This window comes from Eubalaena glacialis, chromosome 1 (genome assembly GCF_028564815.1).
Source record: "Eubalaena glacialis isolate mEubGla1 chromosome 1, mEubGla1.1.hap2.+ XY, whole genome shotgun sequence".
In the NCBI taxonomy this organism is placed as follows: Eukaryota; Metazoa; Chordata; class Mammalia; order Artiodactyla; family Balaenidae; genus Eubalaena; species Eubalaena glacialis.
The window spans coordinates 177,414,841-177,856,801 of NC_083716.1; the positions used below are offsets into that span (position 1 = coordinate 177,414,841).

The 441,961-nt window shown below is 36.9% G+C and overlaps 7 protein-coding genes and 4 non-coding genes across 18 annotated transcripts; 4 read left to right on the top strand and 7 right to left on the bottom strand.

Annotated features, from left to right (window-relative positions):
• Window positions 1-2,508: 2,508 nt before the first annotated feature.
• CFAP210 (cilia and flagella associated protein 210) lies at window positions 2,509-37,578 on the bottom strand. Its single transcript, XM_061201575.1, has 9 exons — window positions 37,437-37,578; window positions 32,329-32,555; window positions 27,331-27,504; window positions 27,036-27,229; window positions 16,698-16,854; window positions 11,835-11,974; window positions 9,601-9,793; window positions 8,698-8,862; window positions 2,509-2,853 (listed from the first exon to the last, which is right to left on the bottom strand). The coding sequence occupies exons 1-9, from the start codon at window positions 37,483-37,485 to the stop codon at window positions 2,509-2,511; spliced, it is 1,644 nt and encodes a 547-aa protein (XP_061057558.1). The 5' UTR covers window positions 37,486-37,578.
• An 81-nt stretch (window positions 37,579-37,659) lies between these two features.
• On the top strand, window positions 37,660-49,276 carry PHOSPHO2 (phosphatase, orphan 2). 3 transcript variants are annotated; one of them, XR_009702235.1, is made up of 4 exons: window positions 37,660-37,987; window positions 38,440-38,473; window positions 40,332-40,506; window positions 49,180-49,276. XR_009702235.1 is itself a non-coding variant. In XM_061201590.1 (4 exons), the coding sequence occupies exon 4, from the start codon at window positions 42,940-42,942 to the stop codon at window positions 43,663-43,665; it is 726 nt and encodes a 241-aa protein (XP_061057573.1). In that variant the 5' UTR covers window positions 37,660-37,987; window positions 38,440-38,473; window positions 40,332-40,506; window positions 42,914-42,939. The 3 variants fall into 3 exon arrangements, 2 of the variants coding, with proteins under 2 accessions (XP_061057573.1, XP_061057583.1); XM_061201590.1 differs by lacking the exon at window positions 49,180-49,276 and adding an exon at window positions 42,914-43,665; XM_061201600.1 differs by lacking the exon at window positions 49,180-49,276 and adding an exon at window positions 42,914-43,665 and having other exon boundaries at window positions 37,660-37,802.
• Window positions 49,277-62,203: 12,927 nt separating this feature from the next.
• Window positions 62,204-79,167, top strand: KLHL23 (kelch like family member 23). The gene is given in 6 exon segments (XM_061201624.1): window positions 62,204-62,284; window positions 62,286-62,516; window positions 62,518-62,665; window positions 63,553-64,767; window positions 67,891-68,043; window positions 78,506-79,167. Coding segments are annotated over 6 exon segments (2,139 nt in total). The 3' UTR covers window positions 78,817-79,167.
• Window positions 79,168-107,795: 28,628 nt separating this feature from the next.
• Window positions 107,796-118,687, top strand: SSB (small RNA binding exonuclease protection factor La). Its single transcript, XM_061201685.1, has 12 exons — window positions 107,796-107,908; window positions 109,633-109,707; window positions 112,562-112,665; window positions 112,756-112,930; window positions 113,555-113,662; window positions 113,757-113,857; window positions 114,940-115,011; window positions 115,343-115,385; window positions 115,796-115,936; window positions 116,227-116,413; window positions 116,537-116,668; window positions 116,987-118,687. The coding sequence occupies exons 2-12, from the start codon at window positions 109,642-109,644 to the stop codon at window positions 117,073-117,075; spliced, it is 1,218 nt and encodes a 405-aa protein (XP_061057668.1). The 5' UTR covers window positions 107,796-107,908; window positions 109,633-109,641; the 3' UTR covers window positions 117,076-118,687.
• On the bottom strand, window positions 117,114-127,101 carry METTL5 (methyltransferase 5, N6-adenosine). Of its 4 annotated transcripts, none has more exons than XM_061201669.1 (7): window positions 126,851-127,101; window positions 124,624-124,738; window positions 124,058-124,239; window positions 123,184-123,266; window positions 119,218-119,269; window positions 117,600-117,649; window positions 117,114-117,176 (listed from the first exon to the last, which is right to left on the bottom strand). In XM_061201669.1, the coding sequence occupies exons 2-7, from the start codon at window positions 124,731-124,733 to the stop codon at window positions 117,138-117,140; spliced, it is 516 nt and encodes a 171-aa protein (XP_061057652.1). In that variant the 5' UTR covers window positions 124,734-124,738; window positions 126,851-127,101; the 3' UTR covers window positions 117,114-117,137. The 4 variants fall into 4 exon arrangements, with proteins under 4 accessions (XP_061057652.1, XP_061057621.1, XP_061057642.1 ...); XM_061201638.1 differs by having other exon boundaries at window positions 126,679-127,101; XM_061201659.1 differs by lacking the exon at window positions 126,851-127,101 and adding an exon at window positions 126,644-126,767.
• Window positions 127,102-134,500: 7,399 nt separating this feature from the next.
• Window positions 134,501-134,626, bottom strand: LOC133079397 (U6atac minor spliceosomal RNA). The gene has a single exon (XR_009698182.1). It is a non-coding gene; the product is annotated as a U6atac minor spliceosomal RNA (small nuclear RNA).
• A 5,675-nt stretch (window positions 134,627-140,301) lies between these two features.
• TRNAG-CCC (transfer RNA glycine (anticodon CCC)) lies at window positions 140,302-140,374 on the bottom strand. Its single transcript has one exon. It is a non-coding gene; the product is annotated as a tRNA-Gly (tRNA).
• Window positions 140,375-154,064: 13,690 nt separating this feature from the next.
• On the top strand, window positions 154,065-383,793 carry UBR3 (ubiquitin protein ligase E3 component n-recognin 3). 3 transcript variants are annotated; one of them, XM_061184691.1, is made up of 39 exons: window positions 154,065-154,654; window positions 205,418-205,557; window positions 208,259-208,417; window positions 212,848-212,991; window positions 213,556-213,605; window positions 225,911-225,977; window positions 230,642-230,772; window positions 231,911-232,139; window positions 238,285-238,464; window positions 239,064-239,197; window positions 245,871-245,957; window positions 254,342-254,407; window positions 254,500-254,589; window positions 255,738-255,866; window positions 256,630-256,682; window positions 256,783-256,916; window positions 257,242-257,327; window positions 258,681-258,822; window positions 261,742-261,838; window positions 275,468-275,609; window positions 279,140-279,244; window positions 280,318-280,491; window positions 282,320-282,780; window positions 286,617-286,705; window positions 306,297-306,446; window positions 312,527-312,660; window positions 315,402-315,512; window positions 322,362-322,574; window positions 323,762-323,898; window positions 329,943-330,028; window positions 341,010-341,115; window positions 349,041-349,144; window positions 355,021-355,145; window positions 361,026-361,133; window positions 361,258-361,383; window positions 375,569-375,748; window positions 380,595-380,804; window positions 381,746-381,885; window positions 382,181-383,793. In XM_061184691.1, exons 1-39 carry the CDS (start codon window positions 154,104-154,106, stop codon window positions 382,296-382,298), a joined length of 5,688 nt encoding a protein of 1,895 aa, XP_061040674.1. In that variant the 5' UTR covers window positions 154,065-154,103; the 3' UTR covers window positions 382,299-383,793. The 3 variants fall into 3 exon arrangements, with proteins under 3 accessions (XP_061040674.1, XP_061040692.1, XP_061040683.1); XM_061184709.1 differs by having other exon boundaries at window positions 322,362-322,562; XM_061184700.1 differs by having other exon boundaries at window positions 208,262-208,417.
• TRNAW-CCA (transfer RNA tryptophan (anticodon CCA)) lies at window positions 250,136-250,208 on the bottom strand. The gene has a single exon. It is a non-coding gene; the product is annotated as a tRNA-Trp (tRNA).
• On the bottom strand, window positions 272,738-273,007 carry LOC133076887 (KRAB domain-containing protein 5-like). Its single transcript, XM_061171861.1, has one exon. It carries the CDS (start codon window positions 273,005-273,007, stop codon window positions 272,738-272,740), a length of 270 nt encoding a protein of 89 aa, XP_061027844.1.
• Window positions 383,794-407,009: 23,216 nt separating the features above from the next.
• LOC133079086 (U6 spliceosomal RNA) lies at window positions 407,010-407,112 on the bottom strand. The gene has a single exon (XR_009698039.1). It is a non-coding gene; the product is annotated as a U6 spliceosomal RNA (small nuclear RNA).
• Window positions 407,113-441,961: the final 34,849 nt, after the last annotated feature.

The window sequence follows — 441,961 nt, forward strand, 5'->3', positions numbered from 1 at the left end:
TTCAGAATATAAATAACATTTAGAAAATGATCACACAGCATTAATTGTACCTCATCTGCCTTTGCATCTGAATAGTACACCAATCAAATGAACATTTTTAATAGTTGTGCAACCTTTAGTTTTTACTTTGAACAACTCTGTTTTCCTAAAAGTCAACTATTTAATTCTTTACTGCCAAATTGATAATAGTTACGTTTGAGCTTACAGTTTACCTCAAAGTATCTTTGATTTAATATCCTCTTAAAGATATTTAAATTTGTTTTTATTGCTTGATTGGCAATATATGAGAAATTTTTTCATGATTATTTCATGTGAATTCTTTTTCTGGGTAAACCATCTGCCACAGAAATTGACACTGCAGAGAGATTAATGTTAAAGAGCTTGTAGAGAAGCTACTAGGTTGCTTTAAAACATTTTTAAGTTACTCTATAGGTAGTGAGTTCATAGAGCATTGTAGTTTCTAAGTTTCTTAATCAGATCCCTCAGAGAAGTTTCAAAGAATTTGTCTTATAAATCCATCTTTGCACAAGTGTAATATTGATTCATATTGGCTTTGCCTAATGGCCTTTGATTCTGTATTCAGTGGAAGATATGAAGCTGAAAAGTAAAAATTTCTTAATATTGGGGACAGGAACACACTGGGCTTCTCATGTTTTCAGTAGTAGTAATTACAGTTCTAATTTGTTTTCAGGTTAGTGTGTGGAACAAATTAGTATGGTTTTAGTAGTTGATTTTGCTTTTACTCTGGGTGGCAGTTTCTTTCATCACACTTTGAACCTTTATGGAATTTGAAAAATTCCATCAGCAAGGTTGGAGAAGGGAGTTGTTGAGGGGTTTTGTTTGTTTTTATGTACTGGGGGGAGTGGTGGGATTGATTTGTGTGTCTGCCCTGCCCCCCTTTTTCAAGCAAATTCCTATGTTTACCAAAAGTACATGCTGTATATTTTGTTCCCCCTTTGTGTGTTTATAGTATTTTGAAGGATAAATGAATTGGGGATTTGTATGTGGGGTTAAAAGTTATGGCTGCTCTCTTTATGGAAGGGAAAAACAAATGAAGTTAATGCACTTCTTTTCCTAGCTCAGAAGTCACTGTGATGTATATTTTTTTAATGAAATTTAGGAATAAAGCTGTTGTTGCAATTGTATAATTAGTTTCAAAATGCTGCTTCTCTTATCATTAGTAACTGTTAAACTGTTTTCTGCAAACTGCATTTTATAGAATTTAAACTCTGAAACTATCAACTTTTATAGTTAAACATTCTATAAAATAAACTATACTATCATAAACAGTTTGTTTTTGTATTTTTTAAATCATTGTATTAGCTTATTCGGCCTTTATTTTTATTAAAAGCTAAATAATGAAGATAATTAAAATAATACTTTTATTTTACCCATGGGGATACAGAAATTGTATTAGGAAAAAACTGAGCAAAGAGTTTAACAATGCTGAACTTCTTTTAAGAATTTAGCCAGCAGTGACAATTTCCAGGTTTAGGAATAAGTTCTAGTGTAATTGTTTAATCATAGTGCTTCACATTGCAAGGTGTCTTTTGCCTCAGCAGACTTTTAAGGTTATACATGGAATTTGCATTACTGTCAACTGGAATGCTACTATTTGCTTTTTAATTCCTCCAAATTTCTCAGCAGCGGGAACACTGTATTATATTCTGTGCCTGCCAGCTTTAATATAACACTTACCATTGTAAAGCCATATAAATGTTGAGTTTGTAAAACAGATTGTCTAGTTTTGGGTTTCTTGTTTATTTTTGGTTTTATTTAAATTAGACATATTTAGGGAAAATGAACCTAGTTAACTTGAGAGTTAGTCACTGAAAATATATATGCTTAAGTAAAAATGTTCTGACCATTCAGTGGTTTATATGTGTTAGCAGGTGAATATTATTAAACTCTCAAATTCTGGAGTGTTTTTAAATGTTTTATTAAGCCAGGAGAATATGTAAAATGTGAGTGCTTCATATGGACTGTGCAAATTTGTTATTAAAATACTTTTAGTTTCAATGTGCTTTTTCTATTTTCATTGCTTTCTAGGTTTCTTTCCTAAACCTATTTCCTAACCTAGTACTGTGTTTCTTTTTTAAGTGCGGATTCATAATTTTTACACCTCCCCCACCCCACCAAGTCCTCTCAATACCCAAAATGTCCTAGTTCCAATTTACATCTTTGCCACAAATTTTAGCTATGGTTTCTTTTATCAAATTAGCAGATCAGAGCAGTTGTGTACTAATAGGTGCAGTTGTACAATATTATGAATATACTTAATGCCACTGAATGTTCTTAAATGGCTAAAATTTTACATTTGGTTGTGTATGTGTTTTATCAAAATAAAAAATGGAATCTGACTTAATCTTGAGTGGGGAAGAATCAATTAGATCAGACATAATTGTACTTAGATGAAAAGCAGCTTTATTAACATTATAAGCATATAATTCACTTGAATTTGTAGCTCATAATATTAGCTACGACTTAGTCTTCTTAAAAATAAACTTTCTACCATGTAAAACCTAGCCTTCCCTTAGACTTTTGAAAATTATTATATTTTGATCCCTGAGAGATATAAAAAGGGAGCTGGACTCCAGTGATATCATTTGCCTGATAGCTGGGTCTTAATACACCTCTGTCCACAAAAACTGGTCCACGACCACCTCCAGGTCCTTCCTGTACAGCTTTTACAAGAGGATAAATATATTTGTTTGTTGATTCAGACTCAGATTCAATTACTTCTCTGGCATAATCCTGAAATTCCTTCTCCTTTTCAGCCACAAGAGCTTCAGTAAGTCTGCAGGACTCTAGTTCTGCTTGTTTTGCTTGCAGTGCATTAAATTTATTTTTGGCCTATTTGGGAAGGAAAGAAAAAATATACTTTGTATTAGTAAAAAAAAAAAATCAATTTTCTAAATATATGTAGCATTTGAAGTTGTAGATAGAGCTTTCTAAACTCACTGATATTTGACAAGTCCTGACTTAACTATATACTATAATTTATTTCAGAAATTCTCCCATGCTTCTCACAATAGTATAATGTTCAAAGTAGTGGCTCAGTATTATGTGATGGTACATCTTCAAACAATGCAGCATGCAATTAAGATTAAAAATCAAATAACCAAGTTTAAAATCCTGTTTCTACCATTTAGAAGATGTGACTTTGACAAGTGTAGAAGACATACCAATCGCTGTCCCCATCCATCCACTGTTCTGAAGGAATGCACCCAAACCCACTGTCCCAAATCAGCCAGATATACCATGTGACTCAGCCACATAAGATTAAGTCGGCAATGAATATCTGAATTAAGTGGTTAAACCAGTTACATTCTCTTTTCTAAGAATTTGAAGTTGGAACAAGTGACATTTATCGATGTTGGAGCTAGGTAGAATAAGTAAGCAATCTACCTACCAAAAGCCAGTTTACTAACATTTCATAATTTTTTTCTTTTAACTTTATAATTTACACAACCATTGTTCTTTTAACTGCTCATATGAGGTGACTAATGGGTTTTTAAAGATTTCTATAAAGTTTTGGTTGACACCTTTTCATTGTGTCTTCTCAGAAGCATTTTAAGAAATGCTGAGTTTATCAAAAATTAAGATTTTTGTCTACTTATGAATATATTTAGTATTCATGAAAATATATTTCAAACTCAGTAACCAACACTTAAGTATAAAATAGTAGCTTAAACCTGATAGATCTACCAGGAATTGAAATTTGTGAGGAAATAAAACAACTATATGAATACAAAATACCAAATTTTTGTTAGTGCTACATTTCAAAACAGGCTTTCATGCTATTTGTTGAATAGGGGATAGGCTACTAGGAGTTTGAAAAAATAGAAAATGACATTCAATGACATTAGGAAAAAATCAGAAAAGACTATCTCATCAGTGGTAAAATGCTGTAATTTGGGATCTTAACAAGGAGCAGTTGGGATATACTGTATTGGTTTGGTAGCAGTTTTGTAGAAAGATACTGAGGGAACAGGGAGAAATATTTGAAGTACAGAAAAGAAATGAGAATGGAAGGAAAGGTAACCATAATGGAATATATGACTGGTACCTCAAACTTTATATACATTAAGCATAAATACAGATTTGTAAAGAAACTTTTAAAATACTGGTTTAAAATCCTAAAAATTATAACACATGGGGGTAAAGTAACAAATACCTTTGGAGGATGCTAGAGAGCTAATTATTTTGAAAACTTGAAAATACAGTTAAAGAATCAAATATTTATCCTGTCTTTTAAAATTGTACTTCAGAGAAACTGCTGATCATGAAAATTTCTTTGAAAACTTCAGCAAATCGATGAGAAGGAAGGAGAAAATACTAACATTTTTCCACCTGATGAATTAAATCTAGGTAACAATCATCAAAGGCTGTTTGTATCACACAAAGTGAGACAACAGTCATTACATGCCTTCTAATGGAAATACACAACACCAGTTATGAGGAATTTTCACCAAAAAATTGAACCTGAATCTGACCTAAACTAGATTTTACATGAAATGTGAGGAACAATACTACCCTGCAGGGATCCAATCAGCAAAATGCAGACTATAATAATTCTAAAAGATAAGAAACCCTGTTCCTTCAACAAATAAATTGCAAGATAAACATAATGGAGACAAGGAGGGAGAACCTAAGACAAAAACAGAGGATGGGGGTGGAGGAGGAGTTATAGGTTAAAAGAAACTTGAAAGACATATCAATCAACCAAATAGAATATATGGACCCTGTTTTATTCTCAAACAAAAAACTCTAAAAAATATTCATTGAGACAATCTGGGGGAAATTTAAATGCTGAATGTTAATTGTTTCATATTTTTGAATGTTAATTGTTTTAGATGTTGTAACAGAATTGTGATTATGTTAATTTCTAAAGAGTCCCTGAGTTTTAGAGATAGATACTGAAATATACATTGATAAAATGATATGATATCTGGAATTTGCTTCAGAATAATATGGCAGATCCTACTTCTGATAATGGCCACATGAGGAGGTTGGCCAATTATTCTCCACATAAAACAAGTTTATTATTAAAAATTATTAAAATCAACCATTTCAGAGCACTGGTAAGTGACCATGTACAGGCAACTACTTGAGAAGTGTTTTTTCATGAAAAACTGCTACTAAATCAGAAGGTAAGAACCGCAAGTTTCTGGCATTCTTTGGAGGGCATTGTTATCCCTCCAGCTCAGGAGGTGAAAACTTGCAATTTAACTGGACAATGATGTCAGATTCTATTTGGGTTGAGTGGCAAAGCAGCTAGAAATTGAAGGGGGAGATTCTGGAATGAGACAGAGAAGACTTGAAATGATAAACTCTACAGACATCCCTGGCTAATTGATAAAACACATTCACACAGGATACCTCAGGAGCCTGGCAAAAAAAGCCCAGGAGAAATTATGAATTTAGTGTTCTTTGGACTACCACCCTCAACCTGCCCACAGCTTGCATAGCAGGGGTAGGAGTAAAAACATTACTGGCTGAAGGTGTCTGAACATAAACTCTACCCATATTATTGGATGACTGTCAACACCAGTACAGTGAGGAACCCTAGGAGTCGAGGCTTTAAAAAATAAAAGTGAGCAAAGACACCAGAGGCTCCCTTCTGTGGTGAAAACAGATTTCATAGCTTGCGTCCAGGGAAAGCAGTTGCCTACTAAAACAACAACTCTCAGAACAAAACAGAATCTACAACATATTCTATAAAATGTCAAGTTTTCAACCAAAAATTACTAGACCTGCAAAGAAATAGAAACGTGTTACATTATTCTCAGGAAACAGAAACTAACTTTGAATGAAACTGCGTATTGACTTTAGCAATTAGATTTCAAAGCAGTTATTATGAATATATCCAGTGAATTAAAGGAAATATGCTCAGAATGAGTGAACTGGGAATCTAATCAGAGAAATAGAAACAATATAAAAAATATAAAAAAGAACCAAATGAAAACTGTAGAGTTGAAAGTTCAATAATTGAAATGAAAAATTCACTAGATGAGCTCAACATCAGAATCAGTGAATCTGAAGGTAGGTCAATAGAAACTATCCCATCTGAAGAACAAAGAGAAAAATATTGACTAAAAATTGTCAGAGGTTTCTGGTACAATATCAGATGTCTCTGTGTATGTGCAAATTGGGTCCCTGAAGAAAAAAGGATAAAGAAGCAGGAAAAATATTTGAATAACAGAAAACTCACCACATTTGGTGATATTAACTAGCACATCCAAGAGGCACCACAAATCCCAAATAGAAAAAACTCAAGGAAAATACATCATAGTCAATCTGCAGGAAGCCAAAAATGAAGAAAAAACTTCATTTTCAAGAGAAAAATGACACATCACATATAGGGGACAAACAATATGATTGACAGCAGATTTCTAGTCATAAACAGTGAAGGCCAGAAAACACTGGAACAAACATTCAAAAGGCTGAAAAAAATGATATCCAATAATTTCATATCCAATGAAAAGGCAAGGTAAGGACATCTCCAGAAAAACATTAACTGAAAGAATTTATTGCTAGCCCACCTGTGCTATAAAATGTGCTAAAGGAAGTCTTCAGACTGAATGGAAATGGCCAATAAGCATATGAAAAGATGCTCAACATCACTAATCATGAGGGAAATGCAAATGAAAACCACAATGAGATACCATTTCAAATCCATTATGATAATAAACAACAAACACAGAAAATGTTGAGAATTTGGAGAAACTGGAACCCTTGAACATTGCTGGTCAGAGTGTTAAATGGTACAGTTGCTGTAGAAAACAGTATGGTGGTTCTGAAAAAAATTAAACATATAATTACCATATGATCCAGCAATTCCACTTGTGGGTATATAAGCAAAAGAATTGAAAACAGGGACTCAAACAGATATCTTATACCAACGTGCAGAAGCATTTGCAATAGGCAAAAAATGGGAACAACCCAAATATCTATTGATGGATGTATGGATAAACAAAATGTGGTATATATGTACAATGGAATATTATTCAGCATTAATAAGGAATGAAACTCTGACACATCAGCAACATGAATGAACCTTAAAGACATAAGCTCAGTGAAATAAGACAGACAAAAAAGGACAAATATTGTATGATTCCACTAATATGTGGTACCTGGAATAAGCAAATTCACAGAGACAAAAAGTAGAACACTGGTTACCAGGAACTGGGAGGAAGGGGAACAGAGAGTTACTGTTTAATGGGTACAGAGTTTCAGAGTAGGATGATGAAAAAGTTATGAAGATGGACAGTGTTGACAGTTGCACCTCAGTGTAAATGTGCTTAATGCCCTTGGACTGTATGATTAAAAATAGAATCAGCAGTCCCCAACCTTTTGGGGACCAGGGACTGGTTTCGTGGAAGACAATTTTTTCACAGACGGGAGGGGGAGGTATGGTTCAGGCAGTAACGTGAGCCATGATTCAGGTGGTAATGCAAGCAATGGGGAGCGATGGAGAGTGGCAAATGAAGCTTCGCTCGCTCGCGCACTGCTCACCTCCTGCTATGTGGCCCGGTTCCTAACATGCCGCGGACCGCTACCAGTCTGCGGCCCAGGGGTTGGGGACCCCTGGTTAGAATGGTAAATTTTATGTTATGTATATTTCACCACATTAAAAAAATAAGTTAAAACTCAACAATTAGAAAGAAACCCAGGGCTTCCCTGGTGGTGCAGTGGTTAAGAATCTGCCTGCCAATGCAGGGGACACAGGTTTGAGCCTGGTCCGGGAAGATCCCACATGCCACGGAGCAACTAAGCCCATGCGCCACAACTACTGAGCCTGCGTGCCACAACTACTGAAGTCCACGTGCCTAGAGCCCGTGCTCTGCAACAACAGAAGCCACCGCAATGAGAAGCCCATGCACTGCAACAAAGAGTAGCCCCCGTTCGCCACAACTAGAGAAAGCCCGCGTGCAGCAACGAAGACCCAATGCAGCCAAAAATAAAATAAAATAAATTTAAAAAGAAAATGAAAGCAACCCAACTAAAAAATTGGCAAAAGATTTAAATAAACACTTCACAAGGCACACAAATGACTAAAAAGTACATGAAAAGATGTTCAATATCTTTAGTCATTAGGGAAATGCAAAATAACACCATGAGATAACACTATACTAGAATAGTTAAAAATTAAAGGATGGCAATAACAAGTGTTAGCAAGGATGTGGGGCAACTTGTCCTTGCACTCATTGCTGGTAGGAATGGAAAATGGTACAGCTATTCTGGAAAACAGTTTTTAGACACAAATGATTGGATGCCAGGTCCTCCATACATGTTCTAAAATCTCTGGGACCCCCACTCACCTCAAATATGAAACCTATGTGATCCCAATCAACATATTCTCTGGGTAGTGGTTTTAAAGAGGGGGAAAAAGTAAAGGAAGCATCATGGCCTGTCATTTGCATTTGTATTTTCTTTCATATTTATCAAAACACAATAGAAACTAAAGAAGGATAAATAGTTGTGCAAAAGACATAAACCTAGTGTGAGAACTTCAATACCCATAAAAACAAAAACTAACTCTTCACATTTTTAATACATTTTATTGTGTCATAACCATAATGACCATCTGATCTTACTTGATAAAGGAAACTGCTTTGGGAAACAGAAAACTATCATGAACTCTATATTACATATTTATTGCTAAAAGAAGTATAAACATTTAGGAATAATTACCATTTGCTGAATATGGGCATCTTGAACTTCTCGACGTTCTTTATCAGCTTTCCGTTTTTTCTCCTTTTCATGCTCCCAGAAGATCTGGTCTGCTTTCAGGATAGCTAACAATTGTTCTTTAGCCTCTATTTTTCTTTGTCTTTCTTCTTCCTCATTATTTTTCATCTAGATGATAAAAGGCAAAGGAAAAAATTAAAACCATTTTTAGCAACCAACAGCCTTCAATAAGGCACAAAGTTAGAAAGCTCTAAGCAGAAAGTCAGCCAGGAGCAATGCAAGGGCAGAAAATTGGACACACATGGACTGATTCCCACATGGCCAGTTTACTTTGATTTTGTTCTATTTCCTTAATATCAAGAAACACAATAAAAAACGTAAGTAGAATGATACTGGTTTTAAAAAAATACAGGAACAGAAAAGCAAGACCATCTCAGGGTAGGGAAATATTTGTAAGGTAAAAAATTAATTGCTACAATGTTTATAAAGTATCCAATTTACATCTTATGACAGTCAGTCATGTAGGAGATAAATTCTGAAGGATTAAGATATACAGAAACACAATGGGGTAATTTTTGCTTGATTTGTCTTAAAAACATTCAAACGAAAGGTATATTAAATGAATAACTTTTTGCACTTCAGATGGTTCTGAAACAGAAGAGATTATTCTTACTTTGCATCTATAAAAATCTTATTTGTAATTGTCTACCATGTCATCTTCTGTTAGAAAGTAAACATGGTCTGATTTCAAAACTATAGGAAGATAATTTATACATTGTTTTTCAAATCTGCTAGTTTTTGTCAGGGAGGCAGAGGGAGTATATTAGTAGGAAGTTAGGAGAAACTACAGTGTAAAGAGCTTAAATTTGTTTTTTGATTTTTATTTGTCATCATTGAATTGCTTACCACAAGAGCTCTATGTTCTGCAATTGCTTTTAATTCTGCTTTGTTTTTTTCATACTTTTCTCTTTCTCTTTTTTCCCATTCAGCCTCAGCTTCTGCAATATCTCTAGCAATAATCAAATCTTCATTGTCAAATTTCTCTTTCATTAGTTTACTCAGGAAGTTATTTATTCTTTCTCTCCGTTCCTCCATTAGCCTATAACAAAATAACCATCACTTGTCAAGTCTTCATGAATGGATTTTTTATGGAGCCAATATACTTTATTTAGAGAGTCAGATATTTTATAGTCTTTTACAAGACTGAAAGGGAGCCCCATCACTCCTTTCATATATTAAGTGGAAATTATTTTTAATACTTTATTTTATACTTTATTTTTAGAATAAAGTCTATTCTAAAAATCCAAAGGGAATAATGCATATAGTATGATCTTGTGTATGTGTGTGTATAGGAAATAAAGTGTAAAATTCTCCACATGAAAAATATTTTTAAATACTTTATTAGACTATCCTACTTGCTCTAATATTGAAGGCATAGATTATAAAAATAAGTCAAAGGCCTTTCTTTAAATGTAACCTCAAAAACAGAAAAAGCTATCAAAATCCTGAATAAATTCATCCTTACTATGCCCTGTCTGCAATTTATTCATAGCACTTTATTGACTTCATCTGTTTATATGAAGATAAATAACTCTCCTTTTACACTGTGAGATTTCCAAGGTCAGAGACAGGGTAAGTCCTCTCTCTAGTTCAGGGCCAAGCATGGTGCCTGGCACATCATCAACAATAACTACATATTTGTTAAAGGAATGGGGGCATTTTCGTTAAGGAAATTGGGCAAAATATACTTTTAAATTTAATTGTGACATATTCACTGATGATTGAGTGAATTTGCAAAGCAACATGGGAGAAACAATGAGAAAGGACACAGCACATGCCCCAGGGGAATGACAATCTAAAGTGGAGAAAAGACAATTATGTAAATAACTATGCAGGCAAAAGGTGATAAGTGCCATGAGAAAGCTAGAAAATGATGTGGGCAAATGAGAAAAAAGGAAGGCTTCATGGAAAAGGTGACATTTCATCTAGGCTTTCAAAAACAATATTTCAAACACTCTGATTACCTACTATGTGCCAGGGACTATTCCAGGTACTGGGACATAACAGTAAACAAAAACATTAAAAATCTCTACTTTCATGGAGCTTTCACAATAGTTGTGGGGTAGAGAGACAGCAAACAAAATAAATAATTAAAATAGTGCTGTATCATGCAACAAAGAAAAAGAAAGCAGTTAAAGTGATAAGCAATGTACGGTGTGGGCTTGTAATTTTAAATAACATTGTCAGGGATGGCCTGAATGAGAAGGCAATATTTGAGTAATGATCTGAAAGAGTTAAAGGAGGTGAGCATTCCCCAAAGAGGGTAAAGGAGAAGTCCAGTGTGAGTGACAAAGAGGGAAAGAAGGAGAGAACAGTAAGAGATGAGGTTTGAGAGAGGAGGCTGGGGTCGGCTGGGAATTAGGATGGATGTAGAGCCTTATGGGCCATAGTCAAGACTCTAAGTGTGATATAAAGCTATCAGAGGGTTTTGCACAAGTGAAAAGCATGGTCTAGACAGAAACACGATGTACTGTAAGTCTCCTCCCTCATCTCACCCCAAACTGCTCAATAAGGTAAGCAATGACCTCTAAATCTGATGGGTGCTTCATTTTTAAAATCTCATTTAATCCCTCTAGTGATCTAACACTGATGACTGCTCTCTTCTTACTGAGTTTCCACCCCCACTCCCTTGCTGTTTCTCTGCTTTTCCTCCATTCTCTGGAAACTATTCCTTGGTCTTCATATTATCTTCATTCTCCATTTGACCTTTAACTATGGATTTCCCTAGGGACTATGTCACCTTCATTTCTTACCTACTCCCCCTAGGTGAGCTCACCTGTATCCACAGTTCCAATTCCCACTTGTACATCAATGGCTCACAAAGCCATCTCCAGCTCATACCCCTCTCCTAAAGCAGAGATTTTCAGTATTTCCAACCATCTACCACACAGATGTCATCAATATTCCAAGGGAACCCCAACTCACATGCTCCAAGCTGAAATCACCATGTCACTAAACGCCCTGACATAAATAATGAGACCTTTTTCCTAAAGACTACTCTCACATCACAACTTCTGATTTAAAATAAAATAATTTCAGACAGTGCTTTATTAATCACAAAAATTATTTTAGAAGCTGACCTGTGTGTTTCAGCTTCCTTTTCTTTCCCCATTTGTGTAAGACGCTTTTTTGCTTTGATAAATTTTCTAATCTTTTCATCTTCTTCCTCTTGCTGCTGCCGTTCTACAGCTTTGATGGTATTTTTATCATTCAAATGTTCCTTGGAGGAAAAAATTGTGTATTATCCTATCACAAAGAAAAGTATCTTTCAACGTATAGGTATCTAATACGATATCAAATGTCAAATGGTCACAGCTTCTAATACAATTATTTCTCTCTTGGAAGTTTATCCCAAGGAGATAATCAGAGCTGGACATTACGTTTTATGTACCTACCATGCACTTCACCTCAAAGTTATTTATAATAGTGAAAATTGGAAACAACCTCTAAATAGTCAATAATGGAGAAACGGTTAAATAAATTACACTCTCAAAGACATGGGAAGATACAAATAACATAATCAGTAAGTAGGAGAAAAAAGCAGAATATAAAACACTACCATGGAGTATTTTAGTTTTGCAAATATATATAAATACAAGTTTATAATGAATGTATAACTGGAAGAAATGTATCAAATGTTAACAGTAGTTACCTCTAGGGTATGAGATTATAGGTGACTTTCACATCTTAATTTTCTGTATTTCTTTTCAAATATCTCATTTCTTTACAAATATGAATTTAAAATAATTCTATAATCAGATAAAATACAGTAAATATGTATACATTAATTTAATGTTTGAATAGTTAATATAGTCATATGCTACACAAATTTACAATATTTTAAAAACACACAGTGTAAAGCGTCCTTCCTACCACATCCACCATCTGCCTATTCCTAATTCCACCCACCAGACTCAATTACTGTGAAACTACTTTCTTGTCCAGGCTTTCTTTTTGTGCATAACAAAAAATTATACAGATGTATATTCTAATTAAAAAATGTTTAATAGGTCAGTTTTTTAACAAAGAATAAAAATCTGTTCATATCAGCATATTTTTAAAATTAGAGCATCACTTCAGAAAGTCCAATATAAATCAGAGGGGTTCTAGAATTCTACAACCTGACCTGCATTAGCCATCATAAAAATAGGTGTCTTTGAACACAACAGCCTGGATACATAGATGTATCAGTGCTTTCTGTTACTATAAGTAGAAATCAATTCAAGGTAAAAGTTATTAGGTATAATATTTAATATTCCACTGTATTTATAACTCAGGGTCTACTATGTACCTACTACTCTTAAGTACTCTTTTATTTTATGGGATATTACTTTTCAAAGCTGTAATCTGGTTAGGAGGTATATTAGTTGACATGAAAAGGTAATGAAAATACCAAACTCTTAAAAGTGATTGTTTTGAATTATTTCTTAAAAACTTTATTTTACTGTTTTTTTCTAAGTTTATTGTAAATGTTCATATAGATTTTTTATAATAAGAAAAGCCCAGAGTTAAAACAAAGTTAATCCTGATTTTTAAAAATTGAAAGCCTCAGCTCAAGGTCACATGGCTAGTAAGTAGCAGAGTTAGCATACAAAACAAGGTCTGTCCTATTCCAAAGTGACTTGGAAAGATAAAAATATTATATCCATGAACCAAGAATAAGATTTTATGCAAAAGGAATAATAATATTACAAGTAAAACTCTTAGAAATTAAAATTTTGATAGCTAAAATTAAAAATTCAATAGAAGATTTAGAAGACAAAGTTGAGAATAACTCTCAAAGTCAAACAAAAACCAAAAATGGCAGGAACAATTAATTGCCTACCCAAGAGTCTTTCTTCTCTTCTGCATTAGTAGCAGGACCCAGATTTTGTTCAGAGTGGCAATATGCTCAGCTAGAAGACTATATTTCCAAGCTTTCTTTTCAGCTAGGTGTCACTAAATTACAACCAAAGAGATTTAATGGAAATTGTTAAGTGGGAGTTCTGAAAAAGTTCCTTAAAAGGAGGACAGATAGTTAGGAAATCCTTTTTTGTCCTTCATCCTTTCTCCTTCTTGCTGCCTGGAATGTGGCCAGGAGCTCCAGCAGCTATTCAAGGCCATGAGGCAATCCTGAGGACAGAAGCCACCTATGTTCCAAGAATAGCAAAGCAAAAAAAGAGAAGCTGTCTCATTCCCCCTTGATTCTGGAGGTACCATATCAGCCTTGGCATGACCACCTCTGCACTTCAGATAAAGATACTGTTGCAATTTATTTTGTAATTTTTTACATTCTTTATTTTGGGTTTTCTCTTACACACTTTTGAGTCTTACCCTAACTAATAATATGAGAAAATATTTTTTTTAATTAGAGTATCACTTCAGAAAGTCCAATATAAATCAGAGGGGTTCTAGAATGGAAGAAACAAAATAGAAAGGGACAAAATTATACAAGAAATAAAATAAGAAAACTTGATGCATTTATGGGTTGAAGCATCAACTGAGTGCTCAGCAAAATGAAAAAGACCTAAACAAGGTATCTCCCTGTTAAATCTTAGAGCTGCAGAGATAAAGACCCTCAGAGCTTTCAGAGAAAGAGAGACAAGGGAAGTAAAAACAAAACACACCAGATCACATACATAGAATGAAGACCATAAATAGCATAATATTTCTCCATAGCAATACTGAAAGTTAGATGATTATGAAAACATAAATACAAAACTCTGAATTCTGAACCCAGAACTCTACATCCAAACTATAAAGCAAGCATTACTTTATTTTTTTTATATAAATTTATTTATTTAGTTAGTTATTTTTGGCTGCATTGGGTCTTTGTTGCTGCACGCAGGCTTTCTTCTAGTTGCAGCGAGCAGGGGCTACTCTTTGTTGTGGTGCACGGGCTTCTCATTGTGGTGGCTTCTCTTGTTGCAGAGCACAGGCTCTAGATGCGTGGGTTTCAGTAGTTGTGGCACAAAGGCTCAGTACTTGTGGCTCTTGGGTTCAGTAGTTGTGGCTTGCGGGCTCAGTAGTTGTGGCTCACGGGCTTAGTTGCTCCGCGGCATGTGGGATCTCCCCAGGGCTCAAACCCGTGTCCCCTGCATTGGCAGGCAGATTCTTAACCACTGTGCCACCAGGGAAGCCCAAAGCAAGCGTTACTTTAGATGATAACCTTTCCAGATAAGAATTCAAAATTTTTACCTCCTCTATACCCTTTCTTCGGAAGCTACTCAAAGATGTATTTCAGGGGACTTCCCTGGTTGTGCAGGGGATAAGACTCCATGCTCCCAATGCAGGGGGCCCAGGTTTGATCCCTGGTCAGGAAACTAGATCCCACATGCACATCACAACTAAGAGTTTGCCTGCCACAACTAAGGAGCCCGCCTGCCACAACAAAGGAGCCCAGTGCTGCAGCTAAGGAGCCCTGGAGCCACAACTAAGGAGCCCACCTGCCTCAACTAAGACTCAGTGCAACCAAATAAATAAATATTTTTTAAAAAAAGATGTATTTCAGCAAGATGAAGGAATAAACCAAGAAAGAGGAAGGCATAAGATTCAGGAAATAGGAGCTGAGACCCAGGAAAGTGGCACAGGGAAGCTCCAGAATGACAGCTGAGCAGCAGGCCTAGAGAGCAAACAAACAGTCCAGAAGGAAGAGAAGGACGGAGGACTCTGGATGGGGGAGCTCCAAGAAAACCATAGATAATTTAATATTACTTAGTTGAACATTTGAAAACTAATATCATTAACCATTTGGCAGAATGTACTGAACATATGGAAAAAATTGAGGTATACAGCTTTAAAGCAAATGCAAACAATGAGGATTATTTTAACCACAGAAAAACATTTATGGAAGCAAAAAATTATAATCATAGTATATTTCTTAGCTCTTCAGAGAACAATATTTATATAATCATAATACTGATTAAACTAAAATTATGCCATGATGATTTGGGGGGAAGAGGAGGATGGGAAGGGGACAATATTAGAAAAGAGCTAAATCCTCAACTACCAGGGCAGAGAGACAGAAAATGTTTAAAATTGATAAATCAAGATACATATCTTTAAAGCTGAATATATTTTTTAAAATATATAGATTATTTATTTATTTTTAAATTTATTTACTTATTTATTTATTTATTTTTGGCTGCGCTGGGTCTCCGTTGCTGCGCGCAAGCTTTCTCTAGTTGCGGTGAGCGGGGGCTACTCTTCATTGTGGTGCGTGGGCTTCTCATTGCAGTGGCTTCTCTTGTTAGGGAGCACGGGCTCTAAGCGCGCGGCTTCAGTAGTTGTGGCACACGGACTCAGTAGTTGTGGCTCGCGGGCTCTAGAGCACAGGCTCAGTAGTTGTGGCACACGGGCTTAGTTGCTCCGCGGCATGTGGGATCTTCCCAGACCAGGGCTCAAACCCATGTCCCCTGCATTGGCAGGCGGATTCTTAACCACTGCGCCACCAGGGAAGTCCCTAAAATATATAGATTATTTAGAATATAATTTTCCAAGAAGCAGAAGGAGTGAAGCAATGACTGTTACTCTTCTTTTAAGCATTTTGGTGATGTTTGATGTTTTAAATCTGTGTATATGTTACTTAAGAATAAAAAATAACTTTAAAGAAATGAATATAAAAAATTACAAAATAAATTGCATCTACCATAAAATAATTATTACCATTTATTCAGCACATATTAATAGTGCAGGAGATACCAAACACGTATCACCCCATTCATTGCTCATAACAACTCTCATTTTTAGGATAACAAAATTCATTTTTAAAAAGTCTCATTCTCTTAATTCTTGTTCATGAATGAGAGCACATCCAAATGAAATAACAGCAAATATAGCTCCCCGCAAAGTACACTTAAAAACCCAACTTAATAGCAAACTTGTTTTCTATACCACTATTATTTATAAAAAACATATTAAAAATTTGGCATTGGACTTTGTACATTTAAGTATTTTCAACTTACAAAAAATAGTCTCCTGCTTTCATTGATCTCTTCTTTTTTCTTTCCTCTTTTTTTTTTCATTTCTATTTCATATAATGAATTCTGCCGCTTTATTTCCTCAGCATCCTTTTCTTCCTCTTTTCTCCTTCTCTCTTCTTCCTCTTCATGTTCCTTTATTCTGAAGAAGAAAACATAATTATAACTGAGAGCGACGCAGAAAAATAGAATATATTTTAAAGAAATGAATTAGATTCTTACCTGGGATGATTTGAAGCTGTAAAGGAGAACTTGTGGATTTCTTTTGGGACAAGAACAGATAGGTAAAGAGCAGAGATTAAAACCAAAACCAGGGACTTCCCTGGTGGTCCAGTGGGTAAGATTCTGCGCTTCCAATGCAGGAGGCCTGGGTTCTGGGAACTAGAGCCCACATTCATGCTGCAACTCAGAAGCCTGCGTGCCGCAACTAAGAGGTCCGCATGCCACAACTAAAGATCCCGCGTGCCACAACTAAGACCTGGCACAGCCAAAATAAATTTAAAAATAACAAATAAATAAAATTAATTAATTATGTTTTTAAAAAAGGACATAGGAACCAATTGCAATGTATGAACCTTACTTGGAATCTGATTCTAACAAATAAATTGTAGAAAAAAATTTTAAAAAATACAAAAACAAATCCAATCTTGGTTAACCCAGGATTGCCAATATCTTCCTTTCTTCAAAATTTGTTTCATTCCTCACCAAAATTAAGTCCTAAAGTAGATTCAAATGTTCCTTTCCTTTAGAAAGAACCAGTTAACTGAATGACAGACAGTATGCTGAAATGGTGACATTATTTTACAGAAAAGTCCCTAATCCCTACTGCTTTTCAATTTCAGCACTAGAAGATGCTATCTAAGATATGGATCAGGCCTCTCAGGAGATGGGGTTTGATGGAAGAAGGGCAACAACTTCCTTACCCAGCTGGCCACTTTGGTTGTTATCCTTTCTCTAGCCAACATTGACTAACTACTGATGCCTTCTGAGTGGTTAGCCATTAAATGCTGGTTGTCTCACAGGGCTTATGCGTGAGTTCTTCAGAGATCCCTGAGCAGTGTCCTCACTGCAGAGCTCTGATCTGCATTTAGCTCCAGCTCTACCTCTACAACCCACACCCCCCCAACCCCACCACCATCACAACCAGGAGCATCCACCATCAGTAGTTTATTGCAGACTCTCCGCGCCCGCATCTGGCAGTCAATCCTCAGCATACTGGCAAAACAGCTCAAGCCCCCCGGTATCTTTGTCTATGTGCCCACGCATCCCGGTCAGCCAATCAACACGTGTGCAGGCTGCTCCACTGGTGCTATCAGTTGTCTCCAGTTCTTTTTCTTCCTGAACAGGTGGGTACAGAGTGGGTAAACAACCCACTTAAATAGACAAAAAGACTGAGGAGTAAACCTTTCTTTTATATGCACCCAATCAAAACATTTTTTTCTTGGCTTCAGGGAGGGGGGAAAATTCCCTTCCCTGTGCCACAGAGGACTCTACAGTTAAGTGAGCCAGTAAGTTCACTTTGGTATTATTAAGCCAATTCAGATCAGGTGAGTAAGCAGCCACTTAGAGTCACAGTCAGTCTCTTTAGGAGGAGCTAAGAAAAAGTCACTGTTGGCCACAGCTAAATCAATTTTATGATTGCCCTAAAAATACTAGGTTTTCAAATTTTTATTTATTTGTTTAGTTTGTTAGAACTATTTAATAGTATACCAATCTCTTAGAAGCAAATTCACGTCAATAATCAAGATTTAAAGGACATTATAAAAAGAGATGTATCTAATTTTGAGAAAGTTTTTGAAGTTTTAAAATTGCTACTTTAAGGGAAAACAAGATATAAAACATTTGCAATTTTAACATTCCTTAGCAAATCTGGAAATCACTAACATTATACCTATACATGTATTGGACAACTCATTGTTTTAGCCAAAAAAAAATTTACCTATTCTGAGAGTGAATAAGAAAAAAATGTCTCTAGTGTCAGTGAAGAGATAATATTGACAGGGATTTATGTAACTATTAAATAAAGACTGTCAATAAAGACTTTTACCTTAGTTTGGGTAGACTACTCAACTATCTGCCATAAGTTTAGCTTAATGCAAAGTCAACATTTTGAAGGAAATCCGAGATCCTCTAGTTCAGGGAAGAAATACATAACATTTATATCTTTACTTCTAACACCCATGACCGTAGCAGACATCAATAATCAATTCAAAACAAAAATCAATGCAAAAATCTTGGTCCTGCTCAGCCCAATGAACTGGCAGCCTCTGCCAAACCGTCAGAGCAGAATTTGTCATGAAACCTCTTTGCTACTCCTGATTCACATTCTGAAGCTCCCAAATCTGTATTGATCTAGCCCAGATCTGACTTGACTTTATATAGATGTTACATAGAACTCCTATAAAAGTGGAAGGGACCCCTACCCAAAATGTGGTTCAGATGACCCTCCACACACCAAGAGAATTTGAGAGAAAGTATTATCACATAAGGGACTCCCAAAAGAGCTGTGTAGGCATAAGTAGGTCTGGATTGACTTGGGCAAAGCAGAGGAAGTGAGTTTGGGTCTTTATTGTGACTAAGGGGTGAAACTGGGGAAAAGCTCCTGTGCACAGGAGATTTAAATTTCCTACTGGCAACAAAGGAAGAGGCAAGCCCAGGGGCCTTCTTATTAGCCTGTCCAGATGTGAGGCCAAAGGGGAAGGGAGGGTGGGGCTTAACAAGAAGTCAGCAGCCCAACATCAAAAATGAGGTCGCTATTACCATAGACATGCTTGATTCTTGAAGAGACAACCCAAGAGGCATCACCACCTGACTATTCTATTATATAGGTACATTCACTATGTCTAAAAGCAAATTCATCCTCCTCCTCTTCTAAACTGATCCTTTTGGTCTCTTGTCCTTATCTTGGTGAACAGTACCAACTTCTTTTCTGTTGCCTATTCTAGAGACTTAAGAATCACACTTAACACTTCTGTAATCTTGAGACCTCTCATTCATTTGTTTAACAACTATTTATTGAATTTCTTCTACAATCATGAAACAGACAAACGTGGTTCCTGACCTCAAGAAGTTTGCATTCCAGTGGGGAAGACAGGCAAAAACAAACAAACAAAAGCAAGTAAATAGAAAAATAATGTAATTACAAATCCAGGTAAGTCTTGTAAAGAAAATAACAGAACAAGGGACTTTCCTGGTAGTCCAGTGGTAAAGAATCATCCACCTTCCAATGCAGGGGATACGGGTTCGATCCCTGGTAGGGGAACTAAGATCCCACATGCCACGGGGCAACTAAGCCCGCACGCCACAACTACCGAGCTCACACGCCTCAACAAGAGAGCCCGCATGGCGCAAACTACAAAGCCCACCTGCTCTGGAACCCGTGCGCCACAACTAGAGAGAGAAAACCTGCATGCTTCAACTAGGGAGAAACCCGCGTGCTGCAACGAAGAGTCCATGTGCTGCAACAAAAGATCCCGTGAGCCACAACTAAGACCTGATGCAGCCAAAAAAATAAAGAAAATAAATAAATAAAAAAATTTAAAAATATACATATAAAAGAAAATAACAGGACAAGAAAAAGAATAACAATTGAGTTATTTATTTTACATAACAGAGAGAGCTGTTTGGACAGAGCTGTTCCCTAAGACAAAGAAGACTTCTTTGAGCTGGTGAGAAGCCCACAGATGAAGAACGGGAGGGTAAAATTCCAGACAGAAGATAAAGCATGTGAAAAGACCATGTGGCAAGCAATGATCTGACAGGAGCCTGAGGCCTGGAAGACCAGGGTAATGGAGGTATAATAACTAAGGAGAAAGAGTGGTGGGAAAGGAGTTTGAGAAGTAGATGAGGCCCTTTGACACAAGGCCTTGCCAGAGATAGTGGAGTTTCCGTTTTATCTTAAATGAATGGAAAGTCACTGAAATGTTTTAGGTAGGAGAATAATAAGATCAATTTTCATTTTAATAAAATCTCTCTGGATGATGAAAGGAGAAGGGATTAGGAAGAGAGAATAGGAGGCCAGTTAAGAGGTTGATGCAATAATCCATGGGAATATGAGGGTGGCTTGGACTAAGATGACAGCAATAAATTCAAGATTTGTTTTGGAGAAAAAAATCAACATGAATTGCTGATAGATTTGACTTGGGAAATAAAGGAAAATAAAGATGGATTCCTAGTTTTCTGGTTTGAACAACTGACTGGTAAGGATGCCACTAGAAAGTCCACTGTGGGTGCGGAGAATCAATAATTCTGTGTTAGACATTTTAAATCTGAGGTACCTAAGAGATATCCAAATGGAGATGTCTTAAAGGTGGTGAGATATGTGAAACTGGGACTTAACGGGATAGTCTGGACTAGAGTGACAAATTTGGAAGTTACAAGATTTAGGATGGCTTTTAATCAGTAGGAATAAATAAGATCACTTAAGCCCTCTTCTCTTATCCAGGAGAAAGTGATGCAAGCTGTCCTATGATGATTTTTCCTTTTCTTGGGAAGCTCATGAGATTAACAGTAACTGAGTTGTTCTTAAGCAAGGTCTATGGGCCTCTTCCTAGAGAAAGGCTTACCTATCAATAGAAGGAAATGGAATTATTCCTTGTCTATACTCTTAAGTGTCTTTTCAATAATTATGTTTAAGGCTGTTGGTCAAAATCCCTCTTTGGGGGGATTTTGGTGTCACTAGAGTCCTTTATTTGCCCTATCCTCATCATGCCCGCTGTGAGTCACAGGCAGACTCTTATACTGCTCAAAGACCACCCCAATCTCCAGGCCTGCAGCCTAGAGACTGTTTAAGAAGCATGTGAAAAATCTCACTTTCAGGTACAGGGCCTGCAGCTGTACAGGGTGTTTTAGTCATCTATTGCTGAGTAACTAATTACCCCTAAATTTAGTGGCCTAAAACAATAAACATTTATTATCTCATACCATTTCTGAGATTCAGGAAGCTGAGAGTGGCCTAGCTGGGTTGTCCTCAAGAGATTACAGTCAAGATGTTGGAGCTGTAATCATCTGAAGGCTTGACAGAGTCTGGAGAACCAATTTTCACATATCCATTGGCAGGAGGCCTCAGCTCCTTGCCACATGGACCTCTCCACAGAGCTTCTTGAGCATCTTACAACATGGCACTTAGCTTCCCCAGAATGAGCAATCCAAGAGAGATGCCAAGGAGAAAGCCACAATGCCTTTTATATCCTAATCTCAGGATGTCACACACCATTACTTCTACCTCATTCTATTCTTTGGAAATGAGTTACTATGTACGGCCCACACTCAAGAGGGAAAGGAATTAGGCTCTACCCTCGGAAGGGAGGAATATCAAATTATGTGTGGATATATTTTAAATCACCACCAGATGACACCTGGGTAGCACTTCGTAATATAATTAGTAGGGCATGCAAAAGAGTCTTGCCTCTTGGAACCTGCAATTCCCATTTCTTAGGAATTAAAAGAATTAAAATTTGGTCTCTGCTCAAAGAGGAGAGTCATCCCAAATTTTGGGAGAACTTAAGACACATGGCCTACAAGGCACATCATGATCTGGCCCTTGCCTGTCTCTCCGATCTCATCTTTAACATTGCCCTCTTAGTCCTCTATATTACATCCATCTTGTAGTTATTCAAATCCACCATATTCTGTCTCACCTGTGGGCCTTCACCCATGTTATTTCCGCTGCTTAAAATACTTTTACATCCCTTACTCTTTGCATGACTTATTCCTACTCATTCTTCAGAATTAAGTACAGGAGCTGATCTCTTCTGAAAAGCCTTCTCTAGACTGAATAAGTTGTCCATTTTATATGCTTCCATACACTCTGTGTATATATTTCCCAAAATATTTACTATCATAGTCTAATTATTTGTTCCATATCTATACCCTCCTCCCCAGATTGTAAACTTCTTAAGGAAAAAGGACTATTGTATTCATCTTTGTATTCTCAGTGACTAGAATAGTGGATGGCAAACATTGTTCAATAAATGTCTGTAACAATGAATGATGATTGAATGAATAAATAAATAGCCTCTCTTGAAATTTTGCTCCGGAATAAACTCTTATTATTCAAGAAAAGGGGAAAAAAATCCTCTTCTTCTCCTCTATTTTCTACCATATAGTCTTCTGTTTCCACTCAGGTTAATACCAGTGCTATGATTCCAATTTTACTTTTGTCTTAAAGAGGCTTTTTATGGGCTCATCACCATTCCTAACAATATTTTAAAGTAACATGCATTCTGAGTTGCATATAACTGACACATGCATCAACATTCAACAGAATACAACATGGTGATAATTTTGTAATTGAATTTTTTGTTTGTTTGTTTTGTTTTTTTACTTTTTGGCCACACCACGTGGCATGCAGGATCTTAGTTCCCCGACCAGGGGTCAAACCCGTGCTCCTACAGTGGAAGCTCAGAGTCTTAACCGTTGGACCATCAGGGAAGTCCCTGAATGTTTCTTTTTTCTTTTTTTTTTAGATTTTAATGTCAGCTTTATTGAGATATAATTTTCACACCATAAAATCCACCCCTTAAAGTGTACAATTCAGTTGTTTTTAGAACATTTATAGATATTTTCAACCATCACCACTATCTAAATTTGAGAATCTTTTCATCATCCCAAAAAGAGACCCTGTATTACTCACCATTGTGCCCTCTTCCAGCTGCTAACAACCACTACTCTACTTTCTATGAATGTTTCTTAATAAATTTAAGATGTAGGACTTCTGGAACCAAACTGGCAAACCAAGCTCACATGTCAAATATCCTTCGCCTCCTAATTCCCCACAGTGCAACCAATGGAATGGGGAAAATTCTATACCACTAATAGAAACTAAAGCAAGGTGTTACCCACATACCTGAATTTTCAAGAAATTTTAGGGAAAAATAGGGCAGTTGAGAATGCAGTGAGAATAAGTAACACTTGGCCACCATTCGCAAAGACAGAGCTCACTGTGAAGAGTAAGTAAAGGAATTTATGCTGACCTCAGAGCCTAACGGAATATCTCCTAGACTACACTGAAGATACTCCAAAGAAACAACTAAAACAAATCCTAAACTGCTTGAACCTCCACCCTATTGCCAAAGACCACATGAAAGGGGATCCTGTGGCCCAAACACAGCCCACATACAAAGGCTATAAGTGGGAGGATGTCCTGTAGGTTTTAGCACTGGCCAGGTAGCTTGCTATCAGGCTGCTACCTGTAATTACACCTGAGCTGCAACAGCCAATATAAGAGAGATTTCTCAAGGGTGAGTCACTGGTCAAATATTTGCCTCCCTCTGCCAACAGCTCTGTCCCTAACTTGCACAAACCCTTGGGTCTCTACACCACCAAAGAAAAAACTTACAATAAATCCAGCATTTCCCTTCTCTTTTTACTAAGGGTTAAAAGAAATGAAGAATACATAATTTGGCAACACATGTATCCTGAGAATTGATGTCTATGTCACTTAGACATTTGTGATTTTGACAAATAAACATATATATACAAAAACCAAAACCTTTTTTTCATAGTAATGACAAAAGACAGATTTGAGCATATAAAAATAAATATTTTCTAAATACTGAAAACCATTCAGAAAAGGTGACACAAATCTGCGATATGTCATATATAAAATGACTTATTAATCACTTTTTAATTAATCAATCATAAACATACATTTCAGTATGAAACAACTTACACAGAAGAACAAAGGAGTAACCAATTCATGATAACAAAACCCAAAACAAATGAACATTTACACATGAGAAAATGCACTGCCTTACTAGAAACTAAGAGAAATGTAAATTAAAAGATACCAGTTTTTGTACATTAAATCACAAAAAAAATACTATCCAGAATTGGTTATAATATAAAGAAAAGTGTATCAGATATCATTAATGAATGCATACTTAAAACCTTCTCAAAGGGCAATTTGGCAGTATCTCTCCAAATGTAAATCCAAGTCAATTTCAAGAAATCTACCCTACATAAATACATCTTCGCACAAAACACATATGCTCAAGGATGTTCGCTGCAGCATTGTTAGAAATGGGGCGGGGGAGTGGAATCCAAATTTCCCTCAGTAATAATGTAGTTAAATAAATCATGGTACATGTTTAGTATACAATATGATTATTTTAAAAGATGTGACAGATCCATATTTTCTGGCATAAAAAATGTTCAAGGTATACTGTTGAATGAAAAAATAAAGTCACAGAAAAATATATTATATAACATCCATGTTAAAAAATATATACACACTTAAATATGTCCTGATTATAAGTATCAGTAACTGCAATAAAACATCCTGAAGTGATAGCTCTAAAACTTTTAGGGACTTCCCTGGTGGTGCAGTGGTTAAGAATCCGCCTGCCAATGCAGGGGACACGGGTTCGAGCCCTGGTCCGGGAAGATACCACATGCCGCAGACCAACTAAGCCCGTGCACCACAACTACTGAGCCTGCACCCTAGAGCCCGCAAGCCACAACTACTGAAGTCCGCGCGCCTAGAGCCCGTGCTCTGCAACAAGAGAAGCCGTTGCAATGAGAAGCCCGTGCACCGCAATGAAGAGTAGCCCCCGCGTGCCGCAACTAGACAAAGCCCGTGTGCAGCTACAAAGACCCAACGCGGCCAATAAAACAGAAAAACTTTTAATAATAGCTATTTTTGAAGAGTTAACTGGGACTTAAAGAGACAAACATTGAATAGAGTGGAAATAATGAAGAGCTTCTAAATTTTACTCCAAATTTTGCTGTATTGCTTGAATTTTAAACAATAAGCATATATTCATTTATTATTTGTAACATTTTAAAAAAATTTTGAAGAGGAGATGAACGTACACTCAAATGTTAACAGTGCCTAATCTGGATCGCAGCATTTCTGGTGATTTTTCATTTATATTTTATTTTGTTTAATTATATTTTTAATTCTATAATGATCATGAATTGATGATGTAATGTTTAATTATAAAAATATTTTTTTCTTTAAAAATGGTAAAACTGTCCACCAGAGTATAATTTAATTTTTGGATACATTTATATAATGTATATACATTTAAACTACAGTATGAAGAAACTGGTTTCACAGTGGAGAAACATGGTAGCTGACGGACAAGGAAGAGACTTTTCACTAAATCCCCTCTGTGCCTTTTCCTATTTGCATGTGTCAGTTACTTAGAAAAGTAAAATAACACACAAATACACCCCCCCCCATATATACACTACTAGCTACTTTTAAAAAAAGATCAGGTTTGATTTCTATTTACCAACATGGCAAGAATTCATTACATACTGGTAAGTGAGAAAAATATTTGAAAAAATAATACTGTTGATCCAATTTTATTTTATAAAATGTGAGTATACATGCTCAGAAAAAAAAGTCTGTATCAGTGGATCAATGACCTCCACGGGCTGAGGGCAGGGGATAGAGTTTCATGCAAAGGGGCACGAGAGAACTTTCTGGGGCGATCAAGTGTTCTTTATCTTGATTTGGGGATGGTTATATAGCAATATGCTTTTTATTTTTTTTTTTAATATCTTTATTGGAGTATAATTGCTTTACAATGTTGTGTTAGTTTCTGTTGTACAACAAATTGAATCAGCTATAGCAATATGCTTTCTAAAAGGTGAATTTTATTAAATGTAAATTATACCTCAACGAATGCGACCCTCTCCACCACTAACATCAAAAAGAAGTCTGTATGGCTACATACCAAAACAGTAACAAATTACTGTGTTGGATTAGGTTATTGTTCAAAATGACTCTCTCACTCCCACTTCCATGGGAGTCCACTCCTCTGTCCCACTGATGTCAGCATGGTTACGTGACTTGCTTTAGACTCACGGTGGGCCAACTGTATTTCCTTGCCTTTTGACTTTGGGTTTAGCCATGTGCTTGCAAGCTTGGGCTCAATCTCTTGCATCTGTCAGTATCATGAGAGAAGTCTTCCCCAGGTGCTTGCTGTCCCTTCATCCTGGACCTCAGAATGAGGCCCACATGGAGCAGGATCAGAGCCTTTCTCACAGTAACAAGCAAACCCAGCCAGTCCTACAGTTTGAAGACAAGCTACCCAGCCAAGCCCAAACAACCCACAGATACATGAGAAATAAATGTTTACTGCTGAATGCCACTAGATTGTGTGGTTGTTTGTCACGCAACATTATTATAACAATGGTAAGCAATATATTATCTCTGGGTAAGGTGGTAATAGTGATTTTAACCTCTTTCTTTTTATTTTTTCCACTTACTAGGTATATTAGCATATATTACTTTTATAATCAGAAAAAAAAAGCTATATCCATTATGAGAAAAAGAGGAAAGTACAAAAAAGGTAATTTATGTATACATACTGTTTTAAATGATCTTTGCCAAGAGCCACTCTATCTCTGCGTTGTTTTTCTGCTTTTTCTTGTTCTTCTTTAAAAGCTTTTTCAACGTTGAGTTTCACTTGTTCCTCCCATTTTTTATCTGATTTTATTTTACTCTTTTGGAATTCAATCTGTGCATCACGTTCTTTCATAACTCTACTAAGAAGAAGTCCTGACTACAAAAAAAATTGCAATATTTTAAGAAAATAAAGTCTAATTATGTATAGATATGTTAAATATATATATATATAAAATTACAAGAAAACCCAAGTAGTACATGAAAGTTTTTCACTCTTTCTGTCTGGTAAAATTGATATTGCTTTGCATATTCAATGGCCTTTTTCCTTTCTCCTTGTTTGTGTATTGCTTCTTCCACATCAAGAATTTGTCTTTCTGCCTCTATTTCCTTATCACGTTTCTTTTTGGCTTCAAGTTTCTGTTCTTTCATCCCCTACAAAAAGACAAAAGCAGTAGTCTGTTTTCATTTTTCAACTTAACTTTACAAAATTAAACATATAATATGATAATTTGAGCTTTCCTTATGAGTCTTTATTGTATTTGCATATATCACTAACAAATATGAGGTTACACTTATGAGCTAATCTTTAATTGAATTTTTTAGGTAGTTAACACATTTACATGGTTCAAAATCCATAATATTAAAAAAGTATATGGGGACTTCCCTGGCGGTCCAGTGGTTAAGACTCCATGCTTCCAATGCAGGGGGCATGGGTTCGATCCCTGGTCAGGGAACTAGGATCCCACATACCGCATGGTGCAGCCAAAAAAACCAAAATATTATATAATATATAATATATATTATATATTATATTATATATATAATATATATATATTACAAAAGTATGTAGTGGAACTCTCCCTCCAATCCTAACTTCCATCTGTAGTCTCTAAGATAACCACTATTAGTTTCTTGCATTTACTTCCATAGTTCCTTTCTATATTTAAGTAACAAATATATATATATATTACTACTTGTGTTCCTTTAAAAAATCAACAATGGCATATTTTACATGTTCTTCTACACCCCTGAGGAGGTAGCCAATGTCCCATGTCAGAAGAAGTCTTTTTCTCCTTTATGGGTCACACTTCCTATGTCTTAAGAAAATCTTACTTACCCTGAATTCTTGAAGATATCCTATGATTTATTTTTAAAGTTTTACTGTTTCACTTTTCACATTTAGGTCTTAAATCCAGCTGAAATTCATTTTTGTTTATTCTGTACCATAGGGATAACATTTCATCTTGTCCATATGCCGATTATCTCAGCATCTGTTATTGAATTCCCATCTTTTCCCTTCTGATTTGCAATGACATTTCTAGCATATGTCAAGTTCCCATATATAACACAGGATTGTTTCTAGGCTCTCTCTGATGATGTATCATTTTGCCAATCTCTGTGCCTATAGTACAGTTTTTATTATTATATTTCCACTACATTTACTACATTTCTTTTTCTTCTTTAACACTCATGGAGGTGTAAAGTATTAGGTATACTATGGTACTTCTGGAAGAAAAAAAAACGGGGTATATTCCACTCCCCATCTATTTATAGACCACGGGCTTTTCTAAAATCAAGTTTTTTAGAGTATAAATTACATATGCTCTTTTAGTGTACAGTTTTACAGATGCATAAAGTCACTTATAGAACAGTTCCATCCTCCCAAAAAACTCCCTCATGCCCTGTTAGAATCAACTACCTGCACCCCCTGGCAACCACTGATCTGTTTTCTTTCCCTATAGGTTTTGCCTTTTTCAGAATGTCATATACTACATTGTATATATTACATATATGATATCAGTCATGATATAACTCTTCCCTCTTCTAGAAAAAAAAGAATTAATAAATTATGAACACTGTTCCTAAAGCAAGGTAACACAAGCTTTCTGTGTCCCCTCCCAAAGATAAATAATGTACATTGCAACAAAGTAAGGAAATATGCAATGTTGAAAAAAATAAAAGGTGAGAACTCTCTGAACAGATATTATGCTTCCACATAGTTTTAAAAATTCTACTAGAAAATAGGAGAAAATCCTGCCTCATAGTTCCTCAAAGGATATAGGAAAGTGTAGTGGGGGATGAGAACACCTTTTCTCAGCATTTTCCCCCAGGTGAGATAGTAAAAGGAATTAGAGGACACCTCCCCACTTTGAAGTAGTTTCCCACTCATGTACATGGAACTAAACTGCAGGTTACTGTACCTCTTAGGTAGAGAATCTTACAGAAGCACAAAGAAGGGCACAGCAAAGACATATGTAGTTCTAGAAAAAGATAGGAAGAGAGACAAATCAAAGGCAGATGAAAAGAAGCTGCCTTGATTCCTCAAGAAGCTCCTTGGTTCCTCAAGTTTCAAATCCTGTGTTTTTGTGCAATCCTCCATCATAACAATAACCAGCATTACCCTGATACCCAAACCAAAGACATTTCAAGAAAACTACAGACCAATATCCCCCATGAACACAGATGCAAAAATTAACATTTTAACAAATTGAATCCATCAAAAAGATAATATGTCATGACCAGAAGACGTTTATCCCAGGAATGCAAGCTTGGTTCAATATTTGAAAATAATGAATGAAATACACCATATAACAAAATGAAAAATTAAAACTTCATGATTACCTCAATAGATATAAGCAAAAGAAAAGCACTTTAAAAATCTAACATCCATTCCTGTACAATAAGGCAAAAAGAAAAAGAAAGAACTAAAAGGCACCCAGATTGGAAAGAAGGAAGTAAAATTTGTAAAACTGTCTTTACCTTTTTTTTGGCTGCGCTCTGCGGCATGAGAGATCTTAGTTCCCTGACCAGGGATGGAACCTGTGCACCCTGCAGTGGAAGCACGGAGTCTCAACCACTGAACTGCCAGAGAAGTCCCTGTCTTTACTTTCTGACATCATGATTGTCTATGTAGAAAATCTGATGGAATCTATAAAAAAGCTACTAGAACTAATAAGTGAGGTTAGCAGTGTTGCAAGATACAAGACCAACATAGAAAAAATTAACTGTATTTCTATAGCTAACAATGAATAACAAATTGAAATGTTAAAAAAATCATTTATAATACATAAAAATAGTAATTACTTAGGGATAAATATGAAAAAAAGATGAATAAGACCTATACCCTAAAAACTATAAAATATTGCTGACATAAATTAAATAAGACCTATACAAATGGAAGAAAAATACTGTGTTCATGGGTCAGAAGACTCAATACTGTCAAAATGTAAATTCTCTCCAAACTGATCGAGAAATTCAACACAATCCCAAACAAAATCCCAGCTGGCTTTTTCGTAGAAATTGACAAGCTGATTCTAAAATTCATGTAGAAGTGCAAAGGACCTAGAATAACCAGAACAACTTTGAAAAAGAACAAACTTGGAGGACTAATGCTATCTGATTTCAAGACTTAAGCTACAATTCTCAGATCAGTGTGTTATTGAAATAAAGATAGATGAATAGATCAATGGAACAGCAGAGTCCAGAAATTCCCCTTGCACATATATGGACAACCAGATTTTCACCAAATGTGTAAAGGCAATTCAGTGGGGGAAAGAACAGTCTTTTCAACAAACTGTGCTGAAACAATTGGATAGTCATATGCAAAAAAATAAACATCAATCCATACCTCACTTCTAAACATAGACTATATATATATATATAAAAGACCTAAAATTTTAAACTTAAACACAGAAGAAAATCTTTGTGATCTTGAGTTAGGCAAAAATTTCTTAGGTAAGTCACTAAAAGGATGATCCATACAAGAAAAATTGATAAACTGGACTTCATTAAAATTAAAAACTCTGCTCTTAGAAAGACACTGTAATGGAATATAAAGCAAGACCATGTGGCTCCCCTGGTGGCGCAGTGGTTGGGAGCCCGCCTGCTGATGCAGGGGACACGGGTTCGTGCCGCGGTCTGGGAAGATCCCACATGCCGCGGAGCGGCTAGGCCCGTGAGCCACAACTACTGAGCCTGCGCGTCTGGAGCCTGTGCTCCGCAACGGGAGAGGCCGCGATGGTGAGAGGCCCGCGCACCGTGATGAAGAGTGGCCCCGCTTGCCACAACTACAGAGAGCCCTCGCACAGAAACGAAGACCCAACGCAGCCATACATAAATAAATAAATAAATAAATTTATTAAAAAAAAAAAAAATCCACCTTCCCCATACGTACTGTGTTTCTTTAAAAATAAATAAATAAATAAAATAAAGCAAAGCCATGAACTGGGAGAAAATATTTTCAAATCAAATATCTAGTAAAGGACTTGTATTCAGAATATATTTTAAAAGTTCTCGAAACTCAATAAGAAGACAAACCCAGCAAAAGATTTGAACAGACATTTCACCAAAGAAGATACACAGATAGAAAATGAGTTCATAAAAGATGTTCAACATCATTGTAATTAGACAAATTAAAATTATAATGAGATACTACTTCACACCTATTAGAAAGTCTATAGTTAAAAAGACTGAACATAGCAACTTGGCAAATATGTGGAGGAAACACATATTAGAACTATGTGTTCTAATATGAATTAGAACTATCATACACTGCTGGAGGGAATGTAAAATTACGACTACTTTGGGAAACAGCTTGGAAGTTAAATGTTACAAAATTAAATGTACAGCTATCATACGATTCTACACCAAGATATTTACCCAAAAGAAATGAAAGCATATGTCCATACATAGACTTATACACAAATGTTCATAAGCAGCTTTATTTATAATAGCCAAAGATTGGAAACAGCTCAAATGTCAACATTTGCTTGAAGTCAAACTATCAACAACTGAGCAGAAAAACAAATTGTGATATATCCATACAATGGAATACCACTCAGCAATAAAAATGAATGAATAATTGATACAAAAACATGAAAGAATTTCAAAATAATTGTGCTGAGTGAAATTTATAATAGACAGCAGATCAGTGGTTGCCTGGAGACACCGGAGGGGGCGTGGGGAGGAGTGAGAGGGAGTAAAATGGGGTATGAGGAAACTTTTTTGTGGTGATGAATATATTCATTGTCTTAATTATAATAATGGTTTCAGGGCTATATAAATATGTCAAATCTTAAATGGTACACTTTAAATATGTCCAGTTTATTGTATGTGACTTATACCTAAATAAGCTGTTGAAAATGTGTTTCAATGCATTTTAATGATATTTTACATGTTAAAAATGTTTATAAAAGAGTACTAAGAAACAAGAGTAAGTCTTCAGTGCACATGTACTCCTGGGTGGTTAATACTTACTGCATATGTATTAGTCCAATGTTTTACCACTTCTTGGGATCGGAAATGCATTTCTTTCTTTGCCTTTCTTTCTGCACGAAGGTGTGCTGCTTCTCTTGTCAAACTGTCAAGGCTATCTCGAATCCTTTCCCACTCATTGTGTGGAATTATGGTGACCTGCCGGAGATCTACTTTGCTAGGCAGAAGAGGTGGATAGAGGACTTGATCTTCTTCACAGTTCTTTACTTCTAATAAAATTTTTAAAATGAGTATTAAAAACTTTCAAGAAGAGTTTAACTGGTATTTTTTCTCACACATTTCTATATTGGCATGATATCTGGAAGTCGTTTCAAAGAATAATTTTATTCTTGTTATCTTAAGAACAGCTGGGAATAAGTGGAAAGTATACAAGACCTTGAAATCAGAAGACATAGATTTGAGTCCTTGCTTAGTCAATTCCTTACTGTGTAAACTTGGGCAAGTCATTTAACTTCTTGGAGTCTCAGTATCAACATCTTTAAAGTTGAGATCAATAATACCTACCCCAACAGGTTGTTATAAAAGCATTTTCAAAGTTAATCAAGCAGCAGTTTATAAGTGGATAACTTTGGGGAATGTTCATCTTTTGGGGCTGTAGACATTGTGCTTGTCTACTCTATTCAACCCCTTCCTAACTGAGTAGCAGCAATGTAATTTGGAGAACTGACTACAGTCTCAGTCCCGGGGTGGGCCTCATTAATTTAAGAATACTTGCATCTCCCTTGACAATAATTATTCCTGTAATAAGAAAATAAACAGGAGAAGAGTTCTGAGACTTTTAGAAAAGTTCTTGCTTGTACTTCTGGGAGAGACATCTGAGAGTGACTGTCAGGCTAGATACGAACGAGGAAGCGTGAAGGCCAGACAAGCAACCATCCTATGACCACAAGAGGAAGCAGCCTTAGGATGAAGCTGTTAACTGTGAACCACAAAGAAGAAACAAAGGAAGACCCTGGGGCAATGAGGATTTCATTATGCTGCTAGATTGATCAGACCCGAAGGCTGGAGTTTCTGTTATATGAGCAAATAAATTTCCTTATTTTTAAACATGATTGAGCTGGGTATTCTGTGAAATGAATTCACAAGCATCCTAAATGACACAATGGAGCTCATAACAGCTCTTCTCTAAAAAATGTTCCTACCCTTTTAATCAACTGAAGTTCTTACTTATAAACAACAAAACTCACTCTAGCTAGTTTAAGCAGAAAAGGAATTCATTAAGGGATATTAGATAGCCTACTGAATCTCTCAGAGAGCCAGAGAGTTACCCTTAGAAGATATACATACAGATATCACACAGACCACATTGTGAGGTTCCAGTGAAGATTCACAGCAACTGGCATTGGGTAGGCACCTCAACTTGCCCCACTTATAACTTGCTCCACTGGACACTATATATGTGAACCTTCACGAGTACTCTGGAATTGGTACACTTTTGCTGCCACTCTCCACAGAAAATGCATTCAACATGCTGTTTCTTTCCTCATACACTCTCTTCAGAATGTAAATCTAGCACACATACAATTGACCAGCTGAGTCTTGGTCTTATGCCTGCACCCTAGCTGCAAGGGAGGCAGAAAAAAATGCCTTCTGCTTTAAGGAGATAGGACTTGTAAGGAGAAGAATTTACCAAAATAGGAAATACATTTGAACAATGGTGGGTGGTCGCAGGCCTAACAAAGGCAATAAAGCACAGTGGGTAAGAGTGTGGACTCTGGAGACAGACAACCTGGACCTTTACTGAACACACCACATATGAACTATGTGAATCTAGACAAAATTATTTAACCCTCTAACTCCTTAATTGCAAAATGGAAATACTAATAGTACCTACTTCATTTTACATAGCTGGTGTAAGAATTAGATGAAGTAATACATGTAAAGAATTTAGAAGAGTGCCTGGCACACAATATGTTCTCAATAAATATTATTATTATTTTTACTGCTTTTATTAGAAGAATGAAACAGAAGTAGAAAAGCAGAGGCAAGAAATCATGTGGCTCCAGAAAGATACTGAGAGAAAAGCTGCTAGGACAATTAGAGTCTTCTTGGGGTTTGAATTAAAGTTGATAGGAGTGAGAATTTGGTTGTTAACCTAAAATGTGAGTTTAGAACCACAGGTACCAACTTGCCTACCATATACCAAGTCTCCACATGCAGAATAAAGACAAGCAAAGCTGAGAAGTAGAATAGTGTCCTGGATCGAGTTATACCTAAATTCACAGGTATGTGAGCCAAAATATTCCCCTTTTAACTACACTGAATCAGATCAGTCACTTGTAACCAAAGAGTCCTGACCAATACATCCTTATAGCCTTGTAATAAATTTCCTTTGCTTCACCTAAACTGGCTCAACTTGGTTTGTGTTACTTACAATTAGAAGCTACATAAACAAAGGCGATTAAATTAAGCCACCTGCCTTTTGATTAGCATATTGTTAGGCATGTTAATATGCTTTTCTTGGACCTCCCTGGTGGCGCAGTGGTTAAGAACCTGCCTGCCGATGCAGGGGACACGGGTTCGAGCCCTGGTCTGGGAAGATCCCACATGCCACAGAGCAGCTGAGCCTGTGCGCCACAACTACTGAGCCTGCGCTCTAGAGCCCATGAGCCACAACTACTGAAGCCCCTGCGCCTAGAGCCTGTGCTCCACCACAAGAAAAGCCACCGCAACGAGAAGCCCACGCACCACAACGAAGAGTGGCCCCAGCTCACCACAACTAGACAAAGCCCACGTGCAGCAACAAAGACCCAACACAGCCAAAAATAAATAAATAAATTTATGAAAAAAAAAATGTTTTTCTTTCTCTGACCCGAGAGTCATTCTAATTCTTTAAGATGTGAAATAAAATGGAGACAATTTAATTTTCCAAAATACTAAAGGGGCTGGGTAGACCAAATAGCCCATACTGGCAGGAGCTGCTCCTTACAAAGTATACAGTAGTGAGCAAGCTTTGGCAGCAGTGGCAGGAAAACAAGATGTCAAAAAAGCTGTGTAGTGAACAATGTGATCCCTCATGACACCTCAGTCTTCTGTAGAGTAACTACATTCATGAGATATTTTATTCAAGAACTTTTCGTGAACTCTGATACAGGAGGAGAACCAAGAGAACAACCACAAAAGCAGCAGAAAAAATAGGACAATCCATGGAAAGTTTGGGAAAGGCTTTTTACTATCTCAGGTCACAAAAGTTGGGCCAAGTTCCCTCATATCTTTTTTTTTTTTCATAAATGTGTTTATTTTTTATTTTTATTTTTGGCTGCGTTGGGTCTTCGTTGCTGCACATGGGCTTTCTCTAGTTATGGCGAGCGGGGGCTACTCTTTGTTGCGGTGCGCAGGCTTCTCATTGTGGTGGCTTCTCTTGTTGCGGAGCACGGGCTCTAGGCACGTGGGCTTCAGTAGTTGTGGCCAGCGGGCTCAGTAGTTGTGGCACACGGGCTTAGTTGCTCCGCGGCATGTGGGGTCTTCCCGGACCAGGGCTCAAACCCATGTCCCCTGCATTGGTAGGCGGATTCTTAACCATTGCGCCACCAGGGAAGTCCCAGTTCCCTCATATCTTTGAGGATCAGGAGAGCCCTGATTGACCTCCGAGCTATGAATGATTTCACATATCCATGCTTTAATCCACTGGGTTGATGCAGAGTTCAGTTCTCAGAGGGCAGTCTTATTTCCAAGATTCCTACCTCACAGTGGCTTTCACACAATGCTAGTAATGGCTGTTGGAGAAGTGAAGCAATTAAAACTTTAAAAAATTGCCACTGACTGTTTTAACAAACATAACTGGTGAGCTCTGAATCAGGTCAAATAAAGATAAGCCTTGTGAGTGGGATTTTCCAAGGAACTGCCAGACAGGTCAAATAATAAGTTTCCAAGGAACTGCCAGACAGCTCAAATAGTAAGTTATCTGGGAAATGGGCTTTGGAAGGGGTTCAACACTATTTTGCTCCCTCCACAGGCTGCTAAGCCACTGGATTTCACTGTGATTGCAGTGGTTTTCTAGACTACCATAGGGCAGGGAGAAAGAAGGGGACTAGAACAAGTTAAAATGCAAAAAAAACTCACTGTTCTTACCAAGATTCAGTTATTTTTCTTGATAAACACTCCCCAATTGTTGCAAGTTTTTGGTTTCCTGAGTTCTCAAAAATTGATTTTGACAATTTTTGCCGTTGTTCTTTTTGATTTAATGCAGCACTTTATATATAGGAAAGTGAATATGTGAGCGTAATTTTGTTTTTTCAATACATGCCACATGGGTACTGTCTCTCTCCTACACGTCATGACCCTCTGCTGCTACTTCTTAAGCCCTCCACAGCATAAATACCCACTAGTGTCCACTGGTGGGAGACTGGCTGGCTCTCACTCAGCATTTGGCACAAGGGACTCTATTGCTACAGAAGCTCAGGCGATGACATGAAGATAGTCCAAGTTCCCAATGTTCTGTCACCATGAGAACATTAATTGGGAATTTACAGTCTTAAGAAACTAAAATCACTGGAATTAATAAAGAGATCTTTAAATGTCCCACTAGGCTACTTCTATTACAAAATCAAATTTTTATAAAAGGTCATGTGAATTACAATACCTTAAGTAGCATTATTTTCACACTCTATCAAAGTATACGCCTTAGGATGAGACCTTACCTTCATTTTACAGTTGAAGAAATTGAGACTTTCCTTCAGACACTTTCCTAAGAGTACTCAGTAGGTTCACAGCAGAGCCAAGACTCTAATGAGGTCACTGATATTTCCAAAATACATTCCGATTCACTCAGTGAATAACAAAGCTTAAGTGCGAGAAAATTCAGCAAACACCAGACTCTTGGAGCTGCAACGGCGCAGCTTGAGTATCGGGCCAGCTGGTCAACTGGGAGTCTCTGACTTCTTTTTCTCTACCCTTATTTCTGTATACTTTCCCCACCTACCCATTCATCCAAGGGCAAAACTGTCTAATTTACACAGAGCCCGACGATGCCCACGGTGCTGTTTTTGACTTGGCGGAGCCCGTTTCAGAAGGAAAGGCACGCTCGCCTCTCACTCCATGCCTGGAGACCAGAAACAATCCCTGTGCTGGGATGGACCAGTTTAGCTCACCCGTGCTTTCCTTTGCCCGTCCACAGCGCCTTCCGAGCCGCACCTGCATCTCTGAGGTACCCAAGGCGCTCTCAGACTTGGAAAGGCGATTCCGACGCGGAAGTTTCCGCGGACTCCAGGCAAGTTTTAGCCAAACCGCGCAGATGCTTAGCAACGCCGCCGGAAGTGACAACAGTCGTCGCCGAGGAACGAAGAACGCGCAGCTGTGGGCTGTGGTGCTGGAGAAGGGAGGCTGCGCCTGCGCGGGAAGTCAAGGCCAGGCGTGCGAGAGGGGCGGCCCTCGCCCGCAGGCGTCCGGAGTGGGCCGGAGGACAGAGCCCGCGGAAGCGGCGCCGAGGCCAGAACGGCTGCGGGTCTCTGGCCTGGGTCAGTGACGAGCCCTGGGATCCGGCTGGGCCCGGCCTGGTGTTCCCATCGGCATCCAACGTGCGCCTCCCGGGGAACGCCACCCGACTAGGTCCCTGCCCCTGGTTTCGGGATGTAGCCGGCAGGTGTTCGGGAGAGCGAGGCCTGGGCTTGGCGTGTGTGACCCACAGACCTCGCGGGGGAAGGTGAACGGCAAAGCCCTCCTCCCTCAACTATAGAAACTCGAGGATTAATTGACAGAAAATCTGTTTTTAAATACTTTGGTTTCTAACGCATGATCTGGGCTAGATGGGGCTTAGTTGTTTTTTTTTTAAATCGCAGTGTTAAAACTTGGATTATAACGTTCATGTTAGGACCTTTAAGATATCTTTAATTGCTTGGTAAATACAGTATAGTAAATTGAATGTATTTGGAGGACCAGTCAGACCTCTAAGGACACAAAAACCTGTTAAGAGTGAATACGGGCTACGTTTCAAAAGATCCTTTTCTAACACGTCGAGGTACAAATGATTACATTACAAGGTAGTTGGCTATGACACATACACATTAGGCATCACACTGGAGTTGCTCAATATGAAAGGCGGTAAGATTTTTAATCACTGAAGTTCTAACACATAGTTGCACTGTTTTTCTTCAGGTTTTCTATCAAATGATCCATCGTAATAATGCTGGTAAGTATGAATGGGTTAATAAAATGTTTGTTGGCAGAAATATAGTTTTTGCACATACAACATTGGTGGTTTTTTGGAATCATAGTTTTAAAAATGTCAAGAACCGGGAAGAGTCAGAGATTTTACCCTACTTGCATGCTAACAACTTAGGCTGCCGCCGTTTTGTAGAAGATGCAGACCCCTAGAACAGTGATGAATTACAGCAGTAGCAGTAGCCAGAATATCAGTAATTTTGCCCCAGTTGCCACAGGATGATGCAAAGAGCGCCAGAAGTCACCTGCACATGGAGTGTGTTGCATTACAGGACAGGAACCCTGAGCTTAGGGCATCCGGATCTTTATTATAAGCATGCCTTTCAAGACTGTTCACTATACATACATTTTAAAAAATAAATTTATTTTTTTACTTATTTATTTTTGGCTGCATTGGGTCTTCGTTGCTGCGCGCAGGCTTTCTCTAGTTGCAGTGAGCCGGGCTACTCTTCTTTGTGGTGCGTGGGCTTCTCATTGTGGTGGCTTCTCTTGTTATGGAGCACGGGCTCTAGGTGTGCGGGCTTCAGTAGTTGTGGCACGTGGGCTCAGTAGTTGTGGCTCACGGGCTCTAGAGTGCAGGCTCAGTAGCTGTGGCGCATGGGCTTAGCTGCTCCGCAGCATGTGGGGTCTTCTTAGGACCAGGGCTCGAACCCGTGTGCCCTGCATTGGCAGGCGGATTCTTAACCACTGCGCCACCAGGGAAGCCATTACATACATTTTAGAGACAATAGTCCAGAGCAAAGGCCAGTGAGTACCTTGTTTGTAAGATATGAAGAGCTACTAGAGACCCATGGAGATTACCTCCTAACAAAAATTCTGTGGAGTTTTAACTAAATTGGTTACAAAAATTATTGAATCTTATAATATTTGGTGTCAGTAATTTGCCAATTTGGCATAGTGTTCAGGTATCATTTGACTTAACAACACTTGGTTCTAACTCTAATCCGTGGATCTTTACAGCCAAGTGTATCTAGAATTAGTTATTTACCCTCTATGGCCACCACTCCTTATTTTGTTTTCTTTGTTGTGAAATTAAGAAGGTAGCATATGCACTTTGAACTGAAACAGAGCTTAAATTATTCCGGGGAAAATATTTTATTACAAAATCAGTGTAGAAAAAGAATGCACTGCAATTGATGCTACCACTGTATACAGACATTTCTTTTTTAAAAACAAAAGTGAGATTATACTGTAAACATTGTTTTGTGACTTGTTTGTTTAATTTGAACATCTTAACCTTTTACTCATTAAATAAATGGTCTGTTATATGGCTATCATGTACGTATCTTATTTAAGCAATCCCCTATTCTTGGATGTCTATGTAGTTTCTAGTTTTCATTATTGTAAAAAAGCACATAGGCTATTGTTAGACCCTGGAAACATTGCAGACATACAAAATATATACTTTTCATGCTTCTGGAGAGAACAGTTTATAACTGCTTCTGGTATTTTAACAAACTGATTTCAAAGTAGATTCATGTTCACTAAATCTTTCTACATATCCTTAATTTTTGGAGACATTTTTATTTCAAGTACAGCACTAAATCTTTGAAAGTTTATTGACAACAGAATGTGGTATTTGTCTATTATTTAATAAGTAAAAAGAAAAACTGGAATCTGGAAATCTTAACATAATCAGCCTAACACCTGTGATTTTATTCACTGGTAAGAGCTTATATTCACATAACATTCCCTGTTTTGTATTTAGGGTTTTGTTTAAACAAAGTTTTATTCCTCCCATTGCCATAGGTGCTTTTCTGATGTAAGAGAAAACATATTAGAAAATGTAAATTTTTAAATATCTTAAATACTTTTATTAATTTTAGGAGTTAAGAAGTCTCCATTCCTTTGCTTGGAACCAGAAGACTTTTTCCCCTGCATATAGAGTAGGAGTAATGTTGGTTAGAAACTGGCTGGTGTTTAAAACTGAAGATTGTCATGACTGTTTAACCTAAGCTCCATGCTGAAGTAAGATTAATTGTCTTGGAAATACTAAATTGGGTAAGTATTTTAAATAAAGGTTTATGTTGAGTGGTGGGAAAAAACTAATGGAAAAAGATCTGAAATTAAGAAAAGTACACTTGTAGATAGAAATTAATAGTCAACAGTGGAACTATGTTAACAGTTGGAACTTTGTTAACTTCAGGCTTATGATACATCTTATTTGGAGGTTAATAGTGCAGGAATTTTAGTAACTTGTGGCTGATTAAGTCTAGGCTTGAAACACTTTTCAACCAACAGTGAGTTACATTTGAAAAAAATGTTTTTAATTATGTATAAATTCAGAATGCCTAAAAAGCATTTTAATTTAAAATGTGCTTAGGTGCATTACCAATGTGATTGTCAACTGCGCTTTATTGCTATTTATTACATTGTTTCTATGGGAAAGTGATTTCTGCACTTAAATCTCTGGAAGCCAATCAGGGACACCTGGATTAGACATTTAGAGATTCATGGATCCAGAGTATCAGAATACTCTATACCATCTAAATTCATACAACAGGAGATACGTCCTCTAGGTTAGTTGTTCTCCAGATATTCTAAATTGAGAGGCAAAAAATATTTACTCTTATATGAGTCGTGAGCTCATCCTCAGTTTCACCTACTGGATATCTATCATTATAAACCAGAGAATATGTGTAGATAAATGCCATGATTTCTATTTTTTTTTTTTGGCTGCATCAATCGGGTCTTGGGTGCAAACTCGGGATCTTCATTGCGTCACGTGAGCTCCTCGTTGTGGCGCACAGGCTCTCTAGTTGTGGTGCACAGGCTCCAGAGCGCTTGGGCTCTATAGTTTGTGACACATGCGCTCTCTAGTTGTGGCCCCCGTGCTCAGCAGTTGCAGTGCGTGGGCTTAGTTGCCCCGCAGCATGTGTGATCTTAGTTCCCCGACCAGGGATCGAACCTGCATCCCCTGCATTGGAAGGTGGATTCTTAACCACTGGACCACCAGGGAAGTCCCCCATATTTTCTAATTTTAATTGATCTCTTCTTTTTCTTATTGGTGGGGTGCTTCACTTTTCATTTTAGGATTTCTTGCTAAAACCTCAGAATGGTTGTAAAGTAGATCACAGATTGTTAGTGTGCACTTTGAGATTAATGAATGTTTTCATGTTATTAAACATCTTTTCGTCAAAATGACCTACTTAATATTTTATTTTTAAACTGATTAATAGTCGTTATTCTATTTCTTAGGCACTAGAGTGTATTACTAAAGCATGAACTTTGGAGTCAGGCAGACCTGAGCCCAAATTCTAGCTCTGCCATTTAACTAATACTTAACCAACTTAATTAATACTTAAGCTCCAATTATATATCTTTAAGATGAGGTTAATAATAATTCCTACTAAGTGGGTTTATGACAGATGATGCGATTGTAAGGTTCTTAGTCCAGTATCTGGTATATAGTGATATCTATAAAAATATCAGTTACTCTTTAAAAAAAAAATTTTTTTTTTGTTTACAGACACTAATTGTAGCTTTTCCTGGGAATTCTGTATAATTATCTTTTTTACATGACAATTTTCATTTATACCATCTGTTGATTCATTCCTTTTCTCTTGAGATTTAAATTAATGATCTTCATTATCTATTAATGAAAACAGAGACTTGAGTAATTGTCATATCAAAAGCAGTGTGATTATTCACATATATCCAGATTATTTGGCACTCCAGAGCTAAACTATCTAGAGAAAATATAAATAAATGTGAAAATTGTTAACAGAAGTTACTTCTAGTGTGGAAGAATTTAACTGACCTCCAGTTCAAGTAATTTGTTTAGACTTTCAAGTACAACATCAAGCAACCATTTGGTTATAACATTGACAATGATGATGTCAAGCTAAAAACCTTTTTAAAATAATTATTTAAATTTTGCAAGATTTCACATTATGTTAAACTTGGTCAGAGTTTTGGTAAGTTCACAGAGAATATGTATTGTACGTGACCTATTATTTAAAATGAGGATCGTTGTAAACATTTTAAACTAATAAGTTTGTGATTGATAATTTAAAGACAATAAGAATGACTAGCCTACATTTTTTTCTGTCTTATTTTATAACTTTTGTAAATTAAAGTGTAAGGGAATAATTGTTTCATTACTTCTCTCATTGGATTGCTCTCTAGTTTAATTCTGAGTGCTCAAAGAATCACCCCCTCAGGAACACAATAATACCATGAGTATCCTTTTTATATATTCTGTTTTCCATTCATTTAACATACTCAAATATGAACTTTGCTTCTTAGGAAAAAGTGCTTAAATGGTAGTCTTAGAATGCTTAGTCATTTTAACTTGTTTATATTCACCCTTTGTTTCAGCAGATTAAGAGTAATTTTGTTAAATAGATACTATAGCTAGATATGTAAAACCGAGTATGTTTAGGGAATAATATTTCTTCTTTTCCAGGGTAACCCAAATCTGTTTCTGGAACCATGAAAATTTTGTTGGTTTTTGACTTTGACAATACAATCATAGATGATAATAGCGATACCTGGATTGTACAATGTGCTCCAGAGAAAAAGCTTCCTATTGAACTACAAGATTCTTATGAAAAAGGATTTTGGACAGAATTTATGGGCAGAGTCTTTAAGTATTTGGGAGATAAAGGTGTAAGAGAAGATGAAATGAAAAGAGCAATGATATCAATACCTTTCACTCCAGGGATGGTGGAACTTTTAAACTTTATAAGAAAGAACAAGGATAAATTTGACTGCATCATTATTTCAGATTCAAATTCAGTCTTCATAGATTGGGTTTTAGAAGCTACCAATTTTCATGACGTGTTTGATAAAGTCTTTACAAATCCAGCAGCTTTTGATAGCGATGGTCATCTCACTGTGGAAAATTATCATGCTCATTCTTGCACTAGGTGCCCCCCTAATCTTTGCAAAAATGTAGTTTTGGTAGAATTTGTAGGTAAACAGTTACAACGAGGAGTGAATTATACACGAATTGTTTATATAGGTGATGGCGGAAACGATGTCTGTCCAGTAACCTTTTTAAAGAAGAATGATGTTGCAATGCCACGGAAAGGATATACTTTACAGAAAACTCTTTCTAGGATGTCTCAAAATCTTGAGCCTATGGAGTCTTCTGTTGTCTCTTGGTCTTCAGGTGTTGAAATAATTTCTCATTTACAATTTCTAATAAAGGAGTAATATGCCAATAATTGCAATGTGTATCAGTTAAGATTAAATACAGCAGCATAAAACTAAAACCCCAAATAACAGTGGCTTTAAAAAAAGAAAAAAAGTTTTCCCTCTCACTTAAAAGAATTTCAGAGTTAAGTATCTCAAAGTTTCTGTGTTGATCTACCAACCTCAGCACTTGACTTCCAACTTATGATCCAAGATTGCTGTTCAAGCTCCTTCCCTCACATCAACTTTCTGGCCAGCAAGGAGGACAGTGAGAGAGAAGGTTGCACCCTCATTTAAATTTCACTGGCCAATACTTAGTCACAATGCTCCTTCCTAACTACAAGGAAGGATGAAAAATATAGCTTTTATTTCAGATGGTCATATGCCTGGGAAAAAAGTAGAGTACAAAACGGAGGTAAATGCAACTAGTGGTCTCTACCAAAGATGGTTAATAGGTAGATTATATTTTTAAATTTATTCCCAGAGAGAATAGTCTTATATGTTACTTTCTTTGGTATTTATTTCCAAAGTATGTCTAGCAGTTACAGATCTTCAAAATAAGCCTAATGCTTAGTTCACATAAGAATACACTACCTGGGACTTCCCTGGTGGCGCAGTGGTTAAAAATCCCCCTGCTAACGCAGGGGACACGGGTTCAAGCCCTGGTCCGGGAAGATCGCACATGCCACGGAGCAACTAAGCCCGTGTGCCACAACTACTGAGCCTGCACTCTAGAGCCCACAAGCCACAACTACTGAGCCCACGGGCCGCAACTACTGAAGCCCGCGCGCCTAGAGCTTGTGCTCTGCAACAAGAGAAGCCACTGCAATGAGAAGCCCGCGCACCGCAACGAAGAGTAGCCCCCACTCGCCGCAACTAGAGAAAGCCCGTGTGAAGCAACGAAGACCCAACACAGCCAAAAATAAATAATAAAAAAAAAAAAGAAAAAAGAGTCGCTGTCAATTCCAAAATTAAAAAAAAAAAAAAAAAAGAATACTTCCAAATCAGTTAATTTTAGAGATAGGGATGCAGTATCTATTGCCCAAGTGTTCATTAATTTCACACTTTCCTTTTGAAATGAAATACAAATTAATGTTCTTCAAGTATTTTTAATTTATATCATTATTACAGACTGTAACTCCAGAATGCTGATTTAATCAGTATGTTATTTCTGTTTGGCAATGAAATATTGAGTGATACAATATATAGTTTGTAGGAATACTCAACATTTAAGAAACTGTTCCGTATAGGGATGTTAGCAAAATATCAACTGACCTAGAAAGTTTTACAGTACTGTGTTAATTTCTAGGCTCACATGTTTTAGGCATAAATATCCCTTATGTAATAATGTTAGGATTTTCTTTTCCATATAGAAAGCTCCAGAAATAAAAATGTTCAATGTAATTTTATGGGAAAAAAATTGGTACTCCATTTTTTTCCAGGTTGAAAAAGTAAACTTTGTTTTGCTTTAAATTAATAGGTTAGATTATGTTGAAACACTTACTATTTTTTTTTTAATTTTTGAATTTTATTTTATTTATGAAACACTCATAGATTGTGATTTCTCTACAAGTTGAGGCCAGTAACAAATTATAAATTATGCAAGTAAAAAAAAATAAGACTTTCATTTTTAGTAGTTGTAGATCAAGTAATTTGGACCAGATCTTCTACAGAGTAAATCTTGAAAAGCTGATAGCTGAACAAAATTTTTAAAATATCTGCTTAAAAACATGAGAGAGCTGACAATAACTGTCAGCTAAGGAAGCACAGAAACTTAGGTAGGTGAGCTGCTTTTCCCTGAAAGGGTTGGCCAATTCTGTAAGTGGTGTCTGACATACTGAGTGGCTATCTTGACAGTCTTAATGGGACCCAGGGGAAGAGGTATTGGAGTATGAGGCCTGCAGTGATAAACCCTTCCCCTTACTTTGAATAAGGATCCCAAAAGGCTGCCCATCATGAGTAAGAGTGATTCAGAAGTAAACAGGCCTTCAAAGGGCTGGTAGCTCACCTTTGAATACTCTCAATCCCTGAAATTGGACTGAAGTTATCTAAGATTTTTAGAACTCCCAGGTGCTTGACTAAAGCAAATCTGAACTCTCTTAGAGGAAGTTAATATCCTTAGTATGGTGGGCAGACTCTAAGGTAACCCCCCCATGATCCCTATAAGCTCGTATTCTGTGTGTGTGTGGGGGGGGGGTGTATGTGTGGAGAAGGTGATCTAGGACTTGCTTCTAATTAATGCAATACCACAAAGATGATGGGATGTATTATTTATGTGTATATGATTATATTACCTCAGATCCTTATGCCCATCTTGTTAGGGAACTCTCTCCCTTGCTAATTTTAAAGAAGCAAGCTGCCATGTTGTGAACTGGCCTTCAGAGAGGGCCACATGGCAAGCAACTGAGGGTGGTCTCTAGCCAAAAGCAAGAAGTAGGTCCTTGGTCCAACAGTCTGCAGGGAACTGAATACTGCAACCATGTGAGTTTGGAAGTGGATCCTTTCATAGTGGAACCTCAGCTGAGATCACAGCTCAGGCTGACACCTTGATTTAGCCTTGTAAGACCCTGAAACAGAAGCCCTTTGTGCTGTGCTTGGACTCTTAACCCATAGAACCTATGAGATAATAAATGTGTGTTGTCTGAAGATGCTAAGTTTGTGGTAAAACTGTTAGCAGCAATAGAAAATTAATGCAATAGGCCTCAAAATCTAAACAGTTTTGTAAGTACATTGTAAAGCACATAGTAAAAAGTAGCTACACCAAGAGATATAAATGAACACCAGCAGAAGTTTTTATTTAAATAGATCTGCATGACCTCCAAGTATTGGAGTTTACAGACACAAACTAAACTTATGAGAATTTTGGCAAAGAACTGAAAATTACGTAAACAATATGGAAATACTAGAACTGAAAAATAACGTGACTGAAATTAGAATCTTAGTGGATGGATTTGACAATAAAACAGGCATAGCTGAAGAGAGAGTTAGTGAATAAACACAAGTTAGAAGAAAATATCCAGAATAATGCAGAGAGAGACAAAACAATGAAAATACAGAAGAGAAATTAATACATAGAAGATATAGCAAGATCTAACATAGGAAATTGGTATCCCAGAAAGAGAGGAGAAAGAAAATGAAACAAGCAATATTTTAAGAGATAATGAGAATGTTACAAAGTTGCCGAAATACATCAAACCACAGATTCAAGAGCCCTCATGAACCCCAAACAGGAAAATAAAATGAAAACCACATGAAATCACATTCTTGTAAAACTGCCAATAACCAATGATGGAAAAAGCATCAGATAGCTAGAGGGGGGAAAAAAAAAGATGACATTGAAAGGAGCAACAATTAAACTAACAGCTGATATTATTTTTTTCTTAAATGTTTGATGGAATTCAAGGAGGCCATCTAAGCCTGGAGTTTTCTTTGTTGGAAGGTTTTAACTACTAGTTTGATTTCTTTTGTAGATTATAGGTAAAGGTTGTATAGTTTTCTTGAGTAAGCTTTGGTAGTTTGTGACTGTATTTGTTATCTCTTGCTGCATAGTAAGTTACCTGAGAATTTAACAGCTTAAAACTAAGCATTCATTATCTCACAGTTTCTGTGACTCAGGAATTCAGGAGCCCTTAACTGGATTGTTCTGGCTCAGGATCTCTAATAGGGCAAGATGTCAGCTAGGGCTCTAGTCATAGGAAAGCTTGACTAGAGCTGAAAGCTCTGCTTGCAAGGTGGCTGGCTCACATGGCTTTTGGCAGGAGACCTCAGTTCCTCACTGATTGTTATCAGGAATCTCAATTTACTGCTGATTGCTGGCAGGAGACCTCAATTTCCAACCACATGGGCATCCCTAGAGAGTTGCTTGAATGTCCTAAAGACATGGTTTCCTGGCAAGTGACCAATCCAAGAGAGAAGGCAAAGAGGAAACCACGATGCCTTAGTGACCTAGTCTCAGAAATCAAACAAACACCATCCATTCCACTATATTCTATTTGTATTCTAAAACAGAATACAGGGACTTCCCTGGTGGTCCAGTGGTTAAGACTTCGCCTTCCAATGCAGGGGGTGTGGGTTCGATCCCCGGTTGGGGAGCTAAGATCCCACATGGCTCGCAGCCAAAAAACCAAAACATAAAACAGAAGCAATATTATAACAAATTCAATAAAGACTTTAAAAATAGTCCCCATCAAAAAAAAAAAAAAAATCTTAAAAAAAACCCACAACAGTACAAAGGCCCACACTCAAAGGGAGGGGAATTAGGCTCTACCTTTCAGTGGAGGTACTTTTAAACCACCATGGTGTTGGACATACTTTTAAACCACCATGGTGTCTCTCAAGGACTTTGTCCATTTCATGTAAGTTGTGAAATTTATGGGCATAAAGTTTTTCATAATACTCCCGTATTAATCCTTTAATTTGCAGTCAACACATGGATATCTACTGTCTAGAGTTTACCATTAGCATTTTACTCTGGGGACTTCCCTGGTGGTCCAGTGGTTAAGAATCTGCCTTCCAATGCAGGGGACGCGGGTTTGATCCCTGGTCAGGCAACTAAGATCCCACATGCTGCGGCGCAACTAAGCCTGCATGCTCTACAGCCGATGCTCTGCAACTACCGAGCCCGAGCACTCTGGAGCCCGCATGCCGCAACTAAGACCCAACGCAGCCAAATAGATAAATAAATAAATATTTTTTAAAAACCCAAAGAACATTTTACTCTGCTTGTTTTATCACATACCTGTCCATTCCTCTATCTATCCGTCTTTTTTTTTTTCTTTTGCCTTTTTAACATAAGCATTGTTTGTCCCCTTTCCTTCTTTGTTCCCCAATGTATAAAACCATGTGCTTCTCTGGCTCTGATTGGAACTCAGTTATCCTCAAGCTCTATGTGAACTCTGGGAATTATTTGATTTATAGTTCTTGGGATCATTCTTTGCCCAGACTTATAGTGTTTCACCCTATGCATGTGTGTCTTAGTATCCAACCATAGACTCATGGGGACAACCCCTCTTACAGATTTCTGAAACTCTTTCTCCATTTAGCTCTGTCCTCTCTGGTACTCTGTCCTACAAAAAGCCAATTGTGCCTCCCCAAACTTATCTCCATCTCCTCAACTCAGTGAGACTACCATGGTCCGCTTGGGATTCTCCCTCCCTGCACCTCAGGCTGGAAAATGTCTCCAGGCAGAAATGCAGGCAATTACAGCGCTCACCTCATCTGTTTCCCTTCTCTCAGGGATCACATTCCTGCACTGCCTGTTGTCCAGAACCTGAAAACTGCTATTTCATATACTTTGTCCAGTTTTCTTACTGTTTACAGTAGAATGGTTAGTCCAGTCCCAGTTCCTCCAGGAACAGAAATTGTAGTATCTCATTTTTCATTCCTAATGTAACATGGTGATTAAAAGCTCTGCTCTAGATTAAAAGACCTGAATTTGAATTTTAGCCCTGGATTGGGTAAATTACTAGCCTCTCAACACCTCGTTTCTTTTTTTTTTCAATTTTATTTATTTATTTATTTATTTGGCTGCACCAGGTCTTAGTTGTGGAACTTGGGATCTTCGCTGCAGCATGTGGGATCTTTAGTTGCGACATGCAACCACTGCAATACAGGCACCAACGAATCAGAACAGAAGCACCAAACAAGAATGAATTCTGGCCACAGACATAACTTCCTGTGTCTGAATGGCAGCCCTGTACTTGTCATGTATGCCAGCACCTCACACACATACGATGCACTCAATGTTAGTTCACTGAAGTCCAACTTTTAGTCTGTTCTGTTTCCTCTTTTTAAATGTCTGGACATGTCCTTTGCTCATTTATCTATAGGGTCTTGTGTTCTGCTTATCTGTTTTCCTGAGTACTTCATATATGGAAGATACAAACATGTTGGCATTAAATTGTGTTAATCTTTTCTAAATCTTATGTTTTATTATTTCTAGATAATCTGGTCTTAATCTTTATTTTAAAATATAAACATATCTAAATTTAATATGTGCCTTATTGTCTCATTAGATTATGTTAGAGTTCATGAAACAAATATATTGATACACACTAACTAGGCTTTTTGCAATAAAATGTAAGATTCTTGTTCTCTAAAATTTTTCCTTTGAAAACAAAAGAATCTCTGTGTTCCCCTCATAGCTAAGCAGATTCTTTGTGACCAGTTTTACTATGCTGAACTGTGAACTTATAAAATAGAGATGCTAAAATTAAAAATGGGAATTGAAGAAGACTATTGGATAGAGAGGTAGAGGAACCTCCTGTTCTTCACACGAGACTCTAGGATAGCAGTGGTAGGCAGAATTCTAAAATGGTCCCTTGAGACTTCCCACACCCTTGTGTACATGCCAAGCATAATCCCCAGTACTGTGAATTTGATGTATTTTACTACCATGATTAGGTTATATTTTATGGCACAATTGACTTTAAAATAGATTGTCCGGTGGACCTGACCTAAACACACGAGCCCTTTAAAAGCAGAGAGTTTTCCTGGCTGGTAGCGGAAAAGGAAGTCAGTGATTCAAAGCCCAAGAAAGATTCAACATGCCATGGTTGGTTTAAAGATGGAAGAAGGCATATAGTAAGGAATGCTGACAGCCTCTGGAGCTGAGAGCAGCCCCTGGCTGACAGCCAGCAAAGAAACAGGGACCACAATCCTACAATTAACTGCAAGGAAATGAATTCTACCACCAACCATTTGAGTTTGGAAGAGGACTGTGAGCCCCAGATGAGAAACACGGCCCAGGCTGGCACCTTGATTTCAGCCTGGTGAGACCCTAAGCAGAGAACCCACTCACACCATGCCCAGATTTCTGACCTACAGATATTTGTGACAATGTTTTTGTGTTGTTTTAAACTGCTAAATTTGTAGTAATTTGTTACATAGCAATAAAAAACTAACACAAAAGCTAATCTCAAGGAATTGCCTAATTTTCATACACATACCTATTTTGTAATTATGTTTGGCAATTCATACTATATAGTAATGAATCGCTTTTTATTCTTCTGACTAGACACTGAACATCGTGATGTATGAAGAGATGCTTGTGAAAACGTCTCTGCCTTTGAGAGTTTCGAGGATGACTTAATTTTTTCTGCTAATCTATTTTCTAATTTTTTATAATATAACTGTACTTTTTTAAAAAGAAAAACAAATTTAAAGAAATCAAGACCTCCTGAGAGATAGAGGGCACCCTACAACCATCTACCAGTGAATGGGCCAGAGCTGAGCTGCTCAGACCGGACTGACTACGCATAATTTGAGAGACCCAGAACACAGTGAAAATGAGGCACCTCTTGTTCAAAGATTATTGAGAATTTCAAGACAGCAAAGCATTAAACCAAGAGTGGGGCCTTCTGATTGCACAGGTCACACATGAAGCCAGATCTGTGCCCAGCCCTTCTCCAGCAACTTCCAGATAAAAGCTTTACCAAGAACTGCTTACAGTCCAAAGGCCCCAGTGCTTCTTCACTGCTTGGGTAACATTTGCAAACTGATTGCTCACAATGTCACCATACACTAGATCCTTTCAGAATTTTCTCCAAGGGTGTTTGTATATATGTGTGTGTGTGTGTCTGTGTATATATGCATATAGGTGTATATGTATATATATGTGCTCTTTGACATAGATGGATTATTCTTATCATTGTTATATTGCTTTTGCCACTTAAAACTATAAGTATTTACCTGTATTAATAAATATTGTTTAAGATTAAAATCTTAAATCTAAATTCACATTTTTTGCACTTTAAATGGAATGAAGAGGTAAAATATTGACAGAATTGTAAAGAGGAAGGAAGGAAGGGAAGGAGGGAGGGAGAGAGAGGAAAGATCCCTGTCCTTTAAGGAACTCATACAGTAAAATAAGAGGACGGTATTGACGGGTGACATGGTTACTATATTAGGAAGGGATAAGCATTACTACACACATAATTTAAGTATAAACTCATTTTATCTTCAAATATCTTTCAAAATAGGAATATTTCTCCAATGTTTTTATATAAGAAAACAAACTTGCTGAGGTCACAGAACTAAGTAATAAAAGAATTCTTCAAAACCAGGTGATGAAAAAAAAAAAAAAACCAGGTGATGTTGAGTCAAGAGACCTGAATTCTAGTCCCAGCTCTAACTGCTAAGTTGCTCTGTGACTTTGGTGAATTATTTTGCTTCTCTGGAATTCATTTTATTTTCTGTAAAATGACTAGACTGAGTGAGTTTTATCCCTAACTACCTTCCAGTTCTAAAATTCTGTAATTCTAAAATCATTATGAATTTAAGTGCTTTCTAGGTTTGGCTACAAAGAGCTTTTAAAATCTATCCTCTAAGTAAAGTTAAGTCATCCTATTTTTAAGGCCTTTAGAAGGAGGTTTTCATTTTACCACAAAACCATTTTGGGGTCAGCCTTTTAATTTTTAGCATATTAATAGATCACAGGTTTGAACTCTTCATGTTGCTTAGTTTTCTTGTCTTTGAGCTAAATAACTATGATTTCCTTATCTGAGCCTCAGAAAGCAGTTTTTATTTTCAGAACTCTCCTCTGACCTACTGACAGTCCTCTGTAAGATTGACCCTGAACTGGACACAGTACTATATTCAAGGATCAAGACACTGATTATCTATCTCATTTTGCTCATATAAGCATTGTCTTTCTTCTCTCTTCCTTTTTTCCCTCAATGTATATTAGAACAGTGCTTCTCTGTGGATCATGTTAAAATGCAAATTGTTTTCAATCGGTCTGGGGTGGGACTTGAGATTCTGCTTTTCTAACACACTCAAAGATGAAATACTTCAAATACTTAGATGCCTCTTGCCTAACCTGCTGAATCTAACACCATTTCCTGTAAGGACAATAAAAGCCAGAAAGCAATCTTGACTGGCTTATAGGTCAAGTCTGGGTGCCATAGAAATAATCTGAAAGTCATCAACCCCTAAAACTGAGTCCAACCTGGCCCTCTAAATGAGCAGCCAAAATGTGATGATGTGCGGATTTACCTGCCACAGAATAGCCTAACCCAGCTTCTATGCACTTGGTCACCAAAGAGGAATTACTGGACACAGAAATTAACTGCTAGAGTAGGACCTGGCATAGGCTTTCTTGACTTTGGCACTATAGACTTTTAGGCTGGATAATTTCTTGTTTGGGGCTGGGGGAGGAATGTGTGTTTCCTGTGCATTGTAGGATAGCAGCATTCCTGACCTCTACTCACTAGATGCCATTAGCAATCCTCCTGGCAAGTTGTGACAACGAAAAACATCTCTAGACTTTGCCAATAATCCCTGTTTGAGAACTACTTAATGCCTAAAAGTCCATATGTTTTATTTGTGGATCAAGTGAAGAGATATTGTACGCACAGAATACCACTACTCTTAAAGCCACAGATCCAAAATATTTTCCCCCAGGTAATAATTTCCTTATCACCAAGTCCACAGCCTTGTCACATCATAGCAGTCACCACCTGAGTGTTTAATAAATATTGTTGATGCCTAACTCAACCACTTCCTTCCTGTGTTAGATACATATTAGACTTCTTTCCCTACCCAGGTATTATATGTACTGTGGCACAAATCTATTAGTTTAAATCTGCTTTCGTAGTGCAAGTGTAGTCTTTTACACAAGTTATAATTACATCTTAATTCTACTTTTTAAAAAAATGTTATATCTGATATGCTTACATATTCATTTAGTTTTATAGCATTTGAATTTTTTAGCTCCTGGTTAATACTAGCCCTGAAGGAGAGTTAGAGAAGATTTTCATTTATGGTCTCATAAGCAGCTTCCAAGAGACAGCTGATATATCAATAGGGCAACTGAAGGCAGGCACCAGACTGAGAAGAGTAGTTCTGTTTTGTTTTTTTTAATAGACCTTTATTGGAGTATAATTGCTTCACAATACTGTGTTAGTTTCTGTTGTACAACAAAGTGAATCAGCTATATGCATACCTATATCCCCATATCCCCTCCCTCTTCGTCTCCCTCCCACCCTCCCTATCCCAGCCCTCTAGGTCATCGCAAAGCGCCGAGCTGATCTCCCTGTGCTATGCAGCTGCTTCCCACTAGCTATCTATTTTACATTCGGTAGTTTATATATGTTGATGCTACTCTCACTTCGCCCCAGCTTACCCCCCCACCCCGCCCATGTCCTCAAGTCCATTCTCTATTTCTACGTCTTTATTCCTGCCTTGCCACTAGGTTCATCAGTACCATTTTTTTTTTTTTTAGATCCCATATATATGTGTTAGCATACGGTATTTGTTTTTCTCTTTCTGACTTACTTCACTCTGTATGACAGACTCTAGGTCCATCCACCTCACTACAAATAACTCAATTTCGTTCCTTTTTATGGCTGAGTAATATTCCATTGTATATATGTGCCACATCTTCTTTATCCATTCATCTGTCGATGGACATTTAGGTTGCTTCCATGTCCTGGCTATTGTAAATAGTGCTGCAATGAACATTGTGGTACATGTCTCTTTTTGAATTATGGTTTTCTCAGGGTATATGCCCAGTAATGGGATTGCTGGGTCATATGGTAGTTCTATTTTTAGTTTTTTAAGGAAACTCCATACTGTTCTCCATAGTGGTTGTATCAATTTACATTCCCACAGTAGTTCTGTTAATAGTGTGATAGTGGGACTGGAATTTGTAGCCACTTTCTACCCCTATTATGAGATATGCTTTTTTTTTTCCAGAAGATTAGAGGGAGAGTCCTTTACTGACCTAATAACCTCACAGTACATCTTTAGATGAGACCAGTTGTAGGGAATATATAAATAATAATTAATTGCCTTAACTCTTTTACCTTATACCCTATCATTTTGTGCTCCCTGATGGGTTTCTTTTTTCAGGTGGACAATGTGATAGTTCTGTTGTAGAGAGATTTTTTTGATGTGCTCTATAAGGGCTTATGGAATAATATATTCTGGGCCAAAAACTAAATCTATCTTACTTATGTCATACAAACTGATGTCTGTGTGATGATAGTTCATATGGAAACAAAATATTAACGTAAATGTTTCCTAACAGAAATTCTTAGAAACTCCCATTGTTTATGGAAGATGTTACTTAGTAAAAAATTAGTTTGTCTTTTATATTCAAATAATAAATTTTCAGTTGTATGTCTAAACAACTAGTAAAAAATATTTACAATTAAACTACCATTTGCCACATAGGATTTTATAATCAGTGCAAACTTGCTCCTTCACATTTTTTTCTACCACTTTACAGTCATATTCGGGATTTTGTTACATATCAGAATCTCAGCTGTTCTCACAGCTTGGTCCATGCAATATTTTGTTATCCTCAGTTAAATATGAGAGTATGTTCTTTCAGGGATTTATTAACAATATAGCCCTTTTCAGGTTTAAATCCAGAAAAAATATCCTATTGCACAATTTGGGGGGATAAAAATACTAGAGTAAACAAATATTTTGAGGGGCTACTATGTGCAAGAAGACAAATCCAAACAAAACAAAAACTTGTAGAAGTATAAGTGTAGGACTATGTCTTATAAATAATGATGTCCTTCAAAGCATTTACAATTTGATTGAAGAGGTGGGACATATACATATGTAATTCATAATTCCCAAGTAAGATTCATAAAGCATGTTAGTAGTCAGCATAAACAAAAAGTACTTAAGTCAAGGAAGGACTAGATGACCATATAGGATTGTATTGTATACTCAGTCAATTGATTAATTGTCATATAAGAGAAGCTTTATGAAAGAGGTAGACTGCGATCTATACCTTAAGGGATGGAAAGGATTTGGAAAAATGGAAAGGACTTGATAGAGCTTCCCAGATGAAACGAATAATGTGAGCCAAGATGGGGGTGAGCACAGCGTATTCTTGAGATAGTGATGATGTGGCTGGCCTGATGAAGCTAAGGGTTTAAACTGGGGAGTAGTGGAATCAAGCTTTGTAAGTAGGATTTGGCCAATTTATGGACGGGTTTGAAAGCTAATCAATGGAATTTGAATTTCTTCCAGGTACCTCTTAGGAGCAAGTAAAGGGAAGTGATGTCAAGAAAATGCTGTTTGGGGAGGATGAAAGGTAGTGTACAGCTTGGGAGGAACGGGGAGAGACTGAACCAGAGAAATCTTGCAGTAAGCCAAGTGAGAAGTGATAAAGACCCAATAAGCGTGCTGTCTGAGAGAACGAAAAGGAAGGGAGAGATAAACTGGATGCTTTTAATTTGAAAATGAAAAAAAGCACAAAACTTTTAGATCATGTGGTACAGGAGGGCAGTGTCTGCAGATTAAGTCATTTATATAATTTCTTAGAGAACTATGAGCCCTGAGCAAGTTTTTAAAGGAAATTCTGAAAGTCTTACGTTTTTAAAAAAAATTTATTTATTTTATTTATTTATTTTTGTTTGCGTTGGGTCTTCGTTGCTGCACGCGGGCTTTCTCCAGTTGCAGTGAGTGGGGGCTACTCTTCGTTGCAGTGCGCGGGCTTCTCATTGCCGTGGCTTCTCTTGTTGTGGAGCACGGGCTCTAGGCGCGTGGGCTCAGTAGTTGTGGCTCACGGGCTCTAGAGCACAGGCTCAATAGTTGTGGTGCAGGGCTTAGTTGCTCCGCGGCATGTGGGATCTTCCCGGACCAGAGATCTAACCCGTGTCCCCTGCATTGGCAGGCGGATTCTTAACCACTGCACTACCAGGGAAGCTCCTGAAAGTCTTACTTTTAATCCACTCATAGTTTCACGGATATAAAAAAATATTTATTGAGTACCTGTTATGTGGCAGACACTGTTCTAGGAATACCAGAATGAACTGGGGATATACCATGAACAAAACACAAAATCACTGCTTTTGTGGAGTTTACATTCTAGTGGCGGAAATCCCACAATGAACTGGAAAAATATGCAAAATATATGATATTATAGATGGTAATAAGGATTATGAATTAAAGCAGGGAAGGGGAATTGGGAATAACAGGTAGGGGACGGAGATAAATTTAAATAGGTTGGTAAAAGAAGGCCTTGTTGGGAAGTTGATATTGAGCAAAAACCCAGTGGAGGTGAGCAATCGGGTCAAGTGGCAGTATGGGGAAAAGAGCAGTGCAGGCAAAAGGAATAGCTAGCAGTAAGGCACCTGAGGCGGTGCCATTCCTGGTGAGGGCAGAAGCAGGGCTGGGGGTGGGGTGTGGAGGCCACTGTGAGTACTTTGGCTTTTACTGAATGAGACAGGGAGTCGTTGGAGAATTTTAATCTCTGACTTAGGTAAGAGTATCAGTCTGTCTTGGTTGATTAGAGCCAATGCTCTTACTTTTGTTCTTTTTCTAGCCAGAAGAATTGGGTTTCTTCTTTTTTTTTGTAATTGATAAAGGTCCTAGTTTATTATCTTCTGCCTTGTATTACTTTTATCTGGAATTTAGCTTTAACTCTGGCACGCAAAAACATATTCCCAGTAAACGGCTATCTTTTAAATGACCCTCCCCCAAAGAGTAGTAAGCTAGTTCCTATTATGAGAATAAACCAATGGTCTTTCATATGTTTTTTGAACAAGTACCCCAAGAGTAACATACATACTCATTTCCACATTTTCAGATTGATACTGAAAACTTTTCATTATAAGTTTAAACATTTGCCAAGGTTGTAATTTCTAGAGTATTGTAAATAATGACTTTTTAGTAGGCTTTAAAATAACTCATTAAAATCTATTTAGCAAAAGCTAACTATAGTAATTTAAAAATTCATTTAAAAATGCATAAACAATTTGTTCTTTAACAGTGGGAAATTTTTATCTTATTCTTTTTTTTCTCGAACTCATATTTCCATTCCACTTCTCCCAGAGAGTGTTGTCCCACTGAAAATACAGGCAGTTCTTGCATAAAAATGTGCAAAATTACCATGCAAAATAATCTTAATAATCAGTAGGAACAATTGTGATTGTCCTGTGACCTTTAAATTTTTTGTCAGAACATTAAAAACTGTCTTACTGCCAGTTATAAATGTATAGGAAAATGAAAAACATTGAGACCAATATTTACTTAGTTCACTGCAATTAGAAACATTGGAAATGAAAGTATTTTATTTTTCTGTAAAAAACTTATTAAGAGTAAACAGTTTTCACCGTCTTCTTTTTGTCCTGTAACTTACAATACAGAGTGATCATCTTTCTATGACTTAGTGAATTGTCATACTTCTAAGTTTGGATCAGCTTCCAACATTTTATCCTTGCACTTTTTAAAAAAAATAAATTTATTTATTTATTTATTTATTTTTGGCTGCGTTGGGTCTTCGCTGCTGCGTGCGGGCTTTCTCTAGTTGCGGTGAACGGAGGCTACTCTTCATTTCAGTGCGAGGGCTTCATTGTGGTGGCTCCTCTCGTTGCGGAGCACGGGGTCTAGGCGCGCGGCCTTCAGTAGTTGTGGATCGCGGGCTCTGGAGTGCAGGCTCAGTAGTTGTGGCGCATGGGCTTAGTTGCTCCACGGCATGTGGGATCTTCCCAGACCAGGGCTCGAACCCATGTCCCCTGCATTGGCAGGAGGATTGTTAACCGCTGCGCCACCAGGGAAGTCCTCCAAGAGTTCTTTTAAAATGGAATTTTTTTGCCAGTATTACTTCTTCTAGGACACCATTATCCGTTTTGTCAATAACCACTGTCCTCTTTAAGTCACAAAGTTCACCTGCACCAAGGTCAGCTGGCTGCACATCTAGAGTCTCTTCACTGGTGGCACTGTCAACATTCCCATGCTCAGCTATTTCTTCTAGAACTTCATTCTGTTCAACTCAAATTCCACTTTTGGCATTATCACTTTTAATTCTTTGCTACATTTTCATTTTTGTTGGCTAATGCCCTCTCTCAGTCATCTATTTTTGTAAAATACTATGTAGATTTATCGCTGGCAGACAGGAGGTAAGACAACCGCAAGCTTCGTTGTCTCAATGTGAACTGAATAACAGATGCACAGTGACCAATCACCAAGGACTTTGAAAGAAGAGACATGATGGGTCACTGACCTTGATGCTCATCTGTTATTTATGTAGTGATTTGTGGACTGAAGAGCTAGAGGGCGAAATTTCTATTTTATGCAATTATTCACAGTTAATATACCATAGTAATTGAAATCTGAACCCTGTTTGAAGGATTAGTGTTATTTAACAAAATGGTGGTAACTGAAATTCATGCATATTGGAAACATTCAAAGGATTGTCCATGTATTTTTATACTTGAAAATCTTTTATTAGTCACCTCTTAAGCCTCTCTGCAACAAAAATGTACATAAATTAGAATTTTAACTGTTTTATGTCCTTGATTCTTAAGTAGTAAAAAAATTCTGAGCTGATTAACATTATAATTATTACTATAATTGAGCAAACAACATAAATATGTTTATATCAAAAGTAAAAATTTATTAAAAATTATTTCAATCTGATGAATTGGTCTATTTTCCTTTCATTGAGACCATATATCTTTGGCTGAGTATTGTTTTCTGCTGGCATGAGACAGAGTTTAGGATCAGTAATATTCCTGTTTTTCATTTCTATAGATATAATCCCTGAGAAAATGTGTTCATATAGACAACTAGATGGGAATGAGAGGAATTTTATTATGGCAGTGCCACTCATTTTGTGGATTCTTTCCAAGTTATTTGTCAAAAATGCTCTTTGACTTTTGTTGAAAACAAGGAATTGGAAACATTCTGACTTGTGAAAGCACTTGTTACCCAGTCATCAGAATGTTTTCTTTATTTTCCCGGAAGCATACCAAAAAGGCTTTGCCAAGACATAGCAACTCCAGGGCAGCCACATATACCTACCTGTGCTGGTTGTATACTGTACAGCTCCTGAGACAGTGTTCACATGGCACTCTACTTGAATGGAATGAGCTGGAATTATGCAGTGCACAACTTACACAGCTGTATGTGGTGGCCTTATAAATTATTCCTATTTTTTTTTTACTTAACACCAACTTGTTCTATCCAGTACGTTAAATGAAGTACACAAAATTTTCTGTATATACTGGCACATTTACATATATTGATAATGATTATCACAATTAGCATACCGAACATTTAATGACATAGCAATACTTAGTGGAAAGATGTATTAATAAGGTAAAAACAACAAATAAAATTGTTATTTTTAGAAACCAAGTCTTTTGAAAAGCTCAGTATGATGTCAAAAGGACTCCAACTCCATGCCAAGCTCAGTATCTGCCAAGAATCTTTTATGTCTCATCTCCACGGTGGCTCTTTATTTCCCTAAGACTTGGATTCACAGATGGCACACTTGTTTTCTTGAACAGTGTCATTAATTTATTTAACTTATGAATGCTAATTATATGTTTCTGAGTGCATCGAATCTATTAGCATTTGCAGTGGTCTTTTTGATAAAGCATGTGGTAAAGAGGAACTGCTCCTGCCCATACCCTTCAGGACCTGCTCTTCTCTTGGCAGGTTGAAGCAGTCTAATACATACTGATATGCACTTCTTTGGGTCATTTTTTTTTTGAGATATAATTGACATATAGCCGATATACACTTTTAAGCAATAATTCACAACCAGGGAACATCAGGCAATGGAAGCAAAAGTATGAATTGCGCTCTGCAGCGATCTGAAATAACAGAACAAATGACAATATAGTGAATTCTGTTATTCGAGAATCATTTATTACATGCTGTTATGATTCTAGAAGCCCCTCCTCTGAGTTAGGTAGGGCCTATATTTACTATACATCAAACTTAGCACCATAGCCACAAACAGCCATTGCCACACTTCAGTGACAACCATGGAAAGAATGCCCCATCTTCAATCAATCGCAATTGTGTCCTTGAATGACAACACCAACAATAACATCACTATCCATGAAGGACAAAGTGTCTGATATTACAGTTAACTACAAAGTTCATAATTTTTGAAGAAATGTTAATAAGATACTAATTTCCAAATTGAGGTTGTGATGGAGAATTAAGTGTAAATATCCTTTCATTATAATAGTTAACATTTACATACCACATCCTAAGTGCTTTCACTGTCATAATTTTATCTTTCCAATATCCTTATGTTAGTTGAGAAAGTACTGATATTTTCTGTTTTACAAGTCAGAAAACTCAGGATAAGAGAAGTTTAGTTAAGCTACGTGATAGATAAGTGGCAGAGAAGAATCTTAACCCTGAAACAAAATCTCATATACTTTTCTTCTCTACTAAACTGTTTACCAGATGTTGAGATAGTAAACCTTTCATTTTTCTTCCATTTTGGGTCCAACATAGGTTCTTCTTCTTTTTTAAAAATATATTTATTTATTTAGGCTGCACCGGGTCTTAGTTGTGGCACTCCAGGATCTTCGTTGTGGCATGCATGCAGGATCTAGTTCCCCAACCAGGGATCGAACCCTGCCCCCCTGCATTGGGAGCACGGCATCTTACCCACTGGACTACCAAGGAAGTCCCCAACGTATGTTCTTCTATTTGTGCAAAAGAATCACCTGATGCCCTTGATTAGAATGCAGATTCTAGTATCCCACATAATTCAGTTGAGGTGGTCTGACATGCGGAATTAAAATAAAATCACCCAAATGAGAACGGAAGCCATTTATTCAGATCTTGCTATAGCAAGAGAGTCAGGACCGTCATTTGCCTTTGATAGAAGCTCAAAGGCAGATAGGGGAGCGGGAAAGCTTTATAAAAGTGGAAAAAAGGGGAAGGTCTCAGGTATACTTTGGAGGTTGTTGGCCTGGGAAAGCTGGAGTCCAGCTACTAGAATCAGAGAGTATTTTATGTGATTGGTATGGGGAGCATATTTGGCTTTCTCTGACTGGTCCCAAGTTGAAAGTAGGGGTAAAAATAGGGAAGTTGGCAGTCATTGACCACCTCCTTACTGTTCTGGTCCAATTGCTGCAGAAGTTGTGGTTTGGCTTCCTGGACTTCTTGTGTGGTTCAGAGTTCTTTTGTCATATACAGCCTGGCCATTGTCTGTTTGTATATTGTCTCTCAGACCATATTCTGAGAAACACACTGGGCCTCTGGTGTTCCTTTCATCCTGGTCTCCTTCCTCCCTTAAGCTGACTAGACTATAAACTCCGTGCGAGCTATGGACCATCTTTCACCACGCTATTACCAGTGCCTAGGCACTCAATAAAATCTTGCAAATGAATGAATGATAAATGAAAATATTTGATATTGGCTTTTGTAGGAACAAGAACATGAACTTTGTGGTGCAGCATATGTACGTCTTTATGTGATTGGACTGTGCCACCAGGAAGAAAGACTGGAGGCTGCTCCTTCCAGCTACTCTGTTCTAAATACTGTAACCTGAATCCTTGGCCCTGGCTCCTCTCAGTTTTTCTCAAAGCTCCGAGTTAACCCACAGTGTACACTTCAGGCCCAGGGGCTTCCCCAGCACTCCTCCAGAGTGCTCTGCTGGGGGCGGGACGGAGTTCGTGGGAAAGCGGCAACTACTTCTAGAATTTTGAAGGCAACCTGAACCCCAGACCTTTAAGTTTGCTGCATTCTCGCCAACCCCGACTCCCAATTCCACTCCACCCTTAGGGTCTGGGCTGGGGAGAGCTACTGAAAGAGGGAAAAGGGGGCCCCCCAGCTCCTATATATGGTCCTAATTCAGGACTTAGAGCGTTTGTCTAGAGAGAAAACGCTCGGCAGTGTCTGTGCGTGGGGTGGGGATGCGGGCACACGTCCCGGGAGAAGGGAAAAAGCTAGCGGCGCAGGCGGTCTCCTCGGGGAAGCCGTCCCACCTGCTGCCGGGGAGCCCGCCGGGGAGGGGCCGCAGCCAGGCGCCCGCGCGCCCACTCCGCCCCTGCCCGCAGCGCGGCCCCGCCAGCCGGGAGTTCCCGCGAGTTGCCCCGCGCCCCAGCCGCGTGGGGGGCCGTTCGGTTGGAGGCGGGGAGCAGCCGGGGCACCAAAAATAGGAGCCGCTTGTGGGCTGGAGCTGCACTAGCAGGCAGCCTCCGCCGCGCCTCTTCCAAAGATGGTCAGAGGGTCCGGAGGCGCCCCCGCCCCCGCTCGCCACTAGCCCGCGGGCCCGCAGCGCGACCCGGAGCCGCCGCCGGAGGTGAGTGCGGGGCAAGGCCAGCCGGCGGGGAGCGAGCGGGGCCGGGCGCGGGGGAGCGAGGCCAGTCCGCGGCAGAGGCGCGGAGACAATGGCCGCGCGGGCGGCGGGCCGGGCCGAGCGCGGGGCCGTCCGCGGCGCCCTCCCCACACCTGTGCGGCGTCCCGGGGTGGAGGGACGCGGGCGCCCAGCCCGGCGGCGGCGCGCGGCGCCCTCGAGGCGAGTCCCCGTGCCAGGCCCCCGGGCGGGGCGGTCTCCGGGCGGAAACGCTGGCCGGGGGCCGGGCGCGCGGCGCGCGGAAAGCCCTGCGGCAGCCGGGGAGCGGGCACGCGGATGGAGGGGCCGCCGTCCGGCCGTTTTCCTTTCCGTCCTTCCTTGAGCAGAAAGGCACAGGATTTCCCTTTTCCGAGATTTCTTCTGTCCAGTTATATTTCGATCATCCCTTTCCTGGCATCTCGATTCGACTTGAAAGGGAGACGGAACTCGGGGAAAAGGTTGAATTGGGGCCGAGCCGAGCCGGCCAAGGTCCAGCCTCGAGTGGGGTGACCTCTTGGACACTTGGTTTGCCAAGTGGGGGCTCTCTCTAGGACCGGCAACTCGGGGCAGATTTCGGAGACTGGGTGAATGGGGTAGCAAATCAATATTTCTTCTCGAAAGGACCCCTGAGCAATCCGGGGGCCTCGTATCAGACTCCGAGCTACCCTGCATTGACCATCATATAAATTATGAAATAGTGTGTCCACATTTTGCATTTGTGACAGAGTGCTGAACTTAGTCTAGTTTTGTATATTCGATGCTAATCAATCATTATAATGACAGGAATATTTAGCATTGATTATGAGGTAATGCGCACAATTGAAAACACGTTTATTGTTTCATGTTTATTGCAGCCATGGCTCTAAAAGGACAAGAAGATTATATTTACCTTTTCAAGGATTCGACGCATCCAGTGGATTTTCTGGATGCATTCAAAACATTTTACTTGGATGGATTATTTACTGATATTACCCTTCAGTGTCCTTCAGGCATAATCTTCCATTGTCACCGAGCTGTTTTAGCTGCTTGCAGCAATTATTTTAAAGCAATGTTCACAGCTGACATGAAAGAAAAATTTAAAAATAAGATAAAAATCTCTGGCATCCACCATGATATCTTGGAAGGCCTTGTAAATTATGCGTACACGTCCCAAATTGAGATAACTAAAAGAAATGTTCAAAGCCTGCTTGAAGCAGCAGATCTGCTACAGTTCCTTTCGGTAAAGAAAGCATGTGAGCAGTTTTTGGTAAGGCACTTGGATATTGATAATTGTATTGGAATGCACTCCTTTGCAGAATTTCACGTGTGTCCAGAACTAGAGAAGGAATCTCGAAGAATTCTATGCTCAAGGTTTAAGGAAGTATGGCAACAAGAAGAATTTCTGGAAATCAGCCTTGAAAAGTTTCTCTTTATCTTGTCCAGAAAGAATCTCAGTGTTTGGAAAGAAGAAGCTGTCATAGAGCCAGTTATCAAGTGGACTGCTCATGATGTAGAAAATCGAATTGAATGCCTGTATAATCTACTAAGCTATATCAACATAGATATAGATCCAGTGTATTTAAAAACAGCATTGGGCCTTCAAAGAAGCTGCCTGTTAACTGAAAATAAGATCCGATCCCTCATATACAATGCTTTGAATCCCATGCATAAAGAGATTTCTCAGAGGTCCACAGCCACAATGTATATCATTGGAGGCTATTACTGGCATCCTTTATCAGAGGTGCACGTATGGGATCCTTTGACAAATGTTTGGATCCAGGGAGCAGAAATACCAGATTACACTAGGGAGAGCTATGGTGTTACATGTTTGGGACCCAATATTTATGTAACCGGGGGTTACAGAACGGATAACATAGAAGCTCTTGACACAGTGTGGATCTATAACAGTGAAAGTGATGAATGGACAGAAGGTTTGCCAATGCTCAATGCCAGGTATTATCACTGTGCAGTCACCTTGGGTGGCTGTGTCTATGCTTTAGGTGGTTACAGAAAAGGGGCTCCAGCAGAAGAGGCCGAGTTCTATGATCCATTAAAAGAGAAATGGATTCCTATTGCAAACATGATTAAAGGTAAGTGCAGATTGTGTTCATTCTGTATTTTTTAGGTGTTTGAGGTTAGGCCAAGGGTCTCTCACTTCTCTCACAGATAACGTTGAAAAGAATTTATCACTTTGGAATGCTACCTAGGAACTATAGTGGCTTATACAAATAATGTTACACAGAATGTTCCAAGTGAAAATATAGTATAGCAGTCCCCAACTTGACTGAGAGTTATGTGATCAGAGTATGCTGCCCAAGCTAGAAAAGAAATATTATTTATATACGAAAACAGTATAATTCATTCTTCTTATTCTACAGCCTGTTTTGAATCTACATCTTGCTTTGAGTCTTAAGAATTTATATTTAAATCAAAGGCTAAATGAAGAGAGAAAGCTGGGTAGTTTTATTCATGTTTAATTTTCTTTTTTTTTGCTTGCTCTTGGCATTGAACCTTTTTGATTCTGCTTTTAAATATTCAGCTTTTTTTCCTCTCATCATCTGATCATCTGTCTTTTAAAAGGTCTTTCATTAAAACCTTGAAAGGTTTGGTCCCTATAGGGTGTAACAAATTACATTCTCTCAAAAACTAGAGACAAACACCCTCTGCTCTTTGGGATTCCAGTCTTGTCTTAGAGGGTAAAGGAGAGGGGCAGGTCCCCTACCTCCCACACGTGGCCCACACAGTGGCTATTGGATCTCAGCATCTGTCTGATAAACACTGTATTTTCTGCTGTGTTTGGTACTAGATTAGCCTTGTCTTTCTCTCCCACTGTAAAAAAAGTTAAGCTAGAATCTCACTTATTTCATTACATTTATTCATTGGTGCTGGGGAGTTGCACACAAACTGGTACGTTGTTACCAAATTTGAGTCATTTTATTCCAGATGTTTCTTCCCAGGCCTTTCTGTTTCTTTTTTAATGCTAGTGAGGGTGTGGGAATCTGACCTGGTCTGGGAATCTGACCCGGTATGATTCTTGGATGAGAACAGGAAGCCTGAGAGGCAGAATGGCCTTGTGACCAAACATGCTGCTTCTGAAGCCAAACTGCCTGGATCCAAATCCTGACTTTCACCTTACTTGCTGGTGAGCTTGGGCAAATGGTTTAATCTCCCTGTGCCCCAGTTTTGCCATCTGTACAATGGGGGTCACAATATTACATAGCTTAGTTCTGAAAGGATTAATTGAGTTTATTCATGTGAAGTGCTTAGAACAGTGTCTGGCACAGAGTAAGCACTCAGTAAGTGTTAGGCATTATAGTCATGAACATCTTATAGAAGAACATGTCAGCTTTGACAGGGCAGAAATATCTTTCATATTCAATTACAACCGCTCTCCTGCACATCTGAAGGTTGCGAAGTAGTTGACAGGATGGGAGAAGGTGGCTTAACGCCTGCTGCGATAGCTGCTCTGGTTTTTGACTCTGCCTGAGCTTGACCCCCCAGTTTACTAATTCCCCCAGTCCTCTCCCCAGGGTGGCTCTTAATGTCCTGACTCCTTTCCTACAAAAGAAACAAGGAAAGTTCAAATATTTTAGCAGCTGTTGTAAACCTGGATATATTTCTGCCTCTGTTTCTTAAGGATAAGATCACAATTTCAGTGGTTCTGCAGTTTAGAGTATATTTCTTTGAGGATTGATATGTATTACTTTACCGAAATGTTGTTAAATCATGTGTGAAACAGTGCTTCCTGAAAAGAAAGTGCTGCAATGGTGTATCCACTGTGAAGAAGGCCACACGTGTTCTTGCCTTAGCCTTGAGTGGAATGGAAGACCCTCGTATGCTGAAGTCTTTCCCTACCCGCCAGCTGGGTCTGAAATTCCAGAGTTTTATACTTTTAACTTAAGTTTTGATTCCTGATTATATCTGACCATCCCAGGGAAGGGTAACACTTCTGTCAGTTCTGTGCACTTTTTGCTAGTACTGGTTCTGATGGGTGGACTCATGCTGAACTTTAAGTTTCCCATTTGTCTCTAGAAAGGATAACACTATGTTCCCCAGTTTGTTTTATTTTGTAGCCATGAAGTGAACTAGCAGCTTTCCCTGGTAATGAGCACCGAAGTTGGGCAGAGTCAAGTTTCAAATTCATTTCCTTTTTTAGTTTACGGGTGTACAGAGAAGAAATAAATACTTGGCTGTTTAGAAAGTCCTAACTTTTTTTCCCCTCATCATAACTTCCCTGCTTATAAACTCACTCTTGTCTTGGAGTAGAAATGCACAGGGAGATTGAACTGCACCGGCCCATCTAATAGGCTAAGTAAAAAGTTGGTTGAAAGACTTAAACTGACAATTTCAACTAAAACGAGCCTCCTCATCTTTCTTCCTCACGTCTTCTTCCCCTGCTGAATCCATTTCGTCCTTATTTTTCTGTGGCATCAGTGTTTCCCAGTTTTCTGAGCTCAGGACCTCAGAATGAGTCTTGTTTGTCTTGGACGCAGTCAGTCATCAAGGCCCATCTGTTCTGCCGGTGTCTCTTACCTTGGTATCCTTCCCTCCGACTCAAGGCCCAGTCTAAAGTCAGGCCCTCAGTACTTCGCACCTGGGCCAATACCTAGCTCTTTCTGACTCTTGCCCTTCTACTCCTGTAGTCCCTCCCTTCCTCTGTTTAAAAACCTTAAAAGTCCTGCTAAATTAAGTCCATGTTTCTTACTTGGGCATCAGGATCCTTTGCCGTGTGGCTTCAGTTTACCAAGTCAGCTTTAATTCCCACACGACAGCACCAGGTGTGCCACCTGCCCTGCCCAAGTGCTGGGAATCAAACTCGGCTACGTGACATTGTCCAATAAGCACTCACCTTTCCCTCTGCCTAGGATGGCTTCCTCTCACCTGTGCCTGCCAAAGGCTACCTACCGAGGCCCAGGTCAAATTCTGCCACTGCCTGCCGTGATTCCCCTAGTCAAAGCAGTGTCTCCTTGCTCTGAATGTTCATAGGAGTTCTCTACCCTGTGTTCTAATTATTTGTGTAAATGTCTCACCCCTTTTAGAAAAAGGTGCAGGGAGCCTTTTTTTTTTTTAATTCTTCTATCCTTCATAGCATCTAGCACAATGCCTTGTATCTACTGTCAATAATAACAAAAGCAATAATAATCTTAGTCCAATATTCATTGCAAAACCGAATGAAAGAGCAATCTGAAGATGTGATTTTAATTAACACACAGGCGTGGGAAATGCTACTGCCTGTGTCTTACATGAAGTTATCTACGTCATTGGCGGCCACTGCGGATACAGAGGAAGCTGCACCTATGACAAGGTCCAGAGCTACAATTCAGATATCAATGAATGGAGCCTCATCACCTCCAGTCCACATCCAGGTAACAAATTACTGTCTCAAATAGTACATGTTGTGATGCATCTTAGCATAAGGGATGGCTAAAAATGGGCTGGAAGTAGAAAGTGCTAAATTTGTCATAGGCTACACATGGGTATAATTAAAGGCTCAAAATATTCACATGTTCATCTAACAATAATCACAATTAGCTTATTCCAACTAGATGACATCTACAAATACTTTCCCTGATGTCTTTACATGACACATATTTTAAGCCTGTGTGGTTAAAAGAATTAGTTTGTTCTTAAATTTTTTTTACTGAGATTCTTTTTTTGTGTTTCCTATTCCTTAGTTATATGCTTTCTTTCATTTACTACATGCATTATATAAAACACAATTTTTATTAACAGTTAAAAACCACTAGTCTATGAAATAGTTGGGAAGGATACCTGTTGATTCAGTTCAGCAGGAAATGATTTTTTTTTTTTTTTTAGAAGCATGTTCTTTCTGGGTTTCAATAGCTATTAAGCACTTACTCCTGTGATGTGCAGGGCCCTGTGTTGGCCTTAACAGTTGTCTACCCACAAAGAATGGCCTACCTTCTGTGGTGTCCTTTGTTCTTTGACTTGTCTCTTTGGGTAGAGCTCAGGGGGAAGGATAAACCTGTTACAGTTACCTGGTTAAGGTTAAGCCATCTGATTAAGGTTTTTTTCATTAGGAAAGATTCATATCACCATATCACCATACTACTTTGAATCATTTTCCATATAGCATCCGGCTTTTGTGTGAGTCACTGGAGAGCATAGTTGGAATTCACGAGCTTGAACCATCTGAGAATAATGATAGCTAACCTTCTTGAGCACTTTCCATAGGTCAGGTACTGACTGAGCACTTTGCACGTAATATTACCTTAAATTCTAACTACAATCCTGTGAGTAAGTATTGTTTACCCCTGTTTTACATATTTGTAAAGGCTTAGAAAGGATAAGTAGCTTAGCTTTGCCAAGGTCACACAGTTTGGAAGTGGTGGATCAGGATTCAAAGTCAGGCAGTTTGATTGCATTGACCTGTGCTATAACCGATAAGCAATCTGCCTCTCCATAAGGGAACAGGCTCTCCTACTCTTGACCTATGCAGCTAGTTCCACCATACATCATATATGTCATCTCACAGTTCAGGGGGAGCACACCTGAATCTGGTGCTGTGTCTCCATATACCACAGGACTTACACAAGGAGGGACTTCAGCCATACGCTGTCCTGGCTCTGAAGACATCTTGGAGGTAGACTTTCGTCTCCTAGTAGTTCAGATGTATTATCCCAGACTCCCCACAACTTTCTGTGATAACTAATGAAATTATAATAGAAAATAATAATAACTGTCATACTGAGTACAGGCATACCTTGTTTTATTGTGCTTTGCTTTATTGTACTTTGCAGATATTGCATTTTTTACAAATTGAAGGTTTGTGGCAGCCCTGCCTTGAGAATTCTATCGGTGCCATTTTTCCAACAGCATTTGCTCACTTTGTGTCTTGTCACATTTTGGTTATTCTCACAGTCTTTCAAACTTTTTCATTATTATTACATTTGTTACCGTAATCTGTGATCAGTGATCTTTGATGTTCTATTGTAATTGAATTGGCATTTTTTAGCAATAAAATATTTTGAAATTACGGTATATTCATTGTTTTTCTAGACATAAAAATATGCTATTACACACTTAATAGACTACAGTATAGTATAAACATAACTTTTTTTTTGAATTTTTTTTTAAATTAATTAATTAATTTATTTATGGCTGTGTTGGGTCTTCGTTTCTGTGCGAGGGCTTTCTCTAGTTGTGGTGAGCGGGGGCCACTCCTCATCGCGGTGCGCGGGCCCCTCACTCTCACGGCCTCTCTTGTTGCGGAGCACAGGCTCCAGATGCGCAGGCTCAGTAGTTGTGGCTCACGGGCCCAGCCGCTCCGCAGCATGTGGGATCCTCGCAGACCAGGGCTCGAACCCGTGTCCTCTGCATTGGCAGGCAGATTCTCAACCACTGCGCCACCAGGGAAACCCCTAAACATAACTTTTATATGCCCTGGAAAAGAAAAAAATTTGTGTGACGCTTCATTGTGATATTCACTTTATTACTGTGCTCTGGAACCCAACCTGCGATATCGTCAAGGTATGCCTGTAATAGGTAACATTTATTCAATAAGTATGTACCAGGCACTAACTATTCCAATACTTTTATCTGTATTAATCCTTTGAAACCTCACAGCAATTCTGTGAGCTAGGTACTGCTACTATTTTGTAGTTCACTGAGGCACACAGAGAGTGAATATATTGCCCAAGGTCAGCTAGCTAGGGCTTGTTGTGAGATTCAAATCCAGGCAGTCTGGCTGGGAGCTCATGCTCTTAACAACTACACTGTTACTTCATTTGATCCTCATGTTAACCTTATGAGTTAGATACTTCCCTGACTTATCTTTACAGAGAAAATCCAACATATGAAAAGTCAGATTAACAAATCAGAGGGCAGTTGTTTACATTACAAACTTAATTTATATTTCATAAAGAGATTCCTTTAAAAATAAACGTCTTGAGGGACTTCTCTGGTGGCGCAGTGGTTAAGAATCCACCTGCCAATGCAGGGGACATGGGTTCGATCCCTGGTCCGGGAAGATCCCACATGCCGCGGAGCAACTAAGCCCGTGTGCCACAACTACTGAGCCTGTGCTCTAGAGCCCGCAAGCCACAACTACTGAAGCCCGCGCGCTTAGAGCCCATGCTCCGCAACAAGAGAAGCCCGCACTCACTGCAACTAGAGAAAGCCCGTGCACAGCAATGAAGACCCAACGCGGCCAAAAATAAAGTAAGTAAATTAATTAATTTTAAAATAAATATAGAAATAAAGGTCTCATAACATACTTAAATTGGGTATAGCTTGTTAACTGCTTGAAAGAGAGTTTAAAAGGTAGTGAGACTTAAGCCAAAGTATGTAAAGCCATGGCGAATCAAAAAATCAATCAGAAATGAATATTACAATTCCATATGGAGCATTTTGATTCACATTGGACATTTTCCTGACATAATGTGAGAAACGAAGTTATCAAATTAGCACCCTACGTGGTATCTTCTATTTGGCTCTCACAGTGTTCAAAATATTTTTTAACTGGCTTGTTACCAATATTTAAAATTCAGGAGATTTCAAATAAAAATCATGATTTCTGGCCTTTAGAAAAATTGCAAGATCTGGCAACCTTGGATCATATTCCTTCCTGGCAACAATTATTGGTGCCAAGTAGTGGCTGTTCCCTTTAGATGAGGCTTATGTGCTCCATTTCACCACAGTCTCTTCCATTCTCATCACATCATAGACTTGGGAGGCCCGTGCTGCTGTTTTTCTTACCCCTAGCCTGGTTCATTCAGCTAGTCTGTTACCTCCTTGGTAACAGGCATTTGGACCTACATCCTCTGAATTATAGCAAGTTAAGCCTCTTATGCATTTTAGGAGCACCTCCTGAAGAATGTAAAATGTCAGTCTTGAGTCTACCTTATAGATATGTAGCTTAGACCACAAAGAAATGACTACTGTTATTTTTAAAAGGTAATCTAAATGTTACCTTTTTTCTTAATGCTTTTAAGGGTGGTTGCTTTGTATAGTTGAAAAACAGGGGACTATAATCCTATTAAATTCAAGATAACATTTATTGAGACCTTACCTTGGGAAAGATACCATTCTATCGACAGTTATTACGTAAGACACAAAGATGATTAATTTTACTACCACAGGAACTCAGTATCTAGTAGTAAATACACATACATAACAGGAATACAAGACAGTCTTACAAAATAAGTGCTACTGAAATTGAGGGTAGAGAGAGCTTCAGTCTAATTAAGGGGACTCTGACAATCTTAGAAGGCTTCCAGGCCTAGGCTGTTATGATTTGGGCCGTAAGGAATAGCTACAATTAAGGAAGGTAGTTTTTGAGAAAGAGCGTTCTGGCAGAAAGTTAGCCAGTGAAGGAAGGCTGAAGGGAAATTTCCAGGTTCATTCCAGTTCCTGGGAGTAAAAGTATATTAATGAGATGCAAGAGGGTAGGATGAGAGACTGGATGGGAGAGTTCAGTTGAAGAGCATGTCATGGAGGGCTTTGAATGGCAGCCTGGAGAATTTTTAAAATAGAGAGCTTAAAGTTTTCAGAGCAAGAGAATGATGTGTGATCAGTTCTAGCTTCAAGAAAAGAACTCCTTTGAGAATAGACTGGGAAAAAGATGGCAGGGAGATCTGCTAAAGCTCTTGTAATAAACCAGGTGAGAAATACTGAAAGCCTGAAGTGGTAGGAGTAGAAAACAGGCAGGTGCGAGGAATGTTACAGATTCACCATTGATTGAATGGTAGTGATCGCTCCCTTGGGTGATTGGACATTGGCGATGAGGACGAGAAAGGAATTGACAGTCATTCCAGGCTCTCTGGCTGATTGACTAGGAGCACTGAAGTAGCAACCAGTGGGAAGGGAGAAGAGGAGAGATGATGAACTCAGTTTTGTAGTGAAATGTCAAGGACCAGTTAGATAACTCAGAAGAGCTGTCCAGCAAGCGATGGGAAGTGTGGTTCTGCAGGAGGAAGAATGCAGCTAAATGCAGAGATCTGTGAGTTGTTTGCTTAGAGATGATGACTATGTGTGGAGGTGAATGAGATGCCTTGGGAGGTTGGGACCAACAACACAGTAGTGAGCAGAATCTTGGGAAACAGCATTAGTTAAAGGATGAGCTGAGGAAGAAGAGTGCATGAAGAACCCGGGAGAAGCAGTAAGTGATAGAGAGGGAAAATCCGTGGAGAGCTGTGTCCAGTGGGAAAAACGTTCTCTCCTGGCTTTGCTATTTATTCACTTGTGTAATCTTGGGCAGCAGCTTAAGCTCTTGGATCTTACTTTCCAGCAAAATAAGGAAGTTAGATTAGATAAGCTTTACAGGTCTTTTCAGTGAGAAAAAAATCTTAGGTAAAAATCTTAAAGTATTTCAATGGATATTGAATACCTGAAAATATTGTGGTTGTCTCTGAATCCCTGCATGGCTTTGTTCCTATCACTCATGTAACACTGAATACAGACTGCCATGTATTTATAGTGCATATTTGTGTGTAAACTCTTTTGAGCCATGACAGATGGTGCTATCCCTCATGCTTGGTTTGAAATTTTTCATTCATTCATTTGTCCAACAGATATTTGCTGAGGGCTTCCTGCTTGCTATGTACAGTGCTAGGAGCTCAATAAACAAGACACAGTCCCTTAGCCTCAGTAGCTTCATAGAGTGACCAACAAGAAAAAAGGCAGTTATAGCTGAGGAAGTTTCCATCAACTATAACAGAACATTATGTTGCATTTGGGTAACAGGGGAAAAACTACCAGGAATTTATTTATTTATTTGTTTGTTTGTTTGTTTGTTTATGGCTGCGTTGGTTCTTCATTGCTGCACACAGACTTTCTCTAGTTGCGGTGAGCGGGGGCTGCTCTTCATTGCAGTGCGCGGGCTTGTCATTGCAGTGGCGTCTCTTTCTGTGGAACACGGGCTGTAGGCATGCGGGCTCAGTAGTTGTAGCACGCGGGCTCAGTAGTTGTGGCTTGCGGGCTTAGTTGCTCCACAGCATGTGGTATGTTCCTGGACCAGGGATGGAACCCGTGTCCCCTGCAATGGCAGGCGGATTCTTAACCACTGTGCCACCAGAGAAGCCCACTTTATTTATTTTTGTGCTTTTTAAAAATTGAGATATAGTTTATGTACAATATTATATAAGTTTTAGGTGTACAGCATAGTGATTTATAATTTTTAAATTTTTTTATAGTTAAAATATTTTATACTCTATAGTTATTACAAAGTATAGGCTATATTCCCTGTGCTGTACAATAAATTCTTGTAGCCTATTCATTTTATACATAATAGTTTGTACCTCTTAGTCCCCTACCCTTATCTTGCCCCTCTCCCACTCCCCTCTCCCCACTGGTAACCACTAGTTTTTTCTCTATATCTGTGAGTCTATTTCTTTTTTGTTATATGAACTAGCTTGTTTTATTTTTTAGATTCCACATATAAGTGATACCATGCAGTATTTGTCTTTCTCTGTCTGACTTATTTCACTTAGCATAATACCCTCCAAGTCCATCCATGTTGTTGCAAATGGCAAAATTTTCTTTCTTTTTTATGGCTGAGTAGTATTCCATTATGTGTGTGTGTATATTATATATATATCACATCTTTTTTATCTGTTCATCTGGGTTTTTTTGGCTTTATCATTTTAAAAAAATTTATTTGTTTATTGGAGTATAGTTGATTTACAATGTTGTGTTTCAGGTGTGTAGCAAAGTGAATCAGATACATATACATATATCCACTCTTTTTTAGATTCTTTTCCCATATAGGCCATTACAGAGTATTGAGTAGAGTTCCCTGTGCTATATAGTAGGTCTTATTAGTTATCTGTTTTACACATAGTAGTGTGTATATGTCAATCCCAATATCCCAACTTATCCCTCCCCCTCTTGCCCCCTGGTAACCATAAGTTTGTTTTCTACTCTGTAACTCTATTTCTGTTTTGTAGATAATTTCATTTGTACCCTTTTTTAAGATTCCATATATAAGCAATATCATATAATATTCATCATTCTCTGACTTACTTCACTCAGTATGACAATCTCTAGGTCCATCCATGTTGCTGCAAATGAATTATTTTGTTCTTTGTTATGGCTAATATTCCACTGTATATACGTACCATATATTCTTTATCTATTCCTCTGTTGATGGACATTTAGGTTGCTTCCATGTCCTGGCTATTGTAAATAATGCTGCAGTGTACATTGGGGTGCATGTATCTTTTTGAATTATGGTTTTCTCTGGGTATATGCCCAGTAGTGGGATTGCTGGGTCATACGGTAGTTATATTTTTAGTTTTCTAAGGAACCTCCATACTGTTCTCCATATTGGTTGTATCAATTTACATTCCCACCAATAGTGCATGAGGGTTCTCTTTTCTCCACACCCTCTCCAGCATTTATTGTTTCTAGATTTTTTGATGATGGCCATTCTGACCAGTGTGAGGTGATACCTCATTGTAGTTTTGATTTCCATTTCTCTAATAATTAGTGATTTTGAGCATCTTTTCATGTATTTGTTGGCGATTTATATGTCTTCTTTAGAGAAATGTCTGTTTAGGTCTTCTGCCCATTTTTTGATTGGATTGTTTGTTTTTTTTTGATATTGAGCTGCCTGAGCTGTTTGTATATTTTGGAGATTGATCCTTTGTCAGTTGCTTCATTTGCAAATATCTTCTCCGATTCTGAGGGTTGTCTTTTCATCTTGTTTATGGTTTCCTTTGCTGTGCAAACGCTTTTAAGTTTAATTAGGTCCCATTTGTTTATTTTTGTTTTTTATTCTCATTACTCTAAGTGGTAGATCGAAAAAGACCTTGCTGTGATTTATGTCAAAGAGTGTTCTGCCTGTCTTTTCCTCTAAGAGTTTTATAGTATCTGGCCTTACATTTAGGTCTTTAATCCATTTTGAGTTTATTTTTGTATATGGTGTGAGGCAATGTTCTAATTTCATTCTTCTCCATGTAGCTGTCTAGGTTTCCCAGCACCACTTGTTGAAGAGACTTTCTTTTCTCCATTGTATATTCTTGCCTCCTTTGTCATAGATTAATTGATCATGAGGATACAGCATTAATATACAGAAATCTGTTGGATTTCTATATGCTAACAATGAACTATCAGAAAGAGAAATTAAAGAAACAATCCCATTTACCATTGCATCAAAAAGAATAAAATACGTGGGACTAAACCTTCCTAAGGAGGTAAAGACCTGTGCTCGGCAAACTGTAAGACACTGATGAAAGAAATTGAAGATGCTACAAACAGATGGAAAGACATACTGTGTTCATGGATTGGAAGAATTAATATTGTTAAAATGACCACACTACCCTAAGGCAATCTACAGATTCAGTGCAATCCCTATCAAAATACCAAGGGTAGGGCTTCCCTGGTGGCGCAGTGGTTAAGAATCTGCCTGCCAATGCAGGAGACACGGGTTCGAGCCCTGGTCCGGGAAGATCCCACATGCCGCGGAGCAGCTAAGCCTGTGTGTCACAACTACTGAGCCTGCACTCGAGCCCGCAAGCCACAACTACTGAGCCCGTGTGCTGCAACTACTGAAATGCCCTATATAGCCTGTGCTCTGCAACAAGAGAAGCCACCACAAGAAGAAGCCTGCGCACCACAACGAAGAGTAGCCCCCGCTCACCACAACTAGAGAAAGCCCGCGCTCAGCAACGAAGACCCAACGCAGCCAAAAATAAATAAAATTAATTAATTAAAAAAATACCAAGGGTATTTTTCACAGAACTAGAAAAAATAATTTTAAAATTTGTGTGGAAGCACAAAAGACCCCGAATAGCCAAAACAGTCTTGAAAAAGAAGAACAGAGCTGGAGGAATCGCTGACTTTAGACTATACTACACAACTACTGTAATCAAAACAGTATGGTACTGGCACAAAAACAGACACGTAGATCAATGGAACAGAATAGAGAGCCCAGGAGTCACTTTATTTTAAACATTTTTACTGCTATAGAAAGATTGAGATACTTCTGTTAACATAAGAGTTGCAAATTGAGGATTTTTTGTGAGATTTGAATAATTTAAGAAAAGCTTAATAAGCTCATTGTTGAATCATTTATACCAACTGATAAAAGTTTTGAATCATCATTAATTTTCACAATAACCATTTGACAGAATGACTCATAATTTATATAAACAAACAATGTGTCACAAGTACTCAAAAACAACTAAATCCTATAAAAATTCTGCATGTGTGTAACTGAAAGGTAATAAATGGGTTTTCAGAGGTAGGAGAATTCTTTTTTTCTTGGATGTCAGAAACCAGAGAACAACAGTATGTGGACTCAAAGCAGAAATACCAGTCTTCTCAGATTTTTCCTTAGGCTTTGAAACCTAAATAGTAAGAACTTTACTGATAAGAATTTGTCTTCCCTACTTAAAGGGGAAATCACATTTCTGATTGTACATTCTTTCTTTCTAAAGAAGGCCTTATAAGCTTTTCTTCCACGAAGTAATGGGAGCGCATATTTGGGCACAGAGGGTACAAGGTACAATTCATTCATTGATTCAACAAACTTTTATTGAGTCCTTACAAGATGCCAGACACTTGCCATCCTTCACTTGGGAGAGGAGTGGTGGGCAGGACACAGTTCCTGCACTGTCAGAAGGAAGAGAGAGACTGTAAACAGGAACCACATCGGATCATGAGAAGAGCTACAGAGAGAATTAAAATAGGGTGATGTGGTAGAGATGCCTGACCGGCTCCTTCAGGTTGGATGATCTGGGAAGGCCCTCTGAGGAGGTGAGAGTAAGATGAGACCCGAATGACATGGAGAAGGCAGCTGTGCAAGAACCTGGGAAAAGAAGGTGTTCCAGACAGATGGAACAGCTCAGCAATGGCAAGCTAAATCTTCATTTATTCGCTGTAGTATTAGTGCCACTGACAACTCCTGCTCTTTCTTCAGGTCTGCAGCTAGAAGTATTTAAGTGTAATCTAATGGTTGATACTTCCAGAGAAAGAACTCACAGGCTGGGAGCGATATTAGAACTGAGGGCGTGGAAGAAACAGGGCTGGGACTAGGGTCAGGCAAGTGAGACCCTTGAGGCACAGAACTGAAGGAGTTGCTCGGAAGTGGAAGAGTCTCCTCCTGTTTTGTGCTCTGGGCACCTCACTTGCCTTACCCTAGTCACAGCCCTGGGAAGAAGGGAGAGGAAGTGAAGTTGCCAAAGATCCTGGTGCCTTGAAGAGCCAGCAGGTTTGGATGTGGAGGGGGAGATAAAATGGAAAAAATTAAAACGGCCTGGAAAGCTGACCCCCAAGAGGTGGACTCCCAGCCCCAGGACGCAGACCTCACACGGCAACCCTCGGCCTTTGAGCACCTTCCACAGCTTCTTAAGGTCACAGACTGTAGTTCCCCACTAAACTGGCTTGTATTTCTCTAACTTCTTGTGTCTTTAACTTGACCAGCAGTGTGAGAGAGGCAAGCGCCTGTGGCAGCAGATACTGTACAGGGTTAGCTGCTAACACCCGAAGGACCCTACACCAGTTACCTGGGACGTCTTCATGGCAGAGGGACTCTGCTGCTACCACCTTTTACACATAGGCGTAGAGAAAAAGGTGCCTGTGCTGGCAAGTTCCCGGAAGGGTAGTGGTCGGAGGATGAGTTCCTCCCGGCATCCTGCAAAGCCAGTTTAGGGATAACCTGAAAGACAGTGGCAGGAATAGGTCATCTGAGTCTGGTGATTGGGAGTGGATTTTAAGGCTCCGTGTTGTGGTAGTATGTGCTGGAATCAAAATGTCACAGCTACTCTATTTTTGTATGCTAAATTGTAAAGCATTATTATATCACCACCCTAAGGTATCTCTTTTGTTTGTTATCCTAATAGAAATATGCTTTTTTCTTTTTAATAGAATATGGATTATGTTCAGTTCCATTTGAAAATAAGCTCTATCTAGTTGGTGGACAAACTACAATCACAGAATGCTATGACCCTGAACAGAATGAATGGAGAGAGATCGCTCCCATGATGGAAAGGAGAATGGAGTGTGGTGCCGTCATCATGAATGGATGTATTTATGTCACTGGGGGGTATTCCTACTCAAAGGGGACATATCTTCAGAGCATTGAGAAATATGATCCAGATCTTAATAAGTGGGAAATCGTGGGTAATCTTCCAAGTGCCATGCGGTCCCACGGGTGTGTTTGTGTGTATAATGTTTGATTAAGTCCCTAGAAATGACCAAGTAATCACTGTTTCAGGGTGTAATGAAAAAGAATGTAGGGTTTGGAGTGTCTTACTTGTTATTGTGGCCTGGCACACGTTAGGTAAATTCTCATGCCTAACCCCCACTCTGCACCCCAACCCTGTGATTAATGGTCAAGAAACATCTTATGTATATTTACAGTTGAATCAGTGGGGTTACTACCTTTAATCTCTGCTCATCAAAGGTGATCTGGAATGCTGGACACTTGGTAAAAGGCGAAACGTCTTTGCAGTGAATTTTTTTCTCCTGGTAGCATCAACACTGGGTGTAGGTCAAAATCATTCTGTGGAGTGAAATATTTCTTATGACAGTGTAATAGTGTACATTAATGTAATGTAATAGTGTACATTAAGGTTCCATTTAGCTAACAAGGAATTTGAAATATAAAGAGGGAAGATTCTCTACCTCTACAAAATCAATACTTAAAAATTTTTTTTTACCTTAGAATTATTTAGAATGGACTTAAGTCTAGTGTTTTTCCTTTGTAGTGTATATTATTTATAGTTATGATTCTTTTATTTACTGACTACCAGAGATATACAAGATGTTGTGCAAAAGATTATTACTATTCAGAGTTTACAAACTAAATTTAAAAGAATGGAAAATCTGAAAAATTGCAGAGGAAAGAGTTGAATATTTGTTGATCCTAAGAGCTATTTTTAATTTTCAGCTTTGATGTAAATTGCTAGTTTAGGTGTCTTTAAGCATATCAGAAAATCCTCTTTATTCATAAGTATAGGTACCTGTCTGCATGTGAAATTGAAATTTAGAGCCAGAAAGCATGTAGAACATTGTGACATAGTAGAAAATACATTGATGAGAAGAAATTTGAATTCATTTTCCACTAACTAGATTTTGTGACTTGGATTGAGTCACCTAACCTCAATTAGAACTTCCCTTCCCATGTACACTGGCTCTTTGGGTGATAGATGTGCCTAGATATGGATCCCCACAGCTCTTGGGGTAGCCAGAGGTGGCCTGGGTGGCTGAAGCTTCGGGGCCAGAAACATCTTTGTCCATTTTCTCCAGTGTGCCTACCATATCACTTTCCATGTGTGCCGTAACTTGAGAAAAGTTAAGAAGCGTAGCTTAAGTTAACTCATCTAAACTTTTAGTAATCTGTTAGATCACCTACCCACACTCTTCATTTTTTAAGAGACAAAAATTATTTTTAACTTTAAGTATGTAAGTGTAAAACTACCTAATTTTTCTGAGTTATTTTTAAATTTTAGAAAGAACCTGTTTAATACATTCGTTTAAGAAGGCATTTTAAACAGATACAACCCTTTGGGAACACAATATGGCACTACATAGAAAGCCATAAAAATGACCGTATCTTTTCCTCATAAATTCTACTCCTTGATTTGTAACCTAAAGAATAACGTACAAACAAAACAAACAAAGGTAAATGCATGAGGTTGTTTATGTCTGCATTATTTACAATAGCGAAAAATTGGAAATAATCTAAATGGCAAAGAAGAAAGTGGGCTAATAAAAAGAGTGAAGCCTTATACTGCCATTAAAAAAATTGGAAGACTGTAGAAACATGGGCATGTCTGTGATATGGTAAGTAAAATAAGCACAATATAAAATGGTAAGAACACTATCATTGTGTCTGTAAAATCTTTATGCATGTGGAAAGTAATATGCAGAAGTGAAATTCATTGTGTTAGTGTAGGGGGATATGGAATGATTTTTAAATTATTTAAATGTTTTCCTTTAATATTACTTTGTATTTTCAATAAAAATAAATAAATCACTGCATACGTGGTAAAGCTGCTTGAATTTGGGCCAGTTGAACTGAAGGACAATTGAGTTTCTGAATTAGTGAAACAACTGAATTACAGAGTATTTCAATCTGTACTTGAATTACAGGATATTTTATTGCTCTCAAGAACATTTGCATTTAATGCTGAACCAGTAATATGTTATCCAGTAGGGCTTTAGAGATCTCTTTTATGAATGGATGAGAACAATTGCAATCACTTTTGCCTCCTTTCAGCTTATCTAGGTCCTATAAAAGTCCAGCCTCTGCTTCCCTGGTGGCACAGTGGTTAAGAATCTGCCTGCCAATGCAGGGGACACGGGTTCGATCCCTGGTTCGGGAAGATCCCACATGCCGCGGAGCAACTAAACCCGTGCACCACAACGACTGAACCTGCACTCTAGAGCCCACGAGCCACAGCTACGGAAGCCCGCGCGTCAAGATCCCGTGCTCCGCAACAAGGGAAGCCACCGCAATGAGAAGCCCACACACCACAACAAAGAGTATCCCCCACTTGCCGCAACTAGAGAAAGCCCGTGGCAGCAACGAACACCCAACGCAGCCAAAAATAAATAAATTTAAAAAAATTTTTTAAAAATTAAAAAAAAAAAAAGTCCAGCCTCTGGAAATTCTTTCCTGTTTCAGCCACAGTAAAACTCCCATTGTCACATTTAAAGAATTTAACATTTATATGTGCATGTTATGTCTCTTGGCTAATTTTGAGATCATGGATCCCATCTTATTCTTAAGGATCTTGAAAATAGTTTGTGATCTCAGGCATTTAATTTCCAGCTCCTATTTTCTATAAAATTCTTTTTTTGTTCTTGATATATGCACACAAGAAAGAATTAAGAAAGGTAAACATTTCGGTCAGAATTATTCCAAGTTCCAAATCACTGTTGTATGAATGAAAAATATTTTACTATAATTAAATGCAGGCCATTGCTTTGGGAGGGCAAACACTATTTTACAAAATAATTAAAGTTGTGGAGATGATTTTAAGTATGACTTAATTAAGAGGACTCCAGGATTAACCAAGATGGCGGAGTAGAAGGACGTGCTCTCACTCCCTCTTGCGAGAGCACCAGAATCACAACTGGCTGCTGGACAATCATCGACAGGAAGACACTGGACTTCACCAAGGAGGATACCCCACGTCCAAGGACAGAGGAGAAGCCACAGCGAGACGGTAGGAGGGGCGCAATCAGAGTAAAATCAAATCCCATAACTGCTGGGTGGGTGACTCACAGACTGGCGAGCACTTATACCACAGAAGTCCACCCACTGGAGTGAAAGTTCTGAGCCCCACGTCAGGCTTCCCAACCTGGGGGTCCGGCAATGGGAGGAGGAATTCATAGAGAATCAGACTTTGAAGCCTAGTGGGAATTGATTGCAGGACTTCGACAGGACTGGGGAAACAGAGAACCCACTCTTGGAGGGCGTACACAAAATAGTGTGTGCATCGGGACCCAGGGGAAGGAGCAGTGACCCTGGGGGAGACTGAACCAGACATAACTGCTGGTGTTGGGGGGTCTCCTGCAGAGGCGGGGGCTGGCTCTGTTTCACCGTGGGGACAAGGACACTGGCAGCGGAGGTTCTGGGAAGTACTCCTTGGCGTGAGCCCTCCCAGAGTCTGCCATTAGCCCCACCAAAGAGCCCGGGTAGGCTCCAGTGTTGGGTTGCCTCAGGCAAAACAACCAACAGGGAGGGAACCCAGCCCCACCCAGCAACAGTCAAGTGGATTAAAGTTTTACAGAGCTCTGACCGCCACAGCAACAGTCAGCTCTACCCACCTCCAGAGCCTCCCATCAAGCCTCTTAGATAGCCTCAACCACCAGAGGGCAGACAGCAGAAGCAAGAAAAACTACAGTCCTGCAGCCTGTGGAACAGAAACCACATTTACAGAAAGATAGACAAGATGAAAAGGCAGAGGGCTATATACCAGATGAAGGAACAAGAAAAAACCCCAGAAAAACAACTAAATGAAGTGGAGATAGGCAACCTTCCAGAAAAAGAATTCAGAATAATGATAGTGAAGATGATCCAGGATCTTGGAATAAGAATGGAGGCAAAGATTGAGAAGATGCAAGAAATGATTAACAAAGACCTAGAAGAATTAAAGAACAAACAAACAGAGATGACCAATATAATAACTGAAATGAAAACTACACTAGAAGGAATCAATAGTAGAATAACTGAGGCAGAAGAACGGATAAGTGACCTGGAAGACAGAATGGTGGAATTCACTGCTGCGGAACAGACTAAAGAAAAAAGAATGAAAAGAAATGAAGACAGCCTAAGAGACCTCTGGGACAACATTAAACGCAACAACATTCGCATTATAGGGGTCCCAGAAGGAGAAGAGAGAGAGAAAGGACCAGAGAAAATATTTGAAGAGATTATAGTCGAAAACTTCCCTAACATGGGAAAGGAAATAGCCACCCAAGTCCAGGAAGCGCAGAGAGTCCCATACAGGATAAACCCAAGGAGAAGCACGCCGAGACACATAGTAATCAAAGTGGCAAAAATTAAAGACAAAGAAAAATTATTGAAAGCAGCAAGGAAAAAACGACAAATAACATACAAGGGAACTCCCATAAGGTTAACAGCTGATTTCTCAGCAGAAACTCTACAAGCCAGAAGGGAGTGGCATGATATACTTAAAGTGATGAAAGGGAAGAACCTACAACCAAGATTACTCTACCCGGCAAGGATCTCATTTAGATTTGATGGAGAAATCAAAAGCTTTACAGACAAGCAAAAGCTAAGAGAATTCAGCACCACCAAACCAGCTCTACAACAAATGTTAAAGGAACTTCTCTAAGTGGGAAACACAAGAGAAGAAAAGGACCTACAAAAACAAACCCAAAACAATTAAGAAAATGGTCATAGGAACATACATATCGATAATTACCTTAAACGTGAATGGATTAAATGCTCCAGCCAAAAGACACAGGCTTGCTGAATGGATACAAAAACAAGACCCATATATATGCTGTCTACAAGAGACCCACTTTAGACCTAGGGACACATACAGACTGAAAGTGAGGGGATGGAAAAAGATATTCCATGCAAATGGAAATCAAAAGAAAGCTGGAGTAGCTATACTCATATCAGATAAAATAGACTTTAAAATAAAGAATGTTACAAGGGACAAGGAAGGACACTACATAATGATCAAGGGATCAATCCAAGAAGAAGATATAACAATTATAAATATATATGCACCCAACATAGGAGCACCTCATTACATAAGGCAATTGCTAATAGCTATAAAAGAGGAAATTGATAGTAACACAATAATAGTGGGGGACTTTAACACCTCACTTACACCAATGGACAGATCATCCAAAGTGAAAATAAATAAGGAAACAGAAGCTTTAAATGACACAATAGACCAGATAGATTTAATTGATATTTATAGGACATTCCATCCAAAAACAGCAGATTACACGTTCTTCTCAAGTGCACACGGAACATTCTCCAGGATAGATCACATCTTGGGTCACAAATCAAGCCTCAGTAAATTTAAGAAAATTGAAATCATATCAAGCATCTTTTCTGACCACAACGCTATGAGATTAGAAATGAATTACAGGGGAAAAAGCATAAAATACACAAACACATGGAGGCTAAACAATACGTTACTAAATAACCAAGAGATTACTGAAGAAATCAAAGAGGAAATCAAAAAATACCTAGAGACAAATGACAATGAAAACACGACAACCCAAAACCTATGGGATGCTGCAAAAGCAGTTCTAAGAGGGAAGTTTATAGCTATACAAGCCTACCTAAAGAAACAAGAAAAATCTCAAGTAAACAATCTAACCTTACACCTAAAGAAACTAGAGAAAGAAGAACAAACAAAACCCAAAGTTAGCAGAAGGAAAGAAATCATAAAGATCAGAGCAGAAATAAATGAAATAGAAACAAAGAAAACAATAGCAAAGATCAATAAAACTAAAAGCTGGTTCTTTGAGAAGATAAACAAAATTGATAAGCCATTAGCCAGACTCATCAAGAAAAAGAGGGAGAGGACTCAAATCAATAAAATCAGAAATGAAAAAGGAGAAGTTACAACAGACACCGCAGAAATACAAAGCATCCTAAGAGACTACTACAAGCAACTTTATGCCAATAAAATGGACAACCTGGAAGAAATGGACAAATTCTTAGAAAGGTATAACCTTCCAAGACTGAACCAGGAAGAAATAGAAAATATGAACAGACCAATCACAAGTAATGAAATTGAAACTGTGATTAAAAATCTTCCAACAAACAAAAGTCCAGGACCAGATGGCTTCACAGGTGAATTCTATCAAACATTTAGAGAAGAGCTAACACCTATCCTTCTCAAACTCTTCCAAAAAATTGCAGAGGAAGGAACACTCCCAAACTCATTCTATGAGGCCACCATCACCCTGATACCAAAACCAGACAAAGATACTACAAAAAAAGAAAATTACAGACCAATATCACTGATGAATATAGATGCAAAAATCCTCAACAAAATACTAGCAAACAGAATCCAACAACACATTAAAAGGATCATACACCACGATCAAGTGGGATTTATCCCAGGGATGCAAGGATTCTTCAATATACGCAAATCAATCAATGTGATACACCATATTAACAAATTGAAGAATAAAAACCATATGATCATCTCAATAGATGCAGAAAAAGCTTTTGACAAAATTCAACACCCATTTATGATAAAAACTCTCCAGAAAGTAGGCATAGAGGGAACCTACCTCAACATAATAAAGGCCATATATGACAAACCCACAGCAAACATCATTCTCAACGGTGAAAAACTGAAAGCATTTCCTCTAAGATCAGGAACGAGACAAGGATGTCCACTCTCACCACTATTATTCAACATAGTTCTGGAAGTCCTAGCCACGGCAATCAGAGAAGAAAAAGAAATAAAAGGAATACAAATTGGAAAAGAAGAAGTAAAACTGTCACTGTTTGCAGATGACATGATACTATACATAGAGAATCCTAAAACTGCCACCAGAAAACTGCTAGAGCTAATTAATGAATATGGTAAAGTTGCAGGATACAAAATTAATGCACAGAAATCTCTTGCATTCCTATACACTAATGATGAAAAATCTGAAAGAGAAATTATGGAAACACTCCCATTTACCATTGCAACAAAAAGAATAAAATACCTAGGAATAAACCTACCTAGGGAGACAAAAGACCTGTATGCAGAAAACTATAAGACACTGATGAAAGAAATTAAAGATGATACCAACAGATGGAGAGATATACCATGTTCTTGGATTGGAAGAATCAACATTGTGAAAATGACTATACTACCCAAAGCAATCTACAGATTCAATGCAATCCCTATCAAATTACCAATGGCATTTTTTACAGAGCTAGAAAAAATCATCTTAAAATTTGTATGGAGACACAAAAGACCCCGAATAGCCAAAGCAGTCTTGAGGGAAAAAAACGGAGCTGGAGGAATCAGACTCCCTGACTTCAGACTATACTACAAAGCTACAGTAATCAAGACAATATGGTACTGGCACAAAAACAGAAACATAGATCAATGGAACAAGATAGAAAGCCCAGAGATAAACCCACGCACCTATGGTCAACTAATCTATGACAAAGGAGGCAAAGATATACGATGGAGAAAAGACAGTCTCTTCAATAAGTGGTGCTGGGAAAACTGGACAGCTACATGTAAAAGAATGAAATTAGAATACTCCCTAACACCATACACAAAAATAAACTCAAAATGGATTACAGACCTAAATGTAAGACTGGACACTATAAAACTCTTAGAGGAAAACATAGGAAGAACAGTCTTTGACATAAATCACAGCAAGATCTTTTTTGATCCACCTCCTAGAGTAATGGAAATAAAAACAAAAATAAACAAATGGGACCTAATGAAACTTCAAAGCTTTTGCACAGCAAAGGAAACCATAAACAAGACGAAAAGACAACCCTCAGAATGGGAGAAAATATTTGCAAACGAATCAACGGACAAAGGATTAATCTCCAAAATATATAAACAGCTCATTCAGCTCAATATTAAAGAAACAAACACCCCAATCCAAAAATGGGCAGAAGACCTAAATAGACATTTCTCCAAAGAAGACATACAGACGGCCAAGAAGCACATGAAAAGATGCTGAACATCACTAATTATTAGAGAAATGCAAATCAAAACTACAATGAGGTATCACCTCACACCAATTAGAATGGGCATCATCAGAAAATCTACAAACAACAAATGCTGGAGAGGGTGTGGAGAAAAGGGAACCCTCTTGCACTGTTGGTGGGAATGTAAATTGATACAGCCACTATGGAGAACAATATGGAGGTTCCTTAAAAAACTAAAAATAGAATTACCATATGACCCAGCAATCCCACTACTGGGCATATACCCAGAGAAAACCGTAATTCAAAAAGACATATGCACCCGAATGTTCATTGCAGCACTATTTACAATAGCCAGGTCATGGAAGCAACCTAAATGCCCATCAACAGACGAATGGATAAAGAAGTTGTGGTACATATATACAATGGAATATTACTCAGCCATAAGAAGGAACGAAATTGAGTCATTTGTTGAGACGTGGATGAATCTAGAGACTGTCATACAGAGTGAAGTAAGTCAGAAAGAGAAAAACAAATATTGTATATTAACGCATGTATGTGGAACCTAGAAAAATGGTACAGATGAGCCGGTTTGCAGGGCAGAAGTTGAGACACAGATGTAGAGAACAGACATGTGGACACCAAGGGGGGAAAACTGCGGTGGGGTGGGGATAGTGGTGTGCTGAACTGGGCGATTGGGATTGACATGTATACACTGATGTGTATAAAATTGATGACTAATAAGAACCTGCAGTATAAACAAACAAACAAAACAACTAATACTAAACTTTCATTGGGTTATTTGTATGGAAATATGTTAATATAAATGTTTCAGACATTACATGAAATTTCTAAAAATCTTATATGTTCTGGTATAATGTTATAAGTCATAATCCTAGTTATTACTTTAAAATGTATATCTCAGAAATAACTAATTTTCTTGTCAACTGCATTATTATGAACTTTCATCAAATCTTTAACCGTGGTCATTTTTAAGTCTTTTGTCATTTACAGACAGTTCTGGGTGTACTCTGATGCTTTTGTTAATATGTTCCTATAAAAGGGTTTCATCTTCAGGAAATTCATGGAAAAGACTCTGACAAGTACAGGTTTCTGGTACCTGATTGTACTGCTGAACTGAATGAATAAGCATTTTCAGAACTCTAATGAAAAACTGATGAGCTCATAAAAGTGCTAACAAAAGATCAAGATAAAAAAAAAAAATTAATTACATGGGACTGAGTGAACTGATGAGGATGAGTATAATTTTTGTGACTTTCTGGTTGAATTTAAAAAAAGAAAAAATCCCACAAGAACTCAGAGGCAAAGAATATACAAATCAATTTTCACTGCAAAGTAAAGGAGCTGTTGCAGTGGAGGATTACTGGACTGAATGTCAATATTATGACATAGTATGAGTGTGTTTCATGTTTGGTAATTGCAATCATTGTTGCTTTTGTTGTGGTCATCCATGTACAATGCTTGGTGTCAGTCTATTTATCTCTTGTAAAAATAAAATACAGTGTGTGTGAAAAAAAAAAAAAAAAAAAAAAAAGAGGACTCCAAGTATCCAAATTTTGAAAGTTGCTGTTTCTCACAAGTCTTATTTTTAGTTTTTAGCTACAACTGAAATAGGATCAATATCTAGGGTAGTTGCTTAAAGGCACATTAGCCTTTATTTTCATATGCATAGAAAAAATTTTTAGGTCTCTTAATCTATAAGTTCCCCATCCATCTCTTCTTTTTTTAACTCCTTGCTATTTAATTGTTGAAGAAGCTAGATCATTCATTCTGCTTTCCCAGAGTTGAGATTTTACTGATTGTGTTCCTATTGTGTAGTTTTAGCACGTTCCTCTGTCCCCTGTGTTTCCTATAAGTTGGTAGTTAGAGCCAGAAGCTTAATCAGATTCAGGTTTGATTTTTTTTTTTTTTTTTGGTCAAAATTACTTCACAGGTGGTGGTGTGTTCATTCATCAAAAGACATAATTGTCTCTTTCTGATGTTGGCAGCCATAGATGCTCAATACCCAGATCCTTAATTCGTTAGGGATTGCAAAATGGTGATTTCCAGTGCTCTCTCTTCTTGGTGTATTTGTTGAAATACTTCTATAAAGAAAAACCTTCCTTCACTTACTAGTTGTTTACCCAGAGGTATAGTTTGTATAGGAAAGATAGAAGAAGTGCTTGATTCCTAACTTTATGTACCAGTTTGCAAAATGAATAGTTGTTAGCATCCTTCAAAGGTGATTTATTAGATTTATTGTTTTTTTTTAAAAAAAACATTTATTTATTTATTTTTGGCTGCGTTGGGTCTTCGTTGCTGCGCATGGGCTTTCTCTAGTTGGGGTGAGCGGGGGCTACTCTTCATTGCGGTGCGCGGGGTTCTCACTGCAGTGGCTTCTTGTTGCGGAGCACGGGCTCTAGGTGCACGGGCTTCAATAGTTGTGGCTCATGGGCTCAGCAGTTGTGGCTCGCGGGCTCTAGAGCGCAGGCTCAGTAGTTGTGGCGCACGGGCTTAGTTGCTCCGAGACATGTGGGATCTTCCCGGACCAGGGCTCGAACCCGTGTCCCCTGCATTGGCAGGTGGATTCTTAACCACTGCGCCACCAGGGAAGTCCCTATTGTTTCTTTTAAATTGTTTTGAACTCATGGATTTAAATGTACTTGGCGTCTTTCAGTCCATTGCAGTTACTCTTACTGATGCTCCGTTTATCATCTTGAGCCAGTGAAAGGCTCTGCAGAGTGCTTCCCAGAGTTGTTCCCTTTTGGCACAGCTCCAGTAGTTTTTGAGCTTCTTTGTTGTCTGGTATGACCAGATACTCCTGGCTCATCTTGTGCATTTCCCACCTCAAACCTGGAATCAGCCATTTCTCCAAGCAGCCCTGATTTCTTTTAGGGAAAAATGGTATTTCAAGACCATAGTCTGGACGCTAGGGATGCTTACTGCTACTAGATTGTTTCTTGTTTCTAGGCATAAAATTAAAATACATAACAATAAAAATACTAAAGACAGGGATAATTAGAGTTAAATTTTTCTAAGGTCCTAGCATCGTCAGGAAATGGTAAAAGCACCACAGGGTATTCACCTAATCTCTTCTATCCCAATATCTGTAGCCCCTTTTCCCACAGAAAGTATTCTGGTTCTCAAAGTTACCTGGGAAAATAAAATTTAAAAATCACTATGTAACTCATTTGTTTTATTCCACATCTCTCTCTCCATTTTTCTGTCTTTTCCTCTCTCTCCCTCTCTGTCTTTCTGTTTGTCTATCTCCCCCTAACACACACACACACACACCGTTCTCAGAATAACAATACCAACAAGCAGTTTGGGTATGAATTTTCAATAATTTTGGACTTCTTCAAAATTCCAAATAGAAAGTAGATGGGAAGGTGAGGTTGAAACTGGCTAACTACAACCTGAGACTTTACATCAGACAGAAGGAAAGAATGGTAAGGAATCCCAGCCAGGAACTCTAAACATACATAAAAAGTAAAGTTATAGAGCATTTTGTTCTTCATAATTTTTGAAAGTCTTTGAAATACCATCCTTGTTAAGAGTTTCTTTCTGCTTTTCCATCCTCCAGTTTCTAGCAAAAGGCATTTATTTTTGGAGGCTCAACCAAGAGCTTATAAGACTTTTTCAGATAACATTTCCCCCTTGTTGGCCTAATAGCAGGTCCAATGAACACAAAAGACACAATTATTTTCCAGTGTTGTTAAGTAGGAATGGAAACCCAAAGTTATTGGTTTAACAATGTATTTATGGTCTTTTTTATCTTTGCTTTTAAAAGAAGTTAGGAAGGCAATGTGATGGAGTCCATAACCTTTGTCTCTTAATCAAGAAGAAAGTTCTCTAAAAAGGTTTGGGGCAGGAATTGCCCACAGTTCAGAAGCCCCATTGTGTCCATGCATTCCCTCAGCCCCACCAAAATCACAGCACACACTTGGTTCACGAAATTGTTAGAAAGTTTAAACCAAAATCGTGCCCAATATAAATTATCATTATCCTCTTGGCTGGACACAAGTTCAGTCTTCCAGTGCGTTTTGTGGCTTTGTATTTCCTATTTGTGTTTTTCATCTGCGCACCTGTAATATTTTGAAAAGTAGTTCTAACTGGGCTTCTTTCCATAATGACATCCGCCTTCTGTGAACCTGTGTTTTTACTCCGTAAGTTATAAATAAAGATGTTCTTGGCCACTGCAGTGAATGAGCTGAAGCTTTGAAATCTTTTTTCAATGAGGAAACTCAAAGTTTTATGAGAAAACAACTGCGAAAAGGTAACAAAACATCTGTGGAAGTAGCACAGCATCCCGTCTCATAAATCTAGGATCTGAAACTCTCATCAGTCTCCTTCCCTTTTCCTTCCCCTTTCCTTTCTTTAAAAACTAAACATTTAGAATAATTTAAGTTAAGGGAAAGGAGAGCCGCCCACTTAGTTCTCCAGTGTCCTGTTCTCCTCAACTTGTAGAGCAGCTTTAGTTCTGGTCTTGGAGGATAGTTTGCACTCATTTCTGTTTGAGAAATGCCTTTGCTGATGAGCAGATAAATCCCTGCTGACTACAGAAACAATATAGTCTACAAGACACTGTGATCATGTCACTCCTCTGTGCAGTTCCTTGTGATGTCTCTCCATCTTAAAGTCCAAGTCCTTCCAATAGTATGCATGTGTGCTGTTGTAGACGGACACAAAAATGGATAGCCACATGCTCAGGTAAAAGCTCAGAGTCTTGTTAGAAACAGGGAGAAGGGGTTAACAGATACTGGGACCATTAACAGTCTCTGTCAGATACTAAAATGCTATAAAGCCACTATAATTAAAAATCTGGTGTGTTATATTTCAAAATAAAGAAGCAAGGTTAAAAACCTGAGGTACTGAGACGTGACTAGAAAAACAGATCATCGGAACACCTTTATCTTATATTACATTTTCATTATGTGTCTGGGTCTATATTCATGCTCATATGGAAGGAGTTTTTTTTTTTATTGGAGTATAGTTGATTTACAATGTTGTGTTAGTTTCAGGTGTATGGAAGGAGTTTAAATTGGTACATTTCTCAGGGCAACCAGGAAAAATGTATCAAAATTACAAGTGCAAATACTTCTTTTACCTTTTTTTAATTGAAGTGTAATTAATTTACAATGTGTTAGTTTCAAGTGTACGGCAAAGTGATTCAGTTTTATGTTCTTTTTCAGATTCTTTTCCATTATAAGTTATTACAACATATTGCGTATAGTTCCCTGTGCTATACAGTAGGTCCTTATTGTTTACCTACTTTATATGTAGTAGTGTGTATCTGTTAATCCCAAACTCCTAATTTATCCCTCCCCACCGCTATCCCCTTTAGTAACCATAAGTTTGTTTTCCCTATGAGTCTACTTCTGTTTTATAAATAAGTTCATTTGCATCATTTTTTAAGATTCCACATATAAGTGATATCATGCTATTTGTTTCTCTGTCTGACTTCACTTAATATGATTGTCTCTAGGTCCATCCATGTTACTGCAAATGGCATTATTTCATTCTTTTTTATGGCTGAGTAATACTTCATTGTATATATACCACGTCTTCTTTGTCTAGTCATCTGCTGATGGACATTTAGGTTGCTTCCATGTCTTGGCTATTGTAAGTAGTGCTGCTATGAACATTGGGGTGCATGTATCTTTTCGAATTCGTGTTTCCTCTAGATATATGCCCGGGAGTCATGGGCATATATTAAAAATCTGGTGTGCTATATTTCAAAGTAAAGAAGCAAGGTTAAAAACCTGAGGATCAGGTTGTTGGATCATATGGTAACTCTCTTTTTAGTTTTTTAAGGAACCTCCATACTGTTCTCCATAGTGGCTGTACCAGTTTACATTCTCACCAACAGTTTAGGAGGATTCCTTTTTCTCCAGACCCTCGCCAGTATTTATTATTTGTAGACTTTTTAATGATGGCCATTCTAACTGGTGTGAGGTGATACCTGATTGTAGTTTTGATTTGCATTTCTCTAATAATTAGCAATATTGAGCATTTTTTCATATGCCTGTTGGCCATCTGTATGTCTTCTTTGGAGAACTGTCCATTTAGGTCTTCTGCCCATTTTTTGACTGGGTTGTTTGTTTGATATTAAGCTGTATGAGCTGTTTGTATATTTTGGAAATTAATCCCTTGTCAGTAGCATCGTTTGCAAGTATTTTCTCTCAATCCATAGGTTGTGTTTTCGTTTTGTTTATGGTTTCCTTTGCTGTGCAAAAGCTTTCAGGTTTAATAAGGTCCCGTTTGTTTATTTTTGCTTTTATTTCCATTACTTTAGGAGACAGATCCAAAAAAATATTGCCACAATTTATGTCAAAGAGTGTTCTGCCTGTGTTTTCCTCTAGAAGTTTTATAGCATCTGGTCTTACATTTAGTTCTTTAATCCATTTTGAGTTTATTTTTGTGTATGGTGTGAGAAAATGTTCTAATTTCATTCTTTTCCATGTAGCTGTCCAGGTTTCCCAGCACCACTTATTGAAGAGACTGTCTTTTCTCCTTTTGTATATTCTTGCCTGCTTAGTTGTAGATTAATTGCCCATAAGTGTGTGGGTTTATTTCTGGGCTTTCTATCCTGTTCCATTGATCTATTATTCATTTGTTTCTTAGATTCCACATATAAGTGAAATCATACAGTATTTGTCTTTCCCTGACTTATCTCACTTAGCATAATGCCCTTTAGGTCCATCCATGTTGCTGCAAATGGCAAGATTTCATTCTTTCTATGGCTGAGTAATATTCCATTATTTTAATATGCACCACATCTTCTTTATCCACTCATCTATTGATGGGCATTTAGGTTGCTTCCGTATCTTGGCTATTGTAAATAATGCTGCTATGAACGTAGGGGTGCTTATGTCTTTTCTAATTAGTGTTTTCATTTTCTTCGGATAAATACCCAGGAGTAGAATTGCTAAGTCATATGGTAGTTCTGTTTTTAATTTTTTGAGGAATCTCCATACTGTTTTCCATAGTGGCTGCACCGAAGATGACTTTTCTAATTATTACATTTGTAAAGAATAAACTGGGAAGGCTCCACTCAGCCCCTTCTCTTCCCAACACCTGCACTGAGAGGCCTATAGTTGACCAACATTGCCTATGATTAAATGGAGAGAGATTTAGAATTAGGAAGCCCTCTTATATGCAAATGTAAGTCACATTCTTCAGCATCAGCTTTTATCAGTGATACAGGTCATACTTTTGATCAACTATCTGCCTAATTCTTTTGTCTTATTTCCCAATTGGCTCAGAAGCTGGGTGAGGATGAGAAGTGTTATTTATTGCTCTAAGAGCTAAAGACGCATCTAGGAATTTATCCTACAGATGTATTTATGTATGTGTGAAATGACATGTGTACAAAGTTATTCATTGCAGGATTGTTTGGAACAGGAAAAGATTGAGAACAATCTAAATGTCCCTGTAGAATTATTTAAATAAATTAAGACACACTGCACAATGGAGTATTATACAGCCATAATACTTGAGCAAGCTCCAATATAAAGTAAAAAAAAAAAAAAAAGCTACAAAACAAAAACAAGGTACAGAACAATAGTATAATATGTTATTAATTGTGTAAGAAAAGGAAAAATACACAAATGTTTACTAGTGCATTCATAGAATACTTCAGGAAGGATATACAAGAAACTGGTGACTTTATTTACTTACTTTACCTCAGGGGAAAGGGACTCAGTAGTGAGGTGCATTTTATATTTGTTGCTTCTTAAAGTCACAGGAATAATGGGTGAGTGCAAATTCAAAGCAGAAGTCACACGTCACAAAGTAGTATTAAGTACCTATACATCTTTCAAATCTTATTTGTTTAGAAGATGGGTTTAAATCAATCACTCAATCATTCAGCCAATCAGAATGCAGTTGTACTTATTTAGTCATGTAAACTGAGGCAATTGTTACAATTTGACTTTTTTTAAAAACTTAATTTACCTTTGAATAAATCAACATGTAATTGAGAACCTAAATGAAATTTTCAAGTAAATAGAATAAAAACATAGGTACATGAAGAGTTGTCCTATCTGGCAAGTTTCATCATGAAAAGTTATTTATCCGTTTATTTTCATTTATTCAGGAACTACTTATTGAGAGCCTCCTCTGTGCCAAGCCTTGCTCTAAACTCTGGGAAGATAGAGGCGAGCAAGACACTGTCCCTGTTCTTAGTAGAGCTCCCCTAACAGGGCACGCAGACAATAAACAAGTAAACAAGCAGATAATTTTTAAAAAGCCATGTGCTAAAAGAAAATAAATCAGAGCTAAGAGGACAGAGTGACTAAAGTGGGAGAAGAAGAAGTATTATTTTTCCCAAGGTAATTTGTGGGTGGTGGATAAAATTTATTAAAAACATATATTATGCCCCTCTGTGCCAAGGACTGTGTTTAGACACTGGTCATAAAGCAGTAAACAGAAGACACTGTTGCTGCTCTCAGAAAGCTTACGACATTCTATTGAGGCAGACTGACAATAAGTAATCAAGTCAATATGTAAAATGCAGAGTCAGATTTACCACGATGCCCCAGGGAAGGCTGGGAATTGCTGAGGGTTGTAGAATGTTCTAGGTGTGCTCCTGGTCCAACCCTATTTGCCTTGTGCTCATTTTGTTGTTTTGTGACATGAGACTCCAAAGACCAATGAAGCAACATATATGAGAAGGAGAAGGGAATTCGCTAGCGGTCCAGTGGTTGGGACTCTGCGCTTCCACTGCAGGGGGCCTGGGTTCAATCCCTGCTCAGGGAACTAAGATCCCGCAGGCCGTGCGGCACAGCGAAAAATAAATAAATAAATTATAAAATTTAGAAGGACAAAAGGCTTGGGGTGCCCATGGTGTTGGAGCCTTTGCTAGGGGGGAAAAAAAAGGACGAGATAAATATTAGTGAGGATGTGGAGAAAAGGGAAACCTTGTGTACTGCTAAGATTGTAAATTGGTACAACCACCATAGAATACAGTAGTAATTTTTTGGAGATTTCTCAAAAAATTAAAAATGAGATCTAGCAATCCCACTTCTGGGAATATATCAGAAGGAAACAAAAACACTATGTCAAAGAGATATCTGCACCCCCATGTTCATAGCAGCATTATTTACAATAGCCAAGACATGGAAGGAATGTTAAGTGTCCATTGATGTATGAATGGATAAAGAAGTTATATATATAAAAGTTTATATATATAAGATGGAATATTATTCAGCCGTAAAAAAACAAACAAACCAGGAAATCCTGCCATTTTGCAACAACATGGATGGACCTTGAGGGCATTATGCTAAGTGAAACAAGTCAGACAGAGAAAGACAGATACTGTATGATCTCATTTATATGTAAAAAAAAAATTTTCATAGAAAAGGAGATCAGATTTGTGGTTACCATTTGCAGGGAGTGATAGGAGGAGGAATTGGATGAAGGTGGTTAAAAGGTACAAACTTCCAGTTACAAAATTAAGTACTAAGGATGTAATGTACAACATGATGACTATAGTTGACATTGATGTATGATATACAAGAAAGTTAAGAGAGTAAATCCAAAGAGTTCTCATCACAAGGAAAAAAACTTTTTTTTGTTTTTCTTTTATTCTGTATCTATATGAGATGATGGATATTAATTGAACATATTGTGGTAATCATTTCATGATATATGTAAGTCAAATCATTATGCTGTACACCTTAAACTTACAGTGCTGTATGTCAATTATATCTCAATAAAACTGGAAAAAAAAGATAGTGGTGATAAATGTTATGAAAAAATTAAATCAGGATGAAGAAGATGGAGTGGTATAATTGTGAGAGAGGTACTATTTATATAGGGTGGTCAGCAAAGGCCTCTCTGATAAGATGACATTTGTGCTCAGGCGTGAAAGAAGAAGGATTAGGACTTTGGAAACAGCAAGTGCAAAGGCCCTGAGGCATGTAAACTGTGAGATCTTCTGTATACTTATTATGTAAAAGGATTTTTCGTAGGCTTAGTTACTTCTTTTAGAATATTTTACATCTCCAAAAACCGGGAACAATTATATGAATAAGTACATGCACGCATTAAGCAGTAAGTAAATTCATAAGAAATACAAAGGGTGAATTTTCATGAAAACAAGTTCATTTTCTTCAGATGAATCTGAAAGTTAAGATTGTACAAAGCTTCGGGACTTCCCTGGTTGTCCAGTGGCTAAAACTCCGAGCTCCCAATGCAGGGGGCCCAGGTTTAATCCCTGGACAGGGAACTAGATCCCACATGCCACAACTAAAGATCCCGCACGTGGCAACGAAGATCCCTCGTGCTGCAACTAAGAGCCAGTGCAGCCAAATAAATAAATAAATATTTTTAAAAAATGTACAAAGCTGGGAATTCCCTGGTGGTCCAGTGGTTAGGACTCTGTGCTTCCACTGCAGGAGTCACAGTTTCGATCCCTGGTCAGGAAACTGAGATCCCGCAAGCTGTGTGTGGCGGCAAAAAAATTAATTAATTAATTAAAAAAAAAAAAAAAAAAAGATTGTACAAAGCCTATACTGGCCGACTCACATGTCTGCACTTGATCTCCCACAATGAACTCCTGAAATCCTAAAATGTTGAAGTTCTATTTTTATCTGTGGTCCTTTCTAGCTGTCTGACTCTCAGAACCAGAACAAACCTCTGAATCTTCCTGTGCGTCTCCCAAAGTTTGTTTTATCCAGAGTCAAAGGAGGAAGAATCCTTCAAGTTGGTAACTCTTAGCTCTGTTTTTAGAGTAAACATATCCATTTAATCAAAACAGACCGTGTACTTGCACTGAGTATTATTTTAAGGGAAACAGCACAGGACAGAGGGATAGGGGAAAACCAAAAGAGATCAAAGCGTTATTAAACAACCTGGAATTAATGATAATAAACTTTTTAAAAAGTTTCAAAGCAGTGTATCCTGTTTTTATCCTGTCCACCCTCAGTAAAGAAATGGTCATTAGAGAAAAGCTTGATGAATTTAACAAGACTCCGGGCTTTCCTGAGGCAGGAGGCAGAGCCTGTTTTATTTACTTTTGTATCTTCAGGCCCAAATACATGGTAGGCACACCATGTATATTTGTGGAATTAATTATTAATGTTAAACTAAGCAATAGCAACCATAATTCTTTTACACTGCCTGATGATACTTGGGTTCAATTTGATATAAGGGTTTCTCATTGTTTTTCAAAAGGCCTGCTCACAAAAAACTCAAGAGGATGAAATGGAGAACTCCCAGGCCCTGCCTCGTACTCAGAGAAAATGGGAGACTGCCTGACTGTGGGCATCACAAGAATTTCAAGGCCCAGAACCTGACGGGCCTGGTTGGCATGGCTCGCTGAGTCTCAGAATAATCACCTTCTATGGTAGCCTAAGTTGTTCCTGAGGCTTTGACTTGAGGGATAGCCCACCCTACAGAATTGCTAAGAAAGGCAAACTTTGGGTGCACTCTGAAAGATTCAAGGGAGGCTATGGGGAGCCACATTCACCCTCCGGCATGTGTATCCTGTTTATATCCTTCGCTCTGCTTGTTAGCTTATCCAGAACAAAACCAAGGTAATATCAACTTGAGTGGAGGCTAAGTATTTATTCTCTCCATTCCCTGAACCCAGACCAGATTCCATGGTCCAGTTTTCAGCTTACATTATACCATCCAGCTCTGTTTTTACAGTAAACGTATTTAATAAAAGATGACAATTTATGCACAGTGAGTATTATTTTAAGAGAAGCTAGAGGAATAGGCTCATGCCCTGAAAGAGCTCACTTTCCAGTGAGGGAGACAAAAAGTATAAAAACCTTTACCATTGAAAGCCATGTCGAAGCTATGAGGGCTGAGACCTATGATGAACCATGGGTCATTCACTCTATTGAATGTAATAGTGTGTAAACCTACCTTCTCAAATTACTTTTTTTTTTTTTAATAAATGGTAGCCATTACTTTTTAAAAAATAATTAATTATTTATTTTTATGGCTGTGTTGGGTCTTCGTTTCTGTGCGAGGGCTTTCTCTGGTTGTGGCAAGCGAGGGTCACTCCTCATCGTGGTGCGCGGGCCTCTCACGTTGCGGAGCACGGGCCTCTCACGTTGCGGAGCACAGGCTCCAGACGCGCAGGCTCAGTAATTGTGGCTCACAGGCCCAGCTGCTCCGCGGCATGTAGGATCTTCCCAGACCAGGGCTCGAACCCGTGTCCCCTGCATTGGCAGGCAGATTCTCAACCACTGTGCCACCAGGGAAGCCCCTTATTTTTAATAGAATTTTAAAACATAAGATTATCCAGTACGGAATTATTTAATCTATCTAAACTAGACTTGTATGAGTATACCACAATAGCACACACTTCTACCTCTGATTCCAATATTTCTTTGCGGTCGGGGCAGAAGGCCACTGTACTTAACCTTGCCCTGGGGCCTGCAGTGGCTCATTGGTCACCTTGTGCGGGTGGGTTCTCTCTTTCCCAGGCAGCAACCTAAGCTGTCCCCATGGCCTGGATATGGTATGAGAGGTCTCACAGAGATGAGGACCAGAGTCTCAGTTTCCAGGGTTAGGAGAGTGGGGAGATAGTGTGCACCCCTCCCATGGGAACAAGCATCATCAAGCTAGGAAAGCTCAGGGGTTTATACCGAGTGAACCCTAATGTGTTTGTCCTAGCATATGATATAGTGTCCTTTAATAGATGAGGAAGCACGTATGTGTTGGTTCTGATAAGGTATAAGGATCGAACTTGGACTTAGAATCTTAATTCATATACAGAAACAGGAAGAAGTGCCCCAATTGGGGAAGTGTGGGGCGTTGTGGCAGCATAGAAGAACTAACGTCTGGACTAAGACCTGAAAATGACTGACTTGACTTGTTCTCCCACCCAGCCAGCAATCCCCTTGTACCCCACCTCCCTCTTTTCTACAGTCACTGGAAGCCCAAGCCTCCCTGGTCACCTCCTCTGTATGGTCACGCTCATTCTGCTAGCACAGCTCCCAATCTGACCAAACCCCCCACCCTTCCAGGCCCTCCGAAACCTTTCTACGTGCCTTCTAGAACCCTGGAGTTCCAGATGTGTGGTAAACACTCTGCCCCCTAACCTTAACCTCCCTCATCAATGCTGCTTCTGACTCCTTGACCTTACTGCGCATGACCTGTTGATCTCCTGAGGACACTGGCTCCTCTTTAGCCTTTTCAAGTGAAGTAAGTATTTCTCTCATATCCTATATAATTCCAGGCTTGAATGAAGCATGCTTGTTTTTTCTCTTTGCTTCCCATTTCACTCGAACTATTCTTCCTCTTTCTTCAAAAGTTCCAGCTCCTTGTTTCTACAGTTGAATGATCTCCCATCTCCCAGTCACTCCCCCTCATTCACTGAAGACTTGACTTTTTTTTTCGGCTGTGCTGCGCAGCTTGTAGGATCTTAGTTCCCAGACCAGGAATCGAACCCTTGCCCTCGGCAGTAAAAGTTCCGAGGCATAACCACTGGACCGCCAGGGAATTCCCTACTCTTATCATTTTTATCCAAATAGTTTCCTATCCAACACCCTGGGTTCTCCAGTCCACTGACCCCACTACTTCTTTTTTTAAACTGTCCATTATGTTTGTCCTGTCTTCTTCCTCGCCTTGTCTATCTTTGATTCCTTGATCCATCATTATGAAAAGCAACTCTAGCTCTTATACACTTACCTGCCCTTCTGGGTATAACTCCAGATATTCTCTGGGCCTGCAGCAGAGTAGCTGAACACTGAACCAGTGCCTTAAATTTATGACCACAGAGTTGAAACGAGCACTCAGTATCTGTTCCATAATCTCAAAAGGTTTTCCTAGTAAAGTCAGTATTTCACTGTCTGAGTCAACTATATTACATTTTCTTTTTTTTTTTTTTAATCCTAAAAATTTCAACCCTCCCTTACTATCAGATAATGACCTACCATATGATTTACTGAAAAAACTTAGCAACTAAACAGGGACTCTATTCCTCTAACCACCAACTCTTCCAGTATCTTTATCAATATCTTCTGTCTTCCCACTTGGTACAAGACAAGCACCATTGCTCTATCGAAGGCCAGCCCCTTCATATTCTGGATCCTGTCTTTTCTTGCTTTCTCGAGGACATCACTCTTATAATTGTTCTCTCATGGATCACCAGTTTCTCCCTCTATTATTATGATAGACTCTAGATCTCCTCCTAGCAGCCCTTTGTTCCCCTTCATAGCAAATCTTCTTAAAATAATTGTCAGTACTTCTCTGTTTCCAAATCCTCACCTGCCATTCACTGTTACAACCCACTCCAGGACTTCCATACCTATCACATCACTGAAACTGTTATCAAGTCACCTATGACTTTAATGTTGCCAAATTCCATAAACACTTCTTTTTCCTCATTTTACTGGAGGTCTTGTGAAAACTGATCTAAGCTGGTTTGACCTTTCTCAATTATTAGGTTCTTTTGTAGGTATCAGTAGCCTCTAGTAGGTAAATGAGGGCTGCAGTTCTCTCCTCATTCTGAGCTAGGTACTTTACAGAGGGAATTCTACCAAACTGCTATTTAGCATCCCCTATAACCATAAAATCTTGAACTTTTATTTCTCCCAATTAAAAAAATTTGCCCCAAAACACTGATTCCAATTTTTCATTCTGAGGTTCTGGCCATTGCTGCCCCAAATTCCCTGATTTGCCCCCTATTTCCAGTGTTGCCTTACTTTTCACTGCAGGTTACTAAAACCTTGGATTTCTATCTTCTTGGCTGTTCTAAAAATTTTGGGTTTCCCAGAAGAGTTACCACTTGAAATCTATTGTCTATTAATGAGGATTATTTTTGGCAGTTTTTCAAAAAGTCAATTAATTGTTGGATAGTGTGTGAGAAATTGTCTGCTGCCCTCCCTACTCTGCTGGCTGAGTGGTTCATGTCTACCTAGTGGAATTTATCAGTTGGGTAGGGTCAGGGGCCAATTACCTTCTCAGATGATGCCATTTAGTGCCATCTTCAGCATTGTAGGACTTGCTTTGGGGAACCTAATCTCAAAACTTGCAGCCCTAATTGGTTACTCTTGAAGAATATTAAGAAACCAACTCATTATTCTGAAAATTGTTGAAGAGAAGAAAAAAATCAAGCATATATCCTGCCTTTCCTGTATGAGCTGTACCTCAAGGAAACTAAAACATGAACATGGTAATCTTTTTAAATAGAATAATTCCAGCTAATTATGTACAGTTCAGTGGTATTAAATACATTCACACTGTTGTGAAACCATCACCACCATCCATCCCCATAGCTCTTTTCATGTGGTGAAACTGAAATTCTACACCCATTAAACAATAACTCCCTATTCTCCCCTGCCTCCAGCCCCTGGCCACCACATTTACACTTTCTGTTTTTATAATATAGGTGGAATCACATAGTATTTGTATTTTTGTGACTGGTTTATTTCACTTAGCATAATGTCCTCAGGGTTTGTCCATGCTGTAGCATATTGCAGAATTTCCTTCCCTTTTTTTTTAATTAAAAAAAAATTTTGTTTATTTTTTTTTGGCTGCGTGGGGTCTTAGCTGCGGCATGTGGGATCTTCGTTGCAGCATGCGGGATCTTTCGTTGCAGCACTTGGGTTCGCTGCAGCACGTGGGCTTCTCTCTAGTTGTGGCGCATGGGTTTCCTCTTCTCTAGTTGTGGAGCGCAGGCTCCAGAGCACGTGTGCTCTGTAGTTTGCAGCATGCGGACTCTCTAGTTGAGGTGTGCGGGCTCAGCAGTTGTGGTGCACGGGCTTAGTTGCCCCATGGCATGTGGGATCTTAGTTCCCCGACCAGGGATCGAACCTGTGTCCCCTGCATTGCAGGACGGATTCTTTACCACTGGACCACCAGGGAAGTCCCTCCTTCCTTTTCAATGTGAATTCCATTGTATGTATTGAAATCCATCCCATTGCCTGTATATTATACATTTTGCTTATCCATTCATCGGTGAGGGGAAACTTGGGTTGCTTCCTTGTTTTAACTATTGTGAATAATGCTGCTATTAACATGAATGTACTATCAGGATTTTTTAAGTGGCTATTTTACGTCTTGACTTTTTAAAAAAGTTGGATAAATATGGATAGCCATTCTAGAACTAGTCATGGTAACAATCTTCTCAATAAATGATGCTAGAGCTATTAACTTTCTATCCATATAGAAAAAAGGAACTTGGTCATGTACCTTATACTATATTTCAAAATTAACTTGAGGTGAATGGCAGAACTAAACGTGAAAATAATACAATAAATTTCTAAAAGAAGTCAGGGGAGAATATTGTCATGACTTTGGAGTAGGCAATAATTTCTTAAATATAAAAAGCAATAATCATCCAAAGATAGGAGAGTGAAAAAGCAAGCCATGGCCTAGGGGAGGATATTCACAATACATATATCTGACATAGGATTTGTATCTAGATTATGTAAAGAACTCCTAAAAATCAATTTTAAAAATGGACAAAACACTTGATAGGCCCTTCACAAAGGAGGATGTCCAAATGTAAAGTAAGCATATAAAAAGTGCTCAATATCAGAAATCATCAAGGAAATGCAAATTAAAGGCACAATGAGATACCACCACACCATCATTAGAATGGTCAAAAGTAAAAAGAATGTAAGGGGAATTCCCTGGTGGTCCAGTGGTTAGGACTCTGAGCTTTCATTGCCAAGGGCCCGGGTTCAATCCCTGGTCGGGGAATTAAGATCCCGCGTGCTGTGCGGCACAGCCAAAAAAGTAAAGTAAAATAAAAAGAATGATAGGATGTTGTCTAGGATGTTTAGCAGTTACATTGCTGGTACAAGTGAAGAATGATCTGACCACTTTAGAAAGCTATTTGGCAGTACATAGTAAAGCTAAACACATGTCTGCCCTGTGACTCAGTAATTTCACTCTTAACTATACACCTCACAGAAATGAGTGTATTTCATTTCATTCACACAGAATGTATCTACCCAAAGACACGCACAAGAGTGTTCAGAGAAGCTTATTCATAACAGCCAAATGTCCATCAACAGAAGAATAGGTAAGTCAATTGTGGTACAAACATATACCACATATATATTTACTACATGATTCCAGTTACATGACCTTCTAGAACAGGCAAAGCTAATCTCTCCTGGTTACTTTTAAGGAGGCTATTAACTGGAAGAGGGAACTTTCTGGAGTCCTGAAAATGTTCTCTATCTCAGTCTGGGTGGTGGTTACAAAGTAGTGTTCATTTGTGAAACTTTATTAAGCCATACACTTAAAATTCATGCACTTCACTGTTTGTTATAATTCAATTTTTAAAGTTTTTTTTTTTTAAAGTTTACCCCCCCAAAGACTCCTTCTTTTCCCTTTATGTGTCACAAATATTTTATTTTAGACAAAGTCTTAGTACAGAACCTGTGCTGTTTTATGAATTTCCACGTGTTGTCGCCTATAAAAGGTCTGCTGATAATTTACGTATATACCAACCTGTTCGCTGGGTCAAATGTGGCATATTGACCCAAGAAAATTTGGTTACTCACAATTATTAGATAATTGGGGGGAATATTAGAGGCCTCCAGTTGTCAGACATAGGATTGGGCTCTAGGTTTCCCCCCAAGAACCTCATGCTCAGGTGATCTGTTACAGTGAAGGCAGGTCTCAGACAAGATTCTGTCATACATTTGAATATCTATTAGCAGGAAGACAAAAAACCGGTCCTACAACCCATTCCCAAAGCTCAGGGAGACACTGGATTTCTGGCTTTTAGGCACTCTGATATTCATCTTACACACACACAAAAATAGAAAAGTCTAGCACAAGCCAAGCAGCCTCAGAGTGGTGCTCTCGGCCTGGAGCTTTGATTTATTTGAGTATTCTGCCACTTAGTGACAGATCTGTTGCCTAACTGTGACCAAAAATCTAGCAATATTGCTTTTTTTTTTTTTTTTAAAATCTCGTTTAATGGTAAGTCCATTCTAGGAGGCCATCAGGGCTGGTATGACACTCTAGGCTGTCAGGGACTTGGCTCCCTTCTATTGCTGCTTTGCCATACCTATGGTGTTGCCTTCATTTTCTTGGTCCAATTTTGCTCATGACCACATCCACACCTAGCTAGTGGGAAAAGAACAAACTCATTCTCTTTAAGAATGACCTAGAAATTGCACATATCACTTTTCCATCTCATTGACCAGACATGGTCTTATTTAGCTGTAAGGGAGGCTGGAAAAAATGCAGTTTTAATCTCTGATTGGCCATGTGTTTGGTTAAAAATCAGGGGTGATCTTATTATTATAGAGGAAGGGGAGAGCCAATACTGGGGCATAAGTAACAGTCTCTGCCATAATGACAAAATTGGTCAGGCTGCAACCCTTCTCAGAAGAATTTACTCAGTTGATTATTTCTTCCTTGAAACATCCTCCCCTTTTAGCTTCTATGGCACCATATTTTCCTAGTACCTCTCAGGCTGTGCTTATTCTAGTTCCTGTACATGCTTTTCTTCCTTTATCCAGTATCCAAAAAGTTGGAATGCTAGAGGGTTCAGTCTTGGGCCCTCTTATCTTCACTGTCTGTACTCTCTCTAGGAGTGCTCATCTAATGCCATGGCTTTAAATGTCTTCCATATGCTAATAACTCCAAAATTTGTATCTCCAACCCTGACTTCTCCCCTAAGTTCCAAACTCATTTACCAACTGTCCACTTGACATCTCTACCTGTATGGCTAACATGTCAAACTAAATGTCTAAGCTAGAATAATGCCATTATCCTAGACTAATTGTTCTCAATATTGGAGGAAGGGCACGGAAAAAGCAATAACCATCTCTTAGTATTTAGAAATGTAAGGGGATTTTTCACTGCCACGATGTCTAGGGGTGCTACTTATATTTCTTCTAAAACTTTTTTTTTTTTTTTACTCAGCATCATGTTTGTGAATTTCATCAGTGTTAATGCATGCAGTTTTGGTTTATTTGTTTTCATCATTGTATAGTTTATTATTTCATTGTTTAATTATACCACAATTTAGTTACCCATTCTTTTTTGATGGACATTTAATGGATTTCCAATTCTTTGCATTTATATGCTATGCTACTATGAATATTCTTGAACATGTCTTCTTATGCACAGATGTAAAAATTTCCCTAGAATATACTTTTAGGAGTAGACTTTGGGGCCATCAGCTATGCATATCACAAACTTTAGCAGATATTACCAAGTTGCTCTCTAAAATAGTTGTACTAAATCTACACTCAAACAGAAGATCTTTTAGTATATTATCCTACAAAATTATGTTATTAAAGAGATGGACATCAGCATGAGAGAGAGTCTTCTCGATGCTTCATCTGAAAAAAGAACCTTCCTGGTATGCAGCCAGGAATCCATTTTCCCTAAAGGGTGGTGGCTGCATGGAGCTTGGCTCCTAGAAGAGAGACAGAGACAGAGATAGAGGCAGAGACAGAGAAAGAAAAAGAGAAGAAAAGAAGAAAGAGAAAGTAAAGGATCAGGGACCTGACAGGAACACTAAATGTTTTGCAGTAAGTGGTTTCTGGTAACAGATTGTATCTGCAGTTCTACCCAGACATTGTGCGGGCATAAAAGGAGCAGGGTCATTTGTTTAGGTGTCACTGTCTCTAGGCAGAGTCTGAGTCTTTTCATTCCCACTGCCAAGCTCCACACCAGGGCATTAGTAGGCATGTAGTAAATAATATGCTGAACAGCTGAGTGGGCATATGCTGACATGCATATGATTTGCCCTGTTAAATACCTATATTCTCACTGACTTGATCAAAAAGTGAATTAAGTTTTTATTTTGTCTGGTACAAAGTAGAGACTAGATAAATATTTGTTGAGTGGATAAAAGAGAACATGATTCATTTGAATTTAAACTACCTCAGCATAACTCTATTAATTTTTTCTCATTGGCTTGATGTAATGTCTGGATTGAACCTATAACTGAATTTTTTTCCAAATAAATTCATTTGATCTGTTTTGGGACTGCCAAAAAACTCTGAAATCACTTAACAGGCTATTTCACCAATGCCATAAAAATTTTAAATTTTCAAGAAAACTCAGGGGAAAATAAAAGATTGCCTCACCACAAGAAAAAACTCCTTTAAGTGACTAAAATTATTGTGCAAAAAGTATACTAATAGAAAAGGGCTCTTGGGAATTCCCTGGCGGTCCAGTGGTTAAGACTCTGCGCTTTCACTGCCGTTGGCCCGGGATTCAATCCCTGGTGGGGGAACTAAGATTAAAAAAAAAAGAAGAAGGCTCTAGCAGACCAACAGGCTTCTGCACTAGATGGCCTTTCAGTTTTTTAAAATGACGTTTTTTGTTTGTTTTAATTTAATATATGCTGCTCCTCTTCCTATATGCCAGGCACAGTTCCCAGCAAGGTACATATGTTGTATCACATTTAATGCTCACGACAACTGTACGAGGTATAAGATATTTAGCAATGGCCCCATTTTATATGTGAGGGATAGAGAAGTTAGTAACTTGCCCAAGATCACACAGCCTGTAAACTGGAGAGCCGTTATTTGAATGCAGGCAGTCTGGCTTCAGAATTCCAGCTCTTTTTTTTTTTTGGCGGGGCTGCGCATCATGAGGGATCTTACCTGGACCAGGGATCCAACCGCGTGCCCCCTGCAGTGGGAGCGCAGAGTCTTAACCACTGGACCGCCAGGGAAGTCCTCAGAGTTCCAGCTCTTAAACGCTCTACTGCACTGTTTTCTCAACTCTAAGATTCCATGAATTTTTCATTTTTAAAAAATTTTACTTGTCATTTTTTTAAGGGGGAACTATTACGGATAATTAAAACAATTTTTTAAAAAGTATAATCTGAAAAAAAAGTCAACCACTTCATGTGAATGGACAGCCTAAGGAAGGGCTGGAAATACAAGTTCTGTCCAGAAATACTTAAAAATAAATATTTAACCTAATACCCTCCAATGTCCCGCTTGACATTTTAACCCAAACTCCTCGAACTGAGGGCGGGACTTCTCCGGCCTTGGGAGCCCGCGGCCCCCGCGCATGCTCAGAGCGCGGAGCCGGCTCGGGGCCGCCCGAAGCCCCGCCCACCCTGGCCGCAAGGGCTGCCGGGACAACCCCCATCTTCTTTAGGCGCGTTGGGCAAGCTGGCGGCGCTCGGGAGTGGAGACGGTGCTGTCGCTGTTAGTGACCCTGTGGCGCGTCTCTGTGGGACCGAAAACTTAAAGGTGAGCAACTCCAGGTGGCTAAAAAGAAGAAGGTACCAAAGGGTCTGCTTTGCGTGGTGCGCGACGGCGCGTTCCCTTTCCTTGCTGCCTCACGCTGGTTGCGTGCGCTCCTCGCCTTCCTCGCGTTCGGGGCGAGCGCCTCGTGGGCCGCAGCCAGAGGCGGCGCGCTGGGCTGGGGAGAGAGGGGCGCGGGCAGCCGCGAGGTGGGGAGCTGGTCTCTACGTTCCTCGCAGGAGCTAGGGTTCCCCGCACGTGGTTGGGGCCCAGGCGACCGAGTGGTTGCTTTGGGACGGGCTGTGGCGGGTTCTTTGGACCCAGGCTGCCCGCATCCCCACTGCGTCTTTTAAGGTTTCGTACCTCCACCGCTTTCCAGTGTCGCCGAAAGCGGATGTTTCGGTCCGACTGTGTAAGTTTCTGGAGAGGTTGACGTGGGTTAAACGCCGAAGGTTCCTTGGATCGTGTGGGACAGATTGGAGGCCGGGGAATCGGGGCCGCAGGTGTTCCCCGGGCGTCACTCTCTTGGGTTTTAATGGTCCTCATTCACTCACATCAAGGCTTCTGAGCGAAATTGGAAAGTGAGGGTAATATTTCACTTCTGGTTGTATGTACATTCTGAGAAAGTATCTCATGAAACGAAGTTCCAATATTGGGTAGGCCAAAGAAGTCTTACAGGGACTAAATAGGTCTTTTATCTCACCCTTTGTTTTATAGGGGGCCCTAGATCACAACAATAACTTAGGAATTATGGTCGACAACCAATGCGTAAGATTGGGCAAATTTTGTAGTGAGATGTAGCACCACAGGAGAGCTTCCAGTGTGCATCCAGGTTGTATTGCATAGCAATTACAAATTGTAAAGCCATGCCTCCAAGAAGTGTACCAGTCATAGTTCATCGCTAGAGTTAATGAATGGCAGATATCCTTGATGAATTCTTTTAAATATACTTTTGTACACGGTGTTTGGATGGTTTTAATGGAGCACTAGAAGCAAGTAATTTGAAGTTAGGAGACTTTGTTATCCCTAGCAAACCAACTTCACAGCTTCATTTTTTCCTACAGTGCTATTGTCAGGGATGTGAAACAGGAAACTGGCTGTAAGGTTAACCAATGTATTAGTAAATTAGTAGGCATACACCCAGTTTAATGTTGTTTTAGTGTCCTCAGGTTCTCAAATGATCATTTTCATATGTTCCTTATCATTAGTATTTATTTAATCTAACCCTGACTGTATGTAGTGTTTGAATTTTTTTCACCTTAAAGTTTTGATACATAATCTTGTTGATAACAAGTTTTTGGTAAGTCAGCTATGACTAATTTTAAACGAAATTCGGCCCACACCAAACAAGACTGAGATCCACAGTAATATACTGATAGATGATGATCTACTTAAATCTGGTAATGATTGGTAAGTGGTTGAATGGAGTTTTTTCCCTCAAAGCTTTCTAGATCAGCTAAATGAAGATAACCACTCACTTTGTTATAGAAGATGGAACAGTGATTTACTGGAAGGGGTGTGGATTATCCATAGTTTTTCATCACTAATTTCAAAGTTTTCTTTTGTTGAAATTTGAGAATTGAGTAGAGAAATTGAACCCATGAAATTAAAAATTACTGATTTTTAGGAAAACAGTGGGATACTGATAATTTTAAAACATTCTTTTAATGGTCTTGAGTTTTACGTAAAAAGTAAATAACTTTTTTATGCCAATTTGGGAAATTTTACAGATAGCCAGAATGGCAGAAAATGGTGATAATGAAAAAATGGCTGCTCTGGAGGCCAAAATCTGTCATCAAATCGAGGTATGATTCCTGTGGTGTTACACTGCAAAACCAGGCTCTTTGAGAGGAAATTTAGGGCCTCAAAACAAATACATATAGACCATTTAATTTCAGTGTATTGACCTATTGAACTTTTGGTTTGTCTTTGATTCTTGGAGTTAGATAAATATACAGTAGTATACAGTTTTATATTAATGGAACCTGTTTCTGAAACTCAAGAACAAAGACATTTCAAAAGGTAACACTATAGTGTTAGTTAACTATTTTTGTGCTTTAGCTTCCTAGTCTGTAAAGCGAGGATAATAGTGTACCCTCCTCATAAGGTGGTTGTGAGGATTACGTTAGTTCACAAAATGTAAAACATTTGGAATAGTGCCTAGCACATAGTAAAATAATTTTTAAAATCCTTTGTAAAATACCTTCCCTGTTAAATAGCACTTTATTCTTGCAGGTCCTAGTAGTTTTTCCTGCCCAATTAGGTGTTCTCAGCCATTGTGACTTTTTAAAGGTGTTTGTTTGTTTGTTTTTTGTGGGTTTTTTTTTCTTGGTTTTTTTTTTTTTTTTGATGTGGACCATTTTTAAAGTCTTTATTGAATTTGTTACAATATTCTGTTTTATGTTTTGGTTTTTTGGCCGTGAGGCATGTGGGACCTTAGCTGGAACCTGCAGCCCCTACATTGAAATATGAACTCTTAACCACTGGACTACCAGGGAAGTCCCAGCCATTGTAACTTTTAAGAGTATCTGTTTTCTCTTAACATTTTTTTTTTTTTAAAACATCTTTATTGGAGTATAATTGCTTTACAATGGTGTGTTAGTTTCTGCTTTATAACAAAGTGAATCAGTTATACGTATACATATGTTCCCATCTCAACATTTTTTTTGAATTTAGGTATTGTATTTAAGTTGGTGCCATGGGAAATTATCTCTTAATTTATGTTTTATATTCTTAACTGAGGAACTTCAGATCATACTGTTTGGTGTTTTTTGCAACTCCCAGAACTTTTTTAAAGTTGCACTTCTCTGTTATTTTAAATTTCCTGTGTTACACAGCTTTTTTTAAATTAATTTCTTTATAATCGTGAAGAAAACTGTATGTAGAAAAAGTTAATAATGTCCCACAACCTGCCACCTCTCAAATCTCACCCTCTTGAGGTAATCAAGGTTAAAAGCCTGATGAATACCTTTTCACAAATTGGTCAGTGCTCACAGTAACAATTTTTTCCCATTTCCCCCCACCAAACATAGGATGCATTATGGGGGAGTAGTTTTGTATCATCAGTAATTTACACCATCCTCTATTTGATATGTAGGACATTTCCAATTTTTTAGCTGTAGTAGTTCTATGATAAATATCTTTATATATAAATGTTACTAAACATGTTCACTGATTTCTCTAAGATAAAATTACTAGAGGGAGATGTACTGCCTCAAGGGTTATACACGTTTTTTTAGAACTTTTGATTTTTGATACTTACTGCCAGTTAACATCTCTACCTGCATGACCATTTCTCTGTGTTCAGGCCAGTACTGGGTATTCTTGTCTTTAGAGTTTTGGCTAAATGCTTTTCATTGCTTTAAATTGAATTTATTTGGTTAATAGTAAGCTTGAACTTTTTAACGTTCATAGTACATTTTTATTTTTAGTAATTTTTTTAAAACGTGTCCTTTACTGGGACTTCCCTGGCGGACAAGTGGTTAAGACTCCATGCTTCCAATGCAGGGGGTGCGGGTTCCATCCCTGGTTGGGGAACTAAGATCCCCTGGTTCGGGAACTAAGTGTGGTGCAGCCAAAAAAAAAGTGTCCTTTACTCATTTTTCTATTAAGGTTTTCAGAGTTTTTTCTTCTTCTTCGTTGATTTATAAGAAGTATTAATAAACTTTTGTGTTTGTCTTTTACTTTTTATGCTACTTTTGGCATTCCAAGTAGTCACACCTGGGTCTTTTCATGTATACTACTTTTTTCTTTGTTTTTATACTAAGGAAGAGTGCCTCTGTGCTTAAATTAGGTAAACACTCACCTAATTTTTTTTTAACATCTTTATTGGAGTATAATTGCTTTACAGTGGTGTGTTAGTTGCTGCTGTATAACAAAGTGAATCAGCTATATGTATACATGTATCCCCATATCTCCTCCCTCTTGCGTCTCCCTCCCACCCTCCCTATCCCACCCCTCTAGGTGGTCACAAAGCACCAAGCTGATCTCCCTGTGCTATGCGGCTGCTTCCCACTAGCTATCTGTTTTACATTTGGTAGTGTATATATGTCCATGCCACTCTCTCACTTCATCCCAGCTTACCTAATTTTTTAACTTTTAAATTTTTCTAATTTTTAAAAAATTAGAGTGATTAATCAGATTATTCTAGTTTCTTAAATTTAACAATCTATTCTTTCCACACTGACTTGAAATAAGAGGCTTTTCATATACCAAATCCTTAAATATGTTTTTGTTTTAAGGCTTTCTAATCTATTGTCACATCTGCTAATTATATTGTTTCAATAATTATTTTTAGTTTTATCTTTCTGTTAATATGTATTATAAATATTATAGTGTATTTGAGAGAAAATGTTTATTGCCAGTTAAGTTTTTTTTTTTTTTTTTTTTTTTATTTATTTGTTTTGGCTGTGCCGGGTCTTAGTTGTGGCATGGGGACTTCTTAGTTGTGGAATGCCTGTGGGATCTAATTCCCCGACCAGGGATTGAACCTGGGCCCCCTGCATGGGGAGCACGGAGTCTTACCCACTGACCACCAGGGAAGTCCCACCAGTTAAGTTTTGACATGTATTTTTAAAGACTAGAACTTGGTGATGTAATGGTAATTTTTAAAACTCAATATTATACAGTGCTCTGCAATATACTGTAATTATCTTGCAGTATTATTTTGGTGACTTCAATTTGCCACGCGACAAATTTTTAAAGGAACAGATCAAACTGGATGAAGGCTGGGTACCTTTGGAGATAATGATAAAATTTAATAGGTAAAAACCTTTTTTAAATTATAAGATTTTCTGCTAACAGCAAGTGCCACTACTAAGTTTTACAATGCTTTTATATATATATTTTTGCAGGTTAAACCGTCTAACAACAGACTTTAATGTAATAGTAGAAGCATTGAGCAAATCAAAGGCGGAACTCATGGAAATAAGTGAAGATAAAACTAAAATTAGAAGATCTCCAAGCAAACCCCTCCCTGAAGTGACTGATGAGTATAAAAATGATGTAAAAAACAGATCTGTTTATATTGTAAGTGGGCCTTTAATGCATTTAATTATATCTTAAATTTATTTAGAAAGCACATAGAGTGGATAAGAATAAGGGCTCAGGAATCATAGCTTCACCACCTACTGTATATCCTTGGGCAATATTCTTAGCCTCTGTAAGCCTTATCTTCATAAATGGGGATAATATTTTTTACCTTATAGAACTGTTGTGAGAATTAAATGAAAAAACCCATATAACATTGGACAAAATCTTTGACATACATATTGTAAGTACTCAGTGCACATCAACTGTTCTTATTTATCAACAGCTAAACTTGTTAGCTGTTTTCTTTAGCATATTAATTTTAAGTAGATTTTTTTATTCTGCAAAAATTCAGACCTACAGAAGTAGATTGAATATATAATGTACCATTATCCAACTTCAACAGTTACTAACGTGATTAATCTTGTTTAATCTTTGGCCTATCTGGATTATTTTGAAGTGAATCCCAGATAAACGAGTCACTTCTATTGCACTGGTCAACAATGGCTCTTAACCAGAGCTATTAAACATTTAATAGCTTCATTTCAAGACACAGTAAATCAGAATTTCTCACAAATCGTTTACTTGAGTGGTCATTTGTACATTTCTTCCTACTCTTCACAGAAAGGCTTCCCAATTGATGCAACCCTTGATGACATAAAAGAATGGTTGGAAGATAAAGGTCAGGTACTAAATATTCAGATGAGAAGAACATTGCACAAAGCATTTAAGGTATGGTTGTATGATGTAACAGACTTTTTCTAGCAGAAAAATACTTGGGATGTAACTTTAAAAAAAACCCCGGTTTTTCTTCCACTTTTAATAGGGATCAATATTTGCTGTATTTGATACCATTGAATCTGCTAAGAAGTTTGTCGAGACCCCTGGCCAGAAGTACAAAGACACAGACCTGCTAATACTTTTCAAGTAAGTCAACTTGCTGATGTTTTTTTTTTTTTGGCCACTTAGTTGTCTGGAATTGACACACTGGGGTAAGGAGTATAGAATAACATTCTCTACAGTAAGACCAGTATTTTTAGTATCCTTAGGCATCCTTTGAGAAATGCTTGAAGTTTGCTCACTGGAACTACTAGTCCTTTGAGACTATAAGGAAGTGTTAGGACCTTTTCACGCAATTAATAAGGGAGGTTAAGTTTTAGGACTTATTTTGCATGTGAAACTTATAGTTAGGCTTGATGCTAAAATCTGAGCTTTTGGTGTGGTTAGAGAATAAATCACTGTACAATTTTTATCTGTTCTTCTCGTAATCTATATATGCCTGTATTTTTATACAGTACAAAGGATTATTTAATAGAGATTTGAAGCACATTCTTGGTGTGTGTGTGTGCGCACCTGTGCATGTGTCTAAAAATTAGGACAAACCAGGACATTTTCATGACATAATTGTAGGGCCATAATCCCCTACTTTTGCATTGCATAGTCTTCTAAATGCTGTCTACTAAACCTGATGGACTTAGAGATGCACAGTGATAAATCATGCTGTCAGTGTTAAACTCTCAGATTTTTTTAACTTGTGATTTTCATAATTGCTTATTCTTGGGTCTCAGGGATTTCAGAATTTTTGCTTTTGTGAAATTAACACAAACACTATGAAGCAAAGTAGTTGCATAACTTTTGGTATACTTTCTTTTTTCTATACATGAAAAATGAAAATCAGCATGAGATTCTTAGTGAATATAGGGTTTCTTTTTTGTGGTGATGAAAATGTTCTGAAATTCATTAGTAGTGATGATTGTTGTACAATTCTTAATATACTAGAAGTCATTGAATTATATGCTTTAAAAGAATGAATTCTATGGCATGTGAATTATTTCTTAGTAAAGCTGTTATTTAAAAAATAAGAGTTCCTTAATGTATTTTGAATTTATAGGTGATTTTGTTGATAGAGAATGTAACATTCATTCCTGTGCAGTGTCTTAAATCATTCAATATAATTTGCAGTCCTCTTTGTTCTCATGAACTTAGCCTTTATATTTTGTGTCCTTCAGGGAAGATTACTTTGCAAAAAAAAATGAAGAAAGAAAGCAAAATAAAATCGAAGCTAAATTACGAGCTAAACAGTAAGTATGTTGAGCTAATCATAACATTTTAGTTCCTTAAAGCTTTGACAGGTAGTAAAGTTATTGGTTCTGGGAAGTGAGGCTGATGATGAGCTCTGAAATGAGTAGCAGTAGGCCTTTCTTTTGCTAATGAAACATTGAGGTCTTAAGCTGCCTTGATAATCTTGGGGCCACATTGTGTTGCACTCTAGCATCAGACAGTCAGAAAGCCTAAGGACTGGCTTTGGTTATTAAGTAGTTTAGTCGTCATGCTTAAGGTTAACTTTATCAGGGTTTAATTTTCTCATACATGAAGTAAATGGAAATGTTCTAATGATATTTTTACTTGTAGAGAGCAAGAAGAAAAACAAAAGTTAGCAGAAAATGCTGAAATGGTACGTATATATTACTAAGAAATCTGTAATTCAAATTTAGGAGAATAAAAAGCCTGGGGACTTTCTAAAGAAAATATGTAAGCAAGTCTACAGTTGTCATATCACTGAAGTTCTAGCCAAATATTGCCTAAAATTATTACTTATCCAGTGCAGTAAGATTTATATAATAACTAATTATTACTTGCTGGAGAAGTTAAATAAGTTAAAATCAGAAGCCATTGTAGAACAGAGGATGATAAAGGAAAATGTACCAACTACTTAAACTATTTAAACTTATACTACTTCAAAATAGCATTTTAGTTTCTAGCTTATTCCTTGTATATATAGAGAGCGAGCGAGAGAGAGGTATATGCCATTTCTGGTTTGTGGTTGCTTTTAAGAAACTTTAATCACCTTATATATTTTTATAGAAATCTCTAGAAGAAAAGATTGGCTGCTTGCTGAAATTCTCGGGGGACTTAGATGATCAGACGTGTAGAGAAGATTTGCATATCCTTTTCTCAAATCATGGTGAAATAAAATGGATAGACTTTGTCAGAGGAGCCAAAGAGGTTTGGAAATATTCATATGCTTTTTACCACTCAGTTTAAAAATTCATAGAAACTTATCTTTTAGAAGATGACATTAGTAGAAGAAAGCAATTTTTTATTAGTATGTTTATGAAAATAGTTTCTACTTGGTCATTTACTTTCTGTTTTATTATTGCTGTAACTGGATGTGATGTCTGATATTTTCTGAATTGTGCTATAAATAACTGTTGGAATTAGTGACTTCAAGTTTTTTAATAACTTCCTGATGTTCAGTAGAATTCCCTGGCCTTTGTTTTCTGTCTTTGGTGTAGGGAATAATTCTGTTTAAAGAAAAAGCTAAGGAAGCACTGGATAAAGCAAAAGACGCAAATAATGGTAACCTACAATTAAGGAACAAAGAGGTCACCTGGGAAGTACTAGAAGGAGATGTGGAAAAAGAAGCATTGAAAAAAATAATAGAAGATCAACAAGAATCCCTAAACAAATGGAAGTCAAAAGGTCATTAATTCTGATTTTCTTTGACTATTTAACTCATTTGCTTGGGTAAAAATTTTAATTGGTGTTAAAAGACATTGACAAGAGGTTTAAAACATTACGGATTTCTCAATTTTGTCTCTACAGGTCGCAGATTTAAAGGAAAAGGAAAGGGAAATAAAGCCGCCCAGATTGGGTCTGCTAAAGGAAAAGTACAGTTTCAGGGCAAGAAAACTAAATTTGATAGTGATGATGAACATGATGAAAATGGTGCATCTAGTAAGTGTTTTTAAGTCCTTTGGTACTTTGATGAGAAATTATTTGTGGGAGAAAAACAAATATGGTTTTACAACTTCTGTGTAAGTGATGTTCTCAGATTGTGATTGACCTTGGTTATGCTATTTTACACGTGGAAAACAAAGATATTTGGAAGCTAAGTTTAGAGAGCAGGTCTGTACTAAAGGAAAAGCCTTTTCTCATTGGTGTAGGAAAGTTGTTGCTAATCTGTTTAAACAATTATTTTTTATAGTTATGCTAAATATTAACATAGAGTAATGCTTACAGTGAACTTAACGAAAATTAATTGTCATTGTATAGGACCAGTAAAAAGAGCAAGAGAAGAAACAGACAAAGAAGAACCTGCATCAAAACAACAGAAAACAGAAAATGGTGCCGGAGACCAGTAATTTAGTAAACATTTTTTATTCATTTTAATTAGATTTTAAGCTGCTTTTGTCTTTGGAGGCTTTTAAAAAGAAAACCGAATTAGGTCCACTTCAATGTCCACCTGTAAGAAAGGAAAATTTTTTTGTTGTTTAACTTGTCTTTTTTTGTTGTTATTGTTATCAAAATGAGTATTTTTTTATGTATAGTTCTGTTTGTGTTCTTTCAGATTATTCAAATATCAAAAGAAACATTCTTCCACTAAATTGCCTTTGTAATATGAGACTGTATTAGTACAAAGTAATAAAATGTATACTGCATAAAAATAAAATAAGTTTATTTTTTATTTTTGTGCCCAAAGTATTTGAGAATTTATCTTAAACCAGCATATTGGCTGTTGTGGTTATAGGCCCATCCCAGAGTTAAGTATTTATCTTCTAGGCTGGCTTTCTGTATTCACTCAAGCAACTTGATAACATTAGAAATAATTACTTACTGTGAAGTTTTTCAGTACTGAATGTAGATAAACCAGAATCAAGAGACTTACTGATTTTCTTTTATGAAACTTGTATGATGCCGGCAGGTCATATCGTAGCTCTACAAAACAAAAGCCACCTAAGGGTAAAAATTATACTTCCAAACATTTACTGCCCTTGACTTAAAAAAAAAAAAAATTAAGGAAGTACTAAATGCTGATAAGCCAAACATTTCAGACCTGTCACTTAATTTATCCAGGACTGATTGATTTGATATATCCCCACGATAAGCCGTGGCAAACTGAGCCTGGCATTTGTTTTGGTCATTTATATCAAAATTTGAGATTATGGGGAAGAGTATATAGAAGGTTAACAAGTGGACAAAAAAGTATATCCTATGAAAATATGATAGTATCTTCCTATTTTTAATTTCCTAAATAATCTATAGCTACCAGTTGCATAACAACCATGCTTATTTTTAAAATTTCCGGTTTGGATTTTAGTAATGGTAGTAAGTAGCTAATTATTTTCCTACTGAGCTCTCAAATGAAAAACCACTTTTCATATTCTTTTCTTCTAAAGGATAATGTAGGTTCTCAAAACTTAGCACTGATCAACTTTAGAGGGATGGCAGTAAGTCTACCTACCTATGCTTCATATTTTGCAACAAATTCTAACTCCCTAAATCACAGCTCTCAACTTTTAATGTGCAATCAAATCACCTTCAAATCAAATCAAATCCTGTTCAAATGCAGATTATAATTCAGTAGGTCTGGGCGCAGCCTGAAATTCTTCAAGTCTGACAAGCTCCCAAGGGATGTCAATGCTGATGGTCCACATTTGAGGACCACACTTGGAGTAGCAAGGCTCTGGCGTGGTGTGCTACTACTGGAACTGTTCTAAGGTCTGCATGTTGCATATTATAATACCTTAAACTAGGTAAGGAATGACAATACTGAATATACTAGGAAGACAGACTTTTACACATTACATTACTAATTATTATGAAGGCAATAGATCTAGTTATGTGGTTAACCCTGTTAGTACTAATCCAGTCAGTTTATTATTGTGTAAAAAGATTTCCCCCTTATTGTACTCTAATTTCAGGCTTTTCAGAATTACTTGGTTTATAGTTAGCTTCTAGTTACATGCTTTTCCCATTTTGATGTTTGTGAATATTATCCAGTTTACTAATAAAAATGTATCAAACATGATTTACATGGTGTGGATGATTATATTCTATCCCCCACTAAAAAAATTAAAAAGCTTCATGTTATTTGACTCCAGGGACAATTAGAAAGTTGAAATAGAAGGGTAATCCAGGCATAATCTGGTGGTATTTTCCAGGAATGAATTTCAAACTAAGGCCTGACAAACTCTAAGCCCAAGCTCTTAAGTCACTGTGATGATTATAAGGTTCTGTCTGAGCCTGGAAAGAACAAATACTTGGGTGCCATTACAAGTTTTCAGTAAAATGCATAAATTGGGACAGTCTTGGGCAAACACTGATACCCTGCCTTTACTCCATTTCCAACCCACTACCAACCACCCACATTTTGCCACACTAAAATACATGTTCTACAATATCTTTTTCTCAGCACATGTAAAAATTCTGGTTAGCCTAATGCCTGTTGGCCTTCTTAGATAATTAGGGTTGAGATTTGTTTATGAGAAACGTAATTGTCTTACCTGCAATAATATCTATCTTGATTTTCCATTCTGCAGCTTTCTTTTGAATATGCTGAACATAAAATAACAGGTTAATGTGAGCTGATCTTTAAACAATTTTTTAAAAATTGCTTTTTACTAATACTTGATTATAAGTTTTCAAGCTTTCAAAATTTCATTAGAATTTAGACCCTTAAAATTTTTTCAACTGGATGAATAATATTTTGAAAACATGAAACCAAGCCATTTAATAATCTGAGCCAAATTACATAATTAAATTCAAGTAATAAAGCTGCTATTTCAGAAGTGCATCAAAGTAAATAATGTACTCATGGTTTCTGCAGCATTATTTCATCAATATATACAGGTATCCTAGAAACCATTCAGCAGAGATCTATGTCCGTGAGCAATTCAGTGGCAGTATGGTACAGAGGTTAAGGACATGGTTTCTGGAACCAGACAGCCTGCATTTGAACTGAAGCTCTATTAGCTATGTAACCCTGAGCAAATTACGCATTTTTTTGTGTGCCTCAGTTCCCTCATCCGTTAAATGAGGATGATCATGATATCTCATCAGATTGTTGCAGAATGTGAAAAGTGCTTTGAACTGTGGTGGCATACAGAGCAAGTACTAAATGTTAGCTATTTATAGGTCTAAGAATTTTGAACCACTTCATAAAATTTTTGATTACTAATTTGTTATAAAAATTGCTTTATGAATTAAAATATATACACAACACTCCAACATTAATAAAAATGGAAAAAAAGTTGCCCATAATCCCCTAAGTAAATTTTATGCATAATTTTCTAGAACTACTATAGTGAAGATAGCAATATTTGGTATAAGCATTTTGTTCATGTTGGTAGTGTTCACAGTAAAACTGATAGATAAAATACTCAATTATTCCTATGTTTGAGGTTCAAATATTTCCATTATAAATAATACAATATGTTTGTGCTTGTAGTCTGTTCTTGAATTTAATAAATAATCCCAGTTCTGGGCATATTTTTTCCCCTACTTTTGAGACCTAAAATTTCTGTATAAGGATATAGACTTTAATACAAATAATATTATAATTTAATGGAATCCTAGGATCCTTGGTAAATTTTTGAGAAATAAAGTATGATGACATTTCTTTGCTATCTGAGCCCTAAGATTAGTGAAAGAGGTTTTAGATGTTAGATTATACAATGGAATGTGGTTGGTTCTGGCAGAGATGTCAAAGAATAAATGGGGTAAGCTTGGGATAAACACTGAAAGAACGGTGCCTGGCCTACCTACTTTGCTTTAACTATAAGCCAAGAACTAAATTCTCACAATGCCTAATGAAAGAAGATATGGCAACAGCCGTAAGAGTCATCCAGCTTATTAACATATCTGCCAAGATATGCTTATATTTTACCTAAGTATTTCTATCAAAAAATTCTATCAAATGCACCACTATTATGGATAGAGGGCCAAGCACTTTTAAAAGACAACGGTCTACAGTTAAGGGGTCTGAGTAGGCTTCAATAACAATGTTACTAGTTATATAGAATACTTAAAACAAGCAAAATTATCACAAAGCTTAGAGCAGATATATCTACAGCATAAACTAAGGACTGTCTTAGTATTAGAAGTTCATTCATTATCATACCTCCTTCACGGTATGCACAATACACACCAGATTAATTTCTCAAATTATTTAGTTGCTGTGCTAATGGAAATATTTCTACACTGCCAAAATAAAAATGGATTTAAGTAAATATTTGCTTAAAATTCTATTAAGCGGATCAAGACAATGCTGATACTGCTGCCTCCTGGTGGTGGAACATGGCAATACCAAACAGTGAAGATGGGAGTTCCTTGGTAATGTGACTACAGGAATTCATTCAATTAATTAGACTTTGCTGCTTAACTGCACTTTTTATTGGCATATTTTACTTGGTTTGCATGAACTGTATATCAGTAATATAAAATTTATGTTATGCCAAACTGCAGAAGAGTTCATAGCAGGCCTGACTGCTTATCCGTAGAAAGGTCTACATGTAAGTTTGGCCTTTGGCTAGAGTATGGGAACTTAGATTTTGGGAGAGTTTCCACTCCCCATCCCTTAATAATAGTGGCTCACTGTGCTTAAAATGTTTATGCTGAGTACCTGTTTTGTTACTGGGAGTCTGGAATTTGGGTATGTGCCAGGCAGGGGGGTGCCTATGTGATGAGTACCCAATAAAAACCCTTGGCACCAAGATTCCAGTGACCTTCCCTGGTTGACAACATTTCACATGCCTTGTCACAAAACTTCTTTGCTGGAAGAATTAAGTGCATCCTGTATGACTTCACTGGGAGAGAACTCCGGAAGCTTGCACCTGGTTTCTCCTGGACTGTGACCAATGCACCTTTCCCTTTGCTAATTTTGCTCTGTATCCTTTAGCTGTAATAAATCCCAGTCAAGAGTATGACGATATGCTCAGTCCTATGAGACTTCCTTGTGAATCATCAAACCTGAAGATGATCTTGGGGACCTCCTCAACACAGGCTTTTTAGATACCAATAATTCCTGGTGTTTGTTTTCACTTACTGAATGGGGATTTATTTACCAGTAAAGTCATGTTGTGTTCTGCTGCTTACCTACAGGGACCACTACTAATTGTTTAACAGTATACAGGCATACCTCGGAGATATTACAGGTTTGGTTCCAGACCACCGCAATAAAGTGAATATCACAAGAGTGAGTCACCTGAATTTTTTTGTTTCCCAGTGCATATAAACGTTCTGTTTACACTATACTGTAGTCTATTAAGTGTGCAATACTTTATTGCTAAACAATGCCGAAACAATTATAATAGTAATATCAAAGATCACATCACCATGACAAATATAATAAAAAAGTTGGGCATACTGCAAGAATTACCAAAACATGACACAGAGACACAAAGTGAGCAAATGCTATTGGAAAGATGGTGCTGACAGACTTGCTTGATGCAGGGTTGCCACAAACCTTAAATTTGTAAAAAATGCATTATCTACACAGTGCAATAAAGCAAATGGCAATAAAACAAGGTATGCCTGTATATATTTTTAGCTATGTAATTTTATATATTTTTAAAGGTTATTAGATTACCATATATTCATAATTTGTTTCCAACTGAATTCCAGTACACTGCATTTATACAAATAAAATATTTTTCCTACAAAACTACTTTAAAATCTCTTAATACATGTCTGATTTAAAATAATAACAGCTAACATGACAACTGCCAGATACTATTTAAGTGCTTTATAAATATTAACTCATTTAATCCTCACACCAACCCTGCAAAGTATAAGGTGCTCTTAGTTCCTCATGCTGTAAGAGTATAGGTGAGTACAGGGTAGGTGACGAAAATGAACTCAAGTACCTTGACCAAGATAAGACAGCTGGGAAGCAGCAGAGTTCAGATATGAATCTAGGTAGGCTGGCTCTATAGTCTGTGTTCTTGATCACTATGTTAAACTGACACTAAAAAAAGGTACCGCCCCACCCCCAATTTTCTGGAATACATCCTACACAGCCTTATGTGTTATGTGCTGACAGTGAAGAACAATGGAAGAAGTGGGTTCTGAACTCAGATCAGTTCAGCCTCCCAGGCTCAGTGTTCTGAAAAACCAGGCCGCCCTTGCCTCCCTTATGCACACCAGGCCACACCAGGACACTGGGACACACCAACCAGGGCTTACGCAGGCAAACCAGGACATACTGGAACCACCGTTACGCCTACTCCTCTATTCCTGAATTATATAATCACTCTCCTGTTAACAGCTCCTGCCTGAACAAATCTTTGACAAAATAAAGCTAATCACAAATGCTAGCTAGTTAAAGGGAAAACTTACTTTCTAAGTGCCAGATGTTTTAAAAGTTCAGGAGAATTAGATACCCTGGTATTTAGTATTCACAGTAAATCCTTAAAATACTGTCATGAATTTAAAAATAAATGACACAGAATATTATGATGATTCGAACTTACTTCTCTAGTTGAGGATTTGTGTAAAGAATATACTGCTGTTCTTGCCATTTCCAAAGCAGTCTTCAGAAAGGCCATATCTGTCCCTGTTAAGAGTAGAAAAAGCTCCTATTTACATTATATACCTGTTATCAAAATAGAAGACTAAAGGAATACTAGGTATTTAGAAACATTTTTTTCCAAACTCCAAAATAGCCATTTCAAATTCTCTCTGTAACAAGACAGGGTACAAATAACCAAGATATCTAAATATCTTTTAAGGTTGATGGACTAAAACCAGAATTATACTGTCTCGTTTAAATGAGGCTAAAGTAAAAATTTTAATATTATATTCCAAGTTAACAACTTTCAAAGAGGGCAGAAGCAAACAAGTAAAGTAGTAATCAGAATGGTCGGGGCAGGTGGAGGGAGGACTTTTTAAACTATGCGTGTCTTTTCCTCTTCTGACTTCTTACCCTCCTTGCCCCCAAAATACATAAAATAAATAGCCACAGTGAGTCACTGTTACTGATGGACACATGTTGAAACCTTCAAATGTTGAGACATTAAAAAGAGGTTCTAAAAATATAAAAGCCTTTCTAGGATTCATACTCATTCATAAGGGTTAGGTAAATCATTCTAGAAAGCAGATGAAGAATAGTAAGTGGATAAATTTGTTCACTTAGCACAAACTTATGAAAACAAAGATTGAAAAATTCAATTCCCTAGCCATGCATTAAACAAACTGAAATTCAAACTGTAATAACTATACAGGTAAGAGATTGGTTTATTTAATGAACAGTGATAAAATCACTTCACCCAAACAATCAATGAGAAAATGGTTTTTAAAACTTGCTTTTCTACAAAGACACCAGTACACATGATTCTTATTACTAACCTTTATTATTTTTGGTCCCAAAGGGAGGATTCATAATTACTGTATCAAATGACTTGGACATTCTGTTAGATAATGAGCACACATCACACTGAACCATGTCAACATTTGTTAACTCAAACTCTTCTACATTCCTATTAAATATTTCCAATGCATCTTCATCTATGTCAAATCCAACACACAACCTATAAATATAAAACACAAAGTGACAAATACTTAAAGCTCCCCAGTCAAAACAACAACAAAACCAAAACCATCTACCTTTGTAACCCAACTGACCAAGTGACAGTGAGTGTTGTCTTTTAACAGCATGATTTCCCAAACTGTCAGGGGTTGGAAACTCAGGTTCATATAAAAGAGGGGCATATGACTTCTGCTGTTACTGTTTTTTGTTGTTTTTTTTTTTTTAGTTTGTTTTGATGTTCTGCCCATTCTAAATGTACTCGGTATTAGATTCTTGCTCCTCTCATCTCACACTATAGAGTCCCATAAATATAAATCAGTTGATTTTATTTACTCTTCTTATTAAAACCATCCCATACCCAAACAGTATGTACTGGATCACATACCCTGCTCCCAGCATTGCAGTTCCGATGCTAAGCACTCCACAGCCGCATCCTAGATCTGCAACCACTTTATTTTCAATGTCATCATATGTGTTATGAATTGTATAGAGCATACATGCTGAATGATCAAAAAAAAACATATTAAGGAATAAGTAGGCAAGTTGATGACCAAAATCCAATTTGTGCAAATGACTCTTTGTAAAACAATTTCTTATCTTGCATTATTTACACCTCCCCTAAATCGTGTTCCAGATTATTAAAAAATAGTAAGGTATAATAACTTGGTATGTAGTTAAGGATAATAACACATACCAGTGGTTCCCCCAAACTAGTCTCTGCTGACAACGCCAAGAATGACAAAACTTTGAGGTAAAATGAGAAAAATAAGGTCAAAATGTTTTATTTTTCCTCAACCTGTTCAAAACATTGCCATACACACATACATATATCAGTTTTCTTTGATGTTGAAATATCACTTTTATGAAAGGATGGTAAGAGTAAATAGGTTTAAAAAATATCTTTCCTTGTCAAAATATAGACCTGGCAACCCTATATCAGTTTCCAAAATTGCTGAGAAATTTTACTGATCTTTGAAATCTGTAAGTCTGGGAACCACTAATACTGAACAAGCATTAACATTAAAACAGAACTTTTTTTGCAGCAAGTTTGTCACCATAACACAGGTACTGTAAGTTCAAGCTAGAATGGGAAAGGAAAAGACCTACATCCACAATATGGCCTTTAGACGCATATAGTCACACACATATATTCATGATCTACAGACACATGTATCTACTAATGAGACCTGATAAGAGAACTATTGAGGAGCAGAACAGAAGCTACTGAGATGAGAAAGGGATCTTTCAAATACATGAAGGTTGGGGCTATACTGAAGGTTAAGCATGAGTAACTTCACTGATATCTCCCTGTGGATATCTGAACCCACCAAGGGCTGCTGGCCATCACTGATGCCCCAGGATCTAGAGGTTTTATCAAAAACACAATTACAGGGATGTGTCAGGCTGACTGTGCTGTTCTGATTATTGCTGCAGGTGTTAGTGACTTTGAAGCCAGTATCTCAAAGAATTAGCACAACCGTGTGTATGTTACACACTGGCTTTGAAACAACTGATTGTTATTTGGGGAAAAAAAAAAAAAAAAAAGGATTCCACTAAGAAACCCTGCAGCCAGAAGACATTAAAGAAATCATTATCTAAATTGAGATAACTGGTCTTACCTCAGACACAATTTTGTGCAATATTTGGTTGGAATTACGACAATATGTTGGGAGTTAAGTGCAGGTATACACGTTTTTTCCTTGACTTTCTTTGGCAGCTTCGAAACAGAACTATGTTGAAGTTAGGGGGACTCCTCCTTGCAGATGTTCCCAACAAATTAATTTTCCTAAGACTCCCTCAATGACTTTGGTAATATGTTTATTAAATATAAATGGTTTTTCCTGTGTTCTTTTACTTCCAGTATCAATCTCTCACATCAAGCAACGCTGCTGATTCTCCGATCATTTGTTAAAACTGAAATGCATCCTCATCTTTATCATCCTCAATCCTATTATGGATTTGTTAAAACTCAGTCCTTCCACTACCAACTCTAGTATTCATTTCTAGGGCAGAGTATAGCGCGTAGGAATCCTCGTACTGGCAATTCGTTACACCGGGAAATGGATCCTTATTTAGCAAGTATTTACTGAGCTCCTAAGTGGTACCAGGAACTCTTCTAGGCTCTGGGAATTGTGTGAACAAGACCAGCACATTTTTGCCCTCAAGGAGTTAACAGTGTAATAAGATTAACAAACACATTAAAAAGTGTCTGACAGTGTTGAGGGGTATGCAGAAAAACAAACAGTAAAACGATAGAGTGTCTCGTGCGCGGGATGTTTTCGGGTGCAATGTCAAGCAAGTCCTCTCTAACGCAACATGAAATCTTAGGGCAGAATTCCTCTAGACGTTCTCTGTATCCAAATAACTGTTCTATTTTCACAATGGAGTGAGTAGACAGGACTAACCTGCGAGACAAGGGCATGGTCAGCAGCCGCCCTACCTGCAATGTGCGGCCTGGTTGGATACTGTTCTAGAAGGAGCTTGGGCTTTTCGAATCCATCCACTTGTTGCAGGTGACTCTCTAGTTCCTTAAGCCTTAATTTCTTCATGTTTCAAAAAGTGTGCGTTCGCAGGGTTGAACGGCGCTGCATCTGCAGAGAAACCTAATTCACCTGGATCTCCCCGCCAACTCCGATCCCCCGCCCCTTTTTCAGCGCCGCGGGCTGAGGGCCAGGCTGGGAACGCAGGGCGCGAGAGGTACACCCGGCTCAGGCGGTTCTCGCTCTCCTCCCCGCGCCAGCGGTGGGCAGAGTCCTCGGCCAGCCTTCGGTCCGCCTCCAGGGTACCCCGCGCCGAGACTGGACTGGAGTCGCCGAGGGCTCCTCACGCAGCGTCTCCGCACTTCCAGAGGCTGCTCTCGCCTCGGCCGGGACCGGAAACGCCGTCACCCACGCGCACACGCGTCCGCCATCCAGCGGTCCCACGCCGAGCTGCAACCGCGGCCCCGTGCACGGGTTCCGATGGCAGCCGAGCGCTTCCTTCGCCTGCACAGCGGTGCCGTCGGCGCCCACAGGAAAGTCTACCCTTCTCGCCCCCCAGGGGCCGGCCCCCGCCACATGTCGCGTGGCCATTACCGTCTAGTTTTTCCTTGAGTACCGTCAGGTCCTTGAAGGAAGTGGGGAGAAAGAGGGTGAGGGTGAAAGTCACGGTCGATTTGTTTTAATGCCCACTGTGGTCCTTTCTGCCTCCTGTCTCCCAAGCTCCCTCTCAAAGAGTAGCAACCTCCACTCACCTTTGCTTTCCTTGCCATTCGCATGCCCTACTTTGTTTCCCTCTTTTTAGGTGAACTGTGTCACTTACCTCAGCTCCTACAGCGTGGTGATGTCCGAGAAGCCCAAGCAAGAGAGAGTTTAGATTAAGGAATGGGAAGTGGTGTCAAATGCTGGAAAGAAGTTAGGCTTTCATAGAGTAGAAGCAGAAGCTGAGTTGTCGCGGTTGGAGAACTAAATGGAAGTTAAGGAATTAGAGTAAATGGGAACAATTCTTAACAAAAGTGGCTAAGAGGAGTGAGAATGGCTGATGCTTAGGTTGGGGGAAGTTTTTTATTTACCTTTTAACTGATAGAAGGATTTGTGAACATACCTAAATTCAGACAGAATAGAGGTAGTTGAAAGGCAGGGGTTCAAAACGCAAGAAAGAGGATATTGGATGGAGTTAGGATCCTGAGAAGGAATGATCCAGTGCTTAAGTGAAAGGATTGCCCTCAATTTGGGGGATGGACCCTTCTTTTCATTATCAAAGGAAGGGGGAAAAAAGGAGTGGATGGATGAGGATGAAGTAGAGTGTCTGAGGCTGCTATGTCCTATGAAAAACAGAATTCAAAGTTATTTGTTATGAGGATTAAATGAGTTAATACATGTAAAGTTCTTAGCACATAAAGTTAGTACATAAAGTTCTTTGTCACATAACAAATGCCCAGTAAATGTTTGGTGGTGGTATCTGTTGAGAGGGAGGAGCTAGAGTGAGCAGTTTGAGCTAAATGGATGATCCAGACTAGCCGAGTATATGGAAGGACAGTTGACCCATCTGAGGCAAAGGCATTTTTTTTAATTTTTAAAAATTAAATTAAAAATTATATTTTGAGGTAATTGTAGATTCATACATAATCGTAAAAAACAGCACAGAGATCCTGTGCATCTTTTACCCCGTTTCCCCTAGCAGTAACATTTTGCAAAACTGTAGTACAGTATCACAACCAGTATATTGACAAATACAGTCAAGACAACATTTCCATCACCTTGAAGATCATTCATGTGGCACTTTTGTAGCCACACCCACTTCACTCCAGCACCCCCACTCCCAGTTTAACTCCTAGCAACTACTAATCTGTTCTCCATTTTTAGGATCTTGTCATTTCAAGAATTTTATATAAATGGAAGTATATAGTATGTAAACTTTTGGGACTGGCTTTTTTTTACTCAACATAATTTTCTGGAGATCCAAGTTGTGTGTATCAATAGTTTGTTCCTTTTTACTGCTATGGTATGGATGTACCAGTTTGTTTAAATTTTCACCCATTGAAGAATATCTGGGTTGCCTCAGCTTTTTGTCTATTACAAATAAAGTTGCTATGGAAACTTCTGTAAAATTTTTGTGTGAACGTAAGTTTTCATTTCTCTGGGATAAATGCCTAGGAGTGCAATTGCTCAGTGCAACTGCCCTATGGTAATTGCATGTTTAGTTTTTTAAGAAACTGTCAAACTGTTTTCCAGAGTGGCTACAACATTTTACATTCCCACCAGTAATATATGAATGATCCAGTTTCTCTGCATCCTAGCCAGCATTTGGTGTTACTACTATTTTTAATTTTAGCTATTCAGATAGACATCTGGTGATATCTCATTGTGGTTTTAATTTCCACTTCCTTAATGGCTAATAATGTTGAACATTTTTTTCATGTACTTTGCCATCTGTATATCCATTTTGGTGAAATGTCTGTTCATTTCTTTTGCTCATTTTCTAGTTGAATTGTTGGGTGTGTTTTTGTTTTGTTTTGTTTTTGTTTTTTAATGTTTTGGGATTTCTTTATATATTCTAGATACTAGACCTTTGTCATATATGTGGTTTCCAAGTATTTCTCTCAGTTTGCAGCTTGTCTTTTATCCTCTTAGAATCTTTTGGAAAACAAAAGTTTTAAATTTTGATGAGGTCCAATTTATCAAGTTTTCTTTTCATATATAGTGATTTTTTAGAAAATTAATTAACTAATTAATTTTTGGCTGCGTTGGGTCTTCGTTGCTGCGTGCGGGCTTTCTCTAGTTGCGGTGAGCGAGGGCTACTCTTCATTGCGGTGCGCGGGCTTCTCATTGCAGTGGCTTCTCTTGTTGTGGAGCATGAGCTCTAGGCACTTGGGCTTCAGCAGTTGTGGCTCACAGGCTCTAGAGCGCAGGCTCAGTAGTTGTGGGCTTAGTTGCTCTGCAGCATGTGGGATCTTTTCCGGACCAGGGATCGAACCCATGGCCCCTGCATTGGCAGGCAGATTCTTAACCACTGCACCACCAGGGAAGTCCCTCACATATACTGCTTTTGATGTCAAGCCTAAGAACTCTTTGTCTAATCTTAGAACTAAAAAAGATTTACGCCTATGTTTTTTTTTACTTGGTAAAGGTTTTATAGTTTTCCATGTTTTATTTAATCCATTTTGAGGTATTTTTTTGTATAAAGTGTCATGTTTAGGTAGAGGATTTTGTTCCCTTCCCTATGAATGTCCATTTGCTTCAGCACCATTTGTTTAAAAGGCTATACTTTCTCCATTATTGTTTTTGCACCTTTGTGAAAATTCATTTGAGTGTATTTGTTTGGGTCAATTTTCGGGTTTTCTAGTCTGTTCCATTGTTCTGTGTATTCGTACATCCTCCAATACCACACAGTCTTGATTACCGAAGCTATATAATACATCTTGAAATTGGGTAGGCTGATTCTTCCCACTTTCTTCTTCTTTTTTAAAAAAATTTTTAACGATTTTTTTGATGTGGGCCATTTTTTAAAAGTCTTTATTGAATTTGTTACAATATTGCTTCTGTTTTATGTTTTGTTTTTTTGGCTGTGAGGCATGTGGGATCTTAGCTCGCCAACCAGGGATCGAACCCACACCCCCTGCATTGAAAGGCGAAGTATCAACCAGTGGACTGCCAGGGAAGTCCTTATTTTTCTTTTTATAAAGTATTTTAGCTATTCTAATTCCTTTGCCTTTCCATATAGATTTTATTTTATTTTTTAATAGTTAATTAATTAATTATTTGGTTGTGCCGGGTCTTAGTTGTGGCTCACGGGCTCCTTAGTTCCAGCTTGCTGGCTCCTTAGTTGCGGCTCTAGGGCTCCTTAGTTGCGCACGCAGTCTCCTTAGCTCTGGCATGTGAACTCTCGGTTGCAGCATGCATGTGGGATCTAGTTCCCTGTCCAGGGATTGAACCCAGACCCCCTGCACTGGGAGCGTGGAATCCCAACCACCGCGCCACCAGGAAAGTCCCTCCATATAGATTTTAGAGTAATATTGTCTATCTTACAGAAAATGTTCTTGGTATTTTAATAGGAATTAGGTTAAATCTGCATTTCAATTTGTGAAGAATTGATATGTTAACAACATTGAATCTTCCAGTCCATGAACACAGTCTCTTTTCATTTATTTAAGCCTTTGATTTATTTCATCAGTGTTTTGTAGTTTTCTGCGTATGTGTTCTACATATTTTGTTAGACTTACACCTAAGTATTTAATTTTTGTTTTGCACAAGTGTAAGTGGTATTGCATCTAAAATTTTGTTGTCCATGTGTTCATTGCTGATATATAGAAATATTGGGTTGGCCAAAGAGTTCGGATGGCTCTAGTATCTCTTAGTTGTCTTTAACTTCATTCGAAGTTTTGTTTTTGAATTTTGTTAGATTGTATTGTGACAGCTGTCATATCAGCATGCATTTTTAAAAAAACTTATAAAAATTGGTGAATTTTTGTGTAGCCATTTTAATATTGAAGATGGAAGAAAAAAAGCAACATTTTCAGCATATTATGCTTTATTAATTCAAGAGAGGTAAAAACGCAAAAAAAGATTTGTGCAGTGTATGGAGAAGGTGCTGTGACTGATTGAATGTGTCAAAAGTGGTTTGCCAAGTTTCATGCTGGAGATTTCTCACTGGATGATGCTACACGGTCAGGTAGACCAGTTGAAGTTGATAGCGATCAAATCGAGACATTAATTGAGAACAATCAACGTTACATCACACGGGAGATAGCCGACATACACAAAATATCCAAATCAAGAGTTGAAAATCATTTGCACTAGCTTGGTTATGTTAATCACTTTGATGTTTGGTTTCCACATAAGCTAAGCGAAAAAAACCTTCTTGACCGTATTTCCGTATATGAGTCTCTACTTAAACGTAACGAAAATGTTACGTTTTTAAAACAAATTGTGACGGGTGATGAAAAGTAGATACTGTACAATAATGTGGAACAGAAGAGATCATGGGGCAAGCAAAATGATCCACCACCAACCACACCAAAGGCCAGTCTTCATCCAAAGAAGGTGAAGTTGTATATATGGTGGGATTGGAAGGGAGTCCTCTATTATGAGCTCCTTCCGGAAAACCAAACGATTAATTCCAACAAGTACTGCTCCCAATTAGACCAACTGGAAGCAGCACTAGACGAAAAACATCCAGAATTAGTCAACAGAAAACGCATAATCTTCCATCAGGATAACGCAAGACTGCATGTTTGTTTGATGACCAGGCAAAAACTATTACAGCTTGGCTGGGAAGTTCTCGTTCATCCGCTGTTTTCTTTTTTTTTCTTTATTTTTTTTCTTTATTTTTTTTTCTTTCTTTTTCTTTTTTTCCTTTTTTTTTCCTTTATTTTTTAAATTTTTTCTTTATTTTTTTAAATTTTATTTTATTTTATTTTTTTATTTCTGAGATATACATTTTAAAGTAATAACTAGAATTATGACTTATAACATTATACCAGAACATATAAGATTTTTAGAAATTTCATGTAATGTCTGAAACATTTGTATTAATGTATTTCCATACAAATAACCCAAAGAAAGTTTAGTATTAGTTGTCTTTTGTTTGTTTGTTTGTTTTTTATACTGCAGGTTCTTATTAGTCATCAATTTTATACACATCAGTGTATACATGTCAATCCCAATCGCCCAATTCAGCACACCACCATCCCCACCCCACCACGGTTTTCCCCCCTTGGTGTCCATACGCTTGTTCTCTACATCTGTGTCTCAACTTCTGCCCTGCAAACCGGTTCATCTGTACCATTTTTCTAGGTTCCACATACGTGCGTTAATATACGATATTTGTTTTTCTCTTTCTGACTTACTTCACTCTGTATGACAGTCTCTAGATCCATCCACGTCTCAACAAATGACTCAGTTTCATTCCTTTTTATGGCTGAGTAATATTCCATTGTATATATGTACCACATCTTCTTTATCTGTTCGTCTGTCAATGGGCATTTAGGTTGCTTCCATGACCTGGCTATTGTAAATAGTGCTGCAATGGACATTGGGGTGCATGTGTCTTTTTGAATTATCGTTTTCTCTGGGTATATGCCCAGTAGTGGGATTGATGGATCATATGGTAATTCTATTTTTAGTTTTTTAAGAAACCTCCATGCTGTTCTCCATAGTGGCTGTATCAATTTACATTCCCACCAACAGTGCAAGAGGGTTCCCTTTTCTCCACACCCTCTCCAGCATTTGTTGTTTGTAGATTTTCTGATGATGCCCATTCTAACTGGTGTGAGGTGATACCTCATTGTAGTTTTGATTTGCATTTCTCTAATAATTAGTGATGTTGAGCAGCTTTTCATGTGCTTCTTGGCCATCTGTATGTCTTCTTTGGAGAAATGTCTATTTAGGTCTTGTGCCCATTTTTGGATTGGGTTGTTTGTTTCCTTAATATTGAGCTGCATGAGCTATTTATATATTTTGGAGATTAATCCTTTGTCCATTGATTCATTTGCAAATATTTTCTCCCATTCTGAGAGTTGTCTTTTCGTCTTGTTTGTGGTTTCCTTTGCTGTGCAAAAGCTTTTAAGTTTCATTAGGTCCCATTTGTTTATTTTTGTTTTTATTTCCATTACTCTAGGAGGTGGATCAAAAAAGATCTTGTTGTGATTTATGTCAAAGAGTGTTCTTCCTATGTTTTCCTCTAAGAGTTTTATAGTGTCCGGTCTTACATTTAGGTCTTTAATCCATTTTGAGTTTATTTTTGTGTATGGTGTTAGGGAGTGTTCTAATTACATTCTTTTACATGTAGCTGTCCAGTTTTCCCAGCACCACTTATTGAAGAGACTGTCTTTTCTCCATTGTATATCTTTGCGTCCTTTGTCATAGATTAGTTGACCATAGGTGCGTGGGTTTATCTCTGGGCTTTCTATCTTGTTCCATTGACCTATGTTTCTGTTTTTGTGCCAGTACCATATTGTCTTGATTACTGTAGCTTTGTAGTATAGTCTGAAGTCAGGGAGTCTGATTCCTCCAGCTCCGTTTTTTTCCCTCAAGACTGCTTTGGCTATTCGGGGTCTTTTGTGTCTCCATACAAATTTTAAGATGATTTGTTCTAGTTCCGTAAAAAATGCCATTGGTAATTTGATAGGGATTGCATTGAATCTGTAGATTGCTTTGGGTAGTAGAGTCATTTTCACAATATTGATTCTTCCAATCCAAGAACATGGTATATCTCTCTATCTGTTGGTATCATCTTTAATTTCTTTCATCAGTGTCTTATAGTTTTCTGCATACAGGTCTTTTGTCTCCCTAGGTAGGTTTATTCCTAGGTATTTTATTCTTTTTGTTGCAGTGGTAAATGGGAGTGTTTCCATAATTTCTCTTTCAGATTTTTCATCATTAGTGTATAGGAATGCAAGAGATTTCTGTGCATTAATTTTGTATCCTGCAACTTTACCAAATTCATTGATTAGCTCTAGTAGTTTTCTGGTGGCATTTTTAGGATTCTCTATGTATAGTATCATGTCATCTGCAAACAGTGACAGTTTTGCTTCTTCTTTTCCAATTTGTATTCCTTTTATTTCTTTTTCTTCTCTGATTGCCGTGGCTAGGACTTCCAAAACTATGTTGAATAATAGTGGTGAGAGTGGACATCCTTGTCTTGCTCCTGATCTTAGAGGAAATGGTTTCAGTTTTTCACCATTGAGAATGATGTTTGCTGTGGGTTTGTCATATATGGCCTTTATTATGTTGAGGTAGGTTCCCTCTATGCCCACTTTCTGGAGTGTTTTTATCATAAATGGGTAAAAACAGTGGTTAGATGCCACGAAGTAAATGGCAATGCCTTAACTGTATGCGTGTTTTTAGGCCCGAAGGCCTCTTCCATCCTTGTCAAGGGGAGTGCTAACCTTTTCTCCTTGCATACAACACCATCTGCCGTTTTCACCAGACATTGCACCTTCCGATTTGCATTTATTTCAGTCTTTACAAAGTTCTCTTAACAGAAAAAATTTCAGTTCCCTGGAAGATTGTAAAAGGCACCTGGAACAGTTCTTTGCTCAAAGAGATAAAAAGTTTGGGGAAGATGGAGTTATGAAGTTGCCTGAAAAATGGCAGAAGGTAGTGGAACAAAACGGTGAATACGTTGTTCTATAAAGTTCTTGGTGAAAATGAAAAATGTGGTTTTTATTTTTACTTAAAAACCAAAGGAAATTTTTGGCTGACCCAATATAATAGATTTTTGTGTTTATCTTGTATCCTGCAATCTTACTATACTCACTTGTTCTGGGAACTTTTGTTTTGTTTTGTTTTGCTTTTGATAGTTTCCTTGTAATTTTCTATGTAGAAAATCATGTCATCTCCAACTAGGGACAAATTCATTTCTTCCTTTCTCATCTACATGCCTTATATTTCCTTTGCTTGCCTTACGGCACTGACTAACACTTCTAGTGTTATGTTGAATGTGAGTGGTGAGAGTGGACATCTTTGCCTTGCTTCCAGTTTGGGGGGGAGAGCATTCATTCTTTCACCACTAACAATAGCGTTAGCTGTAGGATTTTTATAGATGTATATCATCAAGCTGAGGAAGTTCTCCTCTATTCCTTGTTTTCTGAGAGTTTTGATCATGAATAGGTATTGAATTTTGTGAAAGGCTTTTTCTACATCAATTGATAAGATCATGTGATTTTTTTTCATCTTTAGCCTTTAATATGGTGGATTACATTGATTGATTTTCAAGTATTGAACCAGCCTTGCATTCCTGGGCGAAATCCTACTTGGTCAGGATGTAAAATTCTTTTTATACATTGTTGAATTCTATTTGCTAATATTTTATTAAAGATATTTGCATCTATATTTATGATTACTATTTGTAATTTTCATTTTTTGTACTGGCTTTGTTTGGTTTCAGTAGCAGGGTAATACTAGCTTCATAAAGTGAATAGAATATGTTCCCTTCTATTACTTTTTCTGGAAGAGATTGCATAGAATTAGTGTTAATTCTTCTTTAACTGTTCGGTAAAATTCTCAAGTGAAACTATCTGGGCCTGGAAATGAGGGGGTGTTAACTTACGGATTTAATTTCCTTATTAGCTATAGCGTTATTCAAATTATCTATTTCATATTAGGTTGTAGTAATTTCTATTTTTCAAGGAATTGGTTCATTTTATCTAAATTGTGAAATCTATGTTTGTAAAGTTGTTTATTAATATTTCCTTATTATCCTTCATGAGCTATAGTGATATCCCATGTTATATTCCTTATTATTGTCAAATGGGGATGGAAGTGTAGGCTCCCTATGTGGTCTCCACTAAAAATGGGGTTGGAAGGAGCAGGGGATGGGGACCTTGGCACAATCTGAGTAAGGTGGAAGTCTAGGCTCCCCACTTGGCCTTTACTAGTGTGGATGTGGCTGGCACCACGGTATTTTCTGTGGTGTTTGGCTGGAATAGAGTGATTATTGTCTGAAAGTTTTCCTTCTTGATAGACTGCCCCTTTCCCTTCTTGTCTGCATCTATTGGTGTTTATGAATTGCTGGATTCTTCAGCTCCAAGTCTGGACTATATGAGACAAAAAGAAAACTCAGGGAACTTACCCACTGTGTTCTTCCTTTGATCTTAGGGCCCTAGCCAGTCTGCCTTTTTCTCTCCCCTTTCAGAGTTTTTTCATGTTTGTTTTATATATAATGTCCAGGGTTTTCAGTTGTACTCAGGGGTGAATAAAGAAAAGTACATCTACTCTCTCTTCCTGGAAGCAAAAATATTATAGGCCATATATGTGTATTTTTAATTGAGGTAAAATTTGTCACTTGAAAGTATAAAATTCAGTGATTTTTAAGTAGACTTACAAGGTTGTATTACCAACAGCACTAATTCTAGAACATTTTCATCATTCCAGAAAGAAGTACCACACCCATTAGCAATACTCCCTATTCCTCCTCTTCCCCTAGCACCTGGCAATCACTAATCTGCTTTCTGTTTCTATGAATTTGCCTATTCCAAACATTTCATGCAAATAAAGTCATATGCATACTTTTGTTTCTGGCTTCATCATTTAGCATGTCTTCAAGGTCCATCCATGTTGTAGCATGTATCAGAATTTTGCTCCATTTTATGTCTGCATAATATTTCATTGTATGGATATACCACTTTTGTGTATCCATTCATCAGTTGATAGACATTTAGGTTGTTTTGACTTTTTGGCTATTATCAATAACACTGCTATGAACATTAATGCACAAGTTTTGGCGTGAATATGTCTTCAGTTCTCTAGACTATATATCTGGGAGTGGAATTGCTGGGTCATATGTTAATTTTATGTTTAACTTTTTGAGGAACACCGAACTTTTCCACAGTGGCTGCACTGCATTACCTTCCTACAAACAATGTATGAGGATTCCAATTTTTTCTGTATTGTCAACAACACGTGTTTTCTATTTGTTAAATTATAGCCATCTTAGCAGGTGTGAAGTGGTATTTGCATTTTCCTGATGACTGGTGATATTGAGCTTTTTTTCATATCCTTCTTGGCAATTTGTGTATCTTTTTCAAATAAATGACTATCCAAATTCTTTGCCCCTTTAAAAATTGTATTATTAGTGTTTTTATTGTTGAGTTGTAAGAGTTCTTTGCATATTCTGGATACTAGATCCTTGTCTGATAGATGGTTTGCAAATATTTTCTCACAGTCTTTGGGTTGTGTTTTCCCTTTCCCTTAACATGCAAAAGTTTAAAATTTTGATGATATCGAATCTATTTTTAAGTGTTATTTCTAAGAAACTGTTGCCCAATTCAAAGTATGAAAATTTACACTTATGAGCTTTATAGTTCTAGCTCTTTCATTTAGGTCTTTGATCTTGAGTAGATTTTTTAATATAGTATGATGTAGAGATACACATTTATTCTTTTGTATGTGGATATCCAGTTAACTAAACACAGCTTATTGAAAAGACTATGTTGTCTCCCATTGAGTGGTCTTGGCATCCTTGTAGAAATCAATTGAACATAGATGTATGAGTTTATTTCTAGACTTCCACTTCTATTTCATGATCTATATGTGTCTCCTTATGTCAATACCACATTGTCTTTATTACTATAGCTTTGTAGTGAGTTTTGAAATGGGAAGTATAAGTCCTTCAACTTTGTTCTTCCTTTTCAAGATTGTCTCAACTCTCTGGGTCGCTTGCATTTCCATATGAATATTAAGACCAACTGGTAAATTTCTGCCAAAAAAAAACCCCAAAACAAAACAGTTGGGACTTTGATAGGAGTTGCAATGAATCTGTAGATCAATTTGGGAGTATTACCATCTTAATAATATTAAATCTTCCAATCTATAAACATGAGATGCCTTTCCATCTTTAAGACTTTCTTTAATTTCTTTTGACAATATTTTATAGTTTTAAGTGTATGCCTTGCACTTTTTTGTTAAATTCATTACTAAGTACTTTATTCTTTTTGATGCTATTGTAAATTGAATTGTTTTCTTAATTTTATTTTCAGATCATTTGTTGCTAGTGTATAGAAATACAATTGATTTTTGTTATTGGTCCTGCAACTTTTCTGAACTCATTAGCTCTGATTGTGTGTATGTGTATTTCTTAGTATTTTCTATATATAATGCCCTGTCATCTGCAAATAGAAATAGTTTTACTTCTTTATTTTCAATCTTGATTTCCCCCCCCCCCCTTGTCTAATTACTCTGGGTGGAACCTCTAATACAATATTAATAACAGTGGTGAAAGTAGGCTTTCTTGATCTTAGAGGGAAAACTTTCAGTCTTTCACTATTAAGCATGGTGTTAGCTGTGGGTTTTTCACAGATGCTCTTTTATCAGGTTGAAGAAATTTCTTCAAAGGCAATAATTCTAATGCACCATTCTGCAAAGTTATATATTTTTTCTCCTGAAATATTGAGGCAGGGGCAAGGGAGGCCTTAAAGTTGAACAGATTCAGGATAGTAGTTTTGACAATAGAAGCATGAGGGGTGAGAGTGTGGGTGGAACTGGCAGGACAATGTTTGTGGTGATGGACCAGGGAGTATGTGGCTAGATGGAGAAAAAAGGGACAAGGAAGGGGATGAAATTGAGGGAGACAGTAGTAGAGGGGTAAGGACTTAATCATGTTAATAATAGTTTTAATGGAAGAAAAGGAGTAAGAGATCTAGAATGATAGAGGTTGAGTTCAAATAAGGGAATATTGAGGTTTAATATTTGTATATAGCACATGGGGCTGGAGGCAGGAACAGTGATTGACTGGAAACAGCATGAGGGATCTTTTTTATTTTTATTTTTATTTTTATTTTATTTTATTTTTGGCTGCGTTGGGTCTTTGCTGCTACGCGCAGGCTTTCTTTAGTTGCGGCGAGCAGGGGCTACTCTTCGTTGCGGTGCGTGTGCTGCTCATTGCGGTGGCTTCTCTTGTTGCAGAGCACGGGCTCTAGGCACGTGGGCTCAGTAGTTGTGGCTTGTGGGCTCTAGAGCGCAGGCTCAGTAGTTGTGGCACACGGGCTTCGTTGCTCCACTGCATGTGGGATCTTCCTGGACCAGGGCTCTGACCCGTGTCTCCTGCATTGGCAGGCGAATTCTTAACCACTGAGCCATGAGGGAAGCCCGAGGGATCTTTTTTAAGACGATGAAAATGTTCTAAAACTGGATTTTGGTGATGTTTGCACATCTCTTTAAATTTATTTAAAATAATTTGAATGTTTAAAAAAAGTTAGTCACTAAAATGTGGGTACAAAGTACATTAGTATGTGAATCAGTTCTAAGAAATGACAAAGCTGAGGGTGAGTCCCTGAGAATGGGTGGCTGCAGGGGAGTAGAGGGAGAAGATCAATGTCCGGTATATTATCTGCACAGATGTTGAACTCTCCATAGTGGTGACAAGAACTTGAGATGTAGAAGAAAGCTGCTTTTCTATTGCTGACTCTTTAAAAAAGTATAGGAGCAAGAGGACATTGATAAGAGGATTAAAGAGTAATTTAAATGGATACCGCAAGACTTAACAAGCAAATACTTTCCCCACATCAACAGGAGACCCGTTTGCTTAAAATTTATTTGATGGAATAGTAAAATTTGCCATTGGTTCTATGTAATAGATACTTTTCTAATGGTAACTGGGAGCTACATAGATGTGTAACTCCTTCCACTAGACAGTTAATAATTTACTCGAGGAAACCAAAGATAAATCTTTGAAAAGTTTAGCAGCAACTATTACCATCTATTAGAGTGGCTAAAATAAAATAGGAGGAAAAAGAGAAAACTCACAATACCAAGTGCTGGAGAAAATACAGAACACCTGGAATTCTCACACATTGCTTATAGGAATGCAAAATGACTTCCTTGGAAAATAGTTTGGCAGTTTCTTGTAAAGTTAAACATACACTTATCATGACTCAGAATTTCACTTGTGGGTATTTACCTCAGAGAAATGAAGACACATGTTCACGTAGACACCTGTATATAGATGTTTATAACAGCTTAATTCAAAATTGGAAAAAAAATGAACCCAAATGTTCACCGACTGGTGAATGGATAAATTTTTTAAAATATTTATTTATTTATTTATTTGGCTGTGTTGGGTCTTAATTGTGGCACGTGGGATCTAGTTCCCTGACCAGGGATTGAACCTGGGCCCCCTGCATTGGGAGTGCAGAGTCTTAGCCACTGGACCACCAGGGAAGTCCCTGAATGGACAATTTGTGGTACATCCATACAAACCATAGAATACTACTCATCAGTTAAGAAAACTAATTACTGATAAATGCAACAACGTGGGTGAATTTAAAAGCATTACATTCAGTGAAAGAAGCCAAAATGATACAAATGAACATATTTACAAAACAGAAACAGACTCACAGACTTAGAGAATGAATTTATGGTTACGGGGGGCGCTGGGGGAGAGAGGTAGGGAGGGATAGATTGGGAGTTTGGGATTGACATGTACACACTGCTATATTTAAAACAGAAAACCAACAAGTACCTACCGTATAGCACAGGGAACTCTGCTCAATACTCTGTAATAACCTAAATGGGAAAAGAATTTGAAAAAGAATAGATAACATGTATACGTATAAATGAATCACTTTGCTGTACACCTGAAACTAAAACAACATTGTTAATCAACTATGCTCCAATATAAAATAAAAATTTTTTTAAAAAGTGAAAGAAGCCAAACTCAAAAAGCTACATATTGTATAATTTCATGTATATGACACTCTGAAAAGGCAAAACTATCAGAAGTGAATGCAGATCAGTGGATGCCAGGGACTGACTTTGGGAGGGCTTGACTATAAAAGGGATATGAAGAAACTTTTGGGGATGATGGACTTTGGTGATTATATGGGTATTCATTTGCCAAAATTCATAGAATGTAACTAAAAAGGGTAAATTTTACTACATGTAAATTATACGCTAATAAACTTAATTTTACAAAAAAGTTTATGACAATATCTAACCAGTTATTTATACATTATTCTTAGAGTTTTCAAACTTTTTGGTGTCAGGACAGTTTTATACTCTTTCAAATTATTAAGGATCTCAAAAAATATTTTGTTTATATGGGTTGTATATGCTGATATATCTATTTACTGATATATTTATATTACTGGAAATTAATACTGAGAAATTAAAAAAAAAAATTTTTGGCTGCACTGCACAGCATGTGGGCTCTTAGTTCTCTGACCAGGGATTGGACCCCAGGCCTTGGCAGTGAAAGTGCGAAGTCCTAACCACTGGACCACCAGGGAATCCCCAGTAACTCTGTTTTTCAAAACAAAAAATATTAGTGAGAAGAGAAGCCTTGTTTTATAATCTCTGTAATGTCTGGCTTAATAGAATGCAGTTGGATTCTCATATCTGTTTTTGCATTCAATTTGCTGTGATATGTTGTTTTGGTTGAAGTATTTGAAGAAAATTCAGCCTGACAAAGATATTTAGTTGGAGAAGCCAGGAGTATTTTCATTGCCTATTCAGATGATTGTAGATATTCCTCTTTGTTGTGACACAATTTGAAAGAGGTAACTTCTTGAGGTTTAGTTGTGGAAACTTTAGCCATATCGAGGAACTTATACTAGTAAGTTTCAATCCGTTAGTCTTTCTTGGACTTCGAATAGATTTTTTTACCCACACCCAATTTGGTAACATTATGTATCAATCATTTTGAAAATATTGATTCACTGAATTTTCCAAGTCTTCTGACATGTTTTTTTATACAATATCAAAAAATCACATTTATTAATATCACCACTGATCTCCCCAGAAAAATTTTTTAAGTGTTAGAAACACTGTCAAGCTCATGGTGGTATATACAAATTTTCCAAAATATTAAATTTTGCTTAAAATTTTTTTCATTGGCAAAAAAATACTTCCAGGTGTTTTCTATGAAAGTAGAGGCTTACTTCATCCATTTCAGAAAATGGCTGCCAAATACCGAGTCTGAATAACCATAGTTAGTCTGTCAATCATATTTGCAAGTAAAATTGTGTGATTACTATCCAGAACATGTAAAGAACTCCTACAACTCAATAACAAAAAGACAAACAAGCCAATTCAAAAATGGGCAAAGGATGTGAGTAGACATTTCTCCAAAGAAAGTATATAAAAGGCCAATAGGCACGTGAAAGGATGTTCAACATCATTTGTCATTAGGGAAATATAAATCAAAACCACAATAAGCTCACACACACATTAGGATGGCTATTATCAATAATAGAAAATAACAAGTGTTGGCAAGGATATGGAGAAATTGGATTTCTTACGCAATGCTGGTGGGACTGTAAAATAGTACAGCTGCTGTGGACACCAATTAACTTCTCATAAAGTTAAACATAGTGTCATTATAAGATCCAGCAATCACACTTCTAGATATATACCCCAAAGAATTGAAAGCAGGGACCCAAACAGATACTTATACACCAATGTTCATTTTAGCATTATGCTCAATAGCCAAAAGGTGGAAACAACCCAAGTGTGAATAATAGATGAATGGATAAACAAAATGTGGTGTACATATAATGGAATACTATTTAGCCATAAGAAAGAATGAAATTTGGATACTTGCTACAACTTGGATGAGCCTTGAAAACATGCCAAATGAAAAAAAGCCAGACACAAAATGTCAGCTATTGTATGATTTCGCTTCTGTGAAATATCTAGAATAGGCAAATTCATAGAGACAGAAAGTAGAATAGAGGTGCTGGGGGGCTAGGGAAAGAGGGAAATGGGGAGTTATTGTTTAACAGGTACAAAGCTTTTTTTGGGCTGATGAAAAAGTTCTGGAGATGGGTGGTGATAGTTGCCCAACATTGTAAATGTACTTAATACCACCTAATTATGCACTTAAAGTGATTAAAATAGTGTTATGTGTATTTTGCCACAATTTAAAAAAAAATTAAAATTTAAGTATAGTTGATTTATGATATTGTGTAAGTTTCAGGTGTACAGCAGAGAGATTCAGATATATATATATATATATAATTATTTAGTTAGTTATTCTTTTTCAGATCCTTTTCCCTTATAGGTTATTATATAATATTGAGTAGCGTTCCCTGTGCTATACAGTAGGTCCTTGTTGGTTATCTATTTTATACATAGTAGTGTGTATATGTTAATCCCAGCCTCCTAATTTATCCCTCCCCTACCCCCCTTTCCCTTCAGTAACCATTAGTTTGTTTTCTGTGTCTGTGAGTCTCTTTCTGTTTTGCAAATAAATTCATTTGCATGTTATGTTATGTATATTTTGCCACATTTTTTTTTTTAAAGCTGCTGGTTCAGCTTACAGCACATGTGCTTTTTCCTGGAGACTACGAGGATATTTCAGTATACAATAAAAGTGCTTTATGTGAAATCACTAAGTCATTGAGAATTTTAAGATGCATCCTCATGGATCAAAATGTAATCAAATTAATGTTTTTTGCTGCCTTATTGAGGCCATTTTAAAGGGAAGCTGGCTTGTTTTTCTGCAAGTATTTAACAGAGACAAATGTAATGTCAACTAGATAGTTTAGTGCCATTGCCTTGATTCATATTAAGTTACAAACAGTTTTGTCCATCGTTGGCTTTTGCAACATCAGTGCAAATGTCAATGCAGTTGTTCCAGGATACACCATGAGATTCAAGAAAGTTATTCAATACTCAGAGTGTTTCAACATGGAATGTGCTTACTGTCTAGCATTCACATTGAAGATCCTGTTTGATAATTATATGGCACTGAATCTGCTCAAATACGAGGAAAATAGCAGGTCTAGCCATGTTTGTAGATTTAATCTCCCCCTTTTAAGCCAAAGAGTCATTCTTAAATGTTGTCTTCTATTTTAGAAAAAAATATTATTAACTTCTTAAAAGCAACAGTTTTAGATAAAATTAAAAATTTAGAAATGTTTTCAAATTTAAAAAATTGTTGAAAAATGAGACAACAAATAGTATTGACTTTTTTTTGTTTGCATAGGTGCGATAACTTAATAATTTCAAAATAACAATTTAGTCCATGATAATGAGATTGCAGAGACTATAGCAGAAATAACTGAATAAAGCCAGCAAGAATATGATAGAAGTACTGAGAAAAAACTTAATATCTGAAAATAAAATTTAGAATTTAAATTCTAATCCTACTACCTCAGAGAATTCTAAAAAACATAAGAATACAAAGAACACATTTCATGGCCAGAATGATGACATCATCATATATCCTGTAGCATCTGGAAAATTCCACTGTACGCTCCTGAAATAATGAGAGTTTAAAAAGCAAATAATGTATTATTACTAATATGAAAATAATCTTGACTTCCTGCAAGGGTCTCGGTCCCCTCAAGAGTCTGCACTCCATACTTTGAGAATTGATTAGTAAATATTCAAATATTGAATGTTTGGAATTTGTAAGATACTGTGTTAAGTTCTGGAAAATATTTAATTAAGACATGCTTCCTGGGACTTCCCTGGTGGTCCAGTGGGTAAGACTCCGCGCTCCCAATGCAGGGGGCTGGGGTTCAATCTCTGGTCGGGGAGCTAGATCCTGCATGCATGCCACAGCGGAAGATCCAGAGTGCCGCAGCTAAGACATGGCGCAGCCTAAAAAAAAAGAAAAAAAAAAAAGACACGCTTCCTGGTTCTCAAGAAACTCAAGTTACATTATCAAATCATATTTGATGAACTGCCCAAGTCAGTGTGATTGGACAAGTAGTGTGAATTGTCCAAACACAGTTCAATTGTGCTAGGGGCCAGGGGCATAGCCTCAGGGACTCTTATAGTAGAAAGCCTCCTGATCATTCCCCAAACATCCTTCTATGAATATTTATCTCAGGCTTTGTTCTACATATCCTAGTTGTTTCCCTTTCTCTTTCTACACTACTTCAATAATTTAATATTCTTTCCTTTTTTTCTTTTTAGGGAATTCTACCTGCTTTCTGTAGCAGGCAAAAATATGTGTTCTAAGAATATTTATGCATGTGTTCTGCAGGGGCACATTGGAGATAGGAACTCTTTTTGAATTCTCACGCTGACTCTTGATCATATTGTGTTGTTGTTAGGAAATGACCTTTATAGTCTCTCCTTTATATGTGTGAAAGAGAGGCAAAGAGGCTCACTGAAATTTAAATATGAACTATTCTAATATTTCTAATATTAGAAAGTATGTTTCCTAATATTTCAATTTAAGTAAATTCATAATCACATTTAACTTTCAAATTTGGGATGTTTCTTTCTCTCTCTCTCTCTTTTTTTTTTTTGGCTGCACCATGCAGCATGCAGGATTTTAGTTCCCTGAGTAGGATCGAACCCATGTCCCCTTCAGTGCAAGCATGGAGTCTTAACCACTAGACCGCCAGGGAAGTCCCTGGAATGTTTCTTATTCAGTGCTGAACGTTCATTTACTTATTCATAAGTTATTAAGTGCAAAATATGCATCTTCCTCACCAGTAGTACTAATTAAAAAAACTTTGTTGACATATAACATATATAAACACAAATTATAAATGAATGGCTCACTGAACAAGTGAATACAGTGAACAAATCTGTATAACTACCATCAAGAGATAGAAGAGGGGCTTCCCTCATGGCACAGTGGTTAAGAATCCGCCTGCCAATGCAGGGGACACGGGTTCGAGCCCTAGTCCGGGAACATCCCACATGCCGCGGAGCAACTAAGCCTGTGCACCACAACTACTGAGCCTGCACTCTAAAGCCCATGAGCCACAACTACTGAGCCCACGTGCCACAACTACTGAAGCCCGTACACGTAGAGCCTGTGCTCTGCAGCAAGAGAAGCCCCAGTAATGAGGAGCCCGCGCACCGCAACGAAGAGAAGCCCCCGCTCGCCACAACTAGAGAAAGCCCGTGCGCAGCAACAAAGATGTAATGCAGCCATAAATAAATAAATAAATAAATAAATTTATTGAAAAAAAAAGCAGACATAGAAGAGAAGAGATTGAATACTATCAACACCTAGAGACATCCCCTTCAGGCTCCCCTCCAATCACTCCCCTGCCCCACTCTCTGAAAGTAATCACTCTCCTGACTTTTAACACCATAGATTAATTTTGCCTTTTAAAAAATTTTATACAAGTGAAATCATACCCACTATGTCAGATTTCTTTTGCTCAGCATTGTGTCTGTAAGATTCATCCATGTTTGCTCATTTTCATTGTTGTATAGTGGTTCATTATATGAATATACTATATTTATTCTACTGTTTATGGATATTTAGTTTCAGTTTTTAAAATTAAGATATAGTTTACATAAAATGCGCAAATCTTATGTACAGTTTGATGAAATGTGAATAACAAATGTACCATGTAAACAACACCCCAATTAAGATACAGTTCCATTCATCACAGTAATTTCCCTTCTGTTCCTACCAGTCAATTACTGCCATCCCACAGGCAACCACTGATCTGATTTTGATCATCATAGCTTACTTTTGCCTATTATAAAACTTCATATAAATGGAATCATGCAAACATACTTTTTTGTGTTTGCTTGATTTCACTTAGTGTAAGGTTTTTGAGCTTCACCCTTGATGTATGTCGTTCTTTCCCTTGCATCGCTGAGCACTATCCACTGTATGAATATACCACAATTTGTTTGTACATTCATCTGTTGATGGATATTTGGATTGTTTCTAGTTTTTGGCTAATATAAATAACATTACTATGAATATTCTTGCATAATGTTTTTTTTCTGGATAGATATGTTTTTGTTTCCCTTAAGTGTAATTTTAGGATCATAGAGTAGGTGTTTATAAGAAACTGCTGAACTTTTTTCCAAAGTGGCTGAACCATTTTGCACTCCTTCTGGCACTAATTGATAGTTTTAGGTACTCCACATTTTCACCAGTATTTGGTATTATTAGTCTTTTAAATTTTAGCCATCCTGTTGAATGTATAGTACACTCAATATGGTTTTAATTAGCAATTTTCTGATTACTAATTTCACATGTTTATTTGCCATCTGGATATCTTCTTTTATGAAATGTCCATTGAAGTTGCTTGTCCAATTTTCTATTGGGATGATTCATTTCCTTTTTGATTGGTAGGAATTCAATATATATTCTAGAGGAACATCCTTTTTGGGTCAGACATGTTGCAAATATTCTCTCCTACTCTTTAGCTTGCCTTTTTACTCTTAGTGGTCTCTTTTTATTAACAGCTTTCTTGAGACATAATTTACATGCCATACAATTCACCAATTTAAAGTGTACAATTCAATAGTTTTTGGTATATTATTAATTTTTAAAAATTATGGTAAAATATATATAACAAAATTTGCCATTTTTACTATTCTTAGGGTAAAATTCAGTGGCAATAATTATGTTCATAATATTCAACCATCACTACTATCTATTTCGAAACTTTTTCATCATCCCAAACAGAGACTCTGTAACTCTTAATGGTGTCGTTTAATGAACAGAAAGTTACAATATTGTGACCCATTTTGTTAGCAAGCCTTTTCTTTTGTGGTTAGTACTTTTTGTGTCCATTAAAAAAATGTTTTCTCACTCCAAGATCAGAAGTAATAATAATTGTAGCAACAGTAATAATGTATTTATAGATTAGGTTACAATTCATAATATGCTTCCATCAGTCTGTAAGTTCCATGTCAGGAGCATTGTATTCTGTGTGAATGGTGCCCCCTGGAGTTGTGCCATGCCAGGCCATGCCATGGACCATGTCTGTTTTGTTCACAGTGCTATCCTCAGCTCTTGCAGAGAGCAACTTGGTAGGGGCTCAATAAATATGAGTTGAATTAATTTGTTGCATGAATAAGGCAGTGGGTGAAAATCTTCTAGTCTTTTTTTTTTTCTAGTCTTTAGTAGAGATGCACAGAAGGAAATTTTCCTCTGTTTAAAAAAAAGGGAGGGGGGAGAAAATTAGGTTAGGACAACTTGTAACAGTACTAAATGATAATAAAAAAGATCCCAGAGCGTTGTTAAGCATTTATAACCTTGGAAAAGTTGCACAGACCAGTCTGTAGAGGAGCTAATATAGGTCAAGTTCTTTAGGTACTGTCATGCTTTTTTCCCCAAAATATTTGTAAAGCATGAGTTGAGAAACTTACTAAAAATGTCCTTGTTTTAATATTAAACAAATGAGAGAATCACAGTAAGTATAGTTTCAAGGTCTTAAAGGACTCAGTTTTGAAGGAAGGAAGGAAGGAGAGGGAGGGAGAGAGAGAGGAGGGAAAGGGAGAAAGAGTGGGAGGAATAGAGGAGAAAGAGAGACAGGCACACATAGGAACAATGAATGAATTCTCTTCCAGGGTTCTTTCTTATGTTTTGAAGGCTATGAATTGAAGGGTATCATTGCTACTTGTAAAATTGGGATAATAATAATTACCTCTCAGGGTTGTCGTGAATCTTAAATGTGATCATCTGGCAGAATTCCCTGTACATAGCAGGCACAAGGTTTCTTATGGTGTGAATTTCAACAGTTGCCATTAGAACTGGTGAGCTTGCTGTGTGCATAGGTTCAGTGTGTATTTGGAGGCCAGGCAGAAATTCAGAAGTTAATACAGTTGTAGGTATCTTGTATGTTTATGTTCCCAGCAGGTATTTCCTCCTCTTCCTTCTGGTGATAAGGGTGGCATGGGCCTTGAGCTGGGCCAGTCAGATTTCTTCCCCAGGGTTTTAAGTGGATCTGGCAGAGAATAGACCCTTTTTCTCTGTTGTGAGGTTGTGGAGATGTGACCTGGAGCTGGGAACAATGGAGCCAATGCTCACTGAAAGCAAAGGTGGAGACGCATCCAGGTTCACCTCTCCCTTCCCCCAATTGTTTATATGATCTAACATGATCCTCTTTTTGGCTTAAGCTGAGTCAGGTTTTTGTCTCTTGAAACCAAGAGAGTCCAGATAAATACAAAAACAACTTTGGAAGGAATTCCCTGGCATCCCAGTGGTTAGGGCTCTATGCTTCCACTGCAGGAGGCATGGGTTTGATCCCTGGTGGGGAACTAAGATCCCACATGCCATGCAGCCAAAAACAAAAAACAAAAACAAAAAACACCAACTTTGGAGAGTTTACATTCATTTATAAGTTCTCTGTTAAGGGTCTCTAATTTTGGAAGCAATTATGTTATTTATCATTTATAGCTTTTACCTTATCTGTGTGTGGTTTATTTAAATTTGAAAAGCCAATTTAGAAATATCACAAGATTCCCATTCACATAAATTAAGATGCAGTACATAAATGCACATAATTTTTTAGTTATTTTGTGGCTTTCTTTAACAGCGGTATGTTGTATTGTTATTTATTCAATGTCTTCCATAGAGTAACAGAGTGATTCAATGTAATTTTGTGAGGTTTAGCCTTTAAATATATTTAAATGGGTGCAGCTGAATTTCAATCTGGCTTTCCCTCATGGAAATATGATCGTTGTAGGAATTCCCCATGACACAGCACCGTGACTTGAGAGGTAATTTAGAAGAAGAGTTTTTATATTACACTAATGAGTTGAAAGAGAAAAATGTCAGACTTTCTGGATTCAAATGATACAAGCCCCAGACATCCTAGGAGAGGCTAAGATTTGAGAGCCTGTCATGTTGATTTTGAAAGCTAAAGCAGTAATATAGTTTCTACCTGGACAGAAATTTGATGATTTCACTCATCTCAAATAGCAAGTATATTAATTATTATTATTAACTGTTTTATTACAGTATAATTTCATACCATAAAATTCACCTGTTTTTAGAGTAGAAATAAATGATTTTTAGTAAATTTACATAGTTGTGCAACCATCACCACAATCCATCTTTAGAACATTCCTATAAACCTAAAGAGATCTCTGTGCTCATTTGCAGGCACTCCCTGTTCTTAACCCCCAGCTTCAAACAATTGCTAATTTATTTTGTGTCTCTGTAAACGTACCTTTTCTGGACAGTTCGGATAAATGGAATAATACAATATACACTTTTTTGTGTGTCTGACTTCTTTCACTGACATAACATTTTTGAAATTCACCCATGTTGTAGCATGCATCAGTACTTCATTTCTTTTTATTGTTAAATAGTATAGCATTATATGAATATGCCACATTTTGTTTATCCATTTACAAATTGATAGACCCTTGGATCACTTCCAGTTTTTGTTTTTGACTATGAATAATACTGCTCTGAATATTCATCTACAAGTCTTTGTGTGGGTATATGTTTTAAATTCTCTTGGGTAGATTCCTAGGGGTGGAATTGTAGAGTTCTATGGTAAATTTATGTTTAACATTTTAAGTACATAACTGGCAAACTGTTTTCCCAAGAGGCTGTACCATTTTACATTCCCATCAATGTTGTATGAGGCGTCCTGTTTCTCCATATCCTTGCCAACATTTGTTACTGTCTCTCTTTCTGATTATTGCCATTTTAGTGTGTATAGTGGTGTCTCAGTTTTGACTAGCATTTTCTTCATTTTTAAAAAATTAATTTATGTATTTATTTTTGGCAGCGTTGGGTCCTCGTTGCTGTGCATGGGCTTTCTCTAGTTGCAGTGAGCAGAGGCTACTCTTTGTTGTGGTGCGTGGGCTTCTCATTACAGTGGCTTCTCGTTGCAGAGCATGGGCTCTAGGCATGCGGGCTTCAGTATTTGTGGTACGTGGGCTCAGTAGTTGTGGCACTCAAGCTTAGTTGCTCTGCAGCATGTGGGATCATCCCGGACCAGGGATGGAACCCGTGTCCTCTGCATTGGCAGGCAGATTCTTAACCACTGCACCACCAGGGAAGTCCCTTGACTTGTATTTTCTTAATGACTAATGATGCTGAGCATGTTTTCTATGTCTATTGGCCGCTTATGTATCTTCTTTGGTAAAGTGTCTATTCACATTTTTGGCCCATTTTTCACTTGGGTTATTTCTATTCTTGTTATTACCAGTTATTTTTAATGGTTCTCTGATTTTGAACATATCTAATATCCTCATGAACAAAGTTGGTGGGAAATCTGGCAAATGTCCAGATTTCTGTATGTGCACTGCAATGTCTATGTAACTGAAATAGGGGGTGGCATTTGAAGTTTTTTGTTTGTTTTTGTTACAGAAAAAAAGAGGCACTGGTGACAAGTGGTGGAATTTTGTAGAAATTTGTAGGAATTTCACAGAGCTCGTAGAGACCACTAAGGAATGCTGAAAAGGCTGCATGTGCAGCATGCATCATCGTGGTCAAGCAGAGCAGGCGCCCTTGTTATTCTCCACAGGAAAGCAATCCTGGAGAGATACCAGCACACTTCCCCAACTGCCTGAACCCACAGACACTGATTAGTGAATACACACTAGTTTTACCTTAGTTTGAAATGCTCCTGGATTTTATTTGGTTTATAATTTGGTGATTCATAAAGAGAATTATTGAGCAATTTTTGAATTATTTATCACTGTTAAATGATGATTGTGAAATGCTTTACTAATGCAGAGAGTCTAGACATGTGATATAGTATGTTTTTGTTATGTTAGGTTCATTTACATCACTGGTTATGGATTGGAAATACTCATTCTACTTCCTTGGATCGCTTCTCCTACAGTTTTTTTCATTCTTGGTTGTCCTCTGCCATGTGTTACTAAGTTACTTTTAATAATACACCCAGCTCTCTGGAGGTGAGCTATAGAAACTTAAAAAGCTGTAGATTTTTAGTTCTGGAAAGATCATTAATGATAATCTTTTTCAAGATTCAGATTCTGTTAGATAGGGCAGTGTAACCTCTGGAGATTTTGATACCTTGGGTCTGGGGTGGGTCCCTGGAATTTGTTTTTGTAAGAACTTAAGGTGAGTCTTAGGATCAGGTAGGTTTGGGAAGCATTGATGTGGTAGGAAGAGCAGGACTTTGGATTCAGATGGACCTGGGTTCTAGTCACATCTCATTTGATTGCCAGTTGTGTGTTTTTGGGACACATAAACCACCTCTGTAAGTTTTAGTTTCCTTACTTCATAGGATTATTGAGAGAGTTAAAATAAATAACATATATAAAGAATGGGGCACATAATAAATATGCAACAAAAATTATCTATTGTAATTACATTCCATTTAACAACAGTAATCAGGCAAATATTTGAACACTTATGGGCAATGATGAAGAAGATTCATTTTTTGCCCTCAAGAAATTTACCAATTAGTAGTGCGGTGGGGATGAGGTTTTTATAGCGAAAGCAAAAAGTTGTATCATCAAATAAGTTCAGAGCCATTTTTTTGGTGTGTGTGTGTGCAGCAATGCCATATTATTAGTGAAAGATTAAAAATAATTTCAATTCAATATTAGAGAAATGGTTTCATAAATTCAGGCACATCTATACAAGGTAAAAATACATAGTCACTGTAAATTATGTATTTGTAGTCTTTGTTTATCCCACTTCATGCAGATATTCACAAGTTTTGCTGAAGAAATGTTCACGTGTTTCCTGCCCTGTATCTGCTAGAGATGGTACATACAGTACAGTACACATGCACTGTCTCACCTTTCTAAAGTTTAATAAGCTCTGAGTTCTAAAATGCACGTGGACCCAAGGGTTTCCTACTGAGGAATTAACGGTTTCAGACTGAGGAATTATGGACCTATCATTTTCTTGAAGCTTCATAAAGTTTTCTGTAAACACTGCAGCCTGAGTCAGTAGTACTTAGCAGCACTGGAGGGAGGGATCGGCGCCCATGCCAGGTGTAAAGTGAGCCGGAAAGCAGCAGCCAGCTCTCCTCGAACCACCCCTTTATGTAGGCAGCTGTGGGGCCTGGGATCTGGCTCAGGAGGGCTGCTCTCTTCCTGAGAATGCTCCAGCATCTCCAGGGCCAGCCTCAAGTCCTCGACGAGATGGAGCACCGGGAAGGGGTTCATGTAGGAAGCCGCGGATGCCAGTGCAGGCTCACAGGTACCATAGCTAATATCCACCCCTGTGTTAGTGCCTGCAATGATCCCGTCCATCTGCTCCAGGGCAGCTTCCAGCACGTGACTCGCATCAGAAGCTATGAGTCCTTTTCCCTGCTTAGTCTCCTCCTTCTCCTACTGGGTGCGGGGATCCTCTCCGGGCAGCTCAGGTGTGCGGGCCTGTCCCGTGTCCCTCCCACCTCCGAACATGAGAGCCGAGAACCGAGCTATAGGCCACCGACCCACGGAGCAACTCAGAGCCATTTTTGAAGAAGGGAAATGAAATGCGCAGACATTGCTAGAACAGGAGTGTGAGGCGACTGTATGGGGTGGAGTAGGGGTGGGACTAGGAACAATAAAGACTACAGGCATAAAGCATCTTTCAGAAAGCACTGAAGAGTCCCATTGGTCTCTTTCAAATGGCAAACTTAGAGTAGCACAGGAGATAATGATAGAAAGATAGGTTGGTGGTGGGCATTAAGATAAGATTCAAGGAGTTTTTGACTTTTGTTTCCACTAAAGATTTTGAACAGGAGAGTGATAGTAAGAATATATTTTAATCCTCTAAAAAATGTACTTTAGAAGATTAAACTGGTAATAGTGTGCGAGTAAGAATTGATACACGGCGAAAAATTAGGAGGGTTTTTCAATAATAATAGTAATTCAATCGTAATTAAGGGTTTGATAACAGTGGGGATCTACATCTCAGAACGAAATGCAGATGCCTAAAAAACAGCTGAAAGATGCTGTCTGTATTCCAGTAGCCCAGGTAAATAGAGGAAAAATGGTCCATATTAAAGATTTTCCATATTAAATAATTTTAAAGTCGGGTCCCTTATTTTAGTGGCTCTCAATTGTAGTTGAGAGCCAAGAGGTCGGAGGAAGAAACTGGAGGTCCGCCCCAGGCGAGAGGGTCGGGAAGCAGGCACCCCAGCGCGAGGGGGCGTGTGCAGGGGCGGGGACACAGGCAGAGGTGCGCGCAGCCCCGGGGTATCGCGAGAGTTGGGAGGGCCGAGCAATCGCAGCAGCCAATTCCCCCACCCTCCCAGGAGGAGCCGCCGGCCCTGGACTCTCCAAATTCTGAGCTCTCATCATGGCGGCGGCGGCGGCGGCAGCGGCGGCCGTCGGGGGTCCGCAGCCACCCCAAGCCGAGATGCCCGCGCCCGGGCTGGCCCTCGACAAGGCGGCCACCGCCGCGCACCTGAAGGCGGCCCTCAGCCGGCCGGACAACCGCGCAGGTGCCGAGGAGCTGCAGGCGCTGCTGGAGCGGGTGCTGAGCGCCGAGCGGCCGCTGGCTGCGGCTGCGGACGGCGAGGAGGCGGCGGCGGCCGGCGGCGGGGGCGGTCCGGGGGCGGCCGAGGAGGAGGCCCTGGAATGGTGTAAGTGCCTTCTGGCGGGCGGCGGAGGCTACGACGAGTTCTGCGCGGCGGTGCGGGCCTACGACCCCGCGGCGCTCTGCGGCCTGGTCTGGACAGCCAACTTCGTGGCCTACCGCTGCCGGACGTGCGGCATCTCTCCCTGCATGTCGCTGTGCGCCGAGTGCTTCCACCAGGGTGACCACACCGGACACGACTTCAACATGTTCCGCAGCCAGGCCGGCGGTGCCTGCGACTGCGGGGACAGCAACGTGATGCGGGAGAGTGGGTGAGTGGAGCTGTCCTCCGGGGCGGGGGGCACCGCGGGAGGCCCAGGCCGAGGTCTGGGGAGGCCTTGGGGAGGGGGAGCTTGGAGCCGACCCAGAGCTGTCAAGGGAAAGGAGTGGGGCAGGAGGTTGCAGCCACATGGGGATGGAAGTGACTGAGCTGTCAGCGGTGAAGGGGATGGGGAGGAGGGGAGAGCGGAGAGCATATTTAGGGAACAAGGCTGTGAATTTTCAGGGAAGCCAGGGCGAACGAGTGATTGAGAGAAAAGAGCCAGTGCGTGGGGTAGGAGCGGAGAGAAGAGCATAGGATACTTGGGGAATCTGGTGTCGAGCTGTCAGTTGCGTACTTGTTGGGAAAGGCTTTAAAGCTGCCTGTTTCTTGGGAAGAGACTGATGATGTGATTCGGATTGGCTGGGAGAGGGATGATATTGGGGACCGAATTGGGTCGCTGGATGATGCGACTCGGGGAGGTGGTCTTGCAGCTGCAGGGGAGGACAGCTTGTGGAAAGGGACTTCTGAACTGTCAGTGTGTCAGTATGAGGGAAGGAGCTCTTGAGCTGATGGGGGTTGAGGGAGGAGGGAAGGGGAGGGGCCTGTATGAAAAGTGACTGTTGAGCTGTCAGTGGAGTATTTGGTGTTCTGGAATGACATCTAGAATTGAGCTTACTGAGCGAGCAGTCAATTATAGAATACCTTCCATACCAGCACACACAAAACACTGAGTGAATTAGGAATCAAGTGTTAGGTCTTCTCCAGTTAAAAGGGCACTTTATACACTGACTAATGTGTGAACCTCTATCTAAAAGGAAACACTCAAATCTTTTTCGATAGGAATGATGTACCAGGGTGTTGGGGTTTAGGACAAAAGACATTTCAGAGATTGCAGTGAGTTAAAGAGTTGGTACATGTTGTGTCTTGGCTTGGGACATGATGTCAGTGTCTGGGGAAGTCCCGGGAAAAGAAAAAACTTAGTCAAAGAGAGGAGATTTTGGTTGGGCAGTAGCCGAAAGAATGTTAGCAAATCCAGTTATTCAAGTTTTTCAATTTTCAGGTCTTATAATTAATGATAGAGTATAATCCCGTTAGAAATAGTCACTGTTTTCTTTGGAGTACTTGTAGGTTACTGTTATTCCAGAATATTTGTATCGACTAGGTACAAGCAAGGCTCCTAGGATATTAAAAATGAACAAGACATTGACCTACCCCTTAAGCCGCTTACACTAGAGTAGAAAATGATAAATTCCTTAAATAGTCTGGGAGTTAGAGGAGGCTCTGTGCAGAGGGAGTAAGAAAAAAGCTTCAGAAAGGGGCTATTTGTTAATGATAATAATACTTATAATACTGCTATTGCTAATAACAATATTAATAATTGCAGCTAACATTTGCCAGCTTAAAACGTATGCCTGACACTTAAAAATACTGTAAAAATTGACAATTGAATAGGTAAAATATTTATGTAGCTAAAAAAGCAAAAAAATAAAAAGATACACAGTTTGAAGTTTCCCTCCCATCCTGTCTCCCATCTGCCCAGTTTCTTCACACCATTACTAGTTTCTCTTCGTGCAAAAAGAAACAAGGATGAATATGTATTTTGATTTTTCAGTCTCTTTTTATGCAAAAGATAACCTATCATATGCACTGTTGTATACATCTTGAATTTTTCACTTATTTGAGATCTTTCCATGTCAGTAAATCAGTGTATTCACTCTATTTAAAAAAAAAAAAAATCTGCATAGTGTTTCATGTCATAAATTTGCCATTCTTTATTTAGTCATCACTTTTGATGGACATTTCGGTTTCAGTATGAAATAAAAAAATGGTATACCTCTCTTTGCCTACCTGTGCAAGAATATCAGTGGGATAAATTTCTCAAAGTGGGATTTCCAGATTGCCCCCCATAAGGCTTAGGAGTAAGCAGAGCATGTGACTCTCTGTTTCACACCAGCCTCAACAACAGAGTGCTATTAAAATTTTGGATTTTTATTCATCTATTTGGAAAATAGTGGTCAAATATTAAAATCTGCTTTACATTAACTCATTTAATCAATAACTCTGAGATTGTTACTGTTATTATCCCCCTTGTACAGAAGAGGAAAGTGGGGCACAGAGTTTTAGGAAACTTGCTCAGGATTACACAGGTAGCTGGCTAGGCATGCTGGCTCCAGAGCCTGACAGTTCAGCACTTCTCTCTATTGCCTCTACAAGTAGCATTCCCTTTTTTTTTTTTTTTAATTAATTGATTTATTTTTGGCTGTGTTGGGTCTTTGTTGCTGCACACGGGCTTTCTCTAGTTGCAGCGAGTGGGGGCTACTCTTGGTTGCAGTGTGCGGGCTTCTCATTGCGGTGGCTTCTCGTTGCGGAGCACGGGCTCTAGGCATGCGGGCTTCAATAGTTGTGGCACATGGGCTCAGTAGTTGTGGCTCGTGGGCTCTAGAGCACAGGCTCAGTAGTTGTGGCGCACGGGCTCTAGAGCGCAGGCTCAGTAGTTGTGGCACACGGGCTTAGTTGCTCCGCGGCATGTGGGATCTTCCCGGACCAGGGCTCGAACCTGCAGTGTCCCCTGCATTGGCAGGCAGATTCTTAACCACTGTGCCACCAGGGAATTCAGTTATTTTTGATTAGTAGTACTGATATAATAAATGTGACCTATTAACAGGTATACGAATCAAAGGAAGAAAACAACTGAGAATTCATTTGTGGGAAGAGATCACAAAGCCTATAGAAACTATGTATTAATAATTGTATTTTGCCACTAATGTAAGTACAGTCATTGTCACAAATGATTAATGGATGGATGAGTTCAAAAAACGTAATAAAAAAAAAAAAGTAATGGAAAATCTAAACTAATGTCAGACTGGTTTGGGGCTCTGATGTTACGAACCAGAAATTGGGATTTTAAACATTTAGTTTTCAAATTTTGATGCAGAGGATGACCATTTTCATGTTCTATCGTGTATTATTGATTTCTTTTGCCTCCTTATTCTTCCTCACAGATTCTAAACTCCTTAAAAAGTAGGAACCTCATCTTGCTATTATTATTCAAAGGCTCTTGTACTTAGTAGTAAATGTTGAATTAAATTGGATAAAATAGTAGCTGTTATACCTGAAAATTTGCCCTGAGATTACATTGCTTTAGTTATTCAGGGAGTGGCATGGATTATTAAATTTATAGCATCTTTTTTCAGCGTACTTCAGGAATGATTTCTTTTTTAATTTCAAAAGTAATACTTATTGGTTATAACATAAAAATAGGTGGAAAAGTAAAAAGTAAAGGTTCCTCTTTCCTCCATCCCACACCTCAGTGAGAGATTTCCCTTACTTTTGAGCTTAGTTATACATTTAAAAGATTTTAGTTATAATTTACTCAGCATTTCTAGATGTTTTGTTGTAGGAAGTTTTTAGGTTATTTGGTGTGTGGCAATGCCAGAAATCAAAGCAGTGAATGTCTGGTTGAACAGTGTTATACTCTTCTGAATCTTCTTGCTTTTTTCCTGTGAACGTACTTATTGGATTCTGTCTCTTATTAGTACACATAGAACCATTTTATTTTCTTTTTTAAAGTTAAATTGTATTCTATTGCATTTTCATATTTTTGTATTTTACTGTAGTTTATTCAGTCAGTTCCCTAGTGATAGACATGTAAATTGTTTCCAGTCTTGGGCTTAATATAGGCTTTGTTGTAGTCAGTATTCTTGTATACACTTCTTTGTGTATGTGTGTGAGTATATGTGTGAGGATAAATTATCAGAAGTTATATTATATCTTGGTTAATGGAAATGTGCATTTTAAACTTTGATAGAGCCCTCCAAAGAGATTAATTTACACTCCCACCAACAGTGTTTGAAAGAGCATGTTTCCACACATCTTGGCCAATGTATATGGTGTTACCAGTTTTTCTGATCTTTGTTAACCTGATAAGTGAAAAGTGATATCTTTTTTATCTATTTTGAAGCAAATCTCAGGTATCTTATAATTCAGTTTATAAATGTTTAAGTATGTATCTCAGTAAAGAGATATGAACCCTGAAAAATAAAACTGAACCCAAATGTCCACTGACAGATGAATGGATAAATAAAATGTGGCATATTCATAAGATGGAATATTATTCAGCCTTTACAAGAAATGAAATTCAGACACATACTACAAAATGGATGAACCTTAAAAACCTTATGCTATGTGAAATAAGCCTGACACAATAAGACAAATGTCGTATGATTCTGTTTATATGAAGTACCTGCAATAGTCTCATTCACAGAGACAGAAAGTAGAATGGTGGTTGTCAGGGGCTGGGGGGAAGGGGGAATGGAAAGTTATTGTTTAATGGGTAGAGTTTCAGTTTGGGAAGATAAAACTGTTCTTGAGTTGGATGGTGGTGATGGTTGCACAACAATGTGAATGTTCTTAATACCACTTAAAAATGGTTAAATAATAAATTTTATGTTATGTGTATTTTATCACAATTAAAAGAATTACAGTACTGTTACCACAATTATAGTACCTAAAATATTCACAGTGATTTTTTAATGTCTTCAAATAGCAAGTGAGTGTTCAGATTTTCCCACTTGTCTCATAAATGATTTCTTAGGGTTAATTTAGGAGTAGGATGCAAACAATGTCCTAATGTTGTATTTGGTTTTTATTTCTCTTAAGAATCTTAATTTATAGTCTCCCCCTCCCCCTTCTTTTTTCCTTCTTTGCAATTTATTAGTTAAAGAAACCGACATTCTGGGTTTTACTGATTGCATCTCTGTGATATTTAACTTGTTCTTCTGCCCATTATTTCTTGTAAACTAGTAGTTGGATCTAGAGTCTTGATCAAATTTTAGGTTCTCTTTTTTTGGGGAGGGGGCAAGAAAACTTTATCATGGTGTTTTATACTTCCTGTTGAATCATAGCTGGAGCCACAGAATGTCTCCTTGTCTATTCTTTAGTAAATGTTAGGTTGATCAGTGGGTTCAGGTTTGTCAGCCCAATCCATTTGTCATGAAGTTCCCGGTCATGTTAAAGATTTTTGCAGCTATCGATTATCATTGTCTAGATCTATTATTTTATTAGGGGCTGCAAAATGGTGATATTCTAATTGTATTATCTTTTCATGTATTAGTGAGTTCTTTGTAGAATACTCTATTCTTTTTAATTAATTAATTAATTTGGCTGAGTCTGGTCTCAGCTGCGGCACGTGGGATCCTTCATTGTGGCCTGGGCTCTTTGTTGACGTGCGGGCTTCTCTCTAGTTGTGGCATGTGGATTTGCTCTCTCTAGTTGTGGCGCACGGGCTCCAGGGCCCATGGGCTCTGTAGTTTTCAGCATGTGGGCTCTCCTGTTGCAGTGCGCGAGCTCAGTAGTTGTGATGTGCGGGCCTAGTTCCCGGACCAGGGATCGAACCCACGTCCCCCACATTGGAAGGCAGATTCTTTACCACTGGACCACCAGGGAAGTCCCTAGAATACTCTATTCTTAAAGTTTCAAGGATCAGCTATACTTTATCTATTTCTCTAGACATGTTTTACAGAGATTTTCTACTACAGAGGGGTGTACTGTGACCAAGCAAATTTGGGAAACACTTCACGTTGTATCTTTTTGACTATCTGCAATGTGTAACATCTTAAAGAAATCCTATAGTAAAGAAATCTGTAACTTTGAATAATCTAAGTTTCATTGGTTAAATCTAGGAAGCTATTATTTTGAGTCATACCAGTTTGGGAACTTTTGTCCACTTGAATACCCTCCCATTACCTTAATGTCAGCATGTCTAAAATTGAATCAGTTATATCGCTCTCCAAAATACTTCCATGTAGATTTTCCTTTTCTTTTCCTATTTATTTATTTATTTATGTATTATTTTATTTTAGTTTTTTTGGCTGTGCTGTGAGGCTTGCGGGATCTTAGTTCCCTGACAAGGGATTGAACTTGGGCCTCTGGCCATGAAAGCACAGTCCTAACCATTGGACCGCTGGGGAATTCCCTTTGTTTCTTTTTAAATTTGTATTATTTCTCCCCCAGTCAGAAATCCCAGCTACTAGTGGCTTAAACCTTGAAGAGATTTACTGTTTTGCATCTCAGGACTAGTTCAGCAGCTTATTAGTGTTATTGGGGACCAAGGCTTTTTATAAACTTTTGTTCCATCACTTAGTTTGTTTACATTTGGTCTTTGTTGTCTCATATCTGGGGAAAAACAGAGGAATGGATTTTGGGTAGATATCTAATAGTGTCTTCTTGTGTCATTATTGATTCTTCCCTTTCCCTCTCCTTGCATGCTTGGTACCAAGACCTGTTCTTTTGTTTTCTCTTAGATTTGTTCTTTTCATTCTCTCCTGTTACCTTAGGTCAAGCCTTCATCACATCATAACCTATTCCATGATAATTTACTGTTTTCCTGCCTGTAATAATTTCACAGTTGAGTCTAACCTTCACTCATATAAAATTCTGCTTTACATATGTCACTACTTTGCTTAGAATAGCTTCCTGGTGGTCCAGTGGGTAAGACTCCGTGCTCCCAATACAGGGGGCCCGGGTTAGATCCCTGGTCAGGGAACTGGATCCCGCAAGCATGCCACAACTAAGAAGCCCCCATGCTGCAACTAAAAAGACCCCTCATGCTGCAACTAACAGTCCGCGGGCTGCAACTGAGACCTGGCGCAGCCCAAAAAAAAAAAATGGCTTCCCATTTTTTATAAGCTAAAGTCTGGCGCCCTTAGCCTGGCGTCAGTGTTTTCCACAACGTGGCCTCTACCTACATTGCCAACCTTATCATCCCTTTGCAGTGGGATCCTCTCTGTTATTTTTTTTAGCTCACTGTATGTATTCCTGTCCTTGAAGTCTCATGTTGCAAAGTCCAGTGGTGAGTTTTATCTTCACTGTGAGGCTTATGTGTAGAGGCAGCACTGCTATAGCATAAGTACAGTGTGAAACCATACTGCAGGATTTGATACTCTGAATTAACAATTTTTTTCATTTCTAGTTTATATCACTACAAGTAACAAACTTTCAATAAAGATTTGATGATGAAGACCTGTGCCATATTTATCTCTTTCATTTATATTCTCTTTGCACATATTCAGAGTTTTAGTATGTTATCTATGTGTTTACATGGATTACTTGTGAAATTTTCTTTCCTATGAATCTGAAATTTTCTCTACAGCAGTATCCATCTAACTCAAGTCACAAATTCAAACAAAGGAGCACAACACTCCTGTTCTGAGAGCTTGGAGGAAGAAGAGTTAAAGAAATCTTTGTTCTCTTTTCTGTGTTCATTGTACTTTTTGTCATTGCTAATTTACTAGAAATAATGTAGACAGATTCTACTTAGTGGAGAAGATTCTCCTTGAGCTGGAAGTGTAATTTCTAGTCATCTTCATAGTTACGAGGTTTAACTACAACAGAGCAATTTAGAAGTGTTGTTAAATAGTAATTTTTTTCTAATCATTTTTATTTCATATTAAATTCTTTAAAACTATTTTCAACTATGAAACATTTTCAATATACATAAAAGTATAAAAATAATATAACAAATACCTTTGTACTCACCACTGAGATTAATAGAGGTCAACCTTTCGTCATATTTTCCTTAGAGCTTTTTTCAATCAGAAAAATAAAGGTCATCCTCTTCTCCCTCCCTTTCTCTTTCCCTCCCTCGGGGTTACCATTATCCTGAAATTCCTGTGTCATATCCATGCATGTTTTACTTTTATATTTACTTTTTACATTTACTTAAATGTACTACATTTAAACAATATTTATGTGAAAATTTTACATAAATTATTTTACATTATATGAATCCTTTTGCAGCTTGCCTTTTTTATTTACCGTGTTGCTAAAATAGACTAGTTCATTCATTTCTAACTACTATTACACATTCTTTAGTATGATTAAACCATAGTTTGCTTACCTATTTCTTTGCTGAAGGACAGTTAGATGCTTTACATTTTTCATTGTTTCCAAAAGGGCTATAGTGAATATCTTTGCATGTGTCTCCTTGTATAGATACACCAGAATGTTTTTAGGAGAGGAATCACTGGATCATAGAGTGTGCATTCTATTCTTCGGCATTACTAGATAGTTAAGAGGTGCCTTCTGTCGGTTTATCCAGTTTACTCCCAATTACACTTCCACCAGGAATTTGAGTTCCTGTTTTTCTACTTACCAAAATTGGTGATATATATATATATATGTATATCTATATCTATCTATCTATCTATATATATATATAATATTTTGCCAGTCTGTTGGTTATAAGCATATTTAAAATTTTTGCATTTCCTGACTGCTAGGTAAAGTTGAACATCTTTTCATTTGTTTTTAGGCCATTTAGTTTCTTCTTTTGTGAACTGCTGGTTCATATTCTTTGCCTGTTTTTTTTTTTTTTTTTATTTCAGATAGTCCTTTAGCTTTATTCTTTTTATTAAAGATTTTTCAACCATTCTTGACCTTTGCATACACTCATAAATTTTTTTTTTTTTTTAATCAGTCATCATCTTTGCCTGTTTTCTACTGGGTTTTTAAATTTTATTTTACTGAGTCTTAATGTATGCTAGATACTGATCTTTGGATTCCTAATTTCATTGTTTTAGCCTGTGACTTGTCTTTTTACCTTGTAATATATAATAGTGTTGTAAAAAGCTTGAAATTAAAAAAAAAAACTTGAAATTAAAAATCTAGTTTTACTACTGTAGTTTGTATTATTTGTGTTTTTTTTAATATTTATATATTTTTTGGCTGCGTTGGGTCTTCGTTGCTGCATGTGGGCTTTCTCTGGTTGTGGCGAGCGGGGGCTACTCTTTGTAGTGGTGTGCAGGCTTCTCTTGTTGCAGAGCACGGGCTCTAGGCGCGCGGGCTTCAGTAGTTGCAGCACGCGGGCTCAGTAGTTGCAGTGTGTGGGCTCAGTAGTTGTGGCTCACGGACTCTAGAGCGCAGGCTCAGTAGTTGTGGCGCACGGGCTTCGTTGCTCCGTGGCATGTGGGATCTTCCCGGACCAGGGATTGAACCTGTGTCCCCTGCATTGGCAGGTGGATTCTTAACCACTCTGCCACCAGGGAAGTCCTATTTGTCTTTTTAAAGCAATCCTCTCTACCTTGGTTTAAAAAAATGCTTATAAGTTTTCTTCTGAAAGATTTAACATTTTGTATTTCATATTTAGGTCTTTAGTCCATTTGGAATTTATTTTTACATATAATGTGAGATTGAGATCTAATTTTATCTTTTTCAATATGAGGATCCAGTTATTCTAGCACCGTTTATTTATTTAAAAAAAATTTTTTTTAATTAAAAAAAATTTTTTTTACAGTAGGTCCTTCTTGGTTATCTATTTTAAATATAGCAGTGTGTACATTTTAATCCCAAACTCTCAGTCTGTCCCTCCCCCCCATCCTTTCCCCCCAGTAACCGTAAGTTCATTCTCTAAGTCTGTGAGTCTGTTTCTTTTTTGTTAATAAGTTCATCTGTACCATTTTTTTTTTTTTTTAGATTCTGTATATAAGTGATATCATATGATATTTGTCTTTCTGTGTCTGACTTACTTCACTTAGTATGATAATCTCCAGGTCCATCCATGTTGCTGCTAATGGAATTATTTCATTATTTCATTCTTTTTAATGGCTGAGTAATATTCCATTGTGTATATGTACCACATCTTCTTTATCCATTCATCTGTCAATGGATGTTTAGGTTGCTTCCATGTCTTGGGTACTGTAAACATCTAGCACCATTTATTAAACAGCCATTTTTTTCTTCATTGATTTTTGTGCCACCTCTGTCATGTATCAGTTTCCTGTATATGTCCTAAGCTCTCTGTTGTATTGATATGTCTCTTGCAACAATATCATACTATTTTAATTATTATAACATTAGAATATATCTCAATATGGCAGGATTTCCCTTATAATTCTTCAAAAGAATCTTGGCTATACTTGGTCCCTAGCTTTTTCACTTGAATTTCAGGGTCAGCTTGTCAAGTTCTGTGGAAAATTCTGTTAGTTATTTTTTGGAATCATGCTAAATTTGAGGACATTGCAGAAGGAGTCTCTACAAGGATATTCATTATAATACTATTTGAAATAGGAAAAATATAGAAATAATGAGAAAATATAGAAAATATAGAAACAATTAAACTGTTGTTTAATCATGCAGTGGAATTCTTTTCAGTAGAAAACACACGTTGTCATCTTTGTAGTATTAAATCTTCCTAACCGTGAGAGTAGTGTAAATTGTTTTTTCTATCAATAAAGTAATTTCCTCCATAAATTGTGTATCTTTTGTTAAATTTGTTCCCCGATACCTTCTTTTTGTTTCTACTATAAATGATATCATTTAAAAAATTACTTTTTCTAATTCCTTGTTTATTGCTTTTTCTCAATATTTTATATTATAAAAATTTTCAAATGCTATTTTTTTAATGTTGATCAAGCAATATTCTGAAGTCTCTTCTAATAGCTAATCTGTACATTTTCTTATTAATGAGTTTTATTGTAGGTCAGGAATTTACATATATCTAATTTAACATTCTTAACAAGCCTTAGGGGTTGATATTATCATCTACATAAGTAAAATATAGTCTCAGGGAGGCAACATGACCAAAGTCACACAGCTGTTATTCACACCCATTTCTGTGCATATCCAAATCTTGTGTTCTTAGCCTCTGTGGTCTCTGTTGATACTGCATACTAGTGAAAGCTGAAGAAAACTTTACACAGAACTTGCATTTGATTTGGAAGGAGATTGGGAGTTAAAGGAGGACATTATGGATAGAAGGAACAGAAAACATAAAGCTTCACAGGCTTGAAAGAACATGATGTAATCAAGTACTAGAGTAGTTTTCAGCCTCACTCTCAAATAATATTTTAACTGGGTTAAGAATTTTAGTTGACATTTGTTTTCCCTTACACTTTGAAGGTACTTTTCTGTTGTCTTCTGGTCTCTGTTGTTGAGAAGTTATATTCCATCTAATTGTCCTTTTGTAAGTAATCTGACTTTATTAATTACTTTTAAGGTTTACTTTTTGGTGATCTGTACTTTCAGTTTGATGTGTCTAGGTGTGGCTTCATTTGTTGAGCTGATTCTAGATGAGGATTTGTGTCTCTCATCAGTTCTGAAAATTCTCAGCCATTGTCTCTTTGAATTTCAACTCTCTCCCATTCTTTATCTTCTGTTTTGGATACTATGCTACTATAACATATTTGTTGGATCTTCTCATTCTGTTTTCTAAATAGAGCTCACTCATTTTCTATCCATTTATCTTTTTTTTTTTTTCCCTGAATTGGGGGTGATTTCCTCAGATCTGTCTTCTAGGTAATTCCTTCTTCAGTTCTGTCTAATCCACTGTCCAGTTTGTCTATTAAGTTTTTAATTTGCATTTCTAGAAAAATTCTTTAAGGAAAATTTTACAAGAAATTTGAGTTTTACCTGGAAGGAGATTGGGAGCTGTTTTCTAAGCCATCACAGACATCATTGGCCCAGTGCCAGTTTTAAAAATTAATTTTTAGTTTGGGGAGTTCCAGTGCCACATGAGTAATGTAAATTTGAACCCCAAACTTGCATGAAGCCTAGATTTGGGGTTTTGATTTCTTAAGGGAATTTTAAGCCTTGCCCATTGCTCAGGTAGAGATAATCCTGCTTGTAGGTGATTTTATTGGGAGAGATGGGGACAATTAATGGAATATATTCTTTTTTTTTTTTAAACTTAAAAACCCCCCACATTTATTTATTTATTTATTTTTGGCTGCATTAGGTCTTCGTTGCTGCACATGGGCTTTCTCTAGTTGCGGTAAGCGGGGGCTACTGTTCATTGCAGTGCACGGGCTTCTCATTGCGGTGGCTTCTCTTGTTGCGGAGCACAGGCTCTAGGCGCACGGGCTTCAGTAGTTGCAGCATGTGGGCTCAGTAGTTGTGGCTCCTGGGCTGTAGAGTGCAGGCTCAGTAGTTGTGGCGCACGGGCTTAGTTGCTCCGTGGCATGAGGAGTCTTCCTGGACCAGGGCTCGAACCCATGTCCCCTGCATTGGCAGGCGGATTCTTAACCACTGCACCACCAGGGAAGTCCTGGAATATATTCTTTAAAGAATCTCAGGAAATCTAACCTGTAATAGTGGAAAGAATTTCCTAGAATGCTGGTTGGCAAGAATATTATAGTTCTGATTTATTCACAGTGATATTTTCATTATCACAAAACTCCAGGTAGCTTATCAGTCATCTCTAGAGAACACTCATTTTTTGACCAGGGACCTTTGAAGTTGGTCTTGCTAATTTTCAGTTTAGAATTTGTGAGAACATAACTGTCTATGAGGCCATGTTTTGGTCTCACTTCCCAGCATTTGTTATCTTTTAGTCCTTGGGTAAATCACTTAATTTTCCTAGGCTGTAGTTTTTCTCACATGTAAAATGGGGACAGTATTTGACCTGCCTACTTCAATTTTTCTTTTAACTAAATGAGACTCGAAACATAAATAGAATGGTATTATTCCAATTTTATGTGATTGATTGCCAAGGACTATGAAACATTGACACGCTATATTAATATTCCATTATACTGGTGATAGAACTGTTAAAAAGCAAAGCCTTTTATCAAAGCATTGGATTGGAATGCCTGACCAAGGCAATTGCATATGATTTTGAAGGCATTTTTTGGAATAGCTTGATTGAGGCATAATTGATTTATAATAAGTTGCACACATTTAAAGTACATTAAGTTTCTATATATATCTATATATACATATATATATATACACACACACACACACATACACACACACACACACACACACCTGTAAAACTATCACCACAATCAAGATAGTAAACATAGCAACCACCTGCAAGGTAGTCCCTACCTTCTGCCTTTTTTCTGTGCCTCTTCCCCCAGCAACCACTGATCTACATTCTGTTGCTGTAGATTAATTTGCATTTCTAGAGCTTTATGTAAGTGGAATATGTGTGTGTGTGTGTGTGTGTGTGTGTGTGTGTATGTGCGTATGATCTACATTCTGTTGCTGTAGATTAATTTGCATTTCTAGAGCTTTAAGTGGAATATATGTGTGTGTGTGTGTGTATGTGCGTATATTTATATTTTGTGATGCTAACACCACATTTATAAATGTAAAATAATAGTTCACCAACTAACACTCTCATATGGTGGCTTTTTTTTTTTTTTTTAAATGTTTCCGAAAACCTAAATCGGCACCATTTTTAGATAGTCATCAGGAAAATAACAGTGCATAAGAATTCTAGCCTTTCTCAGTGAGAACTTCAGCATCTTGTTTTTACCTTTTAACCCTGAATTATTCAAAAGTTAATGCATTATTGCTTCAATGATAGGAAAACACCTTTTCCCATTTCCATTTTTCTTACTTTGTTCTCATGTTTATCAGAGCACCCAAAACATTCTATTATCGATAATTCAACTTCTTACAAATCATCCTCAAAGGCAGGACAAATTAAGTCAGTCTGGTGTGGATATATATACACACACATATATTTGATCTGGTGTCCTTCACTCAGTGTAACTATTTTAGATTCATTCATGTTGTTGTGTGTCAGTAGTTCATTCCTTTATTGCTAAGTAATATTCCACTGTAAGGATATAACACAATTTGTATATCTGTTCATCTGGTGATGAACATTTGAGTAGCTTCCAGTTTTTGGCTATTACAAATTTAGCTGTTACGAACATTCATATTCAGGTTGAGGTTTGTGTATTGATCTTACATCTTGCAACCTCACTAAACTTATTTGTTCTAGTAGCTTTTGATGGATTCCATTAGGTTTTCTATGTAGTTGAGCATGTTGACTGTGAATAAAGATTGTTTTACTTCTTCCTTTCAAATCTTAGTGCCTTTCCTTTCTCACTCCCTCCCTTTCTTTCTCTCTCTCTGTATTTCTTCCTCCCTCCCTCTCTCCTTTCTTTCTTTCTTTCTTTTCTTTTCTTTTCTTTTTTCTTTTTCTTTTTCTCTCTCTCTCCTTCCCTCCCTCCCTTCCTGATTGCATGGGGCACAACCTCCAGTACAGTGTTGAGCAGAAGTGGTGAATGTAGATATCCTTGTCTTGTTCCTGATGCTAGGGGAAAATAAGTCTTTTATCATTAAGTATGATATTAGCTGTAGGTTTTTTGTAGATGCTCTTTATCCAATTGAGTAATTTCTATTCCTAGTTTGCTGAGAGGTTTTGGTTTTTTTTCCCCCAATTATCAGCAATGGGTTACTGGATTTTGTCAAATGTTTTTTCTGCATCTACTGAGGTAATTGTGTGATTTTTCTTTTTAATCTGTAGGTATGGTGAATTACATTAAGTAATTTTTTGAGTATTGAACCAGTCTTGCATCCTGGGATAAACTCTACTTGGTCATGATGTATTACCCTTTTTATATATTGCTGGATTCGAGTTGTTAGTATTTTGATATGAGGATTTTTGTATCTGTGTTCAAGAGGGATATTGAACTATAGTTTTCTTTTGCAATATCTTTGTCTAATTTTGGTATTAGGGTAACGCTACTTTCCTAAAATGAGTTTGGAAGGGTTCCCACCTCTTCTGAATTTTTTTAAGATTTTGTGTAGAATATAATATATTTCTCCCTTAAATGTTGGGCAGAGATTGGCAGTGAAGCAATCTAAGTTTGGAGTATTTATTGTTGGAAGGTTTTTAAGTACAAATTCAATTTCTTTAATGATGTACTACTTATTCAGGTTATGTTTTTGTGTGAGCTTTGGCAGTTTCACTCTTTCAAGGAATTTGACCATTTCATTTAAGTTGTTGAATTTATGGGCAAAAGGTTGCTTGTAATATTTTATTGTTCTATCAGTGTCTGTAGAATATATAATGATATTGTCTTTTTCATTCCTGTGTCACTTTTGTTGCTCTTTTTAAGCAACCAGCTTTTGATTTTATTGATTTTTCTGTTTCTTTTTTTTTTTCCCATGTGGTTCTTAATTTCAGTGATATGTCCTCTGTATCACCGGTCCCCAACCTTTTTGGCACTAGGGACAGTTTTGTGGAAGACAATTTCTCCACGGATGGTATCTATTTTTAAAAATATTTTTTCTTGGGAATTCCCTGGTGCTCCAGTGGTTAGGACTCTGAGCTTCCACTGCAGGGGCATGGGTTCGATCCTGGTCAGGAAACCAAGATCCCGCAAGCTGTGTGGCATGGCCAAAAAACCTCAGAAACCAAAACCCAAAAAACAAAGAATGTTTTTCTTTTAAACTATTTGTGTCTTTTTATTTAAAGTCCATTTCTTGTAGGCAGTTGATTTGTTGGGCCTATCTTTTTTTATCCAATTTGATAATCTCTGACAGTGGTATTTTGACCACATTTGATATGCTTATTGATATGGTTAGATTTAAGTCTATCATCTTGCTGTTTATTTCCTATTTATCCCATCTACCCTTTGTTTGCTTTTTTCCTCCTTTCAAATTATTTTTTATGTTTCCATTTATCTCCTTTGTTGGTTGATTAGCTTGTCATTGTTATTTTATTGATTGCCTTATGGCTTATAGTGTACAGTATATCTTTAACTTATCACAGTCTACCTTCAGTTATATTATACTACTTTATGTATAGTATAAGAATCTTCTAATAGTTTGTTCCTGTTTTTCCTCTCCCAGCTTTTATCTTACTGTTGTCATACATTTTATTTTCACATATATCATAAACTCATGAATACATTGTTGTTATTTTTATTTAAACAATCAATAATTTCTAATAGTGATTTAAATGATAATTAAAAAATCATACTCATCTAGTTACAATTTCCAGTGTTTTGTTCCTTTGTGTAGGCCCATGTTTCCACCTTATGCCTGAATGACTTCCTTTAATATATCTTATAGTGCAGGTTTGCTAGTGATGGATTCTTTCTTTCTTTTTTTTTTTTTGGTATGTCTGAAAATGTCTTTATTTTGCTTTTTTTTGCCTTTGTTTTTGAAAGATTCTAAGGATTCTAGTACTTTATGATATACTAGTGTCTTCTTGCTTGCATTGTTTCCAAGGAGAACTCTGCTGTCATCCTTTTTTTTTTTTTTTTTTTTTTTTTTTGGCTCCTCTGACCTGTCTTTTTCTGTGGCTGCTTTTCACATTTTCTCTTTATCCCTGCTTTTGAGCAGTTTGATTATGATGTCTCAGTGTAGGGGGTTTTTTTTTGTTTTTTGTTTTCATGTTTTTTGTGCTTGGGCTTGTTGAGCTTCTTGGACTTTGGGTTTATTATTTTAATCAAATTTAGAAAAAAATTTGAACATTATTTCTTTTATTTATTTGGCCGTGCTGCGCAGCATGCAGGACCTTAGTTCCCCAACCAGGGATCGAACCTGTGCCCCCTGCAGTGGAAGTGTGGAGTCTTAACCACTGGACTGCCAGGGAAGTCCCTGAACATTATTTCTTTATATGTTTTTCTACCTTCCTCTACTTTTGGGGACTCTAGTTATATGCATATTAAGCTGCTTGAAGCATAGCTCACTACTGTTCTTTTCATTTTTGGTGGTCTGTTTTTTTCTTGTCTTGTTTTTGCTAGTTTCTCTTTCTATGTCTTTAGGTTCACTAATCTTTTCTTTTGCCCTGTCTAATCTGTTAATCCAATCCATTGTATTTTTTATCTCAGACGTTGTAGTTTAATCCCTAGAAGTTCAACTTTTTAATATCTTCCATATCTCTACTTAACTTTTGAACATATGGAATGCCATTATAATAACTTTTAATGTTTATTTCTGCTAATCTAACATCTGTGTTAATTTTGGATCACTTTTGATTGATTGTTGTCCTCATCATAGATTGTTTTTTTCTGCTTCTTTATACTCCAGACATTGGATGCCTGCCACTGTGAATTTTACCTTTTTAGGTGCTTGATATTTTTTCTATTTACGAATATTTTTGAACTTTGTTTTGGCATGTAGTTAATTTTTTGGGAACAGTTTGATTCTTTCAAGTTTTGCTTTATGGTTTGTTAGGTGGGTCAGGAGAATTGCTCAGTCTAGGGCTAATTATTTCCCATTACCAAGGAAACACCCTCCCCATTACCAAGGCAAGTACCTAATATCTCATGAATTATGAGTTTTTGCAGGCTGGCTGATGGAAATGACTGTTCTAGGTTCTATATGTGAACATGTGCTGTGTTCTAATTTTTTCAATTAAAAAAAAATTTTTTTTTTTTTTTTTCCCTGGCCTTGGGTAGTTTTCTCATACTTATGTGCTGATCTGTACTCTGGTGAATACTAAGGGATTCCCTTTATAGATTTCTGGAATTATTTCTCTGTGGAATTCTTTTCTGTTTGGAACTCCGTCCTGTTCACTTTAGTGGCATTGATCTTCCTAGACTCTCAGTTCTGCCTCCTCCCTTAACTTAGGAAGCTTGCCTGGGTCCATTTGGTTCTCCTTCCTTGGGTTGTGGCCTTGAAACCCTCAAGGCAGTAAGATGTGACACTTGAAGGGGCTCATTTCATTTGCTTCCCATGTGTTAGAGATCATTGTCTTTCACTGCCTGATGTCCAGTGTCTGGAAAACCACTGATTCATGTATTTTGTCTGTTTTTTTGGTTGTTTTTGGATGAGGGGATAAATCCAGTATTTGTTACTCTATCTTGGGCTGAGGTACAAAGACACTGACATACAAAATTTTAAAAAGCCTTTATTCTGATAACAGGTTTTATTAACTCTTATTAATAAAGTATACTTTTGGAGTAAAGAATAGTATCATTATAATGTTGTTTTACTTTTGAGTTAAATAGTACTTTGCTTGTAAAAAATTGAGGAAAAAGTGATATTACCCATCTTTTTTAGAGAATATGTTTTTAAATGGGTTGCTTATCTCTAATTATGCACATATTTGTAGTACAGTATTATATGCTGTATTCTTATAGCTATATTTACCAGTCACCTAAGTGGACTTTTTTCTGTATATGTGCTCTCAGAAAATCTATTGGATTTTGCTCTAACTTTGGAAGAGTACCTTTTGCTTTTAGAGAAGAGGGCCCACAACCTGTTAGATGTTTACCCTCATCTGTGTTCATTGGTGGATTTTCCTGAAAACATGTAATGTCAGGTTTCTTAATATTTAAGTTAGGCACTTTGAGCTTGTCATTTATAAGGTTGGTCTGACGTTCATAAGTTAGATAGAATTTGCATGTATATATCTTTCCTTCCCTTTACTTTTAACTTAAATATATCATTATATGTTTATATTTAAAGTGCATTTCGTTAAGTAGCTTATTGGTGATCATTTCACAATATACACAAATACCTAATCGTTATATTGAACACCTGAAACTAATATAATGTTGTATGTCAATAATATCGCAAAGAAAGTGCATTTCTTGTATAGAGGATATATTTGGATTTTGCTTTTTGCAAATCACTATGATAATCTCTGTCTTTTAATTGGCATGCTTAGACTATTCACATTTATTTTAATTCTTGATGTGGTTTTATTAACATACACCAACTTTGTTGTTCTCTATTTTTATTACATTTTTTTTATGCTTCTCCTCATCATAATAATTTCTGAGGTAGATATTATTGTCCTCATTTCACGGAGGGGTAATTTAATTGGGGTAAGAGTGAGTCTTACTCAATGAATAGTAATTGGCATAGCTGGGATCCAGGTCTTTTGAGTTGGAGTCTGTTGAATAAATCTTGGTTTGAAATGTGAACCACTCTTTTGCTTACTGATTAACCATCTGCGTTAAAACATCTTTTCAGGGACTTCCCTGGTGGCGCAGTGGTTAAGAATCCGCCTGCCAATGCAGGGAACGTGGGTTCGAGCCCTGGTCCGGGAAGATCCCACATGCCGCAGAGCATTTAAGCCTGTGCGCCACAACTACTGAGCCTGTGCTCTAGAGACCGCGTGCCAGAACTACTGAAGCCCGCGCGCCTAGAGCCTGTGCTCCGCAACAAGAGAAGCCACCGCAATGAGAGGCCCATGCACCACAATGAAGAGTAGACCCTGCTCACTGCAACTAGAGAAATCTGAGTGCAGCAATGAAGACCCAATGCAGTCAAAAACAAACAAACAAATAAATAAATAAACCACCTTTTCAGAGGTGCTCATGTTCCCTATAATTTGCCTTCCATAGTTATTTTCTTCCTGGTAATTATTTATCGTTAGAGGGCAATGTGTTTTAATCTCTTTAGGCCTTAGACTGCCTATTTTATTAATTTTTAAATTTTTTTATTATTATTTTTTAATACCTTTATTGGAGTATAATTGCTTTTACAATGCTGTGTTAGTTTCTGCTGTATAACAAAGTGAATCAGCTATGCGTATATATATAGCCCTATATCCCCTCCCTCTTGCGTCTCCCTCCCACCCTCCCTATCCCACTCCTCTAGGTGGACACAAAGCACGGAGCTGATCTCCCTGTGCTATGCGGCTGCTTCCCACTATCTGTTTTACATTTGGTAGTGTATATATGTCCATGCCACGCTCTCACTTCGTCCCAGCTTACCCTTCCCCCTCCCCGTGTCCTCAAGTCCATTCTCTATGTCTGCGTCTTTATTCGTGTCCCTACCCTTAGGTTCTTTAGAACCTTTTTTTTTTTTTTTTAGATTCCATACATATGTGTTAGCATACGGTATTTGTTTTTCTCTTTCTGACTTCACTCTGTATGACAGACTCTAGGTCCATCCACCTCACTACAAATAACTCAATTTCGTTTCTTTTTATGGCTGAGTAATATGCCATTGTATATATGTGCAACATCTTCTTTATCCATTCATCTGTCGATGGACACTTAGGTTGCTTCCATGTCCTGGCTATTGTAAATAGAGCTGCAGTGAACATTGTGGTACATGACTCTTTTTGAATTATGGTTTTCTCAGGGTATATGCCCAGTAGTGGGATTTCTGGGTCTTATGGTAGTTCTATTTTTAGTTTTTAAAGGAACCTCCATACTGTTCTCCATAGTGGCTGTATCAATTTACATTCCCACCAACAGTGCAAGAGGGTTCCCTTTTCTCCACACCTTCTCCAGCATTTATTGTTTGTAGATTTTTTGTTGATGGCCATTCTGACTGGTGTGAGGTGATACCTCATTGTAGTTTTGAGTTGCATTTCTCTAATGATTAATGATGTTGAGCATTCTTTCATGTGTTTGTTGGCAATCTGTATATCTTCTTTGGAGAAATGTCTATTTAGGTCTTCTGCCCATTTTTGGATTGGGTGTTTGTTTTTTTGATATTGAGCTGCATGAGCTGCTTGTATATTTTGGAGGTTAATCCTTTGTCAGTTGCTTGGTTTGCAAATATTTTCTCCCATTCTGAGGGTTGTCTTTTCGTCTTGTTTATGGTTTCCTTTGCTGTGCAAAAGCTTTTAAGTTTCATTAGGTCCCATTTGTTTAATTTTGTTTTTATTTCCATTTCTCTAGGAGGTGGGTCAAAAAGGATCTCACTGTGATTTATGTCATGGAGTGTTCTGCCTATGTTTTCCTCTAAGAGTTTTATAGTGTCTGGTCTTACATTTAGGTCTTTAATCCATTTTGAGTTTATTTTTGTGTATGATGTTAGGGAGTGTTGTGATTTCATCCTTTTACATGTAGTTGTCCAGTTTTCCCAGCACCACTTATTGAAGAGGCTAGACTGCCTATTTTTTTATATTATTATTATTTAAAAAATATTTATTTATGTATTTATTTGTTTGTTTATTTTGGCTGCACCGGGTCTTAGTTGGGACACTCGGGATCTTTGTTGTGGCATGTAGGAATTTAGTTGTGGCATGCAGACTCTTATTTGCGGCATGCACGCAGAATCTAGTTCCCCGACCAGGGATCGAACCCAGTTCCCCTGCGTTGGGAGTGCAGAGTCTCACCCACTGGACCACCAGGGAAGTCCCCAGGCTGCCTATTTTTAAATGCACATGTAGAATTTTAATGCTAGAATGTACCCTAGAGATCATTTACTATCAGCTCTTCATTTTGTAGTTGAGATGTATCTTAGACTTTTTAAGCAGTGATTGAGATCACTGTATTTTAAGTACTTTCATAATCTAAGAGCACTGGCCTCATTGACGGACAGATCAGTGGATTATGGATTAATTTGATTAATGAATAGGTAGACTTGCATTTTTCTATTCCATGGCTATATATCCTTTGGATTCTTCTAGAACATGGAGTTGGTGAACTACTTCCCAGGAATTGGCTGCTTGTTTTTGTAAAAAAGTTTTTTGGAACACACTGCATTCACTTAGTTATATTGTTTATGGCTGCTTTCACTTCACAAAGGCAGAGTTGAGTACTGACAGAAACTGTATGACTCTCGAAGCCTAAAATATTACTATCTGGCCCTTTAAGAAAAAATTGTTGGCTTCTATAATAGAGTTGTGGATTTTTGTGGATCTAAAAATGCCTATTTTAAACCAAGTAATTAAAATTGTAAGCAAACCTGTGAATAACTATTAACTTAAATAAATAACTTGAGATCTCATCCAAACCAAAATACCATGAAAGAATGTAAATTTTCAACAGATGTGTGTTTGGCTTTAATATTTTCTTTTTTCTTATCATACACTAGTGTAAGCATAACTAAAAATCACTTAGTCACTTGAATTCTGGTTTGAAAGGTGAGAGGGAGGAACTACTTACGGATGCCTGAGAAAATGTTGCTGCCATAAGCTGAGATAAGGAACCCAGGAGAGGGGAACAGTTTTGGTGAACAGAGATCATAGAGGACTGGAGCTGGGCAAGAGGCAGACAATTTTTGACGACGTTCCATTTTGTCTAGCAAATGACTCACTATCATTGATCAGGGTTTATTGTAAGCTACGAGCAGAGTATTTTTGTCAGGTAGGTTACAAAGATGTACTGGTTCTTAAAATGTAAGTACACTTTTTTCTTTTTTCTCTATAACGGAACTTAGTTTCTTTGAACTCCGCATGAATTTATGTGTGTTGTTTGTGTGTATATATATATGTGCAGAGGACGAAGTAAGGAAGAAAGAAAAAGAGAAACCTATTGAATAATTCTGATCAAAAGATCCCCTGAGATATAGTTTATTTTTTAAACAGTAATAGAAAAAATCCTTTAAGGTAGGTGTTCTTCTTTATCTCTGAGATTATTAACTTAATGTTTTACCATAGTTTTGGTAATTATATTTCTTATCATCTGCTCAATTATCCATCTTGCAGTTAGGTACTCTAAAAGAAAAGAAGTTTAGGTTTTTATAACACTGAAATTTAACACTGGCAATTAAGGTTAACCCTTCTAATTGAGAAAGAGGGAAGTGATGCCTTGTCAGGTTTATTTGGAGTAATACTGAATAGGGGTTTTAACTCAGATTCTGAGTATCTGTATAAGTAAGTCAGTGTTTTTTATGTTATCAAATTTACATACACAGGAAAGTATGTATAAAATGTCTGTATACAGTATAAAGAATTTTAGTAGAAGAAACACTCATGTACCACTATCTACATTAAGAAATAGATTATTGATAAATATTTTATATTACCTTAATTCTAACAGAAAATGAATTCAAGTTAATATGAAACTTCAAGGTGATGAAAGTTTTTTTTGTTTTGTTTTGTTTTTAAGACTAAAAAAAGCTCTAGAGAGTATTAGGGATTAAGCATTGAGATTAGGAAGAGGTTAGAAAGGGTTAGCCTTAATGCTGGTATTAAAATACTATATATAAAAGATTCTTAAAGCAAGATAATTTCTCATTGTCATTTAATTAGAAGGGCCATGCAGCCTAGATTTTCCTCTCTAGCTTTATTGAGGTATAATTGACAAAGTTATACACATTTAAGGTATATAACATGATTGTTATATACATGTAACATGATGTATACGTTACAAAATGATTACCACAGTAAGGTTTAGTTAACACATTGATCACCTCATATAGTTACCTTTTTTTCATGGTAAGAACTAAGATCTAATTTCTTAGCAAATTTCAAGTATATAATACAGTATTGTTAACTGTAGTCACCATGCTGTACATTAGATCGCCAGAGCTTATTTATCTTAAAACTGGAAGTTTGTACACCGTGACCAACAATCCATTTCCCCCATCCCAAGCCCCTGACAACCACCATTCTACTCTCTGTTTCTCTGAGTTCAACTTTTTTTAGATTCCACTTACAAGTGAGATCATACAATATTTGTCTTTCTCTGACTTATTTCACTTAGCATAATGCCCCTTAAATTCATCCATATTGTCACAAATGGCAGGATTTCCCTCTTTTATGGCAGAATAATTTTTTCCATTGTATATGTATCACATTTTCTTTATCCATCATCTTTTAGCTGACACTTAGTTGTTTCCATATCTTTGCTGTTGTGACAGTGCTACAGTGGACATGGGGATGCAGATATCTTTTTGAGATAGTGATTTAATTTCCTTCAGATAGATCGAGAAGTGAGGATTGCTGGATCATATGCTAGTTCTATTTTTAATTTTTTGAGAAACCTCATACTGTTTTCCATAATGCTGTACCAATTTACATTCCCACTAACAGTGAACAAGAGTCCTCCCTTCTCCACATCTTTTTCAATACTAGTTCTTTCTTGTCTTTTTGGTAAAAGCCATTCTACCAGATGTGAGGTGATACCTCACTGTCGTTTTTTTTTTACCTTTTTTTCTTTTTTTAACATCTTTATTGGAGTATAATTGCTTTACAATGGTGTGTTAGTTTCTGCTGTATAACAAAGTGAATCAGCTGTACATATACATATATCCCCATATCTCCTCCCTCTTGTGTCTCCCTCCCACCCTCCCTATCCCACCCCTCTAGGTGGTCACAAAGCACGAGCTGATCTCCCTGTGCTATGTGGTTGCTTCCCACTAGCTATCTATTTTACATTTGGTAGTGTATATATGTCCATGCTATTCTCTCACTTCATCCCAGCTTCCCCTTCCCCTTCCCTGTGTCCTCAAGTCCATTCTCTATGCCTGCGTCTTTATTCGTGTCCTGCCCCTAGGTTCTTCAGAACCATTTTTTTTTTTTTTTAAGATTCCATGTATATATGTTAGCATACGGTATTTGTTTTTCTCTTTCTGACTTACTTCACTCTGTATGACAGACTCTAGGTCCATCCACCTCACTACAAATAACTCAATTTCGTTTCTTTTTATGGCTGAGTAATATGCCATTGTATATATGTGCCACATCTTCTTTATCCATTCAATTGTCAATGGACACTTAGATTGCTTCCATGTCCTGGCTATTGTAAATAGAGCTGCAGTGAACATTGCGGTACATGACTCTTTTTGAATTATGGTTTTCTCAGGGTATATGCCCAGTAGTGGGATTGCTGGGTCATATGGTAGTTCTATTTTTAGTTTTTTAAGGAACCTCCATACTGTTCTCCATAGTGGCTGTATCAATTTACATTCCCACCAACAGTGCAAGAGGGTTCCCTTTTCTCCACACCCTCTCCAGCATTTATTGTTTGTAGATTTATTGATGATGGCCATTCTGACTGGTGTGAGGTGATACCTCATTGTAGTTTTGATTTGCATTTCTCCAATGATTAGTGATGTTGAGCATCCTTTCATGTGTTTGTTGGCAATCTGTATATCTTCTTTGGAGAAATGTCTATTTAGGTCTTCTGCCTATTTTTGGATTGGGTTATTTGTTTTATTGATAGTGAGATACATGAGCTGCTTGTAAATTTTGGAGATTAATCCTTTGTCTGTTGCTTCATTTGCAAATACTTTCTCCCATTCTGAGGGTTGTCTTTTTGTCTTGTTTATGGTTTCCTTTGCTGTGCAAAAGCTTTGAAGTTTCATTAGGTCCCATTTGTTTAATTTTGTTTTTATTTCCATTTCTATAGGAGGTGGGTGAAAAATGATATTGCTGAGATTTATGTCATGGAGTGTTCTGCCTGTGTTTTCCTCTAAGAGTTTTATAGTGTCCAGTCTTACATTTAGGTCTTTAATCCATTTTGAGTTTATTTTTGTGTATGGTGTTAGGGAGTGTTCTAATTTCATTCTTATACCTGTAGATGTCCAGTTTTCCCAGCACCACTTATTGAAGAGGCTGTCTTTTCTCCATTATATACTCTTGCCTCGTTTATCAACAATAAGGTGACCATACGTGCGTGGGTTTATCTCTGGGCTTTCTATCCTGTTCCATTGATCTATATTTCTGTTTTTGTGCCAGTACCATATTGTCTTGATTACTGTAGCTTTTAGTATCACCTGAAGTCCGGGAGCCTGATTCGTCCAGCTCCGTTTTTCCTTCTCAAGATTGCTTTGGCTATTCGGGGTCTTTTGTGTTTCCATACAGATTGTGAAATTTTTTGTTCTAGTTCTGTGAAAAATGCCCTTGGCAGTTTGATGGGGATTGCATTGAATCTGCAGATTGCTTTGGGTAGTATAGTCATTTTCACAATGTTGATTCTTGCAATCCAAGAACATGGTATATCTCTTCCTCTGTTTGTATCATCTTTAATTTCTTTCATCAGTGTCTTATAGTTTTCTGCATACAGGTCTTTTGTCTCCTTAGGTAGGTTTATTCCTAGGTATTTTATTCTTTTTGTTGCAGTGGTAAATGGGAGTGTTTCCTTAATTTCTCTTTCAGATTTGTCTTCATTAGTGTATAGGAATGCAAGAGATTTCTGTGCATGAATTTTGTATCCTGCTGCTTTACCAAATTCATTGATTAGCTCTAGTAGTTTTCTGGTAGCCTCTTTAGGCTTCTCTATGTATAGTATCATGTCATCTGCAAACAGTGACAGCTTTACTTCTTCTTTTCCGATTTGGATTCCTTTTATTTCTTTTACTTCTCTGATTGCTGTGGCTAAAACTTCCAAAACTATGTTGAATAATAGTGGTGAGAGTGGACAACCTTGTCTTTTCCTGATCTTAGAGGAAATGGTTTCAGTTTTTCACCGTTGAGAACAATGTTGGCTGTGGGTTTGTCATATATGGCCCTTATTACGTTGAGGTAAGTTCCCTCTATGCCTACTTTCTAGAGGGTTTTTATCATAAATGGGTATTCAATTTTGTTGAAAGCTTTCTCTGCATCTATTGAGATGATCATATGGTTTTTATTCTTCAGTTTGTTAATATGGTGTATCACATTGATTGATTTGCATATATTGAAGAATCCTTGCATTCCTGGGATAAACCCCACTTGATCATGGTGTATGATCCTTTTAGTGTGCTGTTGGATTCTGTTTGCTAGTATTTTGTTGAGGATTTTTACATCTGTGTTCATCAGTGATAGTGGCCTGTAGTTTTCTTTCTTTGTGACATTTTTGTCTGGTTTTGGTATCAGGGTGATGGTGGCTTCGTAGAATGAGTTTGGGAGTGTTCCTCCCTCTGCTATATTTTGGAAGAGTTTGAGAAGGATAGGTGTTAGCTCTTCTCTAAACGTTTGATAGAATTCGCCTGTGAAGACATCTGGTCCTGGACTTTTGTTTGTTGGAAGATTTTTAATCACAGTCTCAATTTCAGTGCTTGTGATTGGTCTGTTTATATTTTCTATTTCTTCCTGGTTCAGTCTCGGAAGGTTGTGCTTTTCTAAGAATTTGTCCATTTCTTCCAGGTTGTCCATTTTATTAGCATAGAGTTGCTTGTAGTAATCTCTCATGACCCTTTGTATTTCTGCAGTGTCAGTTGTTACTTCTCCTGTTTCATTTCTAATTCTATTGATTTGAGTCTTCTCCCTTTTTTTCTTGATGAGTCTGGCTAATGGTTTATCAATTTTGTTTATCTTCTCAAAGAACCAGCATTTAGTTTTATTGGTCTTTGCTATTGTTTCCTTCATTTGTTTTTCATTGATTTCTGATCTGATCTTTAAGATTTCTTTCCTTCTGCTAACTTTGGGTTTTTTTTGTTCTTCTTTCTCTAATTGCTTTAGGTGTAAGGTTAGGTTGTTTATTTGAGATGTTTCTTGTTTCTTGAGGTAGGATTGTATTGTTATAAACTTCCCTCTTAGAACTGCTTTTGCTCCATCCCATAAGTTTTGGGTTATTGTGTTTTCATTGTCATTTGTTTTTAGGTATTTTTTGATTTCCTCTTTGATTTCTTCAGTGATCTCTTGGTTATTTAGTACTGTATTGTTTAGCGTCCATGTGTTTGTATTTTTTACAGGTTTTTTCCTGTGATTGTTATCTAGTCTCATAGCGTTTTGGTCAGAAAAGATACTTGATACGATTTCAATTTTCTTAAATTTACCAAGGGTTGATTTGTGACGCAAGATATTATCTATCCTGGAGAATGTTCCATGAGCACTTGAGAAGAAAGTGTATTTTGTTGTTTTTGGATGGAATGTCCTATAAATATCAATGAAGTCCATCTTGTTTAATGTATCAGTTAAAGCTTCTGTTTCCTTATTTATTTTCATTTTAGATGATCTGTCCATTGGTAAAAGTGGGGTGTTAAAGTCCCCTACTATGATTGTGTTACTGTCGATTTCCCCTTTTATGGCTGTTAGCATTTGCCTTATGTATTGAGGTGCTCCTATGTTGGGTGCATAAATATTTACAGTTGTTATATCTTCTTCTTGGATTGAGCCCTTGATCATTATTTAGTGTCCTTGTTTGTCTCTTGTAACAGTCTTTGTTTTAAAGTCTATTTTATATGTTATGAGAATTGCTACTCTAGCTTTCTTTTGATTTCCATTTGCATGGAATATCTTCTTTTATCCCCTCACTTTCAGTCTGTATGTGTCCCTAGGTCTGAAGTGGGTCTCTTGTAGACAGCATATATATGGGTCTTGTTTTTGTATCCATTCAGCCAGTCTATGTCTTTTGGTTGGAGCTTTTAATCTGTTTACATTTAAGGTAGTTATTGATATGTATGTTCCTATTACCATTTTCTTAATTGTTTTGGGTTCGTTATTGTAGGTCTTTCCCTTCTCTTGTGTTTCCTGCCTAGAGAAGTTCCTTTAGCATTTGTTGTAAAACTGGGTGGGTGGTGCTGAATTCTCTTAGCTTTTGCTTGTCTGCAAAGGTTTTAATTTCTCCATCGAATCTGAATGAGATCCTTGCTGGGTAGAGTAATCTTGGTTATAGGTTTTTCCCTTTCACAACTTTAAATATGTCCTTCCACTGCCTTCTGGCTTGCAGAATTTCTATGGAAAGATCAGCTGTTAACCTTATGGGGATTCCCTTGTATGTTATTTGTTGTTTTTCCCTTGCTGCTTTTAGTATTTTTTCTTTGTATTTAATTTTTGATAGTTTGATTAATATGTGTCTTGGTGTGTTTCTCCTTGGATTTATCCTGTATGGGACTCTCTGTGCTTCCTGTACTTGACTGCCTATTTCCTTTCCCATATTAGGGAAGTTTTCAACTATAATCTCTTCAAATATTTTCTCAGTCCCTTTTTTTTCTCTTCTTCTGGGACCCCTATGATTCGAATGTTGGTGTGTTTATTGTTGTCCCAGAGGTCTCTGAGACTGTCCTCAATTCTTTTCATTCTTTTTTCTTTATTCTGCTCTGCAGTAGTTTTTTCCACTATTTTATCTTCCAGGTCACTTATCCGTTCTTCTGCCTCAGTTATTCTGCTATTGATTCCTTCTAGAGAATTTTTAATATCATTTATTATGTTGTTCATCATTGTTTGTTTGCTCTTTCGTTCTTCTAGGTCCTTGTTAAAAGTTTCTTGTATTTTCTCCATTCTATTTCCAAGATTTTGGATCATCTTTACTATTATTACTCTGAATTCTTTTTCAGGTAGACTGCCTGTATCTTCATTCGTTTGGTCTGGTAGATTTTTCCCTTGCTCCTTCATCTGCTGTGTGTTTCTCTGTCTTCTCATTTTGCTTAACTTACTGTGTTTGTGGTCTCCTTTTTGCAGGCTGCAGGTTCGTAGTTCCCATTGTTTTTAGTGGCTGCCCCCAGTGGCTAAGGTTGGTTCAGTGGGTTGTGTAGGCTTCCTGGTGGAGGGGACTAGTGCCTGTGTTCTGGTGGATGAGGCTGGATATTGTCTTTCTGGTAGGCAGGACCACGTCCAGTGGTGTGTTTTGGGGTGTCTGTTACCTTATTATGATTTTAGTCAGTCTCTCTGCTAATGGGTGGTGGTGTGTTCCTGTCTCGCTAGTTGTTTGACATAGGGTGTCCAGCACTGTAGCTTGCTCGTCGTTGAGTGGAGCTGGGTCTTAGCATTGAGATGGAGATCTCTGGGAGAGCTTTTGCCATTTGATATTACGTGGAGCCGGGAGGTGTCTGATGGACCAGTGTCCTGATGTTGGCTCTCTCACCTCAGAGGCACAGCCCTGACACCTGGCCGGAGCACCAAGACCCTGTCAGCCACACGGCTCAGAAGACAAGGGAGAAAGAAAGAAAGAGAGAAAGAAAAAAAAATAAAGTTATTAAAATAAAAAAAAATAAAAAATAATTAAAAATAAGGAAAAAATTAAAAAGTAATAAAAAAAAAAGAAGAGAGCAACCAAACCAAATACAAATCCACCAATGATAACAAGCGCTAAAAAACTATGCGTAAAAAAAAAAACTAACCAAAAAAAACGGACAGTCAGAACCCAGGACAAATGGTAAAAGCCAAGCTATACAGACAAAATCACACAAAGTCCACCACCTCAATTTTGGGATGATTCGTTGTTTATTCAGGTATTCCACAGATGCAGGGTACATCAAGTTGTTTTTGGAGATTTAATCTGCTGCTCCTGAGGCTGCTGGGAGAAATTTCCCTTTCTCTTCTTTGTTCGCACAGCTCGCAGAGTTCAGCTTTGGATTTGGACCCCCCTCTGCGTGTAGGTCGCCTGAGGGCGTCTGTTCTTCGCTCAGACAGGATGGGGTTAAAGGAGCAGCTGATTCAGGAGCTCTGGCTCACTCAGGCCGGGGGGAGGGAGGGGTACGGAATGCGGGGTGAGCCTGCCGTGGCAGAGGCCAGCGTGATGTTGCAACAGCCTTAGGCGCACCGTGAGGTCTCCCGGGGAAGCTGTCCATCGATCACAGGACCCTGGCAGTGGCGGCCTGCACAGGCTCCCGGGAATGGAGGTGTGGATAGTGACCTTTGCTTGCACACAGGCTTTTTGGTGGCTACAGCAGCAGCCTTAGCGTTTCATGCCTGCCTCTGGTGTCCGCGCTGATGGCCGCGGCTCGTGCCTGTCTCTGGAGCTCGTTTAGGCGGTGCTCTGAATCAGCTTTCCTCGTGCACCCTGAAACAGTGGTCTCTTGCCTCTTAGGCAGGTCCAGACTTTTTCCCAGAGTCCCTCCCGGCTAGCTGTGGTGCACTAGCCCCCTTCAGGCTGTGTTCACTCAGCCAACCCCTGTCCTCTCCCTGGGACCTGACCTCTGAAGCCCGAGCCTCAGCTCCCAGCCCCCGCCCGCCCCGGCGGGTGAGCAGACAAGCCTCTCAGGCTGGTGAGTGCTGGTCGGCACTGATCCTCTGTGCGGGAATCTCTCCGCTTTGCCCTTTGCACCCCTGTTGCTGTGCTCTCCTCTGTGACTCCGAAGCTTCCCCGCCGCCACCCCCTGTCTCCACCAGTGAAAGGGTTCCCTAGTGTGTGGAAACTTTCCCTCTTCACAGCTCCCTCCCGGAGGTGCAGGCCCATCCCTATTCTTTTGTCTCTGTTTTTTCTTTTTTCTTTTGCCCTACCCAGGTACGTGGGGAGTTTCTTGCCTTTTGGGAAGTCTGAGGTCTTCTGCCAGTGTTCAGTAGGTGTTCTGTAGGAGTTGTTCCACATGTAGTTGTATTTCTGATGTATTTGTGGGGAGGAAGGTGATCTCCACGTCTCACTCCTCCTCCATCTTGAAGGCCTCCCAGTTTTAAGACTTCACTTTCTTCCTCCTCATCCCATGGCCTAAACTTTCTTCTCCAATCTAATTTCCCACAGCTTCCTGAATTATATCGAAGAACTGAGGCCCACATGAGGAGGGTTCTCCAGACTGTCTTTCTCTAACAATAACCATACTGCTACAGGCTGAGTGAATTAAGGCTCTTTCCCAGACACAGCATTTCTCAGCAGCAACACACTTCAGGCTTACCTGTACTCTACTCATAAGTGGCAATCCACAACTAGAGAAAGCCTGTGCACAGCAACAAGGACCCAACGCAACCAAAAATTCCTCATTGTGGTTCTGATTTACATTTCCCTAATGATTAGTGATGTTGAGCACCTTTTTGTGTACCTGTTGGTTTGTATGTCATCTTTGGAAAAACATGTATTCAAGTCCTCTGCCCATTTTAAAGTCAGGTTTTTGTGTTTCTTTTGCTTTTGAGTTGTATGAGTTCTGTATCTATATATATTGGATATTAACCTCTTAGTATAGTTTGCAAATCTTTTCTCCCATTTCTTAGGTTGCCTTTTCATTTTGTTGATTACTTCCTTTGCTGTGCAGAAACTTTTTACTTTGAGATAGTTCCACTGGTTTATTTTTGCTTTTGTTGCTTATATTTTTGGTTTCATATCCAAAAAATCATTTCCAAGGCCAATGTCAAGGAATTTTTTCCTTTTTTATTTCTAGAAGTTTTATGGTGTCAGGCCTTACATTTAAGTCTGTAATCGATTTTGAGTTAATTTTTCTGAGTGGCTGAGATAGGGATCCAGTTTTATTCCTTTGCACATGAATATCCAATTTTCCCAACACCATTTATTGAAGAGATTATCCTTTACCCATTGTGTATTCTTGGCTCCTTTGTCAAATTTTAGTTGACCATATATGCATGAGTTTATTTGTGGGGTTTCTATTCTGTTTCATTGATCCATGTTTTTTTTTTTTTTTTTTTTAAACATCTTTATTGAAGTATAATTGTTTTACAATGGTGTGTTAGTCTCTGCCCTATAACAAAGTGAATCAGTTATACATATACCATGTTTTTTTTTTATGCCAGTACCATTCTATTTTGATTACAGTAGGTGTGTAACATAGTTTGAAGTCAGGAAGTGTGATGCCTTCACCTTCTTTCTTTTATTCTCAAGGTTGCTTTGGCTATTTGGGGTCTTTTGTTGTTCCATATGAATTTTAGTATTTTATTTCTCTGAAAAACGCCTTTGGAATTTTGATGGGGATTACATTGAATCTATAGATTGCTTTGGGTAGAATGGACTTTTTACTGTTAATTCTTCCCATCCATGAACTTGGAATATCTTTCCATTTTTTGGTGTCTTCTTCAATTTCTTTCATCAGTATTTTATAGTTTTTAGTGCACAGATCTTTTACCTCCTTGGTTAAATTTATTCCTACGTGTTTTTATTGTTTTTGATGCAGTTGTAAATGGGATTTCTTTTTTTTTTTAAATTTATTAATTAATTAATTTATTTTTGGATGTGTTGGGTCTTCGTTTCTGTGTGAGGGCTTCCTCTAGTTGCAGCAAGTGGGGGCCACTCTTCATCGCGGTACGCGGGCCTTTCACTGTCGCAGCCTCTCTCGTTGCGGGGCACAGTCTCCAGACACGCAGGCTCAGTAGTTGTGGCTCACGGGCCGAGTTGCTCCGCGGCATGTGGGATCTTCCCAGACCAGGGCTCGAACCCGTGTCCCCTGCATTGGCAGGCAGACTCTCAACCACTGCGCCACCAGGGAAGCCCAATGGGATTTCTTTTATAATTTTTCTTTCAGATAATTCATTGTTAGTATATAAAATACAGTTGATTTTTATATGTTGATTTGTATCCTGTAACCAGTAATATTAGTTCTAACAGTTTTTTGGTGCAGTCTTTAGAGTTTTCTATATATAATGGTTCGTCATCTGTAAACAGAGATAATTTTACATATTCCTTTCTGATTTGGATACCTTTTATTTCTTTTTATTGCCTTGTTGCTCTGGCTAGGACTTCCTGTGCTATGTTGAATACAAGTGGTGAGAGTGGGCACTTGTATCTTGTTCCTGGTCTCAGAGGAAAAGCTTTCAGCTTTTCACTATTCAGTATTATGTTTCTGGGCTTGTCATGTATGGCCTTTATTATGTTGAGGTACATTCCCACTATACCCAGTTTGTTGAGAATTTTTATCACGAATGGATATTGAATTTTGTCAGATGGCTGTTTTCGCATCTGTTGATATTATCATGTTTTTTATTCTTCATTTTGTTAATGTGGTATGTCACATTGACTGTTTTGTGTGTGTTGAAACATCCTTACATCCCAGCGATAAATCTCACTTGATACTGGTGTATGATCTTTTGATGTGCTGTTGAATTTGGTTTGCTAGCATTACTATTCATCAGGGATATTGGCCTGTAATTTTCTTTTCTTCTAGTGTCTTATCTGGCTTCAGTATCAGGGTAATGCTGCCTCATAAAATAAATTTGGGAGTGTTCTATCCTCTTCAGTATTTGGAAAAATTTGAGAAGGATTGGCATTAATTCTTCTTTTACTGTTTGGTAGAATTGACCAGTGAAGCCATCTAGCCATCTGGTCCTGGGCTTTTCTTGGTTGTGAGGTTTTTTTTTTAAATTGAAATGTAGTTGATTTACAATATTGTGTTAATTTCAGGTGTACAGCAAAGTGATTCAGAAATACATATATATACATTTTTTATATCCTTTTCCATTACAGTTTATCACAGAATATTGAATATAGTTCCCTGTGCTATACAGTAGGACCTTGTTGTTTATCCAGTCTGTATATATTACTTTGCATCTGAAAAAGCCAGTTATTTTATAAGTAGATGCCTCCTAAGTAACTAGATCTTCAACTGAATTTAAACATTTTTCAAAACAAGTTGAGTGTAAAATACTCTCTACCAGCATTAAAGTGATGAAAAGGAGATAAATGAAGAATGTCTTACATCTGAATTACTTTGCTGTACACCTGAAATTAACACAGTATTGTAAATCAACTATATTTCAGTTAAAAATATATATATATAAATATACATCTGAATTCAGATATACATATATTTATCTTATTCAGATGTATATATATGTTTCAGATTATTTTCCATTTTAGGTTATTACAAGATATTGAATATAGTTCCCTGTGCTATACAGTAAATCCTTGTTGTTTATCTAGGTTGCGAGATATTTGATTATTGATTCAATATCTTGTTATTGGTCTGTTCAGATTTTCTATTTCTTCATTGATTCATTCTTCATAGATTGTATGTTTCTAGGAATTTATCCATTTCTTAAAGGTTGTCCAATGTGTTGACCTACAGTTGTTCTTAGTAGTCTCTTATGATCCTTTGTATTTGTGTGGTAGAAGTTGTAATTTTTCTTCTTTCACTTATAATTTTATTAATTTGAGTTATCTTTTTCTTGTAGTCTAGCTACAGATTTGTCATTTTTATCTTTTCAAAAAACTAATTCTTAGTTTTGTTGATCTTTTCTATTTTTCCATTCTCTATTTTATTTACTTCTCTATTTTTTATTTTCTCCCTTTTGCTAACTTTGGGCTTAGTTCTTTTTCTGGTTCTGTGAGGTGTCAACTTAGATTGTTTATTTGAAATCTTTCTTTTTTCCTAAGGTAGGCATTTATAGCTATAAATTTTTCTTTTAGAGCATCTTTTTCTGCATCCTGTAAGTTTTGATTTGTTTTGTTTCTTTTTTGCATTTGTTTCAAGATATTTCTTGATTTTCCTTTTGATATCTTCTTTGACCCGTTGGTTGTTCAGGAGTGTGTTGTTTAATTTTCACATATATGTGGGTATCCTAGTTTTTCTCCTGTTATTGATTTTTAGTTTCATACCATTGTGTTCAGAAAAAGATACTTCATATAATTGCAGTCTTCTTGAATTTGTTAAGACTTGTTTTTTGGCCTAACGTATGATCTTTTCTGGAGAATGTTCCATTTCATTCTTGAGAAGAATATGTATGCTGCTAGTGGGTGGGATATTCTGTATATGTCAGTTAGATCTATTTGATCTATATTGTTGTTCACATCTGCTGTTTCCTTATTAATTTCCTGTCTGGATGATCTATCTGTTGTTGAGAGTAGAGTATTGCAGTCCCCTACTATTATTGTATTTCTGTTTATTTCTCCTTTCACTTCTGTTAGTATTTGTTTTATATATTTAGGTGCTCTGATGGGGGGGTGCATTATTTTTTTTTTTTTATGGGTTATGTTTTTGTTTTTTGTTTTAATTTATTTATGTTTATTTTTGGCTGTGTTGGGTCTTCGTTTCTGTGCGAGGGCTTTCTCTAGTTGCAGCGAGCGGGGGCCACTCTTAATCGCGGTGCACGGGCCTCTCACTATCGCGGCCTCTCTTGTTGTGGAGCACAGGCTCCAGACACGCAGGCTCCGTAGTTGTGGCTCACGGGCTTAGGTTACTCCGTGGCATGTGGGATCTTCCCAGACCAGGGCTCGAACCCGTGTCCCCTGCATTGGCAGGCAGATTCTCAACCACTGCGCCACCAGGGAAGCCCCATAATTTTTTATAATTGTTATATCTTCTTGATGAATTGATCCTTTGTTATTATGGAATGATCTTCTTTGTCTCTTTGATTATTTTTGACTTAAAGATTGTTTTGTCTGATATAAGTACATCCACTCCTGATCTCTTTAGGTTACTATTTGCTTGGAATATCTTTTTCCATCTCTTCACTTTCAACCTATTTGTGTCCATAAAGCTAAAGTGAACCTGTTGTAGGCAGCATATTGTTGGATCTTCTTTGTCTTCATCTTTCTCTTCTTTTTCATCTTCTTCGTATTTTTCCTCTTCCTCTTCCTCCTCCCCTTCTTCTTTCCCTTTCCCCCTCTCTTCCTCTTCTTACTCCTCCACCTTCTCCTCTTCCCCCTCCCCCCTTCAGCCTGTGTCTTTTGATTGGAGAATTTAATTCAATTACATTTAGAGTATTTTTTGATAGGTAAGGACTTACTATTGCCAATTTGTTAATTGCTTTCTGGCTGCTTTGTAATTTCTTTGTCACATTCTTCCTCACTTTCTTCCTCTCTTGCCGTCCTCCTGTGTGATTTGATGACTTTTTGTGGTGGCATGCCTTGATTTGTTTCTCTTAATTTTTGTGTATCTACTACAGGTTTTTCCATTGTGATTTTTACCATGAGGCTTTCATAAGGTATCTTATAGTTACAACTACCTTTTTAAAGGTGATAATTACCTAAAACTCTGTAGTTTTTTTTTTAATATATCTTTATTGGAATATAATTGTTTCACAATACTGTGTTAGTTTCTGTTGTACAATAAAGTGAATCAGCCATATGCATACATTAATCCCCATATCCCCTCCCTCTTGAGCCTCCCTCCTACCCTCCCTATCCCACCCCTCTAGGTCATCACAAAGCACCAAGCTAATCTCCCTGTGCTATGCAGCAGCTTCCCACTAGCTAGCTATTTTACATTTGGGAGTGTATATATATATATATGTTGATGCTACTTTCACTTGGCCCCAGCTTCCCCCTGCCCCTCATGTCCTCAAGTCCATTTTCTATGTCTGTGTCTTTATTCCTGCCCTGCCTCTAGGTTCATCAGTACCTTTTTTTTTTTTTTTTTTTTCTAGATTCCATATATATGGTATCAGCATACGGTATTTTTTTTTCTCTTTCTGACTTACTTCACTCTGTATGACAGATTCTAGGTCCCTTCACCTCACTACAAATAACTCAGTTTCGTTTCTTTTTATGGCTGAGTAATATTCCATTGTATATATATGTGCCACATCTTCTTTATCCATTCATCTGTCGATGGACATTTAGGTTGCTTCCATGTACTGACTATTGTAAATAGTGCTTCGGTGAACATTGTGGTACATGTCTCTTTTTGAATTATGGTTTTCTCAGGGTATATGTGCAGTAGTGGGAAAGCTGGGTCATATGATAGTTCTATTTTTAGTTTTTTAAGGAACCTCCATACTGTTCTCCATAGTGGCTATGTCAATTTACATTCCCACCAAGAGTGCAGGAGGGTTCCCTTTTCACCACACCCTTTCTAGCATTTATTGTTTCTAAATTTTTTGATAATGGCCATTCTGACTGGTGTGAGGTGATTCCTCACTGTAGTTTTGATTTGCATTTCTCTAATGATTAGTGATGTTGAGCGTCTTTTCATGTGCCTTTTGGCCATATGTATGTCTTCTTTGGTGAAATGTCTATTTAGGTCTTCCGCCCATTTTTTAATTGGGTTGTTTGTTTTTTTGATACTGAGCTGCATGAGCTGTTTGTATATTTTGGAGATTAATCCTTTGTCCGTTGTTTCATTTGCAAATATTTTTTTCCATTCTGAGGGTTGTCTTTTCATCTTGTTTATGGTTTCCTTTGCTGTGCAAAAGCTTTTAAGTTTCATTAGGTCCCATTTGTTTATTTTTGTTTTTATTTTCATTACTCTAGGAGGTGGGTCAAAAAAGATCTTGCTGTGGTTTATGTCAAAGAGTGTTTTTTCTGTGTTTTCCTCTAAGAGTTTTATAGTGTGTGGTCTTACATTTAGGTCTTTAACCCATTTTGAGTTTACTTTTGTAAACTTTTGTTTACTTTTGTATGGTGTTACGTAGTGTTATCACAAGTAGTGAACCTGGAACTGTAATTAAAAATCTTCCAACAAACAAAAGTCAAGGACCAGATGGCTTCACAGGCGAATTCTATCAAACATTTAGAGAAGAGCTAACACCAGACCTTCTCAAACTCTTCCAAAAAATTGCAGAAGGAGGAACACTCCCAAATTCATTCTACGAAACCACCATCACCCTGATACCAAAACCAGAAAAAGATATCACAAAAAAAGAAAATTATAGACTAATATCATTGATGAACATAGATGTAAAAATCCTGAGCAAAATATTAGCAGACAGAATCCAACAACATATTAAAAAGGTCATACACCATGATCAAGTGGGATTTATCCCAGGGATGCAAGGATTCTTCAGTATACACAAATCAATCAATGTGATACACCATGTTAACAAATTAAGGAATAAGAACTATATGATCATCTCAATTGATGTAGGAAAAGCTTTTGACAAAATTCAACACCCATTTATGATAAAAACTCTCCAGAAAATGGACATAGAGGGAACCTACCTCAACATAATAAAAGCCATATATGACCAACCCACAGCAAACATCATACTCAATGGTGAAAAACTGAAAGCATTTCCACTAAGATCAGGAACAAGACAAGGATGTCCACTCTCGCCACTCTTATTCAACATAGTTTTGGAAGTCCTAGGCACGGCAATCAGAGAAGAAAAAGAAATAAAAGGAATACAAATTGGAAAAGAAGAAGTAAAACTGTTATTGTTTGCAGATGACATGATACTGTACATAGAAAATCCTAAAGGTGCTACCAGAAAACTACTAGAGCTAATCAATGAATTTGGAAGGTTGCAGGATACAAAACTAATGCACAGAAATCTCTTGCATTTCTATACACTAACAACGAAAGATCAGAAAGAGAAATTAAGGAAACAATCCCATTTACCATTGCAACAAAAAGAATAAAATACCTAAGAATAAACCTACCTAAGGAGGTGAAAAACTTGTACTCAGAAAACTGTAAAACACTGATGAAAGAAATCAAAGATGACAAACAGATAGAGAAATATACCATGTTCTTGGATTGGAAGAATCAATATTGTGAAAATGAGTATACTATCTAAAGCAATCTACAGACTCAGTGCAATCCCTATCAAAGTACCAATGGCATTTTTCACAGAATTAGAACAAAAAATTTTGCAATTCGTATGGAAACACAAAAGACCCCAAATAGCCAAAGCAATCCTGAGAAAGAAAAAAGGATCTGGAGGAATATTTCACCCCACTTTTTCCTGGCTTGTGAGATTTCTGTTGAGAAATCCACTTGTAGACTTATGGGGGCTCCCTTGTGTGATGATTCACTTTCCTCTTGCAGCTTTCAAATTTCTCTCTCTGTCTTTGACTTTCGATAACTTAGTTATAATGTGTCTCAATGAGCCCTTTTTGGACTAAACCTGTTTAGGGACTTCAGGGCCTCAGGAATCTTGATGTCCATTTATTTCCCCAATTGGGGAAGTTTTCAGCCATTTATCTTTGTGGAAACTTTTGATCCCCTTCTCTCTCTTCTCTTTTTGTGATTCCCATAATCCATATATTGATTCTTTAAAAAAATTATTTATTTATTTTTTAATTTATGGCTGCGCCAGGTCTTAGTTGCGGTATACAGGATGTTCGTTGTGGCATGTGGGATTTTTAGTTTCAGCATGTGGGTTCTTAGTTGTGGCATGTGGACTTCTTAGTTGTGGCACGTGAAATCTTAATTGTTACATGCATGCAGGATCTAGTTCCCCAACCAAGGATTGAACCCGGGCCTCCTGCACTGGGAGTGCAGAGTCCTACCCCCTCGACACCAGGGAAGTCCGCATATACTGATTCTTTGAATGTTTTCCCATAAGTCCTTTTGGCTTTCCTCATTCGTTCTCATTTCTTTTTCTTTTTGCTCATCTGACTGGATAATTTCAAATTACTTGTCTTTGAGTTCACTGATTCTTTCTTCTGCTTGGTTGAAGTCTGCTGTTGAAGTTTTGTGTTAAATTTTTTAGTTCAGTCATATTCGTCAGCTCTCGGATTTCTGTTTATTTTTTAAAGTGGTTTCCATATCTTTTACACTCGTTTTATTCATGTATTTTCACCCTATTTTCAGCTATCTGTTTGTGTTTTCTTATAGTTCACAAAACTTCTTTAAGAGTATTATTTTGAATTCCTTGTTGTTCAGTTCATAGATCTCCATTTCTTCAGGGTCAGTTATTGGAGCTTTATTAATTTTTTTTGGTGGTTTCAGGTTTAGTTGATTTCGTTGTGATCCTTCTATCCTTGTGTTGGCATCTGTGCATTTGAGGAAGTGGTCTTCTTAGGTTCACTTTGTCAGGGAGAGACCTCCAGTCAGCCCAGTTTGGGATTCTGGATGGGCCAACTGGTAGTGTACACTAGCAGGCAGCATTTGCTTTCAACATGTCTAGTGAGGTGGGGTCACTGCCCATGCTTTGAGGTTGGAGGGGCCTGCTGGCTCAGTTCCATAGTTGGATGAATCTACTGGTTAGGCTCCCTGGATGGGTGGGGCTGCTGGCTTGGATCCATGGTCAAGTGGGACCACTGTCTGGGCTCCATAATCACCTCTGGTTGGACAGGGTCACACAATGGGTTCCCTGGCTGGGTGGTGTATCTGTTTGGACTCTGTGATTGGGTGGGGTTGCAGTCTGGGTTCTTAATCACCGCTGGTTGGGTGGGTCCCAAGGCTGTGCTCCCTGGCCAGATGCCGGTCTGTACTTCCTGTTGAGTCACATTTTTTGAATTAGCCCTGATTTTGATATTCTCTTTGATTGTTTCTTCAAACCATTGGAAACTAAGGGAATAACAATATTTCATTATTTTGGCTAGCCTACGTCTTCCAGCTTATCTCTTTTATCTGGACACCATATGAGAATTCTTTCTTTGACTGTGGTTTGAGAAAATGTCTTCATAGGTATGGTGGAAAAGAGTTCCAGATTAGAAATTAGGCAGTCCTGACTCTAATCTCCCATGGATTATTGGGTCAAATGGATGTGCATTTATACTTTTGGTAGTCCTCATATTTGGTATGTTAATTTACACTCTCTCCAACAGTACAATCAGAATATCCGTCACTTTATTACCTGGTCAGGACAGTATATCATCAAACTTTTGGTCTTTGCAAATATGATAGGTTCAAAAAAGTTGTCCCAATGTAGTTTTTTTTCTTTTTTGGTCCATGTGTTATTCACAGGTGTGTTATTTAATTTCCAAATTTGGGGAACTTTTTTAGGTATGTCTGTTACTGATTTCCAGTTTAATGTGTGGTCTGAGAGCATACTTTATGTAATGTCAGTTTAAAATGCTTCAGTTCCACAAAGTTGATAAGATCCATATATCCTTTTTTGATATTTTCTGCTTGTCAGTATTGCTGTAAATCTCTGGTCTGGTCTAATTTCAGTTCCAGCGATAAGACTGGCTCCATTGTGTGTTTAGGCAGTCATGTCTTATTGAGGGAGTGTAGTAGTCTACTCACTGCCATAACATATTACCACAGCCTTGGGGGCTTAAACAACAGAAATTTATTTCTGGAGGCTGGATCAAGGTGCTGGTGGGTTTGGTTTCTCCCGAGGCCTCTCTCCTTGGCCTGCAGATGACCACTTTCTCTCTGTATCCATGGTGTCTCTTTCTCTTATTATAAGGACACCAGTCCTATTGGACTAGGGCCCCACCCTGTGATTTCATTTAACTTTAATTACCTTCTCAAAGGTCCTGTTTCCAAATACAGTCACACTGGGAATTAGGACTTCAATGTATGAATGTTAGGAGGCCTCAATTTAGTTCTTAATAACAGGAGGGGCATGGAGAGTGGGTATATGCATTGGAAATATATGTCTTGTGTTAATCCTATGCAATGTAGTCAATGTATATGTTGATAAATGTATACAATGATTATTTGGAAATACTATCTGTATGTTTAAGTTAATTATATAATTCTGAGTCAGTAATATCCGCTTGCTTCTTAAAAATCTAAAATGAAATGAGACATTTTATGAGCAGTGGAATGAGCATCCAGCTGGTGTAGGGTGTAGTGTTCTGTTAGGTCTAATTGGTTGATAGTACTTTTAGTAGTTATCTATTGCTGTGTAACGAATCACTCCCAAACTGAGCAGCTTAAAATGACAAACATTTATTATTTTATACTTTTTGTATGCCAAGGATTCTGAAGTGGCTTAGGTGTGTGGTTATGGCATAGTGTCTCTCAAGAGGTTGTAGTCAAGATCTTGGCTGGGGTTACAGTCTTCTGAAGGCTTCTTGGAATGGGAGGATCCACTTCTAAGATGGGTCACCCACATGGGTGTTAATAGGAGGGTCAGTTTCTCAAAATGTGGGCTTATCATAGGGCTGCTTATTAGACTTACTTTCATTTTTTGTGCAGGTGTGATGACAATGAATTTTCCTAAATTTTTTCTGAAAAGTTTTTATTTCTCCTCAGTTTTGAAAGTTATTTTGTGTTAAGAATTCTGGATTTGCAGGTTTGTTTTCTTTTAGCACTTTAAATATGTCTCTCCATTGTGTTCTGGATTGTGTGATTTCCGATGAAAAGTCTGCTATCTTTTGTATCTTGGTTGCTCTGTACATAATGTATCGTTTTCTGGTTGCTTTGAAGATTTTCTTGTTGTCACTGGTTTTCAGCAATTTGATTATGATGTGACTTGGTATGGCTTAAAAAAAGTGTCTTATGCTTGGGGTTTGATGAGTTCTTACATGTATGATTTTACGGTTTTCAACAAATTTGGAAAAATTTTGGCCATTCTTCACATGTTTGTTCTGTCTCACCTTCTCCCCTTTTTGGGATTCCAATATAATGCAATATTGCTTGTTATTATCCCACACCTCACAAAGACTCTGTTCTTTTTCTCAGTCTCCATGCTTTATTTTGTATACTTTCTTATTGCTTTGTCAGTAAATTACTGATCTTTTCTTTCTTGTGTCTAATCTACTGTTATCCCATCAGGTATATTTCTTTTGTTTCTAATGTATTTTTTATCTGTAGAAGTTTGATATGGGTCTTATTTATTTATTATCGTGGTGTAAGGTGTGAGGAGATTCTCCCCTGCCACCCACAAACTGGCTGGTTATTCATCTCAGTACCATTTCTCTGAATGAGTCATGTTTCCTCATAGATTTGAAATCTGCCTTTGTCATAAATTCCACATATATTTGATTCTGTTTCTGGACTCACAGCAATTAATCTGTCCATTGATAATGTCTTTTCATGTACCATTACCACATTGTTTTATTTCTGCCTTCAAGCATTCAATTTATAATTTATTTATTATCTTAAAAGTTAAGTACATTGACATCTTTAATTTTGCTTTCAAATCTTCTGATCTTATATGCCTTCTCTAATTGAATTTAGAACTTTTAGTTTTCATAAATATTTTACTTTTGCTTTTCTAGTAATTTAGGCCCCAATAAATAATATTAAACTTACATAGATGGAATTTAAAATGTTTCCTTTTGTTTCTTAACTATTCATGTAATCTAACAATTTTAGACATGAGATGAATCTGTACCTTAATCAAGCCATGCATATTAAAGATGTAGAAATGTATATCTAGAGAAATGGTGTAAGAACACATATAGGTGAATTTCTGTCCTAACTTCCACTTGGTTTACTTTATAGTTTATTTAATTGCATTTATCATTAATGTCTACTCTCTAGAATGTAAGCTCCCTAAAAGCTGGATAACAAGACTTTTTTTTTAAAACACTTTTTTCTTTTTTAAAAAAAAATATTTATTTATTTATTCATTCATTCATTCGTTCATTCTGTGCCATGTCTTAGTTGTGGCATGTGGGATCTTAGTTGTGGCATGTGGGCTTCTTAGTTGCAGCATGTGGACTCTTAGCTGCAGCATGCATGTGGGATCTAGTTCCCTGACCAGGGATCGAACCCGGGGCCTCCTGCATTGGGAGCATGGAGTCTTACCCACCAGACCACCAGGGAAGTTCCAACAACACTGTTTTGATGATTTTAACTTCAAAATAAGTTAATACCTGATAAAACTACTCTACTTTTATTACACTTATTTTACAGAATTTTCTTAGCTATTCTTAATTTTCCATTGGAACTTCAGAATCATCTTGTTTGTTCCTTACTGATATTTTTTCTGAGGTCATATTAAATACATAGATTAGTTAGATACAATATATCTTTACGATATGCCTTCTGTGATCTTCAGGAGTCTTTTAACAATTTTATTGGTTAGGTGTGTCATTTAGTGTTTCTGACACTTCCGTATCTGTAAAATGAAGAGAAGGGAATATTTCAGGTGCTTTTTTTTTTTTTAATGTAAATTTATTTATTTATTTATTTGTTTTTGTTTTTGGCTGTATTGGGTCTTCGTTGCTGCGCATGGGCTTTCTCTAGTTGAGGCAAGCAGGGGTACTCTTCGTTGCGGTGCGCGGGCTTCTCGTTGTGGCTTCTCTTGTTGCAGAGCATGGGTTCTAGAGTGCAGGCTCAGTAGTTGTGGTGCATGGGCTTAGTTGCTCCGCGGCATGTGGGATCTTCCCGGGCCAGGGATCGAACCTGCATCCCCTGCATTGGCAGGTGGATTCTTAACAACTGCGCCACCAGGGAAGCCCCTATTTCAGGGGCTTTTAATTTGAGATGCATGACTCTCCAGAGATCTCTATGAATTACCTTAAATTATATGCAAAATCATATATTTGTATGTAATTTGTGCTAAGTTGGGAATGTAATGTACATGCCACAGTCTAATTTTTAGGGGAGCTTATTTCAGATGCTTCTCTAATTTTTGAAATGTGTGGTTGAGTTATTTGAGTTGGCTTCTCCTTGCCTTTCTGCCCCCAACCAAGTCTCAGCAATTTGGAAATGGATGACCAGAATGCTCTGGTCGTTTTTCTTTCCTCCCTTCTCTGTTCTTCTCATCCTATCCCTTTCCCTCCTGTCCTATTCTGCCCCCTCTCTTTTTCTCAGCATACAAGAACTCTGCTTTTAGTCATTTAAATTTGGTATCAGTGGAATCACAAGGAGGGTTTCTGGAATGCTGGTAATATTATGTGGCTTGGTCTGATTGGTGTCTACATGGGTGTGTTCAGTTTGTGACACTTCATTGAGCTGCACACTTAGCTTTTGAGCAATCTTCTGTCAGTTATACGTCAATGAAAAATTTTTTAAAAGTTGAGGTAAAATTAAATTTGGAGAGATTATTTTATCAACTGTTTCTATACTTCTATTTGACCATTCTATTTATTTCCATAACATCCTGTTTCTTTAAGAAATATTTAGCCTTCTTACTTATTCAAAACCATTGGATTCCTTGAAGAAAATATCTGTGACCTGTGAACTGCAAATGCAAACACATTACTTCCCACCATTTTTCCTTTGGAACCATACCAGTTGTCTAAAAAGCCCTTTTCTGTTCGCTTGGGGAGAGATCTTTAGTACCTGATTATATGCAGTTGCATTTGTCATACCTCTTGACAATATGTTCTACCCACAGAGCTCTGCATGCCCAGCGTAGCTCCTTCATTTCATTTGGTCTGTAGCCCAAATATCACCTCTTCAGAAAGGCCTTCCCTGGCAAACCGAATTTAAAGGCACCTAATGGCTGCGTTCTATAAATCATGCTGTGATATTATTTTTGTAGAGCGTATTTTTCATATTAATATTTTTGTTTCTCTCTCCTCTGCCCTACCCTCTTTCCCTCCCCCCTCCTCCAGTAGAAAGTTACCTCCATGAGAGCAAGGCCTTTGTATTCCTAAGGCCTAAGTGCCAGGCATATAGTGGTTCTTAAAAACATATTTGAAAATCTGGGATTATTATTATTATTATTATTATTTTTTAAAATTAATTTATTTTTGGCTGCGTTGGGTCTTCGTTGCTGTGCGTGGGCTTTCTTTTTAGTTGCGGTGAGCGGGGGCTACTCTTCATTGCCGTGCACGGGCCTCTCATTGCGGTGGCCTCTCTCGTCTTGGAGCACCGGCTCTAGGTGCGCGGGCTCTAGAGCGCAGGCTCAGTAGTTGCTCCGCGGCATGTGGGATCTTCCTGAACCAGGGCTCGAACCCGTGTGCCCTGCATTGGCAGGCGGATTCCTAACCACGGCGCCACCAGGGAAGCCCGAAAATCTGGGATTATTAAATGGGTTTCTGTTTTTTCTTTAATTGAACGCCCTTGAAATCATTTTTGGAGTTCTACTATTAGATTAAATCTTTGTTTCACCAAGCCTTTATTGAGCACTTGCTATGTAATATGTAAGATGCTTTAGTTCCCCACACTATTTTCTCAGCGTAAAATACAAAAACCAGTTTTGTTTGTCGATCTTATAGTATCTTATAGTTACTCTTGTAAACTCAGTCCCTAGGTTGCTTAGACCATTCTTGCTGCTCCTTCAGCTTAGTTCCAGGTTGAATTGTCACTCCTTGAAGCCACTGCACACTGTTCAAATGTTCTTCACTCTCTGTCCAGTAGCTTTTTTTGAATTAATTTCTTTCCTACACAGAAAGTGTCTAAGAGAGCTTTCTGTGCCCTCCTTTATCTAATCTTTTCTCTCTTCCTGCTTTTTCATTGTATCCTTTAGTGTTTGTGCCCCAGTATGTTTTCCCTTTCTTCTCTTCTGGCTTTCCTTTCATCTGTTTTCTTTCCTTCACATTCATGCTTGTAAGCACTTCAGTTAAATTATCTTAGATCACCACAGGTTTCACAGGGCCAATTCTTTTTTTTTTAATCTTTAAAGGTTTTAAAAATAGAGTAGGATTTTAAAAATTTCTTTGATTTTACTTAAGATTTTGTGTACCCCATCTGAAAGAAGTTCTTAAGATTCTGTTTCCCTTTAAATAAAGATTTGGACTTTAAGGTGTAATACTTTCTAAATTTTTTCATTATATGATAAATATGAAAATGATATTTGGATGGGACACACAGACAACTGAGGAGGCTGCCCGGACCCTCCTGGTTTGTCAGCCTGATGACTGATGAAATCCATGTCTCTACACTGTAATCTATTGACCTGATGTTTGGAAGCTCTGTCTTAAGAGTAGATAGACTTCAGTAGTATGTGAACACTTGGTTTTATTTTTTTTGTGTTGTGTATATTTTTCTTTTTTAAAAAAATTATTTATTCATTCATTCATTCATTCATTCATTCTGCACCAGGTCTTGGTTGTGGCACTCGGGATCTTCATTGCAGCATGCAGCCTTCTTAGTTGCAGCATGCAGACTCTTAGTTGCAGCATGCCAACTCTTAGTTGTGGCATGCAGACTCTTAGTTGAGGCATGCGGACTTCTTACTTGGGGCATGCGGGCTTCTTAGTTGCGGCATGCATGCAGGATCTAGTTCCCTGACCAGGTATCGAACCTGGGCCCCCTGCGTTGGAAGTGCAGAGTCTTACCCACTGGACCACCTGTGTATATTTTTCTTAAGAAAGAGTTATAACTTTCATTAGATTCTCAAAGGTGTCCATGAGTCAAAAAAGGGTAAGAGTTAATGTTCAAATTGTGGAACTAAAGCCAAATGAATGGCATAACTTATTATTGTTTTTGGAGTAAATTTTTTTTGTTTTGATTACACAGTTTTACATATATTTGCCATGCAAAATTCGAACATTGTAAGTAGAATTAATGTAGAAAGTAAAAGTATGCTATAACCCACTTTCAGTTAATTTCCACAAAATTTGGTGTACATTTCTCTAAATATTTTTCTCCTTACATATATTAATATTTTTTTCTATTCTTTCTCCAAAATTTTATTTATAAAAGAGATTATTATATATGTGTGTGTATATATATGTGTGTATATATATATATATAAATATATACTATGTAATTTTTTTCTCACTTATTTTGGATATAATTCTATTTCAGTACTTGTTGAGCTCCCTCATTCTTTTTAATAAATGCAAAGTATTTTATTGATCTATTCTAATTTGGTTAATCTTTATTCTGTTACTGAACACGTGAGTTGTTTCTAACTTTTTTGCATTGCAAACTGTGGTACAGTGAATATATCTGTAGATATATCTTGCAAATTTAGGATTATTTGTGTATAATAAATTACTAGAAATAGAAATGCTAAGCTAGGGTTATGAACACATTAAGTTTTAGTAGATATTGTCAAAATGACACCCAAAACTGGATCTATTTACACTTCCATGTGTATGATAACAAATTTCTGAACATGCTTTCCAACAATGAATTAGTAAAGTGAATTTTCCCTAATCTGCAAGATGAAAAAACATATTTGTGTTACCAAAAATTTCAACCATACACAAAGGTAGAGACAGCAGAACATTCAACCTCCATATACCCATCATTAGACTCAATGTTTATCAAGATTTTTGCCACATTTGCCTCATTTGCCCTTTTTTCTCTTTTGCTAAAGTATTTTCAAACAAATCCCAAACATTGTGTGACACGCTTCACTATTCATCTTTAAAAAATATGAATATTTCCTTTCTTTTAAAAAATTTTTAATTTTTTAGTACAGAAAATTTCAGACAGATATAAAAGCAATGAGTATAACCCAACTGATATGACATTTTATTAGGAAAAAACTCCTCTGGTGCTATTTATTTATTTATTTTCTTGGCTGCGTTGGGTCTTCATTGCTGCACGCGGGTTTTCTCTAGTTGCGGTGAGCAGGGGCTACTCTTTGTTGCGGGGCGTGGGCTTCTCATTGTAGTGGTTTCTGTTGTTGCAGAGCACGGGCTCTAGGCGCGTGGGCTTCAGTAGTTGTGGCACATGGGCTCAGTAGTTGTGGCTCGCGGGCTCTAGAGTGCAGGCTCAGTAGTTGTGGCGCACGGGCTTAGTTGCTCCGTGGCACGTAGGATCTTCCCGGACCAGGCCTCGAACCCATGTCCCCTGCATTGGCAGGCGGATTCTTAACCACTGCGCCACCAGGAAGTCCCGTTTGGTGATGTTTAATCAAAAACTACATTCTTTTGATTTGGTGCCTTAAAAATCTAAAGGGAGTGGTACTTTTCTGGCTTTGATATTGCCCCACATTCTGCTTAATGAGTGTAATATAAGAAAACCCCTTATCAGTCTCCCAGTTTCTACAATTAACAACTCAAGCTGGGCTTGGTATACTCCCACTTACTTTTCTTCACCCAGCCAGATTATTCTGAAGCAAGTTCCATACATTGTAGCATTTTATTCATAAATATTTATATAGATACATGTAAAAGACAAGACTTTCCTATTCAATGATAACCACAATGTTGTTGTTATACCTACACAAGATAATTCCTTAATATTATCAAATATCCATGAACATTTTCTTACATAATCACAGTGCCATTATCTTACCTAATAAAATCATCTAAGGAACTAGTACCCAGTTCTTAACTGGACTTCCCCTATTGTCTAAAAAATGCCTGTTTCAAGTTGGTTTGTTAGAATCAGTAAACACATGGTTATTGGGTTTCTCAGGCCTCTTTTGTAAGTGATCCTTCTACCTCCTTTTTCTCCCTGCCACTGACAGGTTGCAGAAATGGAGTCAGTTGTCCTGTATAATGGTCTACATTCATGATTTGTCTATTTTTTTTTTTTTTTGTGGTGTCGTTTAACTTGTTCCTTTATCTCTTATGTTTCCTATAAATGGAAGTTAGCTCTAGAGACTTGGTGTCATTCAAGATCAACTTGTTTGGTAAAAACTCTTTGTAAATGGTGCTCTGTACTTCACAAGCATCATAGCATCTGATTTTTTCTCACTTCTAGTGATACTGAGATTGATAAGGATGTAATAGTCTGATCGCTAAGTGGAAAATTTCCCCTCAAGCCTTCCTTTAATGGCTCCATTGCATGGGTCAGTTATTTTAGTAGGTATCACAAAATGGTGATTCTCTAATTATTCATTTTTTATTTTAATAAACTTCATTTCTTTGATTATTAGAGAACTGGAGCATCTTTTCATATGTTTCTTGGCTATTCACTCTTTTGGTGAATTGTTTATGACTTTGGCTGATTTTTCTATTGAATTATTTTCTTTTTTAATCCATTTTTCAAGAGTCAGAAATCATAGATATTAATCTTTCATCTGTTTTATCTATTGTAAATATTTTTTCCAGTTTGTAATTGTTTTCTGCATAGAAACTTTTGATTTATGTAACCAATTTTTATCTTTCTTTTATGACTTTTGGTTTCAAATCTTACTTATTAGACTTCTGTTCTTTGAGATAATGTAGGGGAATAGTTTATTTTCTTCCTAGTAACTTTTTTCACATTTGATTTTTGATCTGTATGGAATATATAATAGTTTGTATATGGTATAAGATAAGGATCAAATTTATCTCCTGCATGGAATCAATTGTCCTATAGCAATTTACTGAAAGTCTTCTACTCCCCCCCCCCCCGCCCCCCACATTGATTAACATAGTCATTACATAGTCTATTTCTAGACTCCATTGTGGTCCATTGATGTTATCACATTACCACAGATTTTACTTTAAGTTTTAAAAATCTTCATTGGAGTATAGTTGATTTACAATGTTGTGTTAGTTTCTGCTGTACAGCAAAGTGAATCAGTTATACATATACATATATCTACTCTTTTTTAGATTATCTTCCCATATAGGTCATTATAGAGAGATTACTACAGATCTTAAATTATGTTAGCTTTATACTATGTTTTAAAGTCTAGGTCACTATCATTAATTTTGTTTTTTATAAGTTTTACTGTTTTTTTTTTAACATATATATTCTTCCATTTGAACTTTAGAATTAGTTTGTGATTAGTCCCATTGGGATTTAAATCTAATGTCATTAAGTTTGGTGGAAGTGACTTTTTTTAGAAAAATAAAAGTTTTTTCCATTTGGGAATGTAGTTTTTCTCTATTCATATCTCTTACGTTTTTCAGCTAAAATAGTTTCTCCACCCATCATAATAAGTTTCTTTCTAGGTATGTTGTGTGTTTAGTGTGGTTATTTTGTGTTTGGTCACAAAATACCTTATTTGTGACTATTTGGATTGTGAACATAGAATAGTTTATTTCATTTTTGCTCAGATATACCAACCATACTTTAAAATAAGTATAAATAAGATTAGAAGGAATGTGCATACTTAAGTGTATAAACTTTTCAAATAAACTTTGAGTATTGATATCACTTATCTATTCATTAATGCAATAAGTTCGAAATAGTTAAGGAATAGAAAATGCGAATTCTTGGGAATGATCAATTTGTACTTAATGGTTTATAAAGGGTAAAAGTAATAAAGTAATACTTGCAAGTAATAAATTGCAGTTAAAAAATATAAACTCTTTAATGAGATTTTGTTTTTGTATTCTAATTGGAATCTAACTAGAATGGTCTTTTATTAGGAAGAAATCTTCCTAAGTGCCAATTTTTATTTAAAGACCAATTAAAACTATATTCTTTTAACTTGGTGCCTTAAAAATCATAAAAGAGTAATGCATTGGCTTTGATATTGGCCCACATTCTGTTTATGGATATTGTAAATAGAAGTAATAGATTCTTAGCAGATTCAACATCGCCATTAATTCTTTTCTTTTTCATATTACAGGTTTTGCAAAAGGCATCAAATTAAATCAAGTTCAAATATTCCCTGTGTCCCCAAAGACTTACTGATGATGTCTGAATTTGTTCTTCCAAGATTTATTTTTTGTCTTATTCAGTACTTAAGAGAAGGCTATAATGAACCAGGTATGTTTAATCCACTTTTCGTTAGTACTCTTTTTAAGTTCTCAGCAAAGTTTAGCACTAATAATGAGGTGAATTTTTTCAGATACCATTTTTTTGCTTAACATTTTTTATGTAATGACTATGAAATACAGAGACTAAATAAAAACACAATAAATATCAATTACATAACCTCATTGATACTTCTAGTAGGCACAGTTTGGCAATCTCTGCCGCTGGGATCGTAAATGTTTCTGATCAAACTTATTTGGCCTTTTGCAGATGAGGAAATAATTGTTTTATGGGGTTAAAGTGACTTTATTTGTGATTATGTTATAATAGAGCATAATTAAGAAGTCCTGGAAATGTTTGACTTTAACTTAAATTTTTAGAAGATAAAAATTTCACCAATATCTTTCTCTCCCCCCCTCCCCCTCTTTTTTGTAGAGGTCTATACATTTTTATTCCCCTCCATATATAATAACTTATGAGAGGGTCAAATTGCTCACTCCCATATTACCGGTAGAATGCATGGGCGTAAGCATCCTAATAGTATTGAAAAGAGAAAAAAACCATGCAAGTTACAGATATTCTTCTTACCTTTTAAGATTTAGTCACAATCTTGATTAACATGCGTTAGTTAAATATTTGTATTTAGATAACATTTATTAAAGTTCTCAGTCTGACACTGTGAATTACAGATATCAATTAGTGGTATGAAACAAATTTATTAACTTTTTATGATGTCTTTTACCTTTTTAGTGATACTTGCATTTTTATCATTTAAGGGACTGCATTTGCATTACTTTTAGAGCTTTTAAATTATTTAATTCTATAAATCTTAAATCCAATTTGAAACTGTGGCACACATGTTTATCTTCTATTTTCCATCCTAAAAGTGTGAAGAAATATAGTATCTTCATCATTTCTAGAACTATCATGTTATTTGCATTGTGAGCAAATACTTATAGTTCTTCACTTTTACATTTTAAGCAAAATATACAATCTTTTGTCAAGTACTTCTGTTCCTCTCAGAGTATGTCTTAAAATATAGAAAGAAATATTATTTTGATTTAGTCCCAAACTGCTCTCTCTTTGGAATGAAGGAAGTGGAGACCAGCTGGATTATTGAAATTGCCTTCCATTTTATTTCTCATATGCTAGTTAACAGATTTTTTGGATGTTTACATTTTGTACTACAAGTGTCCTATTTTAGAAAAGTAGTAGGTAGAAATCATTTATTATGAGAACCATAAAGCATACCATTAGTTTAATCAAAGAGTAATTCATATGAGTGTATTATATTTATTTTTTCCTTGGTGACATTTAGCAGTTATAAGTGGTAGATGACATACGTACATAGCTTTGATAATTATGTTACCATTATCTGAAAACATAAAGGAATGAATGGAAGTACTTTTCTTGTCTTAAGATGAGTTTCATGAACTTAGGTTCATGAAGTTTTCCTCTCTATATTACCACTTGTGCTCAGCATTAATTTCTTCTGTCTATGCAAAATCTCTGCATTACTTTCTGCAGAGATCACTGTTTAAAATTAAAGAAAGGACTTGAAATCATCTAATCTGAGATATGTAAGCTCAGATAATCTTGTGGTTTGACAGTTGCCTTGAATTCCATTTCCCATTTCACCTTACCATCCTTAGACCAGTGTTAGAGCCCTTGGAAATCAAGAACAAATGCTAATTAAATATCTACTATGTTACTACATAAGTCATTGGGGAGAATATAAAGAAGAATAATATATGGTATTGGTTTTCCACTGAGAAAGTAAGGCTTTTTGGCTTGGGTCCCATGACTCAGTTATCTAGAATTTCATTCACAGGTTATCTTTGAACTAGGTTGTGAGTTCCTTGGGGGTAGGAACTATGTCTTATTTAGTTCTGCTTCTCAGTGCCTGTCGTGTAGTAGATACTGAATAAATATTGAATGAACTTGATGACCCCTCTCCTGGGCACACAGGCCCCCTGTTAGCTCCGTTATATGTATTCTTCTTTTAACCAGTTATGGCTAAGTTCTAAATCTCTCTATTCACTTCTTCCTTTTAGACCTCAGTTTCTCTAAAACATCTTTTTTTCTTTTCCTCTTAAATATTCTTTTTTAGTTGCTGTCCAGGTTTCTTCTCTCCTCCTCTACCAGCATATCTTGCCTGGTATTTTAAAATTGTTTTAGTAAAAAACATCCATATTTTTCATTTTAGTTGCTTTGACCTCTAGCTAATATGAATCTGTATTTTTGGAATATGATAGCGGATGGGTTATTTGCTACACAGGTTTAAATTTAGAGCTGACATAATTTTGTCCTAATATTCTTATACTATCTCAATATATTTCATTTCTCCTGTTTTATTTTAGAGAGTGATCTTAACTTTTTTCTTAAACACTGTTTATCTAATTTTGAGATGATCTTATGATTACATATATATATCTGGAAGTTTAGGACCCTAAATTGAATGCTTCTTACACAAATTAAGTGCTTAATACCTTATGAAGTCATCTCTTTTCCCCATCAATCTTTTCTCAGAGGACTGACTTCCTAAACAAGTCTATCCTAGGCTGGGTGCTTGGTGGGTGCCTGCTTTCTAAAGAGAATTCTTATATTAACTTTTTGGTTATAAAATACTGTCATCTAAGTCATCATAATTTTAAAGAATAAAATATTGTTCTTAGCAAAATATTTTAAAGAAAGTTGATTATATTTTTTTTAGCAGCTGATGTACCATCAGAAAAAGACCTTAACAAAGTCCTTCAGCTTTTGGAACCTCAAATTTCCTTTTTAGAAGATCTGACTAAAATGGGAGGAGCAATGCGGTCTGTTCTTACTCAGGTTTTGACAAACCAACAAAGCTACAAAGATCTGACTTCTGGTGAGTAAAATTTAGAAGAGAAGAAAGTTAAAATTTACTTATATTACTAAAATAATTAAAAAGTTGTGTATTTTAGAACTTAAAAGTAAAATGTAGATTTTTTTTAATAGAATGCTAAAGCTGGAAGTTATTAAGAATACTTCTTAGTTTATGGATGAAGAAATTGAACCCCAGAAAAATTAAATGACCGGTTCAAGACCTCACAACTAACTGATTTTAGAATTGGGACTAGAACCCAGGTTTCCTAAATTTGGTGTGACATATTCGTAATTATATTGCACTTCCCCTTCTCCAGACAATAACAGCAACCACTTTTGTGTCTTCATTTTTGTTATTCTAAACGTTTGTGTTGTGTGGCCTAGGATTTTATAGTGATGTAGAGTTTAAGTTATAAAACTTGGAATTATTAAGTATATTTGTACTGTTATATAAAATAATTTAGTTTTTAAACCTTTAGTTCAAATTTATAGTATGGTAAATATATCAATTATTTAAAAATCTTATAAATAGTTTAAATAGTGTTCTTTATGCTGGCTCTGAACAGCATGTTTTGAAAATTGAAGTGTATCTTCTTTAGAGTGGTGAGGTTTTTATGTGTACTGTTAACCATGTATTATTTAGAGATAGTCTTATCTGATGTATTTATTTCTTTAGTGAGTACTCATTAAGCACCCACTGTGTGCTTGGCTTTGGGCTAGGTATTAGAGCTTGGAGTAGGGAAGGTATGTAGTAAGCCAGGTACTCCTATCTCTGTCCTTATAAAGCTTATGGTCTAATGAGTGAGATGACATTAACAAAGTCTCCAAACCAAAAAATTTTGTAAGTATAAACTGTAGTAAATAACTGTGAAGGGATAGGACAAGTGTTTATAAAAGGGAGACCTGATTTCACCAATGGAGGAGGTGGGAAAGCTTCACTGAGGAAGTGACATTTGAAGTAAAACATTGAGAGAAAGTCATTTAGCTAGAGGATGTGGCGAGTTGGGTGGTAATGGGGTGTAGTTAGATTCCGGGTAGATAACATTTTCTGCTTCTGACTACTGGACTAGCCCTTATGTCATAAATAACACAAAACTGGAAAAAATGTGAGGCAGTTGTTTTCAGACATTAGACAGGCAATACAAGACTGTAAATCTTTGAGAGAAAGGAAAAACATGAGATGAGCCTCACAATTCTCTGAATCTCTGTCTGGGGATAACTTCCTGAGTGTAGTATAGAGGGCTGGTATTGAAGCAGAGCGTGGTGGTCCAGCCGAGTTAAGGAGGCAGAGGTCACAGTTCAGGGCAGCTGGAGCAGTTGGAAACTGGAATCTTTGGGGCAGAATAGCAAGAATTTGTGGGGTAGATGTATGAGGGACCCCTAAAAGTGCTTGGCTGAGAACTGAGATACACATGTACAGGATGAGACTACCTAAGGCTTATTAGAGAGTGCTGTGGGGTTACTGCTATGGGGTTAAAAGCAGCTTTTAAAGATAAAGGTTAGGCAGTGTTGGGAGACATTGGAGTATCAGCTCAACCAGACTAGAGAGACCTTACCAATACCCTAGGCATCAAGTTGACACACCAGAAGACCACACCTGAGAGTAAGTTCTACTCTAGGTCAGCCTTAATGAAGCCTAGAACCCTGACAGAGTTTGGAGATTACTCCTGTCAATTTACAGGGCTTTTTTAAGAATCTCAGGCTTTCTATAAATCTGCCTCTTACAAAGTATAAAACCAAGTCTTTATGAGTTCTAGGTGATCAGGCTGTTTATTGAATGTCTTGTAGAATTAAAATTAATACTCTTCAAAGGAAGGTAACAGAATCCAGAATCTTTGATAACATGTCATTAGAATGTCCAAGAAAAAGGACAGTAATAGAAATTGACCTTGAAATGGCCTAGATGTTAGATTTAGCAGTTAAAGACTTTAAAGCAACTATTATAAATATGTTGAAGAAATTAAAGGAAAATATGTTCAAATAAGTAAAGGAAAATATGGTGTTAATGAGTGAAGAGATCAGGAATCTTAGTGAAGAAATGTAAACAAAAAAAAAATTCTAGAACTGACAGTTACTGTAGAATGCAATTGACAAGTTCACTGGATGGACTTAGCAGCAGTTTGGAGAGGATAGAAGAAAGACTTAGTGAATTTGAAGACAGATTAATACATAATTCAATCTAGAGAACAGAGAAAACACAACAGAGCCTCAGGGACCTGTTAGATAGAATCAGATGACCTAATGTACATGTAATTGGACTCCCAGGAGGACAGGAGAGTGGGAATGGGGCAGAAAAAAACATTTGAAAAAATCATGACTAAAATTCCCCAAATTGGATGAAAAACATCAGTTTATAGATTCAAGATGCTTATTGAACCCCAAACATGATAAATATTTATAAAGAAAATAACACTTAGGCACCTCCTAGATTCCATGCAGAGGGACCAGCATGTGGAAATATTTATGGGTGAGAGTGAGCTTACTTTTTTAAAAGGTACTAAAAAAGGCTATCGTGGTTGAAATGAAATGAATGTAGGGGAATAGTGGCCCAAATAAGGCTACCACGTTAGGCTAGATCTAGATTAGGTAGGCCCTTGTTAGCTATTTAAGGTTTTATATCTTATCCTGAATGTAGTGGGAAGTCATGGATATATTTTAATCTGAAGAGTGACATGATCAGATATGTGCTTTAAAAAGATGGCTTGTTACTTTGCCAAGAATAGATGGGAAGGGGCAAGAACAGAAGCTCAAGTGCAGCAGCCTAGGATAAAATGATGGTCACTTGTGTTTGAGTTTTGGTGATGATGCTAGAGAGAGATCAGAATTATACCTGAAAGTCTGTTATTTCTTCAACCTAGAAAATGGTTCTTTATTCAGAAACTATCGACTGTTGGGAAAAAGAACAGCAAGTTGTTCTTAATCATTGTAAAAATGTATTCCTTGAGAATGATTTATGGTAATTGTCTTCTTTTAGTTCTACAGTTCTTTTAAATTCTTATTTCTTGAAATTGAAAAACAAAACAACAAAAATCTTTAGCTAACTTGTAGTGATGGAAGTTACATTAGGTTTGATTCAGAAGTTTAAAATTTGTAGTCTAGGTTCATTTCTAATCACTGCTTGCTTACTCACTGGTTATTATATCTTTGTAAGCCTCAGTTTCCTCACTTATAAAAATGGTGATAATATGTTCATTTTTCTCAGGCGTGTTGTAAGGGGTTGATGAAGTGTATTTTGTTGATTAAAAGTATTACAAAAATTTCATCTATTATTATTGAGATAAATACATGGCTTTTATTATTCAGGAGACATTTAGTCATTTCTTACATAGGACCCCTAGAAGTCCTTTATTCTTTATAGACTAACTGTGGTTGTTTTTAGTTTTGGACTTGAATTGAAGGATAGATGTATTCCTATCTGTTTAATCTGTGCTGAAGGTTTTTTTGTTTTTTGTTTTTTTTTAAACTATCCCAGACAGACATTGGGCAGAGATTTAAAAAACAAAACTAATCTATTGCAATTATTGAGGCTAGCAAAGAGAGGAAATTGAGAAAAGCTCAACAAATACTAAAGAAACTCATTTACTATATATCTTTATAATCAGAGAGATTGAAACCTTAATTAAAGATATATAATCTGCTTAAGAGGTGGCAAATGACATGGTAACTTGGCTTTCAGACAGAGAATAATTTTTCCCTTTAAAGAACTTTCAAATGTCAGTATTTTTATTGTTATTCTATTTTCCATAATATATTAAAAAACAAAAGACAAATTGGCATTAATATGCTCAAATGCTAAAGTGAAAAACCTAGGATTGTTTAATTCTAGAACCTAAACTTCTCAAAATTTTGGAATAAATTTGTTTTAACTGATACTTCCGTAGAAATTATACTTTTATCCTTAAATGTGATTATAAAAACATTTTATGCTTGGTAAACCAGAAATTAGTAATCTCAGTTACTGTTTGAAAATTCCACTCAGGCATTATCTTCTCTAGGAAGCCTTTCCAAAAACTGCTTTGGGTAAGTCTGGCTGTACGGTATTATGAGAGCACAGGTTGTTAAACCAGATGGTGAAGTCTGCTACATAATTGTCATTTACCATATTATCTGCCTTTCTTTACAGTAATTTTAAGTTCCTTGAAGGCAGGAATCATGTCTTATTAATCTTTGCACCCCCTGTATTTTGTATGTAATCTCTGGCATATTCTAGATGCCCAGTTACTTAGTGGATTTCATTATTTGTTATAAACATGCTGTGCATTCTTAGATTGTTAATGCCAAACATGAGCACAAAAATGTTGTCTGAAGCTATCTTATATTATTCATTCTAGGGTTTCCCCTCCATTAGAATATTCATCTATTTTATATGTGTATACATTAGTTATTGAGATGGCTGTACTTATGTTTTGAATGGAATATTTTTTCTGATTTTAAATTTATTTTAAATATTAGGTCTTGGAGAAAATGCTTATGCAAGGAAAAGTCATGAAAAATACCTTATAGCTTTGAAGAGCTCTGGACTTACATATCCTGAGGATAAACTTGTATATGGTATACAAGAACCATCTGCTGGCACTAGCACTCTGGCAGTTCAAGGTTTGTTTAAATATTTAATTTGAACAACGATAACTTTTCTGTACTAAAACAAAAAACCCTTCAAACATTACTCATTATTGAAGAAATTTAAGTGCTGTGTCATTCTTTGTAAGAAAGTAGTAAAAGTAGTAAAAATTTGGAAGCAAGAAAGGATAGAGTCGGTCAAAGACGATATTTCATTTTTCTTAAGCGGAATTCGGTTAGTTTATCAGAGGTTCTGGTTCTAACTCATGAAAAATATAGCAGTTGCTATTTAAGAGTAGCCCTAAAGTTTAGTAGTTCAATATTTTAGTAAACCATGGTTTAAAAGTAAAAGAAAGCAATCCTTCTGAAACACCATGTGTGATTATTAAATCTGGGTTTTCACTGGAGATTTCCTATTGAAGTATAAGCCTATTAGGCTCAAATTTATTAAAGATAAATGTTGAATTCTGCCAAAATAACTGTTAGAATGAGTTGTCTTAACAAAACTTAGTTTTTTGTTATTGTTATATCTCAAAATAATTTTAAAGTAAAGCAGTATATAACAATTATGAAGGGCAACCTTTTTTCTCCTTTCCAAAGGTTTTGCAGGTGCAACAGGAACATTGGGACAACTAGATTCTTCAGATGAGGTGAGATTTAACATTTGAAACTTTTTAAAAGTAGAATTTTAAAAGTTTTAGAACTACCATACAGATTTGTGGATATTATCTAGTTGGAATTCCTCATTTTATAGACATGGACACTGAACCCCAGAGTGGAATAACTTAGTCAAGGTCACACAGTTACTTAGTGACAGGACGAGAACTACAACTAGATTTTTACTTCTTGTTTGTAAATTCATTTCTCTTTTCACAGTTTAGAAATGGGAGATAGAAAGACATAGAGATATTTCTCCTATGAAAATATCCCCAAATTTATCCAAGTTGTCATATGCACAATGAAATTATTTTTAAAAAATTTAGCTAAGTCTAGAATAATTTACTAGAAGAATGTGAAATGTAGCTTCTTTTCTAATCTCATAATAAAGTTATATCTTATATGTCAAAGGTTATTAAAAAAAGCAATGTACTGGGAAATAGAATGTCAATTTGAAATTTCAACTTTTATAGTGTTTATTAATAATAAATATTTCTAATAAATTCCTTATAACATTCCTGTATTTTGTTAGTATACAGTTTATAAGCAAATATTGGTTTTTGACTTATATCTGTTTATAATCTTGGTTTCTATAAAACCTAAATTTCATATTTTTATTGATTTATATATTTAACGATTGAAATTTTAAAAACTAAATTGTTTTTAAACATTTAAACATTTACATGTTTTTCCTTTGAAAACTCATTTTGATTAGATAATTTCATATGAACTAAGCCAAATATCCTTCTTTTGAAAACATGATTTCTTTTATGGAGGTCTTATAATTGATCTAATGCCTTATAATTTAAACTTTGTAATAGTATATTTCCCCTCTAAGAAGGCTCCCACAAAATGCAACATTTTGTGGAATCTCATTTTGGACTAACAATTTTATTTCATTTATTATTTTAAAAATTTATTTACTTATTTTTAAAGTCTTTATTGAATTTGTTACAATATTGCTTCTGTTTTATGTTTTGGTTTTTGGCCGCAAGGCGTGTAGGATCTTAGTTCCCCAACCAGGGATCGAACCCACACCCCCTGCATCAGAAGGTGAAGTCTTAACCACTGGACCGCCAGGGAAGTCCCTGGACTAACAATTTTAAAGAGTTTTCAACAAATTGGATAGGCAGTTTATTTATTTATTTTTCTGAAATATTTATTTATTTATTTGGTTGCATTGGGTCTTAGTTGTGGCACGTGGGATCTTTGTTGCGGCACGTGGGATCTTTCATTGTGGCCCGGGCTTCTCTCTAGTTTTGGCGTGTGGGCTCTAGAGAGCGCGGGCTCTGTAGTTGCGGTGCGTGGGCTTAGTAGTTGTGGCATGCAGGCTTAATTGCCCCGCGGCACGTGAGATCTTAGTTCCCCGACCAGGGATCGAACCCGCATCCCCTGCATTGGAAGGAGGATTCTTAACCACTGGGCCACCAGGGAAGTCCCTACGTAGTTTAGTATACTGCTTCCGAGTTTGACTCTGGAAATAGAGTGTCTGGGTTTGAATCTGGCTTCTGTACCAATTAGTAGTGTGACTTTGGACAGGTACCAACTTCTCCATGCCTCAATTTCCTCACCTGTAAAATGGAGGTAATAATAGTACTTAATGCCTGGGGTTATGATGATGATTGAATGAGTTAATATATGTAAGCACTTAGAGCAGTAGTGCCTGGCATATTGTAACACTATATGTATGTTTGTTAAATAAATAAATTAAAATAAAATTATTTTAAAAAATTTGTGTAAATGGTTAGCTATAATTTTTGCTTTTTTTTTTTTTTAGCTTTAAAGAGTTACTTCTAAGAACACTGCTGCCGTAATGACAAATGGGGAAAACTTGCTGATATTTAAAATAGACTTTCAAAAATATATACACTATTGACTAAAACAGTAATAATTTTGTTTTGAAGCTAGGGGAAGCGAGTAATGGGGGTAAGAATGCTAATTCTTCACATGTCGAAGAAGGAAGTGATTAGATAATAGATAGACATATGATTTGAAATTGGTTATTCTGCTTTCTTTAAGGGCATTTTGTGGGGAGGTGGAATGATCTCTCAAAGGCGAGATTTGGGAATACTAGGAGTTGAATATGAATGGGTGCAGGGGGACCCTTCCTTGGCTAAAGCCAGCGAGACAGGAAGGAAACCTTGAATCTATTGTCAGTAGTAACTTTATTTTATTTATTTATTTATTTTTGGCCGCACTGCGTGGCATGCTGGATCTTAGTTCCCTGACCAGGGATCAAACCTGTGCCCCTTGCAGTGGAAGCATTGAGTCTTAACTTCTGGACCACCAGGGAAGTCCCATCAGTAGAAACTTTAGAAGACTATTTATTACATGATGAAATGGTTTAGTGATATTACAAAATACTTTATTAAAATAATCTAAACATCCTCATGTGATCTAGAACAATAAAAAATCTAGTTTTATGTTTGTGTTTATATGGTAGGTTAAAACCTTCATACTATTTTAGTATACCTATTTTATGCATCCAATGGTCTGCTAATAATTCTACTTTATTTTTATGAATTGAATTTGATTTTGGAGAAAGCAGAAAGCTGATCTTCAATATAGATACATTTTCCTCTATGTAGGAAAAACGTTACAGTCATTTGTTGGCCTAAACTCTCCAGATTAGCTTTTAAATCTCCAGTGGCTACTTTAATTGTACATAACTGCATTGCAGCAACACTGTATTTTACGGTAGGGTGCTAGAAGGAGATCCCTGTGTGTAGTGGGGGGAGGGGCTGGGGGGATGGCTTTTGAATTTCTTCTAGAAATAATTTCTCGAGGGATATCAGAGGATTTGAAATAGGCCTTTCTTTGCTCATTACCATTGCTTTTACTCTGTTCTTTTTAGGTCCTCTCTTCTGTTCCTTCTGTTCACTTCTCTTAGATTCTTTGTTTCAGCAACTTCTGTGTGTAATATAATTTATATAATCATTTGTTTCTTAATTATGATTATGTCTCAGTGTAAATATTGTAGTAAATGCTTTTTGATGGTGACAACTTCAAAATACTTCATTTAAAAAAATACTTCATTTCAGTATGTTTTCTCATAAAACACTATTTTTATAATAGTAGCTGAGAACACTTACTTTTTTTTTTTTTTTAAAACATCTTTATTGAAGTATAATTGCTTTAGAGAACACTTACTTTTAGAGTATGTGAATTATATTTAATTTATATATTTCAAAACAGTAAGACTTTTTGATCTTTAAATCATATTTTATAATTAAACTTTTAGTCTATTTAAAATTACTTTTTATAGTTTATATATTTATCGTATTTTCCAATTGGGATGAAAATGGGGTCATTTGGACATCTGAAAGCTTAAGAATTTGAAGTAGAGTTGTTTAGCTGGAAGTGGATTGAAGGGATATCTATTTTGGTTTTTCTTTAAGAGAAATTTGAGTTTCAGAGTTAGGCAGATCTGAGTTTGAATATTGCCTCATAATATTGCTGTACTTTCTGCCAGGTTTTAAACTTCTGAACATCAATTTCCTCCTGAAAAAATAGTGATAATTCTAATGTTAGGATTAAATGGGATAACATATGGATTACCTATTATGAACCAGATACCTATTAGGCTCCTGATAAATGTTTTCTGTCCTAGTGCTTTATATGTAGAAGGGATTCAAATACTGAAGTTTTGAGCTATCATAGGTCATATGATAGACATTTTTGCTCATCTTTCCAGAGGAAATAGTTTATTAAAGCATGGTTTAAGAGTAATGAAGTTTATCTTTAAAAATTTAAATTAAAAATTTACCCAAATATCACACAAATACATTATAGTTGTTTTGCCAGTATTCTGAAATATGAATAAACAACAGTTTATCCAATCATTTTTATAATTTCCAATTTTTAATTAAAGATACAATGCTTATATTTCTTTTTGTGCAGATGTGCAAATAGTTCTCTAAGATATGGAATTGCTAGATTACAGGGTAGGCATATCTTAAATTTTATTAGATTTATTTTTCTGATTATAAAAGTCACACACACATATTTAAAATGAGAAGTATGGAAAAGTACAAAGATAAGACCATTACCCAGGGCCAATCATAGAAGGGTTTTAGTGATAGGAAATTTTCTATTTTAAGATTGTGATCATAATTTTTTATACAAAAAATTCATTTATGTTTTATTGACTTACGTACTACAAAGTCAAATCTTGAGTTAGAAATAGAAAAGTTGTATAACAAAACAAAAATGAGAATCAGGAGGAGGCAATTTGCAGGTTTAAAAATTTAATGAATGCTAGAGCTAAAAGAGACCTTAAAGTTCATCTTGCCTAACTCTCTTATAGATGAGGAAGCTGAATTCCAAAGAATTAACTGATTCACTCAGGCAAGTGAATTTCGTCTAGTTAGTAGTGGAGTTGCAAATGGTCGCTAGGTCTCCTCCCTGCTGGTCTTGAGTTTTTTATGTAAAGTAGATAGGCCACTGTTATTATTATTTCTATACAGCAAATTTGTCCTAAACTTTGTGGCTTAAAATTACCATTTTTTGTTTTGCTCACAATTCTTTGACTCAGGAATTTGGGAGTGGCAGCCAGGCAGTTCTCACTTGGTTATCTCATGCGATTCCTGTTAGTTGTTGGCTGCAACTGCAGTCATCTGAAGGCTCAGCTGAGATGGAGATTTAAGACGGCTGATGGACAGAGCTGGCAGTTGATGCTGACTGTGCACAGGGAGCTCAGCCTGCATGTGGCTTTTCCAGTATGGTGGTCTCAAGTTGTTGGGACTTCTCATATAGTTACGGCTTCTCCCAGGATGAGTAGCTCAAGAGCAGAAGCTGTGGAGCCTTTTCTGAGCTAGCCTTGGAAGTTACGTAGTATCACTTCCACTGCATCCTGTTCCTTGTGAGTTGCTAAGATGGGCTCAGATTCAATGGCAAAGGAGGTAAATCCTGTCTCTCAAAGGGAGGAGTGTCAAAGAATTTGTAAACACATTTCAAAACTTCCACAACCAGTATGTGACATTTGCCATTCTTTTCCCTGGATTCCCTTGATATCCTAGAAATGACTCGTGATTATAGCTAAATAACATACCAATAATTGAGTATGTATTTTCCCATCTATTTCAGTGGTACTTGTCTGTTGGGAAAAACTATAACATGGTAATGAAATACCACTGTAGCTAGAAATGGCTACTGTAGGGTTTTAACTAAGATCACAAAGTTTTCCTTAAGTATAGTAGTTATTATTGTACCTCAAGAGAGTGAAAGCTTATATTTGAAGTTGTAAGAGTTTTAAAGAAGTTGATCTTTACCTTTGTAAAACAAAAGGGGATATAATAAAATTTTACAAGCATTCATTGCAGTTTAAGGAACAAAATATAGTTTTGAATTTAATTAATACTGAAATTATTGAATTTAATTTATACTGAAATTATAAATTTGCATTTAATTTATACTGAAATTATAAAATTAGTGTAACTCTTCTGCTAATCTCTTCTTGGGGTCTCCTATTCTGCTTTTATTTATTTATTTATTTAAAAATTTTTTTTAGGGTGGGAATGACATAGGGTCAAGAGGAGGCTTTTTTTTTTTTTAACCTTTTATTTATTTATTTTTGGCTGTGTTGGGTCTTTGTTTCTGTGCGAGGGCTTTCTCTAGTTGCGGCAAGTGGGGGCCACTCTTCATCGCGGTGCGCGGGCCTCTCATTATCGCGGCCTCTCTTGTTGCGGAGCACAGGCTCCAGACGCGCAGGCTCAGTAATTGTGGCTCACGGGCCTAGTTGCTCCGCGGCATGTGGGATCTTCCCAGACCAGGGCTCGAACCCGTGACCCCTGCATTGGCAGGCAGACTCCTAACCACTGCGCCACCAGGGAAGCCCCCTGCTTTTATTTTTTAAATGAGAAACATTATTTTAATAGGACCAGTGACCTACATGGAAAAAGCTTCCTTTTGTGCCTAGATATCATAAATAAGAATTAAGTTAATTGAGTTTTAGTGTGATATATTTAGAGGGAAAATACAAGAATTTCCACCTACTCACTTAAAAACTAATGATATTTTAAAAAAACTAATGACTAATATTTTAAATTTGTATTGTACTTCTTTTCAAAGCACTTTTTACATATATAAATGATGAAAATGGAAGCAAATTAAATTTAATAAAGGATGAAATAGATAAAGGAGAAAGTAGATGAAAGGATAAGGTAGATGGAAAGAGTATGATAGAAGAAGAGTACCCAGATACAGATGTTCTTGAACAAATACCTATTTTATGCCATTTAAAAATTTCGTTAAAGCTTTTAAAGCCATATTGCATTTTATTTTGCAACTGCAGGCACAAATGATTGTTTGCTTTTAGTATTTATATTTGAAATTTAATGAAGAGCTGAATATGTCTTAAGGATTGGAATTTCTACACCCTTACCTTACAGGCCCATGGGATTATTGAACAAACCCTTTTTGTGATTTCATTCTTATAATTTAACAAATTATATAAAAAGGAAGACAGGATGAGAAGAGGGCAGTGACATCTCAAAAACTACTATAGAGAGGGAATTGTAACAATTTTAAAAATGTTGTAAGTTAGAATTGGAAGAGATCCTAGGGGTAATCTAGTCCTACCACTTTGTTTTAAAAATGAAGAAACAGGTTTGAAACTCTAACAGCAGCAAGATTTTTCCTATTTGTAAAGTTTCACTTGAATGGGTATACTATTACTGTCTACTTAATTTTATTCACACAAGTTGTGTCAGGTATTTGTCCCTGCTGTCCCTAGAGTAAGAGAACATTATGTACTCAGCAGGGCTATTTATACACATGACATTCTTCATACTACTATTTCTTACTCTTTTTTTGTGTAGCTAATATGTAATAAGAGTAGAAAATGTTCTTTGTGTTGTATGGAACCAAAAAGAAAAGAAAATAGCACATTTTAACTTCATTAAGTATTTTAAAATGTAAATTTGTGTTTATTCATTTTTTTGTTTAGATTTATTTATAACCATCACATAATTCAGTTCAGAAGAAAATTATCTCTAGAATTATATGTACATGGGTGTAATAGAGAGTTTCTTAGAGAAAATAGGACCTCTTAGATCAAGATAGCTTTTCAAGGAAAGATTATATTCACTGTGGCCATTACCATAGCAATGTCCATTTTTCTGTGTGCAATGACCAGATCATTAATCTCTGTGTGAAATCATTTAAAACACTTTCCCCCCTGTGTAACTATAAAAATATGAATGTTCGTTGTGGAAAAATTGAAAAAAACAATAAAAAAAGAAAACATTTACCTTCAGCTGTGCTATCCAGAGATAACCATTGTTTATTAATTTTGCTTGTTTACCTCTAGTCTTCTGTTTTGCATACTCTTACATAACCGAGAAATAAACACTTAACAAAATAAAATAAGTTACTATGTAGATGTGCTGTCGATATTCTTGCCTTTATTCAAGATAGAATGCAATGAAAAGTTAAAACTAATTTGGTCAAAACTTGCAGCAAAAGCAGGATTATTGAAATTGAAAGCCAGAGTAGCTTTTCATAAATGAATAGGTAAAAGAAAAATACTGTTTTATTTTGAGGTATAAGATTTGATTTTAATTAGTTAGTTATCATAAATTACATTAAAGGTAAAGGGTGGGGTGGGGAATCACAGAAACTTTTGGTGAGAAGACCTTAGAAATATCTAATATATTTCTTTTCCAGTTTAGGAATTGATTTTACAACATTCCTGACAATTGGTAACCCTCTCCATAAACACTTCCAGTGGTTGGGAGCTTACCCGGTTTATGAAGCAACTTGTTCCTTTGTTTGATAGCTCTAATTATTAGGGATTTCTTCTCAATACTGTGTTAAATATTACAATTTTCACACATTTCTTCTTGTTTTCCCCTGTAGAAATATTTTAATTTTTACTCCCATAAGACACCCCTTTAAGACACCCCTGCTGTTCATAGCTCTTTCATCTGTTTATTCCCTTTTAAAATCTATGATCTGATTTGGTATACAGTCATAAGGACATCTTGTCATGAAGCATGTTGTGGCTTCCTTAAGGCCCAAGGTTTTTTGTTAGCCTTTTAGCAGCTATGCTAGACTGTCGCGGGAGCCCCAGTGGTCAAATGAAATGCCCAGGTCCCCCACCCCACCCACCCCTTCAGCTCTCAGACAAGTTTGAGAGCTCCCTCTCTGCTTTGTATTTGTAGAATTGATTTAAAGCAAACAGTCTCATATTACAGTGGCTTACATAAATGTTGTTTTCATTTCATTCTAGTCTCTCAAGATCTCCTTTGGATTTTATTTTTATAACCTTATATGTTAAATGTTCCTTTTAGCTTTGTGTATTCTGTATTAACATTCTCTGAGTATTGTTTTAACCAGCTGTGAATTTACTTGACTTCTTTTTATGGAGCTCACATTTTTTTTCATCTGTCCAGTAAATTCATCAAAGAAAGAAAGAAAGGTTAATTTGGGTTGAAAAACCATCTGTAAATTTTGCAGGGTAGGAGTTTGAATCTGATTTTTTTTTTTGGGGGGGGGTCTTTCATTTTGGACTTGTATATGTATTTTATGCCTGAAACGCACATAGCAATATTGTCTACTTCTGTGCCCAGGAACTAGTTAAGGTTTGGAAAGTGTTTCTGAGGGCTGTACAAATGCTGTCTGGGTTGAGGGTATTTATTTCCTCTTTTGTCCGCTGGACCATCATTTTCTCCCAGGGTTCTGTACTATTTTCTCATGGATAAATGGGAAAGAACTATAACTCCCTATCATGAATTTGGGGTGGGTAGGGTCTTGTCATGATAACGGAATTGTTTTCATCTTCCTTAATGCCTGAATATCCCACCACTGGAAGTTATTCCTGTTTGTTAAAAGTTTTGTTCTTTCTCAAAATAAAAAAAATGGGACTTGTAATAGATAGCACAGTAATCCATTATCTTGAGCAGATTGTTGTAGTTAGGATTGGCAATCAGAATTAGTATTAAAAACATATTTATTAGCTTAAAGCTATAAATCATTGTCATCGTTGAATAAATAGAAAATTAATATTAGCAAAAAGATGATGAAATCACCTATTACTTTATCACTTAGAGGTGACTTACTGTAAACAAATATATTCTAACAGATTTTATATATAGTATATTTTAATGGCTCCATGCTATATATACTGTTCAGTAACCTGCTCTTCTTACTAATGGTGGTTTTGAACATCTGTAGCAAGGGGTATATTTTAAGAGATTTTATTTGTGTGTATTATCAGTACTTAAATGGTTTCATACTCCATATGCTATTCTTCATAGCATGCTTTTTTTTTTCTCATTTATAGTAATAATTTTTGAACATTTATCTGGTCACAGTGAATATAGAGCTCTGGTATTGTGTTTTTTTTTTTTAATTTATTTTTGGCTGTGTTGGGTCTTCGTTTCTGTGCGAGGGCTTTCTCTAGTTGCGGCAAGCGGGGGCCACTCATCATCGCGGTGCGCGGGCCTCTCACTATCGCGGCCTCTCTTGTTGCGGAGCACAGGCTCCAGGCGCGCAGGCTCAATAGTTGTGGCACACGGGCCTAGTTGCTCCGCGGCATGTGGGATCTTCCCACACCAGGGCTTGAACCTGTGTCCCCTGCATTGGCAGGCAGATTCTCAACCACTGCACCACCAGGGAAGCCCTCTAGTATTGTTTTTCTTCATAGGATATATGTGTGCTATAATTTATTTACCTAATCCCCTGCTCTGCTGTTGGAAACCAAAGATTTTTTTTTTCTATTATAAATAACATTGTGATGAGTATCTAAGCATATAGTCCCTATTCACTTGTCTGATTATTTTTTCAGGATAAATTCCTAGAACTGGAATTTCTGTTCCAGTGATAGATATACTTTAATGACTTTTGACATGTGTATTGACAAATTGCCATTCAGGATAATAGTTTTATTATATACTCTCTCAAGCGATGTACAAGAGTACACATTTTCCCACCAGTTTAGATGGAGATAAACTCCCTTCCTAGCTGAGTTTGATATCTATGATGATGTCAAGCTGATCTTCGTTTCTAGACTTTTGTCATTGTGCCTTTATTCATGGTGTCTTCTTGGAATGACTTTCCTTTCTTTTGCTTGGCTAATTTTACTTGTCCTTTAAAGTGTAAGGTTGGAAAATTTATAAAACTTGTATTGCCATGACTATTGCTTGATCAAGGATACTCTTTTCATAGGAAGTTTGTATTTGAAATTATGAAGTAATCCTAACCTGGAATATAACATTTAAAATTTTTCTTTTTTTTTTTTTTTTTTCTTTTCTCTCAGGGCTGGGAGAGCAGTTTCATAAATGGCTGTTAGCTAAAATCTCAAATTTTAGAACCTTCTGGGTCTTGTGGCATAGTTTTACATTCTTATGTCTGTCTTTTATGGCTCCAAATTTCATACTGGTTGAGTTTCTCTAAGGGCAACGTGAGGGTGGCAGAGGAAGAGGAGAGTGTAGTTTGACTGTCAGTATTGCTGCCAGGTAGACCATAGAGGCCTGGCTTTGGTAGGAATTAACAGGGAGAGCATATTGAAGTGCTTAGTAAATGCTGAATGACTGAGCTAAGTAGTGTCTTTGGGTTACCCCAGACTGGTCCTGAGGACTGATGCTGGACTTGGCAGAAACCTGGAGTTAAGTCTGTGGTGCGCAGGTCAAGGAGACTACACCAGTGGGCAGAGCAGCAGCTTAAAGCCGAGGCTTTTCTGCTTTGGAGATTTGATTTAATTGAGCAAGTGTCTGGGAATTTGTACCATGCTTCTAACCTGCCACCAACATAATTGGTTAGCACAACAGACTGTGTGCCAAAATGCTACCACATGTCTTTATAATACCAGTTGGCTCATATATGTTTGGGAATATAGGAAAAAGGTGTCAGTATAACGTGGAAGTTTTGGATTCCTATGCAATCTTTCCTAGCTCAGGAGAGCTGGGATAGTGGGGTAGAATCATATCCTTTAGCTGGAGGGGAAAAAACCCTGAACTGTGAAGGCAGCAGGAACCTTTTTAGAAACATTCAAAGGAAATCAGAAATGAACATCTGCACCCATGGCTCCCTCCCTAAGAGGCACATCGCAGCCTCACTGTTGGTTTCTCTAGTAGCAGGCTGCTTCCTCTGCTCCTCTTCCCTCTGTGTTGTCTCAGCCAGCTAGCTTCCCACTTTTTTGTTGTGGTAGGTTGTTAACATCCCCTGAGACAGCCTCAGATCACTCCAAGATGTTTGCCTGGGCATCCAAATGATCTCCCCAGGTACTGATTATTGCTTCTGTTACTTCTTTGGTTACAAACTTTCTAGGTTACAAAATAGGTTGTGAGTAGTCTGCCCCTCACCCTTTCATTTCCTATAAGCCTTTTTTTTTTAAATTAACAATTTTTTAAATTTTACTTATTTATTTTTGGCTGTTGTTGGGTCTTCGTTGCTGCACTCGGGCTTTCTCTAGTCGAGGCGAGCGGGGGCTACTCTTCATTGCGGTGCGCGGGCTTCTCATTGCGGTGGCTTCTCTTGTTGCGGAGCACGGGGTCTAGGCGCGCAGGCTTCAGTAGTGTGGCACGCGGGCTCAGTAGTTGTGGCTTGTGGGCTTAGTTGCTCCACAGCATGTGGGATCTTCCTGGACACGGCTCAAACCCGTGTCCCCTGCATTGGCAGGCAAATTTTTAACCACTGCACCACCAGGGAAGTCTGCCTTGTTGTTTTTAATGTGAAGTTTTTTTCAGGAATGGATATATCACACGTGAGCAGAAATGCATGTATTTTCTTCTTGGCTTTTTTTCCTAAGCACATTTTAATTTGTTTTTATTATTATTTTTTGACTGTCAACTCCAGCTTCTAATATGTTATGCTTATTTTTCAGAACTTGATCTCTTGAACTCATTTTGTTTGTGTTAGACTCTTCAAAGCCTTTCCTCTATTCATTGTTTTAACCCTCTTCTCCTTCTCCCCTTCCTTCCTATGCTAATCTGCTCCCTCCTCGCCTTTAGCTTCTTTGATATTATATTTATAAGGTTAGGAAAATTTTTATTTTGGCATTTTGGGGTATTTAAAAGTCTTTCATTAGAAGCACAGATTAAGTTTAAGAACTCTTATATTTTAATCCTAAGGATTTTCATGATATATTTTAATTATAATGCTAATTTTAATTTTCAATTTAAAGTTAGCAGCATTAAAATATATTTTATGACAGCAAATACATAAAATCGTTGGTTAATAATATGTAAGCATGCCTATATTTTATATTTAACATAATTTATAAGCATATTTATATTTACATAAAATGTATAAATTCATGAATAGGACTATAGATAATACTAATTTTGTTTTTCTCCAGGAGGATCAAGATGGGAGTCAAGGTCTGGGCAAGAGAAAGAGGGTCAAACTAAGCAGTAACACCAAAGGTATTTATATTTTGTTTTTTCCTTGTATAATAAAAATGCTTAATCATTAAGAGCACTTGAAGGGAGAGCAATGTTATTAGATTTGTCTAATATGGAGAAAGTGTTGTTAGAGCGTGATTGTGGGGGACCTCGAAAGCAAGTAAAACCCTTACTGTTGGGATTTTGTTCATTTGTTTTCTTTATAAAATGAACAACATCATATTTGAGCCAGAAAAATAGTCTCTTCATTGAATCTTTGATTTGGATCCAGCATATTTGGTGTAAAGCTTTAATTTGATTTAAAGGATGAGCAAGAGGGAGATTTTGGGTGTGTGTGTGAGAAAAAGTAACAAGAGTGAAAGAGAGTGAGAATGAGAATGAATGGCACTTACCACATATTAAGGGCTCAGAAAGGACTCAATACATATTGTTGCAAAGGAAGAAGCAGATATGCCTGTAGTGAGGGAATAGATTAGTAATAAGTAATATTTATTGAACTTTTTTTTTAAATGACACTTTTTATTTAATTATTTATTTATTTATTTATTTTTGGCTGTGTTGGGTCTTCGTTTCTGTGTGAGGGCCTTCTCTAGTTGCGGCAAGCAGGGGCCACTCTTCATCGCGGTGCGCGGGCCTCTCACTATCGTGGCCTCTCTTGTTGCGGAGCACAGGCTCCAGATGCACAGGCTCCAGACGCGCAGGCTCAGTAGTTGTGGCTCACGGGCCTAGTTGCTCTGCGGCATGTGGGATCTTCCCAGACCAGGGCTCGAACCCGTGTCCCCTGCATTAGCAGGCAGATTCTCAATCACTGCGCCACCAGGGAAGCCCTTGAACTTTTTATATATGCTAGACATAGTGCTAATCACATCACATGCATTGTGTCATTTAATTCTCCAAGTAACCATATGAAGCGGGTTTTATTATTATTACTATTTTATGAATGAGGAAATGGAGGCATGTTAGGCTTAACAGCTAATGAGAAGTAGGTCCTTAATTCAAATCCCAGAGTTTAAATGCTTTATCACTATATTTTCTTGACCCTCCCTAAAAGCTTTTCTAGAGTACTTGTTATTAGTTGGCAGCCTGTGCTCTGGATTTTTGCCATGGATTTCCAAATCTTAACATAGTCTATTTTCTGGGTTAGTATGGTCTGTTAGAAAGTCTCCAGAGGTTAAAATATTATTTTGATGAAAAGATTCTTCTGGTGCTAAGTGTGTCTTGTGGAAAGTTTAGGACTGCTTGGAAGGTGGAGCAAGCAGGCAGTTTCCGTTGAGGCTCATTTTGTAAGTCTGTACTTAGTTACTCATGTTGTTGCATTTAACTTACAGACTGTTAGCAAAGGGCATGAAATTTGATTTGCTGGCCAACATGCGCATTTTCCCTTTCTTCGTGGCCTAGCAGAGAACCTGTAATGCCTGAAAGAAATTAGAAATCCATATGGCTAACTGGCCCCTTGACTTACCAGAGTTGTCCATGTGTTTACCTGAGTCCTTGAGACACATCTGAGTTGGAGGAGATTGTTAGGCATATACTTGAGTTTAAGCTTCAGGGATGTTCAGAAAATACCTGTTATGGCGTAAGAGGCCATTGTTTTCCTTCAGCCTGGTCAAACTCTGGCTGAAGTTACTTTTTATGCAGACTTTATGTTGAAGTTGATTTTCTATTATATGAATTTTTTTGCATTTGAGATTGATTGTTTTCTCTTCCTTCCTCTACTGGTAAGAAGTGGTATAGAGATTTAAGACTTGATCAGTTATCATGTTTGGTTTAAGTATGTATGTGGAAGAAGTGGCTTTTGAAAAAGTAGAAAGTGAGGCTTTTTGAATTAGTAGAACCTCTGTTTTCAAAAAGTGATTGTTGCTTTTGAAAATGTCTGAAGTTCAGGGAGTGGTTTAGTTTTTGTAAGAATTTGATTCAACAGTTTGAAAGTGAGCTGAAAATAAAACATGTAATGATAGGCAAGAGGAGAGGCACTGTGCTAACAAACACATCACTGCCTATTCTCAAAACCGCAATTTTAAGGGTGAAAAGCCTAGGCCTAGAGGGCTTCAGCTAACATGGCCAAGATTATTGAGCTCGTGAGTTGCAGAGGCTGGACTCTACTGTCTAAATTAAATGCTGTCATGCATTTGTACCACATACTGATTCTTCAAAAATCTCTTTTTACAATTTGGCTTGAGTTGTTTAGGCGTTGTAAAGGTCATGACAATTTAATCAAGATTTTAAAGGTAAATAATCATACGTAACTAATGGAAGCATTTCTAACCACATTTCCATAACATAACACGTAAAACACATAACACATGCTTTAAGTATCTTGGGAAACTGATATCATTTATTTTAAGAATAACAGTGAAGACATTGTGGGTTTTTCTCCCTTTATTTTTATGTCTGAAGTTAGAAAAATTGGATTGTACATAACTGCAGCTATTTTCAGCATAACTGCAGCATTTTAGTAGAAGCCATAGCTTTTCTGGTACGTTCAGATTGTTTTATTTATTTAAAACAAAGTTAATGTATCTTTCTTTTTTTTTTTTTTTTTTTTTTTTGGTATCTTTCTTTTTTAATGCTTGACATATAATAATTATGGTAGCTTCAGGCTTTTCTTTGGCTAATACAAGCTTGCAGAGAGTTATAACTGAATTTTAGGATAAATACTGCTAGTTTTCTTCAACTTTGTAATTATTTTCAGAAGCACTTCTCTGTGAGGGTTTTATTTTTTTGGTAGTCTATGAAATTTTCAGTCATGTTAGTACCAAGTGAATTTTGAGAATTAAGTTGGCTTCAGCAATGTGTGCTGTGGATTATATTCTAATTTTTAATTGTAATCCTTATATTCCTGTCACCTGATTCATTTGGTCCCCAATTTTATTACTTTTTTGGCTTTGAGTCTGTCAGCTTGTGCCTTTGAATATATTTTACCTCATTTCTTGCAGGACTGGTTTATGTCTCTTTTTAAATCATTGCCATATCCTGGGAATGATCTATTTCAGGAGGAAGAGATTTCTGTTTTACAAGTAGAAAATTCTGAGATTTGGAAAATAAAGAATTATTGTTTCCAATAAAGGGATGTGTAGTGTAATTGTACTTATACTTTTACTCCTACTACATACGGCTTATACTAAAGGGACCACTGAAAGAGAGTTAGGTAGGGGATTAGCAGATACTTTGGTCTCTCTGTAATCTAAATCGTAGTGTCTCTAGATTAATGAAATTATTATTCTGAAAACAATGGCTTATTAATTATTAATCGAACATGGGGTTAAAGTTACATCTAACTTTAATATCTGATTCAAGTCTTATTAAACTCAGTGTTTTACAAAAGAATCAAGAGAGTGATTAAATACTGAGTTGTTACTCTTTTAGACCCGTTACCTGAGGAGATGTGGTATGAACACATTACTCAATAATAGAAGAACTGTGACACTGGGGTAGGATTGGGGTAAGGTTAATTGAAAAAACTGCAGGGTTACCCTGCAAGACTACTTCAACTGTGATATAGTTAGGGCTGTACCTGAGTATTTTGGTTCATGTGATACTGGTTTTTCAAATCTCTCATCTAACTCTAGTCTCTGCTTAAGCACTGTCACTGAAACAGTCCATTCATAGTTGACACTTGATGCCCTTATCTTCTTGATGCCCTTATATAGAGCTGATGATCCAGAGCAGTATCCCAAGATAATTTGCTCCAATAAAGATTAATAGAATTTTCTAGTTCATTTAGAGGGGAAAAAAATTAAAGAAAGTGAGAGAAAGAGATAGCCAAAGTATTAAAAATATTCAGTTCACACTTTGCTGTACACCTTGAAACTAACACAACATTGTTAATCAACTATACTCCAATGTAAAATAAAAATTTAAAAAATTTCAATTCATCATATACCAGTTGAGACCTTTCTGTTGATTAAGTATGGCAAGAAGGCAGAGATAAGCAAGAGACAGCCTAACCCTCAAGGAGTGGCACTTGGCTTTAGAAAATAGACTTTCCAGTAAATAATTTTATTCCCCCCTTTGAATACCTTTATTCAAAAGGGGCATGCATTTCCTGTTTCCTCTATGCATGAAGAGGGCATCTTGAGTCCAGTGCAAGTAAGCATATCTAATGTTCTGTGTTTCCTGGTATGTTCCTACCAGAAGAAAGGAAATGCTTCTGTATACTAGAGTAAGCAATGTACTAGTGATTATCTTCTCTAGTGAAGTTAATATTTCATTTATGAAGGATAATTTTAGAGAAAAAAATTATTCATCCATAAAGATTTTTTTCAAAAATAAAAAATTTAGGTAACTTTGGAGTTTATGTCCTTAATATTATGTTTTTAGGTTAAAATTACTATTACTATTTTAAATTAAGTGCCATGAATATTGCTCTTGTAAGATAATTGTTTTAAATCTTAGTAGAAGTTTTAGATAAATGGCTTATGTTTAAGGGCAAGTAATTACTTATTTTTCTAGTAACTGCTTTATATTAAATTATAAGGATTAAGTATTTTATTATTTATATACTGTGGACATTATAGAAATTTAGCTTGATATTGTTAGCATTATCATTTGAATTATTGAAAGGATAGCCTTAATTTTTAGGTACGTTCAGATGTTTGAGGTTGATGGGTTATTAATCATAGTAAGGTTTAGTGAGATGAGCAACTTAAATCATTAGGGTGATAAATTTTATTTTTCTTATGTAGATCAATCCATAATGGATGTTTTGAAACATAAAAGTTTCTTAGAAGAACTATTGTTTTGGACTGTAAAGTATGAATTTCCCCAGAAGATGGTGACTTTCTTACTCAACATGCTTCCAGATCAAGAGTATAAGGTATCTACATTTTTTCCTTCCTTTATGAACCTTGCTCCTCTTTGTTTGCCTTTTCAATACTAAATCTTTTTGATATATTTCTCAGCTCTGTTGCCAAAAGAGGGCCTGCACAAAAAGCACAGTATTGTAGATCTGAGTCAAAGCACCATTACAGAGCAGGATTCCTAAGGGTTGCCTTTGTGCATGAAACTTGGTCCAAAGGGATTGCTGGGGGACAAACAAAAACACAGTTGCACAAATAACTATGTAGTTACAAATTGTAGTAAGTTCTCTAAAGGAGAAAGGTACAAGGTGCTATGAGAATGTTTAATGGGGGCAACTGAATTTAGATTGTATGGTTAGGCATGGGAAAAGCATGGAGTTTGTAGCTGCTGGCCATGACTGTTAAAGACACAATGGTATTGACTCAAGTACACATGTACATAGGTGAAGTCTCTAGTTTCAGAGGGTGTGGACTCACCTGTTACTACTGTATGGTTATGGCAAAGTTACACAACCTAGTGTCTGAAAAGACAATAAATCATGCTATAGTTCTTATGGTTTAGGTAGTAAAGCCTCTTTAGGAGTGACACTTTAATAATGCTGTTGTTTTGTGTCTTTATACCTGCTTAAGAAAACAATAGAGGAAGTGTATATGGTATACAGAAGAGAATATTTAGTCAGAATGGTGGTTGGCTTTCAGATCAAATAGGGAAAGATATTATTTCTTTTGGAGAAGTCACGTTGACTCACTTATTGTTTAGTTATATAAACAACTCTGTGATGGTTTTCAAGTGAGGCTTTGGATTTTGTTGTTAAAGTTGGTAGCACAGGACAAAGACACATACTTTGACATTAGTGAATTGATATATTTGTGAGCAAAGTGAAGATTTGTATTTTTAGACTATCTTTGTAATTGCTTTAAAACTTTAATAATTTAAAATGCATATTGAACATTTTTTTAACCGTCAAAGTATTTTGCTAATTTTCCAAAAAAGGACAAATGTAAGACTACCATCATCACTGAAATTATTTTTCCAGTTATCTTGGATATCATCACAAGCTAATCATAGCTTAAAAATGCTAGTATAATATGTTGGAAAATGTGTTGTAAAACTTAAACTGTGTTTTTTTTCTTCCTATTTAAAACATTTTACAGGTTGCTTTTACAAAAACTTTTGTTCAGCATTATGCTTTCATTATGAAAACACTGAAGAAAAGTCATGAATCAGACACAATGTCTAACAGAATTGTGCATATTAGTGTTCAGTTGTTCAGCAATGAGGAGCTAGCCAGACAGGTAACAGAAGAATGTCAGCTGCTGGATATTATGGTCACTGTGCTGTTATACATGATGGAAAGTTGCCTTATTAAAAGTGAGCTACAAGGTAAACACAGAATTATTTTCACTAGTTTTATAAGTATACTTTGTATAACTAATCTTAAAAACTCCCTTTATGCTTAAAAATAGCTTTTAAAAATATTATAAAATAATACATGTTTGTTAAAGAAAAATTTATAAAAATTTCAGCAAAATTTAAAGAAAAACTTTAAAATCACCTATAGTTTTGTTATTCACAAATAACTTAATATTAACAAATATTTTGGGATATTTCTTTTCTGTCTTTTTGTGTGATGTGAGTATATTTACAGATGCGAATATGTACTGTAAAATATGCTGTCAAGTGTACACATCAAGAACATGTTCTTTCATGATTGCAGGTAGTAATATCATATGACTTTACCATTATTTAACCATTTTCTTATTAATTAGATATGTTTCTGTTTTTTTAATCATGAATTTGTTACTGTCAGCTTTAGACATTTTGTATGCATATACTTTTATAATTTAAAAGTTGGAATAAATCTTGCCTTTTTTATATGTTCCTTTAGTGTGATCTTTAATTTTCTTCCTTTATGCCTCCTCAAATTGCCATAACATTTCTAGGAATTCCTCCCATTCTTATTTCTTTGTGGTCTTTCATCTTGACTTCACCTCCTTGTAATAATTTATATTATTTGAGTATTTGCTATGTACTAGGCACTGTGTTAATACTATTTATATGTTGTCTCAATTAAGCTTCTGAACAACTCTCTAGATTGGCGTTATTATTATATTTCCACTTTAAAGATGAGTAAATTGAAGTTTAGAGAAATTAAGTCATTTGCTGTAGATTATATAGTTAGTAGATGACAGAGCCAAGAAGGACTTTATATCTCCTGATGTCAGAATCTTTGTTCTTAGCCACAGTACAGCCAGGCCAACATTAATAGGACTGTGTCTTACCTTGTTGGCACTTGGAGCTAAACTTAAAAAATAACAACAAATAATGCCTCAAATTAAATCTTAGGACCTTTCCATTCTCTGTGGATGGGAGATCTTATACTTGAGACTTGCCTTCTACTGTTGTCTCCTTTTGCATATCAGCTCCTATTTTCTCTTTATACTGATAGTCTGCCTATTCTCAGATGTAATACCATAGCCTGAAAATTTATATAGGGCTCAGTGCAGGGCATGATGCCTTATATATAATAATAGCTTGCTAATAATGATGATGGCTACCATCTTTCGAGCACTTACTGTATACCATGCTTTTTTTTTCAGTACTTTATATGTATTATCTAATTTATCAGTAATTCTGGGGAGTAGATATTGTTTTTTCCATTTTATAGATGAGGCATTTGTGATTTAGGAAGTTGAAAAGTCAGTGATCTATGGTTTTATAGCTGTAAGTGGTAAAGCTAGGTGTCTAACCCATACTCTGACCCACTGCGTTAACTGCCTTCCCATTGTAGGTATAGTGGGAGAATAATACATTATTTACATTGAACCGTATACCTCTTTACCTTTTTAAAAGAAAAATTAAAAGCTGCTTTGTATTGTACTTTTTCTGTCTTTGTGTAAGATGACCTTTTCTTTCTTAGAGATTTAGCTACGTATATTACTTTCTCGTTTCTTTTTTGAAATAGTGTCTATCATCATTCAGCTATATCAGTGATATTCTTATGTGTAGAATTATATAATTAGAAAAGGACTTTTCACAAGTATAGTATTTTTAATTTATAAACTGGAAAACTTTAAAAAATTAAAAGTATCTACTCTTTTGAAAAGAATCTTGAGTCTATTTTCTTGACTAAGTGGTTTAGCTATGCTTATTTTATATGGTTTGCATTTCAGAGGAGAATGTTTGGGAGGAAGATGTATATGAGTCTGCCTCCCACTTTTTGCTATAGGCATCTTTCCTGAGAGAGTTTTTATGTTCATTTCCTTATCTTCCAGTCACTCATTAACCCACCTCAATCTAGTGTCTGCTTCCGTCATTCTATTGCTGTCTCCAAAATTGTCCATGACTCCAGTAGCCACGTGTCCTACTTTCCCCAGAATAGCTCCAAGTTATGCCTGTTATTTTGACATCATTTTTCATACAGTCCTTTTTACTCTCAGAAGTGTCCCTGTTTATATGATAAATTATATGGTCACCCTTTCTATGACTACATGATAAGGAAGCCAGTGGCAACACTTTGGACCTTATCTTGCTTGATTTTCATTATCATTTTACACTGTTGATTCTCTGTTCTTTGTGTGGCATGAAACTATTTTCTACGTGTTCTATCAGTGTTGGTGTTTCTTGGCACTTGGTCTTGCTGTCTCTGTGTTTCTCACTTTTCCTATATTTTCTGAAATCGTATTATATGGTTTTAGTTGCTTTCTACACATACCTCCTTCTAATGCAGTTAGTCTGTCCTGGAAATTCTTACACAAATTGAATTTTCCAAAAGCTAAATAGCTATAAGTAACATTGCTAAGATCTTTAAATATAAATGTATTTTTTCTAGCAATAAATTACATTATTTCTAAGCCAAGTCTAAAACTATCTTTAGCTCCTATGCTGTTTTTTTTCCTCTTTCAAAGGTAACATAACATTTCATGTTACATATTTACTGGTTTTCTAAAAGCACCATATATTTTCCCTGTTTTTACATGAAGAGTATTGGAATGAGCTTTAAATATATTGAACTAGCTACAGATATTGCACAAGTTCTTTATACTTCTTATTTTGTAATAACCCCTATCTAGCCTTTGTATACATTGTCATTAGACAATATTTGAAAATTTTGTCCACACTGTTAGTAAATGTAGGAGCTGATACAATTAGAATTCACATGGCCACAGCAATAGCTGAAGATTAAAAGGAAAAAGCCTCTAGTAGTACGTGCTCCCTTCCTTATACTTTTACTTTGTTGTATTCATTTCTGCACCATACTACTTTGTGATTCCAAATATAACTCATAACTTTCCATATCCCTGAAAGTTTACAGTTTGTCTTATGAAACTGTCTGTTTAAAATGAAACTGAAAACCATGTGTTGTGGGACTTCCCTGGTGGCGAAGTGGTTAAGAGTCCGCCTGCCAATGCAGGGGACACGGGTTCGAGCCCTGGTCAGGGAAGATCCCACGTGCCGCGGAGCAACTAAGCCCGTGCGCCGCAACTACTGAGCCTACGCTCTAGAGCCCGTGAGCCACAACTACCGAGCCCTTGTGCCACAACTACTGAAGCCTGCGCACCTAGAGCCCATGCTCTGCAACAAGAGAAGCCACTGCAATGAGAAGCCTGTGCACCGCAACGAAGAGTAGCCCCCGCTCACTGCAACTAGAGAAAGCCCGTGCAACAACGAAGACCCAACACAGCAAAAATAAATAAATTAAAAAAAAAAATGGTTAACTTTAAAAAAAAAAAAGGAATAAAGTTTAAAAAAAACAAAACAAAACCATGTGTTGCATAACTATAACAATGTCTGTAGTTGCTAATAATGCCAGATTGATCTTCTGTCCTGCATATCAAATTGTTTATTAAACTATATCCTTTGGATGTCTACAAGCACCTCAGACACACAGTGTCAACACCAAAACCCATTCTGTCTCTGTCAAGCCTGCTTCTTTTCTATTGCATTTGTGCATGTGTGTGTATGTGTATATATGTATGTGTGTATTAGCACTGAAGTCGGTGTGTTGGTACCACTCTAACCATCTACAGAGTTGCCCAACCTAAAAACCTAGGAGTCATTTTTGACTTCTTACTCTTTGTAGAAATAGTGAACATCACCAGGTCTGTCATTTAAATCCTTCTGAATATCTTAGAATAGCCAATTCTTTTCATCTCTGCATCTTCATGCCAACACCATAGTTCAAGCCATTGCCATCTCTAGGCCTTCTACTACTAGTCATCAGCACCCTCCTATATAGTCAGTCTCCACACTAAACATCTAGTCATGTCCTCTCTCTTAAAACCCCCTCTGTGGCTTGCCATTCTCTTCACATGAACTGCAAACTCCTGAAGCTGATTTATGAGGCCATCTAGACTCATTTGTGCCACCTATTCTCTGCATTCTTTGTCCCAGTAATTCCATCCTTTTTTATACTGCTTCCTCTACTTAGAACACCATTTCCTCTCCATCTCTAGTTTATTTGGCTAATCTCAATTTCTGCTTCATTCTGTAAATCTCAGTTAAACATCACTTCCTCAGGAAACTCTTTTCCTGAATTGTAGACCAGCTTTATTTGTTCTTATGAGTTCTTGTACTTTTCCTATTACAGACCTTACCACACTCTGTCTTCTTAGATATTAACCTCAGTGGAGAGAGAGAATGTATAAATCTTGATTTATTTACCGCTTTATTTTCAGAGCTTACTAGAATACCTGACCCTCAGTAGGAGCTCAATAAATATTTGTTGATGAGTGAATATCATTTAACACTGAATCATTGCTCTCTCTGTATCTATATTTGGAAAAGTATCAGTTGGATAAAAATAGAAGTTCTAATCATTTTATTTCATAAAAGATTCCAAGGTAATTTTCGCAAGAACAGTAGTAGTTAAAGCAGTGTCAGGAAAATAGTGATTTTGATTAATTATATTCTGCTTATTCATCCTCTGATTTCAATTAAATAGAACAGTGATTCTCAATGTTTTAAAAAATTAAAAAATCCCAGCATCCCTAGGCACTGTCCCATCAGCATCAGCTGCTCACCAACTCACAGTGGCAGTAGTTGTCAGAGAGGGCGTTTCTGAAACTCAGGTGTGGGTAATTTATAAAAGCTCCCTTACCCCCACTTCCTCATTCAGTTATACCCTCTCTCATCCTGTTGTGGGTCCTGTTCTTATGTCTTGTTAAATTTGAGTTGGGTAAAGTAATTTCATGGACTGAAACCTAAATTTAATTTATGGAAATAAGAAGTGCAGTAGAAGCCCTCTTCACTGATGAGTTTGACAACGAGGTGGTTATTTGAAAAGTTGGTTAAAGTGAGGCATTGTTAAAAAGTGATACATACGTATCTTAAACGGTGGATTTTAACTTAAACCACAGGAATGTATGTTTGTTTTCCAACCTTTTAATTTTGGGCAAAGCAGTTGTAAGGTATGGTTTTCTTTACTGGAGTTCTCCGTCGTCCTTCTTGTATATACCACATCTGTAAAGCAGCATCTGTGATTTTCATTTTCAGTTTCTTTAAAGTAGAGTAAGAACATAAAGATTTTCATGAAGCAATCTGAGTGTAAAATCCTTCTAGACTTTTGTGATTTTCCTCCTCCAAGATTTTCTTAGGCACTTTTATTGTCTTTCAAAAGCTTATGATCCAGTTTTTGTTATACCTCTATTTATGCATTCATATTTTATCAGATTGTTTGTAACTTAAATTTTATAATTATAGTAAAAAGAACAATTAGTATGAACAGAAGCAAAAACAGACTCTGGACAAGCTTATACCTTGGGGCTTGTGTACTAGGGAATAGGCTACAAGCTTTGAGCATTCTGTGTATTATGGGTATTAGTGTGTTTTACAGTGGGAATGGGGGGCTTGTTTGTCCAGTGAATCAGTTAAGCTGGAATAGGTCAAGAGAGCTAATGCATACATGCTATAACTTCTAATAGTAAAGTTTTTGTACAAACCTAATCCTCCCCATCTCCTCCTTCCAGCAATGTATTTAAACTTTGAGGATTTTTTTTTAAAGCTTAAGAGATTTATGTGTGTTTTTTGTTGTTTCATTTTTGAAATACTGTGTTAAAAATTGTTTTTACATGTCCTTTGAATAGAAGAAAGCAATTAAATATATATCATTTAAGTCATACAGATTTGATTGAAAAGATAGAATGAGATTGATCTAGGGATAAAAACATTTTATTGATTAGAACTGAAAATATTGCATTATATCATTAAAATCAAGAAAATAATAAGGTTTTATAAACATGTAACTAAATATCATGTAATATGTTAGACATGTGGTAATAATTATTATAATGATGTGCTAAGTGTTATGTTAACATTTCATTTAATTCCCTTAAGATATGTGTCTTTTTCTGTTTTACAGATGAGGAAATTGATTCAGAGCTATGTAATATACCTAAAGCCATATAGTTATTAAATGGCAGGCTGGGGTTTCAATTTAGGTGACTCTGATTCTAAAATGTATAATCTGTATCATTGGTAAAACTATTTTTTTAAACTAATTTTTTTTTTGTGTGTGTGTCTATTTTAGATGAAGAAAATAGTTTACATGTGGTAGTGAATTGTGGAGAAGCATTACTGAAGAATAACACTTATTGGCCTCTTGTCAGTGATTTTATTAATATCCTTTCTCATCAAAGTGTGGCTAAGAGATTTTTGGAGGACCATGGTTTGTTAGTGACATGGATGAACTTTGTATCTTTCTTTCAAGGTATCAATTTCAGATTTTTTCTTAATTTTTTTTTTTTTTTTTAGTTTAAAAAATGCCTAATGTTAAACTGTCAAACACTAATTAAAAGATAATAACACATCATTCAGTTACATGTGAAATGTCTCATTTTAGTTAATTGATATTTGTAAGTATTTTGATAAAGTGTTCATGAAAACATATCAGAGTTATGAAGAAGGTCAAACTATTACATAGGAAATAGGAGTGTAGTTTTTAAAAGCATTTGAAAGCATTAATCTAGAAATTTCTAATCTGTTCTCTAAGAAAGACTCATAATACTTTCATAAAAATTTCAACCGGCATCAATTAAAATAGTTTTGACTTTATTTAATATATTCAATTATATTATATAAGAAAGAGACAGTTCACAAAATGTTTCTAAGAAAACATAGTTTATAAAGAATTCCAAAAGGACCAGATTATTTTATTTTTAATAATTTATTAATTTCTATACCTATTGTGTCATTATGCCATTTGTGTGCATTAAAATGTATTTGGTACTAGGAAATATTTTACTTGATTTTTAATATGGGTGTTTATTTCCATTTGGCAAGGTTTATATCTGTTTTAATTTTTGCAAGGTATGAACTTAAATAAGCGAGAACTAAATGAGCATGTGGAATTTGAATCTCAGACCTACTATGCTGCCTTTGCTGCTGAACTTGAGGCCTGTGCACAGCCAATGTGGGGACTCTTATCACATTGTAAAGTTAGGGTATGTTTTGTTAATTTCTGTGTTTACCTTTAAAATAATTATTTAAGAAAATTATTTGTGAAAACATTGATTTGTTTACTTGTGTGTAATAATATGCAGTGTTTAATTCTGAATTCACCTTTGTGAAAGTTGACCTGAGACAGTTAATTGTTATTCTTAGGCAGGTTAGAATTCATTTATATAAATGAATTATCATATCATTCCAGCCTTCCCTTATTGTGAATAGTCTTTGGAGCTTTATAAGTCTCCACATTTATCTTTATTGTTTCATTTTACCCATTATCAGTTAGTTGCCTAATGTTTCTTGTCTCTCAAGGGATGAGGATAGTCCTCAATAAAGTTTATACTTTTAAGATTCCAAGCACAAAATCAGTATACATTTCATACAACTTACAGTTGTTTGTAAAAAGAACCTAAGGGTACATAGCAACAACATAAATTCTTATAATTGGTTAAGAAATGCTCGCTTATAATTGCATGCATTTATGTCTTTCTGTACAAATGTATATTTTACCTTTGCATTTTAAAGTATTCGTTTGATGGATCTCCAGAATCCTTGGATAGTTTGTTATCTCCTGACTCTACTAAACTAAGGACTTGACTAAGATTTTGCTGTATGGATCCCATGAAGTCCAACCTGCTAGCCTGTACCAATAAGCATGCTGCACAAGATTTTATAGTGGTCTTGGCTCTGCCTCTTTTGACTTAGGTGACTTGGTCAACTCATTTAAAACTATTTGAACTTCTCAGTCTTTCTCCTTTTCTTTTAAAAAACTAAAGGAAACAAAATAGAAATGGGACAGCAAAGCCTGTTCTTCCTCACAGGGTTATTATGAGACTCTCTTACATATATTCTTTAAATGTATGTGTTCCTTTAAGTGGATTTCTATTTTCTTTTTTTTTTTTTGAATTTTATTTATTTTTTCATACAGCAGGTTCTTATTAGTTATCTATTTTATATATATCAGTGTATATATGTCAATCCCAATCTCCCAGTTCATCCCACCACCACCACCCCCCTCCACTTTCCCCCCTTGGTGTCCGAGGATTTCTATTTTCTCTCATGACTCCAGCTTTCTCTAAATGCAGATGACTCACAACTTTGTTACAGTCTAGCCAGGTTGAAATTTACAACAGCTCTGGTTATTCATGTAGATCTCCTTATAGGTACATGAATTTTCTCAGGTTCCTAAACTAACTTTTTAAAAACATTTGTCTGTGCTGTGTTCTTTATGTCATTTTATGTATGGTGTTTTAAATGATGCAGTTATGCAATATAGAAACCTCCCCTTGCTGTACCAGGTGTGTTCAAGCTATAATCAGATACCATGAATTTTCTCTCATACCAGAAATGTCTCTCTACCACTTCTTTCCTCTGTCTTAATTTATTTCTTTATATTTTTAAAATCTGGGTTGTTTCTTAACTGGTTTTCCTGCCTCTAGATTCTTCCTACTGTAATTTTTCCTAATACCGAAGTTACTGCTAAGCTTTGTGCTTATCTCTCCTTTGCTTAAAAATCATTCAAGTTCTTATGTCTACAGGATAATGTCCATATTTCCTATAAAGGCATTTAAGACCTCCCACAATTTGCCCTCAACTTGTTCATCATAATTCACCTTCCTATATACCCCCTCTACCTCCGTGCCTTCATTGGATTGATTACCATTCCTCAACATGCAATTCCTTTCTTGAGTCCAGTGGTTTTGTTCAAGTTAGTCCCTTTTTTGACAAATGAGCTCATTCTTTCTGCTTAGTCCAGTGCTTCTCTTGTATGAGAATCATCTGGGAAGCTTGCAAAATACATGTGCCTGAGTCTCACTGTCAGAGATTTTGGTTTGATGTGCAGTAGGACTTTGGCAGCGATTCTAACTGGAATGAAGAACAATTAGTGTGAGCTCTTCAAAAATTGAACTCATAAGACTCAGCTGATATGTAATCTGCTCATTTAAATTCTTTCATATTTATGATTCCAGTCTCTGTTTTTATAGTACCTCGTTTAATCTCCATTGTAGCATTTATCAAAAAACTGTCATCTAATATGAGATTCGTTTGTTCATTCATTCAAAAAAGTATCTATTGAATACTGTTCTATGCCAGATGCTATCTAGATGCTCGGGTTTTTGGTGTCAAACCAAATAGATGTGGTTTTTGCTCTCATGGAGCAGTCTAATAGGAGAGATAGACATTAAGTAAGTAAGCACACAGATTTATTTTGTAAGCTTTTGTAAGTGTTCTACAGGAAAATATCAGATTGCTATGAGAGTAATGAGTGTGGAGGCTGGTTACGTTTGAGGATCAGGGAAGGCCTTTCTGAAGAATGAAGAAGCCACCTATATGACGTATAAAAGTGGGGTTAGTGGTGGGAATAGGGGAGATAGTATGGAATAACCTACCTCCAGTAGGAAAGTGATTAGTCATTTTAAGGAGTTTGTGGCTGGAGCCACAGAACAAGATGGAGTTGGAGAGATAGGCAGGGATTGTATTATTAATGCAGGTTCTTATAGAACATGTTAATGAGCCTTAGATTTAATTTTAAGGACAAGCCAGTGAATATTTTAAAGTAGGGGTTTGATGTGATCAGATTTACATTTAAAAGATCCTTCTGTTTGCTGGAAAGACTGGATTGAGGGCAGCGTGGGGAGCATCATGACTAGTAGCAAATAGACCAGTTAAGATGCTGTGATAATAATCTAGGAAATTCAGGTTTGAAATTCAAGGTGCATTAAAGGTGCATTTTGGATATTGAAGATGTATTTTGAAGGTAGAACCAAAAGCCTTGGTGATGGATTGTATGTTATTGATGAGTGAAATAGACTTTTGGGTAACTATGTATGGAGGTAATTTTACAGAGGTGAAAAAGATCGATAGAAAAGGTTTAGAGAGATCACAGTTAGTTTTAGATATGTTAAGTTTGCGATGCCTCTGAAACATCCAAGTGAAAATAGTGAATAGTCAGTTGGATATATGAGTTTTGTGCTCAAAAGAGAAATCTGGACTAGGGTTATAAATTTTAGACCCTTGGGAATAAAAATGGCATTTATTGCCAGGGGATGGGATCACGTCAAACAGGGGGAGAAGAGAAATGGACCTTGAAGAAGAAAACTAACATTTAGACATCAGAGAGGGAGAGGAGAAGAACCAGGAGAATGCAACATCATATAAGCCAACAGAAAAGATGGTGATTTAGGAGGGAGGATTGATACGATGTTGATATGAAAAGGTCAGTATTTTAGGAGGATTATTCTGACAACTGTGTTTAGGATGATTTTGGATTATAAGGCTGGGGCTATGTTTATCTATGTGATAATGAGAAATCATTGTTTTCAGGCAGTAGTTTATTTTTCAGTTTTGAAGGCCAGGATAGCAATGTGTTACGGTTTTCTTAATCTAAGAAGTGAAGACAACAGAGAGAAAATGAGCTCATAGTGTTCTGGTAGTATCTGAGAGTAGTTTCTTAGCTAAAGGAGCATCTAGTTCCTAGATAAGACGTTCTCTTGATGAGAGCCTACACTATGACAGACATTGTTCTTTACATTATATTGCTTACATTATGTTTGTATCTAATCTTCATAGCATCTCTTATAAAGTAGATAATATCATCCCTTTCTTTCAGAGGTTAAATAATTTGCCCGCATTTACACAGCTGCAAGTGGAAGCTTGAGTTTGAAAACAAATCCATCTGATTTCAGAACCAGTGCTCTTTATCACTTTGCTGTAATTGTCTCTTAGGCAAGACTGTCTAGAGCTTTTTAGCAGCAGTGTTGTCAGGTTTTAGAAATGTAAACTAGAAGAAAGACTATTATTTTAAGTAAAACAAAGCTATTGCTTTATGTTTATGTTCTCTAATTATAAAATATAAAACTAAAGGATTAGCAATAGAAAAAAGGAACTTCACCTGATAGCTTACTTTCTTTGTCTGATTGCCCTGTATGCTGTTTGGTTCTTGAAAATGCTAAGGGATAGTTAAACAAGTTATACTAGAATAATAACAGATAGCTTGGATAAAGGGATGGCACATTTCTAGAATTGTACTAATTTTTGCTTTCTGAACAGAACAAATAAGCTGTAAAATCTCCATCTAGTGGCAACTTTACATTACTGCAGGCTTGACAGAAGTTAAGTCTGGCCATGAATCTTTGGAGCGCTTAAGTAGTACTTGTCAGATGTAGTGCTAGACTGTGACATAGAGCATTTTATGTACATTATTTCATTTGCTTCTTCATAACAGTACTAGGAGGTAGGTAGTATTATGCCCATTTTTACGTATGGAGAAACTGAAACTCATAAAATTCAAGTAATTTCCTCAAGGTCATAACACTAGTAAGTCATGCATACTGAATTTTTGGGGGAGGGTGTGATAGTGATGGGGAGGTGGGAGAGATGATCTGAACATGATTACTAAGTATGCTGTATTTAGGAATGGAATTAATTGGTCACCTTTTTGAAGACTCTTGATATACCTACTTTTCAAATTGTTCTCCGGAAGAGTCTATCAGTTTACACTTGTGTAAAGAGGATATAGTGGTGTCCCTTTACTCAAACCTTTGATTAAATAGGAAAACATTTGGTTTTAAATGTTTCTTTATGCATGAATTATCTGCAACTTTAGTTTGGTTATGACACATTATTTATGGTAACTTAAAGTGTCATTACATTTTTTTCAGTAAGAGATAGGGAACAGAATGTATAAAATAATATTTTGAGAAGGATAAATCTCATATAGGATAGATTAAAACAGGGTGAGACTGTTGGCAGGGAAACTAGTTAAGTGATATTTTGTCTGAATGGTATCAGAAATAGGAGAAAATGGAAGTGAACCTACATGACAATATTGAGGAAGAATTAGCAGGATATGGAGACTGAGCTGGGTGAAGGAGAAGTAAATCTCTGAAAGAAAGGGATGATAATATCTACTTTATAAGAGATGCTATATTAATTAACTAACTAATTAATTTTGGGCCACATCCCTTGGCTTGCAGGATCTTAGTTCCCCCACTAGGGATCAAACCCACACCCTTGGCAGTGAAAGCACAGAGTCTTAACCGCTGGACCGCCAGGGAAGTCCCCAGAGATGCTATTTTTAGATATGGATGTGAGGCTTGTAGTTTTTTTTTTTAAAGTCCAGAGTAATTTATACATGTAGCGGATGAGCCGTTTGACTGTGATGATACCTTTTATTCTGCATTGATGTCCCAAAATGTCTTTTTAAAAAACTTTTTATTGAGATAAAATTCACATAACATAAAATTCACCATTTTAATCATTTTAAACTATACAGTTCAGTAGTTTATAGTATATTCACAAAGTTGTGCAGCTATCACCACTAATTCCAGAACATTTCTAAGCCCCCACCCCCGGCAAAAAAGAAAACTCGTACCTCCCAATTCCAACCTCCTCTCATCTACTGGAAACCACTAATCTCCCTTTTGTCTTTATAAATTTACCTAATCTGGACATTCATATAAATGAAATCATATAATATGTGACTTTTTGTGTCTGACTTCTTTCATTTGGTATAATGTTTTCATGGTTTGACTATGTTGTGGCATGTATCTGTACTTTTTATGGCTGAATAGTATTCTATAGCATAGATATATCACACTTATTTGTCCATTCATCAGTTGATTTCATTTTTTGGCTACGGTGGATAACGCTGCTGTGAACATTTGTATATGGATTTTTGTGTGAATGTATGTTTTCAATTCTCTTGGGTATATAAGAGTAGAATTGCTTGGTCATATGGTAATGCTGTGTTTAACTTTAAAATGGCTGCACCATTTTATATTTCCACCAGCAATGTATGAGAGTTTCAGTTTCTCTGCATCCTTGCCAACACTTACTTTACATTTAAAAAATTATAGCCGTCCTGGTAGGTGTGAAGTGGTATCTCATTGTGACTTTGATTTGCACTTCCCTAGTGACTGATAGTGTTGGCATCTTTTCTTGTGCTTATTAGCCATTTGTAGGTCTTCTTTGGAGAAATGTCTGTTCAAATCTTTGCCTATTTTTTTAAAGAGAGGCTATCACGATTTATTTTTCCATTTAACTTAATACTTGCCTATTTCACTGGATCAATTTCTCCATAAAACATTACAGTTTTCTTTCACAATACCTTTATTTTAAGTGGCACATTCTTTTTCTTCCTTCTTTTAGATTCTTTTGCAAGCCAAGATATTCACAGGCTGCTTACAGTACTCATATGTTCTGCCCTCTTTTTTTTTTTACTGTGGCAAAATATATATAAATTTTTTAACACTTTAACCATTTTTAGGTATGCAATTCAATGACATTAAATACATTCTCAATGTTGTGCAGCCATCACCACTATCCATTTCTCGAACTTTTTTATCATCCCAAAAGAAACTCTACCCATTAATAACAGTAGGGAACGTATATTTTTAGGATCTTTTGAAATGGAACCCGATTTACATCACATAAATTTATTTCACCTTTGACTCATTTCAGGTTAGTTCATTTTCATAACTGTCACTAGTTGTTACTATTAGTTTGTGAAAGGATGATTCCTTGAAATGACAAATGTGGTTATTTTGAAAATATGTATATTTTACCATTATATATACAATGCACATAACTTTTTATATATTTCATATACTTTGAAGTTGAACATATACGTATTTATATACTGTAAATTTATATAACTTATTATTTTAGGAAACTCAAGAATATACCCGAAATGTTGTGAGATACTGCCTTGAAGCTCTTCAAGACTGGTTTGATGCTATTAACTTCGTAGATGAGGTATGTATATTTTTGATATATGTAAAAGCATTTAAGAAAAGTGTTGGATCTCATTTAACATTGAAAATAATGAATATCTTTTCATGAGATAAGGGAAAGGTGTTGGAATAAACATAAAATCACTAGACTTTAAAAAAGGAGAAGTAAGAGACCAGTTGTTTGACACTTAGGAGATTCTACAGTGCATTAACTGTATTTGCTTATTTCCTAGAGAAGGGCATAATTTTTTTAATGTTATTAAATGTATATTTCTCAGGAGTTCATTCAAAGAGATAAAAGTGACAGTGCAAATGTGAACAGAATAGGGGAGATTGATGGAAAGGGTATCACAACTTTATTAATTGGTCAGTGTTCTCCTCTGGGCATGAATAAAGATGATTTTTTTTTTTTTTAACGTCTTTATTGGAGTATAATTGCTTTACAATGGTGTGTTAGTTTCTGCTTTATAACAAAGTAAATCAGCTATACATTTACATATATCCCCATATCTCCTCCCTCTTGCGTCTCCCTCCCATCCTCCCTATCCCACCCCTCTAGGAGGTCACAAAGCACTGAGCTGATCTCCCTGTGCTATGCGGCTGCTTCCCACTAGCTATCTGTTTTACATTTGGTAGTGTATACATGTCCATGCCACTCTCTCACTTCGTCCCAGCTTACCCTTCCCACTCCCTGTGTCCTCTAGTCCACTGTCTATGTCTGCGTCTTTATTTCTGTCCTGCCCCTAGGTTCTTCAGAACCATTTTTTTTTTTTTTTTTAGAGTCCATGTATATGTGTTAGTATACGGTATTTGTTTTCCTCTTTCTGACTTACTTCACTCTGTATGACAGACTCTAGGTCCAGCCACAGTAACTCAGTTTCGTTTCTTTTTATGGCTGAGTAAGGATGATTGTTGTTGATAATGAACTGAGAAGAATTAAATAAGGGCTTGCTGTTAATTAGTCAGCCAAGTTTCCTATCAGAAGCCCCTTTTATTCCTCTTATGAAGTGAGGTCAAAATTTGCCAGATGTGGAAGGAAGAGCACTCCTCATCTGATTTCTGAACTCTGGGCACATGCAACTCCTGGTGTCTTAGGCCGGGGCGCGGAGAGGAGGGGCTTTTATTTATTTCTTTTCCTTAAAAAATTTTTCTTTTACACAATCATAAACTTACTGAAAAGTTGGAAGTGGAGTACAGAACTTTTTCTTGAACTATTTGAGAGTTAACATGTTAACTTGATGCCCATAACTCCCAAATACTTTAGTATCCATTTCCTATAAGCCAGGACATTCTCTCTCTTATATAAACAGAGACAACCATAAAAATTAGGAAATTAACTTTATTATATTATTACTATGTAAATCTTAGAACTCATTCGTGTTTTACAAATTGTCTGTTGATTGCCCTTTATAGCAAAAGGATCCTATTTAGAGTCACATGTTGCATTTAGTTATCATGTCTCTAGTCTCCTGGAATGATTTCTCATTCTTTGCCTTTCAGGACAATAACGTTGTGAAGAATACAGCTCAGTTATTTTTGTAGAACACCCCTCAATTTGGGTTTTCTTATGAGTAGGTTCAGATTATGCATCTTTTGCAGGCATATTACAGAAGTGATGTTGCAGTCTTTTCATTGCACTCTCTTTAGTGGCTTATGATCTTTGTTTGTCCTATTACTGATGATGTTCTCTTTGTTCATTTGATTAGGGTGGTACCGGCCAGGCTTCTTCACCATAAAGTTACCCTTTTTCTCATCGTAATTAATAAAGTATTTTGTGAGGACGTGCTTTAAAGCTATTTAAATACATCTGTTTTCTCATCTAATTTTTAGTTCATTCACTAATTCTTTTCTGTGGAGATTCATAGTTTCTTTTATTCACTGGGTTATAATCCAATACTACTATTACTTGATGCTCAAATTGTTTCAGATGTGGCCAGTGAGAGCCCCTTCAAGCAGGTTTCTGTGTCCTTTTGCCTTGTCCCGTTATTCTTTGAGCACTTCTATTCTTAGTGGCTCAACAAGATGTTTCAGGCTCACCTTATATTTTCCCTCTTCCACCCCTGGAATCAGTCATTTTTTTAAGGATCTTTTGTTACTTTTAGTAGAGAACAGTATTGAGAAAGCAAGATCTGGATGCTTGGTGTGCTCACTGCTATCGAGGTATTAACTGCTCCCAGGCCTTCTCAGTGAACAGAGGTTCAGAATATATGTATGCATTTATGTATATACATGTACATATCTGCATCTATATTTATTTCTCTATTATATGTATTGAAAGCTGTGAGTTCAAGCTGATACTTTAAATTCCAGTATAGCACAGGACTTAATTCTAGTTTTCTCTAACAGTGAGAAACCTGGCTTCCATTATCCTTAATATATTTATTTCTTTGACCAATCCTCTTATATAGAACCAATTTCTCATATCAGTTACCTCCCTTTTCCCTACATGGATGCCCTCTTCTCCCTGCATTCTGTCCCCCACCCTGCCCTACATATGGACACCCTCCTCATCCCACTTGGACTCCAACTCCGCACCTTGGACTACCCTTCCGTGAAGAATCCTTCTCGCCCTGTGTGTGCTTTGAATTCCCACACCAGGCATTTCTTCATTCTGGCTGCCCTCCTCATCCTGCTTTGCTTTGATGCCCCATACTGGGTCCTTTCCACCTGTGGATAATCTCCTCACCTTGCTTGAATTTTGATTCCTTATTCCAGGCTGGCGCCCTGTGTCATTGCCCTCTTTACCTCTGTCAGGTTCTGGTTTCTCATCTCTGGTCAGTCCCCACTCTCCTCACCCTGATTGGCTCTGACATAGTATACTGGGCTGCCCCGCTGTGTGGATGCCCTGACTCCGTATGCCAGGCCATACCCCACTTCTGTGTAGATACTCTTCACCCTGGAAAACCACTGACATTTCCCCCCACCCCGCCCCAGCGCACACACAGTTGTCCTCCTCACCCTGGGCTCTGATATCCCTTTTCAGGCTCCTCACCTATAGATGCCTATTTTGGTTTATTTCGCCTCTTAACACCTCCCCCACCAGTGGCTTTAGGACTGAATTATTTATGAAGGGAAGAGCCTCCTACTGTCTTTAACTCTCATCCTTCCTGCCTCAAACTAATTTATCTTCCATCCCTGATGACTCCTCCTCCAATATTTGTGCCTGCCTTTAGCCTTCAACCTGGCCATTTTGTCCATTTGGATTCTGATTCTGCCTTCACCGAATCACCGATTCTTATCTTGTCTAAATGTTGGTACTTAAGCTTAAGCTTTGTTTATATAAATGGTAATGAGTCAGTCTTTAAAGAAAACATTCTTTGTTCTCCACAGAGCTCCATCCTGCTTTTAACCTGATTCACTATTTCTTCACCCCGTCGAGGATTAGTCCGTCAGCTGGGGCTTCAGCTGGCGCTTCTCTCAATCCAATTCTCATTAGTATTTGAAACTTTAGGAATTATTGTTGAAATGGTGGCATCACTAAGACAACAGGAAGATTGAACTAGGGGGAAATTATTATTACACACAGAGGGTTAGGTAGTATTTGACATGAAATTAATCCACGGTTGAACTTGGGGTGGATTTACGGATAGTCAGAATCAAGTATGGTATACAGAGCAACTGAATTCAAGGAAATAGTGTGTGTGTGTGTATGTGTGTATATATATACACACACATGTATTTTTTAATTAATTAATTAATTTATTTATTTTTGGCTGTGTTGGGTCTTCGTTGCTGCGCGCAGGCTTTCTCTGGTTGTGGGGAGCGGGGGCTACTCTTCGTTGTGTTGCACGGGCTTCTCATTGCGGTGGCTTCTCTCATTGCGGAGCACGGGCTCTAGGTGCACGGGCTTCAATAGTTGTGGTGTGTGGGCTCAGTAGTTGTGGCTCGTGGGCTCTAGAACGCAGGCTCAGTAGTTGTGGCGCACGGGCTTAGTTGCTCCACGGCATGTGGGATCTTACCGGGCCAGGGCTTGAACCCGTGTCCTCTGCATTGGCAGGCAGATTCTTAACCACTGTGCCACCAGGGAAGCCCCAGTATATTTGTTTTTTACACAGAAATATTTTAGGAAGATATTGAATGTTGTAAAAAAATTTTTTAAAAATATTTATTTATTTATTTGGCTGCGCTGGGTCTTAGTTGCAGCATGTGGGATCTTCGTTGCGACATGTGGGATCTTTAGTTGCGGCATGTGGGATCTAGTTCCCTGGCCAGGGATCGAACCTGGGCCCCCTGCATTGGGAGCATGGAGTCTTAACCACTGGACCACCAGGGAAGTCCCGAATGTTGCAAAAATTTATATAGATTTTTAATAGAAAAGAAAATAAGTATAGAATTTAAGGAATCAACCAATATATCTTCTACGATGTTTAAAAGTTTCTTCTTTCTTAAAGTGCTTTGATATATTTGTTTCTCAAAACAACCCTGCGAAGTGGGGAAGATGATATTATCACTCCCTTTTTTTCAGATGTAAAATGGAGATGCAGAGATATTAAATGACTTGCCTCTAGTTGTATAGCAAACTCCTGGTATTTCTGGGTCCAGATCCCACGTCTCTCAACTTCTCGTCTGTTCGTATTTCAGCTGTACTGGCTTTGGCAGTGGAAGGAGCTTTAGAGTCAGGCATACCTGAGTGGACACTATGTGATCTTGGTCTTGGACAGTTTTTGTTTTTTTTTTTAAAGCATTGCCGAGTCCATCTCCTCATCTATTTATTCAAGATAATAATATTAGCCAATGAGGATTGACTAAGAGGCACATACTTCATGTGTGATAAATATTTGTTCTTCTTTCAGCCTTGAGAGTGGAGGTCAGAAGTTATTGCAGTAATCCAGCACAGAATAAGCAAATAATATTTTTTTGAACTGGATTAAGCCAAATCAAACAGTCACTTAGAAAGACAGGATGGAATAAATTTTCCCAAAGTACAGGCCATTTAAGAATCCTCAAATACTGAATATCATTTATAAGTATGTAGCAGAGCAACATTTATGAGTATATAGCAGAGTGGTTTGATTAGAGTCGTCTCTTATAAGATGGAAGTAGAACATGTGTTCATCCAGCAAATATTTATTGAATGTTTACTATGTTCTAAACACTGGGGATACAGTGATGAAACGGTGCCTAATTTAAGGAAATGGAAGACAAATAAATGGCTAATTTGATCAGAGGGCTTCTGTAAAGTTGTGACCAAGGTGCTATGGAGGAGAATAGAGTGGAGCATCTGATTTACCCTGAGGGACTCAGGAAAAGCTTCCTAGCAGAACTGTCACTTCAGCAAAGTCTTAAAGGTATGTTAATCCAGTGGGAGCAAGGATGTATAGTATTTGAGGCAGAGGGAAAGGCATATACGAAGGCACTACCTATGGTGCATGAGTTTATATGACAGGAGATGAGGCTGGAGAGGTAAGCCCTGTCTCTCAAGAGTCAGAAGGTTAAAGGAAGTTAAAACTATAGGGAGCCATTAAAAGATGATGAATGGAGAAGTACAAGGTTAAATTAATGTTTTGGTAAGACCACCTCCTGGCAGTATATCAAGGTTTAAATAGATGTACTAATTAAGGTTCTTTTGAATACAAGGAAAAAAACATTTTTGAGGCAGCCTAATTTAAAGGAGGAATAATTTATTATGAGTACAGAGAGGTCTTTCAGGGATCTTATGGCACCTGGACTTCAGGAACTGAGTGGAAAGCTGAACAGGAACTCCTGTCTCTTGCTTTTGCTTTGGCCTTTCTGCCTCATTTTTTCTTCCCTTTCTGTAGATTGGTTTTCTGTGCTTTTTTGCCTATGTGGTTAAATATTACCTTACTACAGTTGCCTAATATTGCAGTTTCAGCCATACTCCAAGACTCTCTGCAGATGTCTTTAAATCTAGTTCAATTTTCAAGTGAAGAGAGAACCTCATTGCCCACGATGGGTTAGGTATCTACTGCCCTGATCCAGTCAGATGTGGCTACTATAACTTGACTGTCAGGCTCCAGTCCCTGTGTGTGTGTATTTGGAAGGTGGTGTAGGAAGGGACATTCTGAGAAGATGGGGAAGGTTGTGAGCTAGGCAGATACCACAGAAAGTTTCTTACAGAGGGTAAGAATAAAAGCAAAGCCTAGCACTGAAATCTAGGCACTAAATGTTGAGGGCCTGAGCTAAGGTTAGTTAGGGGCAGTATGGAAAGAGAGGAGGAAGTGAAGTTAAGAGGTATTTAGAAAATCAGACACACTTTGGTGCCTTATGAAAGGTAGGAGGTTTGAGAGAAGGAAGGAGTGTACATTTCAGATTTGTATTACTGGGAATTTGGAGAAGAAACATTGAGGAGGATTGAGTTTTAGGGCAAAGATGCTGAGTTTGGTTTGGACACAGTGTATTTGTGGTCCCCACGGGATATTAAGTGTTGATATTCAGTAAACACTTGAATGTAGGGTTTGGAGTTCAGGAGTGAGATTTCTGCTGAGATTTGGGAGTCATCTTGGGTTGGCAATTGAAGCTATGAACTGGATAAAGTCACCTAGAATGAGAAGAGTAGAAAGCTAAGAATGGAATCTGAGGACCACCTCAGTATATATGGAAGGAGTGGAAGAAGAGTTTTTCAAGTGACTAATTTGTGACGTTGGACAGGAGGGGATTATGGAATATAACACTGTAGTAGAATGTGTGTTTAGCATATGCTCAAGCCTTAAAAGACAAGATAGAGTCTATGGCTCAGTAATTAATAGAAATGTGTGTTGGGTACTATGTTCTCTTACTTGATCCTCACAGCCATCCAACTGCTTATTATCTCCACTTTACAGGTCAGGCAACTTAGACACAGAGAAGTTAAGTAACTTGCTCACAGTTTTACAGCTGTAGGTGGCAGAATCAGGATTTGAACTCCTGCAAATCCAGCTTTTAAGAGTCTGCTCTTAACCACTGTTCTTGATGCCTGCCTTCGAAGGAAATGGCAGGAGATTCTGATTCAGCTAGTTAGTATAGTTTATGTTACTAAAATGATTATAGTAAGGGAGGGCAAACTTGTTTTATTTTTATTTTTGATTGTGGTAAAATGCACATAAAATAAAATTTACCATCTTACTAACCTTTTTTAAAGTATACAGTTCAGTCGTGTATTCACATTGTTGTGCACCCAACCTCCAGAACTTTTTGTTTTGCAAAACTGAAACTCTATACCCAATAAACTCCCCATTTTCCCTTCCTCCCAGCCTCTGACAACCATCATTATACTTCGTGTCTCTATAAGGTACTGTAAGTACCTCATATAAGTGGAATCATACAGTATATCTATTTTTGTGACTGGCTTATTTCACTTAGCATAATGTCTTGAAGGTTCATCCATATTGCAGCATGTGTCAGAAATTCCTTCCTTTTTATGGAAGCCAAATGTTTATTTATTAGAACAACTTTCTTTAGACATTTATTCACATGTTGAGGAAGATCTTTTCCTCATATAGGTTTTGGAAAAGACTGTTTCAGGGATGGGGACATATTGCACATCTTTATAACTCTATACTGGTATTTGAGTGTTTTGGGTAAAACTTTTTAACAGGAGAAAACTTTACTAAAAACTTACAGAAGCATTAAAAACAAATAATACCTTTTAATTTTTCTTGTCTGTTTGAGAAGGACAACTGTGTTGTACTTTTTCCCTGTAGTGATAGCGTGACCCATGGGAGTCACAGATTTAAAATACAATTTTTATAATATTCACAAGGATACCAAAGGTCTTTGATGTATACTGTACTAAGCTTTCCTATAGAAACTGTGTGTTCACCACTGATATGGGGAGCATCTCACCCAACTAGGTAAGCCTTTTAACTGCACCTCAGTTTAGGGCTGTAGTCAGAGCCTCTTACCGTTCTGAATATAACAGCGGAGTTCAGGCTAGCTTTTCAGTTCACTACTTGTTAACTTTAGGAAGTTACTTAAGTTTTTTAAACTTGAATTTCCCTATTTATAAAATGGAATATTCAGTTTCTACCCCATTGGGTTCTCCTAGGATTAAATTAAATCTGAATAAAGTGCTTATTAGCACAGTGACCGGCACATAGTAAGTGCTCAGTGAATGTTAGCTGTAATTATTGTTCTTGTTACTATCGTCATGTTTGGTATGCACGCATTTGAAGATTCCCAAATGGCCTACTATAAAGGGAAATCTATTCCATCCCTTGTTCTGTGCTAGATGCTTCAGAGGATTCAACGTTGAGGAGTATACAGTTTCTGCCTTTAAGGAACTTACATTTAAAATGGAATAATTTTATCTACAGTGGGTTTTTAAGCTATAACTTCTAAAATTGTACTTTTTGATTAGAAAGTATAGGGGAATAAATCAAGGTGAAAGTGTGGTTTTAGCATTTTAAAACCTTCTGTGAATTCGGTAAAGGATTCTTTGACTTGTGGATTTTGTTTGTTTATTTCCAGCCAGCACCTAACCAAGTCACTTTTCATCTGCCACTACATCGTTATTATGCTATGTTTTTGAGTAAGGTAAGAGTGTCATTAAACAACTCTGTTTGTTTGTTTTTTGAATATTGGGAAATACGTATTGAATTAGTAACATTTTTTATCATAATTTTTAGGCTGTGAAATGTCAAGAACTAGATTTGGATTCTGTTTTACCAGATCAGGAAATGTTAATGAAACTAATGATTCATCCACTCCAAATTCAGGTATGTTTTCAGGCTTTTAAAAGGTTTTGAATTCCTTGGTTAAGTGATTCTTCCTTTATTTTATTTGTATGCCTTTATCATTGTTATTATAGCCAAAATGTTTGAAATTTTAAAAAAAATTTAGTTTTTGTATTTTTGCCAGATTATATTTGGGTTTTTTTTGTTTTTTGTTTTTAAATGAGATTTACATTTAGTTATAATTTCCCCAGGAATTCTTTTCACTATATTTACTTATGGGGGCGTTTAACATACTACAACACTGTTTTGGGAGTCAGGAGACCCAACAAATTCTAGCCTTGGTGCCACCACTATTTTATTATCTACGTTGTTTGGAGTGATTCACCTACTTGATTCTTAGTTTCCCCATCTATAAAGTGAGAGGAGAGAAAAGAGAGAAGAATTAGCCTACATATGCACTGTGGTTTATTTCATTTCTAACACTGTGATTTTGTGGACCACCTTTTATATACATTAGAGGGATTTGCACTTCAGTTTATTTTTCCTGGAAATTTTAGATTTGTTAATCATTATTGAACTTTACCTCTGGGAGTTAGGAACAAATAAGAGATGAAGTTATGACTGTGCTTAGTTTTAGTTGATATAGGACATAAATACATGAAGAATTAAATATTAATATAGTAAGAAAATTTATTCTAATCTGATCTGCTCTTGCCAAATTTTAGAAAATGACTAGATTGAAGGTTGAGTTAGGGTGAATTAAAGACATAGATTATATTCATTGATGTTGAACAGTGAACAGTTAGCTTGTTTGATGCTTATTCCTGTGTTTCTTTAAGCATTATGTATGTTTTTTTTTTTTTTTTTTGAAGAGGAAAAAGTTAAATGCAATCGTCAGTGATTCCTCATTAAAGATTTCAGTGAATATTGTTATAAATATATCCAGGAGTCATCATGGAAAACTGACTCATGTATAAACTCCAGAAGAAGGGACTGTATAAAATATAATGCTCATCATAAAATTTAAAATTATATATTTGAATTGAATATCTTAAACATTGGACAGAATGTCAGGCTTATGCTGTGATTAAGTTATGAAATATTTTGAAATGATTGTTTATTGTAACATTTTATAAAGGTTGACTTTAGATGACTTCTTTGTCCAACTTACTTAATTTTTGTTTTACTAGGCAAGTCTTGCCGAAATCCATAGCAATATGTGGGTAAGAAATGGTCTGCAAATCAAAGGACAAGCCATGACCTATGTCCAGTCTCATTTCTGTAATTCCATGATTGATCCTGACATTTACCTATTACAGGTAAGCCAACTTGATGATGCAGATGTTGTACTTTAGAAGTATCTCATTTGTACCTGTGGGATTTTAATTTATAGAGGTGACTAAATGATGACATTGAGAGGTCAATGCTATTGAAAGAAGAATTTTATTACTTATAATTTCCAAAGGAAGGAGGCATGCCACACTACGCAGGACCAGAGGGGAAGCGTTAGATTTTGGTCAGGAGGCAGAAGGAGTGAGGGGAAATCCTAGACCAGAAGCTTTATTGGGGTTTCCATAGGAACGGCAAGGCAGGGCAGGGGAAGTAGTTTAGGATTGGCTAGTTTGAATAATCTTGGTGGGCTCTGGGGCATAAAGGCTATCTGGTACCTGCCCTGGGCAGGGGGCCAGGGGGAATATTGGCTTGGTATGTGAGTTAAATAAAGGACATGAGTGACTTGCATATGAGAGACTTGCTCCCAGGTAAGCTGTTTATTGTCTTTTGGAATTAGCTAGCCTTTAGAAGGGTAGTTTCTCTCCTGGTCTGTAGGGCCCCCCCTAGATGCCAGAACATCAGAAGATACAGAAAATAAAAAACATGATTAACCCAAGAAGTAAAACTGGGGAAATCCCTGGCAGTCCAGTGGTTAAGACTTGCTGCTTTCCCTGGTGTGGCCCGGGTTCAATCCCTGGTTGGGGGACTAAGATCCTGCAAGCCACGTGGCGTGGCTGGAAAAAGAAAAAAAGAAGTAAAACTGAATATTGAGAAATAAAGATTGTGGGTTTTACTTTTTGTCTTTTAAAGGTTTGTGCATCTAGACTTGATCCAGATTATTTTATTTCATCTGTCTTTGAAAGGTAAGCATAATTTTATTAAGACAGGTATTAGGAGGTATTTGGAATTTAAACTAATTTTGTTTTAACTTTAAAAAATCTGTCTCAAATATTTTTTTGATAGATTTAAGGTAGTGGATTTGTTGACAATGGCTTCACAACATCAAAACACAGTACTTGATGCAGAGCATGAGAGATCCATGTTAGAAGGCGCTCTTACATTTCTTGTGATTCTTTTGAGTCTTCGTTTACACTTAGGTAAAAAGCACTAATACAAATACTTGGGTATTAACTATTAACCTCCCTTTCCTCCCCTCTCCTTGTGGTAGTAACTGGATTATGGAAAAAAAGGAAAGGATGTATTACCGTTGACACTCCTTTTAGAATACCCTTTAAAAAACCCCTTAAGGGAACTGCAAATATCAGGGTAGTTAAACTGCAGTTATATTGGGGCATTGTATTCTTTGCTCTTTAATTTTGGAAGCATCTCATTTTTTGTATTTACGCTTAATAAATTGTGTGGTAAGTTGTTTCTTTATAATATATAGATATTCAGATTTATTAATTCTATTTTTAATTTTAGGAATGTCTGATGATGAGATTCTCAGAGCAGAGATGGTAGCCCAGCTGTGTATGAATGACAGAACACATAGTTCATTGCTGGACCTCATATCCTTTTAAAAGTTTAGTTTTCTGTTAGTTGCAGGATCTAAGTTGTAAGTAATATTTATGGATTAGAGATATATCACTTTTTGATTAAAATGGTTTTTTTTGAAGTTGAAAAATAATATGGAGAAAAACTCCAATTGTTTGTTCAATTCTGTGTTCAAGACCACTGGTAGATTTTTTTGTCTCTGTCGTCTCTCAGGGTACTCTTGTTAGACCTTGGTTAGGCATCAGGACTGGTGGCTCTGGGCACCCCAGGATCTGACCTTTAAGGACAGCAGTAGTGAAAGGGAGCTGGACACTTGGTGAAAGGCAGCTAGGTCTACTTTATCTCTATAGCCAGGCTGGAATTCATGGTTAAAATTTAGAGGTATACTTATAATTATTATTACCAGAGCTTTAAACATTCTGAGGATTTTTTTCTTAGAATTCAGTTTTAAACCAAGAGGTTTTAAAGGGCAAAGACTGTTGTCTACAAACTTTAAAAACTTATGGTTCTCTGTATAGGACTGAGCATACAATGGACACTTTATTATTTTTTAATTTATTGTTTATAAAATTTTAGACAAAGATCATCATGTTGTGATAAAATTTATTTTGTGAATTTTGGACTAAATTTAATTTGTACATTATGATTATGTTTGAAATAATTGGCTAAATTTTGTGAAATAGCTCCTATTAGAAATGCCTATTTGATAATAACCTTGAAGATTTTCTTAAGCAGCCAACAATTTGATACTGTTTGATGATGTCATTCAGCCATTATATACTGTGTATTAGTGCTGTAAAAGAGCAAAAGCATTCTCTGTAACTTTGAATTTAGAAGAATTATATAGCTTTAATGTGAAACCAAGAGGAAAGAATCTTTGTGGTTTTCTTCTTTTTAAAAAATTTGCTTAGTATCTTTTTCCTTAGTATTTTGAGGATGACATTTTGTGTTTTTGGAAAAATAATCTTCGCTTATAAAAATCTGGGCTGATTTTTAGTATACTGTGTTTGATTTTCTAAGGGAAAATACAACTTTATTTGCAAAAGGATGAAAATGGAGATTAATTTTAAAAGTTTTTTTTTTTATTTCCTGAAACTGTATTAATTTGTTTTGGGGGAAATATACTTCAGAACTACTTCAGCATGTAATTTATTAGTAGGCTTCTAGATTAAGCTATCTTAAAAATTCACAGTTAATAAAAAGTTATTATTGAACTGTTGTATTATATAGCCCTCTTGTGGCCGACTTTATGTATTACAGCCAATTACTCTGCGTATTTTAGCAAAGGAAGTTAGCAACTAGAATACCTTGGTAAGATTAAATATCTGGCTTTTAGTTATTAATTTTTTTCTTGACACTTACATCATATTCCAGAAAATCCAAATCCCAAAAGTGGCATTATTCCAGGAAGTTATAGCTTTGAATCAGTTTTATCAGCTGTAGCTGATTTTAAGGCTCCTGTTTTTGAACCTGGAGGTTCTATGCAACAAGGCATGTATACTCCTAAAGGTATGTTTATATACATAAATGTGTTTTTTCAAATATCAGATTTCTGAAGGTTCGTTGTGTATACTGAAACAAAACGTTTGCCTTTTATTTGTTCAGCTTTGGTTTTTCCCCTCAACTTTCTTATAGATGTATGTTTGTCTTTTATGATGTACAGTGATACTGGTTCCATTTATTTACAAACCTATGGTTTATATTACAATAAGACTTCTTAGATGACTCTGAATTATAAAAGGAACTTTATATATGAACTCCAGTTTATTTTTGTAAGTGAATGAACTGTAAATGAACCAGAAATTATGAAGCAAAATATATACTTACAGACATTCTGAATGTATTTGCCCTTTAAATTTGATTTTGAAATAGTTCTCACTACCCAAATTTTAACTTGAAACAGTTAAAATCTATGTGGAATACTGATAACATTCTCATACATTTTGAACCTGTGTAAATACATAGAAACCTTTTCCGTAAGTGGTTGGTTTTCTAAAGTTTTCCCCCTGGATTTGTAGATGGCATGCTTGACAAAAGCCAGAAATAGGTGAAAATCCTGATTCATGGTCTTTTCTTCTCTTTCACATTTTCATTAATCTAAGTTAAAATTTTGAAGGAAGTAGCAGTTACATGCTTCTTGCACCCCTCAGCACTCATTGTCTAAGTGAAAAACTGATGCCCACTTTGTAGTTGTAAATAGCATGTACCGTGTTTGGTAAAACACACCAAAATAAACCTTATCATGTGTGATTTTTCAGAGAGTTCACAAAGGTAGCAAGAACAATCCAGAGTCTCTGGTTGGAATGTATTCCATTAAAGGAAAAGCACAATATTTCTTTATTGTAGAGAACACTTTGTATCTAAAATTTAGATGAGCTTAGAAGTAGAGTGATGTTCTTGTATAATGCAGTGCTTATTAATAAAGTGTGATGTGAGCATAACCTGTGTCACTCAGTCGCGGTCCTTATTAAAATACAGGTTCCTATGCCTCAACCCCAATCTGCTCTCATCCAGATCTCTGGGGATTAATTCTGGAAATCTGCTTTTTTACCAAGCTCTAAAGGATGATTGTCATGCACAATAAAGTTTGAGACACTGAGACAGAGCACTGGACATTTGAAGATTAGAATCAAGAAATTGGGTGTCGGGCTTCCCTGGTGGCGCAGTGGTTGAGAATCTGCCTGCCAATGCAGGGGACACGGGTTCGAGCCCTGGTCTGGGAGGATCCCACATGCCGCAGAGCAACTGGGCCCGTGAGCCACAACTACTGAGCCTGCACGTCTGGAGCCTGTGCTCCGCAACAAGAGAGGCCGCGACAGTGAGAGGCCCGCGCACCGCGATGAAGAGTGGCCCCCCACTTGCCACAACTAGAGAAAGCCCTCCCACAGAAACGAAGACCCAACACAGCCAAAAATAAATAAATAAATAAAATTTTCAAAAAAGAGCTAGGAAGGGGAGGTGGTGGTGGAAATTAAAAAAAAAAAAAGAAAAAAAGAAATTGGGTGTCATATTCAGATGCAGTACTGAGTTGTATTAGCCAGTTGTGTGATATTGAGAAAGTCAGTGTTTTATCTTTGGATTTGACTTCTTATTTGTAAAATGAGTGAGTTGGAATAGATGAGTGATTTTTAAGCTTTAAGATAAGCCTTTAGTTTTGGGGAACTAAGCCTTAAGTGAATCTGTTATACAAAAGCAATAAAAGCAAACCTACTCTTGTTAAAGTGAGTGTGGTTAGTGGACATAGCTTCTCATCTGTTTTACCATTTCCTTGCTCCTAAAGTGGCCCCTGGTAAATCTCTGTTGAAATCCAACTTCTTGGAACACTGAAGCCTCCTGGACCAGTTAGTTAATCACTGAAGTTTTCTTCCATTTCAATGGTTTTATAATTCTGACAAAAACAGATAATAGAATTAATAACAAAGGTTCTATGTCTTTTTGAAGGCCTGTCTTAAGGATGTTAAATCATACTTATGATAATTTAAGATGGCCTGTTACATGAAATAGGGACAGTTGTTAACATTTTTTTTTTAATGCCAGAAAGTTGAAATTATAGTAGATGTGTAGAGAGATGCTTAAGGTTCAAATGTTAAGAATTCTGCTGGAGAGAATGAGAGGGGAGAAAATTTTATCTAGGGAAGAGACACTCTTAAGGCAGTGGTTTCTAAAATTACTCTCAGGCCCTGTTTTAGATTTTTTATCACATCCAGATACCATCTCTACTATTATATACTTAGTATGCTGTGTTTTCTTAAATGGATTCACATTTTTAAACTTCTCGTCATCCTAAGCATTAGTATTAGTGAGATCACAGGTTTTATTTGCAATGTGCAATTTTCTAGTACACGTTAATGTAATTATATAGCTATTAACATAAGCTTTGTGCACTTAATACTTAAAATCATCTTGTGTACCACCAATTGTACATATACCACACATGGGATAATGGTTCCTAATTGTGGAGAAGGTAAGGAGATCAATTATCAATTATAGCAAAAGAACAAAATCTTTTATAAACCAAAAAGTGTTTATAAACTAAGCTCTTGAAAATCAATGGCTCATTAATTTTTTAATCTAGCTTTCACATTTTTATCTTCGAATACTTTCAAAAATGTTAATGCATTGTCTTTCTTACTTTCTTGTTGGCACTTTACCAAAAAAAGTGAGCTAAACTTTTATGGTGAGGCATTATCACATTATAAAACTTTTTGCTCACTAGTTCTTGCTGAACTTAAGAGAACATTATAATGATGAAATAATGATTTTTGATTTAGAAAAGTCATTGCATCAAACTTATTAAGGCAAATATATAATCAAATTAAACTTTCCCATCTTTTAAATATAAGATATACTTAAATGTAATTAGTCATTAGAGATTGACTTTATTCCTAAGAAGTCAGTGTTTTGTTTCTACTCTCTTTTGAATAATAGCTGAAGTCTGGGATCACGAGTTTGACCCCGTCATGGTCATTCTTCGAACAGTTTACCGTAGAGACGTGCAGTCTGCAATGGACAGATACACAGCATTGTAAGTATGTTATATTAGTAAAATAATGGATATCTTGTGTTTATAGAGAAAAATTTCAGTTATAATACAAATGTGATATGCTCTCATTAAAATATACTCAATCTTTAGAGGAGAAAATATTTTAAGATTAAAAAATAATCTGGTTGAGATTTATGTTCTCAAGATCTTGATCCAAAAACCTGACATTAATCTGATAAAAATAAATTTTATAAAACATCACAAATAAACGTAAAAAAAATAACAAACTTATTTAGTTGCTCTTTGACCAGCACAATTCAAAGCTTGGTTTTGTGTTCTACTTTTAAAGCAGTAGAGGAGGCACAGGTTAAGAGAATAAAATTGTCTGATGTCAGAGATGATGATGGGTAGGTACAAAAAGTGTGGTAATATTGCTGTGTTCTTGACAACTGGGAAAACAGCCAAAGTAAAATGAATTTCATTTGTAAATATTTAGCAAAGTAGTTAAAATGTTGATAATTGCCAAAAAATTTTGAAGGATATCTTTTTAATGGAGAATTCAGTTTTATATATTATTGTCGTAGACTATTTTTTAATGTATTATTTCCTCCTATTTTTAAACATTAGTTAATCTATTGTTGAACATTATAGGATATCACCTTTTATTTGTGCTCAGTTTATTTGTGCTTAGTTAAACGTTTTGAAAACAAGTTTAAAATGATATAAATGTCTTTGATCTTGAGAAAATATTTGTTCATATAACCATCAAAGTGTAAATACAGATATTGGGTGTAATTGAAACTTCTTTTTGCCAAGACTTTGCAGTAATAGATATATGCTGAATTTAAGAACCATCATAGATACCTCTGAAGAAAGTTTATAGTGTAGAAGTTTAGCATATTCTCCCCTCCCCTCACCCCACCCCAAGAAAGACAAAAACGAAAAACAAAACTTAGTTCAGCATCTCTCTCTACCTTTCTCTAAAACCCGTGGGGAAATAGTCTGAGATTCTCCTTTCTCTGCTTTCTTAGCAACCTCTTTTTATGCTTTTTGTGTAGCTTTGTAACTGTTTGCTTTGTAGGGTTTTACTAGACTCTTAGTTACTTGAGGGAAGACATTTTTGTCTCTGTGTCTCTTTTATATCTTCAGAATCTATCTCAGTGCTGGCACATAATAGGCATTCAGAATATATTTGTTGAGTAAATAAATTTGAGTAGTTCATGCTGAAAAGTGAAAACCATATCTGTAGAGCTATTTTTTAAAAATTTTCCTCTTTCCTATTTTGCTGTCTATTTTTTCTCATAATCTCATTCTCCTCATTTGGCTTTTGAGTTCCTGTACAATGTCTCTATAGTTTCTTAGAAATAGGTCTGAATTGCTGTAATGTTTCTTGGCAGTTTAAAAATCTTTGTTTAAAGAAATGTGTATTTAAATAAAAGAATAGTAGCAGATAACAAATACACTTTAACTTCAGATTAAAATCATTTTCTTATAAATTAATCTCTGAAATTTTATGTGCAATATTATATTAATCCAACAATATTTTGTATATTTAAGATAAATATATCCATGAAGAATGTGTTTGTTTCTATTTAAAACTTAAATTTTTTTGAAATTTATTTTGTATATGAAATATAACATGTCTTTCCTCTATGTGATATCACTTATATGACTGTATAATTGACCGTTTCAGTTCCTATTATAACACAACTGGGAAATAACCCTAAAGTGTAGGGCTTATTGGCTGTTGGTCATTTTCATTTTCTTTTAGTTTTAAGGAACAAAAGTGGCAAAACTGATTTACTTAGTGTGATCCTTTTTTATTTCAAGAAGGTAATAGAAAGGCATTTTGAAAAATTATAGAGAAAAATAATTAGGTAGATTAAACCTATTGTATCTTTATTTTTAGCATTAAAAAAATCTTTATTTTTTAACATCTTTAACGGAGTATAATTGCTTTACAATGGTGTGTTTCTGCTTTATAACAAAGTGAATCAGCTATACATATACATATATCCCCATATCCCCTCCCTCTTGCGTCTCCCTCCCACCCTCCCTATCCCACCCCTCTAGGTGGACACAAAGCACTGAGCTGATCTCCCTGTGCTATGCGGCTGCTTCCCACTAGCTATCTGTTTTACATTTGGTAGTGTATATATGTCGATGCCACTCTCTCACTTTGTCCCAGCTTACCCTTCCCCCTCCCTGTGTCCTCAAGTCCATTCTCTACGTCTGCGTCTTTATTCCTGTCCTCCCCCTAGGTTCTTCAGAACCAGTTTGTTTTTTTGTTTTGTTTTTTAGATTCCATATATATGTGTTAGCAAACGGTATTTGTTTTTCTCTTTCTGACTTCACTCTGTATGATAGTGTCTAGGTCCATCCACTTCAGTACAAATAACTCAGTTTTGTTTCTTTTTATGGCTGAGTAATATTCCATTGTATATATGTGCCACATCTTCTTTACCCATTCATCTGTCGATGTACACTTAGGTTGCTTCCATGTCCTGGCTATTGTAAATAGAGCTGCAGTGAACATTGTGGTACATGACTCATTGAATTATGGTTTTCTCAGGGTATATGCCCAGTAGTGGGATTGCTGGATCATATGGTAGTTCTAGTTTTAGTTTTTTAAGGACCCTCCATACTGTTTTCCATAGTGGCTGTATCAATTTACATTCCCACCAACAGTGCAAGAGGGTTCCCTTTTCTCCACACCCTCTCCAGCATTTATTGTTTGTAGATTTATTGATGATGGCCATTCTGACTGGTGTGAGGTGATACCTCACTGTAGTTTTGATTTGCATTTCTCTAATGATTAGTGATGTTGAGCATCCTTTCATGTGTTTGTTGGCAATCTGTATTATCTTCTTTGGAGAAATGTCTATTTAGGTCTTCTGCCCATTTTTGGATTGGGTTGTTTGTTTTTTCGGTATTGAGCTGCATGAGCTGCTTGTAAATTTTAGAGATTAATCCTTTGTCAGTTGCTTGGTTTGCAAATATTTTCTCCCATTCTGAGGGTTGTCTTTTGATCTTGTTTATGGTTTCCTTTTGCTGTACAGAAGCTTAAAAGTTTCATTAGGTCCCATTTGTTTATTTTTGTTTTTATTTCCATTGCTCTAGGAGGAGGGTCAAGAAGGAGCTTGCTGTGATTTATGTCATAGAGTGTTCTATGTTTTTCTCTAAGAGTTTTATAGTCTCTGGCCTTACATTTAGGTCTCTAATCCATTTTGAGTTTATTTTTGTGTATGGTGTTAGGGAGTGTTCTAATTTCATTCTTTTACATGTAGCTGTCCAGTTTTCCCAGCACCACTTATTGAAGAGGCTGTCTTTTCTCCATTGTACATTCTTGCCTCCTTTATCAAAAATAAGGTGACCATATGTGCGTGGGTTTATCTCTGGTCTTTCTATCCTGTTCCATTGATCTATATTTCTTTTTTTGTGCCAGTACCATACTGTCTTGATTACTGCAGATTTGTAGTATAGTCTGAAGTCTGGCAGCCTGATTCCCCCAGCTCCGTTTTTCTTTCTCAAGATTGCTTTGGCTATTCGGGGTCTTTTGTGTTTCCATACAAATTGTGAAATTTTTTGTTCTAGTTCTGTGAAAAATGCCATTGGTAGTTTGATAGGGATTGCACTGAATCTGTAGATTGCTTTGGATAGTAGAGTCATTTTCACAGTGTTGATTCTTCCAATCCAAGAATATGGTATATCTCTCCATCTGTTGGTATCATCTTTAATTTCTTTCCTCAGTGTCTTATAGTTTTCTGCATACAGTTCTTTTTTCTCCTTAGGTAGGTTTATTCCTAGGTATTTTATTCTTTTTGTTGCTGTGGTAAATGGGAGTGTTTCCTTAATTTCTCTTTCAGATTTGTCATCATTAGTGTATAGGAATGCCAGAGATTTCTGTGCATTAACTTTGTGTCCTGCTACTTTACCAAATTCATTGATTAGCTCTAGTAGTTTTCTGGTAGCATCTTTAGGATTCTCTATGTATAGTATCATGTCATCTGCAAACAGTGACAGCTTTACTTCTTCTTTTCCGATTTAGATTCCTTTTATTTCTTTTTCTTCTCTGATTGCTGTGGCTAAAACTTCCAAAACTATGTTGAATAATAGTGGTGAGAGTGGGCAACCATGTCTTGTTCCTGGTCTTAGTGGAAATGGTTTCAGTTTTTCACCATTGAGAATGATGTTGGCTGTGGGTTTGTCATATATGGCCTTTATTACGTTGAGGTAAGTTACCTCTCTGCCTGCTTTCTGGAGGGCCTTTATCATAAATAGGTGTTGAATTTTGTCAAAAGCTTTTTCTGCATCTATTGAGATGATCATATGGTTTTTCTCCTTTAATTTGTTAATATGGTGTATCACATTGATTGATTTGCGTATATTGAAGAATCCTTGCATTCCTGGGATAAACCCCACTTGATCATGGTGTATGATCCTATTAACGTGCTGTTGGATTCTGTTTGCTAGTATTTTGTTGAGGATTTTTGCATCTATGTTCATCAGTGATATTGGCCTGTAGTTTTCTTTTTTTGTGACATCTTTGTCTGGTTTTGGTATCAGGGTGATGGTGGCCTCATAGAATGAGTTTGGGAGTGTTCCTCCCTCTGCTGTATTTTTGAAGAGTTCGAGAAGGATAGGTGTTAGTTCTTCCCTAAATGTGTGATAGAATTCGCCTGTGAAGCCATCTGGTCCTGGGCTTTTGTTTGTTGGAAGATTTTTAATCACAGTTTCAATTTCAGTGCTTGTGACTGGTCTGTTTATATATTCTATTTCTTCCTGGTTCAGTCTCGGAAGGTTGTGCTTTTCTAAGAATCTGTCCATTTCTTCCAGGTTGTCCATTTTATTGGCATATAGTTGCTTGTAGTAATGTCTCATGACCCTTTGTATTTCTGTAGTGTCAGTTGTTACTTCTCCTTTTTCATTTCTAATTCTATTGAATTGAGTCTTCTCCCTTTTTTTCTTGATGAGTCTGGCTAATGGGTTATCAATTTTGTTTCTCTTCTCAAAGAACTAGCTTTTAGTTTTATTGGTCTTCGCTATTGTTTCCTTTATTTCTTTTTCATTGATTTCTGATCTGATCTTTATGATTTCTTTCCTTCTGCTAACTTTGGGGTTTTTTTGTTCTTCTTTCTCTAATTGCTTTAGGTGTAAGTTTAGGTTGTTTATTTGAGATGTTTCTTGTTTCTTGAGGTAGGATTGTATTGCTATAAACTTCCCTCTTAGAACTGCTTTTGCTCCATCCCATCGGTTTTGGGTCGTCATGTTTTCAATGTCATTTGTTTCTAGGTATTTTTTGATTTCCTCTTTGATTTCTTCAGTGATCTCTTGGTTATATAGTAGCGTATTGTTTAGTGTCCATGTGTTTGTATTTTTTACATGTTTTTTCCTGTAATTGATATCTAGTCTCATAGTGTTGTGTTCGGATAAGATACTTGATACGATTTCAATTTTCTTAAATTTACCAAGGCTTGATTTATGACCCAAGATATGGTCTATCCTGGAGAATGTTCCATGAGCACTTGAGAAGAAAGTGTATTGTGTTGTTTTTGGATGGAATGTCCTATAAATATCAATTAAGTCCCTCTTGTTTAAAGTATCATTTAAAGCTTATGTTTCCTTATTTATTTTCATTTTGGATGATCTGTCCATTGGTAAAAGTGGGGTGTTAAAGTCCCCTATTTTTGTGTTACTGTCGATTTCCCCTTTTATGGCTGTTAGCATTTGCCTTATGTATTGAGGTGCTCCTATGTTGGGTGCATAAGTATTTACAATTGTTATATCTTCTTCTTGGATTGATCCCTTGATCGTTATGTAGTGTCCTTCTTTGTCTCTTGTAATAGTCTTTATTTTAAAGTCTATTTTGTCTGATATGAGAATTGCTACTCCAGCTTTCTTTTGATTTCCATTTGCATGGAATATCTTCTTTTATCCCCTCACTTTCAGTCTGTATGTGTCCCTAGGTCTGAAGTGGGTCTCTTGTAGACAGCATATATATGGGTCTTGTTTTTGTATCCCTTCAGCCAGTCTGTGTCTTTTGGTGGGAGCATTTAATCCACTTACATTTAAGGTAGTTATCGATATGTATGTTCCTATTACCATTTTCTTAATTGTTTTGGTTTTGTTATTGTAGGTCTTTCCCTTCTCTTGTGTTTCCTGCCTAGAGAAGTTCCTTTAGCATTTGTTGTAAAACTGGATTGGTGGTGCTGAATTCTCTTAGCTTTTGCTTGTCTGCAAAGGTTTTAATTTCTCCATCGAATCTGAATGAGATCCTTGCTGGGTAGAGTAATCTTGGTTGTAGGTTCTTCCCTTTCACCACTGTAATTATGTCCTTCCACTCCCTTCTGGCTTGCAGAATTTCTGTGGAAAGATCAGGTGTTAACCTTATGGGGATTCCCTTGTGTGTTATTTGTTGTTTTTCCCTTGCTGCTTTTAGTATTTTTTCTTTGTATTTAGTTTTTGATAGTTTGATTAATATGTGTCTTGGTGTGTTTCTCCTTGGATTTATCCTGTATGGGACTCTCTGTGCTTCCTGTACTTGATTGACTATTTCCTTTACCATATTAGGGAAGTTTTCAACTGTAAACTCTTCAAATATTTTCTCAGTCCCTTTCTTTTTCTCTTCTACTTCTGGGACCCCTATAATTCGAATGTTGGTGCATTTATTGTTGTCCCAGAGGTCTCTGAGACTGTCCTCAATACTTTTCATTCTTTTTTCTTTATTCTGCTCTGCCGTAGTTGTTTCCACTATTTTATCTTCCAGGTCACTTATCCATTCCTCTGCCTCAGTTATTCTGCTATTGATTCCTTCTAGAGAATTTTTAATTTAAATTATTGTGTTGTTCATCATTGTTTGTTTGCTCTTTAGTTCTTCTAGGTCCTTGTTAAATGTTTCTTGTATTTTCTCCATTGTATTTCCAAGATTTTGGATCATCTTTACTATCATTACTCTGAATTCTTTGTCAGGTAGACTGCCTATATCCTCTTCATTCGTTTGGTCTGGTAGGTTTTTACCTTGCTCCTTCATCTGATGTGTGTTTCTCTGTCTTCTCATTTTGCTTAACTTAACTGTGTTTGGGGTCTCCTTTTTGCAGGCCACAGGTTCGTAGTTCCCCTTGTTTTTGGTGTCTGTCCCCAGTGGCTAAGGTTGGTTCAGTGGGTTGTGTAGGCTTCCTGGTGGGGGGGACTGGTGCCTGTGTTCTGGTGGATGAGGCTGGATCTTGTCTTTCTGGTGGGCAGGACCGCATCTGTTGGTGTGTTTTGGGGTGTCTGTGGCCTTATTATGATTTTAGGCAACCTCTCTGCTGATGGGTGGGGTTGTGTTTCTGTCTTGCTAGTTGTTTGGCATAGGGTGTCCAGCACTGTAGCTTGCTGGTCATTAAGTGGAGCTGGGTCTTAGCGTTGAGATGGAGATCTCTGGGAGAGCTTTCTCCATTTGAATTTACGTGGAGCCGGGAGGTCTCTGGTGGTCCAGTGTCCTGAACTGGGCTATCTCACCTCAGAGGCTCAGGCCTGACACCCGGCCAGAGCACCAAGACCCTGTCAGCCACGTGGCTCAGAAGAAAAGGGAGAAAAAAAAGAAAGAAAAGAAAAAAGAGTAAAGTTATTAAAATAAAAAATAAAAAAATATGATTAAAAATAAAAAAAAGACAATAGTAATTTAAAAGAAAAAGAAAGAAAGAAGAGAGCAACCAAACCAAAAAACAAATCCACCAATGATAACAAGCGCTAAAAACTATACTAAAAAATAAAAGTAAAAACAGAAACAAAAAAAAACGGACAGACAGAACCCTAGGACAAATGGTAAAAGCAAAGCTGTACATACAAAATCACACAAAGAAGCATACACATACACACTCACAAAAAGAGAAAAAGCAAACAATATATATATATCTATATATATAAAATAAAGAGAGCAACCAAATCAATAAACAAATCTACCAGTGATAATAAGCCCTAAATACTAAATTAAGATAAACATAAAATCAGAAACAAATTAGCTGCAGAAAGCAAACCCCAAGTGTACAGTTGCTCCCAAATTCTACCGCCTCAATTTTGGGATGATTCGTTGTCTATTCAGGTATTCCACAGATACAGCGTACATGAAGTTGATTGTGGAGATTTAATCTGCTGCTCCCGAGGCTGCTGGGAGAAATTTCCCTTTCTGTTCTTTGTTTGCACTGCTCCTGGGGTTCAGCTTTGGATTTGGCCTTGTCTCTGCGTGTAGGTTGCCTGAGGGTGTCTGTTCCCCGCCCCGACAGGATGGGGTTGAAGTAGCAGCTGATTAGGGGGCTCTGGCTCACTCAGGCCAGGGGGAGGGAGGGGTACAGAATGTGGGATGAGCCTGCAGCGGCAGAGGCTGGCGTGATGTTACAACAGCCTGAGGCACACGGTGTGTTCTCCCGGAGAAGTTGTCCCTGGATCTCGGGACCCTGGCAGTGGCAGGCTGCACAGGCTCCCGGGAGGGGAGTTGTGGTTAGTGACCTGTGCTTGCCCTCAGGCTTCTTGGTGGCTACAGCAGCAGCCTTAGCGTTTCATGCCCGTCTCTGGTGTCCACGCCGATAGCCGCAGCTTGCGCCCGTCTCTGGAGGTCATTTAGGCGGTGCTCTGAATCCCCTCTCCTCGTGCACCCCAAAATAATGGTCTCTTGCCTCTTAGGCAGGTCCAGACTTTTTCCCGGACTCCCTCCCGGCCAGCTGTGGCGCACTAGCCCCTTTCAGGCTGTGTTCACGCAGCCAACCCCAGTCCTCTCCCTGGGATCTGACCTCCGAAGCAGGAGCCTCAACTCCCAGCCCCCAACCCGTCCCGGCTGGTGAGCAGACCAGCCTCTCAGGCTGGTGAGTGCTGGTTGGCACCGATCCCCTGTGCGGGAATCTCTCCGCTTTGCCCTCTTTACCTCTGTTATTGCACTCTCCTCCGTGGCTCTGAAGCTTCCCCCCTGTCCACCCCCCCGTCTCTGCCAGTGAAGGAGCTTCCTAGTGTGTGGAAGCTTTTCCTCCTTCACAGCTCCCTTCCCTAGATGCAGGTCCCATCCCTATTCTTTTGTCTCTGTTTTTTCTTTTCTCTTTTGCCCTACCCAGGTATGTGGGGAGTTTCTTGCCTTTGGGGAAGTCTGAGGTCTTCTGCCAGCATTCAGTAGGTGTTCTGTAGGAGTTGTTCCACGTGTAGATGTATTTCTGATGTGTTTGTGGGGAGGAAGGTGATCTCCATGTCTTACTCCTCCGCCATCTTGAAGGCCCCTCTCTATTTATTTATTTATTTATTTATTTAGGCTGTGCTGGGTCTTTGTTGCTGCGTGTGGGTTTTTTCTTGTTGTGGCGAGTGGGGGCTACTCTTCGTTGCAGTGCACAGGCTTCTTATTGCAGTGGCTTCTCTTTTTGCGGAGCGTGCACTCTAGGTGCCCGGGCTTCAGTAGTTGTGACACATGGCCTCAGTAGTTGTGGCTCATGGGCTCTAGAGCATAGGCTCAGTAGTTGTGGCGCATGGGCTTAGTTTCTCCATAGCATGTGGGATCTTCCCGGACTAGGGCTCAAACCCGTGTCCCCTGCTTTGGCAGGCGGATTCTTAATCACTTCGCCACCAGGGAAGTCCCGCTATCGTGTCTTTAGAATCTACCTTGATGCAGGGCACTTTGTAGATAATCAGTAATTGCTAAATGAATGAAAAGTAAGTTTCTTAAATTTTTTTTGTGCTGAGAGTTTAAGTGAAGATAAGCCATTTTCTTTGTGTGATGTTCAGACCTTCATAATTTTAGGATCTTATTGCTGGAAAAGCCCTTCAAGATCTTCTCTCCAGCTTCTGTAGAAATGTCTTGGGAGCCATCACTGGAAGAGGGGGTTGGGCAACAGCAACAGAAGGCCTAAGAGAGTGGAGGTGGCTCATCCCGTTTTCCTCACTCCCTTCCAAATACCCCTTAATGGGCAATTCAGCTTTTAAAATGAGAAAAACAAACACAAAAAACAACAAGAGCAAAAACAAACCAACAGTTGGAAAACCATCCATTCAATTCAGTGTTATATTTTACATATGAGGACATTGTGGTCCAGAGAAGTTCAGTGAAATACGTTTGTTAATGGCAGTGTTGGAACTATTGTCTAGACCATTTCCAAAAGACAAATGTGATTTTTATATAGTGGTTACTTTAAATTCAGCTGGAAAGCAAATTTTTTTGAACTGTAATTTCTGATATTTCTGTTGCTTCCCATCTCCCATCTTGAAGGTTAATGGCTGCTGGCCCATGTTTTAAAGTATGATGTATGAGTTTATATATGTCATTTTTGTCTCAAGCTAGTCAATAATTAAGTGTTGGTTTGAGTCACTTAAAATTTTTTTTTGTTGTCATGTAGCTTTTCATTTGCATTATTTCATTAATTATTTTGAAAAGAGCAGTCAGAATGATGTATTACCTGCTGCCTTGAACAAATATATAACCTTTATTTCAGAACACTTTATTAATCTAGGTGCTGCATATTTAGGGGCCTAGTACTTAAAGCAAACAAAGAAATAAAATAAAAACTAAAAATTGCTTTTCTATGCCAAATGAAATAGAATAATTGAAACATTTAATCATAGGCTATTGGGATTGCTTTGAAAATTATGCTTATATGTAGCCACTATAGTATTATATAGAAACCAGTTTTTTTTTTTAAGCAAACTTAATGGCATCCTCTTCTTGAATCATAGATGCAATTCATTTCTCTGGTATGTAGATGGTAATTTTTTTTTTTTTTTTTTAACAGAGAAAGGTTTATTGCAGGGCTAAGCAAGGAGAACAGGTGGCTTGTGCTGTAAAAAACCCCAAATTCCCCCATGGTTTTCAGGGAGAAGTTTTTATAGGCAAAATTTGGGGCGAGGGCTGTAGGGTGTGTGACTTTCTTCTGGTTGGTTGGTGGTGAGGTAACAGGGTGGTGCCCCAGGAATCTTATGCTCAGCCTGAAGTCACCATCCTCCACCTGGGTGGGGGGCCCCAGTTTCTGGGTGTATGGCTATTGTCTCCATTCCCTTCACATCCCAGGGACCCTTCTTTTGCTCCATAAAAGTGACCAGGTCTGGCTTAGAGACAAGACCCAAGGAGACCAGGTTTTTATAGTTCTCTAACATCACATCCCTGTACAATTCCCATTGAGTGCTGTCCAGAAATTCCCACTCATCCTGAGAAAATTCTATGACTACATCCTGGAATGTCAACAGTCCCTGAGAAGCTGCCATTTCCTCCTCTTCTTCCTCTTGTCTGGGTCATTTTCTCATCGATATTACGTTGAGGAATCACATCAGCATCTTGAGAATATGCGTTTGCTCCTAACATACCCACAGGCAGAAGGATCTTGAAATGCTGAAAAGGCCAACTTTTCCTGTCCTTGTCTCAGAAGATATTCAGGAAAAATCATCTCCTATATGGAGACCAAACTATGAATTCATTCTTTCCTGTTTCTAGGTGTTCTCACCTCATATAGATGTCAGGAAATTCTGCTAACACGGGGTATGTGGGCTGTACTGACTTTCCCCTTCCAGACCCATGTAACAGGAAACCATGTTGCCTCTCCTTGTAATTTATTATTTTTAAGATTTTTTTCCCCCTCCCTACATGATATTTGTTTCCTCTAAGTTGAGTTTTCTACTGTTCAGTCTCTAGCTTTTATGTTAGCTGCATTCTTTGGATGTCTGATAATTCTGGCTGCTTGTGATGAGGAGCTCTCAGTGCCTTGGTGGATCTTTGTAGATTCTGAGCTTTAACGTAGTGTGATTTGGGTAGGCAGGTTTGTTGAGAAGCCCTTATGTTAGTCTCTTTAGAACTTCCTTTTTGGTTTTGTCAGATTCCTCAGAGAAGTATTTTCAAATATTGCCCAGAAGGTAATGGTCTGGCTGCCATTATTTTGTGAACTGAATGGAGTCAGAGCCTAAGTGCTCTGAGTCAAAATGCATATGATGACTTTCTTTTTTTTCTCTGTCATTTTTCTCACTTTCTACTGGCTCACATCAAGCCTGGTAATGGGGTGGAAATATGTAATATACCAGCAGTGAGGCACCTCATGTCATATGGCAATGAGCAGGGATGTCCTCCTCTTTTAAAGAAGTGATCCAACAATTGGGAACAACAATACAGTCTGCCATAGAGAGTGTTCCAAATGCAAGAATAATGGGACTCAAGCAGTTTGGTCCTGGCCATACCTCCTCCTGTTGTTTTAGGTCAATACCATAGCTTAAGAAAACTTCAGAGACAAAGATTTCTAAGAAGGAATTTGCATAAAGAGGGTGAAATCTCAGTGTCTCTCAAAGGACACCTGGACTTTCTAGGCATACGATGATTTTAATCACCCATGCTCCTACCCTTAACTGTGCTTGCGTTTTACCTTCTCCAGAGATGAATTCTCTAGCCAGAATTCTGTTGGGGTGGGGGAGAAGCAGTTTTCATCCAATCCTCATTTTAGCCTCCTATCTCCCCAACTCCAGTTATTGAAGAACCAGGTGTTTCCAGTTTCTGAGCCTTTTGAGGATTCTGCAGTGTAATTGGGGTTGATTCTCAGGTGTCCCCATTGCCTTCCTGTGATTTGGCTTTCTTAGGTTTACTAGAGTCAACATGTATCCATTTGCTTTCCGACTGACAAAATTTTGCATTTTTTTTTTTTTCGGATTTTCTTCATCCTGGTGCTTTTCATCCTTTAAGAAATACCATTACTATATTTTTATTGGAGTTTTGAGTGAAAGTAAAATTAAATATTTATGTTCATTCTGTCATTTTAACTTCAAGTGCTGAATGTATAACTCACTTGCATTCTCTGGATTACTGGGTGAGGTTGAGCCTTTAAAAAAAACTTACTAATTTCCCTTCATGATTCTTGGTATGAGATTGGTGTATGGATTATCCTTCGATGATTTTTCTGTTAGATTGTCTAAAGTTTATCAGTTCTGAAGTTTTACTTTTATATTTGGATTTTTAATCCACCTGGAGTTGATTTTTATATAGAGAGTGAAGTAGTGATTTATGTATTTTTTTTCCCCTACAGAAAACCAGCTCCAGGACTATTTATTGAACAATCCATCCTTTTCTCACTGATTTGTAATGCTAATTCTGTCATATACAATTGATCCTCATTATTTGCAAATTCTATTTTGCAAATTTGGCTACTTGGTAAAATTTATGTTTATGCCCGAAGTCAGTACTCGGAGCAATTTCTTGGTTAGTCACAGATCTCGGTGGATATGCAGAGGGCACCTAGGTTAAAGTGGAACAAAGCAAAACTCTACCCTCTTGTTCCAGCTCATACTGTAAACATGTGTCCTTTTCATGGTCAATTTAGTGCTATGTTTTTGCATTTTTGTCCTTTGGTGATTTCGCTGTTTAAAATGGTCCCCAAGTGTAGTGCCAAAGTGCTGTTTAGTGTTCCGGAGGGCAAGAAGGCTTTGATGTGCCTTACAGAGAAAATTTGTTGTCAGATAAGCTTTGTTCAGGCTGTTATAATGCTGTTGGCTGTGAGTTCAATGGTAATGAATCAATAATATGATACATCCAGAAAAAGGTAGAGGAAGTTATGATCTGTACCTAAGGCTATTCCAAAAAGTGCTGAAGTAACATATATATAGTGTGTGATGAAGCTATGGAATCACCATTTAAATTACATTTTAATCTTGAGTCTATCATCTAATTTTAATTTTGTTTTATTTTTACAGTTTAAAACAGAGTGGAAAATTCCCTGGAAATCCCTGGCCTCCCTATAAGAAAAGGACGCCACTCCATCCCAGCTATAAAGGTCTCATGAGACTTTTGCACTGTAAAACTTTACACATTGTGCTATTCACTCTGCTTTACAAGGTACAGTAGTAATTTGAATAGAAAGACTCAGATTAGAATTTATTACAATAATTTTTAAATAAAAGTGCTAAAGGATAATATTTACATAAAAATACTATTTATAAAGCAAAGTGTATATGTTTAAGATGTGTGAGGATATTTCATAATCACATATATATAAATTGTATTCTTTATGTAATTTCAAATCTAAGTTGAAAATAATAGAGCTATACCATTTTTTGGGGGAAACTATTCATCTTATCAGTTTCAGATAGGAATATTTTTTTATGGTTTCTGTGCCACAAGAAGTGAAATATTATGTGAGTACAGGAAGAATGAAATGAACAGTAGGGACCAAACAACCACCAGAATCCACTAAAATGACAAAGCTAACATGGCAGCCATAGGAGCCAGTGACCCTGTGTTTAGGCTTGTTCTCTTGGCTTTCTTCCTCTGATCAGGAATGTGACATGGAGGGATTTGAATGGGCTCCTATGTGACAACGTTAAGGATTTTCTTTTGTTAAATACCTTAGAAACTCAAAAGGTGATGCTTTTACTTTTTTGTTACCTAGAATTTGTTTTATCCTTGGGTCTTCTCACACAGAACTGACTTACTTATTTGACTAACATTAGTTGTGTACTCAAAAATTGTATACATAATGTCATGGAGTATGTGTATATATATATAACAGGCATATTTATGTTCTAACCTGGATAAGAGATGAAAGACAAACTATACTCATGTTATATAGATAAAATAACTATAGACATTTATGAAGTAACTAGACACAATAAACATTATACAGTTAGATACAAAAAAAACTATTGTTTCTTCTTTCTAATTAGAATTTGAAAAATTAAAAATTAAATTAAATAAAAAAGTAAGCCTATTTGTTAGGCAAATTTACAATTACTACATATACATTACTTAAATTACTTAAGAAAATATACATTAAATTTAGTTAAGTAGACACTTTAGTTTTTTTCTTGTTTGCTGTGTAAACAAATATAGCTTTTAGATTTCTGTACCCCCTATTCTTTTTAACTCTACCCCATGACCAGTTTTTCGTTTTACTTGTAAAAATTACTCCTGTTAAAATTTTAGACATGCGCCTCAAAAAAACATCTTGAATGGTTTATTTTCATTAATTTCTAAGAGAATTATTCAGTAAAATGATTTAAAATGTTCTTTTTTTCATTAAAAAAAGTAGAATATTTTTTCTTACTAAAAAGATATTTGTGGTTTTGATTTTTTACAAATAGATATTTTTTGAATGTCTACTTAGTGCCAGATTTTGTTTCAAATACTTTATATACACTTACATACATTACTTTGTTTAATTCTAGGAAACTTCCTTATGAGTGAAAGTTCTGTTGTTATTCTCATTTTTCAGATATGATTTTTAAGTTTTAGCGATTAAATAACTTGTTCAGATAGTGAAGCTAAGTACATGTATTGGGTTGGGCAAAAAGTTTGTGTTTTTCCGTAACATCTTACGGATAATAAATGTCAGTAATTCTTGATTTAAAAATTAAAGAAGACTACTGCAAATGATTTGTGTCCTCTTTCAAGTTAAATTTTTTCAACCTTTTTATTTGCTTACTGTAAAAAGAATATTTCATGAAAAATAGAAAGGCAATATTTAATTGCAAGATTATTATGAACAAATTTTTAAAAATCTCAACTTTGTAATAGCTTTCATGACTTTTTATGATAATAGAAGAACCTTTAATTGACATTGCATTGGCAGGTCAACTTTCTAAAAATCAGTGTCAGTAAACCATTTCATCTCCTGCCATGTTTAATATTAAAAAACTTTAATATAGAACATGTTGATAAAAATCCCCAGAAACCATTTTTTTTTTGTAGTACCTAATAAAGTTTTTTCTTTTCTTAGCCTTTAAGTTACACATTTGAAGCTGTAAGATGTAATGCCATAGGATTTCAAGCCAAAATTTATTTGATTTTAGCTAGTAATGCTTTATTTATTAAGAGGAGGCAGAGTAGTAATGATAGGCAATCCTTGGGAGTTTGAAACTGTGTTCTAGTATTGCTTGTGCTAGCTGAGTGTGTGGCTGAGCCTTGGTTTCCTCCCTGTAAAGTACTGGATTAGAAAAAATGACCTTTGTTGCCTCCCAGCCTTCAGTCCCCTCTTACTGCTGTTCTTGCTCCTCCCACTATCCATACCACCTACCTACTATTTATTGAACACCAATTGCTAGATACTGTATGAAGCAAATTACAGATAATAATCATGTAATCCTTGCAATAATTCTGGACTACTATTCCAGTTTTAAAGATGAGAAAACTTAAGGCCAGATGTTGCTCAAGGTCAAACTAAGTATATACAGAATTTGTATAAAAAATGAGGTTTTTAAAAGGTTTTGAAAGTCTATTCTCCTCACCACTGTGCCACACAAAATATGAATGGAAAAGCCTTCTCAGTAGTCAGAATAAGCATTAAAAAGTCAGTGAACTGAAAGTCTTTATTTTTTAGTCACAATAGATTAGCTCCTAAGTGACTAAGTCCTTTCCAAGCTCCCTCTGCCGTTTGGGCAGTTTCTGCTAGGCTCAGCCTAGACTGGCCTCTTTTTTGTTCTCTTTAGTCTCATCTGCAGCTGACAATGCCACTCCCTGCAGAAGCTCTTCCTCTTACCCCTTCCATAGTTTGACCAGATGGCTTTTTTTTTTTTTAAATAATGAAGACAACATGATAGCTGCCAGGCTGTTTTTTTCTTATGGTATTTTATGTGTCTTCTGGTTAATAGTTTGTTGCATCATATTGAATGAGTGATTGGTGTAGGTTAGCCCCAAAGTCCTGCATAAAATGTGTAAGGCTTGCATTGTGTATTCCATGTATAAGGTCAGATGTATCAGTATTTCCTCAGAGAAGCCTCTCTCCTAACCACTTGCATTCCTTTTTCCTTTCTCACTCATATAAACCACACATTGCATACACATTTACACAACAGCACAAAACACTCAGGTTCAGAACTTTAATTTTAGAGACAGATTTTAAGAATATTAATGTTCCATAAACAATTATTTTGCTCCCAATTATATGCCAGGTACTATGCCAAACACATTTGCATGAATTATCCTATTTAACAAACTTATTTATCTGATATCTTTGTCATCAGGAGAAGAGTGTCAGCAACTTAGGATGTAAAATAGTCTTGTTAAATTACTTTATTAGATACTAGTATTTTTATAATAATGGTTTTAGTGGATTATTTAATGTCTTAACCTTTAGGAAATCAGTGAACTAATATTTCTGGATATTGCCTAAAATACTGTGTGATCTTGAGAGGGAACCTGTTTTACTGGTTTTAGTTTTGTCTTTTCACCAAGGTATAGCTTTACTTACGTATCTGATTATGAATTTTGTATATATATGTATATATATACATATGCATACATACACATATATATGTGTATATATATTTTATGTTACTTTCATCTATAGCATTAAAATATTTTTTGATATTTAAGTGAAATATGTTTTGTGGAAAAAAAGTAATTACAGGGCATTTTTTCCCTTTTTAAAGATTTTGATGGATCATCAAAATCTGTCAGAACATGTACTCTGCATGGTTTTATATCTGATTGAATTAGGACTTGAAAATTCAGCTGAAGAGGAATCAGATGAAGAGGTAAGTAGTTTCTTGTATTTTTAAATGTTAAAGTTATGACATGCTGTAATAAAAGGTTGTATGTCATCTTGAAAGGTATTTATGGATTCATCATACTCAGATGAAAATCTTCCTAAGAACTACTGGAAAAGGCCCTTTTTAATCGTCACATACGTATGTTCTTTTAGAGGTTTCACTAATACATTAAACTCCATTTGTAGAATTATTGAATTTGAAATTCGTAATTCATAATATGTAGATCTAAGAAACGTGGTTAGTGCACTTTTGGTGTTATGCTAATAGCATTGATTACTGGTAAATAATTGTTATGTTAGGAATTCAGTCTAGAAATTCTAATAATTTGATTAGGGATTAATTTTGAATAGCAAATTGTTTCTGTAAAGGTTTTAAGTTAATGGAGTAAGTATTGTTATAAGGGAGAATGTTTACTTAAGAATGCAAGTTGTTTGTTAATCTGTTTCAGGATTTTATAAGTATCACTTCCATAAAAGTAATTGTCACTACTAATTGATTTTTATAATTAATTGATATTTTCCTCATCCCCTCCCTCCAAAAAGACAGAATACAACACAACATAATAACAGCAAAAAAACAAACAAGAAAAAAACAGACAAGTAAAAAGACTAGGCTGTACTTTATATTCTAAGTTGAGTCAACATATATTCTTTCATAGATATTAAAAGGTCATTACGATTCCTCTAAGACTTAAGTCAGACTTTTGGTTGATTTTTCAGACTTTCTTCTACAGTTAGTCCAAATTAGCATTATTTGACTGTATTATGAGTTATTCCTAATGGTTGATGAATAATATTCTGTACTAAGTATTTCCAAATTGAAAAATGTTTTTTTTCTGGAGAAGTTTAGCTGACTTCCATTGGACTTACCTATATTAGTACTGAGAAATTTGTTCTAAAATTTTGTGTTTGTATTTGGTTTTATTAGCACTTTGTGATTTGTGAATGAGACTATAAGGGATTCAGGAATATGACAGGCAATAGACTATTATTTGGGCTTGTTACATTTCCATTGTACCTTATTGGCAAGGTTTGATATTCATTATGTTTATGTTTTAGGCATCAGTAGGTGGACCAGAACGTTGTCATGACAGTTGGTTTCCTGGTAGTAACTTAGTATCGAACATGCGACACTTTATAAATTATGTTAGAGTGAGAGTTCCAGAGACTGCTCCGGAAGTGAAGAGAGACTCACCTGCAAGTACCAGCTCTGATAGCTTGGGTTCTTTACAAGTAAGTGTAAAAGAGAGAACAAAAAAAAGGAAAGACTTTGTTATGTTGGGTTGTGTCATTTAGATCATCCTATCATATCCAAAAGAAAAATAAATGTGGTTGTAGATAACTTTAAATTTTCTTTTATTTCCTCTGATATATCTAAGCAACTTTTGCCTCACCCATCTTTTTCCTTTAATCTGCCAGAGTTCACGTCGGCCTAAAGTTCTTCAAAGAGAGGTAGATGTATATAATATTTGCATTAACTAGCAATATGGCTTTAACTGGAAATGGGGACAAATGCTGAAGTATTTGTGTGTACATGTGTGTGTTTAATTAATATGGTTAGATTAAAAAAAATGTTTAACGTGTGTGTGTGTTTTTTAAATGCAGTAATTTAGGCTTAATTTTAAAGAAAATTCATATTATTGAACTTAAAAAATAATACTGCGTATTTAATAGTGGGTTTTTCTTAGTAGTGTTAGTATTTTGGGCCAATTATAAGCGGCACATTTCAGTCTGTTTACATTTAGCATTGTTACTAACATCTTAAAAATGAATGTTTCCTAAATCAAAATAAATTTAATCTTTAGTTGCTGGTGGCATGCCCATTCATAACTTTTTTTTTTGCTCCTATGGCAGTTAATTAACTTTGATAAAATAAGCCCACAAAAATCTTAAACTCCATATATTGTGTATTTGGACTCATTTTGAAAATCAGCTCTCTCATTGCATGTAGCTTAATTTATAGAAAGCAGAAATGAAAAATCTTGATATGACAGGGCAAGTAACTAAACTTAAATACCTCTAATTCCTACAATATAGATTTTTGCAAGTGAAGAACATTGAATCAGACATTTCTTGTTGAAGAGTCCATTTGTAGGAACTTTCTTTGTCTTTGACAATATGTTTTTGCTGTGAACACCATAAAGAATTTTGATTAAAATATTGGAATCTATAAGTGGCAGCCTTTGCCTCTAATGCTGGTAGAGAGTACATTGAAAAACAGCTTGGATGTTAAAAAAAAATAATGTATGTTATAATTTAGCTCATAAAAAGCTCAACTGATTGAAGCATCCTTTCTATGCTTGCTTAAAAAAAATTAATGAAATCCATTAAACTAACTTGTATCTTAATTAAAAGATGATTTCTAAGAGCCCTAATGCAGTTTGACTGCTTTAGCAAAAAAGGCTAGTTTGAAGATAAATTATTGAGAAAAATGGTTTTAAAAAATCTGTTCAAATAACAAATTATAGTGATATTTAAATATGAAAGAGATTAGTTTGATTTTTCATCTTTATATTTCATTTCAGTAACTTAAAGCATTTGTGTTAGAATTAATTTTCAAAGTTTTGAAGTTCCTTAAAAATGAAATTAATTAGCAGTTCAGATTCATTAACTTGGAAAAAAATTAATTTATAATTTTCTTAAGTGGAAGATATCGTGGTTTTCTAGAAGTTGGTAAAGAGTATAGTATTCTTGATGAATGTTGGATAGAATAGCTTTTATTCCTTTAATCTGATGAAGGACTTTGTTTATGATTCCTCTTTAATATGGCTGTAGAAACTACTCAAGCTTTGTCTATTTTCCCTGGTAGGTAGGCCCAGGAGGTTGTAAAAGAGGTGTTACTGTGGATAATCGCCTTTCTCCTCGATGTTTCCAGGTTGAGTGGGACTAAGTATATTTGAGAGAAGTGAAGAGACAGATTTACTTAAAGAGCAAATCTATTAAATAAATCTTTGGATGAAACTTTGAACATTCCGTTTTGAAAATGTAGTACTAATATGGTTTTAAACTTGACACTGAATAACTTCTCTTGATTTTTCTTTCTTTCTCTTTTGAATGGTAGAATTCTGGTACAGCTCAAGTTTTCAGCTTAGTAGCAGAGCGTAGAAAGAAGTTTCAGGAGATCATCAATCGCAGTAGCAGTGAAGCAAATCAGGTGGTTCGTCCTAAAACTTCAAATAAATGGTCTGCACCTGGTTCAGCTCCACAGTTAACTACAGCCATTTTGGAAATTAAAGAAAGCATATTGTCTTTGTTAATTAAACTTCACCACAAACTCTCAGGAAAACAAAACTCCTACTATCCTCCCTGGCTTGATGACATAGAAATTTTAATCCAACCAGAAATACCTAAATATAGTCATGGAGATGGTATAACTGCAGTAGAAAGAATTTTACTAAAAGCTGCATTGCAAAGCAGAATGAACAAACGCATCATTGAAGAGATATGTAGAAAAGTGACCCCTCCTGTACCACCCAAAAAGATCACTGCTGCAGAGAAGAAAACACTGGACAAAGAAGAAAGGTAGTTTTTATTTTTAATGTTTAAACTAATGTATGGTACAGTTGAAGATTTTATATTACCACCCCCCATCCCCACTTTTGGCCATCTGAGGCTAATCACCTGGATGTTTATCAGCTGATTAGTTTGTAAGATAAATGGAATCAAAGATAGTCAGTGCTTGTGCATTTAGCATGCTTGAGTTAGTTGAGTTATCATTTACATTTAGAATACATATGGTGACAGCCATATGTATTCTAAATGTAAATGTACATGTATGTATTTAAAGGTGAGCTGTAGAGTGTGTAGCTCATTGTTTTAATTAAAGAAACATACTGAAACTTATAAGTTTATTATAAGTTTACGAAGGAGTAGTATAGGAGACCAAACACATATTCTATCAGTGCTATTATTATTTAAACATTTTTGGAGGTCTCATACGTCTTTGAGCATCTACGGCACATTTTTGTTTGTTTCCATTTCTTCCTTGATGACAAATTTTTGTCCTTTGAGGATGGGTTTAATTTTTAAAACCTTTTTATTTTGAAGAAATCTCAAACTTACAGAAATGTTTCAAGGATAATACAATGAACTTCCTGGATCATTTCAGAGTAAGTTGCTTTACCCTGGAATACTTTAGTGCGTGTTTTTTAGGAATAAGGTCGTTTTCTTACCTAATCAGAATACACCTTTCAAAATAAGGGACTCAACATTTTATTTAGTACGATAAAATCCTTAGATCCCAAGTTCTGACAGTTGTCCCAGTAACGTGTCTCAGAGCAAAAAGATCCAGTCCAGAATCACTCACTGCATTTTGTTGTCATGTCTCTTTGGTCTCCTTCAGCATGGAATAGTTTCCTCAGTTTTTCCTTTATTTTCTTGACCTTGGCACTTTTGAAGATTATAGAGCAATAGACACTGTAGAATGTCCCTCAATTTGGGCTTGTCTCGTTTCCCATTATGTTTGGATTCAGGTGATGCACCTTTGAGAGGAAAATCAAGGAAGTGTTGCTGGGGAGTTGCCTGGTGGCCTAGTGGTTAGTATTCCAGGCTTTCACTGCCATGGCCTGGGTTCAATCCCTGGCTGGGGAACTCAGATCCTGCAAGTTGCGTGGCCTGGCCGAAAAAAAAAAAAAAAAAAAAAAAGGAAGTGTTGCTGTTTTCTTTTGACTGCATCCCATCAGGTGTCACATGATTTTAATTTGTTTCGTTACTGGTGATTAACTTTGATCACTTGATTATGAGGGTGTCTGTTAGACTTCTTCACTGTCAAGTTACCCTTAGTAACTTTCCTCTCTTTTTTCCCCCCTTTGTAATTAATATGTAATTTGTGGGGAGATACTTTGAGATGCTGCAATATCCTGATCTCCATCAACTTTCAGTTAATTCATTTATTTACTTATATCAGTTTGGAGTTATGGATTCCTATTTTATTTTATGGGTTATAATTTCTTGCTCATTAATCATTTTGATGCTCAAATTGATATAGATTTGACCAGTGGGAGTCCCTTCAAGCTGGTTTCTGTGTTCTTTGGATTTCTCCCCACCATTCTTTGAGCATTTTCAATTATTTTCTGGGCCAAGAAGATGGCCCAGGTTCATCTTGTGTTTGGTATTAGCCATTTCTCCAAAGAGTCCTGGTTCCTTTTAGTAAAGAATCTTATTTAGAAACCACAGTCCACGTGCTCATTCTAATGAGCTCATTCACAGACCCTCTTAGTGGGCAAAATGTGTGTGTACGGGGGGGGGGGATAAAGGGAGGGGAGAGAGAGTTATTAAAAACTATGACTGTGAGTTCAACCTGATAATCCCAATTCTAATCCAACACGGTAGGATTTATTCTTCTTTTCCTTCTTTTCATAATTGTAAGTCTCTCCTCCCATAGTGAGAAACCTGGCCCCTATAATCCTTAATATGTATTAATTTTTGATTAATTCCCTTGTATGTAACCAATTTCTTGTAACTTTCCCCCACACGAATGCCCTCCTGTGCCAGGCTGTTGGGTCTTGACACCCTGTCCTAGGCCACTGTGCCACCTTCCATGTTCAGGAAGGAAAGAGAGCGCAGGAGGGGTTTTTAATTTTTTGAAATGGCTAATGTCGTTGGGAGTCCAGTTTGATGAGTAAGGTGAGTGATCAACCTGGATAATAATATATTGGCTTAAAATATAAAATATAATATAAAAAATAAGAGTTGTATTTATAAATTAGGTAATAAAGTGAGTTTTCTTAAGTGGGCCCTAAATTACATTTAAAGTAAATGTTAGAAAAGGAGTGTTAAAAATCTCTTGAACTTTATTGGCAAAATTATGTAACTTTTCATGGTAAGCTGGACCACAGTACTTGATTTTATAGACGTTTGTGATTATCTCCACTAAATGGGTCGGAGCGGATGTGTGAATAATCTAAAAATTACCATCAGCATTCCATTCTTCTAAATTCTATAGTCTATATCCTTTAATCATTTCAGATTAATAGCAGAATTCTTTCATGTTTCCCATAGAAATTACTTCATAGAATCTCAGTTTAATAAAATTCTTTTGTAGTATATAGATATAATAAATGGTCACTAAAAGAAACTGCTATAGTATACTCCATCCATTATGTTTTTAATGTCCTTTGTATCATGGGACATGATAAACCCCTTTTTGAGTTTAGTTCAGGTAAAAAGTTTGTCTCTCCCAATGAGTTAATATATAACTTATAACCTTTTTCTTCTTCCTCTCCCTCCTCTCTTGTTTTGAATTACTATATTAACCTTACCTTGCTGGGGGTAGAATTTTATGCTTATTAGTATTTCTAGCATCTTTAAATTTAGGGAAGCCTATCTCCTGTCTTTATTAGTTTACTTTTATTTTCTTATACTTATGTTATAGTCATTTTTTTTCTTTTTCAACTAGCCTCAAATTAAAATGCTCTTTGGAAGTAGATAAGGGATAATTAATGAATAGAATAAAGTGAACTAATCCAAAGGAATATTTATGCTTAGATTTGGAATATAGTTTTATCTTTATCTTGTATTTGAGACTCTTTCATATTCTTTTACTTCAAACAAAATAAACCAAACTTGGAATATTTCCTAGTAGAAACTGGAAAACTTCCTGGCTTTTTGCTGTTTCTCTTTTAGGAAGAGACCTGTTCTTAAGGTAACAGTAAATCTGACTATTCTTTTTTTAAAAAATTAATTAATTAATAAATTAATTTTTGCTACATCGGGTCTTAGTTTCGGCACATGGGATCTTTTGTTGCGGTGTGCAGGCTTCTCTCTAGTTGTGGCGTGTGGGTTCCAGAACGCGCGGGCTCAGTTGCCCCGCAGCATGTGGGATCTTAGTTCCCCAACCAGGGATCGAACCCGCGTCCCCTGCACTGGAAGGGGGATTCTTAACCACTGGACCACCAGGGAAGTCCCCTAAATCTGAGTATTCTTAACTTTTAGATTCTGTTCATAGCTTAACATAATAGTTTCTTCTAGCAATGAGTTTGCTATTATTTGTACCTGGGGTTAAATTGTGGATTCCTAGCTAAAACTCTTCTTGCTCTTGCTATGAACTGACATATATTTAGGAAATTGTGTTGTTGGACATCCAAATTTTCTATCTACTTTTATTATTATTTCACATTTTAAAGTAAATCGTGGCTTTTATTTTTACCTATTTAAGCCCAGTGATTTTCAAACTATTTTAAAGCAGCAGAATCCTTTTAAGGACAATAAAATTTTACCTGAAATTTAATACATAGTACAGAAAATTGGTTGTTCTTAACTGTGTGCCGGGGGCCTTTCATACATTATATACTCCTGAAAGATAGTAGGTATGTCTTAAGCACGTCTGGTACTTATCATTTTATTTCTGTTTAATCTAGGCGACAAAAGGCCAGAGAGAGGCAGCAGAAATTGCTTGCAGAATTTGCTTCACGACAGAAAAGCTTCATGGAAACTGCAATGGATGTTGGTAAGTCAAAATTTATTAGTTTAGAACTCTCATACTTACAGTTATTACCTTAGGGATTATCTAGTCCAATCATCCACCAGTTTTTAACATTACAGACAGATGATTTCTGGTCTTTATTTAAACAATAGAGTGATGGAAGATCAGACCTTTATTATAGACAGTCCATTCTGTTGTTGAGTAGCTACAGTTGTTAGAAAGTTCTTCCTGATGGTAGTAATACAGTATTCTCCTGCTGCTTTCTTCTGTTAAACTGTCCTTTAGATTTGTGAAGTTCATCAATATGAATTTAGTTATTCTGATTTTTTCCTGTGAAATTATTCTAAGATCCTTAAAATACTTTTCAGATACTTTCAGTGTCTCTTCCTGCTGCCCACCCCTTCACTATTTCTTAAAATCAGGTGCACTGCTCACTTCCATTAGGATTAGCATTAGCATTTGTACAATGAGAGAGGATGCCATTTTCTTGTGTGATGGTAGATTGCTATGAGTAATCTTTTACAAACATAGGAGAAGTAGATTAAATCTCAATTAATCGCAGTCTTCAGTTAACCAGGATACTCCCTTCCCTGACTATTACTTGCATTTCATTGATTTCTCTCTTTCTTTTAACTTTTAGACAAAAATGCTGAAAGAAAATACACTGAAGTGGTGCCTTTAGTTAAAATATATACACATATGTGCATTTAGACATGCAAATACAGTCTCATGCACATAAGCACATGTAACTAAAGTTATATATATATATTAACTAATGTTCAATATATAACTAATGTTCAGAAGAGGTGTGAAGAGGAGGGTCAGTCCAGATTTAGCATAATGTGTTCTAAACCATCAACAGTAGAGTTTATGTTCAGGACATAACTTTGATGTAAAGTATACTAAATTCTGCTTATTGGATTAACTTGCTATCAGTTGACTTTCTTATAAGAAGTATGAGGATTTAGTTCATTGACACTGCTTTTACTTTTTCCATTGTGTTTTCTTTTCCTTCTTTCCAAAAATTAATAATTATATATAATTTTTGGTTTTAACAGATTAAAGATAATTGTAATAAGTGTTACAATTAAGTGTTCTATTAAGTGTTCTATCTATAGCCAGTTTCTTCATATCTCTTCATATAAAATGAACTAATAAGCACCCCTATTTTTCATTTTTCTTTTCCTTATCTCTACCTTCTACATTTTATTAGTTACTTCTTTTATTTTAAATTAAGTTTGCCAACATTTTGTTTTGCAGTTGCAGTCAAGTCTTCCATCCAAAGGTTTATTCTAAACGTTGAAAAACAGTTAAGATAACTTTTTGAATGTTGTTGAATACAGGGCTAAAAGATAACCTAGTATTCATTTACTTTTTTTGAGTCCAGTGGCCTGACTCCTAGCGCACTTTAAGGAGATTGTATTTAGTATATAGCCTCTTTTCTCACAGTCTTGCAATTGCTAAAACCATACCATCTTTTATTCATTTCTGTTTGGGCCATTACTTTGTTATATTGTCTTCTGTTTCTCCTGAAGTTTCCAACTACCTTTTTTTCGAACTAATATGCCTTTATGATATCCCTCTTATTCTGCCCACTCAATCATACTGTCCTTTGCATGGAATTCTGTTCCAGTCTGGTCCATTTGCTCTGTAGGCATGCTCTGCAGCCATTACCTTAGGATTTTCCTCTTATTATGTTGATCTGGGGTTTCCTGCATCTTATGTCTTTTTGGGAGTCTTGTTTATTGGAGTGCAGCCTCAAGTGTATTCCCAATAATGCTCGTGCTGGAAGCTGAACTTTCTGATTCTTTATATTTCCAGATGGAACTCTGGTTTGCTCTCATGCTTGATTGTTAATTTGGATGAACATAAAATTCCCCGTTGATACACATTTTCTGTTACAACTGTTAAAGCAATACTCCCTTGTCTTTTGCCATTAATTTGATAAGAAGTATGGTGGTAGTTTGATTCTTATTCATTTGTGGGTGAGCATTTTTTTCCCTTTCCTGTGACACTTTTATAATTGTTTGATCTTTAGAGATCTGAAGTTTTATGATATGTATCTAGGTGGATCTTTTTTCATTCTCCTTAGTACTTAATGGACCTTTTTGGTCTGAAGATTCATGTATCAGAAGCTCTGAGAAAAATTTTTCCTATGATTTTCTTGATAACTAGTATAGCCATCTTCCGAGATGACCCTCAATGATCCATACCTCCTAGTATTTATGCCCTGTGTAGTCTTCTCTGACATTGTGCCAGAATTGGTATACATGATCACTGGGATATGGCAGAAGTGATGGTATGTCATTTCTGAGATTAGGTTATGAAAGATACTATGGCTTCTCTCTTGACGGCTTTTCTTGCTCTTGGATTACTCATTCTGGGGAAAGCCAACTGCCATGTTGTGAGCAGCCCTATGGAAAGGCCTGTGTGGTTAGGGACTGAGGCCTCTGGCCAACAGTCATGTGACTGAACTTGGATGTGAAAGTGCCAGCCCCATTCAAGTTTTCAGATGAATACTGCCCAGCTGTTACTTTGATAGCGATCTCATGAGAGATGCTGAGCCAGAACCATCAGCTAAGCTGCTCCCAGACTCCTGACCCTCAGAAACTGTGTGAGATAATAAATGTTGTTTTAAGCCACTGAATTTTGTGGTAATTTGTGAAACAGCAATAGGAAACTATTATAATACTTTTCTCCTTATATTTTCTTTATTCTCTTTTGGTGGGACTCTCACTACTTGGATATTGGGTCTCCTGGATTGATCTTTTAGTCTTTTATGTCTTTTTTAAAAATACATCTTTATTAGAGTATAATTGCTTTGCAATGTTGTGTTAGTTTCTGCTGTACAACAAAGTGAATCAGCTATATGCATACATATATCCCCATATCCCCTCCCTCTTGCGCCTCCCTCCCACCCTCCTATCCCACCCCTCTAGGTGGACACAAAGCCCTGAGCTGATCTCCCTGTGCTATGCAGTAGCTTCCCACTAGCTATCTATTTTACATTTGGTAGTGTAGGTATGTCAATGCTACTCTCTCACTACGTCCCAGCCTCCCCTTCCCCCCGTGTTCTCAAGTCCGTTCTCAACGTCTGCATCTTTATTCCTGCCCTACCACTAGGTTCATCAGTTATGTCTTTTTTATATCATGTATTCTTTTTGCTTTACATGCCTAGAGGTTTCTTCTCTTCAATATCTTGGTCTTACTTTGTCTATAGAATTTTTTCTCAAATCTTTCTGAATGTCTCTCTCTCTCTCTTTCTCAATTATCATTTATCCTTCTGAATTGCTTAGAAATTTAAGTTAGTCTTTCATGTTGTTAGTTTTCCTCATTTGCGTGATAATCCTTGACTCTCCTGGAAAGGTGGTCTGGGTAGTTAATTTGGGTTTACCCTGCTGAGATCTAAGTAGGTTTGATACTAATAATTCTCTTTAGCCTGAGTATGGATGAGGCGTGTCGACTGTCAGACTTAGATTTTGGTGGGAGGACTGCAGACTACTCTGTTTGGGCCCCCAGATGTTAACACTCAATTAGAAACCCCAGTGCTCTCCAAGTGACTTGTTCAGTTCCTCTGGAGAAAAATAGTCTTTTTTTCCTCCGTGAGGTAAATGTCAAATTATCTGAGTGCTCTGTCAGTCAAAGTTGGGGAGGGAATTGGAGTGCTGAGTAGTGAAGTTCTGTATATAGACTTTTGATTAATTACTCTGTTTTCAGAGTTGCTTAATACTTATGACTCCTATCCTCTGCCTCACTGACTGATTCTGAGCCCAGAGTTGATATTCTTCTAATGGACAGATCAATTCTTCCTTTCTGTAACTTTCTCATAATACATAAGTGGTTGCAGCTTTTATGACTTTCTTTCATTGTCAGCATGTCTCCATCTTCTCCAATCTTTTGGAAATTTTATTGACATTTCTTATTTGTTGGTTGGTGAAACTCTCTTCCACAACTCCATCCTTTTTCTATATTCTTGTGGAAATATTTCTTTATGTATTTCTCTACTTTTATTTCAGTGGTTTTTTAGAAGGAATGGAGACAAAAGCCTGTGCTGAGTCTGCAGTCTTGATTAGATACTTACTAATATTTATTATTATAATATATAAAGTTAAAATTTCTGTTATTATAAAAACATTAAATTTTTATTATAGAAACTTAGAAAACACATATAAAATCAAAAATAAGAAAATAATATTATATTTTTACTATCAGATTTCCTAACCTAGGCTGTATCCTTACAAATCTTTTTCTGAGTATATATGTATATAAATGCTTTTTTTTTTTTAACCAAAATGAGTTAATTTCACACATGCTGTTTATTCTTATGAAAAATTTCAAACATACAGAAAAGCTAAAGGAATAGTATTATAAATTCCCATGTACTATAACCCTCCCCTAGTTAACATTTTTCTTTATTTGTTCTTTCCCTCTCTTTCTGTCTGTCTCTACTAAATGAAGTAAGTTATAGACATCATGACATTTTACTCCTAAATACTTCAACATATGTGTCCTAGGATTGAGAATATTCTCCTACTCAAGCACAATACATCATATGTAAGAAAATTACTTTTTCTTTCAAAGTAAATAGCTTCAAATACCAACCTGGAATTATGTTAAACAATGAAATCATTGAATTAAGTTTAAAAAATTTAAAATTGTTTACAGATCATTTTGTCCTTCGGTAATTCTACTAAGGGTATGTAGTCAAAAGCTCTGTGTTCTGAAGTCACTTGAGAGCAGTCTTTTGGGGGGAGGTAGTGTAACCAGTTTGATGTACAGTTTGGTTTGTTTGTTTTTTGGCAACCTTAAGAACTAAGAAAAAAAGCTCAGTTAATACTGCTTTTAGAAATTGTTTTTATCTGTTGCCTCCCACTCCCAAGTGAGATAGAACAAAAACAGTTTTCTAAGGAATTGATTAAGCAAAGTATCCAGAGGAGGTTAGGTAGTATTGTCTTGAATAGGAGAATGGCCACCGCATTCCCTGAGGAGACTGGAGGGAAGAGGGAAAGAGTGGATGGAGATAGAGGTAAGTTCCATTAGGGGCAGGGGAAGTGGGAAGTTCAGGTGATCACTCAGTTGCTTCAGTTTTCAGGGCTAAGTAAAACATGAGTTCTGCTGAGTGAAAAGAATGCCACCTGAGGTTTGGAATAGTTGCTAATGAGAGTGGGAGATGTTACTCACCCAGGCTAAGTATAAAAATTGATAAGCAATGCTTAGGAACCAGTTATGTTCACAATCATATATTTGAATGTCATTAGTCTGCAAAGTTATTGACTCGCTGTCCTAAATCTTACTACTTTTTGGAAGGTTTGATCTTTTTTGGCAGTAGCCAGGGCACAGGAACAACAATTGAGGGATCAGGCAGACATGATTGCTAGCAAACAGAGGCAATTCACAGAAGCCATCAGGATAATGGGCTCCGCTCTCTCCTAGTCCCGGTTCTTGCATGCTGCAGTGGTGACAGGTGAGGTAATATAGATTCATGAGCATTTGGTTTATTTATGTTGGTTATGGCCATGCCAGTGGGATTCTGGACCATTCAGATTTGCATATTCCTTTTATTTATAACTCACTCCCTTCCCAAAGAGATCTGTTTGACCCCTAGAACCTGTTTGAGATCCCATTTTCATACATCGCCCAAGATAAAAATTACAGAGTTGTATGTCTCACTGCCTCTGATTACTCTGCTTATTTACATCTGATATTATGTATTATAATATTATTAACACATGAAGCAAGGCCCACACCTGAGGTACTATTTAGCAGTAATACAGACACAATTTAATCTCAGTCCAGTCCTCTGCTTTATTTGTCAGATACCTTTTGTCTTCTTGCCTTATTTCCCATCTGTGTTGTACATGTAAGCATTCTGTAGTTGCTTCTTTCTTATTTTGCCTTTATCTTTGTGTATGAGGGATGTTCTCCCAAGATTTCTAGTCTAGTAACATAACATGTAGAGTATTTCGAATTTATAACATACAGTACTTTACAAGTCCTCTAATCAAATATTGTACATCATTAGGTAAAAATTTAAGGACAAACTCTTTTCTCTCTGAATGCAACAGATTTCTACTCTGTGATTAGTACTCTTATATGTTGATAATGCCTTTTTGTAGTTATCAAATTTTCTATATGAAAAGACTCCCTCTGCAATTCCTTCTGTCTTTGTCTCCTGATTACTATACCCCATTATTTGTTTTTACTAGCCATCTAGGTATAGAAGTCAGGATGTTAGACCTTGATTCATTAAGGCTTATCAGATAGATATGACTGAAATCCAACATAATTGTTTCAAGTGAGAGTTTAGATGCTTAAAATAGAGTAAATTTATTTTGGAAATTATTTTCTTATCTTAAACATACTACATTTAATCGTAGAAGTTATATGGTACAGAAAAACATAAAGAAGGATGAATTTTATCCTTAATCCCACCATCCAGAAGACATGTACATTACAGATGATACTGCCTAGTACAATTTGGTTTCATGTCTTCTTGCTCAACATTTTAGCATAAACATATCCCTATATTATTATTAAAACTCCTGGTAACTATGATTTTTAAAGGCTTTACTTCGTTGGAGAGGTAGCAGGTAGTGGTTATCATCATGGACTCTGGAGTCTTACTGCCAAGTTCATATTGCAGCCACTCCATTGCCTGGAGTAATTTACTGAACTTCTCTCTACATTGGTTTCCACATAGTTAAAAAGGGATTATTATACTGCCTACCTCATAGGGTTGTTGTGAAGACTGAATGTATTAGTACATTTAAAACACTTAAAACAGAGTGCTTTGCACATAATAAGTGTTTATAAGCATTGGCTATTACTGTTATTACTTTTATTCTATAATTTACTTAATCATCCCATCATAATTGGACTTTAGTTTTAAAATTTTTTAAATTATTATAAACATTGTATATACAAAACCTTGTCTGTATTTTGGGTCTGGGTCTAAGTATGAATTTTGGGGGATGATGATGATGATGATATATATTTTTGTATGTTAACTGTGTAACCAGAACTATGCTAAACACATTCTGTATGTTGACTTATTTGTCCTGATAGACCCATGAGATAAATGGTAGTATTCCAGATAAAGATGCCTAAATTTAGGTTAAGAAATTTGTCTGAGGTTATACAGTAGTAAATGGTGGAGTCTGGGCTGTTAATCAACAAGCTTTGCCTGCTCTTTACTATTTCTTCATATTTGAAGCAAATTGAGCAGTTAAGTCCCTCCCCTCCCCTACTCCCCCAAGTTGGTAGCCCGGAGATAGAAAGGGACAGTTATGAGAATAGTTGCAAAATAAGAATTAATAGACTGATGATTGATTGATTGATTGATTGAGGCACAAGGTACAAGATAGAAGGGATATTCAATGTGTTTGGAAGGTTTTATTTATTTATTTTTAAACCAGAATGAAAAGAATACTTCTTTTCCAGTAGCTGAAACAAAAATCCTTGGTGTGACTCTATTAGTCTAGCCTAGTTATAAGGTCAGCCCCACTCCAGTCATATTAATCAAAAGTGGGTGGTGATGGTATGATTCTCTAAGCAAAAATTGAGTCCTGTTGTTAGCAGATGGAACAGTAGATACTAGGTAGATAGAAATAGTAACTGTCCACAGTACCCATCCTTTAAGATTTCATTTGGAAAGTGGGGTAGTCCAAGCAGGAGCTGGCATAGATCAGGATTTGGTTGACCTCTTATTGTTGTTAGTTGTGGAGGGAGCTGTTTATTTTGCTATTTAATAATACAGTTTAATTTGAGGTTTATCCTTTTATTTTTTAAATAATTTACATAAGAAAGGGGGTTGGGGATATATATATATTGAGACATAAAAATAATAACATCCCCAGTGTCCCCTTCTTAGGTAAATGATAACATACTATGTATAATTCTTCTACCTTGCTTTTTTCACTTAACATTATATTCTGGAGAACCCACATGCAGTGTATAGAGATGTTCTTTATTCTTTTTTCTACCTGTATGGTAGATTCCCCGCAATACCACCACCCCCCCATAGCTTATTCAAATGGTCTTCTATTATTGGACCTTTGGGTAATTTCCAGTCTTTTGTTATACAAGTTGTACTGCAGTGAATATCTTTGTGCATGTATCTTTTTGTATTTTGATAATGTATCTGTAAGATAGATTTCTAGATGTGGGATTGCTGGGTCAAAGGGTAAACACATGTGTAATTTTGCTAGATATTGCCAAATTACCCTTATGGGGTTGTACCATTTTGCATTCCCATCAACAGTGTGTCAGAGTATCAATTTCCCTACATACTTGTCATTAGAATATGTTGTCAAACTTTTGTATTTTTGCTAATCTGGTAGGTGAAAAGAAGTGGTATCTGGTCTAATTTTAATTAGCATTTCTCTTATTATGAAAAAGGATGCTGTTTATATCTTTAACTGCTTCTTATTCCCTGACACATCTTTTTGCTGCTTTAGGGTTTGATTCTATCATAAATTAGCCTCTTTTATATTCTTACGTTTCCTTGGAATCAGGCACAGCTGTAGACTTGCTCTGTTTTAGGTAGGACCGATCTACTTGTGACATTGGAATGCATATAGTGCATTAGTCCTATGTATCTATGGCTGTTGCATCTATGTTATTATTTTATAAATTATTGTAAATTTTGCTGTGTTAACTTGTGAAATTCTTATTCTCTCAACTAAATAGAAACTAATTGAATTTCTTTTCACTTAAATTAGAAAGCAGATCTCGTGGATAGAATACTTTTTATGTTGGTTGCTCTGATTGTAAATTTGTTCACTTCTGAGGGATGGTGCTGCATCTGTCATTTCAAGTCAGTCATCTGTGATGTGGTATATTTCAAAAAAAAAAAAAAATACAGCCCATATATGTAAGTTATGTTTTGGTTATTTGTTCCATAAATAAGACCCACTGATACCAATCCAAGACATTAAAAAAAAATATGCTTAACATATCATACAAAACTGTATGAAAGCAAAGCTTATCATCTCTTCCTACCTTCCCGTTTAAATCTCACCCCTCCGGGATAAACCATTATAAACAGGCTTTCTTGTTTCACATGAATACATTTTGTTTCTATTTGTTTTTCCTGAAATAAAATTTTACTGTATATAATGCTGTACAGTTTGCTTCCTTTTTTTTTTTCTTTTGGCCTGCGCAGTGCGGCATGTGGGATCTTAGTTCTCCGACCAGAGATCGAACCCATGCCCCCTGCATTGGAAGCACGGAGCCTTAACCACTGGACTGCCAGGGAAGTCCCATGCTTCCTTTTTTAAAAAAATTGAAATATAGTTAGTGTACAATATTATGTTAGTTTCAGGTGTACTACATAGTAATTTGATATTTGCATAAATTATGAAATGATCATTTTAAGTCTAGTAACCATCTGCCCCCATACAAAGTTACTACAGTATTATTGACCAGATTCCTTATGCTATATATAACATCCCACTGCCTTATTTATTTTATAACTGAAGGTTTGTGCCTCTTAATCCCCTTCAGCTATTTTACCTCCCACTCCCCACTCCCCTTCCCTCTGGAAACCACCCATTTGTTCTCTGTATCTATGATTCTGTTTTCATTTTGTTTTGCTTTTTTACATTCCACTTATGAGATCATACAGTTATTTGTCTTTCTCTGACTTACTTCACTTAACACAGTACCTTCTAGATCCATCCATATTGTTGCATATGTCAAGATTTCATTTTTTTATGGCTGAATATTATTCTGTGTGTGTGTGTGTTTGTATGTATATCACATCTTCTTTATCCATTTCATCTGTCAGTGGACACTTAGATTGCTTCTGTATCTTGGCTATTATAAATGCTGCTGTAAACATTGGGGTACAGCTTCCTTTTTAAAAAACTTAACAATGTATCATGAATATCCCTGCAAATTAGTATCTGTAGATCTCTTTTTATCCCAGATATCATTATACACACATGTGCTTGCATATGTATGCAATGTTATATACACAGGATTAATATAAATATTTTTAATCCATATTATTTTTTTCTTCTTCCATGACCCATGATTACAGCTTGGTTTGTGTATTCTTGTGCTTTTCTCTGTATTTATATAATCATATACAAACATACTACAATTATATGTTCATATCAGGTTTCCCCTCCTCCCCTCTTCCCCTTTCTTTCTTCCTTGATTTTGATCATTGTTTGCTTTACCAAATGGGATCACTTTTTGCTGCTCTCTACCTCAGTAATACCTCCAGGTGTTCTCTAGTAGTTCTGATTCAGTAGTACTCAACTTTGCACATTAGAATCATTGTATCCCCCGTAAAATAATATCTGTGCCTGGGATCCACTATAGACTAGTTAAAGAAGAGTCTCTGGGAGTGGGACTCAGTCATAGGAACCTTTTGAAAGTTCCCAGCTGATTCTTATGTGCAGCCAGAGTTGAGAACCACTGCTCTAATTTGTTTCTTTTCCTTCCATTTCTTTATTTGAGGGGACGGAGGGAAAGCTCATAATAGCCCATAATGAAGTACTTTACTCAGCCACCTCTCTATTATTGGATATTCACTTTGTTTTCAGTTTGTTTTTTATTTTGCTATAACTAACAGTGCTGTGGTAAACAGTCAACATAAGTTTCTGAAATTGGTATTTCACTTTATATATCTACTCTTTGGTAGCCACTAGATGGAGATAAGTGTTTATATAGTTTTAATACCTATTAACTAATAATTTTAAAGAACCAGTTACAGTGATCTAAATCTGACATTAACTCAGGTTTTTTTCCATATATTGTCAATTAAAGATACAAAAAGTTCTTTCTCCCGAAATCTTTTCGTTTAGGAATTAAACATTTTCCTATAAAGCTAAACTTAGTTTTACCGTATGAACCAGCCATCATGTTCTGAGGTATTTACCCAACTGGTATAAAAACTTATGTCTACACGGAAATCTGTGTATGAATGTTTATAGCAGCTTTATTCGTAATTGCTCAAAACTGGAAATAGTGAAGATGTCCTTCAATAGGTGAAGGGATAAACAAACTCTGGTACATCCATACTATAGAATACTGTTCAACAATAAAAGGGAATGCTGTATCAAGCTGTGCAAAGATGTAGGTGAATCGTAAATGCGTATGCTTACTGAAAGAAGCCTGTCTGAAAAGGCTACATACTGTATGTTTCCAGTTACATGACATTTTGGAAAAGGCAAGACTATAGAGCCAGTAAACAAACAGTGGTTGCCAGGGTTTGGGAGTGGTAATGGGCTAAATAGGTGAAGCTTAGGGGATTTTTTAGAGCAGTGAAATTATTCTGTATGATACTGTACAGTTAGGTACATAACACTATGCTTTTGTCAAAACCCATAGAACTTTGTAACAGAGTGAATCTTAAGTATGCAAATTAAAAAGTCATTTAGGAGGTTGGAGGTCTCAGGATGGAATACAGAATGTATCAAGAGAATCTAACTGTATATTACAAACATATGAAACAACTTCACTGAAGGGGATGGGAGAAAAGGTACTTATCTTGGAAATGAGTGGAATTGCTTAAGACTGAAGGCAAAAGGAACTGCACATAAGCATTGTACTGTAGTTGATAAAGTTTCTGCCATGGTGAATGGGATAACTGTTCTGAAACCACTGTACATGTATACTGAAATTGAGCACTTACGTACAGGCGTACCTCATTTTATTGTGCTTTGCTTTATTGCACTTTGTAGATACTGTGTTTTTTACAGATTGAAGGTTTGTGGCAACCCTGCGTTGAGCAAGTCTGTTGGTGCCATTTTTCCAACAGCATTTGCTCACTCCGTGTCTCTGTGTCACATTTTGGTAATTCTCACAATATTTCAAACTTTTTCACTATTATAATATTTGTTATGGTAATCTGTGATCAGTGATCTTTGATGTTACTATTGTAATTGTTTTGGGGTGCCACGAATTCACCCATTTAAGATGATGATCTGAATCAGTAAATGTTTTGTGTGTTCTGACTGCTCCACTGACTAGCTATTCCCCTGTCTCTCTTCCTTTCCTTGAGCCTTCCTGTTCCCTGAGGCACAACAATATTGAAATTAGGCCGATTAATAATCCTACAGTGGACTCTAAGTGTTCAAGTGAAAGGATGAACTGCACGTCTCTCATTTATAATCAAAAGCTAGAAATGATTAAGCTTAGTGAGGAAGGCATGTCGAAAGCCGAGATAAGCCTCTTGTGCCAAACAGTTAGCCAGGTTGTGAATGCAAAGGAAAAGTTCTTGAAGGAAATTAAAAGTGCTACTGCAGTGAACACAGGAATGATAAGAAAGCAAAACAGCCTCATTGCTGATATGGAGAAAGTTTCAGTGGTCTGGTTATAAGATCAAACCAGCCACAACATTCCCTTAAGCCAAAGCCTGAGCCAGAGCAAGGCCTTAAGTCTTTTTAATTCTGTGAAAGCTGAGAGAGGTGAGGAAGCTGCAGAAGAAAAGTTTGAAGCTAGCAGAGGTTGGTTCATGAGGTTTAAGAAAAGAAGCCATCTCTGTAACACAAAAGTGCAGGGCGAAGCAGCAAGTGCTGATGTAGAAGCTGCAACAAATTAATCAGAGGATCTAGCTAAAATGATTAATGAAGGTGGCTACACTAAACAACAGAGTTTCAATGTAGGTGAAATAGCCTCATATTGGAAGAAGATGCCATCCAGGATTTTCATAGCTAGAGAGAAGTCAGTGCCTAGCTTCATAGCTTCAAAGGGCAAGCTGACTCTTTTGTTAGAGGCTAATGCAGCTGGTGACTTTAAGTTGAAGCCGATGCTCATTTACCATTCCAAAAATCCTAGGGCCCTTAAGAGTCATTCTAAATCTGATCTATAGATGGAACAACAAAGTCTGAATGACAGCACATCTGTTGACAACATGGCTTACTGACTATTTTAAGTCCATTGTTGATACCTACTGCTCAGAAAAAAAAGATTCCTTTCAAAATATGACTGCTCACTGACAATGCACCTGGTCACCCAAGAGCTCTGATGAAGATGAATGAGATCATGTTGTTTTTCACGCCTGCACTATCCATTCTGCAGCCCATGGATCAAGGAGTAATTTCGACTTTCAAGTCTTATTATTTAAGAAATACGTTTCTTTTTTTCTTTTAAAAAAAATATGTATTTTATTTATTTATGTGGTTGTGCCGGGTCTTAGTTGCAGCAGGCAGGCTCCTTAGTTGCGGCTTGCCAGCTTCTTTAGTTGCGGCATGTGTGCTTCTTAATTGTGGCACGCATGTGGGATCTAGTTCCCTGATCAGGGATCGAACCCGGGCCCCCTGCATTGGGAGCACGGAGTCTTAACTGCTGTGCAACCAGGGAAGTCCCAAGAAATACATTTCACAAGGCCATAGGTGCCATAGATAGTGATTCCTCTGATGGAGCTGGGCAAAGTAAATTGAAAACTTCTGTAAAGGATTCAGATGCCATTTAGAACATTCATGATTCATGGGAAGAGGTCAAATATCAACATACATAGGAGTTTGGAATAGGTTCATTCCAGCCCTCATGGATGACTTTGAGGGGTTCAAGACTACAGTGGAGGAAGTAACTACAATGTGGTGGAAATAGCAAGAGAACTAGAATTAGAAGTGGAGTCTGAGTCTGAATTGCTGCAATCTCACGATAAAACTTTAACAGATGAGGAGTTGCTTCTTAAGAATGAGCAAAGAAGGTGCTTTCTTGATGTGGAATCTACTCCTGGTGAAGATGCTGTGAAGATTGTTGAAATGGCAACAAAGGATTTAGAATATTACATACACTTAGTTGATAAAGCAGTGGCAGGGTTTGAGAGGATTGACTCCAATTATGAAAGAAGTTCTACTCTGGGTAAAATACTATCAAACAGTATTGCGTGCTACAGAGAAATCATTCATGAAAGGACGAGTCAATCAATATGACGGACTTCACTGCTGTCTTATTTTAAGAAACTGCCACAGCCACCCCAGCCTGTAGCAGCCACCACCCTGCTCAGTCAGCAGCTGTCAGCCTTGAGACAAGGCCCTCCGCCAGCAAAAAGATTAGACTTGCTGAAGGCTCATATGGTGGTTAGCATTTTTTAGCAATAAAGTATTTTTTAATTAAGGTGTGTACATTGTTTTTTCTGGACATAATGCTATTGCACACTTCATAGACTACAATATAGTGTAAACATAACTTTTATATGCACCGGGAAACCAAAAAATTCATGTGACTCACTTTATTGCCATACTTGCTATATTGTCATGGTCTGGACCCAAACCCACAATATCTCTGAGGTATGCCTGTAAATAGATGGCAGATGATTGGAACTTGATTTCTCACTGTTGGAGTGGGAGGTTACAGCTAAGCAAGGGAAGAAGCTGGAATGTCCATGTTTTAATGGATTAGAGTTGGAGACATCAGTATGAACTCACATTTAGGTTAATATAGATACAGGTGAAATTACATATGTATAAATATTTATGGGTTCATGCATATACACAAGTTAGTATGCAGACATAGTTTTCCTTGCTGTGTCAGTGGAGAGGGCCTAGAAGTAAAGATACTCCAGTAGAAACAAGCACACCCAGTGTCCCAGATCTTGGTTTCTAATACAGTTCTCCAAAAATATATGAAAAATTAAAATAAAAAGGAAGCAGATCTTGGAGAAATGGTTACTTCTAGAACTGGGGCAGGGAATATGCAAGATGACCCTGGAGCATCTCATAGCTCTAGGAAGTTAGGAAGTACTAAACACGCACACACACACACACACACACACACACACACACGCATTGGTGGGTGGGAGGTGGGGCAGTATGTCAGAGGGACTCAGAAGCCGACTGAAAGTACTTCCAAAGGCCAAGTTGGACCAATTTGAACAAGAAAATAAAGTAGTATTGGATTATAACCCTAAGTATAAAACGAATACCTATGAGTTCATACTTACGTAAGTAAAGGATTGAATAAATAAACGAATGAGGGAGAATAGACAAATTTCCCATGCTGAAGAATTCCAAGTAATTTATGTAGATTTTCACCCTCAAGGAGGTGGAACATAACTCCCTACTCCTTTTTTAAAAAAAATATTTATTTATTTATTTAGGCTGCTCTGGGTCTTAGTTGTGGCACACGAGACCTTCACTGCAGCATGCCAGCTCTTAATTGCGGCATGCGGACTTCTTAGTTGTGGCATTGGACTCTTAGTTGCCGCACGCATGCGGGATCTAGTTCCCTGACCAGGGATCGAACCCAGGCCCCGTGCATTGGGAGCACGGAGTCTTACCCACTGGACCACCAGGGAAGTCCCTAACTCTGTACTATTTAAGTGTGGGCTGTGCTTAGCAACTTCCTTCTCAAAAGTACAGTGTGGAAAAGGGGAAAAAGTAACTTTACTGGAGAGAAAGTTGGCAAATACTGCCTAAATCAGATGATCAAGGTCAATATCAACAGTAATAAATCATGCTGATATTATGTACCCTTGATAGGATGTTGATGAGAATGGTACTTTACCTCAGCGGTCCTCCTCCCTCAAAACCATAACCTCAGACTAATCTTGAGAAAAACATCAGACAAATTACAATTGAGGAATGTTATACAAAATACCTGACCAGTATTCCTCAAAACTGTCAAGGTCATCAAAAACAAGGGAAGTCTGAGAAACTGTCACAGCTAAGAGTAGCCTAAGGAGACATGACAACTAAATGTAATACGGTATCCTGGATGGGATCCTGGAAAAGACATGACAACTAAATGTAATATGCTATCCTGGATGGGATCCTGGAAAAGACATGACAGCTAAATGTAATACGGTATCCTGGATGGGATCCTGGAAAAGAAGAATGACACTAGGTAGGAACTAACAAAATCTGAAGAAAATATGGACTTTAATCTATATTTAATCTATATATGGGCTTTAATCTATATCAATAAAAATTGCTCAATAATATATCAATATTAGTTCACTGTGACAGTCATCATGCTAATATAAGATTTAAGGGGAAACTGGGTGTGAGGCATATGAGAACTCTGTAGTAGCTTCAGAACTTTTCTGCAAATCTAGAATTATTTTAAAATGGTATTATTTTTAAAAAGGGAATGAGAAGTTCCTCTCTGTACCAAGTAAAAAAAAGAAGAGGAAAGCAAGAATGTTAGTAATAAAAATGACGATCAGTTCAGGACGGCACTGTACATCTTTACCAGAATTAATGATGTTGCACAGCAGGAGTTTTACAATAGTGGCAGTTGTCACAGGCTTCTTAGTAGAAAACAGTAAACTCTAGTAGTGTGCTTAGGTTATAAATAGTAACTCACCTGGTAGGTTACTAGCAAATACTCAGTTGTAGTTAAAAATTTAAGTGTATTGTGTGTTCTTAAAACCAAGCATCAATTTATGCAATAAAGAAAATTCTCCGTGCCTACCACTGGGCTGCAGACCACACTTTGCCCTGTGATACTTGTGTATGGCAGTTGACTATTCCTCAGGGAGGGATTTCAAACAAAAATATATTTCCCATGATTCTGAGGGCACTAAATATATCATCCCTACATCATTTTCCCATTCTTTTCTCCATGCATCCACAAAACTCCATAAACAAAAAAACAAAACATGTGCCAAGAATGATCTGATAGTTGGTTAGTTGGGATTGGCCTGAGCTGGTGGGACAACTTGGCTGTGTTCCAGGTGGGCTCTCTCCTTCTCCAGCAGGCTACCCCAGACTTACTCTCACGTAAGTGGTATGGTCGAGAGGGAGAGGAAGAGAGAGATATTGGGGGAGAGATTTTGAGGGAGAGCTATTGAGAGAGAATATACAAGACCACTTTAGGCCTAGTCTTGGAAAGGCATGTTATTTCTGCCACATTCTCTTTGTCTAAAGCAAATCAAGGCACCCCATGTACAAAGATTGGGGAATAAATTCTACCTCTTGGGAGAAGTTGCAGAGTTACCTTGCAAAGATCTTAGATACAGGGAGGAGTGGAGAATTGGGACCATTTTGCAGTCATTCTAACAGAATGATTTTAAGTAGAACTTGGCGAATTGAAATAACATTCAGAAGAACCACCTACTTAATTCAGATAGATTCTTGTCTGTTCATGTTAAACCAAACAGATGAGGTAACTATCGCTTTATTAATTTTTTTTTGCCTTATTGTAATAATATTAATTACAGTAATTTAAAACAGGCACTTTTGTTTTAAAAGGGAAAGTGTCAATTTTACACCGAAACGCATTTAAAATTTTAATTGTATTGGAAGTCAAAGTAGAATTTAAGAATTGAAAGGGTTATTAGTAGCAAGAATGTTTTCATTATTAGAATGGTCTCTGGTAGCACTTACATTTATCATCTTTGACTATTACTCTCTCAGTTTTGTATCTGCCTCCATTTAGTTTACCTAGAGAAAATCATTGTAATCTCTTCATTGTGTCAATTTGTAGGACACATCCTTTTAGATTTTATTTGGTGTGGAAAATATGTGCAGATGTTGCTGTGTACATGTAGTTGGCAGAATTAAGTATCTTTATTTTAATACTTATTACAGAATATACCCAGTTATGCTGTTCATTTAATTGGGCTTAAAAAAACCTTTTTATTGAAATATAGCATATACATAGAAATGCTCATTTATCATGAGTATAGAGCTATTACACATATAAGTGTGCATGTGTCACGAGTATAGAGCTCTTTGAGTTCTTAAAAACTGAATATCACTGTGTAACCAGCCTCCAGATTGAGAAACAGAACATTACCAGCATCCCACAATCCCTCTTCATGTTCTCTGTCACTGTCTCTTCCAAGAGTAGCCAGTGTCCTTACTCCTAATCCTGTACGTTAGTGTTGCCTGTTTTTGTTCTTTATGTAGCCATTTATATCTAATATGCATTCTTTTGAGCCTGACTTCTTCAGAATAGGGTGCTCTTAATTGATATTTTTTCACGTCTTTATCTATAGGTGAGAAACAGTAATTACATTTGGTCATAGGTCCTTTTAAAATCTTAACTAAAATTTTGAAATTGGGTACTGGAATGATAGAATCAATCATAAATTACCAATAATATATTTTAATTCATTGTAGGATTAATGAGTTCTATAAAGCAGTAATTTTCCTCTTTTAAGAAGTAAACTATAATCTTTTTAGTTTCTTGAAGGAAAAAAGGGACATTAGTGTCTGTAATTATTAAAGTTAGAATTAAAATAAAAATACTGTGCGTGTAGAAGATTGTAAAGCCTTACTTTAAAAAACTCTAGAGAAGGTAACTTAGCAGTCTCTTTGATAACGATTTTGGTATTAGGATTTCCTTGAAGTTTTCAAGTTAATTGTACCAAGATATAAAAGAAGGAAAAATATCTTTGTGTGTGAGATAGAGTTAATGAAATTCTAGTTCTTTGGCACTTAACGTGAGACTGAATTATTTCATGTCACTTTAATCAGGTATTTCTGTATTTGAACTTGAGAGCAATCAGATACATCCGCTCTTTGAAACTTGAGATCAGTCAGACACATCCCCTCTTTTCTGTACTAAAATTTTTCCCCTAAAAAACAAAGTAATCACATGTCAAATCTTAATGGCCCCTGGTACTTCGTTTGAAATCTTCTTTTCATTTTGACCCATTAATCTTGTTTTCATAGACGTTGAGCTTTCTGGTTTTGATTCTGTTCAAATATTGTTGATTGTTTTTTCTCTGATTTTTTCATTGGCTTCTTTTTTAATTTCCATTAATTTTGAGCATTATCCCAAGTTCTGTTTTAGGTTTCTGCCCCTTTTCCTCTCAGTCTTAATAAATATCAGATATATGTTTATCTGCATGAATTCTTACTAAAACATATCCTAACTTGACATCTTTCTTTTTCGATGTCTGTCATTTTTTAACATATTTATTTAGATATGCTTCCATCTTTTAAACATGTCATAAATCATTTCTGCTTCCCTGATCTCCCTAGTCCCCTCTACTCCTACTCCTTACTTTGCCACTATGGATGTCACTGATCTTCATGAATTTAAGAATTTTTATCTGGAAATGATTATTGACTCAATATTTTATTTCTTGCTGTTAATGACATATCACCAAAAGATTATTGTTATTTTCTATAGTAGTTCTCCTTTATTAAAATATATGGTCATATATAAATGTTTTCCCTACATAAATAAATATATATTGATAATTATTATCACTAAGATATAATCACTACAATTAAAAGAAAGGAGAAATAGTTTGTTCCTCTTTTATCTCCTAATAAATATTGCCATTTCTTTCCAAGAGCTGCCATGTTATTATAAATTTCCCCTCTGAGGTGCCTCAAAGAAAATTAAAACAAATGATCTCCCCCTTATTTCCTTAAATTATAGTATGAAAAAAATTTTTTTGGATACAAATATCTTTGCATCTGTGTTTTAAGATTTAATTTTATGTGTGAATGATACAACATCAGAAGTGTATTTGACCATATATTATTTAAAGTCTTTCATTATATCAATTCTTTGCATTTTTTGTCTTTTTCTGAGTATTTTAGCAAGATAACTTTCCCATAGTTTTATTACTATATACATTTGTTGATATTGAAGTTCAAAATTATTTTAGCTTGATTTTTTTTTGTTTTCCATAATTTCATCGAAGAGAGATTTTTCTTTTCAGGAATTAAGAGCTGCAACTTTTTCCCCTCAGATTCTCCAGAGAGTGATATTCCTATGGAGATCACCACAGCAGAACCACAAGTTTCTGAGGCAGTATATGATTGTGTTATTTGTGGACAGAGTGGCCCCTCCTCTGAAGACAGACCTACAGGATTGGTTGTACTGTTACAAGCATCCTCAGGTAAAATCAAAGTAATTTTTTAGTGGGACCATTTTAGAGATGAAGTATTTACAATAGATTAATAAATATCTCTGTTAACTAAAAGCTATATTTTTGTTTAGATAATAATTATAGATCTATAGCAAGGATCTATTTAGATCTGTTTAGCAGAGATTCTTAATCCGGTTTTATCTCACTTTCCTGGACATGAGTGTTGGAAGAAGCCTTTAAGAGAATATGCTACACAATCTTTTTCTTTAAAGTGTGATGGAATATAACCAATGCTAGGTGGCCAAAAACTGAGTTCAGCTTTCTTGGCATTTTAATTGATCTAAAATCTAGAAGCATTTTAAGCTCATAAATATTGTCAATTTAAATATTTTAATTATATAAGGCATATTCAGGTAGCTTTGCCCTTATTTCTTGAGCTTAGAAGCATTCGTTCTTGAAACAGCCTGCAGATTGATATGTTTGCCAATCTATAGTTAGAACAATTAAAAAAAAAATTTGAAGGATTTGTCTGAATGCTCTCTATCCTCTGCCATATTGAAGTATTTTGAGGTAGTGATAACTATGACACTCCAGTCCTAATGGATGTAATCCTTTTTCCACAGGAGTATGTGTGGAGCAAAGAGAAATAAAAGACTTACATATTTCTCCAGAGCATTTTTTTCTAGGGTGTTTACTCTCTGAATTAGTAAAGTAGAAAGTGTTAAGATATAAGACATTCCTCTGAATTCAAATACAAGTATTGCTTGACATAATCTGGCCAAATTTGTTGCTTTCTTTTAAATATAGAGATAACACTGACTTCAGAGGATTGTTGTGTTGGTTAAGTAATGTAATATAGGCAAAAGGATCTAATACGGTGCCTGGTAGATTAGTTTCTCATCTTACTACTCGCCTTGTTTAAACATGAAATTGATCTGGGAAACCCTCACTGAATAGGACACTGGAGTAGAGCTGTCAAGACCAGAAATGCCTACTAAAAAGGAAATGTGTGGGAGTACTGACTAATTTTGCAGCTACTTATCTTTTCTACTATTGTAATGAAATCAGTTTATTAGATTATTGCCACTTGACTTTCTATAACTTCTTCACCAAATACTGTATAATCATCAACTTAATGTTTTATTCATTCATTCATTCATTCATTTCACATACATTTATTGAGCACCACTGTTACAATAAACAAAACAAAACAATATCCCTGCCCTAATGAAGCTTGTTATTGTTTTAGGCTGTTACTTGTTCATTATTTTATATTTTTAAAGTTGCTTTGACTTGTTACTTCATTTAATCCCCTTTTAACAATTTTGTACACTATCTAAATTTATTGATATTAGATAATTCCACTATACCACAGCTCTTTTATCATTTCAAGATAGGAGAAAAAGAATAAGAAACTACCATTAAAAGCATTAAACCTCAAGGGTGATTTTAACTGGGAATTATAGTTGGGGAAATCTCTGGCTGTTTCTTTCCTTTCCTTCTGAGTCTCACCCACCCACTGACATCCTCTCACCTTTTACCCCTCTTTACTTTTTCCTTACTTTTGAATTGTTTATTTATTTTGATTTGTCTCTTCTCTTTTTCTTTCATCTTTTTACATTTGAATATGGAAACTTTTAACCATGTACTGATGTAAAGAGACTAGTAAAATGAACCTCCATGTCCCCATCAGTCTCTAACAGTGATCAACTTGTGGCTAATTTTAACTTATTTATTCCCTCCCCCTAGAATTATTTTGAAGCAGATTCCAGATATCACTTTATTTCATCTATAAATATTTCACTGTTTCTGTTAAATAGAAAGGATTTTTTTTTTAAAAAACATAACCATAGTCACTCCTAAGTAACTTAGTTCCTCAATATCATCAAATATATAGTCAGTGTTCAAAATTCCCTAATTGCTTCTTATTTATTTTGTTTAATTAATTAATTTATAGTTGTAGGGGCCCCTTGTAGTCTTTTAATTAATAGGTTCCCGTTTCATCTTTCCTGTGCCTGTCTCCCTGCCCCCAAATGTATTTTACCATTTGAAGAAATTGATTCATTGAACATTTTTTTAATCAATATTTTTTAATTGCAGTATAGTTGATTTACAGTGTTGTGTTAATTTCTGCTGTACAGCAAAATGATTCATTTACACACATATATACATTCTTTTTTAAAAGAATATTCTTCTCCATTATAGTTTATCATAGAATATTGAACATAGTTCCCTGTGCTCTACAGCAGGACCTTGTCATTTATCCATTCTGTATATAAAAACTTACAAAAAAAAAAAAAAAAAAAAACTTACATCTGCTCACCCCAACCTCCCACTCCATCCCTCTCCCAACCCCCTCCCCCTTGGCGACCACCAGTCTGATCTCTATGTCTGTGATTCTGTTTCTCTTTCATAGATAGATTCATTTGTGTCATATTTTAGATTCCACAGATAAGTGATGTCATATGGTATTTGCCTTTCTCTTTCTGACTGACTTCACTTAGTTTGATAATCTCTAGTTGCATCCATGTTGCTGCAAATGACATTTTGTTCTTTTTTATGGCTGAGTAGTATTCCATTGTACATATGTAGCACATCTTCTTTATCCATTCATCGGTCTATGGACATTTAGTTTATATCCATGTCTTGGCTGTTGTGTATAGTGCCGCTGTGAACATAGGGTTGCATGTATCTTTTTGAATTATAGTTTTGTCTGGATATATGCCTAGGAGTGGAATTGCTGGATTATACGGTAATTCTATTTTTAGTTTTTTGAGGACCTCCATACAGTTTTCCTTAGAGGTTGCACCAATTTACATTCCCACCAACAGTGTAGGAGGGTTCCCTTTTCTCCACACCCTCTCCAGCATTTGTTATTTGTAGACTTTTTAATGATGGCCATTCTAACTGGTTTGAGATGGTACTTTATTGTAGTTTTGATTTGCATTTCTCTAATAATTAACAATGTTGAACATCTTTTCATGTGCCTATTGGCCATCTGTATGTCTTCTTTGGAGAAATGTCTCCTTAGGTCTTCTGCCCATTTTTTGATTGAGTTGTTTGTGTTTTTGTTGTTGAGTTGTATAAGATGTTTGTATATTTTGGAAATTAAGCCCTTGTTGGTTGCATCGTTTGCAAATATTTTCTCCCATTCTGTAGGTTGTCTTTTGATTTTGTTTATGGTTTCTTTTGCTGTGCAAAAGCTTGTAAGTTTGATTAGGTCCCATTTGTTTATTTTTGTTTTATTTCTGTTGCCTTGGAAGACTGACCTAAGAAAACATTGGTACAATTTATGTCAGAGAATGTTTTGCCTATGATATCTTCTAGGAGTTTTATGGTGTCATTTCTTATGATTAAGTCTTTAAGCCATTTTGAGTTTATTTTTGCGTATGGTGAGAGGGTGTGTTCTAACCTAACTTCATTGATTTACATGCGGCTGTCCAACTTTCCCAACACCACTTGCTGAAGAGACTGTCCTTTTCCCATTGTATGTTTTTGCCTCCTTTGTTGAAGATTAATTGATTAGGTGTGTGGGCTTATTTCTGGGCTCTCTATTCTGTTCCATTGATGCATATGTGTGTTTTTGTGCCAATACCACACCTAGATAAATGAAATAGAGAATAGAAAAGCAATAGAAAGAATCAGCAAAACCAACATCTTGAAAATTTCATCAAAATTGATAATTTTTTTAGCTATACTGACCAAGAAAAAAAGAGAGAACACACAAATAACTAAAATCAGAAATGAAAGTGGAGACATTACTATAGACTTTACAGACATAAAAAAGACATATGAGTAATTTTATGTCAACAAATTTGATGTCCTAGATGAAATGGATAAGTTCCTAGAAATACACAAACCACCAAAACTGACTCAAGAAGAATAGGAAATTTGAACAGACATTAAACCAGTAAAGAGATTGAATCAGTAATCAGAAACTTCTCAACAAATAAGAGCCTGGGACCAGGTAGCTTCAGTGGTGAGTCTTCCAAACATTTAAAGAATTAATGCCATTCCTCCTTAGATTTGTCCAAAAAAAAAAAAAATTAAAAAAGAGGCAGAGGACGGACTTCCCTGGTGGCGCAGTGGTTAAGAAACTGCCTGCCAATGCAGGGGACATGGGTTCAATCCCTGGTCCGGGAAGATCCCGCATGCCGTGGAGCAACTAAGCCCGTGTGCCACAACTACTGAGCCTGCGCTCTAGAGCCCAAGAGCCACAACTGCTGAGCCTGCGTGCCACAACTACTGAAGCTCACGCACCTAGAGCCCATGCTCTGCAACAAGAGAAGGCACCACAATGAGAAGCCCACACACCGCAACGAAGAGTAGCCCCCGCTCGCTGCAACTAGAGAAAGCCCATGCGCAGCAACAAAGACCCAACGCAGCCAAAAATAAATGAATAAAATAAATAAATTAAAAAAAAACCCAACTAACTAGTCTATATTAAAAAAAAAAAGAGAGGCAGGGAACACTTCGTAACTCATTCTCTGAGGCCAGCATTACCTTGATACCAAAGCTAGATAAGGACATCACAAGAAAAGAAAATGGTAGACTGGTATCCCTTATGAATATAGATGTAAAAGTCCTTAACAAAATCCTAGCAAACCAAATTCAGCAGTGTATTAAGAGGATTATACATCATGGCTAATTATATTTTAGTTGCTAGCATCTACCTGCTTCTGTCTATTCTTTCTGTTGCTGCTGCCATAAATCTCCCCAAAACTTGGGGCCCATGGTGCTGTGCCTGATATTCCCTTCTCTAAGAATGGCTCTTCCCATGCTTATTGAATCTTAGAGTAATGTGTGGCACTGTATGCTTATATCCCCACTTCCTTTTTTTGCGTTATGATGTTTTATAATTATAAAAATACCTCTTTTCCCAACTTTTCATTTTGAAGAGTTTTATATCTACAGGAAAGTTGAATACCCTTCACCTATACTCACTGATTGTTAATATGTTGTCATATTTATGTTTTCTTTCCCATACTTATCTATACATACACATACACAGACACACACATGGCAGACATCATGACATTTTATCCCTAAATACTTTAGGATGTATCACCTAAGAACAAAGATATTCTTTTATATAACATTAGTACCATTATCATACCCAAGAAATTTAATATTAATAAAATCAAATAGTCTATGTTCAAATTCTCCCAATTGTCCCAATAATATTTTTTATAGCAGTTATATTTTTTTCTTGATCCAAGAGCCAAGCAGAGATCATGTGTTGCATTTAGTTGTCATTTCTTGTTAGTCTCTAATCCAGAACAGTTTCTCCAGGCCCTTTTAAAAATTTTGAAGAGTTCGGGTCAGTTCTGTAGACTGTGTCATTTTCTGGATTTATGATTGTTTCCCTATGATTAGATTCAAGTTAAACATTTTTGGCAAGGGCACTATTATGATGATGTTCCTTCCCGTTGCATCACATTAGGAGGCTCATAGTGACAGTTTGTTCCATTATTGGTGATGCTAACCAAGTTTAATCACTTGGTCGGTATTCTATAGGATGATACATTGAGAGTCTAACATCATACCCTTTTACTTGATGTTCCCTGCCCGAATCAATGAAATGTGTTATCTGTTACTGTCATCATTCTTTTTGATTCTCAAATTTTCTCAAATTTGGCTAGTCAGAACTCCTTTAGGTCCTCATGACCTGCCCCCTCAGTGTTTGAATACCTCCTTACTCTTTATTACACACAATTCCAGGCTCACCTTGCACTTCTCCCCAACCCTGGACTTAGCTTTTCCTCCAGTGATACCTGTTTCCTTTTGGTGAAAAATAGTATATTTAGAAATGAAGTTTATTTGTACTGGTGAGTCATAACTTCTAGGCTTTTTCTCTGGATAGATTTTGGAAACCATCCAGAGTTCATACTCATATTTTGGTGTTATTTTAGAAAATAAGTATTGCCATATGTAAAGCTTTATTTATTCTGTAGAAGAAAACTAGAATATCACTTTTTTTTTAGGTCTTTAAAAATATTGTAATGGTGAAAAACTGAGTGAAGCTTATGGTAAATAACTCCGCTTTTCTTGGTTTTATAAAGTCTACATGTAGGTTTTTTAATGAGCTCTTACCTCTGTTGTTAATGTAGTTTTGGGGCAGTGCCGTGACAACATTGAGCCAAAAAAGTTGCCTATCACTGAAGAGGAGCAGATTTACCCTTGGGATACATGTGCAGCAGTTCATGACGTGAGGCTCTCATTATTACAGCGTTATTTTAAGGATGTAAGTAACCTTTTTTATTAAATGGTATTTTTGTCTGCAAAACTGATGGTTATTTCTCTCCAGAGTTTTATATTTTTTCTTCAGCTTATTCAGTCAAAATGTAACCCAGACCTAAGAGCATAATAATTTTGAAGGGGAGATCTAATAAAGGAGAGAAGAAGTAGGGTATCTCTTTCTTGCAGTCAGAATAGCTATTCATTTCTAGAAAAAAAATCTTTTTTGTAAAAAAGCTCTGAACTGATATCTGAACTGGACTGAATCTCTGTTTTGCTTTTGTGAGTGATTGTGAGATTTTATTTCTACATTAATATTTTTGTGTACTTTCATAATGGTTATTTTATTTATAAATGGTGTGCTCCCTGGACTGTATACCTCTGGAGGCCTAGGGCCATTTCTTCTATTGGTTATCGTCTCCTCAGGGACTAGCACATGCTTGTGTCTTGTGGATGCTTACTGTATTTCAGTTTTGTAGCCAGACAGACCATACAGAGCAGAAGAGTTATCAGTGGACACTGATACTGATTATAGAATTAAACTACATGAATTCTGCTCTCTTCATACCAAATGCATGCATTTTATAGAGTTGATGTGTAGAATTTCAGTCATGTAACATGGTATGTTTACTAGTGAAATTGGAAGTGTTATTGAGAGATATGACACAGTAGGGAGGGAACCTGAGCTTTGGAGTCAGATAGACTTAGGGTTGAACTTGGGCTCTACCACTTTTAACTGAGTGATCTTGGTCAGCTTTTCACTCCCTTTTTATAAAAAGGGATAAGACCACTTACTGTATGAAGTTTTAACAAATATTGAGGTTGTGAAGATTCAGTGTGAAACACAGCACAGTGGTGAGCACATTGTTGAATATAGGTCTTCCTAAAATACAGGTCTCATATTAGTAAATGATTTCCTGCTTTTTTTGACTCTAGCAGATTAAAATAAGACATCTAACAGTTACATAGACAAATGACCTACTATTTTCAGTTTTAAAAGCTAACTGCTTTTATTAAAAAGAAAGATTAATTACATTTTTATAATACATTGCCAAAGAGAGCAGCTTGTTTATTAGCTGCCTACCAACCGTTCTAAAATGATCTAATACCCAAATCTGCTTCTACTTCAAATGGCTCCAAAACATAAAACAGAGATGAGCCGGTCTCTTGTTGTTTTTCTGATGTGTAACAGTAGAAGCTAGCTCACCTGCTGTGAGTGTTTGATTTGTGCTGTTGCACGTCTTTGAATTGTCTGGGAAGGCATTTTACACTGTGTAATATTTTTAACTTTCAGATACTCATGAAGAGTCTTGATTTAATATTAGATCTCTGTTTACTATTGTTTAAAGATGATTTGGTCATCTTACATTAGAATGTATAAATTTTTTTCCAACATAAAAATAAAATTTAATTGTTTACTCAGTTTTGATGGCTCTCAAATCTTTCATCATATGCTGTCACGTTAGACCTCGTGCGTAATATTGCGCTGGCTTGGCCATCTATTTGCTACAGACTCTAGAGGGTGAACTTAAGTTCAGGCTGAAATGCTGTTTGACAGAGGCCAAATGAAATTCAAAGAAAATTACTTTAGGAGGAAAAATCTAATAAGCCTGTTTATAGGTCGAAGGGAAGGAATTAGCAGAGAAGAATTTGAAAGAGAAAGAGAAGATGAAAGCAATTAACTTTTAAAACAAATTTCAAAAGGGTATGTAGTTTGCTTATATAATCTGGGTCCCTTTTTTATTGTTTATTATATTAAACCCTTGTAAATGTTTAGTCACTTTTTGGGGCTATTCTCATGACCACATTTGTACTTTAGAAAGATGTGTGCAGGATGCATCATGGAGACAAGAAACTTTATATAAGAACCCTGTCCCCGCAGCAAATGACACAGGCTTGCGAGGACAGGCCAAAATCATGAATTATTTAGGAGATGGATTTCATATGGTTTGGGAACCGATTCTGTGGTGTGAAGGAAAGGGGGTGATGTAGAATAACTTTTAGCTTTCTGATTTGGTGACTAAACAGATGTGGAGTTTTTAAACCAATAGGAAGCGAAAGATTCATAGAGAAAATGAAAGTTTTTGACACATTGGTTTTATATTATCTGAGGGACCTCAAATTGGAGATTTCTGGTTGGCAGCTGAACATTTTTATCTGGCACTCAGGCAAGAGACCCAGGCTTGGAGGGTAGTTGAATTTACTGATTAAGTCACTCAGGGAGAATAGTTTTAATAAGAGAATAGCACTAAGAATAGAACCTTGAGGAATTTAAACATTTGAAGGGGCAGACGAAGAAAGAAAAGTCTTAAAAGGAGGCCTAAACCAAATGGTTAAAGAGATTGGAGAAAAACCAAAAGAGAGTAGCATTATGGAAGCTAGAGGGAAGTAGGTGCTTTAAGAAGGCAGTTGTTAAGGTTAGATATCACAGAGAAATCAAGTACCATGTCGAACAGGTAAAATAATCAGTAGCAGTATAGTTTATTATATCTTATGGGGTAGAGAAAGGCTAGTTAATAATTATTCTCTTTCATTATGAGTATAGTTATTTGGAAGCTAAAACTCTGTTCCAAGTTTAAAGATACTGCCTCAGGGCTGTCAAGTCAGGTGTTTCTTTACATCACAAAAATACAAAGCTCACATTAGTATAACAATATGAAATCTTTGAGAGGTTTATGTGGATTTGTTTAGATATGTTTCTACTTCTTTAAAATTAATTGTATTTTGTCCTTTTCTTTTTTTTTTAAGAGTTCTTGTCTCTTGGCAGTATCAATTGGCTGGGAAGGAGGTGTTTATGTACAAACCTGTGGCCACACATTACATATAGACTGTCATAAATCTTATATGGAATCATTACGGGTAAGTCAGTTGAAACATTTTAAAGGTGTATGTGTCTTTCCAGGTATTAAATATTTTTACAGTATATACATCCTAATTCATCTTGGGTGATTATGGTTGCCATTTGGACTGTTCAGCCTCACATTTCCTTGACCTCTTCAATTTTAAGGATTTCATTTTTTTGCTTCACATTAGCAACTTACTTCCACGGCTATAATTTTAGACTTTGCTATTCCAGCTCAAAAATAGTAAGCTTTAATATCCTACCATATCATTATGTGATTATTCTTCAAAGTCTCTTATTTTTACTCTTATTAGTGTGTTTTACTTCTGACCTCAAGATCTCTAGTCCTTTAGCCCCTTGCATTTTCCTAGTACACTAGCTCTTTCCTTGCCTCACTTTCTTGTACTATGCCCATTCTGCTCTTAATACCAGTCATTTAATCCACCTCCTTTGATTTTATACCCAGTCAGCTAGCACTGTTAGGAAAATCATAAAACTAGGTGAACTGGTACCTCCACAAATCTGTGGTTTCTTAGAATAGTGGCTTAGATTGGGGTCATGGACTGTAGATATTACTTATCAATTCATTTACCTGTCTTTGATCAGTTTCCTCGCCTAGTCTCCTTAGCAGCTATTCCAGACCTTTGCCTCCTCCATCCCAGACTCTTTGCCTAAATCCCAAGATGCCTTTCCTCTCATCAGATCTGTCTCTTCCTATGGCACCAAGACAACAGTGGCTGTCTGTCACATACTACCTTAGCTTCCTACCTTGCTTTTCTGTTCCCCGATAAGTGACTGCATCCCAGCCAATCCTTTCTTTTTCACTTTTAAAAAAAATTAATTAATTAATTTATTTTTTGGCTGCGTTGGGTCTTCGTTGCTGTGTGCAGGCTTTCTCTAGTTGCGGCGAGCAGGGGCTACTCTTCATTGCAGTGCGTGGGCTTCTCGTTGCAGTGGCTTCTCTTGTTGCAGAGCACGGGCTCTAGGGTGCACAGGCTTCAGCAGTTGTGGCACGTGGGCTCTAGAGCGCAGGCTCAGTAGTTGTGGTGCACGGGCTTAGTTGCTCCACGGCCTGTGGGATCTTCCCGGACCGGGGCTCCAACCTGTGTCCCCTGCATTGGCAGGCGGATTCTTAACAACTGCGCCACCAGGGAAGTCCCTCTTTTTTTTTTTTTATTTTTTTTTTAATTTGTTTTTAAACATCTTTATTGAAGTATAATTGCTTTACAATGGTGTGCTAGCTTCTGCTTTACAACAAAGTGAATCAGTTACACATATACATATGTTGCCATATCTCTTCCCTCTTGCATCTCCCTCCCTCCCACCCTCCCTATCCCACCCCTCTAGGTGGTCACAAAGCACCGAGCTGATCTCCCTGTGCTATGCGGCTGCTTCCCACTAGTTATCTATTTTACATTTGGTAGTGTATATATGTCCATGACACTCTCTCACCCTGTCACATCTCACCCCTCCCCCTCCCCATATCCTCAAGTCCATTCTCTAGTAGGTCTGTGTCTTTATTCCCATCTTGCCACTAGGTTCTTCATGACCTCTTTTTTTTTTTTTTTTTTCCCTTAGATTCCATATATATGTGTTAGCATACTGTATTTGTTTTTCTCTTTCTGACTTACTTCACTCTGTATGACAGACTCTAACTCCATCCACCTCATTACAAACACCTCCATTTCATTTCTTTTTATGGCTGAGTAATATTCCATTGTATATATGTGAATCCCCTCTTTTTTACTTTTGAGGGTAGTATTCCTTTTTCTGTTCAAGAATAATTTTCTGTTTATGCTCTAGTTTTCCTTTCTCCCCATCACCTCAGGGGCCTTGGTCTATCAATAAGTAACCTCTTTTTCTTCTGTGTCTTCAGTTTTTCTGCCCATTCTGTCTCTTCATTTCAGTTCATAAAGATGCTCAAGCCTCTGGCATTCAAAATTCCTTCCCTTGATCTTGCATTCCCATGTAGCTGCAGTCTTTCTTTTTCCCTCAGCTCAACTTCTTAAAAGCATGGCCTACCCTATTCCCAGATTCCTAACTCAGAAGCAGAAAAGTTCTCTTTTTCCCTTCCTACTCCTTACCTCTCACATTAAGTCACATAACAAATTCTATTGATTCCATTTCCTAAATCTCACTTGACTACATTCTGCCTACATTATTCCCACTTCTTTTTTGCGTATGCCTTCATCTTTCATCTTGACTATTGCAATTGCTTTCTTACCAGTTTCCTTATTCCAAGTCTAATTTATTCATTACATTGATCTTTCTAAAATGTAAATCTGGTGACAAGTTGTTGGCTTAAAAATTCTTTACTGATTTCTTCCTGTTAGGATAAAGTTCACTCTTCTTTGAATGGCATTCAAGGCACTCCATGATCTGGGCTTGCATGTTACTTTAGCTTTGTCTTCCATCAATTCAGCATTAATAAACTAATTAATAGTTACTTAAGCACATTATGCATTTTTCATACTTCTGTATTCAGTCAATCTTTCAACAAATATTTATTCAGTGCCTACAGTGTTCCAGGCACTGTGATAGACATTGGGGATACATCAGTGAATAAGACAGTTTCTTCCCTCGAGGAATTTACTATGCATTGTGTGAGACAGAAATAAACAAATTGTTGTGGTATAGGTGCTAAGAGTTATGAGGTATGCACAGGGTCTTATTGGGACATCTGCAAGTTCCAGAATTTGATGAAGTAAGGTGCTTGAGTGATAAGAGAGAAGACTGGAGAAGTAATTAGGGGTTATATTGTAAAGGGTCTTGTGGTCCATGTAGGGAATTTGTACTTTAGACAGATTCCTTACAGAGAGCCATTAAAACCATTTAAGACTCTTAAGGAGAGAGATGACATTCAGAAAGGTTATTGTGGTGGTTGTGTAGATTTTAGGGTGTGAGATTGCAGGAGAATAAGAAAGAATATGGTGATAGCATATATTATTTAGGAGGTAAGAGATGATGGTGGCTTGGGCTTAGTCATGGCAGTGAAGACGGAGAAGAGGTTAGAGATTTGAAATTTTTTTTTTTTTAACATCTTTATTGGAGTATAATTGCTTTACAATTGTGTGTTCGTTTCTGCTTTATAACAAAGTGAATCAGCTATACATATACATATATCCCCATATCTCTTCCCTCTTGCATTTCCCTCCCTCGCACCCTCCCTATCCCACCCCTCTAGGTGGTCACAAAGCACCGAGCTGATCTCCCTGTGCTATGCGGCTGCTTCCCACTAGTTATCGATTTTACATTTGGTAGTGTATATATGTCCATGTCACTCTCTCACTTTGTCCCAGCTTACCCTTCCCCCTCCCCATGTCCTCAAGTCCATTCTCTAGTAGGTCTGCGTCTTTATTCCCGTCCTGCCCCTAGGTTCTTCATAACCATTTTTTTTTTTTTTTTAGATTCCATATATATGTGTTAGCATATGGTATTTGTTTTTCTCTTTCTGACTTACTTCATTCTGTATGACAGACTCTAGGTCCATCCACCTCACTACAAATAACTCAATTTTGTTTCTCTTTATGGCTGAGTAATATTCCATTGTGTATATGTGCCACATCTTCTTCATTCATCTGTCAATGGACACTTAGGTTGCTTGAAATATATTTAGAGAAGGATTTTCTAGACTTGGTGAGAGATTGCATGTGGAGCATAAGAGGGAGGAAAGAATTAAGGTAAGAGGTGATGGTGATCACTGAAAGATTGTGATTGGGAATAAGTATCTCACATTAGGTAGATCATACTGGCAGTGATATGGTTGGGAGACTAGTTAGGAGATATTAGCAAAGGGAGTAGAAGGAAGAAAGTGGGTGGAAGGACTGATGGGATTTATTAATCAGATATTTGGGGTGGGAGAAGGCAGGAAGCTGAAGGAGCTGCTGTTGCAGGTGAATGGGGCAGGCACGAGAGGATGGTCAATGTCCCAGGTCTCGGGCATGTCCCTGGGGCAGACCGCCAAGTGAGGGTCCTTGGCTTTGTTCAGGAAAGAATTCAAGAGCGAGCCATAATAAAGTGAAAGGGATTTATTCAGGGAAGTACACATTCCATAGGCAGAATGCAGTCCTTCTCAAGAGGGTGAGAGCACCCTGCGGTATAAGGGTGGTTAGTTTTTATGGACTGGGAATTTCATAGGCTAGCAAGTGGGAGGATTATTCCAACTATTTTGGGGCAGGGGTGGGGATTTCCAGGAATTGGGCCATCACCCACTTTTTTCCTTTTATGGTTAGCCTTGGAATTGTCATGGCACTGGTGGGTGTGTCATTTAGCATATGCTAATGTATTACAGTGAGCATATAATGAGGTTCAAGGTCTACTGGAAGTCGAATCTTACACCGTCTTGGACCTAGTTGGTTCTAACCAGTTTGTCGTATCCTCAGCAGCTGTGTTGTTCTTTTAAAGGTTGTGCCCTGCCCCCTTTCCTCCTGTCTCACTGCCATGACCCTCTTCTTTCTGAAGTAGGAGGTGTAGCTTTATGTTCCTAGAGTAGAGGGGGCAAAGCTGGGGTAGGTAAAGGGACTTGACAAGTGAGGAGATGGTTTAGAAAAACCACTTTGGAATTGGGTGAAAGAATGCTTCATAGGATGTTGGAGAAAGATTGCCAGGAAGTATTCAGGGCTAAGTTGAGGTGGGAAGCAGTTTGTAGCAAGAAGCTACTTCAGTTTTCTCTAACAGCACTCAGTTTGAATGCAGAATTGGAAGTCATACACTGGATTAATTTTGTATGAAGATTTTGTTTAGGTGTGTATCATAGAAGGACATATGGAGGGAGAACGAGAAGTGTTGAGAGTTTTTAAAATGATATATCATGGTGTATGGTAGGATAGGAAAGACCGTATAAACTGAGGAAAAAGGGAGGGACTAAAAGAGATAGGAGTTGACAGAATATAAGATGTTTGAATTTAATATTTTCAGATATGGACAATTTTTGGCCATTACAAGATAAGGGTGTGGTCATGGTAACAGGTGCTAGGGTAGAGTGGAGGTCAAAGCCATTGGAGTTGATGAGGTCAAGGAGCTAAGGGACTAAGATATAAGATTGGTTGTCTACATACATTGAAATTGTGTATGAGGATGGCAGGACTTGGAGTGATGAGGAAAACTGATCTAGGTACCAAAGTCTTCAGATATTAAGGGCAATGGATGACAGTAGAAAGGAAGGAAAAGGAGTGATCTCACTAAATGGCATGAGCCACACTGGGAATGCAAGAGTAATGATCTTGAGCCAGCACTGGAGATGAGAAAGATACTGAGGTTTGAGAGATGTGGAAAAATGAGCAGTGCCTAGTTGAGAGGGCTTCTGGTGATGCTTCAGGAAAGAACCTAGTTTCAGTCAAGGCTAGGATGAGGACCTAGCATTCTTTAAAATTATGGCTACAGGGAAGCTTATCATAGAATGTCCTTCAACGACCAGGACCCTTGCCCCAACCTTTTAGTACACTCCTCTTATATATCTTTAAAACTTACTTCACAAGTGTTCTTTGGGAAGCCTTCTCTGGGAAGCCTTCTCTGTTGCATTTATCACACTATTGTTATAATTTGTTTCTATTTGCTTTTAATTGTCAGTACCTTAAATGAAGATGTCTCTTAACTCTTTTTGCTGTCACATGGTGCAGTATTTGACACATGATAGGAGCTTAGCATTTGTTTATAGAATTGGATTTAAGAAGACATGGTGTTAGATTTTTAAGGAATTGAAAAAATAAGTGTCACAGAGTAAAAAAAAAAAAAGAATTCAGTTCTTTTGGCCAAAGTACTTGAAATCCAAGATACAGTGAAATGAACACTAAATTAAAGAGTTGGGAAACCTAAGTTCATTCTGACATTGTCATTAACTACCTTTGTAACCATGGGCAAATAAATTCATTTTTTCTTCTTTGTATCCTTTTTTCTCATTATTTTTGTCTTATTAGTAATAATGGTCATATTGTAGCATTCATACATATATTAGTACATTAAAAACATATTTTGAGATAAAGCATTAGGTTAGTGGCAGAATAAGAGAGACTGCTGGAAAAAAGAGTAAGATAGTGGTTAGGACTACACAATAGCAGTAGCCTGAAAGAGCAAAATAGATGTGGGTGGTGTCAGGCAAAAGAAAGGGACGAATATAGCAGCCTGGATTCCTGCCTTAAATCCTGGTTAGTTAGCATGAATTGCAATCTCTCATGAGCAAGAGTTTCCTCCTAAGCATATGTGCTTTATGTGTCTCTGTTTCAAAAATTCTCATTTTTCTTCCTTCTCCTATCAGGAACATGTGAAGGAGAGGATGTTAAATTAATTCCCTTCCTTATCACCCTTATGTTCTGAGTATTCTAACTGAATCTTCCCCCTATCCATTAAACCTAAACAAACCCACTGCATCAAGTCCAATCAGTTGTGTTCGGCCGTTAGACACCTTGGAAGACACACTACATTTTTTTAGGCTTAAATACTCTCAAAAGCTGTCTATCCTACATCAAATAACATGAGCACTGGGAGAATCTTTCCAGTAGTCACTTATAGGTGAAGAAAACAGGGGCATGGGGTAAGAGGAAGGTGATTCACTTTAATGTGGCCTGCTTTTTGAGTTATTCTCTATCTTAAATCCACATTTCAGATTGATTGCATCATTATTTGAATGTTTCATACTGAGAGAAGAATAGGATACTTAAGCAGTTCATTGGTGATGGCAAGTGTTGCATGACTGCCATGATGTAAGAAGTGATTTGATAATCTTCAGTTAAATGATTTTATGCTTTTATGACATGTATTAGAGGTCCTTTTTTGTATGGTTCATTTATTTACTATAAAATGTAGTGGTGTTAATTTTGTTTTCTGTAAATGTGTGCATCATATAGCTGTATGTTTGTTTCATCTTTTAGAATGACCAAGTTCTTCAGGGCTTCTCAGTGGACAAAGGAGAATTCACATGTCCTCTCTGTAGGCAGTTTGCTAACAGTGTTCTTCCTTGTTATCCTGGAAGCAATGTCGAAAACAACCTTTGGCAACGTCCTAGCAACAAAAGCATACAAGATCTCATAAAGGAAGTGGAGGAGCTGCAGGGACGTCCGGGAGCTTTCCCAGTAAGCATCAGTGTAAGGCAGAAATATCCTGGTTAACTCAGCTCTGCTTTTCAGCTTTAATTTTTGTTCTATTTCTAAATTACTCTGGACCTTATATATTTAGTAGAAATTGCTTTTAGAGGTTTTACTCTTCTGTTGGTGGTTATTAAAAACAAAAATGAGAGTAATAGAACAAATTATTACTAAAGGCTATGCTTTTCCTTAGTCTAAATTGTTATAGTTTTAATATACATCTTCCAGATCATGAAATATCCTATAAGCTTAGATATGTTTATGTTGAAATATTTAAAAACAAAGTCCAGCATTATATAGATGTATCTTGCAATGTAAAGCACAATCTAATCATTTAAAAATATGCCCATTAGGTATATTAAAATTTAGATGATGTATTTACACACACACATGCAAACTTTCTGTGTGTGTAATTATAGACTTACACATACATTTGTGTGTATGTGTGTGTGTATTAGAGAGATAAAATATTGTATATATGATCGAACCATAAGTCAGTCTATTTTACTGTGAGATTTGGTCTAAGTGAACCCATCTTTTATCCCATCCAGTAGGATTTATTTGATTTAAATTCTTAAATATTTCACCTTCATTATAGATTTATGTTATGGTCCCTGAGAGGAGTGACAGCTATGCCCAGTATATGCAGTAAATTTATGAAAACTATGAATATCTGACTTTTTTAACAGAAATTCATAGTTTAAAGCTAATCAGAAAGATTCATCTCCTTTTCTCAATTGAAGACTAATTTTTGAGTCTATGTGTTTTTTTTTTCTTTTCTAAATCCAGATTTTTATGTGATTAAAATATGCTTAAAGTAAGGGACATCAATATTAATCTTGAAAAAATGAGCTTAAATGAAATATTTTTTTAAAGCATGGAAACTGTTCTAAGATATTTTAATGACATACACTCATTTGTTTAGAATATAGTTTGTGTGGTTAATTCATGGTTGGATCACAATATAAAATGAGAATAAAAGGTCCCTAAAATAAGAGAAAATACCTCTTGATCTGTTTTATCTTTGTGCACTTAATATATTTATAGTGCATAGCTAATGTACATCTGTTTTGACTTTTAAACCTTAATTTCCTAGTGTGCTCATACAATAAACAATGTAGTGTTAGACTATTATTAGAGAAAATGAATATACATAAACTTTATATGTATGTTTGTGTTTTTTACAGTCAGAAACCAACTTAAGTAAAGAAATGGAATCTGTAATGAAAGATATCAAAAATACCACTCAGAAGAAATATAGAGACTATAGCAAGACTCCAGGCTCACCAGATAATGATTTTCTCTTTATGTATTCTGTTGCTAGGTAGGTATATATAGTATATACTTTTATATTTACTTAATGTTAATAGTTTATTTTATTTTATTTCTCATTCATATTTATTTGAAAAAAGGTTGCATATTTTTAATGTTGGTTGAAATTATGGCTAGTTTTAGAACCTCCTAGAAGGTCTATAAAAGTAGAGTTTTCCTTCATTTTTCTGAGGAGTTTTTATTTTAATGGAATAGTAGTTTAAGTATTATTAAGCTTTATAGGATATATGAGGAAAAGTATATTATTAACATTTGAGACAGATGTCTACCTCAAAGCATGTGAGTATTACATATGAAGGGTGTTGTTAAGAAATCACTGTTTAAGCCCTGTCAAAAAAGTGATAATACTAAGAACTAAAACATTGTAATATGTTAAATACTTCTAATTTATAAAAAAAATAAGAACAGTAAGAAGAACTAAACTTTGTTTGTTTTAAGCTCATGCAAGATCTAGTAATGTCCTAGAAGACTATAGGTGGTTTAGAAAATCAGATAAAGGAGAGGAAACAAGAGATCAGGCATGTTCTAAACTTCTGTGAGTAGCTACCAGCGTCTCAAGAAAACAGAGGTAAATGCTTCTCATCTTTCAGATTAGGTAGAAATAGTCTAATCTACTGAGTAGGTGTTCAATACCTAAGAAATAATTCCAAATAGGAATTTTAGAAAACTTAATTGAATGAAAATGGAGAACCGTAAAAAAAAAAAATATAGGAGAGAAGCAGGCACAATTGTAAACACATTCTGCCAGATCTGATATTGTAGACCCCTGGATATCTCTAGAAGCATACTTCGTATTTTGTTCAAGTAGTATTGTAATAGGTAAGATTTAGAGAAATAACGTGACTTGAAGTCATGCAACAAATTAGTGGTAGAGTAGGACTAGAACTCAGATTTCTTGAGCTGAGGTATAGTGTTCTTTCAATTACTGTTCTCCTTTTTCCTCTCCTTAGTTCAGCTTTTATAAGTCATATATACATGAAGTTCATCATGACCATTCTCTCTGCCCCATTCCTGGAACAGAGGGTAACAAAAGAGTGAATGAACTATGTACTCTTTTGAACCCAGGAAAAATGGAACCAGACTTAAGAAAATTGCAGCAAGCAAATTAGACCTCAGGATAAGGAAACATTAGTTTTTGGTCTAAGAATGCAAATGCTGGACATGGATTGATGTAAAAGGATCTAATGGATTGGGAAGTAACTAGTCTGTGTATTCCTAGTCTATTGTTATTTATCTAGAATGCTTTGGGGGAAGATATAACAGTTAATTTAACATTTTGTCTCTGAAGACTTACCAATTACATACTTGCAATAAAATATACTTTATGTGAAAACTAAATTGAATATAATTTAATTTTGCCAGGTTTCAAGGTTTTATAAAGTTCTGTACAATATTATGGTAATAATGTTGTAGAAAAGTTGACATGGATGTAGACCAACTCAATGCATGTATATACACACACATATTTATGTCACTTGTGCATTTATGCCTTTGATTTTATTAGGATTGACCTTATAAGAAAATCCTGGTTGAATGGGAATGATCTGTACATGGAATTTTGCTGTAGTATGATAAATCAAATAATTTGATTTAAATTTAGTTTGGTAGAAGTTTTGGATTCCTATTTCTTTGTTTAAATATATAAATAATTTATAGAATATATATATAATTTTTTAATAGAAATATTTATAGAAAGCTTGCTGTGATAATGGGAGACTTTTTGAATCAACATATTTTTGTTTTTCTCTTTTATATAGAAGCAGGGACAGATGTCAAATGTTATTTACTAAGGGTGTATATAGAGAAGTGGAGAAAATATGCTCTCCCATCCTCCCATCCTTCTCTGATCCTTAGTGGTAAACTCTAAAGCAACAATATAATGATTCCAAAAGTGAAAGTATATAACCTTTAAAAACGTTATCCTTCGTTAAAATTACCCAGGCCATTGCAATGTTCTCACAGTGAGATTGCATGCCTTCTCTAAGTTTTACTTAATCATTAAAAAGAAACACAAAAACCAAATTGACTCAAAAATTAACAAAAACATGAGTTAAAGGAAAAAAGCATGTGTATTCTATTTGAATAAGATATAACTTTTTCAAGGTAGGAAACCAGGTCTTTACAGTTATCTTCTGCCTGGCATATAACCTTGTTTCATTAAATACTTATGATTACAGATTATGATCATTTTTATGCCTAAAAGGTAGTCATTGAAATATTTAGCAGTATTTAAAATGGTTAAGTAAGTAAAATATTTAGAAGTAAAATTAATTTCAGTTATTTAACTTTTGAATTAAATGTTGTGATTCTTAAATGTATAGTTCCTTAGAACGTGCAAATGTGTTTGTATTTGACATTAGTAATTTGAATGGGCTACAACCCTAGTTTCCCAGGACTGAATTTCTCCCAGCTGAATAAGTAATTTTGTTTGCTCTTTGGGGAGCTTAAATTTTTTGATGTTTAGAAACAAAATATTTCTAGTGGGTAACTAGCGTGTAAAGCTGTGTCCTTTAATAATTGTTTTTGAGCTATTTTTTATTTTTTGGTAGGACAATATGTATCTCTTTGTTTTTAATTTTATTTGCAAGGTGAAGCCTTGGAGGATTTTCTGAGGGCAGCAAAGAAGAAATTGTTGGAATGATCTCTTTTTGTTGCATTAAAATTAATCAAAATTAGTACATTCAAGTTTTAATGTATTTCCAAAAAACATTCTATTGCAAATATCAGTCATTCAAACGGATTATGGAAAATTAATTTTGGAGAAGAAAGCTTTCTTCACTTCAGTGCCAATTCATTATTTCATTATTGAAACAGTGAATCACACTCATTTGAGTAATTGATTTTTCCAAAGACTTTGGACCCAAGTTATGTATAGCCTAGAGTTATTAGTAAGTAGCACTTAGCCTGTATGTGTGAGAAACATGGAAATGGAAAGAAGGTGAAATGTGAGTAACTGAAATGTAGATGGAGAGACATCTTTAAGTCATAAGTGGGTAAACTGTTCAGTAGAGTGAATGCAGCTTGCTTTATACATTAGTTGCATTATAAGTTTAAACTTTATAAACTAATTATGTTTGAAATAAGAAGAATGCTTGCTAAAACACCAAATTATGAATCCTTTTTAAAACTAAAGGAAGGGTCAACAAGATAAAGATAATAAACTGCAGGGATTAGAGAATCTTATCGCTGGCTACATATCAAAACAAAGAGGTGTTCAGGTCCTGGGAATTTTTTGAACACTTTGCTATGTACCATCAGGGATATAGAAGCTGCATCTGAAATGGTCCCTGGTCTCCAGGAATTTACAGTTTAGTTGGAGAGACAAAACTAATATACATCAATCTGTATAAAACAATATAATTTTTTTTAACATATAAAATATTTAAAAATATAAATATTAAAAAAATATATATATTTTAAATGGATATATTGAGAAAGTGCTATAGAACTTCAAAAGGGAAGATGAGCAAATTGAAATATAAAGTGTGTAGAAGCGCTTCTTTCCTGTTCCAAGAAAAGGGAGTTAGTTCTCCCTAACTGTTGGAGGAGTTAGAGCTTGAGCTGAGTATTCGATAATATAGGCCAGGCCATGGTATGGATGAAGATCTTTTCTTCTCTGAGAAATTGAATTAATTGGTCATCTAGTAGGGGTAGGCTCAGGCCTTGAACCCACACTATACCAGTATGTGTTTGAGTCTCTGTGTGTGTGTGTTTGTACACACGTTTGTTTTTCAAATTATAGCTCTAAAAATATAAGTTAGTGCCAAACGAGGGGTAGAAGGCATACTTAGTCAAGCAAAAAGAAACTGGAGCATAGTTGGAGGAGTTTTTATATGGGTGTATCTAGGTGGCCACCATGATAGGCTTTAAGCAATCTTTCTTTCAAATGTAGAGATTTTCTCTTCTTTTTTATTCCCTGTCCAAACTAATTTGAATGTGTTTGTGTTAGAAAATATAGAAAGTTGAGTCTACTTTTCTCCAAGAACAAAAAGGCTTGGAAAACTTCTGCTCCCAATACATCTTAATTTTTATATCATCCATTCAGGAGGGCAGAAACAGAATATTGCGTTACGATTTTCAACAGTGAGGGAAAAGCAGACATGGGGCATGTGACACATTTGTGTGTTCTTTTCTCTAGCAAGACTTAAAGGGCCAATTTTGTTATAAATTAAATAAGGAGAAGCTGATGGCTAGGGCTTCTGACATATTGATTTTTTAAATCCTAGATATTATACGAACCCTTTGGATAGGTAGTTTTGTTTTCTTAACTCAGAAGGAATGTTGTACAGGAGATCTTCCAACCATAATCTGAAGTAATTAATTACATTTGGTAGTTTTCTTTCAAGTATTCTTTAAAATCAAGTTTCTGGTAACATGTTTATCATCCTTTAAAGTATCTTATTTGATGACTAAATAAATAGACTTGTTATTGTATTTATATTTTAATGAATATTTTTGCATATTATGCTGAAATAAAAGTTGACATTCTGGTTCTGACGATCATTTGTAAGAATTAATCGCGTTTCTGGTTAGCTCTTTTAAAAGTACTATCTAGGAAATCTTAGTTTTTATAAGAGAATATAGCCATTAATTTTTTTCTACAGATTAGGCAACAGAAGATTTGTGAAAACAAAATGTATTGATCTCATTTATATTCCCTTGATGAAGGAACACATGCTGGTCTCCGCTCGCTTTCTGTCCACTAATATGAAATCCTTGTCCCTGCTTCCTTGCTGGTAGGTTTTTAGAAGTTCAGTGAGCAATGCAAATCACCTGAAGGGTGGAAAATTCCCTTGTCACACAGATGCCCTTATCAGCAGCAACCAGATGGAGCTCTGAACAGGAACATTATCAATGTTAAATTGCTTTTTCTCCCTCCTGAGTAGAGAGGATTAAAGCATTCCTTTAGAAATGGGTGGCAAATATACAGATTTAGAAATATTAATATTTTTAACAGTTTGCATTTATAAGTAAATATATGAAAATAACATTTCAGAACATTCTGTGTTCAAGATACAACCAAAACCAGCTCAAAATGTTTTGTTTTAAATAAAATAGGGTTCTATTCTTTCCTGAATTCACTTGCAAAGAGTAAGCTTGAAACGTTGCCTTTTTTTTTTTTTTTTTTTAAGATGGGGGATATCTCACTCTTAGTGTCATATATACATACCTTGGATATAAACTAGTTTATTCAGTTTTAGTTGTGGCAAATAAAGGTGTGTTTAAGTTTATTAATACTGTTGAAATAAAAATACACACTGTCACTCAGAATTTTCGTTTATTATTTTGTCAAAATTGATTGGCTATTTTACTGTTACTGCTTTTGAGTAAATCTTTAGATTCTGCATCAGTTTGATTTTTGAAATGTCAGTTTACTAATTATTGCTATTCTGTAAGCTAATAATTGCTAAATATAATTTCAAATCTATATGAACAATATTGTTTAGCAGTGTTAATAGTTATACAATGTATTTTAATAAAACTGTAATTTTAGAAGTCTATAAAGGAGACTGCTGTTTAATTATATGTGTTGTTTATAGCCACTTTGATGTTAGTGATTTTGTTTCTTAATAATGGTTTCTAGATCCATCTGAGCTCCAGTGAGTGATAACCATTTCTCTGATAGAAAAATTGGTATGCCCTTGTGTGTTATATGCCAGTAACCACCTAATCAGTGGCTGCCAGAGTACAGATTCTTCCATCAGATTCATATGCGGGTTTTTGAAATGTGTTGCAGTTTTTTTCCTTAAGGCCTAGTTTTTAGTATTTGCCAACATCTGGGATTTTGCAACAATTACACTGTGATGTGTGCAATTTTGCAGGTATAAATATGAATATATAAGTAAGGGTAGATAAACTGTTCCCCTTTTAAATTTCTAAATATCAGATAAAATATGATTATTACTGATATTGCATAGACTATAATTTTTCAAATAATAAAGTTGAAGAACCTTAGGTTTATTCAGACATATCAATAAAACAAAAAGTATTACTTCAATCTAATGACTGAGATATTTTTTAATGCTTTGCTTACAGAACCAATTTGGAACTTGAATTAATTCATCGAGGAGGGAATTTATGTTCAGGTGGTGCAAGCACAGCTGGTAAAAGGTCTTGTTTAAGTAAGTCTTAAGCAGTGCTAAATTTTAAAAAATTTCTGATTATTTCATTTTGAAAGCATATAAAGGCAAAGTGGTCTTTTGATGTATTTTCAAATTCTTTTTATGTTTTGTATAATCAATTTTAATAGTGATTATATGCTTTAAATGGTTAATCTTAGAAGAATCATGAACATTTAGCTCTTTCTATACTATGATTGGTCAGTAAATAAATGTCATAGTAATTAATCAGAATTACGTTGGTTCAAAATTAAAACAGTGTATTATTCTCAACGATAAAAAATTTTCCTCAAACTTAAATTCTTTTAAAGAATTTTTATGTTATCTGGACTTAAGAAAATTTTTATAAAGACAATTTGTGTCACCTACAGATTTCTATATAAATAGCTGCTGTTAATCAGTGAAGGCATTTGTACTGTATTTTGATTTGCAGAAATGTATTAAAATGTATTAAAATTGTAGATGTTTACTTTTATTTACGAATATGCTTTATATTGTAAACTGAGCATGATTCTTCAGTACTTTTTGTAAGGGTATATTTCTGAGAAGTATCATTTGGAACTTAAAGTAGATTTTTCATGAGCATGGTTTTGATGCTATCACTGTGTAGTCATTATTTAGAGAATTAATGTGAATACTAGGGGTAATATTATTTAATGTCATGTACAGTTAATTATTGGTCCCAAATCAATGGAGTTAAAATACTTCCTAATGTGATTGATATGGGAAATAAAAATTGTTTAAAACATAATGTATTTTTTTGAAAAATGAATATATTTTCTTAAATGCTAAAAATATTAGTAATTATTTAAAATTATCAATATATATTAGTTTTTCAAAAATACATGTATATTATTTTAAGAAGATATACATGTAATTTTGGAATGATTTCAGAGCAAAGGACTGATCAAAAACACCTTGAAATTTCTAACATAAAGATACAAACTTATGTGAAATTTAACCAAGTTACTTTTAAAATTCTTACTAGTTGTACTAGATTTTGATATTTTATTTTGTGGTATCACTTTGTTCCTGGAAATTTAAGGTTTTGGAATTTATTTTTTACTGAGTATTCAGTATTTACTGACCCCTTGATGTATATACTTAAACCCTACTTGTACCCAGTGATTTAGTATGTTTTATAGAAGTTGTTGATAAATAGGAGTTTTAGCTTCTAGTCTGTTTGAATTGGCAGAAACTATAATTTCACTTACATAAATTATTCTTTCTTGTTAGTTTGTTGTTTGGCATTGGCTGATAATATTCCAGAAACTGTTATGTTAGAAAGTGTTTAGTAAAGGAATTTTAGTTTTATGCTAGAAAGCTACTTTTTCCCCCCTCTGAGGTACTTAAATTTATACAGAGGCTTGTAAATGATGAACTTAACCAGAATGCTAAAAATAGTAGTAAAAGTCTAGCAGCAGCCACTTCAATTATCACCCTCAATTTTAATTTAAATTATTAAATTGATCGTTACTTCCAGACTTTTGTTTCTTTTTATTTTCCCCTTTAGTGAATAAGAGATTTCAAGGTGCCAGTATAGAAGAGGTTGTGATGAAGCTTATCCTAAATATAAGTTAATACTGTTTTTAGTTTTCTTTTTTTCCTTATCAGTTATGTTAGTTCTTTTTCCCCCCAGCTTTATTGAGGTATGATTGACAAATAAAAAATTTTATATATTTAGGTTGTACATGATTTTTTTGATTTTAGTTTTCATATGATGTATTGTTCAGTTACTTACCCATTATTTATCCTAATTATTTATAAAAGAGCTCTATAAATCATGTATGTAGAATGTTATATGTTCTATAAAATCCCACTATTTTGCAAGTGTATAAACTTAATGTATTTGTTATTTACTGAAGCCTAACTCAAACCTAATTTAAGTTTAATGCAAGAGCATATTGAAGGTGTTTCATAGGATCTTAGATCAAATATCTCATTTTTTTCATTTTCCAGTAGAACTCTAATGGTATTAGTAAACAAAAATTTCTCTTTTTCTCTAGAGCCTATTCATAAGTTAGTATTTTCCTTTTCCCATTCATTACTTTCTACGGCCTCTTAAATATATCATTTTTAAAATGTCTTTTCTCATTTTCATAATATTTTGGTGAAAGAGAATGAGAAAATGCTCCACTAATTAAGCAATGATAATGGAAGTTACACTTTTGGAGTAATGTTCCATCACAAATTCCTGATGAAATTGAAGTTTAGTTTAGTCGAGGAAAAATTTAATAAATTTTGTCTTGAATGGCTTGCGTAATGCCCGATAGATAATTATGGATGGACACACACACACACACACACACACACACACACACACACACACACACACACAGTGGGGGCGGGGCAGGGCACAAGATTGACCTATTTACAACAATAAAAGCAGAAAATATTACTGGCCAAATTTATACTGAGAAATCAAATTGTCGTGGAATAATGCCATTCAGCACTTCCATATTCAAACAAATTTTTGAAGTATTGAGATAAAATGACCAGTCCAATCAGAGTAAAAGTTCATTCCTAAATATATGTCTGGGAAATTTTCCACAGTAAAAAATGAGCAAAATTAATTCACATAGCAGCATACTATGGTATTTTAATTATACCTTACGTTTGCAGTTTTAAAGTTTAAAAAGTGCTTTCACATAAATTATTTAGTCTTTAGAATGACCATGTTAAATAGGTGTTATCTCTTTTTCATAGAAAAGGAAGCTGGAGTTCAGAGTGATTGCATTGCCAAGTCATATAGTTGGAAATGTCAAAGCTTGCAATTGAACCCAGTTCTCTGACATTAAATTCAGTTATGTAAGACATATCTCTTGCCCTTAAGTGTCCCAAAAGATGCAGAACCTTTAAAAACTTTCACCCCTGGGCTTAGTCAAGGATATCCTACTGCACACTGTTGCCTTGGAATATTTCCAGGATCTCCCATGCTATCCTTCCTGTTATCTTGCCTATTTTCTTTTGCCAGCCATTCACTGTGAATTCTATTTTTGTTTTGGGCCACTCCTTCAGACGTTTTCTCAAGTCCTCATTCCTTCTTCCTTGGATACCAGTTGGTTCTCCTTTATTTTTCACCAGTTTGCTGGCTGGTTCCCCCTTGCTCCTGGTGTGAGCCATCTCATCAGCTCCCACATGCAGCTCTGCTCCTGATTCCTAGGTCCGAGCTGTGGACCTCCTCTTTATTCACTGGAAGGTCAGGCATTAAGGACGTTGTATTCAGCAGATAAGACTGATTCTAGATAATTTATTGTAAGATAGAAAGTGTTAAGCTCTAAAGTGGGGTATGGATAAAGTTCTAGAAAATTTGGAGGTTTGAGATCATATCTAGCTTGTAAAATCAGTGAAGCTTTTGGCGGACATGGCATTTGAACATGGTTTTGAAAGATGAGTGAATTTGGAGTTTTTGTTACAAATTGGTATATATACTGATAAGTACCACCAACTTGGTTAGCAACAGATGTAGGACAAAGCAGATGCAAAAATTGAAGGCATAACTTTTTATTAAGACTATTTTATTAAAGTTACTCAGTTAATTTCTTCATTCAAGTGATTTGAAAATAGACATGGAACGCCATAGATTCCAGTGAAGTTCACAGGCTTTCAACACTTTTTGCCATGATATTCTTAGTGTATTTCTCAAACAGAAATTGTTGAAACCAGTGGCTGGGGTGGGGTTGGGAGGAAGAGGTGTCATTGATAAATTATTAATATTGGAGGATAATTTTTAAAAAATTATCTTTAGTTAGATCAACATCTTTCTATATCTTTGAGTCTGAGCTTTCTGCTTATTACTGTAGTTTAACTAAGGAGCCAAAGTTCATATCACAAATGGATTTCATGATTTTATAGAGATAAAAATTAAACTTTAGTCAAGAAAGGTTGAGGCAAACCCTTGCTTTGACATTTTCATTTGAGGTGCTTTAACTTAATTTTGACATAATATATGATCTTTTCAAGAAATGATGCACACAGTGGAAAACTGCCCCCTGTGTTTGTTATTCATAGAAAGCAATCCAGCTTAGATGTGTGCATGCAGCATGCAGCTCAAAGTAGTTTTAGTTGCTCAAAGAATGAATTTTTGGAGAATTCAGAGTTAGAGAAAATTATTTTGATGTTAATTTCACCCTGCAGTAAGGCTTCATAAAGATATTGTTTAATATCACAACATTGCTGTTAAGTAGTCTAATCTTATTCTTTAACAGTGGTAAAATTCTGATATCCATGGCTTAGTAAGGTCCTTTCAGATTTAAAAAACTATGAATTCTACAAATAGGTTGGATCACAACTTTTGTTCTGTTCTTTTTGTTACCCCATAACAAGAAGAAAATTTGGCCACCAAATTATTATAGTGGTCAAAGTACATAAATTAATACAAAAATGTAGAAATTGCCTTCAGACTCCGCTCCTCATGAGTGGGCAGATAGTTTAATGGCAAGCTTATTTAATCTCATGGCTTCTGTTCTTCATAGTATCCAACCAGAGGATTGTTGTAAGAACTCAGTTTTACAATGTATGTTCAAGTCTTCATAGACTGTAAATCTCAACATTACTGTTTCTACTACTTCAATACTACCATCATCAAATTGGGGATGGGGGTGGGTAAGGGGGCCAGAAGCAAGATAAAAGTTAATTTTCAGCCTAGTCTTTTTTTTCTTTAAAGAAAGCACTTAACAAACCTTAAGTTTGACCTGTTAAAAGATGGGGTTAGAAGGACAGAATGGGATTAAAGACTGATACAGCTTATTTATTGGGAACAAAATACATTGTTAATTTGGGGTGGCCTGGGTTAGAGGTGTGGTTTAAGATTTTGAGCTAAGAAGAGTGGCTTCAGCTATTCTTTAAAGTTTTTCTGCAGGTCCTGTGCTTTGTGGCCCATCCTGTGGGCCTGTGCTTTGTGGCCCATCCTGTAGGCCTTCCTGTGTTAATGGTGTGGTTATTCCAGGAACTAAGTTCCACAGATAATAATTTCCACTGTCAGGGCGTAGGGGTCCTGAGATCTTGGTTGGCTTAGGGCAGGGCAGCTCCTTTTTTCAGCAGGAGCTGAAAAAAGTTTTCAGGTTCTCACTTGGGAGTTCCCTCCATCTTTCCACAGGTCATTTCTCAGGACTGTGTAGAGGAACCGAGGAAGCTGACTCTGCTGTGAGAGGTGTATACCCACACCAATTATATTCACCCTAGGATAAATGGGTCAGAACCATTTCCTTACTTTGATTATTCAGTTATAGAGAAATTGAAATTTTTTTTTTCATGGTAATTTAGAGAGTCATTTGGCTAGTTGAAAGTTTTTTCATTGACAAGTTTTTAATCAGTGATAACTGCACTGATAGAACTAAAATTTTGAATGGTCTGGAAATGCAGACCCAGTTAAGTAAATTAGGTAAATTTTAACAGTGGTACAATTGTAGACAGAACCAATTTATAAAAGTCTTTAGGATAAGTCTTTCCTTTAATATGTATTTCTGTCTTAATGACCAGTATGAGTGTTATACTAAGAAATAATCTGCCTGTTTAGAACTCTTACATGTTTAGAAATGACTGACAGAGACACAGAATTTCCAAGCTGGTACTGAGCTCAGTAAACATCTGTTTCGAAAGCATTTTGAAATATATGTTATGAAAAACATATAACATACAACAAAAACGTATGTAACAACTTTGTGTTCAATTTCCTTAAGTGGGTACTCCCCAAGTCATAAAAATTGGCATAACGGTGTTTCGTGTGTGTGTATGGTATTCATAGCCATACGTGTAAAACTCTTAATTTTACAATAAAGTTGGAGTTATGTTTTTATTTTATAGATTTTTTTGGTGTAATAGTCTTACTTTAATACTGATACAGATAAAAGAGATTGCTAAATCTTACCTTTTTGTTCCAGCTGAGAGTTCTTATATTTAAATCTTTGGTTTTTTTCAATGACAAATCAGTCTTTCAATGGTGTTTTCTGTTTTAGTAATGAATGATATGTTTCTCTTGTGATTAAGTGCATTATAATACCTTAGACTTGTCCCGGTTGTAAAGAATTTGATTAGGTATTGCAGAAAATAGAGTTCATTGTCCCAGGTGAGTTGTCACGGCAACTAACATGGGGAAGAAGATAGTGGGAGCAAGTAAGTCAAGCACTACTTTAGTAGTTAGAGTTGAGAGGTCACTCTCTTTGGGGCAGTGAAATTAGGGCTAGTTCATTGGCCTCTTTCTTGGTTACTAAGCCAGTGTGTCATTACAGCAGAAAAGGAAGAGTATAAATCCATCATGAATTTTAGGCTTATATTGTATGATTTTAAAAAATAGGATTGTTGACATATTCATACAATATTCAGCATGCTTAAAAAATATCCTATTAAATTTCAAGCACTGTGCTAGCCTGGGAAGTACAAAGAGGAAAAGAAACAATTGTCTTTTTCAGGGAGATTTCACCGTCTCATAGGAGAGGAAAATGTGAAAAATAATTACAGAGCTGTATTAGAAGTGCTAAAATAAAGGTAACTCAAGTGTAGAGAATGCGTAAAGCAAGGGATGATCACATCTGTCTCAGGTGTGGTATTAGAGAAAAATTTACAGAGGATCGCTTGAACTGGCTCTTGAAAGATGAATCAGGTTTGCCTGGAGAACAAGAAGATGCTATTCTAGGCTGAGAGAACATCTTGCAAAGACAGAGTGAGACAATATGACACATTAGGGAATAGTTGCTAAAGTAAAGGGAGGAAAGAAGGTTAAGTAATAAACCAGAAAAAGAAGATAGGGGTTATCTCATGAAGCGCTTTCTATGCCTGTTCTTTCAGTGGTTCACCAACCATTTATGAGATAATATGAATAGATTTACTGTTTACAGGAATTGGAAGGGGGTGAAACAAAAGACATAAAACTGAATGAGGACATTGTTGAGTAATCTAATTGAGAAATGATGTAGGGGTGGAGTAGAGTAGAAGAGGGGTCATAGGAGGCAGAACCAATAAGATTGGTAATCAACTGGCTATGGAGGGCAAGAATGTGGGAGATGACTCCCAAGTTTTTCCTTGGCTGTTTGTATGGACAGTGATATCATTCACTCAGATGGAATTATAAGAGGAAATGAATACTGGAGCTAGGCTGGGCTATATAATCAATCTAGTTTTGGATATATTGATCTTTGTGGTGCCTGTCAAACATCTGAAGTGCTAGAAAAATTTGTGAATTGTGAACTTACAAGTAGAAGTGGAAGTTGAGCTTATGTGAAGTAGCGTGTGCAGAATGAGAGGGAAAGAGGGCTTAAAAGGGATCCCTTTTCCTTTCTTACGGAGAATGCCACCTTTTAGAGTTCAGTAGAGGAAGAAGAACACTTACAAGTAATTGAGAAGAAGCTGGGGGAGAACCAAGGAAGAGTGGTACCAAAAGTTCAGGGGAGGAGAGAGAAGAGGTTAAAAATATATGTTAATATTTTGTATAGAGTGGGAGTTTTATGTGGAGACCTAATGTGTCTAATGTAGTCATAATCTCTAATTTAGCTGTATTATCTCATTTATAAATACTAAATTTATTTTTTTGGAATTTATCCTTAGAAACCATATATGTATGTACATGTATATAAACACACTGTCTACATACTACAGATGTATGCTATTACCATAACTACTATCACTTAAAACAGCCCAGAAAGTTGGTATTATCCCCGTTTTGCAGATAATAAAACTAAGGTAATTTGCCCAAGGACACATGGCTAGTACAGAGCTTGGATTCAAAGCCAGGACTTCCTGGGTCCTACTAGGCAGTGGTGCCTGTTTATTGAAATCACAGCACACCTATAAGTTAATGATGTTTCTCATTTCTAAACCCTTTTATAAATGTAGGTCTAAACTTTAGAACTTTAAAATCTGTCATTCCAGAAAAAGTTATCTATTTCTTTTGCTGTTATTATTCAAAATTTTAACATGCTTTCTTGGTATAATTGCTTTTCAACTTTTTTTTTTTTTTTTTTTTTTATTTATTTATGGCTGTGTTGGGTCTTCGTTTCTGTGCGAGGGCTTTCTCTAGTTGCAGCAAGTGGGGGCCACTCTTCATCGCGGTGCGCGGGCCTCTCATTATCACGGCCTCTCTTGTTGTGGAGCACAGGCTCCAGACGCGCAGGCTCAGTAATTGTGGCTCACGGGCCTAGTTGCTCCGCGGCATGTGGGATCTTCCCAGACCAGGGCTCGAACCCGTGTCCCCTGCATTGGCAGGCAGATTCTCAACCACTGCGCCACCAGGGAAGCCCCTGCTTTTCAACTTTTAAAATGTCATGAACATAGTTGGTGTTTAATACATTTTTCTATTATTTTTTAGTCTTTAACTTTTTGATCAAAGGTTCTCTTCATCCTATGTCTGCTACTGTCAATATGTGTTTACTATAGAAGATTTTTTTTAAAGCCCTGATTCCTTTATTAGAGAATGGTATTTATTTTATTATTATCATTTTTTATTTTTTTGGCCGTCCCACGTGTCATGCAGGATCTTGTTTCCCCGACCAGGGATCAAACCCGGGCCCTTGGCAGTGAGAGCACAGTGTCCTAACTACTGGACCGCCAGGGAATTCCCTCAAAGATATTTTTGTTGCTGAATAAATATTAGAGTTCATTCTTACTGATAGGTCTCAGACTAAATTTTAAAAACACAGTGAATTATATAAACATAGTGAAAAGTATTGATTGTTATTTGGCTTATTCTCCTGTTGAAGTTATCTGCAGTTTCCAGGATTGTTTTTGAAAGGTAGATGTACCTCATTAGATATGTTATCATCCTTCAGTTCTAGTTAAAACCAATACCAAAGACTCTTGTTATTTATTGTATTATAGCTTTAGAAGATGCTGCAGGGTTACAGTCTCAGTTTTTCATAGGAATGGAAAGGGGTGTGTGTGTTACAAAAGGAATTTTATACTTTTCTTTTAATCATAAAAACCCCAAGGAGAACTGGAATGGTAGAAATAACTAACAAGTAGGAAATCTTGAATTCTGTTCTTAGTTTTTCCAATAAATATTAGGGTGACCTGGCAAGGTACTTCCTTTCTCTGGGCCTATTTCCTCATGTGTAGAATGAGGGAATATAAGAAGATAAAAAAGTTTTCTTCTAACATTTGTATTTCTTTAATTATGGTAAAGGCTAGGAAAGTAGGCAGATTACAACATTACTTTTATGCTGGCCATGGTTTCAGTGCAAAACAGGTTAGTAAAATTGCAATGTCTATGCTTTTGATTAAATCAAAACTCCAAGTTAATTGACTTTCGTCTTGAAAGGAGATATTAAAGAGAGCCCTTTGATTCACTTAAAACCTGTATAAGAAGAATGCAAAACTCCTCAACTTGCAACTTGAGTTAATCTTAATATTTTCTGCTAGAGGAATTTATTTTTTTTAAAACACTTTTAGGTTTTAGACACTTTTTTAAAAGTTATAAATTATATACTTCATAAAAAAGTCTCTTATGTGTAATTGAATTGAAATAAAATTAAAATGACCAATATATTTTTCATCATGTTATTTCTCTGCTAAAAATGTCTCTTGTTCTTAGTGTTATCAGTGGAACCAGATTACTAGAAAAACTGAAAATTTGGGAAACTTGTCTCATAACTAGGCATAACAATGTTACCTACCTGGTAGAATTTTTGTGAAAATAAATTGAGATAATCCATATAAAGTGATTATTACGTAGTGCTTGGCACTAATAAACACTCAGCTAGTGTTAACCATTAATAGGATGGAGAAATTTTAAGAGGATTTAGACTATACATTGACTTACAGACAGAAGGTGAAGCAGGATAAGGTATTTAGATTCTTCTGTTTGTCATAGAGACACCAGATTGAAACAGTTGTATGTACAGAGTGTTAGGTTCAGCTCCCCTGCCCACCTCCTATTTCCTCTACCCTGCCCCACAGAGTGGAACATTTATTTTGTTCATCTTATAGCTCTCATGTCTTACAAATAACTTGCCCAAACTACTGCCACCACTAATATTACTCCTCCTCCTCCTCCTCCTCTTCCTCCTCCTCCTCCTCCTCCTCATAGTGATGGATCTCAAGTTATTCTCAAGTATAGTTAATTTCCAAGTCAGTTGCTCAGAGAAACAAAATGTTGTTTAGTTTTGAATATTTTAATTTAGAGAGTGACAACAATATGTGTCATTTGGCTTTTTTCTTTCTGGTTTTAAGAATTAATTTTAATCACATGTCAAAAAAGTATTATCTAACTTTCTAGAAAGTGAATTTTGATTCATTTTAATTCAAATATTTTGAGTATTAGCGGCAGAATAATTTAGTCTAATCCTTGTCATTTATACCAGAAAATGGACATGTGATATGAAAGCAGAATTTAGGATTTTTTTCCCAAATAATTAAAAAATTTTAAACAAAATTTTCTTTCTAAATGCCATAGCAGAATTTTGTTGAAAGCTAAGACTGGTAGACTATTGTCATGGTTTAGGTAGAAGAAATGAAAATAGCCAGAATAATCCTCTTAAATAATCTTATTTCCATTATTTTTTCTTAATGTTGAATCAAAAGATGATGAAGTCACAATTAAATCTAATGAATATTTAGGAGAAAATATTAGGTAAAGAAAGATATTCACCTAACAGTGGTTTATATGGAAGTTATTGTCCATATTACTTAGAGTAGGGTATTGAAGATAATAGTGAATTTTGGTTAGGAGATCACAATAGTGAGAAGTACAAGTTACCAAGCCTGAAGCATAAAGCCAAGGAAAAGTAGGTCTCTGACAGGAGATGAAGAAAACAAACCATTCCTGTATTAAGATTGAGCATAAGGACAGTCCAAATTCTAGTACAATTTATTTGGATATATATTTCAGAGTTTACCTTGAAAGAGAGCATGAAGTAGTTGGTACTTAAACTTGGTGAATTATAATTATAAGGATAGGAAACATTTCCTTATAAATTAGCTAGAAATTTTGCCTGAATATTGTTCTGGACAAATTTTGTGAACCTTCTAATTACCTTTTCTTCAATTTTTTTAGATCAACTGTTCCATGTATTAGCCTTGCACATGCGGCTTTACAGCATTGATTCTGAGTATAATCCTTGGAGAAAGCTCACACAATTACTAGAAGAGATGAATTCACAGTAAGTATTATTGAAAGATTAAAATCAATTAAAACTGTTTTTGAAAAATAGTTAAGTGTAAAAATAGGATTGAAGTTCTTTATAAATATGTGAATTTTCCTTATGAAACACAGAAATATATAATAAAACTTGAAAACAGTTTACCATTATACTTTCTGTAAAAATTGCCTAAAAATTCCTACTAAGTGAGAAAGTCTTTTAAAGAATTTCATTGGTTTTTATGCAGACAAAACATTCAGATAGAGGCACATAATGGCTGGTAGTCTTTCTTTTTATGTCAGAATTGATCAGTGGGTTCAGCTAACCGTAGACTGATCCTGTCATTGTAAAGTTCCCCATAGCCTTTCACCTAATGATTTTTGAAACCTGTGATTATTCTTGCCTAAATCCAGTATTTCGTTAGGTACTGAGAAATAGTGATTTTTAAAAACCACAAAAAATTTTCCTTTTGATTTATTAGCTAGGTTGTTTTTATAAAGAAAAACTTTCCCAGTATCAGCTGTTTGGTTACCCTGAAACATAGTTTGGCAAGGTGAATGCTTAATTCTTCCCTATTTATAAATCTTCAAAGAAATGAGTTGATACCCTAGCAACTTCCAGTGGTGACTGATAAGTTGTGGTTATTATGATCTCATGGATTTTTATATACTTGATATGTTTCACTCCATTTCAGACATTCTTTTCTTTAAAATTTTTTTTCTTTTTCTTTTCCTGTCTTTATTTTTGGCTGCATTGGGTCTTCGTTGCTGTGAGCGGGCTTTCTCTAGTTGTGGTGAGCAGGGGCTACTCTTCGTTGTGGTGCGTGGGCTTCTCACCGTGGTGGCTCCTCTTGTTGCGGAGCATGGGCTCTAGGGCACACGGGCTTCAGTAACTGTGGCGTGTGGGCTCAGTAGTTGTGGCTCGTGGGCTCTAGAGTGCAGGCTCAGTAGTTGTGGCGCACGGGCTTAGTTGCTCCGCCGTGTGTGGGATCTTCCCGGACCAGGGCTCGAACCCGTGTCCCCTTGCATTGGCAGGCGGATTCTTAACCACTGCGCCACCAGGGAAGCCCCATTTCAGACATTCTTTTCAATGCAAATTGCTTCCTTTTAGGTTAGTGAGAATCCCTTTAGGTTGGCTATTGTACTTCAACGTGATCAAAGTAGTCTTTGATAATGCCTTTTCTTTCTGACACAGTAAGTTGACCTGGGTTTATTTTGTACATTTTCCACTCTGTACCTGGAATCAGCCATTTCTCCATGTAGTTCCTTTTAATGGGAAATGGTATTTAGACATCACAATCTGGGTGCTAAGGGGTATCCATAGCTACTGTGCTATTATTGCTTATAGGCCATTCCAGTGGACAGGATTAGGAAATATTTTTTTAAGGAGAAAGATCTTGAGTTCTTACTGGTGTTTGCAATTCACACATAAGATTGTAAGGTTATATTTTGTTTCTTAACTTTTTTGTTATTTACATCTTTTTTCTCTTGTTCTGGAAATCTTGGTTCCTAGTGATATTAATAACAGCATTACTATTTGCATAACCTACAGTGTAACTACAATTATTTTTTTTTAATACCAATATTAGTACTAATTATAATTTCTTTTTGTCCTTAGAATATATACCACTAGGGATGTACAGACAAAATACTAATTTCTCAGTCATTTGAAGTAACTTTTTCTTGTGTGGTTATGCTATCAGCTTGATTTATAGTCAGGCTAATTTGTTTTCTTTTTTCCCCCTCAATATTTAAAGCAATAGTGCCCAGCTGTAGAATAGAACGTAGGTTTGTATATGCTGGAAAGATTGATAAGATACATTTAAAAAGGGGGGGGAATAAATTAGAAGTTTGGGATTAACGTATACACATTACTATATATAAAATAGATAATCAACAAGGACCTACTGTATAGCACAGGGAACTCTACTCAGTATTCTGTAATAACCTATATGGGAAAAGAATCTGAAAAAGAATAGATATATGTATATGTATAACTGAATCACTCTGCTGTACACCTGAAACTAACACAACATTGTAAATCAACTATACTCCAATACAAAATAAATTTTTTAAAAGGCAAAAAAAAGATATATTAAAAAAGCAAAATTTTCAAAATCATTGTTATAATTCTATTTTTGTTTAATAATAATAAACTATGGAATGTTATTAACTCTGAAAAGATTGCCATTTTTCCCTTGATTTTTAAATTTTAATTATGTAAAACATATTTTTTCCAAAGTAAAAACTATATAATAAAGTAAATTCAGAGATATATGTCTTTCATTTCTGTCCATTTGCATTTCTTTTTGTGAACTCCCTAAATCTAGTTGTTGGTCTTTTTCTTCTTTATTTAAAAAATATGTTTATGGATTATGGATATTAGTCCTTTGTGTGATAAGTTGCAAATATATTTCACCAGATTGTCTAATGTCTTTTTTGTGTGTGTATGATTTTTTTTTTGCCATGCAAAATTTTATTTTTAATGTAGTCATATTTATTAATCTTTTTTTTTTAAAATTAATTCTGGAACTTGATCCATTTTGACTCAGGTCTTTTCCCACTACCTGGTTATAAAAGGATTGATTCATTCATTTTTTCTTGTGATGAGAACTTTTAAGATTTACTCTCTTAGCAACTTTCAGATATACAATACAGTGTTATTAACTATAGTCACCATGCTGCTCATCACATCCCTATATGTACATTACATAACTGGAAGTTTGTACCTTTTGACCATCTTCACCCATCCCCATCCTCCATCCCCCACCCCTGTCTGCAATCACCAGTCTGTTCTTTGTATCTATGAGGAGTTTCTTTGTTTTTTTTTTCCTAAGATTCCACATATAAGTGAGATCTTATGGTATTTGTTTTTCTCTGTCTGACTTACTTCACTTAACATAATGCCCTCAGGGTCCATCCATGTTGTCACCAATGGCAGGATTTCCTTTTTTATGGCTGAATAGTATTCCATGGTATATATGTGCCACAATTTCTTTATCCATTCACTCATTAATGGACATTTAAGTTGTTTCCATGTCTTGGCTATTGTAAATAAAGCTGCAGTGAACATGGGGGTGCGTATATCTTTCTGAGTTAGTGTTTTCCTTTCCTTCAGATAAACACCCAGAAGTAGAATTGATAGATCATACAGTAGTTCTGTTTTTTTAATTTTTTGAGGAACCTCTGTATTGTTTTTCATAGTGCCTTCACCAATTTACAGTCCCACCAACAGTGCACCAGGGTTTCTTTCCTTTTCTCCCCATCCTCACCAGCACTTGTTGTTTATTTTCATTTTGATGATAGCCATTCTGACAGGTGTGAGGTGGTATCTCACTGTTGTTTTGATTTGCATTTCCCTGGTGATTAGTGATGTTGAGCACCTTTTCATGCACTTGGTCATCATCTGTATGTCTTTACCAAAATATCTACTCAGATTCTCTGCCCATTTTTTAATTGGATTGTTTTTTGCTATTGAGTTGTATGAGTTCTTTATGTAGTTTGGATATTAACCTTTTATCAGATATATGATTCTTCTATTTCTGTGGCTTCAGTTTTTACAGTTAGATCTCTAATCTATTTGGAATTTTTCATAATGTATGGCATAAGGAATAGATTCAATCTTATTTTTTGCCATATAGCGATCAAATATCCTACTGCTTTGCCTTCCCTACATAAGTAAATTAAGACATGTACGCGAAGAGAGAGGAGAGAGAGAGACGGAAGAAAAGTTGCGAAAGTGCTTTGCTTACTGATATAGAAAGATCTCCATTCAGATACAATATTAAAAGAAAAACAAATTCAGGAGCACTAAATCTGTACTTTATGCTACCACTTGTGTAATCAAGGGGAGATGAGAAATAAATTTGTATTTGCTTGTTAAAATAAAACAAAACAAACCAGATCCATACATATGTGGATATTGGATTTATAGCATAGATGGAACTGTGGAGCAGTTGGGGAAGCACAGTCTTTATAGTGAATGGAGCTGGGTTAGTTGGATATTTATATGAGAAGTAATTAATATTGACTCCTACCTCATGCAGAACCTATTCGGATTTTGCCAGTTATTTCAGTAATATCCTGGGAAATGCAAATGCAGTGCAAAGAAAATTCAAGATTGTGTCTGTGTTTAGTTTCATGTCTCTTTACTTTCCTTCAGTGTGAAATCGTTCCTGACCTTTTCTTTGTATTCCATGACATTGACTTTTTTTTTAAGAGCTCAGGCCAATTATTTTGTAGAACCCCTCAGTTTATTTTTGTCCAGTATTTCCTTGTGGTTAGATTCAGGTGATAAACTTTTGGCAGAAGTACCGCAGAAGTAATATTGTGTTCTTTTTTGTGTGTCACATCAGGAGGCACATGCTATTGATTTGTCTTGTTATTGATGTTAATAACTCTGATCATTTGGCTAATGTGGTATCTGCCAAGTTTTTCCACCGTAAAGTCATTATTTCATCCTTTGTAATTACTAATTATCTGGTGGGGGTATACTTTGAGGCTATGAATAAATCCCGCTACTTCTCAGAAAAAAAAAATTGTATGTGTGTGTGTTTGTGTTTGTAGACAAAATTAGTAAGCTCTGAGTATTTTGTATGTTCTGGCTAAGGAAAATAAATCACTTTTCTTGATAGTAGCTAGTAATTTTCTTTCCTAGCTAGACTTGCATACTCAAGGACAGGGATGGTGTGCAGATGAAGTATTAGAATGCCTAACTCTCTGAGTCTAAAGATACTCAGCAAACAAGAGGTTTCTTAAGCGTAGTATTGGTGAATTAAAAGTTTTAAAGACCAGACAGAGGTACTCTGCTTTCCATATTACTGATTGCTGGGTTGTGTTCTTTTATAGCCCTAAGATGAGTAGGATAGTAGTAAATGCTGCGAACACTTATCCAGTATTTACATCATGCTACACATTTTTGTGCTTTGCATATATAATCTCATTTAATCATCACCATAACTGTATAAACTAGGTACCATTGTCTCAGTTTTTACATACGAGGAACATGAGGCTTAGAAAAGTTAATTAACATGTTCTTTAGGGGCACACAGCTGTGAAGGAATAGAGCTGATCTGAATCCAAATCTTTCTGATTCCAGAACCTAAGGAAGCATAGAGTAATAGCTAAAAACTTAGGCTCCGGAATCAGAAAGATTTGGAGAGATCTGAGGAATTTCTGGAAAATCTGGTTGATTTTTTTCCCCCTTCTTATTTGCTCTCATTTTTATGGTTCATTAGTTCACTAACTTGTAATATTACAGTTGATTATGTCATCTGTGTTTCATTTCTGTATAAGAGTTTTAAAAATGGAAGTATCTTTTTCTATATTCTCACTTTTAATCCTTTTACAACATAAAATTCTATGTCTAATGATATAGGTTTCTCATATACAGTTTTTTCTGTAATCCTCATGAAAATTATTTCCTTATTTTCTTTAAATTTCATTGTGTTGATAATCACTTTGGTTTAAAAAAAATGGGAAAATTAGGCCTATTAAGTCTAACCCACCCATTTCCCCTTATTATCCATGGAATTAATAGTACTGTACAGTTTTTATAATCTGGATTTTAAAGATTACCTAAAAACTTTGAGATAGAGATAATTATGTATTTTAAAATACTAAGCATTTAACAGATACTTATCACAATGATGATATTAAACCCCACATTAAAAAACTGTGGTTGGGACTTCCCTGGTGGCACAGTGGTTAAGAATGCAGGGGACGCGGGTTTGAGCCCTGGTCCAGGACAATCCCACATGCCGCGGAGCAACTAAGCCCGTGAGCCACAACTACTGAAGCCCACGTGCCTAGAGCCCGTGCTCTGCAACAAGAGAAGCCAACGCAATGAGAAGCCTGCGCACTTCATAGTAGCCCCTGCTCGCCGCAACTAGAGAAAGCCCGCGTGCAGCAATGAAGATCCCCAACACACAGCCAAAAATAAATAAATAAATAAATTTATTTAAAACAAAACAAAACAAAACTGTGGTGGTCTTCTCTACAGTGGGGTGTATCCATTCATTCATTCATTCATTCATTCATTCATTCAGAATATATGCTTACTGTGTGCCAGGAAAGATCCATTCCTGTGTCCTCAGATGATTGTTATTATCTTAGTAGCCAACAAGCTCCAGGTTATTGTTTTTGTAAATTTTTCCTGATTATAAAATTGTAGTTATTGTACAATGTTTAGAATGTACAAAAATGTTGAGAAAGAAAATAAAACAATCTAAAATCTCATAACCTACCTGCTATATATAGTTTATTACAATTTAATGAACTCATGAACCATAAAAATGAAACATAATGTCTCATAAAAATGAGAGACATTTCTTTGCAGTCTCTTTTTTTCTCTGTGTGTGTGTGTATATATATACACACACACACAGAAGTACCATGTGTAAAATAGATAGCTAGTGGAACATGCTATAAAGCACAGGAAGCTCGGCTCTGTGCTCTGTGACGACCTAGATGGGTGGGATGTGGGGGAGAAGTGGGAGGGAGGTCCAGGAGGGAGGGGATGTGGGTGTACACAGAGCTGATTCACTTCACTGTACAGCAGAAACTAACACAGCATTGTAAAGCAGTTACACTCCAGTAATAAATAAATACATACATACAGAAATAAAAATGGGAAAAAAAGCTGTTTGAATCATATTGTATCAGTTTTAGAATCTGCTTTTTAAAAATAACACCAACCAAATTCCCACATCATTAAAAATTCTTTAAACGATATACCTAATTTATTTATTTACTCCCAATTTAATTTACAAACGTACAAAACCTGTACTTTATGCTACCACTTGTGTAATCAACGGAAAACCATTCCTGTGGGAATTTGAGTAATAGGTGAGGAAATGGTGTCCCCTCGATTTTTTTCTTTATAAGAACTTTGGTCATGTAAAGAAGAGATGCCAGAGAGACTTAAGAGACAAGAAATACTAGGATTCATGGCATTAATGGAAGGTTACCTTTGGAGAGAAAGACAAGTATATTAAAGAGATATTTGTAGAGAATAGACATTCAAAGAGCTGTCGTCCTCTGGCAGTTATTTAAGCTTCACAGCAGCAGAGATTGGTTTACTCACGTATGTGTCCAGTGTCTGGCATACAGTTAAGTAATCACTATATATTTGTTGAGTGATGGAGCCTAATAAAAGATTTGAGCAATTCTTGTTTATCCCAAGTCTAGTCTGAAGTGTAGCTTCAGAATTTAACCAATTCTGGAAGCTTAAGATTAACTTTTTTCTGACATTAAAAATAAAACCTATGACCAAAAATTGAAACTTCTAAAGGAGTTTTAAAAATTCTTTTAGAGTGAAAAGAGCTGCTTTATAATATATTCTATGTGTTTTATAGTACTATACATTCCTTAGATTTACTATTTTATCTTTTATAGTGTATTTTAAGTTCTGCTTCGGTTATTATTTTTTTTTGAAACTTTGAAACTGTTAAAGATTTTATTTGAATTTTATATTAGTCATAAAGTTGAAACAACTTTTAACGAGATATTGACCATGCCTTTTCAATGTAACTTGTTTGTGAATTGTTTTTCTTATAACATGAATATTTCTTCTTTAGTATGAAGTTTGTCATAGCAAGTGTCCTAAGTGCCACCCCATTTGTAGTGAAACTAATTCTCTTAAGCTCCGTTTAATGCTTTGTTTGATTTCTGTAATCTTAAGAGATCAGAAAGTTAATCATAATCAAGTTAATATATCCTAAGACCTAATTTTCTATGTAATTTTTTCATATTAGGCAGAGTCAAGGAAATATGTGAGCCTAAAAGGTTTTATTTTTAGGCCCAAAATATGGCTCTAACTTTTTCTTCTGAGATTTCTCAGTTGCTTATGAAAGTTGATTTCTGTTGCATAGACATATATGTGAAATATAAAATGAATTAGAAGGAAGATACAATACTGTCTAAAGTGATTATGTATTTGTTTTTTAGGCTGGGAAATGAGGAGCAACAGTCTGAGGTTCCAATTCTTTATCATGACGTTACATCTCTTTTGCTTATCCAGATCTTAATGATGCCACAACCCTTACGCAAAGGTATGTCTTTATAATTTAGATTCTTAGATTATATTGTATATATAATGAATATTCTAAAAATTATAGGCATAAATATAGCATTCAGTCTGATGGAAATGTTCTGAGGTAAATAGCATTGTAATCATATATATCTAAAGAAGATGACAGTGAAATAGTTTTTTTCCCTTATGGGTCTATTTTTAGATTTTTAGTCAATAATAAGGTAAAGACATGGGGAAATCACTCTTTGTTTTTAAAAAATTAAAATGATACAAAATGTGAAAAATAGAGCAAACTGTCAGCCTTAATGCCTCTACCTTATCTACATGCATACATACATATTTTGATATAGTAGTATCATAGAGCTATTCAAAATGTGATGACCCATTATTTTTAATTAGTGTTAATATCATACTAGTATGATATTAACAGAATTAATATTATATTAGAAACACGTTAATTATTGTTCCACAGTTGTATGAGTTCTGTGAGTTCTTTGTATATTTTGGATATTAACCTCTTATTGGATACATTGTTTGCAAATATCTTCTTCCATTCAGTAGGCTACCTTTTTTGTTTTGTTTTGTTAATTTTTCATGGTAATTTTAGGAAAAGAAGAAAGAGTCTGATACTGCCTTCAGATTATGTCCTATTTACTTGTATGATTTTTCACATTTGGGTTTTATTATTTTATATGTACTCTATCTTGTCCTAAAAGAAACTTGGAGCATTTTATGTCACCTTAACTCTAAAACAGTTTATGGAAAAGAAACTTTTGCAGACATCTCAATCCTCTTTGTCTTCTTGTTTATCACCTGCACCAAGCCTGGTACTTGTAGGCAAGCCAGTAAATAAATGGATGTTGAATAACTGTATCTCTGCAGGAGATTATAGATTCCCTGGATTACTCTTGCAAAACACAGCACAAATACTGTTGCATAGAGTACGTACTCACTAAATATTTAATTGTCTGATTTTTGAAAATTTCTTGTGTTTTCATGCCTTACCCACTGAAGAAAATCTGGTTTACTTAGATTTTGTTTGTATCATTCCAGAGTCAAGCTGTTGTCTCAGCTTGACATCAGTATCCTTTGAACTATATTCCTGTTTTAGGATCTTTATTTTGATGAAAAAAAAAATCAGAAATATGGATAAAGATTTACATGTGATATCTATTTAAAAAGTTGTTTCATGAATTATAATGTTGCAAATTTTTAACAATGATGAATTGCATGCTAACAACAAAATGATGACTTCATCTTCTGAAATAGTGTGATGAGATAGATGTGGCATCTACCTAGTTCAGTCCTCACAGCAATTTAGAATACGAAGTAAAGAAATAATTTTCATTTGTGATTCTAAGGAAAAATTCACATTTTAAAGCGCCTCAGGCCAACATTTCTACCTTACCAGACTCTTTATCTTATGTGATCAGTAGGGGCAAGCTTTTAATTATTGAGCCCTTGAAAGTGCCTTGTCTCCCTACCCCCTTCCTTTTTCCTGTCACGCAGTAGCACTATAAAACTTAAAATCTGTACCATTGTTTAAAGTCTGTTTGCTTTTAAGGCATTTAAAATAAATATTGATCTTCCTTTGTTTACCCTCAGGTAGGTTGATAGTGGATTTTTGGTTTTTTTAAAAAACAGATTGAGAGTAGATATCCAATTCCTTTTTCTCCTTTTTAAATTTTGATAATTACATGTGAAGGGCTTTGCTCTCTGTTGTAACCTTGGAAGACAGCAACCTGTTGACTTAGTATACACCTCAAATGAGTGATTCCTTGTTTTTTCCCTAAGTCCCTAAAATGCATTGATTTCACACATGGCAAGTATTCAGTAAATAAATATTTCTTAAATGAATGAGTGAATGTGAGAACTTAAGCTTAATCTGTGACTTTAAACTTCCAGTTTAAATATTTTTAAAATGATGATAATCAAGGCAAAGTAACAAAAAAAAATTAGTAGTTTGCTACAACAAAAAGCTAAAATTATGCTTAAAAAGTCATTGTCATTTTTTTAAATGCATCATTTCTTTTTAATTAAGAATTAATTTATGTAGTTTATAATGAGAAGAAACTAAATGTGAGTGGTATTTCTAGGCCATGTAAATGACTTACTGGTTAAAATCATTTTGTTTTGTGCTTAGTAGACAAAATTCTCTAATTTTTATCATTCTATTAAAACATTTAATCGTCATGAAATACTCTTTTTTTAATTTTGATGATACCATCCTTTCTTGGTTTTCCTCGTATCTATTTTTCTGCTCATTTTCAAGGCTCCTTTTCATTCACCTCTTCCTCTTCCCATTCTTTGAGTTGTTCCTTGGTTCCTGACCCCTTCTCAGTTTTACCTTCTTTCTTATAGCATCATCTGTACCTATTCTTTGATGATTCCCAAATATTCTAGCTCCAGTCTACAGCTCCCTGGTGAGCTGCAGATTTCTACACATGCCTCAAACTCAACATATATAACATTAATTCATTTTCTTCCCGTCCAAACTTGCTCTCTTCCTCTGTCTTCCATTTTAGTCAATACTACTACTAGTTACTCTTTGTAGAATGAGAGTCTACCATTATTTTCTACCTCCAAAGCTCTACCAAATGCTGTAATTTCTGTCATCTAAATACTTCTCTAATTTGACCCATTCTTTCCATCAGGCCATCTAATTTGACATATGCTAGAGTACTTTTGCTATCTGCTAATAGGTGTTCTTGCCTCTAGTTTTGTTTTAGTCCCTTTCTCCTAAGAAGCAGCAGTGAATATTTTAAAATTCAAATCTAATATTATCCCTATCCTGCTTAAAATTACTTCTCATTGCCCAGTCTAGAGTCTATAAATCAAATGCTTATAGATATCAAATAAGTAACTTAAATAGTAATATTAATAACAACAGATATTTACTGATTGCCATTGCCAATCACTATTTTAAGCATTTAACTTAATCCCTTTAAAGCAGGTGATATTATCCTCATTTAACAGATGAAAAAATAGAAGCAGAGTGTTTAACTAACTTGCCTAAGATCAGAAGAGTCAATTTAAATCTAGACAATTTGGCTTCATAGCCTAAATTCATTCTTAACAATAATGTCTTTGGTTTGATATAAATGGGAGTTGGGGACTGTGACAAGTTAGAGAATGCATGCTTGGCCGAAGAGGACACTTACTATTCAGCTCCAGATAGCTGTCGTCATGTAAGAATGTGGACCCAGTATTGTCAGATCTTCCTGTTTTTCAAGAGTAAGTGGAAATCTGGACTTTTACAAGAAGTATCCGATTTTTAAATGTCAGTAACTAAAGACAAAACAGGGTAAAGACAAACCAAACATCTCTCCAGGCTGCATTCAGATAGGTAGCCTTCAGTTTGCAACCTTTGGTCTTCGGCATAAAGATTACTTTTCTAGCTTCATCTCTCGTAGATCGCTACTTATAGTCTAGATACACTGGACAATTTACATTTCTTGTAAGTCTTGGGCTCTTTTTGTGACCCTTGTACAAACAGCTTCCTCTGTCTGGAATCCCCCTTTCCTTGCCTCATTCCATCTTTGCCTTCCTTATTATGGCTTATTTCTCTTCATCATTCAAGACTAACTCTCCTCGTTGGGGCAGGAGGCTTAAATTTTTTTCTATTCCCTGCCCTTAGTCTGTATTAGTTCCTCCTCCTGTTTGCTCCCATCACACCCTGTACATACATTTAGTCATCTGTCTCTCTCACTATCCAGACTCCAAGTCCTTATTGTCTATAACCTGGCATGCGTTAGGTGTTAAGATATTTAGAAATCCATTTAGAACTAGCTTATAAGCACAAAGAAAGAGCACTGATGGACTCACATAACCAAACTGTAGGAATTGGTAGTCTTAGGGATGACCAGAACCATGGCTTCAGATGCTGGCAGGGTTCTTGCCATCTTGGGTCTATCCCTCTCTCTGTGGATCTGCTTCATTCAGCCTTGCCTTAGACAGTCTCTGCCATAGACTAGGAGCATGACCTCTGATATTTCCAGACTCACATCTTTATACCTTCCCTTTGCCTCCAGTTAGAGAAATCCCAGATAGGTACTCTGACTGGCTCAGCTTATATCAAGTTCCCACCCCAACCCATAAACATTGGTAAGAGAAAGCATGTGTGTGTGTATGCATGTGTGCACAGGCACACCACACACATACACACACACACAGAAACACACACAAATTTAAAATTAGGCAAGATTTTCCTTAGGGCATGATTTTTAAGGTGTCATCTGACTAATTTAAGAGTTAGCCAGGTTACAAGGAGGGAGTAATTCCACTTGAACAGAGACCCAGTAGAAGGATGCCAGATACTTCTTTTCAAAAGATCAGTCTTGCTGTAATAAACCGACAAAAAAGATTGCAGGGGGCAGGTAATGCTGATAAACCACTGTGCAGAAAAGAGTTAATAAAGAAGGCCTGAGTGCTATCCTTTGAAAGGCCTGCTTCCAAGGTTGGCCCTTGACTGGTATCTGGGAACTTTGATTTTGGGAGTTTCCACCATCCCACTGATAAGAATGGCTCTCTGTGCCTAAACTGTACAAACAATGTGGTTTATGCTGAACATACCTGCTTTCTTCCTGGGAATCTAGAACTTTGGTATGTGCTAGGCAGTGGGTACCTATGTGACCTGCTCCCAGTAAAAATCTTGGGCAGAGTTTCTTAACGAGCTTCCCTGGTATATATTTCACATGTACTGTCACAACACATTGCTGGGGGAATTAAGCACATCCTGTGTGACTCTGCAGGGAGAGGACTCTTGAAAGTTTCCTCTGGACTTAACCCAATATGCCTTTTCCTTTTGCTATTTTACTTTATATATATATATATTTTTTTTTTTTTGCTGTAATAAATCATAGGACTATATGCTGAGTTTGTGAGTCTTCCTAGTGAATTATCAAATCCGGAGGTGGTCTTGGGAACCCCCAACACAACTATTTAGGCTGGAATTTATAGGTCTAGGCAAGAAACGATGGAAGCATGGTCTGGGATGTTGGAACTGACTTGAACGATATTTAAAAAGAATTGACAGGATTTGGTGATTGTTTTAATGTGGGGAGAAAGAGACAGGAAAGTATCAAGGATGTCTACAAGTTTCTGAATTTAGCAACTGATTAAGTGGTGGTAACTATTTACTAGGGGAGTAGCATAATATAATAGAAGGGATAACTGAATGATCTGTATGGATTCAAGTTCAGACGTGGGTGCTTATTAGCTTTGTTGTCACAGGCACATCTTTTGAAGCTCAATTGTCCAACTGAGACTGTTAATGAGGATTGAAAGGAGACATTTGAAGAAATTTTCTAAGTTATTAGCTGTATATAAACATTAATTATGATGACTAAGCTACCATTTATTAAGTACCTAATATGTGCAAGGCATTTTACATATTGTTACTACTGTTTTTGCACTGTTACAATTTTCATTGAGTTTTAAAATTCAATTAGAGTACTTAAAATATTGGGATTTTTTTTTTTTTACTTTAGAAGTTCTATATTGTATTGTATTATTTTTTATAAGATATATATCAAATTAGAAGCAGATAAAGTGTTGGTTTTAAACACTCAGACTCCCAGACATTGTTATTAAGCACATGATGCCCGGTAAGGGGATTTGCCAAGGGTACACAGTTATTCTGAGGTTGAAACAGAGCACACTTCTCATTCTGCTAAAAGCCTCTTATTGGCATATTGTGTAGATGAATAAAGGAAATTTGATTTCATAATTTCAGATCTGTTGGGTAGCAAATATAATATCACATTGTTATTTTATTACTTAAGTATTGAACAAAAACCAGTTACACATGCAAGGAAAGTCATGTATTTGTGAAATTATCTTGAGTACAAAATGTCTAGATTCCAAAGAAATAATGATCTTCTCTTTCTCTTGTAGACCATTTCACCTGCATTGTGAAGGTGCTTTTTACCCTATTGTACACGCAAGGTCTTGTGGCACTTTCAGTTAAATGCAGTGAGGAAGATAGGTCAGCCTGGAAACACACGGGAGCTCTCAAAAAGGTTAGTGTCTTGTCTGAATTTGTTATTTAGTAGTTAGGTGAATTTATTTAAGTTGGTGATATGAATGAATGAGATTAGATGTTTGAAAGGCAAAACGAGTTATTTTTAATAATTTTTAAAATAGATTTATTTATTTTTGGCCGCATTGGGTCTTCGTTGCAGCGAGCGGGGGCTACTCTTTGTTGCGGTGTGTGAGCTTCTCACTGCAGTGGCTTCTCTTGTTGTGGAACACAGGCTCTAGGTGCACAGGCTTCAGTAGTTGTGGCACTCGGGCTCAGTAGTTGTGGCTCTCAGGCTCTAGAGCTCAGGCTCAGTAGTTATGGCGCACGGGCTTAGTTGCTCCGAGGCATGTGGGATATTCCTGGACCAGGGCTCGAACCTGTGTCCCCTGCATTGGCAGGCGGATTCGTAGCCACTGCACCACCAGGGAAGTCCACAAAATGAGTTATTAACAGTATTTTAATTGGAAATGGAGCACCTTCAGGCTATAAACGTTAAAAATGTTTTCCTTGCACAATGAGGTCTTCTGTATCTCTAAACGTTGGCCTTTTCCCCTTTGTATCTGGACAGTTTTGTTTTTGCTGCAAGCCTTAAACTTAGAGAAGTTATAAAAATTGTATCAACACAGTTAGCAAGTAATAAAATGTATGTAGACTTGCCTGTTTTACTTATCTGTCATCTTTTCTTCTCCTTGCCTCATCCCCAGTCACAATCCAAAGATCGCTTTTGACTCACCACTTCTAGATTTAAAAATCCTGGCCTTTTCTTAGTTATACCTCTTTAAAAACTACTTTTTCCCCATGTTTAAAAATATATAGATATATAAGTTCTTAGTAAATTTAAAGGCATTCTCTTTCAGTTAAAATTATATGAACAATTTAGAAAAATTGTGCAAGTTTAGTTAAATGTAAGTATTTTCAGTGGCTTGAAAACAAATGGGATACTATGGAACCAAAGAACTGAGTGAGTAGTTTGGCGTAGAGATAGGTGAAATAAGAAGATTACTTCCCTGTTTATTTGGGGAAGTTGGTAGGAAAAAATAATAAGTATAGTGTAAATTGAACCTTTTCTTTGGTTTATAGACTCTTAAAGAAGTTTTAAACCTCATTGAAAAGTTTCTGTTAAAATCACATCTACTTGTATTAAAGGAGAGAAAACCAATTGTAGATACTGATACATGAAATGTATTCAATATAACCTTCACTTTTATCACTAGTTTAGTCCCAAATCATGATTATGTGTACAGAAATTTAATGTAGTATCATTATGAAGTTTGTTGTATCTTAATTTAGGGATACTGGTTGTTGGCCATTGAACCTGAGTAGTAGGCCAAGCTCCTGCCACTAAATAAAGATATTACTTTTTTGTTCAAGACATAAAAACTCTCTGAACCTCAGCCTTGTCATAGGTAAATGAGAAATTAAGAACATATGATTTATAAGGGCCCCTCTATTTCTAAAATTCTGTTACTCGAAATAACAAAATGAGTTTCTGTCTTTTCCTTCAGTGATTTTTTCCTCCTTGTTTCTAGTTGTTTTTTGGATAATTTTGCCTTCTGCAATTATCTTTCTTTTTTCTAAATATTCTTTCAGTCTCTCTGAGTGCACTCTAATCTGATATTGGGATTGTTTGTATTCAAATCAGGTATAACAGGTTTCTATGCTGTGTCATTGTTTAAATGTTTCTCTAGTAAGTTGTCTAACCATGAAAAAGTACACATTTAAAACATTTTCTGATATAGTTTGGGTCTAAATCTATTCATCTGACTGTTCACTAAAATGAGACCTACTGACAGAAAATTAGACAATTGTAAATCTATGATGGAAGGAACATGAAGTAATTTAGGTAACTTCTGTCAATTTTCTTTCTCAATTTGATCATTGTTAGCTATTTTTTAAAATACTTAATAAAACATTTAATATAAGGCAGATTCTTATCAGAACATAAAGTAGAAATTTATAGCCATATAAATTGCTTCAGTGAATGAAAACAAAAAATTATGATATTCTGTAGGTTGGTTTGCCACATTATTAGCTTTTTCTACCATAAATCTAAACATTTAGGTATATAGGATTATAAATAATAGCAAAAATAATATTTATGTACAATGAAATATCACTGTGATTTCTGTAATTATTCTGTATCATTCATTCCTCCTTTAAAAAATTTCCTTCTTCCTTTAGTTCTTCCTTCCTTTAGTTCTTCCCTCCTCTCACTCCCTTCCTTTTTTTCTTTCTTCATTGAGTCTCATTCATTTCATCCTTATAATTCCTTATCCTCAGGTATGATAATTCCAATGAAAACAGATCTAATCTGGTAAAATAAAATACATAGGTACTGTGTATTTTTCAAAGGAATTTTAGAGTTAATTTGATAATGAGGTTTAGTTGTTTGGAAAAATCATCATTATAGTTAGTATGAACTGTGATCTTTCGGTTAGTGGAATTTCTGTTAAGAGTTTTTATACCAGGATTTCTTAATCTGGGGTCCTTTCCCTTTGTTTTGTTTTGGGGAGTAGGACCATAGCATCCAGCATATACTCAAAGGGCCTGTCACCCCAAAAAGTTTAAGAAGCACTATAATTTTTTCTTTTTTAAAATAAATAAATTTATTTATTTATTTATTTTTGGCTGTGTTGGGTCCTCGTTGCTGCACGCGGGCTTTGTCTAGTTGCGGTGAGTGGGGACTACTCTTCATTGCAGTGTGCGGGCTTCTCATTGCGGTGGCTTCTCTTGCTGCGGAGCACGGGCTCTAGGTGCGTGGGCTTCAGTAGTTGTGGCGCGCGGGCTTCAGTAGTTGTGGCACACGGGCTCAGTAGTTATGGCTTGCGGGCTCTAGAGCGCAGGCTCAGTAGTTGTGGCACATGGGCTTAGCTGCTCCGCGGCATGTGGGATCTTCCCGGACCAGGGCTCGAACCCGTGTCCCCTGCATTGGCAGGTGGATTCTTAACCACTGTGCCACCAGAGAAGTCCCTAGAAGCACTATAATTTAGACAAAGCATCTACCCAACACAGCGTCTGTTGCATCTCTCAACTCTTAATTCTTTTCTTTATTTAACTCACATACTTCTGCCACTTCTCCCACAGGATTCTTCTGATCATGATCATGGGTCGTTCATCCATGGTCTCAGAAATCCTCTTCTTAGGCTTTATTTATTTAAAAAAAAAAAGAAAAGCTTTACTTCTTAAAGCTTATCTTCTTAGCTTTACCAAGGAGCCTACTCTTTGCTTTATTTAAATATTGCTTATATAAAATATGGTTTCCTAAGACTTCTTATATATGAAATAAAATTATTTTCTTATCTAATACTCTTCTAGTGGGAAGAGTTCTCAATACAAAACAGTGACTACTACATTATATTTGACTTTCTGATCTGATATAGTACCTCCTTTAAGTAAAAAAAAATACTTAAAATGTATCTGATAACAATAATTTAAAAAATAATTATTGCTCAATAACTTGCTTGGGTGATCTGAGTATCATTTGTTTCTTATTGGAGGATATTTTCCCCATAATTTGGAAAGTATTATACTTGCAATACTTTTCTGTTGTTATGCTCTATAAATCTTTTACTCAAAAGAGTATATTGAATTAGGCTTTTAGGCTGTCTTGTATATTTTCACAACTTTAAATATGTCACGTTGATTAATAAGCAGCAAAATTGTGGTAATATTTTCTTTTGAATTGCCTATTCAAGAACTACTCTGATTAAATCAATTCTAAAAACATAACATGTTGCTGTTTCGATATTCAGTGGGATATTGATTCTTGTAAATTATATGTAACCTGCAAGTCATCATATTTGGCAAGTGATCATCCTGTTGATTAATTAGGCAGGGGTGGGGTGGGTCACATGATATAAGGATAGCAGTTGCTGAGTCAGGGACTTTTTATAGTTTATCAGGACATGATAACACTACATGGCTGCATGATATGGCAGAAAGCAGAGGAGTAATTTAAAGATAATGCAAAGAATTGATTATTAAAAGAGAGACATCCAGGCAAGTTCCAAGGTCAAAAACTCCATTACCAAAATAAATTCCATCAATTAACCACCAGGTATTATTGCTGAGTTTTGCTATGCAAAGAGAGACTTAGAAGATATAAAGCATAGTTCCTGACATTTTGGAATTTACAGTCTAGTTGAAGAGAGCACAATAACATGTGAGAAAGAAAGTATCATCAAACAACAAATTCTGTGGTCCTGACTATTAGTGCCTTAAAAATTCAGGATAAACTTATATCCCATAGTGTTTACTCAGTGCTTATATTTTACTATTTAAAAAATACAGTTAGGGACTTCCCTGGTGATGCAGTGGTTAAGAATCCTCCTGCCAGTGCAGGGGACACGGGTTTGAGCCCTGGTCTGGGAAGATCCCACATGCCGCAGAGCAACTAAGCCCGTGCACCACAACTACTGAGCCTGTGCTCTAGAGCCCGCAAGCCACAACTACGGAGCCCGCGAGCCACAACTACTGAAGCCCGCGCACCTAGAGCCCATGCTCCGCAACAAGAGAAGCCACCGTGATGAGAAGCCCGCGCACCGCAACGAAGAGTAGCCCCCACTCGCCGCAACTAGAGAAAACCTGCGCGCGGCAACGAGGACCCAATGCAGCCATAACTAACTAACTAACTAACTAAATAAATAAATAAATAAAGTACTAAAAAATTTAAAAATTAAAAATATAGTTAATGAATAAACATCACAACAAACATTACGTTAAGATTGTTTATACTTTACTGTAATTTGCAACAACTTTTAATAGTGAATATAAAAAGTGCATTTCTTTATGTGCAAAAACCTTACTGAAATAAATTTAAATTTATAAATAGCCATTTTTTTCTTTCTTATAAAAAGTATAGTCATTAAGCTTAATTAATTTGTAGATTGTTATTTAATGTTATCTGTAATTCTGTAATAAACATATGGTCCTATTTATTTTTACATTAAGTTGTTTTAACAAATTCTATTCAAGGAATTTGAGTAAAACTGTAAAAAAAAAATTTGGGGTCCATGTTATATTTCATGCATGTATGATTTTATCATTGTAACGAGTGTATATATACTTCTATTTTTTGCACACCACTCTATAAACTTTTTTTTCTGTAGCTCAAATTTGTCATATTTACTGCCTATAAAATATTCTGATATTGCATAATTTAGGTAACTGCTTCACCTTTTTAAAAAAAATAAATCTATTTATTTATTCATTTATTTATTTTTGGCTGCGTTGGGTCTTCGTTGCTGTGCGTAGGCTCTCTCTAGTTGCGGTGAGCGGGGGCTACTCTTTGTTGCAGTGAGCGGGCTTCTCATCGCAGTGGCTTCTCTTGTTGCAGAGCACGGCCTCTAGGCTCATGGGCTTCAGTAGTTGTGGCTTGTGGGCTCTAGAGCGCAGGCTCAGTAGTTGTGGTGCACGGGCTTAGTTGCTCCATGGCATGTGGGATCTTCCCAGACCAGGGCTTGAACCCATGTCCCCTGCATTGGCAGGTGGATTCTTAACCAGAGAAGTCCAATAACTGCTTCACTTCTGTTGGTCATAAAGTTCTTCTTTTCTCTTTAGATTATTTCCTTAGGAAGAATTTCCAGGAGTGAGAATTACTGGGACAAAAGATAGGATATAGATATGTTCATTTACACATATATTATGTAACTTATATGCTGTCTTTTAAAGAAGTATTGGAATAGCTTTAATCACCTATCCAAATTCATTGTGAATCCAGAGGTGTACTGTTGTACACAGATTTTGAGAAAGTGAAGTTTACATGCTTGAAAAGTAATGTAATCATGATTATACTCTACTCATTAAAAGGTATTCTTTCCAATGTAAATGGTTTTGTAATTTTCAGTGACTAATGGAATTAATTTTTAATTTTTTCCAGAATACATGTGATGCAGAGAAGTCTTATGAAGTGTTATTGAGCTTTGTGATAAGGGAACTATCTAAAGGAAAGTTATACCATGAAGAAGGAACGCAGGAGTGTGCAACGGTATGTTCTCTATGACCAGATGTAGTGGTTATTTAAAAATTTAGATTTTCTTGCCATTATGAATATTACTGTTTGTTATGTCTATTATAGAACGAATTGTTCTGATTTTCTTTTTTAACTTTAGATTAGCCCTGTTGCTTGGTCTCCTGAATCCACAGAAAAGTACTTACAGGACTTCTGCTTACCTTTCCTCAGAATCACCAGCCTTCTTCAGCACCACCTTTTTGGGGAAGATTTACCTAGCTGCCAGGTATAATTTGTGGTAGAGAGTAGGGAGCCTTTTTTTTTTTTCAAACAATTATCTAATTTTAAAAAATATACTGACATATAATACTTATATCTATTATATATCCAGAACTGTCATACAAGTATATGTTAGTCTAACTCAAAGGAATAAATATTTAGAATATTTACTATTATTGTTACTTTTGTATTTATTAGCATCTACCCATTTTTATAGTAATATTACTAATATTTGACATTAGAGGAGTTTTGGATTAGATCTGTGGTAATAAATGCCCAGTACTTGAACAGAAGATAGTATTCATATTAATATATTTATCACTAATCGTCATTGGCTTTTAATATCCTTTTTAAAGGGTGTCATGTTATGTTGGCCAGCAAGCTGGTTGTTTGAATATCTGATGGAATTTATGTAATTTTAGAATTGCAAAATATTCAATTTGTAGCCAATTTAAACTTGGATGAATGAATTATCACTGGTTTAATCTATTTTGTAAAACTGTGGGTCAGTGTGAGTAGGCAAGAAAGTGACAGAGTAGGAAACCAGAAGGTAAGTAAACCAAACTGTGTTTATAGGATTATGTCCCTGACATTATCTGCCATTCATTTCCAGGGAATTTGATGTGAGAATTAAGTCACTTATCATATTTATGGTCTTTGAAGCCTGCCTGTGGTATATCAGAATTAAGCTGTTGATTGTTCCTTCTCTCTTAAATAATTGACCATTGCATTAAATAGTTTGGATTCCTTGGTTTTTATCAAGTGATTCAAGATAAACTCTGCACATTTGTCCCCAAAACATTCTATTTAGAATTCTAAGATATTGAACAAATTAAAAATATTCATCCATTAGATATTTTCTTTCATAGTTATTTATTTTTAAATTTGAACTTAAAAGCATGTTTCCTTCTGGCATGTGAACATCCTCAAGCATAGAGAAGGTTAACCAAACAAAATCTACTACTTCCTTCATCAGCTTTGCTTTCTTCACATCTAAAAGCCAAAGGCTGTGGTTCTTTGTGTTCTTGTATTCTTGGTTTATTTTGTCATTTGTTTTTTTTTTTTTTTTTAATTAATTTATTTAATTATTTTTGGCTGTGTTGGGTCTTCGTTTCTGTGTGAGGGCTTTCTCCAGTTGTGGCAAGCGGGGGCCACTCTTCATCGCGGTGCGCGGGCCTCTCATTATCGCGGCCTCTCTTGTTGCGGAGCACAGGCTCCAGACGCGCAGGCTCAGTAGTTGTGGCTCACGGGCCTAGTTGCTCCGCGGCATGTGGGATCTTCCCAGACCAGGGCTCGGACCCGTGTCCCCTGCATTAGCAGGCAGATTCTCAACCACTGCGCCACCAGGGAAGCCCCTGTCATTTGTTTTTATTGGAGGGTAGTTTTCTCCCATAAACTGAGAAGTACCTGGAAGCAGAAGCTCTAGTATTGAGCATTGAAAATTAGTCTGGGGCTTGGGTGTACAGTGATGCCTATAGTAGAGCACTGGGAATATATTTAGACCAAGGAAGAAATTTATCTATTAGGAGGCATGAAAAGGAATGGTGTGACATAGTGTCAGAAAGACAGGTTAAGGGGAAATTGTGGTGGATCTTGAATTTCACATGAAAGGAATTTGGACCACTGAAAGATTTTTGGACAAAAATGTGACATGATTCAAATTTTATTTCAGCATGAAACCTCATTCTAATATGAGACATTTTGTGAGCTGTGAGGATTGGAGGGACTAGGAACAGAAAAGCCAGTTGGGAAAGGAAATATTAGAAATAGAAGAGGATAGGGAGCAATTAAAGATTTCGGAGATGAAATAGTAAGCATTTGACAGCTAGTTGAACATGTAGGAGTCAAGGGAGAAGAAAGAAGCATACTGTACTTGGGTTTTGAGCCTGGGAGATTTGAACTGTTATGGTACAGTTGATGGAGGAGGAATATGGAGCAGTTTTGTGTGGGCCGAGATGAAAGTATTTTGCATATATTCAATTTGAGGGGTTGGTTGGATTATTTGAGTTAAGTGGATATATTCACCTGAAGTGAGAAAAGTAAGATTACAACTTTAGATAGAAATTTGCTCTTTCTGTTTAGAGTTCTGTCATCTGTGTAATCTTTTTTTGCTTTTAAGTATATATGTAATACATAAAAATGTATGTAATTATAGAAATATATGAATATATAATATAGAAATATAAATATACAGTTAGATATTTGTTTGCTCTTCTACTTTATTCACTTTGGCTTTTTTGTTTCTATTAATCATGGTAGTATGATATAGATGGGTATAATATTATGCCTACTTTTAACTTTTGTGGATTTGACATTTTTTTCTTTATGTCACTTTCTTTCATTTGGAGTATTTTGTTTCACCCATTCATAGCTCATACTTTTATCCAAAAAATGTTTTATTAAAGTTTATTCCTTTGCTCCCTTTGATTCTAATTGCAAATCTATTCACTCAGCAGTTTTCCCTTAATGTTTTCTTCTTTATTTCTTGACGTTAACTCAGGAATCGTTCATTCATAGCCCTTTGTTTCATTTGCGGGAGAAAGGACTAAACATTTATTTGTTCAAAGATATTTACAAAGCAGTTTATAATGGCTGGCTGTTTCTTAACTAGCTTATAAACTAGGTTTTCACTTTACAGTGAGGAAACTGAAGGATGAAGACACATCTAAGCTAGTAAGTCAGTTAGAGGTAGAATTTACCACATTCATCTGATAGTATTTATATTGTTCCCCTTGTTCACTTCTTTAACTGAAATAATCTCTTCAATTTTGAGAGGAAAGATGGAGGTGCATATGTACGCAATACAGTTGATCACACTCCTCAGCTTTGGCGTACTAAGTATAGTGCCTCTAATATTATTCTCCCTTTGTTCCCCACATGATATCTTATCCCTTACTTCTCAGAAGTAATGTGTATGTCAATATAAACTGCATATAGTGTTATTTTGTGTTTGTTTAATTTGTATAACTGGTATTGTGCTATAAATCTTGTATCTTTCTTACTTTTTTCGTGCTAAATATTATATCATTTAGACCTAATCATGTAGCTCGAGATAATTCTTTCTTATTTCTTCATAGTGGTATTCCAATATATGTGTATTCCACATTTTACTTACTCCTCATTGGTGAACATCTAGACTGCCTTCAAATCTTTGCTACCATGAAAAAAAATAAACTGCTGCAATGAACCTAATGTTTTGTATACTTTTAAACTTTCTCTGGATTCTATACCTAGCTAGCTATGGGATTGCCTATGTATGTATGGGATACATTCTGCCTCCTTGCCTTCTAACATGGCTGCTCAAGGTTCACATTCCCATTTGCATCGCGTGAGGGTTCTTGTTTTCTGCCCTATACTTGCTAGCACTTATTATCCAGTGTTCTAATATTTGCCAGTCAGCTGTGGGTAAAGTATATGCTTATGGTTAATTTACTTTGCACTTCTCTAATATAAATGCAGTTGATCATCAGTCCGTGTACTTTTTAGACATTTAAATTTTCCTCTGTATATTTCCTATTCCTATTCTTTGAGCATTTAAAAAAATTGGGTTTTCTGTCACTGTCTTGCTATTGCTTTGTCAGTTTTGCAGATATCTTTTAACAGACTTTGTATTGCCCTTTGTGGAATGGAAATCTTTAATTTTAATGTCGTCAGACCTATCACTTTTTTATTTATGACTTATGCTTTTGGAATCTTATTTTTAAAATCCTTCTCCAGTCTGAGATTATAAAGTTATTTTATATTTTCTTCTCTTATTTTTATAGTTTTGTCTTTACATTTATATTTTTCATTTAATTTGAAGTTTATTTTGTAGTAAGGTATGAAGTAAAGATCTAATTTTTTCTCCATTTGATGAGGCAGTTTTCCTAAGACTATTTACAAAATAATCTATTTATAAAATAACCTGACTTTTTCATACTAGTTTCTTATGCTAACATGTTTCTATATTTCTGGATTCTTTGTTGTATACTACTGACCTATTTGTTCCTATACTAGTAGCACACTTTTTTTTTTTTTAAATAAACATTTATTTATTTTTGGCTGCATTGGGTCTTCGTTGCTGCGCACTGGCTTTCTCTAGTTGCGGCGAGCAGGGGCTACTCTTCGTTGCGGTGCGCGGGCTTCTCATTGCGGTGCCTTCTCTTGTTGCGGAGCACTGGCTATAGGCGTGCGGGCTTCAGTAGTTGTGGCGCGTGGGCTCAGTAGTTGTGGCTCATGGGCTCTAGAGCGCAGGCTCAGTAGTCTTGGCACATGGGCTTAGGTGCTCCGTGGCATGTGGGATCTTCCTGGACCAGGGCTCAAACCCGTGTCCCCTGCATTGGCAGGTGGATTCTTAACTACTGCACCACCAGGGAAGCCCCCACTGCGCCACCAGGGAAGCTCCACACTCTTAACAATGGTTTTATTATAGACATTATATCTGGCAGGGTGAGTTTCACTTTTTTTTTTCCTTCTAATATCTTTTTGCCAAATTCTTTTTTCTAAAATTTTTTTCTGGTTAGCTATATATGCACCTTTATTCTTATATATAAATGTTTTATCAATTCGTAAATATCTTTCCAAACTCCTACAAGCTGTTAGATGAGAATCTCTTTGAATTATCGTTTTAAGGCATTGAACATAGTTTTTATGTCCATTTATTCAAGTCTTCTTTTAATACTTTCATAGAATTTTAAAATTGTCATCTTAAAGTCTGGTATTTTTTATAAAGCTAATCTAGAGGCTTTATGGTTTTAGTTTCTATTTAAATGATATCTTGTTGTCTGTAACATTCTCTGATTACTCCTTGCTGGTATAAAATAATACTATTGATTTTTGTATGTTCTTGTGACTGGGCACTTGCTGAACTCTCTATTAATTCTAGTAGTTTGCCTGTTGATTCTTTTAGGTATTTTGTGTATCATATCATCTGAAAATAATGACAGTATTATCCCTTCCTTTCAAATCTTTATTTCTCTATTGTTGTCTTAATGCATGTCCAGTACTATTTTGAGCAGTGAAAGTAATAGGCAGTATCCTTTTTTGTGCCCTACCCCAAAGAGAATGCTTTTAAAGTTTCCTGTGTATGTCTGTTTGTTTGTTTTATTGTCAATGGAATCATTTAAAATTACATTTTCCAATATGTTGCTAAAATGGAGAAATCCAGTTGGAATTTTTGAACATTAATCTTCTATATTTAGCCACCTTGCTAATGAATTCAGTGATTATTTCTAATAGCCAGGACGCTCTTGAGTTTAATAATACACTTTTTTTTTTTTTTGTGTGTGTAACTGCTGAGTTATCAGACAGAATCCCTGGCCTCCAGGAGGCCTGGTTATTTCTTATTTATTTATTTATTTATTTTTAAAAGTATTTTAATTAATTAATTAATTAATTTTATTTTTGGCTGTGTTGGGTCTTCGTTTCTGTGCGAGGGCTTTCTCTAGTTGTGGCAAGTGGGGGCCACTCTTCATCGCGGTGCGCGGGCCTCTCACTATCGTGGCTTCTCCCATTGCGGAGCACAGGCTCCAGACGCGCACGCTCAGTAGTTGTGGCTCACGGGCCTAGTTGCTCCGCGGCATGTGGGATCTTCCCAGACCAGGGCTCGAACCCGTGTCCCCTGCATTGGCAGGCAGATTCTCAACCACTGCGCCACCAGGGAAGCCCAATAATACACTTTTTAAACAAACATTTTGTTATCCATGGGACATCATCAAGAATGGTACCTGGTACATGTTCTGACACAGAAGCCTGCTCTCCACACAAATCTATTAGACTTTCCTTATTTAGTTAAATATCTTAGTCTAACACTATTTCTAGTACCATATTAGGGCTGATTATAGTAACGCATGTGGTTCTCTTTATCTTTGCTCCAACTTAATTGCATCTTCTCTTATTTATACTCTAATTCTGGAATTATTAACAGAGGGACTGGAGGTAGTTTTTGAATTCCATAGCATTGTTTGTAAACTGTTTGTGTATGTGTATTTTTCTTGGAAGAAAATAGTTATCAGATTATTATAGGTGGATTATCCACCCACCCTCCAAAGTTGAAAAACCACTGCTCTAATATATCTCCTTTAATTCTTTTGTCTTTCTTCTATCTGTCAAAAGTAGTTTCTCTTCGAATAATAATGATAGCTAGCATTTATTGTACACTGACTACATGCTAAGCATTGTTTTAAGTGCTTTGCATTTAAATTCATTTAAGCTTCACAAAATTATGAGGTAGCTGTTATAATCTTCACTTTACAGACAAGAAAACAGGCACAGAGAGATGAATAACTTGCTCAAGATTCACAGCTAGTAAGTAAAGCTGCCAGAATTCAAACACATTTAGTCCGGATGCCAAATCTGTACTATTAACATCTGACCTATGCTGCTGCTTAGTACACAAATCAGTTTTTGAGGAGTACATGTTATTTTCTTCTAGTTTTAAGTCTGTAAAAGCCACTGTCTTATTGCATATTATACTCTGTTTGATCTCAATATGAATACTCTATAGACATTTCTTAAAGTATAATAATATAGTGATTGATTTGTTGATAGTCGAATAGACATACAAGAATAGCAGACAAAATTGAAAACATCTCAAGTGTCCATCAATGAAAAACTGGTTAAATAAATTGTGGTTTATTCATACAATGGCATACTCTGCAGAAGAAAAAAGAATAGAAAGTTTTCTATGTGCTAATATGGAAAATTCTCAAAAATATATTAAGTATCCCAAGGCAAGGTGTGCTTGTATTAAATGAAAATAGAGGAAAAATAATGGTACTCATATTTGCTTGTGTGTGTGTATGTATGATACTCTGGAAAAATACGTTAAGAATTATGGTCAGTTCTTACCGAGGAGTTCGGTTAGTGAGTTTGAGATTTGGATAGAAGGGAAAAAAGAATGGTGGAGAGACTTTTTTAAAAACAGTATCTTTTTATACTTCTAGTTTTTAAATAGTATAAATATACCACTGCAATAATTTATAGAAAAAAAAATATTTATTTTTTGAACAGGTAATGTATTCACATTTTTTAAAATGCAAAAGGTACAAGAAGATATTCTATGGAAAAAAATCTCTGTTTTACCCCTTTCACTAGCCACTTGATTGCTGCCCAGTTGCTATCAGTTTCCTCTGTATTATTCCAGAGACATTTTATGCATATACAAGAAATATGTGTGTGTGGGGAGGGTGTATTTTTTTTTTCTTTTAGTCCTCTTTTTATACATTGTTCTTCAGCTTGCATTTTTTTCCCCTTAAGAGTGTATCTTGGAGATCATTTCATATTCAATACATGAAGACCTTCCTCATTTTGTCTTACAGTTTCAGAATATTTCATGTATGATGTACCAGGATGTATTTAATTAGTCCCCTATTAATAAACATTTGGGTTATTTCTAGTCCGTTGCTATTTACAAATGATACCGCAATGAATAATAGTATGCACAAGTTATTTTGCATGTTTTTGATTGTATTTGTAGGATAAATTCTTAGAAGTAGCTGAGTAATAGTCCATTGTATATATGTACCACATTGGGAAGCTGCTGTATAGCACAGGGAGCTCGGCTCGGTGCTCTGTGATGACCTAGATGGGTGGGATGGGGGGGCGATGGGAGGGAAGTCCAAGAGGGAGGGGATGTATGTATACGTATAGCTGATTCACGTCATTGTACAGCAGAAACTACCACAGCTTTGTAAAGCAATTATACTCCAAAAAAAAAAAAAAGTTTATGCACACACACACACAAAAATCCTTAGAAGTGATTTGCTGTTTCAGCATTTGCATACTTCTGTAGTTTTGATGGTTATTGCCAGAGTACCTTTCATTGAAGTTGTACCAATTATGTTAACACCAGTGATGTGTGAGTTTCCCTGTACTTGTGTCTACTTAGTGTGTTATCATATTATTTAATCTTTGCCTCTTTTTGGTCTAGGTAAAATATCTCAATGTAGATTTTTTTTTTTTTTAAGGTTGTTTCAATTTACATTTTTCCTAAGGTTGAGCATTTTCCTTATGCAGAGCCATTTGGTTTTCTTTACTATGACCTACTTGTTACATAATGCTTCTTTTGAAAATAATTAGGAAATGAAAATGACTGGGAAAATCATTTAGTATCTGATCTTTTTTTTTTTTTTTTAAACGTCATTAGGGTTTTCTTTTTTATTTTTTTAATTAATTAATTAATTAATTTATGGCTGTGTTGGGTCTTCATTTCTATGCGAGGGCTTTCTCTAGTTGTGGCAAGTGGGGGCCACTCTTCATCGCGGTGCGTGGGCCTCTCATTATCGCGGCCTCTCTTGTTGCGGAGCACAGGCTCCAGACGCGCAGGCTCAGTCATTGTGGCTCACGGGCCTAGTTGCTCCGCGGCATGTGGGATCTTCCCAGACCAGGGCTCGAACCCATGACCCTTGCATTGGCAGGCAGATTCTCAACCACTGTGCCACCAGGGAAGCCCCCTAGTATCTGATCTTTAAAAAAGTATCTCATGAGTTTTTCTTTGTGTAGAATAATCTGCCACTCTCATCTATTTTGTCCAAGTCAAATGATAGGGAGGAATGAGAAACTTTTCTTTCATTTTTTTCTTCTTTTATACATTTTTCCTCAGGTTTCTTTCATTTTAGTGACCCACTTTTGGATTCAACATCTGCTTCATGAGAGGCCAAGTAATCCTGAAGTAGTCTGTGAATCCCAGGGGGAAAAATACATTTATGTAGATCTTTGTTCATTTTTATCCATTGTTGGATTTCCTGTCATAAAGAAGATGAAAAAGTATTGCTATTTTCCTACCATTAGTAGTTCCCATTGTCTCAAGTTGTTTTTGTGCCTTACATTAGAACATAAATGCCCTCTCTCAATAGAGCAGGAAGATATAACAGCTGTAAATATATATGCACAAAACAACAAAACCCCAAATTACATAAAGCAGAAATTGACAGAATTGAAAGAAGAAATAGACAATCCGCAATTATAGCTGGAAACTTCAGTGTTTTTTCTTAGTAATCAATAACAAGTAGATAGAAAATCAACAGGGATAAATGAGACCTGAACCATACTATCAGTCAGCTTGATTGACATCTATAGAATACTCCACCAAACAATATCGGAATGCATATTTTTTACAAGTGCACATGGCCCATTCACCAGAGTGTACCATATGCCAAGCCATAAACCAAGTAGCAATAAATTTAAAAGAATTGAAATCACAAAACATATTTTCTTACCACACAGAATTAAATTAGAAGTCAGTAAAAGAAAGAAATATATGAATCCCAAAATGTGTGAGGATTAAGCAGCACACTTCTAAATAACTTATGTATCAAAGCAGAAATCACATGGAAATCAGAAAACACGTAAACTGAGTGAAAATGAAAACACAGCATAGCAAAATTGTGAAATGCCCCTAAAATAGTTCTTGGAGAGATATAGCTTCAAATGCTTATATTTAAACAGAGGAAAGGTCTAAAATCATTTATCTAAATTGTTACTTTATGAAACTAGAATAAGAGTAAATTAAACCCAAAACAAGTAAAAGAAAGGAAATTACAAAAATCAGAGCAGAAGTCAATGAATAGTAAAGGAGAAACAGTAGAGAAAATCAATTAGTTCAAAATCTGGTTCTTTGCAAAGATCAATAAAATGGATACACCTAAATGTCAGGAGCTCAGCTGAGCTGGGAGAGAGAGAACTGAGCTGCTAGGTACTGGAGTGGCTGATTAAAGCAGGAAGCCGCAAATGAAAGAGTTAAACCTTTAATCACTTACTGTGATAGTATAATCAAGAGGCTAAAATCAGAGAAAATGCTGATTCCCTGTTCCATCACCTTCATAGAATGAAATGGTGTACCGGTTAAGGATCAGGTGGATCAGCACGGATGTGGGAATCTGTTAAGGGAGCCTCAAACAGAAGGTTCTTGCAGTGTCATGAACTCTGAGGTGGAGAGGGGGGTGAAGGGGTAGGGATAGGAGTGGAAAAGTCCTGGGTGCTGAGTCAGAGTGGGGAAAAGTTTCTTGAAGGTTTCAGCTTTTTCCCTTCATAAGGTGGCCTTGGCAGAAGTGTCAAAGTAACCCCTGCCCAAGGCCTCAGATAGAGAGGCCTAGGAATAAAGTTGCCAGGCCTGGGAATGTAAATGTGTGAAAGAGCATGACTGGCCAGGGGGCCTGAGACCATGATTGCAAATCCCTTCAGAGACTGCAGTGCACTGACTGTGTGCCAAGTCTGGTGGAGGGAGGACAGTTTTCACCATGAGGCCTGCAAAGTAAAACCTTTGTAATTATCTATAGTTAGGCCTGAAGAAACACACATAGGTTTTTAACCGGGAACCAGACTCCTCACTAGATTGATAATGGAAAAAAAAAAAAAGAGAGAAGATACAAATTACCAACATCAGGAATGAAGGAGGAAACGTTCCTACAGAACCATAAGAGAATATTATGAATAACATTTGCAAACAAATTTGATAACATAGATAAAATGAACAAATTCTTTGAAAGATGCAAATTACTAAAACTGACTCAAGAAGAAATAGAAAATTTTGAATAGATCTATATTGAGTAAGGAAATTGATTTAGTTATTAAACTTCTACAATTATTATCCTGCCAAAAAATGAGATCAACAACTTTATAACAACAAAGATAACATCATGATGAATTCTATGAAAAATTTAAGGAAGAAATTGTATCAATATTATATAAACTTAGTAAACAGAGGAAGAAGGGACACTCCATACTCATTTTATGAGGCCAGTTTTACCAATACCCAATCCAGGCATCATGAGAAAAGAAAACTACAAACCCATATCTCTCATGAACATAGAAGCAAAAGCCTTAATAAAATATTACCAGTAAAAAGGATAATACACCATGACCAAATGGGTTTATCCTAGGAATGCACATTGGCTCAACAACAATAAAAAATCAATAAACTTAATTCACCATATTAATAGAATACATTTTTTAAAAGCATATGATCATCTCAGTAGCCATTTGACAAAATCTAACACCCTTTCATGGTAAAAAAAAAAAAAAAAAAAACACTAAAAAAAAGAATAGAAGGGAAAGTCTGATAAAGGGCACCTATGAGAACCCCATAGCTAATATCATATTTAAAAGTGAAAGATAGAAAGCTTGCCCACAAAGATAAGAAATAAGACAAGGATGTCTGCCCTCTTCCTGTCTTTTAAGCACTATATTGGAGGTTCTAGAAAGAGCAGTTAGGCAAGAAAAAGAAATAAAAGGCATCCAGATTGGAAAGGAAGATGGAAAACAATCTCTGTTTGCAAATTAGATGATCTTGTTTGTGGAAAATTGTAAGGAATCTCTAAAAAGCTATTAGAGCTAATAAACGAGTTTAGCAAGGTTGTAGGGTATATGATAAATGTACAAAAAAAGTCAGTTGTGTTTCTGTACATTAGCAATGAGTAGTCTGAAAATGAAATTAAGAAAATAGGGTGATGGAAATATTCTGGAATTAGATAGTGGGTGATGGTTGCACAATTTTGTGAATATACTAAAACTCACTAAATTGTACATTTTAAAAGGATGAATTTTATGGTATACAAATTATATGTCAAAAAATATATTGAGAAATTATTGAGAGGCAAAGAATATACAAATCAATTTTCACTGCAAAGTAAAGGAGCTGTTACAGTGGAGGATTACTGGACTGAATGTCAATATTATGACATAGTATGAGTGTGTTTCATGTTTGGTAATTGCAATCATTGTTGCTTTTGTTGTGGTCATCCATGTACAATGCTTGGTGTCAGTCTATTTATCTCTTGTAAAAATAAAATACAGTGTGTGAAAAAAATATATATATATATTGAGAAATTATTGTATCCGGAATATATCAGGAACTCATAACTCAATAATAAAAAAGCAAAAAACACAAAGTGAGCAAAAAATTTGAATAGGGCACACTTCTCATCAGAATGTATATGAATGACCAACAATACATGAAAAGGTGGTCAACATCATTATTGATTAGAGTACAAATTAATGTTACAAGTGTTGGTGAGGATCTGGAGTACCTGACACTCTTCAGTCATTTGCTGGTGCGAATGCAAAATGGTATAGTCAAATTTGGAAGAAGTTTGACAGCTTCTTTAAAAAGTTAAGCATACTTACAGTACAACCCCAAAATAAATAGGTGTCTACCAAAATAAATGAAAACTTATGTCCACATAAAGACTTTTATATGAATGTTCATAACAGACTAATTTGTAGTAGTTAAAAACTGGCAACAACCCAGAATTCCATCAACAAGCAAATGCATGAACAAAATGTGGTGTATTCATCCAGTGGAATACTACTCAGCAATAAAAAGGAATGGACTGCTGATACACGCAATAACACGAATGAATCTAAAAATACTGCGCTAAGTGAAAGAGGCCAGGTACAAGAGACTACATACTGTATGATTCCATTTACATGGAATTTTTAAAAATCCCTAAACTATAATGGCAGATTATAGTTGGCAGAAAGCAGATAAGTGGCAGATTATAATGGCAGAAAGCAGATAAGTGGTTGTTTGGGGCCAGGAGTAGGGGCTGGAATTGATTGCAAAAGAGCACCAAGGAACTTTTTCAGGGGATGGAATTGTTCTAAAATTTTATTGTAGCAGTGGTTGCATGAGTATACATTTTCCAAAATTCATCAGACTTCACTTAAAGTGGGTGAATTTTATGGTATGTAAATTATACCTCAGTAAAGTTAGTTTTTAACATGCCTTATTAATGTATCTATACAAATGGGGGATTTGTGGCCTCATTTCTAGTGATTTAAAAAATTAGCATCTTTTTCAGCCTGCGTATCATTTTGCTTTTTCATCTTTATTTCTTTTTTTTTTTGGCTGTGCTGCACGTCTTGTGGGATCTTAGTACCCCGACCAGGGATTGAACCTGGGTCCCGGCAGTGAAAGCGCCAGAGACCTAACCTCTGGACCATCAGGGAGTTCCCCTTTATTTCTTCTTTATAGCGTATTTCAGAACTTTGTACTTAATCCACATAATTAGTTGTTTTGCACACATGTTTATTGAATGTCTGCTATGTGCCAAGCACCGGGAGGACAGAGCCCCTACTCCCAGGGACTACTCCCACAGTCGTAGAGGACAGGAATTTGAAGGATGTTAGGAATTAATTGACCCAGCGGACAGGGGAGAGTAGACTAACTTGCCTCCTAAATGGATTTTCAGTTAAATAAAGAGGGGTGGGGGGTATATTTTGGTGTTTACAAGACTAACAAACTCCTTTAAAAATCAACTTTCAAGATATGAGTCCTTGGATCATTGATTCCACTGGTTTTGTTATTACTGACTAGAGCTTCAGAGTACCTGGCACTTAGAGCTCTCAAGTTTTTAAAAACTGTACCCTCTTTTTATTTATTTACTTTTTTTAAAGAAAATCCTTTTTTTTTTTTTTTTTAAAGTATTTGTTTTACATTTATTTATTTTTGGCTGTGTTGGGTCTTCGTTTCTGTGCGAGGGCTTTCTCCAGCTGTGGCGAGCAGGGGCCACTCTTCATGGCGGTGCGCGGGCCTCTCACTATGGCGGCCTCTCTTGTTGCGGAGCACCGGCTCCAGACGCGCAGGCTCAGTAATTGTGGCTCACGGGCCCAGCTGCTCCGCGGCACGTGGGATCTTCCCAGACCAGGGCACGAACCCGTGTCCCCTGCATTGGCAGGCAGATTCTCAACCACTGCGCCACCTGGGAAGCCCTCTACTCTCTTTTTAAAACTGACTTTGTTTTACACTCATTCAGGGTCTAGGCAAATGATTTAGCACTGTCTGTTGTGAATTCCATGTTTTCGCTATTGTTCTTCTTTATCCACACTGACAGTCTATGTCTTTTTAACAAAAAGTCACTTTCCCTTTGCCCCAAATTAACATTTGCTTTCATAGAGTAGCTAGGTTCTATAGGCTATATTCATCAAATATGTGAAAACACTATTTTTAAAGTAAATGTATAAATGAAGCAGATGCTATGGCACTTAGAAGTTAAATTTCAAAGAGAAATGTTATGGGAATATTGGATATAACAGCTTGGAACCTTTTTCTCTCTTCTTTGCTCCTCTTACTCCCCTCACTTTATTTAGTTGACTCAGTTAAGAAAGTTTTCTTACTATCCAGAAGTAATTGATGAGAATGACACTTAAAATATCTATAATGGGAAATGTTCATGATGAAATGTCTTGAGAATTTTCTGTTTCATATCTAAAAGGAAGAAGAAGAATTTTCAGTTCTTTCCAGCTGCCTGGGACTTCTGCCAACATTTTACCAAACAGAACATCCATTCATCAGTGCCTCCTGTCTGGATTGGCCAGTTCCAGCATTTGACATTATATCTCAGTGGTGTTTTGAGATAAATTCATTTACTGAAAGACATGCCGAACAAGGAAAGGTATGTAAAAAGAGTAATACTCACTTGCTATAGTGGTGACATGCTAATAGGTAAGAGAATAATGAAGAATTTAAAATTTCAGGTAATCTAGTCTTGGCAGTATTTATTAAACTAATTATTTTGAAAAAATGGTTTACTTATATTTATTTATGAGTATAGAAGCAGAAATGTTTCAGTTAACAAAACTAAGGTATAGTGTGTTACTTTTAGTTTGTTTTAGGTCATCAGGTTTTTATTGAATACCTTAAATAGTCATAGCACTAGACTTGGAAGGTACAAAGGAATTTTAAGATAGACAAGGAACTTGTAAGCTTATTGGAAAGAGGACTGTCACATAAAAATTAAAGATTTGGACTTGCACATCTAAAAGATCATGTCTTTAACTTTAAAATTTGCTGACTCTATGCTGCCAGCTTGATGGGTAAAGGTGTTGTGTTGGAGGTGAGGGAATTGGAAAGGTGGAGTGCAGGCAGTGGTGGGTGGCTCTTAGTGCCATGGTTTGGTGCTCAGACTCTCTTCTATCTAGAATTACAGTTTTTGAGAAATGGAATAATATGATGAAAGTAGTGTTTTAGGGAGGTAATTTTAGTGGATTTTTTAGTAAGTAAAATTGACGTTATGGAGAAAGGGAAACCAGAGATTATTTAGTGGTGAAGAAAATCTGGATTATTGTTTTGATAGCTAGCAGAAATTAGACAGAATGTAACCAATGCAAGAGACACATTTGAGAAAAATATATAGGCCTTGGTGACATGACTTTAAAATCTTGAACTCAAGTCATCAGAAGAGTAGTAACTAGTATACATAGTTCTGATAGGAACCTGCTCCTGCTTAAAAACCACTGACGATGATGTCCCATTGGCTGTGGAGAAAGACAGGAAGCTTTTCATGGCTTTTCATGGCATTCACCATCTTGCTTGCCTTTCTAACTTCATTTCATACCACTTCCCAGCCACCACCTTGCTTAAACCACGAAAGACTATTTCTTAAGTATGCTATGCATTTTTTAAACATCTGTGCTATTGCTTATTGCTGTTACTTTTACTTAAAGCAACCTTCCTACTGATTTCCTGTTAATCACCCATGAAGGCTTTGCTAAGATAAATGTTACCTCTTCTATAAAGCTTTATCTGAGAGTCCATCTCCCTCTATTATGTGTGACAGTACTTTTGCCACTGTTTCTAATAGTTGCCATGTTTATCACTTTTGTTTGTTTAATGTGTCTGAATGGGGGCTCCACAAGTCAAAAATTGTTTCTTGTTTATTCTTGAATCCCTAGTTCTGGAAAGTGCCTGATATAGACTAGTCACCTAATAAATATTTGTGAAACAATTAAATGGTGGATTAATGTCATTGGGAGAAATAGAACTGATGAAAGGGGAACCGATTTCAGGAAAAACGAGAATTTTAATTTAATGTCAAAGGAACAATAGAAAAATTAGTATTTCAGATGGAGGTTGTCACTAGACTTAATTCTTAAAACATTGACGTGAATAACAAAGGCAAGGGAAGCATAAATAATAAATGTCTCTGCTTTTGTTCATTTTCATTTTCTATTGAAATCCTTAAAGAGATATTATCTCATTTTATACTTTTTTTAAAAGGAAAGGAAAATTGAAGAAGTTAATTGAACCTTGTGTATTATGTATAAAAATATTTTCCTATCTAGTAATTGCTTTACTCACAATTATAGCTATAATCTGAAGTTATATTTTGATGTCTGAAAACCTATGAGGAATGTCTTGGAGTAAGAGTTGGTTATTATTGTAGAACCAGGACAGGAGAAAAAGTGATGACCATACTTAAAATTATTTTGTCTTCATATGTGCCATGGGTTGAGCAATAGATAAAAACGAAATCACTTGATAGTATAAGAATAAGCCTACCTTTTTAGATGAATGATTATTGTTATGAATATTGATAGAAAATAAGAATTTACCATTTAAATATATTTCATCTTTTTGTAAAATTGAGTGATAACTATTTGTTTTAGAGTGAGAACAGTAGATATTTATTTATTTATACTTATGCAGAATTTTTATGTTATTTGAATGCACCCCTATCTGACCTGCATCCCTACACTTGTCCCTTTACTCTGTTCTATCTCTAACCTCAACTCTGTCCATTTGTCAACCAGATTTCTTTTTAACCAGCAACTTTAAATTTGAATAGAGAGACTTAGATAAATATAAACAGTGATTGGAGCTGAATAGTGCAACAGCTTTCCTTGAAAGATAGTCTGAAGTACTGCTTCTCCTTTCTTGTAACAGCTAAGATTCTTTGATTGCAAGCAGTTTGGTTGCAAACCTCTGGTCTGTTTTCTCTGAAGCGCTACTGCTAGATGACTCCATCTCAACCACTTTCCTTCCCTATATATATGCTCCAAATTCAGATTCCTGGGAGAGAGAATCTGACTGGCCTAATTTGCATCATATGTATACCCCTGTGATGGGGCAGGATCTTGTGATGGGGCAACCCCATCAGATCTGTATGGAGCAGGAAAAGTGGTTATTTTCCAAAATAAGTTATAATGCTGCCAATGTAGGAAGGCAGATGAGGTTGCTAGACAAATTGGAAAAAACAAACACTGGTGGCCTGCTACCTTCACATCTTGCCTCCCCAGCACATAGACATCCTTCTCCTCATTCACAGAGTTTCATTTCTTCCCCTCTTTAAAATGATGTAACTGTTCCCTTTACCACCACAGATGCAGCCACCATTTCCCAAATACCTAACCTGAAGTCACATCCTATAGTTATGTCATCAAGCTTCCCTGAATCCAGAGGCTCTGGGAGATGTCCATTCCTTCTGTGATTTATTGTTCTTACACCCCAATGGCCTGGAAATTTTTAATTAGCACCTACTCACCCTGAATTCAGTAGTGGGAGAAAGGAAAAGAGAATGAAAAATATTACAAAAATATATGCCACAACAAGCAAGAAAATTTTAAATTAGTCATAAAATTGTAGCTAATATACAGTCAAATATATGACTTTCTTCTTTCACCTTCTTTGACCAGCACCTCAACTGGTTGGATTTATTTGAACAAAGATGTGATCCAAACTTTATTCTGAGAGGTCTGAGCTCAGTGATTTGTCCTGTCATGCTTATATAAGACTGTAATAGTTTTGTGTGAAATGTTTACCTTTCAAGCCTGAACGCGCTAGGGGTGGAGGTGGGGTGTATCTCTAGTTTCGAACATACTGCTACCGGAGGTATTTCTGTTTCATTTGATGAGATCACTCCCTCCAGACAAAGCCATTCCCTTTCTTTTCCGAGTGGTATTAGGGAACCTAGAGTGGTCAGATGACATTTAGTTTTTAATTCACCGGAACTATTATTATGTCCCTTGTTGGCAGATAGCACATAACTTCCTTACGATAGTACTGAAACCACAGAAGAATCCAGAATAGCAGGGAAACAAATTAAAGACCGAATTTTTAGGTCTAATTATGAGAGATGGAACCCCCTGGTTCCCAAACCTGTGCATTCCATCTGTAAGAGAACATCACCCTTATGTACTGGTTGCTTTTTTAGCTCGTATACCTCATTCTTTAGGAGCATATACCTCATTCAATAGGTGTTTCCTTCTAGTTGGTACCATCTAAAAATTCATCAACAAAGTAGTTCATCATTTAAAAGACCAGTGATTTTTTTCAGATGACTGACTGTAAAGATCAGTTAATTCCATAGACATCCACCTATTGCGTTACATCTTTATGAAGAAAATTCTTTGATTAGAGACCATGTGGTGTGTGCTACTGGGTAATTTACAACCTAATCTGGATAAGTATCAAGTTCAATGAGGACAAATTGCTGTTCCTTCCACTGATGGAAGGGTTCCATATGTAATGAACCCGTTACAGAATATGCAGTCTTTGGAGTCCGGGGTTGGGCACTGAGTACTGGCAAACAGCATATTGTAAGCCCATATATTGTCCTTATCCTTGCTTCCATGGCTGCTTTATCCATGAACATATTGATAAACACCAAGCTGGATACTTAGTTATTGGACTGATTTAGATATATTATGGCTATAAGTAATGTGAGATGATCACCATGTGAATTGCCAGCCTCCATACAGTTTCTTAAGATAATAGATTCATACTACATTTTATCTGATTTAACTGTTAATGAAGTAGCATCTAGAAAAAAAAATTAATGCTATTTCCAGTATTTTTATATAACTGCAAAAAATGAACAAAATACCCTGTAGGGAAATTTAACTAATTTGGGTTTTTTTTTTCACGCCTACTGAGAAAATTTATGAAAAGAGTTGTAGCCCCAGCACTTATGGATACAAAAGATCTTAACAGCTTGAGGTGTAAGATTTTTCATCTTCTAGGAAGGAAAGATTATAAAGTATTGAAATAGAAATATGAATTATAACCATGATCTTCCCTAAAGAAAAAGCCAATGAATTGTTTGTTTATCTAAGAAAGGTCAAAAACTTGGTTTTGAAAAATGTGTGTAACTGTTTAAAATTATGTGTTAAGAATATTTAAAAACAAGTACATCTACGTATATTTTCCATGCATGTTTAGTTATATTTAATATTTTTCTTTTAAAGTAATAACAGATTTAAATGTTTTAGGTGCTTAGTCTAAAAACTTACATCATGTTTTAATTGAAAATTACATTAAAATAGAGAATAGTAATTGTTGAAGTATTATTTTAGTCATTTGTAAAATGGAAATGGGAAGAGTGTTAATAAAGAAAATAAGCCACATTCTTGGAGACAGATTTTCTTTTCTTTAAAAAAAAAAAAGACCTTTTAAAAAATAAATATTTTGTGTTAGTGACTTAAATACATAGGACTAATGAAAATTTTTGAATAATGTTTTAGGCCTTGCTTATCCAAGAGTCAAGATGGAAATTGCCACACCTACTACAGTTGCCTGAAAATTATAACACCATTTTCCAGTACTACCACAGAAAAACCTGTAGTGTCTGCACCAAGGTTCCTAAAGATCCTGCCGTTTGCCTTGTTTGTGGTACTTTTGTATGCCTGAAAGGACTTTGCTGCAAGCAACAAAGTTACTGTGAATGTGTATTGGTAAGCAAGAGTAAATAGTATAAAATTTATGAAAACTCAAATCTCATATCACATGGAAATGTGTTATATATGGTCAAGCCAGCTCTTCAAATTTAACTACTCTTTGAATTAAATACACGATACATATAAGGATCTTGTTTTTGTTGTTGTTGTTTTAAATCCAGTAGAAGGGTAAAAACAAAAACAATGACAACAACAAAAAAACACCTGGGGTTTTATTTAAGTGAGTAAAAAAAAAAAAAAACTTTTCGTAAGTGCAGCTTCATTTCCTCTCCCGAATCCTGCTGCCCTTTAATGGTATGTATGTTTAGATGTTGTGCTGTGAAACAGCAGTCATATATGCTGTTGTAGACACTAGCCTCTGAATTAGGTTTAGGTTAGCTCTTTTTTTTTTTTTTTTTTTTTTTTAAAGGAATTCCTTTATTTTTATTATTTATTTATTTATTTATTTATTTTTGGCTGTGTTGGGTCTTCGTTTCTGTGCGAGGGCTTTCTCTAGTTGCGGCAAGCGGGGGCCACTCTTCATCGCGGTGCGCGGGCCTCTCACTATCGCGGCCTCTCTTGTTGCGGAGCACAGGCTCCAGACGCGCAGGCTCAGCAATTGTGGCTCACGGGCCTAGTTGCTCCGCGGCATGTGGGATCTTCCCAGACCAGGGCTCGAACCCGTGTCCCCTGCATTGGCAGGCAGATTCTCAACCACTGCGCCACTAGGGAAGCCCCTAGGTTAGCTCTTAATTGATTTCCTAGGTAATCCTTATCCAAATTCCTCCTAATGTATTGTTAATAAAATATTAAGAATGAGTTAATAAGTTTAACTTAGGTGAAATCTGATTTTAAAACATTTAAATATTTCTGTATTATTTAGAAGACAAGGCATTCTTGATTTTCTTATAAAGTCCATTTGATTATGAAGTTAATTCATATATTTTTAATTTTTTTAGCATTCTCAGAACTGTGGTGCTGGAACAGGGATTTTCCTTTTGATCAATGCATCAGTGATTATCATCATTCGAGGGCACCGCTTCTGTCTCTGGGGTTCTGTGTATTTGGATGCTCATGGAGAGGAAGACCGAGATCTTAGGTTAGATGTGCATAGATATATCCACATGTTTTATTGAAGTTTGGCCAGTAAGAATAATGTACCATTCCTGACTTTGTAATTATAATAATAATTATTTTTTATTTCTGGCAGTCATTAATTTAGAGCTATTTCTGTTTTGGGGGATATTTTCCCCATCATCATGTTAAAGAAATATGAAATAAACCAAATTACTATGTGAGATTTTTGCCATAAAGAATCTACTTTTTAAAACGTGTGTGAAATCTTCATTGTATTATATTACTTTTAATACTTTTTTTTTTCCTTTTTATTCTAGGCGAGGCAAGCCTCTCTACATTTGTAAAGAAAGATACAAAGTTCTTGAACAACAGTGGATTTCTCATACTTTTGATCACATCAATAAAAGATGGGGTCCACATTACAATGGGCTGTGACTCACCACCTTAGCATTGCATTATATCATTTTCATTAAGAATTTATCAACAATAAGCTTTAACTTAATTTGGGGGATTAACGCTTTTGCTGAGGGAAAGAAAGAAAACATACATTATGAAGCCTTTCCAAAATTAGGTGCTTGGTAATCACATTAATGGTATAATAATTTTTTTTTTAAGTATATGGAGAGCATAACAAGTAACAAGTTAAATCATTCTTTAGTGGTCCTTTTTTTGTTTAAGTCCACAATTAATAAGAAGCACAACTTGTTGACAAAATCATTTAAAAATGATTCTCCCAACAATGCATATCTGCTATTCATTGATATTTAGAGTGGGTGTGATTTATTTAAAGTTTTACTGCTTCTTTATATCTGTGTGTTTTAATTTGCATCTGCTAAACGTAATGCATCCTTTCCCTCTGCCATTCTTGTGTTGATTTGAGATTTTTGCTGTATGTAATTAGAAAAAAATGTAAAACATGATTTATGTGAAATACTGTATAGTAAAATTTGGTCTAATAGTAGAACTTTACAATTTTTTCTTATTGTGAGGAATCTGTTAAAAGTTTAAGGCTTTGCTGAAAACTTAATTCATTCTCAGGAATTTCATAAATATTCTCCCCAGGTAAATAATTGAAATAGTTGTAAAATAAGTAGATAGCTGCTGTTAATATAATACAGTACATTTTGGGGACATGTGTGGTTGGGGGAGTCCCTAAAAATCAAAATTTGCCATTTCATTTGGATGAATTACTTGAGGTAGTAACAAACAGATTTTATTATAAAATCACAAGTTTTAAGAACATATACATGGCAGATTTTGATTCTCTGCATGCCCACCTTTTATTACCAACCAAGTTTTTGTTTAAATGATTGGACTGGAAAAATGCTCTGACTTCCCCACAAATGAAGCATAGTTCTGGAACTTTCCTTATCAGCTCAAGAGGTTCATCTATATTGTATCTGTGCAGTGTTATCACTGATATTTCTGCTCGGTTTCCTAAAAGGGAAGAAAAAAGGCTCAGTGGTGATGATCCTCATGAATGAGCTGTACGTCTGCATTCTTGTTAGAAGCTGCTGTGAAAAGCAGTTTATGTTTGTAGGGTTTTTAAGTTAGTAAGAATGGAAATGATTGAGCTAAAACCCACTCTGTACTTACAGAGGGAAGATGACAGAAAAGCATGTGATATATTGCTACCAAAATTTTTCTTCCAAATGATTCAATAATTTGATGATTATTTAATATATAGTGCTATCAAGCAATTCCTGGTACTTTGGACTTCCATGGCTTGTTATATAAAATTACATTTTTACATGTAAAAATAAACTAAAAAACATCTAATGATAAACTATAAAAATAAAGTCGGATCTGTGTTCTAAAAATTATTGAATGACATGATATTACAGGATATAAAAGTGGACATTAAATGATGGCCTTGCATTAAAACAGAACAGTAAATATTCAAATGTGTTCAAAAAGTCAAAAAATTACCTATAGCTCTACAATAAAAATACAATATGGAAGTAGCTTGCTATTTTTATATACATTTCCAAAATATTAAGTTAACTTTCTGAAAGACTAGAATGATTCTGTTTAAACAGCTGTTCTTTCCGACACATTGCTACTTTTTAAAATACAGTATCATAAGTTCAGCCTGTCTTATTTTTTGCATCGGTCATTATGGATACCAGACCAGATACTTTTGTTCTTCAAGTGTGGTTGAAGAACAAAATGCTAATTTACATCTCTAGTAAATACTGTTACAGGATTCATGAACTTGAATAATTCTACAGTTTGAAACTCTGATGCTATATATACATGGTATAATGTACTCAGACTTTGGTTACTACATATTTAAAATGGAATGTTTTATGGTTGTGCATACGGATGTGAAGTGAAAATATTAGCCTTAACATTAAAATTTGGGTATTTGATAGTGTTTATTTTGATATTGGTGAATTAGTCACCAGTAAAATTTTAAAAAGCACTTGGTTGAAAATTGTACTTGAATTACATACATGCATGCTGCTAAACTAGAACTTTAATTTTTTCCCCATAACTTTTATAAGTCCCATTTATAAACCCACTTTTAAAAATAACAGGTCCAAGTTAGAGTGATGTGTGTATATTATTCAAAAAAATGTACTGGTGTGATATCTTGTATGAATGATCATTTAAATACAGTACATTACTGTAGAAGCTAAATCAATCTTTATAAGCAAGCAGAAATTACAAAACTAGGAATAATCAACATTGTAAGATATGTTAATAAAAACCTACTGTCATTTGGTTTGTGAAAGGTCCTTAAAATGTTTCTTACATGTTTTTCTTGTTTTTCAAAGATATTGACAATAATATATGTAAGTGAGCATAGATGAAAAGATCAAAACGTAACATCATAGTTGCTGTAAGGTGGAGTTAATATAAAGGGTTTGCTTTTCCTTTAACCACTTATTTACAGAGCTAGTTCCTGTTTCTTCTGTCTTTGTCTCATAACTAATGCAAAACCTTTGCTAAGTGTTCTTTCTGTGTGTTTTTAGAATCAGGAAATGGGTGAAGGGAGAGGAAATGGGTTTTTAGAGAAGGAAATGGATGTGCAGATCTGAAGAACACTGCTGTGGTCCTTTCTGCTTTCTGAGAATCCCCAGTTAAACTTCAGAAATCTGAAGGCTTTATGATAATGTTTATTTTGATTGATCTGTATCTTGTTTGAATTGACAGTCCTTGACCCTACCCCTCCATCCTGTAGCTCACCAGCCAGTTATCAACTAGGAATCCATTTGTGTTCACAAAACTTTTTTTCTGTTTTATGTAATTTGATATTGATTTCCGTGACTTAGAAAAGACGCTGACTGAAAACACCGAAGGCTTGGAGGTAACAGCAGTGTTAGAGGAGGTGTGGCCCAAGGGTTTCTGTAACATCTCCAGGATTGTAACTGCTAACTCTCAGGTTCCTGTTGTTGGCTTGCATTTGAGGTCATGTTGAACAACAACAAACAAAACAAAACAACACGGTTTTAACCACTAGAATCAAAACACAAAGACAAGGTGCATTCACTGGTGGTTATGCCTGACACTTGATGGTTAGTGGAAGAGCAGAAGACTTGTGACTGTCTCAGTCCCATTCACAGCACGTAGTTCTTTCCTTTAACTTTATTATCTGGCTGGATGATATCAAGCATTGCTTAGTTCATCAGGGATGAGCTGAATGGCAACGTGATCACTTCTCTATTTATGGCACTTCAAGCTCCCTTGATAATGAGGCATATTAACTATGGAAGAGCTATTACCTACCATCCTAGTGTACAGTAATCAACTAGCAGTGGAGTGAAGCTAACTTCAATTGATGCAACACAATGAAAAGGCATAATGGGACCTTATGTAGAGCTGCCTTTGTGCGAGTTAAATCAATGTAAAATGCAGCAATACCAAAATTGATGCAGCCGAGCCCAAGAGCAGGCTAGAGAAGTAGAGTCAAGAGCACAAATAAAAGCTTGAGGGGAAGAAAAAGGGACAAGAGAAAGGAAAAAAGTCTAGAGCAAAGAGGGTTCTTATCTGATTACCTCTTATTAGTGCAGAGAAGCAGATAAGAGTTGATAGTGGAACAGGCCTAGTATATCTGGGAGCTTGAGTTAAATGTTTAGACATATGGTAGGAGAGAATAGGTTAGAAATAAAGAGAGGTACCACAGAAGTCATACTGAGAGCCCAGTAGGGTTAGAAGCCATAACATCTAAATGGAAGCAATTAGAAAGGTTCTATGACTTTATAGGGCCCCTGAGATCAACAGGGTTTTTTTCTGATATGATCTGTTTATATTTACATGGTACATTTTAAGGCAATGGCTGCATTGGTCATACATAGTAGAAACCGTAAAAAAGAGTTAATTAAAATGTACATCATACACTTACGTATATATATTTTTTACAGAGAGGTAAAAAGGCTTATAAAAAATCAATACGGTGGGGTTTTTAGTATACAGGTAAAGAATGGATTATCTTCTACATGATGATTAGGACCAGATTGAAAAGGAGAAGAGAAGCCGATAGGAAGAAAAAAAAAAAAAAGTGAAATCCTAGAAGGAAGGATATTTTAAGAGAGAGAAACCAGTAAACATTAAGTGCTGTGGAGAGGTTAAGTGACATATAAGCTACAAAAGAATTCATTGTATTTTGGACTAAGTGATATCCTTGATGAGCATAGTTTTGATGAAATCGTAGCGGTAGAAACCAAGGTATAGCTTCTGGAGGTGAGAAAGTAGAAAATTGACAATGAAGTAGTGGCGTAGAACAAAATTTTCTAACTCTCCCTAGAGTGTCCAGGACTTACCCATGTCTGCGGGACACGTGGTTATGCATCAAAATCTACTTCCAGTTGGTTTTTGTTCTTATTCAGATGGTATGTTACCATCTGAGTCTAGGGCATAAAGTCAACAGACCTGGGTTTGAATTACCTCTCTTTATCTCAGTATAGTTAGGAATATTCCCTTTTTCAAACAACAAAAACCTGGCTAAGCAATGGCTTGAAGAAGGAAGGGGTTTATTAGTTTCAAGTAAAAGGAAATTTGAAGGTAGGCAGACCAGAAAGGGGCATCTGCACAAGGAAATCATTATGGATCTAGGTTTCCTGTTTTTCTTTTCTGCATTGTTAGAGTGTATCGTTCAACCTCATGGCTACTATGAGGATGAAAGCAAGATGACTGCTAACCTTGTTTTCCAGGCAGGAAAATAGGACAAAAGCTTCTTCCTAAGGTTTTGTCCTTTGTTTAGCAAGGGAAGTCCTTTCCCAGCACACTTTTACATACCATTAGTCAGTACTGTCAGATGGCCACTACTAAATGCAAAGAAATCTGGGAAGGTAAGTGTTTTGGCTTTTGAGCCCCAGTGCTGGAGAAATATAAGGGGAAAAACAGACTGTGAGTGGCTTTTAGATAGCTAATTAAATGCCTGCCACGCCTCGGTTTCTTATCTGTGCAGGGGAGACAATAGCTAATACATGATTAAATGAATATAGACACTTCTGGATTCTAGTAATGGCAGATTAAGTGATTCTGACTGTCTTAGTTATCTATTGCTGTGTAACAAATTACCCGAAGATTAAAGCAGTACAACAGTGTTCATTAGGTCACAGTTCCGTGGATCAGAAATCCAGGAGTAGCTTAGCTGGGTGCCTCTGGCTCAGAGTCTCTTACGAGGCTGCAATCAAGGTGTCAGCCAGGGCAGCAGTCATCTGAGGCTTCCGAGTATCATATGGATACTCGAATCAAAATTATATAACTATCTCCAAGCTCCTCTTTTCTTATGTGACATTCGGGTCATTTTTTTCAATGACCTTTACATTTCTTCAAATCAATGCTCTTCACTTTGGTTTTAGTTTTTCCAAAGGGGATATCCCTGGTGAATGACTATGTAGAGATGATTCCATCATCTTGGAGACCCAGGTCTACACATATTGATTGCTTGCCTAAAATGGATGTTATAGGCAAGCAATTTCTCCTAAATGTTCTTGTTTATTTAAAGGAATAGCTGCTTCAAAGAAATTACTTTCTCCCTAATTTTCCACTATTAATTACCTGTAAAATAAAAATGATTTATTTTACCATTTTCATCTATGATATGGTTCTCATCTATGATATCATTACCATACAGTAACTCTGCTGTTAAAAAAATTCATCACACATAATTTTACTTCTGTATAAGATGATATAAGCAGTAAGGTTCTTTCAGATGTGTGAGGGAAATTAAACTCTTGGTTCTATGTCTTTTCTCCTATTTGGTGCTTGGGATACTGATTTTATTTTATAGAGGGAAATAAACAAGACTTCATGGTAGCTAGCAGGTCTGTCTCCTATCACACATGTTTTTAGGCATTTCCCAACCCTGTTTTGTAAGCTCACTGATAATTTAGTCTGGTATGTTGGGGAAGTTTTTACAACACAAAGTTATTTTATCCTAACATTGGAGTACACTTCCCGTATCTCAGCTATCCCGTAATTCTTTATACCAACTCCACTAGATGGCGCAGTAGAGCGAGCGCTAGATCAGGACCCTGAGTTGCTGGAGGAGGAAAGCGAAGCCTGTGAACTAATTATACTAGTGATTGAGAAAAGCATTTGTGAAAGCACTTGCTCTGCTGCAAATAATCTGAAATGGATGAATAAAGAGTGGGAGTGTCCCCACTGGTCAGCATTTTTGACAGGATAGAAAGATGGGAGAACATTTGAAAATAGCACAATTTGAACAAATGCCTCTAAGGTGAGGTTGATTGTGTTATTACTATTGGTGTTCACTAGGAAGTTACACACACACACACACACACTGCCCTCCTCCCCCGACAGGAATCCTTGTTTATCAGTTTACTTCCTAAAGCTCATCCTTCCCTTTTTTTTTTCTCTCTTTGAAAATATTTTCTTCCTGATCTCATCTCAGTTTTTGGCCAGTTTGTGGCTCTAGCTGTAATCCCTTGGACTCTTTTGATACACTTTTCTCCCATCAGTATTATCAGTTTTATTCAAGAAACATTTTAACAGCCTGCTGTTCGTAAAGCCTTGCCTTAGATGTCAGGTATACAGAGCAGAGAAGTGAGCTAATGACTGTGAGTAAGAAGACATTGTGCTTGGCATTTTGTCCACATTATACTGTTTAATTCTTATAACAACCCTATTGGACAGACATTATTTCCCCATTTTACTGATGAAGAAATTAGGCTGAGAGGCTAATTGGTGCAACATCACACAGTAAAGGAGTTGGAACGCAAACCCTAGTTTAACTCAAACTTATTGTCTTCAGTATTTTGCAATATCAAAAATGATTAAGGTGGCCACAATGTTAAAAATGTGCACTAACCATATTTCTAGGCAGACTTAAATAATTATTAGAATGAAGTGCCATGGGAATGCCAAGAAGGATTCGTTCCATCTGGGAGATCAAAGAAGCCTCAACCAAGAAGATGGCTTTGAAAGTGGCCTTGAAGGATGCATAGGATTTTATTAAACAGGTAAAAAGGATTGGGGCCTTCTGGGCTGATAAAGTGCAGCAGAAGCAAAGGCAGGTTAGCTGTAGAGCACACACTGTATCTGGGGAATGGAGGCCTTTAAATGCCAAAAAGAGTTTCACATTAAAAACGATGAGCTATCCCAGGTGTTGTGGGGGCGTGATGTGCTCCGTTCTGAGATGGGAAGGAAAGAGTGCTGTGGCACTGTGAAGGAGGGGTTGAATCGTTATTTTAGTGGTCCGTGTGAGAGATAATCAGGATCTGAGGGAAATGGAGAGAAAACTAAGGAACTGCAGAAAGGTGCTCAAAAGCCCAGTCTAATGGATACTGGAGGTGAGGGACACGGGAATTGAGCTACTGAGCCTTCTAAACTCTTATTTTTAAAAATTACTTTAAATTACTTATTTTTTAAAGTTATTAAATTACCGAGTGGGTAATGATTCTAGTCACAACAACAGAGAGCACGGTGGGGGAAACTTTGTTAGAGTGTAGGGTTGAGTTTGGGATAGTTCTGGGGTTCCAATGACCTACACTTGGAGTTTTCTCACAGGAAATTGTCTGGAGCTTGAGATGCAAACCTGGGGTGACATCTGTGAGGCCATGAGGATAAGACCCAGTGAAAGAGGGCAGAGTCTTAGGAATACTTCCATCTGCAGGTAATTGTGGGGTCTGGTTACTGTACGGTAGGTGGTGGTATTTGTTAGACTAGGTAAGTCGATGTCCCTAACTAAGGGACTTGAGGATTGAGTGCAACTTGTCTCTTAGTGAATAGGAGGCCAGAGAGTGAGTGACTAGGCCAGGGTGGGGGAGATGCAGGGCAGGAGATGAGGAAGATTGTGCAGGAGATCTGGGGACAATGTAGCAGGAAATTCAGATCTCTTCCCACTTAAGAGTTTTGCCTCTCATGGGAGCGACCAGCAAAGGTGGGAGGTCCGCAACCAAGGTTCCCTGACGCACTGGAGATTCTGGCTTAGCGACAGTCAGGTCTTCTTCCACATACTTTCTCCACACCCACTTCCCTGGATGTGCTCCCAGACACGGCTTTTAATTCACTCTCTATTTACTGTTATCTTCCTTAAAAGCAAACTCGGACTATAAAGAGTAGCAAGAGGGAGATCTTCATGGTGATGGAATAGTTCTGTATTTGATTGTAGTAGCGGTTATACAAATCCACACATGTGATAAAGTGACACCCACACCTATTTTACCAATGTTAGTTTCCTAGTATTGATATCATGCTATTGTTATGTAAGATGTGAGCATTGGGGGAAACTGGGTGCAGGATATAGAGTCATCTCTGTACTATCTTTGCAACTTACTGTAAATCTCTATTTTTTAAGGCAGGTGATTCTGTTCAGTCCATCTCTCTTTGATATCTTTGTTCTAGACCTATTGACTGACAGCAAATTTGAGGCCTTTCTCAATACCCCTTAATTGTGTTTAAGCATCAACCTTGAAGTTTTTGTTTTTGTTTTTTTTAATTTCTTGGATTCAGTTCCGTTTGCCTCCAGATCTAACTGGCTAGCTTCCAGTTCCAATAATACTCTGTCCCCCACCATTATACTTACTTTACTATTTTGAAACAGAAAGATATATTATAAAAAGATATACCTACATATGTCCACATATAAAGATTTATAGGACAGAGTTTCATCAGTTAAGGGGTTTAACAATGACCCAATGCGCTTTTTTTTTTTTTTAACTCACCCATCCACCATGTTTATGTAGGCTCTATGTTTTTGTGTTATTCTGTCCTAAAGACCCTGATGCAGACAATCTTCCACCCTTTACTGGTAAGAAAACTAAAAGCAGTAACAGAAGTTAACTGCCCTAAGATGATTCAACCGGTAAATGGTCAGGCCAAAGGCAGAATTAAATCTTTCAAATATTTCAGCTGTAACTGTTTACTAAATTAGCCACTTAAAAAAAAAAAGCTCACCAATACTTACGACAAGGACCAAATGAAAACCAGACAGTGTGCCTAAAAGAAATATCAAACATTTCTATCTTTTATTCTCTGTGGAAATTGATGACAGGAAGTAGGATAGAGGAATATAGAGGTGTTTTATGTATTTATTTATTTTAAAGCAACAGGTACTTACTGAGGGCCTTAAATTCAAGGCCCTATGTTGGTTGTTCCCGGGAATACAAAGAAGTAAAATGTACATATACTCGAGGGGGTTATGCTGTGGTTGGTGAAACATTAATTTACCTATAAACAGTAATTAGCAATGCAATTATAGTATGAACCACAAATGGCTAGTAGTATAGTAAAAACAAACAACTATAAATGTAGTATAGTAAAAAAAAAAAAAAAATCTATAAAAACTTCCTAGGATTGGAGACACTGATATTCTTGAGGAGTATGGACCTTGAAGGAGGAGAAAGGGAGCAAGAGATACAAGATAGGCAAATAGAGGGCTCATGTTCTCAATCTACTAGGAGGGAATAGAAGGTAACTGTTTGAAGCATAGACTTTTCTTCTGCTTACTTTGGGCTTAATTTGCTCTTCTTTTTCTAGTTTCCTAGGGTGGAAACTTAGAATACTAATTTTAGATCTTCTTTTCTAATAAATGCAGTCAATGCTATAAATTTCTCTCTGAGCACTGCTTTTGCTGCATCCCACAAATTTTGATAAGTTGTGTTTTCATTTTCTTTAGTTCAAAATATTTTAAAATTTCTCTTGAGATTTCTTTGACCCAGGTGTTATTTAGAAATGTATTATTTAATCTGCACATATTTTGGGATTTTCCAGTTATCTTTCTGTTACTGCTTTCTAGTTTAATTCCTTGTGGTCTGAGAGAAACTTCATAGGATTTCTGTTCTTTTAAATTTGTTTAAGTGTGTTTTATGGCCCAGAATGTGGTCTATCTTGGTAAATGTTCCATAAGAGCTTGAGGAAGTTGTGTCTTCTGCTGTTGTTGGATAAAGTCGTCTGTAGATGTCAGCTATAGCCAGTTGATTAATGGTGTTGTTGAGTTCAACTGTGTCCTTACTGATTTTCTGTCTGCTGGATCTGTCCATTTCTGAGAGAGGGGTGTTGAAGTTTCCAACTATGATAGTGGATTCATCCATTTCTCCTTGCATTTCTATTAGTTTTTGCCTGTTTGATGATCTGTTGTTAGGCACATACACATTAAGAATTGTTACATCTTCTTAAAGAATTAACCCCTTTACCACCATATAATGCCCTTCTTTATCCCTGATCACTTTCCTTACTTTGAAATCTGCTCTGTCTGAAATTAGTATAGCTACTCTTGCTTTCTTTTCATTAGCGTTAGCATGGCATATTCCTCATCCATTTATGTTTAATCTACATGGGTCTTTATATTTAAGGTGAGTGTCTTGTAGACAACATACAGGTGGGTTGTGGTTTTTGACCCACTCTGACAATCTCTGTGTTTCAATTGGTGCATTTAGACCATTGACATTCAAAGTGATTACTGATATAATTGAATTAATATCTACCATATTTGTTACTGTTTTCTATTTGTTGACCTTGTTCTTTGTTCCTATTTTTGTCTGCCACTCTTCCTGCCTTTTGTGCTTTTAACTGAGCATTTTATATGATTCCATTTTCTTTCTTTTTTAGTGTATCAGTTATACTTCTTTTTTAAAATACTTTTTAAAATGGTTGCCCTAGAGTTTGCAATATACATTTACAATTAACCCAAGTCCATTTTCAAATAACACTATACCACTTTATGGGTGGTATGAGTACCTTATAATAACAAAATAATCCTAATTCCTTCCTCCGGTCCCTTGTACCATTGCTGTCATTCATTTCACTTATATATAAGTATACAAAAGCATGTGTGTGTATAAAATCTAATACACATTGTTGCTATTATTATTTTGAACACTGTTATCTGTTAGATCAAGAATAAGAAAAATAAAAATTTTAATTTTACTTCATTTATTCTTTCTTTGATGTTCATCCTTTATGCAGATCTAAGTTTCTGACCTATATTATTTTCCTTCTCTCTAAAGAACTTCTTTTAATATTTCTTGCAAGGCAGGTCTACTGGACAACAAATTTCTTCAATTTTTATTTGAGAAAGCCCTTATTTTTTCATTTTTGAAGGATGATTTGACAGGGTACAGAATTCTAGGCTGATGGGTTTTTTCTTTCAACACTTTAGGTCTTCCACTCTGTTCTCTTCTTGCTTGAATGGTTTCTGAGGAGGAGTCAGAGGTAATTCTTATCTTTGCTCCTCTGTATAGGTAAAGGTTTCTTCCTTCTGGCTTCTTTCAGGATTTTCCCTTTATCTTTAATTTTCTGTAGTTTCTGAAGACGATATGCCTAGGTGTAGTTTATTTTGTTTGTTTTATTTGTTTATTCTTGGCATTTATCCTGCTTGGTGTTCTTAAGATTATTGGATTTGTGGTTTGGTGTCTGATACTAAATTGGGGAAATTCTCAGTCATTATTGTTTCAGATATTTCTTTTCTTACTTTCTCTCCTTCTCCCTCTTGTACTCCCACTATGTGTATGTTTCACCTTTTGTAGTTGTCCCACAGTCCTTGGATAGTTTGTTCTTTTTTTTTTCTTCTCAGTCTTTGTTCTCTTTGCTTTTTGGTTTTTGAGGATTCTCTCACTATATCCTCTAGCTCAGAGATTCTTTCCTCAACTGTGTCCAGTCTACTCATATGCCTATCAAAGGCCTACTTCATTGCTGTTCCAATGTTTTTTTATCTCTAGCATTTTTTTGGTGCTTTCTTAGGATTTCCATCTCTCCATCTGTTCTTACATGCTGTCTACTTTATCCAGTAGAGGCCTTAGCATATTAATCACGGTTGTTTTAAATTCCTGGTCTGATAATTCCAAAATCCCTGCCATGTCTGGTTCATATGTTTGCTCTGTCTCTTTAAGTTGTGTTTTTTTACCTTTTGGTACATCTTGTAATTTTTTCTTGATAGCCAGACGTGATGTATTTGGTTGTTCCTCAGTTTTTTTTTCTCCCCCCTGAGGTGGTACAGGATGGCTTAGAGCCGGCTGGAGTTGGGTATTTCCCTTCCCCTGGTCACTTAGACTCTGAAAATACCCCAGCAGGTCAGACTCTGATAACTACTTTCCCCGCCGAGTTCAGGCCTCGTTAAAGAGAACAGAGCGCTCTGGCGCATTGCAGTGCGTGGCGCTTTTCCCCTCCCCCCGACAGAAGGATGAGGGATTTTTCTCTGATATTTGCTGTGGGAACCTGGTCAAGCTCCTGGAGGTAAATCTCAGAGTACTGTGGGCCCCCCATGACCAGGTCCTTACGGAGTTTTAACTCTCAGAGCTGTGGTGCGCACTGAGCCTCCAGCACGCCGTCGACTGTAGTTCAGGTTTTCCTACCCCAGCACTGGCTCCCGCAGCTGTTCCTGCTTGTGAGTCTGCTCCAGCAGCTGCAACTCCCGGTATTTGCCTGTCTCTCCAGGCTTGGAGGCTGCAGTTTGCCTGGTGTTCTCCCCTCTCTTATGGATCCAAGAGAGTTGACATTTCAGCCTGTCAGCTTTTTACTTCTTAAGACCAAGTGGCTACTTCAAGCTCCTTGCTTGTGGAAACGGAAACCAGGAGTCCCAGAGCATAGACCTTTGAATCGAAGAATCTTCTAATTAGCTCTCTGATCATGGGTAAGTTATATAGTGTCTCTGGTCTCAGTTTTCTCACCTATAAAATGGGAGTTTTAAGGGCACTGACTTCTGGGCTCATTGGGAGGATTGAATAAGTTAGAATGGAGACTCCCTTGATGTTTTAGATGCTGCAGTATCTTCCTCCATTTGGTTAACTGTCTGTTTACTTTGAGTTTTGCCCATAGTGTTATTCATGGAAGAGAAATGCTTAATTTTGATGTCAAAATTATCAACTGTTTACTTTGTGCTTTTGGGAAGACTTACTTAAATCAGTAAAAAGTACTTAGAAGCCTAGTAGAAAAAAGGGCAAAAGATATAAATAGGCAATTCACAAAACCAGTAACCTAAATGACTAATACGTCTGTGAAGGAAATACTCAACCTCACTAACAGGGAAATACAAACTGAAAGCATAATGAGATATTCTACTAGAGTGTGGTATTCTGGCAGTACCTAGCAAAGATCAATACACATAATTTATGACCCAGCTATCCCAACCCCGGATATTTATTACAGAGAATCTTTTTGCATAGGACATGGGTAGGAGGTTTACAGTGCTTTTTTGTTATTCATCACAGAAGTAGTAGATACACATTGAGTAAGCTCTGTAGCAGTCAGAAATGATGAACTATAAGCGTACATAGCTGGAGAGATGATTGTTCAAAACCATGGTGTTGGGTGAAAAAAGAAAAAAATAATATTTATAGCGCAAACCATTTATGTAAATTAAAATTTTATACACATAAAAACATAATTTTCTAGCTTTACTGAGGTATAATTGACATATAACAAAAATTATGTATATATATATTTATGGTGTACAATGTGATGTTTTGATGCACGTATACATTGTGAAACGGTTACCACAATCAAGCTAATTAACATATTCATCACCTCACATAGTTATCGGTTTTTGTATGTGTGTGGTGAGAACATTTAAGATCTACTCTCTTAGCAAAGTTCAAGTATACAATACAGTTTTATTATCTATAATCGTCATGCTGTACATTAGATCTCCAGAAGTTCTTCATCCTGTATAACTGTAACTTTGTACCCCTTGTAATTTTAAAGAATATATTAACATCCAAAGATAATCTCAAGGAAACATTCTCTAGGTCCTTATGTTTGGGGGCAGGGGGAGGACAGAGTGGGAAATAGAATTGGGGATGCTGGAAACAAGACAAAAGGTGGACATTGTGTAGGTGGAAGATGATTATCCCAACTCTCTGACCCTAAGACCCCACCCCCCCCAAATGAAAGCATCCTCAAGTTTTGTGAGGACGATTAACGTTACCATTGTAACAACAGTTGCTGTCTTTGATAGGTAATAATGGTGAGGGAAATATGGGTGAGGGTGAGGAAAATTTTATGAAACAAAAGGATTTTATGGCGATCTAATGATCTTTGTAAATTAGGTAAGGTTAAATTAAATCAACATACTTCTCAGATCATTCTGGTTAATGCCAAATGCAAATTGCAATTTCAAAATGCAGTTTTACAAATGTTTCAACAAATGATAGTCCTCTATATTTTCTTTTTATGTTTATCATTACTATTAAAAAGTTGATGTTGAATGCATATTCAGAAAAGTACACAATTCATAGTTGTTTACTTTAGTGAATTGTCACAAAGTAAACATATCATCACCCAAGTCAAGAAATGGAGTACTACCAGAGAAACCAGAAATCCCCCTGTGCCCTGCCCCAAATGCTACATCCTTTCTCCTCCCCAAAGACCTATTGTCTTCTAACACCATGGCTTAGTTTTGTCTATTTTTGAACTTTAGAACTTTTAAAGGCTTTCGTATAGTAGGAGTTTGAAAAACAATCTAAGGCTGAATATTATATTTGTACTTGATAAAGATTTCATTTTGTAAGTAGTATTTTTTTTAAAAATTGTGTTTCTAATTGTTCATTGCTAATATATAGAAGTTGAATTATTTTTGTGTGTTGGTCTTGTATCTTGTGACCTTATCAAACTCACTTATTAGTTCTAGGAGCTTTTTGTAACTTTCTCAGATTCTTCCTTGAGGACAATCATACTGTCTGTGAATGGGGACAGTTTTTTCCTTTCTAACTTGTAAGCCTTTTATTACTTTTTATAACCTCATTGCAGTAGCTAGGATGTCAAGTGTGATACTGAATAGGAATGGTAAGAGCAGACATCTTTCCCTTGTTCCTGATCTAAGGGGAGAGTATTCAGCCTTTCACCACTAGGTATGATGTTAAGCGGAGGTTTTTTGTAGATCTCCTTTATTTTTATTTTTTAATTTTTATTTTATTTTTGGCTGTGTTAGGTCTTCATTGCCGTGCATGGGCTTTCTCTAGTTGCGGTGAATGGGGGCTACTCTTCATTGCAGTGCGTGGACTTCTCTTTGCGGTGGCTTCTCTTGTTATGGAGCACTGGCTCTAGGCGTGCGGGCTTCTGTAGTTGTGGCACACGGGCTCAGTAGTTGTGGCACATGGGCTTAGTTGCTCTGAGGCATGTGGGATCTTCCCGGACCAGAGCTCGAACCCATGTCCCCTGCATTGGCAGGTGGATTCTCAACAACTGAGCTACCAGGGAAGTCCTGTAGATGTCCTTTAATACAGGGGTCCCCAGTCCCTGGGCCACAGACCACTACTGGTTGGTGGCCTGTTAGGAACCAGGCCACACAGCAGGAGGTGAGCAGCGGGCAAGCAAGCAAAGCTTCATCTGCCGCTCCCCATCACTCCCCATCGCTCGCATTACCACCTGAACCACTGCCCCTCCCCCACCCCGTCCGTGGAAAAATTGTCTTCCACGAAACTGGTCTCTGGTGCCAAAAAGTTTGGGCATCACTGCTTTAACAGAAGTTCCTTTCTCTTTCTAGTCTGCTGAAAGTTTTAATCATGAATAGATGTAAAATTTTGTCACATTCCTTTTCTGCATCAATTGGTGCTGCCTTTAGACTGTTGATAGAGTGGATTACATTGATTGATTTTTGATTATTGAAACCAGCCTTGCATTTCTAGGATAAACTCCAGTTGGTGGTGGTATACTATTATTTTTTTATATTGCTGAATTTGGTTAGCTAATATTTCACTGAAGATTTTTGCATCTATGTCTATGAGGTATATTCGTCTATACTTTGCTTGTACTGTTGTATCAGTGTAGTGCTAGTGTCATAAAAAAAGTTGGGAAGTATTTCATCCTTTTCTGCTTTCTGGAAGAACATTGTGTAGAATGTGTGCTACTTCTTCTTTAAATATTAGGTGGAATTTACCAGTGAAACAGTCTGGGCATGGGAATTTCTTTTTCAGAATGTTTTAACCATGGACTTAATAGTTTTAAGATTATGTAGGTTATTTATTTCATTTAGGGTGAGTTTTGGTAGTTTGATTTTTTTAAGAAATTTGTTCATTTTATCTAATTTTTAAAAATTGAGATGTTCATAGTATTTACTCATTATCCTACTAATGCATATTGACTCTATAATGATATCCTGATATTGGGAATTTGTGTTTTTTATTTCTTTTTTCTTTTCAGTCTTCGAAGATGTCCATCAATTTTATTGTTATTTTCAAAGAACTAGCTTTTGATTTTGTGATTTTTCCCTATTGTTTTCCTGCTTTCAATTTTATTGATTTCTACGTTTTAGTATTTCCTTCCTCTGTTTCCTTTGGGTTTATTTTTCTCCTCTTTTTCTAGTTTATTAAGGTGGAAGCTTAGATTATTGGCTTGAGATTTTTTTTCTAATGTAAGCATTTACTGTTTGGAGATTTTGCTGGTTTTTCTTTCTGTTATTGACTTATAGTTTAATGACATTATTGTCAAAGAACATATATTGTATGATTTCAATTCTTTTAAATTTGTTAAGGTTTCTTTTATGACCCAGTATGTGGTCTATCTTGGTGAATGGTCTATGTGTACTTGAAAAAAAATACATATTCTGCTGTTGTTGGGTGGAGAATTCTATGAACATCAATTAGATGCCAGTGGCTGATGGTGCTGTTCAATCGCCAATGGTAATTGTTCAAACCAGCAATTCTATAATCTTGCTGATTTTCTGTGTACTACTTCAATCAATAACTGAGGAGTGTCAAGTCTCCAACTATAATTGTGGATATTTCTCTTTTCTGTTCTTGCGTTTTTGCTTTATGTTTAAAGCTCTATTGTTTGGTGGATACACACTTAGAATTGTTATGTCTTCTTGGTGAAGTGATCATTGTATCACTATAGAACGTCCTTCTTTGTGCCTGGTCATTTTCTTTGTTCTGAAGTCCACTTTGTCTGCAATTAACATAACCACTCAGTTTTTGGTTTTTTTTTTCTTTTTTGAAAATGTGTGCATGGTATATCTTGTTTCATCCTTTTACTTTAAATTTACCTATATCATCATATTTGAAGTTAGTTTCTTGGGTACAGCATATAGTTGGGACATTTAAAAAAATTCATTCTGACAATATCTATCTTTTAACTGCATATTTAGACCACTTACATTTAATTATTATGTTTAGATTCAGGTCTATAATTTTAGAATTTGTTTTCTCTTTGTGAGTGTATGTTTCTGTTTTCAGCTTTGTGAGATCCTAAGCAAAAAGCCTAAAGAGTCCTGCATAGGCTTCTGACTTATAAATAACAGATTTGTGTGCTTTTAAGCTGCTCCTTTTGTGGTAATTTGTTATGCAGCAGTAGAAAAGTAATATAGGTTTATTCCTACATCGAATCAGAGGTGGCCTATGTGATCAGTAGAATATGAAGGAAGCGACAGTGTATGACTGAAGACAACCTCACACAGGCACCATAGTAGCCCTGTGAAGAGGCTGGCATGGAAAGGGATTGAACCCTCCTGCCAAGAGCCCGCGTCATCTTCCAGTCACATGAGTGAACCACCTTGGCAGTGGATCCTCCAGCCCCAATCAAGTCTTCAGATGTCTGCAGCTCTAGCCAACATCTGATCACAACTTCATGAGGCTCTTGGCCGGAACCACTTAGCCAAGCAACTCCTGAATTCCTGACCTCAGAAACAGTAAGGGATTATAAATGATTATTGTTTAAGCCACTAAACTTTGGGGTACTTTTTAATGCAGCATTAAATAACTAATATATAGACCTATTGTGTGTGAGGCACTGTTCTACATGTTAGGGATATAGCAATGAATAAAGCCAAGTGCCTGCTGTCACGGAGTTCATACTCTACTTTAAGGGAGAAGATAAAAACTATATAAATAGATAAACATGGCAGGTGATAAAAGTCAATCAGAATAAGAAGGATGAAAAGTGATGCTGATGTTTCTATAAGGTGACCAGGGAGTATACCTCTCTGATAAGTAGAAATTTGAACAGTGATCTGAAATGGGGGATGAAACCACACAGATATTTGGGGGCAGAACACTCTAGCAGAGGGAGCTTCAAATGTACAGACCACGAGGTGGGAGTGTCCTTAGTGACTATGACGAATTGCTAAAGATAGGAAGAGTTCTGTGTCTAGTTTTAATTGATATACTTCTAGAATGTTTGAATTAGAGTTGCCAGATCAAATACAAGATTCCCTGTAAAAACTGAATTTTAGATAAACAACTTTTTTTTTTAAGTGTAGGCATGTCTCAAATATTGCATGGAGAATATTTACTAAAAATTATTAGTTGTTTATCTGAAGTTCAAATTTAACTAGGTATCCTCAGTTTTTATTTGCTATATCAGGCAACCCTATTTGGAGCAAAGGAAAATCTGAAGACAAACAGCTAAAATGATTACAAGAATGGAATATACATTTTTTGGAGGAATAATGAAGGTGTTTATATGTGTATTCTGAGACAGAGAAGGCTAAGAGGATGTTCCCATCCCCAAATTAGGGCAGCACAATAGAATAGAAAATACAGAGTATTGGGAGCTAGTAAAGCTACCTTTACTTCCTGGACAGCTTCCTTTTGATGTTTTGTAGGCAATGGAAACTAAAACTCACTGAATATATACATGTCTTTGGACAAGCATTCTCATAGGTAGCATAAAAGGGTAGTGTCAGATAATATCTGCAATCCCTTTTGGCTTCAACACTCTGTGGTACAATGAAGGGTTAGAAATTGTACACTAGCTTGTTTTTCCATCTCCACAGAGAATAGAGCATGAGTTGATAAGTCTTGCAATGAGACGATTGATTAAATGTAAAGAACTGAACTGAAGGGCAATTAAACACTCGAATGACTTTGCCTGGGAGGCTGTGGAATCTCGCTCTTTTGTGATCTTTAAGAGGAGGCAGCAGCTGTTGTGGGTAACGGAGGTCACAGAGTGCCATCTTGGAGAGGGAGGATTGAACCAGGTAGACTTTTGAGGGTCCAGATCCTGGGAATCACTTCTTTTTGGTCTAGAGAAGTGGAGGGAAATGATCCTTTACTTCTCTTAGAAGTTGGTACCAGTTCTCTAAGTTCACTGTCATTATGTTGATGTAGCCCTAAAACAGGCTTTCAGACGTGTCTTCTTTATACCTGAATCAGAATTACTCAGAATCATTTAACTACTAGAATTTTAAAAATGCAGATTCCTGAGACCCACCCAGACTGAATCTGAAAGAAGCGTCCTGGACTATGCATTTTAACAAGTTCCCCAAGTGGTCCATATGTATACTATGGGTTGAGAGCCATGGTCACTGAGAAATGAGTCTTTCTTGCTCTCCCTAGGGACAGACCTTTAATGACCTGTATAGTCTTACATTGGTGACTGAGGCCTCTGCCTAAGCTTATTTCCTGGAGGGGAGGTACATGCGCTAAGAACGAAACTGGAGAATGGAGATGCTGAAGGATTTAAAGATGGTTTTGGTCAGGTTGTTCTAGGCCAAGTGAAGGAGTGGAGAAGAGGGAAAGAAACTGGGGTTTACTGGACGCTTTTGCCAAACACTTGCATTACAATGAAAACCTATGTCCTAAAACTATTTCTGTCCCTCTTTGTTTTATCTTCTTGAAATCTTCTACCAATTTTTTTCTTTGAAAAAAAAATGTGATGGTACCTTTATTAAGCCAAAAAGAAGGATGTTTTCCATTCCATAGTCAGGATAGATTGGGGATGCAGAGTATCGCAAGCAGCTATGAGTGGACAACCATCCCTTCTTAAAGTTTCTGGAAAGAACCAAAGGAGCTGGTAAAAATATAACAGAGGAAGAGCGTGGGGTCATCTAAGTAATTTAATGTATTTTAATATTATAAAAGGAATCCCAAGTTCCACTCTGACCCTGTATTTCAAGAGTTGTTGTTGTGAGAGTCCTTGATGAGGGAGAACTATGAAGGGAGGACTCGTAGGTAAACCATTCCAATATCCCCGCCAACGTCACTGGAGATTCTCCTGGAGCAGGTCCCCCCAGCCAGCTATGTAGGTCACATCTCAGCTCTGGGTCACTTTTGGAATCCTCTCCAGACTTCTGCTGAACTCTGACTTGCTTCTCCCTCTCTTCCTGTCAGCGTTTACATGTATCTCTGCTTCAAGCCATATATAGCCATGTATCTTGGCTATCTTCAAATGACCTTCCACTGGTGGATGGCCCTGTCATTATTAAGGTGCCCCACGCCTCAAACTCCTCTACCTTCTGAGGCTCTTTTGCCTCCTTTCTAGGTTGATGCAGGGCAGGTAACTGGCTTTCCTGGACTTTGTCTCCTCTGCCTTAGACACAGAACCCTGAACCTGTCTATGTGTGGCAGTTGACTTGGGGTCAGGGGACTAGCCAGCTTCTTGCACACTGGGGACTCTGAAACATGCCAGTGTTTACTGTTTGAGCATCTCAACAAGCCATTTCAGCCCAAATGGGGGTAAACTCACTTCTTAGCCCAGGTCCACAAAACTTGCCTCAGAATGGGCTACAGCTAGTCTTTGCCTATGGTGATTCCAAACTGATTCTAAACATTTCTTCCAGCAGATTCACACAAAATAAATTTTTCTCCTGGCACAGCAGCCTGGTTTGATTTGGGTTATTTGACTACAAAAGCCCAGAGGCCAAGCATTTATTTAGAAATATTAGGAATCAGCAGCACAAATGAGATTGAGTTTTTGTGAAAAGTTAAAGATTTCTCATTTAAGAAGGGAGTTCCCGAAGGACCCCATTAGTCAAGCCTCACTAGTAATTAGTCTGATTTCTCAGGCAAGAGGCAGGCTAATTGTCTACCATCCATTCCGGAAGGCCTAGAGACACTTTAAAACCTACCACCAATTGAAAAATACCTTTGGAAGATTTCCTGCTGTATCTAAAGTCTTTTCTTTCTTTTTTTTTAAAAATAGATCTTTATTGGAGTATAATTTCTTCACAATACTGTGTCAGTTTCTTCTATTAACTAAATGTTGAAACTGAGATCAATATATGAAAATATGAACAAAATGGCTGATTATAAATGTGTCTTTTCAAATGGCAAATCATGGGTCTATTACTGATGACACTCAACTATAGAGAAGTGGAAAGGAGCTGAAATTTATTAAGCAACACTGTGATATACATGTTATTATCCAAGTTTAATAGAAGAAACAGCTGAAGCTCAAAGAAGGTAAATAACTTTCCCAAAGTCACACAATGAGTTCGTGGCAGAGCTGGGATTCAATGGACTAAAGTGAGCGCGGTTTCCAGAAGCCAATGTAAAGGTTAGGAAAAAAGCAGCATTGAATTGGCGATCAAGAGCCAGGATGATCTAGGTGTATCCATGTGATCTCCCAGGGACAGAATCCATTAACCAAGTGTGTACAATGAGGCCGATGTTGAAGCCAGTGTAGATGGCTCCGCTTGGGTGTAATATGTGCTCACCTGCGCATTTGGACTTGTCTCACCATGGCGCTTTTGGGATACAGATCTAGAAGCACATAGCGTGTGGCCCTGTAACAGAATCCTTGGGGGAGGAGGTGCTAGTGGAACTCTGTGTCATGAAGCCCACAGCAGCTCTGGTGCCTGACACTTCAGAAATGCCCAGAAAGGTTCCTCTCAGAGTAGACAACTCACAGAGACATTGGCAGCTTAGGTGCAGACAGTTCACCCCACCCCCTGCAGTCTCTTCTTCTTTGTTTCTTTCTTCCTTTGTTTCTTCTTTCTTTCTTTTCTTTTCTTGTCTTTCTTTCTTTCTTTCTTTCTTTCTTTCTTTCTTTCTTTCTTTCTTTCTTTCTTTCTTTCTTTTTATTTAACATCTTTATTGGGGTATAATTGCTTTACAATGGTGTGTTAGTTTCTGCTGTATAACAAAGTGAATCAGCTATACATATACATACATCCCCATATCCCCTCCTTCTTGCGTCTCCCTCCCACCCTCCCTATCTCACCCCTCTAGGTGGTCACAAAGCACTGAGCTGATCTCCCTGTGCTATGCAGTTGCTTCCCACTAGCTAGCTATTTTACATTTGGTAGTGTATATATGTCAGTGCTACTCTCTCACTTCGTCCCAGCTTCCCCTTCCCCCTCCTCATGTCCTCAAGTCCATTCTCTACGTCCTGCAGTTTCTTTCTGACACGTTCAGGAGGGCCCCAGCTTGCAGCACTGTCGTGCGGGACAGAGAGCACTGACCTTGGCTGCTTCCCCCTCTCTTGACACCAGGAGGTGGCGCCGTTGCCCACTTGACTTCTGCTCCCGCACCTCCATTCCAGTGTGTACTGGCCTCTGTCACTTCCTTCCACGCTGCACCCAGAGGTCTCCCAGCTGTACAGTGTTGGGGTGCGGTGAATCCCCTTCACCCTCTCTTGTGTTCCCAAAGTTCCACGCTTCCCGTTTCTTAAAGAGTTCTCATGGGTTGTGCTAGTTTATTGATCCTCCTCCAGTCCTGTGGGCTCCTAGGAACCCGGTAGAGATAGATCCCCAAGGGGCCTGTGCCTTTTTTTGGCCCTTCAGAATTGGAGTGTCTAAGACTCCATTGTTAACATTGCTGATTTCAAGGCCTTACCCCCAGAGACTGATTTGGTAGGTCTGGGGTTTGGGGCCTGGATGCCGTGTCTTCAATAAGCTGCTCAGGAATTCTGGCACAGAAGTTGCGTTGATGAACAGTGGTGTTGGAGCCGCGGTGCTACCCTGCCTTAGCCGTCTGTGTTCACCTGACTGGCTGGATGCCAAGCTCCCGATGGGCAGGGATGATGGCTCATTCGCGTCCACACCTTAGTGTCGAGCCCAGGACCTGGCACCCAGTGTGGCGTCAGTAGATGGCTGGGGCATGAAAAAGTCGGAGGTACTGTGTGAGTGGACTTTTCTTTACCAAGTTAAAGAACTGGCTGAAAAATCCTCCTGTCCTTGGTGCACTGTGTTGACAATGGGCCATCCTAAGTCCCACGTGCTGAGAGTAGAATTTAGGCAGAAGGCAATGGGAAGAGAATTTTAGCAACGTAGGGAACCAGCTCCCAACAGGCAAACAATGGCCAGGCAACAAGCATTTAGGGCCCAAATCAGAATCTACATGTGGCTCAGTAAGTGTCTCTGAAATTGTAACAGAGAGGCCGTCAGGCACCTCCAGAAAGGTGGGTGACAGAGTCAGACTGGGTGATGACCAGGCTGCAAGAAGAGAGGTATTGCCCTCTCCACCCTGGCACCACCCCACCCACTCCGCGCCCCCGGTTTCTTCATGCCTTCCAGATTTCTTAGAGGGGAGTTCATTCTCTAAAGGCATTTTTCACTTTTTAAAGTATTTTTTGGAGGCCAAAGAAGTTTGACCTAAGTGGAGGAATTGGTAACTTCTTCGAGCAGAGATTAGGCTTTGATGGTAAAATCGTCCAATATGCACAGCCCTTTGATTGAATAAAGCACGCCTGTATCGTGTCCTCATCAGACAGTGGACAGAGGCCTGAGCAGACCGTGGCTTTAACCCCGGGAAGGCCCTCGGAGCAAACACCACGTGACTTAGGGGGCTCTCTACATTAGGCTTTCTCCCACTGAGGACCCCTTCCTGCCCTGCAGAATCCATGTTTCCAGGACCACAGCTCCCAGATGGCCCTGAGCTCTGACCCAGTGGAGCCTTTGTAACTCTTAGACTGCATCTGGCAGCTGCACAGAGTTGGGGGATGGGACCCTGTCTTTATAATAATGTGACCTAGTGGTTGCTGCGTTCTGACTGCGCCTGAACTTCATACATGCCTAGCATTTCACCTGCACTGCCTCGTTTATACCACATAACAACCCTTTGAGGACTACGCCTCTCCAGAGAAGGAAACTGAGGCTGGGATGGCAAAGCGGGGCACAGTAACTTGCCTCAGGAGTCAGCTGGTGGTCCACTGGACACCCAAGCCACACACAGTCTCTGTGCTATGCTCATCTCTACTTTTTTGCCAGCAAAATGGAATTTAAAATCAGTCTCTGTTTTTGTTGATCATGACAGCAGGGCATTGTTTATTTTCTGAACTGGACTTGGCATGAGGTTGTGCCTTCCTGAGTCCGTTTTGATGCCTTTCCCTCATGGCGGCCCACTGTCCTCCAAAGTGGTTGCCATCGTAGAACACTTGCTTCAGAATTATAGGTAAATTCAAAATACTTCCCAGCTCATGAGCGTCTATAAGCCTGAGTGGCTTCACAGAGATGTTGCCTCATGTCCTTTTTGTTCTGGTTCAGAAGGTTCAGACTCTAAGAATATGTGAGAATCAGAAGAACAGCAGCTATATTTTTGAGCCTTTTATTTGGAATAATTTCATACTTACAAAAAACTTGCAAAAATAAAAATAGTACAAGAGCCCCTATATTGTCATCATTTTTCTCTACTTGCTTTATTATTTGCATGTTTCTCCACTCTCCATATATATATAAGAAAACACACACACACACACGTACATATAATGGTTAAGAAAAAATTATATATAACATATATATAATATACATCTCTATATCTATTATAATAAGTATAATATAATGTTTTTCTGAACAGTTTGAGAGTAAGTTACCTGCTTCATGGCCCTTTACCCCTAAATGTTTCAGTGTGTATTTCCTAAGAATGGCAATACTCCATAACATAATTTAATACCTGACAAAGTACGTTTATCTAATCTCCCCTCCATATGTCGATTTTGTTAGATGACTTATCAGTGTCCTTTCTAGCATTCCGCCTTCCAGCACAGGATCCAGTGTGGGGACAGGTCTTGGATCTTGTTGTCATGTCTTTTAGCCTCCTTTAATCTGGCTTTTATGACATTGATCCCCCCTTCCCCTCACACGCACCATTTTTTTTTATCGTCACGTATCTGTGTGCCATCTTTGTGCAGGGGCAATGTTGATCTTCTTCATATTGTTCCAATTTTAGTATATTTACTGCCGAAGTGAGCACCACACACCATGTGGTTTCGATAGCACGCTCTTCATCGTGTGCTTGTCTGGCGTTTCGTCCTGGTTAGACTGAGGTTATACAATCTCAGGTGATGTGAGTCCTGTCCAGGGTGTCTGGAGCCACACAATGTGATCTGCCCCGCATAGATGATGTTCATTTGGACCTGGTCCAAATTTGTTCATTTGGACCTGGTCAAGGTGTTGTACAATTTCTTCATTCTGGTTGCTCTTTTGGTCTTTTTTCCCTTGCCACTAATAAGCAGTGTGTGGGGAGTCACTTTAATTAATATCCCAGCAGCAACTATCGTGAGGGCACTTTTCCCAGCCAAACAAACACTGCGAGCCACAGACATGGCCTCTTTTCATCCCAGGGAGGCTCCTTCTGCTTCTCGTGACCATGAGCCCGTCTTCTCTTGGCTCAAAGCCCTCTCGGGTACGCCGTATCAGGAGCGGGATCGGACCTGTGGTTTTTAATGCTGTGATTGGGAAGCTGCGGATGGAACTGGAGCAGAGGAAAAGAGGAAGGAAGAAGTGTTAATTAGGGGATCTGTGAAGAGGGGGGAGACTGCCTCCAGAAGCCTGGCTTGGCTCCGGGAAAGGGAAGAATGGACCGGAGGGGCTGGGAGATCAGGAGAGTTAGTCACTGAGCCGCGCTAGTGAAGTTTGGCCTGGCTTTGTAAAGCTGAGCCCCTGGCCTCCCACACTCTGAGGGGTCAGTAGCCCAGGCCCTTGTCTTAGCGGCGTTCTCAGAGGGGGGGCGGCATCCTGGAATGTCCGAGGAAGGATAGCTTCTAGAGTGAGCTAGCAGCTGCCAAGACTTCTAAAAAGACCACAAAATCCAGCAACCTCATAACAAAGCAGAGCCCCAGAGGAGTCATTTAAACTCCTATCTGGCCCCCGGCTGTGCACAGCCGTTCCAGCACCAAGTGGAAGCCAAGGTGCCTGACAGAGCTGAGCTGTGCTGGAAACACAAAACTGGCCAACCATTCATGGAGAAATTCTACCCAGCGCCCAGGGAAGCCAGGTTTTCATCCAGCTCTCTGCAAAACAAAGAAGTAAATAACGGTGTCTTCATTATTAAATTCTATTGTATGATCTCCAAATAGGCTTAAGAGAGGCCCCTTTGATTAGTGGGCCCCTGAAAAAGAGCTGCCAGGAAGCACAGTGAGGGCTCTCTCTCAAGCTGGGAAGGCACCCTGGTGGATAACGATGCAGAGACATTTTTCTATCCATCCATCCATCCATCCATCCATCCATCCATCCATTCTTTCGACCAATGAATATTTCTTGAGTAACTACCATGTACCTAGAGACCCAGGGCACTGAGCTGGAGATGGAGAGGGGAGAAAACTTCCTAATAATGAAAGGAGAAATAGCTCTGTCCTGGTTGGGTGAATAGAGGAAATCTTGACTTTTCCTGTCATTAAGAAAACGTAGAGCCTCTAATGATATTTATAAATACAGAATCTAGAATCTACTGAAAGAAAAGAACTTTGTTTTTCTCTTACTCTAGGGAAAGAAAAGAAACACAAGCTGGTCATTAATTAGAATCAACCATTAAGTCTGTGAGGTGTGGGGCTGCTAAAAGGTGGTAATTTGCTTTGCAGTTCGTCTCTGTAACTGGGACACAGCAGAGCCCCTAGTGAGGCAGTGCTTTTCTATGCCCTCTGTCTTGAGCTTTTGGAAAATAGGTCAAGTAAGCCAGAAGCTGCCCAGAGGGAAAAGGCTGGAAAGAAGCTCATGTGCCAGCCTGTCTGGGGAGCAGAGAGTGGGGACTTGAGATGTAGCTCCAGGGACATGAGTCCCTGCCTCTCCAGGGGACCCCCTCCGTAGACTGAGGAGGGTGCTAAGGGATGACCAGGTGCCTTAGCTGTCTTGTGCCAGGGGGTCTAGGGGGAATGGAAGCAGCAGGGAGGGCACTTTTCTGAGCAATGCGCAGACTCCTGGGAAGAGTTGAGATTTCTGCTGTTTAAGGAATGAAATGGTTGGAAGCTCACGCACCCACTGAAAATGCTCCACAGGATTATACTGACATGTTGGGCAGGGGTTTCTCCGGGTACCGAGAAATTCTGAGGCTGGATGGTGCGCGGCAGAGAGAGGTGCTGTGAAAGAAGCCCCCCTTGAGAGCTGTTTCTGCAGGATGAGAGTATGCTGTCTGACAGCCCCATGTCCCCCATGGGTAACTGGCTCACTCGAAGCCAAACCTAGGGGGACAAAGGTTCTTCTTCCAGTCGAACCCTAGGGCTGGGGCAAGACCTCATGCTTTTATGATTCTTTGTAAGGAATGAGGAAATCATTGTGAAGTAACCTTCTGACCGTGTCTGGCCTTTCTGTCTCCAGCTACAACCATTGACAAACTTTTTCCGGAGGTATTTCAATTATTTGTTTACCCATGTGACTGGTTATATTTCCAACCAAGCTGATGCCCGTGACTATATAGAGAGAAGGAAGCACACCTGAAGCCTAGTCTCCACTGTGGAAACCTACCACGTGTCACCCTTACCAATATAGGACATGACCAAGAATCACAAAGTAAGAAGAACAAAATAAGCCAACAAAATATCTGAGACTCCAGAGTCGATGTCACAAGATGTTCCATTAATTATCCCATTCTCTGGCTACTACTCTATTTCTTTTGTGACCTACTCTTTCTCTGCTCTCACCTCTTATATAGGGGTCTTCCATCCTAAGCCTTCACACTCTCTATGGGTGGTTCCATAAATTATAGTACCACCTATATATTGATGATACTCAAATAACAACAAGAGTAATAACTAACATTTATTGAGTGGTTTCTATCTTCTAGGTTCTTTGCATATAAGTGGTTTATATGTAAAAATTTATTTGATACTCAACATCCTGAAGTAGGTTCAATTATTGTCCTGGTTTTATAGATGAGGAAACTAAAGTACAGAGGCTTCTCAAGGTCACAGTGCTAGTCAGTGTTGCAGGCAGAATTCCAACCCAGGTGTTTACCTCAAGAACCTGAGTATGGGACCATCTTTAAGAAAAAGAATACAAAATGACAAATAAAAATTAAGTAGAAAAGTGAATATTTATTTAGAATGAGAAAAGAAATCATGACAAGTTGAGAATCTTAAAGAACTGACAGAGGCTTCCATTTTTGGCTAAGATAGAGTAACAGGGACCACATTTACTGATACAACCAACAACACCATCAGAAAAAGTGGACAAAATATATAAAACAATGACTTTTCAAGACACTGGATATCAAGAAGCAAAGGACAATGATCCCTAAGAAATGGGAAACAAATGAAATAAACCTTACAATCTCCCTACCTTACTTCATTTATAGCTTCTAGGCTATAGTGCAAAGAAGGGAAATCCAGGTAGAACCTGGTAGACTACCTGAATTGGGAGGTTGAGCTGAGAGTCTGGGGAAAAGATAGCTAGAGTTCATAAACAGAGTCCTGGAGAAGAAAGAGCTGTAGAAAGAGAGAGAATTCCAGAGATCTGCAGAGAGTTCCCCTTAAGTATTTGACAGAGCACTCATCAATGCATGTGTGTGAGGAAACTACACAAGGCTGGAGGAAGAATCATACGAAAGGATTAGAAGGAACAGTACCTTGTGTTTGTACAAGGTCAAGAATAGTACCTCTTCCCACCAGCCAGACTGGAAACCTTCATGATTCTTGAAACATAAGGTAGAATACTCAGAAGTAAATTGCCTCAGTAGTAGGAAGTGATTAGCTCTAGACTAAAGACTGGTCTGCTCTCACCTAAAAATTTTTTTAAAAACAAGGTGAAAAAGAATCAAGCTATTTCCTAGTAAATTAACTGCATCCCAGGAAAAAACCAAAAATATCTACAGCAACACAAAAATACCCAACAGCCAACAAGAAAAATTCATGACTGGCATCCAATAAAAAAGTTACCAGGTATGCGAATAAGCAGGAAAGTATGACCATAATAAGGAGAAAGATCAATCACAATCAAACTAGAACTCACACAGATGTTAGAATTGGTAGGCAAGGACATAAGAACAGCTATTATAACTGTATGACATATGTTTAAGGTAAATAGAAATGAGAAAATTATAAAAAATACAAATTAAATCTCTAGAGATGAAAACTACAATACCTACAGTGAAAAATATCAATACATTAGAGAGAATTAATGGCAGATTAGACATCATAGAAGAGTAGTGAACTTGAAGACATAGCAATATTTAGCCATTTTAAAGTGAAGCAAACAGGGAAAAATAATTTAAGATAGTGAACAGAATATCCATATATTGAGGGACATCTTCAAGTGGCCTACACATGAGCAATTAGAGATCCTGAAAAGGAAGTGGGCAAAGAAAAATTATTTGAAAAATATTGGTCCCCAATTTTCCAAATCTCATTAAAACTACATGAAACGTAATGAATCCCAAGCACAAGAACACTGGAGAAAACTACACCAAAGCACACCATAATCAAATTGCTGAGAAAATATTCAAAGCAACTTAGAGGAAAAATGACAAGTTATAGTCAGAGGAACAAGGAAAATAATGACAGCAGGCTTCTCATCAGAAAAAACAAAACAAAAAAAAAACCCAAAAACAAAACCAAAAAAAACTCCAGCAAGAAAAACAACAAAAAAAACCACAAGCAAAACACAAGACAGTAGAGTGACATGTTTAAAGAACTGAAAGAAAAAAAAGCTGTTTACACAAGATTTTATACCTAGCAATGATATCTTTCAAGAATGAAGGCAAAATAAAGCCTTTTACAGACATACAAATGCTGAATGAATTTATCACTAACAGGCTTCCAGTACAAGAAATATTAAAGGAAGTCTGTTAGGCAGAAGAAAAATGATACTAGATGGAAATATGGATCTACAAAAAGGATTGAAAAGTATTGGAAGTGATAATTATGTGGGTAAATATATGAGTTTATCTTACATTTAAATCTATTTGAAAGATAACTGATTATTTGTCATCAGGCAAATGCAAATCAAAACCACAATTAAATATTACTAGGGTAGCTATTGTAAAAAAAGATGAATAATAACATGTATTGATGAGGATGTAGAGAAATTGGAACCTTCATACACTGGAAACTGGACCACTGCTGGTAGGTATGTAAAATAGTGCAGCTCTTCTGGAAAGCAGTCTGGCAGTTCCACCAGTGGTTAAACATAGAGTTACTATATGACCCAGCAATTTTACTCCCAGGTACATAACCAAGTGAAATAAAAACACATCCACACAAAGACATGCACAAGAGTGTTTACATCAACATTATTCGTAATAGCCCCAAAGTGGAAACAATCCAATGTCCATCAACTGATGACTGGATAAAAAAGGTGGTATATTTATATTAGGGAATATTATTCAGGAATAAAAATGAATAAAATATTGATACATATTACAACTTGAATGAACCTTGAAAACATTATGCTGAGTGAAAGAAGCCAGTCACAAAAGACCACATATTATCTATTCTACTTATATGAAATGTCTAGAATAGGCAAATCTATAGAGATGGAAAGTAGATTAGTGATTACCTTGAGCTTGGAGGGACAGGAGATTGGGGAGTTATTGGCTAAAGGGTATGGGGTTTCCTTTGGGGGTGATAAAAATGTCCTGGAATTAGTGGTGATAATGGAACAATTTTGTGAATATACTAAAAACCATCAAAATGTTCACTTTCAAAGGGTGAATTGTATAGTATGTGATTTATATCTCAATGAAGCTCTAACCAAAAAAAGATAATTGGCTGTTTGAACAAAAATAATAACAATTAATTGTGAGTTTTATAGCATATGTATAAGTAGGATGCATGAAAACATACGTTATAAAGGCCTAGAGGGAAGAACTAGAAATACACCATTGTAAGGCTCTTATACACTACATAAAGTGATATAATATGACTTGAAAGTACACCATGATATATTAAAGATGTATAATATAATCCCCCAAAGCAGCCACTAAAATAAGATAACAAAGAGTTATAATTAATAAGCCAGCACAGGAGATAAAATGAATTTTAAAAAGTACACAATCTAAAAGGAACCAGCAAAATAGGGGGAAAGAATTAAGAACAGATGGGACAAATAGAAAACAAATAACAATATGATAGATTTAAAACTAACTTTATCAGTCATCATATGAAATGTAAATAGTCTAAACACTCCAATTAGAAGGCAGAGATTATCAAATTGCATAAAGAAGCAAGAACTAATTATACATTGCCTGCAATAAGCACACTTTAAATATAAAGACACAAAATAAGTTAAATGTAAAAGGATGGGAAAAGCTTACCATGTTAATCTCAATCAAAATAAAGCTGTAGTGGCTGTATTAATATCAGAAAAAGTAGATTTCAGAGTAAAGAGTATTACCAGAAATACGGAATATCATTTCCTAGTGATGAAGGAGCCAGTTCATCAAGGGGGCATAAAAATCCTAAGTATTATGTACCTAATAACAAAGCTTTAAAATACATGAAAACTAATATAACTGCAAAGAGAAATAAACAAATCTTCAATTATAGCTAGAGATTTCAGTATCCCTCCCTCAATAATCAATAGAATAAGTAGAGAAAATAAGAAAATCAGTAAGAATCTAGAAGACCTGATCAACACCATCAACCAACTCAACTTAGGTATTTAGAGAGCACGCCACCTAACATCAGCAGAATTCACATCCTTTTCACAGTCCATTAGCCAAAAGAGACCATATTCTACAGCAGGAAAAGCAGTCTCAGTAAATTTAAAAGGATTCAAGTTTCTCAGTGCATGTTCTCTGGTCACAATGGAATTAAATAAGAAACCAACAAAAGAAAGATCTCTGGAAAACTTCCATATCTTTGGAAACTGAAAAGCATACCTCTAAATGGGTCAAAGAAGAAATCAAAAGGAAAATTAGGAAGTATTTTAAATTGAATGAAAATAAACCACAACCTATCAAAGAGCAGGAAAGGATGGTTTATAAAGTGTCGCAAGGAAAGTTTTGAGGGTGATGGCTATATTCACTATCTTATGTATGATGTGATTCACTAACCTGTGGGTGATAATTTCATGGGCATATAACAATGCCAAAACTTGTCAAACTGTACACTCTAAATATGTGTTTATTCCCTGTCAATTATATCTCAATACAGTAGTTAATGAAAAGTCATTTTAAAAAGCTAACAGAGACTGCAAAAGTAAAATAATCCAGAAAAATGAATTTTTATTAATTAATCTCTGACACGTATCTAAAATGCTTTTTTTCTAAAAAAATTTTTTTTTGCTGAATACTCTTTGATTGCCTTTCTATATGACAAAAATCTTGTAACATTATTTTCTATAGAGAGAAGAGAACATATTCAGCCTTTCTTCTGTCTTTGTTAATCAAAACTGGTTTTTATTACTTGCATTTTAGAAAAGTTTCAAGCTATTTTACTCCATTGGTGACAACTATGCATTCTGTTTTGGTATCATTAGAAATCATCAGGACAACGTGAATCAGATACTCCAAAATGTGATTTGCTGGGATGCAAAAATATATGTTTTCACCTACCGATATACTTGCTATTTTTGGTGCTACTCTAGGACCACGCCCTGTGAACACAGGAATTTCGATATACTCTCTTCTGTGCAATTCCAATTGTATATGCTGCATTTTCAAGTATAATTACTGAGGGCCTGTAGGTACCAGGCACTATTCTAAGTGCTTCAGGTATAGCAGTGAATGAGATTGACCAAAAAAACACACAAAAAACGCTAGTCCTCAGGGAGCTTACACTTTAATGGCAGGAGACATAAAGTGATAAACCTTAAAATTTATAGTATGTTGTATTGCTAAGCGCTATGGCAAAAAAAATGAAGTAGGAAATGAGGAGAGGGGTTCAGTTTTACGCAGCGTGGTTAGTGGAAGTCTTACTGAGAAGGTGACTTTTAAATAAAGGTCTGAAGGATGTAAGAGAGAGAGAACCATGGGAATATCTGGGGGGAGAATGGTCCACACGGAGGAGCAGCACGTGTAGAGACCTGAGGCTGGCTTGTGAGTGGAGGGCTGAGGGACAGAGGAGCTTCTGTGGGGGGAGGAAGGTGAGAGAAGTAGGAGGGGAGGTCAGAGCAGCAGAGTGTCCAGGTTGTGTAGGAGTGCAGATTTTACTCAGGGTAGGATGGAACATTGGAGGATTTTGAGCAGAGGGTGACAAGATCTGATTTGTCTTAATATGGTCACTGTAATGGGTTGAAGTCTTAACCCCCAGTACCAGTGAGTGAGAACTTATTTGGAAATAGAATCTTTGTAGATGTAGTAAAATTAAGGATCTCGAGATGACATACTGGATTTAGGATGGGCCCTAAATCCAATACTGGTGTCCTTATAAGAAGAGGAATAGACACAGAAGAATCCAGAGACAGAGAGAGGAAGGCAATGAGAAGATGAAGCAGAGATTGGGGTGATGCGTCTACAAGACGAAGGGATGCCAAGGATTGCCAGCAACCGCCAGAAGCTAGGAGAGAGGCATGGGGCATCCAGATTCTCCCTCAAGGGTCTGCAGTGGTCTGAACCCCACTGACACTTGATTTCAGAGTTCTGGCCTCCCGAACTGTGAGAGAATAAATTTCTGTTGTTTCATGAAATTGAGTTATTTGTAGTGAGGTGGATGGACCTAGAGTCTGTCATACAGAGTGAAGTAAGTCAGAAAGAGAAAAACAAATACCATATGCTAACACATATATATATGGAATCTAAAAAAAAAAATGGTTCTGAAGAACCTAGGGGCAGGACAGGAATAAAGACTCAGACGTAGAGAATGGACTTGAGGACACGGGGAGGGAGAAGGGTAAGCTGGGACGAAGTGAGAGAGTGGCATGGACATATATACACTGTCAAATGTAAAACAGATAGCTAGTGGGAAGTAGCCACATAGCACAGGGAGATCAGCTCAGGGCTTTGTGTCCACCTAGAGGGGTGGGATAGGGAGGGTAGGAGGGAGACACAAGAGGGAGGAGATATGGGGATATATGTATACATATAGCTGATTCACTTTGTTCTACAGCAGAAACTAACACACTGTTGTAAAGCAATTATACTCCAATAAAGATGTTAAAAACAAAACAAACAAACAAGATAACCAAAAAAAAAGATGATGGAGGCTAAGTAGCCAAAGAGGTGGACTGTGCTGGTTCTTAAGTTCGAGTTTCTCGGCAGACCACCTTTCACCTTGGCCAGCGTGCTCCACGTTAAGCTCTGCTGGAAGGGGGTGCCAGAGGGTGACACAAGGCTGGGGGGGGGGAGGAGTCCACCCTGTGTGTTGATTTCCCTTCCTGTCTGTGACACCGCAACGATAACTGGTTCCGATTTCCCACTTTTCCTCGCGCTCCCAGAGCCAGCCTCACGGGGCCCCCCCAGAGGTACCCGCGCATGCTGCCTGTGGCTCTCTCCTCAGAGGCCCGGCTCTGTGGGCCCCTTCTCACAGGCTGTGGGTTCAGGTGAGCCTGACCCTTCTCTCTGTGCCCCCAGCCGAGGGCGGGTGGCTGCTTCCTGCCCTGCCCTCCGTGCTACTTCATGCCACCCTTGTGCCTTTTCAGTTCTCCAGTATCTGCTAAATGATTTATATTAAACTCTGTTAAAATAACTGATGGGACTTCCCTGCCGGTCCAGTGGTTAAGACTCCGAGCTTCCACTGCAGGGGGCGAGGGTTGCATCCCTGGTCGGGGAACTAAGATCCTGCCATGGCACATGGCACGGCCAAACAAAAACAAAAAAACACGAAGTGCTGTGGTTTCCCAAACAGACTGATGCCGAAGGCATGGATGACTCCAAGAAAAATTCGAGTAACGGAAAGAATGGCGGTGCCTCAGTGGAGATAGACAAGGCTGTGGGAGGAGTGGGTTTAGCGTCTGGATCTGGACAAATTCCAGTTAGATGCCTGTTAGGCGGCACGATATCCAGGAGAGATGCTGAGTGTGGTCTTGGCTCTGTGAATTCCGAGTTCCGGGGCGAAGTCTGGGCTGGAGATAACCCCCTGGAGCTCACCAGCACACACAGGTGTTTAGAGCCACAGACTGTAAGCCTGTTCTCTGACGCTCCAGGTCTTAGCACAGAGCTTGGCACAGGGAAAGGCTTCATAAATATGTGTTGAATGAAGGACACATGGGTAGAAGAATCAGCAAATGGCGTTAGTTGAGTCATCGTGCCTGTGATAGTAAACTGTTTTGAAAATGAAGTTTCCTAGGAATGGAACTAATATGACAGGGAGGAACTTGTGGATGGACTTCTCAGAATCAACTTGCTTGTCAAGCCAGGTGCAGGAACCAGGGTGATCAGGCTCCAGAGGGCATTTCCCTAGCAAGCATCCCCTGGGAATTTTTTGGAACCCAAGTGTGGTTTCTTTCAGTACAAAACTAGTGTGTGGAAACAGGGGCTCTGGTTCCCAGCAGTTGAACATAACATCCCCTCTCTGAGCCTCCTGATGAATGAAACATGGCCTTTTGTTTAGCGGTTCTTTCTTTTACTCACCCTGGCCTCACACTTACCATCCGCTTCGAGTTCCAGTGAATTATTCATTACTCATCTCTTTTCGTCATTTAGCTTGGGAGCAGGACATCCTCGGGGTTAGTCTTGCCTTTGGTCAGGTCGAACGATGGCAGGTAAGGCCCTTCCTCCTCTGGCCAGGAGCTGAGGGAGTGGAAAATACTGCCTGGACCCCAGTGTCACAGGCAGCCACCTGGGGCTGGCCCACGCTGAGGGCCGCAGGTGTTGGGTGACTGTCACGATTCTGCTTTTTCGCTTGTTTGTTGCAGCAGCATCGGAGGTGAGCAGCGAAAGCACCAAAGGAAACAAAACAGAAGGGTAAGAAAAAGAATTCCCAAAGCCACATCCTTCATCCCGGAGAATTGGTCTGTAGGCCTGGCCGATGTGAAGAAGCTGGGCTTGATCTTTCTGGCATGTGTGATTTGTTTTCATCCCAAAGAAGAATTTCCCTTTTAAAAAATAAGATAGCTACATCTGCACATCATGTGATCATGCTTGTCAGCTGCAGTACAAGAGTTAAAATTTGTGAGGTTTAAGTAAACTTGGTTTAAAATATGATTAAAAGCCACTGGCTGTGCACCGTGCCCTCCCAGCATATATTTTTCTTTAACGTGTTCTTGTCAGACAAATATTCAGCAATAGCTGTGAATTTTAGTGCAACTGTGCGGAGTCGATATAAAAATTTGCCTTTTGATGAGGTCTTTTGGTACAACTGTTTGCTGTGTTCTCTCCACATGCCTCCCCTGCTCTCCCTCTGGGGAGTCAAGCTGTCTGGCCTCCCTTTGCCCTTGGTTGTGGGAGACCTTCCCAGGCTGAGAGGGGCCCAGAGTAGCCCATCCAAAAGGAGGCCATGATGCAGATGCAGACTAGTCCCTGCTGAGCGGGAACTTTGGGGGCAGGAGGCTGCTGAATTGCTCAGACCTTCTTGCTCTTTCTTAGGACTTAGCAGAAATAATCTATCAGGTTTTATGGCTATAGTTCAAAAATTTTAGCCTGCCATCAGCCACTGATGTTCTGGGAAAGCTTCAGGGTTCTGAGCACAGGTAGGTGGTGGAAGGAAGGGGTCTTATCCCCCTTTCTATCCACCAGAGGCTGAGCACCCTCCCTTCTTCCCAGCCTCCCAGGGCCGGCCTCCAGGAGCTGATGGAAGGCCAGTGTTATCTGGAGATGAAGATAAGGTTACGGGGCTGAGGGTGGTGGAGAGGGACCAGAGAGGGATGTCGCTTTCCTCCCCTCCTTACAGTCACTGCTCTCAGACTGATTTATGCCGCTCATTGGCCCAGAAGCCAGGTCGGGAGTGCCTTCCCTGGCAGGCTGTCTTCAGATGGCAGAGATAAGGGGGATCCAAGAGCTGGTCATCAGGAAGCAGTTAAAGAAAATTGTCTGCCTTCCCAGTGTAATGTTTTAAGGTGTACACAGCCCACTGACAGACACTGTTTGCCTTTTGAGAGTTATATTAGGATTTTTATGTGATCACAGAGCGTGGTGTGCGACCACAGGTGCGTCAAAGGCTCAGTGCGTTCACCTTGGGTAATGCTTAACCGAAAAACTGGTAGTTGGACCGCTCTCCCTTCCTCATGATGAGGCAAAAATGGGCTGGGTGAGCACATTTTCTGCGGAGGTGATGGGCTTTGTGAGAGCTAGGAGCTCAACTGCAGCGTCGCCTGGAACGGTCGGGGCAGTTTGCCGGCGTGGCTGTTCCCAAGTGCTTTTGTCATCTCGGCTCCACTGGTCCCACATGCTCCCGAGACCCCCGGGGGTGGTTTCTTGTGTTTTGGGAGTAATTACTTGGTGTTGTCAAGCCCTCTGCTGGAAACACGAAGAATGTTTTCTGGGAGGACATCCCGGAGGGCAGGGGACCCCTTGATGGGGACCGTCAAAGACTTTGCTCTCCTTTTCTAACCAGAATGAAAACATAGTCATTCATCTCCATGTGACATCAATCCCCCACGTAAAGAGAAACAAATTCAGTTATCATAGGGCAGTTTTGCCTGGACAAGACCGTTTACTTCTATGTCTTGGTTTTGACATATGGCTTGGGTGTATCTTTAACCAAAAACCATTTGCTCTAGTGCTTTTGAACACCTTTAGTTTGCTTTTCTTCAGTAATGACCTTGGGTTTGGCCAGAATCTTTGGCTGGATTGTGAATAGGCATTTTCTTTGCCTTTTTGCCAAATAAACCCTTTTAATGTCAAAACAGGAGATAGTGTGACAGTTTAATCAGATACCAAGATATAAGCATAAAGAAAGCAAAAAAAAAGTGGTATCAAAAATACATGATAGAAATTATTTATAATTAAATTATTAATTTTCCCAATATTCAATATACTGCTAAACCCATATTCTTTAAATATTAAAAAAAAATTTTAAACCAGTAGCCAGGAAACAGTGATGCTTTTTACTTTTCTTAACTGAAATATAGTTGATGTACAATATTGTGTTGTTTCAGTTGTACAGCAAAGTGATTCAGTTACATGTATTTGTATTTTTTCAGTTATTTTCCCTTATAGGTTATTACAAGATATTGAATATACTTTCCTGTGCTATACAGTAAGTCCTTGTTGCTTATCTATTTTACGTATAGTAGCTTGTATCTGTTAATCCTATACTCCTAATTTATCCCTTTTTACTATTAATATGCCCAGGGCAAATTTTCAGTGGCAGGAGGGTTATACTTGAGCTTACATGCAGGATTGGGTTAGTTTATAGATACAGTGTACTTGGAAAGAGAAGCAGGATAAAAGCTTTTGGCTCATTAATTAGCTGGCCCAGGACCCTGAGACTGGTTAATCTTCCTGGCGAGGAAGGAGACCTACATTGATTTAAGGGAAACTGCCAGCTTGCTATCTCTTTCTTTCTGTCTCTCCCCCTTTCTCTGTTTGTCTCTCTTTACGTCAATCTGTCTCTGTTTCGACTTGGAAAACAAACTTATGGTTACCAAAGGGGGAAAAGGGGAGGGGATAAATTAGGAGGTTGGAATTAACATATACATACTACTCTACATAAAATAGATAATCAACAAGGATGTACTGTATAGCACAGGGAACTCTACTCGATACTCTGTAATAACATACATGGGAAAAGAATCTGAAAAAGAATAGATATATGTATATGTATAACTGAATCACTTTGCTGTATGCCTGAAACTAACACCACATTGTAAATCAACTATACTCCAATATAAAATAAAAATTTAAAAATCTGTCTCTTTCTTTCCCTCTCTTCTTTGTTCTCTCTTGTACCTTTTCTTTTATTAATAAACCTAACAAAATAGTGTATATAATTGCAGAAACACACACACACACACACACACACACACGCTAAAAAAGGCCTGGAAATATATGCCTCCCTGATGTTTTTTATTTTTTAAATTTTATTGACGTATAGTTGATTTACAATGTTGTATTTAATTTCTGCTGTACAGCAAAGTGACTCAGTTATATATTTACATTCTTTTTCATATTCTTTTCCATTATGCTTTATCACAGGATATTGAATATAGTTCCCTGTGCTATACAGTAGGACCTTGTTGTCTATCCATGCTATATATAATAGTTTGCATCTGCTAATCCCAAACTCCCAATCCATCCCTCTCCACCCTCCTGCCTTGGCAACCACACGTCTGTTCTCTATGTGGTGAGTCTCTTTCTGTTTTGTAGATAAGTTCTTCAGGTCATATTTTTAGATTCCACATATAAGTGATATCATATATTTGTCTTTCTCTGTCTGACTTACTTCACTTAGTATGATAATCTCTAGGTCCATCCATGTTGCTGCAAATGGCATTATTTATATACATGAACGTTGCCTCCCTGATGTTTTAACAGTTATCTCTGAGTGAGAGGATTATGTATGATTTTACTTGTCTCTTTCCTACCTGTTAATATTTTCAACTTTTTAGTGAGTACATTTACCTTTCATAATCAGAAGTTTTTAATAAGAAAGAGAAGTGGGATACTCAGTCTCACGTAAGATGAAGGGAGAAGGCAACTTTCTTTGGAACCTGAAAAAGCAGTTTGCACAGGATCTCCCCAACTTGACTGTAATATGTGTTGGGAGTGGGAACAGTGTTTTGCACACTGTCACGTCCCCAGGCCTGGCACAGCAGTTTTCCCCGAGTGACCTTTGACAGGTGTTTGTGGAGTGAATAATTAGAGATGAATCTATAGTGAAAAGAAGGTGATTTTGGAGGCGGCAACTGTTTGGTGTTCAGATGCTGCTTATCTAAGATTCAGTCTATTTGACATTAAGTAAAAAGGACAATGGATTTGAACTAAAATGCTCTGATTGGATATAACTTAGGCAGGCTCTAATAAAACTCTCATTTTAAACCCCGGTAATCTTTCATTAGAGAGAATATTATAGACAAGAGCCCAGAAGGGGTTGTCTGTATGGAAAAACAAATCTGGCATATATATTTTAACCAAGAGAGTCCATTGTGGGAATCCTAAATACTGGTATTTGGTCACTTGCTAAAGATATCTATAACAGCAATTGTGGGATGCGAGGGAAGCTCCATCCTCTCTGCATTTGACAAGTCCTGATTCTTTCAAGGGGAAATATTAATGGATTTATCTGGTGCCAGATCTCCTGGTGGAGGGAGGAAGCTGACCTTACAGTCTCCCCATTGCACATAATCTGGGTGTTCAGCCAGCCGGGACTCGAGGCGCTGCCTGGCTCAGCAAAGTGCCCTTGTAGGCAGTTTCCAAACTCCCTGGAAGCAACCGCCTACGAGCATCTGGGCTGAAGACTACAAACGTTTAGCGAGTTGGGAAACGCTGCCTACTTCAAAGGGGAGATTCACGCCGGCTATAGCTTTGATGGGAGAGGTTAAAGCTCTGCTAAAAGAATCTTTTCAAAAGCTTCAACTCTAAAGCAGAGCGCTCTGGGACTCTCGTGATGGAGAAGACCCCATACCCCTAGTCTTTCTCCTGAGCTTGCTTATCTAGTTGTCATGTCTCCTCAGGACTCAGTTCTATCACTCTGATGTTTTGGAAATATTTTCTGCTGAGTGAGTTGCTTAGAAAAAAGAAGCAATCAGTGGTAGCTAACAGAGCTTGTATTGGGGATGATTATTTAAGGACTTGAGGTATAATTTCTGCTTATCGAGTAGTCACTTTATTTGCTTGGCAGGATGAGAGAGGAATCTTTATTTATTTTGCTCCTATAAAAAGACCTTGGGTTGTTTTTTGTTTTTTGTTTTTTTCAGAGTGAGGCCAAAGCAAATATATTTTTCAATGTCAAAAAAATAAGAAAAAAGAGTGAAATTTCAACAAGGGGATTTCTCAAACACATTTTCTGCTCGACTAAACTGTGTTTGCTTTTCTGGGCAATCTGTGGACTGCTGTAAGTTTATAAGCTGTTGTGTCAAAGGTCTCATTAGCACTTGTGGAAATAGAACTGTCTGTGAATGGTCTTTCTCCTGAAGATGGATACCTAGCCGGTATGGATGGCTGTCCTTGTGCATCCCTGCTGCTGTCTCTGTGTACCTACGCTATCTTTCACTTCAAACTTTCAGGCCCATTTGAAAAACCAGAGCCCTCAGAATAGAGACCCAGATGACTCCAGGAATGCTCAGACCTTCTAAAGCCTTTGTGGCCACTCCTGGCCAGCTGTGAACCATGAAAAGACATCTCATCTTCCCTGCCTCCTACACTTCTCCCTGCCTCTCAAACATAAACATCGCTAAACTGGTTAAAGAGGAGGGACTTCCCTGGTGGCGCAGTGGTTAAGAATCCACCTGCCAATGCAGGGGACATGGGTTCCAGCCCTGGTCCAGGAAGATCCCCCATGCCGCAGAGCAACTAAGCCAGTGTGCCACAACTACTGGGCCCGTGCTCTAGAGCCTGCGAGCCACAACTACTGAGCCCACGTGCCACAACTACTGAAGCCCGTGTGCCTGGAGCCCATGCTTGGCAACAAAGAGAAACCATCGCAATGAGAAGCCAGTGCACTGCAACAAAGAATGAGCCCCCGCTCGCCGCAACTAGAGAAAGCCTGCGCGCAGCAACGAAGACCCAATGCAGCCAAAAATAAATAAGTAAATAAATTTATTTTTTAAAAAACCCAAACAAACCAGTTAAAGAGTAAATCAGTAAAATCGGTACTGCTTCCTGTGCAGAAATTACATGGTTGTTTTGAGGAGGGCCATTTATTTATTAGATGCTTTGCTACATAGGATATTACCTTTGCAGTCTGCTGAGCTACCTTGATTGGATACTGGGAGGAAATTATTTCTTAATGTAATTTTATGCTGAATTTATAGATTTGATGCCTATGTCTTTTATCATTATTTCTGCTAGCATTTAAAACTCTGTAATACCTTAATTATGACTTTTCTTTGTTTTTATAGTCTAAGGCTATTTGATGCACAGGCAGAGTTTTATAAATTAAATAAATAGTTATGGTTCACTTACAGAGAAAAAGAAGTAAATAATCAGAGAAAGTAAACGCTTTGGGGGAGTGACTATAATCAGTTCCCTAATTTAAACAAAGATCTGCCCACAGCACAGAGCGTTGGAGACTTGACAAGATCATGCCTTCCTGAAATAACGGAGCCTCTGCGTGCCTGTGCCTTGTGCCTCAGACACAGGAGAGCTTTCAATCATCCTGTGCGTCTTATGTGAAAGAGGAATAAAATGGTACAGAAACCTGAAGGCCTGTGGATGCTAGTCTTGACTCTTACTAATTGTTTATGTGAACTTTGGCAAATTATTTACTTTCTGCAAGCCTCAGTTTCCACATCTCTAAAAGTGTTCATATAATATCTATTTTTCTTGTCGTTATAAAGGCTTTGTAAGGGAGAAATGACATAATGGATGTAAAACTACTTGTTAACCTGTGAAGTGTTGTGTAAACATAAGGCCACAGCCACATGCTGGCAGCTCTTGGGCCAAGCACTACACACATATTTTATTTGGCCTGCACTGTACTTTAAAAAATAGAGCTAACATTTATACATGGAAGGATTTACATAATATTTTAGATTTCTGGCTTCTCTTGAAAAACCAAGCCATGTGGCGACCTGGGCCCCACTTCTGTGTGGCAACAATTGGCCTGAGTTGAACTGTGGCAGCCTTGTTAGATGGACCATGTGGTTTTCAATTCCCTCAATCCCCACCCCTCCCTGACAGCTCTCTGCCAATGAGAATGGTCCCTTGTGCTGTCTGTGTGGCCTGCCTGGCTCCTAAGTATGCTAGATTCATGATACTTGAGGATGTTAGGTAGGCTGCTTTGACTTTGTGACAAAAACCACTGGCCCTGGCGTGGAAAGATCAGAGCTAAAGCCCCAGCTCTGGCATTGGGGCAACTTGGACAAGTCACTTCACTTTCTTGAATGTTTTTTCTCATATGGAAAGTAGAACATGTTAACTGTCTCATAAGATTTTGGAGAGGTTTTACATAAGATAAGGACCTCAGCTTATAAACAAGACTGAACCCCACACATATGTATGTATTAGTAGATATCCATTTATTTATTTCTGTTACCAAACTGAGCTAGGATCTGCTCAACCGACACACCAGTCTACTTACATTGGGCTGTGGTGAAGGAAAGTACAGCATTTATTTGCAGGGCACCAAGCAAGGAGAACAGACAGCTAGTGCTCAAAAGACCCAAACTCCCCGATGGCTTTTGGGCAAGGGTTTTTAAAGGCAGCATTAGGAGTGAGAGTCACAGGGTGTGTGATCAGCTCATGGACATTCTTCTGATTGGTTAGTGGTAAGGTAACAAGGTGATGTTTTGGGAATCTTAATCATCAACCTTCTGGTTCCAACCATTCTGGGGTCTATATGCTTGTGGTCATCACATAGTCACCATCCTCCACCAGGGTGGGGGGTCTAGTTTCTGCAGAACAACTCAAAGATACATGTCTGATGTTATGTATATCTCTTGAGGAGTCCTGTGACTTAGTTTTATCTCTGAACTATTGTTTAAGCTATCATTACTTTTCTTGCTTGACTGATTTCCTTTGTTTCTGCATTCCATCACTTCTCTAATTAGTAACTGCTCGAGTCTGTTGTTTGGAATTTGGGGAAAGCCTAGGAGACTAAAGCTTTTTGTCTACAAACAAGAAATGGGGGACACAGAGGGGCTTTTGTACCTGGGAGGACCCCACAGGGCCCTGCTCAGTTTCATTACCACAATGATGTGTAACAAATAACCACAAAAATCTCGGTGGCCTATAGCAATAAACACTTATTTTTGCTTATGAGTTAATAAGTTGGGTGGGTGGCTCTACTGACCTTGGCTGAGACAACTGTGCCAACCCAGCTCCGTTCTGTGTGTCTCACCCTCTATCAGGCTAGTCTGAGCTTCTTCTCATGGCAGAGTCAGAGGAACAAGCGAGAGAAAGTGAAAATGAGCAAGTGCTTTTTCAAGCATTTGCTTGTGCTGTATTTGCTAACATCCAATGACCATAGTAAATTCCACGGCTGAACCCAGAGTTAAGGGGTGGGATAGAAAACCCCACCCATGATGGGCAGGCACTGCAAAGTTATATAGAAAAGAGATCCAGGGAGGAGTGAGGATTTGGAGCCATTTTTGCCATCAATCTGCCTCAGATAGGGTAATCTAAACTGCTGAAACAAATATATTTCCAAAGCACATAATGATTCAAATACAGAAGTTCATTGCTCATTCATTTAACAGTATATGTCCCGGTTGCAGGGTGTGGGGTGGGGGTGACTCTCCTCACATAGTGATTCAGGGACCCAGGCACTTTCCATCCTTTAGCTCCATCATCACCCAAATCCCATCACTGTCACTATCAACGCCAGGATATCAGGGGTTGACAAATTCTTCCTAAAGGGCCAAGTAGTATATATTTTAGGATTTGCAACTACTCAACATTTCTGTTATAGTGCAAAAGCAACTATAGACAATATGTGAAGGAATGGGTGTGACTGTGTTCCAATAAAACATTATTTACACAACCAGACAGCAGGCTGAATTTGGCCCATGAGTCTTAGTTTGCTAACTCCTGCCCTAGAGCTACAGACCTGTAGCTTAAGTTAACACAGAGGACAGTTTTATCAAATATTTTGCCTATGGGATAAGAGGAATTTCTAGCTTTCCAACCTGCTATATCTGTTTCTTTACTATCTGGTACCAAACAACCAAGCCAATTCTCATAAGCACATTTTTCAAACAGCAGCTCCCTACTTTGAGATACCAATTTCTGTGTTAGGGTAGCCTAACTGCTAAGAAAAAGACCCCAAAAGCCATGTAATGGCACAAACATAATAGACAGTACATATGTACCACTGGTCGACGAGTGGCTCTCCTTTACATGGGGGTTCAGGAGCGTCAATCTACTTCCTTTCCCTCTTGGGGCCTTGCCACCCTCTCATTTTGGCCTGTACCCAATGTGTAGAAAAGGAAAGAGCATGGAGGAAACACATCTACTTCTTTTATAAATAAATAAATTAATTATTTTATTGAAGTATAGTTGATTTACAGTGTTGTATTAGTTTCAGGTGTACAGCAAGGTGATTCAGTTACATATATATATATATATATATTTCAGATTCTTTTCCATTATAGTTATTACAAGATATTGAATATAGTTCCCTAGTTCCCTGTGCTATACAGTACATCTCTTTTGTTATCTATTTTATATACAGCAGTGTGTACCTGTTACTCCCAAACTCCTAATTTATTCCTCCCCCCCGACTTTCCCCTTTGGTAACCAGAAGTTTGTTTTCTATGTTTGTGAGTCTATTTCTGTTTTGTAAGTTCATTTGTATCATTTTTTAGATTCCACATATAAATGATATCATATGGTATTTGTCCTCTTTCTGACTTACTTCACCTAGTATGATAATCTCTAGGTCCATCCATGTTGCTGAAAACAGCATTATTTCATTCTTTTTTTACAGCTGAGTAGTATTCCATTGTGTATGTGTGTATATATACACATACACATACATATATATACCATATCTTCTTTATCCATTCATCTGTTGATGGACATTTAGGTTGTTTTCCATGTCTGCTATGAACATTGGGGTGCATGTATCTTTTTTGAATTACAGTTTTCTCCAGATATATGCCCAGGAGTGGGATTGCTGGATCATATGGCAATTCTACTTTTAGTTTTTTAAGGAACTTCCTTACTGTTCTACATAGTGGATGCACCAATTTACATTCCCACCAACAGATACATCTACTTCTTTTTTTTTTCTTCTATTTATAAGAGATTCACTTTATTTATTTATTTATTTATTTATTTAAATCTTTATTGGAGTATAATTGCTTCACAATACTGTGTTAGTTTCTGTTGCACAACAAAGTGTATTGCCCGTATGCATACACATGTCCCCATATCCCCTCCCTTTTGAGCCTCCCTCCCATCCTCCCTATCCCACCCCTCTAGGTCATCGCAAAACACCGAACAGATCTCCCTGTGCTATGCTGCTGCTTCCCACCAACCAACTATTTTACATTCAGTAGTGTATATATGTCAATGCTACTCTCACTTCACCCCAGCTTCCCCCTCCCACCCCATGTCCTCAAGTCCATTCTCTATGTCTACCTCTTTATTCCTGCCCTGCAACTAAGTTCATCAGTACCATTTCTTTCTTTCTTTCTTTCTTTTTTTTTTAGATTCCATGTATATGTGTTAGCATACAGTATTTGTTTTTCTCTTTCTGACTTAACTTCACTCTGTATGACAGACCCTAGGTCCATCCAACTCACTACAAATAACTCAGTTTCGTTTCTTTTTATGGCTGAGTGATATTCCATTGTATATATGTGCCACATCTTCTTTATCCATTCATCTGTTGATGGACATTTAAGTTGCTTCCATGTCCTGGCTATGGTAAATAGTGCTGCAACAAACATTGCAGTACATGTCTCTTTTTGAATTATGGTTTTCTCTGGGTATATGCCCAGTAGTGGGATTGCTGGGTCATATGGTAGTCCTATTTTTAGTTTTTAAGGAACCTCCACATTGTATTCCATAATGGCTGTATCAATTTACATTCCCACCGACAGTGCATGAGGGTTCTCTTTTCACCACACCCTCTCCAGCATTTACTGTTTCTAGATTTTTTGATAATGGCCATTCTGACTGGTGTGAGGTGATACCTCACTGTAGTTTTGATTTACATTTCTCTAATAATTAGTGATGTTGGGCATCTTTTCACGTGCCTCTTGGCCATCTGTATTCTTCGTTGGAGAAATGTCTATTTAGGTCTTCCACCCATTTTTTAACTGGATTGTTTGTTTTTTTGATATTGAGCTGCATGAGCTGCTTGTATATTTTGGAGATTAATCCTTTGTCTGTTGTTTCATTTGCAAATATTTTCTCCCATTCTGAGTGTTGTCTTTTTGTCTTATTTATGGTTTCCTTTTCTGTGCAAAAGCTTTTAAGTCTCATTAGGTCCCATTTGTTTATTTTTGTTTTTATTTCCATTTCTCTAGGAGCTGGGTCAGAAAGAATCTTGCTGTGACTTGTGTCATAGAGTGTTCTGCCTATGTTTTCCTCTAAGAGTTTGATAGTGTCTGGCCTTACATTTAGGTCTTTAATCCATTTTGAGTTTATTTTTGTGTATGGTGTTAGGGAGTGTTCTAATTTCATTCTTTTACATGTAGCTGTCCAGTTTTCCCAGCACCACTTACTGAAGAGGCTGTCTTTTCTCCATTGTATACTCTTGCCTCCTTTATCAAAAATAAGGTGACCATATGTGCATGGGTTTATCTCTGGGCTTTCTATCCTGTTCCATTGATCTATATTTCTGTTTTTGTGCCAGCACCATACTGTCTTGATTACTGTAGCTTTGTAATATAGTCTGAAGTCCAGGAGCCTGATTCCTCCAGCTCCGTTTTTCTTTCTCAAGATTGCTTTGGCTATTCGGGGTCTTTTGTGTTTCCATACAAACTGTGAAATTTTTTGTTCTAGTTCTGTGAAAAATGCCATTGGTAGTTTGATAGGGATTGCATTGAATCTGTAGATTGCTTTGGGTAGTATAGTCACTTTCACAATGTTGATTCTTCCAATCAAGAACATGGTATATCTCTCCATCTGTTTGTGTTATCTTTAATTTCTTTCATCAGTGCCTTGTAGTTTTCTGCATTCAGGTTTTATTGTCTTCTTAGGTAGGTTTATTCCTAGGTATTTTATTCTTTTTGTTGCAATGGTAAATGGGAGTGTTTCCTTAATTTCTCTTTCAGATTTTTCATCATTAGTGTATAGGAATGCAAGAGATTTCTGTACATTAATTTTGTATCCTGCTACTCTACCAAATTCATTGATTAGCTCTAGTAGTTTCTGGTAGCATCTTTAGGATTTTCTATATATAGTATCATGTCGTCTGCAAACGGTGACAGCTTTACTTCTTCTTTTCTGATTTGGGTTCCTTTTATTTCTTTTTCTTCTCTAATTGCTGTGGCTAAAACTTCCAAAACAATGTTGAATAATAGTGGTGAGAGTGGGCAACCTTGCCTTGTTCCTGATCTTAGTGGAAATGGTTTCAGCTTTTCACCATTGAGAATGATGTTGGCTGTGGGTTTGTCATATATGGGCTTTATTATGTTGAGCTAGGTTCCCTCTATGCCTACTTTCTGGAGAGTTTTTATCATAAATGGGTGTTGAATTTTGTTGAAAGCTTTTTCTGCATCTATTGCGATTATCATATGGTTTTTATTCTTCAATTTGTTAATATGGTGTATCACATTGATTGATTTGCATATATTGAAGAATCCTTGCATTCCTGGGATAAACCCCACTTGATCATGGTGTATGATCCTTTTAATGTGCTGTTGGATTCTGTTTGCTAGTATTTTGTTAAGGATTTTTGCATCTATGTTCATCAGTGATATTGGCCTGTAGTTTTCTTTTTTTGTGACATCTTTGTCTGGTTTTGATATCAGGGTGATGGTGGCCTCGTAGAATGAGTTTAGGATTGTTCCTCCCTCTGCTATATTTTGGAAGAGTTTGAGAAGGATAAGTGTTAGCTCTTCTCTAAATGTTTGATAGAATTCTCCTGTGAAGCCATCTGGTCCTGGGCTTTTGTTTGTTGGAAGATTTTTAATCACAGTTTCAATTTCAGTGCTTGTGATTGGTCTGTTCATATTTTCTATTTCTTCCTGGTTCAGTCTCAGAAGGTTGTGCTTTTCTAAGAATGTGTCCATTTCTTCCAGGTTGTCTATCTTATTGGCATAGATTTGCTTGTAGTAATCTCTCATGATCCTTTGTATTTCTGCAGTGTCAGTTGTTACTTCTCCTTTTTCATTTCTAATTCTATCGATTTGAGTCTTCTCCCTTTTTTTCTTGATGAGTCTGGCTAATGGTTTATCAATTTTGTTTATCTTCTCAAAGAACCAGCTTCTGGTTTTATTGATCTTTGCTATTGTTTCCTTTATTTCTTTTTCATTGATTTCTGATCTGATCTTTATGATTTCTTTCCTTCTGCTAACTTTGGGGTTTTTTTGTTCTTCTTTCTCTAATTGCTTTAGGTGTAAGGTTAGGTTGTTTATTTGAGATGTGTCTTGTTTCTTGAAGTAGTATTGTACTGCTATAAACTTCCATCTTGAAACTGCTTTTGCTGCATTCCATAGGTTTTGGGTCGTCGTGTTTTCATTGTCATTTGATTCTAGTTATTTTTTGATTTCCTCTTTGATTTCTTCAGTGATCTCTTGGTTGTTTAGTAACATATTGTTTAGCCTCCATGTGTTTGTATTTTTTACAGTTTTTTTTTCCTGTAATTGATACCTAGTCTCATAGTGTTGTGGTCAGAAAAGATAGTTGGTATGATTTCAGTATTCTTAAATTTACCAAGGCTTGATTTGTGGCCCAAGATATGATCTATCCTGGAGAATGTTCCATGAGCACTTGAGAAGAAAGTGTTTTCTGTTGTTTTTGGATGGAATGTCCTATAAATATCAATTAAGTCCATCTTTTTTAATGTGTCATTTAAAGCTTGTGTTTCCTTATTTATTTTCATTTTGGATGATCTGTCCATGATGAAAGTGGGGTGTTAAAGTCCCCTACTATTATTGTGTTACTGTCTATTTCCCCTTTTATGGCTGTTAGCATTTGCCTTATGTATTGAGGTGCTCCTATGTTGGGTGCATAAATATTTACAATTGTTATATCTTCTTCTTGGATTGGTCCCTTCATCATTATGTAGTGTCCTTCTTTGTCTCTTGTAATAGTCTTTATTTTAAAGTCTATTTTGTCTGATATGAGAATTGCTACTCCAGCTTTCTTTTGATTTCCATTTGCATGGAATATCTTTTTCCATCCCCTCTCTTTCAGTCTTTATGTGTCCCTAGGTCTGCAGTGAGTCTCTTTTAGACAGCATATATATGGGTCTTGTTTTTGTATCCATTCAGCCAGCCTATGTCTTTTGGTTGGAGCATTTAATCCATTTACATTTAAGGTAATTATCAATATGTATGTTCCTATTACTATTTTCTTAATTGTTTTGGGTTTGTTTTTGTAAGTCTTTTCCTTCTCTTGTGTTTCCTGCCTAGAGAAGTTCCTTTAGCATTTGTTGTAAAGCTGGTTTGGTGGTGCTGAATTCTCTTAGCTTTTGCTTGTCTGTGAAGGTTTTAATTTCTCCATCTAATCTGAATGAGATCCTTGCTGTGTAGAGTAATCTTGGTTGTAGGTTTTCCCCTTTCATCACTTTAAATATGCCCTGCTACTCCCTTCTGGCTTGCAGAGTTTCTGCTGAAAGATCAGCTGTTAACCTTATGGGGATTCCCTTGTATGTTATTTGTTGCTTTTCCCTTGCTGCTGTTAATAGTTTTTCTTTGTATTTAATTTTTATAGTTTGATTAATATGTGTCTCGGCATGTTTCTCTTTGGGTTTATCCTATATGGGACTCTCTGTGCTTCCTGGACTTGATTGACTATTTCCTTTCCCATGTTAGGGAAGTTTTTGACTATAATCTCTTCAAATATTTTCTCAGACCCTTTGTTTTTCTCTTCTTCTTCTGGGACCCCTGTAATGTGAATGTTGGTGCATTTCATGTTGTCCCAGAGGTCTCTGAGACTGTCGTCAATTCTTTTCATTCTTTTTTCTTTATTCTGCTCCCTGGCAGTTATTTCCACCATTTTATCTTCCAACTCACTTATTCGTTCTTCTGCCTCAGTTATTCTGCTATTGATTCCTTCTAGAGTATTTTTAATTTCAGTTATTGTGTTGTTCATCACTGTTTGTTTGCTCTTTAGTTCTTCCAGATCCTTGTTATATATTTCTTGTATTTTCTCCATTCTGTTTCCGAGATTTTGGATCATCTTTACTATCATTACTCTGAATTCTTGTTCAGGTAGGTTGCCTATTTCATCTTCATTTATTTGGTCTTGTAGGTTTTTACCTTGCTCTTTCATCTGTAACATTTTTTTGTCGTATCTTTTTTTTTTTTTTTTTTGATGGATGGGGCTGTATTCCTGTCTTGCTTGTTGTTTGGCCTGAGGTGTCCAGCACTGGAGTTTGCAGGCAGTTGGATAGAACCAGGTCTTGCTGCTGAGATGAGGACCCCTGAGAGGCCTCACTCCGATTAATATTCCCTGGGGTCTGAGGTTCTCTGTTAGTCCAGTGGTTTGGACTCGGAACTCCCACCACAGGAGCTCAGGCCCGACCTCCGGCCTGGGAACCACGATCCTGCAAGCCGGCTGCTGGGGGTTCCTCCCATCCCCTTAGGTGTCTGTGGTCCCCCACCGGTGCCTGGTAGGTGCCCTAGTTGTTGCATATCTATTTCTTAAAAGCTTTGGTCATAAGTGTCACACATTGTTTCTCATTATCCATGGGGGATAATGTGGACACATGGCCACACATAACTGTAATAGAGACTGGAAAATCAGTCTAACCATGTACCCAGCTACAATCACATAAGTATGCAAAGAAAGAATGGGCAGTAGTGTTTTTTAACTCTTACAGAATGATTCTTAGACCACAAGTGTCCCAGTGCCTAACACAGAACCAGGTATGGAGTGAATATTTGATTAATATTTATTGAAGGAAGGAGGAAAGGAAGGAAGGCGGGAAGGAGAAAAGAAAGGAAAGGAGGGAGGGGGGAGGGAGGGAGGGAAGAGAGAAGGAAGGAGGAAGGAAGGAAGGAAGGAAGGAAAGAAGGAAGGAAGGGAGGGAGGAAAGAAGATGCCAACCATGTGTATGCCTGCCCATTTACACACACAAAACTATCTATAAAGGATCATGCTTCCCCATTTGTGTTTAACTTTTCAGTACTGAGTAATTATTTGTGTCCCTTGGATTCTTTAAATGATATACCACAACTGTATACATATCCTCTTTGCTGTTCATAGACCTAGGGGGAAGATAATTAAAGTCAAAGGGAAGGAATGAGGAAGAAACAAGAGCAACTGGAACACAACCTCCCTAAGCACTTAGGGCTCAGGGTCATCAGAGATTCACAGAATAGTGAGAAAGTGTAGTTGTGCCTTCCCCCTCCCACCTTTCAAGTATATCTAAATGGACTTAATTAAGGTCGCCTCCATCACAGGACTTTGCAGTAATCCAAATTGTGCTCTCCAGGTGCTGCCTGTGTCTGGCCAAGGTGAGGCCTCTGGGCAGTTCTCTCTCTGGCTACACACATGGCACTTCTCTGCTCAGTTACCTCTCACTACCTTCTGCTTTTCTGGTGACTGTGTGGACATGTTCTATGCTGGAGTCTCAAGAAATCCTAACATCTTCACCATTGAGGACAATTCTAAGGGCCCAGGGACTGAGAGATCCTTGGCATGGTGCTGAACACAATTATCGTAGGGACGGGAGAGGTGGCCAGGACTCATGGCTACCACCCTACTTCACTCAGGTGAAGGACAGAGGATGAATAGAGAGGTGTACTGGTGCAACTCAAAATGATGGGGAATGGGCCAGTATCTGCTCTGGGGCTTTGTGGAGCTTCAGGGCTGGTTCAGGCCTACTCCGGTATACCCACCAGACTGAGAGTCTGAACTACCGTCTTAGCCTGAACTTTTCTCATAGCACTGACTTCCAGTGGTAGGTGTGTCTGGTCTGCTAGACACAGTAAGGACTGACCCGTGATGAAAGATACTTTGCTGGGATCCAACTTCTGAACTGTGATCACTTTTTAAAACAGTGCCAGAGGCCCCACAAATCCCACCTCTAGCCAGGGTATGGGGGTCTATAGAGGAAGGGAAAAGAAACATTAAAAAACCCAATTTCTTGATTATATAAAATCTGGCCAAAGAACATAAATACATGAGATAAATGATCTAGGAAAGATTTCAATATTTTTCAACTTGGCAGTGTAAAAGAAAATTTATTTTTGAGCATCTTGACACTCTGGCATTCTGGATTGAGTTGGAACAATGGGCCACAGGCTCTTTTTATTTCATTCCATTCCACTACATCATTTTCCAGTTGGTAATACCAATTCATACTTAGTGTTTTGTTTCATAGTTAACTTGTGTTTTATCATTTCAAGTGGAATGTTGGTTAAGTTGTAATCACTCGAGCAACCACTGAAAAAATTATACAAAAATATACAGTTAGAAAATACATTAATAAATTTAAATGGAATAATAAAAAATGTTCAAATAACCCAAAAGAAGGCAGAGAAGAGGCAACTAACTCCAGCTAATACTAATTAAGGGCAGAGATTGTCAGAATGAATTTTAAAACACACACACACACAGACAAGAACAACAGAGAAATAAAAAACAGAAAACAATAAAATTGTAGACCTAAGTACAAACTTATCAATAAGTATATTAAATGTAAATGATCTAAACACACCTGTATTCTGTCTGTAAGAACTCACTTCAAATATAGTCATACAGGTGAAGATTATATTAGCTTTCTCTGTTGCATAACAGATTACTGCAAACTTGCTTAAGACAGCGCAGATCTATTATCTCACAGTTTCCGTAAGTCAGAAGTCTGGGCATGACTTAGCTGGATTATCTACTTCAGGGTCTCAACAGGCTGCAGCTGGGTCTGTGGCCTCATCAGAGTCTCAACTAGGGAAGAGCTTCCTCAGGTTGTTTGGCAGAATTCATTTCCTTGAGGCTGCAGAAATGATGCTTCAGTTGTTATGCAAATAAATATGTCAGCTTAGATGAAATGGACCAGTTTTTCAAAAAACCAAAAACTACCAAAACTAACCCAAGATGAAATGGATAACTTGAATAGTCTTATAACTATCAAAAGTAATTGAATTCATAATCAAAAGCCTTCCAAAAACCAGATGGTTTCACTAGCTAAGTCTACCAAATATTTAAAGAAGAAATCAGTCCAACATTATCTCTCAGAAAATAGAAGGGGAAGAAACACTTCACAACTCATTTTATGAGGCCAGCACTGATACCAAAACTAGATTAAGGCAGTACCAAAAACAGTATATTCCAGACCAAAATCCTGATGGAACACCAATGACCAACACAAAAATCCCCAACAAAATATTAGCACATCAAATCCAACACATAAGAAAAGAATAATACATCACAACCAAGTGGGGTTTGTCCTGGGAACGTAAGGCATTCAATGTTCGAAAATCAATCAACATAATTCACCCTATTAACAGTCTAAAGAAGAAAATGTGATCACATCAACTGATGCAGAAAAAGTATTTGAAAATAAAATTCAACACTGATTCATGATTAAAAACCTGCAACAAACTAGGAATAGAGGGGAACTTCCTCCACCTGATAAAGGACATCTACAAAAGCCTTGAATGTGGCAAAACCAATGAAGACTACTTAGATCCCAGACCACATTGCATAACAACCGCTTTCCTTGCTGTAGGTTGGTTCAGCAGTAAAATCCCAGGCAACACCATTCCCACAATTGCACTTGTTAGTTCTGACAATCCAGAGGGCAGCAGCTGGTGAAAGCGTAAGTCCAACAAAAGTGAGCTCTGCGTCTTGTACTGTATGGCCCTGGCATCAGGGCCACACACTGGCTGACTTACCATGATGACCACATCGTGCAGGACCAGCATGGCGAAGAAGGTTGGTGGAGAAGCAGTTTGCTGATCAAGGATAGAGGTTCTGAGAACAAGGCCATGTGGTAGGAAGCTGGCATTTTGGCTGAGCCAGGCGCCTCCTGGGAACTAGAGCCGGCAATCAGCCTCACACAGGTAAAACAACAGGGACCTGGAGATGAGATTTCTGAACGTCAGGAAGTAGTCGGCAGTTGAGTCAGAGCTGCAGACCCAGCTGGAATGGGAACCTTTAGCTATCGCACCAAGCAACAAAGCAGCAAGAAAGGGCTTACTAAGGAGACCAGGGAGAATTTGTTTTTTTTTTTTTTGATGAAGGGACTCAGAAATAAAAAGCTTTGCTTAATTGATGTTACAGCTTGCCAGAGATTCCAAACAGCAGAGTCATAAAGAGAAATGTCTCATGAAGGTTATTCTCTCGTGCAGATGGGTGCACTTGAATCTGTAGTCAGGACCTTGTGCTTTGGAACTTATTTCTGTCAACCCAGCTTCCTATACTTTCTTCTTAATGACCTGGAACTTCTTTTCCAAACTCTTCCATGAGAAGTTTGGACTCTCAATCAGTTCAGGCAGAAAAGAAATGAAAATTTCAATGTTGAGGCAAAGTTGGAAGTATAATTTGGGGGTTCTCATATTCAGCACACACTCAACGATGGATATGCGATATCTTTTTCCTCCTGGCCCTACCAGAACTGCTAATGGATGCATCAGTTTAACTGCCCAAAGAATGTATCAGTTAAAGCGAAGCTTACTTGTAGCTCTGAAGTTGAGCTCCTCTGATTCTCAAGATACTCTAAGCAAAGAGAAGTGTAGAATGTTGCAGAGGAAGAAAAGTGATGTGGGCAAGTCTCCAAAACAAGCCAGCTCTTCCCAGAAGGAAAAACCACCGGAGCTCTCAGTGGCCAACAGAAGAACATACAAGTCCTTACTTGAGAGTCACAGCTTTCAAGGTAATGCGGTGTGGGACCCTGGCCTGGGAGTCAGACGACCTGGGTTCTGACCCACATTTGCCCGGTGGGGTAGTGACTATGGTGGGTTCTGAAGTCAGGTAGTCTGGGTTCTAAGGCTAGATTTGATATTTTCTCACTGTGTGGCCTCGGGCAATTTAGTTCACCTCTCTGTGCCTCAGTTTCTTCATCTGTAAAAAGAAATGATACCTATATTTACCTTAGAGAGTTGTGAGGATTAAGGGAACTACTAGCGCATGTGTAGAACATCTGGCACCACACCTGCTCGTATCGAGTGCTATATAAGTCTTTGCTGTTATTATACACTACCTGGGTCCTAGGGCACTTACCTCTCTGGCTTCAGTTTTCTCAGTTGTAAAGCTAGAAAGCTGGGTTAGGCCATATTTCTCAAAATTTGGTTTGGAGACTTCTAACATCAAAATAACCTAGGCTATCAGTTTAAATAAAAATCTCTTAAAGTGGGGCCTGAAAAGGGGCTTTTAAAAATGCTTTCAAAGTGATTCTTATACATAATGATTTAATTATAGCAGTAGAAGTATAATTAAATCAGCAACAGTTGGCGTAGAGCTGCTTTGGGAGGAAGTGAGAAGTTATGCCCTGCAAGGTACTGGCACTGACACTGTGGCCAATGAGTGGAAAGCCAAGCCAGAGCCACGCTCAGGCTATGCTGGTCTCTGCTCCCTGCAGAGCGGGAGTTATGGCTGGAGATGGATGAGCGGCTTCTTCACGAATGTCCAGACTGGCCGTGTAATTAACCAATAAAAATCCCTTTCCCTGTTCTATGACTTAGGGGTGAGCCCTTGAATCTTTGTGACAATAGGCATTTTAAAAAGTCACTGGTTGGAAATCAGAACTAATAGCTGCATTTTCTATGCCCCTATTCACGTTATTTCTAGCCTATTGTAATTTGCATCCTACTGTATTACAGTGAGTACCTACACTGTGTGTATACTCCAGAAGTGATGAACTTCTTAAATTCAGGGTGAGTGCCTTATTTATCTTGGTATTCCCTTCTCTCCTCCTCCCTTGCCCTAGCATTTAGCACAGTGATTTGCATGTGGTCGTCCTTTTATAAATATCTGTTGGATGAATCAGCAGAGGATCCAGTTTGAACTGAGTCCTGGGGTGGAGTTTACAAGTCTGTGGTCCCAGAGTGTCTACACTGTAACCATGAGACCCATGGACACAAAGGCAGTGGAAAAATGCTGCCTTCATCACAAAGACGTTTGCAATATTAATACAGTGGAAGATATAAATCTTAATTAGTAGCAGAAAAAAGTGATGATGTATCAAGGTTTTCAAAATGTCAGCTGGTGGCTGGGCGATCAATTTATTTACAGCCACTAACCATTGCACTGTGATACTGAAACCAATACTGCTGATTAAAGGTGTAATGACAATCAGCCAGATCACTGTTAATTGATTCTTAATACTTCAATTACTGCTTTTCATGCCAATTGAATGTAATCAAAAGGGGTCAGAGAGTCCTACAAGGCTTATAATTTTAGAAGGATTTGCAGGTATTAGCTTTTCAAAATCCAAAAATCCATGTGAAAGAGTACCTATATTTATATGCACCTTACCGGCTCAATAAAGCTTTTGGAAAGTGAAATTAATTCTTGATGACAAATAGAAATATTTCATCAGCAAGAGGGAAATTTTATTGCACCTTAGACTTTGGTTTCATATTCTATTTCTTTATTCTCTGCTGGAAAATAACTCTAGGTATTTTTCTACCTTGAGAAAAAGTTTCAGTTGACCATATGGCTCCCCCTTTCTCTTCATCCTATTTTTCCCTTCCTGTCATTGATGAGTTTTGGGGGAAAAGTGGTTTACAGCTCCTCTTTCTTCACTCCTGCAATGTGTCTTTTGCCTCAGTTGCTTAGCATCTTTGAAAGCTACCTTTAGCCCCCACTAGCTAAGTCAAATGGCTTTTCCTGGTCCTCAGTCTTCTGGTGGCCTTTAAGACTACTGATCACTCTTTCTTTGAAACTCTGCTCTCCTTTCTTTGAAACTCTGGACCCCCACTAATCTTTCTACCAAGAATATTTTCCAGGAAGGGATTAACATAGCCTACAAGACATGCAGGGAATATGAGTGTGAGCTTAAGCGGGTAAGGAAAACCCTGGGGCAGAAGTAGTGGCCCCTTCCCAGATAAAGCCCAGAGGCCAACAGGTTAGAACACCCAGGCCAAAAGGCAATGGAAAATTCCAGTCCAATTCCAAGTCCATCTCAGTTAAGGGGGGAGGATGGGAGTACGTCTCTGAGAGGGTAGTGCAGATATGGGATTTTAGATGCAGAACAAGGCTGTGTTCGATCAAGTTCTCAGAAGTGAAAGAGAAACCCCGCCCAGTCTTGGAAATAGGATTGGTAGAAAGAAGAGAAAGCAGGCCATAGATGACCGTCTGGGGTACTGCACTGGGCTTTTCCTAGGACAGGTCCCCCCTGTGCAGCTGATTGGAGAGCCCTCACTTGGGGTAGTGACTTGGAAAAACTCCCTGTTTCTCCTTTACTCTTGTACTATTACCACACTCACAATACTTCTGATGCCAGATGTGTGAGTTTTCCACACCAAGCAATTCTGACACTAACTGCCTAGAGTTAGTGCAGACCCCGCAGGTTAAGGGCCCAGCCCCACAGGACTGCCCCCCAGCTTCACTTCAGATGCCAGTCACAAGTAGTAGATCCCCAGGTTACCCACAATTTCTGTCTGACTTGGCCACGCATCAGAGATTCCATGACTTCCTCCTTGGATTAGATCACTTGCTAGAACAGCTCACAGAACCTAGGGAAACACTTACTTATGTTTACTGGTTTATTGGATAATAAAGGATGCATGACCCAAGCAAGACCAATCAGAATCCTCCCTAGGACCTTTCTTTGGAGCTGTTAGTCTACTGGAGGGGCTGTAAGTTATACACCATGGGTGGCTGGTGGCCATCTGGTTTTCCATGTAGAGAGATTCTGTTAGAAAGACGGAGAGAACTCTGATTAAATCCTTTGAGTGATGCCTGAAATCCATCAATCCCTGGATGTTTCTGGAATGTGAGCCAAGAAACATTTTTACGTTTTAAAAAAAGCTAGTTTGAAAAAAGCTAGTTGAAGTTATGTTTCTGTCATTTATAATTGGCATCTTAATACACTGCCCATTTTACACATGAGGACACTGAGAGCAGAGAGGTGAAGTGATCGCAGGGGTCTTTTAATTAGAATTCCTGCCACTGGGTTGGGATTGCTCCCTATCCTCCACCCTTTCTCTCTGATACCAGAGTGATTTTTTCCGAACCACACTATGACTGTGTTACTGTGTTCTTTATGGTAACTCTTCGATGACCCTCCAGTTGCCTATGTTGAATGCAGCTGAAGCTTCCCGGCATGGCACACAAGAGCATGTCAGAAACAGGTGTGCCTAAGTCCCCACATCCTGCCTCTGCTTCTCCTTGATATTTATGCTCTGGCTATGCTGAAGTACTTCTGGTTCCCCAAGCGTGTCATGCCATTTTATGCTTCCTTCTTTGGCTACCTAAATTCCCTCTGCCTGGAATGCTATGCAAACTTTGAGATTTTATTTGTCCTTCAAAATAAACCCAATAAAAGAAATCAACCTAGTCACCATCCCTTTCCCTGAGAGGACTTAGTACCTAATTTAAATTCAAGATGATCCGACAGGCAGCCAGGTGTAGAACACTGCCAGTCCAGTGCTGTCCTTCTGCCCCACAATGATGTTGACCTGGAAAAGGTTCGGCGAGCCCTTTATTCTTCACTGTTTACAAAAGCACATCAGTTGTACTGGGTCTGCACCACCATCATTCCCCACCCTGGCATCTGGGGTGGGAGCAGCAGATTTCATCGTACAGGATTTTTTTTTTTTTCCACACACACTGTATTTTATTTTTACAAGAGATAAACAAACTGACACCAAGCATTGTAAGTGGATGACCACAACAAAAGCAACAATGATTGCAACTACCAAACACGAAACACACTCATACTATGTCATAATATTGACATTCAGTCCAGTAATCCTCCACTGTAACAGCTCCTTTACTTTGCAATGAAAATTGATTTGTATATTTTTTGCCTCTGAGTCCTTCTGGGATTTTTTTCTTTTTTATTCAAACAGAAAGTCACAAAAATTATAATCATCCTCATCAGTTCACTCAGTCTCATGTAATTAATTTTCTTTTATCTTGATCTTTTGTTAGCACTTTTATGAATTCATCAGTTTTCCATTAGAGTTCTGAAAATGCTTATTCATTCAGTTCAGCAGTACAGTTACCAGAAACCTGTACTTGTCAGAGTCTTTTCCATGAATTCCTTGAAAATGCAACCCTTTTATAGGAACATTTTTGTGAAAGCATCAGTGTACACCCAGTGTACAGGATTTTTAATGTGCCACCAATTATGTGCTCTCTTTTGGGTTGTGCTAAGAGTATAAAATGCACGATCCTGCT

Coding starts and splice junctions, on each gene's coding strand:
- LOC133076887 (XM_061171861.1), bottom strand. CDS start 273,007: ATGGCAGCTTCTCAGGGACTGTTGACATTCCAGGATGTAGTCATAGAA.
- METTL5 (XM_061201638.1), bottom strand. CDS start 126,787: ATGAAGAAATTAAGGCTTAAGGAACTAGAGAGTCACCTGCAACAAGTG. Junction 124,739..126,678: donor AACCAGGCCGCACATTGCAG/GTAGGGCGGCTG, acceptor TTGATCATTCAG/CATGTATGCTCTATACAATT. Junction 117,177..117,599: donor AGTTTCATAAAAGAAAATCA/GTAAGTCTCTTG, acceptor CCTTTCTTACAG/GTGGACATTGAAGTGGACCT.
- PHOSPHO2 (XM_061201590.1), top strand. CDS start 42,940: ATGAAAATTTTGTTGGTTTTTGACTTTGACAATACAATCATAGATGAT.
- CFAP210 (XM_061201575.1), bottom strand. CDS start 37,485: ATGCAGGTGCGGCTCGGAAGGCGCTGTGGACGGGCAAAGGAAAGCACG. Junction 32,556..37,436: donor ACGGGCAAAGGAAAGCACGG/GTGAGCTAAACT, acceptor AAATTTTATTAG/AAGTAAAGAACTGTGAAGAA. Junction 11,975..16,697: donor AAAGCAGGAGACTATTTTTT/GTAAGTTGAAAA, acceptor TTTTCCTCCAAG/GAACATTTGAATGATAAAAA.
- SSB (XM_061201685.1), top strand. CDS start 109,642: ATGGCAGAAAATGGTGATAATGAAAAAATGGCTGCTCTGGAGGCCAAA. Junction 113,663..113,756: donor CATTGCACAAAGCATTTAAG/GTATGGTTGTAT, acceptor CACTTTTAATAG/GGATCAATATTTGCTGTATT. Junction 116,414..116,536: donor AAACAAATGGAAGTCAAAAG/GTCATTAATTCT, acceptor TTGTCTCTACAG/GTCGCAGATTTAAAGGAAAA.
- UBR3 (XM_061184691.1), top strand. CDS start 154,104: ATGGCGGCGGCGGCGGCGGCAGCGGCGGCCGTCGGGGGTCCGCAGCCA. Junction 154,655..205,417: donor AACGTGATGCGGGAGAGTGG/GTGAGTGGAGCT, acceptor TTCATATTACAG/GTTTTGCAAAAGGCATCAAA. Junction 375,749..380,594: donor GACATGCCGAACAAGGAAAG/GTATGTAAAAAG, acceptor ATAATGTTTTAG/GCCTTGCTTATCCAAGAGTC.